General features: G+C 40.5%; 33 protein-coding genes across 59 annotated transcripts; 20 read left to right on the top strand and 13 right to left on the bottom strand.

The window, feature by feature from the left end:
- The first annotated feature begins 23334 nt into the window (after positions 1-23334).
- Positions 23335-28129, top strand: rnaset2l (ribonuclease T2, like). Its single transcript, XM_077541734.1, has 9 exons — positions 23335-23436; positions 23586-23783; positions 24534-24601; positions 24868-24925; positions 24997-25064; positions 25581-25694; positions 25779-25827; positions 26434-26508; positions 27804-28129. The coding sequence occupies exons 1-9, from the start codon at positions 23335-23337 to the stop codon at positions 27981-27983; spliced, it is 912 nt and encodes a 303-aa protein (XP_077397860.1). The 3' UTR covers positions 27984-28129.
- A 2-nt stretch (positions 28130-28131) lies between these two features.
- On the bottom strand, positions 28132-44119 carry supt5h (SPT5 homolog, DSIF elongation factor subunit). Its single transcript, XM_077540864.1, has 29 exons — positions 43379-44119; positions 42286-42439; positions 42124-42192; positions 41796-41807; positions 41651-41720; positions 41221-41289; positions 40924-40989; positions 40830-40860; positions 40701-40769; positions 40265-40516; positions 39024-39113; positions 38874-38944; positions 38689-38794; positions 38315-38405; positions 38095-38231; positions 37518-37673; positions 37284-37430; positions 35848-35994; positions 35656-35781; positions 35478-35562; positions 35303-35410; positions 34289-34391; positions 34060-34166; positions 32793-32898; positions 32455-32613; positions 31984-32152; positions 31265-31462; positions 29705-29800; positions 28132-28488 (listed from the first exon to the last, which is right to left on the bottom strand). The coding sequence occupies exons 1-29, from the start codon at positions 43463-43465 to the stop codon at positions 28348-28350; spliced, it is 3222 nt and encodes a 1073-aa protein (XP_077396990.1). The 5' UTR covers positions 43466-44119; the 3' UTR covers positions 28132-28347.
- triap1 (TP53 regulated inhibitor of apoptosis 1) lies at positions 43756-44536 on the top strand. The gene has a single exon (XM_077540868.1). The coding sequence runs from the start codon at positions 43837-43839 to the stop codon at positions 44149-44151; it is 315 nt and encodes a 104-aa protein (XP_077396994.1). The 5' UTR covers positions 43756-43836; the 3' UTR covers positions 44152-44536.
- A 93-nt stretch (positions 44537-44629) lies between these two features.
- On the bottom strand, positions 44630-49517 carry il15l (interleukin 15, like). 3 transcript variants are annotated; one of them, XM_077540865.1, is made up of 4 exons: positions 49082-49517; positions 48055-48102; positions 46661-46831; positions 44630-46415 (listed from the first exon to the last, which is right to left on the bottom strand). In XM_077540865.1, exons 1-4 carry the CDS (start codon positions 49211-49213, stop codon positions 46281-46283), a joined length of 486 nt encoding a protein of 161 aa, XP_077396991.1. In that variant the 5' UTR covers positions 49214-49517; the 3' UTR covers positions 44630-46280. The 3 variants fall into 3 exon arrangements, with proteins under 3 accessions (XP_077396991.1, XP_077396992.1, XP_077396993.1); XM_077540866.1 differs by having other exon boundaries at positions 48055-48099; XM_077540867.1 differs by lacking the exon at positions 48055-48102.
- A 2468-nt stretch (positions 49518-51985) lies between these two features.
- plekhg2 (pleckstrin homology domain containing, family G (with RhoGef domain) member 2) lies at positions 51986-92807 on the bottom strand. The gene is made up of 22 exons (XM_077541733.1): positions 92446-92807; positions 90073-90153; positions 86276-86754; positions 79346-79446; positions 70822-70888; positions 70527-70573; positions 67650-67800; positions 66080-66211; positions 65477-65659; positions 65316-65408; positions 64558-64644; positions 63360-63393; positions 62588-62686; positions 62388-62489; positions 60913-60954; positions 59137-59144; positions 58933-59055; positions 58739-58858; positions 56805-58674; positions 55650-55872; positions 54819-55562; positions 51986-54659 (listed from the first exon to the last, which is right to left on the bottom strand). The coding sequence occupies exons 2-22, from the start codon at positions 90119-90121 to the stop codon at positions 52214-52216; spliced, it is 7200 nt and encodes a 2399-aa protein (XP_077397859.1). The 5' UTR covers positions 90122-90153; positions 92446-92807; the 3' UTR covers positions 51986-52213.
- Positions 92808-99486: 6679 nt separating this feature from the next.
- LOC144033788 (P2Y purinoceptor 14-like) lies at positions 99487-108432 on the bottom strand. The gene is made up of 6 exons (XM_077542123.1): positions 108111-108432; positions 107938-108040; positions 105648-105802; positions 104337-104590; positions 103951-104164; positions 99487-102535 (listed from the first exon to the last, which is right to left on the bottom strand). Exons 2-6 carry the CDS (start codon positions 107957-107959, stop codon positions 102071-102073), a joined length of 1110 nt encoding a protein of 369 aa, XP_077398249.1. The 5' UTR covers positions 107960-108040; positions 108111-108432; the 3' UTR covers positions 99487-102070.
- Positions 108433-109456: 1024 nt separating this feature from the next.
- Positions 109457-118651, bottom strand: LOC144033787 (P2Y purinoceptor 14). Of its 4 annotated transcripts, XM_077542121.1 has the most exons (6): positions 118343-118651; positions 117758-117792; positions 117449-117529; positions 113860-114001; positions 112846-113010; positions 109457-110999 (listed from the first exon to the last, which is right to left on the bottom strand). In XM_077542121.1, exons 4-6 carry the CDS (start codon positions 113999-114001, stop codon positions 110005-110007), a joined length of 1302 nt encoding a protein of 433 aa, XP_077398247.1. In that variant the 5' UTR covers positions 117449-117529; positions 117758-117792; positions 118343-118651; the 3' UTR covers positions 109457-110004. The 4 variants fall into 4 exon arrangements, with proteins under 4 accessions (XP_077398247.1, XP_077398245.1, XP_077398246.1 ...); XM_077542120.1 differs by lacking the exon at positions 117449-117529 and having other exon boundaries at positions 109458-110999; positions 118343-118650; XM_077542119.1 differs by lacking the exons at positions 117449-117529; positions 117758-117792; positions 118343-118651 and adding an exon at positions 114074-115134.
- shkbp1 (SH3KBP1 binding protein 1) lies at positions 114576-126946 on the top strand. The gene is made up of 17 exons (XM_077542115.1): positions 114576-114760; positions 115159-115212; positions 115551-115596; positions 115668-115800; positions 116733-116813; positions 116933-117100; positions 117173-117263; positions 119811-119989; positions 120050-120165; positions 120433-120520; positions 121892-122008; positions 122648-122818; positions 122886-123041; positions 123115-123211; positions 124346-124530; positions 124613-124715; positions 125869-126946. The coding sequence occupies exons 1-17, from the start codon at positions 114687-114689 to the stop codon at positions 126533-126535; spliced, it is 2526 nt and encodes an 841-aa protein (XP_077398241.1). The 5' UTR covers positions 114576-114686; the 3' UTR covers positions 126536-126946.
- Positions 126947-127749: 803 nt separating this feature from the next.
- Positions 127750-188337, bottom strand: ltbp4 (latent transforming growth factor beta binding protein 4). Of its 2 annotated transcripts, XM_077542112.1 has the most exons (42): positions 187830-188337; positions 178263-178354; positions 167586-167719; positions 164577-164854; positions 159745-159901; positions 158086-158167; positions 157874-158025; positions 156265-156389; positions 156098-156178; positions 155697-156000; positions 154846-155012; positions 147581-147847; positions 147429-147508; positions 147161-147364; positions 144702-144804; positions 144327-144389; positions 143071-143193; positions 141856-142032; positions 141022-141708; positions 140828-140965; positions 140630-140761; positions 140423-140548; positions 139408-139527; positions 139212-139325; positions 139005-139124; positions 138795-138914; positions 138492-138617; positions 138033-138167; positions 137829-137951; positions 137603-137737; positions 137397-137522; positions 135951-136094; positions 134731-134982; positions 134581-134652; positions 134310-134438; positions 132721-132861; positions 131956-132108; positions 131625-131708; positions 131084-131192; positions 129439-129638; positions 128201-128353; positions 127750-128125 (listed from the first exon to the last, which is right to left on the bottom strand). In XM_077542112.1, exons 7-42 carry the CDS (start codon positions 157996-157998, stop codon positions 127983-127985), a joined length of 5601 nt encoding a protein of 1866 aa, XP_077398238.1. In that variant the 5' UTR covers positions 157999-158025; positions 158086-158167; positions 159745-159901; positions 164577-164854; positions 167586-167719; positions 178263-178354; positions 187830-188337; the 3' UTR covers positions 127750-127982. The 2 variants fall into 2 exon arrangements, with proteins under 2 accessions (XP_077398238.1, XP_077398239.1); XM_077542113.1 differs by lacking the exons at positions 154846-155012; positions 155697-156000; positions 156098-156178; ... (6 more) ...; positions 178263-178354; positions 187830-188337 and adding an exon at positions 149785-150842 and having other exon boundaries at positions 144327-144386.
- Positions 158546-169973, top strand: il1rap (interleukin 1 receptor accessory protein). 3 transcript variants are annotated; one of them, XM_077542118.1, is made up of 12 exons: positions 158546-158648; positions 159806-159918; positions 160019-160169; positions 160745-160834; positions 160910-161114; positions 162765-162933; positions 164604-164675; positions 164743-164869; positions 166227-166375; positions 167605-167748; positions 168616-168759; positions 169358-169973. In XM_077542118.1, the coding sequence occupies exons 2-12, from the start codon at positions 159843-159845 to the stop codon at positions 169738-169740; spliced, it is 1710 nt and encodes a 569-aa protein (XP_077398244.1). In that variant the 5' UTR covers positions 158546-158648; positions 159806-159842; the 3' UTR covers positions 169741-169973. The 3 variants fall into 3 exon arrangements, with proteins under 3 accessions (XP_077398244.1, XP_077398243.1, XP_077398242.1); XM_077542117.1 differs by having other exon boundaries at positions 158553-158796; positions 160745-160828; XM_077542116.1 differs by having other exon boundaries at positions 158553-158796.
- rrp8 (ribosomal RNA processing 8) lies at positions 171402-177417 on the top strand. 2 transcript variants are annotated; one of them, XM_077541178.1, is made up of 8 exons: positions 171402-171595; positions 171659-171777; positions 172125-172383; positions 172766-173474; positions 175262-175391; positions 175466-175572; positions 175646-175742; positions 176811-177417. In XM_077541178.1, the coding sequence occupies exons 2-8, from the start codon at positions 171682-171684 to the stop codon at positions 176922-176924; spliced, it is 1512 nt and encodes a 503-aa protein (XP_077397304.1). In that variant the 5' UTR covers positions 171402-171595; positions 171659-171681; the 3' UTR covers positions 176925-177417. The 2 variants fall into 2 exon arrangements, with proteins under 2 accessions (XP_077397304.1, XP_077397303.1); XM_077541177.1 differs by having other exon boundaries at positions 171402-171777.
- Positions 188338-194540: 6203 nt separating the features above from the next.
- On the bottom strand, positions 194541-230693 carry nectin3a (nectin cell adhesion molecule 3a). Of its 2 annotated transcripts, none has more exons than XM_077541992.1 (6): positions 230506-230693; positions 211394-211741; positions 206869-207168; positions 205301-205418; positions 204086-204237; positions 194541-200434 (listed from the first exon to the last, which is right to left on the bottom strand). In XM_077541992.1, the coding sequence occupies exons 1-6, from the start codon at positions 230558-230560 to the stop codon at positions 199827-199829; spliced, it is 1581 nt and encodes a 526-aa protein (XP_077398118.1). In that variant the 5' UTR covers positions 230561-230693; the 3' UTR covers positions 194541-199826. The 2 variants fall into 2 exon arrangements, with proteins under 2 accessions (XP_077398118.1, XP_077398119.1); XM_077541993.1 differs by lacking the exon at positions 230506-230693 and adding an exon at positions 216281-216406.
- Positions 230694-233164: 2471 nt separating this feature from the next.
- Positions 233165-237504, bottom strand: LOC144033470 (diablo IAP-binding mitochondrial protein-like). Its single transcript, XM_077541599.1, has 6 exons — positions 237352-237504; positions 236402-236525; positions 235962-236084; positions 235309-235419; positions 235138-235234; positions 233165-233613 (listed from the first exon to the last, which is right to left on the bottom strand). Exons 1-6 carry the CDS (start codon positions 237420-237422, stop codon positions 233411-233413), a joined length of 729 nt encoding a protein of 242 aa, XP_077397725.1. The 5' UTR covers positions 237423-237504; the 3' UTR covers positions 233165-233410.
- Positions 237505-238020: 516 nt separating this feature from the next.
- On the bottom strand, positions 238021-239620 carry LOC144033471 (uncharacterized). The gene is made up of 2 exons (XM_077541600.1): positions 239278-239620; positions 238021-239054 (listed from the first exon to the last, which is right to left on the bottom strand). Exons 1-2 carry the CDS (start codon positions 239468-239470, stop codon positions 238456-238458), a joined length of 792 nt encoding a protein of 263 aa, XP_077397726.1. The 5' UTR covers positions 239471-239620; the 3' UTR covers positions 238021-238455.
- Positions 239621-242333: 2713 nt separating this feature from the next.
- Positions 242334-249700, top strand: LOC144033416 (odorant receptor 131-2-like). Its single transcript, XM_077541488.1, has 2 exons — positions 242334-242500; positions 248830-249700. The coding sequence occupies exon 2, from the start codon at positions 248885-248887 to the stop codon at positions 249650-249652; it is 768 nt and encodes a 255-aa protein (XP_077397614.1). The 5' UTR covers positions 242334-242500; positions 248830-248884; the 3' UTR covers positions 249653-249700.
- On the top strand, positions 243811-244791 carry LOC144033548 (odorant receptor 131-2-like). The gene has a single exon (XM_077541731.1). It carries the CDS (start codon positions 243811-243813, stop codon positions 244789-244791), a length of 981 nt encoding a protein of 326 aa, XP_077397857.1.
- Positions 249701-251483: 1783 nt separating the features above from the next.
- On the bottom strand, positions 251484-256959 carry LOC144000428 (diablo IAP-binding mitochondrial protein-like). Its single transcript, XM_077494245.1, has 6 exons — positions 256661-256959; positions 255863-255992; positions 255264-255389; positions 254164-254274; positions 253810-253906; positions 251484-253059 (listed from the first exon to the last, which is right to left on the bottom strand). Exons 1-6 carry the CDS (start codon positions 256840-256842, stop codon positions 252854-252856), a joined length of 852 nt encoding a protein of 283 aa, XP_077350371.1. The 5' UTR covers positions 256843-256959; the 3' UTR covers positions 251484-252853.
- A 1155-nt stretch (positions 256960-258114) lies between these two features.
- Positions 258115-272456, top strand: p4ha3 (prolyl 4-hydroxylase, alpha polypeptide III). Of its 3 annotated transcripts, XM_077494236.1 has the most exons (14): positions 258117-258438; positions 259646-260015; positions 261641-261795; positions 261867-262090; positions 264074-264223; positions 264285-264336; positions 264660-264808; positions 266395-266571; positions 268327-268391; positions 268768-268927; positions 269168-269230; positions 270521-270589; positions 270663-270759; positions 271058-272456. In XM_077494236.1, exons 2-14 carry the CDS (start codon positions 259762-259764, stop codon positions 271126-271128), a joined length of 1686 nt encoding a protein of 561 aa, XP_077350362.1. In that variant the 5' UTR covers positions 258117-258438; positions 259646-259761; the 3' UTR covers positions 271129-272456. The 3 variants fall into 3 exon arrangements, 2 of the variants coding, with proteins under 2 accessions (XP_077350361.1, XP_077350362.1); XM_077494235.1 differs by lacking the exon at positions 271058-272456 and having other exon boundaries at positions 258115-258438; positions 270663-271006; XR_013278232.1 differs by having other exon boundaries at positions 258118-258438; positions 269126-269230; positions 270521-270759; positions 271058-271118.
- Positions 272457-273520: 1064 nt separating this feature from the next.
- On the top strand, positions 273521-294079 carry c2cd3 (C2 domain containing 3 centriole elongation regulator). Its single transcript, XM_077494233.1, is given in 34 exon segments — positions 273521-273770; positions 275251-275520; positions 275703-275860; positions 276634-276806; positions 276876-276997; positions 277722-277854; positions 278614-278751; positions 279171-279318; positions 279397-279506; positions 279596-279787; positions 279942-280057; positions 280147-280265; positions 280732-280857; positions 281736-282167; positions 282265-282416; positions 282703-282949; positions 284165-284339; positions 284540-284723; positions 284796-284968; positions 285150-285285; positions 285379-285647; positions 285943-286020; positions 286440-287045; positions 287945-287961; positions 287963-288227; positions 288866-289004; positions 289086-289347; positions 289465-289509; positions 290011-290141; positions 290869-291021; positions 291336-291499; positions 291673-292144; positions 292792-292888; positions 293799-294079. Coding segments are annotated over 34 exon segments (6198 nt in total). The 5' UTR covers positions 273521-273715; the 3' UTR covers positions 293940-294079.
- Positions 294080-294240: 161 nt separating this feature from the next.
- LOC144000427 (dicarboxylate carrier UCP2-like) lies at positions 294241-299539 on the top strand. Of its 2 annotated transcripts, XM_077494244.1 has the most exons (6): positions 294241-294526; positions 295526-295733; positions 296332-296535; positions 297171-297272; positions 297467-297647; positions 298111-299539. In XM_077494244.1, the coding sequence occupies exons 1-6, from the start codon at positions 294398-294400 to the stop codon at positions 298220-298222; spliced, it is 936 nt and encodes a 311-aa protein (XP_077350370.1). In that variant the 5' UTR covers positions 294241-294397; the 3' UTR covers positions 298223-299539. The 2 variants fall into 2 exon arrangements, with proteins under 2 accessions (XP_077350370.1, XP_077350369.1); XM_077494243.1 differs by having other exon boundaries at positions 297467-299539.
- Positions 299540-299669: 130 nt separating this feature from the next.
- Positions 299670-327418, top strand: camkk1b (calcium/calmodulin-dependent protein kinase kinase 1, alpha b). Of its 5 annotated transcripts, none has more exons than XM_077494240.1 (17): positions 299670-300543; positions 301218-301501; positions 302367-302414; positions 302607-302660; positions 302890-302941; positions 303489-303610; positions 303751-303787; positions 303894-303915; positions 304018-304106; positions 304446-304645; positions 304711-304764; positions 304845-304918; positions 307340-307427; positions 307518-307646; positions 307935-308038; positions 312998-313194; positions 327337-327418. In XM_077494240.1, the coding sequence occupies exons 2-17, from the start codon at positions 301283-301285 to the stop codon at positions 327405-327407; spliced, it is 1560 nt and encodes a 519-aa protein (XP_077350366.1). In that variant the 5' UTR covers positions 299670-300543; positions 301218-301282; the 3' UTR covers positions 327408-327418. The 5 variants fall into 5 exon arrangements, with proteins under 5 accessions (XP_077350366.1, XP_077350363.1, XP_077350367.1 ...); XM_077494237.1 differs by lacking the exon at positions 327337-327418 and having other exon boundaries at positions 299670-300329; positions 300433-300543; positions 312998-315300; XM_077494241.1 differs by lacking the exons at positions 312998-313194; positions 327337-327418 and adding exons at positions 308575-308625; positions 309225-309461.
- Positions 314624-321485, bottom strand: ywhag2 (3-monooxygenase/tryptophan 5-monooxygenase activation protein, gamma polypeptide 2). The gene is made up of 2 exons (XM_077494250.1): positions 321072-321485; positions 314624-318497 (listed from the first exon to the last, which is right to left on the bottom strand). The coding sequence occupies exons 1-2, from the start codon at positions 321156-321158 to the stop codon at positions 317841-317843; spliced, it is 744 nt and encodes a 247-aa protein (XP_077350376.1). The 5' UTR covers positions 321159-321485; the 3' UTR covers positions 314624-317840.
- Positions 322010-326087, top strand: LOC144000433 (RIMS-binding protein 2). The gene is made up of 5 exons (XM_077494251.1): positions 322010-323119; positions 324058-324214; positions 324723-324844; positions 325310-325381; positions 325444-326087. Exons 1-5 carry the CDS (start codon positions 322862-322864, stop codon positions 325507-325509), a joined length of 675 nt encoding a protein of 224 aa, XP_077350377.1. The 5' UTR covers positions 322010-322861; the 3' UTR covers positions 325510-326087.
- Positions 327397-337416, top strand: tlcd1 (TLC domain containing 1). Of its 2 annotated transcripts, none has more exons than XM_077494249.1 (4): positions 327397-327542; positions 332693-332775; positions 334949-335031; positions 335119-337416. In XM_077494249.1, the coding sequence occupies exons 1-4, from the start codon at positions 327397-327399 to the stop codon at positions 335521-335523; spliced, it is 717 nt and encodes a 238-aa protein (XP_077350375.1). In that variant the 3' UTR covers positions 335524-337416. The 2 variants fall into 2 exon arrangements, with proteins under 2 accessions (XP_077350375.1, XP_077350374.1); XM_077494248.1 differs by lacking the exon at positions 327397-327542 and adding an exon at positions 329348-329810.
- Positions 337417-337885: 469 nt separating this feature from the next.
- Positions 337886-343595, top strand: rab34a (RAB34, member RAS oncogene family a). 2 transcript variants are annotated; one of them, XM_077494246.1, is made up of 11 exons: positions 337886-338134; positions 339296-339375; positions 339581-339672; positions 339750-339815; positions 340126-340227; positions 340307-340371; positions 341649-341700; positions 341971-342052; positions 342157-342247; positions 342676-342783; positions 342867-343594. In XM_077494246.1, the coding sequence occupies exons 2-11, from the start codon at positions 339301-339303 to the stop codon at positions 342926-342928; spliced, it is 795 nt and encodes a 264-aa protein (XP_077350372.1). In that variant the 5' UTR covers positions 337886-338134; positions 339296-339300; the 3' UTR covers positions 342929-343594. The 2 variants fall into 2 exon arrangements, with proteins under 2 accessions (XP_077350372.1, XP_077350373.1); XM_077494247.1 differs by lacking the exon at positions 337886-338134 and adding an exon at positions 338178-338365 and having other exon boundaries at positions 342867-343595.
- On the bottom strand, positions 343426-351843 carry LOC144000434 (adenine phosphoribosyltransferase). Its single transcript, XM_077494252.1, has 6 exons — positions 351682-351843; positions 348631-348836; positions 348469-348562; positions 346209-346355; positions 346024-346119; positions 343426-344499 (listed from the first exon to the last, which is right to left on the bottom strand). The coding sequence occupies exons 2-6, from the start codon at positions 348754-348756 to the stop codon at positions 344357-344359; spliced, it is 606 nt and encodes a 201-aa protein (XP_077350378.1). The 5' UTR covers positions 348757-348836; positions 351682-351843; the 3' UTR covers positions 343426-344356.
- On the top strand, positions 351113-355488 carry proca1 (protein interacting with cyclin A1). The gene is made up of 4 exons (XM_077494234.1): positions 351113-351913; positions 352185-352317; positions 353585-353719; positions 353801-355488. Exons 1-4 carry the CDS (start codon positions 351649-351651, stop codon positions 355341-355343), a joined length of 2076 nt encoding a protein of 691 aa, XP_077350360.1. The 5' UTR covers positions 351113-351648; the 3' UTR covers positions 355344-355488.
- Positions 355489-358161: 2673 nt separating this feature from the next.
- On the top strand, positions 358162-371496 carry nek8 (NIMA-related kinase 8). Of its 7 annotated transcripts, none has more exons than XR_013287894.1 (16): positions 359380-359470; positions 360474-360679; positions 360954-361186; positions 362075-362206; positions 362291-362499; positions 362793-362872; positions 363097-363272; positions 363485-363632; positions 364010-364086; positions 364485-364602; positions 364686-364836; positions 365896-366059; positions 366303-366455; positions 367823-367981; positions 368989-369159; positions 371348-371496. XR_013287894.1 is itself a non-coding variant. In XM_077541030.1 (15 exons), exons 1-15 carry the CDS (start codon positions 358191-358193, stop codon positions 369015-369017), a joined length of 2055 nt encoding a protein of 684 aa, XP_077397156.1. In that variant the 5' UTR covers positions 358162-358190; the 3' UTR covers positions 369018-370931. The 7 variants fall into 7 exon arrangements, 5 of the variants coding, with proteins under 5 accessions (XP_077397156.1, XP_077397155.1, XP_077397157.1 ...); XR_013287893.1 differs by having other exon boundaries at positions 368989-370381; positions 371348-371485; XM_077541030.1 differs by lacking the exons at positions 359380-359470; positions 371348-371496 and adding an exon at positions 358162-358210 and having other exon boundaries at positions 368989-370931.
- traf4a (tnf receptor-associated factor 4a) lies at positions 371070-402857 on the top strand. Its single transcript, XM_077541033.1, has 7 exons — positions 371070-371647; positions 394045-394096; positions 395836-395940; positions 396505-396666; positions 397940-398101; positions 398679-398834; positions 400104-402857. Exons 1-7 carry the CDS (start codon positions 371505-371507, stop codon positions 400734-400736), a joined length of 1413 nt encoding a protein of 470 aa, XP_077397159.1. The 5' UTR covers positions 371070-371504; the 3' UTR covers positions 400737-402857.
- A 17823-nt stretch (positions 402858-420680) lies between these two features.
- Positions 420681-422666, bottom strand: LOC144033414 (odorant receptor 131-2-like). Its single transcript, XM_077541484.1, has 3 exons — positions 422556-422666; positions 421920-422028; positions 420681-421796 (listed from the first exon to the last, which is right to left on the bottom strand). Exon 3 carries the CDS (start codon positions 421784-421786, stop codon positions 420875-420877), a length of 912 nt encoding a protein of 303 aa, XP_077397610.1. The 5' UTR covers positions 421787-421796; positions 421920-422028; positions 422556-422666; the 3' UTR covers positions 420681-420874.
- A 3323-nt stretch (positions 422667-425989) lies between these two features.
- LOC144033445 (odorant receptor 131-2-like) lies at positions 425990-428003 on the top strand. 2 transcript variants are annotated; one of them, XM_077541548.1, is made up of 3 exons: positions 425990-426100; positions 426627-426735; positions 426859-428003. In XM_077541548.1, exon 3 carries the CDS (start codon positions 426869-426871, stop codon positions 427778-427780), a length of 912 nt encoding a protein of 303 aa, XP_077397674.1. In that variant the 5' UTR covers positions 425990-426100; positions 426627-426735; positions 426859-426868; the 3' UTR covers positions 427781-428003. The 2 variants fall into 2 exon arrangements, with proteins under 2 accessions (XP_077397674.1, XP_077397672.1); XM_077541546.1 differs by lacking the exon at positions 425990-426100 and having other exon boundaries at positions 426718-428003.
- Positions 428004-430974: 2971 nt separating this feature from the next.
- LOC144033413 (scaffold protein ILK) lies at positions 430975-445572 on the top strand. Its single transcript, XM_077541483.1, has 14 exons — positions 430975-430997; positions 431518-431655; positions 433212-433408; positions 438228-438393; positions 439095-439190; positions 439262-439358; positions 439436-439519; positions 439941-440026; positions 440531-440640; positions 441648-441775; positions 441851-441972; positions 443326-443425; positions 444177-444307; positions 444525-445572. The coding sequence occupies exons 3-14, from the start codon at positions 433320-433322 to the stop codon at positions 444672-444674; spliced, it is 1359 nt and encodes a 452-aa protein (XP_077397609.1). The 5' UTR covers positions 430975-430997; positions 431518-431655; positions 433212-433319; the 3' UTR covers positions 444675-445572.
- A 363-nt stretch (positions 445573-445935) lies between these two features.
- On the top strand, positions 445936-456709 carry apbb1 (amyloid beta (A4) precursor protein-binding, family B, member 1 (Fe65)). The gene is made up of 14 exons (XM_077541183.1): positions 445936-446112; positions 447430-447989; positions 449311-449516; positions 449596-449655; positions 449752-449831; positions 449924-449990; positions 451220-451366; positions 451613-451740; positions 452623-452737; positions 452807-452885; positions 452972-453052; positions 453132-453247; positions 453733-453909; positions 454692-456709. The coding sequence occupies exons 2-14, from the start codon at positions 447452-447454 to the stop codon at positions 454845-454847; spliced, it is 1950 nt and encodes a 649-aa protein (XP_077397309.1). The 5' UTR covers positions 445936-446112; positions 447430-447451; the 3' UTR covers positions 454848-456709.
- The last annotated feature ends 51577 nt before the right edge of the window (positions 456710-508286 follow it).

The following is a 508286-nucleotide window of genomic DNA, read 5'->3' as shown; positions in this document are numbered from 1 at the left end:
GCACACCTTACTATACATGGTCGTTTAAAAAAAAAAAAAAAAAACGCCTTACTATACATGGTCGTTTTTTAAAAAAAAGCACGCCTTACTATAAATGGTCTTTAAAAAAAAACAAAAAACGCCTTACTATACATGGTCGTTTTTAAAAAAAAGCACGCCTTACTATACATGGTCGTTTTTAAAAAAAGCACGCCATGGTCGTTAAAAAAAACAACAAACAAAAAAAAAAAAAAAACAAACAAAAAAAAAACAAAAAAAAAAAAAACGCCTTACTCTACATGATCGTTTAAAAAAAAAAAAAAAAAAATGCCTTACTATACATGGTCGTCTTTTTTTTTTTTTTTTTTTTTAAACGCCTTACTATACATGGTCGTTTTTTTTTTGTTTTTTTTTTTAAAGAACGCCTTACTATACATGGTCGTTAAAAAAAAAAAAAAAAAAAAATTAAAAAAAACACCTTACTATACATGGTCATTTTTTTTTTTTAAAAAAAAGCACGCCTTACTATGCATGGTCGTAAAAAAAAAAAAAAAAAAAACGAAAAACAAACAAAAAAAACTCCTTACTATACATGGTCATTTTTTAAAAAAACACGCCTTACTCTACATGGTCGTTTAAAAAAAAAAAAAAAAAAAATGCCTTACTATACATGGTCGTCTTTTTTTTTTCTTTTTTTTAAAAAACGCCTTACTATACATGGTCGTTTTTTTTTTTTTTTTTTTAAAAGAACACCTTACTATACATGGTCGTTAAAAAAACCAAAAAAAAACCCCAAAAAAACACCTTACTATACATGGTCGTTTTTTTTAAAAAAAAAAAGAACGCCTTACTATACATGGTCGTTAAAAAAAACAAAACAAAACAAAAAAAACCAAAAAACGTCTTACTATACATGGTCGTTTTAAAAAAAAAAGCACGCCTTACTATACATGGTCGTTAAAAAAAAAAAAAAAAAAAAATGCCTTACTATACATGGTCGTTTTTAAAAAAAACACCTTACTATACATGGTCGTTTAAAAAAAAAAAAAAAAAATGCCTTACTATACATGGTCGTCGTTTTTTCTTTTTTTTTTTTTTAAACGCCTTACTATACATGGTCGTTTTTTTTTTGTTTTTTTTAAAAGAACGCCTTACTATACATGGTCGTTAAAAAAAATAAAATAAAAAAAATAAAAAAAACACCTTACTATACATGGTCATTTTTTTTTTTTTTTAAAAAGCACGCCTTACTATGCATGGTCGTAAAAAAAAAAAAAAAAAAAACGAAAAACAAACAAAAAAAACTCCTTACTATACATGGTCATTTTTTAAAAAAACACGCCTTACTCTACATGGTCGTTTAAAAAAAAAAAAAAAAAAAAATGCCTTACTATACATGGTCGTCTTTTTTTTTTCTTTTTTTTAAAAAACGCCTTACTATACATGGTCGTTTTTTGTTTTTGTTTTTTTTAAAAGAACGCCTTACTATACATGGTCGTTAAAAAAACCAAAAAAAAACCCCAAAAAAACACCTTACTATACATGGTCGTTTTTTTTAAAAAAAAAAGAACGCCTTACTATACATGGTCGTTAAAAAAAACAAAACAAAACAAAAAAAACCAAAAAACGTCTTACTATACATGGTCGTTTTTAAAAAAAAGCACGCCTTACTATACATGGTCGTTAAAAAAAAAAAAAAAAAAAAATGCCTTACTATACATGGTCGTTTTTAAAAAAAACACACCTTACTATACATGGTCGTTTAAAAAAAAAAAAAAAAATGCCTTACTATACATGGTCGTCTTTTTTTCTTTTTTTTTTTTTAAACGCCTTACTATACATGGTCGTTTTTTTTTTTGTTTTTTTTAAAGAACGCCTTACTATACATGGTCGTTAAAAAAAATAAAATAAAAAAAATAAAAAAAAACACCTTACTATACATGGTCTTTTTTTTTTTTTTTTTTTAAAGCACGCCTTACTATACATGGTCGTAAAAAAAAAAAAAAAAAAAACGAAAAACAAACAAAAAAAACGCCTTACTATACATGGTCGTTTTTTTAAAAAAAAAAGCACGCCTTACTATACATGGTCGTTTTTTTTTTTTTTTTTTTTTTTAAAAGCACGCCTTACTATACATGGTCATTTTAAAAAAAAAATACGCCTTACTCTACATGGTCGTTTAAAAAAAAAAAAATAAAAAATGCCTGACTATACATGGTCGTCTTTTTTTTTCTTTTTTTTTAAAAACGCCTTACTATACATGGTCGTTTTTTTTTTTTTTTTAAAGAACGCCTTACTATACATGGTCGTTAAAAAAACAAAAAAAAACAAAAAAAAAAAACGCCTTACTATACATGGTCGTTTTTAAAAAAAAGCGCGACTTACTATACATGGTCGTTTAAAAAAAAAACAAAAAAACGCCTTACTATACATGGTCGTTTAAAAACAAAAACAAAAAAAACCCGCCATACTATACATGGTCGTTTTAAAAAAAACAAAAAAAAAACAAAAAAAAACGCCTTACTATACATGGTCATTTTTTTTTTTTTAAAAAGCACGCCTTACTATACATGGTCGTTTTTTGTTTTTTGTTTTTTTAAAAAAAGCACGCCTTATTATAGATGGTCATTTTTTTTAAAAACACGCCTTACTCTACATGGTCGTTTTTTTTTTTTTTTTTTTAAAAGAACGCCTTACTATACATGGTCGTTAAAAAAAATAAAATAATTTTTTTTTTAAAAAACACCTTACTATACATGGTCGTTTTTTTAAAAAAAAAAAAAGAACGCCTTACTATACATGGTCGTTAAAAAACCCAAAACAAAACAAAAAAAAACAAAAAACGTCTTACTATACATGGTCGTTTTTTAAAAAAAGCACGCCTTACTATACATGGTCGTTTTTGTTTTTTGTTTTTTTTTTAAAAGCACGCCTTACTATACATGGTCATTTTTTTAAAAAACACGCCTTACTCTACATGGTCGTTTAAAAAAAAAAAAAAAAAAATGCCTTACTATACATGGTCGTCTTTTTTTTTTCTTTTTTTTTAAAAACGCCTTACTATACATGGTCGTTTTTTGTTTTTTTTTTAAAAAGAACGCCTTACTATACATGGTCGTTAAAAAAAACAAAAAAAAACAAAAAAAAACACCTTACTATACATGGTCGTTTTTTTAAAAAAAAAAGAACGCCTTACTATACATGGTCGTTAAAAAAAACAAAACAAAACAAAAAAAACCAAAAAACGTCTTACTATACATGGTCGTTTTTAAAAAAAAGCACGCCTTACTATACATGGTCGTTAAAAAAAAAAAAAAAAAAAATGCCTTACTATACATGGTCGTTTTTAAAAAAAACACACCTTACTATACATGGTCGTTTAAAAAAAAAAAAAAAAAAATGCCTTACTATACATGGTCGTCTTTTTTTTTTTTTTTTTTTTAAACGCCTTACTATACATGGTCGTTTTTTTTTTTTTTTTTTTAAAAGAACGCCTTACTATACATGGTCGTTAAAAAAAATAAAATAAAAAAAAATAAAAAAAACACCTTACTATACATGGTCTTTTTTTTTTTTTTTTTTTTTTAAAGCACGCCTTACTATACATGGTCGTAAAAAAAAATAAAAAAAATACGAAAAACAAACAAAAAAAACGCCTTACTATACATGGTCGTTTTTTAAAAAAAAAAAGCACGCCTTACTATACATGGTCGTTTTTTTTTTTGTTTTGTTTTTTAAAAGCACGCCTTACTATACATGGTCATTTTAAAAAAAAAATACGCCTTACTCTACATGGTCGTTTAAAAAAAAAAAAAAAAAATGCCTGACTATACATGGTCGTCTTTTTTTTTCTTTTTTTTTAAAAGAACGCCTTACTATACATGGTCGTTTAAAAAACAAAAAAAAAACGCCTTACTATACATGGTCGTTTTTTGTTTTTTGTTTTTTTAAAAAAAGCACGCCTTATTATACATGGTCATTTTTTTTAAAAACACGCCTTACTCTACATGGTCGTTTTTTTTTTGTTTTTTTTTTAAAAAGAACGCCTTACTATACATGGTCGTTAAAAAAAATAAAATAATTTTTTTTTTAAAAAACACCTTACTATACATGGTCGTTTTTAAAAAAAAAAAAAGAACGCCTTACTATACATGGTCGTTAAAAAACCCAAAACAAAACAAAAAAAAACAAAAAACGTCTTACTATACATGGTCGTTTTTTTAAAAAAGCACGCCTTACTATACATGGTCGTTTTTAAAAAAAGCACGCCATGGTCGTTAAAAAAACAAAACAAAAAAACAAAAAAACGCCTTACTCTACATGGTCGTTTAAAAAAAAAAAATTGAAAAAAATGCCTTACTCTACATGGTCGTCTTTTTTTTTTTTTTTTTTTTAACGCCTTACTATATACATGGTCGTTTTTTTTTTTTTTTTTAAAAGAACGCCTTACTATACATGGTCGTTAAAAAAAAACAAAAAAACAAAAAACACCTTACTATACATGGTCGTTTTTTTTAAAAAAAAAGAACGCCTTACTATACATGGTCGTTAAAAAAACCAAAACAAAACAAAAAAAAACAAAAAACGTCTTACTATACATGGTCGTTTTTAAAAAAAAGCACGCCTTACTATACATGGTCGTTAAAAAAAACAAAAACAAAAAACGCCTTACTATACATGGTCGTTTTTTAAAAAAAAGCACGCCTTACTATACATGGTCTTTAAAAAAAAACAAAAAACGCCTTACTATACATGGTCGTTTTTAAAAAAAGCACGCCATGGTCGTTAAAAAAAAAAAAACAAAAACAAAAAACGCCTTACTATACATGGTCGTCTTTTTTTTTTCTTTTTTTTTAAAAACGCCTTACTATACATGGTCGTTTTTTTTTTTTTTTTTAAAAGAACGCCTTACTATACATGGTCGTTTTAAAAAAAATAAAAAAAAATAAATGCCTTACTATACATGGTCGTTTTTTAAAAAAAACACACCTTACTATACATGGTCGTTTAAAAAAAACAAAAAAAAACGCCTTACTATACATGGTCGTTTTTTAAAAAAAAGCACGCCTTACTATACATGGTCTTTAAAAAAAAACAAAAAACGCCTTACTATACATGGTCGTTTTTTAAAAAAAGCACGCCTTACTATACATGGTCGTTTTTAAAAAAAGCACGCCATGGTCGTTAAAAAAACAAAACAAAAAAACAAAAAAACGCCTTACTCTACATGGTCGTTTAAAAAAAAAAATAAAAAAAAATGCCTTACTCTACATGGTCGTCTTTTTTTTTTTTTTTTTTTAACGCCTTACTATACATGGTCGTTTTTTTTTTTTTTTTTAAAAGAACGCCTTACTATACATGGTCGTTAAAAAAAAACAAAAAAACAAAAAACACCTTACTATACATGGTCGTTTTTTTTAAAAAAAAAGAACGCCTTACTATACATGGTCGTTAAAAAAACCAAAACAAAAAAAAAAAAAAAAAAAAAACGTCTTACTATACATGGTCGTTTTTAAAAAAAAGCACGCCTTACTATACATGGTCGTTAAAAAAAACAAAAACAAAAAACGCCTTACTATACATGGTCGTTTTTTAAAAAAAAGCACGCCTTACTATACATGGTCTTTAAAAAAAAACAAAAAACGCCTTACTATACATGGTCGTTTTTAAAAAAAGCACGCCATGGTCGTTAAAAAAAAAAAAACAAAAACAAAAAACGCCTTACTATACATGGTCGTCTTTTTTTTTTCTTTTTTTTTAAAAACGCCTTACTATACATGGTCGTTTTTTTTTTTTTTTTTTAAAAGAACGCCTTACTATACATGGTCGTTTTAAAAAAAATAAAAAAAAATAAATGCCTTACTATACATGGTCGTTTTTAAAAAAAAACACACCTTACTATACATGGTCGTTAAAAAAAACAAAACAAAACAAAAAAAACCAAAAAACGTCTTACTATACATGGTCGTTTTTAAAAAAAAGCACGCCTTACTATACATGGTCGTTAAAAAAAAAAAAAAAAAAATGCCTTACTATACATGGTCGTTTTTAAAAAAAACACACCTTACTATACATGGTCGTTTAAAAAAAAAAAAAAAAAAATGCCTTACTATACATGGTCGTCTTTTTTTTTTTTTTTTTTTTAAACGCCTTACTATACATGGTCGTTTTTTTTTTTTTTTTTTTAAAAGAACGCCTTACTATACATGGTCGTTAAAAAAAATAAAATAAAAAAAAATAAAAAAAACACCTTACTATACATGGTCTTTTTTTTTTTTTTTTTTTTTAAAGCACGCCTTACTATACATGGTCGTAAAAAAAAATAAAAAAAATACGAAAAACAAACAAAAAAAACGCCTTACTATACATGGTCGTTTTTTTAAAAAAAAAAGCACGCCTTACTATACATGGTCGTTTTTTTTTTTTTTTTGTTTTTTAAAAGCACGCCTTACTATACATGGTCATTTTAAAAAAAAAATACGCCTTACTCTACATGGTCGTTTAAAAAAAAAAAAAAAAAATGCCTGACTATACATGGTCGTCTTTTTTTTTCTTTTTTTTTAAAAGAACGCCTTACTATACATGGTCGTTTAAAAAACAAAAAAAAAAACGCCTTACTATACATGGTCGTTTTTTGTTTTTTGTTTTTTTAAAAAAAGCACGCCTTATTATACATGGTCATTTTTTTTAAAAACACGCCTTACTCTACATGGTCGTTTTTTTTTGTTTTTTTTTTAAAAAGAACGCCTTACTATACATGGTCGTTAAAAAAAATAAAATAATTTTTTTTTTAAAAAACACCTTACTATACATGGTCGTTTTAAAAAAAAAAAAAAGAACGCCTTACTATACATGGTCGTTAAAAAACCCAAAACAAAACAAAAAAAAACAAAAAACGTCTTACTATACATGGTCGTTTTTTAAAAAAAGCACGCCTTACTATACATGGTCGTTTTTAAAAAAAGCACGCCATGGTCGTTAAAAAAACAAAACAAAAAAACAAAAAAACGCCTTACTCTACATGGTCGTTTAAAAAAAAAAAATTTAAAAAAATGCCTTACTCTACATGGTCGTCTTTTTTTTTTTTTTTTTTTTAACGCCTTACTATATACATGGTCGTTTTTTTTTTTTTTTTTAAAAGAACGCCTTACTATACATGGTCGTTAAAAAAAAACAAAAAAACAAAAAACACCTTACTATACATGGTCGTTTTTTTTAAAAAAAAAGAACGCCTTACTATACATGGTCGTTAAAAAAACCAAAACAAAACAAAAAAAAACAAAAAACGTCTTACTATACATGGTCGTTTTTAAAAAAAAGCACGCCTTACTATACATGGTCGTTAAAAAAAACAAAAACAAAAAACGCCTTACTATACATGGTCGTTTTTTAAAAAAAAGCACGCCTTACTATACATGGTCTTTAAAAAAAAACAAAAAACGCCTTACTATACATGGTCGTTTTTAAAAAAAGCACGCCATGGTCGTTAAAAAAAAAAAAACAAAAACAAAAAACGCCTTACTATACATGGTCGTCTTTTTTTTTTCTTTTTTTTTAAAAACGCCTTACTATACATGGTCGTTTTTTTTTTTTTTTTTAAAAGAACGCCTTACTATACATGGTCGTTTTAAAAAAAATAAAAAAAAATAAATGCCTTACTATACATGGTCGTTTTTAAAAAAAAAAAAAAAAACGCCTTACTATACATGGTCGTTTTTTAAAAAAAAGCACGCCTTACTATACATGGTCTTTAAAAAAAAACAAAAAACGCCTTACTATACATGGTCGTTTTTTAAAAAAAGCACGCCTTACTATACATGGTCGTTTTTAAAAAAAGCACGCCATGGTCGTTAAAAAAACAAAACAAAAAAACAAAAAAACGCCTTACTCTACATGGTCGTTTAAAAAAAAAAATAAAAAAAAATGCCTTACTCTACATGGTCGTCTTTTTTTTTTTTTTTTTTTTAACGCCTTACTATACATGGTCGTTTTTTTTTTTTTTTTTAAAAGAACGCCTTACTATACATGGTCGTTAAAAAAAAACAAAAAAACAAAAAACACCTTACTATACATGGTCGTTTTTTTTAAAAAAAAAGAACGCCTTACTATACATGGTCGTTAAAAAAACCAAAACAAAACAAAAAAAAACAAAAAACGTCTTACTATACATGGTCGTTTTTAAAAAAAAGCACGCCTTACTATACATGGTCGTTAAAAAAAACAAAAACAAAAAACGCCTTACTATACATGGTCGTCTTTTTTTTTTCTTTTTTTTTAAAAACGCCTTACTATACATGGTCGTTTTTTTTTTTTTTTTTAAAAGAACGCCTTACTATACATGGTCGTTTTAAAAAAAAAAAAAAATAATAAATGCCTTACTATACATGGTCGTTTAAAAAAAAAAAAAAAAAACGCCTTACTATACATGGTCGTTTTTTAAAAAAAAGCACGCCTTACTATACATGGTCTTTAAAAAAAAACAAAAAACGCCTTACTATACATGGTCGTTTTTTAAAAAAAGCACGCCTTACTATACATGGTCGTTTTTAAAAAAAGCACGCCATGGTCGTTAAAAAAACAAAACAAAAAAACAAAAAAACGCCTTACTCTACATGGTCGTTTAAAAAAAAAAATAAAAAAAAATGCCTTACTCTACATGGTCGTCTTTTTTTTTTTTTTTTTTTTAACGCCTTACTATACATGGTCGTTTTTTTTTTTTTTTTTAAAAGAACGCCTTACTATACATGGTCGTTAAAAAAAAACAAAAAAACAAAAAACACCTTACTATACATGGTCGTTTTTTTTAAAAAAAAAGAACGCCTTACTATACATGGTCGTTAAAAAAACCAAAACAAAACAAAAAAAAACAAAAAACGTCTTACTATACATGGTCGTTTTTAAAAAAAAGCACGCCTTACTATACATGGTCGTTAAAAAAAACAAAAACAAAAAACGCCTTACTATACATGGTCGTTTTTTAAAAAAAAGCACGCCTTACTATACATGGTCTTTAAAAAAAAACAAAAAACGCCTTACTATACATGGTCGTTTTTAAAAAAAGCACGCCATGGTCGTTAAAAAAAAAAAAAAAAAAAAAAAAAAACGCCTTACTATACATGGTCGTCTTTTTTTTTTCTTTTTTTTTAAAAACGCCTTACTATACATGGTCGTTTTTTTTTTTTTTTTTAAAAGAACGCCTTACTATACATGGTCGTTTTAAAAAAAATAAAAAAAAATAAATGCCTTACTATACATGGTCGTTTTTAAAAAAAAACACACCTTACTATACATGGTCGTTAAAAAAAACAAAACAAAACAAAAAAAACCAAAAAACGTCTTACTATACATGGTCGTTTTTAAAAAAAAGCACGCCTTACTATACATGGTCGTTAAAAAAAAAAAAAAAAAAAATGCCTTACTATACATGGTCGTTTTTAAAAAAAACACACCTTACTATACATGGTCGTTTAAAAAAAAAAAAAAAAAAATGCCTTACTATACATGGTCGTCTTTTTTTTTTTTTTTTTTTTAAACGCCTTACTATACATGGTCGTTTTTTTTTTTTTTTTTTTAAAAGAACGCCTTACTATACATGGTCGTTAAAAAAAATAAAATAAAAAAAAATAAAAAAAACACCTTACTATACATGGTCTTTTTTTTTTTTTTTTTTTTTAAAGCACGCCTTACTATACATGGTCGTAAAAAAAAATAAAAAAAATACGAAAAACAAACAAAAAAAAACGCCTTACTATACATGGTCGTTTTTTTAAAAAAAAAAGCACGCCTTACTATACATGGTCGTTTTTTTTTTTGTTTTGTTTTTTAAAAGCACGCCTTACTATACATGGTCATTTTAAAAAAAAAATACGCCTTACTCTACATGGTCGTTTAAAAAAAAAAAAAAAAAATGCCTGACTATACATGGTCGTCTTTTTTTTTCTTTTTTTTTAAAAGAACGCCTTACTATACATGGTCGTTTAAAAAACAAAAAAAAAAACGCCTTACTATACATGGTCGTTTTTTGTTTTTTGTTTTTTTAAAAAAAGCACGCCTTATTATACATGGTCATTTTTTTTAAAAACACGCCTTACTCTACATGGTCGTTTTTTTTTGTTTTTTTTTTAAAAAGAACGCCTTACTATACATGGTCGTTAAAAAAAATAAAATAATTTTTTTTTTAAAAAACACCTTACTATACATGGTCGTTTTTAAAAAAAAAAAAAGAACGCCTTACTATACATGGTCGTTAAAAAACCCAAAACAAAACAAAAAAAAACAAAAAACGTCTTACTATACATGGTCGTTTTTTAAAAAAAGCACGCCTTACTATACATGGTCGTTTTTAAAAAAAGCACGCCATGGTCGTTAAAAAAACAAAACAAAAAAACAAAAAAACGCCTTACTCTACATGGTCGTTTAAAAAAAAAAAATTTAAAAAAATGCCTTACTCTACATGGTCGTCTTTTTTTTTTTTTTTTTTTTAACGCCTTACTATATACATGGTCGTTTTTTTTTTTTTTTTTAAAAGAACGCCTTACTATACATGGTCGTTAAAAAAAAACAAAAAAACAAAAAACACCTTACTATACATGGTCGTTTTTTTTAAAAAAAAAGAACGCCTTACTATACATGGTCGTTAAAAAAACCAAAACAAAACAAAAAAAAACAAAAAACGTCTTACTATACATGGTCGTTTTTAAAAAAAAGCACGCCTTACTATACATGGTCGTTAAAAAAAACAAAAACAAAAAACGCCTTACTATACATGGTCGTTTTTTAAAAAAAAGCACGCCTTACTATACATGGTCTTTAAAAAAAAACAAAAAACGCCTTACTATACATGGTCGTTTTTAAAAAAAGCACGCCATGGTCGTTAAAAAAAAAAAAACAAAAACAAAAAACGCCTTACTATACATGGTCGTCTTTTTTTTTTCTTTTTTTTTAAAAACGCCTTACTATACATGGTCGTTTTTTTTTTTTTTTTTAAAAGAACGCCTTACTATACATGGTCGTTTTAAAAAAAATAAAAAAAAATAAATGCCTTACTATACATGGTCGTTTTTAAAAAAAAACACACCTTACTATACATGGTCGTTTAAAAAAAACAAAAAAAAACGCCTTACTATACATGGTCGTTTTTTAAAAAAAAGCACGCCTTACTATACATGGTCTTTAAAAAAAAACAAAAAACGCCTTACTATACATGGTCGTTTTTTAAAAAAAGCACGCCTTACTATACATGGTCGTTTTTAAAAAAAGCACGCCATGGTCGTTAAAAAAACAAAACAAAAAAACAAAAAAACGCCTTACTCTACATGGTCGTTTAAAAAAAAAAATAAAAAAAAATGCCTTACTCTACATGGTCGTCTTTTTTTTTTTTTTTTTTTTAACGCCTTACTATACATGGTCGTTTTTTTTTTTTTTTTTAAAAGAACGCCTTACTATACATGGTCGTTAAAAAAAAACAAAAAAACAAAAAACACCTTACTATACATGGTCGTTTTTTTTAAAAAAAAAGAACGCCTTACTATACATGGTCGTTAAAAAAACCAAAACAAAACAAAAAAAAACAAAAAACGTCTTACTATACATGGTCGTTTTTAAAAAAAAGCACGCCTTACTATACATGGTCGTTAAAAAAAACAAAAACAAAAAACGCCTTACTATACATGGTCGTTTTTTAAAAAAAAGCACGCCTTACTATACATGGTCTTTAAAAAAAAACAAAAAACGCCTTACTATACATGGTCGTTTTTAAAAAAAGCACGCCATGGTCGTTAAAAACAAAAAAAAAAAAACAAAAAACGCCTTACTATACATGGTCGTCTTTTTTTTTTCTTTTTTTTTAAAAACGCCTTACTATACATGGTCGTTTTTTTTTTTTTTTTTAAAGAACGCCTTACTATACATGGTCGTTTTAAAAAAAATAAAAAAAAATAAATGCCTTACTATACATGGTCGTTTTTAAAAAAAAACACACCTTACTATACATGGTCGTTTAAAAAAAACAAAAAAAAACGCCTTACTATACATGGTCGTTTTTTAAAAAAAAGCACGCCTTACTATACATGGTCTTTAAAAAAAAACAAAAAACGCCTTACTATACATGGTCGTTTTTTAAAAAAAGCACGCCTTACTATACATGGTCGTTTTTAAAAAAAGCACGCCATGGTCGTTAAAAAAACAAAACAAAAAAACAAAAAAACGCCTTACTCTACATGGTCGTTTAAAAAAAAAAATAAAAAAAAATGCCTTACTCTACATGGTCGTCTTTTTTTTTTTTTTTTTTTAACGCCTTACTATACATGGTCGTTTTTTTTTTTTTTTTTAAAAGAACGCCTTACTATACATGGTCGTTAAAAAAAAACAAAAAAACAAAAAACACCTTACTATACATGGTCGTTTTTTTTAAAAAAAAAGAACGCCTTACTATACATGGTCGTTAAAAAACCCAAAACAAAACAAAAAAAAACAAAAAACGTCTTACTATACATGGTCGTTTTTAAAAAAAAGCACGCCTTACTATACATGGTCGTTAAAATAAACAAAAACAAAAAACGCCTTACTATACATGGTCGTTTTTTAAAAAAAAAGCACGCCTTACTATACATGGTCTTTAAAAAAAAACAAAAAACGCCTTACTATACATGGTCGTTTTTAAAAAAAGCACGCCATGGTCGTTAAAAAAAAAAAAAAAAAAAAAAAAACGCCTTACTATACATGGTCGTCTTTTTTTTTTCTTTTTTTTAAAAAACGCCTTACTATACATGGTCGTTTTTTTTTTTTTTTTTTAAAAGAACGCCTTACTATACATGGTCGTTAAAAAAAAAAAAAAAAAAAAAAAAAAACACCTTACTATACATGGTCATTTTAAAAAAAAAAAAAAGAACGCCTTACTATACATGGTCATTAAAAAAACAAAAAAAACAAAAAACAAAAAAAAACAAAAAAAAAAACGTCTTACTATACATGGTCGTTTTAAAAAAATTTTTTAAAAAAATGCCTTACTATACATGGTAGTTTTAAAAAAAAACACACCTTACTATACATGGTCGTTTAAAAAAAAACAAAAAAACGCCTTACTATACATGGTCGTTTTTTAAAAAAAAGCACGCCTTACTATACATGGTCTTTAAAAAAAAACAAAAAACGCCTTACTATACATGGTCGTTTTTAAAAAAAAGCACGCCTTACTATACATGGTCGTTTTTAAAAAAAAAGCACGCCATGGTCGTTAAAAAAAAAAACAAAAAAAACAAAAAAAAAACGCCTTACTCTACATGGTCGTTTAAAAAAATAAATAAATAAATGCCTTACTATACATGGTCGTCTTTTTTTTTTCTTTTTTTTTTAACGCCTTACTATACATGGTCGTTTTTTTTTTTGTTTTTTTAAAAAGAACGCCTTACTATACATGGTCGTTAAAAAACCCAAAACAAAACAAAAAAAAACAAAAAACGTCTTACTATACATGGTCGTTTTTAAAAAAAAGCACGCCTTACTATACATGGTCGTTAAAAAAAAAAAAAAAAAAAAACGCCTTACTATACATGGTCGTTTTTTAAAAAAAAGCACGCCTTACTATACATGGTCTTTAAAAAAAAACAAAAAACGCCTTACTATACATGGTCGTTTTTAAAAAAAGCACGCCATGGTCGTTAAAAAAAAAAAAAAAAAAAAAAAAAACGCCTTACTATACATGGTCGTCTTTTTTTTTTCTTTTTTTTTAAAAACGCCTTACTATACATGGTCGTTTTTTTTTTGTTTTTTTTTTAAAGAACGCCTTACTATACATGGTCGTTAAAAAAAACAAAAAAAAACAAAAAAAAAACACCTTACTATACATGGTCGTTTTTTTTTTAAAAAAAAGAACGCCTTACTATACATGGTCTTTAAAAAAAAACAAAAAACGCCTTACTATACATGGTCGTTTTTAAAAAAAAGCACGCCTTACTATACATGGTCGTTTTTAAAAAAAAAGCACGCCATGGTCGTTAAAAAAAAAAACAAAAAAAACAAAAAAAAAACGCCTTACTCTACATGGTCGTTTAAAAAAATAAATAAATAAATGCCTTACTATACATGGTCGTCTTTTTTTTTTCTTTTTTTTTTAACGCCTTACTATACATGGTCGTTTTTTTTTTTGTTTTTTTAAAAAGAACGCCTTACTATACATGGTCGTTAAAAAAACCAAAACAAAACAAAAAAAAACAAAAAACGTCTTACTATACATGGTCGTTTTTAAAAAAAAGCACGCCTTACTATACATGGTCGTTAAAAAAAAAAAAAAAAAAAAACGCCTTACTATACATGGTCGTTTTTTAAAAAAAAGCACGCCTTACTATACATGGTCTTTAAAAAAAAACAAAAAACGCCTTACTATACATGGTCGTTTTTAAAAAAAGCACGCCATGGTCGTTAAAAAAAAAAAAAAAAAAAAAAAAAACGCCTTACTATACATGGTCGTCTTTTTTTTTTCTTTTTTTTTAAAAACGCCTTACTATACATGGTCGTTTTTTTTTTTTTTTTTTTTTAAAGAACGCCTTACTATACATGGTCGTTAAAAAAAACAAAAAAAAACAAAAAAAAAACACCTTACTATACATGGTCGTTTTTTTTTTAAAAAAAAGAACGCCTTACTATACATGGTCATTAAAAAAAAAAAAAAAAAAAAAAAAAAAAAAAAAAAAAAAAACGTCTTACTATACATGGTCGTTTAAAAAAAAAAAAAAAAAAAATGCCTTACTATACATGGTCGTTTTAAAAAAAAACACACCTTACTATACATGGTCGTTTAAAAAAAAAAAAAAAACGCCTTACTATACATGGTCGTTTTTTAAAAAAAAGCACGCCTTACTATACATGGTCTTTAAAAAAAAACAAAAAACGCCTTACTATACATGGTCGTTTTTTAAAAAAAGCACGCCTTACTATACATGGTCGTTTTTAAAAAAAAGCACGCCATGGTCGTTAAAAAAAAAAAACAAAAAAAAAAAAAAAAACGCCTTACTCTACATGGTCGTTTAAAAAAATAAATAAATAAATGCCTTACTATACATGGTCGTTTAAAAAAAAAAAAAATACGCCTTATACATGGTCGTTTTTTAAAAAAAAGCACGCCTTACTATACATGGTCTTTAAAAAAAAACAAAAAACGCCTTACTATACATGGTCGTTTTTTAAAAAAAGCACGCCTTACTATACATGGTCGTTTTTAAAAAAAAGCACGCCATGGTCGTTAAAAAAAAAAAACAAAAAAAAAAAAAAAAACGCCTTACTCTACATGGTCGTTTTTTAAAAAAAAGCACGCCTTACTATACATGGTCTTTAAAAAAAAACAAAAAACGCCTTACTATACATGGTCGTTTTTAAAAAAAAGCACGCCTTACTATACATGGTCGTTTTTAAAAAAAAAGCACGCCATGGTCGTTAAAAAAAAAAACAAAAAAAACAAAAAAAAAACGCCTTACTCTACATGGTCGTTTAAAAAAATAAATAAATAAATGCCTTACTATACATGGTCGTCTTTTTTTTTTTCTTTTTTTTTTAACGCCTTACTATACATGGTCGTTTTTTTTTTTGTTTTTTTAAAAAGAACGCCTTACTATACATGGTCGTTAAAAAACCCAAAACAAAACAAAAAAAAACAAAAAACGTCTTACTATACATGGTCGTTTTTAAAAAAAAGCACGCCTTACTATACATGGTCGTTAAAAAAAAAAAAAAAAAAAAACGCCTTACTATACATGGTCGTTTTTTAAAAAAAAGCACGCCTTACTATACATGGTCTTTAAAAAAAAACAAAAAACGCCTTACTATACATGGTCGTTTTTAAAAAAAGCACGCCATGGTCGTTAAAAAAAAAAAAAAAAAAAAAAAACGCCTTACTATACATGGTCGTCTTTTTTTTTTCTTTTTTTTTAAAAACGCCTTACTATACATGGTCGTTTTTTTTTTGTTTTTTTTTTAAAGAACGCCTTACTATACATGGTCGTTAAAAAAAACAAAAAAAAACAAAAAAAAAACACCTTACTATACATGGTCGTTTTTTTTTTAAAAAAAAGAACGCCTTACTATACATGGTCTTTAAAAAAAAACAAAAAACGCCTTACTATACATGGTCGTTTTTAAAAAAAAGCACGCCTTACTATACATGGTCGTTTTTAAAAAAAAAGCACGCCATGGTCGTTAAAAAAAAAAACAAAAAAAACAAAAAAAAAACGCCTTACTCTACATGGTCGTTTAAAAAAATAAATAAATAAATGCCTTACTATACATGGTCGTCTTTTTTTTTTCTTTTTTTTTTAACGCCTTACTATACATGGTCGTTTTTTTTTTTGTTTTTTTAAAAAGAACGCCTTACTATACATGGTCGTTAAAAAAACCAAAACAAAACAAAAAAAAACAAAAAACGTCTTACTATACATGGTCGTTAAAAAAAAAAAAAAAAAAAACGCCTTACTATACATGGTCGTTTTTTAAAAAAAAGCACGCCTTACTATACATGGTCTTTAAAAAAAAACAAAAAACGCCTTACTATACATGGTCGTTTTTAAAAAAAGCACGCCATGGTCGTTAAAAAAAAAAAAAAAAAAAAAAAAAACGCCTTACTATACATGGTCGTCTTTTTTTTTTCTTTTTTTTTAAAAACGCCTTACTATACATGGTCGTTTTTTTTTTTTTTTTTTTTTAAAGAACGCCTTACTATACATGGTCGTTAAAAAAAACAAAAAAAAACAAAAAAAAACACCTTACTATACATGGTCGTTTTTTTTTTAAAAAAAAGAACGCCTTACTATACATGGTCATTAAAAAAAAAAAAAAAAAAAAAAAAACGTCTTACTATACATGGTCGTTTAAAAAAAAAAAAAAAAAAAAATGCCTTACTATACATGGTCGTTTTAAAAAAAAACACACCTTACTATACATGGTCGTTTAAAAAAAAAAAAAAACGCCTTACTATACATGGTCGTTTTTTAAAAAAAAGCACGCCTTACTATACATGGTCTTTAAAAAAAAACAAAAAACGCCTTACTATACATGGTCGTTTTTTAAAAAAAGCACGCCTTACTATACATGGTCGTTTTTAAAAAAAAAGCACGCCATGGTCGTTAAAAAAAAAAAACAAAAACAAAAAAAAAAACGCCTTACTCTACATGGTCGTTTAAAAAAATAAATAAATAAATGCCTTACTATACATGGTCGTTTAAAAAAAAAAAAAAACGCCTTATACATGGTCGTTTTTTAAAAAAAAGCACGCCTTACTATACATGGTCTTTAAAAAAAAACAAAAAACGCCTTACTATACATGGTCGTTTTTTAAAAAAAGCACGCCTTACTATACATGGTCGTTTTTAAAAAAAAGCACGCCATGGTCGTTAAAAAAAAAAAACAAAAACAAAAAAAAAAACGCCTTACTCTACATGGTCGTTTAAAAAAATAAATAAATAAATGCCTTACTATACATGGTCGTCTTTTTTTTTTTTTTTTTTTTTTAACGCCTTACTATACATGGTCGTTTTTTTTGTTGTTTTTTTAAAAAGAACGCCTTACTATACATGGTCGTTAAAAAAAATAAAATAAAATAAATAAAAAAAAACACCTTACTATACATGGTCTTTTTTAAAAAAAAAAAAAAAAGCACGCCTTACTATACATGGTCGTAAAAAAAAATAAAAAAAAACGAAAAACAAACAAAAAAAACGCCTTACTATACATGGTCGTTTTTTTTTAAAAAAAAAAGCACGCCTTACTATACATGGTCGTTTTTGTTTTTTTGTTTTTTTAAAAAGCACGCCTTACTATACATGGTCATTTTTTTAAAAAACACGCCTTACTCTACATGGTCGTTAAAAAAAAAAAAAAAAAAAAAAATGCCTTACTATACATGGTCGTCTTTTTTTTTTTTTTTTTTTTAACGCCTTACTATACATGGTCGTTTTTTTTTTTTTTTTTTTTAAAGAACGCCTTACTATACATGGTCGTTAAAAAAAATAAAATAAAAAAAATAAAAAAAACCACCTTACTATACATGGTCGTTTTTTTTAAAAAAAAGAACGCCTTACTATACATGGTCGTTAAAAAACCCAAAACAAAACAAAAAAAAACAAAAAACGTCTTACTATACATGGTCGTTTTAAAAAAAAAGCACGCCTTACTATACATGGTCGTTAAAAAAAAAAAAAAAAAATGCCTTACTATACATGGTCGTTTTTAAAAAAAGCACACCTTACTATACATGGTCATTTAAAAAAAAACAAAAAAAACGCCTTACTATACATGGTCGTTTTTAAAAAAAAAAGCACGCCTTACTCTATACATGATCTTTAAAAAAAACAAAAAACGCCTTACTATACATGGTCGTTTTTAAAAAAAGCACGCCATGGTCGTTAAAAACAAAAAACAAACAAAAAAAAAAAACGCCTTACTATACATGGTCGTTTAAAAAAAAATTAAAAAAATGCCTTACTATACATGGTCGTTTTTTTAAAAAGCACGCCTTACTATACATGGTGTCAACTTCCGCTTACCCGCAGGACTTAAATCGGGAAATTATGTCCTAATCGACTCTCCAATCAAAGGGTTAGAAATTCCCCTTTACCCTCACCGGCTCTAAGGCGTCAGCGCGAGGGGACGGGAATTAGTTAAGCCGATATATCAAAGTGGATTCACCTAGGTTTGTTCACTGTCTTCTTATCATGAGGCCAATCCGTTTTCATCCACCTATCAATCCTGAGTGAATAACCACACAGAGCCCAGGAATGATAATCTGGACACCTCACTTAAATTGGCAGCTCCACTTTTCTGAGTTGTTTGCATTTGGTATTGACCTAGTCATTGAATAATCCTTGTGAGGATCATCCGGATTTGTTTCATATCAAGCTGGAGTATTTGACTTTATTAATACAAATGGAGACACTGTTTGATGTTATTCGAGTGCACTTACCTTTTTCTGGACGTTCGTTGCTGTTGTGTCCATCTCGAAGGAAAATAATACGGTCTTATAAAACGACCTTGGACTTATAAAATGTCCAAAAGAAATAAAATAAAAATAAAAATAAACAAATAAAATAATTAATTCAAAATTGGTCTTTCAATTATTTTATTTTCAATAATGAAATATATACAAAATTCAATTTTCAGTGCCTTTCATGATCGTTCACCGAACGCGAGGCGCAGATATAAATCGTGAAAATCACATATAAAAATAAAATGTAAAATCAATAAGGGATAAAATGAAATAGGAAACAGGAAATCAAAAATAATATTTGAACCTTTTATAAGAGCTTTCTAAGATTGATCATTTCTCAAAAGAGCTCAAGACCCGATTTAGAATAAGACGTTTTTGGCTAAAAATAATTTGAAGGTATGGGAGTGGTTAAATGGCTCTTACCCTACACGCGATTAATCTTTCATACCTTCCTCTTAACCGTCTTATTGATAAAAGTTTTGTACTTTACCCAATCTGTGAAGAATGATCCATTCACGGCCAAAAGTCAAAGACCCTTCGCGAAAAACCTAAGTCCCACGAAGCAGTGAAACCTTCGTTTTTTAAAAAAAGCACGCCTTACTATACATGGTCGTTAAAAAACTAAAAATAAAAAAAAATAAAAAAACGCCTTACTATATATACATGGTCGTTTTAAAAAAAACAACAACAAAAACTAAAAAAAAACGCCTTACTATACATGGTCATTTTTTTTTTAAAAAAAAAGCACGCCTTACTATACATGGTCGTAAAAAAAAAAAAAAAAATAGAAAAACAAAAAAAAAAAACGCCTTACTATATACATGGTCGTTTTTTAAGAAAAAGCACACCTTACTATACATGGTCGTAAAAAAACAACAACAACAAAAAAAAACGCCTTACTATACATGGTCGTTTTTTTTTGTTTTTTTTTTTTTTTAAAGCACGCCTTACTATACATGGTCGTTTAAAAAAAAAAAAAAAAAATGCCTTACTATACATGGTCGTTTTTTTTTTTTTTTTTTAAAAAGAACGCCTTACTATACATGGTCGTTAAAAAAAAAAAAAAAAAAAAACCCTTACTATACATGGTCGTTTTTTTTTTGTTTTTTTTAAAGAACGCGTTACTATACATTGTCGTTTTTAAAAAAAAAAGCACGCCTTACTATACATGGTCGTTAAAAAAAAAAAAAAAAAAATGCCTTACTATACATGGTCGTTTTGTTTTTTTTAAAAAAAGAACGCCTTACTATACATGGTCGTTAAAAAAACCCAAAAAAAAAACCCTTACTATACATGGTCATTAAAAAAAAACAAAACAAAAAAAAAAAAAACACCTTACTATACATGGTCGTTTTTAAAAAAAAAAGAAAAAAGAATGCCTTACTATAATGGTCGTTAAAAAAAACAAAACAAAACAAAAAAAAACAAAAAACGTCTTACTATACATGGTCGTTAAAAAAAAAAAAAAAAAAAGCCTTACTATACATGGTCGTTTTTTTTTTTTTTTTTTTTTTAAAGAACGCCTTACTATACATGGTCGTTAAAAAAAAAAACCCAAAAAAAACCCTTACTATACATGGTCGTTTTTTTTTGTTTTTTTTTAAAGAACGCGTTACTATACATTGTCGTTTTTAAAAAAAAAAGCACGCCTTACTATACATGGTCGTTTAAAAAAAAATAAAATAAATGCCTTACTATACATGGTCGTTTTTTTTTTTTTTAAAAAAGAACGCCTTACTATACATGGTCGTTAAAAAAAAACCCAAAAAAAACCCTTACTATACATGGTCGTTTTTCTTTTTTTTTTTTAAAAGAACGCGTTACTATACATTGTCGTTTTTTAAAAAAAAGCACGCCTTACTATACATGATCATTAAAAAAAAACAAAAAACGCCTTACTATACATGGTCGTTATTAAAAAAAGCACGCCTTACTATACATGGTCGTTTAAAAAAAACACAAAAAAAACGCCTAACTATACATGGTCGTTTTAAAAAAAAATAAAAAAAAATGCCTTACTATACATGGTCGTTTTTTTTTGTTTTTTTTTTAAAAGAACGCCTTACTATACATGGTCGTTAAAAAAAAAAAAAAAAAAAAAAACCCTTACTATACATGGTCATTTTTTGTTTTTTTTTTAAAAAGAACGCGTTACTATACATTGTCGTTTTTTAAAAAAAAAGCACGCCTTACTATACATGGTCGTTTAAAAAAAAAAAAAAAAATGCCTTACTATACATGGTCGTTTTGTTTTTTTTTTAAAAAGAACGCCTTACTATACATGGTCGTTAAAAAAACCAAAAAAAAAAACCCTTACTATACATGGTCGTTTTTCTTTTTTTTTTTTAAAAAGAACGCGTTACTATACATTGTCGTTTTTAAAAAAAAAGCACGCCTTACTATACATGATCATTAAAAAAAAAAAAAAAACGCCTTACTATACATGGTCGTTATTAAAAAAAGCACGCCTTACTATACATGGTCGTTTAAAAAAAACACAAAAAAAACGCCTAACTATACATGGTCGTTTAAAAAAAAAAAAAAAAAAAGCACGCCTTACTATACATGGTCGTTTAAATTATTTATTTTTTTTAAAACGCCTTACTATACATGGTCATCTTTTAAAAAAGCACGTCTTACTATACTGTACATGGTTGATTTTAAAAAACGCCTTACTATACATGGTTGTTTAAAAAAAATTTTTTTTTTTTAAAAACGCCTTACTATACATGGTCATTTTTAAAAAAGCACGCCTTACTATACATGGTCGTTTAAAAAAAAAAAATGCCTTACTATACATGGTCGATTTAAATTAAAAAAGCACGCCTTACTATACATGGTCGTTTAAAAAAAAACACACACAAAAAAAAAACGCCTTACTATACATGGTCATTTGGAAAAAAATGTTTTTTTAAAACGCCTAATTAAACATGGTCGTTTTTTTAAAAAAGCACGTCTTACTATACATGGTCGTTTAAATAAAAATAAAAAAAGCCTTACTATACATGGTCGTTAAAAAAAAAAAAAAAATACGGCTTACTATCCATGGTCGTTTTTTTTTAAAAAGAACGCCTTACTATACATGGTCGTTTAAAAAAAACACACACAAAAAAAACGCCTTACTATACATGGTTGTTTAAAAAAAAAAAAAAAAAAAAAAAAAAAGCACGCCTTACTATACATGGTCGTTTGGGAAAATTTTTTTTTTTAAACGCCTAATTAAACATGGTCGTTTTTTAAAAAAAGCACGTCTTACTATACTGTACATGGTTGTTTTTAAAAAACGCCTTACTATACATGGTCGTTTAAATAAAAATAAAAAAAGCCTTACTATACATGGTCGTTAAAAAAAAAAAAAAAACGGCTTACTATCCATGGTCGTTTTTTTTTAAAAAGAACGCCTTACTATATACATGGTCGTTTAAAAAAAACACACACAAAAAAAACGCCTTACTATACATGGTCGTTTTTAAAAAAAAAAGCACGCCTTACTATACATGGTCGTTTAAAAAATGTAAAAAAAAAAAAAACGCCTTACTATACATGGTCATTTTTAAAAAAGCACGCCTTACTATACATGGTCGTTTAAAAAAAAAAAAAAAAAATGCCTTACTATACATGGTCGATTTAAAAAAAAAAAAAAAGCACGCCTTACTATACATGGTCGTTTAAAAAAAAACACACACAAAAAAAAACGCCTTACTTTACATGGTCGTTTAAAAAAAAAAAAACAAAAAAAAAAAAACACATCTTTCTATATGAATTATTTGTGCAACTGGCCACTGCACCCACACTCTGAGTGGACCCTTGATTAATCCCCCACCCCCATTTAAAAAAAGAAAAGAATAATGATTATATATTTTCGGGGCAAATGTATATTTTTTTGAAGGATCCATGCAGCGTGTGGTCAGGCCAGTACAAGTACCGCCATTAATGTTAATTGAAGTCATATATATTTTTATTTTCTTTCCCCCAATGGGAAGCGCAACGTCTTGGGCCGCTCTGGTTTCATGAATGAGCTGGAAAAAAAATGGGGGAAAAAAAAAAAAAAACACCCACTAACTATGGCCAGCAGAGGGTAGCATTGTATCTCTTTTCAATGGGCTCCGTGGCTCTAACGACATGACAATATGGCGGATCTTTTCAAGGATGTGAATGATCAAAAAAACGTTTGTCACAAATCTAATTCACAGAGTGTCACTAAACAACGTTCAGTTGGGTTGTCACATAGTAGAAAAGGTTTAGAAATGATTCGTTTTGGTTTCCTTGTTTTATAACCCCCCCCCCCCCCCCCCCCCAAAAAAAGAAGCAAATTGAACAATTTTATTTTCATAATTATTGTCGAGGCAGACCGCAGAGGGCAGACTTAGAACAAGGAACAAGCTATGAAAGGTTTTCTTTTCACTGACAAAAGCTTCACTTCTCTTTTTCCTATCAAAGTCAGACAACGTGAAAGTTCAGCACGAGCGAGCGGTCGCACGTTTCTGGTAAGTGCAACGACAAAATGACTCCCATCTTCATCTTTCGGACGAGCGAGTAGAAGTATAGGCTTTTTCATAACTTTGCAAGTTGCCAAAAATGAACTGTCAGACGTCTGATGTTGTCTTGAACTGGCGTGCTGCACTCGTATCTCAAGGCGCCCGTCTGTGCCTTCTCCTACTTGTATGTGGAGTCGAAGGGAGTGAAAATGCTGCGCTGGCTGCTGGCCTGCGTGGCCGCTTCGGCTCTGCTGTGCGACGCCGCCAACACCGCGGACGGCCGCGACGCCGACGACACGTTTTGCACGTGGACGTGTGTCGTCTTCACGCTGCAGTGGCCCGCGGGCTTCTGCCAGGTGACCTTTATCAATCTATGTGCTACTTTCCTTGACCACATAGTTTGATGATTCTTCTTGTGTGACGGTATAGCGAAGGAGGGCAGACGTTGACATGTGCTGCCAAAAAAAAGAGGAAAAGAAGCAGGAAGTCATGACAGGGAGGTGCTGAAGGAAGGAAATGAAAGACAGGAAGCGAAGGAAGGAAGGCAAAAATAAAGCGAGTGACGATTGTGAGAAGGAGGGATGCTATTAACTCATTCACTCCCAACCATTTTCACTGAAGTGTTTTCCTGGATTTTGACTGATTTTGCAAGGCCCGCGAAATATTATGTTCTATTGCTATAAAAATATGGAACCTACCAAAAGAGAGATTAGAGTCTCTTCTTTTATCAGGAAAAAAAGTATATTCCTATCTGTTTCTGCTGTGCAGCAATTAGCAATAGAACATAGCTAAGTTTCATCATTATTCATAATTCTGCTTAGAACTGTGGGGAAATCAGCTTGTTTTAACATGGCCTGGTTGATCTCTTATACTCTGCTGCCACTCAACCATTTTCTGCAGTAGATAGACTGCATCGAAGCCTTCTCTATACTCTATAAAAAAAACAACAACAAAAACATATAAATACGTCTTTGGGACACTTAAAACATTTAAAATATGACGTATTTATACGTTTTTGGGAGCTAATGAGTTAACGAAGGAAGTTTTGCTTTTTTCCCCCCAACCTTCCATTCATGTTTATTTTCTTCCTTCTTGTCGTTGTTCAGTCTTTAGACAACGAGTCTCTCTGTATGATTCCCGAGCATGTCAACACGTGGATGATCCACGGTCTGTGGTAAGCGACAACAAGCTCACTCAATTCCAATCACAAGCAGAACCACACTAAATAACACCACATATTAACATCACGTCACTCATAACCTTTTTTTTTAATGCAAGATATTTTCCTGAAGATGCTAATTCTAATTCCATGTTTGGATGGACTCCATGAAAACTGTTTTTTTTTTTTTTTTTTTTACAAAATGTATCAAAACGGTGTTGTCGCAAAACACCAGAGAGTTCTGTTAGCGCGATGCTAACCATGCATAATTTGTGCTTCAGGCCAATGAAGGTGCAGGAATGCTGCAAGTGCTGGCCCATGTTTTTCTCCGACGTCCAGGTGAGTCGCAGGGCGAAATGTTTGAGGGCAAGACTGGAGATGATTGGCGCGTGATGTGCTGACTTCCTCAGGAGCTGCAGGACGCGCTGGAAGATTCGTGGCCGTCTTTGTTGAAAAGTCGATCCAGCTTCCATTTCTGGTGAGAGGCCGGCTGACTGACAACAGGAAGTAGTAACAAACATCACTTTTCTTGGAGGCATAGCCTACTGTAGCATCGGTTGAAATAATGAAAACTTTACTGGTGGCTTGAAGATTACTTTTATTTCCCTTTTTTTTTTTTTAAACAAACCTCTTAATAGCGTTACTAAATAAATCTCAAGGTGTTTTCAATACTTTAAAATGATTAACACATTCACAGGGCAGCCCAGCAAAAATGCAGCATTTTACATCTTTTCCCGTCAATGGCAGTGAATGAGTTAAAAGCTAGAAAATAAACAAACTTTGCTAGTCTGTCACTCATACATGTTCACTTTACCGCAACGTTGCTTTTCGACGTGTCTCGCATGCTGAAACAGCCAAGCTTCAAGTTCCCAAAGTTCTTATTGACATTTGCACACGGTTGTGGCATGTACGCTCAAATCACGAGCTGCACAACACCAAAGACAAACAGCTTCAGAAAAAACGTATTACGTGTGTGTGTGTGTGCGTGTGCCAGGAGAGACGAGTGGGAGAAACACGGCACATGCGCGGCCTGTGCCGAAGGCCTCAACTCCCCGCTCAGATATTTCCAGACGTGCCTCAAACTCAGACAACGCTTCGACCTGCACAAGTGAACTCACGCGCGCACACATGCGTCATGTGTGACAACAACATGTCTTACCAAACTTTGTGTGTGCGGGTGCGTGTGTCCCAGAGCCCTGGAGGACGCCGGGATCAGGCCATCCTGTGATCGACCTTACAAGGTAACAACTTGATGACGTCATTGTTAGAGCATCAGTTGTTGTCATGACTACAAATGTCACCTCAACTCGAGGCATTTATTTACACACTAAAGGCCGGACATGAAGTTCAAATCAAACATGATGAAACACATTAGAAACAGTGCAGTCTCAATCTGCTTGCAAAGTATTAAAAAAAAAAAAAAAAAAAGGTTGAAAATGAGCCACAAATGAGACATATGCCAAAGTGCAGGTTGGAAAACAACCTAAATAAAGTTGATGTCTGATTTTTTATTTCTCCCCCCAATCGCAAATGTATTTGCATTTTAATCCAACTGCAAACTGTGATGCAGTTTTTCACCTGTATCACAAAAAAAAAGTTGTTGCAGTCACTTCAGCTGGAAGAAATTGCTTCCTGTTGTTTTGTCAAACTTAGCACGTTAAAATGTGAAACATTTTTCTCCCACTGGTTTGGCAGCAATACATTTCCAGTTTCCATGGAATCGCAGTAAATTGCAAGCTTAAAAAAAAAAAGAACGATTTTCAGATGTTCAGGAATAAAAGCAAGTGAGGTGCGGCCAAGTGCCTTAAAAAAGGAAAAGACGCGCAAACCTGTGTGTGTGTGCGTAGCTGTCTGAGGTGCAGGATGTGCTGGTTCCTCTCGTTGGTGACAAGTGTGAGATTCAGTGCGTCAAAGACGACAAGGTCAGTTCCTCTTTTTTTTTTTCTCTCTCTTGTCATTCTGGTAACATTTTTTTTTTTTTTTTTTTTTACCAATTTCATACGACTTGTACACAGTTCACATGTGCACACTTTTTGAACTCCACAAAGGGCAGTGTCCTTGCCCTTTGCCCTTCCTTTATTTTGAAATGAATCCTTTATTTTGAAAGGAATCCACTGATAAATCGGGCATGGGAATTTTATTCGGAATCGGCCTGAAAAAAAAAAAAAGAACAAAAATCCACATTAGTCGGCCCAAACGTACAACTCTGCAGACTATTCGTTTCTGAGCATGTCACAATGTATCCATTTTTATGTATCAACACTATTCTGCTTCTAGTTTATCCTCAACTGTAGATGTATTTTTACAACGTAATTTTGTTGGTTATTCTTGCTGCAGTTCACATTCCAATCTGTATACATAACATACATACATACCAGACCAGTCCAAATTTTGTAAACACCCTCTAATTCAGTCTTTTTTTCATTATTTCAAAACTTCCTTAAGTCATTGAGATTATGAAGAAATATTAATAGTAAGAAAACAAACGTTTATCAAAGCAGAACGCATTTTAGATTGCACATTGCTATTTCTCAGTCAGCTTCCTGGCTTTCAGTTGACAGCTTTGCATGAGCAAAAGTTTATGACTTGAATTTCTTGATCATTAGAATTTCAATGTGCTTCCAAACTTTTCACTGGTACGGCATAGCTGCTACTTTTTCCCATGGCTTTGTAATAGTAACGATATTGTATATGATATACCTTTAAAAAAAAATATGTGAAAAAAGTTTTTTTTTTTTTGTCAGTTTCAGAAATTTTTACTTTTTTTTTTTTTTTTTTTTTTTTAAGATTTATTCTCACTCTTATTTCTTGTCATTTGGATGATTATTGCTTCCAGTTTTTAAGTCAAATATCAAGCTTGCGAAAAAGATGTGCCGCGATTATCCCTGATAACAGCCACGTGTTTTCCATCCACTCAATTTTCTGTCAATATGCTCGCAACAAACTTCTTTGGCTTTTTTTGTGGAGGTGGTGGTCAAGTCTTCCACACATGACCTGGACCCAGACACCATTTAAAAAGCATCAGGTTTTGAAAAATTGAGCAGTTTCACAATTTTTTTGAGAGCGGCTGAAATATTTAAATGTTCACTCATGTTGCAATGAATGATATTTTGAGAATGTTACTTTCTGAAAGAAGAACTTTTGGTCTCATTTCGGAAGATGTACCTCGACAGCAGTTTTTCTGTCAAAAATAGTGAAAAGTTGACCTATCTTTCAGGAGCGCGAGGTTTGGTTTCAGGTGAAGATCAGCCTGTCTCGTAACTTGACCGTCGGCTGCGATCGCCACGGCGACAACGTCTGGGTTCCGAGCACCTCCAAAGGTCACCCCTGCCCGGCCCAGGGGACCTTCTACTTCTTGCCCATCGACCACCGGCGCCCGCTGCAGCCCTGCGGGTGACGTCGTCGTCACTGAAACACGACCACAAGCTGCTAATTGAAAATTCAGACCTCCTAAATCTGCGTGATTCGCTTGGCCAGAAATAACCCTTCCCAATGCAAGCTTATTAAAACAAATAAACAACCAAAAAAAGGATTTGGAAACAATCTGATGTGGCCTGTTTCATACTTTATTGGCGTCATCTGTGTGTGGATGGGCACAAAGCAACTAAAATCTGAAAGTGCTGGTAAGAATTCAGCCAATCAACTAACAAAGGACAAAAAAAATGAGAAAACAAAAAACAAGCAATTGTAGTAAAAGTGTGATGTGACACCCCCAAACCCGAATTTGTGTGATTTTTTTTATTTCTGGGGTGGGTTGGCCTTCAGTGGCCCAGACACCCCAAGAACCTCAAGTTGAGGATCATCAGCTGGTTGTCGAGGACTTTGCGCACGATGCCGTCGTCCCCGTCGATGCTTAGCAGGGTGCCCGTGGCCTCGCGGTGCTCTCCCAGAATCACCTTCACCTGCAAGCCAAAGGCAGCAAAACAACTCACACGTGCTTCTCGGTCAAAGTACAAGTCGAAAGCAAGATTTCTTCTAAATTACAGTGAAACTTTGCGCCCCATCCATCCATGCATTCACTTGAATGAGAGCTGCAGTCGAGTCAGTCGACCTTCCGCGGTCACATGACCCAACCGCCACGGAGAGCAGCTAGTGCTAAGTGGAATTTTACTCTGGACTCTTTGACGTAAAACAGATAAACCAGATAAAGAAATTCACTGATAATTATCGGCAATTATGAACCAATTCGACATCATACAGATAAACCAGATAATAAAAACTCCCCTGATAATAATTGACATGCCACACTGGTCCATCTGTTGTTATTGTTGTGGCTCAAATTGTGTCCAACTCCTCAACCCCTCCCCTCTCCTATGGTACGGTCGCATATTTGTGACATCATAATGCATGCGACCTCTTGTTGACACAAGTTGCATCATGTCGCCAGTGTGGGCTTTCTTTACTTTGCAGTTCTTTTTTGTTTTTGTTTTTTTGCATTTTAAAAACATGATTGTTTTGTTTTAGCAAACTCAAAATGAGTAATTGGTTGTCTTTGAAGCGGAGATATCAATAAAATTCAGCTTCATGGTGCTTTTACACAAAAGTTTCAATGTATTTGTACACGTTAGGTTAGACTTATAATACGACTTAAAAGTATATTTGTATTTATGTTAATTTTGCAAAAACTTATCGGCATTTCTAAATTATTGGTTTATCAGTATCGGTTGAAAATAACATTATAGTACATCCTGAATATTAAATATCTATAAAATAGTAGTGTGGGTGACCAACTTGATATTAACTGACACGCATCAGCGCTTTTGAGATTGGAAGCGGGATTGAAACTGCAAATGACAGATTTAATGGCAGTTTGCCAAAAAAAAAAAAAAAAAAAAAAAAAAAAAAAAGTTATCGTTGTGGAAGAACAAGAAGGTTCCTAATTTGAATCTTGTCATTATGGATGTGCTTGGTGTCAAAAGTTTGAGAAGGACTGGTCTCGTACGTTTATGAACACATTGCTATGGCTGGAAACGTTTGCAAAGCATGCGTCAAGAGAAGTTGCTGGTGAAATTTAGGCCAATTGGACACGATGGAAGCAGACAAAGTAAGTATTTGTACTTGGTCACTTGCTGCTGTGGGATGGATGATGAGCCTTTGCTGCTTTTTGAGAGAACTTACCTTGTCGTTCTTGGTGGGCGTGACGGGCTCCAGGTGGTCGCCGCTGACACTCACAACCTTGTCCGACTCCTGCATGAACACGGAGCACATGCCGCCCTGCAAAAAAAAAAAAAAAAGCGCGCAGGGCGAGTCCGTCACAAGTCCCGATGGGGATGCCTTTCATCCGCCTTTTCTTTTGCACTGATAGCAATCTGGCATCTGCCAACTTTCCACAAGTTTCTCTCAAAAGAAACATGACGCTTTTCTTCAGGCCATTTGCTTGAGTCAATGTGCATGTCGCCAACGTTTTCAGCTGCTTCCAAAGATGCTGACAAGCAAAAATGCATCTTGAGGTTTGAGCACAGTCAAGCTTTGATTCTTCTTACAATGGTCAGTTAGAAGCGAAAAATACAATAATTCATTGTGAAATGTAGGGCTGGGCCATTTGGCAATAAATAAATAAATAAATAAATAAATAAATAAATAAAAAAAGAAAAAAGGATTTTTAATATTTTTTCCTCTTTTAATAGGGGAAAAAGAAATTATTTGAAATAAGTTGATGTATGCCTTGTGATTGGCTGGCGATCAGTTCAAGGGTGACCCGCCTACCGCCCATTGTCGGCTGGGAGAGGCTCCAACATGAGCAAAAAATGGATGGAAGTTTGTTTTTTCCCCTCTTCTATGATCTGTTTTAATAATTAAAAAAAAAAATAAAAATAAAAAAAAAATCACCAGTGGTCGTATAATCTTTTACAGTTATAAATGTTCCCTTTTCCCCTTCAAAAAATTGAAAACAAGTGCTACCTGTTGGGGGAAAAAAACATTGCTTTTGAAAATAAGCACAAACAAAAACATTTCGAAGAAGCAATAATATCAAGTACGTAATCAAATCAATTCAGTCTTTTCTCTAGCTTATAAATAACAGGGAATGAATTGTCAATTCTACAGTTTAGGGGCTGGACCATACTCTGTTATTCACTTTTTTTTTCTTTAGCTTAGGCCATGCTCAATATAAAAATAGGACTTTGGGGCCATCTGGTGGCAGCTTGATACCAAGCAATTACATTAAACCAAGGGCATGGTCTCCATTTAGTAGGGGTGTTAAAAAAAAAAATCGATTCGGTGATATATTGCGATATTGCAGTGTGCAATTCTATCGACTCAATATGCAGCCAAATTGATAGTTAGGATAAGCATGGAAAAATTTATTAATGGAACATTAAGCCTTATAGCTGGCTCACAGCTATAAGCCTCAATTTTCATACAATTCTTACCGCCTACATATACAAGTTTACTAATTAGTATTGTCTAAATTTGAGTAAAAAAAAAAAAAGAATCCCAATAATCGACTTATCGAGTCGTATTGGAATTAATCGATATCGAATCGTGATACGGATCAAATTGCCAGGTATTAGGCAATTCACACCCCTACCATTTAGTTAGGCCAAAACCTGGCCGAGCATGAAACAGTACTTGGCGGCCATCTTTTGGGTTTGTCATCAATTTGCAGCAGGGCAGAGCCTTCACTTTATTCGCATCGTCGTCACGGCAACTGACGGAAGAAGTGCCCGTTTTCCTCACCGTGACGCTGCGGATGACTCCCGTCTGTCCCATCAGGTCCATGAAGGAGTCCTTCACCCGCACCAGGATGTCGGTGGTCACCCAGTCGCTGCCGCCCTGCTCGATGTTGGAGCCCGGCGTGTGGGGGTTGTAGCCACCAGGAGAGGGTGCTCCGGGCGTCATGGGGCTGTAGCCCACCGGACTTGGACTCGGGCTGGCCTGCGGGGTCACACGCTCGCAACGTCACTTTGACGACGGTGTGAGAGAGAGTCACGCGTGCGCAAGTCGGTAGAAAGAAGTCGCTCAAGTCTTAACTCTTTGACTGCCAAAAACGTTTAATAACGATTAGTAAAATCATGATGTATGCTGCCATAAACGTGAAATTACGTCAACTACGTTTTTTGTTTTTTTTTGTCAATGGACGGAGCAACGTCTAAATGCAGCGCTGCCCGGTCAATGGGTTGTGGAATCAAAAACACCACCTAACTATGGCCAGCAGATGGCAGTGTTGTGTCTCTTTTCAATGGGCTGCTGGTGTATGGAATTACAATGAAATGTAATCAACAAAATGGCACTGTGCAGGGGTTTGGATTTTTTTTTTCCATTACGTGTGGCAGTAAAAGAGTTAACTGGGTGGGATTGTCCCCCCCCCCTCCCCAACATCATGCCGTGAGTCCTAAAATTGGCCACTTAAGTCTGAGCAAGTCATGTGACATGTTGATTCAGGGCAAAGAGGTTACCTGATAGGCCATGGGTGACGGGGTGGGGTGGTAGCTGGCTGGAGAGTGCGTGTTCTGGTAGCCTACAGGCGAGGGCGCCACCTGGTGGTAGCTCTGAGGACTAGGACTGGGCTGGTAGGAGCCTTGCGGCGAGGGGGCCGTGTAGGGAGAATACTGCTCAGTGTTGTACCTGCACGGATACAAGGTGGCATCCGGAATGCTTGACACCAGCAATAGACAAAAATGTAGACAAAAAAACAAAAACAAAACCATTTTCCTATTTAAGGATGCCTTAAAAAAAAAAAAAAAAAAAAACACCATCGCATGGTGATTTTCCAACAATTTGGTAGTGTACTAATGTGTATGTGTGTCCATGTGAGGATGGCACCTGGCACATGTTTCAAATTGAAAGACAAAAACAAAAAGTGATGACTATGATAGTGGTGATGACACCTAATTAGCGAGTGTCCAATCGTGCACGCAGATACTCACATAGCAGGCGTGCCCGGCGTCTGAGGGTTGTACTGATTGTTGACCTGCGGAGACGGGACTTCTGGGTAACCCGGCGTCTGGGGGTTGGGCGTACCCCCGTAGCCCTGAGGCGAGGGCGAGGGCTCGTCGTCAAAGCCGAAGTCGTACTCCTCCTCGTTCCTGGGGATCGCCATTCACGTACGTTCACATCAGCCTCGTGCATAGCAAAAGCGCTCAATTTGCACTGCTTGACATCTTGTCATGATGCGGCTTCACTTCAAACTCAAATGGATTAAATTTTTGGCCCTTGTGCTCATTCGGAAATTCAATCAAAGCAACATTGCGTGCGTGTACTTCACCTGGACGGCGTGTTGGGGTTGTTGGGGTCCCAGGCTCCGCTCTGTCCAGGCGTCCTGCTGCCATCGTGCAGTGGCGTCTGCGAGCCACTGTGAGGCGTGCGGCTTCCTGTTCCACAGGAAACACACAAACGACTGAATGAAGTCAACTTCATTTGTATAGCACTTTATCACACAGCATGTGCTTTCAGTTGAAAGGGGGAAAAAAAACAAAAAAAAACAAAGACAATTTTGCAATTTAAAAACAAAAACAAAGAAAATAACATGCAAAAAATTAACTGCTCAAGTAATATAGAGTATATTAAAGCCTTAAATAATACAGCATACCATAAATTTGTTAAATTTTAAATAATTATTGATCATAATTGTGCAAGGCCAGTGCTGGTTTTGACAGGGACACTACAATATGATGGTGATTAATTGTGAGTTGACACTGAAGTGAACAAGGTCAAAATATTAGAAGCTAAAATAAAGTTGCTACTTCACAGAAATAAAATACAATTTTATGAGATCCAACCTCTATATTCCAAAACGATAACGTTATGAATTTGTAGTCGATACCTGCTTTTGTTAATAAAAGCACAAGTGTCCTTCTCTTCTTTGCTTATACTTGTGCTTTGTTGTTTTATTTTGATGTTTGCGTATTGTGTTGTATGTTCCTGTTAGGGCTTCTTGTCCAGGTTAGGTTTGTAATTGAGAATTAGTTCTCAAACATTTTACCTGGTTAAATAAATAAAATAAATTACCCCAATGGGGAGGGAAAAAAGAACATTTTTTAAATAGTATTAGTAATATATAAATTTTCAATAAAAAAAATAAAAATACAATAATTACTCTGTAAAAATGCAAAGACTGTTTAAATAAAAAAATAACAATACAATAATTACTCTGTAAAAATACAAAGACTGTTTAAATAAAATAAAATAAAAAAACTGCCCTGAAATTTAAAAAAAAAAAAAAAAAAAAAAAAGATTAAAATTACAATCTCTTGTACAAATTAAAAATAAATGTACCAAAGTAAAAGTGTAAAATCATCTTGAACATTAAACGCAAACAAACTGAAAGCGCAACACTTCTTTTGAGCACCACTAGAGGGAGCCCACATATAACAGCTATTTCATTCAACCGCTAACGACGTAATTCCCTTTCGCCCAATGACTTCATGACATTTTCAACATTGGCATCAGCCCGTGGCAGCAGCATGTTGCAATAAATGTGGCTCCTGTTTATTAGCCTTTTGATCGGTTCAAATAATCAACGATGGCCTCACCGTCGTGCAGCGGCGTCTGCGAGCCGCACATGGGCGTCCGGGAGCCCGAGCCATACATGGGCGTGCGCCCGTGGGTGGAGGTCATGCCGCTGTGTTTCTGCGCACCCCTGGAGGAGAGAAGAGCAGCGTGCCCGTGTTAAGAAAGCTGTCCTGGCTCACAAACAAAGGAGAGTTTAAAAAACCAAAAAAAAACAAAAAAAACAAACAAACAAACAAGATGGCAACTTGCATGGTGGTCAAGCGTTGTCTGTCGACAGAGATGGTCTGACAGGTGGAGTGAAGCTCCACTCGGGCTGTGGACTCTGTGGCGTCCTTCACAACACCAATGTAACCTAGAGGGTGGAAACTGAATAGCTTGAAAGAGACTCACATGAAGCTTAAAAATGAAATTCAATGAGTGGAGAAGGTGCATTCTCGACCAGCTTTTGGATTGAGTTTTTCCCAATCAGATGCGTTTTAAATAAATAAATAAATAAATAAATAAAAAAAAAAAAAAAAAAAAAAAAAAGTCTGCTACAATGGACTTTGTTTAAATGAAAGCATACCGGTTCAAGGGATGAGCAACCGGGCAAAATTGTGGACCCAACTGTGGATACAAATGACTTGTAATAACACCATTCACCACTAGATGGCTTACACCAGGTCTTATACTAAACGAGTAGGCCCAATAAATTTTTTATAGTTTTGGAATATGTAGGACAAACATATTACCTCAATCATATTAAAATTTGGTGCGAGTTGATTTTTGTGACAAAATGCACAAATGTTGGTTTGCTGTTTAGCAGTTTAGTGCCACCCTTGAATACTCATTTTTATGCATGTTTTTTTTTCATCATAGTATAGCTCGTTAGCTAGTTGTTGCATTGAGAAATGCATTATGAAAAATGAAATATGTTAAGAGCATGTATTTTGCACATATGTACTTGGTCCTGCTTGCCCATCCCTGATATAGTTTGTTCGAAAATTTAAAAGTTTCAATAAACAATGTTTGATTCCTATTTGTTTCTTGTTTTTGTTTTTTTTCCTTTTTGTTTGATTTTGTTTTTCTACAGTAAACTTCAGTTGGGCGTAAGAAACAAGCTGCTTATTTGCACAACTGTGTGAAATGAAAACAAGCGTTACAGAATACCTGCCTACTACTTGTATACACAATTACTAAAACACTTGGGCTTTCTTTCAAAGTGTATTTGAATCAGGTTAATATCGCAAATCGTATGCTTGGTGAAAACTGACTATGAGTTACCTTTGTATGGACCCTGCGAGATGCGAACCGTCTGACCAATCAGCTCGTTGTCTCGTCGCCCTCTGCCCCTCCCCATGCCGCCTCCGCCGCCTCCTCGCTGCTGAGCACCTGCAGGCGACACTGGCATCAAACGAGGCAGCGGAGCGTTTGGCGAGGGGCGCAAGGTGCCACTTACCGCCGCCTCCGTGATGCATGGGGCTGCTGATGCGAGGGCTCATGGGAGCAAAGCCGCCCACCGTGAAGTTGGTCACGTCTCTGGGCTGAAACAACACAAATATCACAAAACAATTAAATGTCTTTCTTTTCACCCCTCAATCATTCTCAATCAAAGTAATATTTAAAGTGGACTTTACCTTGGATCCGCCAGCCAGCACCAGGTGTCGAGTCTTGCAGACAAACATTCCCCCGTTCTCCACCAGCTTCTTACAGTGCAGGAAGGCGAATCCTCGGAAAAGGTGGCGGATCTCGCCTTCGCGGCCCTGCGGCGGCGGGAACTTGAATATGGCAAGAAAGGAGCAAAGCGAGCGAGTCCCTCGCATCCTTACCGAGTGCGGCCCGTCGATGACCTTCACGATGTCTTTGACGTGGATGTTGTTCTGCTCCGAGTCCAAGGCCACAGCAAAGCGGTTGTCCTTTTTCCTGTTGACCGCCTGGTGGCGCACCGTCAGCACTTTGCCGTGCATGTTCAACACCTGTCAGAAGGAGGACCACAACCCAAGTCACCAGTGAGCTATGGGCGATTTGGAACATCTATGCTAACTTCTATGAGCTCATCTTAGACATTTGGAAAATGGAGTGCTTTTTATCGACACCATATGGTGCCCAAAGCGCTTTACAAAGTCTCGCATTCATCCATTCACACACTAGTGGTTGTCTGCTGCCATGCAAGATGCTGCCAGGTCCATTGGGAGCAAATCCGGGTTCAGTGTCTTGCTCAAGGACACTTGTGGTCACAAGGGCTGATGATAGAACCCGCAAGGACACGGTTGGGAGACGACCACTCTATCACTGAGCCTTGCCGCCCCACATGTCTGATTATATGCTAGCAAGAAGCGAATTATTTGATTAATTGACAATTCATTTACCATCGAATTAACCTCCATCTATTTCCATTCACCGTTCCACTTGTTTGTCCAAATCTGCTGAATTTCAGCCTCTCAAAAATAAATATTCTCACATTGCTGTTGTCTATGATAGCAGACTTATTTTCTGTGTTTTTCCAATATATGATTTTCCTTTGAAAAACAGTTATTACCATTGTTGATGATTTTCTGTTGGATGTTAAAGACCAAACCAGTCACTTAATCAGAATCAATTTGTGCAGTCAATTTGAAATAATGTCCTGCTGTTTTTTTGTTTTTTTTAATTCGTTAATTGAAAAAAATAATGCACAGATTTAACCATATATACAAAAAGAAAAAAAAACGTTTAGTTGCAGTGCAGCCTTAGTTCAACCATTTTGGTGTTGAATGATTTTGGTTTATGTTCACTTTGACATTAAACTGGGAGTGTGCAAGCGAGTCTTTTTTTTTTTTTTTTCCCTCCTCAAAGTGATTCTATATTTAAAGCCAAATAGAGAATAGACACTGAGGTATATTTCCAAAAAGTGTGTTTTAATAAGTTCAAGCGTGTTTTAAAGTGTAACACAATCAACATCACGTTGGTGGAATAAGAATTAAGGCAAAGGATTTCCCTCCACCAGAAGGGGGGTGACGGACATTTTATCCAGCACCTGAATTGGACATCAAAGCGCCCTCGGGAGCGCCGTCATGTGACGTCGCAATGCGAACCCGAGGCAACTTTGACATCAATTTCAGTGCTGGGGCTGTGCTGGATAAAATACTGAATTCATCTGCTTCATTTTTATTCCACCGGTGCAAAATTAACTGGAACGTGTTTAGACTAGTAGTGGCATCCAAAACATAGAACTGCAAAAATTTGAGAAGGATCTGGTGTAGTCCAATTGAGGAGGCGCAGTTACCTGGAAGGTTTCCCTCTCCAGCCGCACGATCACGCCCACCGTCTGCGGGTCCAGCTGGACTAGCTCCCCCCACTCGTGCTGCCCCCCCGCATCCACACCAGATGCCGTTTCTGAGCAGAGCTGCAGATCTCTGGGCAACACCTTCAGCTGCAGGATGAGGGGGGGAAAAAGAAGGGAGATGATCAACAAGCAGCTTGTCAAAAAATCCTGAGAGCGGTGATGGGACAAGCTTACCTCATGCATGGTGAGGTCTGAGAAGAGGATGACAAAGTTCTCCTCCACGCGTACGATGAGGCCCGTGTCACCTTCGTATCGACCGGCGATCACTTTCACGTGGTCGCCCATCCGGAAATATTTCTTTAACTCTTGAGCTGGGAATTCCAGGGGGTCCTACGCACAAGGATGACTCAATGGGTGGGGGGTTCTCGCATTTTTTAAGGAACCCTTACGGGGAAAAAAATTATCCAAGAACGCAAAATAAAGGTGGAATTAAAAAGCTGACTATTTTTGAGAAAAAAAAAAAAAAAAAGTCATGTTACAAAATTCATATTCTTCTGCAAAAAAAAAAAAAAGAGTTGAAACATTGAGTCATATTTTTTGTTAAAGAAAAAAAAATGTAATCCCTACAAAAACCAAAATTAGAGTTGTCTCAGTCCAAACAACAAACGCAGTATTTATTATTATTATTATTATTATTTTTTTTTTTTTTTTTTATGATATGGCACTGTAGCAAATAGTTGAGTGGAGCGACCCCGAAACTTTGGGCAGATGTTTGAGAAGCACCGCTCTTAAAAGAAACGTGTGTGAGTACCTTGAGGTCTTCATGTTTGGGCATGATGGTGATCTTGTTGCCGTCCACACTGAGGATTTTTCCTTGCAGGTTGATCAACTCCCCCTCACACACCTCCACGTTGTCACCCGCCTGCAGGTTGTGTTCACGCTCTTTGCCTGCACGCACACACCAACGCAGCCGCGTGTCGCCAAGTTGCACATTGCGCAGATCTTAGGGCACAAACAAGCCTGTCACAAACCTGACTCGGTGACCACCTCCATGTCGATTCCTTCCGGCTGGTCTTCAAACTTCTCCAGCTCGGACAGCGTGGGCTTCACGCCGTCTGTGATCTATCAGCGAGGACGCATATGAGCAGCAAATGGATCATTTCACATGATGCCGGATATAATACAACAGTGGTACAGAAATGACTGCCTTTAGGGCAGATCCATTTTGTCACAGATTTTTAATTGATCAGTTAGATAAAAATAATGTAAACAAAACGTGCCACCAATTCTCACAAGATGATGGTTTATCGCTTATCCTCATAAAATATGAGTTACTTGCAGCCTTGGAAGTTGGGTCAAATAAATCAATCAATCATTTAAATGGTGCGTAGGATTTCTTGCTCACCACAGCCGACATGGCGAAGCTCTTGAACAGGAATCCTTTGCGGCTGTAGCGATTGGCCTCGAAGATCATGAAGTCGCCATCATGACTGACCTCCCCTCCAAGCGACCTGTCAATCAAATGTGCACACGTCACTCGAACGTACTGGGATGGATGTGCCACTTGTTTGAGGTGCCCGCTGTGTGGACCTGATTTTTTCTGCATCAAAGAGCCTCTGAGCAGGCCTCTTGAACTTCTTCCTCTTGGCATACCAGTCTTTCTGTCGACACACAACAAAGCAGACGATACATTAAACGTGTGAGCGCTTGCGTGTGATTGCCTACGCGTGCGTGCCCTACCAAGCTCATCTTGGCTTTGATGCGGTCCAGTTCAATGCGAGGGATCATTTTGAGCGAGATGGTGTTCTGGCTGGGCTCGACGTAGTCCACCTGGAGAAGAAGCAAGACAACTTCAGTGGAACCCAAACTGCAAACAACTGGATGGGAAATTAAGTTGCTGTCATGCAACCTAAAATAAATAAATAAATAAATAAATAAATAAATAAATAAATAAATAAATAAATAAAAAAAATAAAAAAAAATAAATAAAAATAAAAAAATAAATAAATAAAAAGATGCATACAAGCGTAACGTGTGCAGTAGTGCACTAAAGCCGCGGCTGGAACAACCAACTATCATCTCCCACTTCCGCCAAGCACCAGCCAGCTAAGTTTGGATCAACTTTTCAAACCGTTTTCAGTGTTTTTAATAATAATATTGTACTGTACTGGGAATTTTTAGGCCATGAAGAAAAGAACAAACCAATTGCGTATTGTACTGGCTGATTTTAGACAACGGAAAATAGGCCACTATTGAAGACCGTGCGGTTCTAACGCACGAGCCCTCCCCCTAATTAGTCCCTTAAAAAGATGTTCCACTGTCAAATGTTTATTTTTAAACAAACGAGAAGAAGATTTCTAGTCACAATTGAGCTGTTTTCAAAACATGCAAGACTTAAAATGAAAAACAGCTATTTTAGCTGGAACCTTTTTGAAAAACTTGTGGATTTATGATCCTGATAAATCCTGCACAGCAGTATGAAGGATAGTGAGACGCTGATGCTATCTTATATTAATGGTGGCACAGGACAAAGTTGCATGCATCATACATCTGCGTTTTAATTTCTTTTACACAACTTTCACACTTAGTTAATATTTGTGTACTTGCTCTGGCATTGGTGGGGGAATCAATCAATCAATCAATCGCTCAATCAATCGCTCAATCAATCCGCAGTGTTCCCAGACGGCCATTTCGCCTGATGGAAAGAGTCGTAAGCGATCGACACCGCCACCAAGATCCATTCTCAAAAGTAAACATCGATACTTTTGATACTTTAGTCGTTTGACGTACTTGACTGTATTTGTGGTATCATACCAGAAAGGAAAGTGGTGGTATCAATAAGCAGGTGCGCATCACAAACAAATGTATATCGGTAGACACGTAGATGTGTCAAGATTCATTTACACCTAAAGGAAATGTAAATATTTTGCTTGATAGCGTGGATAATCATTTGACTTTACACGGCGTCAAAGCAACGTCACCTGTGCGATGTCGTCTTTGTACAGGCCTCGTTTGAGCCTGACCCAGGATTTGGGTTTCAGGTTGGTGACCTCTTTGACCACCTTGAGGACGTCCGTCATCTCCTTGATGGGAACCATCTGCTGGTTCCAAAAGCCGATACGAAGGTTTCCGATGCCCTCGATGGCGGCTTTCACGTGCGTCTGCTTGTAGGACTCCACATAGATGTAACCCTTCACGTGGTCCGGGGCCACCACAGACTTGATCTGGAGCGGCTACAGGGGGTCCACAATCAAGCGCAGCAGGTTAAAACTGGGTTTTGGTTTCATACAGTAAAATTCCAGTCGGGAATGAGAGCGAATGATTCCTGCGTTGGGAATTATTCAGCATTCCCAAATCCATTATGTGGATGGTGAGCCATTCCCAACCGAGCTATGGACTCTCAGACAAGCTTCTTACCGTGTCCGTGAACTGATAGGCGATGAACTTCCTCATCAGTGCGATGGCCGTTGACCTCTCCTCCCCAATCTGAGAAGACAGAACAGCATGAGCAATGCGCAAGTTTGCATGCGTGCCCGCATATCTCACCTTGCACTTGACGGTCCACAGATTAGGATCCCTGATATTGACAAACACAGTTAAAACAAATAAAAAGAGAGAGTCTGAGCGAGTGTTTACATACTTGACGCCAGGAAGCAGTTGCTGCTGGGTGATGTCATCTGACAGCTCCTCTGACCCTCCCGAGTAGCTGCACACCACAGAAAAATAAAATGCTGCAATATTGATTTTTGGAACAACTTTTGAAGGACACTTCATCTGAAGACAAGAAAGTAAATCCGACCACAAGGAGTCAGAGAACAAGATGGCCCTGGAACGGCCAAATTTTGTTTCCAATCATTTCTGAAGGAGCGCGGTCATGGAACACGTTCACTTCATAAGTAAAGCCCAATATGTCAAAAATGCACCACAAAATACTCACTGCTCCCCTCCGGAGGACTTGGCGTACTTCCTCATGTAGTATTCACCCAGCGCCTCCTCTCGAGAGTCTCTGCGCATGACAAACACGCACGCACACTTTATTTGACCATCAAAAGCTCTTTATCTGCTTTGTTTTGGTCATTTTATAGTTTGAGGTGTCACAAAAGCAAAGAAAAAAAAAAGTTAGCATGTTTCTTTTCACAAAAAGCTTTTCAGTCAGAAACTGGTGTGTTTGGTAACACCAACACATGTTCCAAAGGCTGACTACTAAAGCTAGAGGCTGACTTCACTTTTAAAGCGGCAAAACTATGAAGAGAAATAATAAAATTAATCCGAGTTGACTAGACCTTAGCAGTGGATGACGACGAAATCTGAAGCCATTGGAGCCCTATTGTAAACACAGACAAATATTGAAATGAACTTTGCCGCACCTCCAAAGGTTCTGCAGCCTCCTGGAACCCGAGTGGTCTTCATCCAGGACCACGTGGTCGATGTTAGACACTGAAAGCAGGCCGTTGTCATCAGACTGACGTCTACACAATAACATCAAAGTCTTACATGAGATCCGAGACTTACCTTCTGCCTCCTCTGTGCAGGACCACGGCGGCAGAGAAGGAGGAGGCAAGATGAAGTGTTACAAAAGTGCAACAAGGAGACAGGAGGCATAATGGAGGAATGAGGGAAATACCATAAAAATCAACACAATCGGGATTTTTACCCCAAATAATTTGAGTTGTCGTCAAAACGAGACTAAAAACAAACAAACAAAAAAAACATGACGATAATCAAGATTGGACGAAAAAACAAAAAACGATACTGATTATTCATTTTGCCACGTCGCCGAGCCTGAAGGTACCGATGTATTTTTAGAGCCGATTTGCATTCATGCGTACAACATCCTCACCTTTTTCAAGGATGCCCTCAGCTCCTTCCTCCCATTGGTCTTCTTCATCCTCGTACTCATCATCCACGTCTGCAAAAAGAAAGAAGAGTTGAAAGGTCACAGAAAGGAGACAATTAAAAGAGAAAAATTACAAAAATAAAAATCAAATGCGAGATTTCGTACCGGCTTCGTCCAGGATGAAGCCTCCGTGACGCGGCTTCTTCCGTGGACGGTCGTCATCGTCTTCCTCTTCCTCTTCTTCATCGTACTCGTCATCCAGATCCTCGCCCTCCTCCTCGGCCACCTTGTCGCTGCCTACGGGGCTTCCCGGCTCCTCCTGGATGCCAACACGCAATCTCGTATGACATGCTCGGCAAACTAGCCTTTAATTAGGGTCAGGGACTTTGAAAATGATCTAATTGTGAATCTTTTGTCCTCAAATGTTGCATTGAGATTTAATATGCAGTTATTTTTCAAGGTACTCGTCCCAATTATTTTTGAATAAACACAAGAAAAAAATTAATCTGTATTAGAGCTGAACAATTTTAGGAACAATTGAACTGCAATTTTTCAGACAAATATTGTGATTTCGATTTCATTAGCGATTTTCTTCAAAATTATTATGCCATTTTTTTAAATGTTACGCAATTTAATGGGATATATGCCACGGAAGAGGCAGGACGTGATTTTGCTCATCAGTTTATTTCCGGTCCAGGTTGCGAACGCGCAACCTAGGGGCACAAAGTCGGAAGCACAAGTATTTTTGACGCAGCCCACACGTCGCAAACCGAACCGGAAACAAACTGTTGTGCAAAAAACAGTCCCGCCTCTTCCGTGGCATATACCCCATAGATTCAATGTCTTAAGACCTTTTAAATTCAAAATTCCTTCACTGAATTGCTGAGAGCAAGGCAACATATTTGCGTTTTAGCGACTAGTAAAATTAAAATTAGTGGATAAATTAGATTTTTTGTGTGTGTGTGTGTGTGTGTTATTCATCTTTTTTTGTAGAACGATCATCCATTTTCATTTACTTGAAAAGTTTGTGGCACTGATAACTGTGACAGATGTGCTCACTTTAATTTTGAATAACAGCACATTAATAACTGCGCTTATCGTTTTTGCCAATGGCCATGATTGTGCAGCCTGATAAGTAAAATTTAAGCTCAAACGTGCATCGAAATGACAGCGAGTCTGGCGTGCAATAGTGTCTTCATCGTCGTTGTTGTTGTTTTTGTCAATATTAGCATTAGCATTAGCGTTAGCACGAGCTTACCTCGTTCTCCTCCGCCTCTTCGGCTTCTCCATCGCTGCTGCGCTCGCTCGGGTTGTCGGAGAAGTCGCTGTCGTCGCTGTCAGACATCTTTGACTGCAGAATCGCAAATGAAGACGAACCTCAGGACAACTTTGCTTCGTCGTTTAAATTAAGTGCAACCAGCTGTGCTAAAGCTAAGCTAACAGCCGCCAGGCGAGGCCGAGCAGCAGGTCCAAGATGTCTACTTTGACACCTACGAAGCCTTTCCGAGAGCTTCGAGACGGCGACGCGCTCTTGACCTCCACGAGTGGTACGGACCCTCTGCAGTCGATCGATTGGCGGTGAGAAAAAGCAGGCGAAAATGAAAATGTCGCCTTGTTTCGCAGTCCTTTCCCGCAGCCGCTGGGATCGATCGCGAGATTTCCGGTGATCTGGCCGATCTCGCGAGAGTTAGGGTGGCTGCGAACGCGGAAGGAAGGATGACGTCACTGCAGCGCAAAGTCTGGTTGAGTTCGCCGCTTGCTTGTTTTTTTGCGGGCAATTGTGGGGGTTTTGTCGTGGCGAGGGAGATGAACAGCGTGGGCGAGGCTTGTACGGAGCTCAAGCGGGAGTACGACCAATGTTTCAACCGGTGGTTTGCCGACAAGTTCCTGAAAGGAGAACGAGGCGCCGAGCCGTGCGCGGACAGCTTCCGGCTGTACCAGCGCTGTGTGCAGAAGGCCATCAAGGACAAGGACATCCCTGTGGACGGCCTGGACTTCATGGGCCCCAACAAAGACAAGCCCGACGGCTGACAAAGACGAGAAACAACCAGACGAGCGCCCCCCGTCCCATCGATAACGAGCGCAAACGTGCCAAACTGGCTGCTGCTTCTTCCGAGTCAGCATGCGCACTAAAGATCGCAGTCGACGGACTTGAACAGATGGCGCACTTGCGCTTGTTTTTCTGTCCGCGCAACTACAGGCGGGACAGAGAGAAAACCTCAATCCAGGACTAGGTGAACATTTGGGGTTTTTATGTTTTCACATGCAGATGCCCGGGGCCCCTCCAGCTCGTCACGTGCTTCGACTTTAAGTTTATTCATTTAATCTGCATCAATATTGCAAATTCTCTTCAGTGTTACAATAAGTTTTTGTCAGCAATTTATTTTTGAAGTAAATGGAACAATATTTGAACAAACTGTTTTCCTTGACTTGTGATTTAAAAACGTGAACGTGTGCTGGTCTGCAAGTTGTCTGAAGGATCAATAATGGAAGCAAAGCAAAGCCACGATAACCAGGGAATTTTTTTATTTTTATTTTTAATACTACTGTAGTAAAATAAAATGTAATTCGCATTCTCTTCTTCCTGGGTTGCTTGTCGTAACAAAAAATAAAATAAAATAAATAGAGGCGCACATTCTCATACAAACTGGATGCCTCCCAGAGAAGGCTTATTTGGAATATGATTTTACGAAATATCACATCTAGCTCGCACATGTGCCAAAACAAGCAAGCACTATCAAAATTGTCTTATCGCACTTCTGAGGCGTCACATTCCCACATCTCAGTCACTGGTGAAGAATGCGCTGCCGAGTTATATTGACAAGTTTTGCTTTTTTACGAGAAGGACAATTTGGGAAGAACTGTTGAAACTTGTCCACGAGAGTCTTATCGCACTTCTGAGGCGTCACATTCCCACAACTCAGTCACTGGTGAAGAATGCGCTGCCGAGTTATATTGACAAGAGAGTCGGCAGCGTTTCAACAAGAGATACTGAGTTGCTTTGAAAAACAAAAACAAAGAGGTGCGAGCGCTTCATCATTTTAGACGTGTCAATCAAATAATCAAGTGGTAGCCTACTTCAACTAATTTGACAGCAAGGAGCACCACAAAAGTGAAATACAGGCCTATGAGTGTTCATCCAAAATTAAGGCCCGAGCTTTTATTCTTTAAAGTATTTCATATTCTTGAAAGCCAGTGCATGTAACATTTGCTTAAATATAGCAAAATACTTTGTTACAATTAAACAGTATCAAAGTTAGATAAAAATTGTACCCAAACAAAAGTTAAAAATCCCCTAAAACATTTTGTATATTTTCCAAAAATCTAATTTTTAGGGCAAAGACATTTTTCAAGAAAAGAAAAAGAGTCTAAATTTGGGAAAAAGGTCTTTTACGCGATGGTTGTTTTTTTCCCCCTGAGGAAAATACCTTATAGGAAATTAGCCATATTTTTGTTTTTTTGTTTTCAAGAAAATTGCATAATCCTTAGGGGAAAAAGATCATTAGTTTACCTCAAGATTTTTTTTCATCACGAAAACATTCAAGAATAACTTCAATTAAAAAAAAAAAAAAAACTAGGTGCAACATTATAAAATAAATAAAATGCAAATTACTGTATTAGACAAAATTATATGTGAGAAAAAATGAAAAAGAAAAAGAAAAATAGTCATAGAGATGATCACTAATATAAAAACGTGATAGCCGATGTCAGTTAAAGGAGAGATTCTACAAGAGATGGTAAAAAAAAAAAAAAAAAAAAAGACATCATTGAAAAAAAAAAAAAATGGAGCTGATAAAAAAAGGATATGCTAACTGAGATGCTAAGAAGAGATGCTAACTGATAAAAGAGAATAGCTGCCAACAGAAGCTGTGAATTTATAAAAAAGCGATGTTTGCAGTTAAAAGGCATGCAGGTTAGCTGATAAAAACGAGATGATAGCTGCTAAAAAAAAAAAAAAGATGACAGATGGCTAAAAGAAGAGCTACTGCTGATGAAAAAAATGCCTACTGAATAATAAGATCTGCTAACAGCAAAAAAAAAAAAAAAAAAAAACAGATAAAAAGACTAAGAAAATATGAGCTGACAGAAAGAAGACACTTCCAGTTCCCAGGCAAAATCTTTCGCTTCTGAGATTTGTAGAAATAGCAGGTGTGGTTTAACTAACGGCCAGCAGGGGGCAAATTTCCGACACTACAAGCCGAGTTGAAGGCCTCCACAGTTTGAAGAAGTTTCTCCAGGAAGAGCTTGACCCCTTCTTCCGGGTGGAGTTCACACGGACCACACGCGGTCTCGCTCTATGGAAATCGGGAACAAACGGGGACTTGATAAGATTCAGGAAAGACGCCATATGCAATTGTACCGTCGCTCATTTCTCAACCGATTTTCACGGGGTCGACCTTTGTTGAATCACTTTGTTTTCACATGTCTGCATCATGATTTTACGTAATGTATGTCAAGATTGGTGAAAACCAATACAAAAACATTCATGCACAACATCAATTCCTGCACTTGGTTGTGACATCAATTCCTGCTTGCTCACTCGGTTGTGTGCCTCCGTTGTGACATCAATTCTGCTCAACTGGTTGTGCTGGTCCTTTAAGAACATGAGGCCCCGCTGCACATTCAAAATGTCCTCATCAGTTCTTTCCCACTCGATGAGGAGAACTTGGACTTCTGTGGAGAAGCAATTCAGTGTGTCCTTGGGACACGTCTGACAAAACAAGAAAAAAAGAAGAACAAGGTAAATTGAGTACACCAAGACGGACTGCATGACAGAAAGTGCACCTATAGGCAGAAATGACCAAAACACATTTGCGAGAGAAATATATTTAGGTTGCTAACAGTACCACATTTTTTTATTTGAATGCCATACTATCTGAAATGTTCCCTCTTTCTTTAAACCGTCTGTGCAGTTTTTACTAATACTATTATTTTTAGCCATATTTTCATCATTTTTTGGTATTTTTTTCAACACTACTGTATTTTTAATCTTTTACTACTTTGAAAAATAAATATTGGTAAGAAATACCAAACTAATTGTTAAAAAAAATGTTGGATAAAAACAAATAGGATAAACATTTAAATATCATTGTGAGAAGAAATGGCAACTAAATACACAAATTAGATACAAAATTTTAATTACAAAATATCTAAAAATAGAAATGATTAGATGATAGATTGATATCCAAAAAAATGATTTAAATAAAAACATTGAATCATCACATGAAAATCACACTAATATTGGAAAAGTATGAGCCAAAATTACACATTTATTGATCTTGTTGTTATTGTATTAAAGAAACAAATATATAGCCGAACAAATAACCCAGTTACAGTGGGACTTGGCTTCAGATGAAGTTTATGAACCACATGTAATTCATGAGCACCATTCGAAAATTGCACAGTTTAGCATCATTCATCTGATTCATATATTTTGGGTCTTTAAGGGCCTTTTTTTGTATCTAAGTACAGACCTTTCTACCAAACCTAGGTTGTTGTTAATGGCTTTTTGATACTTTTTATTTTTTATTTTTTTTAAAGTCAAAATCCGTGTTACTAAATCAAACCGTCTTCAAGAGTTGATTCCCCCACCCCCATCTATCTCTTAAAAATCAGCTTGGAAGCATCTGAGTCAACTGAAAATCAGACTTGACTCCAGGTTTTTTTTTCTTCTCCCTGGGTTTAAAAGGGGGATTGACTGGTGGTGTTTTCAGAATATCAAAATGCTGCAGGATCTTAAGTGGGGCTACACAGATTTTGACGGTGCTATACAGCACCCCCCACCCCAGCCCAGCTCCGGTGTAGCGCCATCCCGGGATTTGCTATCTTTTTCTTTTTTTTTTGTAGATCTTCTCGTGACTGCCATGTCTGTACCAAATTCGATGCCAAGGAGTTAAAAGGGAAGAAGAAAAAGAAAAGACAAGAGGGTCGTACCATGTAGTCGCTGATGCTGGGGGTGTACAACTTGCAATCTGCACACTGCTGAGGGAGACGGACAAAGACGCACAACACATTTGATAAACTGTCGGCTTGTTGTCACGTGATTGATTAGATTGATGATACACTGTGCACTTCGCGGCAGCTTGAGCTATCGCAAAGATAATAATGCTGACTTGATTGACCATTTCAAATAAATACCCTAGTCCATCTCACTGTTCCCAATATTTTGGTGACACTATTGAGCTCATAAGCAACGTAAACGTCTGTCGCTTTTTGAAGTTTGTTTTTTTCCTTTTAAGGCATATGTCTGCAATTGAAGTTATGACGTTGAACTGGAATGATTAAAAAAAACGTCTGTCGTTTTGTGGAAATTTATTACAAATAAAAGCTATAAGAAATAGCCTATTCTATCGGCTTTGCTCACTACTTTACCGATGCGTTTTCTTGAGCAGCCCCTGTGAGTTCTCCTATATGCATAGCCTATATATATATTTTTTTTTAACATTGAAAACATTTGGAAAAGTTTCTGTACCCCACCTCTCGGCCAAATCGACAGTTGGGAGATGCTCCAGCACACCCGCGACCCGAGTGAGGATGACCGGATGAATTGATGAATAAATGTTATCATTATGTTGGCACAAAAATGTTGAGTTAGAAATCCACTTTGGAGTAGGCTGTAACCTAACTCATATAGACGAAAAAGACGCTTCCAATTTAGCAACAATCTAAAATTTAAAACCGAACGACAAAATTTTGTCATTATTGCTGCACGTGTCCAATTTTATGGGGAAAAAAAATCAGCATTCCATTTTGGATTTCAAGATATAAAAATTTAAGGATTAACAAAGCAAAAAGAAGAAAATCGATTAAAGAAAAAGGCTTACAACACAGCTTACTTCCCCTTCCAAGGATAATGTAAACAAACAAACAAAAAACTGTAAAATAAAAACAAAGCGTGGAAGATGTGAAGCTCCGTGAATAGTTGGCAAGCGCACTACAACCAATCGATCAAGTGTCATACCGAAGCGGCGTCGTCCATGAGGCGCTTCACTCGCTTGAACAAGTCCCAGCTGCAATGGATGCGCGCCCCGTCCCCAAGCAGCACCCAAGCGAGGCACAAAACGGTGGCGAGCGCTGGCCTTCCTCTCAGCATGTCATACTCGTCTTTCCGCAGGCAGGCAGGCGGGCAACTACACCAAAGCCAACGTCAGACTTCCGATGGCTTCTCGAGACTTTTGGGGGGACTCTATTCATGTTAGACATGTCCACCAAACGTCATGTTACATGTCCAAATTTTGCAAACGAGCGATGGCTGGCTGCCGTGTGCTTGTGAGTGTAGTTGCGGTCTGGCCAAATGCTCTCCCGCCTGCAGCTTCACCACCCCCCGTCTGTCTCTCTTCCTCCCCTTCTGCTCTCGACGTCAACGCCTCATTTCGTCACTCAAATTGTCTTCTCCGCCTGGGAGACCACGTGTGGCTTACATGATGTAAGCGTGTGTGAGTGAGTGTTTAAAAAAGAAAAAAAAAAGAAAAAAATTTGCCTTGTTTCCCTCAAGTGAAGCAATCCATGGACCAGCACATCCTCATTGGTCGCCACCTGCACCAGCATGACGACAAAAAGATCCATTTGGCGTTTTAAGCAACCTTCAGTGAACTTCTTTATAATCATTTCATTCCAACAGAATGGTCACTGGCATCACAGGCCAAATTCCGAACACCTGCTGACCAATCAACAGGCGGCAGACCCAGCAGACTGGACGTCACTTGCAAGACACATCAAAACAAACATTGGATTGTTTGCCTGTCAATCTAAGACAAGAGCTACACAAACCACAGACTGGTCACCAGTCAAGTCCAGGACACATTTAGACAAATCTAAGTCGAGATCAGTGGTGTCAAGTTCAGGTCCAGAAAGTCAAAACCCGGCCACAGTTTGGCTTTAGCTGCAACAGATGCTTCGACTCAACCGGCAGCTAAACAAGCTCGCCCAGAGTTTGTTTTGATATGTCCTGCAAGTGACTGCCGACCAGTCTGCTAGCACCGTGCCCTGTGATTGGTCGGCAAGCCGTCCATAAATGAGCTTGTTTACCTGTAGTTTGAGTAAAAAGAACCTGTGTCTAAAGCCAAACTTTGCCCAGCTTTATCGACCTGGATGGATTTGACACCGCTGGTCAATATGGACTGGTCGCTGTGAATCACAGGGTACCAGACAGACAACAAACTGGTTGACAGTCAATCACAAGGTACATCTTGACAAACATTGGACTGGTCATCAGTGAATTGGAGGGTATCTATAGACAAACAACAGACAGATTGCCAAGAAACCTTAAGGAAGATCGAGAATCTAGATGGACCACACACTGGTCGCCAGTGGATCACAAGGTACCTACAGACAAACATTGGAGTGGTCACTGGTCAGTCACAATACACTTGATGGAAAACAGCGGACTGGTTGCTGGTCTATCACAGGGCACATACAGACAAACAATCAGAATCACAATTGATTTTATTGCCATTGGCAGTGAAAGGTACATTTACAACCAGGAACATGTAACATAAAGGCATTTGTTTCGGTTTCATGAGTCTGATAGTTGAGGGTGACAAACTGATCATGTGGCGGGAGAGGGTCCAACAGACTGCATCCAGGGTGACGGTGAGCGGGGTCAGTGATTATCCGACCCACATGGTCCGGGATAGATGGGAGTTTACAGCCAATCACCTCCTCAGGAAGTGCCTCGTTGGCAGTGGCACCAACGGCAACCAACACACGGTAACGGAGGAGGTGAGGATGGAGTCAGTGCTGGCCGTGAACTGCAGCAGCATCCTGATTAGTAGCTGGAGTTTGCTCAACAGCCGAATGTCAATCCATGTGAGCATGGACAAGTCTGATCTGCTCTGTGCATTGGAGGTTCTACATCAGTGGTGTCCAAAGTCGGTCCTCGAGGGCCGGAGTCCTGCGGGTTTTGGATATTTCCCTTCTCCAACACATCTGAAGCTCATCAGCAAGCTCCGCATAAGCCTGATAATGACCCTGTTCATTGGAATCAGATGCGTTGGAGCAGGAAAAAATCCAAACGCAGCAGGACTCCGGCCTTTCAGGACTGAGTTTGGACACCACTGTTGTACGTGCACATGCAACTAAGTAAAACCAGATTGAGCAGTTTTGTGTCCACCTGCCATGTGCGTAGGCGCATGAAACATCTTTCCACTCTGGAGCCCGATTCCAAAAGTGATCGGTTTCAAGCTCTGAAACCGAGACGTCGTGTGGACGAACTGCCGAAACGGTAAGAAACATGTGCGGATACATTGAAACTGGCTTTCATGTGGACGGGGCCTTAGTTTCTGGACCTGGATCCTCCAATTGAGTTACAAGCCCGGTCACAGAACAAACTAAACTGATAAGTCAAGGTACCATCGTACTTTATGGGTATTGCTTATTTTGCCAATGACAAGGTGAGAATGTCCGTTTGAGAGGAAACATCTTAGATTATTTCTGAATTATAACCTTATCCATTGTTACTCTTCGACTCTCTGAAGTCAAACTAATGCCACACAGGAATGGACTTGGCAATATTTCCAACTAAACAACAAATGTCCACAAATGTGACGTCCACAGATGTGTTCACAATTGCAGGCCGTCCCTTAGTTTCTTTTTTATAGTTTGTAAGTGTCAAGTTGACATTTAAATTGAGTTGGTCTGAATGTTCCAGACACGTCATCGCCAACACAAACACGCCAAAGAGCTGAGCACGCTGTGCAAATCATCTGCTGCTAAGTGCTAATGAGAATTCATAAATAAACAATTAAAATGACTACAAATGGTTATTATTTCATTACGAGTACAAATAATATTAGTATCGTGACTCATGATAGTACAGAACATAAATGTGATTGCTTACAGCATTTTTCAAACAGAGGCCTTTTTTTTTTTTTTTTTTTTTTTTTTTTACACAAAGATTTTTTTTTTTGTTTACACTTTGGGCAAATGAAGGTGTTGAGACTTCACATCTACTCCAAAAACATTCAGAGTTTCTCTACTCTCATTTTAGTCACATTTTGCACATGGTCAAGGCTCTTCAAAAGCCACAATGCACTCAAGTCATCCCATCTTCCTCCAAATAGGAACATAATCCAACATGGCTCTTGGAGAAAGATTACATTTCTTTATGATGGCTGGATGACGTTTCATATAGTTGGCCGTAGTTATGAGGAAGCACAGAAGAAACGTGTGATAGTCCATTCATGCTTACTCGTCTGGTGTTGTGGATTTCTCCGTTTGCAGCTCCATCGGCTGGTGTCTGGCTCACGCTCACATGGGCAGTGCTGAAAGAAGTTATTCGACCACTTCCGGCGATCTGCAAGTTGACGGTGGTGGCGTAGCTCGTCCTCTGATTGGACACTTTGCTCGGAGATGGACAGGCAAAGGTTGCCGGTGATGACACAGAAGCTCGAACATGGGTGGCCTGGGGAGGTGATTGCAACTGGGCCTGATAGATTTGGCGGTGGGCAGCTGGAGGCGAGGATCGGACCACGTAGGAGGAGGAGGCAAAGTCGGGCTCTGAAGGAGGTCTGCTTAAGTAGGCACAAATTAGCTGGCTGCGACAGCTCTCCTGCTCCAGCTGTGGATCTCCGTAATTTGCCGCCATCGGGGAGTGGAGGGATTGCGAGAGGGAGGTTAGTGGATAAGTCGAGGTGATACCGGTGGAGGTCCCGCTTGCATGGAAGCCATCACGTCCATGATAGTTGCTGCCAAGCAGCTGTCCATCCAGCGAAGGGTCGCTGCTCAAATGCTCTAGACCAGAGTCGCTCCTGCCAGGGGTAAACCTCCGAGGAGAGGCTGGTGACTGAAGTCCACCTCGAGGGCTGAGGCAAGATGATGAACCGCCAAAGGAGGACCATCTACTCGTTGGGCTGGCCAAACCAGACTCTCGCTGGTCAAAGGTATCAGTGAAGCCATGAGACCTCTCAGCCCAGGAGGAATGCGGTTCACAAGCTTCTCTCTGAACTGGACTTGTGGAGGTGTCTGACAGGTTAGAGAGCGACCTCTGTAGAATGAGAGGTTTATTTGGGTGTCCATGAGGGGATCCAGCTTCGGAACTGCGCAGTAAGACAGAAGTGGGAGTGGAAAAATTTGCATTCTGTAGACCGGAACAAGAAGAACATGAGCAAGGAGGGGAGATAAATTGAGGATTTCTGGGTTGGGGTGTTGTGACATTGCAAGTCCAAAGTGACACACCGATAGCCGGCGGTGAGAGGATTTGAGGGGCAGCAGGTCCAGTTGTGAGACTTGTTGAGGATGCGTCAGGAATCTTCAGAGTTAGACCTAAAGGATTATGGGAACTTGCCCCTCTGGTCCGAGAACATCTGGGGTGGGGAGGCTTGTTTACCATGGCAGAGACAGAATTATGCTGAGGGGGGGGAGAGCAGAGGCGCGTAAAGGAAGGGGGGCTCACGGCTGTAGACGGGGACTGGACTCTTGAGTTTGGCTCGGATGCAGAAAACGGCCGTGCTATGCGGTTGTGTGATCCAAAGGAGAGACGATCACCAGTTTGTTGCAGGGCAGTGATACTGCTGCTAACATTAGCTAATTTAACTTTCGGTGGACTGGGAGAGCAGATCTCGCTACTTAAACCACAATTGTAACTTGTAGGTAAGATAATGTTGGCATTCTGTGATAATTCCACGTTGTGGGTAAGAGACTGATGATAATGATGAGCAGACGTGCTGGACAGGGGCTGATGGTGAATGGCTCTTTTAAATGGATAAGAAGAAGAAGCATTTTGTGAATTAGAGTACAAAGTTGAGTGGGCAGAAGAAGGAGAAGGACAAGTGGACCTGAGAGGAGATGGTGGACATTGCAGATTCCGATCGATAGAATGGGAGGAGGTTAGTGCGGACGAAACCTCCTGGCTGTGAGAGAGCCTAGGTGATGGGGAACACCGTCGAAGATGAGAGGATGGCACAGACGAAGGACTTGGTGTGTGCGAACTTTGGACTTGATGCCTGGTGTTGTTCTTTTTGGCCAAAGTTTGACTGATGCAGGAGGCAGCTAGGGATCTTGTGAATGTGGAGGAAGACGCAACAGGAGAGGAACAAGGTGGAGAGCGGAGGGAAAGGGGCTGTATCGGGGAAGAAGGTCCTGCTCCTTTCGATGACGTGGGACTTAAAGCAGAGGAGTGTGTTGGAGAGGAGGCAGGAGGAGAACTCTTGGAGAAACTCCTGACAGATGATGGAGGAGCAGAGAAACTTGGGTGAGTCCTGGAGATGATGTCTGGAGAAACAAACCCTTCGTTTGCCAAGGGGGTGGGAGAAGATAGCGGAATGACCCTGAATGGTGAGGAACATCTCGATGGTGAGGAGCATGTGGGTGCTCTAGCAGAAACAGAGGATGGAGTGGGGTTCGGAGAAATAATGGAGGAAGGAGAGGTGTGCCGAAATGTTCCCAAATGTGTTTCCTTGTCACTTGTGACCATGAGAGGGCTTGATGGCTCTACCTGACAGAACACATCCAACACGGCTCGGGGAGGAGAGCGGCATCCTGAAGGGGGGCCTAAAATGGGCCGGTTAGTAGGCCGTCCTGGACCCTGCTGGTCTGGCTTCCTGGAGTAGACAAAGATCATTTGTAAACATTTCAGATTCTTCTAAAATACAAAGAGCTCCAAGGAAAAACAGACATTAAGGAAACATTCTTTAGTTTTTCATTGTGTTCAGTTTTAGTTATAGTTTGTAGTTTTTTGGTTGAATAAATGGCAGACTTACCTAAATTCGGATGAAGTGCTGAAATGGACTTTCCCGGTATTCGACATGGCCTGGAGGGCCAAAGGCTTCTGGCTGGTGAATTTTGTCAGACAGTCATGAGACTCCACCATTGGAGAGTAACTTTGATGGCCATTTGACTCCAGGACTTGCATGGACAACAATGGATTTGGTCCCTCTCGTGGTTGTCTCGGCAATGTTGGCCCGGGAACTTTCTTATCAGGAAAACATTTCCATGTTGGTTGTGAAAAACTATTTAATTCACACTTGCTCTTATTAATCGATGGCAGATCCTCGTTGCTTGAGCCTCTGGGGACACCCACGACAGGTTGTCTCCCACCCATTAGGCTTAAAGCATCTTTATGACACTCCTCCATGGGTTTTTGGACAAAGAAAGTCTGTTGTTGTGGGGCCGTCAGGTTGTTTACTGATGATAACATGATCATCTCTCCTGGGCTTGAATCTCCATGCCGGGGTCCAGTACACAGTAAGTATTCCGGCCCCGAGCAAACACTGTGCTGGTCCTTGCTTGGTTGACGTGTACTCTTGTGATACTTTGCAGGGATCTGGGATTGTGGATCATGTTTGTCTTGCACAGCTGGTAAATCCTGTTTATATTGGTCATGACCATTTTCCTCTTTGGAAACATTCCAATGTGGTATGTGAGAAGACAGACGAGAGTGTTCAACAATGCTGTTTACAGACGCTGTGTCTTCTGTGTAAACATGCTCTTCTCTCAGCTCTGACCTACAGACAGGCATGGAAAAGGTCTTTTGTCTTAGGACACAAGGCAGACTGGATCGATCAACTTTATGATGTACAAAGCGTACGAACCTTGAGGCGCTACTCTTATCTTGACTTGAACAAGTTGTTAGTGAAGCAACTAATCTTGCGTCTCGTGTGACGGATGACTCAAGTTTATCATCCAGTTTCCCAGAGTTGTGTTCTTTGTTCAGCGCTGTGATGAAGTCCCTGGGCCTGGAGAGGGTGAATCTGTGGGACTCAAGACGGCAGGGAGACTTCGGCTCGTCACTGGGTGCCGCCTTTTTCAGGACATCTACAAAAGAACATTAATGAGTGACAAACCTCACAGTAATGGATCATATGTGATTACTAAGAAACCTGGAACCATCTGTTTATCTAGTCACTCAGGCGCAGGTATCAAACTCAGGTCCTCAAGTTTTGTTTTTGTTTTAAATACAGTAGGAAATGGTCTTTCACTTGTATGGGACTTTCCCACCTATTAAGGCCCTCAGAGCGCTTTGGAGCTAATCTACAACCTCTAGGTTGGGAAATGACCACTCCAGGCCCTGCCAACACCCAAAATGTTTCCTTCCCAGTTGAAATGATCATGGTTGTTAACAGCCTCCTGTAGAGTTTGTTGATGAGCTGATCAATTGAATCATGTATGTTGGAGGAGGGGAACATCTAAAACACGTGTCAAGGTCCGGTCCTCGAGGGCCTGAGTTCTGCATGTTTTCGAGATATCTCTACTCCAACACACGTGATCATTATCAGGCTCCTGCAGAGTTTGCCGATGAGCTTAAATATGAATCAGCTGTGTTGAACGGGAGGAAACCTCAAAAACATGCAGGACTCAGGCCCTCGAGGACCAGACTTTGACACCACTGATCTAAAATATCCCTTGAGGAGTTTGACACCTGTGCTTGGTCTTAGAAAGTCTGAGGTCTTACAGGGCTTGCATTGGGCCGAAAGCTCGAATGTCCAAATTTGGTCAATTTGACATTTTTTCACAAATGGATACACTATTGGTCAGGTGGATGTTTTTTTTCTTAACCAATTATTTAACCAATCTAACTCCTTGTCAATGCAACGTTAATTGCTCCACAAATATGGTGATTTTTACGTTTCCTGAAACAAGATGGCTTTTGAACACAGCGCCAGTGATATGTGCAAGAAACTCAAAGTTAAATCTGTGTTTGCTGTTTGAACACCATGGAGCAAGTCTTTCTTTCATAACCCTCTCACCCAGGATCTTATTGTCCTCCTGGTTCATGGTGTGATTCTGGTTCTTGCCGTCGGTCTTGGTGTGGTTCTGGCGTTCACATGGCATCTGTGCATTAGCGGGGACATGCAATTTATTCTTGGCCTGAGTGATAGGATTGTTCTTGTCTTTGGTCTGAGAGAATCTTTGGGATTCGGTCTGTGCGTCACATTTAGATCTGGGCTTGGCATCAATGGGACTGTCACTTATTTTGGGAGGAGCATGACTTGAGATGTCCCATTTTGTCTGTTTTCTCACTTCCAGCTTACATTTAGTCTCCTGAGTCTGAGTCTGGCTTGAAACTGAAGACAGCCCAGTCAAAGCTGCATTTCTGTTGCGAACAAAAATGGCCCGTTTTTGATGCAAGGGCACCTTCATGGTGCCAGCCTTCGCACTGTACATACTGGCAAGAGTTTGAACTTTGCTGAGGATTCGCTCAGAGTTCTCCATCAGTGAAGGATCCGCCACAGGGCTGGCCTCAAATAAGCCGATTGCGGTGATGTCCGAGACCATGCCCTCAAACAAGGCCCGGTTAGTTGAGACAATCCTGGACTGTCGGCAACCTCGTCCAAGTTGAATTTGACTTGGAAGTTCTTCAAGGGTTCTACTGGTCTTGCTCACTTTATGTTTGCTTCTAGTCCAAGTTTTATGACTTTGTGGGGCATTTGATAGAGTTGTTGAGGATTCTTTGAGAATTCCCTTTTCTTCCTTAGATTCTTTTTGGTTCCATTCAGTCTCATTCGTCCTTGCCAATTGGAGAGGAAGACTTTTAATTGTGTCATTTCTCTCTCCTTCTTCTTGCCTTGGATTTTCATCTTGTTGACGGTTCTCTGCTCCTTCATTCAGTTCTTTATCGGATTGTTGGTTGCTGACACTTCCTTTTTCTCCCTCCATTTCCTTTTCAACTTCACTGGGCTGGACGCTGGTTGACGGCAGATCCACAAGAACCTCATTTGGATTTTCATGATCTTCCATCCGGGTGAAGTTTGGTGACTTATCTGGGAGATTTCGGTCTTTGGCTTCCAAATCCGCAAGGCTAATCAGTGTATCAACATGTCCTTCATGTTCATGAGAATCTTCTAAAAGTTCCGGGAAGTCTGGACCAGCTGGATAAGTGATCTCTATATGGTGGCCAGTCTCAGTTTCAACTGATTCATTCTTAGCCCCCTCTTGGTCATCACCTGTGATAAGTGACACAGAATCTTTCACTAGTCCCGAGGGGTTTTGTGAGAAAGTGTCTCTACTACATGTCTCATTTTCTTCTGGTTCGGCATCTTCTGCCTCCTGGTCCTCTTCCAGTTCAGCTGCTGCCTCATAATAACTTCTGATTTTTTCAATGATCCTTTTGTCATGTCGGGTCAGAGCAGAGGCTCTTTTTGGCTTGGCACTTGGGCTGCCTCCAAGACCGTCATCTGGATTTGTGGGGGAATCGGTAGCCTCCTCCTCAATTAAGTAACTACTCGCCTCGCCGTCCTCCATGACTGAGACGGAAGGAGGAATTTCTGTTGGGGGAGCGAGTGGGGTCAGTATGGTGAGAATGTTCTCGTGCTCGCCTTCTTCTGATGTTTTCCTAAGATCTATTTCTTCTTCTAACGCTTCCTCTTGTGCCTCCTCTTCTGCTTGCAATCCATTTTCGACTTTCACATGATGGACCACATTAGCACTTTCAAGTTCCTTTGGCCAGTCAGCGGTCTGCTCTTCAGCGGCTTGGTTCTGGCAAGTTTCCACTTCCTCCTGCAGGGGGTCCAGAGTGAGCATCTCCTCCGGGCTGGAAGCAACTGGTGGCAGCGGGCAGGTGAAGTTGCTTTCATAAGGTGAAGGCTGCGACTCAACGGGCTGATCCAGCACCTGCTCCTGAGAAGATCAGAAAGGGTGTTTAGTGCCATGCTGGACTCTTTCAAGCGTGAGGTTTGCTCACCATGGAAACCAGCGCCTCCCTGGCACGGCTCTGGTTGATGAACTCCAGGATCTCCTCTGTGATGGACAGAGTCGGGGGAGCACAGAGTGATGCTAAATCTTCTTCATCATCTTCCTCTTCCTAGAAAAGATTAAAACAAAAACATGTCAAGGATGAATTCATCTTCAGTGAGCGCATGTTTGAATGAAGCTCACCTGTTGTTCCTGCTTGTGGTTCTGCTCCGATTCCATCTGGATGACAGATGAGGCCAGCGTACTGCTGCTTCCTGCCGAGCTCAAACTGTCGGCCCGGTTCAGTTGGCCCTCGCTGTCGGCTTGCTGGCAAACATTTACAAGGCTGGTCACAACATCAGCTGGCGCTCACATGAAACAAAAGGCAGTATTGTGACATGCTCTAACCTTCAGGGCTGCAAGGAGACGTCAGATGAGGTTGAAGAAAGGAGAGAGGAGAAGAATGTTAGCAGAATGCAAACGGATTGTCTCTTGGAGCAAGAAGCGACTCAACTTTTTTTAAATGAACAAGAGCTCGCTGACGTCTTCGTTGTCTGTTTAGCACGTAGCTTGAATTTGACAAAACGTACTACTGGACTTGGTGTCGAACACTAACAAGCGCAACATCAAATATTTTGGTGAATTTGAGGTTTATTTTGTCTGTCCATCTCCCATTGTCTCAAATGTCGACCACCTTTACGTCCCCTCTTAAGTGTCTCTCAAGTGTCTTGAAGTCTACTCTTACCTCGGAGCTGGTCTCCAGATCTTAAAGTCGATTTTTATGTTGTCAAGTCTCTTTCAGTCGTGTATTTAATGTCTACTTTTATTCTCCAATCTTCTTTAATGTCTCCTCCACAGGTGTTGTTTTATCTGTTTGTCTTTGCGTCTTTTCGTCTGTTCATGTGTCTTTTTGTCTTGACATTTCCTGAAGTCTACTTTTATGTGTCCATGTGTCTGTCTGCAAGCACATCTTTTCATGTACTTTCCTGTCCCCAGATGTCTTTCATTTTACTCATGCGGCCTCCCACATATGGTGAATGTCTGCAAGTGTCTTTCAGTCCAGTTTTATCTCTCCATGTGCCTTTAAGCCTGGTACACATAAATCAAAAGATTTTTTTATCTTTGTCAGATGCCACACATAAAGATAAAAAATCGTGCATTTAACAGCTTTGGTCCTATTGTGTGTATGGTGCGCAGATAATCTCATTACAGCTCCCTCACAAACATAAAGATTATCATCTCAACACTGGTCAAGATTCCAGTCCTCCGTGAGAGACCTCTCGCGTGATTATACGTGATCTAATCAGAACCAGAAGGGGGAAACCAAACAAACAACTGAAACAACTTGGAAACGACGAGACACAACATGGAAGACAACAAACGCGACGAAGTGGAAGTAATGATGGTGGTTTGCGGACTACTTCTCCCATGATGGTCCTCCATGTTAGAGGTCCACCGGACTTTGTGCTTCTGGTCGGACATGCTTTCTGATATGCTTGTTGTTTTTGTATACACGCACTTCCGTCTTTTTTAGTTAAGGCGCCTCTTGATTGGCTACATTCCGTTTGACGTCACAGTTGCTAGCGCAGACGATTTTTGTCGTAAATATTGAACATGTTCATTATTTTAGATTGTCGGCCCTGACTGGTTTTGGACCCAATTATCGGGACAAATCCACTCTTAACACATCTCACATATAAAGATAATCTTATAAGATAATCTTATAAGACAAAAGATTGTCGGGCGTTTGACGTCCTGGGGTCGGGAAGGAGCAATATCGGGCCAAAAACAGCCCAATTCTCTTTATGTATGAACCAGGCTTAAGTCTATCCATACGTCTTCTGATGAACTCTTCTGTGATCCGCTATCTTTGCATCTACTCCACACAGCTACTATGGGTGTTGTCTTCAGAATACCATTGCTATTGGTCATCAAGCTTTCGATCAAAATATGGCTGAGTTAATGGTGGAAAGCATTTTTGTTGGCGTTGGTGTGCTCTTTGAGATGCTTATCTGCAGTACAAGTGGAGTTCCCCCTTGTGATGAATGACGATGACTCACACATTAAAAACTTTATTCATGTTTGCAGATGAAACACCCATCAAAGTTGCATCGGAATTTCCTTTCAACATTTTACCGGCCTTTTTTTTTTTTGATTGTTTGACTTGATTTGGAAATTACTCACCATGATGATGATGAAATGCTGCTTCGATGTCCTTTGCTGGAGCTGAAAGACAAACGTACGTTTTGTCAGTCTCCTGAAAGATCTGACATGGTCTTTAATGTCGGCTTTTATGCTTCCAATTGTCTCATTTTGGCTCCCTTCAATTCCTACTTTTATGGCCTCCAGGCTTCAATATGCACTTTTATTCTCTATGCATCTGAAAGTCTAATTTATGTTTTCACACATATTTAAGTTTTATTTGTGTCTCATTGTTGCTAAGGTCTACTTTTATGTCTCAATTGTATTTATGCCAACCAGGGTTATTAGTTTTGGAATTTCTCATTTTAGTTACGTTTTATTTTCCATCCATCCATTTTCTTAACCACTTATTCCTCACAAGGGTCGTGGGGGGTGCTGGAGCCTATCCCAGCTGGCTTCAGGCAGCAGGCGGGGTACGCCCTGAACTGGTTGCCAGCCAATCGCGGGGGCACACAGAGACGAACAATTAACCTGCCATGCATGTCTTTGGAATGTGGGAGGAGACAAACTCCAAAACTCCAAACAAACTCCAAACGCCCTTATTCTGGTTAATATAGGAATAATTTATTTCTATATTAACCGACGTAAGTATTTTTTAAGTATTTATTTGCAATAAATACTTACTTACAATACTTAAAATCACATTAAAAATTATCCCCAAAGGCTCATGCATTAAATTAATTACCAAAGACTAAAACTAAGGACATTTTTGCTCTAATTATAGTTAGTTTTAGTAGTTTTCGTTTTGTTTAAAAAAAAAAAAAAAGCATTATTGTTTTTATTTTGTTAATGAAAATGTTTTTTGAATTTAAGTTTTGCTTGTTTGTTTAGTTTTTGTTAACTAAAAAAATCTTGATGCCAACATTTAAACCTTCAATTGACTTTTATGCCTCCACGCATCTTTATTGTGTAGTTTTATGCCTCCTAGTGTCTTGATTTATTTAAAAAAAAGAAAAATAGATAGGAATGCCTCCTCTGCTTTTGTCTTCACTATTAACTCTTGATGTGCCTTTACTAGGGGTGCACCGATCACAATTTTCTGGCCGATCACCGAACTTCTAAAAAGTCTGACCTGCCGATCCCAATTTTTTTTTTTCCACATAACAAACAGATCTGTGAAGTAAAACAAACTATGTAGTTCTCTCACATAAAAATGAAAAGCTTATTAGTCATCTCAGCAGAAGAGGACACTGGCTGACTTTTTCAGATCTCTGAGGAGAGAGATGAGATCAGTGGAAAAGATCGGTTTATTTTTAAAGGGATTGGCCGATCACCAATCCCCCAAAAATTAAGGTAATCGGGGCAGATAAATTGGCCGGCCGATTGATCGGTGCACTCCTAGTCTTTACATCTTCTGTTATGTGTCCATGTGCCTTTAATTTCTACTTTCATGACGCCAATGTCCACTTTTAGTCAGATTGACTTCAAGTTGTTTGATCAGGTTTATTTTGGTGTACCTGACTGCCTCCTGGTGCGTCTGTAAGGAAGATTTCCCTCCAGTAGCAGCGGGAAACTCTTCCTGCTTTTTTCAGGCGTGTACGTTAGCAGCTCGGGTGGTTCTGTAAGGTCAAACAAAACATCCATTCTATTTTGCTCCACTTTTGGGATGCAATTAAGTTTTCTTCAATGTAAACACGAAAATGTTTTTTTTCCAGACCTGACTGACGTCGTCCTCGGTGATAAGCGTGAATGTTGTCCAGTCGCGGAGAAGCCGAAGAAAACTTTTTCAGGTGGTCCTGCTCAAACTGGGGGGCTGCTGGACAACAGGAAGTGGTTGTTAGCTTAGCTCACGCTAAAAGCACGTCTGACAGAATTGACACAAACGCAATATGGCAAGACATAAACTCATGTGAATGCATTTAGTGTCATTAGTGAATTTGCCATGTTATGAGATGTTATGTAGAGCATTTACTGAATTGCCCATACTCTACACTCTACAAAACTGCTGGGTCAAAAATGGACTGACCCACTACTTGGGGTTGTTTTGTACTAAAACCTTTGTTAAAAAAAATGAAGTTACTTTGTACAATAACCCAGAATGTCGGGTCATATTGACACAAGTATTAAAAAAGGTCAATTTTTGCCCCAAATGTCTTGAAATGATCTTTCTTTCGCAACTGCCTGACATTTCTGCGTACGTGCAGTCCGTCGGGCTGACGGTCTGCTCACTTCTACCTATCACACGTCACGTGTTTCCTACAATGTAAAAACAATACATAATGATATCACTACATAGGCTTAATTAATCTTGAATGCATTTCAGGGCCATTGCGCAAGTCTCTTCTAAATAAGTGGCTTCATCAACTTGGCAAGGTATGCAAAATATTTGGTGAGTGAGCGCGAATGTTTTTCTTTCCAGTGTCACAACAAGCTAGTTTCGACAGTTTGTGTGTGTGTGTGTGTGTGTGCGTGTGTGTGTGTTCACTCACACTGGCAGAAGTTGTCTCCGAGGACCTGTCTGGCCTGCAAACCACAACAATTGGAATGCGTCAATGACAAAATGTGGGCAACTACAAGAACGTCTTTTCGTGCAGTGGTGGAAAGAAATAAACAATTGCAAATATTTTAGCACTGTAGTCAAGCACATTTTCTCAGTATTTCTTCTTTACATAGATATTTTCTGGACACATTTTTACTTTGACTCCGCATATTCGAGACCTGATCTGTCCTTTTCTAATTCTTACTTTTCTCAACCTCTGCGGATGAAAATGCAAATGTAAAAAAAGATGGAAATAGTAGAGATGTCTAATTAATAGACAACTAATCGAGAAACGGATTAACTTCTTTTTGTTTTCAAACATCTGCTTTTACTTTGGAAAATGAAGACCAAACCAAAACTGAATTAGCTTCAAAAAGGTTGTAGTACAACATCAAGCATCTTGTATGGTAGTGCTTAATATTTGTTTTTAAATCACAAAAACAAAGAAACAAACAATTGGTTCATAAACAGGAATTGGGAAAGAACTTTTTTTTTTGTAATGTACACTTTTGTGCAAAATAAAATTGTGATTATTCAACTTGAATAATCAATTGTAAAACTATTGGACAGTGGCAACCTGTCGTAAATCGAGGGAAGGAATGTCAACCTCGCTTGAGATCCTGATTGATTATTAGTGGAAAAAAGTTTTTGTCATTCAAAGATTCTCTGTTTAACCTGAAAAACAAAACAGTTGTCATTGGCTTATGCTGCTTTTAAATTATATACATTTGACCAAAATTGAGCTGGCATTGGCAGTTTACATTCAGATTGTGTAATTTGTTACTTCTACTAAAGTGCACCAGTTGAATCCCTGCTTTGCCTTTTACAAGTTTTTTTTTTTTTTAACTCAATTATCTGTATGTCTATTTACTGTATGTACAGAGCAGAGTATGAGTACGTTTGCCACCTCAATGCTGAATTCCTAATAACATGTAATAATAATAATAATAATGATGATAATAATAATAATAATAATGATAATAATAACAATGATAATAATAATAATGATAATAATAATAATGACCAGCAGGGCGCACCAGAGGCCACCAGAAAACTATTCTTGTCTATGTTTTGAAACGCTCTCCTGACTTCACCACCATCATGACGACATATTATTTGTTTTTTTGAATGTATCATTTATTAGCCACCTTGTGTGGAAGAGAAGCCGGATGATTTTCCACGATGAGTTTCTTGAGGTAGTGAACCCACAGCCGCTTCTCCTCCATGTTCTTGGTCTGCATCCAACCAATCAAACGGTAAGAAAAAACACAAAGACGACAGTCAGGCAAGCAGACCACATGGATGTGTGTGTTTGTGTTTTCAACTGAAGCGGCTCAAAGGAAGTCAAACAATTTAGGATCTGCACAAACTCTTTTCAACATCCCTGCACCGCCGCATGTGCGCACCCAAAACCATTTATCCACAAGTGGTCATTTTGTTTTCATTAGCAGGGTCCAAGCATGGATGAATATTTACATTTGATGGTAGGTAGAAGGCTGAAAACGTTTTTGAAAAAATAATAAAGACAAAAAAATACATTCTTGGCTTCACTTTGTCCAATTCCAGGGGTGGTTGGAAGATGAACTTGTCTGAGAAATGTTGAGTCCGACTGCTTGTAAATTCGAAGCATTTGGACAAGTGTGACGAGTCGCCATGAAACAGATCAGTCTCACTCTGCTAATATGTTGCTCAGTGATGTCTTTCAAATAAAGTTGCCGCGGCTCAGTTCAAACAAATTGCCATGCGACTGTTGGTTTTGCATACAAATAGAGACCAAAATATCATTTTACAGCCAAATGTGTGCGCTGATGAATGATGACGCCAAATGCCACTTTTAATGGGACGAAGCCACTAGAGGGCGCTCAAGCAGCCAAGCACACGTTGGGAAGACTCTCCTACAAGTCACCTGGACGACGTGCTGCTGTTTGGGAATCATCTGGTCGGACACTCGGAAACACAGAGGGTCCTTCAGGGCGTCCACCAGCAGGAGGTTGCAGCACTACGCGACAAAAGAAAGTCACTCAGAAAGCTTCCCGAGCGCCGCGTCCGTCGTTTGCCGGCACTTACAAAGATGTGCGTGCTGTACACGAAGCTCTCCACGCGCTTCTTGGCGATCAGCAGCATCTTGTCGAACAGGAAGAAGGCGCGCTCCTTCTTCACCCTCTGCACCTTGAAGGAAGCTTCCAGAACCAGCTCGCCAAAGCCGCTCAGGTCGGGACCGCTCCAGTTCACCAGCAGCGACTCGATTTCCTGAGGAGATCCAAATCGTCACGCAAGTCTGACAGCCGATCCCATCCTCGCGTGCTCATCAGAAATCGAGCCAGTGTGGTGATGTTACTGAAATAATCATAAGTTGCAGCCCTAATATGTTCTTCAATCAGATGTTATATACCACCAATTAGTGCCTTCCACAAAAATGTGGATTGGTTCCCACCACCCAAATTCAAGGATTTTTGTAACCCTCAATATTCTGCAATAAGCATGGGCTATATCACAAATATGCGCAAATAAACAGGAGTGAGTTTTCAAAAAATAGAAATAAATTGAAAAGTCTACAAATAGATGAAAGACACCTTATCGGCCACATCTAAAAATATATATCAAGAAAATAAATGTCAGAAAAATCTGCAAATATGTGAATTTGCAGGAGCGTGGTGCCGTTTGGTGTACCTGCAATCGGACGGCGTGCTCCTGCTTCCTCTTCATGTCGTTGATGTACCAGGCCACCGCCGTCATGGTGATGATGGCGTCCTCCACCACCTCATAGCCCGGGTCGCTCTTGTCCAAATGCTTGGACAGTTCCTGGGATGACAAACAAACAAATGTTAGCCCACGTTCGCGGCTCTCCATACGCCAATCAACATTTTCACCATCACACCATTGTCACTGTGTGCTACGAGGCGCTCTAGTGCAGTGCTACCTCTGCAGAGAAGCTAAATCTCCTTGAAAATGAGAGCACCACCGCCACCTACTGTAGTGGATGTGCAATTACATTTTATTATAGTATGGCCAAAAAAAAAATCCCCGGGTTTGTGACCTGGGTAACATGCTTTTTTTTTTTTTTTTTTTTTTTTTTTGGCCATACAAGAATTAAGTGTAATTGCACATCCACTACAGTAGGTGGCGATAGTGCTCTCATTTGTTGTTGTTATTATTATTATTATTATTATTATTATTATTATTATTTTATTTTGGGAAAATATATACACTTCAAACTACACTTTTTGTGACAGACTAAAACATGTTAATAATAAAGTTACTCTTGTAAGTTTGTTTAAATTTGTCCCTTTTTTTGTTTTTTGAATTGTTAATAAGGCAGAGGTGTATTTACAATTTTATAGCCAAATGATCGTGTTTGTAGTCGTGGAGGAGATTTGGAGGGATGCAAAAAGAAAATTGAGAAGCAGTACATTTCTATTGGTGGGTTAAGTACCCTTCACTTGCATTTCCCTTTTTGTCAAACACATTTTCAGTTGTATTCGAAAAGTAGGAGAAGAATGCTGCATTTAAGGAAGGTGGGATGTCGGACATATCCCACTCAACTCGATCTCAGAGTGTCAAGGTCAGAAAATCCAACTTGCCACCTTCCTCAAATGCGGCTGAAGGACTACACATAAGGGGAGGATGTGGTCAGTGATGCCACCTGGAGGACAAGGTGGTTGTAAGAATAATTGCAAATATAAGTTATCATACATTTGCTGCAATGAAGAATTGCTTCTGCTTGCAATGAAGAATGCTTTTACTCTGCTCCACACTCACATTCACATAGCCTAACCATATGTTATCTGAACAGAAGATGACTCAAGAAGCACAAGAACCAGAATATCTAACTCAGCAGAATGGTTAGAGTCAGTCTGCTGAGGTTGCCTGTTGTCTGTTAAGAAATGATTGCAAACTTGACCACACGTGCTCAACAACCTTCCACTCACATGCACACACGCATAGACAAACAAGTACACTGTGTTCCAACTATGTTTTGCGTTTTCATTATTAGGGTTGGAACACCTATGTAACTAGGGGCATGGAAACCAAATAAAAAGAGAGGGTGAGGAGGGGATTTTTTCAAAGAGTGCAGTAGTGAATTGTATCAGTCAGTTATTCTCCACTCTCTTCACAAGCTTCGAACTGAGTGTCTTCTCTCCTTTTTGTTGCGTTTAATAAATGTCAAACAGGCAAACCTGACAGTGGTAGTAACCGGACCTGACCATATCTAACTAGCTTAGCGTCAAAAGGTTGTTACCTGTAGGAGGAGGTGATACTTGAGTATGCGCTGCACAGGTTTGAGGAGGTACGCCTCCAGAGGTAACGAGTGGTTGAGGGTGGTCTGCCTCTCGTGGAAGAAGCGGACCAGGCTCTGGTTCTTCATGCACTCCCTCAGAACCGACACCGAACTGCAAACGCACACACAGAAATCATCACACGTCATCAGAGGATCTTTGTGAACCTGTCGACACGGTACATACCACGATATAATTCGATACAATTCGACACGATGCAGTGATGCAAAAAATAAACCAGCATGAGCTGAATGCTCTTTAGTTGATGTTGAATTTGTTTATTTGTCAGTGTTTGCAGACTGCATTTGTTTTATCAAGTCGCTGATTTCCTTCTTTGGCTTTCCAAAATGTGTCCAAACATCCGCCGATGAGAGATGACAAAATTCCTTCTCACGTGAGCCGCTGGCGCCACTGCGCCCCCTAGCGTCACGGAGGAGTATCAGAACTAGAATATTGATACACTATTGTTCTTATTAATATCGGTATGTATTTAGGTAACAATATTTGGAGCACATCACTATCAGTGACAAAGAGAAGTTTTCTGGGACTTTGGAGAAGATCGCAAGTTTCTCCGCAAACTTTTGCCGTGGTGATCTCTTCATCTTGAAAACCTTTTCAAGATGTGACATCCGCGCAACTTTCATGTGTTCAAACTCAACCTCGAGGACAATAACCACACGCCTCCCCCGAAGTGAACACACCCGCCACCCCAACCGCCTCCTCACCCACATTTGACCGCTCCTGTCCTTGATGTGCTGTCAGAAATGATTTTCAGCCTTTTTCAAATTTGTCATTGCACACGTCAAGTTACGTCAAATTCTTGGCTCGTTGGCTTCTCCGTTCATTTTTCTCCTCGTGTGAGGGAAAACTAATACAAGTCTCCCCTCGCCGCTCCGGGGGGAAGGGGGAGACGGTGTGGGGGACTCTGCCGGAGCCCTCAAACTTCCTGTGGTCCGGAACGTTCCCTCCCAAGCGAGACCCTCCGTAGACTAAAGGAAAAAGAAATCAAACAAAGTGGAAGCAGCTTGCAAATGCTAAATTGTTGCAGGAAGGCCCAACAGGAGACAAATGACAGATGAAAATCCTTTCAAAAAGGTTATTCCATCATGTCAGATGGAAAATAATAGGAAGGGACATTTATTGAGGAGATAAACCAAAACAAGACAATCATTTCCACTTGACAATAATCCATCTCGTCTTCTATCTTCTTTAACATTATTGATCAAATGAGATGAAAATCTCCCATTTATGTCTGTCAGTATGTTTATCCGTCTGTCGCTAACGGTCAATAGCATCAGGACTAACCTCTTGGATTGTTTTTTGAGCGCAATAAAACCATCAGGCAGCTGTTACGTTCAAGTTGATCATCCCCATTTGTTGGAGAACACACAAGAAAGTGGCAAAAGCCCAAAATATTTGCTCCTATTTCACAAGAACAACAAGAAGAGTTGAACGTGGTTGTGATTTAGGACTTTTGTTTGTTATGGATGACGGACAAGAGTAGAAGCAAAAGACACGTGTTGACGCTCATGTTTGCATTTGTGACTTGCAAAGGGAAAAAAACAACAACAACAAAAGTCAGCATGAAAACATTTTCAGTTCTTCTCAGCTTCATTTGACCAGGACGTCAAGCAGCTCACAAAAGCTGCCCAGATATTTTTTTCTCCTTTGGTTTGGATCACTGAAAGCATTTGACCTACTTTCTGTTTTTTTTTTCCACTGAGGCGAAAAGCCGAGAATTGACCGAGGTGACGGCAATGACTGTGTGTGTGTCTTTTTGTGCGTGTGCGCACGCTTGTGTACGTGTTCATGTTTGTACTAGTATGGAAGTGTGTTTTTTCATATATTTCTGTTGTGTGAGTTTAGATTGCATTTGTGTAGCTGTTGTGTGAAAGTTTGTAAAGTACATGAAGAACATTTTTACTTGAAGGAGAATAAAGATGACGAAATTTTTTGGCGATGCGTTTACTGCCCTGGCGATTCCGTCAGACAAATTGACAGGAAACAGACGGAGGTGAGAGCCAAAGGCCCCCCCGCGGGGGCTGTGGGGAGGGACGGAGGAAGGAGTGTTGCTGCAGACTCATTTTATTGTCCCAAAAGTCAAAAGTGTCAACTGTAAATACTAGCAATTTTGCACACGTCTGAGTTATTTGTGTTCAGGTATCTGTGGAAATCGAGTTTCGATACCTCGACAATGAATTACGAAGAAAAAAAAAGCACATCCAAATTGCCTTCATTAGATTAATTAAAAACAAAACAAAACAAAACAATACTTGGAATTGGTTCTTGTCCATCCTGAATTATGTTGTTTCATCTCATTTTCAGTTTTATTATTAATATCATAATAATTTTATTTTGCCGGGTATTTCTGTTTCGTCTAGTCACTTTCTCAATCCTGACAAGTGGGATTTTGTATTTGTATTGAGAAAATGCTGCTGCAGTGCGATCACACTTGGTTAACACAATTTTAACACAGAGAAAGGGGAACGATGAGCAGCCAGCCGCGGATTGTCTTCGGGAGAAAAATTAAAAATGACATTTGGACACATTTTCCTTAGCTAGATACTGAGAAGAAAACTCAAAAACTAAACTAAACTAAATTAAAGATGGCCAAAAAAAATAAGAGGAAAAAAAAAACGCCACAAAGGTGAAACCATTCCATCATGAAATTGCACTCATGCTAATTGCGATTGCTAACCGTATAGCATATGCTAATTTTTTTGGCGTTTAATAATTCATTCATACAGACGATAATAAATGAATAGCTTTATCCATTAAATTCAACTCATGTTCAACCTTAATGACAATTGATGGAATAATCACTTGTGTGATGTACTCACTTGGGATAGTTCATGCAGTACAGCGTGTAGATGTCAAACGCTTCGCTCTGTTCGACACACAAACAAGCACAAATTCATTTTTCTTTCACAACGAAACTTGCCTAGCACTTGTTAGCCTGCTGGAGGACAATATTACGACTGTACACACGCACACACAATTTTCACAGGGTGTCGGTCTGATCCTCAGCAGCACAAGTTCAACAAACGTGAAGTGTGTGTGTGAGTCAATGACCTTCTGGTTGCGACCTGCTTCCTGTCATACAAACACACACACGGGCACTTTTAGGCCGCTCACCCTTTCCACAAAGCAGTCAGCAATGGCGGCGGCGTGCTGACTTCTTTCTAAATCTTCCAGCAGTTCACTGCAGAGAAATGGGGACAAGGTGAGAAGACATCTTGTGAACGAATGAATAAATTAACGAACAGGAAAAACATTTGGCAACACTTTGAGAGCATTCCTTCAAAAAAACAACAACAAAAAAAAACAATACAGAAGCAAAAGTGTTGGCGGTCTGCCAGATGGAGAATTTGAAAGGATGTATCCATGACTGACATTAGGGGGCGCCTATAAAACGCTTATGTTGCATACGACTTTTACGAGCATCTTTTAATGAGTGTTGAAACGTCGTCATGCTTCAAGCAAACACAACATTTGAAAGATTGAACATCCTCCACTAAACATGCTTTACATTTGGAGCAAAATCTCCAGGACAAGTTTATTGTTTCAAGTTTGATGCGTCAAACAGTAAAGAAGACATTGAGCTTCAAGAAACTTTTTGTGAGTTCTGCTAAATCCAATCCAAATCCAATGGAGAGGAACTGAGTCCATTGACCTTTAAAATGGCTGCTTGAAACCAAAGAATTAGACTTCTTGCGTATTTTACCGAATTTCACATTTGTACATCAAACAGACTTTAAGGGGACTAAATTTTTTCAAAACCTGATTGGAAGCAACTGAGCCAGTTGAGCCTAAAATGGCCGCTTCGAACCAACATGGCCTCTTGTCATGATCACCTCAAGTTTCATGTCAGCAAGTGAAAGTGGGCTGAATTTCCAAAACCTGAAGCATGCCGGCAAAACAAGTAAGTGACTTCCAGATGTTGTCATGGAAGCGTGTGAGGGGGCCCCTCCCACTCGCTATGACATCACTGATTGTGAGTGTCCGCAGAGCAACCAGCATGGATGTTTGGCTTGGATGTGGTCACACGCCGACAACAAGTTTCCTCACCGCAACTCTCACACTCTCCGTTGACAACACACAAAGACCGCAACACCACCCTCCCCCCCCCTTAACCCCCAACCCTCACTTCCTCCTTTTCCTCCTTTCGCCCCTCGCTCTCCCTCTTCTGGCGCCAGGCCTGGTTTGTGGCCAGAAGACGTTTGGGAGGGGCTTGCGGGGGGAAGACGGGGACGAGGAGAGAAACGTCAAACTGCCATAAGACACTTTAGGCCGTCTGACCCCCAGCTTCGTTTTCTTGGCGCAAAAGGACGCAAGCTAGCACATATGTGCACGTGTTTACGTAGCAGCCAAAGAGGAAGTTTGTTGGTTTTATTGACGCCGCACTGTGCATTGTTAAGTGCAGTGTGAAAGAGCTTAACATAACATGAAGATACTAGCAACATGCTAACATAAACTAACATAAGACAACACAAGATGAGGAAAAAAATGTATGAAGACAACAAAAAAACAACACAGCTCAAAATAAAACACATGATGAAACGCGAGAACAAAAACAACACAACATAGCACTCGACACAACACACAACTAATTCATGACAACGCACTACAAAATAATACAAACTAACTGACGACCTTTGCCAGCCTTCTGCTGACCTCCATTTGAACTCTGAGCAGACGGATAAAAAAATCCCAGTATGTAAACGCTCACGAAAGGAAACAGAAAAGTTGACTGCGTGTGTGTGTGTGTTCTTCTCCACGCCGAAAATTATGGGATGCAAGTTTATCATTTACGCGACTAAAATGGGACAAATTGCAACCTTGGAGAAATGTAAATGGCTGCCGTCACTTGCTTAAGTATACGGTGTGAGCGTGTTTATGCATGGGTGAGGTTTGCTGGACCTGCAGCAACACAAAACAAGATAAACCATCACAACGCACACAGGATGGCATCACAACGCAACCCAAGACAAAACAACACAACAAGGACAAAACAACAATATAACAACAGACAAAAGACAACACCAGACAGGGTGATCAGGAAGTTAAACAATAATAATAATAATAAAACGTAATGTATATAATGTATATCCGCGGGGTTCGCGGGGGGGTTGGCGGTCGTCGGGTGTGTGGGGGGGGGGGCTTGTTTTTTTTGGGGGGGGGGGGGGGGTAGTGGAGGTATTTGGGTGTTGGGGGTCGGGGTGTGTTCGGGGGTTTGGAGGCTGGGGGTGGCGGGGCCTGGGTCGTGGCGGGTGGCGGGTTTGGGTGGGGTGCGGGGGGGTCGTGGGGGGATGGGGGCTGGGGACCGGTGGGGCGCTGTGGGGGCCCGCCGTGCCTCGTTCTGCGGCCTTGGGCTCGGGGGTGTGGGCCGGGGCTGGGGCGGGGGTGTTCCGGGCGTCTGGGTCGGCTCGCCGACCGGTGTCCGCTCGGGTGGCTTGGGGGTGGCCTTGGTGCTGCCGCGGCTTGGGGATTCCGGGGGGGGGGGGGGTGCGTTGCTCGCTTTGCTGGACCGCGGTTGACGGCTTTCTTTCTTTGGTGGTGGTCCTTTTGCATGCCAGATCCGTCGCACCAGCATCTACTGAAACTCAACAGAAGTAGCCTCTCCCTCCCACAGCCCCTTGAATCAGTGGGTGCTGGTGTCTGTGGATCTCACTTTGCTTTATCTATCCTTCCCTCCTTCCTCTTTTTAGTTTTTCCTCTGGTCACTTGAGATCTCAATTTATTGGAAGTTTGAGGCTTCTTTGGTTGGCATAAGACTCTGGTTTTGTAACCACGCAGGAGGGGTTTGGTTGGTGCTGGATTTCACTTTGATGGATTGGATGTACTGGCTTCTATGGATCTCACTCTGCCTCATCGATCCTTCCCTCCTTCCTCTCTTTAGTTTTTCCTCTGGTCTCTTGAGATCTCGCTAATTTGCTGGAATTTAGAGGCTTCCGGGGTTGGCGTAAGACTTTGATTTTGTAACCATGGGGAAGGCAGGATGTGTTTGTTCGGTGCTGGATTTCACTTTGATTTATCTTTCTTTTCTCTTTATTTTTTCTGACCTTTTCTCTGGTCTCCTGACCATTTGAACCTCACGACTCTGGCAAGATTCTGAAGTACCTGGTTAAGGCGAAGGGTAATGGGATATTTATAAGGTTTTAGGTGAATTAATGAGTATAAATTTATACGTATTTGCACGCACACGCACGCACGCACGCAAACGCACACACGCAAACGCACGCACAAAAAAAAAACGTTGAATCGGTAAGACTACCGAATGAACAATTCTGAGCTCTTTAAAAAAAAAAAAAAAAAAACTGCCATGCAAGTCTTTGGAATGTGGGAGGAGACCGGAGTTCCCGGAGAAGACCCACGCAGGCACGGGGAGAACATGCAAACTCCACCCAGGAAGGCTGGAGCCTGGACTCGAACCAGAGTCCTCAGAACTGGGAGGCGGACATGCTAACCAGTTACCCACCGTGCCGCCATTTATATATTATCTATATTTATATATTACAGTATGTATTTATATTTATATATTATTTTTATTATATTATGAATTATTTATTATTAATTATTTATTAATAATAATAATAATAATAATAATAATTATTATTATTATTATTATATGATTAGTTTTATCGTAGATTATTGTGGATTTATTATCGTGTGCCTTGTATCGCCTACCGTATCGTATCGTATTGTATCATGAGGTACCCAAAGGTTCCCACCCCTACTAAATAATATATAATAGTAACAATAATTTAATAATAATTTGATTAATTTAATTAGATTTAAAAAAAAACAATAAATTAAAAAAATAAAATAAAAGTAAAAGTGAAGCATTACGTATTGGCTAACTTCTTTAGTCTTTAGTGCGAGTGTAGTGTTGTATGAAAAGTACGAGCACGGTGAGTACTGAAGAGTTGATTCCTTGTGTTGGTATCAGCGTGAAAAATAAGTCTTATGAAACATCCCTAATAATAACAATCGAAATGGAATCAAAAGGAAGTCAGTGCTCGCCACACGATGTGATGACTGAGCATGCTCAAAAGCGCCTGCATTCCTTCGCTTTAAATCACTTTTTATCCACACACGGCCACTATTGTTTTGTCTGTCCATCTGGCAGCGTGTGTGCGTGCGTGTTATGTCGAAGAAAAGCGAGAAATGAGGTCAAACTTTTTCTTATCCTCAGCAGGACGTCAACTTGAACTTTTTTGGGGGGAATTTCCACTTGAAGCTTGTTCGCTCGTCGCTCGCGCAGCCAACTCATTCATTCATCAACATCATTAACGTGAACTTCATTACACAGCTGCGTACGCGCTCACGCACGCGCACGCATTCTGGTTTGCTCGCTCATACAAAACTTCCCATGAGAACCCAGAGGCAGGAAGTCTGGAAGGAATGAAAACTTAGTGTGTGTGTGTTTGGGCTCACTCACACATTTGTGCTTTGTCTGTGTGTGATTTATGGGAGTGTTTAATAATGTGTGTGCGTGCGTTGGCACAAACACCTATAAAAGGAAGCATGAAAACAAAATTCTCAGCAGGATGGAGATATGTGTGTGTGCATATGTGTGTGTATGTGTAACTGAATGATCAACAATGGGTATTAAAATGACATTAATAATAAAATAAACTACTTTGCACATTTGAAATCTATTTATCAGGGATGTCCGATAGCACGTTTTTTTCAGAGTGATCGCAGTATAATAAGTACTCAACACTTGAGTAGCCATCGACACCAATACTAATTCCAGATACCACTCGTATTTTGCTACATTAAAATTACACACACAAAAAATACAGTGACAGATGATTTTAAAGAAATGCGTACTGTATATACTGTATTTCAATATAGCATTTTGCCTTCAAATGGCAATTTTCAATTCATATAATTTTGAGTTCCCGATCATGAAACAGCCACAAGTACCGGCAGCTGTCGCGAGCACATGCTATCGATACTTCCTCGCCCAACCCGAAATGTCTTTGCGACAAGTAAACACTGTCTGTGAACAAATCCTGATGAAAAGTTCGCTACATTCGAAAGCACTCACTGCTTAGTCAGATAGTAGCTTTATCGGCCTTCAGATTCGTACAAAGGCCCATGCCGATATTTGTCAAAATGCCAAATATCGGTACCGATAATCGGCCTGGCCGATAATTGGTCTATCCCTAGTAAAAAAAATTAATGAGAGCAGTGGTCTGTCTTAGTAACTGAGGGCCATGAAAGAATAATCGGTCAGGTGCAAACCTGCTGCGTGTTATGTTCTGAAGTTGGATCCCAAAAACGCAGACACAAATAATATTTTAACTCTTTATTCGCACAACATCGAGAGGCGTAAAACAAACTTGACTAGATGAGAAACAACGAGAATGTATCGAGAATCATGAGACGCTAAGCTAACTTGGGCTGTGGAACCACACAGAGGAACAGAGGTAATAATCCGACAAAAACATACACTTCTCAGACAGGCTTATATAGACAGCGAATCAATCTGATTGGTTGTGGCTAGACATGTGGGTAACAGGACTGACGTGGAATTATCTGCATGGCTGTTGACCAGAAAAAGAAATGAAAGATTCTTGACATCACATAGCTTCTGACATCACATCGGGTCTGACCAGTTGAAACTAGATGCTGGTTACATCAGTTCAAAACAGACACTTGACCTCACGGTCATCACCCAAACATAACCCTTGCTTGACCCTAGTCATGACACTGCGGTGTCCATGTGTGTTACCCATCATGCCGTGCGGCGCCACTCGTGCTACCATGACACACAAACGCCAGCGAGTCTTCCGCCTCCGCGATCCGAGCTACTCACACGAGCTCAATGGCTGACAAATCGACTCACTTTTTTTGTATGACGGCAACTTTTAAACTTTCAGCCCCGGCAGGAGCGGAACGCGAAGAAAAGCCGCCGCCGGCCTGGCCACATTCCCGCATTGCTGCGGCATTTCTCCTTTGTCCAATGTTTCCATCTTATCTTTTGTCAGAGCCAAAGTGTTGCCGCAAAATATTTTTTCCGCCATTTCATCCAACAGCAGAAGAAGAAGAAGAAAAAAAACCTCTGCATGACCTTCTTCTTCTTGTTTCAACACATTTTTGGACGAGAGAACATCTGCATGTCCGTTGATCCGTCATCGCTGAACGACGGCAGCTCAGACGGAACCGGCAAAATGTCAACTGGACCAGATTGGACTGACAAAACACGACAACACGCGCATGCACAATTTCCTCCAAGGTTCTCCTGTGCTCTTGTCAAACAAAATGGATACAGTCGACTTTTCAACACTTGCAGACATTCCAACAGCTTCTTCCAAATTGCCTTCAGCAGTTGACTTATGATTCCGCACAGTAAATTTTGTAGAGAACATTTTACTCTAAAAAGAGTCGATTTGGTGCCACTCTAAACAGGGTAAAATCTACAATTGGAAGAAAGCAAAAATATTCAGAGTAAATTTGACTCAAAGCATTTTGTGTACGAGAGAATGTTTTTGGTCTTCTTTTGGATAGTAGCAAACAGTGGGAGTGGCATAGCTCAGGTGATAGAGTGGCCGTCTCCAAAGCGGATGGTCATCAGTTTGTTCCTCAACTCTTGTGTAACATTTTTTTAAAATTATTAGTATTTTTTAATAAACTAATAAAATGTACTCACAAATTTCCTTCTAAAATTTAATTAGAATTTCCAAGCGGGAAAAAAAAATGTCATGGGAGAGGCCAATTCTCTCGTATACAGTAAAACTACTTTGAGTAAAATTTACTCTGAATATTTTACTCTCTTTCAAGTATAAATTTGACTCTGTTTAGTCGGACCAAACAGACTCTTTTTAGAGTAAAATGTACTCTACAAAATTTACTCTGAATGTTTGCCGATTTTGCACATCACTGTGTGACAGTTGATATTTTTTCACATTTTCTATTTTACCAGTTTGGAGATATTCATTTTGGGGTGCTGAGACTGTGAAGATGACATCATCCGTTTCTTTCAAATGTCTCTAATTTTGGAGCTCTTTTGGACAATTAATTCATTGATAAAATGGAAAAAAAAAATGCTCGCCATTTATGCTCTCGTGAAAGTGAAACCACATGAACAGACATTTGTAAACATCATCTCATTTTTTTATATTGTATTGTATTGTATTGTATTTATTTTGATATTATTTTATTATTATTTTTATGTTATTATTATGTTTATTTATTTAATTATGTGTATTTTATTATTACAATATATATTATTATTTATATATTTATATTTACATTTTTATTTATTTATATGTGATTGGGGGCGGCACGGTAGTCGAGTGGTTAGCACGTCTGCTTCCCAGTTCTGAGGTCTCCGGTTCGAGTCCAGGCTCGGACCTTCCTGGGTGGAGTTTGCATGTTCTCCCCGTGCCCGCGTGGGTCTTCTCCGGGTACTCCGGTCTCCTCCCACATTCCAAAGACATGCATGGCAGGTTAATTGGGCGCTCCGAATTGTCCCTAGGTGTGCGTGTGAGTGTGGATGGTTGTTCGTCTCTGTGTGCCCTGTGATTGGTTGGCAACCAGTCCAGGGTGTCCCCCGCCTACTGCCCAGAGCCAGCTGAGATAGGTGCCAGCAGCCCCCGCGACCCTTGTGAGGAATAAGCGGTCAAGAAAATGGATGGATGGATGGATATATGTGATTGATTAATGTGCTTTAATAATTCACAAATGAACTTTTTTTTTTCTTTTTCATTCTTCCAGAGCTCAGAATTGAACTTTTTCAAATTTTGCTTGCTTTTCAACTAAGAAATGATTTGCATAACAAAGACTCTCTGCAATAACGATTGCCGTCTTTCATGATATGGCATCAAAAATGAAGAAAAATAACATGCCAGACTGATCAACGTTGGCGCATAATGACAATAACAATGTCATAACTTGTGTATTATGAAGGGGAAGTCAAGACCAAAATTTTGCCTAAACGCGGCATTCTGAGAAATATTGCGTTTGAGGAATATGAATGAAGCTGCAAAATGCACCTGTTTTGATGCATCTAAGAGGGCGGCCATTTTGCCACTTCTGTCGACTGAAAATGAGATCACAGTTGCTCAGGTAAGGACCAATCATGGCTCAGCGCCACACTTGTGGGATCTCGGTGTTGTGGAGTGTCCCTTATGCAAATATCTTCAATATGCTAATCACGGAGTGGCATATGTATAGGGGTGTGAATTGCCTAGTACCTGACGATTCGATTCGTATCACGATTCACAGGTCACGATTCGATTCGATACCGATTAATCCCGATACGAATTTATAAGTCGATTGTTGCGATTTTTTTTCATTCAAATTTAGAAAATACTAATCAGTAAGCTTGTAGAGTGTAAGATTTATATGAAAATGTATTATTTATTTATCTGAAATTTCAGTCTTATAGAGGTTGTAATCTGTTTCATGTTTGAACAGCATTAAAATAAAATATTAAGGCTTAATGTTCCGTTCATATAACATTCTTCCATGCTCAAGGTGTGAATCCTAAAAAAAAAAAAAAAATCGCTTCTGCCGATTATTGAATCGATTCGAGAATCGCGCGATGTAGTATCGCGATATATCGCCGAATCGATTTTTTTTTTTACACCCCTAATACATATGCAAATGAGCTGAACATCAACACGCGCTTCATACGCTGAAGTACCTGTTGAACTCGTAGATGTCCTCGATGTTGCAGAAGAGAGTGCTGACCTGCTCCGGGTTCACGGGAAGCGCGTCGCAGTCGATGATGCAGCCCAGGTAGTCCTGCGCAAAACAAAATAAATTACAGCTGCTTTTGAAATAGTCCAAATATTTTACCGGACACTTTATTAGGTACACTTTTCAACTGCTAATGAAGGTAAATCGACTCGGTCAAACAAGATTAACCAACAGCGAATGACGGATTTTTGCTAGCGCTGCCTTTTCGCTTCTGTCATAGAAGACGGCGAGGATATGATGTAGTCAGATAGCCAAATATGGAGCTTTGTTTACATTTATTGAACCAATGATATACAAGATTTTTAACTGAAGCCACTCTTGGCCAATAACAGACCAATTGTGACAAAATGTGGTCACATAAACTCAACCACGACTCATTTTCTTTAAAAAGGAGGAAAAACCAGCGTCCTGCTTAAGGTTCGCAGAACATCACTGAAAATTGACTTAATAAGGGCACCTGGCCACCCACAAGAACTGTGTCTCCTGACTTGACTGCAGACCTAAAAATGCACAAAATCTGATCCAGCACCATCATCTTATTCATCGCTTCCACCATGGCAACGTGGATCTCAAACGCAAGACTTGAAACATTCAACAAGTTGACTCTCCTCACGGTCACAAAATCAAGTTGTAGCTAATGAAGTGTCACCTTGATGACCTTTACAAGGAAACAGGAAACACAGGAAGAGAAACAGAGCAGTCAGAAAAACAGAGGAGGAGAAGAGGAATGAGGAAGACGCACGACGACACAAACACATGAAAACAAATAAGTCGACGTACACAAACAGATTTTTTTTTAAACTTCCTTTTTCAACTGTGATTAAAAAAAATAAAAAAAAAGCCCATCCCTCCCCCTCGCCCAAATTCCAAGACTGGTCACATACGAAAAAAGTTTTCCCCTGGCAAGTAATCCCCCTGGGTTCTTTCAAAAACTCTTTCCCAGGCTTGCGTGCATGCCACACCTTCACTCACTCCCAAAGGATTTTTCCAGTATCTTCCGTCGTCAAGGCCATCGTGATGATGTCAATTTTTTGAAAACCTAAATGAGCCTCAATGCTCCAGGCTCTAACAAGGAAGGAAGTGTCGGATGCTCTGCCACAACTGTTGTACACTGAACCGAGCAAAAAGAATCTTTATGGATTCGCTGCTTCCAGGCTGCGGCCTTCCTGGGTGGAGTTTGCATGTTCTCCCCGTGCCTGCGTGGGTCTTCTGCGGGTACTCCGGTCTCCTCCCACATTCCAAATACATGCATGGCAGGTTGATTGGGTGCTCTGAATTGTCCCTAGGTGTGGATGGTTGTTCGTCTCTGTGTGCCCTGCGATTGGCTGGCAACCAGTCCAGGGTGTCCCCCGCCTACTGCCCAAAGCCAGATGAGATAGGCTCCAGCACCCCCCATGACCCTTGTGAGGAATAAGCGGTCAAGAAAATGGATGGATGGATGGATTTGCTGCTTGATCAACTGACAAAGAGGCAAGAACTCAACGAATGCCATCAGCACAACTTGGGATTTGGACTGTCTTGTTTTTTGTTTTTTGGCTGGACTCTTCCACTGACGGTGCCGCCTTTTGTTCTCCATGTTGAATTTGACTCATGATAAGTCTCATCTTAAGTTGTAGACTGCAAGTTGAAATTTATGACACCTGTCGTGAAACTTTTGGAACATTCCATCATGCAAGCAGGGATCTCCCATTCAAGTTTGGAGGGGTCCGTTTGCAATTGCTTTTTCGGGACAAAGGTCAGAACCTCAACCTGTTCTGATTTGTGTGGCACCTGTCAGACAAATTTGAAAAAGCACTCAGGATGTTTTGCTTTCTGTGACAAGACCTAATTTGTGTTTGTGCCACAAACGAAACGATTTTCATGCAACTACACGAAGACCAGTAAATCTCAGTTCGGGTTTTTCATGGGCGTCCAATGGAATGACTGGTTTATGGATCCATGTTTGGTTTGGCCGTCCCACTTGATGTGAAAGCCGGCCGGCGGACTCATAATACACGAGACTCTGCGTTTTTTCCAGAGGTATGAGAGAATCTTACTCCGTCGTTTCACGTTTTCAAAAATTCGTTTTCGGACTCAACAAGCATGTCATCAAGCCTTACAAATCTTTCTGCAAACAAACACTTTGATTGGCTCAATATGATCACAGATTTATGATCAATCCCAAACTTCATGTTGAAGTAACAGCAACTGATTGCGGACCTGGTCCAGACGTGAGTGGAAAGTGGACGACTTCGACTCTTGTTTGTTTCTCTCCCTCCTCCCGTTGGCCAAAAACTGCCTCCAATCCTCATGTTGATCTCCGCTGGCTTTCCCACAATCCTCCGGCTTTTGGCGCTCCACCTCCAAAATACTCTGGCGTGCCATCATCTTTCCCATCCCTCCCCCTCCTCCCCCCCACCACTTCTTTCCTTCCAGCTCGCTGTCCCACTTGGCCGCCGCTCAGCAAGCAGAACTCGTCTCGTGTTGCGTCCATTTCGTGTCCGCGCAAGACTCGGAAAATCCAATGATTTCTCATTCCACACATTTCCTTTAAAAGTGGAGGAACCATGCAGCAGTATCCACTTCACGACAATTTACACCATTATGTCCACTTTAAGTCTGACCAACACACACACAGACACGGGCTTATGAACGGCAGTTGGTTCAGATTCTCAGTGAACGTGACATCATGTAGCCTCAATCAAATCCAGATTTCCAGCAAACCACAAGTAGAGGGGGGGTGCGCACCCCCCCCCACACACACACACACAAAATCAGATCTTGAAGAATTTGTGCTGTCTTATCAGAGGACTTTTTATTAAAGCAGGTCACGCGTGCGTGCGTTGGAATGTACCAAAGTTTTAGTATTTATTTGATTTTGTTTTATGAGACGCTTCCTGTCTGCCTCCAGTTTGGTTGTCATGGCAACGCGCCCAAGTGATCAACATGACACCGATGGGTTTATTTTGGGACAAGCAAAAACTAAAAAGGAGAATTCAAGCATGAATTTGAATTTTACGAGCTGCTGCAGTTTCTGCCCACTCGCAAAATCAATACGATCGTGAACACACGTAATCAATCAGTCAACTATTTGGAATGTTCATGCCTGACATCAATATTACATCAAAATTAGGGGTGGGAAGCTCTGGGTACCTCAAGATACGATACGGTATGCAATACAAGGCTCACAATATGACGATACCGCAATCATCGACATATTGGTCAGGTAATAAATTCACGATAAAATTACTCAAGACAAACTGATGTTTTTTCAATGAGAAAATAGTTTCTTTTTGTACCATCACTGAAACACAATATTAAAATTAGTGTTTTCTTCACAGTTAGTAATTTAGTGCATTTTTCAAAAACAAAAACAAATGTCTTCTTAACAGAGTCCACTTTCTGTCAACAAATTTGTGTCTTTAATATTGTCATGCAACATGTCAGTCAGTCAAATAGTTTCATTTTATAAACTGTGACACCATTTTTTGTGTATCATTGCAAAAGTAAATGAATAAATAACATTACTTAAATATTAAATCCAATTAAATCAATATTAATATTCCTTAAAAATAATGTGCTTCAAAAAGTCAAAAAACAAAATATGTTTTAAAATGTGAAAATTGACGATACAATAAACATTTTTCATAGAAATGTATGCAAAATTGTCTTGCACAAGTAAAAGTAAGCTGATGAGTCTTCTTCACCTGAAGACTTCTGTACATTTCCCCGCGACTCATATGAGGAGCTCCCCCTAGCGGCCCACCAAGTAATTGCTCAATAAGTCATGAACAATGGAGCCGGTAGAGTGGCTGTATATTAACTACAAATATAGATACTTGGTGTAGGCGTATCGATAATCTGTCAGGAGACAAAGTATCACGATTTATCGAGATATCGATATAGTCAAATCTTAAAAAGTCATCATGATTGTTAAAATTTAGTGCAAGTCATTCAAGCAAGGTAAACAACTCCGAACCCATTTCTCTTGAAATGTTAAGTGCATTACAAACATAATTTATTAATATTAATACACCCGATCCCAAATTATCCCCGCCCCGAATTTCCAACTTTTTCTGGAATATTCTTTCTCTTCTGCGAAAACAAAATACAAACAAATTTCCAGAGAAGTTTGACTCATGCGGGAAGCCAAGAACACTTTGCTGAAGAATGCGGCAGGAACACGATGACGTCATGTGATCACTTTGAAAACAAGGAGGGCAAGATGAAGATTGTGTGTGTGCGTGATGGCAGAAGATGAAAGCGCGTTGGGCCGGCGGTGCGGCTTTGGCCACTTTTTTTTTGGGCCACCGGCGGCGAGGCGAGACGTCGGCGCACCTGACAAAACTCCGGCTTGGCAACGGAGACGCCAGCACGAGGACGTCAGCCAGCCGCTTTACCCACAATGCACCTTTCACCTCTCGCCAAGTGGACGCCGGCCGGTTCGAAAAACATGCCACGCGCCAATTGACGAGGACGGCGACGCAGACGTCACGCTGCTCTGGTTGAATGAAGCCTTTTGAAGTTTGAAAGTCTCAGAAATTGTTTCAGATAGGAAAAAAAAAAAAGTTTTTATGCTGCCGTCTTTTTTTTTTGTCTCTTGCTTGCTTTTATTAACATTCATGCTGGCTGATTTTTTTTCCCTGAGTGAATTTTAAGTACATTTTTTTTATGTCTAAACATACAGCAGGTAACTATGACTTATTATTAAAGGTTAAATGTTATTTTTGTTGTTTGTGGATTTTTATGCTATTTTTGATGACTAGACATTTTTTAATGTTTAGTAAAATCCAAAACTTCTCGTGCTGGCCATTAATGTTGTATTTTTCATTTTTTATTATAGATTTTTAAAATTGTATTATTATTACAGTCATTTCATTTTTTTAATGTTGCTGTTATCAATGAAGTGAGTGCATTTATGTACATTTGTGAAACTACGGTATGTGAATGTCAAGTGAATACGAATAATAATTGTCATTTAAGTACAAAAGGCAAAATGTCTCATATGTATGCACATGCAAGTGAGTGTGCGTGTAGACCAGCTGCAGGTAAACTCGCCTGTGGGCATCACACCTGCCCCATAAATCTGCACACACGTCATCATGTGATTGGTTGACAGTGTGTGATGATGTCATCTTTGTCTGATGATGTCATGCTTGGATGTGGAAGTATAGACTGATGAAGTCATGTTATAGAGTGATGATGTCATCATGTATCATGGACCTGTGCATTGAAATTATTGCAAATGACAATAACAAAAAAAAAAAAAAAAAAAAAAAAAAAAAAAAAAAAAAAAAATTCAGCACTTTCATTTTGTTGCGCTTTTGATCAAGTAAAATAGAATTGCATTACGCAAGCAGGGAGATGTCAATTTGGAGTAAACGTTTTTGACTGGCAAACTCTTTCAACCGTACTTGCAAACGTGCTCAAACATTTAAATAATATCATATATATGTTCATATCATCCTGACTACCAGGAAAAAAAATATTGTCCAATCATGTTTATTTTGATATTCCTCAATCTTTGTGAAGTAACTGGAATACTGCAAACAAATTTTTGAAAAACCAAAAAGTTTTGCTATGATGTGTCCACTCCAGAGGACATTTTTTAAAACTTAAATGCTAGGCTCAAATACAGTTAAAATAATTCAAACAATACTTTAATGTGTTCTTAAGAGTCTTATAGAAAACATGCTAACAACATTTAAAGCCTAAATTTGTTCAATAAAAAGTTACTTTTCCTCTTCAAGTGCTTGCACTAAGGGAAGCCATTTTCTTTTATGATGCAATCAAAGGTAGCAAAGCCCCCACCCCTACATATTTGGTTATCATTGGAGAGCTCTGAATGTCCTCTATAGAGCACAAAATTAGTTAATTCAATCGTATGCACTGGGTGGGAGATATTCAGGTTTAAAAAGGTCCACTACAGAGGACAAATCTGAATTGCTGGTAGTCAGGAGGATATAATAATATAATATATATATATGTTCACCTGCTTGCAAATATAAAGTGTACGTTTTGATGTATTTCAATATGTTCATGACGTTGGAATGTACGTGTAGGCTAAATGCTAAAAACATACCATTGTTTCCCATAATGCCATGGGGTTATAGCCCTAATCCTAATAAAGTATTTAATAAAAAAATTAAATTGCTAAAGAACAATGTTTACTTAATTTTCAAACATATTGGTATAAAGTAGGACAAATGCAGAAAAAGTGTTTTTTTGTTGTTGTTGTGCATGTGCAAGTCAATACCTCGTGCCATTTTAGCATTTTAGCATTTAGCCTATGAGTATATTCCAACGTATTACAAAGTATGTTCAAATGTGTATGTTTGAACATACTTGCAAATACATAATTGCGAGTATGTTTGAACAAGTTTGAGTGTCAAAAATGTTGACTCCACATTGGCTTGTACACAGCATTGTATCTCGTGCTGTCATTATTGAATATTTTTAGAATCGATTAATCTATTGATTAATCGGATTCATTTTAATCAGCATTTTTCCCCTGATTAAGGTTTATTAACCAGTGATTGCTATTTATTTTGTACTTTGTATTCATATAGTGATTAAAAAAATGGTGGATTGACGTTGTACTTTGTTATTGATTCGGTCATTGTTTTCCAAAGTAAGAACAGATGTTTGCAAATGTCTTATTTTGATTAAACACAGAAGATAATCAGTCTTACTACAGAATTCATTGAACAATTACTGTTGACAAGCTGAAATCAAAGGATTTGGACAATTTTAAATTAAAATATAGCTCCAAACCATTACTCGATTATTAAAATAATTGTCGATTAATCGATTACTTGTCGATTGATCGATGAATTTTGACAATTGTATCAAAACATAAAGAAACGAAAGTGGTTTTCTAAAGCTTTTGTCTCACCTCCACGATGCTCTTCAGGTCCCTGACGTAGGCTTGCTCCGTCTCCACGATCTCCATGACAACTCGCTCCAGCCGCGACAGCCGCCTGGGCGCGGGCGCGGCCGCCGGGTCGGCCGGGCGCGGCCCCGTCGCTGCGGCGACGCGGCCGCTCCCTCCCGTCACCAACGGGGTGAGGTCCAGGCTGATGTCGGAACCGTTCCCGTCGGCCCCGGCCGAGGAGGCGGCGGCGGCGTTGTAGGCGGGGACGGCGCCGTACGGGAGCGAGGAGGACGAGGAGGAGGACGAGGACGAGTGCGAGGCGTCCTGGAGGGACACGGACGAGGCGGACGAGGACAGCGATAGGGAGGCGGGCCGCTCGCAGTCGGAGCAGACCGTGTTGACCGACGTGCACGACGACGACGAGGCTCCTCGCTCGCCCGATGACATCATCCGACCCACGATCCCGCTCAGCGACGACACCGAGGATGGCCGCTTGGTACCTGACCAGCACACACATGAAGACGTTTGCAATCAATCAATAATAAATTTGATATTTCCATTATTTTTCATATAAAATTAGTACCTTTAAAAAGACATTTTGCAACTTGCTGTCGACTGAAAATGACATCACAAGGGCTCAGGTAACCCTGAGCACAGCTCAGCTTGTGAATGTCACATGACCAAACCTAGAAAACAGGTGAGCTGTGATTGGTTACCTGACCCCTTGTGATGTCATTTACAGTCGACCGCAAGTTGCAAAATGTCTTTTTAAAGGTACTAATTGTATGTGAAAAATAATGAAAGTATCAATTTAATTATAGACTAAATATTAACTTTTTATTGCTATAATGGGCTAAATAAGTGAAGTATCCCTTTGATGGAAAAAAATGACTGTAAATGAAAAAAACAAAAAACCAATGATGAATGAAAAAGCATTCATAATAAACTAATAATCATACCAAAACGAAAAAAACATATAATAAATGAAAGAAAATATATACTGCATGTGCTGTATTGTGTAATAAGTAAATAATAAAAAAAAGAAGACAAAACGTACTTTTAATGGAAAAAAATGAATATTAATGAAAAAAGAACATACAATGAATGAAAAAGCATTTAGAACATTTAAGTAAAAATCATACAAAAACAAAAAAATATATATAATTAACGAGATTTTTTTTTTTTTTTAATTTAACGCAGTTTTTGGAACGTAACACCCACGATAAACGAGGGAACACTTACTGAGAAAAAAGAAAACTTCCAGAAAGGAAGTCCACTATTGCAAGAATAAGGTTTTTAATGCGGGGAAAAAAACATTTAAAAAAGAACAAGGTCAACTTTGAACTCTTTATTCCCCCAGAAGTGGATTTTATCCTTTTCCTTTTGTGTGTGTGTGCCAATGTTAAGCGGATGGATGACGTCTTGTGTAAAGCTGCAATGCTGCTTTGACAGCGCATGTGCGTGCGTGCGTGCGTGCGTGCCTGTCAGCCCACTTAATGGCTGCTTGTGGCTTTGGGATCGCGATCGGATTCTTGCCACGCCGCCGCCAAAGCTCTTGATCCTCGTCAGCTGCTCGTTTGTGCAGCAGCGACCAGATCGACAAATCAAATCATAAAAATGTCGCGCATCGGGACCCCGAGGTCCGCGCGGCGCTTGAGGTTTCCGCCACAAATGAGTTGAAAACGTCTTTAAAATACTTAAAGGCCAAAAGTATCGGGACAGCATGCGACATTTATGACATCGTATTTCCGTGGTCAAATTTGACATTGGTGCGATTCAGCTTCTAACTTTTCAATGCAATTCCCCAGCTGAAGTTTACTGGAACACTAAATAAAAAAACAAACCAAATTTTACAAAGAATAAACAAACAACTTTCCCTTAAGAATGGCCATATGAGCCAAACGCTAGCATAAAATGGAAATGCTAACAGTTAGCAATGATAGTTGATAGTAGAAGCAAGTGATATTTGAGGACAAATGGATGGGTCACATGACCCTCACAGGCATGTATTCTTTATCCTCTATGAAGAACAACAGTGCAACCTCTGAACACGCACTTCCTAAGCAGATGTTTGACAAAAGGGATATTTGAAAGATGAAGCGAATACGTGCAAAATAATCATTTCATTATTCAAATAATCAACAACAAAGACTTTCAAGCAAACAACACAATAACCACAGAATGTCATGTCTTTTCAGTGCAACGGGCTCTTGTGCATAAAAATAAAAAAAATAAAAAAAATAAAAAAAAAGGACCATTCAAGGACAACACAAAACTGCAGAACAAGAAACCAACATTGCAGAATCATTTTGTACATTTTGTCACAAAAATCAACTCACTGAAATTGTAATTTTATTGAGGTTTGATGTTTGTCCTGAACTTCAATCCAAATTAGCACAAAAAAAAAAAAAAAAAAGTCCTTCCCACATTGTACTATTGGGCAATAGAAGACCCATCCGCCATCTAGTGGTGATTGGTAATATTACAACTGAAAACTCCAGTCCATCCCTGCAAAATGTCAATTCAGCATGCACAAATTTGCATATTGAAAAAACATGTTTTATTATTATTTACATATTGATTTTTTCTTGTTTTCCCCCCCCCAGAATTTTCTCTCACTTCTCGCCGTTTACCATGGAAAGAGTAATTAGATTTAATGTCTATCAATATTAAAAAAAATAAAATAAAATAAAATTGTTTTTTTAAAAACCTAAATTTCACTAGCCATTTATTGCTCTGATTGATTGATTGAAGTGTTGATTCGGGGTTGTGTCCACAGAGTAATCAAAATTTCTTTATCTTGATTGTTTTTTTTTCTTTTCATTTGAGCCATCGATGTGGCGTTTAAGGACTTTCCAGAAACTTGTGCAAACTTGCCTAGCGAGCGTCTGACAGCAATTGTCAGCGCCATGTCGCCTGGGAATTTCCCGCTAAGTACACGCTAGCGAGGGGCCTGGAATCCGGCGTGTGCGTGCGACTCGGCGCTAATGGCGCCTTTCATGCTCGTGTCACCTCCCAATCGGAGGGGGTAAAAAAAAAAAAGTGTCAGACTTTTTCATAAGGTTACCACTATAAACTGGTGTCTGTGCCTTCTCATTAGTGATGAGGTCATCACTAAGACAAAAGTATTGGGACAGAAAGTGACACGTGAACAGTCATCATCAAGGACTTCAGTATGGTTTCAAGTATCTATATTATTTATTTATTCATTTTATATGAGTATTTACTTGCTTTACTTTCTACTCTAGATATTTTTTTTTGTTACATTTAAATGAATTCTTCTACTTCAAGTGTAGTTTTTTTTTTTTTTTTTTGGTACTTAGAGAAATGACATTTCCTATTTGGAGGCAAAATCTGCCATTTTTAATGAAAAAAATGTGATTTTGTTGCACAAGTCAATTGTTTGTAATGGCACCATTACGCCAATAATGGCGCCTCTGACGGTTTTTGTGGCCTCTTCCTCTACACAATGTCTCTTGGGGCAAAATACAATTATTTGTGATCAACCACTGCGTTGTTGTCGTGCACAATTCTAAGTGGAAGCAAATGAAAGCAAAATGCCGTTTTGATGTCTTTTGTGAATTGTGACCTCAAGGAGTGTTCTGATGGCTAGGCGCCTTGTGAAGGAAGATGGCGCCGACTCGTCTCTCCAGTGTGAAGGCGGAGCTTAATTAAGCGAAGAATTTGAATTCATCTCCAGAGTTTCATGCTTTAATTTTCCTTCAGCTTCAACAAAACTTTGATCATACGTACAGTACGTGCATGAAAACTTCTAACTTGAGAAGACGAGAAGAGGTCAGAGGTCAAGAGGTTCTCACCTGCGTTGCTGGACGATCTAGAACTCCCGTGACGCGAACCCTCAGGCATGATTCGAAGATGTCACGGGAACAGGAAGTAACCTAAGCACAGAGAGCGAGGGGTTAGTTTGCCAAACACACACGCACACGCACACACAATGTGTGAATTATGTGCTGACCTCCTGCAAGGCCATTGATGCTGGCACAGGTTGACCCAATTTGCGCTTGTGGGATGTCTGCTCAGGCAACAATGGGGAACGGGCAAAACAAAGAAATGGAGGGGTTTACTGAATGCCAAACACGCCAGACGCAGCAACACCCTGACTTTGCTGCTCTCTGTGCAAAAGCTGACAAAATGCCAATTCTTCTGTTAGGGTGTCATGTGACAATTCTGTGCTAGACTAATCTGGTTGTCATCCCTCCTGAAATGATGCGCCCCCAACAAGGCAGATGAGGGAACTGCAGTACGATGCAAAAGTCCCTGAGTAATTGACGGCAGTTTGAAGTTAGGTTATACTGCCAATAAGTGTTTTCTACCCAAAAAAAACCAATGTGGTTAGCTCCTCTTATAAAATATAAAAATAAAAATTATCAATAAGTAGAGATCGACCCTCAATAAAATCGGGGTTGGCTACCAAGAAAAAAACAAATTAGAAATAAAATTTGAAATTTGAATCATGATTTGCATGCACTCACAGCAGACAATGTGGCACTCTAAAGCGACCAAACCAGGCTGAAGCCACAGTCCCCAAGTTTAAGGAAAAATACATTAACAAAAAAAAAAAAACAAGAAAAACTCACTCTTCCATTTTTCTCTCTGTCATGAGTGTGCACTCAGAGCAGACAACGAGGCACTCTAAAGCAGCCACACCAGCCCAATGGTGGTCTAAGGTGGTTTTGTAAACACAAAGCAAATCCAGATGGAACCCTCCAGACCTTTAACCAATCTTTATTTGGACGTGAAGTCCATGCAATGCTCGCAAGAACGAAACATTATAAACATCAAATGCCCACTTGCTTGGAAGACCACAACTTATGTGTGTGTGCGCGTGTGTGGTTGAAACCACGCGAGGGTCATCGTGTGCGATCGTGACCTCGCTACTGACGACCGCATAATAGCAGAGCAGCACTTCGCTATCGCCCGCTGCTTCCATTGTGCTCACAAGAACACAAATGCACACGCATGTGCACACACAGAAACACACACGCACACAAAAGTCACCAAAGAAAACAAGCATTGAGGTCCCACAATTTAAAATTTGGTTCTAAAATAAAATGGATGACTTTCTCTTCCATTTGGGCCTTATGAAGGACATGTCCATCCAATTCGGTGTTGATCGATGAAACTGGCGTCAGAGTCACATCAATTGCCACATTCAAGCAAGATAGCTGCTTCAAAAACAAGAAAAATCTAAAAAAAAAAAAAAAAGTTTTAAATTTTTACTTTTTTCCCCCAGGGTAAACTGTTGTAATTCTACAAGAATAAACTTGACATTTTTAAAGTCACATTGAAGACTCATATTTGACATACAATTTCCAACTGGCATCCTCATCAATATAATATGAACAAACACAAGAAGAAACTCGATTGGGCCACAGTGGTCTTAAATGCCATCAGCGTATCAATTGTTAGGAGATCTTAAAATGAGTTTTAACAGCTAAAAATTCTCTGAAAACATAACTATGGCATCAAACAGAGACTGCAGCATTTTAGCTTATTGTGCATAAAAATTAACTAAATTTAGGACTTTTTAAAGAGCTTTAATTAAGTTCTTTTTTGGTTTGTTTCCTTTTAATTATTTTTTTATTATTTTCATCTTTCTTATGCTAAATGTTTTAAAGTTTGTTGAATAATGTTTTAATATTGTTATTGTATGTTCTTTTTAGTAAATTTTGTAGCCTATTTTTATTTATTTTTCTCCCTCTGAATGTTAACTACTGTTTGTTGATGCTTATGTGTTGTCTTTCCTTGTGTAAAGCACATTGAGTTGCCTTATGTATGAAATGTGCTATACAAATAAACTTGCCTTGCCTTGACAAACTAAGTAAGAAATAAAAGACAAATAGTATTAAAACCATATTAATAATCTTAGACATTCTGCTCTTGCATCGTATATTATTCTCAAAACAAGATCAATAAGACTTGATGGCTTGACATAAGAGTTAAAGGTTAAATAGCTGATTTTTGCAGTGTAGAATCTTCGGTGCTGCCCCCCGCAGGCCATGAGGCTAACTGCAGCCGGACACTGCCATGTCTGGTTGCCAGCAAACGCCAAACAGACCCTCAAAGCACTTCACGCAACTTTGACAAACCAGCACACCTTCGCAAAACAACTTCAAAACACTTGTTTGTTGCATTTTGTTAGCGAAACTTGCGACAAGCGTGAGCCTTACCTGCCCTCCAGATGATCCTTCCTCGCCTCAGCAGCCTTCCCCACACTAGCGAATGCGCGATCCCTTCGCTTGCGCGCAACACCTCAAGACAAGACAACCAGAAGGCTCCATGGCGTGTGTGTCGTCATATCTGCGCAAGACACAGACGCCGTCCCGGTCCGACAAAGTCCCTGCGCGGCCGATCGGATACGGTCTGGCTGAGCGAGCCGGGAGGGAGGCAGGACGGATGGAGGGATGGAGGAGGAGGGCCGCAAAAGGGGAGATAGAGAGAGGAAGGCGGAGAGAGGGAGGGAGGAGAGCAAGGCAGAAAGAGAGACACACAGAGGGACGGGAGAGATAGAAAGGGGGAGAGAAAAAGAGCTAGAGTGAAAGTGAGAGAGGGAAGAGAGATAAAGACAGAAAAGGAATGAATGAGAGAGAGAGAGAGAGAGAGAGAGAGAGGAGGGGGAGAAGGGGAAGAGAGAGAAAGTGAGAAAGCTAGCAAAAGACAAATAAAACAATGAGAGCGAGAGACGAGGGGGGAGATAAAGACAAAGAGAAAACAAGAGTTAGTGAGAGAGCGCGCACAGGAGAGAGGAGAGGCGCCAGCTGTTCACAAGAGAAGTAAAAGTCGTGAGCAGCTCTAGGAAAAAAAAAAAAAGAAAAAAAAAAAGAGAAGCTGGAATGTTTCTCATCTTTGGAGATTTGCTGACATCTTCGCCGTAAATGGCGCCGTGATTCGCCTTTGAGCAGACTGGTGACACAATGCAGACACGCACACGGACGCACACATGCCTAACCTTGATCCAAAGTGTCTGTTGGACAAACATCTGTTGAAGAAAAGCACACCAACTTTAGGTATATGTATGTACATATCTCACATATTCTCACACACGCTGTGCGTGCACGTGTTGGAATGCATGTTACATGTTTCACTGACAAGACAGCAGAGAAACAGCACGTGCAGGTATTTTTGATGTCCCTTGTAAAGTATTTGTCAACGGATGAGGATTTCTACGGTTGTCATGGTAACAGCAAGCCAGCTCACCTCATGAGGTCGGAGTGTAGTCGTGACGACAGACAGCCATGACGTCATCGTCCTTCCAACTGAATCAGCACTTTTGAGTCATCCACTAAACACAAACAGATGGATGTTGAAACCATCTGGATGCATTCAGACCAGGTAGGTAACGTGAAATTGTTGGCCTTTTCAAAGGAAATGGCTGATTTCAATTTTACAACAGAAATGTTTACCCAATTTCCTGTCAATCAATGAAAAATTGTCAACAGGGCTCTTCTTTAATCCACAAGAATGACCTAAATGTCCCGCAATGAAGGATTTAAATCTAAATAGACAACTTCCTGTTCAATTTCAGCCATTGGTTCTTGAGACTTTTTGGTACATCCTGCCATGATAGACATGCACACCAAATTTGGTGTCCATACTAGTATCAGGGGCCAATTTTTGGAATTCACATGAATGGCCAAATTGGCCCTAGAACAGCTGCTTCAAACCAACATGGCTGACTTCCTGTTCATTTTTCAGCATAGGTTTTTTTTAGTAGTCACGTGTCGTGCACCAATGTTGATGTTGAGATGTCAAACGGGCATCAGGGGCTCATTTTTCAAATTGGCCCTAAAATGTCTGCTTCAACCCAAAATGGCTGACTTAATTTTTAAAGTAAGTCAAAAATAGTGCATGAAAATGTTCAAATTACATACAAGGTTTTATTCCTCTGTAAAAAGTCAATTATCTGATGAGAAATGAAAACTGAGAAATTTTATTCCATAATTATAATGTAATCATACAAGTATAATAATTTTTTTCAAAAGAAAAAAGTCTAATTAGAAGACAAAAAGTCTGATTTTTTTTCCCCAATGTTTGTTTTAAAAAGTCACCACGATGATGGTTTGATTAAATAAAAAATAAAATAAAATCATCACATAGCTTTTCCTTTTAAATAAAGGGTCTTATTTTGCTGAGAAATATATAACATTAAAATAATAAAGTTGATTTGTCAAAAAGGGTTGAATTTTTTTCAACAATCCAGGAAGCACCTACTGCGTTCGTTTTTGAGGAGTGGAGTTGCGAACCCTCAATTACATTCACGCAAATGCACAAGATACACAAAGGAAAGTACACAAACACCCAAAAAGGGAAAGAGAAGACATTCCTGTCCCTGTGTGTGTACATTTTTCCTCTTTCTTTCAATTCACAGTTTGAAAGTGGACAAACACACAAAGCAGACAAAAGTAGACAAACACATATGTGCACACAAAGGGAAGCTAGGCTAGGCTAAAGTGCTGAGCTGGCATCTTATGCGTGTTATTCCAAGTCGGCCAGCGGACATTCCTGCCGCCATTTCCCCGAACACAATCACCCTCCACCTCTTTGCAAAGGTCAAAGGTCAGGGACGAACAAAGGGACAACATAGCCACCAGAAACTCTCTGACAGCAGGGAGGTCAGGACTGGTTCGGACCGGGAAGGACGGATGATGTTGTTGGCGTTATCATCATCATCATGGTCATATTTGCCATGTGATGAAGGTTTGATCCCAAAGCGCAGACACAAATAAGATTTGAACTATTTATTCACATTGAGGGGCGTGGAACAAACCTGACTAGACGAGAAACAAAGAGTTGCACAGAGAGACAGTGGTAACAGAAGTAATAATCGGTCAAAGACACACACTTCTCAGGAGCCTTTTTAGACAAGGAATCCATCTGATTGGTTGTGGCTAGACATGTGGGTAACAGGACTGACATGGAATTATATTCCTGACATCACGTAGCCTAAAACCAGTTGAAACTAGATGCTAGTTACATCAGTACATAACAGACACTTGACCTCACGGCCATGAACCCAACTTAACAGGTCATGAACTCAAACTTAACCCTGGCGTGACCCCAGACATGACAATATTTCTACCAAAACTGTCAATGTCACCTGGCATCATCCTGTTAGCTTCTCATGCTATCGCTAATGTTGTTGTGCGCTACACTCGTTCAACTATGCATGAGTAAAACTCTTTGAATACATGTTCAACTTTACACTTGTAAAACTGATGTCCAACTTTGCATTCCCAGCATGAGATGATGTTCAACTTGTGCAATGTTACAACAAATAGAAAATGTAAGTTTATCTCCAATTTCATATTTGCAAAATGTCGAGTGTATGTACAGTACGTACTTCACAGAACATTTTAATCATAAAGAAACCTCTACAGTATATCCCAAATGCTCTCCCTCACTCCACAGTATTCTGAAACTGTCTCACACACATACAACAAAGGCCGGATATCAGACGGAGAAATCTCTCACGTGACTAAACACACATTTGTGAGAGCTTTTGAGGATCGCGTGAGAGGTAATACTGAAAAATAAGCGTCGCGTCAAGATACAAAGAAGACGAGGCGAAAGATGAAGGAGAAAAGACCAGCAGAGGAATGTGCGTCTCAGCACTTTTGTGGTTGTGGCAGCAGCCACGTGTGCGTGTGCGTGTTTGTGTGTGACTGACGGGCTAACTGGCTAGCTGATTCACTGACTGACTGACTGTTTGGTGAAGTGACAATGACTGACAAACTGACTCACTAACTGACAGACTGACTGATTGACTGATTAACAAATCAACTAACTGACAAGACTCGCCAACTAGCTGATCGGCTAGCTAACTAAATAATTGACCGTCTGAAATTTTGTGTAAGAGTTTACTTGTTTTTTGTTTTTTTTAATAAAAGAGCAACTCGTCATCATCACCTTGCAACTGAGTGAGGACAAGTTGTGCTTTTACACCGGCTGTGACTACGCCGTGATGAAGTTTCACACCTGCTACACCAAAAGTGCTTCGCAGGCGCACCGCACATCTGGATGTACACGCGAGCATACACACACACCCCCTATTCACACATACGAGAGAAAAACACACAGGCACACACACCCCACGACTCATAAAAGGTACACACACAGACATACACAAAATGGTTTCAGTCTCGACTGTAAATCAGTCCAGCATTCAAGATGAGCCTTCATCTGGTCACATGACTAATAGCTACGAGAGCCCACACTGATAAACCCGCTTTGTAATACACGTGTGTGCATGTGAGTGCTGACGTTCCTTCCAGACAAGTCAGCGCAACATCTGCATCCTGGCAGCGCTCTTATATAATTAGCATGCTAACTTCACTGCTACGTGTGTGTCCGTCTATACATTTGGTGGCGGTGTGCAAAAGTGCGAGGTGTCAGGTATCCCTCACATGGAAAAAGCGCTGACGTCAGATTCAAAGCGTCAATCCTGTTTTAATATTTTCATGTTTTGATGTGTTAAAGTTAATGCAAGGAATGCAAAGGGAACGTTAAAGCTGGTTGTGCCAAAACAATCACTCGAAGCTGTGTGTGGCACCATAATCATTTTTAAAGCTACTGCACGCGCCGCATAACAATCACACACTCATGTCATCAAACCAATCATTCTTATAAACCATGCATGGCATAACAATCACATGCTCACACCATCAAAACAATCACTTAAAGCTACATGTGTCATAATCTTGTGCTGGTCTCATAAGAAAAAAAATAAAATAAAAAATAATTTTTCAAAGCTACGTAAAGCATAGCAATCACTCACTCACCAAAACAATAATAATCTGCAGTAGCCTACATATGGCGTAATAATCACACGCTCATGTCATCAAAACAATAAATATAAGAAGATATATGTAGCATAACATGCTTGTGTTATCAATCACTCCAAACTATATGTGACATAACAATCACGAGCTTGCCGTCAAAACTATTGCGCAAAACTATATGTAGCATTATCACAATTAATCACACACTTGCGTTGTCATAACAATCACTCAAAACAATCATGTGCTTGTGTTGGTAAAAACAACCACTCAAAGGTACACGTGGCACAACAATCATACATTTAAGATGCCAGAGCAATCATTTTTAAAGCTACATTTTTTGCTTCTAAAAAAAAACAAAAAAAACAAAAAAAACAATAACTCAAATCTACATGCAAAACTGTGTGGCATAACAATCACATGCTTGTGTCGTCAAAGCAATTACAACTAAGTGGCACAACAGTCAGATGCTTATGGTCAAAACAATCATGCAAAACTACGCGTGGCAGTTTTAAAGCTTTGTGTGACAAAACAATCACGCACTTGTCATAAAAACTACGTGTGGGAAAACAATCCCGCACCTGTGTAGACCAAACAGATTGTGCCAATCAAATTCAAACATGGCCCTCCCGAGTTGCAGATTGTGATGACTAAAGCTTCATTTGTCTTCTTGTGGCTGAGTCAGACGGAGGAAGAGGTCACGACTGTCTGCTTGAGACGCAAACACGCATTCGTGCTCACATCCATACGCGCGCGCGCACACACACACACACACAAGTGGTGCTCTTTTTTTTTTTTGCCATGCGGCAAGTTGACTTTTTCTCAGACTATTTGAAGGCTTCAAACATCTGCCAAAGATATCGATGGGATGCAAAAGAAGCTTGCGGTCGCGCTGCTTTAAGGGTCCCATCAAGGGTCTTAAAACTTTGAGCCGCACACACGCGCTCCAAAGTGCAGTTCCGCAAATCATCATCCAACCCTACAATTCATTACATGACACAAAAATGACATTCAATGGATTTTAATCATTTATGGTGGACTTATATCTCTTTATATGTCAACTATTATTTTAATGATAAATCATGAACAATTGACAATACAATACAATAAAAACATTCGTAAAATTGTTTTGTTTATGGTTTATTTATACAATAAATGAACTAGCCGCATACTAAATGGGATATGAAAAGTATAATGACATATTTATTTATGATCATTTTATGATATAAAATGGATTTTATATCTGCAGCTAATTTTAAATTTTAATGTATATTTTTAAGAAATTATGTACAATATATATCAATTTTACAAGATATATTTAAATATATGAATACATGAAAAGTACATGTTAAATCTATATGTAAAAATATTTATTTTCAAATTTTATCCAGCCCTCCATTTTCTACCGGCTTTCCAGGGTCGCAGCAATTTCATTTACAATTAATCAATTAAACTAATTTTAAAAAATGTTATCCAAAGATCCCGATACGATATTATCACGATATGAAGCTCATGATACGATAATTATCACGATATTGTGGGGAAGTTGGCGATATAAAAAAAATAAAAAATAAGTGCCCATACAAAAAAAACGCACAATATTGTACTTTTGTACATAAAAGCAATGCATATAAACAATCTAAAATCTCTAATACTACTTAATAGAATTAATATTGAGGCGCTTACTTGCTAATGCACGCACACATTGAGTTCCTCCACATATTGACTCGCTTCACACGCATATTACGACAATTAGCATAGATTTTAAACATAGAAGGGCCAAAACATCCCTAATGAAAATTAAATTGCACTGAAAAGGTAGCCACCAGAGGGTGGTACAATTGCACAAATGGAAATCAATCTGACTTTTTTTTTTTTTTTTTTTTTAACAGCATTGTTGCTTTTAAATATCGTGGACATGACGACGACGATATTGTGGCAGTTTTAATATCACGATATTGTCCGTATCGTTACATCCCTAATAACATATATGTGGAATTACTCATTTTGCAAATATTTCTTTGTCATTAGTTCTAATTACTGCTGTCAAATGATGAAAATGTTTTAACGAATTAATCATACAATTTTCCCCAGTTAATGGTGATTAATAATTTTTCTACTTTTGCTCCTACTTTTTTCTTCAAAGCTTGTAACAGATAGATACTTGAGTAAATGGAATTAATGTAAAATACAAAACCATCAAAATGGAATCAAACAGAAAAATTCTTAGAACTTGTCGCTTCCAGGTTCTACTCATGAACACCACAAACCAGCGGCACTGTTTTGCTAGTAAAAGGTAACTTGAGCAGGGAATTTTGCTATGAGATGATACCCAAAGAATTTGCCTCTGCAAAGTGTCCAAATTACATAGAGTTCTTCAACAAGCAGAAAATAAAACTATAGTTGATTAAGAAATTGAGACAAATTTTTTTTTTAATGTATATGCTAAATGCATATGTCAAAAGTTTTGAAAATGGTATATTTACATTGACTCGATTAAAAATGATCTTGTGAGAAAAAGAAAAAAAAAAGGCAAAACTAAATGACGCTTGCTTGTTTACTCAGAATAAATTTGACATGGGAATGTTTTGAAATTCGCTCCCATGACGTCAACGTTTGTGACTCCACCGTGTCGGAATGAGGTCACGCCGCAGCGACAAGCAAGCCGGTCGGTCTAAAGTGAAAAGTGACGTCGGCTCAAATTGGAAGCACTTGTGTTTCTTTTACGTGCGTGCGCGCGCACGTGCGTGTTTTTTTTCCAGCCGTTCCCACGACACGAAATGACCCCGCCTTGGTTTCCTCTCTTTCTCTCGCTCCTCTTTTCGCTGGCCTAAAAAGGAGAAAAAGTCCTCAAACTGCCAGCGATCTGAGTTTGAATTTCTATTTTTATTATTTTTTTTGTGAATAAGGCTACATATGAAATGTATAACTCTGCAACCTTTGGCCAAAACCGTTCTTTAAGTCTCTGTAAAGTGAAAATAAAATGTGTGCCCCATAGAGTCGACTGCTATTAACAGACCTACCAAATTTGCTTGAAAACGGTGAAAAATGTCTCCACTTTGAATGCGCTGAAACCTGACAACTGGCAGTCAAATACTCGACTTCGACCTGCTATGAGGTGGCCACCTGAATTTCTCCATCTCTGCCTTCAATGACTTTGTGATCCTATTTTTGAAATACAGATTAAGTAAAGTGAGACATTTAGCACATAAAAAAACAAAACAAATCTGAACAATGTATATCTGCCACTCATAACCTCAAATTATTTTCTTGATGATATTGATTTTTCAAAGTGAAACATGCATGAAGAGTACACAAGTTAAAACCCAATGACGGTTAAACACAATCAAAAATAAAATCAAAAATAAATAAACGCAATAAAAAATCGTTGCCAGCAAGCTGGTTGGACACAAAACCAAAAGGAAGAATATGATTTAAACTAATTTTGAAATCTAAATTGTACAAAGTCCAAATCCTCAGATTTGCTGATATGTAAATACTTTTTTTCTTTCCTTTCATCCACCATAAATGTAGGGATCGGTGGGGCTAATTATCAACACCAATGTTTGACATTTTGATGCATATCAGCATCAGCTTAAAAAAAACAAAACAAAAACAAAAAACAAAAAAAAACACACACACAACAATAACGGATTCCTGCACTTGAAACATTAACATTTTAGAAATATTGACATTTTGTAAAACTTCATTAACTGTAAAGCAAAACTTTAAGGAGCTCTCTGCACTTTTTACTCTAATTATAAATGCTTCTTTTTAGATTCAAGTTTCACGTGTCTCCATGGTAAAATAAATGATGCTCTCCGCTCATTGAAAAGCACTGGACTTTAGATCATTGCAATTTGAATTGTGAGGATTACTTTGATTTCAAAATGTGATGAAATGTGTTTGACTACAAGAACAATCTGTCTGGTCAGCCCTGGTTTGTATGCTAGTCACAGGCAAAAACAATACAAATACTCGGTTTGTTTTCACCGTGTAGAGGAAGCATTTGCATTGCAATGCAGAACTATCACAAACTAGTCGGATGTTCGAATTCTCAATAGCAATTGTGTTTTTCAATGTTCATCAGTCACAGTAAAAAATAGAGTGTAAAAAAATAAAATAAAAATCAAAACACCTGCTCTCTCCCTATGCGTGAATGATGTGTTCAGGAAAACCTCAGAAATGCATGAACTCTTCTTCTGATGGAGTTTTATGGCGATTGGCCAGAAACGTTCAGTTTCAATTTCCCCTTTTTTCCAACAGATGTATCATTTGTCTTCTCTCTCTCATATTTTGTGCAATGTATAATGACATGTTCTATTGTCTCTTCTTCCCCACATTGACAGTTCTTGAAAAGAAGGCTAAGCGTGTACGTCCAAATTCAATTCTTGACGTTTCTATTTTTTGCATTCCATCTATCACTTCTTCCCAACACTCTTGATTCTTTAAAATTGTCATCTTCCCTTTCCCCATGGCTTTTGCCATCTACAACCATTTCTGTTTAGTGATGCCTTTCATTTCCATTTTATTTACACCAACACTAGAAATTAAAACGATGTTGCCTTCTTTGCTATTCTATGCAATGCAAAAGCCCAATATGTGAAGTTACATGTTAACAAGGAATTGTATTCGTTTTAGTGGCTGTAAAAAATTTTTGTGATTGTAGGTCAACTTAGTTTGCAACTGCCTGATTTGCGTGTCCTTTTATGGCGCTTCTTTGTATCTTTTGGTTGGAACCCTTATTTTTACTGCTTCAAATACACATTACAACATTATTTTCATTATATAAGAAGGCTGGAACGAATGCCTTTCCATTCATTTCAATGAGAAAAGGAGATTTGAGATCGTATTTTTTTTTAGTCCCGAGCATGCTCATGGAATGATTTCAACTTGTATCTCAAGGTACCATTATGCAGTGAATGGCCACACATATTTGCTGTTGGGCATTTGTGGATTCGCTGGAAAAACGTACAAGCTGTGGCCGTCGGAAGTCATCGTCAAAGAAACAAGGTGACAGTCAAGTCAAGTAACTACCGGACGGGCAATTGGACGTCTTCCTGAACGTTTGTCCGCCGCTCATCTGTTCGTCTTTGACGGCCAGCCTGCCGGACCCGAGGAAGCGTCTCCGGCTCAGCTGCTCCCGGAAAGCGTTGCAGAACAGGAAGTAGATGAGCGGGTCCAGGCAGATGTTGAAAACGGACACTGCGACGGTGGCTTCCTTCAGGTAGAAAAAAGCCACCCTGGCCGAACAGCCGGGCGGCTTGAGCACGGCGTACGGCAGGCGCACCAGGTGGTAGGGCACGAAACACACGCAGAAGACGCTCACCAGGACCAGGATGTTCCGCCGGGACTTGACCAGCTTGCTGGAGGACGCCGTACGCCGCCGCTGCGCCGCCGCCAGCCGGCGGGAGGTGCTGCCGTAGAAGAAGAGCAGCACCACCAGCACCAGCAAGAAGATGACGGCAGAGAAGGCGTGGACCACCTTGGAAGACAAATGACAGGGCAGGCAAATCATCATCATCATCATCATCATCTGCTCAAGTCCAATTTTGCCAATTGCACTCTCAGTGGTTGCTTGAAGCCGAAGGGATTTCTTCAGACATGAAGAGGGAAACTATGCCAACCAATCAACTGAAAAAAACATCCATCCTATCAACTGATCCACCAACCAAAGCACCTATCAATTTACCTAACTACCTACCGCCCACCCAACTAATCAATTGACTAATCAACTAAATCAATCGACTGACCAAGTTACCACCAACCAATCAACTGACTAATCAACTAACCAAACACATTAGCAAACCAACCAGCTAATTGTCTAATTAACCAATCAATTTACCAATTAACCCATTCACTGCCATTGATGTGTATATCCGTCAATGGCAGTGAATGAATTAAGTCAATTCCGTTCCCATTGACGTGTATATCCGTCAATGGCAGTGAATGAGTTAACCAATCCATCAAATGAACAACCAACCAACCACTTGATTAATCCACTGCCAACCAACTAATTCATCAACCAACCAACCAATAATCTACTAACAGCCAAGAAATTGATCAACAAACAAACTAATTGAGCAATCAACTATGCAACCACTCAGCTGACTAAATAACCAAATAATTAACTGAACCACCTACCAAACCAACCAACCAATTGACTGTTAACTGACAAACCAACTGATTATTGACCTAATGAAAGCCAACCAATCGCGTAATCAACTAACCAACCATTTAACTGACTAAATAATTCACCAATCAATGAATTCACCCAACGTCCAAACCAACTACCCAATTAACTAACTAACCAACTGATTAGTATGTGAAAGCCAACTAACTGTTTAATTTACTAACCAAGCACACAGTATAACTACTCAATCAATCAGTTGACCCACCTTGCTAACTAACCGACTAATGGACCAATTAATTAACAAACCAACTGATTAATTAACTAAATGAAAGCCAACCAATCAATCACGTGATAAACTAACCAACCACTTAAATAACTAATCAATCAATTAATCCACCTTCCAAACGAACCAATTCAATTGACCAATTAAACCAACTGATTAATTGACTAAATAACCAATTAATCGAGTAATCAATTAACCAACAATCATCAACTGACTAAATAGCTAATATTCAAATCAATAAATTGACTGACCGACTTACTAACCAAACAACTAATTTACCAAATAACCAATCAATTAATGGGACTGACTGACCCACCAACCAAATTACCAATTTATTAACGATTAATAGACAATAATTGACAAGCAAGCAACAAATCCATTGATGAAGCGGCAAGCCGTTTGCAAACGAGAGCTTGTCATGCAAAACGCTCGTTCAGATAGTCACGACAAACGTGAACATGAAAAGAAAAAAAAACGGGCCGACCTTGTAGAGGCGCTTGAGCTGTCCGCTTTGGAGGTCGTTGCAGCTCGCCATGCCGGCGGACAGCAGAGGCGGAGCCTCCTGAGTGACCAGCGACAGGATGACGTAAGCACCCGTCATGGCGAGCAGGACGAGCCACGTGACCGCCGAGATGACGTAAGCCGCCTTCACCGACTGCAGGAAGTGTGTTCCCAATGGATGGACGATTTTCATGTACCTGGTGGGAGGGGCTTGTTAGTGACAGCTTGAGACATGCTAACAGCTAGCATGTCTCCACGTCCAATTGTCTTTTCTTTTGGAAAGATTCACAACCTTTCACCCAAAAAGCCCAAAATGGCAAACTTTCCGTTGGTACTGTAATGTCGGCCAGCACTTGCAACGCCACGTACCTATTGGCGGCGATGTATCCCATGAACAGGATGCTGGCGTACATGTTGAGGTAGAAGGCGGGTGCCCCGAAGCTACAGTAGGTCCGAAGCAGCGGCTGAGAAGCGGCGGCGTGCTTGGCGATGCGGAAGGGAAGGCAAAGACTCAGCAAGAAGTCGGCGGCCGCCAGGTTCTTGAGGTAGACGGTGACGCAGCGCGACGAGCGAGCGCCGAGCAGGAACACCTTCAGCGTCAAACCGTTCAACAGCAGCCCCGTCTAAACGGGAATACAGAAAGATGCTTCCTTTCAACTTCAGCATTCTCAAATTCAATCTTTTTTTGCTTTGAGGCCACTTGTATTGTTTTATTTGTATTCACGTTACTTAGGCTAATAACTAGCTCAGTCTATTGATGATCCTTTGCGAGAGTGGTCTGTTAAGGGCCCGACCGATTAATCGGACGCCGCTTCAAACACACCGGCCAAAAGAATCGGACGCTTATTTTCCCCTTAAAAAGTTATCAACGAAGAAAACTGAAGTTTCCGACGCTGTGTAAGTACCCTGAATGCACCATTTAGCTTGCGTAGCATTAGCAACTAGCAAGTTTGTAGCATATGTTATTCTGTTGTCCCTAACCATCCTTTAAGCTGTTTAATGACACCCCAGTTGGCGTTAACTGTAAAACTAAACACGCAACGATAAGAATTGCATCCACTGTATATTTAGATACACAACATTTCGTTTTTTTTAAAACATTGCTAGCTTAGCGCAAATGCTAAAATCGAAGGGACGATACAATTGAAATTGAATAATATTTTATGCATTCAATATATATTTTTAAATTAAACAGATTATCTGTCTTTCTTTCTGACAAAAATAGGCATCGGCTTAAAAAAAATGCATATCGGTCGGGCCCTAGAACAGCTGTTTATGTAACATTGGTTCATGTTTGTGTACATGTTAAAGGAATGGTGTTGCTGTTTTTAAGTGCTTTGGGGGACGTCAACTGTCTGGACTTTTACTCTTGGGTTCGATCTCTATAACAAATAACTAAATGGTGTGTTGAGCGGTCGGTCCCGTGAGTTATTACAAACTTGCTTTAATACAATCAGTTGTCACCAAAACTGGTTCGGATCCATTTTTTCTTGCTAAACCCTGTATATTTTTCCTGCTGGCCACCACGGGTGCACTTTAAGAAGTCGGTTGAACAAACGCTTTTAGGGGTGTGGCGCCCATAATATGAATTGTGTTTTCATGTAGTTGTTCACAGTTGAGCATTTTGATGCTATTTTTTTTTTTAATATGATGTTTTGTGAGACCTTTGAAGAACCTCACCAGGAAGACCAGGCTGTAGACAACAGTGAAAATGTGGCGGGTCCAGGCGGCGGGGAAGTTACCGCACGACGGTAGCGGCGACGTGGACGAGGTCTGGTTGGAAGACTGGTTGAAGAATTTGGTCACTCCGACCGGGACGCTCATGATTGCGGATCCTCGAGAAAAGATGCAGAAACTTCAGTAACGTGAAGACTGATTGTGATTGAGTACAGGATGAGGGATGAAAGGAGGAATGGGAAGAGACAGACCGCACGGGATTGGATGGAATGGAGTGACTGGAATTGAAAAAAAAAATGTGACAAGTATTTTTGAGAAGATTTTCTGGTTGTGTCACACATTCTTACACTTGACATCATACTGAAATGTTCTACAGGTATTCTTTGTTAGCAAGTTTCACCTCTTTACAGTTCTGTAACTACCCAGAAAAATGGACCTCCTCGTAAGAGCTTTTTCGACCCAAGTGGAATGATCCGACACTCGGGCAGCATTGACAGTAAAAGCCCATTTCCTGGAAAAGGGTCCAACTTGGAAAGTGCCAAACGTGGGATTTCATTTTCCTAGCAGGCAGCATCTGGAAGAGCCTCGAAACAGCACAGCAGAAAAAAAAATCCAGCTGTACCCTTCGGAGACCGAGACGACATTTTTACAATGAAGTCTACGCCTTCTTGCGCAAGCAACGGGGGGGGGGGGGGGGGGGGGGGGGGGGTTCTCTCTAAGCTCAGGAAAATGGCATCAAATCCCCCTTGTGAGGAGCCCACAGTAGAAGTTGCGCCATTTTCCGGGTCCACGAGTGGCATTTGATGCAACTTTGCTGTTCCCAGCTGCAGATGTGGACGCTGGTTGGAATGCAGTCGGCTCTGATTCATGGCCTCCAGACGCAAACGCAATTACATGCAGGATGAAAATGGATCCCTCCAAAGTGGGGTTTCATTTTCCCGTGTATAGAAACAGGAAAAGGAGGCCATGCTTGAAGAAATCTCTTTGTAAGAAAACACAACTCAATCTGTGTCAAGTGAATTTGGTGAGATTACCGTGTGATTCAATTTGGTAGCTTTTTGTCATTGTTTACTCAGAATGGAACAACATGTAAAAGCTCTCCAAAGCCCAAACAATTCAAGTTAACTTGAATGAAAGAAACAAGTCATCTGCAATATCAAACCGATTTACACTGATTCATAGCTGGGGTGCATCGCTCCAAAAAGATGAATCGTTGATTGGTTCAAATTGGTTTTGATTACACCCCCAGTAAAAATATTATGAAATCGATCTAAAAATAGATCAATTTCAAAATACTAGCTCCCTATTGTTTATTATTATCATTAATTATTATTATTATTATTATTATTGTAAATTAACTAAATAGTTCAAATTGATCGGCCATCAGATTTTTAACTCATTCACTCACAGCTATTTTCACTGAAGCAAGCCCCTTCGCTCATGGCTGTTTTACTGGATTTTGACTGATTTTGAGCCACAGAATATTGTGTTTTATGGCTATAAAAACATGGAACCTACCAAAAGAAAGATTAGAGTCTCTTCTTTCATCAAGGAAAAAAAAAGTATATTTCTGTCCGTTTCTGTTTTGCAGCAATTGGCATTAGAACAGAGCTAGGTTTCATCATTATTCACCAATTTGTTTAAAACAGTGAGGAAAAGAGCTTTTTGCAACATGGCCCTGGTTGATGTCATACACTGCTGCCACCTGCTGGCCGTTTTTGTAATAACTACCATTGCTTCTAGTGTTCTCTTCAGTTCAGAGGCTGCATCAAAGCCTTCTGTATGCTCTAGCATTAAAAAACAAACAAACAAAAACAACGGTATAAATACGTTTTTAGGAGCATGCTAATTTTTAAAATAGAACGTATTAATACGTTTTTGGGAGCAAATTAGTTAAAAATGACAGATAGTGATGTTTGTCAAAATTATGAATATATAATCAGTCCGGCTATCTGCTTTGTATTTCATATTCGATGTAAAGTGTGTCCGAGGTGTGGATTTGAAGAGACCAAGTCCCAAACCACCACAGCAGTTAAGACCTCAAGCTGTGCCCAATCACTTGTCACTCTTGAACAGGTCAAACTTAGTTTGGCCTCATTCCACATTCGCAGCTGCTGGGGAAAAAAAAAAAATTCTGGCAGTCAAGCTTGTCAGGGATTTGAATGGATTCCACCATAAAAGACGCGAATGGATACACACAATTGAAGTAGGGTGGCCTTTCAACATGAGCGCATCCAAGCTCTCCTCACACAGACGACTTTCACAAAAACAACAATAACAACAAAAAACATACCTTCACAACACAACCGGGTCATCTGATGGATGCAAAGACGACTCCAAAACTGAATGTTGGCAGTGCTGGCACAGGCTCAGGCCTTTCCTGAACTTTTTTTCTTCTTTGTAAAAAGAGAAGATGACACGAGATGTTAAACACACATAACGCAGAAAAAAAGCTTTTCAACTTACCTCCAGTAACGTGCGCTCTACTGCTCTCCACTTCCTCCTCCGCCTGCACCAGTTCTGCTCGCACTTGTCATTTGCATGACAAACACAGGCAGCTTTCCCACAGTGACCCGCTAAATTCAGGTGTGATCTTGTATGTTTGTTTGATTCTCAAATTTACAGATGCTCCTGTGAGGAAGGCAACATCTGGCAGGGTGCAGATACCAACAAAAGCCAACCAGGACATTTAATAGACAACTATGGGACTGGTCGCTTCGATATGTAAAGACGGCGACCAGTCGGTTGCAGGTGAATGCGTGCGATTCTTGCAGTGCCTTTGGGCCACTTTTACATCCGTTTTTTTTTTGTTTTTTGTTTTTTTTTTAAATGTGGAAGTGGTATCGTTTTATCACCGTCGGCTGGACGGCAGGCTTTTTATTTCAGGTTGGTGACAGGAAGTGACGCGGTCTCGCTCCAAACCGCACTTTTGATGATTTGTATATCGCTCGCTCGACCAACTCGCGCTTCCTGACGAGAAAGGGCAACCTAAAGCAGGAAGTGGACAAGAAGAGAAGTTTCTCCTATGGGGGCGGGTATCACGGGGTGGGGGTTGTTATGACATTTAAAGTCAGCGGGCCCCAGGTAGGCCTATTCTAAAAATAGCTCACCACCATGAAACTATTGTGATTTCCCAGGAATGCTGAAGTCGTGATCATTTGAGAATATCAACACTGGAAGATAGAAATAAAATGTTATATATTTAATTGTATTACTATTTTCGGCGTGACCGGCCTTCCTTTAGTATTTGTTTAACTTTACAACAGAGAAAGCTGCAAATCTTGATCAATTTCACACCTTTTGGGTGTGGGGGCTAATCATAAATATATACAAACATAAATAACAATCAGTCGATTTTATTAAACCGATTTTTGACTACTGTATTTTAAAAAGCACCTAGTATCAGACCCGCATAAATAATACTGTCCTATGATTAAACGGTGATTTCTTATTTTTCCGAACTGTGTTTTCAAACTGGCAGCCCTTTCGCATTAATTAGTTCCCAAGAAGTGGTGCTGAACTTCAAAAAGGTTGCTGACCTTTGCCGTAAACATTTGATTTGAAACGGAAATCCCAATGTCATGTTTTTAGTGTCAAGAAAAAGGCGTGACTGCACTGCCCTCTTTTGGTTGTGCTACACAACTGCAGCCTCCAAGTCAGCGTTGCACCCAAAACGTCCATTAGCGGGCAGTAACATGCGCTAATTGGAAAAAAAGTACCGGTATTTGGACGCTGAATCGCTCCATCAGCCTTTAGTTGTGGATCTAAACGACGAGACCTGACGTATAATCGGCAAAATGGATGAACAACAAATCAGATGCCTTTTCTGTAATTACTTTAAAGTATAAAACGTTTTTTTATTTGTTCTTCCAAACACAAAAATGGCAGAGATGATGCAAAACCTCTCGTACCTGCCTGGTCTTTTTGCTTCTGCTCATCTCCTCATCTCTTCAGATCCTCTCCTAACTTCCTGCCCTTCTCCGCCCCATCATGACTCTTTTATTTTATTTTAATTTATTTATTTTAACTCTTGGGTCCTTCAGTTCAAACCCACAAATCTTTATCATCTCAGCAAATCTTTCCATGTTCTCTCATCTCCTTCATTTCCCCTCATATTCTCGTATCTTCTGACTTCCTCTAATGTCCCTTCATGTCCCCTCATCTCCTTGTATCCTCACTTTGACCCCATCTCCTCATTTCCTAACATGTTCCTCTTGTGTCTCGTCAGTCCTTCATTCCCATTGTGTCGCCGTAGTTCCTGCGAGGTTGTCGCATCTCTTTGCGTCTTCTCGTCTGCTCAGTTCATCTCTCACGTGATTGCTTCCCGAGTTCCTGAGATGTTCCCCGACCTACAGTGGTCCTAAATGTTGCTGAGACTGTGTGCGGTGGTGAGAGCGACGATCCTGTCCCCTCCTGTCAGCTTGGCGAGCAAAGACTCTCTGAACTTGTGGCACATGAGGAAGTAGATGAGGGGGTCCAGGCAGACGTTGACGGCGGATAGGAAGAGCGTGGCCTCCTTGGCCTGGAAGAGTAGGAATCGCGAGGGCCGGCCGAAAGCGGACGCCGGCATCTGGCTGAGCGTGTAGGGCACGCGGCAGACGTGGTAGGGCACGAAGCAGACGAAGAAGACGGCCAGGATGCAGAAGATGCTGCGGTTGGACTTGCGCCGGACGTGGCCGCTGTCGCGCTTGACGCGGCGGTACGAGCGATAGATGCGGCGGGTGATGGCGGCGTAACAGAAAGCCAGAACCAGCAGGGTGAGCCAGAAGAGGCCCACGCTGAAGAAGGTGGACACCCTGTGCCACTGGACCCCCAGCGGGCTCTTTAGCCTCATGCAGTGGCGGGACGTGACCTCGTCGGCTGGCCGGCTGGTCAGCACGGCGTTGGGCAGCACGCACAGGGCGAGGAGGCTCCAGGCGAGCAGAGCCAGGAGGCGGGCGGCGCCGACTCTCTGCAGGAAGTGGGCCGACGTCAGGCGCACGATCTTGACGTAGCGCTCCAGGCTGATGAGGCCCATGAAGAGGATGCCCACGTACATGGATGAGTAGAAGAGCACCGACGTGTAGCGGCACATGACCACGCGCAGGCGCCAGCCGCCCACGCCCAGTCGCAGCGCCGCCCGGAAGGGGAAGGTGGCCACCATCAGCAGGTCGGCCACCACCATGTTCTTCAGGTACACTACCAGCGCCGAGTCGCTGGGCACCCGGAAGAAGATCCAGGCCGCCGCGCCGTTGAGCGGCGCGCCTACCGTGCAGAGGAGCAAGTAGAGCCACGGCAGCACCTGATCCGTCAACGCGCCGCTCACGTCCGATTGGTTGACGGCGGGCAGGTGGCTGGAGTTCAGAGGATCCATCCCTGAAAAGACAACACACACGTCAAATCTAGGCAGATGCACGCAAAGGGAACATTTAGGGTTGTTTTTGATGGAAGTCCAAAACTGCCAAAATTAAAAATAAATGAATAAATAAATGAGTGAATGACATATATACAAAATTAAATCCCAAAAAATAAGAGTAAAAATAAAAACGGATATACAAAAATAAATAAAAAGAATAAAAAAAGGATATCCAAAATTAAATAAAAAAATAAAAATAAAAACAAAACTGGATATATAAAATTAAAAAAACTAATAATAAAAACAAAACCGGATATCCAAAATTAAATACAAAAAAAATAAGAGTGAAAATAAAAACGGATATACAAAAATAAATACAGAAATAATTAACAACATTCAAAAAATAAATATAAATGTGGAAATAAAAAAATAAATAAATAAAAAGTACAAAAATAAAAAATAAAAAGATGAATGTTTTGGAATGATGGAAAATGGTTTTGGGCTTGGTTTGTTTTGGGTCACCTACTTTTCTTTAAAGACCAAGCAAACCCGACCACGTCGTCAACTTCATATTACACAAACATGTCAAAACAAGAAAGCTGCAGAAGTTCAAGTATCTTGGGGTTCACGAGTGAGTGAAGAATGGATCGTGAGATCAAAAAGGACATGAGGGAGAGACGTCTCACTCTCTCTCAATCTCAATAGGAGTTGGATGAAGTGGTTGAGGAGAGAAAAATCTGGACTTCCCATCAGATCAGAGGATCTTGTTGTGAAGACCTTTGAGACTCTTTTGTGATTAAGGGCTATTTAAAAAAAAAAAAAAAAAAAAAAACTTGACCTAGGTATCAGCCTCAAGGATCCAAGAAAAGGTTCAAGATCAAAAGCATGAAAATGGCTGAAGTTGCTGATGTCAGTTCCATTCATTGCCAATGTGTTGATTGATCATCACATTTTTGGTGTTCTTCTACTCTCTTACTTGAATTTCTTTTTCACTCAATGCAGGATCATCTGATCTTATCTTCAATCAGGAAGTACAAACAATGTGTCCCATCATGTGTGCAAAACTTGACATTCCAAAGCAAGCAAACAAAAATTCCCTCATTTACCAAGCGGCCATTTGTGAAGTGTGATTGATGGCCGGCCAACACACATTTCCTTCTTCCGCTGACCACACAGGTGGACAAACACGACAAGCTGAGGATGGACCACAGCACGCCGACTTGGTCGGCCTCCTCGTCGTCCTCGTGCCAAGCCAACACTTGACGTGAACCAACACATGACGAATAGCGGCCATCATCAGATGTTATTTTGCTATTTTGGATTTGACGTGAAACAGCTGGACAACTTCCACTTGAAATAGTTTCACATCGCGACGGAGTTACAGAATTTCCCAGAAACATTTTTATCTTTCACTGAGTGCTTTTTTTTTTTTTAAATACACGGTGACCCCATAAGGACGTCGGTCAAGTACAACCAGACAACGGAAAAGGTTTGGAATGTTTGTAGCCGCAGAATTTAATTCCCTCCCACGGTATGAATAATCTAAAGTTTAAAGACTTTTTTTTTTCCCCCCCCCCCCAGTGTGAGGTACCACACAGCAGTGACTTTCACTTTTGGACTCCATCATCATCATTATCATCAATATCACTCAAAAAAAAAAAAAAATCAGTCCCTTCTTTGATAAATAAATGATATTTTTCTCTCACACTATTGTGTAAATAACCGAACTAGCCTGCACACTGTTAATGAGCTTGATCATAAATTGACATTTGTGAAAAATGTCAGTAGCTCTCCATCAACTTTTAGGGAGGTCAGATACATAAAATGTTCCTTTAAAGTTCTGCATGCAAGAAGAAGTCTACTCACCACACAAACATAAAGCAAGCAGCAGGCCTTGAGTCTTTTTATGGGTTGTCTCCTCACTTTGTGTCGTCGTCACGTTTGCGTTTGCTCTTTTTTTCTGCGGCGTCCGATGTCCCTCCCCCACGTGGTCTCTCGCTCTCTCTCTCTTTACTCCACCAAGCCAGCGAACTTGAAAAAAATTGAAATGTGTCACTGTCACAGCAAACCTTTCAGTGATGTCTAATTCATTCAGTGCAATCATGTAAGCTAGCGGTAATTTCTTAAATTGAAGCAAACCAATTATTTTGAGTGGTTGGTCAAATTAAAATGATTTGATTAATTAGGTACGGGTAATAATCGTCGTCAGTTTAACCTCTTGTGTATTTGAACCCACAACCTCTGAAATGTGTGGCAGACCAATAACCGTGCCTTCTGTTTTGTTTCGAAAGTTGAACAAAATAGCAACTAGTGCTTCTCAATTAGTTTTTACTCAATGCAGGAAATTGAATTTCAAATGGCTACTGACATGTGTGGCCGAACCTTCTTCACATACACGATTAATGTGCACACAACATCATATTCGCAGACAGAGGGCGGGAAATTGGAACCCGAATCCAGTATGAAAACTATTGGCCAGAGGCTTGCAGGAGTACTCGTTGCGAACAGCTAAAGTGTTCATCTGCTAATTACAAGATATTTGAGTCATAAATGGTCAAATAAAAAGACAATTGTAAAGATATTTTTGGGCACATTTTTACATGGAGCAGCTTTAAGCGATTGAATGTTGTGTGCGACTAATTTATGACTTCACATTTGGGTTGTAAAAAAAAAAAGTGAATCCAGTTTAAAATGATGGTTCCTATTCAAAATGGTAAAACTATTCTACAGGATGCAGTCTAGTTGTCTGTATTCAACTTTGACTGATTATCCTGACCCAGATGAGGAAGAATCATGGATACAGACTTGTAACTATGCAGGTAGAGTAGGTGTGAACTTTTAAACAATGCACTGGCCTGCTTTGAAGTCCTTTTACCCAACTGTGGAGGAGATAAGAGGAAGTGTTCCAGACTGCTCCGCTGTTGTCACTACCCACACTGCCTTGCTGCGCAGATGAATGGCAGGAAGAGGTGTGGAGCACTCGACGAGCGCAGGAAGTGGAGCATCTCTGCTGAAACAACATCTGCACACACGCATATAAGAATGGGACGAGTCAACCTTCCTAGCATGCAACCACAAATCTAAATATACATACCGTTCTGTTTGTTTGAATTTGATCTTGTACAAAGATGTTTGCTGATTCAATGCACGCTGTCCAAAGGAACAACATACACTGTGGAAGGAGTTTCTTCATGGCCTGTTTTGCTGCCATTTCCCAAAAATAAACAGTTGGAGTGGGGCGGGGTGAAATAATGCTCACAAATCAAAACTACAACAATCCAAAGCCCAATGCTTTTCCATGAGTGAGAGCTTCCTTTCACCGAGTAAGATCGCCATTTTGACGTGACGTTGGCTAGCTTGGAATTGTCACGGTGATAAAAAGTTTGACGTTGATGCCATTTGCTGACCTCAGCTCATTTTCTTCCAGCAATCAAATGTGCGTAAAAATTAAAATAAAAAAAAGAAAAGAAAGCCAAAACACACAGTATTCTATTAAAAAAGAAACGCGTAAATGCAAATATGCCGCTAAATAAATTTGAGCTGGGGGAAAAAAAATCCGAGTCCTGCTCAAGTCGAAACTCCATGTCGTGTTTTCTGTCACACAAATCCTCCATCGCAAGATAGTCCGGAAGTGGATTCAACATGAACGGAAACTGACTCCGTCTCAGAACATGGATCCAAAGTGTTGTTTTTTGTTTTAATTATCAATGGAAGGTGTCGGGTTGATGTCTAACACGGCGAGGAGTGGTGACCTGATCCACTTGAACGTGGGCGGAAAAAGGTGAGACGGAAATGTTTTGGGCCGAGTGTCGGCTAACCGTGGCTAGCATTTAGCATCAAGATGCGTCCCAGTCCCAAGCAGCGTCAAGAAACATTCCCGGTGTCCGACAATGGAACTCAGTCACAGATTGGAATGGTTACTGTGCACTTCAAATGCTCTCAATCAACTCGAACGAGCAAACGCCTATTCTACGACACGTTTTATAGTATTTTGAATCATGCTTCGTTTGAGTGAGTCTACTTTAGCCGAACAGTTGATTTATGTCCACTATTTAGTTTAAGCCATTTTAAGCATCCAATGTAGGTCGGCGAGTTGCTTCCGTGTAGGCTCTCAGGTTGATGACAGGCATGGTGCGTGCAAGTCAACGCAGCTTTCGTCACAAGGGTGTTTGTTTATAGGTTCAGCACCTCCCGACAGACTCTCACGTGGGTTCCGGACTCCTTTTTCTCCAGGTAGGCAAACAAAACAAACGCATGCCGCCCAGGTCACGTTATACTACAGTGTTAGTGTAAAACAAAATACAAAATGTTTAAAAATAAAACAAAAAATGCAGTATAAAACAGTGATGTAAAAAACTTGTATTCACGTTTGATAAAAAAAAAAAAAAGTTGGGTGCGTAAAAATAATTAACATTTTCATATCTAGTTTTAATTAAACAATTTACCAATTGATTTAGAACTGGTAAATGTATTTGTAAAGTTGAGACTACTGGATTGACATGATCATACCAATTTTAACAGTTAATGTTTGATTCTTATAATAAACGTTACTGTTGCAACTCTGTTTACAGTCTTTTGAGCGGGCGCATCTCCACGTTGAAGGATGAAACTGGAGCTGTAAGTCAATTGGCATCAGCCGGTTCCGTTAGCATTTGTGCTGCACATTAACACCTCTTGATGGGCCGTAGATCTTCATCGACAGAGATCCTTCCCTGTTTGCACCCATCCTCAACTTCCTGCGCACCAAAGAGCTGCACCCGCGTTCCATCAGCGTGCACATGCTCATGCACGAGGCCGAGTTCTATGGCATCACACCTCTCGGTGAGCTCCTTGACCGATCCAAGTCAAGCTTTAGACAAATGGTTCACTTAAAGAACATTTTAAAAGTAACACAAGTCAGAACTAGAGGTCATCATTTAACACCCCCCCCCTGTTTAGAGTACAGTGAATATGCTAGATCCACCTGTAAAAGGTGAAAACCATCACATAGAAAGACCACGTCAATATATATTTAAAAAAAAAAACGTTTGACTTCTCTTACACGCTTTAAACACAAATGTACAACACACTACAGCTCCAACAATTGTTAAATCGACCAATGATCAATATAAAACTTGATAAGTGATTAATCATTGAGACCTGGTTTAACTTAAAATCATCAAAATCCTCATTTCAGCATCTCAACAATAAAATGTCAGATTTCTGTAGTCCTCCATAAAAGCAGACAGATTCTCTTTTTAGTTCAGCAAAATACTGCTTTTACTTAGGGGAAAAAAAAAAGTCCCTTTTCTTTAAATTAGAATTTGCATCCGCTGACCTTACATCCCTGTTTCTATGCTTTAAAATCCCTTAAATCCCATTAATTCAAAACATAATTGCAGGGTTAACACCATTAAGAACTGGGATTCAAAAAAAATAAATCTGAAAAGTGCACTAGAAAACGGGTTTACTTCTTACAGGTGCAGTGATTCGACAGATCAATTTAATAGATTTTTGATTTGTTTAGAGACCTAAAATTGTCCACTCAATTTTTGCCCCTTGACAGTAAATAGTCAAATTTGACTCCTCAATGAAAGTAGACTCATTATCAGTGTTGAATCCAACATCCTTTACATTGGAAAACAGTGATCAACACTTTTTCCTAATTTTCCGACATGTTATGGACCAAATCAGGAACAGAATTGTAAACAACTTTAAATTACGTGAGACGTGTTGCTTCCCTGCTCCAATGACATGATTGTCATTGTGTTCAGTGCGCAAGCTGCAGCTGTGTGATGAGCTGGACCGCTCCTCCTGCGGAAACGTCCTTTTCAACGGCTACCTGCCTCCGCCAGGTAATCTGAAAACACTCAGCTGACCCCTGCTGCCAAGTCATTTTGCAGTGATCAAGCGGGTCAATTTGTTGCAAAAAATACAAAAACCTAAGGGCTGCATGTCAACGTTTGTGTTGCAGCGCACCCAGCCAAGCGCCGCAACCGTCACAGCGTTGCCGGGTCCCAGTTCATGGCGGGTCGGGCAGCGCCCGGCGAGAGAGCGCCAGTGAGGCGTAGCAACACCATGCCGCCTAACCTGGGGAACTCAGGCATGCTAACCAGGGTGGAGGAGAAGGGGTCTGCTGGAGGTGGGGGAAGCGCCACAGTTTATTAAAAAAAATAAATACAAATTGTTACTTGATAGTACTTTGCTTGTGTAGGTCCATCATCAGATCCCGGCTTGGTTCGGATCATCTGCGGACATCACAACTGGATCGCGGTGGCCTACTCTCAGTTTGTGGCTTGTTACAGGTGCACAGAAACTTTATTTATACATTGATGACCAGCAATTTTCAGTGTGGTCAGTCTCATATTGACAGCCCTATTGGAGCTTTTTTTTTTTTTTACCCTTTTTGCAAGACTCACAATATTGTGTATGATTATACACAGACTTGGCAAATGCAAAACTGACCAGGAAAAAGGACGTTTGATGCTACCTTTTTCTGCTGTTTATGGAAGACTAGTGCTGATAGAGGTTTGTAAGGCACATGGAATAAGGCCAGCTATGGAGCCCCATGCTGTGAATAATTGCACAGACAAGAACAGTTTAATATTGAGAATATTTTCAAATTACGTCACATAAGCACAAACACTTATGAAATTTGCTATAAATAATTAGATATAAAGATAAACGGCAACAGTAATGTAGCGCCAACTATTGCTTTTCAAGGTTTTTGAAAGTCACGTTCAATGTTCTATTGAAAGTTTTGCAAACCAGTTCAAGATTCGGTCATTGGGAAACTTGCCATCAAGTGGTTGAGAAATCCAAAAGGTGGGTGACCTAAAAACAAGGGCAAAATGATGCAATTAGTATATAAACCAAACATTCAATAAATAAATGTTAACCAATATACAGTAAACAGGTTTACTTGTGAAATTTCATTTGAATTTACAAGAGTAAAAATTGGAGTTCAGTTTCCATAATCCACATATGAAAAGCTCAAGTTTTAAGATGCTTAGTTTCCAGAAATAAAACAATCTACATATAAAACTTGAGTTTCAAGTTGAATTTACAGAAGTGCACTTAAAAGTAGTTAACTCAAAAGATACAGTTGTGCAACAAGCTTTGAAATCAAACTTCAGAACAAATCACAGGTCCGTTAAAAATGCTGTAAATTTCTCAATTACATTTATGCAATGTTAGAGCATTCATCTTTGCCATCAAGTCTGAACAAGACATGCCATATATAAATAGACTTTACTTCCATGCTGGCCATGGTTTGAAAGGCTAAAGCTAACTTAAGGTTAGCTTCTTTTCTGCAGCTGCATGGATGATGCAAAACCGGCTTAGCCTGCAAGACAGACGAGTGACAAAAATAGAATAGACTCACCGATGAACTGAGCAACATCAAGGGGCAAAGCCAGAGTCGAGTGGGGTTACCGAGAGCTAATGTGCCACCATAGCACAAGACAAACAACACTAATCAGTGAACCAACGAGGTTTGAGCAACTCAGCCATGATTAGAGTCAACATCGAGTGGCCTTAATCCAAAACTTCCCCATCGGGAAGTTTGAATCAAGCACCAAGTAAGCTGAACCACACCGAGGACCAGCCGCAGTAGAAAACAAGCAAGCGGGCCATTAAAGAGATATGCCCGCGCAATCAAGAATACCACAGCTGGCTCTGGTTTTCACTGATTATTCTGTGGCAGAGCAGCAGGTGAGACCCAGCGGCTCTTAAAGGGACAAGCCCACGGAAAGACAAGCACAATAGTAGGCTCCAAGTTACACTGCTTTGTCCCCACCGCCAAAAAAAAAAAAAGAGAAAATTTGCTTTGCATTAAAAAAAAAAAAATCCATCAGAACATCAACTTTGATGCTAATATATTATGCTTTTATCACTCAATAACGTGAACAGTGATTTCAGCATCCAAAACAACATTGAGGATCGGCCTTTGATAGCCAAATAATCACGATTGTGCCAACAGACGAGCATCATGCAAATCCTACTCTGCTGTGGTACTTGAAGAAGACGGTGATATGCCAGCACACACTGTAGCAACCCGGCTAACCAATGTGCCAATGTGGCGGCCATGTTGCTAAGGGCAACTCTGAAAATCAGTCGTAACTAATTTGAAATTCAACTGACTTTCATGAGGGTGATCCCCCCCCCCCACTTCACTTTCCAGGGTTATATTTTATTTACTTTTTATTTTGTTTTGACATTTTTTGTATTGAGTTAGTTTGAATTCAGTTTTAAAGCAAGTTTATTAGTTTTGTTGTATCAAAAATGCTTCATTTGAGTTGATTGGTTTTAGGATTAATTTTTTATTTTTATTTTTTTAGTGCAAGATTAAAAGAAAGAGGCTCACTAGGTAGAGTGCAATAAATTAATCTACAATTCTCAGACTGCTTGACCTAGCTTCTTCTGTCCAAATGTACAGCAATCACAGACTTAACAATGCCGCAGCGAGAAGTGACGCCACTGGAGGCCATCTTACGTTGCCACTGGCTAAGCTCACCTAACTTGAATGCATCCATCCAACCATTTTCTTGACCGCTTATTCCTCACAAGGGTCGCGGGGGGTGCTGGAGCCTATCTCAGCTGGCTTTGGGCAGTAGGCGGGGTACACCCTGAACTGGTTGCCAGCCAATCGCAGGGCTAACTTGAATGTATTGACGCGTTATTTTCTGTCTCTCTGGAAAAATGGGAGCTCACTGACGGACCGACGATGCCCACGTGGAATGCACTGACACCGTTGCCCCTACTAGCTTAGCATTGCCGTAGCCCTGCGTCTATGCTTGGCGCACTTGAGGTGGCACTCGGTGTCTCAAAGCTTCGATGTGTGTTGACGTCAGGGTGAAGGAGTCCACCGGGTGGCAGCAGGTCTTCACCTCTCCTCGCCTGGACTGGCTGATCGACCGGGTGGCGCTCAACGCCAAGGTGATGGGGGTCAACAACAAGATGGTGGCCGTGGCCTCGGGAGCCGAGATCATCCTGTGGTGCATCTGCCCGGACGGCAACGGGAACGAGATCGGTGAGGACAACCTGCCCCCGGGTCCAAGACTGTCTGCTGACGTCACGTTGTGTTTTGCAGGCGTCTTCAGCCTCAACGTGCCGGTGGAGGCTCTCTTCTTCGTTGGTAACCAGCTGATCGCCACCAGCCACACCGGGAAGGTCGGCGTGTGGAATGCCGTCACCAAGCACTGGCAGGTGCTGACTCACACCATTAAAAACTCATCGACTGGCAGCCGTTTCCCAGATTGCCGTCCAGCATTTTGACTGATTGTTTCGCGTCTTTTCATGCCACACAAAATTCTCTTCTGTCACAATACGAGCCAATCAAAAGAAAGAGTCGACTGCGTACTCTTCTTTAGTAATCAGCTGTAGAACATGAGTTGCTGAAACAAAAGTTTGTGAGTGACCCAAAGTCTCAAAATGCTTCTTTTTTTTTAAATTTTTCTTGTGTCGCTTTATCAGAACCAGGATGTTGTTCCCATCAGCAGCTACGAGACGGCCGGATCGTTCCTCATCCTGGGATGCAACAACGGATCCATCTGCTACATCGGTATACAAGCCAATGAGCATTCTGTCGCTTATTATCAACACTTTTCAATGCACATATGTCAAAATGAAACATTTATCGTCTGGTGTTGGCTGTGTTTGACCCATGATACGCTCAATGTTACAAAAGCATCCAGAGAATATTTGTTATAGCCCCTTAGTAAGTGTTTTCATTGCAAATATGTGGAAATTTTGATAGCGAAAAGCTAATATTTGACTGGCAACGTTAACTGGTGGGTAGTGTTAGTTTTGTCACCAAAAACTAAACAAAAATATTTTGTTTACAGACATTTTTCACCGGACTAAAATTAGACTAGACTGGACTAGACTAAAACACTCATTAATAAACAAGAACTGGGATTAAATCAGTATGCATTTTTGTCGACTAATGAAGATGAGACGAAAATGTGCTTCACTTAATAAAATGGGCTAAAATCTATGGACATTTTAGTTCATGAACTAGAAAAAATGTTATGATTTTGTAAAACCTTGTCTCTGCTAATCTGTCACTGCGACACTGTCATGTGACACAGTGACACACCCCCTTTCAAATCTGCAACTAGCGAATGCAACATGCACAAACACATGGTACAGACAGGAGGTGAATTCACCGTGAAAGGTTTAAAAAAAAAAAAAAAGTAAATTATAACGTAACATTAATCCAACGGCTATAACATCCCAACAATAACGTTAATCTGAACGCTAACTAATTGCGGCTAATTTACTAGCTCATAGCATGGAGTCACAGTAGCCACTTGTTTATATGCTGCAATAGTGTGTGAAGTTATTTTTCATCAAAATGATGAAAGAAAATTTTTATGTGAAATAGTTTTAGATCCGAAATGTTCTACATTATCTACTGACAAAAAAAAAATGTACAGGTGTAAAATAATTGTCCTGACTAAAATGTTGACAGTTTTTGTTGACTAAAACTAGATGAATAAAATTGTTTTTTTGGATGAAAATAAGGCAAAAATTCTAGATTTATAGTTGACAAAAAAAAAACTGGATGAGGTTGTGTGTTTGTAACTTGACTAAAACTGAGACTAAATTTAAAAATGGTGGCTAAAAGTAACATGACAGGCGGGTTAAAATGGGTCTCATGTCATGTTGGAACAGCAGAGCGAGGGTCAACCTTATAAACAAATGTCTCTGTTTTACAAAAAAAAAGAAAGAAAAATCCTTTCTGCTACACATCCCAAAATGAAGCAGGAAAAAGCTGACTGTGATTGGCTGTAGTCACGCACATTTCCGCCATGTTTGATGCAGTAAAAACACTCACGAGTGATGGACCTGAAATGTTGCCGCTAATCACAGATCACCTCGTATGAAACGTGCACGAGTGTGACGCAAACAATTGTCGCCGATGTTTCAGACGTTCAGAAGTTTCCTCTGAGGATGAAGGACAACGACCTGCTGGTGACGGAACTTTATCGAGACCCCACCGAGGACGCCATCACCGCACTCAGCGTTTACCTCACACCCAAAACCAGTATGGCCGCTCACAACAACTTGTATGGATGGAAAGCATTTTTTTTTCCATATCCTGGTTCAGGTCCATTATATTCGTATGCTCTTTGCCCTCAGCAGTACTGATTACTAGTATTGTACAACCACTTCACTTTACTCGTGACACTTTCGGCCCACGCATGAATTATATATTAATTAATATAAAGTTATTTTCAGGAGTTACAACTGCTATACTATCAAAAAATACTACTCTGAAGTATAAAATCACACATAAACAAAACACAGGCAGTGAATAATGTTGCGGCGCCGATGAACTTTGCACATTTGTACACAAGTCGGCCCTTAGAACTGCACAAAGATGTGTACACGTAGTGACATCCATAAATATTACAAACTTTGCAAACTTATTTTCACCTGCTTTAGGAGCGTATTCGTCATCACTGTCCACAGGAGTAGTTCCGAGATGGATGCTGCGTTCATTTTTAGTTCTACAGAAAAAATAATGAACAGAAACCAGATGTTAACCACAGCGGCAGATTCTAAATAAAATACGTGTAAATGTTGACCTGAAAGTGAGTTTTGCTGGATGTGGATGGTAAAAATGTTCAAACGTCCGCCACTGAACGTGAATAAGCGCTCGACGTTTTGTTGCGCTCGCCAGGCGACAGCGGCAACTGGATCGAGATCGCGTACGGGACCAGCTCGGGAGCGGTGCGCGTCATCGTGCAGCACCCGGAGACGGTGGGCTCGGGCCCGCAACTCTTCCAGACCTTCTCGGTCCACCGCAGCCCCGTCACCAAGATCATGCTGTCCGAGAAGCACCTCATCTCAGGTAAGGCCGCCCGGGAAAAACGCGCGCCGTCCTCCTAACCGCCGCCGCCGTCCCGCCCGCCCTCCAGTTTGCGCCGACAACAACCACGTGCGCACCTGGACCGTCACCCGCTTCCGGGGGATGATCTCCACCCAGCCGGGATCCACGCCGCTCACCTCCTTCAAGATCCTCAGCCTGGAGGAAGGCGACGGGCAGGGGGGCTGCAGCGCCGGCACGGAGATAGGTTAGCGTAGCGTCGGGAAAGATTTGAGTCGAGCCGCCGCCGGTTCTGAAACGCAACATCGTGACTGACGCAGGACCGTACGGCGAGAGAGACGACCAGCAGGTCTTCATCCAGCGAGTGGTCCCGGATACCGACAAACTCTACGTCAGGCTGTCGTCCAATGGGAAGAGGTATCTGTCTGTCTGTCTGTCTGTCTGTCTCTGCTTTCCACATGAAAATATTTCCAAACTGCAGACATGATCATCGCTACATGACGCTAGCTAGCTTCACGTTAGCTTCCCGTGACAACTACTACAACATTCCGCCACTAGCTGTGTGTACTTTCGCCGGTTCCGTAGTAGGGCTGGCTTTAAAAAAAAACAAAAACATAGAAATTTAAAATAATCAATAGTGAATAGATTTTGCCTCTAAAACCATGAATTGATTATTTTAATACCTCTTTTTCCCATAAATTAACAACAAAATAGAATTTTAAAGGCCAAATTTTGTTGTATCTTACTGTTTTCTATAAATGTATTATTTATGTGAATTTAAATGTATTTTCTTACAATTAAGAAAACATTTTCATCTCATCCTTGCTGATGTCAAAGTTTGTATAACATTATAATGTATGTTATTTTCATTAATAAAGAAATCATTTAATCAGTTACTGCCTCTGCAAAATTACATTTGGAATTTAATGTTTGTGGGGGTTTTTTTTTATCACGTCTTTGTTATTTAAGAAAGATTGATGTGCCATAATTCACCAATATTGGATTGACCTAAGTCAATCAATCAAGCAAGCAATCAATCAAATCAAATCAGAAAAAAAAATGATTGAATCAAACTGAACTCTTATTAATCAAAATTGAATCAATTGAGGACGTTTTAATCAATACCCAGCCTCTAGTATAAAACATATCAATGTATTTTTTTTCTTTTGCCAATATCTGTAGCCTTTAAAAAATAAATAAGTAAATAAAAAATAAATAAATACTAAAGCCGATGTATTCTCCCAATTCTAAACAGCTGAAAATGATGTGATTGTATCCATTGAGGACGACAGAAATCTGAGAATATTGTTATAATAATGTTGAGGCTGACTTTCCAAATATTTGGATGGGTTTAAGTATTGTAATCGAGTAATAGTTTGGAGCCATTTTTTATTTAAAATTGTCCAAATCTTCTGATTTCAGCATATCAACAGTAATTGTTGACTGATTTCTGTAGTAGTGAAGACCGATTATATTCCGTGTTTAATCAAAATAAGACATTTGCAAACTTTGGAAAACAGTGACCGTCTTGTGTGTGCGCGTGTGCGCCAGAGTGTGCGAGGTGCGCTCGGTGGACGGCACGTCCATCACGGCGTTCGTGGTGCACGAGTGCGAGGGCTCGAGTCGCATCGGCTCGCGGCCGCGCCGTTACCTGTTCAGCGGCCACGCCAACGGGAGCATCCAGATGTGGGACCTCACCACCGCCATGGAGATCGCCGGCAAGGTGGACATCCGAGGTGAGCGGGGGGGAGGGAGGCACGCGTCCGCCGGCCGTCGCCTCCTTGCCGGCGGGCTGACCTCCGATTGGTTGTCTTGTAGCGCTGGGCGGGCCCACGGAGGAGGAGCTGCTGGAGCTCTTGGACCAGTGTGACCTTGCTCTCACCAGAACTCCTGACAGCACACCCAGAACCTCCACATGCAGGTACACACGCACACGTTAATATGTCATCATATCAAAACAATGACCGAGAGCCGTGCAATTCATCAAAATTCAATTACATTTACAATTATTACACTCCACAGTTACAAAATTATATTCGTAAAAATATTTTAATACTAATTTTGAGTCGTTTACATTTATATATTTGTACCTTTTTAAAATGTTAAAATAACTCTATTTATTTATTTTATTTTATTTATTAAATTTAGCTTCATCCAAAAGGAACTTTTATAATTATAGTGTTTCAAAGAATTCTGTCTGAATAATTTTAGTGTTCCCTCATTTATCGTGGGTGTTACGTTACAAAAACTACCCGCAATAATGAAAATCTGCGTTGTTTTGTTTTTAAATTCCCGTTAATTATATATATTTTTTCATTTTGGTATGCTTTTTCATTCATCATACATGTTCTTTTTTACATTCATTTTTTTCCATTAAAAGTATGTTTGTTTGTTTTTTTAAATGTACTTTTATAGTATACAGTACAGCACAGTATATATTTTTTCCCATTTATTATATATGTTTTTTCGTTTTGGTATGATTTTTATTTTATTTTTTTATGAATGTGTTTTCATTCATCATTTTTTTTTCCATTTACAGTCATTTTTTCCATTAAAAGTATGTTTTTACAAATTTACTTATTACATTATATAGTGCAGCACAGTATATATATATTTCTTCATTTATGATATATGTTTTTTGGTTCCGGGCAAACACACACACACACACAAAAAAACCAAAACAAACAAAAAAGCACGTTGTAAAAAATTCTGCGAAACACCGAGCCCGCAAAAGTTGAACCCGCGATAAATGAGGGAACACGGTATATTTATGTTCAAACATTTTCTTTTTTTGTACCAAAAAATACATGATCGTCATAATCGTGATTTCACTTATTTCCAAAATAATCGGGATTAATATTTTCTTCATAATTATAATATATTTTTGACATAAGTGTTGTCCTCATTAAGCACCATTAAACTGGAGTGAGTGCCTAAATCAAGGGAGACGATGTAATTCATTTAATGTCCATAAAATACAAGATATTTGTGCGATTAAATTTTAAATGTCGTTTCATGCGCATGCGCACGTCGATGACGATGTCATTCACGTGATTTCCTGTGTGCGCTTTCAGCCTTTCTTCAGGTTTGTGCGACGGCCCTCGAGCGGATCGAACATACTCCGCCGCAGAAGCAAGAGGCGGCGCTTCACCCTGCGGCAGCCTTCCTCGCCAAGCTCCGCACCCAACCCCCCTCGCCAAGTCGGCGGTCCCGCCAGCCTCTCTCGCCTTCGCCGCCTACGGACCCCAGCACCTCCCCGGCTCCAGCCCGCGCCCCCGCCGGCAGTCGGAGCGAGGCCGGGCCCGCGGGGGCGAGCGTGACTGCGGGTGGGCCCGCAGGGGCAGTTTTGTGGAGCGCTGCCAGGAGCTGGCCAAAGGTTCCGAGGCGGCCGACGGCGCCCGGCGGAGTCTGGCTGTCTGCGGCGAGCTGGAGGCGCGCTTTGGCCTGAGGTCGCCCGCCACCTTTCCTGCGACGCCCGCCCCTCGCCACTCGCCTTCATCCCTGACGCCGTCGCCCACGTCGCCATCGCAACGCACGACCGCCGCGCCCTCGTCCCCCACCGGCCCGCCCTCCGCCTCTACCAGCCCCACGCGCTCGCAGACGCCGGCCCCGGCGCGTCGCAACGCCGCCTCCCCTTCGGCGGATGTCGCCTCTGCAAGCGAAAGTTCGCCCGGCACGGACAGCCCCGCCGCCGTACCGACGAGCAGCCCCAAAGCGCACATGAACGAGACCAGCTTCTGACAGACGCTGTGACATCAACGTGCACGGAACTGCCTGTGGCTACTTCCTGTTAGCTTGCAACGGTTACCACATCAGCAACAAAGCCAGCAGAAAACAAAAAAAAAAAAACATGACGTTGCAAGTGCTGCCTGTCAATCAAAACAATTTCCTCGAATGGCCCCTCCGCTCGTGAATATAAACTGCTAGCATCGCTAACCGTTAAAGGTAGCAATAAAGGTGTTTATCGGTGCAAGTGTTTGCACGTGGGAATCAATGTTTTGTTTTGTTGCCTCCAAGTGCCCAAAATAACACTAAAGTCTGTTTTGTTTTTTTTGTCACGTTTATCATTGATATTTTGTAAATGAAAAAGACTTTCTCCTTCTGTTCTTTATAAAAATAAAAATAAATAAATAAAGGGATTTCTGGAACCAAGTGCAAGCACCTTTTATTATTATTATTATTATTATTATTTAAAAGAAGTTAAATTTGGTCAAATAGAATTTGTGTGTGCATGGGGGTGGTTGTTTCAACATTGATCTATATGATACGACTGGATAGCCGATAGGCCAAGACTTTTGAGGTCACGTGGCTGCCATATTGCTCCTCCCAAGAATCATTTCTCGGCATACGATCCTATACATTTACAGTATCGAAATTGGAGAACATTTGAGACAGTACTTAGTAGAAACAGCATGATTTACGGTGTTTTAAACTTATTAAACATAAACAAGAAGACTTAAGACATTTTACAACTTGCCTTAAATACATGTATAAATTACTAATGATGTTTAGTATAGGAGGAAACGTGTATATTTATTTAAATTCAAGAATTATAACTAATTAACAAAAAAAAGCCTCTGCCGAATCTAATATTGGAGTCTAAAGAAGTGAGCCATAAATGAAAAAGGTGGTCTTCAAAACTTTTTTTTTTTTTTTTTTTTTTTTTTAATTGTTAAAAAAATAAATAAATAGTGGCCAACACAGCACAAACCCCCCCACCCCGCCTCCGGCCTTATACTAACTGCCTACGAGCTGTATATATCTCATCTGTCCATAAGTGTGCTCGCGAGGTGGGAGTAACAAGATGGCCGCCCTGTGACTTCAACAGCTTGCACTGGCGCTTATGGGCTGTCAGCTAGCCAGTCGTTTCGCCATTGGCAGCTCGCCATTACTGCTAAATTGACGTGGCTTCTTGACTGCATTACAAAATCTAAAAGAGTGAAGGAAATCATTCATTTGGAGTGAAAACAGTTTTACTTTCAGTGTCACTGTTGAAAAACAAAAACTGTTAACAATACTAATTAAGCAAATTCTATTAGCGTCTTAACTGGGCTAACAGAAATGCTAACGCTAAACTCTGCTTCCACCTCCGCTCGGACTTCCTGAAGGTCGTTCGAGTCCAGCTCATATGCTGCAGTGTTAGCGTGTCCACACCGCTTTGGACCGGCTCCATCCGGTCCAGTCTAGTCTAGGCGGGCACGCAGTGGTTGAGCCTGCGCGACATGACGTAGCCGCGCTGACACACGCATCGGAAGGAACCGTCCGTGTTGACGCAGCGCGAGTTGACGCAGGGGAAGTCCACGTCCGCGCCGCCCTCGCACTCGTTGACGTCTGCCAACAAAAGGCAACAACTGTCTGTTAACGAGGCGGGCCGACAACCATCTTTGAAACAGGCACGAGCCTCACCGATGCACGTCATGGTGGTGGCGTCCAGCCGGTAACCGTGGTAACAGTCGCAGGTGTAGCCCTCATCCAGGCGGATGCACGTGCCGTTGTCGCAGCCGTCAAGAATCCCGCAATCGTCCGCCGCGCTCAGGCCGGCGAACGCGTCGTAGCGCCCTGAAAAGCGCACGTACGGGATGATGTCATAACCGTTGCACTCTATTTGGAGGCCCAAATGTTTTTTTTCCCAATTGAATAATAAATCAAAATGGTGTCAAAAGGAAGCGGGGGATTGACTTTCCCTTTAATGAAATGCCAAAATATTGGGGGGAGGGGGTGAGGAAAAATCTGGGAACCCCGCTAAAAAGGTTCCCACATTTAAAATGGTAGAAAATAATTTTTTAATACTGGATGATATTACACACAAATATTGGAAATAGGAGTGTGATGATATACCGATATCAGGATAAATCGTGATAATTTGTCTCACGATAGATTATTGATATGCCTACGTAATTATCGCGATATTTGTAGTTAATATTCAGCCACTATAATGGCTCCATTGTTCATTACTTATTGAGCAATTACTTGGCGGGCCACTTGCCTCATAACAGTGGTGGGGAAATGGACGGAAGTTTTCAGGTGAAAAAGACTCATGAGCTTGGTTTTATATTTATATATTTTTTTATTATTATTATTATATTATGATTTTTTTTATATTATTATTATTATTATTATTATTATTATTATTATTATATTGTAGATTATCGTGGATTTATGACCTGACCAATATATCGATGATCGCGGTATCGTCATATCGTGAGATAATCGTTATTGTGAGCCTTGTATCGCGCATCGTATTGTATCATGAGGTACCCAGAGGTTCCCACCCCTAATTGGAAAAATGGTGAATAGAAATGCCAGAAAAAAATGAACAATATTCGACCAAAAATTTATTATTATCAGGGAAAATTGAAGGAGTGGGGGGATGTCAGAATTGAACCCTCCTGTTATGTTGCAGTGCAGGTCAAATTAATTCACCAGGTTGGAAAATCTGCTATTGTTTTCCATTTTCATTTTATTTTTTATTTTTTAATATTAAAAACATTGCATTGCGTTATATGATATATATATTTTTTACCATTAATCATTAGAATGGGTCACATTGACCCATCATATTTGTGAAGAAACAAACATGGGTAGTAAGACTTAAAGAAAACAAATGAAACAAAAAAAATCTCTTTGCAATGTTGTGCACTCACGCTCATACAGCCTCCTGGGGGAGGCGGGAGGGGGGAACGGCGGTCCGCGCCCCCAAGATTCGCCCTCCTCCTCGTCCTCGTCCTCGTCGAAAGGTAGCGGAGCCAAGCGGAGAGGAGGCGCGCCCGGCGGCGGCGGTCCGGCTCCGAACGGACGGCGCAAGGGCGAGCCGTCGTAGTCTCTACCCGGGTAATAGCCCACGCTGTGTGCAACACAACACGCAATCATTTGGGAAACTACAGGCACTTGTGTACTTGAAAATAAACAATTACTCAAAAAAAAATATACAAAAACAGAAACAAAACATTAGATGAGAAATACAAAAATATGAGAAAAAATATGACTTTAAATATATAATAAATATGTACCGTAATAAATAGTACTTCAAAGAGATACTTGACTCATTCAGATATTTTCAGCAAGAAGTTCATCTTGTATATTTGAAAATTTGATTTTTTTTATGTACAACTAATACTTTTTGCCACTTTTTGTCGACTGAAAATGACATCATCATGGCTCTGTTTGCAAACGTCACATGACCAAAGCCAGAAAACAGGTGAGCTGTGATTGGTCGTTACCTGTTACCCGAGCACCTGTGATGTTATTTTCAGTCGACAGCAAGTGGCAAAATGTGTTTTTTAAGCTATTAATTGTACATGAAAAAATAATAAATTGGTCGAATTAATTCTAGCTAAAATATGAACTTTTTCTTGTTGAAATGGATAAGTGTGTTAAGTATCCCTTTAAAATTGTATTTAAAAAAATGGAAACATATGAACTGGAAAATACATAAATATTCAGAGTAAAAGAGTAAAGAAAAAAATGGGTCAGTTGAAAAAAAGTTACTCATTAAAAATGCACAAGTCTTATATGAAAAATGGAATACACAAATGTTACAAAATAATATATATATATATAATATAAATATAAATACAAATATGAGGACAAAATGAAAATATTACAGAATAATATGTAGTGAAAAAAATGTGTGATATTAAATTCAATAACTACTAAAATATTAGATTAGATTAGATTAGATAGATAAAACCCTAAGTGTTAAAATAACCATATTTTTCATGTTTTAAGAATTGTATAATGGGCAGGACCCTTGTGAGGATTAAGCGGTCAAGAAAATGGATGGATGGATAATGGACAGGAAGCACTACTGTGGCACAATGACTGTTGCCCCTATTTTCCTGTAAAGTGAAATAATGTTGGCGCGGTCGGGCGGGAAACTAACTTTTGCTCTGAGCATGACATCATGCTCATGATCCTGGCCGTGCGCGTCGCTGGCGTCCATTCCGAGTTTCGCCAGAGGGGTCACAAATGTGCAAAAACGCTGAATCCTGCGTCATGGGCCTTTAAAACCAATTTTCCCGATTTCACGAAAAAAAAAGAAAAAAACTCTCCCCTTTTAAAAATACTAATTAAAAAATAAAACTTTACTTAAATAATGATTTAATTAAACCGTATGACATAAAAGTTCGATAAAAATGTTCCCCAGTAAAAGTTTTAAAAAGACAATTTAAATGCAAATATATTGAAGTGAAAAGTGAGCTGAGGCAGAAATTCTTTGGCCAACCACAAGCGTAGCAATCTTTGACAATCAGTGTTTTGTTTTGTTTGTGTGCGTGTCTTTGTTCCTACTCAAAGCGTGGGGGGCCAGGGTAGGTGTCATCGTCACTGCCGCCCCCTACTGGAGAGTAGTCGTCGTAGTCGGTGGCGGGAAGGACATCCGGGGGGAAAAATGGGGGACCTTGGGGGGTAGACATAAATCATAAATAACCTCAGTGAGCCACTAGCTGCTTCAACAAGTTGAAGAACTAAGTTATGATTACAGTGAACATCTCCAAAATGAGGTCATGTGTGCGCCGGATGGACAATGACAAAAAAAAAACTGTGTATGATTGGCATGTTTTTGTATATGAAATTAATATTTTAATAAATAACAATTGTCAATTTTTATTTTGTAGTTTATAATTAATCGAATGAGAAGCTCAATCATTGAAATCAAATATGAGAGTCAAAACGTCAGAACATGCAACCACCATCCTCATCAGTAGGTGGCAGTAAGGAGCCATTAAGCTGCTTTGCCAACCGTCAATGGAACAACAGGGAAGGAGAATACATTAGGTACACCAGTGTGAGTGGGAAAAAAAATAAAAAAATAAAATAAATCAGTTTGTACCTCTTCCTGGTCCGAGCGCTTCCGGTCCAGGCGGGTCAGGGAAGACAGCAGGAGGGAAAGAACTGCACAGGCTGCCAAAGTCATCTGTGGAAACAACAGACATCATCATCATCATAACTTGAATCAAACAGCACTTTTTATGTTTAGTGCCATCTAGTGGTGAAATATATAATATATAACTACAGCATTTGGCACGCTAAGGAAACCCATGTTATGTTTGAATAAATAAATGACTGTAAGCAGCCGATCATTTCGCGCACTGTTTTGAAGTCCCTCGCAAAAACAAAACAAAAAAAAGGACAAAAAAAAAAGGAAAAGCGGAGCTCGCTACCAGAATCGGTTTGCGGGCACAGCGCGCACTCCATGCCCCAGCCCTGGCCGTAGAGACAGCAGCAGTCGCTGAAGGTGACTTGCGCCCCCAGCAGGGGGCTCTGGCACATCAGATCGGCACTCACCGTCTGCCAGCACACCGACAAGTTCTCATCTGCACACACACATATACATATACATATATATATAGTCAACATCAATTGTTAAACATATTGATATCGCTCTGTCATACTACTTGGACAAAAAAAAATAAAAATAAAAAAAGCAATTGCGTTTACATTAGCTTCAGAATTGCACAAGATGCAAATTGTGCAAAAGTAACACTTTCATAAGGTCATGTCCTCCATTTTTTTTAAAGACACGGATCTAACTGAAACTGCATTTTACATTTACAAAATTAACTAAAACTAGCTATAATTATGGCGAAAATATCCTCCATTTTAGTCTTTGGTAATTACTATAATTTTACTCAGCCAAAATGCAGCGCAAGGTAATAAATGCGTTACTTTTTTCCATGTTACCATGGTGTTTATTAAATATTGCACACAAATATACACTTTTTAAATAACAAAAACTATTACTAAAACTAACTAAAACAAAACAAGCATTTTTTTTTAAATAACTAAAGCTAATAAAAACTAACAGAGCCGCCCTGAAAACAAATTAAAACTAACTAAATAAAAAAATAATAAGAATAAAAAAAACCTCAAAATGAAATAAAAACGAACTAAAATAAAAATTCACAAACTCGAATAACGTGACGTACCGAGGGTGAGGTGAGAGGCGTTGACGCACTTTCGTTGCGTGTTGTCCAGCACGAGAGGCGGCGGGCAGCTGCAATAATATGAACCCAACGTGTTGACGCACGAGCCTCCCTCGCAGCTCTCCTGCTCGCACTCGTCCAGATCTGAATGCAAACACAAAAAAAGCTGAAACTGTGGCTGAATGGAAGGAAAATACAACAATTAAAAAAAAATCCGTCAAAGAATAAAAAAACTGTCAAGTTAGGAACGGTTCAATGTAAAACAAAACTTTGCCTGTTGTCTGACAGATTTCTGTTGCTGTTTGGAATCACAACATTCAAAACTGACGCTTGAGGAAGCGGAGGAAAGCAGCCAACCACAAACAAGCAAGAAAGCAACCCACCAATCAGGAGCAGATGTTCGGACAACTGAATTTGCATGTATTGAATATTGAATATATATTGTAGTTTGCCCCCACAGGCAGCTTGGATAGAAGGAAAAGGTTGTTGAGTCTCCGCCCAGAAATGTCCCGGTAAAGCCAAAACAAATCCTTCCGACTACACCTTGAAAGGCTTGAACCTGGTTGGCTGCTGTCCTCGGCTTCCTCGAGTGTCAGTTTTGAACGTTGCGTTTACAAACAGCAACGGAAAACCGTCAGACGGTACCTTTAAAAAAATAACACATTACAAGCATTTGTTTGTTTTTAACTCGAGCCAAAATGGCCGCCTCACCTCACACAATGCAGCACAGCTTTTGTGTTGCATCGCAGGATGTGGCGGACATTTTTTTTTTTTGGGGGGGATACCCAAAGCACGACCAATGGATATTTATGTGCCATCATACCAACAAACCCCAAATAGTCGATAACCCGAGGTCACTTTTCTTTTCTATTGTCCAGAAACCAAAGTGATTGTGATCCCGGTTCCCGGTTATGTTTGTGCATGTTGCTACATTTAATTTGTTACTCTAATTTGAGACTAGTTGATGTTAGCTTGTCTACTGTGTTTATGTTCATCAAGCTAGCTGACTTTTGGTTTGACAAAAAGGTATGCTTTAGTAGTCGTCAGCTGACATCATTACTTAAAAAAATAAAAAAATAATAAAAAAAAAACGCACCAGTCAACCCAAAAGCCTAAGTACTTTTAAGTACTTTTTTTTCCTTTACACCACAGTCCAACCTTTATACTCGGTGATGCTATTTAAATCAAATGAATTTAATTTCCCCGTTAGCGTCACTCGTGACCGAATGTTTTCTTGATGACGCGTAGAGCGGCTGTTGAAATGGAGGGTGAGGCGAGGCGCGTGAAAGACTTGATGATGTCACCGTGGAAATCACGCACGCACGCCGCCAGGTGGACAATGACAACATGTGTGAGGGACTTTAACAACTTTCCTCATGTGACTTTTTATGTCTTTCCACAACACGCACACACCCTGTTAAACAGAAATGCCGTTTATCCTCCAAAAAGCCAACAAAAAAGCTTTACATTGGACTTTTTTCTTAGTGAGGAAATCACTCTATAATATTCTGCACCTTATAAACGTCGCAGCTTATCAGTAGAGCACAAATATTGCAAAAGTTTGAAGGGAAAAGAAGTGCTTGCATGCGTACCGACACACTCGAGTAGCGCCACGTTGTAAACAAATCCGCTGGAGCAGTAGCAGTTGTAACCTGGAATGTTGTTGACACAAACGCCGTTCTTGCACACCTCCGGATGGAAGCGCTTGCACTCGTCCACATCTGACGCACAAACAAAAACAATGAAAAACATTAGGACACAACACTTCATTTAAATGGTGTTGAAATTGAACAAAGTTGCTCAATTGCCTGGAGACCAATCCGTCTGTTGTCGTAGCTAATAGCCAAGTATAAATGTGGTCACCTGTGTAGCTGAAGTCGGCCTCCCCGCCGGTCACGTATCCTCGCCCACTGGGACACAGCGACAGGAAGTCAGCTGCACACACAAGCACAAACTCACACATCACGCGTGACGTCACGGCCTCCGACGCGACGCCGACGGGCGGGCTCTCACCCGAGTGGTCGGGGGGGCAGGCCTGATACAGGCAGCCCAGGCCCCAACCCTCCCCCAGGGTGCAGCAGCACTCCTGCCGGCTGATGTTGGCGGCCAGCAGGCTGCACGACGACGAGCCCACCTGGAAGTAGCACTCGTGCAGCTCGTCGGGACGGGGCGCCGGCACCTCAAAGGCGCCCGCGTGGATGGATGATGATGATAATGATAATGATGATGATGATGATGATGAGGAAGGCTGGATGGGGAAAGCCGCTGCGGTGGAACAAGAAAGTAGACTGTCACGTGATAGGGTCGTTAGATAGTCAACACAATACATTTGCAAACATAGCACTGTATTGCTAATTGGCGCCATCTGGTGGCAACTTGGTGCCAAATAAACTGTGACGTCAGCCGAGGTCCATTTAGGGGGGGGGAGTCATCCTTTGCCACCATCTTGTGGGGGGGGGAGTCATCCTTTACCACCATCTTGTGGCATCTGTCAGGAATTACAATCTGATTTTGAAATGTACTGAATTGCCACCGACACTATTTTTTGCTACATAGTAGAAAACCAACATCGTTTGCACTCCTTATAAATGATGTATGAAAAATAAATCAATAAATAAAAAAAATATATATACAGGTATATATATATATATATATATATATATATATATATATATATATATATATATATATATATATATATATATATATATATATATATATATATATATATATATATATATATATGAAGAAAAATCAACACGCATACATACATACATACATACTACATGTATGTATGTATGCGTGTCGATTTGTACTGTGTATATTTTGTGTGTATGAAAGTATCATTGCATGAGGTAGATTGCTATGCATAAAAACAAGTCAATGTAAACAACTCAATTTGTTTGAAGAGATTTCTTTAGTAAACAACCCAATTTGGGTCAAAAATTGGACCTATTAACAATTTCCTGAGTTGTTATGCACACAACAACCCGTTTTTTTTTGTACGAAATAACCCAAAGTTGGTTAAAATTGACCCAAGTTACTGTTTCGACCCAGCGGTTTTAAGGGTGTATTGTCGTATTCACCTACACGTGTTGGCTGTGTCTTTAAACGGGCGTGGACAATCAAGTGAAATTCAGGTTAGCCGGCGACAGTTCACGCCTTGCCCACGGGCCAGGGCATTGCGCGCAAACGTGTGAGTGGAGTTAAGTGGAATGAGCGTGCGCGGATACCTGGCGGCAGCGCGCTCACGCATCGTCGAGCGTCCGAGTCAAAGTCTTCCCCAGGCGCGTCGCACTCGCACGTGAACGAGCCCTCCAGGTTGGCACAGCGAGCCCGACCGCACACGCCCGGCATGGACGCGCACTCGTCCTCATCTGGAACACGCACGCATAAATAGAAGATTGTAAAAATGGGCGTGTTTGAATCTCCTTTTCCCATTGGAAGGCTTCCTTTTTTTTTTTTTTTTTCTGCTCAGCTTTCATGAGCCGCGTGTTTTGCCATGCGGGTCTTCCCACAGCCATGCTTATTATAGTAGAATTATTGAAAGTCTTTGGGAGTGTAAAAGGATGTTTTGGACTTGATTCAAATTTGAATTTTTGGTTGAGGTTATTTTTTGTCATGTTGAAAATTACATTTTTTGAAAAAATATGGTCCTAGGAATAAGCTGATAGAGGAAAAAAAATTATTTCTTGCTTGCATTTTGATTATTATTATTATTATTATTATTTACAATTTGGTAGTATACAATATAGAATAAACTGATAGTGAGGAACAACAAAATCTTATTTTTTTTGCTTTATTGTGATTCTTCTTCTTATTATTATTATTCACAATTTGGTAGTAGGAATAAACTGATGGTGAGAAAAAACAAAAAAATCTTAATTAAAAAAAAATCTTAATAATCTTTTATTTTGAAAAAGCTTTGGTAGTAGGAAAAAGCTGATAGTGGAGAAAAAAATCTTAATTTTTGGCTTTTATTTTTATTTTGACTATTATTATTATTATTTGTATTATTATTATTATTGTTAACAATTTGGTAGTAGGAATAAACTGATAGTGAGGAAAAACAAAATCTTAATTTTTGGCTTTTATTTTGAAAAAAAACAACTTGGTAGTATGAATAAGCTGATAGTGGAGAAATCAGTCTTAATTTTTGGCTTTTATTCTGATTATTATTATTCATTTATTTTACAATTTGGTAGTAGGAATAAGTTGATAGAGGAGAAAAGTTTTAAAATCTTAATATTTGCCTCTTATTTTGAAATATTGGAAAAAAAAATGGAACTAGGAATAAGCTGTGAGATGGAAAAAAACAAAATCTTAATTTTGGTTTTTATTTTGATTTTTTTTTTTTTTTATAATTTTTTTAATACGAATAAGCTGATAGAGAGAAATAATGTTAATTCTAGGGCTTCTATTTTGAAACTTTGAAATCACAATTGGTAGTAGGAATAAGATGAACAGTTTAAAAGTTGCAACAGTTTGGATCAGACAAAAAAGGTAGAACTTAGTAGAGGAAAAACAACAAAAACAACAAAAATCTTAATTTGGGGCTTCTATTTTTGAAATTTTGAAAGCACAATTGTTAGTAGGAATAACCTGAACAGTTTAAAAGTTGCAACAGTTTGTTTCAGACAAAAAAAAAAAAAAAAAAAGGATCCATGCAGTCCACGTACCCACACAGGAGTTCCCGTCGGGCGCGGATGTGAAGCCCGGGTCGCACAAGCACTCGTACGTCCCCGCCACGTTCCGACAGACGGCGTGCCGTCCGCAGGCCGACCCATCGGCGCACTCGTCCACGTCTGGCATAGGAGGAGACACGTACGTTCGTTTGGTACTTGCCGGTCGGTCAAGGTTGGAGGCGACGGATGGTCAAACTGACCGTGACAGCGTCCGTCGGCCGAGGCCTGGAAGCCCGGCTGGCAGGAAGTCAGGCAGCGGTACGAGCCGATGGTGTTCTGGCAGCGCTGATTTCCTCCGCAAACCGAAGCGCCGGACGACGAGCACTCGTCCACATCTGGGAATACAAACACGCACATTTCGATCCAGACTAGGTCTGCCACTATCAGCTCATGTTTGTGTATTTTTATGTCAAGGTTTGTGTGTACCAAGGCAGGCGTTATTTTCCGGGTTGCTGGCGAATCCCTGCCGGCATCGGCACGTGAAGGACCCTTCGGTGTTGACGCACTCGCCGTCGACGCACACGTTGGACCTCGCGCACTCGTTCACGTCTGCGGCAGACAGCCGACGCGTCTTACAAATTGCCCGTACAGCGTCGCCGCGGCAACCGCCGGAGAAGAAGTCGTACCTACCGATGCACGTTTTGTTGTTGCCGTCGCCCTCGCTGAGTGCGTACCCTTGAGGACACACGCACTTGAACGAGCCTGGCGTGTTGACACACTCTCCCGTGGGGGGGCACCAGTTCTCCTCCACGCACTCGTCAATGTCTACACACGCACACGCATACACACTCATGCTTTTCTTTGTATCATCGTGGGGACTTCTCATTGACATAATTGCCTTTCCACAACCTCAACCATTAAAACATGATTGCCGACCCCCATTCCTTACCCTAAACTCAAACATAACCCAATTCAAACTAATCTAAAAGCAAGTCTTTACCCTCAAAAAGAGGTCTGAACTTGTGGGGACCCCCAAAATGTCCCCACAATTTCAACTCGGTCCCCACAATGGTAGTTAAACCTGGAAAAACAAGCCTGAATGGGGCCCCACAATGTAGCATAGACAAAGGCCGAGTCAAGCGGACTCACCTCTGCACGGTCGGCCCCGGCCGAAGGTCCGATAGCCCGGTTGACAGTCGCAGCGGTACGAGCCGACCGTGTTGACGCACACGCGCTCCGCCGGGCACGTGGACGCGCTCGCGCACTCGTCCACGTCTGTGCGACAAAATGAGGGCCGACGTGTGAATGAAAATTGAAAACAAGTAAATAGCACCCGACAGTAAATGTTCAATTTTCACTTCTCTTGGTTTGAATTTCAAAGACAAAGAGATCAAATGTGAAAATGTCAATCAATAGTTTGTACTGCCTGTGTGTGTGCATGTTTGTGAGTACCTTCACACACGCCATTGGTAGCCCGGTAACCTTGGCGACAGTCCACACACTTGTAGGACCCCTTTGTGTTGACGCACTGGCCGCCTGGACACATCGCTCCGTCCTCACACTCGTTCACATCTGTTCAAGACAGCAGATACATACGTATGCATATTTCTGTGTTTATGTGTGTGTAGACTGTGCACGCATATCTGTGTGCACGTGTGTTACCTGTGCACTGTTTGTTGGTCAGTTTGTATCCCGGGCGACAGGAAACACAACGATACGAGCCCACAGAATTGACACACATCTGACCTGGACACTGAGACGGATCCGCACATTCGTCCACATCTGTACAAAACATATGCGCACACATGCAGGTCGCCATGATGACCTCATTGACTGTGTTTCATGTTGTGTAACATGTGATGTTGTCACCTGCACAGGTGTTGTTGGTGAGCTGGTAACCGTGGCGACAGAGGCATCGGAAGCTTCCGGGGGAGTTTTCGCAGCGTCCGTTGGCGCATGGAGCTTGAACACATTCGTCAATGTCTGGGGGGGACGGATTTACATACCGATAAAGATTAAAAAAAAAGAAATCGTATGTTGCCATGACAATTGTGATTGGTGTTACCTGTGCACAATCCGTTGAGAAGTCCGAATCCTGGTTGACAGGAGACGCAGCGGTACGAGCCAGGATTGTTGACGCATTCCTGGCCAGGACACAGCAGGGGGTCCTCACATTCATTTACGTCTAAGGGGGGGACAGTGGGGAAGGGGGCGGGGCCATAAACCACTTACATGAAGTTATCCACATTAGCCATGTTAGCTACAAAAGGCACGTTAGTCAAGTTACACGTTTGCCACATTAGCATTATTAGTCGCATTCATCACAGCTTTGACATTAGCTTCATTTGCCTTGTTAGCTACATTAGCAATGTTAGATAGTAATTAATTAGAATAAGGCATCCACAAAAATAGCTATTTTAGCAGTATAGGATATGACAGTGGCCACATTTGTCACACTGAAACATGGATTTACATATGAATGGACTAAAAATGATGTTGGGGGAAACGAAGCCACTGGTGGCCATTTTACATTGCCACTTGCTAATCCCACCTTTTTTCCATGCTATTTTCTGACTCTATGGCAAGAATTGCAACACGCATGACATACGGTTGGACCAAAAAGTCTGGGAGAAGTGCTGTTGTCACTAACAGTGGCAACACAAGATGGCTTCCCTCTGGCTTCAGCCACAAGTGGCCTATTGTGTGTCCATTCCGTGTGTTAATCACACTCACCATATTAGCAATGTTAGCCTCTTTCGCCATTGCTGTGACATTAGCTACAATTGCCTTGTTAGCCACATGAACAACATGAGCAATATCAGCCATTTTAGCTCACTTAGCCACATTAATGACTTTGGCTATGTTGGCAACATTAGCTACGCTGGCAACATTAGTGACATTAGCCACGTTGGTCATATTAGCCACATTAGCTATGTTAGAAGCTAAACAATATTACTAATATTAGCCATGCTAACCACATTAGCAACATTAGCAATGTAAGCAACAACAATCACATTAACCATGTTTGTGATGCTAGGCCTCATTAGTCACATACAAATAAAACGTGGACAGAATGTCACCTTGACAGCGAGTCTTCCGAGCGTCTGTCTTGAATCCGGACGGACAAACACATCGGTAGCTGCCTGCACTGTTGACGCATTCCCCTGGAGCACACACACCTCCAGACGCAAAACACTCATTCACATCTACACACACAGCGAGTGTATTATTACATTGCAATGTTTTTCATGGAGCCAAAAGAACTCTGCTTGCGTGTGTTTGCTCACCCTGGCAATGCGTGCGCTGCCTGTTGGCTTGGTAGCCTTGATGGCACACGCACGTATGTTTGCCACCCGGCTGATCCACACAGCGACCGCCACCACACACGTCGGGCTTGGTCTCACACACGCCCGGCATCCCTGCGCACACAAATGTACCGATGAGCCAGTCTTAAAAATGTTTCAGATGCCGTTTGGAGGACTTACGCTGGACTTGTGGCGGCCGCGTGGTTGTCTGTGGCTTCTTTGGAGGCAAGAGGTCTTGCTCGGGGATCCGTGGAGCCGGTTCAGGGAGGGAGTCTCCTCTTCCTGGCAGAAGACCTTCCGCAAACACAGACAAGGAGTCTGGCGTTTATTGTGAAAAAAAAAGTTCCTGTTCCTGCCTGCTCTCAATCAGGTACCTTGACTCCCACTTGTGCCTTGGTTCAGATTGGTGATTTGGTTTCTGATACTTCCTTGGTTCTGATTGGTGTCCTGACTTCCACTCGAGCTTTGGCTGATCCTGGTCCCGTGACCCACTCTCACGTCTTGGCTCCCACTGGGAATTTGGCTTCTGCCCGTTGCTGGGTTCCTGGTGTTATCTTGACTGCCACCAATGCTTTGCTCCCAGCTAGTGCTTTGGTTCTGACTCAGGCCCTGATTCCTTGTGATTCCTTGGTTCCTGTTCGAGACTTGGTTGTGACTTGCGCCCCGACTGCCGACGGTTCCCTGGTTGCGGGCTGTACCTCGACTCTCGTCGGCTCGTGGTGGAGATCTTACAGAAGACGTGGTTGGTTTTGGGCGGTCGGGCTGGACTGCGGCCCTGTCTGGACTCTGAGGTCTGTGCCGGGGGGTGCTCCCAGGGTTCACAGGTCTCGACGGAGGCGGGCTGACGGCCAGGCGTGGTGGGGGCGGACTGGGGCGGCTGGTTCGGCTGGGGCAGGGTTTCTGTTGAGATGCGGAGCTCGTACCGTGGTGAGGCTGCTGGTCGTCGGTTAGCAGCTGAGCTCCTCGGGTGCCCAGTTGATCTGCAGCTCTCTGGCTGAACTGCAGGACGGAGGCGGAGTAGTGGTAGCCTGGACCGGCAGGACAGATCTCCTTGAAAGCCGCTGGAAAAGCAAAAATCATCAACTCATACGCAGGCTTTTGCTACAGACAATTTCGAAGTTGTGCAACTTGTTTTATCTTCATGAAAAATAATATCCCTGCCTCCACTTGAAGCCTCTCCCGCACTCCCGACGGGAGCGCCGACTCACCCGAGCCGAAGTAGGGGCAGCGCTGGCATTGGGGCCCCCAGGCCTTGCCGACTCGGCTGCAGCAGCAGATCTGCTTGGTGATGTTCCTGAGGATGGGCAGGGAGCAGGAGGACGGGCCCAGACCTGAACCCAGGACCCGGTAGCACTGACCCTTCTCCTCGGATATCACACTCTGGGCTGCACAGAACGCAAGAGAGGACATTTCAAGCAGGGCTGTCAAACTTGACTCATTTTAATTCACTTTTACCCTAATTGGATCTCAAGTGGGCCAAGCCAGTATGTCTGTGGCCTAATAAGCAATAAATAACCAGCCTGCAAACCAGACGAGTGAGTCTGGACACAGTCACCACTAGGGATGTAACGACAAGGGCATTATCGTGATATAGTGATATATAAATATAAAACTGCCACAATATCATGTTCACAATAGTTAAAAGGAATACATTGTTAAAAAAAGTCAGGTTGATTTCCATTTGTGCAGTTCTAGCACCCTCTAGTGGCTAGTTAATTAGTGCAATTTAATTTTCATTCGGAATGTTTTGGCCTTTTATGTTTAAAATCTATGCTAATTGTCAGATGAAGGGGAACGTAATATGCTTGTGAAGCGATCAATGTGTGCTTGCCAAGTAAGTTTACCAAGTAAGTGCCTCAATGTTGTTATTAGAGATTGTAGGTGGATTATATGCATTGCTGTTATTTTTAAAAAGCACCATATTGTGCTTTTTTTTTTTTAGTATGAGTTTCCATCAAATCCTGAGTAACAGCCAGATTTCAAAATGTCATTGAAGTGGTTTTCAGTGCGCCACTAGTGGACAAAATGGGTAACAACAGTTCAAAGTCGTGAAAAAGTGCAGTTTATGCCAACCATTTTAAAGCATTTTGACTCTTTTGCCACAATATAAGCATCAAAACCACCAATAGAAAGAGTACACTCTTTTTTTTTTCTTTTTTTTTTTTTTCATAAAAGTAGAATGTGTTGATTTTACCAAAAATGTCTGTTTCATGGTTGGAAGTACCAGTACTAAATTATAGGCAATTATAAATGTTATGGTGAGGTTTAACTTAAACAGTTGTTCACTAAGCTTCTTGTGCTTCTACATTTGTGTGTAAACAGAACCGATGTGGCGAACATACACATTTGTAGCAGGGGAACGGCCGGGTTTTATTTGGCTTGAGACAAGTGAGCCCCGTGAAGGCCACTGTTGGTTTACTTACAGATGCAGAGTCCATGCGAGGCATCCAAGATGAAGCCCGTCTTGCAAACGCAACTGTAACTCCCCGCCGTGTTGACACACAGGCCGTTCTCACAAAGGCCAGGCCGCAGGCACTCGTTCACATCTATACACAAATGCAGCTGCAATGTTTACTCGCTCGTTTGCCGAGTTCAATCAACAGGATAGAAGACGTCATCAATGTTCACTGTGGTGCCGAGATATGAGCGACTCCACTTGTGATTTTTATGCTCTGACTTAAAAGCGCAAATGTGACATAACAGTACTTCAACTCAAGTTTGGCAAATAGTCAACAAAAAAGGGCTTCAAGTTATTTATTGTTGCCAGCTTCATGCTAACATAAAAGGAAAATGCTAGTGACACGCTAACAATTGATAATTGGTGTTTTACAACAAATTAAGAAACTATTTGAACACAAATGGCGGAATAACTGAGTACTGAGTACTGTACAAGAAAAAGTATGTTCTTCTTCATTTGTGTTTACATAACAGTATAGTCTCATACTGCCTCCTGGTGGCCAAGTTGGGTACACCAGGAGAAGCAGCACACAATAAAAGGGACTGTGACATTAAATTAATGTGCACACACTGTTGAATGCTTCATATTCTATTTTACAGTATTATTAACTCTATTTTTTTAATCAAATATAATACTATAGAGTGCTATTATTGTTAAAAAACAAACAAAAAAAAACGTGTACGTGTGGTACTGCCAAGTGAGTACCTTTGTATTTTTAACACAATTGAACGTACTCGCAAATACGTTCAAACATACACGCGATAACATTTGAACATGCTTGTAGCCTAAATGCTTAGCTTAGCATATTTTCCCACAATGCAACAGGGTAGTGACTTGCAGCCAAACCTAAATAATACACTGCAGACAATAATAATAAATCATAGATTTCAAGTGCATGAACAATGTTTTCCCACTCACAAATGTAAAGTAACACAGTGTGGCGTTATGGGAAAATATATTTGTGGTATTTAGCCTACAAGTATGTATTAGCGAGTACGTGGAACGTAAATTCAAAAGTACTTGCCAATCAAAAATTGGTAGTTCCACACTTTGGTAGTGGACAGATGAAAGCATTTTCATGATGTAACCTTTTAAAATGGTCTTAAACTCTGATTTTCTGGTGGCACTGGTTACTATTAATAACCAAACCTGATAATCATAACAGTGATATTAATAATGATCATAATAATAATACTAATAATAATAATAATAAAAGCTCACCAACACATTTGGTTCCATTGTTTGGTTGGAAGCCAACAGGACAGCTGCTGTTATTTGGACCTGCTGAGTCACAAATTCATGACGGATGATTGTGCAACAAGCTCGTGAAGACACACACGAGGAAAGCAAACGCATCAAATCAACTTTTATTATATTTATTGAATGGCAGTGGGGGGTGTGATGTTGTCGGTTCCGCGGCTCTGCTACCATTCAAGTCATGTCCTCAAGAAGAAGATACAGTCTGTGTGTGCGTGCATGAGTGAGCTGTTATGTAAGCCCGTCCCGGTGGGATCTTTGCAAATATTTGAGTGATCCGGGATCACGGCGTGCGTGTTTGCGTTTGCTTGCGAGCGGAGGTGAAGTTAGCGTGCTGACCTGCGTGTGGGGGGCAGAGGGCGCAGTCGGTGGAGCCCCAGGCCTTTCCCAGACCCCGGCAGCACATCTCTTTGCTCCGTAGGCCCGGCAGAGGAGAACTGCACTGTACGGACACGCAAGCATCGACAACATGGAATCAATTTTCATCTGCTGGTCTTGTTGCAGTTTACATAAGATTTCAGCTTGTTTGGAGACATTTCTGGACACACACACAGACTGGAAATGTTTGGAAAGTCATTCATATAAAACAACCATTAATTCTATTCAAATTCCAGCTTGTTTGCACAATACACAAGTTGGTAAGAACCTCATAAGGCATTTTAACGAGTTTTTCCTTATACAGTAAAATCTTAATAATTAATTCGTTCCCAAAAGTCGAACTCAGACCAATTGTAGAAAACAGCTACTGTGGTAAAAATGCAAATCCGATGCATCCATTCCTGACACCCACAAATATTCATAGGAAAATTGATTTTAGAATTTGATGTAATTTTCGGGTGACAGCAAGTGGCAAAATGGCTGCCCCGAGATGGCTCAAAATGGCTGCATTTTGACGCTTAACCAAAATTCCATAAACACTATTAAGCACAATGCCGTGTTGTACAGAAGCGTAGAGCTGCCAATGTGCCAAACATTTTTGGCTGGCAAGTATGTTCGAACATACTCGTAAATACGTTCGAACATACTTGCAAATATATTTGAACATACTCGATTGCTGTGGTACTCAAGTGCACAAGTGTAATATACCCCATTGCATTATGGGGCGAAAAATGACGAACCTAAATCATGCACGGCAGGCATAATAAATCGTAAAAGTTACGAATGAACACTGTTTTTTTTCTACTTAATTTTCTAATGAATCAGTAATGTGGCCCAAATGCTGAAAAAATTGGGTTTTGTTTTGACTCACGCATGCACAAATAATACCTCGTGGCATTATGGGAAGGTATGCTAACTTTGTAGCATGTAGCCTACAAGTATGTTTGAACATATTTGCGAGTAGGTTCAAACATATTTGCGAGTATGTTCAAACATACCCGCCAGCCAATTTTTTTTTTACTCCGCATTGGCAGCTCGGCGCTTCCGTAGTGTTGACACTTGTGTGGCTTCATCAAACATATTGCTAAGAAGATTTTTGGGGTTGACTTCACCTTTAAGTATTTAGTTGTTCTAATATTTATTGGTCCAAAAAAATACGTCCTTGGTGGAGGTCATAAATTGTTACCGGGACCAATGTTGGTGGACGGCTCAAAAGCGTGTTCTTCATTTTGGCAGACAGCGACGCGCGCGTGTGTAAGGAAGTGTTTCCAGTTTAGGACACGAGTCCTTCTGGTTCCCATTAAGGTCCGATCCTCGGAGGTGCGCAGCAGCACACGTGTTTCCAGACAAAAACAGGCAAATAGTGAACATTTCCTTCAAAAAGGGGCTTCAAGTTGTTTATTGCCGCCACCAACTGAAGTCAGCTTGAAAACTAAACGAAGAAAGTGGCGTGTTGTCTCTTGTAGACAAGTGAGCTACGTTGCCTTAAGAACATCTCTGGCAAGCTTCAGACTAACATAAATGGAAAATACACTTTGTTTTTTTAACAAGTGGATGGTATGTGCTGCTTTGAAGAACCTCTTTTTATTTTATTGTTCAGTTCCTTAGACCTCAATATTAGATTTGGCAGAGGCATCTTTTGTTGAATTACACGTATATACAAGTTTCCTCCTGCAAACATCACTCAGCATAAATTTTTTTACATGTATTTAAGGCAAGTTGTAAAATATCTCAAGTCCTCTTGTTATGTTTAACACATTTAAAACATCATAAATCATGCTGTTTCTACTAAGTACCGTCTCAAATGTTCTCCAATTTGGATCGTATGCTGAGAAACATTTTTTGGGAGGACCAATATGGCGGCCTCGGGGCTGGAGTAGAAGAAAAAGTCTGTTCTTCTTCATTTGTACATACGAAACTGTTTAGTATTATACTGCCTCCTGGTGCGCAAGTTGGGAACAACGGGTGTAGTCTTTTTTGTTAGTTTTTTTTCTTTTAAATCAAAAACAATACTGTGGAGGACAATTATTCCTTGTTTAAAAAAAATAAAAAATCAATTTTGCTGTGTAAGTGCGGAACTGCCAACTTGGAGTAACAATTTTAGACGACCATTGTATTTAAATACGATCAAACGTACTCCCAAATGTGTTCAAACAGACATGCAAGGACAATTGAACATATTTAAAGGCTAAATGCTATAAACATTACATATTTAATGCAACAGGGTATTGACTTGAACATGCGCAAGTCAATACGGGATATGGGAAAAAAGGCTGAACCTAAATAATGCACTTCAGACATAATAATAAATCATAAAAGTTAAGCGAATAAACAATGTTTTTGCCTTCAATTTCAAACATATTGGTTTAAATGTTCCAAAAAAATAGTGTTTAGTATTTTGAGTGCTCACCATCACTCACCTGTCCGTCTTTGACCTCCCTGAAGCAGTACTTGAAGCCGGCGTGTTGGGCGTAGACGCCATCTCTCCTGAGCGTCTGGGCCCGGACGCCGCCATCCACCGGCGTCCGGGCCTGTACGTCATCCCGCGTCGGCGCCGGAGCTCCCGCGGACCCGGACAGCGCGCCGGACGAGAACGATGGCGGCGCCGGCATGAATCCTGACACCTGAAGGCACAAACGGTGAGCGACATCAAACGGGTCGTCCAAACGTGGAAATCGGAGCTCGGACCTTCATCACCTGATGGACCTTCACGCTGGCTTCAGGCGGGTGCTGCACCCTCACCTTCACAAGGGATGCTCCGGGTGCACCTGGGAACAAGAGTTAGGGCTTCAAAGTAGGGTTTCAAACTGTTTTTGAACTTCAAAGGACGGACTCAGCACCTGCTAAGTCATGGTTGTGACTCCCCAATGGCAGAAGAAACTCAGACCGGGTCAGATCCGTATCGGGAGCCATGACGGCTAAACGGGGGGGCTTGACGATCTCATTGGGCGAGGAGGAGGAGGAGGAGGAGGAGGAGGGCGTGGCTTGCGAGGAGGCCTGGGAGGTGACGGGAATCTGGCAGAACTTTCCGGTAAAGTTTGAGGGGCAGAGGCATCGATCCTTCAGCAGACACACACCTCCGTTCTTACACAGCAGACGACACACAACTACACAAACACACGTTTGCATCGTCAGCACTCGCTGTCAAGTCTGTAAACTGGCTTGAAACCCTACTTTCAAAGCACAACATGTTTGGAACCCTAAGCCAGGCTTGAACCCTTGAGCCATGTTTGAAACCCTAATCAAAAGTTGCAATCCACCGGATTTGTGTTTCAAAGTAGGGTTTCAAGCCAGTCTTCAAATTAGGGTTGCAAGTAGTTTGAAATTTAGCTAATCAGGGTTTTAAACAAGGCATGGGACTTCAAAGTAGGGTTTCAAGTAAGGGTTATGATTTCAAACTAGTATTTCAAGCCAGGTTTAGGGTTTAAAACAAGGTCTCAAATCAGAGTTTGGATTTAAAAGTCAGGTTTCAAGTCCCATGTTGTCAGTGAAAGTTTTGCACTTGAATGTGTTTCCTCTCACACGGCTGTCACACAGCAATGCATTGTGGGAGGTGTCGGCCCCGTTGTTAGGATACCGGGCCGGTCAGGTTACGTGGTGTTGATTGAAAGCAGCCCCGCATGCACACAAACATTTCCCACTTCCTGGCCAGACAGGAAGTGCTGTTAACGAGCAGATAACGCTGCACTAGGGAAAGCCGCTTGAGCGTTTATTGCATCTCAACTTCTCGTCTATGTACTAGTATAATCTATGGCCTCACTACTAAGACAAGACAGAGCACTAGTATTACGAAAAGGTCTTACAGGTAAACTTTTTTTGTTACTAGTAGCATGCAATTGTCAACTAGTGCACATTTTTCTTCACTAATAACGTATAGTTGTTCTATTAGTACGCTCTTTGTCCTCATTAGTGAGATCGTAGTAAAACAAATAGGGTGCACTCAGGTAATATGACCGTGTTACTAGTCCAATAGTAGAACAACTACTAGTTCCAGTGGGGAAAATGCATGCATTTGTTGACACCTGTCACAGCGTTCTACTTTTACTACTAAAGTATTAGTGAAGTGCAAGGTGCTAATAAGTAGGATTATATATTGGCACTAGTTGGAGCTCAGTTGTTAACTAGTGCTGTATATTATTAGTTTCTTCTCACTAGTAATATGCAGTTCTACTAGTGCGTTCGTTTGTCCTCACTACTAAGTTAATCTAGTGCACTTTTAGAACTACTATTATTTTAGTATGATTTACTAGTGTATTTTTTCACTACTTCCGTCACTGCTGTGTGACATGTCTGTACACTAGTCGAATGACGACATGTTTCCAAATTTCCAATGGGGCAATCGTGCACTAGTTGACATCTGTTACTACTTGCTCTCACTAATAATACTCAGCACACACGTAGAACCAGTGGGTGGGCTAGGAAAACAACTAGGTGCACTAGTAGAAGGAGCAAGTCTTACTAGTAACATTTTCCAATGGGATTACTGTGCATTTGGAGAACCGTAGTTAAACTAGCTTGCAAGTAGAACTGAAAATTATTACTGCAGACAGACTGTGCACTAGCTGCTGCGGCCATTGCCATGACAAAAACAAAAAGGTAAGCAAAGCTGCACTGAGTTTTGTTGCATGCAGATTAGCATTAGCTAGCAATGCGAGCTACTGGTAAGCTGTTGTAGAGTGTATGAAGTGCTTCCTCCAACAGGGAAAATCAAATCCATGCCATGTTTTATGTGTAGTGTTTATGTGTTTACTGTGTTCCAGCACCCTCTGGTGGACAGTTTAGGAGTGCAGTTTAATTTGAATTAGGCATGTTTTTGGCCAGCTACGTTTAAGACCCACGTTAATGGCCGGATGACGTTTGAGTTCCTCTACAAATTGAATGGAGTCAAATGTGTGCGTGCATATTCAGTGATTGTAGTTTGTTTATGCATGTTTACTGACCTAGTTCAACGATGTATATTTAGGACCTCAGATAATTAGCATTGCATAGACAAGACATTCACAATAAAATGACTTCTTGTCAATCAGCTGACAAAGCGACTCACAGACTCTGAAGCCGTCTCCGATTGGCCGTCCAGCCGCCGGGCCACTGAACAGGGTCGTCACGTTGCCGCGCTCGCAGTGATTGACGCAACGCTGCTGGCTGCAGCGCACCTTGCAGATGGTGGGCGTGAACATCACCTGCACCCTGTCCGCCCCGGCGGGGGCCGCGCCCGGGGCGCCGACCGACTGGCCGTCGGCCGCCAGGGAGAAGGAGACGACCAGGGATGACAGGACGTAGAGCAGCCTCACGCGCAGCATGACCACTTTCGGGACTCCTCAGAACGACAAGATTGGCAACATCCGAACGAGAAGCGGGATGAGGGCCAGAACGGGGTCTGGTTCCCAAGCAGCACCAGAAGAAGGAACAAGCAGAAGGAGAAGGAAGAAGGTCTGCTACCGAAAGGGTTCGCTTCTTCAGCGGCGTGGCGTCTCTGCCGCTCTCAAGCGAGTCTTTGAGAGTTGTAGAGGAATTTAATTGAAAGCAGTGAGCTGCTTGGGCTCAGGTCCAACATAAACGCGCCGTCAGAAAACGCCCACTCCTGCCACCGCCGCCCTCCTTTTGTGGCGTTCCCCAGCCGTCCTGGTGCAGCTCGCGAGTGGCCGTAAAAAAAAAACGAGTCAACACGGCCAGCGTCTCCCCGCGTGTCTCAGCGATGATGCAAGGAAGAAAGGAAGACTGGAGTTAAAAAAAAAAAAAAAAACTGAAGGAAACTCCGAAGCCTCATAAGTCTTTTTGTGTGTACACACACACAGTTTTTGTGTTACTAGCTTGTGTGCGTGTTGCACACACTTGTGGAATAAACACACTATCATGTGGAAGCACACTAAGACAGTCACAAGGCACATCCCAGCCACAGATGTTTATGGCGCTTACTCACCATCACAGAAAGCGAAGCCACCGGCGGCCATCTTACGCTGCTGCTCACCTAACGGAGATTTGATCTGCGGCGCTTACACGTTATTTATTGTTTCGAAGGAGAACATGCCAGACTATGTGGCGTATGCTTGGACCAAGAAGTCCGGGAGAAGGACCACATGCACATTTCATGGCTAAGAAAAGGATTTATTTAGTATTATTTTTTGAGGATGTTCTCTTTTAGCGTAAGCTAGTGTTTGTGAGGGTAGCAAATTTTAGTAATTGTTCGTTCAAGGTCCCAAATGTTTGCAAAGACGTTTGCCAACAGGTTTAATGGTCTCAAACAAACTTTTCTGGTCGCAAGGAAGTTTTGAACATTTCTTTTGACAGCAGGTTTTCAACTAGATTGCCCATTCAAACCAAGTTGATATTATTAGCCGTTAGCGTTAGCATTAGCCCAATTTATATGGAGACTTTTTTTTCGTCATTCTGATGCCGAATTTTGTGTTTGAACTAGTGGGGAACACATATTGTAAAGAAAATCATAAGTCATTACTGAGATGCTCCTAAAAACCTCCCTATATTCCCTAAAACTTAGAAGTTGTAACAATTTTCATTTCATGTGCGTGCGCACTGTGCACAAATAACAATGAGAGTGACTGACAGGTGGCAAGCATGGTCGCAGGGTCAGAGTGGCCTCAAAAAGGCTGATTGAGGGAATTGGAAAGTTTGTGAGCCGATTTGAAGGATTTGAAAGTTTGTGAGCCGATTTGAAAAAACAATTGTCTCGGCTCTGCATTAATTATAAAAACACCCACTCCCACACATGCTGAGGCTGCCGGGGTTACGGGGTCATTTGTCTTCGGTTGCCAGGACCACATAAAGGCAGCGAGGTCAAGAAAGTTATGCCGTGTTAATCTTATTTTCTTCTCTGTTTAGGGTAAAAGCAAACAACAAGTTCACTACAAGTTCTGCTTGTTTTTTCTACTTTTTCATTTGTAGGTGATTCAGTTTGGATTTTTATTTAAAAAAAAATATTGCTAGATATGTGAAATTGCTTCTTTATGGATACAAAGCCTTTCTGTCAAATTCATACATTTCAATAAACATGATTTTTCCTTAATAAATCAACATTTGAAATGCTGAAAATGTCCAAACAAGCTGCCAAAGCTCAGCTGGTCCATACAAAACATTCCACTTCCTGTTTGCCATCAAAACAAAGTCGCCCACTTCCTGTACGATGGCCGAGAACAACATGGCCGCCGCAGACTGATGTTTGTGTTCGAACTTTTTTCCCACCCTGTGAAGTCTTGTGGGACTCCCATAAGAAAAAGTAAAAAAAAAGCCCGTTAACAAACTTTTTAAGTGTTTCTAGGCGGGGCAGGTGTGGATAAACAAAGAAGTCTTGTTCTTGTTTCTGTTTGGCTATGAGCTCACATCCCGCCGCACGTCACCTGACACGCGCACTTACTCAAACCTTCCATCAAAGCACAACATGACGGCAACAACGCAACAAGTGAAGCCGAGCGCAAAAACGAGGCCCGCGGCGGCCAACGCGCCTGAAGACGGACGTCAACAAACGTCATCCACCTTGGTGAACAACGTCCTCGCAACGTTTATTATTTACAGACCAGATTTAAGAGATGCTGCTGACCCTGGAAAACTCTCAACTTACTTTCTGTTTTTTAACATTTCATGTATTTTGAAATTTGGGAAAAATGTATTTACTGTAGAAAATAATAGGAAGCTATTTACTTGTTAAGTTTTTATTTAACTTTTGAAAACATGCTTATGAGCCTGGGAGCTCCCTGAGCTTTTCGTTTTTAAAAAAAAACAAAGATGTTATTTTGACTAAGAATAAAAATAAAAACTCTGAAAGGTTGTTGACTAAACAAATGCTTATAAAATGTCAACAAAGATTTGTAGTTTGCATTTATTTGATTAATTATTTTGATGCCAATATTTTCCCTTATAGTGAAAATTAATATCAGCATCAAATATCGTTGGCCTTCTCGACTACGAATAATCGGCATTGGCCTGAAAAAAACACATTGGTCTCTCTCTTATACTTGAAACTTAAAAAAAAATCTAATTAAAGATAAAATACAACTGAAATGTTCTTAAAAAGCAATGTATGAACTTCATTCTAATGTTTGATTGTATTTCATGTTTTAAATGGCTAATACGTTTTTATTTATATCAGTTCTTTTCCACACCACAAGTGGGAGCCTGCGTAATAAATTGAAATGTGTTTAAAGCCTGTGGGAGGGGCTAAATTACACACCTTATCTATGCTTTGAGATACGGGTGCTTAGACTTATGAGTTTGTTGAGATATGAGCTTTTCCTTTGTCTTGAGATGCAAGCAAAATTTGAGATACAAGTGCCCACCATCCATTCACATTGGTTTCCTTACAGTGCATAGACAATAGCACTAATGCACCACTTTGCTGCACCAGAAGACACCACAGAGGAAGAGCAAAGAAGGACAATACATTAAGCACAGCCGTGGTTTGGCATTTTTTTGACATGTTTGCTGCTTATGTGGGGAGGACATCTCATTACTGTGTGTTTTTATATGAGTGCAAAATTTCTCATAAAATTACATGAAAAAACAAATTTAGGGTGTGTTTTTTGGATCAATTGGACCAATTATTGGCATTGCCATTCATTTCAATGAGGAAAGACGTGTTGAGATCAAATGGTGGTCACCGAGCAATTTAAATCATATCTCATGGCACCACTGTACAGTTTTCTAATATATTTCATATAATCCCCCACCACCAGCGGGGGTTGACACAAGTGGATGTGGCCACGGTGGGGCACAAAAACAGGAAGTGGTGCTTGTAGGAAGGAATCAGCCAGCGCGTTTACGTTCCTTATCTGAAGCTCACAAAGCCCCCAAAGCACCATTCCTCAACAGTGACATCACCACCAGCTTGTTTTTACTCCCTATGTGTGCTCGCGTGTGCGCGTGTGCGCGTATGCGCGTGCGTGTGTGTGTGTTTGCAATGTGTCAATCAGCAGCAGCATATCTGCACATTCCCGATTTGAGAAAACAACGAATAGGAGGTGCAAGACAATAAATGTATGTTGTGTGGATGTTAGCGTGATTAGCTTAGCGGCATTCTTACAAGATAAACATACATTAGTACGCACGTACACACACTGCATTAGGTCACTGGAAATTGCTCCAAATAACATCATGGCAATGAATACACATGGAAAATTGATGTACAGTATAATCACCCTGCCATGTATGGTACTAAAACAAAAACTTCTTTTATATGTGTATTTTCATAAAAACTGCATAATGTATACATCCACTATGCAGGGGTCATCACCGCGGAGCAGCACGCGGAGCAGCCCCAAGGACCACATGAGTAGGTCATAGGTCTATTCCAAAAATAGCGCATCAGTGATGGGACATTGTGATTTCCTAGGAATGTTGAGGAAGTGATCATTTGATTTACAGAAATAAAGTGTTGTATATTGGTATTTGTTTCCTAATGTTTGTGCTAAATCATTACAACATGAGCAATATCTTGTCAAATTTAATATTGTCAATTATAGTAACATATAACAACATGATTACCAGTAATATTGTTTGTTCAGAGGTGCGTATCAAACTGTAAATGCTAATCAGTAACCAAATAGCTCTCAGTTTCAAAAAGCTTGGTAACCCCTGCTGTCGACACACACGTAATATTATACCGTATTCATTTACAGTATACAGTATATATACCGTACATATATTTAATGATGATAGCATTAAGTGATAAAGTTAGCATAGAAAAATTTGATAACGTTAGCATTAACTGAGGTTAGCATCATTTAATAAAGTTAGCACTATGAGCTAATATTTGTTCTATTTTCAAGAGTTCAAATTATATGATAGCATTATTTGATTTTTTGATTACGTTATAAGTGACAGTTAGCGTCATTTGATAGAGTTAGCATTGGGTGCTAATGTTAGCGTTACAGTATTGCTAGCTTGATGTGATAAAGTTTGAGGTATTTCAGATAGCATAATGTGTTATAGCTAGCATTATTTAAAGTTAGCATTACGTGCTAAAGTGCCCATTATTTGATAGTATTTTTTATAGTTAGCATTAATTGATGAAGTTAACATTATGTGATGAGGTTAGCATTATGCTGTCAAGTTAGCATCAGCTGATAGTTATTCAATCAAGTTCGCATGACGTTACCTGCGGGTGCGTCGGTGCGCACGGTGACGTTGCCTTGGTGGGAAAACGATGTTCCAACATTGAGTCTCTTCTTCTCCTTCTCGATATGCTTCATTAGGACGGCAGCCATCTTGTCTCTTTTACCTGCCGCCATCTTCTTCATCAGGACGGCCTGAGCCTCACGTAGACTGTCAAGTTTTCACAATCAATTAAAAAAAAACCCACACACTCACATCAAAGGGCAAATCTAGCAATAAAATATTTTTACAGACTCGGCCCTAGTCGTTCTGACTGGCTACATTTGGTATTTGGCAATTTTTTTTTATGTAAAAAACAGCAATTTCGGTTGAATTATCTTTTTTTGTTTGTTTGTTTTAAATAAACTACCGGTAACTTTTGGGAATTTTACTAAATTTACATTAAATTAGTCCGCAAAAAGTTATTCTTCTGTGAGAAAAAAAATTTAATACAAATGAAGCTGTAAATTAATACTTTTACAAGGAAAAGAGAATCGAATTTTATTTTTTACGAAAATAAAATTGAGTTGAATTTTACAAAATACAAAAAAAAAAAAAGTGAAAGTTGTAATTAATTTCGCAAAAGATGCAATAATAATGCCAAAAAAATATTTGCAATCTCACACAAAGAGTCTTTTTTGGAATTTAGGAATATTGGGGGCAAATACATTTATAGTAGTGCTTTGGCATTATTTTGGTGCAAAACAAGTACAATGAAGTTTATTGAGGAGTTGCATTTTGACAAAAGTCGTGCTTTGGTGTACTTTCATTTAGCAGCCATTAAAGTGTTGTGGGGAAACTCCACCCCTGCCAGGATATGCTGAACTTGACCCAGGACCAAGTTTGGATCCTCACCTGAGAAAAGTCTTCTTTGCTGCTCCCGCCTTCAGCTTCGATCTGGCTGACAACTTTAAGGACATCCGCCGGGCTTCTCGAGAACTCCAAGACACGCTTGTGTTTCCTTGCAGGAGGTCCTCGGTGGGAGGCCGTCTTGTGGATTCTGGCGGATCCTCACGAGCACGTCCCGATTCGGGACTCGGATTTGGATTGAGAAATGCGGGTGGGGCAAGATGACCTCCAGTTGATGACGTTGCCTTGGAAACCGTACAGATGCCTTTTGGACACCAGGAGGAGCCACGGCAATGAGGAGGACAACGCTCTGCAGGAGGGCACAAGGGGAGGAGATGAAGAAAGGAGACAAGAGAGGGAGGACGTGATGAAAGATGCAGGTAGGGCGTTGACTCCCGCCACTCAACTCAACTCAACTCGATATTTATTGAGCACTTGAAAACAAGGATGGAACTCAGTGGAAATAGCAGAGGCCGCAGAATTGAAACCTGTGGAACACCATGCATTCCGTTATATGTATACATGTCAACTCATGTTGCACATATTCATCACACAAACATTCACAGACACACACACGGCAACTTTTGTGGGGAGAGAAATGATGAAAGCAGGCGGGGAAGCCATCTTGGAAGTCTGTCCTCACGTTTGATACACGTGCCGGTCCTCATCCTCGCTACCGGATCTGCACACGCGCCCCATCTGCACACATACATACACGTCTACAATATGACTTTTCTTCTGACGAAATATGCTGACTTAAAAGTATTGCAGCAGTTGAGCGCTTTTGCGAACGGCTGCCAACACACACCTAAAAGCACACACAAGATTTATCAAAACAAAAGTGCAAGAAAGCAAAGTGATAACGCATAATGTCGCTCTGTTTTTTGCCGATGCTTGTGATCTGCTGCCAATCTTGCGTTTGTTTAAGTACAATTTGTTTGTAGCGTTGTTCTTGGAACAATGTTTGCAAAAAAAACCTGAATGACTTTGAAGTGTTTCTCAGCGGTGAGCCGCGACGACTTCAACTTTAGCACGTCAACACTAAAGGCCCAAAAGCGGCGAGCTGGCGCGAGCTCACGCCGCCGCGCCACAGGAAGCGTTTGCTTTGTCCCGTTTTGTTGCTTTGCGCGCGCTGTTGACGTTGGCTTGCGACGCGTGGACGCCGCCGACCAGGAAGTGCCACAAAGCGCGTCAGCAGGAGAGAGGATGCCACCTCTCGCCGAGGATTTCGACATTACTCACAGCTTGCTGCTCCTATTGTGCACGCACACGCAACGAGGACGTGTGAGATACACGATGGAAACACGACCTACAATAATATCAGGATATCGGACCAACAAACCAAAAGAAATACACATTGCGTTTAAAATATCATTTGCCTGAAGCTCTAGCTTAATGCTAAAAACAAAGCAAAACGCCACTGACATGCTCACAGTTAGCATGATAATCGAAGAAGTCTATTCTTCTGTTTGTTTCTGTATTGTATGACAGTACATAGCTCAAAAATTCTCCAACAAATGCTGATAATTCATTCATTCATTCACAATGTGTTTAAAAAAAATGGGATGGGTGGTGGGTGATCCCTGAGAAGAAACAAAAAACCCCACAAATGTAAAAATATTGGGAAAACATTCCAGATGTGAATATGCAAGTGGTAATATCACCATTCATCAGTAGATGGCAGACTTAGCTGTGCTTACACTGTTTCTTTTTTACTACAATATGAGTAGGCTAAATAATTTTTGGTGCAACGATATGCAGGACAAACATAAAATCTGAATAATGTTAAAACTTTGAGTGTGTTGATGTTTGTGAAAAAATGTGCAAACTTCTTGCACTCAATTTTGGTTGGCTGTTAGTTTTGTGCCGTCCTTGAATGAGAAATGTCTCACTGAAAAATAAAATATATAACACGTATTTTGTCCATATCCAGTACATATTTGTCACACAATTAAGTGCGCGGTACAATGTGGCCACCCAAGTAGCAATGATTAAAACGGCCCCCTACAGTTGCTCATCCCTGACCTGAACAGCATGAGAACGTTGAGGAAAAAGAGCAGGTGAACAGCCGGATGTCATGCATCGAAAACATTTCGCCCTTTGCCAATGGCGTCGAAAAGAGCTGCAGCATCAACACGCAAACATCGCTCAAATGAACTTGTTGCGACAGCGGCGGCACTGACCTCCCCTTCCTCTCCTCCCCCGGCCTCCGCGCCTCCAAGGATCGGTGCCGGTTCCGGTGCCCGTCGTTGGCGTGCGCGCAGAACATCCACGCGGTCGCGCACACACAGAGCAGGAACACGCGCATAGCGGGGGGAAAAGACGAAGAGTCCGGCTGTGAAGTAGGAGATTTAATTTCAAACTCATTTCGTTCGGCTGTGAAAGTGCAACTTACCCCAAGTGGCTGGGCCAATAGGAAGCCAACAACAGGCTCGCTGGTGGTCACGTGAGATTGTTGGGTCACGTGAGAGGGTACACTATACAGATGGAGAAGAAAATGGGCACTAATGCTAATTATTGTTTAAAAAAAAAAAAAAAAAAAAGCAACGAATGAAATAATTGTTGAATGTATATGTAAACATTCTTTTCATAATCATTTTTATTGCATTATTTAAAATAAACAAGTTATCCAAATGAGACAAATTTTCAGACAACTGAAAATAAAGTTTTTAGGCAGGTAACCGGATATTGGAGAAGAGAAAATGCAACAAATCATGCAGGACTCCTCACCGCCACTAGAGGGAGGTGCTGCACTTGTAATGTGACGTCAGTGGGAAATCCCACGGTTCAATGGATGTCGCAATATTAAAAAACAAAAAACAAAAAACTCGCAACCACACAGGAACTGACGCCACTTCCTAGATACATACATTTCCTACACACACACTTGATTGCTCTGTTGATCGAGTTTGAACGCCGTTCGTGCATTATTTTTTTTAACGTCCAACAGCTTTTGGGGTGAGTAAGCGCCTGAGTGCGCATGCGTGCGTAATGTTCTCAAGTTTCGGACGACTGTTGTCAAGCGGTCACTTTTCATCACGCCGAAGTCTTGGTCCCGTCTGGACTGTGACGTACTAGCAGACACATGCTACCAATTCGTGCTCATGTGAGTCAATGATTTGCTTTTGTCTTATTTTTTACTTTTTCTCGATGGCCTCTGGCAGCGCCTCACTCACATTCTCGCGCTATTCTCCTTTGTATGATCATCTTGACTTGATTATTACTATTACATTTAGCGTTGACCAATTTTCACATATCTGACTGACTGTATGGAAAATTGAACTTTAACGTGCCTTAATGTAATATAAGACAATCATATTACACTTAACACTGATTGAGCTGCGAATAAATTTAGGGTGGATGTTTATCTTCAAAAGTCCCAAAAAAAACCTCTTCCTCATCTTCATTGTCCACTACATTTTATATAAGTTTATCGGACTGGTTTGACCTGCTGATGTATTGGTACTATTGTGGCTATTTTTGATTAGGAACTAGAAATTAGATAATTGCCATTGATGTCATGTATGTTATTTTATTTATTTATGTTTTAAATGTATCAAAGGTACTAGTAGTATCAGTACTTGTGATCAGTACGCTGACACTAATTTCCTGACTCGATTCGATTTTGTATTTCTTGTCAATTTGATTTAATTCAATCCAATATCGATTAATAACAATACAATGCATATTAATTCGTCTGAAAGGGACAATGTGTAGAAATGTTTTATTTTTCGATGTTCATTTTAAAAACACCCTTAATTTCAATACTATGCAAAAAAATATGTTCTCTCACATCAATAAAAACATTTTTGATATAATTGTACATCTACGAATTATGGATCGCGCCTCATTTTACAAGAGGCTGACATGTTTGGCCGCCATCTTTCTGCTACGGTTACCCGACAGAGACAAACTTCACATCAAGGTGGTGTTCTTGCAAATTGTGCTCTCTCTGAGGCAGCGTTGTACGCGTCCTTCCAACCGTAACGTTTCCATTCCAGTCACGAGGAGACTCCGCAAATTCACATACTTGTCAACGTGCTTTCCAACTCACTTGTGAACACCCACGTTTGTGCTGGTGAGAGAAAGTGATGTCGTGCCATGTCTGTGTGCAGGACATCGGTCATCTTCTTCGTGCCTTTACTGGTTGCCATGGTGACGGCAGAACTCCACGCACCTGACCCGCCATATGATTGCCCACTCTGCTTCAACTGGATACAAAAACAAAGCAAGCCTGCCTTAAATTTATTCGGCCTTTACGCGCAATTTCTGCAGAAAGTATCAATGTGTAGTTTCTAATGTGATTTTGTGTGTGCGTGTGTGGTTAGAGTCAAGGTGCAACTGGGTCAAGTCGCCATCTGGGGTTGTGCATGTCCTGGAGGGTGAAGCGACGTGGGTGCGATGTCCCCTCTTCCACCACAACGACTCGTCACGAAACCTGACGTGGTACCGAGGACTTGAGCAGCCAATCGCGGACAAGTAAATGAAAAGCGACATCATCATCAATACGGCCATCTCGTGCCAAATCGAAACGAATAGTCGACTTTACTCGTCAGCGAATATCTCGTGAAGAGATGACGAAGAAAAAAAAAAAGATAGCCAATTAGCCATGCTAAGCTAACATAGCGACATAGTGAGCGCGTTTAACCTTGGAATGAATTGCTCATGTGATTGAATAGACTTCACAAACGTCTGGCTGGAACCGCGTTTAACTAACTTTACACAGCAAAATAGCAGACAAAGGAATCTGGAATCTGGGGAAGAAACTGCAAAGATTTTGCTAAATTTAACTGGAAACCAAAAATCACAAATGACTGTAGGGTTTGCTACGGTTTATGTCAGCCAGGAGGTGTGGCCTATAAGGATAAAAGTAAGAGTATCAAGTCTTTGTAATATCAGTAATGTTATTTGTTTGTTTTTTAATGACATTTAATTGTTGTGCTGGTGTGCTTGCGATTGAGTGTTTGTGTTGTGCACATTTTGTGATGTGATTCCATAGTAACATGATTGCGTTGTACTGAACGTGGTTGTGTTGTTGTGTTGTTGTGTCGCAGTGCGCGTCTCAGCAAAGAGCGTGACAAGTTGTACTTTCAGCCGGCAGTGGCTAAGGACGCGGGTTGCTACACCTGCATGCTACGGTCAGAGTACGTGACAAACACACATACACAAATATCCTTCTACAGTGCTTTGCTGTGACGGCCATCTTGCGCCTCCCGCAGACAGCAGTGGGCATGCGCGGTGATGTGCGTGATCGTCGTCCCTCGGCCACAGGTGGCGCCGGAGGGTAGGAAATGCAACTGGCCGCTCGCTACCGCGCTCCTTCAGGTCGTCGCTCCTTTGCAGTGCGACACGACTCTGGACTGCCCCGACTGGCAAGAGGCCGTCGACATGGCCGACAGTGCGCCTAATGTCACCTGGTACCATGTGAGAAAACTAATAAAGTAACCAGAACTATATTTGAAAAAAACATTTTCATTAGCGAAAAAAAATAAATCAAAAGGAAAATGCTACATTTTAGGTTTACAAAACTAAAACTAGCTCTAATATTAGTGACTTTGCCAATTAATTAAAATATATCTATTTTGCTCTTGCAGTGCAGCCGTTAGCTGGAAGATGAGAGGTCAAACTATTATCTGGGACTTGTAGTCCTTTGATTGTGTGCCGCCTACAAGCGACGCCATCTAGTGGCAGCCAAAAAAAAAAAAAAAGAAGAGAAAATCACCACCAGCTGACACTGGTCACTCACAACAGTTCTGCTTGCAGCTGAATGGTTTCCTACTCTGTCTGAAATGTGACGCTAGCTAACAACTCTCCTTTTTGGGTCACATATTGAAAAATATATATATAAATGTACAACCAGGTTTAAAGGTGAAGCCAACCCCAACATTTTCTTTACAATGTATTCTCGGCAGCCGAGCTAGTGCAAACATGGTACAATTGCTTTTGTGGAATATGAGTGAAGCAGCAAAATGCAGCCATTTTGATCCATCCATCTCAGAGGGCAGGCAGCCATTTTATCACTTGTGTCAACTGATAATGACATCACAGTTGCTCAGGATTCAGGTAATGACCACTCACGGCCGCACACTTGTATATGACAGGACCGTTAGCTTACTTGCCATTGGGAGAAGTGAAGCCACCGGCGGCCATCTTACGTTGCCACTCACTCAGCTCGCCTAACTTGTAATACGTTGATTTCTCAGCGTCATTTTCACATGATTTTCTGCTTCTATGGCAAAGATACCACCGTGTATGACATGCAGTTGTTCCAATAAGTCTGGGAGAAGCGCTACACGTAGACATTTATTGATAAGAAAAAGACTTTTAATCTTTTCTTATAAGGAATGTCACTCAAAGATTCGTCTGCATCATGTTGTCAGAAGTTGGAGACATCAACAATCAAGTGAAAGTAAAGACCATCAGGATATGGAGAAAATATAATCTGTATGGTGGATTCAAACAGTCAAGTTCGTTCTTTGCAAGGAGCTCATGGCTCCATACGGGGATCCGAGTGTAAAACATGCCCTGGTAAAACCGTACTTTCCGCCCAAAAACGTAACGTGTTCAGTAAAAGCGGCAACGTAAGATGGCTGCCCGGTGCCGTCTAGCTTCAGCCGAGAGGAGCCGATTGACAGTCCAGCCGTTTTAAACCCGTGATCACGGCTCAGCTTGACAATGTCACGTGACCAAAATCGGAAAAAAGGTGAGCAGTGATTGGTCGTTAGCTGAGCAGCTGTGATGTCATTTCGAGTCCACAGCAAGTGACAAAATGGCTGCCCTGAGATGGATCAAAATGGTAGATTTTGATGCTTCATGCCAACACGGCTTAATGTGATAGTTTTTTTTTAAGTTGGCACACAAGAAAAACACCAAAAAATTAAAAGGAATTAAAACTTAATAGGAAGGAACTTGAACAAACCCACTCTGTGAACTACTTACTAATGAGGAATCTTTCTAATCTATTGTAACCCTGGCGAGGACCAATCGCTTCGCTTCAGCCGACAGTCTCGTGAAAACGACGCCAGGACAAACATCTCTCTTTCTGCGTGTGCATTTTGTGTGGGTGCGTGTCAGGAGTGCGTGCCGGCCGGCAAATGGACGAGCAACCGCGAGCAGGACGGCGCCCGCGTTGTGATTCACTACATGGTGGACCACTACCAAGGTGTTTACGTGTGCCAGGTGCACTACCAGAGGGCCGGCAGAGCGCTTCACTTCACGCGCAGACTCAGCGTCACCGCCGTCAGTGAGGATGCCGCACACACCCCCCCACACGCCACACGTCACACATGCTAAGCATGGGCCGATATCAGATGCAGATGCTATGATATCCGTGGCCAAAGATATCGCCGTATCACAATTACAGCTCGGCATATTTTTTTATTTTGTTGTTGTTGATATTTTTCAATAAACATCGAATCCAGTCAATTTTAGCTTGCAATCAAGTAGAGAATATTTGGTACATTAAAGGGATACTTCACTTATATAGCCAATTATAGCAATAAAAAGTTAATATTTTGTCTATAATTAATTTGATACTTTCATTATTTTTCACGTCCAATTAGTACCTTTACTGCGATTGGCTGGCGACCAGTCCAGGGTGTACCCCGCCTACTGCCCAAAGCCAGCTGAGATAGGCTCCAGCATCCCCCCACGACCCCTGTGAGGAATAAGCGGTCAAGAAAATGAATGGATGGATTAGTACCTTTAAAAACACATTTTGCAACTTGCTGTCGACTGAAAATGACATCACAAGGGTTCAAGTAACCAATCACAGCTCACCTGTTTTCTAGGTTTGGTCATGTGACATTCACCAGCTGAGGTTACCTGAGCCCTTGTGATTTCATTTTCAGTCGAGAGCAAGTTGCAAAATGTGTTTTTAAAGGTACTAATTGTACATGAAAAATAATGAAAATATCAAATTTATTATAGGCAAAATATTAACGTTTGAATGCCAAAAATGGCTAAATAAGTCAAGTATCCCTTTAAAGGGATACTTGACTTCATTGAACAATTTTCAGCAGTGAAAAGTTAATATTTTGTCTATAATTAATGTGGTAACTTCTTTATTTTTCATGTACATTTAGTACCTTTAAAAAGTAATTTTTCTACTTTGTGTCTGTCGACTGATGATGACATCACCTGTGCTGCTGAAGAGGGTAACGACCAATCATGGCTCACCTCTTTCCTGGGTTTGGTCAGTGAATTGAGCCATGATTGGTCGTTACTTACTTCCTCAGCACAGGTGATGTCATCATCAGTCGACAGACACAAAATAGAAAGATTACGTTTTAAAGCTACTAATTATACATGGAAAATAATGAAGTTACCACATTAATTATAGACAAAATATTAACTTTTTACTGCTGAAAATGGCTCATTGAGTCAAATATCCCTTTAAGAAATGTGTACCATGTTAAGTTGAAATAAATAAATAATTTTCTGTTTGAATCCTTCTTAGTAAGTCACAGTGTCCCAGCACGAGTGAGCTGTTTTTAGAACAGACCTGTGGCCTGATCAAGTTGCCCTTGGGTCTAACTAGGACCTACTGGCTCCATTTTTTCTTCTTCTCTTTATTTTTAGGACAATGCACAGTAATCAACAGAGCATCCGTTTGACAGATTTAAAACCTTTTCAAACCACGAAAACCATCAAACTGGTAATCAGCCCATGGTTAGCTTGGTGCGTGCACACGCACACACAAGGAGAAAGACAAACACACACACATAGAATTGCCCAAAAAATAACACGTCAAGCAGAGACAGAAAAGGCACACACACCCACAAAAAACGTATACAGCAGCCAAACAATAGAAATACAGGATAAAGACGAAAAGCTCAACACTAGCGACACATGCACAGAAGCACCTCCCTCCCCCGTCTCCCCTACCTGAGCCGTTGTTTTTGTGTTTTCCAGTGCCGACTTTCCTGCCCAAAGAGCCGAGCGTGCTCCATCCGACGGCCGAGCACGTCTTTCGCGTCACGCCAGGTGAGCGTTGACCCTCCCGCCTCCGCCAAGCGCCGCCTTTCACCTTTTGCCTCGCGCTTCCCGTCAGGCTCGGACGCGCGTTTGGAGTGCCGGGGACACTTTCCATACTTGGACTCGGACCGGGACATCTGGTGGAGCGTGGACGGGAAGAAGCTGGACCAGCTGGCGGAGCCCAGATTCTCCGAAAGCAATAAGTAACACAGTTCGTCATACGTCCACAAGGCTCCAAATATTTGTTTTCTTATTATTATTTACGCAGCAGTTTTTCAAACCAGTGACTTCATTTGAAGATCAACTGATCAATTCTTCGGAGTTGTTTTTTTGCAGGTGACCTGAACGCGAGGCTTGTACTCAACAATAGCAATACGTTCATGTAAATAATCAACAATTGCTTTACTTTTTATATCATCAAAAATGTTTTGATTTCTTAAATTCACATTGTGGATAACAGCATACTGCATTTTCTTGTCTTCAAATGAGGGATAGCGCCGATATTGGGCATTTTAACAAATATCGGTATCCTTCTTTTTTCAAAGATAAAACCATTTTCATCTCAGGGAACTATTTCTATAAATTTTCAGTTAACTTTATAAGAGATGACCCTGGGAACTTTTTGAACTTTTGTTTTTGTTTGACATTAAAACAAAGAAATGTTTAAGAGTTCTGTTTTTTTTGTTTTTTTCTAAATTTTGGAAAAAAACAGAGCAATGGTATTCTTTAACTTTCTATGTGACTTTTTATGACGTACTACTGATATCATTTTTTTTTGAATGAAGTATATTGTCTAAGATTTAAAAAAAAAAAAAAAATCCTACATTTTGAAAGGTTGGCATTTATATTTTAATTTTTTTTTTACACCCCTCCCCCATTTTTTACTGAAAATGAATATTGGCTACAAATACAGGTCACTGGCCTCCTTGACTATTTAAAGGGATACTTTACTTATTTAGCCATTTTTGGCAGTCAAACATTAATATTTTGCCGATAATAAATTTTATATTTTCATTATTTTTCATGTACAATTAGTACCTTTTAAAAACACATTTTACAACTTGCTGTCGACTGAAAATGACATCACAAAGGCTCAGGCAACCAATCACAGCTCAGCTTGTGAATGTCACATGACCAAACCTAGAAAACAGGTGAACTGAGACAAAATATTAACTTATTATTGCTATAATGGGCTAAATAAGTGAAGTATCCATTTAATAATCTGCATCGGTATCAGCCCTGGAAAAAAAACACATCGGTCTCTCTCTACTTCAAAGCTTTTCAGTAGTGCAATTTCCACTGAAATAATGTCTGAATAGGTTGGCAAAAACAAATTATTAAAAAAATAAAATAAAATAAAAAAGCTCTATTGTAGTGTAATTTTAACATTGTGTGATCTATGTAGATCTCAAGAGTCAAAATTATTTATTGTGAAAACAAATCACATAATTCAATATACAGTATAGTGATGAGTGAGTGGCACCATCGCAACACCCCCACATAAATATGCAAATGAGGATGCGTTGCCTGAGCTTAGCATCGGCGTTTGTTTGCGTTCAGGTCGGTGATCTCCAAACACGGAGACGACATCGTGACGAGAGTCCTGCTCATCCGAAATTTTGGCTACGAGGACCTCGGCAAGTCGTACAACTGCTCCGTCAGGAACCGGCGAGGATTCCACACGAGGAGAGCGCAGCTGGAGGTGGAAGGTCAGAGCAAATGTGCCAAAAAGCGTAAAAAAAAAATTAAAAAAAAAGTTCTACTTGTTTCATTGGTGACTCTTGTCTCGATAATCTCGTCATCTGATCATGAGGGATTATTCCCACTGCCACGCCCTGTTGATACTCATTTGCATATTTAAATGTGGGCGTGGTGAGGGACTCAGAAACGAACTTGTCGTTCATGAGGTCCCGGCAGGTCACTGGAAGTTTTTCCGGTTGACAAGCTCCCACTTTTGCGTGTTTTGACTGACCGTAGACAATGTTTGTCCTCTGTGACGATGTAATCACCGAACCGACCAAAAGAAAGACTTGTCTATCTCCTTTCACATCCAACAAAAAGCTTGTTTCTAGCGTTCTTTTAGCAAGCAACCATCAAACAAAGGCTGCTTCACACACACACACACACAAAAAACCTCTCCTTGAGTGTGTTTTCATTTGGGCTGGTTATTGTCGACACTAATTTCCTGAATTGATTCGGTTTTGATTCAAGGAGTTCAATGTGATTTTTTCTCTCTTAAATATTAAATAATATACATACATTCATAGACCATCAAGTCTTGTTAAATATCAACGGCATAATTAGAAACGATGCTCAAATTATTTGGTTTCTTTGTGTCCATGCAAGTATCATCAATTAAGTTTGACAACAAACATTGACATTGGCGAGGTTATGAAAATACTAGTTTCATAATTGTCATTCAGTAATTGTAAATATTGTAAATTGTCCTAAAGTACAATAAGCTTTTATAAAGGTAAGAAATTACTTTTACATTTCTGTGAACGGTACATTTCAGGAAAATAGCAAGATACTAAAAAAAAAAAAAAAAAAAAAAAAAAAAAAAAAAATACACATTCATACAAAAAACATTTAGGCTATCAAAACGATATTTTCTCACGAAATTATTGGGAAAAATTGATTTATGGTTTTACAAATCGATATCTGGCTTTGAAAAGGAAAATCAATTCAACAATGATTAAGCTTTTTTTTTATTTTTATTATTATTATTATTATTATTATTATTTTTAACTTGTCATTTTTATTTTGTGCATTGGACTCTTTGTCCCAGTCAATAAACGGCGAAAAATGTGACTGTGACGACTTTTTGTTGTTGTTAACTTCTCTCTACCGGTGCCGACTCAACTGGATGAGTAAAACGAAAAGCAAGAAGTGAGTTCCAACCAATCTGTTTGTTCTCACCGCTTGTTTGTTGCTTCAGCCTCAGTGCCGTCGTTGGAGCTGGCTTGCGGTCTGTCGGTGATGCTGGTGACATCGATGCTCCTCCTGGCGTTCTACCACGTCTTCCGGCTGGAACTGCTGCTGCTCTACCGGTCCTGGTTCGGAACAGACGAGCGGCACACCGGTGAGGGACGCCTCCTCTCGTTAGCCTGTCGGCACGTAAAAGGAGCTCAAAAGTATTGGGATGCAACCACAGCTTGGCCATCCATCCATTTTCTTGACCGCTTAGTCCTCACAAGGGTCCTGGGGGGTGATGGCGCCTATCTCAGCTGGCTCTGGGAAGTAGGCGGGGGGCACCCTGGACTGGTTGCCAGCCAATCGCAACTATGTGATTCCAAGAATCTTTCATCTCTTTACTGGGTCAACAACCAACCAGATGATTCCATGTCAGTACCCACACACTTCTCAGTTTGGCTTAGATAGACAGGGAATCGATCTCATTGGTTGTGGCTAGACATGAGTACTAGTACTGACATGGAATTGTCTGATTGGCTGTTGACTCCGTAATTACAGAGTCAGAGTTCCTGACATCAACAAACATCATATAACATAAAAGATCATTGACATCATATAGTCCAGACATCACATAGCCTAAAACTAGTTGAAACTGGATGCTGTTACATCAATACCAAAACAGACACGTAATGGGTTGTGAACTCTACTCAAACTTAACACAGGCGTGACCCCAGACATGAGACAAGACCCAAACATTACTCCTGCTTGACTCGAATCATGACACAATCTTTAACAGGTCGGAGTCCCATCTGACGAATCGTAAATTTGTTGTTTAAAATGAAATGGAAAACAGCAAAGGATTCATTCTAGCATCTTGTACAAGAGGGGAAAACGTCAACTCCACTTTTCTTCCCCTTGCTGTAGCTTTGTCCCATGACTTGTAATAATAATTACACTTCTCACGTCACTGTTTTGATATTTGTTCTTGATACGTCAAGTGATTTCCTGTCGATAACGTGTGTGCGTTTGCGCGCAGACGATAAGGAGTTCGACGTGTACATCTCGTACGCCAGAAACAGCGACGAGGAGAAGTTTGTCCTGAGGACGCTCCGCAGAGTGCTGGAGAACGATCTGGGATACACGGTGTGCATCTTCGACCGAGACAGCCTGCCAGGCGGGAGTGAGTTTACGCTTGAACACACACACACACCCCTGTCTACGGAGGATCAATAATGCCCAAATAAAAAACTAATAAATAAAAGTGGAAAATAACAACGGATATTACAAAAATATTTAAAATTATATGGAAAAAAATTCTATAAATGAAATAAAATCTACTAGATATATATACATGCACACAAATAAATGTAAACATAAATTAAAAAAAACAAAATTCAAAAAATAAATGTGGAGATAAATACAAATATATATGTAAATAGAATTAAATGTCAATCAATAAACACTGTCAGCATGAAATGCATCATGAAATGTTATTCAAATGAGGGGGGCGGTCCTAAGCGTGTCTTGGGTTGAACTATTCACCCACTGGTTGATTGACATGTCTGTAATTTTATGTCAAACTCTACCCCAGTTCAAGGGGGCGTTCCCGTACACACTTCCTGGTTTGAACTCGGAAAAGTCTGACTTCCGACCAATCTCAAATGCAGCATGAGACTTGCTCACATGCGACTAAACCTGATCCCGCCTCGTCTCCGGCGAATACGGCGTCGACGTGGCTCATTTGGATCCATTTTTGTTGTCCCCCTTTTCCCCATCAGCCATCACCGACGAGACGCTCAGCTTCGTGGCTCGCAGTCGCCGCCTGGTGGTGGTGCTGGGCCCCGGCTACGCTCGCCAGGGCTCCCAGGCCCTGCTGGAGCTCAAGGCGGGCGTGGACGGCCTGGCGGGCGGCCACCTGCGGCTCATCCTGGTCCAGTACAAGCGCGTGCGGCGGCAGGAGTGGGTGCGCGAGCTGAGGCGGGCGCGCATGGCGCTGGCCGTGGTGCGCTGGCAGGGCGAGCCGTCGCGGGAGATGACGTCGCGCTTCTGGAAGAAGCTGAGGCTGGAGCTGCCCGTCAGGAGGATGCCCGGCACCCGTGGGGACGAGGAGAGCGGCAAGGAGGCGGGGCTAATGACCACGGCCGGTCTCCTCTCAACCTGAAAGGCTCCTGAGCGCTCGAGTTCACCAAAAAAAAAAAAAAAAAGTCCATCCGTTGCTTTTCCAAAGGGCTTCTGCACTTTAGGAGAGACAGGAGCAGGTTGCACCCTGGACTGGTCACCCAGATTGGAAAACTAAACCTCAGAGGTGTGAGGCAGATGTTCGAACCATATTGCAAAAACAGCCGAGATGACTTTTGAATATTGCAAATTTTTTATATTGTTGTGATTGTTAATATGCACCTAAATAAATGATTTTTTTAAATTTTTTATTGTGCACATGCTTTTTTTTATTATTATTATTTAATGCTCCTAGTGTTCTCCTATTGGATGGAGATATGCATTGTTTAGTTAGTTTAGTTTAGTTTATTCATTTTTTTCCTTTCGGACACATTGCATCTTACATCGATCACATCATTTGCAACATTGACATCCGAAAGAAGGGCTGACGGGTAGAAGCCGATGGCTTATTCGAGACTCGTCCCCAATTAGGGTTAGGGTTTTAAACTAGGGTCTCAAATTAGTGTCATAGGTTTAAAGTAGGGTTTTAAACTCTGGGTAAGCTTTCACACTAGGGTTCTTGCAGCATTGCTGAGCAGAAAAGGTCGTATTGAGAGGAGTTAATTATATGTGAATATTTCCAAAACAAATTGTGAAAACTGAAACTGAAGCTCATATCAAATTCCTAAAAAAAAAAAGAAGAAGAAGAAAAAACAGGCGGCCCTTGAAATATGTAGTCTACAAACATGTACCAATATATATTTTTAGTTTTAGTTTGCTTGTTTTTTTCCCTAAAAAACCCCCAAAAACAAACAAAAATTTTAGTTTGTTACAACTGTAACATGACGATCGAACGCTTACAATTCCAATTTATTTACCATTTTTACCACAACAATGCAACATTTTCTGTATACAAATTCAAGTCTAATTCGTTTTTATTTTAGTTGATGTTTTTCTGGACACTTTGCAATTACTTCACAAGAAAGGTTCAGCTCATGACTCGCGAGGCCTCATGTAGGCTCTTGAACCTCCCACGACCCCTGGTGGACAAAGTCTTGATTGTGTTAATTCATACATTTGGGGAGTGATTGCTTATTTGCAGTTTTGCAACAGTAAAACAACTGGACTGGAATGGATTGAAATAATTTTTGACTCATGATTCCAAAAACAATTGGAGGTCAACAGAAACCTCTGAGACTAGTTTACGAAACATGTTAGAGTTGACGTAGTTTGTAACCTATTTGACACATACATTATGTTGCGGATGTTATTTATACAGTACCGATGACACCATTAACAGGATGTGACTGCAGGTGGAGGAGTTCAACAGGCGAGGGCGCTAGGCACAAGCAAATGTATTGGTTGGAAGGCGGAAAACAAGTGTTCAGTTATTATTTGATGAGTAAAAATGCAACAGTGGTATCTTGATGAGATTTACTTGCGTTGTCATATATGGGATCGCCCTTTTCTATCTTTCTCTTTCGTTTTTCACTTAATGACTAACTCCATGAACGAATGTATTTGTCAGGGGAAATTGGCCCGTATCGAACAAGTTCTAACTACTGTACAATACACAGTAGTTTTTTCCCGTTAAAATGTAACAAATGCAAATAAATTACAAAAACAGTGTCAACTGTCCTGTCATTACGTCATCAACGTGCGCCGCTCTGTTTTGCTCCATTCCATCCATGTGCGCATGCATGTAAGCTGAGTGACGAACGTGGTCCAAAAGGTGCCCAAAATCAGGCTGTGATTCATTTATTCGTAGCTCCGCAACATAATTTACTCAACTACATTTGGTGATAAACTTTCCGCTTGCATTCACCATCGATTCACTCGTTTAGACACGCCGTAGGCTGGTGAGTGAAATTAGAGATGATTTTGGGTGTCGCAGTAAGTCTTATTTTATAATGTATGCTTAGGCAATATACAGTTTGCGGGGAACATGTTTAATGAAGACGAAGACTGGAATGACGCCGCCGATTTGCTCAGAAAAAGTGTTGTGGAAAAGAAGCCAAACAGCAGCAGCTCCGATGTAAAGGTAAGTCGTATGTATCATGTATGTATGTATGTATGTATGTGTGCATGTCTGCACAACTATCACAAGTGTTGGAGATTTGCGTACCCAAAACATTTTCAGCATCACACATACAAAACTATACATATTTCTAAGAAAAGTAGAGCCAAGCCATTTATTTACTGAAATACAGAACGTATCAGGCATTTCTTAAGACCTGTGTTACTTTGTGGTTGTCATATCACTTGCTAATAACAGTCCTAGTAATATGTAATCTAAGCGCCACCAATTATTGTTTACCTGAGAGGGGAAGGTGGGTATCGATTTGGGGTTACAGTTGCCACATTTACAGACTTATCTATTCTGTTTAGTTGAAAAGCGTGGGAAAGAAGAGTCTCCTGCGGACGCTGCAGACATTGGGATCGATACCAGACTGGAAGGACGACGGCCAGCGTCAGCCGAACAGCGACAGCGACACCGAAGGCGCCGAGCCGCACATCAAAAAGAAGAAGAAAAGGAGAAAGCGGCCAAAACAAGCCAGCGTGACAACAGGAGAGCAGGAGAACAGCGTTGATGACGTCAAGGAAAAGAATATTATAACCAAGAAGAAGAAAGTGGAAAAGAAAATTAGTGAGTGTTGGAATTTCGTGATTAGAAATTAAATATTCCCGTTAGAATTATTGGAACAGTGAAAACCTCAATTGAGGCTGTAGACTGAAAAGTATTTGAGCTTTCACAGTACATCTCCAGATGAACATAAGGCGAATGGCCAATAGCATTATTTGTAACAAAATGCTACATTTCAAGTGAGCAAAAAATATTAGTAGAGGACAGGTATAATTATTATTATTTATTTATTTATTTATTTTTTATGTATTTGGGGAACTCTTTGTCCCAACTGTACTGGGCTTATTTTCTTTAGTCTTTTATTTGGACGTCATGCTATCATGACACAACCTCTAAAATGTGGACAGGAAGTTGCCTCATTCAGATCAGATGTGTCTTTTCAAAGGTGTGGAGAGGAGGAAAAAGGCTTACGAGGGTGAGACGGAGGTCAAAGAAACCCCGCAGACGCCGGCTGGCGACGCCCCGAAATTGAGCAGGCAGAAGTGGAAAAACAAAATGAAGAACAAGAGGAAATGCAAAAATAAATACGGGCCAACGAAACCTGAAGCGCAAGTCGAGAAGGACGATCAACCGTCGACACGTTTACACATCAGCGGCGGCAAACAAGATAAGGAAAAGACGCCGCAGAAAAGGAAAAGGAGTGAAGACCTCCACAAAGCCGACGCGTCGTCAATTCAGAGAGCCAAGAGGGAAAAAAGAGTTAACGGCTCAAAGCGAGAAGCGGCCGATTGGCAGACGCGCGATCACAAAGCGGAGATGCTGAAACGCGAGCGCCTCCGCAAGCTTCTGCGGCCGGCCAGTCCCAGGGAGGAGGCGGAGCCCGTTTGCGAGGAGGCGGAGCCCGTTTGCGTGGAGGGCAAGGAAACGAAAGAGGAGCGCTCGGCTTCGTTGCGCGCGCGCATGGAGCGGCGGCTGGAAGCGGCCCGCTTCCGCTACATCAACCAGTTCCTGTACAGCAGCAGCAGCGGCGAGGCCAAGCGCATGTTCCAGCAGGACCCGCAGGCCTTCGCCATCTACCACAGGGGCTTCACCGCGCAGGTGCGCCACTGGCCCAACAACCCTATCGATGCCATCGTCGACTACATTCGAAACAAGTAAGACCATTAGAAATTGTTTATTTGCATTGGCTCAATTTGTTTTTTTTTGTTTTTTTTTTGAGAATTCAAACTCATTCAATGCAAAAGATTTATTTACACTATATTGTTTCAACTCATTTGAATATTAACTCATTCCAACCCAAAATCGTGTAAATACGTTTTTAATACTTTCTCCTTAAATCCCAAAAACGTATTTACACGTTTTTGGGTTTGAATGAGTTAAAAAAAATTCCGTGTTGGGGTAAAGGAGGCTCTGAAAATGGCTGCCGTTGAACGACTTGATGTATTGATAACATTCATTCGGCGAAATCAAAAACGCTCATCATTTATTGTTAATTAAAAGCCAAACGAGAACGACAAATCGTCCGCATGCTCACACATGAACCACGGAAGAAATTTTTAAACAACTTTTTATTATTATTATTAATATACGGGGTCTAAATCAATTACCGGTAATTGTCCTGCAGTTTATATTTGCCAACTATTTTTACCTTTCATTTATGTACTCTATTTCCAGCAGTTTCCAGCAGACACTGGTCTCTTAATATCACATAAATCTTGGATCCCTAAATACTCCATTTGGATATTTTTGAGGTCATTTAAACAAAGCAAATCCCAATTTTTAGCTTAACGATGCAAATTGTGCAAGGACTTGACCCACCATTTGACATAACACAAAATCACTATATATTAGGGGTGTGAATTGCCTAGTACCTGACGATTCGATTCGTATCACGATTCACAGGTCACGATTCGATTCGATACCGATTAATCCCGATACGAATTTATAAGTCGATTGTTGCGATTTTTTTTCATTCAAATTTAGAAAATACTAATCAGTAAGCTTGTAGAGTGTAAGATTTATATGAAAATGTATTATTTATTTATCTGAAATTTCAGTCTTATAGAGGTTGTAATCTGTTTCATGTTTGAACAGCATTAAAATAAAATATTAAGGCTTAATGTTCCGTTAATATAACATTCTTCCATGCTCACGGTGTGAATCCTAACCCGAAGTCAGACGTTTTGTTGAATATTTTTCCATTAAAAATGGAAGTTTAAAAATTGATTCACACACACACACACAAAAAAAAAAAGGCAATGATGATAAGACGTTGAATCGGTAAGACTACCGAATGAACAATTCTGAGCTCTTAAAAAAAAAAAAAAAAAAAAAAAAAAAAATCGATTTTTTTTTAATTGAATCGATTCGAGAATCGCGCGATGTAGTATCGCGATATATCGCCGAATCGATTTTTTTTAAACACCCCTGCTATATATATATATATATATTTTTAAATATGGTAATAATAGTAATAAAATAATAAAGACATCGTTTTAAATCAAATAATGCCGTGCAACAAATGTTAATATGACGCACATTCAGCTACTGGTAACAAATGCACATTAGAAGGATTAATGCCCTTATAACTTCACAATTAAATTCTGGAATCGAAACAGAATTATTTTTTTTTCCTCAATATATTTACAGTTCACAACGACCCCCCGCGCCCCGCTATTGAAGCGTGACCACAATTAGTGATCTGTGCATAATTGATGTACATTGAAATGAATTGATGTTTTGTATTAATCAGCACCAGCCTCCAAAATTCCATATCGGTCAGGCCCTAATTGTATGATTGATTAATGTGCTGAGACTTCACAAAATGTACTTCGATCATTACTTAAAGGTTGTTTTTGATGTCGCCTGTTTTTAACCGATGTTGGCCGCTCATCAATTCCCTGCGTTTGTCTGCGTCCGCATCATCCTGACGTGGTTTCAGACCGCCCTCACTGGTGGTGGCCGACTTCGGCTGCGGCGACTGCAAGATCGCGCTCAGCGTCAAGAACAAAGTGCACAGCTTCGACTTGGTGGCGACGTGCGACCTGGTGACGGTCTGCGACATGGCCCACGTGAGTGCGTGCGCGCTTTGCGTGCGTCAACACAAAGCCCGCTCACGCCGACGACGTCTCCGTCCTCCCCGCAGGTCCCGCTGCAGGACAGCTCGGTGGACATTGCCGTCTTCTGCCTGTCGCTGATGGGAACCAACCTGGCGGCTTTCCTAGCCGAGGCTAACCGGGTCTTAAAAAGAGGGTAAATGGCGTTGTGCGAGTTGAAATAAAAAAAATAAAAAATGAAGGTCACTCGTATCTATTCTTTTTTTTAGGGGCGTGCTGAAAATCGCCGAGGTGGCGAGCCGCTTCGGCAACGTGAGGAATTTCATCACGGCGCTGGCCAGGCTAGGATTCAAGATGGAGTCCAAGGTGAGAGGTTGACATGCACAGGCCACTTGATTAGGTACACTGGGGGCTTGCCAACTGGAGCTCAGAAGTCACGTGCGGGTGTGAAAACAGACAGATGGGCCTCAAACTAGGTTTTGTTTTATTGATAAAATATTTATATATATATATTTTTTTTTCCTTTAATTCTAAATCATTTTTAAAATATTTTTCCAATTAGTTTTAAATAGTTGAATTAAAGATTTTTTTTTTTTTAAAGTATGTCAGTTCATTTTACTATTCTTTAATTTACGATTTCAATCAAAAAAAAAAAAGATTATAACGTCATTAAAAAACATTTTCATCTTCATTTTAGTAGAATAAGTCAGGGTTAGCAACCTTTTTTTTTTTCAATCTGAGAGCTCCTAATTGCAGAATGATTAATTTGAAGGCCCAGTTTCATACATACTTCTGAAATAACAAATTTGCTCAAATTACCGTTGTATATTATTTCATGACATGCATTTATGTGAAGACACTCATGTTATGGATTTCTCTCGATAATTTGGAACGTGTTTACACTTAGAAAAGATCACTGCTTTTATACAGTATTCCTAGAAAATCACAATGTCACATCACTGGTGAATGATCTATTTTATTTTTGGAAGAGGGCAGTGGGCTACTCGTGTAGGCCTTGGGGGCAACATGGTGACACCTGCACTCAATGATCAAATTATATACTCACATTTAATGAATTGCAAGTTTTTTACTTTACTAATATTTTGATGTTTTTTGCAATAAATACATGGTCCAATTATTTAAATAAGTTTTCCGTTTACATTATCATTTTACTTGAATATTTTTTTTTACTGTCAAATTAATCATTAACAATGGTTAAATTATGCAAAAATGTTTCCCATATTTTCAATAACTAAATATAGCAATAATTTCACGACTGTAGATACAAAATTAATTCTACAAATTTTAAATAATTTACAAAAAAAAACATTTTAATTATTTCATGAGATAACCGACTAAGATAAGGTTGCCAATGTAATGTTGTCCTATTGAGCCACAGTTAGTAATATTCTGTTTGTGTTTTTTTTTTTTAAGGACACGGACAACACTCATTTCTACTCGTTCCACTTCACCAAGACGGGCAACGCGCCGGAAAACGTGAAGAATTTTGGCTTGCAGCTAAAGGCGTGCCTGTATAAGAAGCGATGATTTACTTTTTCAACAAAGTGACATTTATGTACATGCCTGTTGTCTTTGTCAGTGTTTTACATTTGTTCAAAATGAGAATTTTTGTGAGTGTGTACAATTGTTGAAATACTCATTTATGAACCCAAGTCGTGTGATTTCTTGTATCGTTTTTTTTTTTTTTTTTTTTACATGTATTACTTTTAACTTTACAAAAATGAATAAAATGAAAACTACTAATTGCAATGCTTTGAAATATTATAGAAACCTGTAATATTGTTAATACGTAGGCCTAAAGGCTGAAGGGGAAAAAGACGAAATTCAAGTCCTCGAGACTGCTTTATTTATTTTTTTATTGCTGCACTTGTCAACATTTGCCTCAAGGGGGCGAAGTAACACCGGTTGAAGAAGAGCCTTAAGATGGGCTTTGATTAACGTTGTTTTATTTTTACGAAAAATACTACTATGATCATAAAATAGAATGTAAATAAACATTTTCCTTGAATTTTCTATTTAATATTTTCGCTATAGCTACTCAATATTTTCATGGCCTGAGGTCTGCATTAGAAATTATTTTCATGACCCTTCCAGTGTGATGTCACGTTGATGTTTTGTCACCCTACTACAATTCTTGATCATTTTGCTTGGCCCATATCTGTCTAGCATAGCCCACTTTTGTAAAAATGGTTAGCAACCCTACAAGTGTGACTGTTTCTTTGGCGGACTGGAACTGAGCAATTTGACCCCAAAACGAAACGTCCGCTTCAAACCAACATGGCTGACTTCCTTGCCCTTTTGGGGTTTATAGCTGCTTGAGACTCTTGTAGGTCAACTCGTAAAATTTCACATTACTAAGTGAAAGAGGCTTGAAGGGCAGAAATGTGAATTTTTTTCAAAAGTCTCCAGTCCCCATCCACACCGCGGAGCGATGTGGCGTTGCCGTGTGGAAAGTTGTGCTTGGTGCAAACCGTAAAGCGGCTCGCGCGCGTCCCACATCAAATGACTCACTGGTTTGGTTTCCAACAGGAAAATGAACAAAAGATGGACTTCTTTATATTCCTGGGCCAGATGCAGATTGAGTTTCTGCACAGGAATGACATCCAAATAAGTCATCTTTTTTTTTAACCAAGCTAACTCTGGCTGAACTGAATCCTACCCCGAACAGAAACGCTAACCCTTAACACACAAACCTATTTTTAACCCCTGACCCCGACTCCTAACCCCTAGCATGAGAACTAAAGAGCAGCTAAAAATTGTCCCCACGTAAGAGTGCTGTTTCGAACAAGGTTGCCCAAATTGTGACGCAAATAAAATCTAAAAAAATGAGATTCAAACTCATACAAACACTGAAAAGAAACTCACCATAACAGGAACACTTGATTGATGACAAGGCCCACCTGGATGGCAGACGATTGGCTGGATGAAGTTGATTGGTGGACACAAGGAACGTACGACTGACGAGCACAAGTGGAAATGAAAACACAACGAGTAGGCACGACATGAGAAAAGTGAAAACAAAATATAATCAAAACTGATAGAGCCACCTTACATTTTTGTTGTTGTGGTTGTTTTATGTTTGCATGCGATGCATTGGTTCGGCCGCGTGGTGGCGCGTGTGCCCCCAGGAAATAACTTGAAGCTCATGGTAATGAGTCTCAGGTGTGTGTGAAGCGGAGGAACTTTTAACTTTCGACATTAATTGATCGGTTTTGATTGGAATGTTGCTGGAAAATAAACTGTTTTTGTTTTTTAATTTAATCACACAATCAGACATTTTTGTGTTTTGTTTGTGATGCAGCGCCCGAAGAGTTCTGGCTCATTTGCCCGTCAAGCAAGTGTGGTGTCATATTGGAAAGATAACAACACAAATCAAGAATATCTATCTATGCACCAAACTGGGTTTACAAACGGTGCAATCATACATTTTTTAATAGCAAATAGTGACGTGAGTCACGTGACACTGCAGTGAAAAGGTCAATTGGGCCTGGTGACATCACGTTGCGTTCGCTAAACATGGCCGTCGACCTCCGTCAGCATACAAAGCCAAAGAAATGTCAGAGACCACCCTGCACCGTTTTCCTGCTCGCTACGCATCTCTGCTTTAACACTTTGTTAATTTCTCACCACTTAATGTCTTTTCCAGCAAATGAAGCAAGCGCAGGCGCAAACACAGTCGGCCCGGCTTATAGGGCCTTGCTTAGAACATGCACAACATTCATGGGCAATAAAGTAGCCCGCCAGACAATTCCGAGGTTTAAAGCTTTCTTCCCCATCTACGGCTCTAAAAGTCTTGACCTGTCCAAACTTAGTGTCAATCGCAGAGGTTACAAACGTGGTGGCCGAAGTTAGCTCCACCCCACACGAGGTCAAATTGAATTTGAATGACAGAAAGTGGAATTGAATTCAATGCAATACAAAGAAATTTATCACGTCAGTGAGAATGACACAGCGCATTTCACTTGTGTGCTAAAAAAAAAAAACAAGGAAAAAAACCCCGAATAGGCCTATCATCAATATTGCGTAACATTAAAAAGAATTTGAGCAAGTGACACATTAGGCAAGAAGAGTTCATTGTTCAAAGATGTCCAAGAAAGATGTCAAAAGTCTCATTTCAGACCAAGCTTAAAGTCGCGCTTGAAACACTCATGACTCATGGAGAAAATGTTTTGTTTTTGCTTTTTGTTTAGCGCCGCCATGACGACACAAATAACGACAAGACCTTCTTGTTCCGCGCGCGACACGTCTCCGCGCTCATGGAACGTCATCAAACGAAACCCCCAAAATCTTTGGCGCAGCGAGACGTGTTCTCCATCATTGACTGGCAGCCGTTCGTTCCAAAGTGCTGGCTGCTCGGCAGGCAGTGCTCCCATGATGCCTTGCAGGAGGCATCCGAGCGCGCGTCCACAAGATGACTCAGACTGCAGACGAATGGAAGTTTAGTCATTTATCAACGGCGGATGGGATCCGAGCCCTGCTGTGAATAACAAAAACAGAAATTGCAATGTGGTCTTCGAGTCGTTTCGCTAAACATGGCGGCTAGCCTGCTTGCTAACGGCAACGCTACAGCGTCCAAAGACGCCTGTGCCATTAAGCCGAGCAAGAGAAAAGTCAGTTCCTAATTAGCCAGTCCCTCAATATTATCAGTTCATATCCATTTTTTAGATTTATTTTCCATGAATGTGAATTTCACTGGTGCCATCTAGTGGTGAGGTGGCTGAAGCTGATGCTCACGTCGTCCACTTTGTTCTCACTAGTGACGACAGGCTTTAATGCGTTACTCAAGAATGGCCGCCATTTTGAGTAACTGGTAATTGAACATATTGCTGGAACATGTACATGAAACAAAACTAATAGTGAACACATTGAAAAAAATAATTTTTTTTTACAAAACAACAGGCACAAAACAAACAACCTTATTGTCTGGAACATCTTCAACCATAACTATATGGGATGAGGTAATTTTATATGTTGACTTTGTGACAACTAAAGATGAAAATATTAGGGTTGTTTGGTTGTATTCTTCCTACTGTAGGCAAAGTTTTGCCTATCTTAAAAAGAACAACAACAAAAAAGAAATTTGAATAAACAAGTCATGCCGGTGAGTGTCAACATGTCAAAGTGGAAAACTGACAAAGAAAGCAGCCCCTTTAGCACGCGTCCAACAGGTCCGGAGAAGTCTTTAAGGACCCGTAAAACAAGAGCGCAAAGACGAGGCCCAGTTTTTTTTTCTTTTTTTTTTTTCTTTTTTTTTTTTCCTTTCCAAGCGTGAAGACGTCCAAAGTCAATATGTCGTCCGGTGAAATACAGCGCGCCTTCACACACTGGATAGAAGGAAATAAATGCATTTCAAGAGTGTTTTATTGATACAGGTGCACACTCCTTTAGCAGACGTGGATGCCATTTTGCTGCCTTTTACACAAAAACACATTTCTGGATATTGTAATAAAAAGGTTGCTGATGGAGGGATGAAGTCATGCACTGCCAAAATTAATCTCACAGCATTTTGCCTTTTGTGATCAGCTCTTCTATGTGACAAGGAAAAGTGTTAACGATTACAGTGGTTTACAAACCTGAATTTCACAAACTGGACACGCCCCTCGTCCAGCTGGTTAAAAATTAGTTGGCGAGCAATTTGAATTTGGAGTTTTTTCTGTAACGGCAAAAAAAGTTTCACAAAGTTTGTTGCCATTTTTAACTGCCGGATGGCGTGAGGCCAAGTCGAGCTCTGGTGAAGACCGCGGCAGGATAACAGCGGATGGGGAAAAAAAAAAAAAAGGCCACTCATTTGTTTGTGGTTAGTAGAAGCTTTTGAAAAAGGTGGGCCAAGATTGTCCACAGATCAATGCGGAAACTGAGAAAGCAGGATTCTGGAGTCGGCGCAAAGTCGTCAAAGTCCTGCTGCACAAACGTCAGCTTTACAGATGCAAGCACAAATATCTAGCCTGTTAGCATGTTAGCATTTGAGTTCATTAGGGACTTTGAGGACTACAATGAATGGGATCGTAACCGCTAAAAAAATGTCACACCCAACTTTCCTGTCATTAAACATGATTTCAACAAACCACAAGTGAAAGCTGTGCTATAGCAGCAATAGGTAAGCTGTGACGTGATATAGTGGGGGATTACTGTCATCATTTATTGTAAATTATTTATTACAGCAGGCTTTCCTCCAGTCTTGCTGGGTGATGACATTTTTCCGGAAGGTCAAAGACAGTTCAGGAATGACATGGAGCATTCCATTTTTTCGGACACACACACAAAAGCACACATTCTTGCCGCGACTTCTTCCAGCCAACGGCAGAAATGAAGGTGATGCTGGAACGTCACGCTAATTAAAGCAGCCCAAGCGCTTCCTCGCCGAATGCTCTGCGAGCTTGGACGAAGAGTCCGGAAAACGTCAAAAGCGCTCCGCTGCTCTCGGCCGGAATGTTTTTCCCAGACGAGGAGCCACGCACGAACCCTACGCGGAGTTTACGCACTTCGTACAGATGTGCATCCTGGCAGGTACAGTAACAAGTATGGCCCTTATATATAAAAAAAAAATATGTACATAGACTGTACAAGCAGATTGAATATTTCTCCACAAGAATTGAAGCCACAAATCCATATTAGAAGTTGGCAACTTGGCAAAGCAGGCATCCAAGCTTCATTTCTTCATTTCGTTCGGGTTGTGATGTGAAGCATCCATCTATCTGTTATGCACTCCACTGTTATTGTAATTCTAAGTACCGGAATTATTCTACCGTACCAATATTTGATTTGTGGATGGATGTTTGCTTAAAAAAATAAATTAATAATAATAAATATATATATATATATATATATATATATATATATATATATATATATGTATTATTTGGGTTGGGTTTTTACTTCATGATACTTTCACAATGGTGCTTTTTTTTTTTCTTTTTTTTTTTTAAATCTAGATCTAAATTGTAAACACCAATTAACTCTTTGACTGCCAAACGTTATCCAAAAAACCCCAACGGTGCCAGCCGATTCGGAGCATTTTCACTCATCTTTCAAAGCAAACAGAATATTACGCGGTATGACGACATAAATATGATGGCTACCATATGAAAAAAAAAACATTCTATCATGAGGAAAAACAAGTATGTTTCTACCTTATTCCGTTCTTTAGTAAACACCATTTGAAATTAGGTCATTTGAGTGACATAAGAGAAAAACGTGCTTTTCGCGAAAAGATACTTTTTTTTTTGCACACCAGTGACTTTGACACTAATATTTTTTGTTTAGTGACAAGGTAGTGCTGCACAAGACGCTGCCCTGGCCATTCAGAGGGGAAAAAAAAAATGTAGTAAACGTAAATTAACGTTTTTTTTCATTAGGATTTTAGAATACGTTATTAAACGTTTTTGGTGGTCAAAGAGTTAACATTGGAACAACGTACCGAAAAAGAAAAATATATTTTTCCCGGCCGTCACACTGCTACAATGATTTACTGTTGACAGTCTTCCATGGCAAATTTCTCGGAACGGGATCCGTTCTTGAGAAACCACGCAGCGGAAGAAGACCTGCTACTACCGCCCCTGCCGAAAACAACAAACTCCTAGAGTAGGCGGTTGCGCAAAGTCTTACCCAGAGGGTTGCAATGGAAGTCACCATCTACAAAAACTCCATTCAGCAGAAGTATTAGAAAGTTAAAAAAAAAAGCAACAACAGAAAAAACTTTAAGTGTATTGGAATTTAATTGGAAAAAATAAATACATCAGTAGAATATTTTTGAAAACCCAAGCTGAAAATCCAGCAAGGTCTGCAGGTTAACAGACGGATTTGCATTGTGTTTGTTTGGCAATGACAATCCACGTCACGATCGCCGAGTCCAACATGTCATTGTCAGCACGTTTAGTTGCGCGAAAGCCATCAAACACGCCATTTGGTCTGGCCGGAATGCTTTTAAAGAGTCAAACGTATTGAGTGACACGTCCGCGTGACTTCCCGTTGATGTTGCGGTGCACTCGCCAGCGCCTTAATGACTCTTTAGTGGACTTCGAATGACTCGCACGTGATGTTTGCGCCGGGCCATCAAGCAGCATTTATTTGAAAGTACTTCTCATCACGCAGCTGAGTGCTTTGTGTGTTTCATGCAACCGAGAAGCAGGCGGCGAAGGAAAGTTGCTTCATTTCATCCATTACGATAAGCGCACTCGCTGGAAACGGCAGCGGATGAGTCGATTCTAGGGCTGGGCATCGATTCTTATTTCCTAATTTCAAGAGTTCAGTTCGATTTGATTTTTCTAGATTCGATTCTCTTCAGTTCAATCCGATATTGATTGATTATGAAACATAAATTCTTCTTAAATCTCATGGTAAAAACGCCACAAATGTTAAGTTCCAAAGTAAATTTTGCGGAGGCAGTAACTGGTCATATGATTTAGTTTATTAACTCATTCACTGCCATTGACGGAAAAAGACGTCAAATGATGCATTTTTTTTTTTCTGGTCTGGCAATGAATGTGTTAATAAATAACTAAAAAAAATAATATCAAAGTGGCCCTTGCAGCTTTCTATTTTTCTGTATGTGGCCCTCAGAGGAAAAAGTTTGGACACCCCTGCTGTACAATATATCAACAATTTATAATTGCTTCATTGATTTTTACCATGTTTAACTCATTCAGTGCCATTGACGGAAAAAGACGTCAAATGATGCATTTTTTTTTCTGGTCTGGCAATGAATGTGTTAATGAAAGTAACATGTTATAATCACAATCATTGGCATCAGCAAGGATGAGATGGAAATATTTTCCGAATTCTAATATTAATAATTGTAAATATAAACTTAAAGGGATACTTGACTTTTTAAGACATTTTCAGCAGTAAAGTTAATATTTTGTCTAGAATGAATTTGATTGCTTCATTATTTTTCATGTACACTTAATACCTTTAAAAAACAATTTTTACACTTGCTGTCGATTGATATCACCTGTGTTAAGGAAGTAGGTAACGACCAATTATGTCTCACCTGTAGTCAGGGTTAGCAGCAAACTGAGCGATGATTGGTCGTTACCTACTTCCTCATCATGCGTGATGTCATCTTCAGTCGACAACAAGTGGAAAAATATGTTTTTAAAAGGTATTGGTATTGAAAAATAATGACGTTATCAAATTCATTCTGGACAAATTAACTTTTGACTGCTGAAAATGGCTGAATGAGTCAAGTATCCCTTTAAGGTATTCTGAATTGTCTTAAAGCGCAACAAGTAATGTATTTCATAAATTTAAGAAAATAATTTTAAATTCATGTAAACAGTAAATTTCAAGAAAACAGTAAGATAAAACAAAAAATTGGTCTTTAAAAGTCTATTTTTCTATTATGAGATATTTAAATAATTTATGGTCTTATGATTTGGCTCGAAAAGGAAAATCGATTCAATATCTATTTGATTTTTTTAAACCCAGCCCTAGTCGATTCCATTTTATCGGTCTACTAACTTGGGATCACTGACTTACTGGAAACATCGACGATTTTGGACTCAGCAGAAATACCGCAGACTTTAGAAGAGTCAATTTTACCGGCTCACTGATTTCAGTTAGCACCGGAAACACCGCAGAATCACTCGATTTGTTTCAGTCAGGTCACTGACTCGATTAAGCGGATTCACAGCGAATGCCGCAGATTCCGCCGCACGCGTTGACTAACTCGATTTAGCGGGCTCACCCAAAAACCACTTTGCATTGACTCGTTATTATTGTTCGTGGACTGAGTTGATCAATTGCATTCGATGACCACCTCCAGTTAGTAGATTTGGCCGCAGACTCAAGTGAATAGATTCAATCGGTTTACTGGCTCAAGTTGGCCCACTCGCTCATATCGGTTCACTGACTCAAGACAGCTCGCAAAACGCTGACTCAAATGAAATTAGTCACTTTAGTCAACAGTCCATAAAATGAAATGTAAATTATTAGGCAAATTAAAAATTGAAATGATACTATAGTAGGATATCAACTAAATAGACGCAGTTAAAAAAAAAATGCATTGAAGAGCCTGCAGACATTTCAGAGGTGTTGTTGGTCAGACTTCCTTGCAGCGAGCTCTTAATTCAGGCAGCTGGGCGATAATGAGTGCACGCGTGTGCGTGCGTGCGTGCAGCTGACGCGACACAAAATGGCCACGCAAAGCTCCAAAGCGGCGGGACAAATGACTCCGAGGCAAGCAGCAAATCGATGCAGGTTTATGGACGTGGTCACGTCTCTTTTAAAGACAAGAGCAGACGGGGGCGGAGGGAGGGGCCCGCAATCCAACGCATCACCGCTGCGGCGTCAGGCTCAGTTAAGCATCAAACAGCACACGTTGCACTGCCGATGCGAGCAAACTTCAATCGGGGCCAGGAGACGAAAAGTCGATCGACTCAAATCAAGTTTTCAACTGTTGCCGTCCACTTGGAATGCTAAAGTCAAGACTTGAAACCAACTCTGATTCAAAATCAGGTTTAGCAAATCGTGGATTGCAATTTTTCACGAACGGCTGCTTTTAGACTCCGAATGCTAATGCTAAAAACAAAGCTACTAGAAATGACTGAGAACTGAAATCGATCCACAAGTTGTCCTTTCTTCCATTTCAAGCTTAAAACAGTCTGAGCTGACATAATCACAAAGCTAAGCTACCAACAAACTGATCAGATATTAAATCCTGAGCCTGAAAATTGGTTGACTCTAAATAGCATTTAGCCTGACCAATATGATAAGTTCCTTTGTTGTTGTTTTTTTGGGGCATGGCAACTTGAGACTTTTGCACAAGTTCACGCATGATAGACATGGCTTCCAAATTTCACATTCGCCATTCAATCAGCGCTAGGAGCAGAATTTGAAAATTATTTTGGAAATAGAGACTTTTTTTGTGGGTATAGTCAAGGTAGACATGTCTACCAAATTTCATCTTGGTATGTTAAACTGGCCTTGGTCGCTGGATTTTCAAATACTTCCTGAGGAGCTACCAGATGAGTTCCACTTTCAAAATGGCCGCGTCAAACCAAAATGGCAGACTTGCTGTGTCTTTACGGGCATGGTTTCTTGGTGCTGTATGTCCAACCACCTTCGGGGATGAACTACAAACTAAATCATCAATAAGTGCTTGGATACTAATAATTTTTTTTTATCCATTACCAGTCAAAGCATTGGAGACATTATCTCATGCTATCGAATGAGGACGGGTCACTAAACTGAAATATGAACAAGTTCTTCGGGGAGCTTCTAGCTGGAGCAAGTATGGCTGCTCATCTATTACACACACAACAAACACTTTGAAAATCCCTGTGGCGCCTCTTATGTACACTATGATCACTCGACCGTTGCATTCCAGTCACACGCACGCACACACTCACGATGTTCAGCCATCACAATGACAATAACACAATCTAACACGGGGACATTCCCACTGTAGCAGCCCATCTTGCAGGTGTTCTGCCAACGTGCGCGCGCACACACACACACCTCCTTGATTTCCTGCCAATAGCACACGACGACGTGACCTTTGCGTTAGTTACGCTGACTCGGCATTTCGCTGCGTTGCGCTAAGTGATTGCGCGGCTACTGGTGTGTGTCTGAGAGATAGAGAAAGATGTTTATTCATGGATGACTCCAACAACAATAACAACAACAACTACTACTACTACTATACAAGCAATTTAAGAGGCGACGGTGCTAAATCTTGTCTCATGGGGCTAATTGGTTGCACTACTGGGAGAATGCTAACGATGCAGGTGCTAACTGAATTGATTTTAGCATATATGTCATTCCCAGCTTGTGGCTACATGAGGAAAGTGTAGGACGGCCTCAGCATTGGAAACAGTTACAGGACACGATACAAGATTCCATGAACTGAAAAGTATCAATCAAGAACAAGCACAGAAAAGAAACAGGAAGTCCAGTTATTTTGGAGTTATGCTACACTTGCTAATCTGTAGCGTTAGCTTCAGCGAATAAATCCGTCTCCTTGGGCTCGAGACTTCAGGCTCAAAAACGTCAGTCAATGTTTGGAAACGTCAGTTTTCCAGATGCAGGCGGACAAAAGAAGAAAGGAATCCGACCAAGTAAATCGTTACACGGTCAGGCAGTCTCAAAATTGGATACTAAAAAAGCCCGAACAACAAGCTGCAACTCCCGGACACAAGAACCAACAATGATTTTAACTTTCTTTTCTTGAGACAATTGTTTTTTTTCCAGTAAAGAGAAAAATCTTTGCTGACAGTTTCGACTGTCACTTCAGCCTTCGTCACAGCTGTCCGACAAACAGAACTGAAAGTGAAATAAAGCCCATCTAAAAAGGAAGACAAGATGATGCTACAGTGGCAAGAGCCCCCGAGATTCCGGTTCAAATCTCTTGTGAGCAGACCGTGTGAAACTTAGGAATCATCAAAGACGATATGCGAAAGAGTTCTACAACAAACGTCTGGTGGTCATTCTTACCTGCAAATGCTTTTGGACTACTCAGACAGGAACCCATCGACGAACAACAAGGACATCCAGCTAGTCGACACTGAATCCAGAAGAGTCAGTTGAGTCAAATAGTCACAATCGCGACTTGTGTGAGTCCAATCAGCCATCTATGGTCCTGTAACTACCACATCAATTCTGAAACTTCAATCCAGGGCTTTGTCCTTTGGGTCACTTAAGTTGTTAACCACATGACTCAATGTTTCTCATCCCCAGTCCTCGAGTATCCCTATTCAGCCTGTTTTCCACGTCTCTCTCTCAGCCAACACACCTGAGGATCGTTATCATGCAAGCTTGCTGATTAGCTAATTGTTTGAAACACCTGTGTTGCTGTGGGAGACATGTACAAGTAAAACAGTCTGGATAGGGGTACTTGAGGACCGTGAATCATAGTGGACCGTGAAATCTAGTTCACCAAGATCCAAACATTTATCACTTTCCTACACCACAGAACCTGTTCAAGGTGATAAGGAGATTGATCCTGGTGAACTTAGGGGTACAAAGACTGAACACCGAGAAACACTTGCATTCACTTTGACGGAGACTTTATAAAGCAGGGCTCATCAATCCTGGTCCTCGAGTTTCACCAGTTCCGGTCCTCGATATCTGGAGTCCTGCAGGTTTCAGATTTTCCTGCTCAGCAAGCCTAATAACAATCCTGCGGTTTAGTATCAGGCGTGTTGGTTGGTGGAAACATCTAAAACCTGCAGGACTCTAGACCTCGAGGACCGGAATTTGTGAACCCTGTCATAGTCTTCTGTCAAGCTAAGACACTGTGGATGGTTTTGGACTACCAAGACATGGCGGTTTGTGGCCCTCGAGGACCAGATCTTGACACCCGTGGCCTAGAGAGAACCCACGAAAGACTCGAGAAGGACATCCACTGAAATCTGTCACCATTTGAGGCACGTTGCTCAAGATCCTGACTTGCATGGACGCCGCCACGCCAGCTGTGCTTCTGCCGGACCCCTCGGCCGTCCCCTTGTGGATCCGTTGGCATGTGATTGGCCAGCAGGGGGGTGCACTGCGCGATCATTACCGCCGATCAACCCGAGTGTGCGTGAAAGTGGAAGCCGACAGGAGGGGTAAAGGTTGGACAAAAAGGTGCGATTTGGTGGTCCGGATGGCGAGCGGAGAACAGGATGAGGTCTTTTATCTGACAGTCGGGGAAAAGCAGTTAATCAAGCGTCGACCTCCCCCCGTCCCCCCTTACCGGCGCTTTGTTTTGTCTTCAGCTCGCCGTCCTTCTCTTCCTCGTCCAACTCCTGACCGTCGCAGCGTGACGTCAGCGTTAAGTCTCACTAATTGAGACTTCACGCTGCTCGACTTTAAACGGGCCCGCCCGCCGCGCGCTGACCCGCTCCTTGATTCGATTTGACGCCGGGCCGCGCTTCACCTCACCCTCGCCTCGGCCCGCCGGGACAATAACCGCTCCTCTCCTCCTTCTTTTGTCTGTCTTGCGGCCGTCGCGTATGCAATGGCGGTTGCGTTTAACGAAGTCAAAAGCGTCTTTGTGTTTCAAGACGGAGCGAACGCCCACCCGACCGTCATCAGGAAGTGATTGTGTCAACGATGAAGAGAAGGAAAGTAGCTGATGGGATCTAATATGCACTCGGAGACAAGTTGAGTTGCAGACCAAAACCTTTTGTATGGTTTGTTGATGTTGGATTGGAAACACCCCAAAGTAACGCAAGTTAGGCTTTTTGCATCGTTATGACCTTTGCACTCAACAAAGCAGCCCACCAACTCGACCATCTGATAGGCCAGCAAACTAATTAACCGAGTGACCGACCGCCAATTAAAATATGACTGAGGACTAACCAAAATAATTTTATAATAAAATGTTGTCATATGCAATTCAATTCTAAATGCATGCACATGCGTAGAAAATTTAGCTGTCAAACGATTCAGTTTTTAATCAGGTTAATCTTAGAATTTTGGCTAATCAGTTAATTACTTGTATAATTTAAAATGGAAAAATAAATGACCCCGATAGTTTGACATGAACAAATATTTTGAATGTCATACGCAAACATTTTTAAATGCTTTACTTTCATGCATGTAGTTATGTTTATTGCTCAAACATCCTGTGCTACCATCCACTGTCAAGCTTAAGGATCATTTGTGGTCATAATTAATAGTGTGATTAACCTGCGTTAATACATAATTTTTGTGATAATTTTGTGTGAGTTAACGCTTGAACTGACAGCACTATGATACAAATATGAAACAATTATAATTTAAAATACTGTACATGTAATGTTATTTTTATTGTTATCAATTCAATTTGTGTGAATTGAGCTTCCATATCGATGACTTCTTTATTTCTATGTATTAAATGATTCAGTTATTTATTTATTTTTTTAAATATAGGATTTGCACAGCTGAGCGACATTTCAAGTTTGAAGGTTTAGGAAATCTCGCCATTTATTTCTCTCCTTAAAACTGATACAAATCCAAAATAAAAAATGTATTTCTTCTTTCTTTCTGTGCGTTTTTGATCTTGTGTGAGGGTCTGGCAAGTTGCAGGCTCCCTTGGTGGTCCGCACGCAGTCACATGACGGAAGGGGTCACGCGGCCCAAGGGTCGCAGCTGCCGGATGGCGGCGCCGGCCCGGCCTGGTGGACGGACGCGAGCAGGTGACATCGCGACTTTTAGGATGAAAAATAAACAGGGGCCGCAAGTTTTATTTTCTCTCCTACAACATTTGCATTGCTGAGGGCAAAACCAAATCAACCAACCAACCAACCAACCAACCGGGTAACAATATAACTGACCATCCAACTAAGTCAAGAACCAACACACCAAACCTCCAACCAGCTAAGTTACAAAGTAACTAACAAACTAACCAGCAAAACTTTTTTTAACCAAGCAACCAACCAAGCAACCAACCAAGTAGCCTACTATCTAACTAAGCAAGCAAGATCGCATTCTTTTGTGTTAGCTGTTGTGTGTTGCTGCCATTTTTGCTTTTCCAGCGCGCAGCCATTTGCCAGTTTGTCAGATTTACACGTGAGCGCAGATTTCGTGATGCATTCCGGCGCGGTGGAATAATTCCCACGCATCCATCCCAGCCCACCCATTCCGATGGCAGAGGCGGGTGGGCCGCGACCGCCAATTAGCCCAGAAAAAACGACAAGTGCCGAGCGTCACGTGTTGGAAAAAGGTCACGGGATTGTGCCTTGGTAGTTCTGCCTGGCGACAAAACCGTGCGGGCAGCCCAGAGGTAATTGACTGATACACGTTGGTAAGGCTTAAACATTTGTAAAGGCTACAATAAAACTAGAATCTTTTTAGAGTAAAAGTTGTATTTGTCCAAAAATAAACATTGTTGGTCGGATTAGAAGGTTGGACTAGTTTATAATGGACTCTCTCCCCCCGTGCATTTCTTTGTGAGAAAAACATTTTCCCTCAAAATTAAAAACAAAATTAAACTCATTTACTCCCAATAACGTATAAATAAGTTTTTTTTTAATGTTCTAAGTGTCCCAAAGACGTATTTATAAGTTGTTTTTTTTATGCTAGAGCATACAGAAGGCTTTGATGCAGCCTCTGAACTGCAAAGAACGGTTGCAGAAATGGTAGTTATTAGAAAAACGGCCAGCAGGTGGCAGCAGAGCAAAGGAGATCAACCAGGGCCATGTTGGGGAAAAAAGCTCAATTACTTACAATTTTAAATAGATTTGTGAAAACTGATGAAACTTAGCTCTCTTCTAATGCTAATTGCTGCAAAACGGAAACAGATAGAAACATACTTTTTTTCCTGATGATAGAAGAGACTTTAATTTTTCTTTTGGTAGGTTCCATGCTTTTATAGCAATTGAACACAATATTCTGTGGGCCTTGCAAAATCAGTCAAAATCCAGTAAAACAGCTGGGAGCCAACGGGACTGCTTCTGTGAAAATGGCTGGGAGTGAATGAGTTAAAAATAGGTTTGACTTTTTTTTTAAAATAAGTTTATTAAAAAAAATAATCTTGGAAAATGCAACTTCCTTCAAAACCTAATTCTTAAATTTTTTTTTAATCTGACTTGATTGTGGTGCAATTGGAATTTGAGTTGCCGCAGCTCAGCAATACAACACAAAACGTGTTTTTGGAGCACCAGCTCCGAATAAAAGCCAGCTCCATTGATCAGATTGTGTGGAACAACATCAGAGCAGCTTTAGAAAAAAAGACAATTCTCCACTTTGGGGGAAAAAAAAATAAATAAATTGCGATGTCAGGAAACTGTTGAAGGTTGAAAATTGTGCGCTGCCGTGACAAAAACTCGACACTTTTGCTGATGGATTCATGAGCCAGAACGATGAGCCTGCACCAACACGCAAAGCGTTAGCGCTGATAGATTAGCCGTAGGTTACCAAATGACATCCCAGAAGGGCGTTATCGGACCCGCATGCCACTGAGGATTAAGTATCCGCTTTCTCCTTCTAATCTGAGATATGTGTGTGTTGGGGGTACAGAGTTGTCACTTAGCTAAACAACACATATTGGTATGATAGCGGGGCTGACAGGTTAGCGTCGGCCGGGAAGGGGCGGGGGTGTAGGATTAAAGGCGGCCACTTAGGGCAGGAGGGCCCAGATTAGGGACGCCACTGTAGTGATGCGTCCTTTCTTTCAACAAACAGCTCGCTGTGTTTGCGGACCAAGGGGGCCCAGGTGTGGGATCAGCAATTGTAGCGCTGGGTGGTCAGGTGGCATCCAGGTGGACCAAGTCAAAATGTGGTTGTTTTTTTTTTTTTTTTTTTAATTTAAGAGGAAAAAAACAACAACACACTTTTGGGGGCTGTTATTTGTCTAGAATTTTCTTCTTTATAGTTTTTACTCATATTTCTCATGTTTTTAATTCTTTTTTTTTTTTTTTTTTTTTTTACAAAGATTTCTTTTTATTTTATAGGTTTTTTCTTTTGAAATATCCCACAAATTCACAATAAGGTTTATATTTTTTCAAGAAATTTTGCAAATATAAAGAAAAGCCCCATATTTTTTCTAGAAAAAGGTTTGATAAATACAGTATATATATATATATATTTTTTTAAATAAAATTCATAAAAAGATAATTAACTTTTTAAATAAAAAAAAAAGCCCCAAATTATATATTTTTTTAAAATTTTCTAGACAATTCATAATAGACGTATTTTCAAGAAAAACTACAAAGACTAAGTCCCATATTTGTCTAGGTAAAAAATGTTTTCATGAATCAATTTTTCTGCGATTGGCTGGCAACCAGTCCAGGGTGTCCCCCGCCTATTGCCCAGAGCCAGCTGAGATAGGCGCCAGCACCCCCCGCGACCCTTGTGAGGAATAAGCGGTCAAGAAAATGGATGGATGGATGAATCAATTTTTTATAGAAAAAATGACCAGATTTAGTGATATTTTTCAATAAAATCCCATGAGACGAGTACATATGACACAAAGTAATATTTTTCAAGAATGTCATTTTCAACAAAACATTTTTTTGAAAGAAAAACAAACAAAAAAATATATATAAAAAATATATTTTCTTGACTAGTCAAGGAAAGACTGAAGTCTTTTTTTTTTATTTTTAGAAAAAAAAAAAGTTTAGATATTTATTAATTGGTCACATCACTGAATAATAATAAAAGCTGAGGTAGGACTGTGGGCCGGTTTTGGGGCGCCGAGGAGGAAGGTGGTTGCGTGTGGTCAGTCGTGATGATGATGAAGAGGCTGCCCGGCCGGGGTCGGCCGTCAAACGCTTCATTTAGCCTGCATCACAGCTGATGACAGTGACGACGCAAGACAAATGACCACAAGATGTAAAAAGGGGTCACCTTGAGAAAGAGGTTGCCCTGATGATCGCCCTTCAAGTGCAACAAAAAAACAAAACAAAAAAAAACAGCCAATCTGACCAGGTTAAAGATTCATTCTTAAGGGAAAAAAAAAAAAAAATCGTTTTTTTTTTTTTTTTTTTTTTTTTATAAAGTTATAGTTTTTCAATTCATTTTCTATTAGGTGTCCACCACCCCCCACTTCAAGCACACCTGTAAAGTTAGGATAGTGTTCTTTTTTGACATTTTTATATCAGACACTTCTGAAATAACCAATTGACTCAATTTACCTTTAATAATGTCCTTATTAATGCAATTAATAATATTCACTTATGTGATAACACTAATCATTTTAATGATTACTCACATTAATTAGGAACCAAATCGGTATCATATACAAACACTTCTATAAATCTGTCTGTCGTCACCTTTTCAAATCAATATTCCTCGGAAGTGACAATGCACCGTCACTAAGCTATTTTTTAGAGAAGACCCAACAAGGTGCCACCTTAGAATGTTTCAATGTATTTTTATTTTTTACCCGTATTTCTTCAAGGTAAAAAGTTGTTTCTATTTACATTGACGTTTTGTGCCCCAAAACCTTTTTTTTTTTGGGGGGGGGCGCTCAACTTTTCCCCCAAAAGTAATCCACGTGGCCTAAACCACCAATTTGTGACCGAGTGGACTGCTAATGGTGGCAAATCCTGTTAAATCCCGCTGAAGAGCGCCTCAATGGACGCAGCAAGAAAATGAGTGACGAGTGGTCACCAAAGTCAACATTGTGGGTGAATGGTGACTCAAGAAGACAAAAAGGAGACTTCATTCTCTTAAGTCGCAGTTCTTAAAACACTAGTGAGCGACGGCAAAGGTGACGAGAGGACACGCACCAACGTGTGGTAAGGTCAAAAACTTTTATTGCAAACAAATGGAACAAAAAGACAAACAACAAAACCAAAAACCTTGCCACACATTCTTTCATCTCCGCTTCCCGGGAGAGCGCAAACATTCTGTACAAAAGGATTGGTCGACAACAAATGATCCACTCTTCAATATTACACATACAATAAAAAAAAAAAGCCAGCTTATATACAAGATAATATTTCCCAAGAATGTGGCTGGCTGGCTCGCTCGGTAACAAAATTAGTTACACGCGTCCGATTAGAAAATGCGCAAGGCAAACAAGCTTTTGTCCCGTTGGCTAACTTAAAATCTCATGGATGTAATAAGGCACCCGCCATTCAGCCACAATTGCTGATGCTAAGCTAACATCTTTGCGTTAGCGTTCAGTCGCAACAGCTGATGCAAAGCTAACATCTTAGTGCTAGCAGTCGGCCGCAACGGCTGATGCTAACTCACATTTTAGTGTTAGCTACACAAAATGGCGGCAGCGAGAAGTAAAAGGTTGATGGAGGTGAGCAACAGGCGCTTGCAAATGTCGCACATTCCCTCACGCAATATGCTCGTCACATACGAAATCCCCCAAAAGTTTTGCATTCGTCATGAGGAAGGACACAATGACCACCACATTCCAACTACACAACAAGAACAAGTCTATTTTGAGAATATGTACTTCTCTCAGGCGAAATACGCAAATATTACGAAAACCTGTATTAAAAAGTCCTTTTTTTTAACATAAAATGAGAACCGTAATTTCCGGACTATAAGCCGCGACTTTTGTCACACGGTTTCAACCTTGCGGCTTATACAGTGATGCGACTAATTTATGCATTTTCTCTAATGGCCGCCAGGGGCGCTCGAGCAGAAAAGGTGAGAGTGAGACAGGTGGAATATATGTGTCGAGGAAGACGCAAGTTTAATGTAACTTTACGCTTTGTGCATGAATAAAATTAGCATGAACAGACCCTCATCATGGCAAATACAAGAAGTCTCAGTGACTTTTACCCGTATGCTATTTTTAACCAGCCCTGTTAATGCTGTGTTACGACCGTATTGCTGCTGTGTTACTGCCACGTCACAGGCACTGTTTGGAAAGAAAAGCTAAAGTATATTATTAAATCTTTGAAAACTCTTTCTGTGTACCGTCTTTCTTTGTAAATATCTCATGTTTCAATGTGGGCACATGCGGCTTATAGTCAGGTGCGGCTTATGTATGTACAAAATGCTTTTTCCTTTAGAAATGTACTGGGTGCATCTTATAATCAGGTGCGGCTTATAGTCTGGAAATTAACGAAATTCTTTTACAATTTTTTTTTTTCAATTACGTGTCATTTTCCCACAATTCAAGTTGAATTTATAAAATTTGTTTTTGAAGTGAAATTTTGTTTGAAAATATACAAACAAAGAAAATCCAGACTGTCACAAGATTTCTACTTTGTTTCTGAAATAAAAGCAGCCAATTGTTTTCTTGAAAAACATGAATTGCAAAAATATAACTATTTAATGTTGATAAAATACGATCAAAATCATTTATTAGTACCTCTTAGAAAAAAAAAAAACTTTTTATTTTAATAAGACCTGACAACAGCTTGAAAAAAAAACTTTTTCTTGAAATTGTCAAAATAAATCTTTTTCAAAAGCTTTTTTTCTGTGCCAAATCCAACATTTGTCTCAAAGTCCAATTTTCTTTGCAGTGTGTCCTTCATCCTTCCGAAACACATCAAAGTTGTTTCCGCCTGCCCGACTGAAACATCCGACGAGGTAACGACGATTCAAGAGCGCAGATGTGCCGAGGAGCCATTTTGGAAGCTGGAGATTTGAGGTGAGGGCCGCTCCCCCCTTTGCGGGCGTGTGAGACATTAAAGCGGTTTATTCTCAGCGAGGGCGGGGCCGGGACGCGCCCACAAGCGGCAACACAAAACCCCAAAGAGGTGGAGATGCAACACATGGTCCATGTGTTTCAATGCCTCCCGCCCAAGCGACTAAACTCTTACACGCTTCATTTTGCCCGACTCAAAATTGTCAAGATTCATTTGAAAACTTTTCATAACGGAAAAAGGACGTGATGTCATTTTCAATGGACAGCAAGTGGCAAAATGGCCACCTCGATTCAGCACATAAATTGTGGCATCAAATCCTTAAAGGTACACGATGCAAGACTCAAATTTGAGTGTTAAAATAACCATATTTTTCACCTGCACATGTTTTCAGAATTGTATAATGGACAGGAGGCACGACTGTGGCACAATGACTGTTGCCCCTATTTTTCTGTAAAAGGAAAAAATGTTGGAGCGTTCGGGCCGGTAACTTTAGCTTTTGCTCTGAGCATTACGTCATGTGCGTACACGCTATTGTCCCTGTTAGCTTTCGCGATTGTTCACGCAACTTCACGGACAGGGCAGCTTATTCAAGATGGACTTGAAGAGACCTGCACCCGATACGTCTCAATCCCTTGTGGAGACTCCACAGAAGACAAAGAGAAGTAAAAAACTTTCAGACCAGCGTCAAGGGAGGACGCGGATAAATATAGGAGCAGCGTTTGTCAGGTGGAGAGAGAGCTAAGAGCTATCCTGGGGATGAAACGGGACCCACAGCTTGCTGACTTTTTGCTAAAAAAGTAAGGCGTCGTAACGAAAATACGATAGGGTCTATTTATGATTAGCAGTGCAGAATAAAACTACCACACGGTCGCTAACTAATGTCTCCGCACTTGGACATATTAGCAACGCACTACTATCCTCAATGTCATCGGATTCACAGGATGCACTATTTACGTTTGGAAGGTTGTAACTACGTAAACTTTTGTCACTCAAAGTGACTTTCACATACAAAGTAACTTGAAGATTAATATCTTTCTTACCTCTGTAGACATTATTAAGCCTATGAAAAAGGCGTTGTGCTCCGTGTTTACGTTTGTTCGATTAACTTTGAGTTTTGCTCTTGCCCAAAAAGTCGCGCATGCTCCTGGCCGTGTGCACGTCGCTGGGGTCCATTCCACGTTTCGCCAGAGGGGTCGCAAATGTGCAAAAACTCTGAATTCTGCTTCATGCCCTTTAAACTCGGCTTCATTTTAGTCATGGTCCAAATATCTATCCATTTGAGGTGGTTTGATTTCAGCAACACGTTCATCTTGTTACAATCTCAGGTGAGCATGTCAAATGCTGCTCAGCGTGGTCCAAGGAATGCTCACGGACTTTGCATGATTGCTCACTCAGACGTGTGGAAAGTTTGAAGGATTGTGGCTCCTTCTGTTACGGAGGATAAAGAAATTGAATTTGCCTTTGTGTGTTGCTTGCTGCCACATGATGCTACTTGTTAGCCTGTCTATGGCATTTTGTATTATGTGTTAGCATTAAGCTAGCAGACGGAGAAATTGTGTAGTTTGTTTGTGTTTTGTTCCAATTTGACATCAACGGTGTTGCAAGGGTTAAACAAGTCACGTTGGATGGCAAGGAAAAAAAAAAAAAGTGAAAGTTGGTGTGAGCTCACAAGTGATGATGTCAGTGCTTTGCTGAGGACTTGATGAGCGTGCGCGTTTGTGAGAGAGAGCGAGGGAGTCTCCTCCTCTTTTGGGGAACTTTTCCACACGTCTTCCCCTCTCCAATTTCGTGCACTTTTTCCGTGATGAGCGGGAGCGGCTGTGAGCGCTGATGTCAGTGGCTAACAATGTTTCCGCTAAGACATCTTCGTCCTACTCCTCTAGGCAAATGTGTCCTTTTTTTTTTTTTTTCCCCGGATTTCTTTTTTTAAAAGTTTTTTTTGGGGCGATGTTGGAGGCTAATGGGAGCACAAAATGGCAACGGCCGCAAAAACCACAAATCATCTGCAACTTTGATCACTTTCCATCAAACATCAAAAACGGCCTTCTAATTTCATGCATGCTCATCGTCATGAGGCTGACGAGAGCAAGCTAGACCCTGGGACTGGTTGCTAGCCAATCAGAGCGCACATTTAGACAAACAAGCATTCACAACACCGGACAATTTAGAGTCTTCAATGAGTCGAAGAGCTTGAATTAAGCAAACTGACTTTTGTTGAGAGGTGTGGGACACCTTGGATTGGTCTCCTGCCAATCAGGGCACATATAGTACATGATGGACTGGTCGCCATCCAAAACAGCACATATCTACAAATAGACATTTGCATTCACACATAGAGACATATGAGAGGTCTTCAACTTACCAAAGATGACTTGATAGGAGATGTGGGGGGCACCAGGGATTGGTCGCCAAAGCAATGTCATGGAACATATATAATCAAGTAATGGACTGGTCGCACGTAGACAACCTTGCATCATTCACACTTAGGAGTAATTTGGGTCTTCACTTTAGCTTGGATGACTTTGGGAGAGAAGTGCACCCTGGATTGGTCGCCACATATAAACAACTTGGAGTCTGCAATCAATTTGCTGGAGGAAAAAAAAGCAGATTGGTTGCTAACCAACGGCAGGGCACAGACAAACAAGCATTCAGACTTCCATTCACAACGACGGACACTTTCGAGTTGAGCGGAATTTTGGTGCACCCCGGAATGGTCGCTGGCCAATCGCAGGGTACATACGACAAACAATGGACCGGTCGCCAAATGTCATCAGGTCACGGAGCAAGCAGCAACCACATTCGCACCTGCCGACACTTCTGTGTCTTCAAGCGAGCAAATTTGGAATGTGGCTCACGCAAACGCCACGCAGAAAGGCCAGAGCACAGATTCAAACACAGAACCTCAAAACTGTCAGCCAATGTGCTGCCATAAAAAAATTAAAATAATAATAATAATAATAATAATAATAATAATTGGCAAATGAAATGGGGAAGGCGTAGTAGGTCAGGTGTCAAACTTGTTTCATGATACCTGTACTGGCAAGTAACAAAGTACAAATAAGTCGATTTGTCCGATTTTTTTTCTGCACTCTGTTTGTTACTCAGTGGAGATGCTCAACATCCTTCCTGGTCTTCGGTGAGGTGAGTGTGGGACAATATTTCATTGCATTTTTAGGAGGTTTGGAACAGAACAGTTCCTGTGGCAAGCCGGGTCACAGAAAATGGAGGGGAGCGTGCGAGGTGTCATTTTATGTTTGGTCACCAGAGTGTCGCTCCGGCTTTGACGTTTGTGCGACTGTTGGCACATCTCAGTAGTGTGTAGGAAACTCTCGTCCTCCTTTTCGTTCCCTTTCAGAGCGCATCTCATCGCCGACAGCGTTGAGGAGGCCGAGCGTCGGCCAATCGCATCTCGGCGGAGGCGTCCCGGCCCTGTGCATGTAAAGCGGCCTCCCGCGCGCGCTTGTGCTCAAACGTACCACTCCCGGCGCGAGATGACCGATCCGTCCACGTGCGCCACGTAGTCGCCGTCGGCGCAGTTGTTGCAGCGGTCGTCCGGGAGGTACGGCGAGCCGTTGCCGAGCACGGGCGGCCCGCACGGGTGCTGCGTCATTGGGCCGCCGTAGCGCTCCACGTAGTAGTCGCCCTCCCGCTCGCCCCAGTCGTCGCCGGTCCGCTCCTTGTAGTCGGGGTAGATGACGTCCCCGGAGAGTTTGGCCTTGAGCTCCTGGCTGCCTTTGTTGCTTTTGTCTCCGTAAACCTCCTGGAGCTCGTGCGGCTGCAGGACATCCATCTGCGTCTCCTTCTGCATGTCCGACGGGCCAAGGTACTGCTTGGTATAGTAGTCGCCACGGAAGGTACGGCGCTTGCGCATCAAACACGCGCAGGCGGCCAGCAACACCAGGACCAGGATGAGCGCGCCGCCCACTGCGCCGCCCACCACCGCGCCCAGCGTGCCGTCCTGCACGGGGGCCAGTGTGGGCGAGGTCAACGGGGAGCGCGCCGTGCCGGCGGCGGGGACGCGGGGACGCCGGGCGGCGGTGGTGGGCACAGGGGCCGCCGTGGTCGACGGGGGTTCTGCGGACGGTACGAGTACAGATGAAAAAATTAAACTTTTGTGTTTATGTCACAAGCGACAAGCCAACAGTCACATGAGCAATTTCAAACTGTGTCTCTCCGGTTCCACCACACTCATGTGGCAACCTTCTTAATTCTTTTCTTTTTTTTTTTTTTTTAATAAATAAAATGCATCACTGTAACTGTCATGACTTTGTGGATTATTTCTAGTACTGAGCACCGTGACTTTTAAAAATGTCAACTTTTTTTTCTTGCCAATTGGGTTTTTGAGATATTTTCACGTTTTATTTTTAAGTTTAACCTAGAAAAGTTTGCGTGATACAAATTTCATCGTGGGTCGTAATTAATAGCTTTGAAATTTCAGAAAAAAAAAAGTCACCTGTTGCTGAACCTACCCTTCATAATTCATTAATTTTACAAAAAAATATATTACAATATTACATAGCCTTATCATTGTTATTACTATCATTATCATTATGAAAACCTGATGTGTTAGAGCAAAAACGAGGGCAGATTCAGAATCAGGGCAAAAAAATAAATACATCATTGTGAAAAGTTTAGTAATGCACCCGTGTGACCTTACAGAACAAAAAACAGCGCATTTGGCATCCTTTGGTCAGGAAGCGGCAAAATCGGGACAAAAATAGCCTGACTGTCTTCATGCGTGTCATGCAGACGTACGCGTGTCCCGTGGGCAAACGTTCACTTGAATGCTGCACTGCAAGAAAAGCCGAGACACTGAACGGACGTCTTTGTGTTTTGCGCACAGCATAGCTAAAAATTGGACAAAGAGGTTATGAAAGGACATGGCCGCCACCCACCCGCGTCTTCCTAACCCTGCTGCGGGGTCGTCACGGGAGAAGGAGCAGCCATCCATCATTTGTCCTCTGGAGGTGGGAGAGGTGGCTTACTCGCTGATAGCAGTTGGACAAAACGGCAGCTGACGCTAAGGGTGTGAGCGTCTCCCATTTTGACCACAAGCACCCCCCAGGCCAACGAGCAGCCCGATACGGCTTCATACGTCAATGTCACGCACCTTCTACGCTTTAGTTGATATCTTTTGTTTTCATCATTATGTCGTTTCTTTCACTTGTCGGGTGTCTCGAAAGACAAACACACAGCGATAATTGGGATGATTTAGAAAAGTTGTTGCCCCATCTGATCAAACTGACTAATTGTCCTGGACACAAATAACGAGATGATTTTGATCATCTGTCACCCATTTTAGATCAATTTCAGAAAAGGTCACTGTCCAATGTCTCCGACTGCTACATGTCTAAAATTCTTTCCTGAATGATTATCCTGTAGTTTGGAGGGCACATGCAGATATAATCGGGATGCTTTTTGATCATTTGTCCCTCCTTCCGTTCAAACGCCCGCTGACTGCTTAACGTCTACAACAGATTCTCGAGGAACTACCCTATGATGTGGAGTCCCGATAATCTGACCGATTTAAGAAATTATCTCTTCCAATCACAGTCAGCAGAGGGCCAATTCTTGGAAATCTCAAAGATTATCCTGAGTGGTGACTGACAAATGTGACATACCCATATACAGAGCGTGAGCATCAATCTAATTTCAAGGTACCATCATTCGCATTGTCCTTGATTTAACAAATGGTGCTAATTTGAAAATGTTTTTATCTTTATTTTAGGAAATCAAATGTCAATGTGAAAGAATAATTTATTGCTGTCAAACGTCAAAAGGTCTCAAATTTGACCCGAGCGGTATGCAAGGATGACGAACATCTGCTAGCGCGTAGCTGATCATCTGACGCCAGCAAGACTTTAGAACAGCGACAGCAAGCGGGGGAGGGGAGGATCACCAGCACGGGGGGAGGAAGAGAGGCCGCATGCCCCAAGTCTTAATATTTGAAGATAATTGGCCTGCAGAGTCTTTCCTGGACGGGATGTCCGTCAGCTGTGCTTTCGCTCGGAGGACGACGACTGGCTCGGGCCTGTAAACAAATGAAGCGTGACAGCTTTTTTGGGGCGCGTCCAGAGCTTTCCACAGCCGAGCGGTCGGTGGGGAGTTCGGGGGGGGGGAGGGCTGGGCGGGGGGAACCAAAAGGCAGCGGTTGCTTTGTTTGGAGAGGGATTACAAAGGAGCGATGCAGGAATGAAAACAAAAAGGAGAGTTCTCAGGCTCCACACCCTGGCCCTGACTTCGCAATAATGAACCGGCCCGAGTGGCCACGCGGGGCCCCGGTGCAGGAAGCGCACATGTGGATGCAGGTTCAGGATTTATCTCCGCCATTTATACAAGCTCAATCAGGAAAAACCATTTGGATGGTCCAGGAACGGTCCAGTCTGCGGCCTTCGTTGACATTTACACACGACACGCGGCACTCAACGGCTCCGCAGTGTTACACTGGAACATTTCACGGCTTATAGACTGCACAGGAGTCTACCACAAATCTGCAAATCTGTCAACGTAATTCATTACATCTCCAACAAAGTTGAGCGGGAACTTAAGTGCGTCACTGAGAGAATAAAGTCAAGTTTTTTTTCCTGAACCACAACACTTGAAAATTTTGCGACGCATAAAATCCTTTTGGACCGGCTTTCATAAAGACCTCTGTATGCAAACTTGCTTGCTTCTGCAAACAGATGTAGAAGCCGATCTGCTAGCTGGCACGTTCAGAATTGCAAATGAAAAAAACGGGCAAAATTGCCACACTATTCATTTTGCGCAATCCGGGGGGCAACAGATTCATTTAGCACATGCAATGTAGATTGTCAAAGCCAAGATGAACTGCGGATGAGTCTTGAAAGAGTTGCATGTAAAAGGCAGTAAAATCATGACTCCAAGTTATTTGGCCAAGGAGGATTGCAAAGGCAAAATGAGAACTGTTCATTTCCACTTGTGTAAACATTTGTTAAATACCAGAAACAAAATTTACTGCAATATATCGTTTATCCACTGAAAGGTCTAAATCTGGCACTCACAAGAAGGAGTCATGCCATATTCCACATGACAAAACTCATTGCATCTGGGTAATTTCATTGCACTTTCACAATTGGTGCCAACGTCACCCAGAGCACTTTCTGGGGTTTGCTGTCCCAACTATGTTGCGCAGGATGGGACGTCAAATCCCACACACTCGAGATGTGCTAAGTCAAATAAAAAAATTAGCTTTTTTGCATTTGTTGACTACCCCATAATTAATGGAGAGATTTGTCAGTAACACAGTTTTGTTTGTCTCTTCTACTAACACTTCCAATTCCATCACTTCAAACTATTTTATGCTTGCAGTGCTGCGCCAAATTTTCCACCATGAAAACCAGCAGTGTAAAAGCCACTTTTACACCTGTTGCCAACAGCACGCACGATCACGATCGGGATCTTAGTAATCAGGATGATCTGCACTGCACAATGGAGAGTCCACTTGTCACCTACTGTAAAGTCCAATACATTTGGCCAACGTGAGTGCGCGAGTTCTGTACATTTCCCTTCTGAAATACTGAGAAGAGGTGGGCCAGGAACCCGCGAGCTTCAACATGATTATTCGTCGACAGTTGTTTGTGATCAGCACCAATGTGCACAAAAGGAATAATGAGGATGACTAGAAATAATCCACAGAGTCATGAAAATCCTTAAAGTGTATCTCGGATGGGGCGTTTTGCAGTTCAGAAGCAGGACATTTATTACCTTGGACCCAGAGGGACAAGTCCTGGCTGCGGACGCCGATATCATTGGTGGCTTCGCAACGGTACACGCCTGAGTCGTTGAGCTCCAGGGGACGCGTGAATGCAAACCTGTTGGTTACGATTTCGAGACCGTCTGGCATTGGGCCGTCCAACCTGGGGACAAAATCAAAGAAAAAAAGAAAGAAAGAAATCAAAGACATGGACATTTTTAGAATGTGTACCAACACAAGAGTGAGCAAGATTCTTCCGGGTGGCATAAAGTGATTGAATAATCTGACATATTTACATACAAATGTTCAATATTATACAATGTCCCTTTTTATAGTCTTGATCAAATGACATGGAATAGTTTGTTTATAAGCCGTTGAAGCAACTGCCACTGGCAAGAACGTGTGACGTCATTGAAAGAAGATCAGGAAACACTTTATTTGGACTAATGCGATGATATACAGACGTTTCCATAAAAAAAAAAGAAAGAAAAACAAGTCTGGAAAAACACTCAGAAGACGAGAGCTTTTGTCTGTCCTGTCGAGTCTTGGGGGTTGTTTGGGCATAAGGTTTCACCAGGCGAGACTTTGCCGCTGCTGTCAGGTCGCCATGAGCCTCGTTTTCACATCAGAGGACAACAGAGTGCCACAAGGTCTGACTCCCTCGCATGCAAGAGACATATGGACGCTTTATTTAAAGCACAGCCTACAGCTGGTGGATCTTGTGTCAAAGACAAATAACTCAGTAACTACAGTAAAAGCGCGTATATTCAGGGTTGGCTATTCAGATTGACCTATTGAATGTTTTTTTTTTTTTCCTGAGGAGCCGATCAGCAGAAACACTCAATTATTAGCACTTCCTGCTCTTTCCAAAATGTAGTCAGATGCCGCCAAAGTCCTGTCTAAAGAGGAAGGTTGCCCGCAAATTTGTGTCAAGGGAATATGCTGAAATGATGATACATCGTAACCGAAGAGACAAGCGTTGTATGGCGGGAGGACTAAAGTTTAGCCCAGGTTGTCAGTGGAAGTTAGGTTGCATGTACGCACTTCTGGTGCTTTTAAAATTTTTTTTTTTGCTCTAATCAAATCATCAGTATGGTACGAATATTTAGGGTAATGTAAAAGTTTGAAATGTTATCAAGTGTCTTGAGATCATAGTTCGACGTAGTAATTTGGCAATTCTTGTCCATTAGTAGTGTTTCTTGTTCCATTATGTATCGCACACCCACCTGGCCCATGTGTACTCTCGGACGGGGGGGTTGGCCTGGGCATTACAGATCAACGTCACCTCGGCTTGTCCGGCATACCAGTTTTTCTCCTCCCCTTTTATGAGGACAATCGGTGCAACTGTGGAAAAACAAAGCAGAACAAAAGTTGGCTTCAACAAAAGCACGCTTATATGCTGACCAAAGCACATTTGAGACTATGCATACGCTCAACAAGCGTTTCGAGAAGGGAAAAAGACAATGTGCATTATGTTATATTACAAGAAGCACATGGGCCGAAAACAAAAGAGGAGCTCAAGACATACAACTAATAAATTCCTCAAAACCAAAAAGCAAACGGAGGTACACGTCCTGGTTGAAGCCCACATATACAGCTGTAATAAAATACAGCAAACAGACTCGGAGATCCAATTTTGCCCATTTTGATTTCTCCGGAGAACAAATGAGCGAGTCATCATTGAAGAAAAGAAAGAGGACATCTCGGCCTGTCTCGCCCACTGACCCGTCATGCGCCTCGCCGTGGAAATTGTGCTTCTTTTGCACTTAAAAGAAACCCTCGCTTGTGCCTCGGATATGATTTATTGGGCCACAAAGCCTCCTTGTGACTGTATTAACCTTACTTTCCCCCACTTCTAGGCTCACCGCCTTCCTCAGCCTATCTTTAACCACACTCCTGCTATTATACTTGCACCAACGCAGGAGCAATTTGAACACTAGCATTCATTTGCTAATTCATTACCTGTTATGATAATGGAATGATACTAAAATAAAATACTCTTGAGTTTAGGGTTGTGCAATTTAGCAAAATTCAATTACAATTTCAATTATTACATTCCACAATAACAAAATCAGCATAATCGTTTTAAAAAAAATAATACTAATTTGAGTATTTTAAATTTGTACATTTGCACCTTTTTTAAATTTAAAAATAACTAATACATTTTGATTCATTCAAAAGGAACTATTATAGTGTTTCAAATAATTTTATTTGTATTAATTTTATCAAAATATTTGTTTTTTACATTTATAAATTTTCTTGTATTGTACCAAAAAATGTCCTACTGCACAGTGCACATGCTGCACTCCAGCCAACTTAAATAAATAAACAAACAAAAACGTATATAATTAGTGTTTCTTTTTTTTAATTGGTCTTAATATTTTTAAATGCTTAAACATTTTCTTCTTTTGTACCAAAAAAATCATTTAAATAATCGTGATTTCAATTATTGCCAAAATAATTTGATTATTATTTTTTTCCATAATCGACCAGCCCTGATTGAAATAAAAGGATTTATTTAGCAATATTTTTGAAACATGTTTTGAAGGTGCTTAAATACATGTAATAGAGTTGCAGCAAAAATTGCACTTGACATAAAAATGTCTTATAAAAACTTGAGGTGGACAAATCTGTCCAATTTTGGAATGAAATGATCAGTTCATTTTTTTGTTCTTGAAAAGGATGGTCAACGCCTTTGCTCTCATTTAATGTCGACATGTTTACAGACACCAGTGCTAACGTTAGCAGCGACCAAGCTATGCTAGTGTTAAAAGAGACGTGAAATGTGACTCACAGTGAATATTGAGCTTGTAAGGGATGCGGAAGTCGCTCTCCAGTGTGGGGTGGCGCACCACGCAGGTGAGCGTCTCGCCCTGGGAGGCGCTCTGAGGCTTCCACATGTAGCGCACATGCACGCTGGCCGTGCCGTCGGCCTCGTTGCGCCTCTGCGTCTCGGCGCGGCCGCTCAGGTCCGTCTCCCACGACACTTCGGCGGCGGGGAGGCCGCGCTCGGCGATGCAGGTGGCCACCAGAGACTCGCCTTCGCCTTCCAGCAGGGCGGCGGGCCCGGCCGACACGTACACCTTGGGCTCCACTGGATCAACCGGACGACAGCACAATTAATTAGCATCACAAGATGAGATGAAGCATAGTCATGTTTCCTTCAATTTACATATTGAGAATTAGGCTTGCAAAGGGGTGGAACATTTTCAGTATTTTTAGGGGAATTTTGGTCAAAATACCAAAAAAGAAATTTATGGAGAGAATTTAAGATCCCCATTAAGAGCCAATCTGCAATTTTTGTAATTATGCCCCTGGAAAGTTCTAAATGTTCTACCATGCTGCACAAACATTCAAAATGGATGCTAGTCAATCAGAAAACAGATTTCAATTCCTGTTGTTAGTATCTTGCAAAGCCTAATGGCTTTTAAAGTATACACTGATATATTTAAAGCAATGCACTTAGTGAGCTTTAGATACACAAGGCAGTACGAGTGTATCTGCTTCAAGATATTGAAACATGAAATTAGACGGACATACAAAAGTCTTTAAAAGCAGCATCGAGTGAGAGTATGTGACATACAAGCTTGAAACAGAAGCACACAACCTAAACTACCACCTTGAGATACGAGTTTCATTTATTCTATGACCACGCGTGGAACTCCTACCAAGTGCCCAAACAATTAATTGGCCAGCCAATTTAATCATTAGATATCCTTTTAATTAAAATCAGCAAGGTCTTCTCCTCCCACATTCCAAAGACATGCATGGCAGGTTAATTGCGTGCTCCGGATTGTCCCTAGGTGTGCTTGTGAGTGTGGATGGTTGTTCGTCTCTGTGTGCCCTGTGATTGGCTGCCAACCAGTTCAGGGTGTACCCCGCCTACTGCTCGAAGCCATCTGGAATAGGCTCCAGCACCTCCACGACCCTTGTGAGGAGCAAGCGGTTAAGAAAATGGATGGATGGATGGATGGATGGATAAAATCAGCAACAAATCTGCCAAATTTTGGGGTTGATTTTTGCGAGTGGTTTTGTTTTGCTTTTGTGTTTGTGTTTTTAACGCATTAACACATTTCAACATAATGACATTTAAGGAAAGTATTGTAAAACAGTCAAACACTCTGCTTGTAATTCATATCTTTATTATTGTATGCATTAAGTGACACAAAAAAATTAACAAGCCCCCTGGTTAAGAATTTTTCTTTGGCTTGGCTGATTAATCATTACAAAACAAATAAATAATAGGTAAACAGCAATAAGAAAAACAATGATTTTTTTTAATCATTCATCAAGAGAATATATTATTAAAATATTTGATACAGTGACAGTCCTATTGATAACACACTTCAGTCAGAAGGATTATCTTCAAGTCATAAGATAGTCGTGCGTTTGATGTCCTGGGTAAGGAAGGGGCAACATCAGGACACAAACAGCCGGATTGTCTTCATGCGTGGACGCGGCCATTTTCTTGTGCGTCGCTTAAAGAGCACAAGCAGCTGCACCACTAACTTGATAGTTTGGAAGGCCAAAAAAAGTTGTGGGGGTTTAACCACCTTATCCCAGAGAAAAGGCCGGCACCTCTCAGACATCTGCTCCCCTCGTCCCTAGTTGAGCGGGAGCTGCCGCTACAAATTCCAAAAATAACTCCCGGCACCCCGTTCCCTAAAAATAGCCGTCCGTGTCCTGCGCAGGAGGAAGGGGAGGCCACGCTCGTGCTGCAGTCATCAGGCTGTCTCTGCCCCTCCCCTCCTCGCTAGCGGGCTCAAGCTAAAAACAGGAGCTACTCTATGTTGGTGACTCTATGAGACTGACATGTTCATCTGGACCAAGGTCAGGAAGGGAGGCCAACGCCAGACCAGTGCAAAGGCGAACCCAAACATTACAAGCTGTCGTCTCACACAGGGCATGCCCATTTTCGTCAGTAGTGGCAAGTAACCAAGTACAGTTATTCTACTTGAATAGGGTTGCAACTTAAAATTATTTAAATAAACAATTCAATAGATGAACCCATCACTCCATTCATAAATAGGACATTATTCAAAATGGACAGTGAAGTATACACTCAAACATTAGTTATGATTCAGTTATTGGATTTGATCCGTATGATGTCGGAAAATAGACAAAAACGTTGATCATTATGTTCCAAAGTGAAAGCAAATATTTTGATTCAACTCAAAGATAGTCTGTTTTCATGAAGGACCACCAAAATTGGACAGTATCTACAGTTCAGAAGCTGAAATTCTGAGGATTTTGACAATTTTAAATTAAAAAAGGAATATCATTATCAACTGTGAATTGATTATATCAAATAAATTAATCATTACACCTGTAGAATTTTCAGGTATCTATACTTGACTGAGAATATTTAATTTGCTCAGGACTTCCTATTTTGACTCCATACATATGAAAACAGATCTGTGCTTCTATGTTACTACGGCCAAAACAACAAAAACAAAAAAACAAAAACAAAAAGCATTAATAATAATAATAATAATAAAAAACTCCCAGGGGTTACATGCAGCTCTAATACACCCCCGCCCACCCCCACCCCGCACACAGTCAAAAGTACACAGAAACAAAACAGTTTTTTGGAGGTTCTCGGACAACCAGACTTGGTAATTATGAATTATTGATCTTGTGCTAAGAATTGATTTTGCAGGATGATTTGTGTGAAAGAGGTACACGTCACATGACTTCCTTTTCATAAAACCCGGTGTGCGGTTGAGCAGCCACTGCATGAGCTTGGGCTTTTCCATGAGTCAGCAAATCTCTATTGCACAGCTGAATTCTCAGTTTTCTGACGAGGCAAAAAAAAAAAAAAAAAAAAAGCTGCATTGTTGGCCACACGAGTGAGCAGACAAATTTAAAAGGGAGGAGGCGAGAGAGGGGGGCTCCGCATCTCATCGCGGGACAATAAATTCTTGTAGTTGCTTCACTTGTCACATTGGTGAAATGTCCATTTTACACAGCCGGCCTTCGATTAACATGTCAACATGCTTCATTCTCATCTTTTGGCATCAGATTTCTCATCTTGATGAGGTTTTTAGCTATGACTCATGTCGTCGTCGTCGTGATGGTGTGTTACAAAGCTGTGTAATACGTCTGATTAAAGCCATGTGTTGAACAGTCCGTGTCATTGTCTGGGTGCTTTCAACGGTCGATCTGTGATAGATGCTCAGTTCCTGTGCCAATTGGAGCATCAGAGTCAGCCAGAGGATTCAGTGCTTGAGGTTTGTTTGTACACAACCAAAGCCAGTGCAGCACTTCTGACACACTTTGAAATCCGATACGCTATTAGTAAATTGTTTGTTAATAATTCAAAATGTTGAGGTTTTCCTGCCAAGGCCAAAGAAGACAAAAAAAAAAAAGCGAGGGAACAAAAGCCAAGAAGCGGCGACTTCTTGTAATGCAATTGAGCAATTAGCTGCCTCCGAGACAACAGTCAACTTTTGTGTTCGCCATTCCTCAATTAGTCATAATAACCAGGAAATCCACAGGGTGACATTGTGTTAAAGTGGTAGAGTGTGTCAAAATCATATTGCCCCAAATTGTTCATGACATCAATTAGGGCAGTGAAAAAAAACAAGACAATACTGGACCTTTTTTGGTATTTTGACTAGGTTTCATTTTCGGCAAATAAATGTTGTAAAGCAATGCTGTCACTAGTTTACAGAACAATAAGCCTCTTTTTTCCACTCAAACATGTACACTGAAGTCTGGATTTAAGTTTTTCCAGACACGCAATGTTGCTAAGCCAAATTGTTTGCATTAACTTGCAAGAGAAAAATAAATAAATAAAAAAAAAATTAAAAAAGTCATGAAACGGGCGCTTAATCATAAGAGCAACGTAAACTTAGCTTATTTCATGACAAGGAGCAATACCCCACATAGAAGTGATTCTTACCAAAAGAAAACCTAAATACAACACCAACTGGATTTCATGAGGTCTCTTTGCTTTGATATGGTCCACACAATCAAAGGAGCACAGTAATCTCATTTAACCAGGTTGGTCCCATTGAGATTATAAACGTCTTTTTCAGGAGACCTGATATGGGTCTGAGATGACATTTCAATTCATTTCAAATGGGAATTGAGTCAGGAGTCAGAAGTGTTTTGCATTACATGAGTGGTCACAGACGAAATTAAACTTGTAAAAACAGTAAAATCAGAGGGTATGACTTGGTGTCCTAAACCCTACTCAAAGTTACATCCAAATGTAGAAAGGAAAAGCGGTTTGGAACTTTGGAGGTCTGAGGGCGACCAAACTGGGCACTACGCACTCACTGCTAATGCATGCACAAAGAAATCATCCCACTTACCTAAAACATTGACGTTGACGGACGCCTGACCATTTCCCAGGGGGAAAGTAGACACCCTGCAGGTGTATGAGCCCATATCTGCAAGCTCCACGCCCTCCAAGGAGATGCTGAAATCTTGGTTTGTGGTGGAAATGAAGGAGACGCGATCAGCCAACTCCGGAGGGATGGATGTCCCGTGGTCCACGTGGTACACGGCCAGGATCTCCTTGCCTGAAGGGAGTTGGCGCTCCCAGGAGCTCTGGATGAGGTTGAGGTTGGGCACCATCTTGATGCGGCAGCTCAGCGTGACCTTCTTGCCCAGCACTGCGTCCACTTTCTCGGGGACCAACACCAGGTTGCTGCTTACCCCTGGATGAAGAATTAAACCCTCAATCTTGGGACAATATTTTCTATATTGCTGTTCTAAAAAACTTGGAGACATCAAGAGTTGCCTTTCTGGCTTCTTTTGTCAAACAGAGAGGATGCCCAGCATATATAAGCCCTACCCCAAAATGGAGTTGTCTTCAATCCTTCCTTGCCCAAACATCACAGACAGACATTCAAATGCAAATCAACAGTGACCAAAAAAGGGCAAAATCAAACTGAAGTTGGTAGAAGGATATGTAAAATAAAAGGTGACCTAGCACTTAACAAAACCAGAACACATACGGCTAACCTTCTAGCTAGCAGCTAGCATGAGAATCTAACATAGCAGCCCGCATCATTCACCTGTCTCATGTCACCAACAGGCCAAGCGAAAAAAAAAAAATGCACAGGAACATTAAACAGGTCAATTTAGTAATATGTCTAGGAAAAGTTGGTCGGCAGTCAAAACCCAGCCAAATAAAATAATATGAATGTACACCAGCTGGGTCTTGCTTACACTTTTTTTTTTTTTTTGAAAGATCACATGTAGGTTTGACACCTGCGATGCAAATTTTTGCAGTAAAATTCAGCCAACTCTGACCACAACAACCACAAAACCCTAAACCTAACTCTTTGTACTCATAGCGTTTATTCAGTGTCAACAAATGAAAATACCCCCTTATATCCATACCCCTATAGCAATGAGTTCACCTTGTAGTTCTCAAAAAGTGACAAATAAATTGATTTAAACTGACTCAAACACTACAAACAGAATAAATTATACTCTCGAGCTTTTCAGGCTTGTAAAGTCAAACATTTAACAGCACTAGTTTTTCTAGCTCCATTTTAGTTCTTGTTGACATGTTTACAACGCAGAATTTGTTATATTTGGGAACCATCAATCTGCTGTGTGTGCCTCTCGGATGTGTGCACTGAGCGAAACATATAAAAGTGGCCCACTGGCTGGTATTTTCAGTCCTTGGCACTGACGCGAGCGGTTAGCCGCAGCAATGCTATCAAGCGAGGATGAGGCTACCCTGGTGCTCCGTTGCGTCCTCTGTAATTTCCCAGATTATGCGCTCACACACATGCATGCATGCTCACAATACACAAGCCTTCGCTCTACCAAAATAAGGTCCAAGTGTGTGAGAATCTGACATTTTTGTTTTGTTTGACTCGGTGTATGTTGAATTGCGTTGTAAACTTGCCAACTGTGCTATAATACTCGGGCTTTCCTGATTTTTCCCCCCCGCCCCTGTAACTCACCCAGCGTTGTCAAAACATTTTATGTGATTCTGGCACCCACCTACGTGCAAGTGGGGGATTTTTTTTTTTTTTTTTTTTTTTTTTTACCTAATAACCCCCATTTTTAAAACAGCCCAAGGCAACCTATTTGAAAGAGGTAATTCCTGAGAAGTTTGCTTTTGCTATTTTTAGACCCAGTCTGGCTAGTGCCATAAGCTAACGTAGTAGTCTACATCATCACACCTCTCAAACGTCACATATACTGTACTGTAGATGAACTCAAATGCGGCCAACTCTTAGCCAAGTTCTTGCCATAAAAAAGTTGGTCAATGATACAGTAGAACAACCTCACCAAAATACTACTCTGAACATAGAAAAAAAGCAGTAGCAGTGAAAACATTCTTCAACAGGGCCGTAGAACTCATACACTTTTATTCACAAGCTACAAGCACAGCACAACGTTAGCCATGATAGCATAATTATGCTAACAAATTGACTAACTTACCAGCGTTAAGGGCAATAATCTACATTTTCGCTTGTTAATGTCATGAATGAGGTCGAATACTTGATACCCATCACAAAAGAAATAAATCAAGTGTTTCATCGGCAAAAAGTTGGTCGATCGCAGAGGAAATCCGAAAATGCACTAATCGCTAGTTGTGTAACAGAGCCAAAACATGCATGTAGAGCTCTTATTTTTCATACAAATGCATATGGCAACTTGCTAGTGACTACTCTTGAAGTGCTAACAGAGGTCTGGCTCAAAAGCAAGTTTTCTTTGTCTAAATTTATTTTCAGTTATGCTTGCTAAAAATATACATTTTCAAAGAATGCTGATGTGATTTTTTTTTATGTCTATAAGAATAACCGTAAAACCACGTTTTTTTTCTCAGACAATAATCGTACACCAAAATCTGAAACCGTTGCACCTCACAGAAGGTCAGAATCTTACTCATTTGTTCACAAAAAGTCTGTCTGCGCTTCCATTTTGCTGTAAAACAAAACAGCAAAATGGAACTAAAAAAAAAGTAACAATTTTACATTACTGTTGACAAATGGCAGGCATGACGCTGAGCCACTTCTGTTTGCCATTTCATTACAAATTCACAAAAAGCCATTATGCTGCTCTATTCAATGCGTTTTGACTGAATGTACGCATTTGACTGTTACAAGAGATGACACGGTAAAGTAACAACGCTGATAGATGTCCACACACGCGTGTTGGACTTCTAACCCGACTGCTTCTGTACCACTTGGCGTGGGTGTCGGCTTTCCGACACCGGGAAACGAGAGCCGGCGTGCGCGCCATGTGCTGTTTGCTTTAGCGTGAGCGTCAGGGAGCATGTACATAAACACAGGGCGGGGGTGCACAGTCGACTCCACCCTGACCATTCGGGGGGAGGAGAGACAGATGGCCTCAACGTGGGATACCGACAGCCAGGAAATGTGATTGTGGGGGAAAGTTGGCATGACGGGTACTAAGGAGCAACGTAAAATGTTTGCCAAAATACAGCTTGAGAAATCTCATGTACGCAATGTGTCATGCTTTTACGAGGCAGCTCACTATTAAGTATGTAACTGTTAAGTAATAATTTTTAAGAGCCATTTGGTGTACGTACATGTAAGTCACCAACTTCACACACCTATGTAAGTACAACGCACTCGTCAGATTGCAAATATAGAACACATTTTGGAGCATGTTATTACACTTTAGGGAAAACAGTAACGTTTGTGAATGCAATACATAAATGCAACGATGAAGATATCGTTTATTTAACAACCGTTTCGAACAATCTGTATGTCAATAGTCTGGTTTCTATCCAAATGTTTCGAAATTTTTAAGCAAATTTTACGGAACCCCCCCCCCCACAAAACGGACATGCGACTTGTGCCCGTTTCCATGTGTTCTTTTCTCGAATATTGAGAGGGGATTCCGCCGCTGTAGGTGGCGGTAGACACCATAGAGATGTGATCCACCAGTAATTTAGAAAAAAAAGAAGAAGAAGAAGAAGAAGAAGGAGAAGAAGAACGAGAAGAAAGAGAAGAAGAAGAAGGAGGAGAAGGAGACTGCGCCGTGCAATGACATCGTATAAGTTTGCTTTTGTAATTCTTCATAAACCGTTGCGTTTCTTTGCTGTTTTCCATCTCAAACTGCATTAATATTCGCTACTTTAATTAATTCAAAAAATATTTCTGGTTCTTCGTCCCCCAAAACATGCCTCACTTTATCGTCCGCCATTGCTTTGTGACTACAAATGTACATGCGACGTCTTGTCAGCGTTTCTTCGCAAAACTGGTTTCCATAGCCAAAATGCGCATTTTCTTTTTTTCGAAACACTTCAAAATCCACCCCCTCCAAGTGGAAATACTTTTTAGAATTTTGGGCCCTTTTTCGAATTTCTACCCTTTCCATTCAACTCAATTTCACATTTCTTGAAAATTTGAATACAAATGGGTGGATGGAGCCAAAGTAGTGGGTTGAATTTGAACTCAGCCACTGCACAACTGTATGATTGTGATCACAAAGTGGCTTACGTGGGACAGCAGCTACCTGGTTTATCACATGACCCTGCATATGTCATTCTGTTACTCGAAGTAACCTCTCTCCTCTTGTCTACAAACACCAGCCAAAAGAGGAAGGGGCTGCACTTTTGCCCTTCATTCACGTTCCGTGAGCGGTCCAGGAAAACGATGAACTCATGGGAAGGCTCCGCTTGCTTTGAAGAAACGCTTCAATATTTGTTTCTTTCCCTCATGACATCACTAATTGTGACAAGCTGCTGCGAAGGGTAAATCAAAACCTTCCTCCTGGCGGCCTGGAAAAGCGGCTCAAACATTCCGTGTCCGCCGCCGCTCCACGAGCCAAATTCAACGCCCACCCGAGGCCGGCGCGCACCTCCCCGGAGGAGCGTTGTCATCTGGACGGAGAGCCGCGCCGTTAGGTCGGCCAGTGTGCGTAGGACGAAAGACAGCGCTGTCCCTGTAGCTGTAATCAAATATCGCGTATAGACGGTCATGAGGGATTGATTTAAAAACCTCACCGATCAAGAATGTAGGATTTGCGCAGGAGGAAAAGTCGTTTCAGGACTAGCAGAAACATGAACACGACCTATCATGTAGAACTGGGCTATTTCCATCTGGTCCATTACTACCACTAATGAGGATGATGTTGTCATTTGACAATCAAATCAAATCTTATTTGTGAAAACCCATTTTAAGGGCAGCCGCATTATCAAGCCTTCACAAATGTCACGCTAGGCTGGTAAACAAGCAAAAGAGTGCAAATGCTCGGCTTACTTTCAGAGCAGCATATAACAGTAGCTTGTGTCCAAAGTCATCAGCAGTCCTCCAGGGAGGTTTGCTGCTGTTGCTGCTAACCACGCTAGCCCATGAGAGCCCAACTCAACCCAGCCCAGCCCAACCCAAACCAAACCTCGCCACAGCCTGCCTCTCTTTTCCTGCCTCCTCTCATTTTCAAGGGGCGTCACCGCGAGGCAGAATGAGACTCAGTGTTACTGTTGAAGGGGAGTGCACGCAGACTAATAATGAAAGGGCACTATTAAAGCTCCATTACGCTCCATTAAAATGATTCTGTGATTGTGATCAAGGACACACACACACATAGGGGGAAAAAAAAAAAAACAAGTGTTAAAATGCTTCTAAATGAGGTGCACTCACACACAGGACATTTCAACCATGTGGGCGGGCGTAAGTGAGGTTTCAGCTCTCTCGACCAGCACTCTTAACACACGTTTGACTGGATTATTTCCAGTCATTTTGTTTGGCTTTGGAACGAGAGGCGCGGTAGACCCCGCACTGGTCGCCGGTCACTCACAGGGCAAATATAGACATAAGCATTCTCACATTCCTGTCAATATCTCCAATAAGGTGCCTCTAAACCATTTCGCCCCACAAAAAGATATATTCCATCATTAAGTAAAGGTTATGCTGTTAGTTTGAAAGTGTAGAACTGTTCGCATTTTATGAGCACATGGTGGTCCATCACTTGGCAGCATAATTCAGTTTGCAAAATATATATTTACGACCAAAATTCTTTCCCAATTTTTGAGGGTTAACGCCAATTTTGTTTTGACGACTATACAAAGAATGCTTGACATCATCCTACGACAAACATAGATACACAAGTGTATCTATAATCTGATTTAAATGGTACTAGTTTTACATACTGTGCAGATTTTTATTTGTCCACTTGGGTTCACCCTTTTCACTTTCTACTTGACTATCTGCAGCTTTGAATGTGTATGGTTTTAAAGGAAAAAAATCATTGAGTGTCAACCTGTGTTATTAATTGATGTTTGTTTTTGTTTTTAAACAATTGAACGTTCCTATTTATTTGATAATTTGAATAACCATTGCAGAGCTAGTCCAAACCAGGTTGGAATAGCCTTGGATTTTACATGACAGTTATTTCGGTTTGTCTTTTGGTTTTCAATTTCAGTTAGTTTTAATTACTTTTTAGAGCAGGTTAAATGTTTTGCTTTAGTTAAATTTAGAGTTTTATTAAAAGTATGGATTATTTGTAGAGTGAAAAATACCTTTAGAATTGTGTAATGACAAACTACAATTCCCAAACACCTGCTCGACCTTCCTTCTTCCGTACAACACCAAAATGAATACATTTGAAATCAAGCTTGAAAGCTCATGTATGAAATTGACAAGAGGAAAACAAAGGGCATTTTCACTGTAGTCAGTTTTTTCTCATCTTAAAAATCTTTTATTTTGCTTTACAAAACTATTTTTTCCATTTTAGTTTTATTTTGTTTTTTCCAAAGCATCACCTTGATGCAAAACGTTAACGTTGTATCAACCAGGCTCAGAAACTGAAAGCGCAGGAAATACATTCTTGCGTCAAACTTACGGAATTGGCGCACGGTATTGGCATCCGTGCAAAAAGATGACTAAATGTCTCATTCTCTGATATCTTTCTGTAAAGAGATTTTTTTTTCTCCCCTCCCTCTTGCACGTTGAAAACTTCAAATCCTCCCAACCTCTGTGCGACGCATTGTACCGTATTGTGTTTTTGAGTCCGTCCTAAAAATACCACAAACCCCCACAACAAACAATAAGGCGGGACATGAGGAATGTTTGTGTTTTCACAGCACACACTACTTTTGCGCCGGAGAAGTTGACTTGCAGCTACCGCTTGGACAATATCCATGTGGTCCTGTTAAGTGGACATCTTTAATCAGTGGCGTGGAAGGCCGCCGGGGGTCCACTTTGTAAAGAGAACGGGGCCATTTGAAAAGGACGGCGGCATGTGAAAGAGGCCCGCCTGCCTCGCTTTTTTCAAGGCCTGTCACCCTCTATTTGTTCGCCCTCGCCAGGGCACAATGCGAGGAAGGAAGGGGGTAGATTACACTCATGTTCGTGTCACCCTGCACAAATATTCTTTATGATAAAGACACGCTGGACAGGAGGCAATTTGCCACTCGCTCTTTTCCCAACGGTGTGGCAAAGCAGGTCTGCCAATAGGCATTGTGTGTTTGTGGTTTCCACTTCTTTACACAATGACAATCGACACACAAAGGGATCCATGTGGCCTATTGACCGCACTTTGCCAAGCCAGAGGAATTTGAAGCTCCCTTGGGGGGATTCGCTCTTTGAGTTTGCCTCTTCTCGATCCCTGTTTAACAACTTGGACACTGTTCTTGTGGGGCCGTTGACTCTCAAACAGCGTCCTCAAACATGGCCAAGTCTGCTATGTTTGGCTAAAGCGAGTGTTCTGACACATACAATTACTGTCACGGGATCATTCTTCGCAGGTCTTCAAGATAAAGAGCACCTTGCACAATCGAAAAGCAATGACAAGTACCGTTGTCATCCAGACAAGTCTACGGCCCATTCGGACTCGGGCAAAGTCGACGTGTAAAACCATCACAGCAATGTGATTGTTCAATGCCAGTTATGAATGTTAACTGCCACCTTTAAAAATAGAAATAAAGAGAATGACTACAAATATTCCACAGTGTCCAAAAAGCCTATTGCACGCAAGGGCAATGGAGATGTGTCAAACAATTAAATTACCGTACATCTATAACGGCTCCTCGATTATGAAGAAAATATTAAACATGATTATTGAAATCACGATAAGGACGATCATTTATTTTTAGTAGAAAACTAGAAAATGGTTAAACGTAAACATTGTGAAGACAAATAAAATTCTTTGAAACACTAATTATGCAAGTTCCTTTTGGATGAAACAAAATGTATTAAATTAGTTATATTAACATTAAAAAAGTTGCAAATGTAGAAATTTAAACATTTCAAAGCACTCAAAATTAGTATTAATAATGTTTTTTTTATTTTACAATTATGCTGATTTTGTAATTGTGGATTATAATAATTTAAATTGTAATTGAATTTCGATTAATTGCACAGACCTATATGATCATCCCAGTTAAAAAGATGATAAGGATGGCAGCAATCTGGAAAAGTCTGCTTTAAAAACGGGTTTAAAAGTTTACTTTTAATACTGATGGAGTCTAGGCAATTAGACTTCATTTGTAAAACAAATGTTGCTCACATACAGACAACACAAGACAAACAGCATGCAATTAATGTTTTCGTTTCAAATCCTTCCCACGTTTGTCCTATTTTAGACATGCCCACCAAAAAGATGTACTTTTATTAATAGTGACAACCCCATAGACGTCATATTCTATTTGTTCTGGAGAGCGTGGGCAGTACAGTAATAAGCAGTTTTGTTTTTTTGACAACATGCTGCATTACTCTCACTTTGAATGTTGATAAGGTTGCTGGTTTCGTTATGGTTAATACAGCATTTCCCCTGCTCTTGTTTCCCCCGAAAAATATATTTCAGGCCACGTGAAATGCGGAAACGAGCAATCAATGTCTCACGGGGAGGAAGCGAAGCCGCCCAGCGAAAACTGTACATTGGTCGGTGGTTCAATGTGGCACAGGACCAGCATTATCCCGCATGGTCAGAGGGAGTTCACTTGTTTTGTTTTTGTCAGCGCTCTACTGTCACCCTGTTAGACAAAAGATGAAGGACACTCACAATTTACACTCGCAAACCCAAGCAATATGCGCTGGAAAGAAATGTCTCAGTTAACTGGAATACTTTTTCTGGCTATGTGTGTCAAATGTTAAAAATACACACAGTGCACAGCATAGAAAAACAAATCCACTTGGAAATAATGGAAAAAGGGCAACTAACTGTACAGGAGTCTTCCCAAGCGCGCGCACACAGCCTGATTTAACACAATCCCAAAGAGGAGCCACTAAATTGTGTGTCCGCTAAAAGAGTGTGTATGTTGTTGGCAATGGAGGAAAAACTGGTGGACACTAAGAGCGCCATATTTACAAACTTGAACTTCAGGTAGTGCTGATGGTTTTCCACCATGACAAATTTTGGAACGCAAAATCCCGTTTGAAGTGATGGAATTGGAAGTGTTAGTGGAAGAGGCAAACAAGCATTTTACTTTAGAAGCCGGGAATTTCTTTCCTATGTGTCGCCCGAAATGTGTAGCAAATGGATGCATGCCCATCCCGCGTAACATTGCTTTTAAAAATTTAGGACAGAAAAAACAAAATTCTGTTCTGGGAGAGGCTCACACCGACTGTCACAATGCGCTGAAATGACACAGATGTATGCAAAGATAGCTTCGTAGGGATGGGCGAGTGCCAATACCAGGTATTGGTGCCAAATCACCGGTACTAAACTTATTTTAAGGTATCGGTACTTGTAACAACAGTGGCCGATAGTAGTACTGACTGCCCTCTTGTAACCGTTTTACAATCAGGAGCTAGAAATTATTAGAACAGAAAATTTGCATTAATTTCTTACATTGTTAAGTAAAAATGCTATATTGGGATATATAGCATAAATGTTATGTTTTAAAAGTACTAGTATCGGTGACTAAAGAGTTGAGTACTTGTCAGCCTGAAAAAAAAAAAAAAAAGTAATATAGAAACATCCCCTATTTAAATATCATATGTAACAAACATATGTCACAAAAAGCCAATTAATTTGAGTGGTTTGGCAATTTAGTGTAGATTTTTCCAGAAAACTTTCCACTCTCATGTGTATCCAATTGTAGTCCGATGTAATGGCCGATGTCAACAGTTTGAATTGTGACAAACCCTTACAAAATTAGTGTGATTGATTGTTCTACTTTCTGTATAAGCTTCTATTAGCTTTTCAGCTAACGTATTATTTTTTCGGTGGAGACTGGGGTCACGTGTGCTTGGAAATAGCGATCCTATATATGCAGAATACAAACATTTTGAGTACAAGGAAGGCAGAAGCTGCCCATCTATAAATACATGGTCTCACATTTTCCACTGCATGTCTTCCCTTTGACCACAAGTCAATGAAAACGTAAAAGCGCTCCGCTTCATTTTGATTTCGGGAACTGCACCCAGGAAATTAGGAACTTTTGGAGGACTGCTACATCGTTGGACTTTAGGCAGATCAGGGAATAGTTGGAACAATTTAGTTGCAGGTTAATACAAGTTATGTAAAATGAATTTCAAGATCCTGGAAGTTTACAACTTTTGGATAATCATGGTGTTTTTGCATCACAGCAATTACTTTTTATATTTAGTGCTTGGATAATTTATCGAGCCAAACTAAGGTGTAGGACGTTCAAGAGGTCCTGGACTTTTGGGATGGGCTCTTAACAGTTTACTTTTTAAGTTTCTGTAAGTATCAGTACAGAGACGTGTAGTTCTGCAACCTTAGAACTAGGAACATTTAGAGGACTATTTTGTGTTAGGCTTACAGATACTAATGCCGACATTTCCTTTAAATCCTAACTACAAGGATACACCGCCTGGGGGTCATACTTTCAAAGGTCCATGTGCCTTTGTGCTCTGCATCACTGAACACATCAGACTGGAACATTTAAGTTTCAGGAACTACCAGCACAAAGAATTTAAATTTGAATGGAAAGCCATTCTTCCCTGTTTTCTCAATCACTTGCCTTGGTCAAAGGACATAAAATCGAAGGATTTGTTTACTTCTGGTCCAGTCGGAGGTCACGGTGAAAATGGCCGCAGAAAATATTTTATTCACCATCCCAGATGTGTTCTTATTGTGGAATCACTGCATGAACGTACATTTGCTGTGTTATGTAGAAAAGTTGGCATTTTTGCGGGATGTCATGTAAAAGTACAAATGGCTGCCAGGTACTTCCTCAGTTAACTCCCTACAGCGAATGAGCCTTTTTTGCCTGCTGAGACGAGCTTATTCCCCCCCCCTAAAAGCGACGCCCCGGTGCTCAGATCGCTGTGGTGTTGTCGTTTATATTAGAGAGCGGCGTGTAGACAAGACGCGAGGATTTGCCGAGTCAGCAGGGAGAGGCGCAAAGGGGGGTTATGGGAAACAGGTGTGGCCGCCATTCAGGCCTATTTGGCCCCGTCGTTCAGCTGTCAGGTGGTTGCGCCGTTTGGCTCTAACAGGACCCCCGCCCCACCCACCACCCAAGTGGGATAACCAACAGCAATCACTCAATACTGACAAATGCAGACTGCCTGACATGAGCTTGTATGTAGCGTTGTCTCTCATTTCGATTGCATGCTTGCCTCTCCCAAGCAATACAACCACTCGGTGGATGCTTTTTTCAAACGGAAAAAAACATAAACACGGAAACGGCCATGCACTCTCCAGGAATGACAGCTTCCAAAACCATAAGAAGCAGGAAACATTCGCTAGCGTACATTATTTACGACATGGCCAATGCACTTCCGACCATTCTGTCAGGAAAGCCCGACAAATAAACTTCTTCCTGTGAAATAAAAACTACAATGCAGTCAGATTAGTCATGAAGGACACTTCTTTTTGCAGCAGCCACCTTATGGCTGGGAATGCCAAAGCAGGGGGAAAATTATAGTCCCCCTAGCTTGGATTTCTTTAGTTGTGTTTGTCCAGCAGCCTCGCTCCTTCAGACAGATGTATTGTGGTAATGGCCTGAAGAAGAATGTGCTCAAATAGAATCACACAGCTCTTTGGATAGTCCACTAATTCCCCCTGTGCCACTTGACTCATGGTGCACTCATGACCTACCATACTCCATTTTCCGTTGCCCATTTCATACAGAAAATCTGCATAATATCGGTGTCCTAGCCAGGAACCGGCATTCAGCTCAACTTGCAGGGTCAATTACAAGTCAAAACTTCATTCATCAGGCTTGGGCCGGTATCCGATTCTGTTGGCATGAGATACTGGAGCAAAAATATCACGGTTTCACGGTACTGCGATTACAGCCTTGAAATGTTTTGGGTTAAATATCTTCCCATTTAAATTAAATCTGTTTTATTTTTACACATATTGCATGACTACTAAACATAAAAAGTACCGGTACTTATTTCTCAGAAAATCTGCTCTTTTTCATATTGTGACATAACGAGCTAACTTTAGCCATTCCATTTTCTTTCTGTGGCAAGTCAATCATATTCATTTCTCCAATTGTAGACGCGCCAACTCTCGTAGCAGGTTGCAAATGTTCATTTTAATACAGCATTATTCATTCCAAGACGGTGTTAGATTTGACAAGTAATGTGTGGTACTCTCATAAATGTCGTAGCACCTTCCAAAGAGCAGCCACCCTTTGTAAGCATGATTTGCATTTCCAACCTCAACAAAGCCACGCTCCTGGAAAAATTCAAAAAAAGACGACTGACTAAAAAAGTAAACAGAGAAAAAATAAACTTATAATGCTGATGGGAAATTTTAACTATTTTGAAGCTGTAACACTATAAAACCGCTATACTTGTGTACCTTGAAGATGGCAATCAGCCCATGCCTAATTCAAGGTCGTGCAAAATGGCTAACACAGAATCCATCCAGGCAGGAGACTGTCATCAACCCGCAATTTGATAATGTTAGCATTTGGTTTGACATATAAAACAGTTACCTTTTAAGAAAACAGGTTGAAGAGCTTAGTTTTTAAGGTTGTACTTAACACTCCTGGAATTGTCTTACACATCTCCTGGAATCGGACACCACATCCAAAGACTGAAATTACAGGGTCATTAGCAAGCCAAACTTTTCAGTTCCTTCACACACAGACCCCAAAAATTAGCCAATGGCTGCATTCGCAGATCTGGTGTTCGACTTTTACAGGAAAGCAAGCGAAACAGAATATCGTCACATTCTCGCAATCGAATATTTGCATGGGTGATGTTATTGAATGTTTGTTTAAAAGAATAAATAAATAATACTTTGTCCGGCTGCCATCGTTGCAACTTCAACTGATGGTGGACTTCGCCCAATCATTCGTTCATGTCATTTAAGCGCACAAATCCATTTGTGTGGCAGGAAGACTTGAGTGGGTGATGTAAAATTTCACACCTCTGTCCTGGTATTGCGGAATTCCCTTACACATGGGCGTCATCCAGCCTCTATTTAAGACCCTCAAATGTTGGAATTTGTATGCTTGACTTCATCCCGGAAATTTAGTTCATACAAAAAAAAAAAAAAGAACGGCTGAATGTTGACTTTTAGAGACATTGTAAATTGTAAAAAGGCTTACTTTAAAATTTTGGGGCATCCCATTAGGCATCATTCGACTTTGTCCTCCCGTTCCTATTTTACAAAACAGCCAAACAGAAAAGCAGCAGGGAGTAGCGTTTTTTTTTTACGCTTATTCCCTTTTCTTTTTGTCTAAGCCCATTGGGCAGCAGTTGCCTTTGTTGACAATTGTTGACATTCGATTTGTAGAGTAAAGTAAAACGGAAAAATTGCAACTTTTACAGGCAATGTACAAAAAGGGGACCAGTGTTGACTTTGTTCTGGGTTTTTGGTGGCAACCCATTTAGGCAGCAGTCATCTTCAACCACCCGTTCCGCTATTCCGTTTATATAGATGCGGGACAACAAATCATGGATTTTACAGGCTGATTAAAAAGGGACTACCGTTTACTTTGTTTCCAATTTTGTGGAAGCCCATCTAGGCAGTCTGACAACTTTGTCCCCCCTCAACTCCATTTACATATATTACAGTGAGGCAGGAAAATGGTGGCTTTTACAGGGAGCGGAACAAGGTCATAGGTTTTTTCATTTTCTAATTTTGTTAGCGCCTTTAGGCACTAGTCAGTCAACTTCGCCCCCCACAAAAAAATTGCAATGTGCAAATGCCTCCTTTCCATGTAAAAAATGAGCAGCTACCACTGACTTTTTGCTTTTTGTGGCATTCCATTCAGGCCGCAGCTGATGTTTAAACAGAACAGCAACTTGAACAAAAGCTGTCTTTTGTGAACCATTTCAAAACAGATCACCAAATCAATTTTCTCAGCTGCCCGTTTAGTTAAAAAGTGTGACATTTAATTTCTTTTTCAATTTGTGTGGCAGCCCCTTCAGTTAGCTTTGTACAACTTTGTTTGTGGTCCATCCAATCCAGTAAGATGAAGAACTTGCTAACCAGTCATACATACACAGATTAAAAAAAATGTCGCTTTGGCTGCCCGTTTAGTCACCAACAACGTTTTTGAGATGGAAAATAGACGTCTAAGTCTTGAAAAACGCTGGCTGAGGTTAGATGAGGTGAGCTTGCGAGTTCACAGTCCGAACACGCTTGAACCGTATGGCCGTGTGTGTGTCTGGACAGCCATGTGCGTTCCAGAATACACACACGTTATTTCATGACAGGAGGGCCAATGAGAGCTGTGACATCATCTATCATTAGCCTCCTTCACGTAAGGAACGAATTTGACCTGTCGAGTCAGGACCTCTGCTTAGCCTCTGTGAAGTACTTTTCTTTTCTACAAGCAGAGTGACTTGTAAATCACGGGCGTTATTGTGCGTCTTTATTTATTGCCGCCACGTTCAGACGAAGATAAGCTCAACAAGTTGCAATTCTGAGTTCCCCGAAGAGACCACCGGGGAGCAGTTTTCCTTGAGGAGCCTCAACGGTCGCATCTGTCAGGCAAAAGGGGGGCGGGGGAAGCGACGGGTGGAGTCGACAGAAGGCGACGGCCGACCGCAGGCCGCTAGCGAGCGTGCGGCGTTAGCAGCTCCCACAATAAAGCGCAATGCTCATCTGCTGATGGCTTGTCTTGTCCAAAGAAAACAGCGCGCGCGTTGCAACGGTGACGAGCGCTTTCCAGTCATCACAGCTGAAGGTCAGCGGCGGGCGCGCCACATGCAACAGCTGAGGCCCACATGTCAAATCTCAACACAATTAGCGCCGCCGCGTGTCCTGCTGACGTCACGTTACAGCAGCAACTCTCACCACAAGTTCATCAGCTAGTTTGCTGCCTAGATGGGCTGCCATAGAAACTCAGAGCACAGTCCTGACTCCTGCTTTGACGTACGATTTTCAATCCTTCTGTGATCATGTTGTAGCTCAAAACACTCAAATCGTCTTTCCCCATTGAAATGAATGTTAATGCCATTAATCCGTTCCAGCCATCCCCCAACCCCAATATTTTTCGTTTAACATATAAATGTCCAATATTTCTGTATTTTCCATCTAATATTTCTTGTTTTGTCATCTAATGTGCATTTTTCTAATATTTTTGCATTTTTTTGCCTAATATTTTCTATTTTTAACGGGAAAACTTGGGTTAATTTTTTTTGTTCGATATTCATGTGACGCATTTCTGTACGTTTAACTTTGGCATTTATTTTTTAACAGTATTTTTGTATTTCTCACCAACTATTTTTGCACACCTATTTGTGTGCAACTGTGCAATATTTCAGTGACATATTTCTTGCATTTTGAATCTATGTTGTGTATCTGTGTTCGCGTGCGTATTACTACTTTAGTACTACTCTACTTTTTTGTCACCCTAATATTTTTCAGCAAAATGTTTAGGACTAATATGTTTGTGTCCCATGTTTCTCTATTTTTCACCTCATGCATGCATTTCCTTCTGAGTATTTGTTTTACCTAATATTTTTGGAGCAGTGTCCAAAATTCCCGTATTTTACGTTTAATATTTATTATTGATTCCTTACAGGCATTTTTTTATCTATTTTTTACTTACCGTATATGGACATATTTAATTTTCCATATTTCTGTATTTTTCAACTTGAATGTATTTTTTGGCTTATATTTTTTCACCTCAAATTTGTGCCCAAATTTGTATTTTTCAACTGTGTGTAATATTTCTCATCTAATATTTTTTTTCTAATGCTTGTAATTTTTCAGTTATTTCAAAACTTTTCAGCCAATGCATTTGTATTTCCCCTAACATTTACATATATTTGTCAAGGATTTGGGCATTTAGAAGTATTGTTGGTACTTGGTAGTATTTGGAACATTATTATGTTTGCTGGCGTGAGACTGAGCACATGCATCAAATGTAAATCTATATCAATAACTGTTTTTACTCAAATGGCCGTAGCGTTTGTTCTGTGATTCTTTCCTGAAATGACTCAACCGTTTTGTCGTCTGACACATATTTGGGGCTGCAGTTTGACATCAAAAGTGCACATCTTATTTATTCTTAGAGAAGCAAATTCTTTGGAATGGGAATGGTTTTATAGTGCTGCTGTGACCGACACGCTGTATGTCAAGCATGTTTACTGTCACGCTGCAATTGAGCATTCCCAGCAGCATAAAGTGTGTGGAATGTCCTGATTACATGTGTTTTTTTTCCCGGCGATCTTTTAATAATGCGCCTTTCACGCTGATTCAACACATTTCTACAATCGGGCTGATTGATAGCTTTGGCTTTTGTCTGCATTGTCTCGACTCTTGCCACAAATGTCATTGCGCTCTTTCCCCCCCCCTCTGCCTGTAATCATAAAAAGCTGCTTCATAAATTAACACAAATAGTCACTAGTAACTTTGCTGACTAGCTTCCAAGTTACTGCTGTCGTTTTCAAGATGGGTGGATCGATTGGAGCGAGGCGGAGCTAAAAGCTGCGAGGTCTCTTTAATTGAAGACCTCACTTTGGTGGTTTTGGTCTCCCCCTCTGGGCGGCGTGATTCGCATGGAAATAAATAAAATGTGGCAGTAATGGAGGCGCCCAAATTACAGGCTCAAGACAGAAATAGATTTTACAAAAAGAGGCAAGCACAGCAACACAGCTAATTGATTCAAATGTAACGCGCTTCCATGCAAGTTGTGAATGAGAAATAGGACCTGCTAGACGTAGTCAAGACTTTGAGATAAACCGGTTCAAAAATATTGGGAAACAATATTCAAATATCAGGGGAAAATGATTTGAAAAATAAAAAACTATTGGAAAAATACAAAAACATTGGATGGAATTTTTTTGTAAAGATATGAAAAAAATGGGAATCAACACCTCTGGTACCGCTGTACATTATTGGCAATTATAGATGACTTTTTTGACACAATTAAGTGAAATTGGATCGTTTCCCGTGGCAGTGGTTGGAAATCATTGCATTACAGGTTCAATGTTAAAACTACCTCATCCAACTTCATGTGTTTGCTTTGCTTTGCTTTCACTGCTCACCAATTCACGACATCGTCTCGTTTAGTTGTGTGTCGAGGATGCATGTACAAAAAATAAATAAATAAATAAATAAAAAGACCCCAGACTGCTGTACTCTGGTCTGAAGAGGACAGGGAATGCTTAGGGGGGGCTCAATGGTACTCCAGCTGGAATTCCGCCCAACTTGCAGGTTAATCCTCCCTGAGCCGCCGCAGTGCCTCCCCTGGAGTGAACCCCAACAACATTGTCTGAACCGCCTCCCTCTCCAACTACACACGGCCCTCATTTTTGCTGCATCAGCACCAATCAAAGCTCTCCGTTTTATTTTTTCACAGCACTTTGTTACATTTGTGGTTGAGTTGGTTGTTTTTGTGGTCTATAAACAAATTAAGTTGAGCATCTGAAAGATGGAGCCATGCAACTTAAATGGACCTGCATGAACTTTGAAACTGCCAATAGCTCAGTAAATCAGATATAGATGATTTTGTTGTTTGGCTGATAAATGGACCAATTCAAAACTATGTCATTTACGGTAACTTGCCTTCATTCCAGTTACTTTGCTGCATTTTGAAGTATTTGATCTGTAGCGACTGGAATATACCGCACTGCCTCACCAAAAGAGGGAACTGTTGAGCCTAGGTCATTTTTGATTCACTGGCCCAGATCACTAAAAGATACCAAAATTATTGTAAAAAAATAATGGATCTTTTTTCTTTTTTTTTCCTCCATATGTTTGTCTCTGTAGACTAGCCCAAGACGTGCAGGTCATGGTAATCCACAAATGACGACTCGAGGCAAGAAGACTTGTTTTGCCTGTTGAATTAGTTTTCTAGGTTTTCCTGAAAAACTTTCAAAATTATGACTTGGGCAACTATGCTATTGACAATTCCGAAATGACGTCAGAAGTCAAGATGGCAGTATTATGCTGCGTTTGAAATCGGATTTATCCCACTCAGAGTGTCCCAGTTCCGCCCTCAAAACCTTTGAGGCAAATGTAAACAAAGAAAGATGGCTGATTTCAATAAATGGTTTGTTGTTCTGATTAACACAGTCATTCCAAATCATGTTGTGTCACGTGAACATATGTCTTGTATTTTACATATGCCTCGAACGCCCGAGGGCAGAACTGAAAAAATCTGAATCGGATAAAACTTTCCTCGAATGCAGCATTTTTCCTCGTTGAAGTGATGATCTCCACTCACCGAAAAGCTTTGGACTTTGGATCATTGCAATTTGATTTGTGATGATTATTTTGATTGGAAAATGTGATGAAATGTTGTTTGACTACTATAACAACATGTCTGGTTTGTATGATAGTCAAGACAATCCGTGGAAATGAAGTGTTGCATTGTGGAAATAGCAGAAATGCCAGGATGTTCGGAATTGTCAATTAGGCTAACGATATGTACAATGACAAAATGGTGAAAGACCGGTTGGGGGACTGGTTGCATGACTTTTAGGTCATTTTGAGTTTTGTTTTGCTTTTAAACCAAAGAAAATTAAAACAAACAATGTGTGATAAATGCAACAATATTTGAATAATATATAGTAGCACACCCCCCAAAACCTGAGGGAAAACTAAATACAAGACGAAAAATAGGTGAAAAAGCAAATGTGTATTAGATAAGAAATACAACAACATTTGATACATACAAATATAAATTAATTGTATGTTGGGTGGAGAGATTTGGGTCCTCCAGCTGTCTCTGAGCCCAACTTGCGGGTCAGGCCCCCCTTCAAGTCCGCAGTCTGCCTCCCCTGGACCGGCCCTTCTTCCCCCCCCTTTCGCTCTCTGCCAGACTTCAGAGTCCGCAGCGGGGCAAACTGCGCTGCCTCCCCCTTCTCACGAACACACACAACCCCAGTGCGACCTTCTCTAAATCAAACTCAACACTCCCATAGCCCTCATCCATCGGCTTGTCATTTATCGCCATTTGACGTCGTTTCAATAACTTTTGGGGCCGGTTTTGAGTGAGGATGCAAAGCAGCCCATCAAGCTAGCAGCAAAAGCAAAGCAATGGGCAGGCACGACTCGCCGGCCACTGACTCACAGATGTGGAAAGGAGAGCAAGAAAACAGACGAAACGGCACACAAACTTCGCACAAGTGACCAAAGAGACTAAGCGACTCACCGGAGAATCCGTAAACGACGAGGAGTGTCGTTAAAAGTCCGCAGAACGGCTCCATGGCTCAGTTGACGGGACTGGACCGGAGCGTGTTGCCCTCGCGCGTCCCAACTGTGGATGAAAGTCAGCAAGCCAGTCGCCAGCCAGCCAGCTTGCTTGCTTGCATCCACGGAAGAAGTGGGCTGTACCACTAAGAACTATGACGGGGCACCGCTTCTGCTGGGAACCAAGTGGGATGTACCACGAGAAGTACTTAGCTTACTTGCACTTCCACTTCAAAAATGTCAAAGCACATTAGCGTCTAAACAAATGCGACACTTTCATTAAATAAATAAATGAATGAATTTTAAAACGTTGAAAATAATACCAAATACTAGACATAAACAAAAATATTAGAATTAAAATACACAATTATTGTCTTACATTCTCAGGCAATTTTATTTATAGAGCAGTTCAAAAAAACAGATTTAATACAGCGTTGTACATAAGAAAGATCGAGAATATTCAATAATAAATACACAAATATAAGACATTTTAATTTTTTATTTATTTTTTTTTTCCAGTGGGCAATTTGTACAAGTCCTTTGGGTGTTGTCAAGGAACATTAAGAAGAGAAAAAAAGTGTTGCAAAACAAGGAAGCTAAAGTTAATATAAACCCCAGGGAGATTGCTTCCTTAAGGACAAAGTATGATCATTCACTTTGGCACAGGCTGACGATATGCACCGTCAGCAATTTGGAGGTGGCATCCTATTTATTCACTTAAGATAAACAAAAGTGCTTCTGCCGTCGAAGCTCCAAAGTTAACTTCTAAGTTGTTATCGTTAAAAACAAAAAAAAACACACACAAAAAAAACACACATTTTCCCATGTCGAGACTCATAAAAGTGATTACGGTAATTCCATCATCCCCATCCGTGTGGCTGCTTGAGGTCAAGATAACAGATAAGATATTGCTGTGCTTTTTCGGCAAGGGTTTCTTGAAACTTTTTTTTTGTGGCTCTACTCATTATAGACATACATACCCAAATTTCATGTTGCAAACTAGTGAAATAGACTTCAGGGACTCTGAACGCAAGGTTTTTTTTTGTTTGTTTTTTCTATGAAGGAGCATGGCTCCAACCCAAATTAGCATGCTTTCTATTTGTTTTTGAGCATGGCTTCTTGAGACCTTTTAGTGGCTCTACTCATGATAGGCAGGTCTACCAAATTTCATGTTGCAAAGTGAAACAGGCTTGGGGGGCCTGTTCAAGAGAACCTTTGCAGCGCATGCAGTCATTGTGAATAAAGCATGAGCCTTGATTGTATTTGCTGGCTATACCTCCTGCCTTTAAACATCCTCTGGTGGCTTATTCCAATCCAGAGAGAGCATAAATCGCCGGGTGGCCAACGGTACCCTTTTCTACAATCAATGCAACCTCTTCCAGGGCCAGTTTGCACATAATTAATCAATTCCTTATGTGTCCTCATAACACGACCCTAGATTTTTCAAAGTAACAGCAGCATTCTCATTGTCAGAGAGTGTGCAAGGAGGATTAGCTTTTCTGCAGAGGTGTACAACACCAATGTTATAACTTATACTATTTATAGTCTGGTCAGATAGTGGGAGAGGTTTGGTGGTGATATATAAATAATTGTGAAACACTTGAAAGCTACACTCCTTACAACGGATGGATAAACCAGTCAGTGTTGAGACTATTTAAAAAAAAACAAACAAAAAAAACAGTTTAATGAATGACATGAGCTTCAGTTGAAGGCAATCGTGGAAAATAACCTGTTGAAATTTTTGAAACAGCATATTATGCTATTGAATGGGGGAAGTGTCTCCAAACATTTGACAAGTAGTGCAGATTTTGACAACGGGGACATTTTTCTTGAGGAAGCACTCATCTGCAAGTGGGTGGGGGGGGATCTGTAATTTCTGTGGAAGTTAATTCTGGGAGAAAAATTTGTTTCAAAGAATGTTTGCTATCTGGAGAAATCCCAGAGGTGAAAAAGACAAATGTCTTTTTGTTCGTCATGTGCTTTTCCTACTGGTCAAGGGGAAACGTTTGATTAAAATCAGGGTTTGGGGGCGTGGGGGTTGAATCTGAATTTTTATTTGAATGCCATATCACCCAGCCCCATGAACAACCATCGGATTGGCTCCTGGCCCTTGGCCTCAGTTTAAAAGAACTCCGGCACTGAATGACGTGACGACAGCTGAAATGAGCGACACCACGGCTAATTTACTGCGACAAACGTTGCTGAGTGACTTTTGAAAACACAAGAAAGATGAAACTGTAAGCAGCATTCAAACAACGAAGCGCTCGCATTGATGGCTGAGAGTTTTAGGAAGCAGTTTTAAGGAAAACAGAGCTTGCTGTGACCTGGGGTGACATTTTGCTCCTAAGCTTATGTATTATAGTCTGACATGACAAATGTGCTTTTCACACTTCCTCTGGCAATCCCAAGAAGCAGTTTTGAATCTTTAGTACTGAAACAACAGCAAAATCTGGACAACAGAACACATTTCTTGCTTTTATGAAAATGACACAAAAATCTCAACAAATTATCGATACGATAAGAAGGTTGTCTTTCCTCCATTTTGTTTTTTAACATACTCCCTTTCTTCAATTTGCTCATGGTCATTCTCGAGGTTTTGACAGTCAGTCAACTCCACATGGTCAGATTTCATTATGCATTTATTAAATGTTGGCAAAAAAAAAAAAAAAACATAAATCACAGCAAAGTCGACATAAACTCGACAACAGTGCAGAGACCTCCCCCAAGGTCATACCAGAAAGACATTGCCCAATTTCCCTCACATCCAAAGACCTCCACCACCAAGGCAATCCAGATTTGCAGCGACATGTACTGGTTTCCGCTTTGGGCCAGTCAACTCACGTGGTTGTCGTCTGCTCTCATCTTCCTCAGTCCTCTCGCAGGTAAGCTTCGGGCACGTCGTCCTCGCTCTTCTCCAGAGCGGCGGCACGCTGAGCGCTCGCCTGGATCTCCAAGGCTTTGGCCTCGGCCAGCTTCTTGTCGGCGTCCCGGGAGGATTTGCGCGCCTCCTCCACCTGGGAGCGGGCCACCTCAATGTTGCTCTGCATGGTGATGGACGCGTGCTCCGCCCCTGCAAACGCTCAATGTGACAAAGTGCATCTGGAAAGGCGTCCAAGCGGCCCAGGGTCCGACATGAACAATGGCGCAATACGTGTCGAAGCTCACTGACACTTGCCCAACTTCAAATAAATACGTTGAAAAGGAGTCAATATTTGAAGTTTTCGCCACTGAAATTGATCTATCATCAATGATCTTATTACTGTGTTGCAATTTTTTTTTTCGGTGTCAGGGCCTTCTATAAAAAATGGCTTGAACAAGATATGAAGTCCAAACACTGACAAATGTTAAATATTGAATTAGATTTTATACTACTAAATAAATAAATAAATAAATATCATGCAAAAAAAAGTAATTACAAAGAAGTAATATTTTCTAAAATGCTTAAATTATAGAGTAAGGTATGCTGAATATAAAATCATTGAATGCATACTTTTTCCTTTAGTATTTAAAAACAGAAAAATAAGCACAAATTAGATTTTTGTCATTAAAAAAAAGTTTGTTTTTATGTTGTAATGTGTTAATTTGTATTTTTTTTAATGTAATTTTTCTGTGGATTTGAAAAATCGGCCAATTGACTGGCCAATTAATTGTCAAAACACATCAGTCTACTTTCATGTAGGACTACACAAATCAGGCAATATTTAAATTAAGAGAATGTTAAAGGGTTACTTATTTAGCCATTTTTGGAAGTCAAACATTAATATTTTGCCTATAATAAATTTGATATTTTCATTATTTTTCATGTACAATTAAAACCTTTAAAAACACATTTTGCAACTTGCTGTCGACTGAAAATGACATCACAAGGGCTCACCTAACCAATCACAGCTCACCTGTTTTCTAGGTTTGGTCATGTGACATTCACACATGTTTTCTAGGTTTGGTCATGTGACATTCACAAGCTGAGCTGTGATTGGTTAGGTGAGCCCTTGTGATGTCATTTTCAGTCGGCAGCAAGTTGCAAAATGTGTTTTTAAAGGTACTAATTGTACATGAAAAATAATGAAAATATCAAATTTATTATAGGCAAAATATTAATGATTGACCGCCAAAAATGGCTAAATAAGTAAAGTATCTCTTTAAGAGACTGAAACTGACACTGATTTGGACAATTTTAAGCTCACCAACAACCATAAACAATTTAATGATTATCAAAACTGTCACTGAAATTCTTATTTTTTTAATTGGTCTTTGTTACCGTCTTTTAATTGTGTGTGTGGTTTCTCCAAGCTGAACTATTTGACATACAATTTAATTGAGAGTTTGAGCTGAGGTCAAAGCATCAGGAGTACTGCTTTGGCGCCATCTGGTGGTATATTGGTTCCAGGCACTACAAAGAAGTTGCATTTCATTGTGACGTACATAAAAATGGTGTTTTGACACCATGGTGTGGCGTCAATGAGCAATTCCAAAAACTTCTTCTGTCAGTTTTGTGGCAGAGCTCACTGTAACCAGACTTCAGCAAGACCGCTGTGTCTGCTTTCAACTTTGAGGTTGGACCCGGAAAGTTACACGGGGTACATTTTCTGCCCACCTGAAGTATACGCCGCCTCCGCTGCCGTTGAACACAAGTGAAGGGCGCTGGTCCACACTGCTTCAAAACGCTTGCATTCCTCTTGCCTGTCGCTGACCTATCACACACCGCACCATGTGACGTCACTCCGCCACGGCTGGCTGTCGCCTCGTACCGATGGCAGTGACTCACCTCCGCTCGCTGGCCAATCATCACCTGCCAGATGGATTCCTCCTCCGTTTGGCTCAGATTTCCCAGCGAGGCCAGGTAGCGTTTTTGGAGCGCTATCAGCGTGTGCACAGCCTGGCCCAAAAAAAAAAAAAAAAAGACAAACAAGCTCAACGTTTTATGTCTGTAATGTCCTCCGTTTTAGTCCATCTTTCCTTTTTGCACCCCACATGCACAGCAAGTAATTGACATACTCCCAAAAAGTTTGCAATTTCCTGTTGATGCCACAAGATGGCGGCAAAGCATTTCTAATTGACAGGCTAGCGTGAATGAATGAAGCACCTTCTCCTCACTTTAACAGTTCTTTGGTACCAGAATGCCACCAATGCAATATTGTTGACATGACTTTCGTCTCACTCTCAACACAAACAGTGGATAGATGAGTTTTTCAGCAAATAATGAAGGATCTGGAGGCTAGATGTTTAAAAATTTGGCCCAAGTAACCATGCTTATAATTCATGCTAGCCAAAATTGAAAATAATATTTTATTTTTGAAATAGAAGGCACAATATTGTGCTTTTATTTCCCCATATGAGCTTTTTTTTTTTCTACCCACATTTAGCGTGGACGAGCCTGGCGACAAAGTGTGATGGTTTTGCAGGTCAGTTCAAACTCACCTTTGAATATTCAGTGATGGCATCTAAGAGGGCCAAAGTGGTCTGCGAGAGGAACGTGTTGGAACTGTCCGTCACCAGCGAGGCCGCTCGTCTGATCAGAGACTCGTGAGTGAGGCTCGGAACCTGCGACAACACACACACACACACACACACACACACACACACAGACACACACACACACACACACACACACACACACACACAAAACGAAACTAATGGCATACTTTTGGATCTTGTTATTTTGCTTGGCCATTTTTTTTAATGATAAAACAAAAGCTTGAATGATAGAGTTCCAAAATTTACCAGTTAGACCCATAGAAATTTACTGGAAACAAAATTTTCCACACCAGTGCAACCGATACATAACCAACATTCCGGCCCATGAATGAAACGGGAAAAACTCCACGCTGACGTGGTTAAAGCGCAGCAGTCAGTCTTACTTGCGTGAAGGGAACGGCGCACAGCCCGCCGGTCACTGCCGCCACAGACGTCACCACGCTCCTCCATCTTGCCAAGGCACGTCCGGCAGGTTTGCTGCGCCTGCACAGCACCTGAGCATTGCTCCTGCAAGCCGTCACAATACAGTTGTAATAAGATGCAGTAGTGTTAGTCGTTTTTCACAGAGGATAAAAATATATGCCAGTGAGCTTTGTTTGTTATATTGTCTCTTCTCTGTTTACATATGTTGCTGTAAAATGTGTGTTGTAATAACTGTTACAACTACATCGATGTTACTTCTGTTAGCCTATTAAGGATGTTTTGAATGGTGGGTTGGCATTAAGGTAACAGACTTATCTTTTTTTTTCTTTTATGCGTAAACTTGACTGGGACTGGCAACAAATAACTTGAAGCAATCACTCGGGTCTCTAAAAATACATTCTAGAGAAATTACGTTTCATTGGCTTACTAACAGTCCAGTATGAAGCCACGGCTACTTCGCAGCAAACAAGTATTATTTCAGGCGCATGTATACGTTTTTTAAGTCACAAATTAATATTGTGTGAGCACGTTACATTTTTTAGTACTGTGACCGCCCCACCCCAAGCCAAGCCATATCCATGATGATGTCCTTTAGCTAGCGCAGGTGTGAGGCTGTGGCTGTCGGGTACACGTCATAACGAGACCAACTTTTCTCAATTTCAGCTACACGGTAAACATCAATGTTTGTTCTAAACGTCTCACTGACAGCTTTAATATCGATGTTTAATTAAGTTTATGTTTGAATTGTGCACCCATTGCGTCATTGTCGCTACGTTCCAGTGTCTTCCGGTTTCCTTTCCGGTCGAACGATTCAGCCACTCTTCTTTGTCAATATATTTCGTTATATTGACAATTAATATCCTTATTCAGGCGAAATATTAACTTTAAATTCATTTAAAATCGGACCTACCGGAGCAAACGGAGGAAGGTTGCTCCCCGTCCGAGCGCGGCCATGTTGGTCCGCCACAGTAAACATTGCATCCGCCCTTTCCGGCGTGGCACATTAACGCTTCCGGTTTTTCGGCACGTACTACTGCTGCTGCTGTCTGGTGGCCAAAAAATAAATAAAAAAAACTCCAAGCTTTCACATTCTCGTTCGTTTTGGAAAGGAAATGTAAATGAAAAGTGAAAATATGACATTTGTTGATCTGGCCAAGTCGAACTATATTGCTTGACACTATGCCCCATCAGTTTATGAAGCGCTTTGGTGTCCGGGGGGCTGAAATGCTGGACTGTCATGCAATTTCCATTGAGATACCGTCCACTTTTAAATCTCAAGCTCATTCAGATTCCCACTACGTACACAACCCAACAGTCAAGTACCTTACTGGCGTTATACCACTCGGCTGCTTTTCGTTTCTGTCCAATGGATTAGACGGCTGTGTCAGTGACAAGCACCTAACTGAAAATAGTGGGATTTTAGACAAATTGCTACCAGGTGATATGGTGGCTTTGACTTGGGGGAATGTGTGACGAAATAAAGCACCCTTCATCCACAACAGGATGCTGCCAGTTGGATATAAGAGATGATCTTGAACATGACCAGCTCATCAAAGTAATCATGAAATGCACCACAACCAACAAGCATGTTCTTTAATGTTTAATACATGCAAAAGTCACATTTTACAAAGTATTTAGAGTTCTGCAGCTTCATTTACTGCAACACATTTGTGTCTTAATACTTGTGGGAGAATGTGCTATTGCACACACTTCAACTCAACACTTTATAATAATGCATCAGATTTCTATAGCGCTTTTCTAGACACTCAAAGATGCTTTATAATGGATACATTATTCATTCACTCACACATTCACACTCTGGTGGCAGTAAGCTACATAAGTAGCCACAGCTGCCCTGGGGCAGATCGACGGAAGCGCGGCTGCCAGTGTGTGCCTGCGGCCCCTCCAACCACCACCAAACATTTGCACCGCAATGTGTGTGAAGTGTCTTGTCCAAGGACACGACGACACATGACTTTTGGAGAGAGCTGGGATAGAACAGCCAACCTGCTGGTTACTGGACGACCGTCTCTACACCCTGAGCCACGACCACCACTTCCTCTAATGTGTGTTTTTTTCTGTGTCGAGCACATGCTGAATGCGACCTAAAGCTTTTATTACAGACTAAGCAAGAATAAGGTATTTCGCCAGTGTGTGTTCTTGTGTGCGCCGTCAAATTTCCCTTGTGAGCAAATCTTCTGCCACAAACTGAACACATGAACGGTTGCTCTCCTGTGTGAATTCTCATGTGTTTCATCAGACCGCTGCTATAGGTAAATGTTTTCCCACAATATGAACATTTCCAGCTTTTCTTGCCGGTGTGACCTGTCACATCACTCTTAGAGTTTTCATCATCAGTGTCAGGAGAGTGTGACGTTATGTCGTCACAATCTGATAGCGGAGCTAAGAGACTGTCAACTTGTAATTGCACATAGTGGTCTCCAGCTCCTTCTTCTTTGTCTTCGTCATCAACCTTCAAAGGAATACCAGTCAATGGTAACTTGAAATCAGCCTCCTCTTTTTCTTCTTTAATGCGGGGAGGCTCGGGCTCATTTTCCACCTTGGAGATCCACTCCTGCTGGTCAGGGGTAAGATATTCTTTACTGGAACTTTCTGCAGGACACAAGACATACATGATTAGGAACCTTGGCTTCAATATACAACAGTAATGACTATGAGAATAAGTGAAAATGTCTAAACTTTATTCATACAGAAGAGCATTCGAAGTGCGCTTTAACACTATGCTGTCAGATGTTGAACGCGTCTTAAAAAATAAATCAAAGAAAATCCGTTCGTCCTCATGATATAAAGACTCGATCGGATAATATGCACAAACCTTCTTTGTGTAACACAACTGGCGGCTTGAAAACAGCGGCCAGTAGCCGACGCTGACGTTCGTTCTCCTCTTTTGTCCGAGAAAGTTCCTCCTCGTACTCTGCTATCGTTCTTGCAAAAACTCCAATAACCTCTTCAACGGCCGAACTTAGTCGCTGATTCAGCAACGATCTGAGCATTTCGACTTTACACATTTTCACACTAGAGCTCTGTGCTTAGCGGCGTCTATGATGGCAGACAGCAAGCTAAACTAGCTCGAGAAGCTCTCAAAAAGGATACGAAAGCTAATGAAAACACGTTTGGTTTAGCTCTTCTTCTTCTCGTCGATTATATATGGAGGTTGGCTAACCAACTTTTGGGCTATTACCGCCACCTACTGGACTGGCATGCGGAACAGTCGATAGGCGGCAAATACATTCAAGTCAGACAAAACCTACTCAACTCAATATGTCTTCTTGCGGCGCGTTTGCAGCTTTCGATTCCACAACAAATTACACCTGTACACTCAATGTTTTCCTTTTCATTTCACTCGAGCTTGCAAGCTATCTGTCAAGATATGTTATGCCATAGTAGTTAAGTTAAACTATGTTGGTCCGCCACCGTAAACATTGCACCCGTCCGTCCGCCGTGGCACATTAACACTTCCGGTTTCACGGCACGTACTGCTGCTGCTATCTGGTGGCCAAAAAACTCAAAGCGTTCACATTCTCGTTTGGTTTGGAAATGGAAATGTGAAAGAAAAGTGAAAACGTGACAAAAACATGTTTTTGCTGTTATGCTGCCAGGTATTCCAAAGGGACTAACGCCCATCATCGGGTTCGTGGAAGGAGTTTTCTCACAAGTGTGTTTTATATTTGACTGGCTATTGTTATTCTGCTCTAGTCTATGTACAATTCCGAACATCCGTGCATTACTGCAGTGAATTGTCATAGTAGTCAAGTAACATGTCATCACAGTTTGAAATAAAAAAATAAAAATAATCAAAAATCAAATTCCAACGATCCAAAGCACAATACTTTTCAATGAGTGGATAGCTTCTACTAAACTTGCTGTCCAGTTCAGCGTTAGAGCAACGTTTATTTTTGAACCAACGTTGAAATGTAAATTATGACTTGTATAATCTGCATTTATTCTGCCTTCCAAGCAGTTGACGTCATGGAACATCTTCCTTTCGACTTCGACTTTTCGACACTAAAATTTAAAATGGCGGTAGGGAAGAAATTACGCACACTGATCAACACAAGAGTTTGGTGCCAAGAAAGTTTCAATGATTTTGATGTCTCTGAAGCAAAAAATGACACGTTTTTTTTTTTTTTTTAAGAACATGTTTATTTTATTTTAAATAAATATAATATTGCAAGGAGCAAGTCTTGCATTATTATTAGTAGTAGTAGGAGTAGTAGTAGTAGTCGTAGTAGTATTTGTATTATTATTACTAATACTAACATTAGTGATATTGTTATTTTTGGAAACTCAAACTATTTGATATAGGTTGTGCAGGTGCAAGTTGTCGCTAATTGTATGGTTGTTGAGTGTATTTTAGTTTTAAAAGAGCAATAGTAATCAAGTATTGCATTATCATTGTCGTCTGATGAAATCCAAGAGCGTGTCGTAGGTGAACAACAACTTGTGAATAATTAATGATGTTGGTAATGAGTTTCACAAGACTTTATTATCAATACTCAGGACAGGGCAGAGTGTCTCAGGATGACATGTTTGTATACAAAAACACATGACGACACATTAGGAAAAAATTTTTTATTGTGTATTTGTGTAACTAATGACATCCCATGATGTCCAACGTTTTGCACTAAAATGTTTTTCCCAAACACTTTGAATAATTAATGACCACTTTTAGCCTCTAATTAGTTTCACAGGGATTGTTTTGTCTTGTGATATTGGTGACATTATCTGACTTGAGAGGCATCATCGGTGGAAATGACAACACCCCCTGAGGCCCTCCTAACGACTCTACAGAACCAAACTTTTCATGTCTAACCAACAAACAGATGTACCTAATTACGTGGCCGGTGACTGTTTGGTGGTCTCTTTGTTAACAAAAATGATATCTGTGTAGCCCGACATTGTTGACCAGTTTTGCCCCAAAGTGAAAAGGAAACCATAAAAGTCAAATAACTTGAAATTCAAATAATAATAATAATAATAATAATAATAATAATAATAATAATTATTATTATTATTATTATGATTGTTTCTGCTTTATTTTTATACTTTGGAATATGGCTATACAATTGTTGCTTCAATCCATAATGGCAGAATGTCTTCTGAGTACTGTATTTATTCTTTTTTTTTTTTGTGGTGGGTCTGGTAGTTATGATTTGGTATGTCTACATCTACATGCATGCATGTTGTTCAATGAAACTGGCTTTCGGGGCTGAATTTTCAACAACAAAATCTGGACTGACGTTGTAGAAATTAGAGATGACTTGTTAAAACTTTTGTTTCTTCCCCACAACCTGTTGTCCAATTTAGCTGCCATGCCTCGCTCACTCACATCGATGAAAACTCAAATATTCGAGCTTATTTATTTATTTATTTATTTATGCATGCATGCATGCATGCATGCATCAAAGGGGTTCAGTATACGTGGTTACAAATTTGGTGGCAATCGAACAAAATTTCTTGGTAAAGTCATTTGAAGTATGCTTGGAAATGGACAAAATAAAAAAATGGCTACTTCAAAATTTTATTACAGTATTTATGGGAGCATGACCCTACTTGCTATAACTGCATCAAGCCTGCCACCCATTGACTTCACCATACCGTTAGATTCTTCATTTGAAATGCTTTTCCTGGCCTTTACTGTAGCCTCTTTTAGTTCTTGTTTGTTTCTGTGGGGCGGTTTCTCCCTTCAGATTAGGTCAAAAGCAGGCTCTTATACCAGGGGTTTCCAAGTTCAGTCCTCGAGAGCCCCTATCCAGCCTGTTTTCCATGTTTCTCTCCACTAAAACACCTGATTCATGATCGGGATCGTTATCAGGCATCTGCAAAGCTAGCTGATTAGCTGATCATTAGATTCAGCTGTGCTGAAGGACGGATACATGGAAAACAGGCTGCATAGGGGCTCTCGAGAACCGAACTTGGAGACCCCTGCTCTATAAGGTTAAGGTCTGGTGAATTCAGAGGTTGGTAATCCAGGTCCAGAAAGTAAAAACCCTGCCACAGTTTGGCTTTTGTCACAGGAGGTTCTACTTGACCGATTGGTAAGTCACTTGTTTACCTGCTGGTTGATTAGATGCACCTGTGGCTGAGTCCTGAGTTTGATCAAACCGGGTGGATTTTGCTGCTTACCGGTATCATATTCCAGCAATGCAATATGAATCGGAATGTTTAGACTTGAGGGGCTTGATAGAACATATTATTGTCAAGAAAATGTTTGGGTTGACTTCCCCTTTAACACGTCTAGATGTAAATACGTACTACCATGAAATGAGAGCTGCAACTCCGAGCGTTTCTCTCATAGTCATCTTTTGATCTGAAACCCAAATGTCTTCAGTATACAACACAAAACATTTGAAATTCCAATACTTTTGGAGGAGACTGTACACTTTACTGTCATTGTGTTTTTTCCCCTCAACTAAAAATTGGTTATTTAGTTTGTTTGTCACTGAGTAGAGCGGTCAAAATTAATCAATTATTTGAAAAGATTATCAAATTAATTGACAACTATTTTAATAATTGAGTAATCGTTTGGAGCCGTTATTTATTTATTTATTTAACATTGTCTAAATGCTCTGAGGCGGCACGGTGGATGACTGGTTAGCACGTCGCCTCCCAGTTCTGAGGACTCCGGTTCGAGTCCAGGCTCCGGCCTTCCTGGGTGGAGTTTGCATGTTCTCCCCGTGCCTGCGTGGGTCTTCTCCGGGTACTCCGGTCTCCTCCCACATTCCAAAGACATGCATGGCAGGTTAATTGGGCGCTCCAAATTGTCTCTAGGTGTGCTTGTGAGTGTGGATGGTTGTCCGTCTCTGTGTGCCCTGCGATTGGCTGGCAACCAGTCCAGGGTGTCCCCCGCCTACTGCCCAGAGCCAGCTGAGATAGGCGCCAGCACCCCCCGCGACCTTTGTGAGGAATAAGCGGTCAAGAAAATGGATGGATGGATGGATGGATAAATGCTCTGATTTCAGCATATCAACATTAATTGTTCACTGGTTTCTGTAGTCCTTCTTAAAAGAAGACTGATTATCTTCTGGGTTTAATCAAAATGTAAATGAAAATGAATCTGATTAGTCAAATAATCGATATATTAATCAATTGTAAAAATATTTGATAGTGACAGCACTACTATGGAGAGGAGCAGTTAAATGTGAGAGGGCCATCATTTGGACATAAGTTGGCTTACTCCAAAACATCCCCCCCTCCCCACCCATGGGTGACCATGGTTGCTGTGAGGCACATTCATTGGTGATGACGAATCAGAAGGTGTTCTACAAATTTGGTTACCCTCCCTGTGAAGTGCGGGACTGAGCGCAGACTTGGCTCATCCATTCTCAAACAGTTTTTGCTTTGACGAATGTCGGGCAATAACTCGCTGCCGGCGGGCGGTGAGGATCGATTGAACTTCCCCAGCTTCGCTATGCTGATCCAAGTTCTGATCACCGTCTTCCTGGGCATCAACTTCTTCCTGCTGGCCACTTTCTTCACCAAGGACCAGTTCCTGTTGTCCATGCGCTACATCCTGTTCGCCAACATGCTGCTCAACGACTGCTGCTTCCTGGTCATGAGCGACGTGCTAATCCTCCTGCACGGCTTTGCCGTCTCCACGCAGCTGTGGCTCTGCATGCTCTTCTACTTCGTCCTGGCCATCTCCAACCTAGCCACGGCGTGCACGTTGGCCGCAATGACTCTGGAGCGCTACGTGGCCGTTTGCATGCCCCTCCGGCACGGCGAGCTGTGCTCCAGCCAGCGAGCGCTGGGCGGCGTGGCGCTCATCGGCGGCTTGAGCTGCATCCCCTTCGTGGTCTTCTTCTTGGCCATCTTTGCCTCGGTGGCCGGAGACCACTACGTGCAGGAGCGGATGTGCTCGGTGATCCACCTGGAGGTGTACCCGTGGCACAGCTACCTGAGGTCGGCGATGTTCCTCGTCTATTTCCTGGCCATGGGCGGCGTCATCGTCTTCTGCTACGTACGCATCATGAGGGTGGCCAACGCGGTGTCGGTGAGGGACCGGGAGGCATCCAGGAAAGGTCTGAGCACGGTGACCCTTCACGGCTTCCAGCTGGTCCTCTGCCTCGTGTACCTGTTGATCCCCCTGGTGGAGAAGGCCCTGGCGCAGGTGGATTTTGCCTTGTTTGAAAAAGTGCGCTTCTTTAACTACATCGCCTTGGTCCTAACCCCTCGCTGCCTGAGCCCTCTGGTGTACGGCCTCAGGGATGAGATGTTCTTCAAGGCGCTCAAGTTGTACGCACAGTGCCGTTTGTCCAGGAAGATCGGGAACGTGGGAAAAAGGCAAAATGGACATTCACGTGGTCATGCTAAAAGGGTCAATCCATAGCATGTTTTTTTTTTTCTTCTTTAATGCAACCAAAAACTGATCATCATGCAAAGTGAGATATGTGGATATACTTGTAATCAACATATTTGTCTTTGTCATTGTGTTTCTTTTCTATACCCTTCTTGAATGTCAACATCAAATGGGGAAATACATACAAAACCAACACACAATCTGTCTTTAGATTGCAAAAAAAAAGAGCCATACGAATAATTAATCCCTCTCATTATATAGAACCAACGAATCTGTTATTCAATTAAATACTCTCAAATGACCTTGTCTAATTTAAAACCGCTCAAATAATGTACAAGGTATACAATAACCAACTTTGCCACAGTATTCAGAAGTTATTCGAAATCAAAGTGGGCTGTTGCTCTAGGTTAAGGGGTATAAGTGACTTTAAAACAAAAAGTAATGTTCAGAACAAACAAAGCAAATGTGTTTTTCTGTTAAAGGGGTTCACTTGTGGAATAGTTATGAAAATTAAATGAAAAAATGTGAATCAATTACTGTATTTCAAAAGATTATATGTAATACAGGTATAAATGTAAATAAATTAGCGTGTGCATATATGTGTGTATGTACTCGTGCGTGTATGGGCACATGCATGTGTGCCCACATATGTAATACTTAATGTTTGGGAATTTATTGTATTTGTAGGTCTTTACTTTTGCTCTCTCTTCTTTGCGTATTTGTAATGGATAAGGACTTACAACTCATGCCAATATATCTGTGCACTTAAGATAAACAGGTTTTATTTTCTATTGTGTAATTTTTATGTTAGTAAGAACAACTTATGATAGAAGTATGCAGGAGTAGGACTAGATAAGTTGTTGTACTTCTTCCTACTACTTTTGAGCATGTAAATTATGATTACTATTGATTTTTTTCTTTTCTTTTTCTTCTTTTTGAACGTATTTTATACTTGTTATGTGTTTATGTTTGTATGTTCAATAACCTCAATCAAATAGGAAAAGAGTTTATTGAAATTCTAAGTGCAATCAAAGCTGCTTTATCTATGTAATATTTTGAATTTGTATCTTTATTATCAATGTCGGCTCATGCGTTGTATGCAATTACAAAAATAAAAAGTTGAAAATAGTTCATTTGTCTTTTTTGCCTGATGAATTTTGACAACATGATGCAATTGAACAAATGCTAATCAAAATTGTGGAGACGACACACTTCCAGACATGTTAATAAAAGAACATTTTGTCTTTGCCATGTGAGTAACGCAGTTTTTATAAGAAGCTATGTGAAACATATTTTCAGCATGTTGGAGTGGTGGTAACACTTCTCACTCACAGTTCAGCGGTTGGAGGCTGCGATCTGGGCTGATGTTCATGGACGTGTGTGCAGTCAGCACATCCTCCCCGAGCTTGTTCGGATTTTCTCCGGGTAATTTGGCATCCCGGCACGTGCAGAAGCATTATACAACGTTACGTTGACCACTAATTAGTGGTTTATGTACATGTTAGTTTATGTAGAACAAGAACGTCTTGGCCAAGTTTGTTTTGTTTGTTAAACACAAGTAATAAAAAATATTATTTTATTAGAAGTAAAAGAAAAAAGAAGAGATAACAAATGGTAATTGTTATACACAGTTTACACGTTTAAAAGAGTAGAAAGAAGTTCAAAACTTGTAGTTGTATACCGCTTGTTTTTTGTATATTTTGACTTGTTTGATATGAATACAGAATAGACAAAACAACAAAAGACAACATTTACATTAAACATATATACAACAACTGCAATTACACGTACATACATAACATATGCCTACAGCATATTATGTACATGCAGTACATAAGCAGCATATTTATAATGTATTTTATTATACCTTCATAGTCACACATGCAATTTGCATTACACTCCAGATAATACGTCCCAAAGGCTACAGCATTTATACAATTATATTCATTTCTTTAAAAATTTTTTGCATTTTGCTTACATGAAGCTGTATTTGAACGTAAAAAGTGATTCCCACATTTTCAGGTCAGTTTGTTCCAAAACTGTTCCACAAATTAACACCTCTTGCACATCCACCTGTGCTTAACATATCTTCTTGTTTTGATTTTTTTTTTTGTTGGAGACATTTGTAGTATCCCCAAATCATATCAACTCTCTCTAATTTCGAGCAGCTTTGATTATCATGGCAGAGTAGGTTATTAATGTGTACTTTGTACATTTGTACTATTTTAAACTCTACTATAGGTCATAAAATATCAGTGTTTAATTTGAGAGTGGATTTGTTGCTTCTGTGTACTTTGATCTATTAATTATTTTTATTGCTCTTTTTTTGTACACTCTAAAAATAACCAACATATGTAATTGCTTCATTTGGTAACACACGGCTGAATTAAGTTACTCCAAAGTGAATACTGTATTTAAGTTCATTTTTTGTCTTTTCACTTTTTTTTTCCATTCCAACTGTCCGTCACCTATTTATTTACATGTGATACGATACGATTCATTCCGATCTGCCATTGATCACGTGATTTATTGAGATGAGTTTGTTCGTCATTTAGTACAATAGTTGAGATAGTTTGAACACTTTTATTGAAGCAAGACCCTTGTGAGGATAAGCGGTTCAGAAAATGGATGGATGGAAAATATTGATAAAAACAAGTTCCAAGTACATGGAAACAAGTTTTAATGGGCGGAAACGATGGCGTCACGAGGCATTTATGACAAGACAGCGCATGCACATACTGGACGACGGATGCAGGCGCACCTTTCAAATTAAAACATTTTCATGCGCGTTGATTGGATTGTCAATCGACATAAACCGCCCCCCGTTCAGAATTAAAATCTTGATCGGGATAGGCAAATCAAGTTTATTTGTATCGCACATTTCATACACAAGGTAACTCGATGTGCCTTACACAAGGAAAGTAGCGTCAACAAACAGTAAACAACCTTCAAAGAAGAGAAAACAAAAGGTGACAAAATTTATTAATGAACATACATTGATGATGTTAAAACATACAATAAACTTTAAGAACATTTCATGTAGGGAATTATTTTTTAATAATAAGAATTAAAAGGGGGAAAATGGGATTTAAAGTTGTTTAACTCATTCACTGCCAGTCATTATAGAAAATTTTTACATTTCCAATACTCACGTGATATTACATTCAATAATTATATATAAACCGAATCTACCAAATAACAGAATAGACTCCCTACTTTTTGTCCCGTCCCGTTCTTTTATAATTGACAGCAGAAAAATGTAGGTTTGCCAAAATACAGCCATTTCTCCCATGGACTCTGAAACTGTGTTTATTTCCTATAAAATGGGGCAATGATGTCATCTACCGGTGGTTGGGCATCAGTAAAGTTGTTTCCAAGTTTGATATTTACAGTGGAGCATGCTCAGATTCGCCCCCATTTAGCACCGCTCTAAAAAATACAATTGACAAGTATACTTGTCAAAGGCAGTGAATGAGTTTTAAAAAACCTAAATCAACCTGGATTTAAAAGCATTTACACTTATTGGGGCTAACTTCACTTCTGTTGGCAGCTTATTACGTTTGCGCGCAGCATAACCGCTAAATGCAGCATCACCATGTTTACCTCAAACTCCGTGTTCCACTAGTTGGCCCAAGTCTGTATATCTCAGAGCTCTGCTGGGTTTTTATTTATCAGCATTTCTTGACTATATTTAGGACCCAAAACATTCAGGGATTTCTAGACCATTAGCAGAATTTAAAAATCAATTCTACAAGTTCCAGCAAGAAGTTGTATAGCCACTTTCACCCCTGGTGTTGACTCACTGAGATGTTTGTCGGGGAGATGCTCTGAGTAAACAGCAGGCGTCACGTAACCACGGTCACTATGCTGTGCGTTCATTGGTGATGACGAATCAGAAGGTGTGCTACAAATTAGGTTGCGCTGGGCGTGAAGCAGGTTACAGAACGCAGGCCAGTAACAGCTTGACCGAATGGCTGTCAATAGCAACTCGTCGCTGGAGGGTGGCGAGGTTCAAAGGAACTTGATATCTACCACTCTCATCCAAGTTTTCATCGCCTGCTTCCTCAGCATCAACTTATTCCAGCTGGGCACTTTCTTGGCCAAAGACCACTTCCTGTCGTCCATGCGCTACATCCTGTTCGCCAACATGCTGCTCAACGACTGCTGCTTCCTGGTCGTAAGCGACGTGCTGCTCCTCTTGTACCAGTTTGACGTTTCCATGCATCTTGGGCTATGCATGCTGGCCTTCTTCGTCATGGTCATCTCCTTACTGGTCACGGCGTGCACTTTGACCGCCATGACTTTGGAGCGCTACGTGGCCGTGTGCATGCCCCTGCGGCACGCCGAACTGTGTTCCAGCCAGCGAGCCCTGAGAAGCGTGGTGGTCATCGGAGGTCTGAGCAGCATACCCTGCGTGGTCTTCTACTTCACCATCTTCCCGGCGGTGGCCGACGGCCACTACCCGCTGGAAGTCAAGTGCTCGGCAGCCAACCTGGAGGCACACCTGTGGCAGAACTTCCTGAGGTCGGCCGTGTACCTGGCGTACTTCCTGGCCATGGGCGGCATCATCATCTTCTGCTACGTGAGAATCATGAGGGTGGCGAAGGCGGCGTCGGCGAGGGACCGGGAGGCATCCAGGAAAGGTCTCCGCACGGTGACCCTTCACGGCTTCCAGCTGGTCCTCTGCCTCATGCACCTGCTTCTCCCGCCGATCGAAAAGGCCTTGGCACAGGTGGATTATTCCCTCTTTAGAAATGTACGCCTTTTCAACTTCATCACCTTCATCCTGGCCCCACGCTGCCTGAGTCCTCTGGTCTACGGTCTCAGGGATGAGATGTTCTTCACGGCGCTCAAGTACTACATCCTCTGCGGCTTGTCTCAGAAACCTTAAAACTGATCGTTTGACGTTTACACAGTCCTACTCATATGTAAGTTTGTACTGAAAATGCGACGAGTGCATTTTATATTAGTTGAATTGTAAATTGTGGTTTCCACTTTCTGATCAGTTCGACTGACAGAAAACTTAACTGGCCTGAAACCAAATCAAAAGCAGTAATTTGACTTAAATGGCGTTCTGACTTCAAAACAAATGCTTTCGGGGTGCGATGTCACACTAGCGGAATCGTGGATCTCTTTTGGCCAAATGTTTTTAAGGGGTTAAATGTCTTTATTGTGCTTGTTTATTGTACTGCTTTTGTGTTTTCGAAGGGAACAATAGCGAAAGAAAGCAAAAATGAAGCAAGGAAGGAAAAAGCTGGGTCAGAAGGGAAGAAAAGAATTCAGACCTTTATTCTGTATATATTTTATCTTCAGTGTATAATGTCATATCTCGTTTTGTTGTCCCAACAGGTGTACCCTGGCAAACAATCCAATTTCGCTTAATCTGTCTGAAAGTTATTATTTAAAATTCTAAAGTGCGTCTTTACGAATTTGTAACGTTAGATCAGCTTTGTGTGCCACTACAGAGGCTCAGATGTCACACCAAGTTTGCATTTGTGAGTAAATCATTGTTATTTCAGGATGGTTTTTCGGATGTTATTGTTGCTGAGAGATTTCAGTTCAAGATTGTTAGTTTACTCTTTTGGGGTTTTTTCCATGTTAGAATTAGCTGGAACAAAAAGAGTATTCAGTTTTTTGTTTAGTATTTAGCTGCTCAGATCTTCAGTTTGTTTGTAACACGCTGGATTTAATATCTCTCTTACATGCGTGCTTGATGTCAGGACCTTTTTTTTTTTTTTTTTTTCCCCCCCCCTTCTCACAGCTCATATTTTCTTGTATAATTGCTTTTGCGGTGCTCGTCACACTGCGGTCCGGCGAAATGGTGAAACTATTCCTACAAATTGTCAATTTCCCTGTCAAATTTGAATTGGTGGACATTTGTTTGATTGTTTGTACCTTCTTTCATCTTCAAATATATAGTGATGTGTATTCATATGTACTTTTGTATATTCAAAGCAAAGCTGCAAGCATAAATAAAATCATCTTATGCATATGTTGTGAATTTGTATCTCTTTGTGCTGCTTTGATTGCAATTTACAAAATAAAGACCCATTGTGAAGTTGAAACCTCACAAAGACAATTGTGTTTCTTATTCACAAAAGAATATTGAGAGCAGTGCACTAAAAATCAGATAGATAGATAGATATAAAGAAATGTTGTGCTGCAACATAATTTATAGTAGGTGCCATTGAGATGCTTCTAACCCGTTGTTTATGAAATATAATAGGTACTGAAATTCCATGATTTAATAGATTTCAAATGATTACAATGTACAAGGCTAAGAAAAACATTGAACCTAAAAATATTCAATATTGAAAAACAATCAACTACAATCTGTCAGCATTTCAAATGTCAAGATTTCGAAGCAACGCGATGGAAAGGACTATAGCTAAATGTGTAAAGTTGGAAAACAACCTCAACAGACACAAGAGTCAAACTCAATCCATGTATTTAAAACGTGTATTAAATCTGAGATATTAAATAATTATGACATTATTATTTGGACTCAACCCAAACCTTTTTGATAAATGTCAAGAAATGAACATATTTGTTTCTGAGCATCTTCTGATCATCAAATTCAAAGTGACACTTAAAGTACTTGTATCTGCTTTTTAACCCTTCAAATCTCCCAAGCTGAATGAAATGCGACTTTTATTCTGAATTTGTTGCTCTATATGCCATGTGTGCAATTACAAAAAAATGAAAGACTGTTTGTGAGCATCTCAAGTTGAAAACATTTTTATTTCTCGTTTCCTGATGAGTGCTGATGGCGTGATGCAATCGATGAAATAAAAATACTTGTGATAGGACAGCTTCTGCTCCAACTAACTCAAAAATGTTGACATTGTGTGTCACTTTTTTTTGTCCATCATTTGACAGGAAATTAAAAATAAGACTGCATGTATTATAAATGATCGGCACAATGGACGAGTGGTGAGCTCGCCTGCTTCACAGTTTTGAGGTTCAGAGCTGGAAATTGGACTCTGGTCTTCCCACAATCCGAATACAAATAAAATAAATATTGACTTCATTGAAGACTCTAAATTGTCCATAGAGAATGTACGCATAGTTTGTGTATGTGCCCTGCGACTGGCAGGCGACCAGTCTCTTGCTCAAACTCGCATTTACATAACATTCCTCACAAGGTTTTGTCTAAAAAAACGAGTAGGATGTGTTCTTCTAACTGGACTGTCAAAGCATCAGTCGATCAAATAAATAAGCCTTAAATAACGGAGAAGTGAATTATACATTTAAACACCCCCCAAACAAAAAATCGTGAGCAATTGACCACCCCCCAAAAGGTGTAGAATTGCCTATAAATATGAAAGCGAAGTGCCTTAACTGAGATTCTTGACACCAAAGCAAAGCACTGCTTTTGTCTAAATGAGACAATTATTCAACTCAGTTCGACATTGAGCCCAAGATGTCACCAAATGGTGGCAAAGCGCATGCTTTTGTCCATGAAGCGAAACTCCTCAACTCACTTCAACATGTTTCCTTGATGCCACAAGTTGGTGGCAAAGCACTACTTTTGTCAAAATGAAAATCCTCACTTTCCTTGACACCAATCGCCACAAGATGCACTGCACTGAAAAAAATGCTGTGTTGAATTGACTCCATTTCATTTAATCAAGGGCACAAAAAGAGAATTGTTGAACCAATTTAAGTTTAGAAAGAGAATTGTTGACCAACTTTTAAAAACAATCGCTTCATGTCGTAATACAGAATTGAATTAAGTTAATCCAAAGTGAATACATTAAGTTTAATGAACATTAAGCTCAATTTATACACTTTAACTTATCATTAAATGTAATATATTCACTTTGGATAAACTTTAATCGTGTGTGTTAACACTTGACTTGAAGCAATTTCTTTTAAGTTGATTCAGCAATTCACTTTTTAGAGTTTGGATTTTTTTTTTTCTCCCCAGTGTACCTTATCACCAAATTGCCACCAAATGGTGGCAAAGCAAAAATGACTAATAATAATAATGTGTAACAAAGTGAATTAGTGAATGCTGCTGTTGACTGTCGCTTTTTGTGTTTGCAGCTCTTTTAATGTTGCAGCTAGGTAGCTAACGCGCGCGTCCTCTTCAGTCTTCTCTCAGGTAAGCCTCGTGAATCTCCAGCTCGTCGGCGTCCTCCAGCGAGGCGGCGTACTCGGCCATCCTTTGGATCTCGTCCACTTTGGTCTCGGCCAGCTTCTTGTCCGCCGCCGCCGCCTCGTCCCGGGCCCGTTGGGCGTGCGAGTGCGCCAGCTGCATGTTGGCCGTCAACGTGACGGACGCCTGCTCCGACCCTGAGGACCGCAGGTGGGAAACTCGACTCAGACACAAGTGCAGACCGCGGTAGCCTGCTGTTCTTTCAACTTGCACATACGTGAGTAATGGCGTGACACCGCGTGGCTTAAGGCAGAGGGCAGCCATTTTACGTTGCCGCTGTTACTGACAATTTCTGTTGTGTTTTCACTTAAATACTGTTGTCAGTGCTTGTTTTATGCCAGGACCTCTGAATGGAATCATGAGAGCCTTTCAAAGAGCAAACTTTAATGTTTGCATCGACCATTTAGACTATATTATCTCAATGTGGTGAATCGTGACTTACAGATTATTAGCATACATTTTAGCAGTGATTTTTTTTTTTTTTCTGAACTTTGCTTTATTTTGATTGCTAATTAGGGCCCCATATATTTCCCCCCTCAGAGGTGGGGTAATATTGCGAGAAAAAAACCCAACCTATAAAGTGGTACATTTGCGAGTTCATAAAGTGGCAAATTTGCGAGTGAAAAAACTCAGAAACTTAAGAGACAATGTTTATAAAACGAAAAGGCAGGATGGAGACGGATTGCGTTTTAATTGAAACTATACTCGTCATAGCCTACACGGCAACTTGAGTGACAACACTTCCTGATCCACTATCAGCTGATTAACACTAACCAATCAGAAGCTAGTATACTTTAGTTAAATGCAAGTGAATGATGCAGACCAGCAGATTGATACTTGTACAAAAAAAACACATTACTGACACATTTGTGTCCTACTTCACTCACCGGACGCGTACGCCGCATCCGCCGCCATTTGGCACAAGTCGACGGCCTTGATCCAGGTGTTGTCGAAGCGTTTGCATTGGTCCAGATGATCGCTGACCTGTAAGAGGCCATTTGAATGTCAGACAGCTGGACAGCGTTCCCACGCACAAGCACACATGTCTGTCACCTCTCTAGGCTCCGCCTCTTAAAGGCTCATGTATTACATGTAAAGTATTAATCTGGAAAGCAGATGTGCTAATCACTAACCCACTGTGCTGCCCCTGACTTTAAATTGTGATGAATCCGATTGTATTCAGTGAGAACCTGTAAAATCCTCACTTTAAATGTTCTGAGTTGATCAAGAGTTCAAGTGACCTGCGCCTTCTGTTCGAAGATGGCCCGCTGGAGCGAGTCCTCCTCGGCCGGGCTCAGTTTTCCCAACGAGATCAGGAAACGTCTCTGCAGGGCGATGCGTGTGTGCACGGCCTATCAAACAAAACAAAACACAATTAATGAAAGTTGACATCAGAAAGTTTGAACTGCATTTGCTCCACCACGTACAACTCACATAAAAAACATCACAGATACTAAAGATGGTGCCGTCTCGAAATCTGCACCACCCAGCATCTATGTATTTATTGCATTCAATTATTCATTTTTCCTCTCAAATTGGTTTTCATTCATTTTCTATTCATTGTTTAAATGTTAATTGTCTAATTGATGTATTGTTAATGACTTACAATAGATATTAGTCCAAATTTTAAGATTTGCTTATACATTTAATAACGTTTATGTAATTATGCCAGTAATTTTATACTTATTTAAGTAATTTATTCTGATACAACTGTTAATGTTGTAAGATTGAGTTTAAATACTATACAACTTTATTTTCATAATAGGGTATTGACTGTTTTAAAAATATACAACACTGAATTAACGTTTCTAAGAAAAAACAAATCTGATTCTACTCTTATGAAATGATGCTTTGTTTTTTTTCTCGTAAGATTGTGATTTTTGTTCTCATAAAAATTTACAACTTCAAAAAAGTAGAACTACTCCAGTAACTTAAAATAAAAACGATTTTCATGAAGTCATGACTTTTTTTTTTTTTTTTTTTTTTTTACACAAAAAAAAGCATTTTATTCTCTTAAAAATTGTGACTTGAAAAAAATGAGTGCTTCAACTATGACTTAAAAAAAAGAACTGATCTATTGTCATAAAATTCCGGTATAACTTATTTGGAAAATATACAAAGGCATTTTTGTACAATTCTAACTTTTTGTCTGACTTGATTCTTTCCCTCCGCTTTGGGTTGTGTGACTGCGGCGGCCATTTTGCCCTGGGATGTCCCTTTTTTTTTTTATTTTTTTTTTTTTTTTTTTTTTTTTTTTTTTTTTTTTATCTATCTATGCTGCCAGTGGGCTCGCGCCCTGGGATGTCCCTAATGTCATGGCAAATAAAGGGGGCGTGGTCACCTTTGCATATCCGTGAAGGGCGTCTATCAGTGCGAAGGTGCTCTGCGACAGGAGTGTGCTGGTCCCATCGGTGACCAGCGATGTCGCCCTTGCAATCAAGGCGTCGTGAGTCAGCTGCTCAGCTTGCTAGCGGGCAAACACAACCCATTATTAGTCCATTAATCTATAAATACTTTTCTTTTCATGCCTTTATTTAAAAGCAGGACATGATTTCAGATTGACAGTGTGGAAAATGCACAAACAGACATTGATTATGATGCAGTTACTGTTTTGGTCTGTAACATCCTTCTGAAAATCAGCAAAAATGTTGATCGTGTTTTTCCAAAGCAAAAGCAGATGTTTGCAAATGTCTTATTTGGATTCAACAGAAAGATAGTCAGTCTGCTTCTATGGAGGATTACAGAAATCTGTTTCTTGGACACTTTTAAGTTGTCTCTAAACGAATTGATTGTTTTGCTGATTATAACAGGTGTAACAGCACGTCGGTTTTTAGTTCTGTGCTCCCTTTTCCAAGTTGCACAATTGGACTGTATATGTTCTGTCAGCATTTGCTTGTTTTGACTGCAGTGCCAAAGGGCCAATAATGTGGCAAGACGCACCTGCAAAGATGAGGCCGAGCCAAGGTGGCTCAAGCGTAAAGGTGTCGTGCTTGTGTTTGCACAATCTTGCTGGTGTATCGACTTCCGGCTTGCTGTTTCTCTGGGGCTGAAGAGAACTTCTGGGGCACTGCTGCTCAGAGGGGGGAAAAACAAAACAAAAATACAACACAAAATGAGTCCGAATTTTTTTTGTAAGAATTTTTTTTTTTTTGTTTAACCATATTTGTCCTATGAGAATTTTTTTTTTTTCAAAAAACAAAAGTGCTGGTTACAAAAAAATCTTTTAGATAAGTTTTTTTTTTTTTTTTTTTTTTTTTTAACCAGCAATATAACAAGAATAAGGTTGGATTTCTTTTAGTAAAATAAAAGGCATTTGTCAAACAAAAGTTAACTAGTAAAGATATGTTACTTCATATTTTTCACGAATAATATTCCTATTTCAAAAGTAGGAGTTTTTAAGCAAAGTAGGATTCTTAAATGGAAAAAAGTCATGTGACATTAAATATATATACATATATATATAAAAAACATTTTTTTTTTAAGTACAATTTATTTACTATGGAAAATTGATTATTTTTTTTTTTTTTATAAATCAGTATCAGAAATCAGAAATACCTTTTAAAAAATGTATAAATAGTAAGGGGAAAAAAGGACATAACATGTTTAAAAAAAAAAAAAAAAAAAAAAAGTCGATGTCCCCAGAATTGATCAGAAAAACATTAAAATATTTTTAAAGAAACAAAATATTTTTTTACTTTATGTATGTATTTATTTATTTTGATATAAAACAGGAAGTACCTGAGCAGTCGTGCGCTCTCGGCTTCTCTCCTGCTGGGAAGGTCTCGTGGCCAGCCCAAAAGTCGCCTGCTGGCCCGGACGGCACACGTTGAACACAGACGCATGGCTTGCATTTTTCTTTCCTTTCTGTTTCTCGTTGCTTTGGGGCTTCCAGTTAGCTGCTGCAGCTCTCCCGCTGGCATTTAAGCGGTCGCGGGGTGCGTCATGTTGCGTAAAAGTCATCGATCTGTTGACTCTGCCTGCTGATACGCTCGTTTTGCCTTATCTCACAAAATAGGGCCACCGAGGCTACGTACGTGCATCTTGCAGAGTCTGATGTCCGAGACTAGCTCAGCGCACGCTACGTGCCATCACATAATCGTCTAGTTGATCTTTGGACGGGGGTGAAGCAGCATGTGGTTCATTAGCACACTGTGTTCTAACAATGCCATGTCATTCTCATGAGGTGGCTCTTGTTTTGCAGATGTGCGTGTTGGTCAGAAGACCAGGAAAACAGCACGGTGATGCTAACACACTTGGTGTCAGAAGCGGGATCCAAAGATGGTGTCAGAAGCGGGATCCAAAGATTGAGCGGACAACTCTTGGTGTTTCCTAGTCTTTATTAAAAAAAAAATGTGGAAAGCATTGATGTCATAATTGCTGTCTGAAGTGGGATCCAAGGCTCGCCCAGCCCCACAAAAATTCCCCCAAAACAGCTCTTGGTGATTATTCAAGTAGTGCAGAAAGCATAGCCATCATAATTGGTATCAGAAGTGGGATCCGAGGATTGAGCAGCCCAACAAAAACTCTGCTGGGTAATGAAGTTGAAGTAATGTAGAACATTTTTTTGTAACAGCTGGTGTCAGAAGTGGGATCAATGACCAAATAACAAGATAAGTCTGCGTTTTCAGTGTTTTATTCTGTGATATCAAACACCCTTCTGCAACAATTGGAGTCAGAAGTGGGCTCAAAAATAGCACAGAACTCACAAAAACACAACACTTGGTGTTTTTCATTGTTTATTGAAGTCATGTAGAACATATCGCTACCAAATGGATGTCAGAAGTGGCATCATCACCTTTGCCAAGCCCACATGAAGTCAATTTCTGTTGATTCCCACGTGCAGGATTGTTAAAATGTGTGTTTGGTTGAGCACTAATTGGAATGCCAGATGACAAGTTGGATGACAAGAAACGGTTCGCTAGACCTCATTTTGTCCTCCGGCCCCCAATGAAATTTCTCAGCCGATTGGTAAAGACTGCACCATCCGCCGTGTGTTTGACCTACCAGTTTGTTTTGGATGTGGCGGCTGGCCGTGACGCAGGACTTGCGTAAATAAAAGAGGCCAGTGACGCCCCCCAATCAAGGGTGACACCCTCCCCTCCCCACCCCACCCCCCACCACAGTCGGCAAACAATCAGGTTACTCAACGACGTTAATGATCAGCTGATTGAAAACGAACATCATCAGGACACCTTGGAAAGCAAACAACAAAAATACGTAAAATGCTCATCGCCACCATCAAGTCAAAGCAAAAAAAATGTTGGATTGGTGTACCAAGTTCATCTTTACAAGTGCCACAAAAAAACAAAAACAGACAACTGCCAGGAGGATCCCCAATTGACAAATAGCCAATTTTCAGCCAAATTATCAGCTAGATTTACGCTGGGCGGGCCCAAGGTCGGCCGAGGTCTGAAAGTGGTCAAAGCGGTTGGAACTGCTTTGTCGGCGGTTTTCATGGCAACGTCTCTGTTAACCATCAACCTGATTCGCGTGCAGGCGCGCAGAGGTGATGAAAGGTTAGTGCAAATGACAACAGGACAATTGGACGATTCAAATAGGATGGTTGCGGAGATGGCAGCGTAGCAGCTGGGTGGCTCTTAGCATGTTAGCTTGTTAGCACTTTCTTCTCACCACAAGCATTTTGGGGGAAGAGAATTTTTATTTACACCAGTATCTGTACTGTTGGCTTTTACTACTACTAGTACTACTACCAATACCACTTTTACTAATACTACAATAATACTATTAATACTAATACTGCTACTATAATGGTACTTCTACTCCAAGTACCACTACCTATTACTATTCCTATTGGTCCACCTCCACTACTAATACTGCTGCTAACCCTTTTACTAATACTATTACTACTGCTACTATTCCTGTATACTACTACTGTCATGTGCTGAAGGGTTGGATCCCAAAGCGCAGACACAAATAAGGTTTTAACTATTTATTCACATAACTTGACTAAACTAAAAACAACAAGAATGCATCGAGAATCACGATACGCCAAGCCCCCTTTGGGCTGCGGAGATGCACAGAGAACAGTGGGTAATAATCCGGCGACCACACACATTTCTCAGACCTTTATATAGACAGTCAATCAATCTCATTGGTTGTGGCTAGACATGTGAGTACCAGTACTGACATGGAATTCTCTGATTGGCTCTTTGGCCCAGCAATTACAGATAGTTCCTGACATCAACAAACATCATATAGCATAAAAGATTCTTCAGTAATGCGATCACAGATTCCTGACATAACATTCTTCTTACAGAGAGTTCCAAACATCATATAATATCACACAGCCTAAAACTAGACCAGAGATACAGGGGAATGCAATCTCAGGCAGCCTGTTTTTTTTTTCTTCAGCCATATATTAATTGTTCATTTTGATCCCAATCAAAATAATCGTGATTAGTATTTTTCCCAGAATCTGAATATGTGCAGTATATAAATGTATGGTGTTCCACAGGGTTAAATTCAGCTGTTTTTATTTCATCTGCTATTAATTATATAACAGTATGACTGAGGATATCATGTGGCATTGTTTTATTAGGCTGCAGTGCCTCAAATGGCCAGAAGGTGTCAGTAAAGTTCTGGACATAACTGACTGCATTTTGCCACCTCAAAATTTCGTGTATAAATCAAACGTTGTAATTGTTTGTATTTGATGGAGAAACTCAATATCTTTAATAGCTGCTTTTGTTGTTGTGCCTGCAGCATGGTGAGGATTTGAGGTCTCACTCATCATGTACAAGTTGCAAGTGGACAATGATGACTGGGAGATAAAAAAAAAGATCCCACCCGAGGAGGTGTGAAAGGGGTGCGACTCACGCATGAGGAGCTCAGCCCCCGAAGAAGAGCTTCGACAACTGGGCTGCGGCGCGGACACGCGCGCCAATCTGCTGGAGATGAAACTGACGCTGTGCGTGGTGCTGGCGTGCGTGTGCGCGCTGGTGCCGGCGTGCGCGGCTGAAATGTTCACGTCGCTGCTGGACGTCCGGCAGGCCATCAGCGTGGAGAGGAAGCTCATCGGATACTTGAGGACGTACATCCACAAGGAGTGGGACAGGCTGCAAGACATCCGGCGGTGAGGACCACAACATGACGCTCACTCGCCTTCATAATGCATGCAGTGCACAAAATTAAATCAAATGTGTTCGTGATACAGTGGAGAGTGAAAGCTTCATGGGAAATGTAGTTTCACCTTGCAGGGTATACAGTAATATTCCAAGAAAATATGAGTTAAGACTGTCCTCGGCCTCCACGCAATAAAACTTGACAAACCACACACTTCTAAACCAGATATGTGACAAGGATGACATTTAAAATATGTATAAAATGTGCACTCCTACTTATACCTTTTCTTTATGTATATGACTCCACATTCATGCTGCCTTCAATGAGAATCTACAATGTAAATAGTAGGGATGGCCGAATACCGATACCAGTTATCGGTATCGGGCCGATACCAGCCTTTTTTCAAGTACTCGAGTACTCGTGACTCAGACGAGCACAAGCGACCGATGGCAGAGGGGGAAGACGTTAAGTGAGTCCTCCTTGCCTGTAAGTGGCGCTAGCTTGCAGCAGTTTTTCACCAAAACTTCGCCGGTTTGTAAATACTTCAAAATTGTGAATCTTAAACTAAAAGAGCATTTTTGTGTTTTATTTTGAGTGTTAAGACTATTGAAGAGTGACTGTGCTGTTTTTTTTTGTCAAAATTAAAGGAAATATATTTGTTTAAAAATATCTTTTAGTGATTTTTTTTTATTTGTCAAAATGTACTACTGGTATCGGCAGTTGGTATCGGTATCGATGAGTACTGAGGGTCTGAGTATCGGTATCGGTCTGGAAAAAACGTGGTATCGAACATCCCTAGTAAATAGTCATGAAATGAAAGAAAATGCACTGCATGAGACGATGTGGCCAAACTTTTGACCTGTACTGTATTTCCATACATCCTTTATCTGAAGCACATATCCTCACAAGTTTGGTTTTTCTAGTGCAAAAGGCTCTCTTGCTGAACAGCAAACCAACATTCAATGCAAGAACTCCTTTGTGCATTTTTTTTCACAACAATCAACTAACTCCAGCTTTTAGTCTCATTGATTTGCTATATTTGTCCTGCATATCATTTCAAATTTGCCCAAAATGTTTTGCCCTGCTCACATTGCAGAATAGGGCAGCAGAAGAACCAAGTGCAACTAAGACATTTCTGCCATCAACAAAATTGCAGTTGATGCATAATCACATTTAGGCTGCCATTAATTTGCATATTTGAGTTTTTTTCTTTTCAATTATTTTATTTTTTATTTTTTTTAAGCCAGTAGCACAACTAAGACAAGACAGGCAGGAAAACCCCAACATATTCTCAATTCGGCATCCAACAATTTACATATATTGACAGATTTTTTTCCCCCTGTATTTTTTTATAGTTTGGATTTTTCCCAGTTACCTCACCATTCAATGTTCAGCAACATTTTTCAAAGATTTTGTTTGTTTAAAAAAAAAAAAAAACTTGTTTAAACAATGCATATATGTATTATCTAATAAAATAAAACATTGATAATATATATTGATAATATATATTATATAAATAAAACTATAAATATTTTGTATATATTATTAAATTTAGCATATTAAACATTGTGAACTGGTTTTCCAAAACTTTGTATAATGCTGCAAATGATGATGATGATGATGACCCCCATGCAGGTTTTACGGCAAAGTGTGGAGCCTTCACAACGAGCTGTACGGGGGCCCGTCGGACGGCATGGCCAACCCGCTACTGGCCTTCACCCTCATCAAGCGGCTGCACACCGACTGGCTCAACGTCGTCTACAGCGAGCGAGCCCAAGACAACGCGCAAGGTCGGTACTTGGCAAGCACACACCTGCGGCGCGGATGCGTGAGTCAACCTTCCTCTGAGCGTGGTCTTCAGCCCTCAGGTGGAGTTTGGAGCAGGAAGAGGACAAGCTGCCCAACATGGAGGACGTGCATGGGGCGGCCCGGGGCCTGATGCGACTGCAGGACGTGTACGCGCTGCACGTGTCAAGCCTGGCCGCCGGACGCTTCCGCAGGGCCAGTGGTGACCGGCTGGTGGACGTCTACACGCCGGCCGTGGCCACGCCGCTATCTGGAGATGACTGCTTCCTGGTGGGCAAGGTACGCCAGCCTGCTGCCGTCGGAACGGCCTGGCCTCGCTTGCCTCTCGAACTGAACTTCACGCTCGCAGTGTGCGGTGTTCTGCCATTAGATTTCACAAGTAGGCAGTCTGGCCCCTGGTTTTGCAGTGATTCAAAATATGAATGGTGGTTGCATTATGTGGCAACATTGCAATTTACAGACCATTAACTCATTCACTCCCAGACGTTTTCACAGAAGCAGTCCCGTTCGCTCCCGACTGTTTTACTGGATTTTGACTGATTTTGCAAGGCCCACAGAATATTATGTTCTATTGCTATAAAAGCATGGACTGTCAAAAGAAAGATTAAAGTCTCTTCTTTCATCAGGAAAAAAAAAGTATGTTTCTATCTGTTTCCGTTTTGCAGCAATTAGCATTAGAAGAGAGCTAGGTTTCATCAGTTTTCACAAATCAATTTAAAATTGTAAGTAATTTAGCTTTTTTTCTACATGGCCCTGGTTGATCTCCTTTGCTCTGCTGCCACCTGCTGGCCGTTTGTGTAATAACTACCACTTCTGCAACCATTCTTTGCAGTTGAGAGGCTGCATCAAAGCCTTCTGTATTCTCTAGCATTAAAAAACAAAAAACAAAAAAACCCGTATAAATACGTCTTTGGGACACTTAGAACATAAGAAAAACCATATTTATACGTTATTGGGAGCAAATGAGTTAAGATTAAGCCAAGCAAGGCAAGCGCTTCAAGCATTGTAAGAAATTCATGCGTGAGCCAAGTCATCCATCCATCCATCCATTTTCTTGACCGCTTATTCCTCACAAGGGTCGCGGGAGGTGCTGGAGCCTATCTCAGCTGGCTCTGGGCAGTAGGCGGGGAATACCCTTTACTGGTGGCCAGCCAATCGCAGGAGCCAAGTCATAACGGGATGAAAACATTGAAAGCACGCTCACATCCGTCAGCTGGATTCCAAACTAAACGGAAGAAGAAGAAGAGAAGTTCTCCTCTCAGGGAATGCATTCCGACGCCAACGTGTGCTCATCATGTGTCTGGCACACGGCTGCAAAAGACATTAGCTGCACTCTTTGGTGGAGAAGACCTTAGCGTCTTCTTCCTCTCCTCTGAGGCCACATGTGCACGATGACACACATGCACACGTACACACAAGGGTGTTGTCAGGCAAACAGCTGCCTGCCACGTCTTTGCGACAAAATCAAGAGTTGTCTTTCTTATTTTACTCATTTACTGGCAACCATTTTCACTGAAGCAACCCCCTTCGCTCTGAATTTTGCAAGGCACACAGAATATTTCATTCTATTACTAAAAAGACATGGAAGCTACCAAAAGAGAGATTAAAGTCGCTTCTTTCATCAGGAAAAAAGTATATTTGTACCCGTTTCCGTTTTGCAGCAATTAGTATTTAGAATACAGTTTCATCAATATTCACAAACCTGTTGAAAACAGTGGGGAAAAGAGCTTGTTGCAACATGGTCCTGACTGATGATCTCTTATACTCTGCTGCCACCTGATGGCTGTTTTTCATAATAACTGCCGTTGCTTTTAAGCCACCTCTTGATGTCAGAATCTACATCAAAGCCTTCTGTATGCTCCCGCATAAGGAAATATATATAAAAAAAAACAACATATTAGTATGTTTTTGGGAGTGAATGACAAAAGTATTGAAAAACGTATTTACATGTTTTTGGGTTTGAATGACTTAATCATGGCCAGAAAGAGGAGAAACGTCATGGACTGAATGCAGTAGAAAAGGCTATACTGACCAACACAGTAGCTGCACTTACAGTTATACCAAATACTGAACATTCCCCTCATTATAAACATACAATTGTTTACTGGGAAAGTCCACTAATTGAATGTAATTGTCAGAAAGAGGAGACATTTCATAGACTGAATGCAGTATACGGTCCTCTGACTAGCACGACAGCCGTTTGCTAACAAAGAAGCAATGGTTTATGCATAAATGAGCCCATGTGTGTATGTGTGGACACAGGTGGCCTACGATCAGGAGGACTACTACCACTCAGTCGCCTGGCTGCAGGAGTCGGTGGAGCTCTTCAGGAGTTCGGGAGGTCGCCAGAGTGCCGAGAGCGAAGGCACGCTGGAGGACGCGCTGGACCACCTGGCCTTCTCTCACTTTAAAGTAAAACAAGCACACACGATGATGTGAGGTTGCCATCACTCAGTGAGTTTTGTGCTTTCAGACTGGAAACATCTCGCACGCTCTCAGCCTGTCTCAGGAGCTGCTGCATCATGGTAACATGTCCAAACATGCTCACAAACATCAGTCAGATACAGTGTGGGCAGTATACGTACATATGTACATATATTGTGTGTATCCTTGTTGCATACATACAAAAAGTTGAGGATATTGGGCTTGGACAACTTTTAGCTACTTGCGCAAAAAGTACTAAAGAATTCAAGAGTTTACCCAAGGTCAAATGAAGTTCCCCTGCCAAGGCTTAACGTGCATTTTAGCTTCATCCGGAAATTTCTCCCAAAGCCCAATCACCAACTTTTTTTTTCAGAGTTGTGCGTGTTTACACATACGTCATCGTGGTGTGCCGTCCATCTTTCAGATCCGCTGAACGGAAGAGTTTTGCGGAACGTGGAGAAATACGAGAAGCTGCTGGTGACCAGGCCGTCCGTGTCGCTGGTCAGACCCGCCAGCAAATATGTCAAGACCAGGGACGCCTACGAGGGGCTGTGCCGGGCAACAGGTCCTCAGGTCTGTACGTGGTTCACCTTTGACCCACAAAAATCATACTTGAGTCCTTTTTGTCTACACACCCCAAGAAAAACTAATTTTGAAATTTGTCCAGTTGATTTGATACAAAATACAGGACTGTCTCAGAATATTAGAATATTGTGATAAAGTTCTTTATTTTCTGTAATGCAATTAAAAAAACAAAAATGTCAGACATTCTCGATTCATTACAAATTAACTGAAATATTGCAAGCCTCTTATTATTTTAATATTGCTGATTATGGCTTACAGCTTAAACAAAACTCAAATATCCTATCTCAAAATATTAGAATATCATGAAAAAGTATACTAGTAGACTATTCAACTAATCGTCTGTTTAACTCAAAACACTCAAGGGTTTCCAAGTGAATCCATGACATTTTTGTTTTTTTAATTGCATTATAGAAAATAAAACACTTTATCACAATATTCAAATTTTCTGATACCTGTATGCACATTTTTCAAACAAAGCAAAAAAAAAAAATTGAGACTTTATTCTTTTAAGTTACTAATTTCTATCCAAAAAATAACAAGAGTAAAAACATCAGACTTTTGATTTTGAAAAATACAACTTCATTATGATAAAATTTGTAATATTTTCAGCGCCTTTTTTGGGTTGAAAAAATGACTACTTTTGTTTTTGTTTTTTTTCCTTCCAAAAATAAGCATTTTTTTCCCCCTAATAAAATTTCGGGTTCTCAGAAATTATGAAAAGTTTATCAAGAAAATCCAGCCCTTTTTTTTAGATTTTGTTCTTTCTAATTGCCTTTTTCATTTTTTTTCTAGAATATACAAAAAGTAAATGTATTTATTTTTAATAGAAATGTTGAACTTATTTTTTCTGGAAAAAAATAAATAAATAATAAAAATGCGACTTCAGACTATTTTTGCAAATGACTAATGTCTACTAAAGAAATACTGAAATTCTAATACTGTACTAAAGAATACATAACAAAATAAAAAGTTATGGTTCGATAAATAATTAATACAAAAATCTAAAAACAATAGAATGTTATTGTTGAAAAACAACTTCTTAATCTCTAAACAGTTCTTTATTTTCATATCGATTAAATAAACGTATTTTCGTATTACAACTTTTTATACTACTTATAAATATGACTTCATTCCTGTAATATGGCTATTTTATATTTTGTGGTCTTGTAAGATTACAACTTATTTCTCAAAAAAATAAAACAAATTATATTGCCAATTTTCTTAAGTTGGAAAAAAAAACTTTTTTTTTTTTTTTTTTTTTTTTTTTTTTTTAAATACCGCTACCGGGTGGTTTTAACCCCCCCCAAAGCCCATGTTTTTTTTTGTTTTTTTTGAAGTTCTTTTGTCAAAAATATACTTTTTTCTTAAAACCTTAAAAACAAAACATGATCTTATTTTCATATGTATTTCAAATTTCAGATTAAAAAAATAAGCCTTTATTTGAGACTACATAAATCCTTACTTCCAAAATAGCCTCGTTAAGGGGACCTTCTATTTAATACTGCATTCCCGCATCTGCCCTATGCAAGTGCTCCCCTCAGGGACTGACAATTGTCTGGCGTTTGTCCAAACAGCCGCCGCAGGTGAAAAGCGACCGCATGTTCTGCGACTATTTCACCAATGGGAACCCGGCGCTGATGCTGCTGCCCGCCAAACGGGAAGTGCTGAGTCTGCGTCCTTTGGTGGTTCTCTTCCACCACTTTGTCACCGACCGTGAGGCTCAACACATCAAGGACCTCGCACAGACCCGAGTAAGCGGTGTACTCGCGACGCTTCTTTTGGTCTGAACTGTCGGAGGACGTCTCCTCATACGTCATATGCGAATAGTTCAAGACGCACTGAGGACCGCCCCCTCATTTGAATAACATTTCATGCTGAGTGTCCAATCTTTTTCATTTGAGGGCCACATACAGAAAATCACAAGGACGCAAGGGCCACCTAATGTTATGAAGAGAAATTGTGTTTAGTCCTAAAAATTGGACAATTAATTTATTTGTGTTTTTGCATATTTAGAAAAATGCTACAGTATATAAACCAATTTATTTGTAATATGTCAGTAGGGTTATTATTGTTTTTGAATTTTTCATTTTAGTTCGTTTTTATTCGTTTTCAGGGTGGTTCTGTTAGTTTTTATTAGTTTAGTTCTTTAAAAAATGCTTAGTTTAGTTTGTTAGTTTCAGTATTAGTATTAGTTTTTTTGTTGTTTTTTTTTTAAAATGTTTTTTAATGTTTATTACTTGCACGCAATATTTAAAAAAAAAAAAACACCATGGGAGCAACCTCATCTGAAGGTGTTTTTCTATTGGCTGCTGTGAGATGACATCACTTCTGTGTGACATGCTTTCAAACGTCATTATTCTGATTTATATCAAAATAAATCTATTAAAAATCACATTTAAAATCATCCCCAAAGGCTCATGCATTAAATTAATTACCAATGACTAAAACGATGGACATGTTTGATATAATTATAGTTAGTTTTAATTAGTTTTGTAAACACAAAATGTAGTTTCAGTTAGTTTTCACTTTTAAAAAGCATTTTCGTTTTTATTTTATTTCGGTAACAATATTGTTTTTTTAATTTTAGTTGTAGCTTTTTTTATTAGTTTTAGTTAACTAAAAAAAACTTTAATGGCACCTGTTTTTCAATACCCTCCCTTCATACTTTGATCATCTCCAAACATTTTTGTTTTATTTATTTTATTTAAACTGAGTCAAATGCCATTTTTTAGCATATGTCGCGGGCCACTGAAAAATGGACGGCGGGCCACAAATGGCCCCCGGGCCGTCGTTTGGACACCACTGGTCTACAGCATGAAATAAATATGAGAGCAGAACGTTTGTATTTATTGATTGATATTTAATTTTTTTTTTAATAGAAATTGAAAAAAAAAAAACATACTGTAATGCTTTGTAGGCAATCCAAAACCAACAGGACATTGACCTAGTTAGTAGATTCCACCCTTTTGCTCAATAATATTTCAGTTTGCCGTGCATTTCTTCCGGGTGCATGTTGATTATTTGTTTAAACGTAAGATGAATTGGCCTGTGGGGAAGTTGCTGGTGGGCTACCACAGTGACGTTTGTATAAGTACTGCAGGTTTTGGCCCATCTCACTGAGAGTTTCCATCCTTTGAGGTGGTTATTGAAACACACGTCCAGCTAATACGTTGCCATATAAGCTCTCACGTTGCGTCTCTTGTTTTTATTGTGTGACAAATTGCCCCCTTGATAGAACGTGACACCACTTTCCACTTTTTAAATGTTAAAGTTGAGTAGATCACAAAGCGTGTGCGGGACATCTGGTGCTTGCTGGCTGGCATCCACGCTTGCGGCTAAATTCTCAGGCATTAATTATCATAAATTGACTCGTAGGAGATGTGGCAGCTTTGGGGAGAAAATATTTGATTTTTTTGTTATTTTCCTGACGCCACGAGGAATTTGCTGTCTGTTTGCCAACTTTACCAGATGTCGTTATTATGCTTATGTTTGTCTTTGCACTCAAGTTGAGAAGATCGGTGGTGGCAGCTGGAGTGAAACAGGCGACGGCAGATTATCGCATCAGCAAGAGGTAATGCTTCAACAGGAAATGTGCTAATTCTTTTTCATTGATTAGGTATTTATAAAAAAATCAGAATTAGGAATGACATTTCATGAATGTCCATTTGACTTGATAATGAGGGAAGGTAACGATTATGTATTGGAATAGTTGTCATTTTTCTGCGCTTCTGGTGCTTGCTGCAAAGGACAAAAACTGCAAACTCCTCCTTTTTCTGAAGAGTGACAATCCTGTCAACACATGGCGACACAATGCTGGAAAGCTTATCATTTGCACAAAAATGTAAAAAAAAAAAAAAAAAAATCAATTGAAGCAAAAAAACACAGCAGGGAAATTCTTTGAGTGTCGACTGCAAACAAGTTGAAGCTAATCTTGGCGATCATTTCAGCGCGTGGCTGAAGGACTCGGCGCACTCCGTGGTCGGCAAGCTGGACCGGAGGATCGCCATGGTTACGGGTCTCAACGTGACACACCCCTTTGGCGAGTACCTCCAAGTGGTCAATTACGGCATCGGAGGTCATTACGAACCCCACTTTGATCACGCCACCGTAAGTCTCGCTTTCTCAAACAAGGTTTACATGTACAAACTTTGAAGTCAAATTGAAATCAGTATTATTTAAATTTCACACCACTTGAAATAATTGGTTTGCATCACCTTAAGAATTATTTGAAGTCGTTCAAAATTTCAGGTTGCACTAAATGAATCAATATTAGGTGTGAAGGATGACTTTCATTTTTTTTTTCAGTGTCGATATTCATGAGCTGACTGTTTGTTTTCATGCCACCAGTCGCCATCCAGTCCCGTGTTTAGGCTGAACACGGGCAATCGACTGGCCACCTTCATGATATATGTGAGTATTTGGACAGAATGTTTACAAACCAGCCATAAGAACGAATCGGACTTTACAGGAAGGAATAAACGGAAATAAGCAGGATTTTGCAAAAGGGAAGGCTGAAACTTAATTTAGAGAACTTGAATATTATACGGCAGTTGTGGAAAATCTATTGTAGCATAATCCTAACTAAAAAAAATAGTACATGCCTGCATGACAGCACTGCAACTGTCTGCATTCATTTAATTCTTGGGGATGTGTGCAAAATGGGAAGAGATTTTTGAGTGTAGTTTGTTCTTAAAAAACTGAGCCTTTACAAACCTAACCACCATGTTTTACACTAACCTTGTGTGCCATAATAACGTCCTGCTTACCTTAACGACATGCTGCTTCACCTAGACATCACGGTCTTCTCACCAGCTGCTTAATTCCGCTTGACGCAGTGTGGAACATATTTCTCTTAGCGTGTGTGTGGACGTGTGGAAACTCAAGACGTGGAAGTTTGGCATGGTGATCAGCCAATGAGCTCATCCTTAACAACACAGACACGCTCGGAGATTTATTTTGTCTTTTACTCGGCCTATTGTCGACTCCAATTTCCAATCGTCTAATTGGCTAATTGCGTTGTAAAACTTTTTCAAAATAAAATCACAATTCAATATCATCTGTAGTTGTTAGCTCAGTAAACAGGCGAAACGTTTTCAGACAGATGTTTCAATTTATGTGCAGTCATCTAAAAGTGGAAAATAAGTACAAATGAAAACAACCTCAGTTCCAAGATTGGGACGATATTTACGGTCAAGCATGCGAGATTCAAGTCTTCTGCTTCGTTTCTTCTTTCTTTCTTCTTTGTGTCTGTTGTGCAAATGTTGGCCGATCTTCTTTCCAAATTCTCAGAACGAAGGATCGCTCAGCACAATTTAAGTAACATCGCCTTGAAAGGCTTTACTTTGAAAGCTGTGTGAAGTGTAGCACATCATTTATGCAATTCATCAAAAAAAAAAAAAGTGGCTTCAAGCTATTTCAACTGTCAAGCTAAAAATAAAAGATAATTCGACGTGTATTTAAAAAACAACAACTGTGAGCTTAATGCTAACATATAATGGAAAACACCATTGACATGCTAATTATTAGCATCATTAGTTGTTGTTTTAGAACTCTTTAAGCCAACAGAAGGCTGGAAATGATGAATGGTGAAAAGCAATGCATTAAGCTCGTATCTCAAGGCACCCCTGTACAGTATGTTGTTGACATGATGAATCTTCAAGAGGCAAAAAAAAAAACAAGTCTTGTGTTTGTATCGCACAGCTCAGTTCTGTGGAGGCGGGCGGCTCAACAGCGTTCATTTACGCCAACTTCAGCGTTCCTGTCGTGAAGGTAAAAGTCCTCATTTGTAACAACGTTGACCTCCGCCAAGGCCGGATGATTCTTATTTGTGTTTGAGCTGCAGAACTCTGCCATCTTCTGGTGGAATCTGCATAGAAACGGCAGCGGCGATGTTGACACGCTGCATGCTGGCTGTCCTGTTCTCATCGGAGACAAATGGGGTAACCGCAACACTGCACAATTAGCCACACTACTTGTTTTTTATTGTGATAAAAATGCTTATGATTCGGGCTATTAGATATCACTTTTCAGACTGATACCAGTACTAGTAGGCTACTCAACTTTGAGTATAGTCACCAATTCCAGAACCAATACTACTAGTAATTTTGAGACATAAATCCCTCCCACCCCCCAAAAAAATGTTTGTTTGTTTTTTTTAATTAACTATCTATCCCAATGTAACATTTTCCTTAAGATTGCATGAAATTATTGGCAACTTTCTGTTTTTCTTTGTTAAAGTGGCCAACAAATGGATCCACGAGTTCGGCCAAGAGTTCCGACACGGCTGCAGCCTGTCTCGTGAGGAGTGAGGCAGCGTACGGACGTGTTTACTCTTCGCCAATCAATCGAGCAGCCGCAATTGCGATTATGAGAGCGATTGCGGGGGACGGGTCTGGGCCAGACTGACAAGTGAGTACACAGCCGAGAGAGAACCGAGTTGATCTACTGACCACTTTGCGCAGTTGGACAACGCTGCTGGTTTCACTTAATCGTGCACAAGATGCTTTGCCTGCAGCAAAATGACATTCGATATGATTTCGACGGTGTCTCTTAATTGGCAACAAGCCACGCCAGAGTTTGATGTTGGGTAAATATGTAAAGGTTTTGTGCCTAAATTCCATAATAATAGTTGCCATAATAAACACTGGAAAAACACCAAATGTTATATTTTTATTCTGTCGAGCTGATAGATGTTGGATCCCACTTCAAACAGCAATTATTTTAGCAAAGTTTTTTTTTTCTTTCTGTACCATACTAAACAATGGAAAACATATAGGGCACATACTCATTTTCATACGGGGGCAAGTCTAGTTTAGTGTGTTTGGGATCGCATTGCGCCTCTCTGGATATTCCGGCGGAAACAGAAAGTAGACAGTACTCCGCGTAGAAACGGCGCATATACATTTTTTTTGTGCCAGTGCAAGTCTAGTTCAATGTGGTTGGGAATTAGGTAGATGCTTAGACGAGCTTTTCATATTCGTTTGGTTTTGTAGTCTCAGGAAATGCACCATCGAACGATGCCTTTTCGGCAGTCTACCTGTAGACCTGCATTTGAACTCTTCCATTGTTGTGGCAATACTCACTCTATTACCAGAATAAACACAATTTTGTAGGGCTGACTCATCTTTGGTTGCCACTTTTGACATGAGTTGTTTTTTTTGTGATGCTGCATGCATGGCGATTATAAATAAAAATGGAAATATAACATTACCGGACAAAATTTGAGAATGATCACCTCAGGTTATAATTTTGTACTCATTGTCCTATTGAGCTCCTATTTGGGGATGGATCTGCTTGGTAAAGTCAGTGCTGTGAATAGAAGCTAAAAACTATGATTTAAAGGAACAAATTGCCGGTTGTTTATTTTAAGCCAACGTGAGACGGTGACAGCGCGTCTTCTTTTATTGATGAAACCACACGTGACGCCCCCACAATGTTTTAATGACTGTCCCCTTCTTTTTACACTTCAAGTTTCTTTCTTTGACCAAATGGCTACTAACTTTTAGTATTTCCTCCAAAGTCGGTACGGCCTCCACGGCCCCTGAAGGGCCCCTGAGCACACAGAGCACATGTGCGTTTCTGTGATGCTTGAGTGACAGGACTGGAAGGGTGAAAAATGAAGAGAGGGAGGCAAAGGGGGGGGGGGGGGGGGGGGGCGAAAGGAATAGGAACCTCATCGGGTTTCATCCTTCAGTGTCTGGACTTCAAATCTCTACAAAGGCCTCGTTGCCAAGGCAACCAAACAAACACCACCACATGGGGATTTGTTGCCAAGCAAGAGAGACATTTCGCCGAGCTCTGCCTTAAACACATGACACTGACCTTAAAGAGCAAACACTCCTTCCTATATGAGCAAAGGCTGTTTTAATGACATTGATGACTTATCTACGTTGGTTTCACATACATATCCAAAAAGTAACTATGTACTAAATGTCAATGTGTAGCAAATTTAATTGCTGATGTTGTTGGCTAAAGAATGCTGTATTTAAGAAAAAAACAAACAAACAAAACATCAGTTCGGACATGAAACAATGGATTGGATTGACGTTTTTTTTTTTGTTTGTTTGTTTGTTTGTTTGTTTTTTTGGTGTAAGGTGTTGTATCCTGTACCCTGGATTTTTTTGTTGTTGTTGTTTGTTTTGAATTTGCATTTTTTACGTGACTACTGTGGTATTTATTGGTGAATGTGCAATTTGTTCAATAAAGCGCACACAAAAAAATTGTTGGCACAAAATGGCTGTGTGTGGACTGCATTTCCCATCATGCCAGAAGGTTCACAGTAGGTTAATTGTTGGAGGTGACAGGTAAGGAAAAGACATCTGCTGCCATCTACCGGTGGTGGCACAAAATGGCCTCCTGTCGCTGTCACGTGAACTCTTTCCATCCTGTCATACCTCTGTGGTTGAAAACTTTATGCATTACATTATTACAGTATAGCAAATGACAAGTTAAGTGTCGCCATCTGCTGGTGTTGGCAAAAAAAGGCTGCTTGTCACTTCTGAACTTCTTTTCCCATTATGCTTTAGTGCATGTTAGCGGAAGTGAAGCAACTGTTATGTGTACTGAGAGGAGTGTATATTATTAAATTGTATTGTCTGAAATGTAATTGAATCTCGTCGAATAGCAAACCGCAATATGAAAGTGACGCTAAAGGTGGCGGCATAAAATGTTTACGGATCACTGCCAGTTGTGAACTACATTTCCCGTCATGCATCCGTGAGCGGCAGCGGAGGCGGGACTGCGGTTGAACTCAACAGTTGAGCGCGGGATGGCTTGTTTGTCATCTTGACTTGAAAGAGTTTTTCCACTGAAATGGCTTAATAACTAAAACATGCTTACGGACGCCAGTGTCGCCTCGTCGTCCCCTTTCGCTCGTTATATTCCCCGAGTGGGGTCATGAAGAGCCGTAGACAGGCCTCGGTCAAAGCCGCCGGGGGCACGAAGCAGAAAGGTGAAGTGTTGCTAGCTGGTTAGCTTCCTAGATTGGCAAGTTGTTGTCAGCTGTGTGTTGTCACCTATTTAGTATTGTTGTAAATAATGTAATATGGTTTCGCGTTGCGCTTTCGTTGTCAGAACGATACTGCAAAGGCAGCAGTGAGTTTAGGGTTCATAATCGTCTTATGTCCTGCTTTGTAAAGCCACTCTTTGATTCACGTATTCAACCACTGGTGCGTTTATTGCCGTTTGTATTACATCATGACACCTTTGAGATGTCAACAAACGAAGGCCTTTATGAAATGAATATGACATCTTCACAAATGACTATTCACACAAAAGTTTTCAACAACAACCACAAGTGCTTCCAAACCATTGGAAGATGAAAGAATAAATCATTTGCTTTATTTTCAGGGATCAGGTATCGACCAATCATGGCTCACCTTGAGTTTGGTCATATGACATTTACCTGTCATTTTCAGTTGACAGCAATATGGTCGCCCGCTGACATGTCTATAACGGGTGGCTTTTCTAAATCGGGTAGGGAACCCTGGTTCCCGAGAGCCACTGTCCTTCCTGCCTTCCATGCTTCCCTCCACCAATACAGCTGATTTGATTAACTGGATCGTTATCAAGCTTCTACAGAGCTTGATGATGATGATAATGATGATGATGATGATAACGAGTCAGCTGTGTTGGAGGGAGACATGGAAAACAGGCGGGACAGCGGCTCTCGAAGACCAGGGTTCGCTACCCCTGTTCTAAATTCCTAATTAATATTGCACAAACGCAATGTTCATCAATACTATGTTTAGACTAGTGAGGCTACATAGAACATAATGAACATTTCTGGGTTGACTTTCTCTTTAAAAAATTAGTCAACTTAGTCTGCAGGCCTCTATTTTCCACTTATGTTTTATTAATTGCATTACATTACGTACTATGTGGTATTTTTTGGGTCACCTTGACCCATGAACGCAGCATGACTGGTAATACTGTATTGCTTTTCATATAAGCCATGGTCTTGTCTCTTGTGTCAGTCACACACACGCACACGTGTGCCTCTCGCGATTGATTATTATTTCATCGATTACTTAAGTAATCGCCCCAACCTCCTACATTTTTTGCAAACGTTTACATTTGGGAGTATATCTGAGCTCTTGGAGCCAAACTACAACCACATGAAAGAGGTAGCTCACAATTTTTAGGCACTAATTAATTAATTTAATTAATTCAATTTATTGACCAGCCTGAACAGAACCTAAGAACAACTGCTTTTAATAATCCAGAAGAAGAGTGTATTTATTTACACACAGTTCGATTTCACGATTTAGCTCATTTTCAAATTGACGATTTTGAAAATGCCTAATTAATTTGATTTATTCGCCAGCACTAGTATGCGGTTGAAAGCGGAGAAAGTTTGGACATCCGTGATCTGGTTGTATGTGACCGTAGCGAGTGTGTGCTGATAGTTGCCATGGGGACTCTTTTTGCAGCCCTGTGCGAGGTGGCGGCCTCCACAAGCCTGCCCCCCCTAGTGGAAGGAGAGCTGCGCTGCTTCCTACGTGTGACCGTGAGCCGTCTGCGCTGGATCGTGGCCAGGCCTCCGCCGGCAACGAGGGTGCGTCTGCGTTGGTGGGGGGAGTCATCGGACGGCACGCACTTCAACCCTCGGGATGACGCTCAGTCCTTGCACAGGAATATCAAAACTACGGCGCGTTTCCCCGTACGCTGTGGCCCCAAGCAGCTCACCTCTTACCTGGCAGGTAAACTGCAGCTGGCCTTATGTTTGGGTTGCAAAGGTGTAGAAAATTCAGGGTACAGTTTGGGAAATGGGGAATACAGTGGAACCACCACTATTCATGCTGAAGGTATCAATATCAGGGGAATCGGAGATTTTATGTTAAGACCACGTTGAAAGTTTACCCGCCTGGCGGCTTTTCAACAGATATGGGAAATTTGGTGCTGGAGGTTTTGAGCAAGCAAGATCACCTTCCCGTCGCGCGAGCTCAGGTGAGAGAGATCTCCCGCCTGTCCCACTCGCAGCCCATCACTGGATTTCACACCCTGGTGTCACCCACCTCCAAGAAGCTTGGCGAGTTAGAGGTGAGCTAATGACCGTTTGTTTGCTACGTAAAGAAACAACAAAGACTTTGTAATGTCACAGTGTGGGAGGCATGTACCTTCGCCGAGGCTTTAGCATCGGTCGTCAGGCAAAATGAATCGAAGGGTCCAAAGGAACCTATGAGGTTGGACGGGTCTCTCTTCCGCTTTCTGATGTGTTAATTGTGATGTTAGGAAATAATAGAACTAAAGCAGAACTGCTTTTAAGCTTTTACCATTGCAAAACTTTCACAAACTGTACAGGCAATCTTAAAAAAAACAAAAAAAAACAAAAACAATATTTTTATTTAATTATTTATATTGCGGGGGGTTGTCTTATTTTTTTGACGGATGTTTTATGTCATTTGCATTTATTTATTTATTTATTCAAGACTAAATTATATTTTTTTACAAGCATTTTGGTTTATTTTTTTAGAAAAACAATTTGTCAGAATAAAGTTTTATATATATATATATATATATATATATATAAACAGTACTGTAAATAACATTGGAATCTTTTGAAGATTTTTTGTATGAGAATAAAATGAAAAATATTTGAAAATAAAGTAGTTTTAAGTCAGTTTTTTTTTCAAGGAGTCTTTTCAACGATAGTTCTTTTTCTTTTAGAGAAATTGTGAAAAGGAGTTTTTTTTTTTTTTTTTTAAAGAAGTACTTGTGAAAAGTTCTAAATTTGGAAAAATAAAATGAAATTGCAAGAATTGTTTTGTTTTTCATTGGGGGAAGGCAAACCTCAATGACGCCATTGCTTGCAGGTTTCGCTCCATTTGGAGCCTCTGGCCGCAGCATGCGACAACCGCAGCTCCTCGGTTCCTGCCACCGACTTCAGCAGCAACGTTCCTCAGGTCGCCTCGCTGGCCACGTTTGACGATCCCCCGCCCACCAACAGCAACAAATCATACGAGGGCAGCGATGGAAACGCGCCAAGGTTTGTCAAGATCATTTTTCACGTCTGCACCAGGGAAAAAAATTATGCTGATGCAATTTCTGGTTTCAGAGGGAAAGACCACTCATATTCTCAAACCACGCAGACAGACAAGGATCAGTCAGTGGAGAAATTGAAGTTGCGAGCAACCTCTCAAATAGCTGTGGATCAGCCGAGAGATGACATCCTGTCAGGTGCGTCACAAAAAGAAAGACTGGATGAGATTTAGAAGTTACACTAAATACATCTGATGACATCAAATCTGAGGTCAACTTTTTTTTTTTTTTTTTTTTCTACCAAGAACATTCAGGCGTACTTGAAGAATATATATATATATATATATATATATATATATATATATATATATATATTTTTTTTTTTTTTGTTTTTTTTTGTTTTTTTTTTTTGTTTTTTGTTTTGTTCCAGAAATTAAGTAATTTTTTCTGTGGAAAATAGTTGCATACTAATATGACTTACCCTTCCTAAATTAAAAAAAAAAAATCAATTGGGTTAAAAATTCCTTTTTAAAGAGTGAAAAAAGGTGGGCTTTTTTAAGGGGAAAACATATATTGTATATTATTTTTAAAAAGTGATAAAATTGCAGTTTTCCAAAAATATTTTTGGGGTGTGAAAATCATTTAATCATGAAAAAATGTGTTCAACTATCTCATTAGAATTCAACTTTATTTCAGTGACGTTTTGACTTGTTCTTCACACCGCCACCACAATTTTTCTCTGAACTAATGCAACTCTATTCTTGAAAGATTACAACTTTTCTGGGAAAACACAGCATTTGAACCTACATAAAAAAAAGTATGCTCCTGGTACAATTCATCATTTGGGTTTCAGTGTTGCTGGTAGTGATCCAGCTGATGTCGCCCATTCTCACTTTTTTTTTGTTTGTTTTTTTGGTCTCAGTCATTTTGGAGCGTGGCAACAAACTTCGGGACGCCATGGTTGTATCAGCGTTGAAAAGCGACATAGATTCTTCCCCGGTTCTCAAAGACCTCCAACTCCCTCTCCAGAGGTACAAGTCCAGACTGCCCTCCATGTGAGTGACCCTACAAAGTGTTTAAAGGGTTTACTTGCACTAAGATGGTTGTGGATTAGCTTATTGATTAGTTATAGTTGATTTATTGTTTGCCTGTATAATATAGGGATGTGTATCTCGTGCACCTAGGTAGATAAAAGGTCCACTAAAAATCACTTGTGCACATCCATGTTGTGATATTGGTTCACACGTTAAAGATATTTTGGTATTTTGATTTGTGCTTACTTCGAATATCATTGCAAAGCATTATGAGATATGCATGGGTTAGGGACTGAGCCTGACAGACAGTGAAGAGTGAAAATCTCCAAATGATCAATGCTCCTCATAATTGCTATGGGGCATATTATCTGGGGAATGGGATGAATAAAAACAAATGAATACGTGTGAGGCCTGGGTTTCTGGAGGTGGTCCACTAGGACCTCTGATGACACTGTCCCAGGTCATCCACGGGTCCACAAGTGACTTTTTTTTTTGGTGCACGTACTCGAATTGCACATGTGCAAAGCGAACATTGAACAGATTCACTAAAGGTTTACGTAGCGTTTGCGTGGCGCTAACCAGTAAAAATGGAGCAATCCGGGAGCGTCTAATCCACTAAACATGCACAGGCGCCGGGCAGGGAAATTCATCACCTGCGCTGCCAACCAGAATGCGCCCAGTTGCGCCAGTGTTTTTTGCGCGTAGTCTTGAACACATTTGGAATGGGCTGCTGTGCGTGCACCGTTAATGGCTCTTCTTTCTTCTCCTTCTGATGTCCAGGCCCCCTGAAATGTTACTTGAAAACGTCCCGCACGCTGATTCAGTTGTCAAGCATACGGGCAGCGACGCGGTTGTAGACTGCGGCCTCGGTTATTCTCCTGACATGGACCACAGAGCTGTCAATCTCCTCCTTGGCAGGTACCAACACTTAATTGCGTGAGTGCTTTAATTAATTGAGATCAGGTGTTTATTTGTGGCTGGAGTTGCAAAATGAATGGGATTTGCTGGGAATAAAGCAGGAAGCAATAAACTTGGACGGGCTGAAATTGTCGATGCGTCAAAATAACTGTGTCTTTTCAAATTGTGTCACTTGCCCTAAAAACTCAATTTCAGTAGCGCAAATGGAACATTATTGGTGAGAAGAGCAGCAGAATAGGTCATGTACTTTAGTAATCAAATGTTTTTTTCTAAATATTTGTCATGGAGGATTTGAGAGGGTTCTGAAGTGCTCAGGCCATTATTTTTTTTAAATTTCCATGATGATGGCAACCACTTGTCACATTTCTATTTGCAGAGATATTTGTGGCACCAAGTGATGCTCTATGCCTTCCCTTCAGGTTGAAGACATCTCCCCCGCCTCTGTGGGAGGGCCAAAGCTCCTTCCCCGAGTCTCTGTCCAGTCACAGCAGCGCGAGTGGAGACAGTGAACTTGGCGACCCGCTGTATGATCACAGCTTGCTGGAAAATCTATTCTACAAAACCCCCGTTAGTAGCTCATATGTGGAAAAAGAATGGCAGAGTTACCAATTCAGTCTTTTGTTGGAACACATTTTTGTGTTTCAGACGTCAGAGTTAAGACCAGATGAGACCACAGGTGACAGTATAGTGCAGAAGAAGACTTCATCCGGGTCCGAGAAACAGTTAAGAGAGCCCGCGTCCAGGTCGTGCGACGAGTAAGGCGCCCAAAGATGAGTTGTTTCTAAGAAAAACTTTTTTTTTATGAATACTTTTCCACGTCCACATTGTTGGAACTTTTATTTAGTCCTGTTTCAGAGCTTCACGGTGCTCTGACGGATGTCGGCCGTCCTCTGAGTCAGGAGCAGCTGACGTTTCTGAGTTTCATGCGATCAGCCAAAGTGACCATCGAGTCCATGAGTGTGCCCGCAGGGTGCGCGAGCCCCCCACCTAGGAAGAACTCAAGCAAATCTCCTTCACTGTTATGCAGAAAAAAGTGGTAGGAGATGCTTTTCAAATGCTGTACGGTAATCGGAAATACGTGGCACCTTGGCATCCACGTTTAACTTGTTGCATGACCCAGCTTGTAACTCCGTTTCTTTGTATGTATCAAATTAAAGCGTGTCAGTCAAGAATGATATCTCTTTTTGCAGCACGTATTTTGTCGAGTATACCTTCCCCAAGCCTTCCTCCTCCAGTCGACCTGGACGAAGTGTGATGCCAGGCGTGGAGGTGACCAGAGCTGCTTCCAGTAATGTCACAGGAGGAGGTACAACATTCTGGCAGGTGCTTGTTTGTGATGTTTTTGTTTTTCCAGTGGTGAACGTCTGACATGCTTCTGTTTGTGCATTTTTGAAGAGGTGAGCTTCCATCAGCTCTCTGTGTTTCCCGTCCGCTTCGGCAAAACCACACTGGAACTCTGGTGGGCAACCGATCTCCTTTTTCGAATTTACGTCAGAAAAAATGACCAAAAGAAAGTGAGTGTGTGACAACAGAATGATGAGAATATTTCTAATTCTAATTTCTTGTCCCTGCTTGTAAAACAGCCGCAAGAGCGCCAATACCAATACCTTGAAATAAGGCCTGATATCGGCCTTATAATGATACCTGGTACCAGTACGGGCTTATTCCTAATAAGTAAATGAAAATACACTTAAAAAAATATACAACTCTGGAAAAAAAATGGAGATCTGGAGAAGACAAAAAAACATGGACATTTTTGGGTGTTTTGAGAATTTTGTCTTGCAACTAAAATACTCTAAATTGCAATACTTGGATTCACTTTGGGGCTTATGATGTCAGTAACTTATTGAATAAAAGAAAAGTGTTTATTACTCAAACACAGTAAAATGGTAAAGTCAGAGAAGCTAATCATTTTGCCTTTGACAGACATATAGTGGAGAAAGAAAAGTACAATACTGACCTGAACTGTTGTCGCTGCAGGCTGTCGTCATCGGAGAAGCCGCTCATCCACTGCGATGTCTGCTGCAGAGTCAGCAGCTCTGCCAGTCGCTCACTCTGCCGGTGCACGCCGTCGAGGGCGCTATGCGCGAACTCTGTCTTCTCAGGGTAACATGCTACATAGATTATGGAAATTTCACTGTGTGTGTGTATAGTTTGTCATGATTCTTGAGCGGGAAAAGATATAATCTTAACAATATTAAGTTGTTTTGCTTAAAGAATGAAGTATGCTTTTTCAAGAGCATTGTATTGTTCTACAACAAAAATTTGATGAAAGTGGTACTTTTGCAATTTGTAATCTTGGAAAAAAAAAAGTCTTACCAGAATAAAGTGATATTTGTGTGAGGAAATTATCTCAACTTACAAGAATTAGGTTGTATTCAAGTATTTCTTCCCCCCCAAGAACAGTCGTGTTTTTCCCCAAATAGTCATTTTTCGTGGAAAAAAAAAAAGTTTATTCTTGTTGGAGAAAGGTCGTAATATTACGATGATGTTAAAGTACCTTTTTTTGTTTTTGTTTATTCTTTAAGAAAAAGGCACTCGTTATTCAAGAATAAAGTTGTTGTTTTTTTCTTTCGTGCATAATCAAGAACAAAAGTTGGATTTTTTTCTAAGGATAGTTGGAATCCAACTACAGTAGTCTTTTTGAAATTATTCAAAAATAAAAATACTTTTTTGAGAAACAAACCTCAAAATCCTATGAGTGAATAGTCTTATTTTTCCAGAAAAATTTTAATTTTACAGGAATGAAAAAGTCAATCTATCAAGAATGAAATCAAAAGATGTCTTTGAAGAAAAAAACAAAAAACAAGAATAGAATTAGAATAGTTTTTCAAGCAACTAAGAGTTGAACAATAAGAATTTTTGTGTATTTTTTTCCAAGAAAAGTAAGTCTTTTTTTTTTAAATCTTTTTTTTTTCTTTTTTTTAAATAACGTTTTTGTGAAGGGAAAAAAATGCTTCAGCGGTAATGGTTCTTTTTCCTAGGTCCTGCTTGAACTTTCTACTAACAGGGGCTCTGAAATCTCAGAAAAAAGAGACGCCTCATCGTCACGATCCACGCGCACTCCTCCGAGAGAGTCCGACACGACGTCGCGATGTGTCAACTTATGCTCGGAGGACCCAGCCGCTCGCTTGTCAGAAGACTACGCGCTGAGGGTTCCCGTTCAGCACTCCGTAGTAGCCCCTCCTCCAACACATCACACAACACCGGCGGCGTACACGTCGCGGCGTCCGGCGGCGGATGACCCTGAGATCCTTTTGCACACATTGCTGATGGTCCCGGATGGCAAGAACTTCACCAGTGGGCCGGCACAGGCCGTCAACGTGTACTTGAACTGTAAGCTCTTCTGGTGTGACGAGGTGGCGAGGTCTGTGGTCAGCTGGGGACGCGCCAACCCTTCTTTTAATTTTGTCCAGGTAGGGTGGGACTATAGCACATACAAATAAGCAGCCGTCACATGTACGATCGCGCTTTTGGTTAATGTAACTAATATTTGTACTTTGCTGCATATAGGTAACTCCCGTGCCTTTGACTGCACACATACTGGAGCGTATGAGGAACAACATGATGGTGATCGAAGTTTGGCAGAAGACGGGCGGATCCAGCCACGAGAAACTCCTCGGTCTCGTTAAGCTGCCTCTACACCAGTTCTACATGTCCTTCAGGCAAGTTTGGAACTTGTTTTAGATATGAACACTTCTGTAGTCTTTCTGCCGTGACCAATACCGCATATCTGTGCCTGAACTTTACCTCCTTCACTTGTTTGCTCTGCACAATCACTATTAAAAAGCTTAAGCTAACAGTTGAAATGTGATGTGTGAACGATAGTTTCTTTGAACCGAGATATCTGCAGTCATTTTTTGTTCCCCACTTGAGTTAAGCAAAGGAGACATGTATTTGGGCGCTTGGCTTTTTTCAAGTGTGATTGACTCCTCAGCCTTTTTCTCACAGGGATCCAAAGATCACCCACCTCCTTCTGCAGGCACAGTACCCCGTTTTAGGGGTGGACTGCTACATGCCAGTGGTGGACGTATTCTCGGGCGGCTGCCGAGGAAGCCTCCGTGTCACGCTGGCCATGGGCCTCTGCGAGCAGGTGCTCGCCCTGCAGCGCGCCAGAGACGAGGAGTGCGATTCGATGGGCAGCCCGCCCGTTAGACCTCTTCACTTGCTTGACCACCAGCCCAGTGCGCCCACCAAGGTTTCTCCTGCCTTCATGCATGTGTAGAGTCTGTGTATTAATGTTTGTATGCAATAGGCGCCAGGGTACTTCCGGGTGGCAGAACGTGACTGCTGCTGACCTGAACTGACTTGATGACAAAAACTTGTGTTTGGGGTTTGGCTGCCTGGTACACAGTCCTGGGGAAATTATGTTATTCAATTTCTTATTCATTTGAATACCCGGTACTAGTAAAGGTGGATGACATGTAAGAAAGAAAACATGGAATGTCTAAAAGTGCTGTTTTTGGCAGTCCAATGTCAAAGCTGTTGAGGTAAGAACTTACCAAGTGATTTTGGTTATTATCAAGAAAACCACAGAAAATAACTACATATCAGTTCTTAAATTTAACTCCTATGAGCTGACTCAATCTTTATATTTGTCCAAACATTTGAAATGAATAAGAAATTGGAGAAAACGGGGGTGGTCAATACATTTTTTCTATGACAGTGCAATGAATGGAGAAACGGGGCCAAACCACAACTAATTGTGTACAGATTGCCACACAATGGCGGTGAATTAATGCTGCTGCTGCTAATAATGTGTAAATGAATGTGTCCATGTCTCAATTCACGTCAATGTCAATACTTCCTTGACATCAAGATGCTTTGCGATAGCTGCAAAGCAATACCGTTAGTTTGAGCACAAAAACAACAACTTGGCAAATTTCTCAGCAGATAATGCAGGACAGGATCCTAAAAAAAAATGTGCAAATTTAAAATTTACCCCAATAGGTTTACATTTTTTCTGAAGCAGTTTACCTCACCTAACATCTTTAGTAGTCACCAATGTAGATACCAAGTACCAATGCCACTAATACTTTTGATGCATAAAATTTCCCCCCCAAAACGGACTATTTTTCAGAAAGACTTATACATCCCAATATAGTATTTTTCCTTGAATTTGCATAAAATGAATGGGTATTTTCTAATGATGTAATGTCTAATTCCTGATTGTAATGGCAGATACAGTACTGGTATCGGCTATGTCGCAAGTATGGATATCTTGAAATAAGACAATACTATCCCTAATTTAAGCCAATTACTCTTGTTTTCTCAATGGCTCAACCTTGGTCAAAAGACTTTTGTCCTTGTGCTATCATAGATTACTTACTCTCTTCCCTCGATTATGTGTGACTTTATGGCGAACAGATGAATTTCCAATCTCTGTCTGAAGCGCTTCCTCTTTCCCCTTCAGATAATCACATCTCAGGCACGAGCGACGACCGAGCACGTGTTCATGATCAGGGTGGAAAAGGTGATGGGCCTGACACCTCTGCAGTCTACAGTGTGGGGGGAGGCCGACTGCTACATACAGTACGCTTTCCCTTGCCAAGAAGGCGCTGATGTGGATGCCACCCTCGACGAATATAGTGAGCAGTTTCACGACGTACAATTTTTTTTTTTATTGTGTTTTGAGGGGGGATTGATGTTCCTTGATTTTTTAATTTTTTTTGGTTCCTCCATTTCAACAGTGTTCAATGTTCAAAGCTGTTAGGACCGTTTGTTTCCCCTCCTTTCTACTTATCTTTATCAATGTTAAGTTTACGTTGCATTTCTCATCTCTTAACAGACACCAACCTGAAGACTTTTCGTACCACCACCACTCTGTGTGCGCCCGACCCGGTGTTTGGCCACACGGAGACGCACGCCCTCTTTGCTCCTGAAGGTGTTCCCGTTCAGAAGCTACTTCTCAGCTCTCTTTCCAGCCAAGGGCTCAGTGGCGGCGGGGGTGTCCATTTTGAAGTGTGGTGCAGGTTTGTAGCGGTTAGTCGGTCCATAACCAGGTTAGAGGGAAACATGACACGTTTTTGCATGCGTTGCTGCAGATATTATTATCCCAATGTGCGAGACCAGCTGGTGGCCAAAGGAATTCTCCCCTTGTCCAAGTTGTGCGCCATGGTCACTATGCAGGGACGGCATCCCGATGAGGCCCAGATGTTCTCGCTACCTCTGCTCCCCAAAGTAGATGGCCTACCGACACATCAGCCTCGGCCCTCTGGTCTGCACTCTCAACTCACTCTCTTTTAATTATGCCACATCATTATTTCCAATACATCCGTCACTGTGACTCATTTTGCTATTTCCTGCTCACAATTACGTTTTTTTTGCTGTCCCAATCTGAGATTGAAATGTGACGTGTGTGTGCGTGTGTGTGCGTGTGTGTGTGTGTGTTTGGTCAGGCCTCCTGGATGTGTGCGTGCGCTACAAGCACCGACCAGTGAGAGCAGACGTGCCCACTGGCAGAGGAGCCGCCTCTTGCCTTGTGACCCTTGTGCTTCAAGTCCACAGAGGGTGTGGTTTGCAGGCAGCAGCCAGGTATGAAGACACCACATCATCCCACAACTCCATTCACTGGCTGCTAACACATCCCCCCCAATCGTATTTGGCTGTGTTTCTTCATCGTCGCAGGGTCATAGCCCGACAAGACGAAAGGTTCGACTACTTTGCCAAGGTGGGCGTCAACTCCTACGTGAGCGTCCATTTGTCCTTCTTGCCCGACGACGAGCCGACGTGCACCCGCGTGGCCGCCAGGACCTTCTGCCCTGAGTTTGACCACCACGCCGATGTGCGCTGCGACACGCTCGTCCACAAGAGCGGCGGGGAAACCTGCAGTCTGGCAGAGCAGCTGGCGGACGCTTTGGCCGTCTTCACCGTCTGGAATAAAGACAGTCGCAAAGGTCTAGTGACACTTCTTCAAATAATTATCAGTGTTTCCCAATATTTTTTGAGCCAAGACACATATTTGACATCTGAAAAATCTCGTGGCACACCACCAAACAAAAATGTCACAAAAAGTATGTTCAGTGGTACCTTGACTTTCAAGTTGTAATCTGCTTTTATAGCATTAAAAACCTTCCCTGTGATAAAATGCATCCTGGAAAAGTTTTAACCTTAGTCCTGCTTTGAATGAATGAACACGGTTTCTCATACTGATCCATTAGATATGGACTGATATTGTGTCTTTCTGTGCAGGTTTTACTTCCAAGCCCCCAGATGTGATGTTGGGCACTGTGAAAATCCCATTGGTAGATCTCCTCCGGAAAACAACAGGTGTACTTCTCTCTCTGTGACCATGGTCATTTTTTTTTTTTTTTTTTTTACCCCCACAAATACTCCACAATTTTTGGTTGGTTGATTGATTGATTGAATGAATGATTGAACAATCATTCATTTAATCGTTTAATTTAATAGAGCTGTTTTAAGCAAAAATGCAATACAACTCTTATCCCATACCAAAACAATGGTTTTATATGTATTTCTAGCTGTTGTCTGTGACTGTGACCCACCCAAAAAGGGTCTGCTACCCACTTTTGGGGCTCGACCCACCAATTGAGAATCAATTCTTCACAGGAATAAACAAATTTGCTCATTTTAGGCACACTGATCATTTTACAGTGGTTTTGTCATCTTTATTGCAGAGCTGTACATATAGCTACAATCTCAGGGTCCCTTCCCTTCTATATGTTAAGGTATTTCCGGCTGGTTCGGGATCTATGCATCCCGGGAATCTCCTTCAAGTCAGCACATGTTGGTTGGAGGTCTGGAAATCTCCGTCGGCTTTGCCCACCACTCGGAGCGGGAGCGGGTCATTCAGGCCGCTCGGGATTTGGGCTGGGATCCGACCCAGGCTCAGGTGGACTGTGACGACCTGGGCGCCTGGGAGCAGAGCACCGGGAAGTTATCTCTGACCTTCTCCATTCCCAGAGCCTGGTTACCGCTCCACTGCTTGCTCCTGCCGGGGCACGACACCCTGCAGCGCTCCACATACTGTTACCTCTGTTACAAGTTCTATGAGCTTGAGGCCTTCTGCTCGCACATGAAGCACCCGTGCGCCGGCGAGGCGACCGAGGGCGGCCAGACCACCGTGACATTCCAGGGGAGTCGCACCGTGGAGCTGGTGAGCTCCCAGCCGCTCATGTGGTACCTTCGAGAAGAGAGGCTGGAAGTGCAGGTGTGGGTGGCTTTCCAGAAGGACAAAAGCCAGAGGCCCCGGGACACGGACCGCCTGCTGGGGTCCGCCTTCATCGATTTGTCCTCACTTGTGAAGGCTCACAAGCAGAAGTCGACACTCAGCGGTAAGAAATAATCAGCAAGCAAATTGTTCAAATTATTAAGAGCGCCTTATGAACTGCTTTTTTTCACTTTCAAAACAGTCCATCTTTTAAATAACAGTAAAATATAGTGATTGTGTTTTTTAGGTTTGTAGCCATTTGAAGGCCAGTATGTTTATTATGTAACTTAACAAAAAAAAAAAAAAGGTCTTTAAAATACATTTTCTGTGATTGGGTAACTAACGAGTAGGGCAAAGTCCGCTCGGATCAGGTCCAGCTCACCTAAGTGGTAGAAAAAAATGGATGAATGTAAAATAAATTTCAAGTATTTGATCTTTATTCATGTTAGGCTGTGAACAAAAAAAAAAAATTAACTCAAGGTCCTAACGGAAAAATGTCCTTTTGAAAACCTTTGAACGTGGCACCTTTGGACAGACGAGTCATTTCAGTAGAAAGGCACCCATGCAGAAAACAATTGACCTCTGATGAAGGGACTGAGTCGCGACACGTCGACAATAAATTGCTCTGTAATAATTCAGTGCCTCAGCTTCTCTCTGCTTTTCTTTCAACATTTTTGTCCACCATGCTTGAAGTGGTGTGGAAACGTCAATGTTTTTGATCCACAGCGGCACTCTAATCCCCCCCCTACTTTTTTCTAGTAAATTAATATTTTGGATTATATTCACTTAAATTGTTCATCGACTTTTTTACTTTGTTAAGCACATGTATTTATTTATTTGCACACCAGTTAAATCATTTTATAAGCAATGGCTTGAATAAGATATAAAGCCCAAAAATGTCAGAATAGTTTGGAAATGAAAACTGATGTAAAACGTCCTCAGCCCTGAGGGTTCATAATTGTTCTTTTTGCACAGATGTGTTTACTGAATATTCATTGCTCTTTCTTCGGTCATGTGTGTTAGGAGTGTATCCGCTGTTCGGAGCGCACGGCGGCAGACCTGCAGGGCGCCGCTCTCCGTGTGCACATCAGCCTGACCGCCGGTTGCAGTCCAACTGTGGAAGACGACTCAGTGGAGTCCGACAGCCAGGAAGAAGCCTTAGTAGAGGAGCAGGCGCCGCCTCAGACTACGGAAAGCCAAACCACTCAAGATGTCGCATTGTCGCAGCCGAACGAAATAATCAGTGACGACGAGTCCTTTCCGGTCACGCTTGCCGTGCACAGTGCCAAAAACCTCAGTCTGAATGGTGAGCATGTGAAACAGTTATTACCTCTGCCAAGGAGGCGTTGTCCACAGTTTGGGTTTTAAACACTTAACCTGACCTCTATTTGAATTCAGAAGTTTTAAATGTTTTGTTTTGTTTTTAATGGATACTGCTGTATTTTGTTTTCATCTGATTTAGCTATTTTAGTGAAATTAAAACAACTTTAATCTATAAACTACTGACATCAGATGTAACTCCTAATACAGAAATTGGTAATGAAAATGTTGATTTTCAAGAAATGGAAAATGTTATTTAATGATTAATAGTAAGGGTACTTTTATTTTTAAAAATGTGTGAATGTATTAGTTGCTCTAAATGTTGCACTTTTTTATGCTCAATCAGTACAGTAAGCCAATACTCAGTCCAGAGGCTCGCGGAGACCGATCCTGCACTCAATAGGCCACACCCCTTTTAAAGGCACACAGTACTAGCGTACACAAAGTTGTATAAAAAAAAAGTCTGAACAGTAACTTGACACGGCCCACCATATTGTCACTCAGCTTGACATAACGTCACCATTCAATGCAATGTACTGTTTACAAAATTGACAGTTTTAACACTATATTTTCAGTGAATAATGCATGAATGTTGATGATTTGCACTCCCTGCCTTTGTGGCAGGCTGCCCACCATCTGCCAGTGGCGAAGGGGCGCTGTGCTGCTACGTCTCGTACGTCACCGCTGACTCTGCGGAACCCGTATCTACGGCGGTGGTGGCCGACACAAACTGCCCCGTGTGGGACCACCAGCGCGACTGCAGGCGGGTGCCACTTCCCCAAAAATTATCCCGGAAATCTCCACACTTGGCTGCTTAACAATGCTTTTGGATTGTATTCATCAGGCTTTCTAAGCAGCTCCTACTTGACCCACAACAGAGCTTGATGTTCAAAATCTGGCACAAAGGCGCCTCCGAAGCGGAGCAGGGGATCGGTTTCGCCTCTGTCGACCTCACCCCGTTGCTGTGTGGCCTGCAGTCGCTGTGCGGCTGGTACAACGTGACCGACTTAAGCGGCCATTGCCACGGTCAGCTCAAAGTGACCGTCAAGCCGCTGAAATGGTTACAAGACCTCCGCTGGCAAAAGAAATCCGCTGTGGATGCGGCGGTAAGACCAAAAGGCATTGCTCAGCTGTAGAAATAAGTCATTCACTGCTTTTGTCACCTGGAATCTGATTGCTTACTGCAACCGACGAAAATATTTGTCAAGTCCGTATTTCAACAGGTAGGCATGGAGGAAGGTCGCGCCCAGCTTGTCTGTGAAATTCAGGTTTGTAAACACCTGAAATGACTAACAGATAGATCCCTGTGGCGTCAATCAAATCATTTTGGATTTAAGTTCAGCGCAGTTTTTAAGGGAGAGGATCAAAATTTAGGGGGTGAATCTTGGCTTGCCATGTCAATTATGAGAGAGAGAGAAATACCAACATGTTGGACATCTGACGACTTTCGGGACAAAGCCTTTTCTCAGTTTAGTTTTTTTTTTTTTTTTTAAATAGTTTGCGATGCCACCAAAAAAGTATTAGTCAAAGTCATGACATGTTTAATTTCACAAAAGTTTTTCCTCATTATTTGGTAGGAAGCCAGCGTTTAAGGTTACGCCAAATTATGTTTAACTGCTGCTTACTAAACAGCAGAAAAAGCTGGAGCAGTTTGAATTTCTTTCCATTCAGTTCTTTGGGAAACAATGCTTCAATTCAGCATCTCAGAACAATTATATGTTTATGAACCAAAGGTTCCGCTGTTTTAAAACCGTGTGTTTTCTTTACAGCCTTCATCCCAGGTTGCGCCTCGCAGCTACCAGACCACAGCCACGTACAGCAGCTTCCCCTCTCACATCAGTCGATACCCTGAGCAGCACATCTCGTCCCCCAACCGCATGGATGACCTCTTTCCCAAAATGTGTGTACTTTTTATTATTTACATCATGTGTACATCATCCTGGCACTTAAGATCGCAGACCCATCTGGTGTATTGCACCGAGTGACAAAGAAGGACCACTAGTGAAAGAAGTAAAAAATAAAACAAAAAATAAATAAATAAATAAAAGGATTCTTTTTGAAATGCAATTCAAGGGGGGTATGTCGTGACCATTAATGATCAAATTACGGTAAATGAAAATGACCTATGTACAAATAATACTGAATTTTGAAAATGCATTGGAGGTTGGGCAGCAAACAATGATGTGCAGTAGGGCTGGGAATCTTTGACTGTCTCACGATTCGATTAGATTCAGAATCGATTTTCGATTCTCGATTCAAACGATTTTCGATTCCAAATTTTTTCATTGATAAATGATTTCTGCTTCAATTTACACATATGCACAACATTGTCATGATCTACTCCAGTCTGATTTGCAAGACAAAATGACAAATAGAGACATTAAAGTGTCTTTTTTTTTTTTTTTTTTTTTTGAAACATTTATTAATTTTGTATTGTAAGTGCGTTTTTCCCCAAAAACAGCATGTGGGCTACAAGTGCCTTTTCCCCTTCTTCTTCATTTCTAATTTAAATAAAATCGATTTTTGGGTATTAATATCGATTCGATTCGATTCATAAATGAGAATCTCGATTCTTTTATGAATCGATTTTTTGGCACACCCCTAATGTGCAGTGTTTCCTTGACTAGCTCTGTGCCCAGTGAGAGAGAGCGCCACCATGAGCACATGCAAAAGGTGCGTCTTCATCATCAGAGCCTTCAGGAGCAAGCTGGCCTGCACTCGGTCTGCAATGGCAGCGGCGACAACAACCCCTCCAGCTCTCTGCTCTTCTCCACGATCAGGTAGCCTTAGCAGTTTTTACTTCTAACTAGGGCTGTACTGTACATTTTATTTTCAACCCTGCAACCCTCTTCTCTAATCTTCACGTTTAGTACCCTCTTCTACTCTCATCGATAACTAGATCCAGCTGCTGTTCACTTATCTATTGCAATTATTTCACTACATATCAATACACTTAACGTACATCGCAGGATCTGCGACGTAACTATTGCGCATAACGTACACAAACTTAACAATGCACGATATGATCGTGCAGCACTACTACCACTTTTTCCCCGCCAAGAGGTGACGGTAAATTGATTGTGTCAACACGCAGAAAGATTATGAGTGAGCAGGACAACATCCAGAGATACTTCAGCAGCAAGATTGCGTCGCCTGCCTTCCTGCCTGCCGCCGAACAAGACGAGCAGAAGCGGGTTGAGAGTGACACGCGGCAACTTCTTGTCACGTCCCAAGCGTTACCTGACGATGTCCACAATGGTGAGCTTCTATCTTAGGCTGTGCTAGCTCACTGTCAGCAGATCTTTAAAGTGGACAGATTAATTAATTTGAGTATGCTGTTAACTCACATGTGTTCCAAATGAACTTTCCTCATAATGAATGAAAATGCAATTTGTTGTGAATGTAATCTGTTCTTTTTTTTTAAATTGAAGGTCGCCGCCTAGAAGCCATTTCCTCCATCCTCCATGATAGATCAGCCAAAGAAAACCACTCTGACATGATCTCCAGCCCACACGTCGCTTCTTGCCCCCGGTCGCCATTTCCAACATCTCAGCCTGAGGAAGAAGAGGCCTGCGGCCACGACGAGGAAGCAGGAGTCACTGATGACGATGAAGAACGTAAATCACAGTGCAGCGAGGAGGAGGAGGAGGATTACGAGGAAGTGGTGGTGGAGCCGAGACATTTGAATGAGGTGACGATTTCCACGGATAAGACCGATTTGTGGAATAGCATCCTATCGGACCGGGACAACCCGGAAGCTCAGGAGGAGAGTCGGACAAAATCCAGCAGGAAACAGGAAGTTGACAAGTCATCACAAGAAGAATCTTCAATCTCTCAGAGCGACGACGATGATGACACGACGACAGCAGCCGGTGCTGCAGGGCCCACGCCGGAGAAACAAGTGTATCCTTCATTGTGAGTTCTGACATTTGTACCAAAGTACACGACCCACCTTGAGCCTCACTTTGGATTATTTGTTCTGTTTACTACAGAGGTGTCTAAACGTTTTTCCTATACGCACCACATACTGTACCTGTATAGAAAATGGAAGGATGCAAGGGCCTTCTTTGACCTTTACTCACATTTACAATCAATCCATCAGTTTAAGTTAAGATAAACACATTCAATTTTGCAGGACACAGGCAGAATCTTTGCAGCTTCCAAACCATCACTTTTACAGGAAACCAAAAAAATCGATGACTGCTGGTTAACAATTTCTGTGATTGTTCTATCTATAGGTATATATTGGAAGAAATGTGGTTTTGCTGAAAACTTAAAAATTCCCAAAACAAATGTCATATGAAGCATTTATTTGCCGAAAATGGAGGAGTAAAAAAAAAAAAAAAGTGAATATTTGGAAAACTGACTCAAAAGATTTGGACAAAATTCGTCGTGAGCAGTGGCCCTGAGTCCCACCACAATAGATCTTCTGCTTACTTCTCCACATTCTGAACAATACAACAACAAATCTAGACTAAACGCTGACTTTTTCCATCCACAAACCAGATTAGATCAGGTGTTTTTTTTTGTTTAACTTCTGGCACCAAAAGCTCCCTTCCCAACTTTTTCCTGCCATCCCACCAACTGGAGGCCTCACTGAGAGTGGTACGCTTGGCGCCCTCATTCTCCAATTCATCCAGCGATGCAGTGAGTACTGATTAATTGTTGGGAAATGCTTTAATTGTCACTAGGGGGCCGCACGTTTTACTGAAGTTTTGTGCCTCCAGAACATGGGTGCAAGCTTGATTGCTCACAGAAATGTTGTGACTGGGCACTCTCAGGATTACCCCAAAATTAACACAGAGCAATAATTTCTTTTCTGTAACTCAATACAGTGAATCCCCTCTATTTGTAGAGCAGTAGGAGTAGGACCAACCACTGCCACTAGTAGTGAAAATCCACAAAAAATAGCACGTTTGTTTATTGTGTACAAGTACTGTTTTAATTTTTGTTTTTTTATTTGGTTATTCCCCCAATTGTTAGAGTATTCATTTTATTTTTAATTTAATTTTACACTTAAATCTGTTTTTCAAATGTTAATCACAGAAGGGAAAGTGTTTATTTTCATAGATAAATATAAGGGATTTATGTCATGAATCTATATTACAGATACTTTCATTTTAATTCCATTTGTATATTTTTTTTTTTTTAAACTTCATGTAATTAAAATAAACTATTACAGTATAATTTTAATTTCAGCAGGGAATTTAGTGTGGCTTTTTCTTTTTTTTTTTTTTGGTGTAATATACAATATATTATTTTCCAAATTAAATTTAATTTTAAATCTCATACCGTTTTAATGTACAAGCACACACTTCGCAGAAAGTAATTTATATTTTTTTGTTCAATTTGTATTTGTTATGCATTTTATACCTGAAGGGGAATTACATATTTGTTTTTATATAACTGAACTCATGTAACCCTATTTAATTTTTCATATGTCAATAATCTTCTATGTACATTTTAATCCCGGGAAGCAAATCGGCACGTGTTTGTCCATATTGTTTCAACAATATTTCTTACACTTTGTGCTTGAATAACTTTTGCTTGTTGACAGGAGCGTGGCCTGACTCCGCCTCACATTCCTCGCAGGGGTCCTCGACGCTGTCCCGACATGTCGCCCACTTCCAGGAAGAGACAGACGCAAAGATTTGCCAGAATCTGCGCCACTCGCTTTGACGACGATGACGACGATTAGCACGTGGTGCCAGATAGTGTGTGTTTTGAGGGATAGAATTTGGGGTGGGGGGTGCGGTTGGCCGCTTGGGGAGTGCCGCTATAATGTAAGTGTCATATTTTGTATTTTTCTAAATAAATATTTGCCATCCATTCAGTATACTCACTAGACTAGGACTCGTCGTTCCACAAGGTTGAATGAAGTCAAATAGTTGCACAGGTGACGTGGCTCATTTGCATCGGGCGTGTTTACGTGCCTGCCTCAAGCGCACACGACTGAGTGACGGCTCACCTCCGCCGGTCTTGTTGTTTGACACCGGCATGTCGCGTTGCAGCTTGTACAGAGCTGACGGCGCGAGACCTGTACCCGTGTCTTCCTCTAAGACACGTGAAGTTGTTTTGATGTGGCTACTGGAGGCGGCGAGTTGTCTTTGTGCTTAAGGTCCGGTTGGTCCTCAGCCAGACGCTTTTTTTCTGACCATGGTCGGCAGGGGAGATTCTGCCGACTTGAACCCGTCGGTGCCCATCAAGCTCTTCTCGGCCGGGACGGCCGGCTGCGTGGCGGACCTGGTCACCTTCCCATTGGACACGGCCAAAGTCAGACTGCAGGTGAGCAGCAGACCTTAAACACTTTTTTTTTTTTGTGTGTATTTACTTCAACGATTATCACGTTAACTTTTTCCAAGAATTGGTTTGGTAGAGAAGGCAATGGCTTTCCGAAAGACCATAGTCCGCATTTAGCAGATTACAGAATGTGATTTACAAATGTATCAAAGAGAAACTGCAAAGTGCAAAGTATTTTTTAAAAACCCACCAAGGCAAACGACTCCTGTAAATTTAGTCTGGTTTGCTACCAAATTTGAACCACCTGGACCAGACAGATGGGTTATGCAAAATTGCAGAAGGTTTTCATCATTGTGTGTGGGTGGAAGCATGGCAGTCTGCTAACTCAGTTTGCTGACTCATCATAAAACATGAAACTGTAATAACCCAAAATTTGTAAACGTTTTGAAAATATGGCCCCAAAGACAATTAATTCCACTTGACAGACATGTTGAATGACATTTCACCTGTTATCCAAAAAGGTGTCTTGCACATTTTTAAGTGGAGAGTCCCCCTATTTATGCCTCTGGAAGGGGTGTGTCCCCTGTAGTGGTCACAATGAATATATTATTCACCAGGTGTGGCTGGTGAAAAACTGTCTTGAATCCCATTCATTATTTTCTACCCTGAAATTGTCACCAATCAGCCACAGGCCACATATGGAGATAGTCAACCATTCACACTCACATTCCCACGGTCACCGAGTGAGAACTGAAGCTGCGCTGCATGCAGCAAAGTCAGGCGAATGTATCACGACTACACCAACTTTGCAACTAAATGCCAATCACGTGCTTGACAGGTAGATGATGCTACATTGCGAGGCATCGTCAATGCATGTGGGCGGAGACTAGTGGCTATATTTGACAATTCCACCTAAATTTCACTGCAGTAACTCCACTCCCAATGCATCAATTTACTTGTGCACACAGTTCGACTTAATATGTGGCTGAGCTAATTTGGAGCATGTCATTTTTCTTATTTGCTATGCTTTCTTCCTCTTTTTAGATTCAAGGTGAATCGAAGCCCTTAGTAAAAGGCCAGAGGGCCACGTACCGAGGTGTGTTTGGCACCATCTTGACCATCATAAGGGTCGAGGGTCCCAGGGGCCTCTACAATGGACTGGTGGCCGGCCTGCACAGACAGATGAGCTTCGCCTCGGTGCGAGTGGGCCTGTATGACACCATGAAGCAGTTGTACAGCAGGGGCTCAGAGAGTAAGCGTGCCTGTTGGAGGCATTTTTATTGTTTTACGCCTGACAAATATTCCTCACTTGTGTTCACTCAAACTGCGCATTCCACCGTACGTTCCTCCCTGCAGGCCTTCTTCACTGTGACACTAGAAATTGTGACAGTTAATGAGAGTCAAGTTATGTAAACCTCTCGAAATGTCAGCAGCCTTTGCCAGTCAGACCAGGTTGACAGCTCTCATTGTAGATAATTGCTCTTTCGCACACTCCTAAATTTATGTTGGTAATTTCCATATCATTTAATCAATAATGGTAAAGACATACCCCACTGTCTTTGAGTGTAAAAGTCAGTCACGTTTATTGATGTATTTGAATTATTGGTAGTTGCTATCATTCAAACGGAAATAGTTTCTAAGGAGAATAAAATATCTTTGACCATATGTGTACCCCGCCGGTTAGGTTCCAGCTCACCCATGACCCGAATGAGGACAAGCACAGAGAACAGTATACTGTTGTCCAAAGTACATTATAGAGGATGGGTGTACAATGACATCATCATCAACACCAATGCTGGCAATTCAAGCCCAATGTTTGCATTTCATTGTTAGAATTGCTCCTTTGGCAGATGCTGGCATCGCCTCGCGGTTGCTGGCAGGCTGCACCACGGGGGCCATGGCGGTGGCGGCGGCCCAGCCCACCGACGTGGTGAAAGTCCGGTTCCAGGCGCAGGTCCGTCTGCCCCAGGATGGCTCGGCGACCAGATACAGCAGCACCCTGGACGCCTATAGGACCATAGCCAGGGATGAGGGGGTCCGAGGCCTGTGGAAAGGTAAAGGTCACCCCATGCATTGTCCTGAAATATGACTATATGAATTGAACACTGGACAAAGGTCTTGAGACGTAAATGTTGTTGAATAAATCCTGTCCTATTAAATAAAGAAACTTACATTTTATTTGAAGACTGATTTAATTTTAGTATTACACTAAATACATTAACAGAATTACAGGCTTTCATGTAACAGGATTGCAGATCAATGTTAACGTTAAGCATTTTTGCTCAAGAGTACATGCTAGCTTTTTTAGCAGCTTTAAGTGATCGACAAGAACACATTTGACTGCATGATTCGAGCTTAAATACTTTCATATTTTTTTTTGTCTTTTTCTGAAAATACGAGTAACAGCAGCATTGGTTTGATAAACAAAAATCTGACCAACAGAAGACGTCTCGTGGTCAACAATTTAGCTTCATGTCATTTCTGCTGACTTGAGTCATGCAGCTCCCCCCCCCCCCCCCCCCCCCTTCCTCTAGATCAAGAATAATAATAAGAATATCTTTTTTTTTTTTTTTTTTTTTTTAAAGCAAATTACAGCACGTCAACAAAGAATTATACTCCTGATTAAGAACTTACTGTATGAATGATTGTTGGTTTGGACTTGACCTGGAACACGACTCTGCCTGCACAGGTTGTCTGCCAAACATCGCTCGCAACGCCATTGTGAATTGCTCCGAGATGGTCACCTATGACATCATCAAGGAGCGTATCCTGCAGTACAAGTTGATGACGGGCAAGTCCACACTTGCGCTAATGAATGTCTTTGGACTTGGTGTATGTATGCTGTGGTAATTGTATGTTTGGGGGTGACAAGACGGTCAGCTGTTTAGTCTTCAATGTGACGGGAGCCGCCGCGTCAGTCAGAAGCCCTCGTGTACTGCATCTGCTGTATACAATTTCTCTTGATTATTTTTTTTCTTTTCCCAGATAACATGCCGTGCCACTTCACAGCCGCCTTCGCCGCCGGATTTTGTACCACGGTGGTGGCCTCTCCGGTGGACGTGATCAAAACGCGCTACATGAACTCGGTGCCGGGCCAGTATAGCGGCGCCATCAACTGCGCATTCACCATGCTGCTCAAAGAGGGGGCCACCGCCTTCTACAAGGGGTACGTGTTAGAACAACTCTTTCATCGCCGCGGACGTTTATATTCGTCAACCGGAATCTCGCCATTTACCGCCACTGAATATATTCGCCAAGTGTATTTGTCAACAGGAAAAGCTTGCCTGTGAATTCAACACCTTTGCATTGCTTTGGATTTGAGGTCAGCACAGACTTGGAGTAGAAGATAAACAATATCGTCAGAAAATGTAGTCTGATCTTTATCTCAATCACAAGAATAAACAAAAAGTGTTTGAGACTAATACCACACAAGCAGATGGAAGGAGTTCTGATAAAAGAAGCGAGTCGACCCTTTCTTTTGCTAGGTTTGCCGCTTATATTGTCGCAGAACACAAAGCTCCGGCTAGAAATGAGGGCATGCCTCCTGAAACGGCCGCACAACAATAAATCAGGTACAAATGGAAAACCAAAAAGTGAAAAAGCTTTGTTTGTATTTTCGTCTATTTTAGATTCATGGCCTCCTTCCTGCGCTTGGGCTCATGGAACATCGTTATGTTCATGAGCTACGAGCAAATTAAAAGAGGTGCTGCAAGATTGCAGCAATCCATGGAGTCTTCCTGATAACCCGTCTGGCAGGTTGTGGCCTGGCATCGTAAAACTTCTTAAGGAGAACGCGGCTCAAAAGTTGAAGGGCACAGAATGGTGTGTGTCTGTCTCTGACCCTGACCCTGACCTTGACCTCTCCTGGAGGAATTTGATGACACTCTTTCATTCCCTACGTGCTCTTACATTCTTGAGTGCGGCCACCGAAACCAACCGTGTGCTCATATTTGGGGCAATAATTGGGGCTGATTTTCTCCTGAAATTGGGTAGGTGCAATGTGTTTCTGCAAGTTTGTATTTATTAATGTCATGAAAAGAAGAATAGTAATATATGCAACAAAAACATATATAATTGTAGTTATGTAGTGTAATTGTAAATAGCACAATTAAAACATGAGAATGAATGATCTAAATTTTACATGTTAACTTTTTTTGTTCCTCTAACAAAAATGTTTGCCCCTCCCACTGCTTTACAATCTGCCTTTCTTTCAATCTTTGTTTTCTTCCCTTTTACTCTTTATTTTTATTTTTTCCTTTCTCGTTCTTATCTTTTATGTACTCCACGCAAAAGCATGTGCGCCACCTCCACATAATGTGCTGTCTTGTTTTTGGACACATTTTGAAAATGACGATTACATTCTTTTTATTTTGCCATACAACTGTAATATAGCTTTTAATTCATTCAATTGTTATAACTTATACTGGATCCCTGGATATGAAATAATTTCCGTTGTGGATAAAATAATTTAAAACATACGAAAAGTTTTTTTGTTTGTGAAAACAATTGCGATGCAACATCCCTAAAAAAAAAAAAAAAAAAAAAAAAAAAAAAGCCAAAGAAACACAAAAGGTACATGAGTTGATCAGTGTAGCTCGTCAGTGAGATGAAGTTTTGTTGTCTGGGAAAGTTCCACTATTTGAAAAGCACACCTCGGACACAAATGACATGATTGGTTGTGTTTTGTTTGATTGTTATTTTTGACGGTGATGGACATTTACCATTTCTATTATGTGGAACTGGTAGAGGATGAGAATGTAGGAGAGTATAGTGATTCTGTCCATGATTGTATAGTGTTTTAGAAAGTGGAAATGTTATGATTTTCCTTATTTGCCTTATTTGTCATTTGTCAATGATCTCACTCCTAGCTGAGTGCACAGAAATGGGGCTAAACTTAAGTATGGATCAACATGGATCCATGTTGTTTTTGTTTTGTGGTCGTGCTCGTGTGGAGGGCTGAGCTCAAATGTACTTTGTGTTTAAATGTGTCTCGTTTGTTTGCTTTTTTTGTGGCACAAATAAACTTCGCTTGTCCGTTCTGGCGTGCAAAAAGTGAAACATTGAACAGTTTGATACTTTTTTTTTTTTTTTTTTTACATGAGAACATTGAGATAAGTCAAAATAAATTAACCTGCATTTTAAGGCTCATTGACATTTCCCTCGAAAGCTGAGTAGATCTCGATCGCGTGACATCATACCGACTTCCGGGAGGCAAACGCTCCCATCGGTTGATCAATGAGGTGCGGAGGCACGAGTCTTGAGGCCAAGACAAGATCAAAATCTTCTTTGTTCTCGCTTGAGTTTAAGCTTATCTTCATGTCTTCCCTTAGTCACGTAAGAGAGTTTTGCAATACGAAAGTTAAGCATGTTAAGCTTCAGGTTGGCTGCCTGTTCAAGTTTTTCAGGAAGGTTCTCTTTTGCACACAATGGCGCAAGGCCGCAATGTTTTTTTCTACAGTACATTAATGGGGGAACTTACCGGTACTACATTTTTGATCAAGTTAAGTGCAAATTGTATTACATTTTCAGGAACATTTATACCTTACACTATATAGGGTTACTCCGGTCTCCTCCCACATTCCAAAGACATGCATGGCAGGTTAATTGGGCGCTCTGAATTGTCCATAGGTGTGTTTGTGAGTGTGGAGGCGTGTTCGTCCCTGTGTGCTCTGCAATTGGCTGGCAACCAGCTCAGGGTGTACCCTGCCTGCTGCCCATAGCCAGCTGAGATAGGCTCCAGCACTCCCCGCACTCTTGTGAGGAGCAAGCGGTTCAAAAAATGGATGGATGGATGGACTATATGGGGTACTACAGTCCCACGTGTTCTGCATTGAGGCGTCCCGTCCTGGTGGGTCATGTTGTGGCATTCGGAAGCGCTCAGCTGCGCTAAATGCAGCCAGGGCTAATCCCGTAAGTAAGACGAGCGTTGACCGCGTCCTCTTCCTGATTAGCGCCAAAGTCCGTCCCGCAGACACACAAGGTGCACCGACACCTCGTCCGCGTTGTCAAGCCCATGAAGGACCCCGACGCGGGACACACGGTGCCCACCCTCGCCTTCCTTGGTGAGTTCACTCCTGCTTTTTGTTTACAAATGCCACGTGGACGGACGTGTTTGTTTTTAGGCGTGTACATATGTTTGTGCGCACGCCGTGCAAAGCCTATTCATTTTTATAGCATCGTTTTAATAAGCATGTTTTATTTTTTTTAGCTGAGTTTTTCACCCACCCACTTGCACAAACTAGTCTTTGCTAGGAAGTGTTTTCCTCCTTGTTGCATAAGAAGATTTGCGGGTAAGCAGTAGCAACCTGCACTGGACACTGTACCAGATAAACACAAAATTGAGTTTCCATTACAATTTCAGAGAAGGGAAAAGAAATTAAAATTTGAAATTTTAGGACAAGTGTAGCTTCAGCGACTTATTTAAAGTCTTTCCAAAGTTTTGACCCTCCCAGTGCAATGTTGAACTGATGGGAAAATTTATTGTTTTAATGAGACAAATTTAATGTGGTAAATGTTACTTCTATGGAAGCATGTTGCATTCACTTGGGGAGAAAAGAACTTACGTTTTTGACTAATTTTGTGTGTTGGGGGGGGGTGGGTGGCGGGGGGGTTAAATAATTTTCTGTTTTATGGATTAACCCCCCCCAAATAAAGAGGTTTCACGATAGGGATTTCAGCCTTCCGCGTATTGTTTGCTTCCGATTTTGAAGCCAATGAAAAGTCTTGTTCCTGTCAGTCAGCCGAGTAGCGATGCGACCCACGTGAGTTCCAGCGCCCCCCCCCCCCCCACCCGAGGCCGTCATGAGTGTGACGAGCGACGACCCCGATGCCGAGCACCACGGCGAGCTGGCCGACATGCTGGCGGCCATGAGCGTCAACGTGGCGTCCGACACCTATCGGCCGGCCGCCACCCGCCGGGCCCGCCTCTCCGACAGGAAGTTGTCTCTGCAGGAGCGCGGCGGACGCTTGGTCAGGCAGCCGACCATCGAGACCAAGAGGGTGTCCATCACTGACACGCAGGTAGGGCGGCGCCAAAACTTCAGCCATGATTTATTTAACCTGATCGTCGACCAGAATTTTCCTTTGTAATGCACTTTCATATTTCCAAGTGTGTTCGAATGTATTTGGAGGCTATATGCTAAAAACTTTTTTTTTTTCCCCCTTTAATGCCACTGGTTATTGACTTGTGCATGCACATATCCAGTGGCATTATGGGAAAAATGCTGAATGGAAATCATGCACTGCAACATAAAAAAATAAAATAAAAGTTATGAATAAACAATGTTTAATTTATGAAATTATTAGTTTAATGGAGGCCAAATGCTAAAAAATAATAATACATTTGTGCATCCGCAAGCATTATGGGGTAAGTTTTTAGCGTTTAGCATCAAGTATGTTCAGGCATGTTTACAAATACATTTAAAAGTATTTGCAAATACATTTGAACATATTTCCAAGTATGTTCAAATGTACGTGTAAGCTAAATGCTAAAAAATGTTTTGTTTTTGTTTTTTTAAATACAAATAAACAATGTTCACTTCATTTTTTTAATGTATTGGTATAAGGTAGGCCAAATGCTACAAAAAAAGCTTATATTTTCATTATGGAAACATTTTTTAGCATTTATCCTACAACGTTATTTGCAACGTGTGTATTACATTCGACCATACGAGCAAAGTTTTCCAACGTAAAAGCAGATGTTTGCAAATGTCAGTCTGCTGTCATGGAGGCTCGTCAGCAATCTGAGAATACTTCCTATTGTGACTTTGACATCTGACAATTTGAAGTTCAGCAAAATTATTGATTAATTGACATGGGCATCGTTTCAAAAGCTGAATGAGTGAAACGACACTTGAAGTCTAGAGTTGTTGCTTTTTGCTTGCAGGACTTTGTGCAGCTCAACCAGTACAAGCTGAAGAAAGAGATTGGAAAGGTACGGAGAAGGACTTTGCCTTTCTTTGTTTGTTGCTGTGCTGAGTGAGCAGGACGGCTTGATGCTTGAAGCACATAAGCCATCAAGCAATCCAAATTCATCCATTTTCCGAACCGTTTAATTTGTGTGCAAATCCAAATGGATTGTAAATATTGCCTGATTATATAATCATCTGCTTTTTACACATTGTAGGGTTCTTACGGTGTGGTCAAACTGGCTTATAATGAAGACTCTGAGCAGTATTATGTAAGTGGATGCTTGTCTACACTTGACTTTTTTTCTTTTGTCTTGACCTATTTTTTATTTTATTTTATTTTTTTTTTTACATGTACTTACGTAGATATTCCATTGTACTTGTATAATGACAATAAAGGCTAATCTAATCAAATCTAATATACAGTACTTGATTATCTATTTTTCTTTTGCATTGTTCTTGTTTGATTTATGTATTTATTTTTTACTACCTTCCATACAGGCCATGAAGGTTGTTTCAAAGAAGAAGCTCATGAAGCAGTTTGGTTTTCTGCGTGAGTCATAAATGTCAAATAAATTATAGATCTGTTGTTTTGTAATCTTGCAAGAATAGTGCCATTTTTCTGCAACAGACCAATTTGAATAGTTGAATTTTTTTTATTAAAAATATTTTGTAAAAATGTAAAAAACTAATAGATTTCTAAAATATTTCAAGTAGTAATATTTTTGCACTCCTGCTGAAAATTGTCACAAAAAATTACGGGTTTTTTTTAAAGAAAATTTTTTACCGGAAAAAATAATAGTTTTATTTACGAATAATTGCATTTTGTTTGCATTTTGATTTTATTTATTTATTTTTTTAGTTTTTGTTTTCTGACAAAAAAGGTTGGATTTTTTTTCAATAGTTGCACATTTTAAACATTAAAATATATTTAAAAAATTAAAAAGGAAAATTTAAAATACTGTATAAGAAAAATACAAATTCAAATAAATTTTTGCTCTTGTAAAAGTTGTTATTGAAAGGTTGTAATTGAAAACAAAATATATATATATATATATATATATATATTCTAAATTTGGCATGTGTTGGGGTCACTTCAGGTCGCGCAACGCCCAGCCAGCACGAGGCCTTCCCCAAATCCTCACTGGCGCTGGAGAAGATCTACCGGGAGATCGCCATCCTCAAGAAGCTGGACCACCCCAACGTGGTCAAGCTGGTGGAGGTGAGTCCCGTCTCATTCCATCCACGCCACGCCACTTGTGACATGCACTGCTGTGTGAGGTTGCTGCATGCTTGTGCGTGTGCACACGTCCAATTTCTCCTGTGTCTTGCAAAACGACTGCTAGGCTACTCTCGTTGCAGGTGCTGGATGATCCCGATGAAGATGGTCTTCACATGGGTACTCACCCACCTTTTCCACTTTCTTTTTTTTTTTTTTTTTTTTTTTTTTTAAAAGCACTGTTTCAACGAGTCATTGTCGTTTATTCTGTTTTTATCCTCCATAGCGTTCGAGCTTATGACCAAAGGGTACGTTTGGCTACTTTTTGACACCCTCGCATAATGTGGCGGTGGCAAGATTGTGAAGTGCTTGATTTTTTTTATTGATTTTTTTTTTTTTTTTTTTTCCAGTCCAGTGATGGAGGTGCCGACGGACGAGCCGCTGATGGAGGAACAAGCTCGCTTTTACTTTCGAGACCTCGTGCTGGGCATGGAGTATCGTATGTTTGTTCACAATCTCATCAATCACACCTCCAATCAATATTTCAGTTCGCATTTGTTTTATTTAACATTTTTTATATTATTATTTTATTTTTATTTATTTTTTTATTTTGAGCTTTTGCTTTTATTAAAATCAGATTTGATTTTGATGAAATGTTTGGTTCTGTTATCCCCATAAAAATATCAATTTCAATAGTCAAATACTAAGAAAGTTACACCATGGGATTTAATTAATTTAATTAGAATTTTGATTGCAACTTTACGATGAGGGTGTATTGAAAGGCGCCGCCATTTGTAAGATTGCGCTTGTGTGCGCGTTTGCATGCGTTGGCCACTAGTGCACTACCACAAAATCATCCACCGGGACATCAAGCCGTCCAACCTGCTGCTGGCCGACGACGGCCACCTCAAGATCGCCGACTTCGGCGTCAGCAACCAGTTCGAGGGGGCCGACGCGCTGCTGTCCGGCACGGCCGGCACGCCGGCCTTCATGGCACCCGAGACCATGGAGGATCACCGGCCGGAATTTAGCGGAAAGGTGACACACCGACAACACCCCTGCCGCTCTCACAAGCCACCGTTCATCGTGTTTGTTGCTTGCAGGCGCTGGACGTATGGGCCATGGGCGTGACGCTCTACTGCTTTGTCTATGGCAAGGTACACGTGATATGTGATGTGAGCGAACGTGCGTTCCTTTCTATATTTGTGTGCATCACCGTGACCGTGTCGTCCGACAGTGTCCTTTCTATGACGACTACGTGGTGTCGCTGTACAACAAGATCAAGAACAAAGCGGTGGAATTTCCACAGACGTAAGTTCCACGCCACTAGATTAAATCAGTACATACCTCAAGATCTTTTCATTTTTTTCTTTGCCAGTTTTGTGAATCGATGGCTTCATTTGAGTAGTAACTTTTTAATTTTGTGGAGGATTTTTTTTTCCAGGTTAATTTGTGCTAGTGTTAATTTTATTTGTTATTTTTAAATTTAGTCTCAGCTTTAGCCCAGTTTCAATCCCGCTTCTTAGTTTTTATCATAGTCAACGTCATCCCGTTTTTATTTAGTCCATTTTTAGTCGACAATAAATCGAGCATTTTAGTCTTTATTTTAGTCCAAGAAACATAATTTTATTCGTCTAGTTTTAGTCAACAAAAATTTATGTTTTAGTCAAGTCTAGCTTTAGTCAGAACAGTCATTTTATCCCGTTTTTTTTGTTTTGTTTTGTTGCTTTTTTGTCAGCAGGTAATGTTGAACATTTCAGTTCTAAAATATTTCACACACGATTTTCTCTCATCTTTTTGATGAAAAACAACTTGACACACAATTACAGTGGCTACTATGACTCCATGCTATGAGCTAGTAAGTTAGTCAGCATTAGTTCGCGGTCACATTAACATTATTGTTGGAACTCTATAGCAGTTGGATTATTGTTACGTTATAACTATAATTTTATTTTTTTAGCCTTTCACCGTGAATCCACCTCCTGTCTGTCCCATGTGTTTGTACATGTTGCACTCGCTAGCTTTAAATTTTAAATGGGTTGCGTCATTGTGTGTCTCATGACAGTGTCACAGTGACAGATTAGTCAAGATTGTACAAAAATCACATCATTTTCGTCTCGTTTTTGTTCATGAACTAAAATGTCCATAGATTTTAGTCCAATTTTTATTAACTGAAGTACATTTTAGTCTTGTCTTCATTAGTCGACGAAAAAGCAGACTCATTTAGTCCCAGTTATTGTTTATTAATAAGGGTTCTAGTCCGGTGAAAAATGTGTGTTGACGAAATTATTTAGTACAGGTCAAGGTTATCATTTTGGAATTCTCATTTTAATTTTTTTTTATTGTGTTTTATGCTTTGTTTTTTAAATCTTGTTTGGATTTTTTATTAGTTTTCATGATGAGTCTGTTAGCTTTTAATTAGTGTTAGTTATTTTTTTTTAAAACAAAAATGCTTAGTTTTAGTGTATTACTTGTGCGGAATATATAATAAACACCATGGTAAAATGAAAAAAAAAAAAGTAACACATTTCTTACCTAGTGCTGCATTTCGGTTGAGTTAAATGAAAAAGCAGGCAAGACGAGCTATTGAAGCTAAAAGTCAAGCATACAAAGAGGAGCGATGTTATTTGAAGGCACTTTTCTATTGGCTGCTGCTAGATGTCCGTCCTAATTCTGTTAATATCAAAATAAATACACTTAAAATCACATTTAAAATTAACCCCAAAGAGTCATGTATAAATTAATTACCGAAGAATAAAACAAAAGACATTTTTGCTATAATTCCAGTTAGTTGGATAAATGTGAGATAAGGTTTCAGTTAGTTTTTTTGAAAAGCATTTTCGTCCATCCATCCATCCATTTTCTTGACCGCTTATTCCTCACAAGGGTCGCGGGGGCTGCTGGCGCCTATCTCAGCTGGCTCTGGGCAGTAGGCGGGGGACACCCTGGACTGGTTGCCAACCAATCGCAGGGCACACGGAGACGAACAACCATCCACACTCACACGCACACCTGGGGACAATTCGGAGCGCCCAATTAACCTGCCATGCATGTCTTTGGAATGTGGGAGGAGACCGGAGTACCCGGAGAAGACCCACGCGGGCACGGGGAGAACATGCAAACTCCACCCAGGAAGGTCCGAGCCTGGACTCGAACCGGAGACCTCAGAACTGGGAAGCGGACGTGCTAACCACTCGACTACCGTGCCGCCAAAGCATTTTCGGTTTTAGTTTATTATTTAGTTAATGAAAATGTTTTTTTGAATTTTAGTTTTCGTTAACTAAAATAATCTTGTTGAAGATAAATAAAAATACACAGTGGATTTGCATTTGTTGCGGCAGCATTTTATTAAACAGCCAACACCCATCCCGCTCACGCGGTTGCCAGTCCGCAGAAGTTATGTACTTGTATGAACTGGTCCGTGGGGGAAAAAAAGGTTCGGCAAAACTGGTTTCGCCGACGCAGTTGCTGGTTTGCTCGCTAGACGCTGCAGCATAACAAGCTTTTTGGCAGGTCAATCAAAATGATAATTTTGCCTCATTAACTGGCATGCCAAACCGGTTATTTCCTGCCTTGTCTTAACATAATATGATGATGATGATGATGATGATGATGATATGATTAGTACAGTAAATGGCGTGCATGTGTTATGCTTGAAAAGTCTGTTAGTGTCACGACTCACAAGTGTCCATCCATGATGCGCTTTGACTTTACGCTTGTCACTTCGCGCAGGCCTGGCACGAGCGAGCAGCTCCAACATCTGATCGGCAGCATGTTGGACAAAAACCCACAAAGCAGAATCACACTCGCAAACATCAAAGTGAGTCGCACGCGCACACTCCACGCCCGCCGCAACACCAGACGCTACTCGCAGGTGTGTGAGGGTTTCTACCGCTGTGTGTGTTCCCAGCTGCACCCGTGGGTGACGGAGTGCGACGCCAACCCGCTCCCCCTGGAGGAGGATCACTGCACGGCGGTGGAGGTGACGGACGAGGAGGTGGAGAAGAGCGTCACGCTGGTCTCCAGCCTCTCGGCCGTGGTGAGTCCGCCATGACAACGCACTTCCTGGTTCAAGAAAGTTCAGATGACAGCGTGTTCTCATCAGTCTGCACTTTTAGTTTAAAGATATTTTTTAATGTCAAAGAACCAAATTGATTTTGAGGATGTCTGGTTCAAGATAAGAAAATTCAAATGACCACGTGTTCTCATCGTATACCTCTGACTTTGAGTATCAGGATAATTGTTTTATATCCAAACAAGAACCTTTCATATTTGAAGGCCGACTGCTTTTTCGGCACTCTGATCCCCGACTCACTCTGACCCTCAGATCCTGGTGAAGTCCATGCTACGGAAGCGCTCGTTCAGCAACCCCTTCGAGTGTCAGGCCAGACGGGCAGAGAGGTCCATGTCTGCCCCCGGTGGGCTTCTCCTGTAAGTGCAATCTGGCAACTCCAAAACGATTGAAGTTTGGAGACAAATTAATGTAAGTGGTCTGTTCTCTTCTGCGCTCGAGCAGCCACAGTTTTCCTCAAAGTTTTATTCAAGAAATAATCACTTTGAATTGTCTGTCTTACTGAATTACTGTCTTTGAAGATATCTCATTCAAGAATTTTGAAGAAAATTATTGTGAAAAGTGTGAGGAGAACAGGTTCTCGAGCAGTCCCATTTTGTCAAAGGCTCTTTTGTCAGCCTTTTGGGGATAATGAATTGTTCGATTAAAAAAATCAACCGGGCTGATTTTCAGGATTTCTGATTGAAGATGTTTGCGATAACTGGCATTTTCTAGTCGCCACTCGAGCAGTTCATCTCTGATTTGTAGTTGCAAAAATTATTCCCTGTTATGGAAATGAATGCAATGGAATGTTTTTCAAGCATCAAATGAAGTAGATGATTTAAAAAACAATTTTTTGGAAGAATAGTCAAACTCGGCCTGGAAGTGAAGACAGTGACAGGTGTGTTTCTTGCAGTGGTTCTTGGGGTCTTTTGGGGTCTTCGGTTCAGCTGCATCCGTCTTTGAGGTAATCATTTTAACCCTGACCTGTCCCCATTTTGTCTTTAGCTGAAACTTTTCTTGTCCCCAAATTTCCTTTTCCTCACCATCCTCAGCTTCCCCAAATTCTCATCCACAATTTCTCATCCTCCTTCCTTGCTTTTTCATCACCAAATCCAATGCCAAAATTTCAACCTCATCCCAAGTTTCTCATTTTTGGGAGTCATGTCTTTTGGTCGTCACCAGCTTTGTAGCGTTCTGCCTAATATTTCCTCATTCCTGTTTTTTTTTTTTTTCATCCCCAAATTGTCCTCCCCATTCATAACTTTCTCTCACCATCTCCAAGAACTACTTGGAGGGTTTTCCCCGTCCCCTCAGCCCCACCGGCCCCCATGCACATCACTATTCTCATCCCGAACTTCTCATCTTTTGCCCCGAAGTCCGCCTCCCGCTCATTGAAAAATTTTCCAGCGTTTTGTCTCATCATCCCCAACTTCATAATTTTCATTCCAAACTTTTTGTCATCATCCCCAGTTTTTCACGTTGTCTCATTGTCATCATCAAATTCTTCTTCTCCCCCCTTCACCTTCTTGTCATCTTTTGTGACCAAATCTGAAATCCCGTCAGGAAGACTAGCGGCGAAGGCAGCCGCGAGGGCGAGCTGGAGGACTTGTACGAAGACGAGGCGTTCACTGAGTGCACGGACACTGGCCAGACCTGAGGCCGCTCTTGTTTTTTGTGGTGTTGCCATGGTTACGTATGTAGCGCAGAAGATTAGCCCCGCGGGACACACGCTAACGTTAGATTGTACTGCATTGTTGTTCACTTGAGGTTACAAAAAAAAAAAAAAAAAAAAAAAAAAAAAAAAAGCTCTGTAAAGAGTGATTGTTTACATTTTTCAATGAGAATAAAAAAATGTCAGACAGGTGGTGCTGTTTTGTGTCTAGTCTTGATCACTAGATGGCGCTGTGGCCCCTCCACAGCAAATCATTTGTACCCAAAGAGCAAGTGCTAGTGAAGACAATTCATGTGTACTAATAGACAAATAAAACAGATGATGGTTGTAATAAAGAGTTTGAAAACAAAATCAATAATATAATAGTATGATCAACTTTGTCAATTTAAATTTGCAGTTTCAATGAGAAATACCAGAGTGCTTGCTCAAAAAAAAAAAAAAAATTCTCTGTAGTTAAATTGAGTCAATTGGATACCTCTTTTATTTCTTGACTTTGTTTTGTTTCCTCAAAATGTTGAACAGCAGCATATTTTGGAGTCTCACGCTCTATTGGAAGGCATATGAGATTTACTTATTAGGCATTTTATTTTAGAAGAGAGGAAAGGAATTGGAAGTTGTTACACTTTTTTTTATTTGTAAAAAATAAATAAATAAAATAAAATAAAAAAGTAGGCCGGTAAATAAAAAGTGAGAGACACGTGAATTACTTTCCTTGTGCCCATTATGCATTTGGTAATGATCTAAGAAGCTATTGCTTGCGTATTGCTTGCATTCGAGCAAAAAAAAACAAAAAAAAAAACATTTCAAGTTCTAATCAAGGTTGAGTTAACGAAAACTGAATTTGGAAAAAACAAATTCTATTACTATTACTGTGCATCCATACAGAAGAAAATAATTTTAAAAAATTCAAGTTCACCTTACTTTATTACACAATGCTTAGTGACTTATTTTGCACTTGAAAAAATACATATATTAAAAAAAAAAGTACAACTGATACTAAAACCAAAAAAACTTAACTAAAACAAACCACTTTTTGAAAAATAAACATAATCCAAACTAACCAACTGAATTTAAACACCAACAGTCAAAATGAAATAATAAAAAAATAATAGTAATAATAATGATGAAAAATGCCAAACTATTATGAGCGTGTTTCTAATGTGAAAAATTTCACTTAAGTCGCACTAAATTGTTGACAACCAATGGAAGTAAATCCTTCCGGTTCTGGTACCTGGCGGAGCCCAATGTGGTCATGTGTATCTTCTTTTTCCAACCCTAAAAAAACACTTGCTCTTTATTCCAATTAAAGGAATTTAATGAATATTTCTACATTTTTAACACAAGTACAGTATAGATAAATTTGCTCAAGTTCTGAGTAGGAGTGCTTGTGTGCGTGAGCGTGTGTATATACAACTCTTTTCTCTGTCAAAACCACACTTGTGCGTTCTAAAGGCATTCGGTGATAAATTGTTACAATCGCCCCAAATATAATAATTGATTGCTATGTACTGCATTTATGCTTAATGAGCTGCTCAGGTTGACTACGTGGATGATTGTGTTGTCTGTACTCTTCATACAAGTACTCGACTGTCTTTGTTGTATACTGTCCATGATGCTCTGGTGTCTTTATTGTGTTCGGATGCTGCACTTGTGTGTGGAGCCGAGAGGGAACCTTTCTGTGGAAACAGTTGCCATGCAACAGCACACACACACACAAAAAAAGAAATACCTCGCCGGTAGTACGTGCTGGCAATTTTGCTGTGCAGCTCCTCTTTTTTTTTTTTTTTTTAATTTATTTATTTTATTTATTTATTTATTTACTTTAGTGGTTGGGGAGGGGAGGGTCATTTCCCCACGAGCACACACACTCACAAACAGCTCACTCGCTTTTCCATATACTGTACTGTATTTTTCATAAATACACCCACCCACATTGGCCCTCTTCTGCTTTCATTGAGTTTGGACTGACACACGCTCCAACATTGGTTTTGTTTGGCATCTACACGTTTTGCAACTGTGGGGAATCCGCCCTTGCGGCCACTTGCAAAACATACCAGTCACTAGTAATAACAGCAGGCAACTATTCAAAAGATGGTTACTTGGATATGCAGTCTTGAGGCGTGTCGAGGTTGCGCATCAGCTACGACAGTCAACGTCCATTTAAAAGCTGCCTTTAGTGTGCGCCAATCTGGATGGCAACCTTGTGCATCAGTCACTCCGGTAGGCAGCGATTCAAAACAAAGAAAACAGCATTGGAGTTGTTGTCATTGAAGTGGCTGATGTTCACATTTGCAGCTTTTGTCGTCAAGAAGGTTGGCAAAACCCTCAAAAGTCTCCAAAATCTCCAGCATTTGCCGATTTGACCGTTTTCATTTGGCACGACGACAAGCAAATGAAGCGTCGCTGTCACGTCTGCCCAGTAGCAGCTTGCACTCGACCAAACTCACAAAATTCAAGTTTCATACTTTGACAAATAATGTTAAGACTACAATTTAAATGCTGTCTTCTAATGAATTGATTTGACATCACCATAAAACGGATTTTTTTTCCTCATCAGCTGCAGGAGTTGTCCCCTGTTTCATCCTGATTTTTTAATTCAATTATGACTATAATATAGTGACTTCAAAAATGAATGGAAAATAGTTTTGCTCAAGGGCCACTCAAGCATGAGAAACCTTTGAGGGAATCCAACCTGCAGCCCAGCAGGCCCGCTACGTCTCCCCCAAACGCGGCGCCACCCAGTGAGAACACTTTGCTCTCTTGTGCCGCTGCCACCACTGCTTTGTATAAATAATACAGAGCATAAAAAGGGAGTGTGAATAATTGATGCGGCCGAGGTCTTTGTGCCGTTCGCGTCACGCTGCCGCATTGACGCCATAAAAACCAAAGACGACCAAGAAAAAAAAAACATTTAGCTGTCAGAAGGATGACTGGTTTACTTCCTGTATGGGCATGTTATTTATAGACATTAGACAAGTCATCCTTTTTATTTTCTTTTTTACTCCTTTCCCACCATCCCTCTGATTTCCCACAGATATTTTTGGAGTTTTTCTTCTCTGATTTCCTTTCAAGTGTGCAGAAAGTCTTTATCTTGTCTTCTTTCTGCCTCAAGCTAGCTAGCCTTCGCACATACTAGAACAGTCGATGGTAACGTTAGCACTTGGGTAGCACTGTTTGTACGACAGTTATGTGCAAGAGTTCAGTCGTACAACAGTTACCCACAATTCCACATTCAATTTGGAAGCCATCTGCCTTGGCTCTAAGATGGCTAATTAGTGACGATAGCTAGCATCCATCTATATTGATAGCTAGCTAGCATCTGTAGCTGTCTGTCTGTGCCCCTTTCCTAGGACACTAATCTGATTCTATGCGACATGTAGAGGATCTGATTTTTTTTTTTTTTTTTTTAACTCATGTGAACAGTTGATTCAGATTTTTTGTCAAATCCAACCCAGGCCTCTTTCATATGTGGCAATAAGTCGAAGATTCTCTCAAAAACAATTTCCTACAGATTTTGTGCTGTAAGCTTCCAAATTGGCAAATGGAACGTGGAGATCTTCCTTCACGTGCTCCCAAAGGATGTCACCCAAATGGCGTACTCGAGTGTGAAAAACGCAGCCTGGTGCTGAAGCCTGAACCATTTTTTTCCCTCCGTTCCTTACAGGATGCAAAAGGTGTCAGCTCAGTGCAGCAGCAGGAGCAGTGAGGGTCCTTTTTATAGCCCTAGCAACAGCCAGCTGATTGGCCCCCGCGCCTGCCAAGCCTCTCGGCTATTGGCTGATGAGACGGAGCGCTCCAAGTGCAGAATTTCATCTGGTGAGAATGTTCGGTGCTGCAAGAGAGGCTGCAGTGAAACAGAAGGTAAGAAGAGAGCGAGAGGGAGGAGGAGGGGAGCTATCAGTGTGAAGCTACAAAAAACACGTCTCCCACAAACACACCATTTGCTTGCAAAATCGATCTCATTCTATACTTCTAGATACTATATACAATATTGTGACTTTTTTATTTATTTTTTTATTTTTTAAGGTTGATTTTAGAAGCTTCAGTACTTCGGAACAAATTAATGGCAACCAAAACTTAATGAGCTGAGTAATATTTCTAAATATTTTCGGTGGGAGAACAAATATGAGCTTCAAAAACAGTTGTTGCTGTTGTACCTAAGTCTGGTAGATGTTTTCAAACTATTAAAACAAATTGTGAAAAAAGAAGGCATTTTCTCGCTAACGCTAATATTAAAAACAAGGCTAACAAAAACGCACTGTGCACCAATGGCAAGCTTTCAAAATGTCAAAACAAATCAATCAAGAAGGTGAAGTGAATTTCTCGCTAACGCGTAAAACAATGGTAACAAGTATTGTTGTCGATCGGGAATTTTCAGACCGTAAAAACAAATCGAGAACGCATTTTGTCAAACAATAGTGCCGTTGTTTCAAATTCTGTAGCATCCTTTCAAACGGTCAAACAAATCAAGAAGTGTAAGGCATTTTCTTATTCCTGCTGATGCTCACACGCAAAAAAAAAAGTACTGTTGGTGCCAAAAGCGAGTTTTCAATTTGTCAAAACCAATCAGGAAGGAATTTTCAAGTAGTCGACGTTAGCTCAGGTGTTGTTGCTCACTGCAACATGTTTACATTAAGGCGACAGCATTGGCGTCCAAGTGCCAAACGTCCATTAGTGAATTCCTTTGCGTTGTTGAAGCCGATCGGAAGAATGTTCCCAAATTTAAACAAAGCCCAAATGCAATCATGGCAAAAAAAAAAAAAAACACAACGAAAACATACACTGAAAGAAGTGGGCGGGACTCGAGGAGGAAAGACGTCGTGCTGTCAGGTTCTGCAACGTCATGCAATGTAGCATAACGTCGTTGAAAGTGATTTTGAGCGAAATGAAGCCAGTGGAGGTTATTTGTGGTGCGATGAAACGTCTCGTGTGGCAGCCTGGGGGGGGACGGCAACTTTCTCCACTAAAAATAAACGCGGGCAGCTGTGGAATAATGTGGAGTCACAGCGGTGACATCATTTAAGCATTTTAAAGGCATTGTTGTTGAGGTAATTTACACATTTTTAAAATTAGTGTTTTTCATTGTTTTGTTTTTTTTAAAGTTTGTCAAATTGTAAAATAACTATTGAGAAGATACTTAAATTTCAATAATGATCATAATTATGAATTATTACTTAATTAAAATGACATTTCAGTGACAGGGTAGTGTGTATTTAAAAAAAAAAAAAAAAAAATCTTGGCCATATGCAAATGAGGCTATAAATACAAATGTACAACCACACAATGAAAATGGTGCTTTGATCATTCAGTCATCTTTTTTTATTCTTCTTTAGATCATCAGAGCTAATATTTTTGTTTCTTGTGCAACTGCTACATCATGACTCACATTCAAGATGTTTTGTTGTCGTTGTTGTTGTTACTCGGAAAAACAGCGAAAGAAAGAAAGAAGGTAGAAAAACAAATCAATCCAATGTGGTCCAAACACGTTCGTCAAGGCGCAGAAATAATCCATAAATAATAAAGGTAGTTCAATACCGCCGTGTCATTTTTTTTTTTTTGGCGACATTTATTGTGAGCACTGGTGAGGTTCTAGCATCCTTTTTTTTTTTTTTTTTTTTTTTTTTTAATACAAATTAAATACACATATTGCATGTCACTAAAGCAACGCCCAGTACAACTTTTTTTTTCACCCCATGTTCACCAGTTGGAAAAAAAAAATTAAAATAATAATAAATTAGACAGAAGGCTGCATTTTTTTTTTCTCAGTCATATGAATACTTAACATCCACAGTATACAGTAAGTGAATCAAGTCAAGCTACTGTATAGAAATACATCAACAGCATGCACAATATTGAATGTTATCATTATTATTATGCTTTTTCATCATCATCGTACACTGAACAGTATAGTAGTAGTAGGCAAGTGCATTTCATGAAATAAATCACAAAGCTGCTTCATTGTAACAATTTTTTTTTTTTTTTTTTTTTTTTTTTTTTTTATCACTTGTGCAAAAAGAATTACTGACTGGCGTGTGATATTTTATTTTTTCGTTGAGTAAAAGAACGAGGTTTGGCGCGATTCCTGGGTTCAGACTACTTCCTGAAATTGGCCGTATCCGAGCACGAATGAAAGAGGTTTCTCTCTACTTTTATATTAGTAAATGAATGAATGACATTTGTGAATTCTCCTACATTTGGACGACTTTGTGGAAGGCACCACCAGTCTTTTGATGCAAAATAATTTGATGTTTTTCCACACATTTGGATTGTGACTAGTTCCTAGAACTGACCATTGAAGAAAAATGAATCAGGTTTGTCATCCTTCCAGGTTGGGACTACTTCCTTGAGCTTACCAGTGTGTGTTTTATTTATGTATTTATTTTAAAACAAGACTGGAATTGACTAATAAGGACAGCTTTCCTAGGTTAGGACTACTTTCTGAAACTCACTAATGTTGTGACAATAATACTTTTTTTTTTTCTAAATATGGTATACTCATTTTAATCCCTTAAGTAGACATTCAACATTGGGTTTGTCACAATTTCTTGGTGAGTACTACTACCTGGAACAAGGACTTAAAAAAATGTCTATTTTGGTGCAATTCAGAACACGTAATATGGCCCATTACTTGTCTTTGGGCAACGACTACTTCCTGTCTCCAAGCAGTGCAAAGTGAGGTTGAGTGCCACTTGGGGGTTGCAACTATTTCCTGGAACCGAGCAGTGTCGAGACGCACAAACAACTCATAGGATTGAAAGAAAACACATCAAATGTGAGCAGCATGCCTGGACGGTCCAGTTCTGAGTGTGGCATCGCCGTTTCCGCCCGACGACGCGATCTGATTGGCTGACAAGTATCGTGAATTGGCGTAAAGGAAATCAACAAGATAGAGGCCCGTTCGACCGCATATATAATTCTCTCTCTTGCTATATATTTATACTTGTATATTTCTATATCGGCCTTTTCATAATGTTTGTAAACAATAGGTGCCAAGTTACTTCCAGGTGGCAGAAGGCGAGTGCCTTTGGAAGCCATTTTGTCACAAGTGCAGAATGTATTTGTTCGTTTGGTTGGGTTGTCCGTGAGAGACCGAAGCAATCTGCGTCAAAAAAGCAAGTCGTTCGCTGCCGTTCGTCTGAAAAGTCCCCGCGATCATCACGTGAACTAGCTGACGTTTCACCACCCCGTCGGCCATTTGGCCGCTTTTTCTTTTTTGGCTCGACTTGCGGAGGCTTTGTTTACTATACAAGGATGTTTGAGCTTTTGCCACCCGGAAGTTGGTCATGCTGACAAGGTCTTTTCTTTTATATATATATATATGCTGCATTCGAGGATGGTTGGAAGTCGGTTTTATCCGAGTTGGTTTTTCCCAGTTCTGACCTGAAAACGTTCGTGAAAGTAAACAACCAAAATGGCGGTTAGTGATAAATTATTATTTTTTTTAAACAAATTTTAACCTCCTGCAAACTTGCCTTCTTGCAATTTTGCTTCATTTATTGTTTTTATCTTATTTCATAAGCATTTCATACAGTTCAGTAGTTCACGATATAATTTCATGCAGGGAGATGGCAACATACTGTCACCCTCGTGTTACTTGAAGTTATGTCGAACATTTATGAATGAAGAAAGCTATCTAGTTTTATACTCGAGTAAATTGTGTTTTTCAAAGGGGTTGACATTGTAGAGTAACGTCACATTGTAATCCGTCTGAATGCTGCATTCAAGGATGGTCGGAAGTCGGATATATCCGAGATGGTTGTTCCTAGTTCCGACCTGAAAACGTTTGAGGTGAAAGTAAACAACCAAAATGGCGGATCGTGGTAAATTGTTGTTTTATTTTAGTTCTCAAAACTCATTTTGACCGACAGCAAACTTACCTGCTTGGAATTTTGCTTCATTTATTGTTATTAACTTGTGTCATAACCATTCCATACAGTTCAGTAGTTGACCATATAATTTCATGCAGGGAGATAGCGGCAATACTGTCACGTAAGTTGCGTTACGTGGAGTTATGTCGAATATTTATGAATGAAGAAAGCTATCTAGTTTTATACTCGATTAAATTGTGTTTTAGCATTCTGTGTTTCCGAAGGGGTCGCCATTGTAGAGTGACGTCATTTGTAGTCAGTCCTTTTTTTTCGACTTCGCAAGTGGAATTTCTGAGTTCCCGTACACTTCCTGGTTTGAACTCGGAAAAGTCTGACTTTCGACCATCCTCGAATGCAGCAGAAGTCGGGGTACTTTTTTTTTTTTTTTCTTCCAACTTCGCAAGTAGGATTTCCGAGTTCAAGGGGGGCGTTCTCGTACACACTTCCTGGTTTGAAGTCGGAAAAGTCCGACATCCTCGAATGCAGCGTAACGCTCACCTCTGCTCTTTTCCGGAAACACGTGGAAAAATAAACAAGGGCTGCTTGCGGCGAGCGGGGGGGTCGTCAAAAAAGCGGCTGCCAAAGTCCACCGGCCTTTTTGATCTCCTTTTTTGGTGGTCTTGGCCTTCTTTGCGGCGTTCAGTTGTTACCCTCCCCGCCCTCGTCGTCCTGCTGGTCGCTGGTCCACAGAGTCAAGTTGTCGCGCAGCAGCTGCATGATGAGCGTGGAGTCTTTGTACGAGTCCTCGTTGAGGGTGTCCAGCTCGGCGATGGCGTCGTCGAAGGCCGTCTTGGCCAGATGGCAGGCCTGCTCGGGCGCGTTCTGGATCTCGTAGTAGAAGACGGAGTAGTTGAGGGCCAGGCCCAGCCGGATGGGGTGTGTGGGCTGCATGTGCTCCTTGCTGATCTCGTGCGCCTCGTTGTACGCCTTCTCCGACGACTCCACCACGGCGGCGCGCTTCTCGCCCGTGGCCACCTCGGCCAGGTAGCGGTAGTAGTCGCCTTTCATCTTCAGGTAGAAGACTTTGCTCTCGTGCTGCGTCTCGCCGCAGTTCTTGATCAGGAAGTTGTCCAGCAGGTTGAGCACGTCCTGGCACACGGCCTCCAGCTCCTTCTCGATCTTCTCGCGGTAGGCGCGCACCATCTCGATCTTCTTCTCGTTGCCGTCGGCCGACGTCTTCTGCTCGATGCTGGAGATGACGCGCCACGACGAGCGCCGGGCGCCCACCACGTTCTTGTAGGCCACCGACAGCAGGTTGCGCTCTTCGTTGGACAGAGCCTCGTTCAGCTCCGTCACCTGAGGCGGACATATCATCGGCATTTACGGCGTTAGCGGGGGGAGGACATCGCCGAGGTCGCGTCACGGCAACTCAGTCTCGCTAAAGACTTTATTTTGTGATTCTTCTGGTTGTCTCCAAAGACCTTCCGCCTCTCATCTGAGCAAGCTTCGCGTCTTTTGCATCCCAGATTCTTAGTTTTAGTTAGTTTCAGCATTGGTTTTATTTTTAGATTAAAAAAAAATGTGTATTACTTGTGCGCAATATTCAAAAAACACCATTGGCTGCTTCGAGATGATGTCACTTCTGTGTGACATATTTTCAATCGTCCTTATTCCGGTTAATATCAAAATAAATCTACTTAAAATCACATTTAAAATAATCTGCAAAGGCTCATGCATTAAATTACCAAAGACAAAAATGAAGGACATTTTTGCTATAATTATTATAGTTAGTTTTAGTTTTGTAAACACAAAATGTAGTTTTAGTTACGTTTTCGTTTTTTAAAAGGCATTTTCGTTTTTATTTTATTTCATTAACAAAATTGTTTTTTTTTTTTTTTTTAGTTTTAGTTTTTTCTTTAGTTTTAGTTAACTAAAATAACCTTGGCCATCACCAGTCTTGAAGCCAAGTTCTCCAGCAGAGAAACCTCCCGTGATCACGTGATCTCGCAAAAACAGTCGCTTCCGTAGGGCTGCTCGGTTATAGAAAAAAAAAAATAATCACAATTATTTTGGCAATAATCACGATTATTCAAAAGATTTTTTTTTGGTTCATAACAAAAAAAATGTTTAAGGATTTAAAAATATTAAGACCATTTTTTTTTTTTTTTTTTTATGAAACACTAATGTAAGTTCCTTTTGAACCAAACAGAATTTCTAATAGGTGGATTGGCTGGCAACCAGTTCAGGGTGTACCCCGCCTACTGCCCATAGCCAGCTGGGATAGGCTCCAGCACCCCCCCTTGTGTGGAGCAAGCGTTTCAGAAAATGGATGGATGGACAGAATTTATAATAAATGTATTTATTTATTTATGTTGGCAAAAACTTGACGTTTTTGTTGAAGAGTGCAGCATGTGCACTGTGCAGTAGAATGATTTGTTGGTACAAAACAAGAAAAATGTTTAAACATAAAAAGACAAATTAAAAAATATTAAGACATAAAAAAAAAATTGAAACACTGTAATTATGCAAGTTCCTTTTGGACCAAACAAGATGTGTTAAATGAGTCCATTTAAAATAGAAAATATGCAAATATATCAATTTAAACAACTCAAAATTAGTATTAATAATCTTCTATTTCTTCTTCTATGTCGAGAATGTCTTGATTGGTTGTTAGGGTGGGTGGGAGGGGCCGTCTGCAAATGACTGAAAAGTTGCCATGAGCACTGCGGGCAGCTGCACTGTAAGCGAGAACCCTCCGTGCACGCTCCCTGACCTTACACAACTTCTCAACTGTGCAATGACATCATTTGTTAACCCTTTAGATAGCCAGCCACACTGACTCCAAATTGGTCGCCTTTTCAAAACACTGCTGGAAAATATTTCTTCCATTTTAAATGAGACATTTTTGAGGGGTTTAGCATGAAGGCCCCTGCGTATTTTAACATCAATATATCAATTTCTTTATGTTATTACTCAAAAAGTCACATTTTATGACTTGCCTTATTTGATATCAATAAATGTTCAACTTTGGCATTATTTCATGACTTCAAATGGCTGAAATGTGAGGGTGTCCGGCGGCACCGCTGGCGAGGGATTCCCTTCGATTAGGGAGTTTGACAGCACACGCAACCACACAACTTGTAGTTAGGTATTATTGCACATTTTCAACACCCTTATTTCATTTTCTTGATCATTCAATCAAATCCTGCGCCTGTAATCCGTTTTCACTGTTGCTAACATGACACAGCAGTTTTTACTGTACACACCGGAAGCTAATGTGATCATATCATATTGGCTACACTGCAATATGACAAAAGAATATTCCAGAAGGCTTCTTCTTCTACTACTACTGCCTCCTACGTCTGCGTGGAGCCAAAGAGCGCACACACACACCCTCTCCCTCCAATGTCACTAATTTGCATAAGAGCCATTATCTAAAACAGTGTTGGAATATCATTTATATTATCATTATTCTAAGACAAAATGAGAGGGAATGGTGAGGAGAGAGAGGGAGTGTAGCAGGAGCAACCTCACATGCCCCCAGTGAGTCGTCACTTTTTGGGGGGTGGAACCCCATTATAGGAACGAAATTATTATTATTATTATTATTATTATTATTTTATTTTTATTTTTTATTTTTTTTTTATTTTTTTTTTTTAAGGTAAGAATAAGAAAAGGAAAGCCAGCGTGACGCAGGCCTGCTTGTGGTCGAAAGGCACCGCCCAAAAGGAGCCGGCGCATCACAAGAAGCCACAAAATTCTGATCATAACGCAAAAATCGCACAAGATGACCACACAAAGGGAGCGGCTTTTACGTCATGTCAGCTTGTTAAAACAAAAAATCTATTTCCAAATCAAATATTTGACGGCCTGCGCGCATCGTCAGCGACTGTTGGGATGATGACATAATAATGAATGAAAGGCACTCACCGATTTCATGGCGGCCGCCATGTCGTCATACCTCTCAGCCTGCTCGGCCAGCCTGGCTTTCTGCACCAGCTGCTCGCGGTCGACCATCTTTGGACAAATGCGCAGACTTTAGTGATGACGGTATTTTATTTATTTTTATTTTTTTTGCCTTAATTCGGATTTTTGGAGGTGCTGCTCTTTTTTTGGGGGGGAGGGGAGGAGAGGGTTGTTAAGGCACGGCGCCGCTCGCCTGAAGATTGTTGGGCGTTGTTTTCAAGATTTTGTTGTCTGCTAGTTTATTTGTTTTTCCTTCTAAGTTAAATTCGCAATGCGGTGAAAATCCGACGGCAAGTGAATGCTGCAGCTGCTGTCTGCTCGTCTCTCCCCTCTCTCTCTCTCCCTCTCTCTCGCTCACCCTCGCTTGCGTCATCCCCCAGCACCAAAGTGGTTGTCCGTGCCAATGATGTAATAGTAGTGGCAGCCCGGGCGCAAGGCTTTGTGGGTAATGTGGTTCAAACGTTCAACTTATTAGGTAGGCGCAGTGGGTAGGCGCTTGCGGAAGCGTGGTATTGTGGGTAATGAAGTTTAGGTAGATAGATAGATAGATAGATAGATAGATAGATAGATAGTAAATGCAGTGTGGCATCAGTTTGACCCACATACAAGATCGACATTGCCATCGTGTGGCCCACTTGAGAAATGCACATAGGTTTGAAAATATGCTACACAATGATCATAACTATTTTGCTATCTTTTGCATATTAAGTCAAGGTTTACATGAAAATGAAAAAAAAAAAAAAACACATGTAAACTGTGTACAGTTGTAACTTTGCACGCATGTCCTTTATGTAAGCGATCAACAAGTATAAAAGGTATTTTTAATAAAATTGTAATTAACTCATTCACTGCCAGTCATTATAGAAATTTTTTACATTTCCAATACTCACGTGATATTCCATTCAATAATTATATATAAACCGAATCTACCAAATAACAGAATAGACTCCCTACTTTTTGTCCCGTCCCGTTCTTTTATAATTGACAGCAGAAAAATGTAGGTTTGCCAAAATACAGCCATTTCTCCCATGGACTCTGAAACTGTGTTTATTTCCTATAAAATGGGGCAATGATGTCATCTACCGGTGGTTGGGCATCAGTAAAGTTGTTTCCAAGTTTGATATTTACAGTGGAGCATGCTCAGATTCGCCCCCATTTAGCACCGCTCTAAAAAATACAATTGACAAGTATACTTGTCAAAGGCAGTGAATGAGTTAAAATATAACTTTATTCAAAAACCAAACGACAAGCGCCGACAGTCTCACACATACACATGGAGGCTGATTAGCCATTAAGCTTAGCTTGTTAAGGGTCAAAAGAGGAAGTGATGTCTTTACTCGAAGTGGGTCAAGTCTGGCCAAGAGCAGACATCATGGATGATTGTATGAAGCAGCATGTGGCTCATCACACAGTTACACTCGTAAACACTCGTTTCCAAGCGAACAATTGTATGTTCTTGATCATCGAGTTTTAAGCACAACAGTTGTGGTGTTATAGAAGACCTATACTGCCATCTTTGCATTTACTGAATGCATTTTTTTATATATGCATTTTGTATACTGCATTCCATGCATCTGCTGGTGCAATTTCTCGCCTTAAAAAAAAAGACAACTCTTGCCGCGTTTTTTCCCAATGACGAAGATAGCAGTGTTGTTGAATGCGCACTTTGTTGAGGTTAGGGTGGAGGTAATGCAAAGAGGATTAGCCTACCTCCTGCTTATACCTGAAATGAGGATGAGGGTGAAGGCGAGCGCATGCAGGCGGACCATCTGGAGTCCAGATTGGGCGCGGTGAGCATGGAGCTGGACGTGCTGATCTACCCCGACGAGGTGCGAGTGGCCACCCCCGAGGACCTCCGCCAGTGGGAGCTGGAGACGGCCAGCCAGAGGTCGGCTCCGCCCGCCGAACCCAGACTCTTCGTGGCGCTCTACCCGTACAACCCGGCCGCCATGTCGCCCAACCCGGACACGGCGGCCGAGGAGCTGCCCTTCGTGCCCGGACAGATCATCAAGGTGAGACAAAAGCGCTACCTTGACTTGCAAACTCAAGGTGGAACTCGAAAATCCACTTTCCTGATTGAAAGATCTAGAAATGCCATTCATAAAACGTGGGGGAAATGTATTTGAAAGGCAACATACCACACCTATTTTTTTTTTCCCCTTGAATGTCCTTTTATTAGGTCTGCAAGACCATTTGAGTTAGAGCTGCCTGCCTGCCATGCCATTTTTCAAGATATTTTTGTTGGACTTTCATTTGGAAGACTGCATTTTCTCATTAATATGCAATATGTAAATAAGCTGCGCTCCGATTGGGTCACTTGCTGTTGGGAGAAGCGACGACACTGGCGGCCATCTTATGTTGCCGCTCACTAAGTTCTCAGTGGGATTTCCACATGATTTGCTGCCTCTACAGCCACAATTCCACATCCATATGTATTCCATACAGTTGTACCAAGAAGTGTTGGACAAGCGCTACATGTACATTTCATTGCTAAGAAAAACGCTTTTAATTTTATCTTGTAAGGCAGGGGTCTCGGGAGCCCCTATCCAATCTGTTTTCCATATCTCCGTCCTTCAGCACAGCTGAATCTAATGATCAGCTAATCAGCAAGCTTTGCAGAAGCCTGATAATGATCCCGATCATGAATCAGGTGTGTTAGTGGAGAGAAACATGGAAAACAGGCTGGATAGGGCCTCTTGAGGACCAATCTTGGAGACCCCTGTTGTAAGGTATCTCTCCGGGAGTTATTCAAAGATTTCTCTGCGATCAACAATCAAGTAAAAGTAAAGCCCATCAATAAAAAAAATTAGTTCCAAAATGTAAACGTAACCTCTATTAGTCACAATTCACAATATGTAGAATAATATACTGTGAATGGTCAACATAAACAGTCAAGCTCTTGTGACTCCATAGACACATTTTCCAATTTGTTATGTGTGCAACCTGCCAGGTGTTTGGAGACAAGGACTCTGACGGCTTCTATCACGGCGAATCGGGCGGCCTATCGGGTTACGTAGCCAGTAACCTGGTGGCCGAAGTCCCCGTGGACGACTACGACCTCAAACATCTGCTCATGCAGCAGGGGTTCATCCCCGTAGACCAAACAGGTATCACTTCGTCTCTTTTTGTCATTTGTGGTGACTGTTGGCCCCTTCACGTGTTCGACATCTTCGTTGTTTGTTTGTTTGTTAGCCAGTTAGCTCGTTATTTAGCAGCTGTAGTCAGTCCATTTGTGTGCTGGTTATTTTAATTAGTTTGTTCGTGTCATTTTGCTTATCCGTTGTTTGTTAGGTCATTTTGTAGCCAGAGGGAAGCCATCTTGCGTTGCTACTTTTAAAGACCACTTCTTTTAGTGAAAACACTTACCAGTTTGTGATTTATACCAGTACAGAAGCTAGCTTAACATGTTAGTAGTGAACCCCGCCCCCCCCCCCCCCCCGACAGGTTTTGCTTTCATTTTATTCTTGATGGTATTTTAACATCATGCAGACAATATTTGGGTAGCATTTGGAGATAGATACTTTTAGAAGTGAAAATGTATAATCAATTTTTTTGATAGTGCCACCTAGAGGACTGGAGTGTAACCGTCCGTTGTCAATCAAACGCTTTACACAGGAATATCTTTGAGTCCCGATGTGAGCGACGCGTCCAGCATTCCCGAAGACGGCGTCGTACGTCGCATGGTGGCCTTGTTCGACTACGACCCATGGGAAAGTTCGCCCAACGCCGACAGCGAGGTAGGAAACGACACGCGACACCGGCAACATGAAGCAACGCACCGTGACGTCGCACACATTTCTGGAGACGAGAGATCGGGGTCATTGAGGGCCTTTTTCTGATTAATGACACACACAGATGTGTTCTTTTAGCACCAAAATTGACATTAGCTAGCAGGCTAGCCATCATCTTCTGCTAAATTATTCAAAGACAACTTAACTCATTTGCTCCCAAAAACATATAAATACGTTCTATTTTAAATATATTAAGTGTCCCAAAGATGTAATGCTTTTAGTTTTGTTTTTTTAATGCTAGAGTCTCTCAACTGCAGAGAACACAATATTCTGTAGATCTTGCAAAATCAGTCATAATCCAGTAAAACTAAATGAGTTTCTTATTGAAAGTAGACAATGGTTTTAATAGTCATTGCGTCGTCCTGGCGATGATGAGGTCCAATCCCTTCTCATGTGTCGTCTTTACCGCAGTCCGAACTGGGCTTTCATTCCGGTGACATCATCTACGTGCTCGGCGATATGGATCCCGACGGCTTCTACTACGTAAGTCCCAGTCATTTACGATGGATGGACTTTTCTTTTTGGCTCACAAACTTTCTTTTCAGGGCGATCTGCAAGGACGGCGAGGTTTGGTGCCGTCCAACTTTCTGCAGCTGCTACCGTGGGATTAGAATCTGAATTGTCGTCATTTGGTTTGTACTCATCAATACAATTATCATGTACGGCTCTGGGAAAAATCAAGAGATCGCTGCAAATTGCAACACAATCCCTTATCTCCGATTTTGATATTTATGTTGGCGTGACATGACAAAACATGTCCATTTTGTTTTAAAGTCTCTTGTTTTCCTTTGCAAACAAAAAACAAAATACTTGATTGCAAATATGATGTTAGCCTTAAGGATTGTTTAAAAATTGTGTGTTGGAATTTTTACATTTTATATTATGACTTCTTTTTATACTAATCAAAGTTTTTCCTAAATTACATCTGAACTTTAATCTTTAATATCTTTTTTTCAATACTTACTGTACATTTTATATGGTACACATGTATAGAATTGCTGTTTGTTATAATCAGGATTATTGGCAGTCAATATTCCTAAAAATCCACCAAACACATAAATGAAAACTGATATAAAACAATATGTGAATAAGCTTGGCTCCATATTCCTGTATTTTAATCTTTTTCATTGGTTTCAACAGAATGCTTTTGCTCTGCTTTTGTAAATAAAGACCAAACTATATAAATGCATTATGTGCACATTTTATTTTTGCTGAAAAAATGCATGTGCTTTATTTTTATGTATGTTAAAAAAATAGCCATCACAATGATAGAATTGTAAAATAGTAACACTAATAACTAATATAACTAATACTGGTGCCTTCCAAGGGTCCCAAGGACACGCTACCTTAAAAAAAAAACATTTTCAAATATCAGAAATTTACTTTTTAAAATTACTGTCAGATTATCAATGCTATCCTATTTACCAATGTGTTTAACAAATAGCACATATACATTATTTTTAACAAGAGTGGCACACCGTACATAGGGTGCGCCAACACTTTTTTTTTTTATTTTTTTTTTTTTTCTCTCTCTTAACACGTATGTCCTGGTTGTTGTTTTTTTTGTTTTTTGTTTGCAATTTCAGCATTTTAAATGTAGCGGATTATTAACTCCATACAGTCATGTAATATGCTCCTTTTTTTTTTTTTTAATAGAAAGTCAAAATTTTGTTTTATTAATCTGGAGTTGACATTTTTCTGTTTTTCAAACAGACAAAAAAAAAGAAGCAAATTTAAGTAGCGTGTGGCTGTAAAAGTCGCAGTTTGGCTTCATTTCCGTTCAACTCATGAGTCCAGGCTGCACTCCAACGTGTGAGGAAGGGACGGGTGTGCATGACATTGCAGATTAGCTCAGCACTGCGCTTGCATCATCGCCCGTCTATTCTTGCACAATTGGATTATATCCAAAGCGGTCCTGTTCTTGTTCCTGTGTATATACTGGACACGTGGACATAGTCGACACAACGGCTCAATCACATGACAATATATTGTAAATCATGAAAATAAATCATTCCGATAGGCCAAGTAAAAATAAACAACTTTATTTATTTATGTATTTTGGGGTTTAGATGTTTAACATTTATAGTAGTAGGCTACAGGCTGACATTCGTTTTAATATGAACAAACGTAGTTGCAAAACCGCAAATAAATGTGAAAAGCCCTGAGAATTGTTTTTGCAACGACAAAGGAAAAAAAAGAAAGACTTCCAACCACTTATTTTGCAACACTGATCATGTTAAACGCTGTCATGCTCCTGTTAGGGCTTACAGTATGTACAAGGTTAGCTTTAGCAAGCTCACTGCAAAGTGCAACCAACCAACTTCAACATTCGTTCACTGTTGAATGCTGCCACCCAGTGGACATAATTGTAACTGCAACTTTACCATCACGTTAGCAATATCGTTAGTTATTTTCTTGGATGTTAATTCGGACGACAGTTTGTGTCTCTGCTAGTCAGTCAAGTCAGCAGCAGCAAAAGCAGTGTCGACGTGAGGATCATGAGAGTTGAGCTGAGCGAAGGGGAGCCGGAGCGAGACACTCGCCTGCCGTTCAGGGGCTGCCCGGCTCGGAACGTGTTCACCATCGGCCTCCCGCTGGAGAAGACAAGCTGCGAGAAGGCGGCCAGCTGCACACGGAAAAAAAGGTCAGTGACGTCACACACACGTACTTCCAGGAGGCAAAAGCGCTTCATAAACAGTTATATGATTTTTCTAATATTGTAAATGTTACTTTGAACTGATGTTTGATGTCCTAATGCTGTGAATGTTAAAAGCAAGGTTTCCAAAAAAAATAAAAAAAATCTCCGTCATTTGAGGCACAGTCATTGGGAAATTAACGGCCGAATGATGATTTTTAAGCCTATACTGCGTCCAAAGTTTTACTTTTCAGAACAGTAAAACCTAACTATTAAATAAATATTTACTAAATTTAAGCAAATCTAACTATTAAATAAATATTTACTAAATTTAAGCAAATCGAAAGCGATGAAAGGAAAACGCAAAGCACGTAGAAGTAGCTGGGAAAATTGCTCAATCCAAGTGTTCCTGAACGCGCCATACTGACGTCCAAGAAAATAGGCGTGGCAAAATTTGACAATGTTTTTATGTAAACATTAAGAAAGGAATAAAACACACTGTGTAGTGAGTTGAAAACTATTGATTGTGTTATTTCAACTAACGATTTAAACGTGTTCACAAAACAAATAAAAGCGACGAGTCTCTCAAATGGTTGGTGTCTGCGCAGTTGCACTGTTGCAGGCTGCAGCGCCCTCTTCTGGTTACTTTATTCATGCGTCCTTTTAATCTGAGGCCTCTGGAGATAACATGTAGGCTCGAATGTTTTTAAGACACTACATTTCTGTTGGCTATTTTTCTTAAACATACAACCTTTATTTAATCAAATAAAAAGCTATTGAGATCAATAATCTGTTTTTGCAAGACCAGGACGACCTGGTCAAGAGTTCAGCACACAAAACTGAGAATATATAAAAAGTTTGAGCACCATTTTTGTTAAGTGCACGTGTCAAACACAGACACTTTTCCGGTTCCCTCGCCGTTTATCAATCAGCATGAATCGGATGGCTCCAAGTGTATACTCGGAGATTTCTGTTGTGTCTGCAAAGAATTCCAGGACGTGGAGGCAGTAAAACTGAATGAACGAACGCTTGCTTCCCCTGCAGTTCACTTCTGACGCGAGGAACAAAAAGATGGAGAACGTCAAGCAACGGCTTGTAGTTCTCTATTAATAAAGAAACGCGCCGAACCCTGCATGCCAAATATTCTTCTAAATCAGCACTACAACAAGAATTTCTTTGACTGGGCGTGGTTATTGAAGTAGCCTAGTCTTAAATCACAACAAGTAAAAGTATACTTCTCCTTCAAAGTGCACTCGCATACATGCATTTCTCATCCACTTTCAAATCTTGTGCGCATTTGAACTAGGGGTGTGCTCAAAATATCGATACGGCAATATATCGTTGCAGGCCTCATTACAATACACGTATCGATACGCAGGCGTCAGAATCGATATTGCTTGTTAACTTTAAATAGGCAGTTAACGTTTGCCTTTGCAGCTTGAATTGCCTAAAAAATAGAAACCAGCAGCGTCTTTGAAGTTAATTGCCTTCAATTAATGCAAAAATAGCTCACCAGTGATTGGACACTGTGTCTTGCTAAGAAAAATTAAAGCAGAGGAATAATATCAACATTTATTTACTAATAAACTTAACATGGCACGTGTCTCAATCTTCCTATAGTTTGTTTTTAAAAAAAAACTAAATAAAATGTGTCTTATGTGGGATACATATGTATCGCAATACGTATCGTATCGTGAGCCCCCTGTATCGTGATACGTATCGTATCGTGAGGTTGGCGCCAATACCCAGCCCTAGTTCGAACGTCGTCTGCTTTGCCACGCCCTCGTTCGTGTCAGCATGGGTGCAGACGAGCAAGGAGCGACAACGCGGGACGCAACAGGCGAGTGCCCCCCCCCTCCCCTCCCTCTACCACGCCCAATCCTCCAGAACTTGTTTCTTATTTGACTTGGCGTGGAAACATCACCATCCAAAGTGTGCGACACGGCGGCGCACGCCACGAGGAGCTTCCGACCAGGCTCCAATCCACTCCCACTGGATAGCACGCGTATCCGGAACCATCCAGCCTTCCAGTCCGAGGAGGGACCGCGAGGCACGGCGGCGGTGAGCCAGGATGGAGGCCCTGGAAGCGGTGCTCAAGAGACACACGGGACCGTCGGTGGTGCTCTTCTCCGTCCTCTTCAGGGTGGTCTACGGGCTTCTGCGGAAGATGCCCGCGCCCAAGAACGTGGTCCTGGACGAGTTCCAAACGTGGAAGTGGAGGAACCTCTCCTTGTCCATGGTGCACTCCATACTCACCGGGACGTGGGCTGTCTCGAGGTAGGACGACTTTTGCGTGTTGGATAGGCTGGGGCAGCGTCAATAAGCACTACAACATACTTTACTAAACAGATACCGATTCAGTACAAAACCTTTGTCAAAAGAGTAGAAAAAAGACTGACGAGTAGGTTACTTTTTTCAGGTGTTTGTTGTTTATTTCCTACATTTTGCCTCTGGTTGAAAACAGATGCTGTCAGTACTTGCTACCTCTTACTTTGTGAAAATAGCAGAAGTGGCAAATAACTCAAAGCAGAGGTCTCAAACTCGCCGCCCGGGGACCATTTGCGGCCCACAGGATGATGTTTTGCAGCTTCCTACTTGACATTAAAGTTTAATGTTACTGCAGCTAACACGTTTTTTGTTGTTGTTTGTCTTTTTTTTTTGTATTTTGCCATGTCACATTTCTACAGTGTTCCCTCGTTTTCCGCTGGGGTTAGGTTCCAAAAAATACCCGCAATAAATGAAATCCGCGAAGTAGTTAGCTTTATGTTTTACAACTCTTATAAACGTTTTAAGGCTCTAAAATCCCCGCCCGCACAATTTATACACTTTTCTCATTGAGGCATTTACATGTTCTCACATTTCTCTCTTGTTCAAACATTGACAATGTTCAAACCTTCATAAATTTTATAAAATGGGCATATTACTGTAAAAAAAATATGCAAAATTGCATTTAAAAAAAAAATCCGCGATACAGCGAGACCGCGAAAAGTGAACCGCGTTATAGCGAGGGAAGACTGCATTTTGAAATTTTCCCCACTTATGGGCTAACATAGCTTCAAGCTCATTAGCGCTTTCAGTGAAACATAATTTTGAAGTGGCGCCAAGAGGAAGGAAAAAAGATATCCTGTCACCCAATCCCAAGTCTTGTTTCAAAACGTGCCGTGAAATGAAAGGGTGGCGCTGAAACAAAACAGGCGATCGAATGTTTGTTTGTTTGTTTGTTTGTTTGTTTGTGTACAGGGGTACCTCAGCATGTCTTGAATGCATAAAGAAAGTTTTCTCATGAAAATATATGAAATATCTGCAGAAATGTGAGTATACTCACGTTTTTTTATCAATTTATTTATTTTTACTACTTTCTACCTTTTAATTATTTGAAAACATGTTACTTTCTAGTCTACTTTGGCAAAATTACTGCAGTAGTAACTTTTTGAAGTATCTGTTGATATTCAAAAAATATAGTAAATACTTATATTTCTGACAACTTTTTACTTTTATTCCCTACATTTGAAAACAGACATGTCATTTTTGGAGTCAGACACTGTACCCATTCTTCAGGTATCTGATCTGACCTATTTTTGTTTTGACTGGTTACATTTGAAAACAGACCGTCTGCATTTTCCTCTTCACCTTGTCAACATAGAGGTGTGAAAAAGTACTCACCCCTTGTACAAATTTGTCAGGTTTTGTTAGAGTATTTATTTTTGAGCCGCGCTTCCATTTCACCTTCTACATTTGATAACAGTTAACAGTTAGCTGCTGTCACATGGGGTTTTGCTTATGTTTTCAATTGACTAACAAAAAATGCTAAATTAGCGGATGCTAAAACCTGAAAAAAAACAAAAACAAAACAAAAAACACCCGGTTTGTATGTGGTTTTTGGAGTGGATGACAAACGATGGTGTGTTGCCTCACATTAGTTTCAGAACTGATAACATCAGTCTGGAATAAGGCCATGGTTGGTTTGACAAAGTGGAGGGTATAAAGTACAGATTTTGTAGCGAACCAAAGTAAATGTGGTCAGAAAGCAAAATATTCAAGTATACATAAATACATCGATTTAAGCACAGGAACGAAATATTTCTGCTTCATTATTGTGTGTGTGTCGCGGGGGGGGGGGGGGGATGTAGCCTGGGACACTGCGACACCATTGTCTTCATTTTCTAGTCACAGTCACATGATGTGTGGAGCAAGTTTGGATGAGTGTGCAAGCCACAAAAACAAGTTTGTTGCATGTTTGCAAGCAGTCGAGGTACAAGTCCAACTTGTATTGGTTGGACGTCAACCGGAAAAACCTGCTGCTGCTGCTAAGACAAACTTTGATGACTCATTAAAGTTCACCACTGAAGAAAGTGGTGACTTTTTCCTTGTGAAAGGGTGATTGACTGAGCAATCCTCTTTTTTTTTTTTTCTTTTTTTTTTTTCTCCAACATTTCTACAGATTACGAATTCCCCCCCCCCAAAAAAAACCAAACAAACAGGTGACTTAAAAAAAAAAAAAAAAAAAAAAGGCTTTTCTTCATAATGAAATATTTCTTGAGTACCGGTAAATGTATCCACCTCCGCGGTTGTGATAATTAAATGTATCCACCTCCGCGGTTGTGATAATTTTACTCGCCTTTGCTTTATGTCGCCTACATGAAACATTTCAGAGTTTTACGTCACAAGTCAAAATAACTGTCTTACTGGGTGAAAGGAAGCTCATTGAAAAACATTGGACTTTGGACCGTTGCAATTTGATTTGTGAGGATGATTTCAAAATGTGATGAAATGTCATTTGACTAACAATCTGTCTGCAAATGGTACTTAGAGTTTTTACACCTTAACCTAGGACTTTACATTCGACTTCTCATACTGACAACGCAGCATCAGGAGCAACTGGGGGTTCAGTATCTTGCTCAAGGATACTTTGACATGATCATGATGGCATGGGATCGAACCCACAACCACTGGTTTCCAAGATAATGACTCTACCACTGAGCTACATGGCAGCAGTGCCATATCACAGACTTATTTTGACCTATGGTGACAAAAGCAGGACAAAAATGGATTTTGAAAGCATAGGGCAGTTAATCATAAGCAGCTTCAAATGTTTCTATAAACTTTTCTGTTAAAATGGCTTCTCACCATAAGTTGTGTATGTATTCCCCTGGTCACAGTGTGCTGGTTTGGCCTGAGACGTTGCGTGACCTTCACTATTACCACACGCCACTCTCCTACCTGCTCGTGTGCATTTCAACAGGTCAGTGAACTCATCGTCATACACACATATCACTCAATTTTTGGGCGTGGCTATAAAGGTGATGGTGAAAAATATGAAAACACGCATGTATGTCATAAATGTTTTCATTGTACATTGTTTGCCATAGAAGTCATATTATTGTTTTTTTTAACATCTGTGTTTTTTTCTTTTTCTTGTGTGGGGGGATTCTTATTGGCAATTTATCAACATATTTTAAAGACTTTTTGGGGTTGAATTTATTATTATTATTATTATTATTATTATTATTATTATTTTATGCGTTTATAATGGATTTCTATTATAAACAGATTTTGGCTATTTGTGACCCAGTCTCCATCACACACAAATGGCAGAGATCCACTGTATCTTTTATTAATATTTTTATAATTGATTCATCAATTGATTAGTTAATCGACTAATTGGATTAATTTTAATTTTGCATTTTGCAAGTTTGTTACAAAAGCATTTTCCCCCTGATTACTATTTATTAATCAGTAGTTGGTGGTTATTTCTGACTTCGTATTACTGTATAGCGATTAAAAAAAAAAAGGGGGGGGGGGGATTTATGTTATATTATGGTACCGGTTCGGTCATTGTTTGCAAATGTCTTATTTTGATAAAACACAGAAGATAAACAGTCTTCGCTCATGAAGGACTACAGAAATCAATCAACAATTACTGTTGATATGCTAAAATCAGAACATTTTGACAATTTTAAATAAAAATAAATTTAAAAAAAAGGCTCCAAACTATTACCGGTACTTGATGATTAAAATAGTAGTCGATTAATCTGGTCATCAATTAATCGTTGAATTTTGACAGCTCTAAACTATTTGGTGAAGATGCACACGGAAGTTGTCGGTGGCGTGCTGCGCTGGCGCTGGTTTTGCTGGGGCGTGTATCCTGTACTTTCTCATGTGCCGCCAAACAAAAAGCCAAGGTCCCGCCCCCTCACCTGATTCTCAAAAACCAGTCAACTGGCAGCCACTCAAACCACTGCAGCGACCAATCAACTGATCATTGTGACTCTGTTTTGTCGTCTCTGCGTTTCATGTGTCACCACTGAGTCACAAATCTCTGGTGGTTTTGGCCCCTGACAACACTTTGCTTTTGTTGTTTTAACACACGCGCACGCACCCCCACACAATGTGTTCGCCACAGCGTGCCAGTCATTCCCAGGCACAAAAGGACTCTCAGTGAGTGGAATTGCTGCAGGACAACAAGCGCTTAGATACGCAGATGTGCAAAAATAAAAGGACACTATTAGCCCTATTAGTGTTAGCTCGAGAAGGAAATCTGATTTGTCATTCATTCAAAAGTATAATACATATCAAGCACATGTTATAACTCCCAGTCAGTATTGCCTGTAAGAGTACAGGGTCACCAAACCTTTGGAAACTGAGAGCTACTACTTCCTGGGTACTGATTAATGTCAAGGGCTACCAGTTTAATAAACAATTCTTAAGTAATTAATTTAAATGAAATTGATGGAAAATAATTTCTTTGTTTCTGTTTCGTCTGCCAGCTTTCCTCCACTCATGCTAATTTGCTACCTTGACTAGACTTTATGCCGATGTGATCGGCTACCGAACTAGAATATTCCATTTCAAATCGCTACTGCCACCTATTGACGAAAAATGAAACGCGCATATGACGTCACAAATTCGAACCCGAATCCAGTCTGAAAACTATTGGCCAGATGCTTGTAGGAGTGCCCATTGTGAACAGCTAAGGTGTTAATCTAATAATTAGAACACGTTTCAGTCATAAATGGTCAAATAAAAAGGCTATTTTGGGGGGAAAAGTTCAATTTTGAATGTTTATTTTATTATTATTATTTTTTAAATGCATTTCAATTGGGTCAGTTATATGCGGGTTTTTACTATTCAGGGGCCATTTAATTCTGTACAGTGGAAAAAAATAAAATAAATTCAAATGAATCAGAATAAGAATGAATAAAATACTGTATTCGAAAATGCAGTAAATACAATCTAATAAATTAAATTTCATTTCAAATGTCTGTTGATGTTGATGATTTAAAAAAAAAAAAAAAAAATGGTTCCAGGACCAAAATCGAACTAGTTACTACCTATCTACTAAAACAGAAACTAAATTAAAAGATATAAAATCCATGTCTTGTGGCTAACTATTTTTCAATGTTGTTCCTTCTCAGGATACTTTGTGCAGGATACGGCCGAAATCATCCTGATGGGACACGCAAGAGCAGCTTGGGAATTCCTCATCCACCATGCACTTGTACGAAAACGCAATCATCCATCCATCCAATCTAAATCTACATCGCGGATGTATAATAATTTTGAGACATCTCCCAATATCTGTCAGGTGATCTGTTGCTTCCTGTACACGCTCTACACGCACCTGTACGTGGCCGGCGCGGTGGTGACGCTCTTCGTGGAGTTGAACAGCGTGACGCTCCACCTGCGCCTGCTGCTCAAGCTGGCGGGGGCCACCTCGTCGACCGCCTACCGCGTCAACAAGATGCTCAACATATGGACCTTCGTGGCCATCCGCCTGGCCGCGCAGTTCTACCTCACCTGGTACGTCATCAAAAACTATTCCGAGCTGCACAACGCCGCCTTCTTCATGTGTGCCCTGATGACGACCAACATCATGATGCTGATGTACCTCTGCCGCCTCATTCGCTCCGACTTCCTCCGGCACGTCGGCGGCAAGGAGTACGCGGTCCGCAATGGCACGCACAACTCCAAGAAGTTTCTCAGCGATTGATTGTAGCAACTTTTTGCTTCCGCAAGGAAGAAAAGGACGAAGCAGGTTAGCGAACGACGAGTGGTGGAAAGTTCGGATTCGCTGGTTCATGTTTTCTCCTGCTCACCATGTTTGGTTTAAGAAGTACTTTGGGTCCTTTGGTTTGACATTTTGGGCAACACTTGAAGCCTCAAAGATGACATATGCTTTTTTTTTTTCATGATTTAAAACCATGGCAGCAGAGTGACGAAAGGGTTAACACGTCTGCCACGCAGTCAAGAGGTTCTGGGTTTGAATCTGCTGAGTTGTCCGTCTTCCCACCCCCAAAACATAATTAGCAAAAAAGCATACTTGGCTAAGGTGTATTTGAACACTTTTTGAGAAAACAAGCAAAATTCTTGCCTCCCATCACCATTTGTAGATTACCATGACACGGATGGCGATGCATTTTTATTATTTTATTTTTATTTTTGCAAACACTTTGATATATTTTTTTAATTGATATTGTGATGGTAAGTTAAAAACGGCTTAAGCCACGAGCCGCATTTGACGCCACTAACTCGATCAATTATGCTAGTCGGCTAACTTCATGCTAGCTTCATTGGAGACGCTAACTTATCTGTATGTACGTGTGAATACTTGTGTATGTATATGTGCCATAACATTCATTGGTGACCCGTCCGTTGTTTGTCTGTGACCTGTGATTGGCTGGCGACCAGTCCAGGTTGTATCCCGCCTCATGCCCCAAAGCCAGCTGGGATAGGCTCCACATGGGTATGCAAACTGACACCATTTCCTCCTAGCCAAGCATTAAAACAGGCCCTTGGCAGAACACTGGTTGTTAACTGGTCTGACACACAGTCAAGAGGTTCTGGGTTTGAATCCGCTGGACACTCGGGCTTCTTCCCCCAAAACATCCTCAGCAAAATAGCACACTTGCATTTTTTATTTTTTATTTATTTTTTGGTAAACAAGGAAAAAACAAAACTTCTCCTTCTCTAGTGGTTGACTGGTATGCCACACAGTCAAAATGTTCTGGGTTTGAATCCTTGTTGAACCTATAAAGTGCGAACTACGAGGCGCACGTAAGGACCCATAACATGAGTAAAAGCACTTGAGTGTTTTTTTTTTTCTTATGAAGGCATCACTTCAACACTAAGCTGCCACAAGTCCACTTGTCAATTTCGTGTACCAAATCAGTGAATGTGGGACATTGAACGTGACCCTTTTCCAAAGTCAAACACTCACCTGGTCTCCCTTTACCTTGTTGACCACTTTGCCGAATATTCAAGTACGTGTCGGTTTTCAGAAGCTTTTCCATGCTATACAGTAGTTCCCTTTCAGTGTTCTTTCGTAGGTAGTAGCTTAGCATACAGACAGGAAATAGAATTTCAACATGGAAAAGGCTGCACCTTTTTCTTTTGGGTCAATTTCAGGTTACTTGCAGGTTTTAAAGACTGGAATGTCTGCAATATATTTTTCAATGTTTACCTTAGATGTCTTTCTAATGATGGAGTAAACATCTAGTGCACATTCAAGCTAAAATGCATTTTATACATCCAAATTGTGCCATAAAATCAATCAGCATCCAAATATTAAATGATGTATCATTTTATATCATTTCAGGCAAGATAACAATTACAAAGCGCATGGACAGAAATGAGGATGGAACAATATCTGACCTGTTCCGCAGTGCCTTGACCACAGTGCCTTTTTAAAACAATTATGAATGTTGCATTGTTTTTTTGTGAAACCAAAAAAAAACCTCAGACATTTTATTCTTTAATCATCAAACATTTGACTGTGACAATAATGTGTGTTCTTATGAAGTAACAAGTGTGTTTTTTTTTGTTTTTTTTTGTTTTTTTTATTCTGATGAGTGAAATTGCAAATTAAACGTCTGTAAAGTTTGAATATGTTACTTTCATTTAATGGTCATCGTTTGACCCATTTTAGGCTCCAAAGTGCAAGTAACAAGTGATGCCGTTATGGTTGTATAGTATTTGCATAGAGCACATTGAAAAGAAAGAATGTTTCATTAATAAGAGATTTGACTTTTCAATGGTATTGTTGTGTGATCGGAGCTCAAACGTCTCAAGGCGTTAATCAAACACCTAATTTTCTTATATTTAAAAATGAAGTCAAACTAATATGGACACTCAAGAGGAAAGCATAGGGCATTACATTTGTGTACCCTTTGTTTTTGTAGTACAATGTTTCTTTTCCTTTTTGTTTGTTTGTCTCCCCTCTTGTATATTGCTCTGTGTTCCTACTCTAAATATACAGTACTGTATGTTTAAATCAACCGCCAACTGTTCCCGTATACATCACGTCCGGTTGTACTTCCTCATTCCTCATCAGATCCGGTGGTTTGTTCTTTCGTCCAGCAGGGGTCGCGGTGTACTGAGGAGAAATGCTATCATCTGGGCTCTGCGGTTTAAGTTTTGCTGCTGCTTCTCCCGTTTTCGTCTTTTCTTTACGAATATTTCTTCGCCACCATTACGCACAAAAAGACACAATTTGTCACTCCTGCCATGAACATGACCGCGTTGGCCTCACATTGAATGACAATTGGAGCTGAAAGGGAGGAAAAAGACAAAAAGAAGAGCGACCACCACCTCGTCTTGCTAAGGTAAGGTCTTTTTTTTTTTTTTTTTCCTTTTTTCTTTTTTGCCAGTTTTACCGTTAACGTCAATTCACGTACTTTTCTTTTATATAAGTGTGCTTTTACGTTATATTGTGTGCTAAAGGTTATTTTAAAAGGACACATTTGGAGTGATGTTGCCTTGAGAAGTCTAGTTGGAACCGAGCAACTCTGTAAATTCGTCTTCTTTTCCACGTTTTACGAACAATGGGATTAGAAGTAAGATGATAAACCGATTAAAGTTGTCTGTTCCTTTTCCCCCTGTCATTAATACAAAATCACCGTGCTTTTTCCTGTATTTCTCTTTCAAGTCGACTTTGTGAGTCAGTCTTTCCCACAGCATTCTTTCAAACAAGCCCTCGCGGAGGACCACACACCGTCGCAGATTTTTGTAAAAACACGTTCGCACAATTAATGCAACACCATCCGGACTAAAGTGTGATTAAAGTCGTGTACTGTGCTAATAAATGCCGGAGACTTTTAGGAGGCTAGCAAAATTAAGAGGAGATGGACGCGTTGCTGGTCTGTTAGCGTCACCATGGCAACAGACTCAACGCCACTCGATGCCTTGATTGTGAATTAAAAAATAAACAAAAAACAATTCCATTTTCATTTTGCCTGTTTGAAAGAACCACAAACACAACTGTGCCTTAAAGTACGTCTCACTTAATGCTAAAACAACCTCACAAATACATACATTATACATCACATGAATCACAGTGTATTCTTTACCATCTGCAAAAAAACAAAAAAAAAAACACTTTTTTTTTTTTTTCACCGTGTAAAGGAAGCATTTGCATTGTTTGGAAATGACAATAGGTAGTGAAACACTTTGTCCAAGGTGTGCAAACCAGTAGAAGCAGCTCAATATCGTGCTCAATGCTTCGCACCCTGTCTCTAAGGGAGAGGAGTGGATAGAACATTTGTTTGTTTGTTTGTTTGTTTGTTTGTTTTAGAACAAAAATCTCGGCGTCCTTTTTTGGTGAACAACAAGAGCTACTATGCAGAGCCCCTGCAGATTAATATTGGTCGTGGTAATTCTGCATGGAGTGCTGGCTATTTTATTGTTACTTGACGGGGGGAAAATGAATCATCCAGCATTTAAGCACCTCTCTCTAATAAATATATTACTGTTACTCCAACCAACAGGGCTGATGTCGAGGCGAGGTCCAATCATGAGCGTCTTACCGCCAGTCCGCAAGGATCGCATCATCCCACGGCTCCCTCACGTAAAAACATTCCTTTCATGTCATCCACACCACTCTACATCCTGTTACAAAAATGTCAACAAATTTCAGTGTAAAAGAATGACATTTAGGATATTTCTATTGCTGTCAAAGTGGCTCAGATTTGACCGGAACAGTATGTAAGGGTTTGAAGAGAAAAAACAAAACAAAACAAAAACGCTGACCTAATACGTGCATCCATCCATAGTGTTTCTGCGAAGAAGCTGCACTCCACGTCGAGTGCGATTTCAACCCCAAAGTGAAGGCGGCATGCCAGGAGCAGCGCACCGGCACAGTCGGGTGCGTTTGAGGGCAAAAAAGAAGAAGTGATGATGAGGCGTTCACAGCTTGATGCCTCTTGTCTTCGTTTTCTGCAGGTTTAAAATTGCCAAGGTCATTGTAGTGGGCGACTTGGCCGTGGGCAAAACCTGTCTGATTAACAGGTAACGTTACAACATTCAAAAGGTTTATTTGTGGTAGCATTGAGCAATGACATTCTTACTTTGCAAGTCTCCTTTTGCCAACAATATATCAAGAATAGAGGAAAAAAGGTGCAATTTGAAAAAAATGAACTCAACTTTATTTATAAAGAACTTGAAAACAACCATCGCATTACCTTGCTTCTGATTTTCTTGTGCTTCTTGACTTGCTCATGTGTAAATTTTTTTAGATCAAATGACTTGACTTCAAGTGTTGCTCATGGGCCTATTCTAAAAATAGCTTAACGCTTATGCGACATTATGATCTCTTTAGGTTTTGCAAGGACGCTTTTGACAAGAACTACAAGGCCACCATCGGTGTGGACTTTGAGATGGAGCGCTTCGAGGTGCTCGGCGTTCCTTTTAGCCTGCAGCTGTAAGTCCGAGGCATTAAAATATATTGCCGCTGCACGTGGACCTTCTGTGACTCTGCACTTTTCGTCTGGACATTTAAGGTGGGATACGGCGGGTCAGGAGAGGTTCAAGTGTATCGCTTCCACGTACTACAGGGCAGCACAGGGTGAGTGACCCAACGGCTACGTTCATCCGTCCACGTATTCACCACAATGTCACATGTACTTCCAGGTGGCACCACTAGTAGACCCTGGCATATTATGACCAAGGCAGAGCCATCAAGAAAATGGGGGATTTGGTTCCAAGTCGTCTTTTTATAAGTGGCTAATTAGATTCCTTTAAAGTACGTGGAAAATAATTTCACCTTTTGGGGCAAACCTAGCTGCCAACCACCGTGAACCAACTCTTCCAATTACTTGATTTAAAGTTCAAGTTAAAGGGGAAATTAAAAAAAAAAAAAATGACCATAATATTCTATGTGACCTCACTAGTCTAAACATGACATTCTGATTAATATTACATTTGTGGAATTATAAGTTAAGCAGCAAAATCCAGTGATTAGCCATTTCAGGGGGCGGCCATTTTGTCACTTGCTGTCGACGTCAATGTTGCTCAGGTCTCAGGTAACAACCAATCACAGCTCAGCTTGCTCTGCCTGAGCAACTGTGATGTCATCGTCAGTTGACAGCAAGTGGCAAAATGGCCGCCTTCTGAGATGGACAAAATCGGTTGGATTTTGCTTCATAGCTCATATTTCCGCAAATGTAATATTAATCAGAATATTATGTTTAGACTAGTGAGGTCACATATATTATTGTCAAGTAATGTTTAAGGCTGACTTCCACTTTAAAATCACGACAATTTGAAAACGCCAGCACTCGTCAAAAGATCGGTAAAGTCACTCTAGTTAATATACTAGCATGGTATGTATTAGCGCCAGGTAAGCGTGTCTTTTGAAATCGAAATTACATCAATCAACCAACGTTGTTCCTTTTTTAATTTAAATCATATACTGTGCCATATTGTACTTTTGTATTAAATTAGTGTTGGGTACATGTGGGTCTCATGCATCTAAGTCTGTTTTTCAACTTTCTATTTTGTGAGAAATATTTTTTTTTTTTGTATGTCAGCCGCATGTCTGACATTTTCCACAAAGCAAACCGCATGACAATTGTTAAAAAATGTAGTGTGTTGTGATTATTTGAAGTGTGCTCTTGTCCAAAGTCTCAATAGAAACAAATGAAGTTGAGAGGTGGGACCGTTCTCACTCTCGTGTTACCTAAGATGTATATCTGATGGCACAACCTCCAACACAAGTTTTGATTTCAGGTCAACGGTCGTCACTTACATTCTGTCACCTGGAAGTACGCCCATATTGTTTACAAACATGAGGAAAAAGTGACTCAAACTATCTTCTGGATGTCACATTGCTTTTTCTTGCAGTGGTGATTATCGTGTTTGATGTTACCGACGTGGCGTCTTTGGAACACAGCAGGTAAACTAGCATCCATCGCCTCTTTTTTTTCATTTCAGTGGAATCACTTCGGCTTGGTTGAGTGCCAGAGTTCAGGTTGGGTTAGGATTGGTTATAATTTATTTAGTTTTAGTTGGGTAATGCTTGTTAGGTTAGATGAATGGTCGTTTGGGATTGGTTCTAGTTAGTTTCAAACTAAAGATTGATTTATGGTTAGGAATAGAATTTGGTTTAGTTAGTATTAGTTAGGACAAGGATTGGTTGGGGTTATCATGTGCCGTTTCGTTTCAGGCAATGGCTTGAAGACGCCCTGAGAGAAAACGACCCCACGGCAGTTCAACTCTTTCTGGTTGGCACCAAGAAAGACCTGAGCGTCAGTCTGACATTCTTTCATGGCTGCGTCCTTGACTGGATGCAACGATCATTTTTATTTCTAACAGGTCACAGCATATGATTGTCATGTTGTTTGTCTGGCAGTCTCCTGCTCAGTACGCTCAGATTGAACGAGACGCCCTCGAGGTGGCGCAGGAGATGCGAGCCGAGTATTGGGCGCTGTCGTCGCTCACAGGTGATGTGAATGCTGCTGACAACATGAGAACAATTACGACTGAATTAAAGTTGTAATCGAATGAGAATAAAGTGGTATTTTTCAGTTGGGGAAAAAAAGTAGTATGAGATGCAGGACCTGCCATATTGTTTTAAAAATGTAAGATTATTGCTTTCTAGGAACATAACCTTTTCATCTGACAAAAGACGCAGTATTTTTTAATTAAAAACATTATTGTGAGATCACTAATTTTCTCTAAGGAAAAAAAAAAACATCCTAGAAAATGAATATTTTTCTTTGAAATGCCTTTTTACTTCTGTTTCCTCATTTAAAAAAATAATCTTGTAAGATGGCCATTTCTCGGGGAAAGCGTAAAATAAATGTAAAATATCCTTTAAAAAATGGTTTCAAGGATTTCAATATCTGTCTATCCGTGGCCTCTCCAAAAGGAGAGAACGTGAAGAAATTCTTCTTTCGGGTGGCGTCGCTGGCGTTCGAGACCAACGTCCTCGCCGAGCTGGAGAGGAGCGGAACCAGGCAAATAGGCACCATCGTCAGTGAGTATCCAAAGAACAAAATCGAACCAAGTCAAAATGCTACAACATCATCCAAACGTTTGACAACTGTGTGGTCCTTATAGAAATCCAGAGCACCGGCAGCAATGCGTCCAAGAAGAAGAAGCATCTGGCCTGCTGTCAGTGACGCTGCCTTTAAAGGCAGAAGAAGGTACGCAAGGGGAAAAAAAAGGACGCCACCGTACTGTGGTGGACGCACACGGGAGAGGGAAGGTGTCAAATTTTCCTGGCCCGGTGACCACTTTTCCTCATGTACTGCTAACGTGTGAGTCCTAATGTACATTGGGAGTTTGAATACAACACGATCGCCTTTCAACAAAAGATGTCCGCACTCAAACTTATTTTCAGGCTGTTATTTTAGCCAATCAGAAGCCTGAAAAAGCAACAGGAACTACTTTTACCTAATATACCCTCTATATACATCTTGAGTTTGCTTTATGACGCTGACAATTCCAAGCATACCTGAATGCAACAACAAATCAAGTGACAGATTTTTTTTTTTTTCTTCTTGACAAAAAGGGACGAAAGCTTTGAAAAATACAAAAAGTACGTCGAGTCTTGGGCGAAAAATGACTGATTGCAAGACATTTTGTGGAGAAAAAAAAATTCTAGTATTTCTCTAAAAAAAAAAAAAATGACTGTAAGACTGTTACTATTTTTCCTGTGACATATAACAATGTTAAAAAAAAAATCCCTCCATCCATTTTCCAAACAGCTTATTCCTGCCAAGAAAAAAAAATCAGATTTTATTCTTGAAAATACTTTTTTCTTTTCTTTTTTTTTTGGGGGGGGGGGGGGGGGGTCAGTATTATTTTGTGTACAATTTTTTCAAATATTCAGTAAAAATGTGTATCTCTTTCCAGTTTATGTTCATCCTGAGCAATAAAAGAACCACAAGGTTTGTTTTGATGCATTCAAGTATACTTAGAATGAAGTTTTACCACTAACCAAACCCAGACGAACATTAACATGTGTTAAAAATATAAAAGTATCAAATATTAACAGTGGCTCATGTATGGAGACAATAGTAGCAGACATATTCTGCTGTTAAATCAAGTATTTCAGCAACAATGACCACCCGAAATGTCATCTGTAGCGTAAATCACAATTTCTGTGTAAGCAAAAAGGGTGAAATGCATTCCAAAAAAATGTACATTTTCTGCCTTACGTGAGACTCACACTGCCGCCTCTATGCCAAAGAAATTTACACATCGTTAACACAATCGGTGCGGGACTCGCTCTTCCAAACTCAAAATAACAAATGAGGTACGTTAAAGGTAAAACGGCACGTGCAGGCACTTACCTGCCTTTTTTTTTGTTCTTTTTAAAAAATTTCTGTCAATTAAATAACGAAAGCAATCCTTGCAAACAACACTAACAGTAAAAGGATGCAAGCCTGATTAGTTACGTGAACTTGCTCTTGTTGCCATTAAGTGTTAAAAAGGGAACATTTTTCAAACGTTGCGTCATGTTCCTGCAACTACTATGATGTTTCGAAAGTTCACAATAAAATTCTTTCAAAGGAATGTTTGGAACATGTCGTCAAGTCCTCTTTTCATTTCGGGAAGCTTTTGAAGGTGTCTAAATGTTTGCCATCAATTTGACTCTGGAGCTCCTCAGGGATGCAGTGCGAGCATTTGTAATTGTCTTGAATCCACTTGCCTCCTTCCGTGTTCTCCATGGCCACTGCGGCCACACCTGCGCAACACACGTCCCAAGTTATCACTCTCACAAAATTGTCACATATAAAATCAAGTCAATAAATAGAAAGGGGGGAAATTTGTTTTTGAGAAGGGCGGAGGAGTCTTCGTTTATGACAAGAAGAAAAATGTAAATACCGTAAGTGTCACATAATAAAATTAAGAAGGGGGAACAATTTTGGGGTGGAGGTAGGTTAACTCATTCACTGCCAGTCATTATAGAAAATTTTTACATTTCCAATACTCACGTGATATTACATTCAATAATTATATATAAACCGAATCTACCAAATAACAGAATAGACTCCCTACTTTTTGTCCCGTCCCGTTCTTTTATAATTGACAGCAGAAAAATGTAGGTTTGCCAAAATACAGCCATTTCTCCCATGGACTCTGAAACTGTGTTTATTTCCTATAAAATGGGGCAATGATGTCATCTACCGGTGGTTGGGCATCAGTAAAGTTGTTTCCAAGTTTGATATTTACAGTGGAGCATGCTCAGATTCGCCCCCATTTAGCACCGCTCTAAAAAATACAATTGACAAGTATACTTGTCAAAGGCAGTGAATTTAAAAGTCATAATTATATAAAAATACAATACTATGAGAAAAAGGGATTTTTTTTTTTTATGTAATGTTTGCACAATAAAGTTGCAATATGAAAAAAACATTTACAAAAGAGCTACTAAATTACAGGATTTTATTTATTTATTTTTTTGCTCAGAGTTTAACAAAACTTTATAATAAATGAAGTTCTATTATAACAAAAAAAAAAGCTGTAAAGTTGGCATATTAGCCATAAAATTAGGAGAATTTTCATTTCAAAATAATGTTAGAAACATTTTACAATATTACCATGATACTTGAAATGGTTTTTTTTGTTTTTGTTTTTGTTTTTTGGCAAAAAGTCACCATGCTAGGATAGTGGTTATAAAATTACAAACATTGTTTCTTTAAAGTAATGATTGTTGCAAATTTTGGAGTCAGAGAAGTTAGAAAGTTAAGATAGTTAGAAAATTTTAAGATTTTTTTTTTTTTTTGAGAGAAAACTAATCAGTTAAGAGACTTTAAAAAATAATGTCAGCAAATTATGTATTACCACAAAAAAAAACGTTATTACGGGGCAGAATAAAAGTTGCCAAGTTAAGCAAATAAACAACAATTACAAGCAAAAAAAAAATGCATTATTCGAGAAAAAAAAAAAGTCAAATAGTTCCAAAGTTAGTTGACAAACTGAAGAAAAAAACAGGAAAAAGTTACAATGTCAAATTCTGAGAATCTTCTTTTCAAAGTATTGTTAGGGGGGGGGGAAAGCTGCAATATTACAAACATAAAGTTTTGGATTTCTTTTCCACTTAGAATTACAGTCAGAATGTGACAAGGGAAAAAATTGATTACTTGAAATAAACGTATTATTGAGCTATTATTATCCATAAAATTTGGAGAAATTGTTGAAAGTAATGTTAGGAAGTAATCTGTAGTGTATTGCAAGTGAAAAGGTGGCGTGCAAATGAAAGTCTTACCCACTATGGTGGCGCCCATCTTCTCCAGCAGCTGGATGGCGGCCTTCATGGTTCCTCCGGTCTCGATCCACTGGTCCACTAACAGCACCCGCACACCTTCAAGACACATTCAACAAGTTGCACGAAAAGATTCTGGCCAATAAAATTGCTCGTTTGCCGTTGTGTTAATCTGGCTAGCAGCTCACCCGGTTTGATCACATCGTCTCGTACCTCCATCATCTTCTCCCTGCCCGTGTAGTCGCTGTACGTCTGCCGTTGGCTGCTCACGCAAAGATGTCCCGCTTTGCGCACGGCCAGGAAGCCTTTGCCCAACGTGCTGGCGATAGCCGCCCCTGCCGAAAAAGTTCAAAGTTCACGGCGTCACAATTTGAAAGCGTTTTAGCTGTGCTGAGGGAATTTTGCCAGAGGACGTTCAACAAACAACAATCAAATTACATTTTTTATCTGCCATTTCATGGAAACTAATGCAATACTTTATCAGTGATTATCAAACCACGTCAAATTTCCATAACATTTTGCACCCACAGTAATTTCAGCTAAAAACAAACAGTTCTCAAAGATTAAAACTACGTGTTTACGCATACAAATCAGTGGACGCCTTTGCCGATTTATGTCACACATTTGTGACTTTAGTTACACATTTGTGGATTCTCGTTACACATTTGTGACTTTGGTTACGGATGCAAATTCGTTTTACATATTTGTGGATCAAAATAGGCATTTGTAGATAGTTTTGGCACAATAATGGCCCCATACAAAACTTGATGCAACACAATCCTAATGAGAATTCTGTATTTGTACACAGGGGCCCACAAGATCATTTCCCGTTGAACAAATGTCGAGTCGTGCTTAAGCTGATGTGCTGCCTGACATTCTTGCACAACTAATTTTAGTCACTCTGGCAACCGGCGGCTTGGCTTGACTGACACCCGAGAAGGCCAGTGCCTCCCCGCCCCTTGCAAAAGTATTGGAACACCTGAGGCCTGTTCCTTTTTTGTTACCCGAGACTGAAAACTTTGATTTGAAATTATTTGGAAGCAAGCGCCACATTTTTAGGTGAGCTCAACTTTTCTTTTGAGGCCATTTGGGGCGATCAATGGAAGGTTTCGTTCTGGAGATTAAAAACTCTGATTGCATTTCTATAGTCTCATTAAATAGGTCATTTTCCCCGGGTTGTAACTGTAGAAGAAACTTTGATATTGCGTTTCAATTACTGTATTTGAAAAGTGACTGGTAAATGTTGAACTCCTGACCCTTGCATGTTTCCTACTTGTTGGTTATTACATCCCGTTTAAATCTTTCGCCATAGAAATTACACTTCACTCTTGCAGGATTGCAACTTAACTAGAAAATAAGTTAACTATTCTCCAGTCTTTTTTTTCCATAAATTCATTCATTCATTTATTTGTTCATTTATTTCAGGCAGTAGTCAACGTCAACAATATATCAATTTTACTAGACAAATTTTTCAAAACCTAGCCTGAAAAGGAGTTGGAGGAAGAAAAACTTAATTTCATTTAGAAAAAAATACTTTCTAAAAATGAAATCAATTTTTAAAAAAATCTCTGTTCTCGTAAAAAGAGGATTTATTTTCAAAAATATGAATGAAAGTTTAACAAAAAAATCTTTCCTTTGGTTTATTTTGCAAAAATAGGATGTTTTTTCTCCATTTAAAAAAAAAAACATGATTACTTTTATTAATAGAACATTGTTTTCATATTTTTATTTTAACTCCTGATGTTTTTATGGTAATGTTTTAACATTATTCTTCAGAGATTACAACTTTAGAAAAACATGTTTAAAAAATATTCTCATAAAATTACATTTTTTTTTCTTTCTGTAAAATTACAAAAACAACTTTATTCTCATAAATTACTATAGTTTTTTATAGGGAATAAATGCCTGACTGTTTTGACTGGTTTTCCACTTTAGTACTAAGATACAACTTTTGCAAAATGTGATTTTATTCTTAGAAAATGACAAAAATAACTTTATTCTCATAAATTACTATAGTTTTTTATAGGGAATAAATGCCTGACTGTTTTGACTGGTTTTCCACATTAGTACTAAGATTACAACTTTTGCAAAATTTTATTCTTAGAAAATGACACATTTTCTTTTCATTTACCCAATTAAAAGAAACTGACATTTTCTTAAAGTGAACTTTATTCTGCCAATTTTTTGTTCTTAAAAAAATTCTTCCAATTTTTTAAGGGGTTGACGGCTAGAAGAAGTGTCTGTTTTTCACATCTAACGAGTAGAAATTACGTAAGTGAGTATTGTCATTTAGCAGTCAACAAATCACAAAACCACACAAACAATTATGCATGTTTCTGAGGGGACCTGTTAAAATGTGGTGGACACACAGACAGATCTCGCCCCTTTTTGGGGCTGTTACTTGCCACTCCCCCATAAAAAAAATACATAAATAAAATGAGTTTGCACCTAGAATGAATCCCATGGCGTCGATGCCGGCCACCAAGTCGACGGTGTCGTGGCGGAAAGGGCCAAGCAGGTCGTTGACACAGTCCGCCAGGGCCTGGGGGGTCAAAGGGCGGCTGGTGGGACGGCCGTAGCGTTTCAAGATAAGCAAATTGAAGCAAATACCTGTGAGTTGCAGTAGAGTCTGGACGGGTCCAGCCAGGCGAATTCCGGCCCTTTGGTGTTGGGCGCCATCAGCGCCAGATACCAGGCCCGAGCACCGTCTGCCGGAGCTCGTTCCCACACGTCCATGCCGCTCCGCTCAAGGAGGTGCACTCAACTGGTAGCCCCCACAAAAGGGGTAGGTCGGGTGGGAGGGGCCGCTTGCCACACTTGTGTCACAAGAAAGAGGAAGAGCAGAATTTACATGAGGCCTACCGGCACGTGCTGCTCATCCATCAGTACAAAAAATATAAAATGCACATGCATTATGGCTCACTAGGTTAAATTGAGTGTCCCTTGCCCGAGATTACAGAATTATTTGTCAAATAGCCATCAATCAATGATTGGGGGGGCGGTGATTCATTGTATCAAACTGTAAAAACAAATACTCTAAAATAAAATGTAAAAAAAAAAAAAAAAAAAAATGCAACTTTACTCCCAAACTCTGTTTTCTAAATCATAAAAATATCCCCAAAACATTTTGATGCAAATCTACTTTTGTCTTGCAAAAATGTGCTTCTCAACAAAAATGATATAATTCTCATAAAATAAAAAAAAAATAATAATAATTTGGAAACAATTTCTCTGAAAATAATTTTCTAACAAAATCTGACCTTTTTTTTATTGTAAAATAACTCTCCAATAAAATGTGACTTTTCATTGGAAAATAATTATTAGCTAAAAAAAAAAAGCTACTTTATATCTCATAAATTAAAATGTATACATAAGCATTATGCAAGTCCCACACATGCAGTGCCTTCCCTTGTCCTCCAGAGGGCGATACACAGCAGCTTCTAAAAACCCCCCAACAAAAACTAAGCCTGACTTGCTCAAGTTCTTTTCCCCCAAAGTGCTGTTGAAACTTTGATATAAACATAAGTATAACTTTATAAGGAATTAAAAGAAATATACAACTCAAAAACCAACAAAACAAATTATTTAGAATAAGGTGGAATAAACTTTTACTCAATGCATATTGGTGACAACTCACCAAGTTAATGCAGCAAACAAGTACTTATTTGTTACTTTCAAAGTATTTGTGTGCAGATTGAATTGTACAAGAAATATTTGGAAGGCATAAGGACATTTTCATTTTATGTAAGTAAAATTTGCCAGTTAGTATAACAAAAGATCGTATCAAAATGTAATCCGTCAAAATCCCTCCAAAATGCTGACACAGGGCAAATAACTCGCACAGAAGGCGCCTTTATCAAGCGTGGAAATTGAATTGTTGCCAGGATTTGCCTACGTTGCCTCTGCTGATGTGACGTCAGTCCGTCACTCCCATTCCTGTGTCTGGCGAGGAGAGGCGGAGGCCTGCCCTGCGCCCGTACCCGCTTGTGATCCTGTGCCCGCTTTGTGACTCTCAGCGAGTCCGATGCCGGTTGCCAAATGCATGCGAAGCCGTAGCTAGTTTGTCAAACATTTCGGCAGCTTGAAGGTGAACAGAACACCGATCGATTGTGGTGCGTGCGTGTTGCTCCACGTCAGGGACGGTGCTATACTGGGATGGGAGAGGGCTGTAGCCCCATCAGAAATCTGTGTTCCACCAGTTATTTATTTATTTATTTATTTTGATAATGTAAAATAGATTCATAAATGATTCTCTCATTCCCACCATGTTGGTCAAGCCCCCGGGAGAGAAAAAGAAAACCTGGAGCCGTGCCTGCTAAACATTCCACACAAGAAAGACTTGTTGTCACCAGTGCATTGTGATGGCGCTCACAGGCCGCACGTGCTTGTTTCCATGGCGAAGTGGGATCCTCCGTGCGTGTTCCCAAAGTAAATCTCACCATGGAGGGAGACAGAAGTGAATTTGCATTGAAAAACAACAAAGAAATAGACACTACGCACATCCTCATCGTAGGAGAATGAAATAGATCATTTTGCAAAACTGCAAATTGGAGAAAATGACTTTTTTATCTTTAAAAAAATATTGGAAAAATAACTATTGACAAAGACTTAAATATTTATTTCCTTAAAGAAATATTTTTTTTATTTATATTTTTTTTTTACCTGGGACAAAAGTACAACTTTTTCTTGGGGGGGGGGGGGACCTTTCACCCCCATAAGATTACCATCCACCCTACAGGATTTTCTATAATAATATAGGTTTATTTTTTTTTAACAAAAAAAAAAAAAATCCATGATATTACAGCTTTTTATTAAAAAAAAAAAAAAATTATCGTAAAAGAATTAAAAAATAAATAAATTACTTTTTCTTAAAAAAAATCTGTGCTTGCAGCTTTTTTTCCCCCCTCAAAAAAACAAAGTTTCTTAAAAAAAAAAAAAAAAAAAAAAAAACTATTTCTGTCAGATTACATTTTTTTTTATTCTATTACAGCTTAAAAAAAACAAAAAACTCTAGCCCAACTCTCTCTTGGGAAAATATTATTCTTCACAAAAAAGCAACTTCTTCTTTGAAAAAGGAAATATTTTCCATACATTTTGGGAACGGTTTCCATTCGTCCAAGTGTTCCCCTCATTCAGAACAACAGCAACTCTTCACATTTCTCAGATGTCCTCATTTTCATAAGCACAATTTCAAAAAATTTTGATTTCCCTCCTTCCACCTTTTTTGGCCCATTTAAAGCTTTCGCAATCTCCCAGTCTACATTTTAACAATTGAATTCATTGCACAGGATTTCAAATTTCACCTCAAATCTCCTCCAGATTTTTGTCTTTTCAGCGTGTCCCTCATACTTGTTAGCGGGTGTGCAAAGGGAGGAAGGGGTTGCTAGGTTACTGGCGGTCAACTGTCATTGCATTGAGAGGTTCCCTCCCCCACAAGCCCCCCCGCACCCATGTTTACATCCAAACCCACATTGAATCAAGTCGATTAGCGGCTAACTCCTCCTAGTGTAGTCGAGGTATTAATCATCACACCACCCAAGTGGGAGGGCATCCAGACAGGCTAAAAGGCCCCCGGGGGAGCTGAGGGGTGAACCCCACCCCGGCGCTTACTTCTGTCTGCCCTCGGCCATGTGGTGGGTCGCCCTGGTGGTTCTGTCTTACCTGGACAGAGAGCTGGCGGTGGGCACCGCGGTCGGCCCGTCCCGAGGGAGGCTGCCCGAGGAGTGCGGCGGCCCGCGTGGCTCCCAGCCTTTTACGCGCATGGACCAGGCCAAGAGGAGGGGGCCCGGGGGCCCCTCGGAGGTGCTGACCAGGAGATCCAAACGAGGTTTCACGTATCCCGGAACGCTGTGGTGCGGAGCCGGAAACATGGCAGACCATTACGACCAACTAGGTAATCCTTCATGTGCATTCATATGCCTCATTTCCATGCACACATAAGTACACATGTAGCTTGTGGTCCATCCCAAATTATGTACAGCATGAAAAAGTTGACTGTTGCAAAAAACATACTCTACAAATAGTTTTGGACCTGCCTGATTGTGTTCCTCAGTTTTAATGATGCTATTTGCACTTGAAACAGACCTCTGAGGCGATCAGTCACAAATCATCAGGGAACTTCTCCATTCAGTTGACAGTAAAGTTTTTTGTTTGTTTGTTTTTAGGAGAATTTAAGGAGACGGACAGCTGCTGCCGCACACATGACCACTGCCCCCACGTCATCCACGCTTTCTCCTCCAAATACGGATTCACGAATTTCAAGTGGCACTCCATCTGTCACTGTGACTGTGACGAGGCGTAAGTAGCAAATTTTCAGCACTGAAAAACGTCAAGTCGTACTGTAAGAGTGATAAATTATAAATCAATTAAATGCTGTTTTTTGTTTTTCGTGAGATTCAGACTTTTTTCTGTATTCTCATAAGATAACAGATTTTTTTTCTTCTTTTTTGGGGGTGGGGGATGGGGGATCTCGTATGTATACATTTGATTTTTGGAAAAAGTCTGACTACCAGGATTATTATAGTTTTGGAATTGTCATTTTAATTAGTTTTTTTTTTTTTTTTATTGAGTTTTAATTAATTTTCAGGGGGTTCTGTTAGTTTTTTATTAGTTTTAGTCATTTCAAAAATTGCAAAGTTTTAGTTTCAGTATTAGTTGTTTTTTTTTTAATGTGTATTGCTTGTGTGCATTATTTAATAAACACTATGATAAAATGGAAAAAAAACCAAACACATTTCTTACCTAGCCTTGCATTTCGGCTCACTTAAATGAAAAAGCAGGCGAGCTGAGCCCATTGGAGCCAAAAGTCAAGCATGAAAAATTGTCAGGTGCGATGTCATTTGATTTGAAGGTGCTTTTCTATTGGCTGTTGCTAGACGGCGTTCACATATGTTTGACACACTTTCAAATGTCCTTGTTCTGATTAAATAAATATACTTAAAAAGAAATTTAAATACAACCCCAAAAGCTCATGCATTTAATTAATGACCAAACACTAAAACGAAGGACATTTTTCACTATAATTATATTTAAAACTACAATTTTCTTGTTTTAAAATAAGATTTCTCTCTCTCTCTCTCTCTCTCTCTCTCTCTCTCTCTCTCTCTCTCTCTCTCTCTCTCTCTCTCTCTCTCGCGCTCGCTCTCTCTCAAAAAGATGCAACTTTGTTGTCGAAAAAAACACACCTCTTCTCAGAGGATGACCTATTTTTTTTCTTAAAAAATACAACTATTTTGTAACGCGGAAAGTGTAATTTCTGGAGAAATTGCGTGGGAATGCTGAAAGCTGAATGCTAATGCATGAATGCTAAGCTGAATTCTTATGAAGAAAATTGAAGGATAAATTGTGAAAATTACAAAGATGGCAAAAAAGTGAGAACAATAAAATGCTATAATAATAATAATAATAATAATAATAATAATAATAATAAAGGTTAGAAACAACATAATCCCACAATAATTTTCTTCCTACTTGTATGATCCCGACTTTTCTGGATAGACTGAGTGGTGACCAATCCAGGGTGTAGTCCACCTTTGACCCCAAGTTTGCGTGTCCTGCTCCACAGGTTGAAAGCTTGCCTGCGCAAAGTCAACGACACGTCGTCCCGGGTGATGGGCCAGGCCTTCTTCAACGTGATCGGAGTGCCATGCTTTGAGCTGGTCTACGAGGAGCAGTGTGTTGAGCGCCAGTGGTATGGACTGTAAGTATCTTTACTCCGATCAGGCGCTCACGTCCATGCTTCCCCTCCCTTCCACTCTTTGTTTGCTTCCAATGAGCTCAGGTGCAAACGATACGAGAAGCTGCCCGTCGCCGTGCTGAAGGAGGCTGTCCCGTACGACTACGGCGGCATCGACGTCATCGACGTGCTGACCAGGGCTCCTCCCAAGAGGACCGACCACGATAAGCGGGAGAGCACGACGCGGGGCCCCGAGGAACCCTCACTCGGAAACGCGGTCAATGCTGCAGAGGACTTTATCAAGGTGCTCGCCACCGTCTCCTCCACATCCTCCGCTGACAAAGAGTCGCAAAGATCAGACAAGAAGACAACCAAAGACAAAGTGAAGAGGAAGAAGAAGAAGAAGAAGGGGAAAGGGGAGAAGAGGAAGCACAAAGTTCAAGTTGAAGGAGTGACAATTTCAGGTGGCGAAAAAGTCAAAGATGTTCCTTTGAGGAACGCCATCATCCACCCGACGGACACACAAAAACTGATTGATGGTCGGTCCGAGTCTTCCAGTGATGTCATGAAGGACCAACCACTGATGGAGACAGTTGAGTTGCGTCCAACAGTAGGACGAAGCAGTCCTCATGGAGCAAAATACGGGCGACCAAGCACGGAGAAAGTACCTCCGACTTCCCTTGAGGAGTTTCCTCAACTTGCTGATGATTCCACTAGCAACATTACTGCCATCCTCACGTTGCAAACTGAACAACGCCCTGGTGGTGAGAAGATCCTGCAATCTTGGGACAACATCTCAAGTGTCAAGTCTGCTTGGACAGCAGAAGAAAACAGACCTCCTGCTTGGTCTCCGTCACAAACCAAGCAACAGAGGAAGGGCAGGAAAAAGAAGAAGCTACGTACGACTTCCCCTGAGAAGATCCCACAGCCTGCGGATGCTCCCGTCCCCGCGATCCTGACATCACAACAACACCCCAACAAACGCATCCCTCAACCTGCAGTAAATTTCACCAACAACTTGAGCGTCACATCTCCAACAACAGAAGAAACCAATCCTCCTGCTCGCTTCTTGTCAAAAAAGGGCCGACCAAGCAAGGGTAGGAAAAAGGAGAAAGTACTCGCTACTTCCCAGATGGAGGTCGTTCAACCAGAACGTCAACACCCTGGTGAGAAGATCCCTCAACCTGAAGTCGAAAGTGTCCTTTCAATCCCTGTCATGCCGACGTCACAAGAAATCTTTCAATCTGTGCTCGATCCCTCCCCCAACCCGAGTGCCACTTCCATCCCAACGTCACAACCGGAACAACTCCCTGGCGAGAAGATCCCTCAACTTGCATCTTCGAGTACCACAAACCTCGAGTCACAACCTGAGCAACAAAGCCCAGGTGCGAGGCGACCAGCCGACGCCCAAAGAAGGCCCACGAAGCTTGGGAAGAAAGCGACGTCCGCTCACGTCCACCGTGGATTTCCCATCCCACAATTCCCCGGTTTGACATCGGCACCCGTGCCCGCCATGGAGAGAGTGGAAAAGTGGAGCACCGGGGTGAACGCCACCCGTCACACGAGCGCCATGCAGCGCTCCATCGAGAGAGCCAGAGAGCAGTTTGCATGGAAGAGGAGAAGAAAAGCGGCTCTGAGCGCCAGTTGACTTTTGCGGATGATGGATGAGGTTCAATCGGACACAATCATCTTCTGAAATTCGACATCTCAAGGAGAACAAATCACATTTGATTGTAGTGGAGGATCGTTTGTCGTATTGAGCATATCGTCAATAAAACTGACAAATAAGTGCAGCTGGTGTTTTGAGTTTTGGGTGGAATTTTGGTACAACTTTATTTAACTCTTTGACCGCCAAAAACATTTAATAACGATTAGTAAAATCACAATGTACACTATATGCTGCCATAAATATTAAATTACGTCAACTACATTTTTTTTTTTTTTTTATCAATGGGCAGTGCAACGTCTAAGTGCAGCGTGTCTGGTCAATGGGTTGTGGAATCAAAAACACTCGCTCACTTTGGCCAGAAGATGGCTGTTTACAAATAAAAAGCTCCAAAGCTCATTTGGCGAGGAATTTGTTGAATCACAGCATGCAAACTGAGACTGGGGCACGACACAGGAGACCCGAGCCAGGCAACCTTGGCCTCAAAGGCGCATTATACTCTTGCCTCTAACTTCATTTTTTCCAAGTAAATGCACACACAGAGCAGGCGAGACAAGTTGAATGAACTGGGCTCTTTTGTTCCAGCTCGCAAACCCTCAGTGTGATTTGGAGGCGAGGTCACATTAATTCTCCTAACAGACTTAGCGTATTACTTTCTCCTCCTAACATCCCGCCAAAGACGTCCAAATCCTGCTGATCAGCTGACTCTCACATGCTTGCCTAAGACTTGAAGCGTCTGTCTTTCTGTGACCATGCAAGAAGCAAGGAAGAGGGAGATCGGCAAACACACAATGACAGTAGTAAACAAAAAATTAAGTCTTTCATAATTAACTTTTTTTTTCTTTTTTTTTTGGAAGTCACCCAAGCACTCAAGGCTGCTTTCACAGCCAACAGAGGAATTTGTTTTTTTGTTTTTGTTTTTTTTTAATCTGCCAAGCTCACCTCATTATGCCGCATTTTGGCATTTGACTATTTGGCAATTTCAGCAGCAGAGTGCCTCAACTCTTCCAATTTTTACATTTAATCACATTTTGAAATCAAAATAATCCTCACAAACCAAATTAGTAAGTCCAATGCTTTGCAATGAGCGCTAAGCTTCTTTTCACTAACGCCGCCATTTTGACTTGTGACCTAAGTTCGGAATTGTCTGTTTATATAACTGTATTGCAATTTACATAACATGACAACAGTAAAGTTTTTCTTTGCATGTATATCAAAACAACATAGGGAGGTTGCCAAAAGCAACATTATGTATGAATCCATCAATACAAATATGATTTAACATCTCAATAATAAAGAATTACAAATTACAAAAATCTGAAAAAAAAATAGACAAGGGAGAAAAAACAATTTGATCTTACACATTATACAATGCAGTATGGAATTCTTTTAAATACTCATATGTTTTGTGCCTTGGTATCTTTTTACTAATTTCAGAGATTTCAAATATGAACTGAATTAGCTTAAAAAGAAAACAAATTTGGGAGATAATTTCAAGATCCTATTCCTATGAAAAAAGGATAAACAGATAATTAGAAGATTTTGTCATCTTTGTTTCCTATAGTACCATGTCGAATGTTATGTCATTCAGAGAAATACAGTCTGAAAAAAGTGGCTTTTTTATTTTTATTTTTTTATCAATTTATGGACACCATCCCAAACGAGCCGGCATGAGGAAAAAACAAAACAAAAAAACATGGTCAGTAGTTTCAAGTTTGGCACGCTTTGGCAACGCAAGATGGCCGGCTTCTCGAGTCAGGCGAGTAAGCAACATCCGGGCCTCCGGCAGCAAAACAACAACAACAACAACAAAAAAGGGTATCCGGCCGCTCTGGCAAGTGAAACGCTGCCATTGAATGCTGCCCTCTGCTGTCAATTTTGTGAAAGTGATTCAAAGAGCTTTTTTCCCCTTTATCTTTTAGGGATAAATGGAAAGATCATCTAGATGGCAGCAAAAGCACACGTTGAGATTTATGTGCAGTGCAGTTCCTCATTAAACCGCTGGGTGGCACATGGAAAGTACGATAATGCCTTTTTTGCAGTGGCCTCTCACCCACGGAAGAATTATTTGGGCCAATGGGCCATCTTAGTTGAATTGGATTGAAAATAGCCTGGGTAATTATGGATTCGTTTTTGGTGTGAAATCCCATTTTAGGGTTTGAGTAAAATGAGGGTTTCAAGTCTGCTTTAGGGTAGAGTTTCAAGTCTGGGTTATGATTCCAGTCAAGGTTAAGGTCTCACCAGGATTAGGGTGTACTTCAACGTACACTTTAGGGTAAGAGTTAGGGGTGGGTTTAAGGTTTCAAACAGTTTTAAACCTAACAGAAGGCTTACAAGGGTTTCAAGGCACTTTCAAGCTATGGTTTCAAGCCAATTTTGTTGTTCCAAAGAAAGGTTTAGGGTTGGGATTTCAAATATGGGTTTCAAGACAGTTCACATTTTCAGGTTAGGGTTTCAAATTTGGGCCTGAATTCTTGGGTAGGGGTTACAAAGTAGGATTTGAACTAAGACTGGGTTGGGATTCCAAATGTAAATTCACCCATTGACCACTTAATTAGGTACACTTGCACAACCACAATAGCAAATAAAAATGGTGATATGAACCTCACTTATGCACTATTATATGAGATGTCATGTAGACAGCACCGCCAGGTGTATCGAGCAACCTGTCCCGTGGGAGAGTGCGTTGCTTCATGCGAGAGGTGAAGAGTTGAGTGTTTGTTTTGATGGTAACAACACAAGCGGCCTTTAAGTCCTCTCCAAACATCCTGTGTGAGTTTCAGTGCGCCGTCTCACGCACTCGAATATGTCGTCAAGCAGGTCGGAGGCATGTCGCAAACTTCCTCAAGGTGCTTTTTTTTTTTTTTTTTCAGATATCATATTCGTGAGAAAGACACCGGCCGGATTTCTCAAGCCGCCCCCACTCGGCTATCTTCATTCCTCCTGCAGCTACGACGGAAGCAACTAAGCAACAATATACGGGTGCCATTACGTACTCAGATGGATGATAATAGTCATGTTGCTGCACAGGTCCTTCTTTGTCACAGCACAAAGCGTTTATTATCCTGCACGCTGTCTCCATTTCACATCACTTTGCTCCAGACGGACCCAAGTCGGTGTCAGCCATTTTGGGCTGTATCCACCACTGGAATCCAAGAATACGCCCAGAAAAAAATTCTGGGTTGTTTGTTTTCTAACACAGTTGGTGGGTAGCTGATCTCGAGCAGATTGGGTTATTTTATTTTTAACCCAAGGTTGGGTTAATTATTTTGACCCAACAAATTGGGTTTGGTTTGGGCAGGCTGAAGAGCTGTATAGCTGCAGTCGCCAGTTTGTACCGACAAGTGATGTTGGCATAAATTTAATGCAACATTCTTACACGCTGTTACTGGTGGCTCATTAGATTAGTGAATATTGAGTAATACCGCTGACTATGTGGTCATGGGGTTTGGGGTTCAAAACCCAGTTAGGTCCCTAGTTCAGACAGCCGTAGTGGCACTTCGTAAAAAAAAAAAAAAAAAAAAAAAAAAAAAAAAGTAATTAATTAAACCAAAGATACACTGTTAAAACCCGCGAACCCCTTTATAGGTAGCTTTAAGTCATCATTGCGAGTGTTGTGAGTGGTTTTTACCACCCTTGTTGGATCAAAAATTTGACCTCCACACTTTGGGTTACAAGAGCAATCGAGGGGCAGAGATGTGTTTCATAATTTATTGTATAATTATTATTAGTTTTTTATATATATATATATATATATATATATATATATATATATATAATATATAATATATATATATATATATATATATATATATATATATATATATATATATATATATATATATATATATATATATATATATATATATATATATATATACACAGCTGTCCGCAGTTAAATGTCTAAATGGGTCGAACTTGACTTGTATATACTTATTTAACAAGATGGAAGTGAAACTTCATCATAGCGCGTCGCCTTTTATTTTGTCCCATGGCACTTCCCATAGCCAAGGCTCGGGTTGCCAGGGGAGACGGCGGAAGTGTCTGTTCTCTGCCGACGTGATGGAGAAATACGAGAAAATCAAAGTTGTCGGGAGAGGAGCATTCGGGTAAAGCAAGCTGCGTGCAACTCATCTATTCAACCCCTTTCGTACCGTCACACATTTTTTATTTATTGCAGTTCGCAGGAAACGATTGGAGGCTCACGTTATATGTGTAAAAAGTGACGAAGTGAGCCCAAAACGCTCGGCTAATAACTAGCTTGTTTTGTGGACAACACACACACGACCATTAAACATATGGGTAACTCGGTTTTTATTTATACGCCTTGTAACTTTGTTTCAAAGGACCCAGAAATATATACTTTTAAAATTTTTCACTCAGTAATGATAACAGCGAGTAGCCTACAAGTTTGGGAAAGTCCAGCCACAAAATGAAAATCGAAATTTTCTAACACACGTTGATCTATCGCACGTGTTATTGACACTTACTTTCTTGCACCTTATTGAATGTCTTACACGAGGGTGACCCAGGGTACGGAAAAATAACACTAGGGAAATATTTGGCACGTTTAATGTATGACATGTTAAGTTTGTGATAAATTTAACCTGCATTCCTTAGAAGTTGTGATTGGCTGGCGACCAGTTCAGGGTGTACCCCGCCTACTGCTCGAAACCAGCTGGGATAGGCTCCAGCACCTCCCACGACCCTTGTGAGGAATGAGCGGTTAAGAAAATGGATAGATGGGTTCCTTAGAAGTCATTCATTCTTCTTGATAAATTTTCAACATGTTAAAAACATGGGCGATTGACAATTCCGAGTTACCTCACAAGTCGATGTGGCGGTTAACTCGGTGAAAGGAAGCTCTCCACTCAAGACTTTGGACTTTGGATCGCTGTAATGTGATTTGTGAGGATTATTTTGATATCTAAATGTGATGTTTGACCACGACAACAATCTGCCTGTTTGTATGCTAGTCACAGGCAAAAGCAATTCCATATACAACAACATGTACAAGGAAGAATTTGCATTGCGAAAATATCAGAAATGGCTAGATGTTCAGAATTGTCAATACGCTCCAGATGCTTAACCGACACCCAAACTGTCCGTCAGGATCGTCCATCTATGTCGGCGGCGCAGCGATGGCGGTTTGGTCATCCTGAAGGAGATCCCCGTGGAGCAGATGTCCCGCGACGAGCGCCTGGCGGCTCAGAACGAGTGTCAGGTGTTGAAGCTGCTCAACCACCCCAACATCATCGAGTACTACGAGAACTTCCTGGAGGACAAGGCGCTCATGATTGCCATGGAGTATGCGCCGGGTAAGCCAAGTCGAGTCAGAATGACATTTTGCAGACATGCTTGTCATGCGTAGACCCACAGAAAAGTCACATGAAGGTATGCTTGAAAAGACACAGGAAGCTGCCATTTTGGGGGTTGATGACATCCGTAACTGCCTTCTGTTTAGCTTAGGCACAACATTTGTTAAGCATGTCCGTCATAAGTAGACCTACAAAGAATTCTCAAGAAGACATGCCTGAGGTCAGTTTAGGTTGTTGGCCATGTAAAACACAAAGCTTTTATACTGACATGTAGGTGGCACCCTGGCTGACTACATCCAGAAGCGCTGCAACTCCCTGCTGGATGAGGACACCATCCTTCACTTCTTTGTGCAGATCCTGCTGGCCCTCTACCACGTCCACAACAAGCTCATCCTGCACAGGGACCTCAAGACACAGAATATTCTGCTGGACAAGCACCAGATGATCGTCAAGATCGGCGATTTTGGCATCTCCAAAATCCTTGTCAGCAAAAGCAAAGCGTACACCGTGAGTTCCATTTCACTTCAACAGCATGCGTGGATGTCGCCATTTCACTAATGAGTATGAGGGCCACACAGAAAAGGAAAAAAGTACCAGATAAATGAAGTTACGAGAATGAGTTGTAGTTAAAAAAAAAAAAAAAAAGTAATCTAATAAGAACAAAGTTGGATTTTTTTTTCGATGTAGCAACATGACAAAGAGAAACAGTCATATTTTTTTCAAGAAAAAATTTGTGTATTATTTTTCCACAAAAGAATTGCTTTTTCGAGAAAAAAAATTAATTGTGTATTATTGACGAAAAGGTCACTTTTGTGCCAGTGCCAATGAAGTTGGATATTTTCAGGAAAAAAGTTGGTAAAAGAATTATTTTCTTCCAAGAAAAAATGTGATCATATTATAGGATTAATCTTGTTTTTCCTTCATGAGAGGTAGTTCTTTTTTTTTTTTAAATAAGAATAAATGTTTGTTTTAAATGCAACTACATCTCACGCCATGTTTTTTTTAATTATTATTATTATTATTGTTATTATTATTTTATAAATATATATGCAGGTATATTCCTGCTCCAAACAAAAATCCTGACTTGATTCTGGACAAAGTATTTTTATATTTATATTTTCCTCGGAAAAAAAGTTGTTTAATTTATTTCTTTTATAATACTCGAGCTTTTTTAAAAATAAATAAATAAATAAAATAAAAGCATTTAATTTGTACCATCCAAAAATAAGAAAAACAATTATTAAAAATAAAATACAGCTTTTGTAATGTCATAAAAACCTTTTTGTTTAAAAATACAACTGTACTTTTGGAAGTTAGTGTGGCCTCAATACGCCTCCATACAATTGCATTACAATATCTTTTATAATGCTGCAACAAGTGTATTTGCCAGTGCAGGTGGTTGGGACGCCGTGTTACATCTCTCCAGAGCTGTGCGAGGGAAAGCCGTACAACCAGAAGAGTGACATCTGGGCCCTAGGCTGCGTCCTCTACGAGCTGGCGAGCCTCAAGAGAGCCTTTGAGGCCGCAGTAAGAACGCATTCCCTAATTTGAAAAGTACTCACTTGAAGATCTCCCCCAAAAATATAGATTTTTCTTTTGCTGTTTTTTCAGAACCTGCCTGCCCTGGTGCTGAAGATCATGAGCGGCACTTTCGCGCCCATCTCAGATCGCTACAGCCCAGAACTGCGTCAGCTCATCCTCAACATGCTCAACCTGGATCCATCCAAGCGGCCTCAACTCAACGAAATTATGGCACTCCCCATCTGCATTCGCCCGCTGCTCAACCTTTGCACGGACATCGGCAACGTCAAGATGCGCAGGTGACCAACCTTTTTGGAAAATTCAGCCCCCAAAACCAGTTTTATATCGATCAAAAAAGTCCAATGCGGCCATACCTGAAAAAGACATAGGAAGTGTCTGTCAGTTTGATTCAGAGTGGCCATTCTGGTGGGTTTTCCATTTCCAGGGGCCCTTTTATAAAGAATGAAACTCTGAAGCCAGTTGGTTGTTGTTGGTTGAGATGCCCGTCATGGGTAGACTCACAAAAAATACCCACAATGAATTTGAAAACGGACAACCAGTCACACTATTAGTTGAAATGTCTTGTTTCCAGGATTGAGAAACCACTTTCCACTGTGCAAACGGGGCCACAAGGCAGAAGTGGAGGCAGAGTGCCGACCGGCAGGTCCAGAGGTAGCAAAAGATCTCGTACCGTGGCAGCATTTGAAAAACAACAAAACTCTTCTGTTTGCACTTTTGAGCTACATCTGTCATTTTCTTGCAGTCTGCTCAGTAAAAAGAAAACCATTTGAAACTGCAACATTTATATTTGGAATCATTTTGCAAAGGTCACTAATCCCTCCCGTCCCCTAGTGGGCACAAGATGAAAGTGTGCGGCTCTTTGTTGATTTGTGCAGACGGCTCAGGCGCGGGCAAGCTGCATCCCCTCCCGCTATCGTCGGTGTACACGTGGGGCAGCGGCATCTCGGCCCCGCTGCGTCTGCCCATGCTCAACACCGAGGTGCTGCAGGTGTCTCTGGGACGCACTCAGAAGATGGGCGTCACCAAGTCGGGCCGCCTCATCACTTGGGAGGTGCGTGAGGACAAAATCACGGCTTCATCACGCAAGCAAATTACATTTGTGTACTCCCCCTCGTACACCTGGCGACTGACCAATGCACACTGACCGATTCTCACTGCAACTAACTACGTGTTCGTATTGGGGAAACAACGTTTTGAGGCACCACACGTCTAATTTGTTTAAAGCACAATGGCCGACGGTTTTGTTTACGATCATGTTGACAGGCACCATCAGTGGGTTCTGCCGAGGTGAGTCTGCCCGGATTGGTGGAGCAGATGCAGCCGCAGTTCATCTCACGCTTCCTGGAAGGTCAGTCCGGGGTCACCATCAAGTCGGTTTCCTGTGGAGATCTCTTCACCACCTGCATGACAGGTGAGAGACCCCAGCCCGAGCCAAGAAGTGTTTGGACGTTGTGGTGGGACCGTTTGACTTATGAATCGGTGCTGGTGCCTGTACCAGCTGACTTGGGGCAAACGGCGAACTAAACCCTGGCAACTCCAACAAAACGACCAAATTACGTTCATCTAACAAGTGCATGTTTCTGAAAGTTGTAAAATGAAATGTGCACTTCCTACGCTATTTGTACTTATTGAAGGTGAATTTTCCGACATTTGGGATCATTTATTCATGCACTTTGCAACGCTTTCCAGTTTACGAGCCGATTATTCTCCATAGTCACTACCTTTCAAGAATAACCCATAAAGTCAAACAAGTGTCAGTACAGTGTTGTGTAATGAAGTCATTTGCAGACAGAGGCATCATCATGACCTTTGGAAGCGGGAGCAACGGCTGCTTGGGCCACGGGAACTTCAACGACGTCACACAGGTACGCGACATCCACACGGAGAATATTTTTAATGTTATTTAGGTTCTTGTCTGCGGATGTTTATGTAAACTTCCTGTTTACTTTGTTGAAAAACAATATGTAGCCATGCCATACATATACCCATATGTATCCAGTATGAGAGTGAGTACTTTTACTTTTACTAAAGTTGTCTTTTACACAAGTAACTGTACTTTTAATCAAGTAGAGAATGTCAGTACTTTTCCCATCTCTGCCCATCGGAAATGTCTCTGGGGGACATTCAGCTACTGCATGATGATTGAATGACCTGTCTGAAGCATAAAAAAATGAGCTTCCCCTCATTTGAATGGCCGCCACGAATGCACGTGTGTTTCAACTTCCGCGGTACTGACAAAATCAAATTCCTCTGCTCCATTCAGCCCAAAATCGTGGAAGCATTGCTCGGCTACGAGCTGGTGCAGGTGTCATGCGGCGCCTCCCACGTTCTCGCCATGACCAACGAACGAGAAGTATTCACCTGGGGGAGAGGAGACAACGGTAATCACATGAGACGTGATACGTAAGAATTCTTCACGTATTGATGGCGTCATCTTTTTTTTTTTTTTTTTCCTGTCCGCCAGGTCGACTTGGTCTTGGGACTCAGGACACTCACAACTGTCCACAGCAGGTGTGTTTGCCTGCCCAGTTTGAGGCCCAGAAGGTCATGTGCGGCGTGGACTGCTCCATGATTATCAGCTCTGGCAACAGCATCCTGGCATGTGGGAGCAACAGGTCATTACTTGCAGTGGTGGGAAGTAACCGGGTACTCATATTTTATGATTAGACAGGAGAGTAAGGGGTGTTTTTCACTTGGTAGCTATGTCGGTAAAGCTGAGTGATCACGTTGTTTTTTTGATTGCATACAATGGCAAAATCTAACAAGTTTAGTTTCTTATCATTAGGAGCACACATGTAACTCAAGTTGAACTTCTTCCTATCATTTCTCAGCCTAGGAGTACATAATGTTTCAATTTGGGATATTATATAGGAGAATTTCATTTTTTTTCTCCTCAGTTTTTGTTTTTTACATGTTCAAAATGAACTTCAGATATGTAGCTGACAGTAATAAATTATTTTTACTTTAAAGTACATTTCATAATCATGCATTAGAGATGATTAATTGATTACCGGTAATCTGTCAATTATTGTTTCAGTTCACTGGTGAATCAGATTTTTCACTCATTCAAACCCCAAAACGTATAAATACGTTTTTAATAATTTGTCCTTCACTCCCAAAAATGTTGTTGTTGTTTTTTTTTTTAAAATGCAAGTGCATACAGAAGCTTTTGATGCAGTTTCTGACATGAATCGGTAGCTTAAAGCAATGGTAATTACAGTATTACAAAAAATGGCCAGCAAGTGGCAGCAGAGTATAAGAGATCAGCCAGGGCCATGTTGCAACGAGCTCTTTTTGTTAGTGTTTTCAATGTCGGTGTTTAGCTATATTCTCATGCTAATTGCTGCAAAACGGAAACATACAAATATACTTTATTTTCCTATGAAAGAAGAGACTAATCTTTCTTTGGTCCATGTTTTATAGCAATAGAACACAATATTCTGTGGGCCTTGGAAATCAGTCAAAATCTAGTAAAACAGTTGGCAGCGAGGGGGGGTTGCTTCTGTGAAAATGGCTGGGAGTTTTAATGAGTTCAATTTCCCCTCCTTGAAATGATCTTTTATCTGTACTTGTACTTAATTTCATAGTGTGAGTACTTTAGCCCACCTTTGATGAATTTTCACAACAAACATGGCCATCATCAGTCACCTGAGGAAACATTTTGTTGTTGTTAGGTTCAACAAGTTGGGTCTGGACAAGATCACATCCGGCGAGGAGCCGAGTCCCTCCAGCCAGGTGGAGGAGGTGCACTCGTTCGCGCCCGTCCGGTCGGCGCCGCTCAACAAGGAGAAGATTGTCTGCATTGACATCGGCACTGCCCACTCTGTCGCTGTGACAGGTCCAATCAAATCAACCTGCCTCTTGCACCACTCAAAACACAAAATCAAATTCACCTGGTTTAAGTTTAAAACGCCAGTGAAAATGTGTTTATATGTTGTTGTTTTTTTTTTTTTAAATAAATGTATTACCAGTTTGAGAAGATGCTACTAAAGAAACAAACATAACAGGAGCATAAAAGTACTTTGTGGCCCTGAAAGCGTCGTGGACGGTCGCTCACCCTTGCTTGGTTGCCCCCCTTCAGAGAGCGGCCAGTGTATCACCTTTGGCAGCAACCAGCACGGGCAGATTGGCTGCAGTTCACGACGGGGCAGCCGTACTCCTTACCCGGTGCCCGGTCTGCAGGGCATCACCATGGCGGCCTGCGGAGACGCGTTCACGCTGGCCATCAGGTCTGGTGAGTACACGCTAACGAGAAATTCCTCACTGAAGAGCAGACCCTGTGACATTTTTTGGTGGGCTTACGTTTCATTTTTGCAGCACTGAAATACTGCAATGTTCTACAATTTGTTAATCGTTTGTAGTAGTTGTGTTTTTTTTTCTGTTGTGCTAGGTGGTGGTAATCATGTCTGTCAATAAATGTGGACTTTAAATTCTCGGGCCATAGCTTTTTTTCAGTGTAGGACTGCAAGTAACGGTTATTTAAATAATCAATTAATCTGTCAATTGTTTTATTGAGAGAGAGAGAGAGAGAGAGAGAGAGAGAGAGAGAGAGAGAGAGAGAGAGAGAGAGAGAGAAAATAGTACCGTAATGTATGATGTAGTGCGCATTTAAAAATATCAACTTGTGAGCGCAAAACAGTATTTTATGACATTTATTTTTGTAAGTCAAATGGTCGTAACTCGAGAGGTCTACCTGCGCTGATAGGGAAAAGATGACCGGACTTACTGCATTGATTAACTGCAGTATCGACTTTTAACCAATAGAGGGTACTAATGGTTTGAACCGGTCATGTGGACACTTTGGCTACACTGGAAAATGGAAACGTTACGCACATGGTGCCGACGAAGCTTCCAAGAAAAAAAATAGTGTTCATCTCTTTTTGTGGTAAACTTTAGTCGAATTTTGCTCAGCATTACGTGTCACACATTCAAACGATGGTGCTCAAGGAGGCTGTGGTCACAGATGAGATTCTCAACCACCTCAGAGTGAAAAGATCTGTACTCATTGTTTTAGGCATAGGATAATCAAAGGTTTGACATTTTTCATGGAGCAAGTAGTGTTCACTTGGCTCAAAATGGATTGGCAATAATGTAAACTAGACAGTTTTTTGGGGGGCTGAAAGTGATTTGTCACAGATGCGCGCGTGTGTGTGCGTGCGTGCGTCACGCTGGAGGGTACAAATGGTGAAATGTCACATTGTGCCAATGATTGGGCCCCCTGGTGTGAAAGTCAGCAGCGGCCGACCTGGCTGCCTGCAGCTTCTGCCCATCAAGGGACGTCTTTGTTGGCAGATGGAGCCATTGTGTCGCCCCTGCAGGAGATACCCAGCGACATCTGTGTGTGTGCATAAGTTTGTGTGTACACGTTTTTACTGTACATGAAATAAATCACACACACACACAATGTGGGAATTAAATTTTTTTTTTCTGAGAACCAAAAAAGGAGTCCCCACAAAACTGAGCAACTACTTTCTGGGTACTTGAAAAGCACGCACATTACTGGAACCAATTTTGAAATTGAATCCTGTTTTTTTATGTTTAACTAAAAGCTGGTGAAAAGCAAGTGATCAAGTTTTGTGCTCTCATCTTGCATGTGGGCAGATGGCGAGGTGTACACGTGGGGAAAAGGCGCCCGCGGACGCCTGGGGAGGAAAGAGGAGGACTCGGGCATACCGAAGGCGCTGCAGCTGGACGAGAGCCACCCGTTCACCGTCACCTCGGTGGCTTGTTGTCATGGCAACAGCCTGCTGGCGATCAAACGTAATATTTCGCCCATTGGTCTTCTTCTTTTTTTTTTTTTTCTTTAAATTTACTAATCCTGTTCTAATCCCTCTGTGAAGGCAGTTCATCGACTCATTTATAACTTTAAACAGTGCTCCAGGATTCAGTGGCCTTTTTGTGATTGTTGCGGCCTAAAATGCCTGATTTGGTGGCAGTATTTTGCCTGATGAGTGATGACATCTCCCTCTCTCCCCAAATTCTTTATTTGAAAATTCACCCAGCAAATCTGGTGTTGTCACCTGACACACTTTAGTACGCATTTTGATCATGAGTAGACCACAGAAAAGTTTCAAGTAGCCATAGCCAAAGAGACACAGGAAGTCGGCCATTTTAGTTTGAAGCTGCCATTTTACCGTCGGGCGATAACTCGACAGTTTGTCGAACTGCAACCTTAGTTTTTGTCACGTGTGGACACAGCTTGGTTATGAACTTTAATGACTGCATGGTTATAAAACACCAAACTACTCATGAATTTTTGTATAATTTAATTATTATAATTTAATATATCCCCCAAAGCGTGGTAAAAAAAATTCTCATGAAGCCATAGCCGAGCAGACGCCAGTGGTGATTTGAGTTTCATGTTGAACATTTTTAAGGGTCCGATTGCAGCCAAAACAGAACCATTTTGTACTCCTCGAGACGGACGACAACGCTGAATTTTTTTTAATAACCCCACAAATCCATTCCAGGCACAAACTGAAAAGCAGCAAAGGTGGGATTAAATTCTCCTCCTAGAGTCCGCGTTAAAAATAGATGCGGATTTAAAGAAGATTACCGCGCATACAATTTAATAAGTAATCGAGATGTTGTTGCTGATCCTTGCTGCTGCTGTTTGAAAACGCAACTGACCTGAAGAGAACACAATGGTCACTACTGACAATAATTCTTGTACAAACTATGAATATTTTATTACGATCATTATTGGCATGTTGATTGATCATTTATTTCTCATGTCTCGTTTCTTTTCTCTTGTCTTTTTGTTTCAGCTTTACTCGATGAAACTGCACCGAGATGACGTGAACACTCAGAACATTCCTTCCAAACTGTCACTTGTGCGTCCTCTCAGTTTACACCAACAACAACAAAAAAACGCTTCTTATGAAAATGAGAGTGGAAGAACAGCGTCCGCTCTTCGAGGAAGACTTTGGACAAGTTATGTGAGTGTGTAGGGATTTTGGTTTTGTGGCACTGGAAACAGAAAAGGGAAATTCACCAAAGTGTTACCACAAAGCTTACAATTGTACAAAACGTTGCAACAATGGGGTACAGCAAAGAGGTCTCATACCGGGGGCTTTATAGAAGTCAAAACAAGCAACAAGAAAAAAGCCTTGAAAACATACACATATGTCATCTTTTTAAACAAAGCTACACATAATTACATGTGAGATGTTCTTTTAGAACACATTATTATAGAGGATGAACAAGATCATATCGTGCATAAGAATCAGGAAGTAAAACGTATATCAACTAAAATGCCATTTCAGTTCTTCAAAATAAGACCACAAAATGTGCTGCCTGTGAAAATAATTTTCTAAAGTAAAAATCTAAAGTTATATTTATTGTCAGATTAAAAACAAAAGCGTGAAAAGGTTTTAAAGTAATGAAAAATAAATAATACACGGTCCAAAAAGTCCATGGCATGTAATCAGAAGGCTGGAACGGATCAACGAAGTTTCCATTCACTTCATTCATTGCGTAAAAATAACTTGAGATCATATCACAAAGCGCCACTGTTTCGCGTAAGCCTCTACAAAATGGAGGGTGAGCCGCAGTTGGCCCCCGTCGGTAGTTTGGACACCCCCAGGCCGAGCATGAGTGCCTGTGAGTGGAAGCCATCAAGCCGCCGTCCCGCGGTGACGCCGTTATCCCGCCATTGTCCCGCGTCACGTGCGTGACGAGCCAGCAAAAGGCCCGTACGAGTGTAAACCGGTTCCAGGCCCGCCTCCGACCCCCCCACTTAAGCTTTGCCATGAATGAAGATGTTTACAATGCACAGCAGAAAGAACAGTGGAGTGTTTAAGTGAGTCGTCAGTCAAATGAGGCATACTGATCCCCGGACACACTGACTGCTCACATTGTACTTTATTGGATTAGGCAGTCTCAGACAGCCACTCGTGGAAGTACTCGCACTCTCTACTTGGGTCGAAGCACAGATAACAGTAGTTACAATACTGTCAATGATGTACTGTAAACCTTATCACCATGATGTCACGCGTGCTTCCGGGTGGCAAAAAGTCAAGCGTTGTCATAAGTAGAGAAGCATGCTGATTGGTTGAATCAACGAACTGGGCTGATGAGAACAGCAGGAGACCAAAACCAACAGTCTGACAAGGAAGTTGACGACAAATGGATGTAAAGGGAATAATATCAAAACAACATGTAAGTCCACAGACGCTAAACATGAAGATGTTCTGTGAGCTAATGTGTGTGGATGGGAGACCCAACACCAGCCGTAATTTGCATTCGAACAGGTTAATTGACTGAAAAACAGGCATGGTGGAAAGTCAGACATAATGGAACTAATTGACTTTCCTGTTGCTCGCCTATACGGCACACAGGTGCCATATCCTATAGTATCTATCTATCTAATCTATCTATCCTTTTATTTGAGTACATTTAATAACTGGACATTATTTGATGCTGTTTACTCCCTGTGCCTTTTGTATTTTAACGCATCATTGTTATTTTTTTTAAAAATAGCTTATTGTGCATGTTTCTCAATTGCCATTGTTTCTCCGGTGATGATGTAATGATGATGTAATGCTTTAGCAGTCCAGAAGGTGATAAGTGTTCTCCGTGTCTGCGCGTGTATGTGTGTCCCACTGTCATGTAAAATTGTTGTGTAAAATACTCGATCTTCGAAAGCACGTGTCAAATGAGTATTTTTACCTTTTAATGTGCAAAACAAAATACATTGTACCATCATTTGTCTCCTTTGTTTTCTATTTCAACCTCTAGATGGCACTAAAGCTTCCGTTTGAGGATGTGTGAGTCTAATTGTTTTTTTAAATGTCCTAATTAGCAGTAAATCGGGATCGCACCTGCACCTAATTGGCTGGTGAATATTGGAGCAATATGGAAAACATTGCACGCGCTTACGTGGATAAAAGCTCAATTAAAGAGGAGAGTCGATGGATAAAATGGTGTGAACGGCTCCTTGACTCCTCCTGCTTGGAGAAGGAGAAGGAGGAGGCGGAGGCGGGCCTCGGTGCACCTAAACAGTCGGAGGGCTTGCGTACTGGCTTCAGTCTATCAGCAGCAACGACAACCTTCACCCCCACCGAAGTCCGCTCGTTTTCCCGCACGTTTAACCTCGGCGTTTGTTTTTGTTTTTGTATGCCGAAGGGGCGAGGCGACCACCCGGGAGAGCGACCTCGGATCCCTCGTTCGGACGTGATATGAGCCCTTCGTCGGCGTGAAGCGCAAGAAAGGAGCCGCAAGGACAGGGACGCGCGCCAGGCCGAGAGAACGCCCGAGCAGAGCCGTCGCAGAAGGAGCCACCATGCCCGGCTTCGACTACAAGTTCCTGGAGAAGCCCAAGAGACGCTTCCAGTGTCCGCTGTGCAGCAAGGCCATGCGGGAGCCCGTCCAAGTGTCGACCTGCGGCCACCGCTTCTGTGACACCTGCCTGCAAGAATTCCTAAGGTACACCTTCCGTTTATTGAGCGGTCGCTTTGTGTGTGTCCGCGCAATGATACTGTGCAGTTTCGGTTGAGCTTGGGTAAATAAAGGGACGCGTAGGCGTGTCCTGCTCACCTTTCCACTGTGTTGTGTTGACAATGACACCAGTGCCAAGAGACCATCGAGATTCAACGGGGTCCTATAGGGCCCTAGCTGTCCCTTTTAGATCACTATGCACACAAAAATGTGCATGACATGGTGTCCAATGTCTTGTAATTGTGGTGTCTTTTTTTTTTTTTTTTCCTTTTTGCTTTATCTCCACAACAGCTTGGACCACAAGATGGAAGAAATGACAGGGTTGTGTCTTTAGGTGTGCTGTCAGGTCAAAGGTTGTCTTGACACTTGACTGGTACAGTGCTTGCATGTTTTGGGAGACTGTGGATTCGGTTAAAGTTTCAGATCATTTAAAACAAAATGGAGTAGCCTACACTTTAGTATAGTAATATTCAAAGTAGGACTGAGTAATACAGCAATTTAATATGAATACACCATTTTAAAAATCTACGATTTGCTAAATGGTGAAATTGAGGTGCGTGCATAAATAAATACGCTCTTATTCTGGATGATTAAAAGCTGTTGTTGGTAAAGTCTGTTCAGATATCTTCAAATGTTCTGAGTTGTAATTTTGCAGTGTCAGAATGTTGGACGGGTGCTTTACATTATAAGATGTGTTACAATAGTTATCGTATATAATCGTTATGACATTTCAGCATAAGCTATGAATGTTAAATTTATGTTCAAACTGATTTAAATCAGTATACATTACCTTTGTCTGAACATTTCGCACATGACTTATTAAGAAATTGTTGGGTTTGTTACTTCAATTCAAAGAGATCGTAATCGTCCAGATTGACTGGAAAAAAAATTCTTTTTTTCACCGGAACAGCCCTAACCCCAAACATTGACATGGCTTGTCATTGTGAAGGCAGTCAGAAAGTATCTTTTGAGTAAAATGCTGAACCCCCATTTGCTCCTGATGCTACATCATCATCAGCAGGTGAATGAGTCGTCAAAATCGAAAGCGCTTTGAGGTCCTTGTAGGTAGAAAAGCGCTATATACAAACAAAGGATTTTGTGGACCTTTACGTGACTGTTGCACATGCCTGTTCCTTGGAATCCATAAGAGACTTGGACCACTCTATATTATAAGAAAAACAAAACAAGGCCTGAAGGGTGCGTTGTCATGTCTTGCCTTTTAGGTGTACAATCAAGTCGACTCGACAGACTTTTTGGTTTGAACACAGTACTAACTTACATGTTGAATATTTAAAACAACCACAAAGCTTTGCCTGAGAAATCTCTGCTTAGCATGCTAACAAATAGCATCTATGTAGCATAGTAGGTAACATTTCTTTGTTTAACACTTAAGAAGCTTTTGAGCGGGCAACTTGTGTTTTTTTTTGCTCAGTCGATGTGTCCTCTTTGGCCAGTCTTGCATCGATTGTCTTGTCTGCGATTTTGCCCCGAGGTGGCATGCATGTTAAGAGAGGAGGCCCGAGAGTGTACTGTACCAGGATAGGGGGTCAGACTGGGTCAGTTCAAGGAGTAAGGGGGGTGGTAGTGGGGGGGTGGGGGTGCCAATCTTGCCTCCGGTCAAGGATTAGATGCAGAGACTCCTACCGTGGGGAGCACTGAGACATCTTTCACTCGAGGGTCAGACAAGCCATCGCTAGGCTTCACCTTCTTATCTGCTGCTCAACCTGGAGGAAGAAAAGACGACTTTGTTCATATTTGAGCACATGATACTGTACCAAGTACACACACACACACAAAAAAAAATGTCTGTCAACCTAACCATGGACACTGATCATGTTATAATGACAGATGAACACCACTATGCAACACTTTGTTTCTATAAATCTCTGCCAGTGTTCATATTTTCAAATGATCGCTTCTACAAAATTCCTAGGAAATCACCATGTCCCATCACTTTGTTCACCATTTTTAGAGCAGGCCCATGGGCTACTCATGTGCTCATAGTGAACTAGCTGGTGCCATTTCGGTGACTCCTATACTAGGCTAATGATATGTTTGGGATTATTTTTTGTTATTGTCATTTGCATAAATATTGTTCTATTTTTAGTATAACTCGTATTACATTACAGTTTAGATGTGGGTGGCAGCTTGATTCCGTTCTTGTAAGTCAGGGTTAGGATGGAAAATATGAAATGTTGTTCTTCACTTGACGTGAATGTGATCGTGTCCATTCTAATACGTTTGCTGACGTGAGAATTGGCTTGCTTCAAACAAAAGACGCTTGTTTCGAGATGAAAACACCAGGAAATCAGAGTTTGAATTCTCAACTGAAAGCCAAATGTCGTCAGTATACAACAGAAACAAAGGAATTGCCGTCCCAATACTTTTGACGGGGACCGTATCTGGATGTAAACTCGGTTGTTTTTCTTGGCCGTGCCACAACTGTCTTACATTTTCTCATCTTCTCGTCCTCTCGTCAACCCTCTCATCAACCGACCACACGCTTCTTGTTTTTAGCTCACCACAATTTTTTTTTCCCTAAAAATACCCGCCCAAAATCTTCAAAACTCATCACAGGCAGTTTTTATAGGTCGTAAGAATGTTGCGGTTTTTGTTTGCCTTTACTGAGGGGCCGAGTGAGTTCAGCCAAACTGGTTTGCTGTTGTTTTCATCACCATTAAAAAAAAGAAAAAAAAAAAAAAAGAAGAAGTGCTCTCACATTGCCTGTAACTCTAAGCAGGCCTTGAAGCTGAAACCTCGCCTGGGAAAGAGGAACACGGCCGCCGATTACGCCGCTGGAGCGTTGCGGGCGGGTCAGATAAGCGAGAATCCAATGACGACTTTGTGATGAGCTGTCAGGAAGCGCGACTCACGCCAAGCTTGTGGAAAAGCAGAACTGGGAGTTGAGCCGGGACGCCGACTTCTCCGGCCAAAGTTAGCGTGCGCGCTTGTTACTGGGTCAAGGGGTCGGCGAAGGTGTCGACGGGATTTAGCGCCGCTCGTGTCTGGACGTCCCAGCGTGACGTGTGAATTGAGGGAAGTAGGCTGGCGAGCAGGTGACGCGTCTCTTGGGCCATTCACACTTTGGACTTTTAGTTTGACGCAGTCCTTCACATTACAAAACAAAAGCGGCTTGAACGGACGATTGTATCCGTGAAGTCACACACGTTCATGTGCACAAAACACGTCATGTGGCGCAGTTTGTTTAACGGAAGTAAATATGGCCCCGCTTGTCAGTCGCAGTCCTTACACATTTGTGGCAATTTGAAGAATTTTGTATTTGAACTGATTGGTCCCTCATTTTGGTGCAACTTTTGTAAAAAAATAAAAAAAAAATAAAAAATGAAGTCAAATTGCGATTTCTCTCCCAAATTATCGGCCAAAATGAAAAGAAGGGAAATGGACACTTGATTTGCGCGAGTGGGGCATAAACAAGAAATGTTTTGGCAGGTTAGACCCGGGTCCGCTTGGCCTCAAGTTTGACTTGTGCTTGTCACTATCCAGTATTTTTAAAATCAAATTATTCAATCAACTGATTGGACTCATTTGAATTTTGTATGAAAGTGAATAACAAAAACATTTCCCCCCCTGATTACTGTTTATGAACCAGTGATTGCTGTTTATTTCGTACTTTTCCTTTGTATAGTGATAAAAAAAAAATAGAAAGGGGGGGTGGATTGATGTTGATATACTATGTTATTTGTTTGGTTGTTGTTTTCCAAAGTAAAAACGGATGTGTGCAAATGTCTTATTTTGATTAAACACAGAAGATAATCAGTCTTCTTTCATGAAGGACTACAGAAATCAGTGAACAATTACTGTGGATATGAAGAAATCTGAAGATTTGTACCATTTTAAATTAAAAAAAAATGGCTCCAAACAATTACTGGATTATTCAGATAGTTGTCGATTAATCTGGTAATAGATTACTTTCACTTAATTTTGACAGCTCTACTTGTGTTCTGCATCCTTCAACGAATGTTAATGACAACTTTAGTTGATTAATCAATTGAATAATCGATAGATGAATCGATTCTACAAATACCCGACTAGCCAACTTCACCAAAGTTGAAAGAAAATGTGATCCAAAGGTCGAGCACGCTGCAGAAGCAAACAGAAGCCGCGCCGATTGTCACCGATTTGAATTAGCGGCGTGTGCCAGGCAAGGAGGAATCCCAGCCAAGTTGGCTGGCGCTCGCGTTCAAACGTCTCCGTCCTTTCCCCGCTTGCGCCACATCCAGGCCGGTTTAGTCAAAGCCAAGAATGCTGCCGTACGGCATGACTGCAACATGAATCATCCTTCCGCCGTCGCTCAATCGTTCACCCTCGCTGACTCATGAAGCCTGGAATGCTAGCATTAGCTTAGCGGTGCCAAAGTTCTTAGATTAGGTTCGGAATTGGAATTTCTCCAGAAGCTGTCATCTGATTTTATTCAACATTTTGACAGACTTTAAATTTAATAATGCATATATTTGTGGAGATTGGGGTCAAGTTGTATTTTATAATTTTAAAAATGTGCAGAATTTCACAAGTCACTTCATGTTAAAGATGAGAGAGCTCTTAATATGAAAAGAAAAATACATTGAGCTGGCTGTCACCAATGTCTAACAAATGCAATTATGCCATCTAGTGGCAGAAAAACGTCCAACACAAATCAATGTCACTTTTTTTTTTTCAGAGTACATCTTTTTATTTTTAACTCAATTTTATCAATTATTATCAAAGTACCGTATCAATGACTATAAATGATATTCCTATTAGTTTAAAAAAATGCACTTGTGTTAACGGGTGTATGAAGACTGAGAAAAAATATTTTATTGTACATTTAGAACAGATATAATTTTGCAATTAATTGTGAGTTTACTGTTGAATTTGTGATTAATTGTGGGAATACTGAAGCATTCCCACGTTAATGTGATTTCTATTCTCCACACTTTTTTTGCCGCATAAAAACTCCCACATAATACTTCCAATTTACATTATTCAAATTTCAACTAGCTTCAAATATTCAAGCCTCCTGGGGTTTATATCGTCTGATTCCATATCACTTACAGTATTTGCACAATGTAACATTTCATATCAACTTTTCCCCATTCATTTTCAATGGGACAGACATTGAACTTTTTCTAAGTATCACTTTCCACGCCCACTTCCATACGTATAACTTATCATCATTATCAGGTGTCTGATACTGCTCGGTGGCATAGTTGGTAAAGCGCATTGTCCAGTAACCAGGAGGTTATCATTTCATAATTTATCTCTCAATGTGCTTTCAGCATTCCCACGCACTTAGTCTAGTTACGATTAAAAATTGTGTGAAACTCCTAGTTTGAATTTTGCTTTCAAATGTGGTTGAGTGGTTGTGATGGCGTTAGGCCACCCCAGCCAAACTGTCACATCGCCAAAGTGGGCGGAGTTTTCACTCTCACCGGCCAATCGGCCGCTTTGTTGTGATTACGTAGCCACAGTTTAGCGTTACTACCTCTGTTATGAGTCCCTAAGGCGCCCAAATGGCTTCATTAAGGTTTAGAAGTGACTTGTTTATGCCTTATGAATGAGTTATGGAAAGAAGAAAATCGTTTTTTATTGCCAGGCTGTAGACAATCCCAGAGGTTGTTGTTGATCTTCTCTCCTTGCTAATGATGCCTGTGAAGTTAATAACTCTAATGGTTGTGTTTATGTCATGCGCGTTGCGTCGGGTGTTTGTGTGTTCAGGATTCATGGCGCCATACAATGCGCACTACAAGTCAATTGCTCGTTATTTGGCAGAAGCTGAGACATTAGCGCCGACGTAAATGTAACTAACCTAACCCTAACCACCCAAACTTGATACGAGGAAAAAATGTGCGATGTTATATTGGGGCGCTTTTCCTTTTGCTGATGCCGAAGAGTCGTCACGTCAAAGAACGTTCAGTGTTGTCGCGGCAGCTGTGGCCTTTTGCAGCCTGACTGGCTCCCTGTGCGCGAACGCCACCGAAAAAACGGACGGATGGACATTGAGAGACATTCACAAGCGCCCCCCCTGCAGGTGTCCCAGCAGGATTGGACTCCGGAGGGGTGGAGGCGGCCCTCACGTCGGCGAAGACGAGCACAGAGACGCGCTTGTTTGGTTTGAGCTCGGTTGCTCTTTATTCGGCAACACACTTTCTTTACTTTTCACTTCAAACCCCAACCATGAATTGAAATACTACTTTGAAAACTTAACCTTGACTTGAAGCCCTAATTTTAAACTGTAGTTTGAAAGCCTCAGCATTGTTTGAAAGAGTAAGCCTGGCTTGAAATCCTCATTTTGAACGCTTATTTGAAACTGTACTTTTTAAACTATCTTGTTCACCTTCTTTGAACATTAAACCTCGGTTAAAAAAAATACTTTAACCCTTGTCTAAAAACTCTCATTTGAAATAGTAACCTCAGCTTGAAACCTCACTTTTAAACCGTAAACCTGGTTTGAAACTCGACACTTTTTTTTTTTTTTTTTTTTTAAACCCTTCTTTTGCAAGCCTAACCCAAAAAGTACTCGCATGTGTTTCATATGATGCAAAAGCAGCGAATGCGAGCACATTCCTGAGCAAGAAGCAATGGTTGAGGGGGAAAAATAAAAGAAAAAAAAATAGAAGAAAAAGTAAGTGGATCAAGCTGTGAGCTCACGTTTGTGAACGTAATCCAAGCCAGGCCAGGAAATGGCCCAAATCTCTCAGTTTCAACAGTAAGGAGGAAATGGACATTGACACCCGATAGGCGCACATTTGTCGTGTTTGGAAATGGCTGAGGAGGTTTGGGGGGGGGGGGGAAGGTTTATAAGCATAATACTTTCAAATGCCAACAAGTGGCGTACATGTTTGTCCCGGCCTAAAATGAAAGCTCATTGTTGTTCGTTAAACTTTTGACTAATTGTGGGGGGAGGGTGCAGAAGAGAACAAATTGTCCCTGTGCCCACTTTCAATCAAATTACAACACCTGTTTGAAATACAAAAACGATCCATAAAATATATATTATAAAATAATGCAAAAAAAAAAAAAATCTTAGAAAATCCAAACAAATGTTTGACAACAAAAGCAAAAATTTTGGACCAAAATAAAAATATTACAGGAAATAATTGAACAATAACAAAGGTCACAATATTGTAAAAAAAAAAAAAAAAAAAAAAAAAAAGAGCTCAAACTAAAAAAATAAGCACAATATTGTGCGTTTGTACATAACAGCAATGCATATAGACAAACCACATGCAATCTCTAATAACAATACTGAGGCACTTACTTGCTAATGCAAGCACACATTGATCGCTTCACAAGCGAATTATGTTCCCCTTCATCTGACAATTTGCGTAGATTTTAAACATAGAAGGCCAAAACATCCCTAATGAAGATTAAATTGCACTAATAAACTAGCCACTAGAGGGTGCTGCACAAATGGAAATCAACCTGACTTTATTAACTAATGTGTTCCTTTTAAATAGTGTGAACATGACGACGACGATATTGTGGCAATTTTAATATCAGGATATTGCCCTTATCGTTCCATCCCTAATAGTGACAGCACTAGTAGACATCATTGATTATCCTATCGATTATTAATAAATACTTGTAATCATTTGACATTAAGTATGAACCTTGCGACTTTGAAATGTGATTTGACCACGTTACGTGTGTCTGTGCTGACAGTGTATTTCCAAGAGTCATTGTCATCATGTTTTGCGTTCCAAAAGCGTGTTGTGAGGAGAAGCGAGCCGGCCGAGGTCCGTTCGGGTGCGGTGGGAGCAAGTTGAGCAGCTGTGCTGATGACATCGCCGTGTGAAAGTCTTCACACAGCTGCACACGACTTTACCGTTCACTCTGAAAAATGTTTCTTTCGGCTGAAAATGACCTCAAATGCACAGCTGAACTTCATTTGACCTTCGATAAACTGTTCATGTTTTGGTAATTCCATGAGTCGACCTCAAATTTCCTGGTTGAATTAAGAATTGGTAGATTGTTGACATTTTGACAACATGAGATCGAGACGACGCCTCACGATTGGTCAAGCGGCCGAGGCTTCAAACAGGAAATGGTTACATTAGTAGCCGCTACGGGTCCAAGCTGGTTTTTGGGCCACGGTTTACTACATGTTTTTTTTTTTTTTATCCGTAAAGGGAGAAACTTTTTTTTTTTTTTTCCCCTGCATCTTGCCTTTAACTTCCAAGCCTGACAGCCGCGCGCCATGACTTTTTGATGGAGAGGCGGCACAGAGTTGTGACTCACCCGAGAAAGCAAATGGCTGTGATTGTTTGGGACTGCACCGCACCGCCCTTGTGTTACATAATCCAAATGCAGACATACACACCCAAAAATCTGAAGGATAGTTTTTTTTTTTAAGTTAAAAAAAAAAATCGACGTGCAAAGTGATAGGCGATGAAGGGAGTTATTAAATTAATTAAAAAAAAATCTGACTGTTGGGTATATGACATTTACTTTAAATTTAAATAAAATACACTATTAAATAAGAATGCTTGAGTGATAGGTTATAACATTTAAAATGTCATATTTTTTTTTAATTAATTTTTGAAAAAAATCTGAAGATATTTTCTACAATAATCATATTAATTATAGAATTTTTCAGCACATTTTTACAAATCTAGGTTGCTGAAGATAAGGCTTTAAACAATTTTAATTGTTGTATGCAATATACCTTATTCATTTATAAAAAATCTGACCGTAGATTGGACATTTCTGTTCATTTAAATTGAAATAAAAAAAATCAATTATGTGAATGCTTGGACATAATGTGACTCGGTGGCTGTTGCACCGCGAATATGAAATTAGCATCATCACAAATATGTTGCAACTTAATGCTGAAGACCCTTTGACATCGAAACTATGACATATATTACTTTCGATTTTTTTTTTTCCCCTCCTCAAATGTTAATGTTTGAAATTTTGAATGCTTATACATTTTGAGTTACGTGTTCGCGTTCCAGCTATTTGGCAGATTTTCTTCTTCTTCTTTTTTTTTTTTTTTTTTTTTTTTTTTTTTTTTAAATAAAATTAACTCAATTTTTGGCAAACTCTTGTTTACATTTGGCGTAATTCCACTGTTAACCACTAGATAGTGACACACTTATTTAGCTTGTCAATTTGAAAGAAGATAGCCACAAGTACTGTATTTCAGTACAGTTGAAGATTGCTTCTCAAATTCCTTTCGAATCCTGCTTTTTACACCTACAGAAGTCGACGGCTATTGGTTGATATTCTCATGCACAGTTTACAACAAAATATTACTAAATTTATTTAAAAGAAAAATTAAAAGAACACACGCAAGTCAACTGTTTATCATTAATACTTTTTTTGCAATAATATACAATATTTTCTTCACTGTTGCTTTTGTTCGCTGTTAATTTATGCGTGTATTTGTTTGACTGTAAAAAATATTGAAGTGCCGTAAATGCTATACAAACATGCCCAGGTGTTGAAATCGGGTATTTCTATGTGGTAGATTTCACTTGCTGTAGGGGTACTCTGGAATGTGATGGAGGCGGGACTACCGTCATTCAAATATTGTCATGTAATTGATTTTCAAAAGGCAAATGGATGGCTGGGGTTATTGATCAAATGCTATGAAAAATGGTCCATATCCAGTCAAAAAGAAAGTGACAAGGCGAGCGTGTGGATGGACATGCCTCAACTTGTCCTCGTCTATCAGCAGCCCTTGAAGGGAGCTGTGGAAAACATTCCAGCAATGCACTGGAGCGCCTTGGCCCCGCCTCCACGCCCGCACGCGTCCAAGTGGCCAGTCGGTGCAGGTGATCGAGGTGCCCATCGCCAAATTTGCAGCGTAGCTTGCGTGCCGCTAATGGACGTCATGTCTTGTATGTGTTCATCTTGCGCACGGGTCATTGATCACGCTCAGGCACGCAGACGTGCTCGCGGCGGCGCGCACGTGCTTGAACTCCCACAGAAATGAGACGGCGAGGGTGCACTTGATTTCTTCACTTTGTGTGCCTGCTTCAAAACGCAGATGCAAATAGATGCAGATTTTTTCTTCTTCTTTAAATCGCAAATCGTTTCTTCCAAAACCAAAACTTTTTTTTCCAACAATTTAACACATGCATCAACACTAACATCCTCATTAGGGTTTATATAATCAATTAATTGAGTTTTGGGGTAAAAAAAAAAAAATACAAAAATTGAAACTCATTCACTGCTATTGACAGCTATAGACGTCAAAGATCCATGTTGTGCCCTTCAAAGATTACATGAGTAGCCTGCGGGCTTGTTCCAAAAATAGCTAACCAGTACATTGTAATTTTCTAGAAATGGTGGACAAGTACAGAAGTGGAATGCAGTCACTTAAAAATTTTTTTTTTAAAAAAGGTCCTGTTTTTTTCTGTATTTTTTTTTGGTGAGGGGGGGGGATTTTTTTTCCTCAATCTTTTTTTCCTGATTTTCAGAATTATTTTTTTCTGTTATTTACTATTATTATTATTATTATTATTATTATTATTATTATTATTATTATTATTATTTGCCCCAGAGTTTTTTTCCACTAATTTTCTTTTCTGTCACAAAAAAAAAGTTGCCAAAATGAGTGAAAAAATATTGTGAAAATAAAAAGAAAATGGGGGTTGAATGAGGAACAAGAAAAAAAAAATTACAAGGAAAAAAAAAAACAGAAAAAAGTTATTTAATAAAAAAAAAAAAAAAAAAACTGAAAAATTGGAGACTTTTTTTTTTTTAAATAAATGCAATGCACTTCCATGTATAAGTGATAATTTCAAAATGATTTTTTTTATAGAAATAGTGTTGCATATTGCAGTTTGTTTCCTAAATCAAATCGTTAACATTGGTCAGTGTCTCCATAAAAAATGACTTTCATTAATTTTAATAACTAACAACTAATTAATTATCATTAATTTCTTAATAATAACTAGGGCTGTCAGGAATAAATCATTTCCCCAGCCTTTGCGTGAATGAGCACTTCCGGGGTGTCCTTTTGTGGCGCCAGTAACTAAAGTTTTCCTGGCCCATTGAGCTGCTGTACTTGTGTACATGAAAGTGAATCTTGATCTGGGAGCCAGGCAGAAAGCACCGGAAGCTGAAGGGTGTCCGGGGGGTGGGGGGGTCTGGCTGGCACCTGTCCCTCAGTGAAAGGTTCCTCTGTGGGCCGACAGGTGCGGTCGGAGCAGTTAAGCCCCTCAGCTGATGAATGCTGACTATGCCGGCTTCCTTTTTGTCTTGTTTGCCTTCCTGCCAACGACGTCCGGCTCCGTCTTGTTGCATTTGGGGTTTTTGGGGGCTTCTTTGTGTCCCCGGAGGCGGCCGCTCAATGGCTCCTTTACGGTACCGGCGAGTCGCCTTTCCGGAAGGTTATTGATGCGGTCACGGGAAGGACGGGCAGGTGTGCGGCCGCCCGGGCTGGGATGAAGGAGCGCTTGTTTTATGGACTCTTTGATAGCTTGGCACTTGGAAGCAGCACAAATCAGCTCGCTTTCTTGTCTTATAAAAGTCCAAAATCTCAAACCTTTCCCACTCAGGGCCACCGAAAGAAAAATAGAAGGAAAGCAGCAAGGGCACTTTTATTTGTGTGCATCAAACATGCTAAGACTAGTTCAATATTTATGATTGACAGGTAAAAAAAAAAAAAAAATTATGTCTTGCAGCATTCATCTGAAAACAAGTTTTAAAAAAATAGACTGGTATGTTGTAACATTGAATTTTATGATAATTTTAAATTATAAATGAGACATTTATTTTTAAATGTGTTCTAAAAAAGTAACACATTTTCATTTAACTCGAAACAAAAATGTAAAACTGTTCACAAATTTCAAATAAAATTATAATGTGAAATTTTCATAAACCTTTTCACAAATATTTTTGAACTAAAAAGTGTGATGCAACATTGATGTTTTTTTTTGACAATTTTCCTTTAAAAAAAAGAAGAAGAAAAAAACGATTTTAGAAACAAAGTGCAATATAGAAATATATTTCCATTTTAAATGAAAAAAAATGTCAAATTTCATAAACCCTTTTACAAAATAATTTTCAAGTCTTATGTAACATTGACACTTGATTATTTTAGATTAAATAATAAATGTGACAATTTTTGCCTCAATTAAAAAAGTTTTGTACAAAGTCCATCCATCCATCCATCCATCTTCTTCCGCTTATCCGGGGTCGGGTCGCGGGGGCAGCAGCTTCAGGAGGGAAACCCAGACTTCCCTCTCCCCAGCCACTTCAACCAGCTCCTCCGGCGGGATCCCGAGGCGTTCCCAGGCCAGCCGAGAGACATAGTCTCTCCAGCGTGTCCTGGGTCGTCCCCGGGGCCTCCCGCCAGTGGGACATGCCCGGAACACCTCCCCAGGGAGGCGTCCAGGAGGCATCCGAACCAGATGCCCGAGCCACCTCAGCTGGCTCCTCTCAACGCGGAGGAGCAGCGGCTCGACTCTGAGTCCCTCCCGGATGACCGAGCTTCTCACCCTATCTCTAAGGGAGAGCCCGGACACCCTGCGGAGGAAGCTCATTTCGGCCGCTTGTATCCGGGATCTCGTTCTTTCGGTCACGACCCACAGCTCGTGACCATAGGTGAGGGTTGGAACGTAGATCGACCGGTAAATCGAGAGCTTTGCCTTTTGGCTCAGCTCTTTCTTCACCACGACGGACCGATACAGAGTCCGCATCACTGCAGACGCTGCACCGATCCGCCTGTCGATCTCCCGCTCCATCCCACCCTCACTCGTGAACAAGACCCCAAGATACTTGAACTCCTCCACTTGGGGCAGGATCTCATCCCCGACCTGAAGACGACACTCCACCCTTTTCCGACTGAGGACCATGGTCTCGGATTTTGTACAAAGTACACCATTAAAATTTATTTCTAATTAAAAAGTAATGCCACATTTTCATTTGGAATTTTTAATTTGAAGAGTCACGTTTAACACATTTTCATTTTTTATTTTTAAAATGAAAATTGTGATGTCACATTAAACTTTTCTTCCATTTTAATTTTTAAATGTAAGAAAATAGTGTGCTATCTTGAAACAGTTTGACCTCTATTCTTCTTACCTCATGATGTGGGCTGGTTTTATTTTTATTTAAAAAAAAAATTGTGGCACACCATCAATTCTTTATTTTTTTTTTCCAGGATTCTTCTGTGGTTTATCATCATCTGAATTTCTGCATGAATTTCCCTAAATGACCAATGCTAGCGTATTCCGGTGACATTTCATCCTCAACAGCACTCGTCCTCATCGGTTTTGTTGTCACGGGAAAAAAATAAAGGCCAAATCACGACACGGATCTGCCGGTTCCTCCCGGCAACGCGGACATTTTGAGGAATTCACGCCGGAGTAAAACAATGCAGCCGAGGCGCTTGGAGACAAAGGAAGGCCAATCGGACGTCAGCGCCTCGGCAGACAAAGAAATTGCATCCGCTAGCCAGTCGGACGAGTGAACGCGTGTGGGGGTGGGGGGGCGAGGTGCTGTTGATGGATTTGGACTTCAATCCCACTGATAAGACTCTGAAGACTAACGTACATGTGCGCCGGTCGGCGTGTTTTGTTGCACACGTGCAATTGTGTGTTTGCGTACTGCCTGCCAGCTGCTCCCGAAAAAGATCCTCTCTCCTCCCGTCCCGGTTGCCATGGAGACCATTGCACTGGACCCCCAAGTTGCCTGTGACGTGCGTGCAGACCTCACATACCAGCGTGCATTGATCATCAGTTTGTATTTATATATGCACCGTCACAGCTCCCAACGTAGCAAAACGCGATGTGGCACTGCAAGTTCATTTTGCGTCCAGTGTCAATTCAGCACAAAATGAGGATTGGGACAGACGGAGCAGTCATGCTAATTGCTAAGCTATCATGATGGATCATATGTCGACGTGGGTGATACTGTACGTTTGCCTATTAGCATAATTGCTGAACTCCTTTTAAACTTAATGTCACATTATTAATAGCCTTCAAATAGTCTATTTCACAATTGAGTTTTCACTGTTTGCCCGGAACTCCTCATGACATGAACATGGAGAAGTGCTTCGCCGTCTCAGGTTGCACAATTTCCCCACTGACAATTATGCTCTCTATTTGAAGGCCAGCTAATTAATTGAATCCTCTGATTCAACTTAAGGCCAAAGGAGGTCAAAGTGCAACATTTTCCTCCTCCCTGTCCGTCCGTCCGTCCACGCTGGCAGACGCATCTCTTAATAGGCCAGGCCATGGCTTTGGCACCCGGATGGCAGCATTCCGCCGGATTAGCATGGCAGCGCCGCCGCAGCACACACATGATATCACGACCTCCCACCCCCCACCAATCCCTCCAATCTGCCCTGTGGGGCCCCGGCTAAAATTAGACGCGCCATCTGTGATGAAACAGCCAAATTTCACACGTGCCAAGCTCTTCTTTGCAAACGCACTTTCTGTTGTTGTGGCGAGCAGCCATTGAGGCCGATGACTCTTCCCCTCGTTTCTTTTTTGGAATTTTGCATTTGGCAAAAGTTCCAATAGGAAATTCCATTAACCAGACTGCCGCTCATCACTCTTGGACAAATTATAGGTTAACGTTTATATACAAGAGGTGGGCGTCATCAATTGTCAACAGTCGGGCCACACTTTCGTCATCGTTCGTCCATCAATATTTCAAGCCGAATCGCATTTGTAATCATCAATCCGCCATTTTGTCATTTGTCATTCCTTGGCCGTCAGTCAACGATTTCGTCATTTGTCATCAAAATCCGTCAATCCATTGACTATTACATTGACAGACGAAAACTCACTCGTGGCAGTCCTTAGTCTGTCAATTTTTCGAAGTTTACAGTCAATCGTCAAAAAAACGGGTGTCCGTCATTGACGGACCTTCCGTCAATATTGATGGAATGCCCACTTCTGTTAAATACACAACATTTCGAATGTGCATGCTGACTCTTGCGAGTACTAAAGCCGCATTTGGGAAATTATTGTGAAAATTATTGTGAAATTGAAGAAATTGTTTTATCTCGGATGCTAACATGCTAACAGAGCAGGATAGCACTTTGAGTCGAGAACGCGCAAAGGCAGACTGATAAGGATTTTAAATTGTGTCCTGTGGGAAGGAATCATTTGAAATTAGCTTAGCTGTGTAGGAAATAAATGTTAACAGGCACCTACGAGAGTTAGCACCTCCGCACTAGGCAAAATAAATATTGTAGACTTGACTAGCTAGTTAGCATGGCTAACATCAGCTCATTTCCATTCTGACGTTATTTCACAAAGGGGGAAAAACAACACAAAACAAAGAAACTGCTGTTTGTTTGTTTTTTTATAGCAAAAACTGTTCTACTACATTTGGATTTTATTAAGAAATAATCAATGTTCTTTTTATGTTTACTAATATTCTCTGCCTTGTTTAGAAAGAAAAAACAATAGATCATGTTCAGTGAATAATTGTGTGAAATTGTCATCTCAAAGGAATCAGACCATCAGACTCTGTTAGTGGCCCAACTTGTACTCAAAGCAATCGTTTTTTCTCAATGAATCAGTCTCAGCTGCCGTACGCAGCATTGATTGACACAATGAGACAAACACTACGAGTCTCCCTGCCTGAACAGCATTAGTTAATGAAAGCAGATTGATTATTTTTTTTTTTTTTGCCTGTTGAAGTGAAATCGACCGACTGCAAACAAACACCGAGCGTTCTGTTACACTTCGGTCACACGCACGATTGCGACCTCTCTACAACATATCAACTTTTCTTTCGGCATCGTCGAGTTGAAGTTTGAAGTTTATTGAATATGTAAACATAACATATAAACATAAACAAATAGCTGCCAGCAAATAGCTGTGAAGGGAGCTATGGTGAATTTTGATTTGATTTTGTCTCGTTATTTATGATTGTATTCTTTTTGTTTATTTCTAATAAAAAAACAAATCAAATGAAGAGTTCACTGTGACACATGTCACATGTACGTGTGTCCCGGTAGAAAAAGAAGAAAAAGCAAACCTTTGGCTGTCATCGAGCGCTGAGCTGACGCCATTTTAAATCTTGTTTCACGGACCGCAAAGCCAAAATGGTCGAGTGGGAAATGATCTACTATCAAATGTCTACTGTCAAGTTTTTTCCTCATGCAATCATACATTGTTATTTCATTATTGTTATTTTTTGTTTACCAAAAAAAAGTGTAAAGTGGTTCATTTGTACTATTCTTTATCGAATCGAGTTTGCTTAGGTTTGATTTCCTTTTGGAAGTGCAGATCATTTCTTTCATGCTTTGCACAGCTCGTAGTAATACGCTTTTTTCTTTTTTTCTTTCTTTTTTGGAAGCATAGCTATATTGGTCCGCATTGGCTCCCTGGTGGAGTTTGAAGCCAGGGAAACCGGCCAGACATCACATACGCGGACGCACACGCATGCATGCACACAATCGTAGTAATGCTTTTTTCCATTTCTTCCACTGACATCGTTATTTTTTTTTTTTCTTCTGCTGGCAAAGTAACAAAATGGAAGTCAACTACAAAAGCTGAAAACCCAGATTTATCTACAACTGTCACAAAAAAAGGTACACGAGTAGGCAGGCACATGGTTAAAAAAAAAAAAAAGGTACAGTTTGCAACTTTTTTTTGTTGTTGTTGTTGTTCATATATTGTCCCACAAAACAATTGTATGTTTGTGATGATGAGGTGACTGGTGACTTGGTCAGTACAATTGAGACGCTGCTGCCATGCTAATTAGAGAACCCTGTGCATCTGCTTGCTCCAATTTTTCCTGTTTATTGCACAGAATCAACGACAGACAGCCTTACGATTTTCCTCGTAAACATTTGTACGTGTAATCTTGGTGTATAACTCGACGTTTAGTGTGCGTAGATCGTGCGTGCTGCATTCCGTGCTTCTCCTCAGTACAATTGCTCCATTTTTGGGGCAAGGAATTAATTTGAAAGGTAACTCTTTTCTTCCCGGCAAAATAGCTAATGTGACTTATCATAATGTTACCCCCCTTCCACTTACACACGCAGCTGTCCACCTGTACGCTGATTGAAGCAAACAAGAGGACAAAAAGCAGCCGCGGGTGAGGGAAGCGTATCAGGTTACGCGGGTGAAAATGCCACCTGATCCGTTTTGGTGGCGCAGGATTGACACACTTCACTTTGCCACATTTTGTTATGTCTTTTTCATTCATTCATTCATTCTGGTTTTTCTAATTGATTGCTGATTTATGAATAATTGAGAAAAACTTGTGGGTAAAAAAAAAAAAAAAAAGGTGAAACACTGCGATTACACAGTAGTGCACAGATTGTTTAGGCCGCTACTCCAGCCCGACCAGTAGTTCCTCCATTTTGAAATCAGTAAATATAGCACGGCCATGACACTTGCATCCGACTATCTCATTGTTGTACAAATGCCAATTATCAATGTGACAGGCAGGCTTTTATATTACTGACTGCCTAACATTGTTACTGAGGGTGTCACCAGGTCACAATATTTCATAAAAAGCAGCACAAACATGACTAGAAACAATCATAATATATTACACCCTGTGTGTACACAAATGACGCATTCAAGTGGCATGAGACGAGTGCTACTTGAAATTGCAACAAAGCAGGATGAGAAAGCCGCCAAGCGGTTTGGAAAATGGATGGCTGGATAACTCTTCTGGTCTTAAAGTTAGCATCAGTCGGCTAAGTCGTGCACCAGAAGTAGTTTCAAAATAAGAGCACTAACAGGAAGTGCGGCATTGGCTTGCTAGCTTAATCGTTATTGCTAAATGTGCCTTTGATAATAGAATCACATGAATATAGACATGCAGCAAAACCTGATCTATTTTTTTTCTTCTTCTTTACAGTGTCATAAGCTTGCACACCTCTCCAGTCAGTTTTGTTTTAATTCTCAGCAGCACCTTGTAAATTCCATCAGTTGTTGTTACAGCCGTTGTCCCAAAATAATTCAATTCATTTTTCTTCACAAAACACCCCATAATGACAGGGTCATGCATTTCAGAGATTTTTGCCAATTCTTTCAAAATCTCACGCTAAGAAATAGCAGCAGAAATGTGATTTCATGCTCACATTGTCACCGTTTTCAACCTTTCCAACGTGATTCATCTGGAGAAGCAGCTCAACAACTGTCAGTGGAAACGAGAGCTCAATTTTCAAATAAAATTAAATATATATGTAAATATTTGTCATTGGATTATGCGCAGTTGTGGAATTCTGTGGCGAAAACAGGAAGCCGCCACAAAATTGCGAAAGCAACTGGATTGGCTGAGGGTGGATTTACAGCAACTTAAACGCAGCTAAAAGCTAATTTCTCTGCATTTGTGGCTGTGTGGAATTCTGGGTTTGATTTTTTTTTTTGGGGGGGGGTGGTTAATTGGGATAGTAACTGGAGGCAGGTTTGAAATGTAAATCGTGAGGGTGTAGAAATTGTTAATGAGTTTACTTTGTGTTTGTCAGCATTTCATTTTCCATTGCCTGAATTTGAAATGGAAGCCACCTGTTGGAATGGTATGAGAATGAGCAGACATGTATTTTACATCATGTATTTAAGTGGATCCATAACTATTTCTGTCAAGTGGTTACGTTGTGTGTGTGTGTGCGTATATTTGTCCTAGGGCCTGACCAATTTACAGTAACCCCCCCACCAAGAAATATGCATCTTCATCTGATTTTTATTGTTTTTTTCCTCTTTTGTAAAGTTAAACAAGTACTAAAGGACATTGCATTGTGAAACAGTGAAATGTCTGTAATTCACATCTTTATTCTTAGAAGCATTAGGGACCAAATAAGTTATTGATTGTATTGCTTTTTGAAATTGATCGGCTGATAAAACGTTTATTGGAATTTTGTTCTGGCAAATCATCAGATTGTGCCTCGGCCTGAAAAAATCCACATGGTGTGTACTTGCTGTGTGTGAATGGAAAGCCAGATGTTGACGTTGTGGTGTTTGATCTGAATGGATGCACAGCTGCTATGAATGCAAAGACAGATGCTTTCATCGTTTGTGTCCGTCAATGGCTGACATGTTTGAATGGGCGTGTTTGCGTTGCTTGCACGTGAATAGACAAACTGATGTTGACTTTGGTTTGCTATTAATGGACATAGAGACGGAACCTTTTGGATCAATTTTAAATGTTACTTCCCGCTCGAGAGAGCAGATTTAATTCTACAGTTTAGCACATTACAGACACAAGCTACGCGTCATATCATGAAAAGCCCAACATTGAAAAGCTTTTGATTTCAAAATGTTTCAAAAGACCTGAACCAAAAATGACCCACTTTCAAGTTAAAGAACAAATGTTAGCTTTGCGCTATTCAAATTTGGCACCAACAGACAATAAATGTTTTGAAGTATTTGTGAAGGAGCATTGAGCATAGAGCGGGTCAAACTGACCCAAATTTCACATCAACAGACGATAAGAAATGGTTCGTTTTGACAATATGTACAATAAAAACAGTCAATTAAAAGCTATAACCATGTTTAGTGTGTTGGTGTTGCGATGTTAAACATTCCGGGTCAAATTGACCCAGAGTCACTCTCGGCTGACTTAACTTCTGCTGGCAGCTTATTCCACTTGTATGCAGCATAACAGCTAAATGCCGCGTCACCATGCTTGCTTTTGTAGGTCATACAATTGTTGCGATCATTGATTTACTGTCAAAAGCGCTCATTAAAAGGCCTGGTCTGTCCTTTCACGTTATCTTTTGCCGTCTATTCCCTTCCGATGTCCACATGACCACGTGAGGAATAAGTTGCGTGCACTCGCATGCCCCTCACTTGCACCTTCCACCCCGAATGCGCTGTCACAAAGAGACGAGCAGCGCCACGATGGGCCTTCCAGCGCGCGTTGGCGGCGCAGCAATCGCGCTGACAGCCCGTGACGAGGCTCTTTTCGCCTGTCTGCCTTTCTGCGCGTCGCGCGCGCACACACGCGCACACGCGGGGGGGGTCCGAGCACCTCCGGCACTGTCCTGCCTGCGCTTACATCACGACTGTGTCCAGAGCGCAGGACCTGTCGCTTCACATCTCTTCTTTGCGCGGGCGGCGCTTGTGGGACAGTCGGGACAGCTAATCCGTGCAAACTCTTCTTTTTGTCCCTCTGACACCATCACCGTTCATTTGACTTCATTAGGACACAGCAAGTCAACCATTTTGGTTTGAAGAAACCATTTCAGGTCCTTTTGGCAAGTTTCAGGGGCTCTGGAAGACCAACTTGTCCTCATCTCATTTTTTTTTCCTCTAAAATTCAGCCCCTGAAGCAAGTTTCAACATAAAATTCGGTAGGCATGCTGAAATCAAATTGGTCTTTAAAGGACCTGTGAAAATGACTAAAATGAATGACCAAGAAAGTCTACAATGATTAGATGTACAAAAAGTACTGGGAAATAAGCCATTTTTGTTTTGAAGCATCCATTTCGCTCAATTCAGTGTGGAACTTGTCTTCAGCTGGTAAAGCCAGTGTTACTTATAAATCTGAAGTTTGGTGGACATGAGTAGAGCTACGAAAAAAAAAATAAAAAAAAAATGAAACCATGCCTGAAAAATAAAATACAGAGGTAGTTCGCCATTTTGCTTTGAGGCGTCCATTTTACAATCATTCTTGCCGGGGTCTTGTCCTCACCTCTTAAATCTTTTTGAAAATCCAGCCCCCAAAGCCAGTTCCAATTATCAGCATGAAATGTGGGAGACTTGTCTATTGCGAGCAGACCAACAAAACAGTCTGAAGAAGCCATGCCTGAAAAGACACAGGAAGTCGGCCATTTTGCTTTAAAGTGTCCGTTTTCGGCTCATTTTGGACTTGGTTTGAAAGATGGCTTTAACCATGAAAGTCTAACAATATTTTTCCAGAATGTAGCACTACCCCATCTGTGTACTTTACATAGCCTACCGTAAATTGGTCAAAGAAATTATTGTCTTGGAAAGAGGCGAAATGTGTCTAAGATGGAGTCTTCATAGCAAAGTGGCAGATTTCCTGCTGTGTCTTTCCAGGCATGACTTCTTGATTCTCACCAGCCTTTTTGAAAGTGACAACTGCTTTATGCGGACACACCAGACACACTTCTAGAATAACACATTTGCTGAAATGACCTTGAATTATATGATAATAATTCCAGGAATCACATAAAAGTGAAATGGTAGTTAATTGTTTGATTGACGGTAATGTGCTAAGACGACGCTCCCTCTGGAAGCGAATGCTCGGTGCACTATAATAGGAAAGGGGTGGCGGGGGGCGGGTTGTCGTTGTAGTTGAACGTGTCAATAAAGACTCGGTTCCCATCGTTCACATTAAAGAGCCATTCAAATGACTTGATTCGTTCATCATTAATCAACTCAACGCGGATGAAAAGGCGAGCAAACTAGCGTCCGGTTTAAGGTTACACATGACGGCTAACACTACGGTTAGCTCACTGTAAGCCCCGTTGAGATGCTTCCGGTAACAATTTCAAAATAAAAGTGCTTCAATGCATTGATCTACATATACTACTTGGTCAATGAAGTTTTATTTTGAAATTTGGTTTCTCACAGCCCCGTGTACTGTCATGCATACTGCCGTTATCTTGATTACGACTATCTCAGCGGCTATCCGAGGCAGAAATGTCGTTTCAGCTCTACTATTATTAATCGTTTTTGTACGATTATGCCTATTTTGTAATCGTAGAGGGTAATAATCGAAATCGTAATTGAATTTCGATTAATTGCACAGCCCTAAATGATTCTTTCACTATTTGGCCTGCGCGCTATTCCTGTGGTCCTTGGTGGCCCCTGCCCCTTCTTCACATGCCGACCACATTTCATGCCGTCAAGTCAAACGGACTTTTCCCAAAATAATTCCGATCAGCACAATCACCAGCCGCCACTCACTACAGGCTTCATATTCAGTCAGCTCTTAAAGATGCAGTCGCGCAACCGTGACTGAGTGTAAACTTCTCAGTGCTGAGTGGACTTTCAAATCCTTTCTAATCGATTGACCCTGTTGTACAATCCTTGGTGGCTTGTTAATTGGTCGCCGGGCTCCCTGCTGACACAGTGACCCTAATGGAGGACATTTACAGCTGTCTCGTCATGTGTTAACACCCGCTTCCCCCTCCCTTTCTCTCGGTCTCACATGCACACACACGGTGGTTTCGCAGCAGCTGGGTTGAAAGTACACACGGTCATGTGCCTCAGGTGACGTCGCAGCCAGCTACATCATAAGAGGCAAACACCAACTGCTTCATTAGCTCCCACATCATTAGCCACACACATGCACACGTGCGCTCGGCTCAAAGTTGACATTTGATTGGACGCAGCGTTTGCACGTGCTTGACTTCCTTGAGATGACGTTCAAGTACAAAGCACAAACAAAAGTCTTGCACGTTGATTCCAGTTGCTCAAAGTGTTGATTGATGTGATCCAACTTTATTATTATTTGAACAACCTTTTGTTTGTTTCTTGTTGTTGCAGTGAGGGAGTCTTCAAGTGTCCAGAAGACCAGCTACCTTTGGACTATGCCAAGGTAGGACAAGCTTCTCTGGACCCGGTTTGGGCAATATGGCCCACTTCCATCTTTAATTGTATTACCAACAGTTCTTTAATGTTTGCTGCGTTCATTTAGCATTATTTCCCCTAAAATTGGTTCATATTGTAGTGTTTTGTTTTTATGAACTTATCTCGTGGCGTAATTTGTTAGTTGATTACATTGAGCTGTACACACATTACTAGAGCTTGGACTCACCTAAAAAATTAGCCACTGAATGACCAAATCAGCTCAAACAGGTTACTTGATGTACTTTTACCAGAAAATGCGTCCAATTAAAAATTCAGTTTGATGTTCAGTGTTTCAAAAATTATTACAAAGCCAAATTCACTTATCTGCTTCCAACGTATCGGAGTGTAGCCAACAAGGGCACGTTGACGCAGAATATCAACAAAATGTGAACATATTTAATTGAAAATAATTTTTAATAATTTTTTTTCTCTTTTTTTTTTTTTTTTTTTTTTTTTTTCTCTTTGGTCCCATATTAAATCCATCTACTGAGCTGCTAGCTTCATCCTAGCTAATGCTAAGCTAGTTCATCTATCAGGTCTGGGATTCAAGTTTGAAAAATGTTTTTCGTTTGTTGCTAGCACGTCCAACAGCGATGAGTTAACAGGCCCAATATTCCCATAACGACTTCTGGGCAGCCGCTCGAATGTAGCGCATATTTTTTCTTTCTTTTTTTTCCCGTTTTGGACCTGGATTATTTGACGCCTCTGATTTCTAATATCAGATGTAGCCTTTGAGCACAAAAGTCTTCACCCTTCTGTTGTACGGTGGCACCTTGCCAATTTAATGAGTTCTATGAATCACTTTTGCCCGTTGAAATAAAGTCAAGCTGCAGTTGGCTATTTAGCGCACGCGTACGTCTGCTGCAATCTCCTTGTGAGTGTTTCCATGTTGCATTTATGTGTGTGGCAGCTTGTCCCATTCAAATCAACGGATGAGAGTGCATTGCCGACTGTCGGTAACTCAAAAAACTAAATTAGGCCCCTCGTATAACAGAGATACTTGACTGGTAGTGTTGGCGTGTACAGCTAACCGCATTTTCCGCTATTGCACACAAAAAGACAAGAAAGGCACAACAACCACTTGAGTCAGCTTGCGCCTTGGGGGAGGCAAATGTCGTTACTTGCAGTCAGCGTCTTTCCCTCTTGACACCGGTGTGCAAATAAGGGCCCATTGTGCATCAACTGCGCCTGCGAGACTTTTGCCGAGTCGCCAAATATGACACCCAGGCGCCCGGCCGCTTTATTAGGGACCCTCCTTGCACGCTGTTTCCTGCTTGTCAGTCGCCTGCAAACGAGCCTGGCGCTCTACTTTTAGGCTGAGTGCAAAAGGGGCAGTCAAGCGTTAATGCCGCAATGAAAGAAAGTGATGAGGACGGCGAAATGTTACTCGAGACTGCTGCACTTTGTTCCCTTTACAATAACTTAGGTTATACATTATTTCTTGCCATTTTTTCACACCTCCTGCAGGATTTATTTTATCACGGTATTTTCTTATATTTAGGTTTGATTTGCTTTTATTGTTTGTTTGTTTGTTTTTTTTATCTTCATTTTCATTTCTACACAACAAAAGATTTTAGCCATGTTCTTATGTATGAATTTGACATACTTCCAACTTTTATTTAATAATGTTTTGGATTTTATTTTTTTATTTTATTTGAAATTGAAGTAGGCTGAAAAGCATGCTTTTATTTTATTTTATTTTTTCAGATCTACCCGGACCCGGAGCTGGAGCAGCAGATTTTGGCGCTGCCCATCCGCTGCATCCACAGCGAGGAGGGTTGCCGCTGGACCGGCCAGATGAAGCAGCTGCAGGTGACATTTTCACCCTCTGCATTATGTCCGGGCCTCCTCTGGATTTCTCTTGCGCATGGTGGCAGTTGATCTCAAAGAACTGGGCTGCAAAATCTGGGGAATTTTTGCACTTGCACACTTTCCATGGCAATTAACAAGAGTTTATGGGAGTATGAATAAGGCAGGAATTTACAAAATTGAATTCAGTGTTCAATTTATTGAAGTTTAGACAATCTCAGAAGTTTTTGGGTGGACGGCGTTTCACAGTGCAGATGAGCAACGACTCCAAACGTATTGCAAAAACAACCAGACAGAGAAGTGGAATGTTTATGCTTGCAAATGGCAACAACAAGCAGGAAGTGATGACAATTGCAGTCCCGAGGGACGAAATCAAGCCAAGTATTCAAAAGCCAAAGTTGGATTTCTGGCTCCTCAGTTGTCCCATTACTTTTGGTCACGTCAGAAGTGGGAGACGCATAAGCAAAACCGCGCCGCGCTTCGTTTCTACCGCGCTCAGTTACGGCGACTAACTGGCGAGCAAGTGACACGCTCTTTTTCTCCGTCTGTGTCCGTGACCTCCCCCAGGGCCACTTTTCCACCTGCGCCTTCAACGTGATCCCCTGCCCAAACCGCTGCTCGGTCAAGCTGACTCGCCGCGACCTCCCCGACCACCTGCAACACGACTGCCCCAAGCGCAAAGTCAAGTGCGAGTTCTGCGGCAGCGAGTTCACCGGCGAGGCCTATGAGGTAAAAAAAAAAAAAAAAAAAAAAGTGTGGTGTTGGGGGGTCGGTCCTGGCTGTTTGTCTTTCCTCCTCCGGGGTGTCATTAGTACACCATGGTATGAAACGTGCTCTTTGTTTTAGTGCGCCGGGTGACCGATGTGTTTTGAAATAACCTGACTCAAGTCTTTCACTGTTTACTCTCCGAGTCACATGACTGCTGCTAATACGGTCAAAACCTTCACGAAGCGTCCAGATACTCTTTTTTTATTATTATTACTATTATTATTAATATTATCATTATTTTATTTTATTTATTTATTTATTTTTAACAACTACAATAATCTGATTTTCAACAAGGTCGTCCATGCTTAAAAATTGAAGTATTATCCATATAGCCATTTGATAGATTGGGATTTTTTTTATTTTTATTTTTTATTTTTTTAAACAAAACAGTTTGGGGCTGTCGACACTCGAGCCTTTATGGGAGCTGTCGCCGCTTCCCGGTGTGACCTGGCATGAATTGGCTCATTACTCAGCTCTTATATGTGAGCATAAACAACAGGTATAAAAATATAAAATAGTCACCACCATAAAAACTAATCACCTGTCATGGATAAAATGTGAGGGGATGGTTGACCAATCAGAAGGAAGCAAGTTACAGGCCACATTATTTGGTTCACAGTGTAGACAATGGTTGGCAACTTTAGCCCCAAAATTCTTTTCAGCATCAAAATCATCTAAATTAAAGATACCACTGCATGTTTAGTTTTTTTTTCTCATGGAATCAATTAAGTGCTCCAGAACAGTACAAAATCTTATTTCTGCATGTTACAAAATTTTGAACTTTGGAAAAAAAACAATTGGTTGAAGCTTATGTTCAAATAAAATGTATTTTAATAATTTCTCGGAAGCACGTAACATTCTACGTCCTTACTTGGCTTCACCTTTCTTTGATTTTCCCACGGCTTCCCTAGGTCAAATCACATAGCTCAATAAATGTTGCCTGCACCTGGTGACGACGGCAGTTGTATCGCATGTTTTGAGCAAAAAAATAAATAAAAATGATTTATGTGAATGTTACAGGATTGTCATAATCTTCACATTTCCAGTCAGATTTGAAAAAGGTGCAATCTAAAATAAAAACAAATGTTTATTGCGGAATCATTTGTTTTCCAAAGACACAGCGAGCCACCAGTTGATGACTCCTGCTAAAGTCAGAACATTTCTTATGTGTCGTTTTCATCTTTGATTTTGTAGCTCATGCTGTGTGTGTGTTGTTTTTTTTTTTTTTTCCCAGAACCACCAGGGCGTGTGTCCCCAGGAGAGCGTCTACTGCGAGAACAAATGCGGGGCTCGGATGATGCGTCGGCTGCTGTCACAACACGGCATGGCCGAGTGTCCCAAACGCACGCAGCCGTGCAAGTACTGCGGCAAGGAGTTTGTCTTCGACACCATACAAGTGAGTTTGCTCAAAACATGCCCTAATTCTTAGTGCTTTTCCTTCTGATGTGCCCGCCTTGGCCACTGGGGGGCAGTGTAATTCTCTGCAGTCATGCAGATACAAACAAATAAGAATAGTACTGCTTCTTCTTCTACTACCTTAAGCGACTTATTTAGATGTTGGTAGTTGGTGACATTTTTAAGATTTCACTTTTAATCTCGTTGAACTCCTGCGCAACCACAAATAAATTTGATCTTAACGTTATGAACGGGAATTTCTTTGTATTTCCCCGGCCAGCACAAATGCAAAGTCTCCTGCATTTGTTGTTTAGGCCATCGTCATCCATCTTTGATGGCAGGTTGTGGCAGCTGTTGTTTGGATGGCTGTCCGAGTGTCTTGTGTACACATCTGGGCCGACGCGAGAGAGTAAACATCTCGTCCCCCCCACTCACATACTAGTCGTCACATTCCGCTTTGGTCACTTACAGGTGTGCGAGCCAATAATTAGTTTGGATTGGGATTCAGATATGTCACCAATTTAGCGGCACTCGATTGTGTGTTTTTAAAATGGACCCCGCTGGCTCGTTTTCCACAGAACCACCAGTACCACTGCCCCCGCTTTCCCGTCCAGTGTCCGAACCAGTGCGGCACGCCCAACATCGCCCGCGAGGACCTGGCCAACCACGTGAAAGACAACTGTGGCAGCGCCCTGGTTCTCTGCCCCTTCAAAGACGCCGGCTGTAAACACAGAGTAAGTCCAACCACTTCTCTCTATTCTTCTTCTTCTACTTCTACTACGATTCATTACAATTTTGTAAATCTAAAAAGGCTGTATGGCTTTATAATGACATGATGACCTTTTCCTTTGACCCCATTGTTCTATGATGTGTTTATGTTGTCGTTTTTCACTTTCCTGTTTTTGGTATCGCTCAGCTGTATATTTCAATGTTCCTGTAAGCCTGTATTATTTTTTGTTTGTTTATTATTATTATTATTATTATTATTATTATTATTATTATTATTATTATTATTATTATTATTAGGGCTGGGTATTGATTAAAATTTCCTGATTAGATTTTGATTCACAAGAGTTCAGTTCAATTCAATTTCGATTTTTTTTTTCCCCAATTCAATTTGATTTACTTCAGTTCGGTCTGATATTAATTAATTATGGAGTATCAATTCTTCTTAAATATCAAGACATGATAAAAAAAAAAAAAGCCACAAACATTACATTCCAAATTGAATTTTGCAGAGGCAGTAGCTGGTTAAATGGTTGATTTATTAATGAAAGTAACACACAAACATTGACATCGGCATGGATGAGATGAAAATCAGTAATTGTAAATATAAATTAAAGAATTGTCATGAAGTGCAATAAATCAGGTCTTTCATAAATATAAAATAAAACATTTCATGTGAATAGTAAATCACAAGAAAACATTAAGATACAAAAAAAATCCGGCCTTTAAAATTCTATTTTCTATTAAAATAATTGGTTCATTGATGTTGTCAATATTTATCAACTCTTTAAGACTCTTTTGTGATTCGGGTCTATAGAAATAAACTTGACTTACTTTTCAAAAGCAGCATGAATTACTTTTAATTTAAATTCTAGTTCCTGCCATTTGAATTTGAATTGCAATTTGTGCTTCCACAGCTTAATTCCAATTGAAATTCAAATTCAAGAAAGAAATTGGAATTTAGGGTTCAATTCAGTGTTTACTTTGTGTTTGCTTCACAAAGGGTTCTAAAACTGATACGATCAATGCTAACGCGTGTTAGCGTTACGCTAGTGGGACATTCATCGAGCAGTTAGTTTGGAATAAGAGTAAACTTGTGCTGGGAGTGGCAGCAAACAGCTGGAAAATGTACTTTTCCTTTTCTCCGAAACAATTTAGGGTTCACCCTCCATTCGGTTTGCGTCAGAAATGCTATGAATACATTTTGAGAAGCTCTGTAAGATTTGATGACGGCAAAATAAGCCGAGTGTTTAACACAGGCGGGTCTTGTTCCGCAGTGCCCCAAGCTGGCCATCGGCCGGCACCTGGAGGACAGCACCAAGTCGCACCTGACCATGATGTGCAACCTGGTGGGCCGCCAGCGGCAGGAGATCCTGGAGCTGCGGCGGGAGATGGAGGAGCTGTCGGTGAGCCACGACGGCGTCCTCATCTGGAAGCTGAGCGACTACTCGCGCAAGCTGCAGGAGGCCAAGCTGCGCAGCAACCACGAGTTCTTCAGCCCGCCCTTCTACACGCACCGCTACGGCTACAAGCTGCAGGTGTCGGCCTTCCTCAACGGCAACGGCAGCGGCGAGGGCTCGCACCTGTCGGTCTACATCCGCGTGCTGCCCGGCGAGTACGACAACCTCCTGGAGTGGCCCTTCGCCTACAAGGTCACCTTCTCCATCCTGGACCAGAGCGACCCGTCGCTGTCCAAGCCGCAGCACATCACCGAGACCTTCAACCCGGACCCCAACTGGAAGAACTTCCAGAAGCCGTGCAGCGCCCGCAACTCGCTGGACGAGAGCACCCTGGGCTTCGGCTACCCCAAGTTCATCTCGCACGAGGAGATCAAGAAGAGGAACTACGTCCGCGACAACTGCGTCTTCGTCAAGGCTTCCATCGAGATCCCGCAGAAGATCATGGCTTGAGCAGAAGCTGCGAAAACCTGGACAACCCTTTACATACTTCCTACCTGACTGACTCTGAAGACAGAACCCACAAGAAAATCGCCTTGGAAATCAAACAGTGCCTAGAAGTTGATCGTTTTCTTTGTAATCTCCGCTGACAGATCATGGACATGATAATAAAGGGAGGTGGGTGGGGGTGAAGGACTCCACTCTGCATTTAAGAGATTCAACCTTGGATGGGTGGAAGCAAAAGTAGAGAAGGTCGAATCCCGCCTGCCTCGTGTTTACATGCTCTTGTAGCCCACCAGTGGACTGGTGCGAAAGTGCAGCTCCGTCATTCACCCTCTATGCAAACTTCAGACAAACCTCTCCGGACGTGACTGCTCCCTTCCGAGGGACCTCGAGTTTCCACCGTCGGACCACGCCTCGCATCCTACCTTGTCGTGTCCCCGCCCACGTGAGGTTTCTCGCAGAAAAGGGAGGAGCAAGAAGCGCCTTGTGTCGACCTTGGTCCGTTTTTCATCCGGTTAATTTTGCCCCCTTAGTTCTCTTAACACATAATTCACCAGGCTACCGCTCCGAAAAAGAATCCGTTGCAATTGGTTGTGATCGGAAAAGGATCCCATCCAATCAGGTTTGTCCGTTACCTGTATAATGTTGACCATTAGCATCGTCTTAAATAATCCAGTATTTGAACAATTCTCAACACAAGTTGATGAATCTTGAATATTCTTCACCCAAAGCTCATTTTACTTGGCAAAGTGTAGTTTGGACCCACAAAAACAAGGCTCAAGAAGCCGTTCGAAAACACACCAAAAGACTGCAATTTTGATTTGAATCAAAAACGTTTTCATTTTGCCAGGTTTCAAGGGTCCTTCCAAGGTGGATTTGTGCTGGAGATTTACAGGGCAGGTGATGCTAAATTGTGACGATTTTGAGTTTTCCTTACTTTATGTGGCTTTATCCTGGCAGACGACTCATCATAAAACACAAAAGTAGTCAAACTACTTCTGGCAAATTTTCAGGAAAATTTAAATTGTGTACACTAGTTGGACGAGTGACATGAAAACGTATTGAAGAATTAGAATTTTTGTCATTGCATGTCGGCAGAGCTCGGCGACGAAATTTGATGACTCAACATAAAACCTTCCTGTTTGCGTTCTTGTGACCAAGAGGAGAAAGGAGCAATGTCATGTGACTTGTTTTGTTTTGTGAAACGAAAGCTTAGCGGGTGGTGGCGGGGGGAGACGGACCATAGAAAAATGTACTTCTGCATCCTTAATAAAGGCCAGTCGGACCAGTTAGTGTGATTCAAACATGCATTTAAAAGTGAAGGAAAGCCATGTGGCCTTTTTATACAGTATGAGCTTGCATGAGAGGGCAAACGTAACACACGTGCATGCTACATGTGCTAACACCTGGACCACATTTTGTACTGTAACCTGTTTTCTTGAAAAGTTCCATAACTATTTTGCCCCACCCTTATTTTGGAAGCGTTTTAAGAATAGTTTTTATTAACATTCTTTCTTTTTCTTTTTTTTTTTTAACGGAAAATGTGAACATTGCGTGTGGCCACGTTAACCTGTTCAACGAGACGACGTGTTGATATTTGACTGTGTATTGTTTTACATACATCGCGTCTCCATCACAGCGCCACTACGGAGGACTGTAAAATGTACATTACACCTACAACAATGGAACATGTAAATGTGAATATGTCATGTACAATACAGAAGCACATTCTGTCCTTTGTCTTACTACACACACACACACACACACACACTGATTTCCTCTCATAATGCCAGCTGATATTTTACAGTGATTGCAAAGAAGTTTTTGTACGATTCTGTATTTTTAAGGTCGGGGGGGGGGGGATCCTTTCTTGCTGTTTTATACTTTTTCGGTTTAAGAGTCAGGGTCGACTTGGAGAGTCTGTCTGTGCGTCTCACGTGTTTGAGCCTCACGTGTTCTGTCTATATTATTTCCCCCCATTCTGAAAACAGAAAACATAAGTATTTATTTTTCAAGCGCTGCCACAGCCAGTCGATGCAGATGGCGCAGAAAAAGTTTTTACGTGTTGTCTGATGAGTGCTTGTCAATTTCCTAATTGAAATAAAAATACCATATACTGTGTTTTAAAAATGGCGTTCACTTGCTTTTGTATGAGTGTGTGTGTGGTGGGGCGCGGGGTGGGGGGTGTAATATGCGTACAATATAGGGACAAAAGCACTCTGGATAAATAAATTTTTAACGTGTCAATTTGGGGCAGACTGCAATATAAAAAAAAAAAGATTTATACACACACATATATATATTAAAGATTGTATTTGTCAAGTTTTTACAACCAGTACAATAATTACCTCATGACAGTATATTGTGTAATGTTTATAGTAAATTTCTCTAAGTTTAACACTAACGCTCTGCATCGTTAGCGTTTTAATCACCATCCCCAATGACCAAAATTCTGTCAAATGACGGCCCTAATCGGATCACGGCACGGTGGAGTCGTATGCTTCCTCACCTGGGAGACCACGTTTGTTTGTGTGAGTGAAAAAATACAACAAACAAACCACCACAGCCTTCCCACGGAGCTCACACTCACAGGTGTGCTGTACAACTTGTGCGTGCTTGCCTCGTGATGACGTCATAGGTGTTTGCGGAAGTGACCATTTTGCCGCCTTTACAAGAAACTAGCTTCAAATACGGCTTGGGTGACGTACTTTTTCCCCCCTCCAACGAATAAAAAAAAGATGTGTCGAAATTTCTAAAAGGCAGTGATGAGAAGAAAGGGACAATGAGATAGAAAGACAGGGCGGTGATAGATGCACAACAACAGCAATTTGAGGTAAGTTGTGTTTCGTTTCTCATTTAGTCTGTCTGAGTATCTATCTATCTATCTATCTATCTATCTATCTCATGGAATCATGGATGGATAGATAGACTGACCGACAGACAGAATCTATCTGTGATTAATGTAGCCTTGTGTGTGACCTCCTTCAAAATGCTCTCGTAGGATTATCAAAAAGTAATCCCATTACTCAGACAAGCTGTTACACACACACGCGCACCCCCGCGCACACACGAAAGTGTGTGAACATTTCTTCATGACGTATGGCTGATTTATGTAGACAAAAAAAAAATGGTGTCGACTGTCGACAAAAACTATGGAAACAAGCAGCTGTAAAATATGAAATGCAAATATGTTGCTGAAAAAAAAAATGAGGTAAGCTACCGTAACATTATGCACAGTGTGAACATTTGCATGAGGGATTTCTTTCCCTTGCCCACTTTGAGAATGTGGTCAGGGCAAGATATAACACTTGTGCTTTTCTTCCCACACGGTTTTGTTTTCTTGTGTTTTTGCGTTAGGCTGACATTGTGAGGACCAACGTAAACCCCCATGCCAGAGATGGCCACCCATCTTTAATAAGGCCTTTCTGTGGGCACCCACTGTGAAACCCATAATCTGCTCTATGCAGTACTTAAAAAAGGACCACGTGGAGCACAGAGTGTGGGCCAAAATTGAAATATACTGTGCATGTCTTTGATGCGATTTTGATTGCAGCTTTTGTTGTCATATGTATGCAATTTAAAACACCAATATCGCGTTTCTGGCAAGGCCCAGAGTCCATTTTGAGTCAATTGACAATATCATGAATATAACATAAGCTATATGTTGGCGACAATGATGGTCCAAAAATGCAACAAATAGCAACAAATGGTTCACGATTTAGTCAAGACAGCCATTATGCAGCTTGTCCCACTTCAAATGATCTGTCATTGTAATCATATTCAACCATGAGAGACAAAATGTGGGGGAAAAAAAGCTTACTGCACTTGAAAATGTATGGATAGATGAGTGGATTGAATGCCATTTTTCTCAGGCAATCCTATTGATGGCAAAATCGGGTTTTGTTGATGCAATGCCATCCTGTTGTGACTTTAATCCTATTCTGACCACTTTCAATGTCATTGTCATCGTCAGCATCTTTTTTTTTTTTTTTTTTTTTGCCTGAAACTCTTAAATGCTGTTTGTCACAAATTTGCATCAAACCCCATCTGATCCAAATACAGCCAAAAATAGCATCTGTATTCCGCCGCTGCCGGTTGATACTTTACCAACACAGAGTTCAGAACCTTTTGCAAGCATTAGTTTGTCTGCTTTCTGGTTGGAGGAGACACTACATTCTTTTTTTGGACTGCTAAGATCGACTCGTGCTACGCAGCCATTTTTCGACTGCAAACTTTGGTAATCTGTCCGATTTGAGGTAAGTTGTGATAAAACGTCCCATCTTAATGTGGACTTGTATCGTTGTCATGTTTAGATATTTTACAAATTAATTTTGTTGCTAATTAGCTACATTAGGCCACAATGGCTTTTCTCTGGCTGCGAATACGCTGCTGTATATCGACAACTTTAAACATGCACGCACATTTTATTTACAAACTGACACTGTAGTTACTATCCGGAACCATTGAAAACATGACGTTTAGATATAAATGCCATTTCTGTTCATTATTTTTCTGTAGAACTAGAAATGAACACAATGATCTTCTATTCAAAGTGAGCACTTGTGTAAACTGCCACTCTATAGTTAGTATCTGGAGGTATTACAGAAATGCTGATTAATTTCTGTTCATTATTTTTCTGTTGAAGTAAAAAATAACGCACGCAAAGGACCTCGGCTCAAACCAAGGCTCCTACTGTACAGTGATAGTGGGGACACTGATGAAGAATATACAAACGTAAGTTTGTAAAGCCAGGAGTAAAGGTAGGTTTTTGGCTTTAATCATTGCTTGTGTTTTGTCAAAGGTATGCTTGTTGTTGCTAATTTGCATCATGCCTAAATAAATTCATATCTATTTTATGTGCTTACTCAAACTGGCGTTTTGCAAGTAAGATATTTTTATGCTTTGTATGTATTTGGGATTCCTGACTAGGAACAGCTAATATAAGTTGGCAGGCAGTTGGTGCACAGTTGCACACAATTGATATTATTTTTATTAAAGTGAAATTTGCAATTTTAAAGACTGTTTTGTTTTCCAAATTATGTCAATACATGCATGGAGCAATTTATTAAAACGACAATCGGCTTTTTCTAAATACATAAAAAAATAATAATATAGACAATATTATTTTGTCAGTTAGTATTATGTAATTTTAAGGACAAATAAATATCAGAGTACATATTAATGGACATAAAATGCCTTATAATGAGATATAAAGCATTTTCCATCTGCCACAGCTCTAGAAACAATGTCTGTAAATCACCAGTTTTCCATTCACACGTGACACGTAGGAGTCTTGTGAAGAAGAGGAAATCGCCAAATCTTCAACAGATGGTCAGATTATCCCTAGTGCTTAATGCCAACACTGACTTTTTGAAGGTAAAAGGGGCACTCTGAGCCCAAGCTTTACCTTCAGGTACGGTTTGTGTCACTATACATTGGTGTATATTTTACACAGTACTGTCTGACTTTGGATTTACACTTACGTGAAACTCACATTACGTTAAACGCCTTTGAACTATTGATGGTGTAGCACTTCACATCGCTAGCAAATTGAGTAATTGTCAAAAATAATTTCTGATGTTAATTTTGTGCTTTATTTGTAGCCATTAATTTTCGTACTCTTCATTGCAATAAAACTGTGTCGGTCCTGTGAACTACACAACATTGGAGTGCTTGGTGGAAACGTGGCTTGTTGTGGGGGTGGTGTGTAGTGAAACACGCAGCGCAACCTTCTCCTCCTCTTCCTCTTCTCTTGATGTGCACTCCCACATCTGTGCCGGCTCAAATATCAGCGCTGCTTCCCTCCGCGAGCATCTGCTGCAGGCCGAGGACACGCTGCCCCATTAAAAAAAAACAAAAAAAAAACATTGTTTTCATATCGTTTGTCATTGCTTCGCTTTGCCTTGTTGTTTGGTGTGATTTTCCTCTGTGGATGAATTAAGTATGTATACATGAGCCTCCATCTATCAGCCAGCGTAGCAGTCGGTTGACGAGGTGAACGAGGCTCCCTTCAGCCAAACTCTCCCGTGATTGGTCCAGGGGCAGAACATTCTGCCAATGGGATACTATCCGTGTGTCATCGTTGTCGGGCGGAGCCACCCTGACACCCAGGCTGTCGGTTATTGCCCTTATTTATGGTGTCCTCCTCGGCTTTAAGAAGGTGAAGTGACGCCTAAGTGCAAGTGAAATGTGCAAAATGGGTCTTAAGCCGTTTAAAAAATTTACTGAAAAAAAGTCCCGAGTAAATAATCTTAAAAGAATCAATAAAACTGATTGCTCGCCCAGCTCAGTGAGTGGTAGAATGTCCGCCTGCCAAGAGACTGGGAGGTCGTGGGTTCAGTCCCTAGCCGGGTCATACCAAAGACGATAGAAATGGGACCCATTTGCCTCCCTGCTTGACACTCAGCATTTAAGGGCTGGAATTGGGGGGTTAGATTGCCAAATGATTTCCGAGCGCAACTCCTGCTGCTGCTCACCACTCCCTCAGGGGATGGGTCAAATGCTACATTCATTATTGGAGTTTATTTAGTTAGTGGGACAACGCACACGCACACACGTTTGTCTTTGTATCATCGTGGGGACTTCTCATTGACATAATGCCTTTCCCTCACCCTTTCCCTAACCTCAACCATCAAAAATGATTGCCTACCCACATCCCTTACCCTAACTTCAACCATAACCCAATTCAAACCTAAACTCTAAAACCAAGTCTTGACCCTCAAAAAGAGGTCTGAGCTTGTGGGGACCACCAAAATGTCCCCACAATTTCAAGCCAGCCCCTACAATGGTAGTTAAACCTGGAAAAACACGCATGTATGGGCCCCACAATGTAATGTAGCAAAGACAAAGGCACAGTCACACACACACGTCAAGATAGAAGCGATTCAATTTCCCAGTAGAGGATAAATCGATGCATGTCGTAAATATTACATAGTTAAAGAGAGAAGATCAGGAGGCATTTAACTAAGATGTATTCGATGTAAAAGTTCATGAAAAATGGTACTCTAACAAATGTTTCAAAATTGACTTTTCAGAACAACTATGTGAAAATGTTAGAACATCTCACGCACCACGAGAGCCCACGCACCACAAGTGGTGCCACATTTGAAGAATTCCTGCTTTAGTGTATCGCGTGTGCGTGTGTTTTCGCTGTTGCACTAGGTGCCAGCTTGTGGATGAATTGAATTGAGCGGGCGTGCTTCAACAATGGACTGTAATTGCATTACCCTCATTAAGCGGGGACGCTATTGTCAGCCTGAGCTCTGCTAATTACGCGTGGAAAGTAGCAATTTGTGGCGACCGGATGGCGTACGGAAATCCAAGCCTTGACACACGTCAGGCATCCGGACAGGCAGATTTTCATTCAGGCTTTTCTCGTGGACAGCTCGTCTTTTTTTCAACTTATCGGTACATACATCTGGGCAACCGTTTTACGATCAGGAACTAGAAATAAGAACTTAGAAGAATAGGAAATTGCCTCTTTTTTTTTTTTTTTTTTTGTTGCAATTTGAAAGAAAAATGCCTTTTGGAATTTTGCGGGAAGATTTTACATACAAATTTACATTTTCATATCAAAAGTACGATTGGTATCAGTAATTACTCAAAAGTTGAGCACTCATACTGTATTAATCTGAAAAAAAAAGTGGTATTGAACATTCGTACTTATCACATTAAAATGAGAAACATAAATCACATTAAAACATGAAATTTAACGTTAAAATGAAATTAAAAATTTAAGTTAAAATTTATCACGTACTAATCTAATGTGATCCTGATGCTTTTTCTTTGGTGGTGTGGCAGCAATTCACTTGTGTGTATAAAATAACTTGTTTGGTTTCAGGATAAATCAAGCAAATTCCAGATCGGGGTAAAATCTAAACAGAAAAGTTTTGAATAATGTCACTGTCATTTGCTCCTTCTTTTTTATTTAAGAGGGGGAATTCAAATGTGTGTTTTTGTGAAAACAATCGTGAGATTCAGCCCTATTTAACCCACCAAAAAAAATCTGCAAAAGGAAAGAAATCCTCTCCACTCAAAGTGCTTCGAAAAGCTTCTTGAATTAATCCAAAGAAATGAACAGACACCAGCTTCTTTCTCGCCGACCTTGTGCATCTTAATTGTTGGCAGTTTTTATAATCCTGATGAAGGGATCTGCTCCAGCCTGCCTGCTTCTGATTAGCACTCCGCCATGTGGGCTGCAGTGAGGGGATGCCGAGGTGGGGATCCTGTGGTGGAGTTCACGAGGCTTTTTTGCGGATTGTCCCGGCTTTCCGGCGCGCACCGACTTGTGATTAGTGTTCTTTTTTTGTGATAATGACAGAGCTGAGTGATGGCAATTGGAAGAAATGTGGTACAGCGAGACGCAGCATTGATGGAGAAACCTTAAAACTGTAGAGAATCATTACGGTTTTTCTTGGCCCAAATTGAGGAGTAGTACCGTTCATTTCATGCCACATCTCCCACTGGCTCAAACAACCACTGTTTTATTAAGAGCATGGGTCGTTTTCATATCTTTTGATCAATAACAGTAAGGACAATTAAAAAAAAATCAATGGAGCCTTTTTCTTTTAATGCCTCACACATGACACAAAAGATTTTAAAGGGAAAGAGATGTGCCGCTTTGATTAGTGCTGAAAGTTGGTGGCTCTGTTCACATCCATCCACATTGGCCCAGTTGCACATGTCTTCCAAACTACCGATAGTGAGTCGCCTCTGCTCAGATTTAGACTGAGCCTGCCGCGAGACTTGCGCCTCACACAAAAATAGTGCCCCTAGTTTCAGAATGTTATTAAATGACATTTTCGTTAAGACAATCCTAAGATCTATATCATGGTGGTGGCCCACTGAAATACATTTTCTTATGGTCTCTCATTGTTTTGGCTGCAGGTCTTTTGGGCCACTGTGATTTAGGACCGCTCGTTCTCGGTGCCTTTGATTATTAGAGCCTCTGGTTCTTAAAGCCTGTGGATTCAGTGTCTTAATAGTCATGACTCTAAGAAGGAAAGGCTTCAAGGACCAGATAACTTAATGGTTCCTTTATGAAAGTTTTGAGGCCTGTTAGAGCAATTCGATCCTCTGTTGACTAGGTAGGGGCAGTGAGTCTCAAGGCCACGAGTTGTAGTGCTCAGCCAAGAGGTGGGAGTAAGTCAGATATGTCCAAGTTATCAGTGAGCTGGGTTTAGACCGTCGTGAGACAGGTTAGTTTTACTCAGATATATGTCCAAGTTATCAGTAATTCTCAAGTTTTGACTGTCATGTTTGAAGCTAGTCCCAAGATACTTTGGCAAAAACCATATTAAATCGCTACTAAATTTCAAGCAAGTCAAGTCATTACCTGGGTTCCTATCAGTCAAGCAATCTCTTTCAAATGACACTAGCTATGTGACTTGGGTCCCTCAGCTCTGCTTGATGTCATTCTTCAACCAAACAAGGCGCAGGTCTTGAAGGGTGAGGTGACAAAAGACAAAGTTCATCAGGCAGCATTGATGGCTCACCAGGGAGCCTTCCATCACTGACAAGGTCTGGCCCGGTGTAACTCCACTGCTGGTCTCGGGTTTCAGGCACATGGAGCACATGAGCCGCTAGTGGTGCTCTCGCGGGGAGTTGCAGCAGTCACCCAGTGTGTCGGCTTTGTTTTCTCTCCAAACACAATATACATTTAAGACTTGTTTTTGCAGGACGCTGCCCACTGCTTGCCGTCGAGACTTGGCTTGTAAAGCTGTCCGAGGAATGTCGCTGGAATTTCGCACCCATTGTAGCAAAGTCGGGGTCAACATGGAGGAAACTGCGGTGGCATTTTTACCGAATAGAAAATGATGGGGGCAGTGGTGGGAAGTAAGAGTATGATGGGTAGGGGGCAGTGGTGGGAAGTAAGAGTACACATACTTGTGACTGTTCTAAAATAATATATGCAGGTATCTGTTCTTTACTTGAGTAATTGCTTTTTTGGCCAACTTTTTACTTACTATTTGTTCTCGGGACCTCACAGTTGTCAAATCTAAGGCTTGGGGTCCGGAGCCAAACCACCACATTATTTTATGAAGTCACGTGTGTCTATTTCCTTTTTCTTTTGAAAAAGGAATTAGCTTGAGTACTATGATCCTATAGTTGGGATTCGTGCTTATTCTTGATTTTTAAACATTTTTAATGCCCTCTTGTGACTTCAGCGTCAAAGCCATTCAAGTTTGATGATTCACAGATTCGCTGGGACGGAGGCAAAACATTTACAAACATTCGAGCGGTGAAACATTAAACTCAACGCGGATAGTGATATGCTTACGGCTGACAAAAGAATGGTCGCGCAGCGGACGTTGAAACTGTTGGGAGCTTTCCCACACTTTTACACAATGTCAAATGCATTTATAAGGTGTGCTTGCGTGTCCAGAAAGTGTAATTGAGTTGTATTTCATGCTGTGCGCATGCTGTAGTAATGTGAATTAATCAGAGGCGGTAAAAGTATTCACACTTTGTAGTTAAGTTGAAGTACAGATGCTTTGAGGAAAAAAGGTAAAAGAAGTACTACTTTAACTCCTTTGCTTATCTAAAAGTAAAAGCTCAGAAATGTATTTACTCAAAGAATAAAAGTGATTCAAATTTGAATAACATCTTGGGATATTTTTGTAGGGCGGCACGGTGTTGACTGGTTAGCACATCGGCCTCCCAGTTCTGAGAACTCTGGTTCGAGTCCAGGCTCCGGCCTTCCTGGGTGGAGTTTGCATGTTCTCCCCATGCCTGCGTGGGTCTTCTCCGGGTACTCCGGTCTCCTCCCACATTCCAAAGACATGCACGGCAGGTTAATTGGGCGCTCCGAATGGTCCCTAGGTGTGCTTGTGAGTGTGGATGGTTGTTCGTCTCTGTGTGCCCTGCGATTGCCTGGCAACCAGTCCGGGTATACCCCGCCTACTGCCCAAAGCCAGCTGAGATAGGCTCCAGCACCCCCGCGACCCTTGTGAGGAATAAGCGGTCAAGAAAATGGATGGATGGATATTTTTGTAGCTGAGTATCCAACCGATCCTTGGTTTATGCTAGCAGATGAGAACAACATCCGGGTATTTTGTAGAGGTAGGCATTCCTTCAATATTGACGGAAGGTCCGTCAATCCGTCAATGATGGACGTCCCATATTGGTGACGATTGACAGGAAACTTGGAAAAATTTACGAACTTCTTCCGTCAATCAGCCAATAATTTAAGACAATCTGTCAATGACGTACGTCCCATGTTGGTGACTGATTGACGGAACACTGACAAATGCCCACTTCGAATGACGGTGACATTGGCATCATTTTGCCGAGCAATCGCCGAATGACGGGTTGACGGTTCGGCTTGAAATATTGACGGATTGACGATCGATGGGTGTCCTGACTGTTGACGATTGCCGAATGACGGAGGCTCAAAATTTATTGACACGCCCACCTCTGCTATTCCGTGCGTTCTTGCTTTCCACGTACTTTCAACTGGAGCAGTACTTGTGCCACGAGTGATAAAGTTTCACAAGATCCCAAGGACGTAAGAACGGGCAAGAATGCATATTGAGGAACGGCTACTGAAAGTCACCCATTTTGGTCTGAAGTGGACATTTATTTTAGGTAAGTGTCTTTTAAGTCCTTTGAGAGATAATAATAATGTGTTATCTCCGCCACTGAGGCCTTTAAAGTTTGTGGCCTGAAGAGAACGTCAAAGGGGGTGTCACACTCCTCCGTCATGTTGCTTTCATTTCAGCCGCGGCGGGGTAATATTAGCCGCTTCCTGTCAAGTTGGTTGTCACAGGCACATGGCGTGCTTGTGAGCGAGGGATGAGCATGAAGAAAAGAGGGCTAATTCGGGTCTTTGACGCCGACTCTTTGGGACACGCGTGAGTGACTCACACATTTTATATTAAATGCAGAAAGTCTGCAATATAATCTAGACCTCAGTGTTAAAACTGTAGGGGCCTGACTCATTCTGTGACTGTACATACATATATGTAGTTTATAGTCAGACATGTCGTCAATATACAGGGTTGTTTTTTATATTTAACATAGGCCACTCATTGGAACTTGGAAAACGTCAACACGGGCGTCCGTGCTTGACCCGCAGAGACGCAAGAGGCGGGAAGTTGCGACTTCTTCTGACTCCATCTGACAGATGGATGGAAGGGTCTCACCTTTGAACTCTATTCTGTAAAGATGGGAGCCATATGTTGTGTCCCTCGACTGCCACCCACCACTAGTAGGAAGCCCACCTCAGTGGATCCTGACCACAGATGTGATTTACGTAACGTCGGGTGTCCAACCTGTTCTGTTGGAGTCCTGTCATGCCGTTGGTGTGCTTGTAACAGTCAATAACACAGTTTGATGGATAACGTCGTCACTTCTAATCCTCACCTGCTGGACCCACAGGATTGATGTAATCCCTAAAAGAAAATTACATAACTTGGTCAATCTGATTACTCCAAATAAATGCAGGTGCCACCTGCATTTCAATTTGTATCAGTCATCACCCGGTCGGACTTTTGCTTTAACATGCACATCAAACCACAGTGGGGGACCACCATAAACATTTTGTTGTTTTATCTCTGGCACAAAAGTGAAGTTGAAGAATAGCAGATTAGTGTTGGTCTTGACCATTCTCCACGGAAAATCCAGAGTCTGTCCAGTCCAAGAACAAGACACAAGCTTCAAAATGTGGTCTCTACACCGATCTTGACTGTTATAATGATAATGATGTTGATGATGATGGAACAGGAAGAGGCAGCGTCCTGTCTGAGGTGAAAGAGCGACCTGGAGCATATCATTAACAACAATTCACCTCCTGACTCTTATCTGCTGGCCTCAGGTTTCACGCTTGTTTCTCTTTGTGCGAGTGCATGAGTGGTCGGACCGTTTTTGTCTGACGTGCTGAGAAAATCAACACAGGAAGTCCACAGGAAGTCCCTCGGCTCATACAGGAAGCAAAGACACGTGCCGTGTTGGAAGATAGAGGGAGTGGGAAAATAGCGGGCGATATTATCACCGATGCACTTTTCCACCGTTTCTTGAAAGGGATAGTAATACAAAATAAAAGTACTTGCAAGTAATATGTTTTACTATTCCGTGCAATTTTTATTTGTTAAAAACATGGTGGTGCTTTAGGGGTTACTGGGATGGATTGATGGCATTTCAATTTATATCGATGGGCGAAAAATAAATGAAGGTATGGATTCACTAGTGGCTTGCAATGTAGCTAAATAAATCCTTTACTGTGAATACGTTTGAAGGTCATGAGTAGCTTGGAAACGAATAATTGGACAATCCAGAAACCTTTTCCAGATCAGGTTGATTTTAATTAGGTCAGGGCTGTGTGATAAAATGTGAATACGTGAATGTAACGTATAGACTATAGACTGACACCTGTTTGTGCATGTGCGTGCATGCGTGCGTGTCAGCTTTTGCTTCCGGAAAGCCAAGTGTCATGGTTCAAAAGCCACGTCCATTCCTCTTTTTGCTCGGCGGTGTCACATTCAGACTGAAATCAAGACAACTTTCTTCTTGTCAAAGCTGCGCCGGCGTTTCAAAACAGTGGAACACACACTTGTATCACAAATGACACGGCACAAAGGCGAAAATCGATGATTGGCCAGACTGCCTCTCGACTTTGCCACACTAACCAACAGGTGACAAAGATATCCTCTGTTCATTTTCAACTGGAAAGCAAATGTCAAAAAGGAATAATGAGTATTTACGCCTCACTAACAAGAAAATAATAGTACGATGAAAATCAAGTTTTTCAATCAAAATAACCCCCCCTCCTCCAAAAAAAAAAAAGAACGTCACAATCTTGTTGTATTTCCAATAAAATGATCATCACATTTTTCAAGAATTAAGGTAAAATTTGACAAGAAAAAAAGAGGAATTGATTATAAACAAAGTTATAGGACCTTGTTTTCATAGATGCTTCTGCACCTGCTATGATTGGAGTTGCTTGAGACCACTCATACAGCAGCGTACATCGCCCTACCACAGATCCGCAAGCCAGCTTTGTAATATTACTGATATTTTGTCCAACCCAACTTGGCACAGTTGCAACATGCAGCGCCACACAGGATTTACCACAGCCAAAAAATAAATAGATTTTTACAGTCAGTCAAGTTGTTTTTAAACAATACGACTTTTTCTGTTACGTTGAAATTTAATTTTGTCCTGCTTTTTTCTTGAAAAAGATAAGACTTCATATTTGTAACATTACCTCTAGTGGTTGTCAAAAATATTTCCTGGGGGAAAAGAAGAGTAAGTTTGTAATATTATGAGTTTTTATTTAAAAAAAAGAAAAAAAAAAAAGAAAAAAAAAGTGATTTATTGTGTGAATGTAAATGTGTGGGAAAAAAAAAGCATAATATTGGGACTTTGCCACCAAACTAAGTATAAACATTTTTGTCCAAAATATTTTCTTGTAAGATTGACTGAAAGTGGCTAAGTGTAATTTTGTCAGATGCTTTATTTCTCATTTGATCGTCGCTAGCTGCAAATATTTTGCCTTTTGAACTTTGTTTGCTTTGAATACATCTTTGTTCAAAGCTGTCTCTTTTGTGTCTTTGCATTCGTTTTCTTTCACACTGTGCAACTCCCTTTCATCCTTGAAGATGCAACGCATTTCGCCAAGATAATCATCCACACACTAAGATAATCGATCATCGAGCATTACGATGCGCTCAATTTGAGCTTATGCCGCGTCTTATTTACGATGGCTGCCGTCGTGTGTTTACATCATGTAGCCTGAGCTTCCTGTCAATCAAGAAGCGTCCGCTGTGCTCGAGAAAATACAACTAGGCGAGAAAATAATCCGTGGAGGACACATGAAACATTTGTAGCGCATTGCTTGACGTGCCGCGTTGGCGTACAATAAAAGAAACAAAACACTCCCACAATAAAACAACAAAAAGAATATAAAGCAGATGCAGCCACATGAAAAAAGAAATCACAATAAAACAAGAAGAGCAGATAACGGTGTACCGTATTTTCTCAAGTATAATATGCAATTGGGTATTATATGCACCCACCAAAATCACTCTTCAAAAGTTGGTATTATGCTCTCCCAATTTGTATGTATATTGTATCGAGTATATTCATATTATCCATCCATTTTCTTAAACCGCTTATTCCTCACAAGGGTCACGGAGTATATTTATATAGCTATCTTTAATCTTTTTAAATTACTTTTTACTTGCTAATTTTAAACTACAGTATATTTTTATGTTAAATTGATCACATTACATAAAAGAAAAAACAGAAAATTCTAAATTTGAATAAAAGAAGCGACAAGATGTTGGTCTATTTTTATAGAAGCATTTTAAAAACCTTGAAAAAAATCTGCCTCGGTCACACAATCTCTCTAGTGTCTTTTGCACTGTTCGAGTAATTAATTTTCATGGTATGATGTCATTTTGTCATGTTTGGAAAGTGAATGTTGAGGCACTGAGGTTAGAATCCTCAGAATCGCAATATCTGCCAGAAAATTTCTTGAAGTTGTTCAGCCCTATTTCCTGAGCCTTTTTCTATCCATGCTGGACATGGCTACTACATTTCATGTCACCAAGTGACACATGCGTCATGAGCTCAAATACAAAAAGGAAGAAAATTCACGCTATCAAGGCATCATTTTTGGGGTACCGTTGAAAAATAATAGGAGTACAGTGAAGTTATATAAAAAGTCAATTTACTTCCTCTCACTCTTCCTGCGGCCTCACAAGCAAACAAAACAGTGAGATTGTGTCAGTGACTGAAGCTGCCTCTTAAATCAACCACAACCCCCGAGTTAGGGAAAATGTCCTGCCTGCATGCAATATGGCGGCCAGCAGAATGGAAAATGTCTTGAAACGTGCACAGTGGTGGAGTTGATGAGTGCGACTGGAGCATGTGGTTGTGATGGACTCACGTGCGCGATGCCGGGCCAGTTAAAGGGACACGACATCGTCATCTTGTTGGGCGGCAATGAGAAACACATGCTGCGCTTTGTCACTCGCGCCCTGTGGCTTCGCAAACACAAAGTACTCAGTTATTAACAAGTTTAAATGGCGTAAAAAAGAAACAAAAAAAAAGCTGGTCTTTGAAGAACCCCTAGAAATCGTCTTTTGCTTCTTAAAGGTTGCACATCATCCATATTTTTTCATTTTTTTCACAATTTTGTGCACAACACAGGTCAGGCGATTAAAAAAAAAAAAAAAAAAAACATACAAGGTGAAAGGTTAGCAAAATGAGTGGACCAAAGAGTTGTGCTGCACATTCAAACGTCATTACTCAAGTACTTGTCCACTTCCTGCTTGATTGATGCCCTTGCAACTCAGGAAAAAGGATTTTTGGAACCAGAATTGGTTACATTTTGTGGAGAATGGCTTCATCAATGGCCACTTTCACACAATGTGAATTCAAAATAACTATTTCACATAACTATAAAACCAGCATAATCTTGAGATTTTTAGTCACAGTTCCAAAACATGCTTTAGTACTTAACACATTCACTGCCAGCCCAGCAAAAATGCATTGCATCATTTGACGTCTTTTTCCGTCAAAGGCAGTGAATGAGTTAAGTACTTCATTACTTGAGTACTCATTCCGGCTCCAGTGACATGACTTGATCCCGTGTACAAAATTGTTCAACACCGCCACCTCGAAAGCCGGATAAGCCACTTTTTGTTATTCCTCTCCATTCTTGAACCCATAACTTCAGCATTGTTCTCGCCGATCCGAGTTGGATTTGCGGTTTGGGCCGAATGTGCCACTAAAGCAAGCAAAGGTCCGTTGAGTTCCACTGGCTGATATGTTGTGACGTTGTTGTGCTAGATGCATTCTGCTGGAAGGAATTGTCTAGTGGTTCACACGGCCTCACTGTGTCTGCCCGTGTCTGTGTGTGCGTGTTTTGCGTTGATGTCATTAATCCATTGCAGCCCCCCTAAAACCAGTGGTGGGCACTTACACCGTGTCACCACCAGTCCGTGACGGACTCATGTTTGGCTGGCGGACTAACGAGTGACGGTAAACTTTGACACACTGACCAAGTAAGCCCCGATGGAAGCGACTTTTGGCTCTGAGCCGTCTCTGTGTGTGCGTGCGTAAAGTGGTCTAAACTCTTTCTAAATGAATGAGTGTGTGCTGTTACCCTTTCAAACAGTTTTTTTTTTATTACGGACAGTCCTAAAGTATCTGTGACGACTTCAGATTCCGCCGCTGTTGAATGATGCAAGTTCACTGAGGTGTCCACCACTGGCCAAAACCCAGCATTTTGTTGTTACTTTTTTTTTTTTATGAATAAATTTAGCACTGTGTTGTAAAATTTATTAAGCAGAAGCAGTTTCTGGGGAAATTGTTTGTGAATGCTGAAATGCTGAATGAAAAACTAGAAATGTGAAATCATATTGAATGTGGTGGAATGTTGTTGAAAGATTAAGATTAATTAGTTGAAGTCAAATGGCAATGAATTATTTATTATTAAAGAATGAATGAACTTGAATGGTCGTGGTTAAACTGCATGGATTGAATGATGCAGAATTATATTTAATTATATGGAACTAGGTGAGATGATATTGGTGAAAATGTGCAATAAATGAGTGAAAAATGTGGAATTTTTGGTTTGTGAGAATGTTGGAAATAATTCCCCAGGTGAACTGAATAATCTGAACATTTTGAATGTAGAATGATAACAAATTGTTGAATGTCTCATTGGAAATGAATGGGGATTTAGGGAGTGAAAAATGTTGAATTGTGGGAAAATGGTAAATGTTTGGAATAAGAAAAATTATAGCTCACGAAGTGTGAATTCTTGGAACATGTTGAAATTGAAATGGTTTTGTTTCACTTGGGAAATGTAGAATTAGTTGAATGTCAAAAATGACGAAATAAGATGCATTCACACAACTAAGAATATCAAAACATAAGAGATTGTAAAGAAATAGGCTGTTTTTGGTGGTGGCACCGAATTTTTAAATATTTAATAGTTATGGCCTGGCAAGATGAAGTTCCTCATCTCAGTTCAACATAATTACATCTGCTCCATGCTCCTTGCGAGTGTTTTCATTTTGGATTTGTGCATTTGTCTGCTTTGTCCCATTCAAGCAATAGAAAAAGTGTCACCACTGTACCATGGTGATTCTGTCGCACTATGGCTGAAAGTCAAGTGAGGTCACAAATAGTTTGGCATGAACGGTTCCCCAAGATTGATGCTGCCGCCACTTGGGGAGCCTGCGGCGAGCTAATAAAACACAACTTAACACTATGATCATTATGTGGTTTGCTTTCATACGGGGTGGGGGCATGCTGAATGTTGCTGGTGGGATGTCATTTTTCCAGATAGTATCAAATTCACTTGGAAATTGTTGAGCGATGAAGTCATTCATCTGAAAACACAAACAATGAGGATCATAATGCCAGGAGTAAGGTTTCAAGACTTGGTTCATGGTTTACACTAGAGTTTCAAGAACCAGGGTTTGGGTTTCAAACAAGGGTCCCGGTTTCAAGCAGTGGCAGCTGGTCCATAGTATCACAAGTTCATTCTTCGCTAAGGCGACTGCGTCACCTTGACGAAGACAAAAATAAAATCTACTTTTTTTTTTTTAACTCTATAAATTGTATCAGATGACGAGACAAATTGTTTAGTTTATTTCGTCTCATTTTATGACACAACTAGGGTGGACGCTGCAAGCTGTATGCTGGAATTGCTTTGTGTATCGTTCTGAACATCTGCTCGAAACATCTTGATTAGAAACCGTATTTGGTTTCCTCATTGTTTCAGTAACATTTCCATCACTTTGCTAATTGTTACTTTTTTTGCTTTGTTCTATTTCGGTTTGTGACATTTCCCACACCCTTTAAAACTCATTTGAGTTCTCTTGGCTGTGTGACTGTTTAGTGTGAAACTGATACTATAAGAAATACCAACAAATATTTTTTTTATTGTAGGACTTTCTTTTTGAAAATGCTAAATTAAATAATCAGTTACATTAGAAAGTAAATAGTCTTGCAAATATCAATTTAAAAATATTATATATTAGTATAATACAATTATATAATTTGCAGCAAAGTAGTCTTATATCCTATCGTTTTTTTTTAGCAGCAGCATGAGCAGATATTTTTGGAACTGTTTTTTTTCTCCTAACAAATGTTTTGTGATAATCAAGTAGTAGAATAAGTTTTATTTCTCAATTTTATTTTTCAATATTGTAAGAAACTAATCAAATAAGGCAACACAGGTAACAAAAATGTAGTATGCCAATAAAGTGATAAATGTTACGAGAATACAAGTCTATCTATGAAAAAGTTGTCAGGGGTGGTCAGTGTCTCATCTCTCAATGAACTATGCTGCCCCCTGTTGGCGTGGCAGGTGAAGTAAAATCAGCAGGAACTAGAATCAATAACACAGGTGAGATTCTTCAACAATGCTGTTTACTGCGATCTTATTGATTTTTGTATTTTATTTTTTTCAGCATTCTAAATTCTTCCGAATTGATTATCTTTTTATTGTCCATTGAGCGAGTACTGTATACTTCAGAATACATTCAGGGCCGCAACTACAGCAGGCACATAGTCAATATATGTAAAATAGATGTATGATTATTTATTATTATTATTATTATTATTATTATTATTATGAGTAGTAGTAGTGGTGGTGGTAGTGGTAGTAGTATTTGTATTGGTAAAGGAATATTTTGGTTGCCAACTAAAACATTCAGCATTTCAGGCGGAAGTGGCAAAAAAATTATAATCATATTATATACTCGTATGTATTTACAATTTTCTTCATTCCACTTTTAATAGCCTTTTGTAGTATCACAAGTTCATTCTTCACAAAATGCATTCACATACAATTTCAAGAATGAGTACAAAATAATCACTTTCAAAACGTGCCATTTTATTATGCAATAGTCAGATCACACACGTAAAATATGACAGCCTAAAACATTTCCCACCGGCATCCAAAGAATTTTGCTCCGCTCAAAGTCTTTGTTACACAAAATTCTGAAGCTTTCTGCTGCACAGGTTACAACAGACTACAAGCACATTGTTACGATGCACACTAATGACAAATACATGCAGAGTTAAAAGTGACATCATGCACATAGTGAGCTTTACCCCCTGTAGAAAGCGGAGCATGCAAAGTTTGAAAGTGTCCCTGGTGTCGGCAGGAAGAACGACAAATGCTCTTAAGACACAGCAGCAGCTTTAACAGGACCGACAGACACTTTGTGGTGACAGCAGAGGAAATACACGAGCACAACTCTGAGGCTCCGATCTCTCAACCCGTAGATGACAGAACTCAGACATCGGGGCAGGAGGAAAAAGCACACAAACAGAACAGTCTGGACCCGTATGAAAACCAAGCGGCTCAATAAAAGTGCAAAAGGTGCCACTATGATGGTGTAGAGCACCGCCATGAGGCTTAGGCAGAGCTGCGCCATGTGCAGCAGTAGCGTGTTCCGAGCTTTATGGGCAGAGTCTTTGTCTGTGGCTGCCGATCTGGCTGACAAGACGACACCCACATAGCTGAAAAGAATACTCAAGCTTGCCAAGATGAACACCAAACATGCAGAAATGTTGTTGTACAGTTCAGAAACGGGCAAGACGAAAATGGCAAGTGTGTTACACAGCTGTGTCATTTGTAGACTCTTCAGCTGGTCAAACGGAAACATCATCAATAAAAGCCCCTGAATGAGAGCATTTAAAAAACAAAAGCTCCACACGGCAAGCATGGCCCACGCCGTATTCCTGATGGTGATGATGGAGGAGTGTCTGAGTGGATGGCACACAGCCACATATCTCTCCAGCGACATTACCGCCAGCACCAGAGGAGATATCCTGCTAAGGAGAATGGCCAGCACGGTGAGCACGCCACACGCAGGATACGTGAGGGTCATGCGACCGATGGTCAGCAAATACATCAGTTGGCTGGTGGTCAGGTGCAGCGTGTCTGCAAGCAGCAGGTTGTACAGCAGGATGTAGCGCGACGTCTCCCGGAAGGCACGTTTACTTCTCAAGGTGAACAGCATCACCCCGTTGACGCAGAGGAACGTCAAGCAGCAGGAGACGGTGAAGGTGGCGCCCGCCACTCGCTCCATCAGGCTCAGTCTGGCGGTCACGTTGGACGGCGACAACGCTTGCATCAGTGTGGAAAACACAGCATCAAAAATAAATAAATAAAATAAAATACAAATAAAAAAGCACAGTTGTAAATGTTGAGTCACAACGTACCAACTGCGCGCCGGCCGGTCGGACCTCCGCGCTTTATATGCTTGTAAGATCCATGTTGATGCATCTGGTAACCATGCAACACCGCCCCCAGCAAGCCAAGCCCCCATCCCTCGACAGCACAACACGGAGCACGGAAAGTCAACAGAGAGGCATCATGGGGACAAATACCAGATTAACATTTGATTGACATGGGGGGAAAAAAAATCCAAAACACTTCACTTGTAGGTGAGTTGGCCAGACTGGCAGACTACTGTTGTTATGCTCACTTTCCAAAACTTGCCCAAAACTATGAATTCACCGACACAAAGACAAGACCAAGACTTCTGGAAGTCGAGAGTTATAGACCGTGACAAGACCAAGATCAAGACAGGCTGAGGCCAGGAGAACACCAAGACTGAGACAAGCTTAGACCAGGACAAGAACAAAGGTGTCGGTCATTACGCGGTTAGTTACACATGACATAAAGGTATTTGTTGTTTTAGTAAGTGTGTGTTTCTTAGTATCACAGTCATGAACAGGATCCGACATTTGGGTAGAGGCCCTGTCGAGCCAATACGAAGCAAGTTGTGGTGACCCCTCCACAATTGATTTCAAACAACACTTAACGAAATTAGCAATTAGAACATGTCAGCCCACCAGTGGATGAAGTAGAGAAGCTTGTCGTCATCTTAGTGGCTAAAATGATCGCCAGTAGGCGAGTAAGGCAACCGCATTTTGTCGAAGTGGACAAAACTATGACTGTAACAGTGATTCTCAACCACGGTCCTCGAGTACCACGATCCAGCCTGTTTTCCATGCATTTCTCCTACAGCCAACACAGGTGTTTCAAATGATCAGTTTATCAGCAAGCTCTGCGTGAAGCCTGACAACAATCCTCAGCTGTGCTGGTTGAGGGAGCCATGGAAAACAGGCGGGATAGGGGTAGAGAACCAGTGCCTTAACAACACTACAGTATACAGTATGTACCATTTCTAGCCATTGCATGTCATCGTTCACTAGCAAAACTCTATGCTGAATGGTTTACGTTATATTACATGTGCTTTTGATGGAAAAGTCAACTTTGGACTGAACTTTGTGTCGATTACATCAGCGGTTGTTGTTGTTGTTGTTGTTGTTGTTGTTGTTTGGACTTTTCTTAATTAAGTGCTTGGCTTCATTTGTCTTCGTCTGGTGTGCGTGTGACCACACACCTTGTTTTCAACACCCCTGGCCGAGTCCCCAAAAGGCTCATTTAGGCGTATTAATAATTCATAATATTTTCAAAAAATGTTGATATGTTTAATGAGTCCTGTGGGTGTTGTTTTGCGTGTGTTTGTCTGTGGGGACACAAGTTGAAAAGACAGAAAACTTTGTCAGACACAATGACGTTATGACTAACTTTTCATACTTCAGTTCCTGTCTTTTTGTGCACCTGTCAGTTGCTAGCAATCAAATCGATTTAAGCTTTCCTTCCAATTCCCCCCACAGCTTGGTTGCTAAAGAAAACAATAATTAAAAGTAACAAAAAGGTAATGATAAATGGGCTGCATTTTATTCAGCGCTTTATCTCCACCATATGATGTCCAAAGTGCTTTACAAACCCTCACATTCATGCATTCACACAAACATTCATACACAAGAAGTACCAGTTAACATAAGTAACCGTATTTCCCTCTTGCAATATAACATCTGTCACAAATCAAATACTGCTGGATACAAATATATGCATTGATTAAGTGCAAAATTAAAAATTTGGTTTCTTTTTTCTAACTTTGTTTAAAAAAAGAAAAGAAAAAAAGACTGTACTTATATTCCTCAATGTATGACCAAAACAAACGTCCAACAAACTCTGCTGATTTTCTCACAGGATACTGTTATACAAATGGCAGTGGCTATTTTGCAGTGTCCGGCAACTTTCCTGCTCGCGTTATTTTGCCATGAACAGCTCTGATTGGACAATTCCCGGAGTGAGAACCTTTTGGCCTGCCATGAATGGTCTATTTTATCGTGATGAATCGGCTTCACTTCACCCCCTTCTGTCTCTTTTCAATTTGTTCTGTAACTGAAAATCGCCTGATCATACGTCGTTTTATTTACTGAGGAAATTGATTGATGAAATTAAGATCAATCTTATGGTTTGAGGAATTTCTTAATATACAGGTGTCATATTTAACTCAAATGTGTTTGATTTATTGATTTTCAAATGAGGCTTAAGGATTGCCGCTGACATCTAGTGGTGTGTAGCACGCACTACATTCTTCAACAACACTACATTCATACATTTGGTCTTTGATGATTAAAGCAAGAGCGTTGTTGGCCAAGATATAGATTTGGAGCTCTTTATTTCCACACTCTATTGTAAACATTCCACTTCCTTAGTTAAGATCTTTGTGCAATTTATGAAGAGCGCAGTCATTACATATATATTAGGGCTGTCAAAGTTAAAGCGTTAATAGATAAATTAATCACAGAAAAATGTCGCATTAATCACGTATTAACGCATATTAATCGCACATTTTTTTCAATCGCACTTGAGCCTTGAACGTAACCGCGGATGGTTACATTGAAGGCTGCGCAGGTCAGTGATGAGGTCAACACGCGGCATATCCTACGCCTGTTGTGCCAAAATGAGCGGGGTGACTCCAGTTGGTGTGTTCGGTGGTAAATTTCGCTTAAAAAAAAAAAGACACCCCGACGGGACTTTAGATAAAACAAAAGTAATTTGCGTTTAATTAATTAATTAATAATTGCTGAATTGCACCCAATTGATGCTGTTACGTTTTGAGCAATACACGCATGCATGCAAAATTTCTCACTCCGGGAATTGTCCAATCAGAGCTGTTCATGGCAAAATAACGCGAGCAGGAAAGTTGCCGGACACTGCAAAATAGCCACTGCCATTTGTTTCACAGTACTTGTGAGAAAATCAGCAGAGAGTTGGAGGGGATGACAAGCACACATCTCACTTCCTACACCAAAACCAAAATGTGAGGGGACGTTTGTTTTGGTCATACGTTGAGGAATACAAGTAAATTTTTTATTATTTTTTTTTTGTTAAAACAAAGTTAGAAAAAAGAAACCAAAGTTTTAATTTTGCACTTTGTCAATGCATATATTTGTGTCCAGCAGTATTTGATTTCAATTTGTGGCAGAAGTTAAATTGCAAGAGGGAAATACGGTAACATATGTTAACTGGTACTTCTGGTGTATGAATGTTAGTGTGAATGCATGAATGTGAGGGTTTGTAAAGCACTTTGGGCATCATATGGTGGAGATAAAGCGCTCAATAAAATGCAGCCCATTTTCAATTTATCAAGATAAAGCGTTGAATAAAATCCAGCCCATTTACCATTACCTTTTTGTTACTTTTAATTATTGTTTTTTCAGCAACCAAGCTGTAGGGGGAATTGGAAAGAAAGCATAAATCGATTTGATTGCTAGCAACCGACAGGTGCCCAAAAAGACAGGAACTGAAGTATGAAAAGTTAGCCATAAGGCAATTTTATCTGACAAAGTTTTCTGTCTTTTCAACTTATGTCCCCACAGACAAACACACGCAAAACAACACCCACAGGACTCATTAAACATATCAACATTTTTTGAAAACATTATGAATTATTAATACGCCTAAATGAGCCTTTTGGGGACTTGGGCAGGGGTGTTGAAAACAAGGTGGTTGGTTACGCGCACACCAGATTAAAACAAATGAAGCCAAGCACTTAATTAAGAAAAGTCCAAACAACAACAACAACAACCGCTGATGTAATCGACACAAAGTTCAGTCCAAAGTTGACCTTTCCGTCAAAAGCACATGTAATATAACGTACATCACTCAGCATAGAGTTTTGCTAATGAACGATGACATGAAATGGTACATACTGTACACTGCACTGCTTCTCTATCACGGTCCTCGAGTACCCCTATCCAGCCTGTTTTCCATGTCTCCCTCAGCCAGCACAGCTGAGGATCGTTATCAGGCTTCACGCAGAGCTTGCTGATTAGCTGATCATTTGAACACCTGTGTTGGCTGTAGGAGAAATGCATGGAAAACAGGCTGGATCGTGGTACTCGAGGACCGTGGATGAGAATCACTGTTACAGTCATAGTTTTGTCCACTTCGACAAAATGCGGTTGCCTTACTCGCCTACTGGCGATCATTTTAGCCACTAAGATGACGACACGCTTCTGTACTTCATCCACTGGTGGGCTGACATGTTCTAATTGCTAATTTCGTTAAGTGTTGTTTGAAATCAATTGTGGAGGGGTCACCACAACTTGCTTCGTATTGGCTCGACAGGGCCTCTACCCAAATGTCGGATCCTGTTCATGACTGTGATACTATGAAACACACACTTACTAAAACAACAAATACCTTTATGTCATGTGTAACTAACCACGTAATGACCGACACCTTTGTTCTTGTCCTGGTCTAAGCTTGTCTCAGTCTTGGTGTTCTCCTGGCCTCAGCCTGTCTTGATCTTGGTCTTGTCACGGTCTATAACTCTCGACTTCCAGAAGTCTTGGTCTTGTCTTTGTGTCGGTGAATTCATAGTTTTGGGCAAGTTTTGGAAAGTGAGCATAACAACAGTAGTCTGCCAGTCTGGCCAACTCACCTACAAGTGAAGTGTTTTGGATTTTTTCCCCCCCATGTCAATCAAATGTTAATCTGGTATTTGTCCCCATGATGCCTCTCTGTTGACTTTCCGTGCTCCGTGTTGTGCTGTCGAGGGATGGGGGCTTGGCTTGCTGGGGGCGGTGTTGCATGGTTACCAGATGCATCAACATGGATCTTACAAGCATATAAAGCGCGGAGGTCCGACCGGCCGGCGCGCAGTTGGTACGTTGTGACTCAACATTTACAACTGTGCTTTTTTATTTGTATTTTATTTTATTTATTTATTTTTGATGCTGTGTTTTCCACACTGATGCAAGTGTTGTCGCTGTCCAACGTGACCGCCAGACTGAGCCTGATGGAGCGAGTGGCGGGCGCCACCTTCACCGTCTCCTGCTGCTTGACGTTCCTCTGCGTCAACGGGGTGATGCTGTTCACCTTGAGAAGTAAACGTGCCTTCCGGGAGACGTCGCGCTACATCCTGCTGTACAACCTGCTGCTTGCAGACACGCTGCACCTGACCACCAGCCAACTGATGTATTTGCTGACCCTCGGTCGCATGACCCTCACGTATCCCGCGTGCGGCGTGCTCACCGTGCTGGGCATTCTCCTCAGCAGAATATCTCCTCTGGTGCTGGTGGTAATGTCGCTGGAGAGATATGTGGCTGTGTGCCACCCTCTCAGACACGCCTCCGTCGTCACCATCAGGAATACGGCGTGGGCCGTGCTTACCGTGTGGAGCTTTTGTTTTTTAAATGCTCTCATTCAGGGGCTTTTATTGATGATGTTTCCGTTTGACCAGCTGGAGAGTCTACAAATGACACAGCTGTGTAACACATTTACCATTTTCGTCTTACCCATTTTTGAACTGTACAACAACATTTATGCATGTTTGGTGTTCATCTTGGCAAGCTTGAGTATTCTTTTCAGCTATGTGGGTGTCGTCTTGTCAGCCAGATCGGCAGCCACAGACAAAGACTCTGCCCGTAAAGCTCGGAACACGCTACTGCTGCACATGGCGCAGCTCAGCCTCAGCCTCATGGCGGTGCTCTACACCATCATAGTGGCACCTTTAGCACTTTTGTTGAGCCGGGTGGTTTTCATACGGGTCCAGACTGTTCTGTTTGTGTGCTTTTTCCTCCTGCCCCGATGTCTGAGTTCTGTCATCTACGGGTTGAGAGATCGGAGCCTCAGAGTTGTGCTCGTGTATTTCCTCTGCTGTCACCACAAAGTGTCTGTCGGTCCTGTTAAAGCTGCTGCTGTGTCTTAAGAGCATTTGTCGTTCTTCCTGCCGACACCAGGGACACTTTCAAACTTTGCATGCTCCGCTTTCTACAGGGGGTAAAGCTCACTATGTGCATGATGTCACTTTTAACTCTGCATGTATTTGTCATTAGTGTGCATCGTAACAATGTGCTTGTAGTCTGTTGTAACCTGTGCAGCAGAATTTTGTGTCACAAAGACTTTGGGCGGAGCAAAAATCTTTGGATGCCGGTGGGAAATGTTTTAGGCTGTCATATTTTACGTGTGTGATTTGACTTTATTGCATAATAAAATGGCACGTTTTGAAAGTGATGACTTTGTACTCATTCTTGAAATTGTATGTGAATGCATTTGTGATACTGTCAAAGGCTATTAAAAGCATATTGAAGAAAATTGTACATTAGTATCATCAACCTGACATCAAGCGGATTTCCTATCAGTGAATTGCTCTAGGAGCAACAGAAGTACTCACACAAAAATCATTTTTATCACGAATCACACAATTCATTTTTATGAATCAAAAGACATACAAAACAGTGAAGCACAATTTTAACGTAGTAGTGTTTGCTGACCATCAACAGAGGGCAGCAAACATGTCCAATTGACTCCTGAGATGCTGCACACTTGCTGGATAGTAATTGTTTCGGCACTAACATCCACTATTTTGGTTCCAAGCTGCAGTGTGCTGGATGTAAATCAACATTTAAACATTTCACACACGTTTTAATTCCTTATTATTTTCATATGCTCAAAAAGCAAAGTTCTATTGATGTAGAACTAATCAGCAGATGTATCCATTACTGTTTAGCAAGATGGCAAAAACAGCTAATTACGCAAGCGTATTGCTGCCACACCAGAGAAAGAACGTTATGAATGTCGTCATAAATTTTTAAATGTTTTATATTCACTTTAAAACTTGACGAGTTTGACTTTAGCTCTCTCAGCAAAATCAAAGACATTTCTTCTGGTTCAGATGACAGGCAGGTAACCTATGTGAGATTATTAATTGACTTATTTTTGTACAGTATTGTAGTGGTGAAGCTAGTAAACATTTATACATACAAAGAAGACCCACAAACGACGCGCAGGCCTCCGCCACTGACCAGAACTGAAAGGAATTGTTTTACCGAATGTGTAACTGAACATTTTCACCTTACTTGGAAATTGATCCCGTTAAAACATGAAAGTGAAACTTTTTTCACGTTATACGGTGAAACTTAGCATATTGAAAAATGAAATAAATCACATTATGACAGAACACTGAACAGTTTTCATTTTCTGCTGTGGCAGCAATACACTTACATACCTCAGAAATAAAATCCTCAAAAGATGTCAATTCAGACTTGGACAATTTATGAGAAACAAATTTAAGGGACCATTTGAGAATTAATACACTGTATAAGTGCGTTAAATACATTTTTTTTTAACATGTAATTTCGGTGAGAGTGATTTTGAGAAGCCAACAAACGCAAAAGTGTGGGATGGTTTCTTCTGTGTTTGACGAAGATTTTTCATGCACGCCACCACGCTCAGTGCTAAAACAGAAAATAAAAACATCACCGGGTACTTGCGGACAGAACAAAATTTCAAGTCTCAAAGGTGAGGTGATCTGTCTTATTTATTTATTTATTTATTTTTTTAATCCCTACCCTTCTGAGCACGGAGCCATGACGCGGCCTTCATGACCAGAAGCTGCCATTCGCCTTAAGCGATTTTGCAGAGTTCTGTCACATACATTGCCTCTAGCTTCCTCCCATTTCTTCTTCATTTGTCTAGTTGTGTATTTTCTGTTTTCGAGACATATGGCCTTTAGTTGTTTGTCTTGACGCTTAGATGTCTTCCTCGGTCTACCAGTGCGCTTGACTTGACCAACCTTTCCATGCTGTTTGTACTTGGTCCAGATCTTCGATACAGCTGACTGTGAACAGCCCACATCTTTGGCAACCATCCGTGTAGTTACCTTCTTCAAGAAGTTTGATGATCCTGTCTTTGGTCTCAAGCGACATCTCCCTTGTTGGAGCCATGATTTTTGTCAATTCATTTGGTCCAGTAGCCCTCCAAGGTATGATAACTGCTCTGTTTAACTGCTGACTAACGAGCATATGTAATTTGAGGCAGGTGCCCAATTAAGGAAAGGAAATTGACTCGGTGTGTCCTTATTTTCTGCTCTAAATGGAGTGATTCCATATATTTTTTTTCCTCAGAATGGAGTGATTCCATATTTATTTCCCTGCTCTTGCTCTATAAAAATAACATTTACTGACCAGCACAATGTTTTTTCTTCATTTCTTTTAGTGTTTCTGAAAGCCAAGATGTTGCACTTTGGAATGACCTTACGGCTGTTTCATGCTTTTTATCTGAGTTTGATCTACAGAACAAAAGGTCTGAGTGAGTGCTCGTCCAAGACTGGTGATTCCATACTTTTTGCTAGGGGTAATATGTATTTTTTCTTTTTAGTTTAAAACGTTCAACTAATGTAAACGTGTTTGATCAAAAATAAAAAGCGTTGAGCTTCAAATGGTTCGTGTTTGTGCTGTTGCGGCGCACTCTTGTGGCTCCTTTATTCTTGCAACGTTACAGGCATATTTTCACTCGCTAGCCTCATAATGAAGATTTGGTGATTGTAGAATTTTGTGTACGAACGCAATGCAAGATCTGTACTATTATGAACTTTTTGCATAAAAAGCTAATATGGTAAATAAGTTGCATCCTCCAAAGCCTGCGGAAAGGGCAAGCCTTTAAAAACGGGCACGGCCAAATGCGCCGAACTCAAAATGCTTTTTCAAATTATGGAGCCCAAGTGTGTGCACCTGTTGAAGATGACACAGGTAAGCTAGTGCAATGTCACACAAGTACAACAATACAATATAATGGGAAAACCGTGACAATAGTTATATTGAGACATACAAAATGAATACCTTTAGAAATGTGTTTTTAAATGTATTAACATAAAAAATAAGTTACCAATGTTTACTTCTGAAAATCCTAAATGACTCAAATATCCCCGGGTGCGCACCAACTGATTCACTAACACAAAGTTGACAGCAGAGGGCACTGTTGCATTTATCACCGCGGGTCCACGGGCTTTTATTTGAATGGTCGATCAGCTTTGTGCAGCCATCCGCTTTCAACCTGACCTTCGATGGCGTCCTATCAAGTTCTCAACCTACGAAGTGTCAAGCGGCTGGAGGTGTGGCGCACGCGGCTGACCAGCGTCCGTCCAGGTGATCCGACGTCATCGCCGTCCGTCCGCCGCTTTGTCATGCCAACAGCAACCATTGTTTCTATTTGCTACATTATTATTATTATTATTATTATTATTATTATGAACTCATCAAATTTAAATAGCGCTTATTTGGACACGCTAAGACGCTTTACATAGGAGAGAATGTAAAAGACAACAAAAATAGTCATAATAAAAAAAACAAAAGATTAAGGAAAGCCCAGTTTGAACAGGTACGTTTTGAGAAGGGTTTTGAAGTTTTCCAGTGAGTCTGTGTTCCTAATAGATTGTTGTAGTGCATTCCAGATGGTGTGAACAGCAGCAGCGAATTATTGTTATTACAGTATCATTATTAAAAGTATATGTAACTCGGATGTAAAAACTTTAATTTCCAAGTCACTTTCTAGTTATTAAATGATTTATTTTAAGAACATACAGTACATGCAGACGTACATAAAAAATCCATCCCCTGAAGGGATATTATTTGATGCAGTGCTCAATATGTTCTGTGGGGGGCGTAGTGACTCCTCCGGCTGCCTTTACGTGAGGGTGTGGACGTCGGCAGTCGGCACCGTTCAGGCTCTCCGACGGAGACGCAAAGGAACACCGCTATAAACTTCTCCTGAGTCTCGAGGCCTCTTTTCACTACTTTACATTTGGTAAGTATTCGCCTCTGTTTGTTTGAATGACATCAAGTCGCCCGTCGTGTTTGTTTAAGGGAGAACCGACGCCGATTTTAGTCGCTCACATGAATGCACCGTCCACCGTCCAGAATGGAGGTTAGCTAAACTTGCTAGGCTACAGCTGCCAAAATGTCCTTTCCATTGCTTCCTCTTTTCTCGAGTGTGACGTTGTTGACTGCTTTCTTTTTTAGGGTAAGTGGTCAACGTGATGTCTGTATCGAGTGGGAATCAACAAGTTAGCTCCCTCGTATCGTGTTAAAGCACGAAAGTTCGATAGCAGGCGCGTTGCTAGCCAAGCAAAATTGTCATTAAACTTCACCTTCATATAAAAAATACTTGACCATTTGGATGATCGCATATAGACTTTTTTTTTTTTTTTTTTTTTTTTTTTTTTTTATCTTCTTAGTTTTCTTGAAATGATTCCCAATTGTCAAGCTGAGCATATTAAGCTACTGTTACAGACAAACAACAATCCCCCCTTTTAAGGAAGCAACAACGTGCAAATATTTGAATTTACAAATGGCCCTAAATGCCCAACAATAACATTTTAAAATGCTTACAGGTGTTTATTGAAGTGAATGAAAATGCCAAGTTGCTTAAAGATGTGCACGAAGAGCCTCACGTTGATCTGTGTTTTGCTCTTGAGTACTGATAGTTAATCACGCAAACGAAAATTAATAAATAATCTCAAATAATTTTAATTGTATGCACACGTTCCTGTTTAGCAATATGATTGACCAGTAGGAAAAAAAAAACTTAATTGCCGGACTAAAGTTTGTGAAAGTACTTAAAATTTAATGTAAGTATTAGTAAAATTAATGAAGAATCTTTCCTTATGCTCTTTGGTTCAATGCTATTTAATTTGGAATGTTAATGTTTTAAAGTAATAAATTATTTATACAAAATATGTATAATTGTGAGACAGCACAGTGTCTGAGTGGTTAGCACGTGGATGGTTGTTCGTCTCTGTGTGCCTACAATTGGCTGGCAACCAGTTCAGGGTGTACCCTGACTACTGCAACGAAGCCAACTGGAATAGGCTCCAGCACCCCCGCGACCCTTGTGAGGTGCAAGCGGTTAAGAAAATGGATGGATGGATGTATAATAGTGCTTGGGATTTCATAATTTAATTTTAACTTATTAACTGAGTAATTTTAAGATGCCACACATGTATGAAACATTTTTTTCCATTCAGTTATTAAATCAAAATGTTTCAAATGCGTATTTAAGTTTGGTAGATATTTTAATTTGGTTGTCAGTGAAGTCATATGTACCAGATATATTGTTGCTTACCACACAGGCCATTTAAACCAGGCCAGGTCAACGTTGGTTGTGTGTCTCAATAACTTGCACTGTCATCCTCATCATCAATCAATTTGGGATAAGAAACCTACAACACCAGCGATGTCACATGAAAAGTGCCATTTGCCTAGAGAAGGGGGAATTTGGATATCACAACTTTATTTGAAGGCCATATGGCTCATCCCGACTACCTTTGTCTGACTCATTTCTTTCAAAATTGTCCATTTCAGGCCAGTGCGAGTGCCCACCCGAGGCTCAGCGATCGTGACGGATGAAACCGCCGTCTTTGTGCGTCAGCTCCGCGTTGTGTCGCTCGGGTTAACGTCGGACGGCTCAAAATGGACGACATCTTCACTCAGTGTCGAGAAGGCAACGCAGTGGCCGTGCGCCTCTGGCTGGACAACACGGAAAATGACCTCAACCAAGGGTGAGATGCCGTCTGGTGTAGGTGCTTTCAAAAGGAACTATTTCCACCATAGGTGGTAAAATGACGGTTCAATGTTGTTTACATGAAATTGAATTGATTGTTGTGGAATGTGGAAAACAGGAAGGGAAAGGCCAGATTTTATTTGCAGCGTTTAAAATGGGCTTCTAAATCTTAATGGTGATTGCTGAGTCGTCATTGTCTCCCAGTTTCATATGGATGTTCAGAGTTCTGATATATCCTTAAAAAGGGTTAAGTCATTAAACCCATGAATCTTAAAATAATCCGCCTTACCGTAATTGACATTAAAACTTATCTTTAAAAAGTCTTCAGAAATATTAACACACAAAAGTGGGATTTAAGTTTGTAAATAGTCTAGAGGTGCAACGATTAATTGACAAATAATTGATTATCACATGAATACATATTTTGGTATTTGTTTAATCATTTACAGATCTTGTTGAAATTGTTGTTGACATTGTCCATTTGGCATTTATCTTGTAAAATTAGCACATAAGCAGTAAATATTCTCAGATTTTTGCAGACCTCCTTTAACACACATTGATTATCTTTTAAAAACAAGACTCACGTCTTTTTCTACTTTGGAAAATAATGAACATTTTTTACCCTTTTATTTGTAGCATGTAACACTCAACCAGTAACTAGATCAGAATTAATGTATGCATTTTTTACACTGTTGTTTTCAAATAATCTGTTTTTAAATAAGGGGATGATGGAGATTAAAATGTTTTTTTTTGTTTGTTTTTTATCTGATTCATTGATGAATTGACATTAATTGAATAAAATCTCTAGTTGCAGCCCTAAAATAGTTTCAAATCTCGAATACATTAACATAAAAAAAAAAAAGAAAGTTGTAGGTATCTTGATGTCTGTTTTTTACAGGCAGTGTAAAAGGGAGGCTCGAAAATAGCTTGGTTGAATCGCCACTTTTTTTTTTTTTATTATTTTTTTTAAGTCAATATGTTTAAAAAATTCTCAGTCCCAGCACTGAGCAGCGACTTTTAGTTTGTCCCCTGAGTGACGCCGGCCCGGGTTTGAACCCACTTCCTCGGAAGCTCGTGTTTATCGGTTGGGAATTCCCTTCCACAAAGCGTGACGCCAGCACAGCAAGCTCGCCGTGATGGTGGAGGAGATCACGGAGAGCGATGCAGGACTGGCATGCCGGTGAAAAAGATGGCGTCCGCAGCAATCGATGGTATACGCGCTCATCCTGAGCCGACAGGGATTTCCCATTAGCTGATTAGCGTGTCAAGCTGCTGATTTATCGCCTCGAGTGGGAAGAGAAACACACGTCGTCACTTTTCCGTCTTCATCGCAGTGCAGTCGGTGTAACCTTACGATGCAGCCGCTGCCTCCTGAGCTTCTGCAATTTATTTCCTTGGGAAAAATAAACTTCTCGAGTTACAAAAACATCCACTTTTTTTAATCATGTCTGTCGTGTGTAGTATTGTCAACTTGCTGTCTTGTTCACTTTTGTGCTGAAAGAAATTGCCTTGCATCTTATTAAATGAGGCTACGACCTTTGAAGTTGAAAAATTGCCTGGTCCAGTTTAGGAGTGGGAACATCTGGTTACTACACCATACGATACGATATGCGATACAAGGCTCACAATAACGATTCTCTCACGATATGACGATACCGCGATTATCGATATATTGGTCAGTAAAGTAAGTCCATGATAATCTATAGTTTTTTTTTTTTTTTTTTTTTGTACCATCACTGAAACACAATATTAAAACTAGGGTCTTCTTAAGTGAGTAATTTAGTGCATTAAAAAAATACAAATTTCTTAACAGAGACAACTTTCTGTGAACAAATTTGTCTTTCTTAAACACTATTGTCATGCCACATAGTCAATTGTTTCATTTTATAAACGTTGACAATTTTTTTGTATAACATTGCAAAAGTAAATATTTAAATAATATTAAATCAATATTAATATCCCTCTGAAATTTTGTGCTTCAAAAAGTCGAAACATAAAATATGTTTTAAAAGTTTAACATTGAAGATATAATACACATTTTTCATAAAAAGGTATGCAAAACTAAGTTGCTGGACAGATAAATGTCTTGCACAAGTAAAAGTAAGCTAATGAGTCTTCTTCGCCTGAAGACTTCCGTACATTTCCCCGCCACTTTTATGAGGTGCTCCCCCTAGCGGCCCGCCAAGTAATTGCTCAATAGGTAATGAACAAAGGAGCCATTAGAGTGCCTGTATATTAACTACAAATATTGATACTTGGCGTAGATGTATCGATAATCTAGCGAAAGTATTGCGATTTATGGTGATATTGATATATCGTCAAACTCCTAGTCCAGTTCGGATTGTGTGTGTCCTTCCACAGAACCTCAAATCTCAGAGTGAAATACGTTGCGCCTTCCCGGGTTGTTTACGCCGGTTGCCGCCACCACAACGCTCTGGGGAAAGTGTGGTCGCTGAATGCTGAATCTCCTTACAAGGAATAACACGCAGGCGGCCCCACTCGTGCTCCCACCCAGCAAGACGACTGTAGCACTGTCCAAGTCATGTTTGGCCAGACAGACAAGCGTGCGTGGAATGCACATAACCCCCCGTTCCTCCGATGATTCCTTTTCCGACATTCCTCTTTATTCCAGCGCTGGGAAGACTGATGCTCCCTTTCACTTGGCACTCAAAACATCCAGCTGCTGCCCTTCTCTTCACTCATTTTGGAGGTGTTTCTCCTCAAACAGAAGCCCTCTGCTTCATTGTTTTCTTTGGGTTTAGTGCTTCAATTGCAGCCTTGGCGCTTGTCTTTATTTAGCTGGAAAGCTAGCACCGGGAGCCGCACAGGCCGAGCTATGCGGAGGGAAAGCTCCTTGTTTGGGAAGGTGGGAGCTTTACAAGGTGATTGCTGATTTTATATAGAACTCCCTTTGTCAGTGCGGCGGGAAGTGGACATTTAGTGGTTGATGACACTTTTTATGAGTGAATGTCAGTAGAAATTGGTGCATCGGGGTTTACTTGCTTAGTCATTAGTTTATCTTATCTTAAAACTGAATGAATCCTCCTTTATCGTCAAATGCCTCTCATTTCCTCGGCTTTAACCGGCCCGTTTGAAGAGCTGGCGGCGACGCTTTCTGGCTGTTAAATTGCCAGACTGAAGCCCGTTGGCAGGTGGAAGTGCTGGAAATAAATTACTGCAGCCGGCCAGGAGTGGAGGCTTAGAACGGGAGGGGCGGGGGCTATGTGTGGACTTGCTATTCAGTACATTAGAAACCGAAGAGCTTGAACGTGTCATGGTGCTAATTGGAGAAGAAAAACATTTAGATTTATTTTTCTTCATCCATTAGCAAGTTTTAGCAGAAAAAACAACAGATTTCCAATAAAACTTTATTTAAAAAAAAAAACAAACAAACAGCGTGACATATGAGCAGACTTGATGCATGTGCTAACTTGACATCATGTGGTCCAAATTGACACACGGGCTACATTGACATATGGTCACAAAAGCTGATGCGAATTGACACGCAGCTCAATTGAAAGACAGCGGGCCGGACTCGACACACAGACAAAAACAGCTTGACACGTGGACTAAACAACTTGACACATGGGCTAGCTTCATGCTTGCGCTGTCTTCACGTATACGCTGACTTGAGTCACTTGACATTCGAGCATAGACTCAGACTACAAATCTTCACTTGCCATTTGCGTTACCTTGACAGTGTCGTTCACATCCATTCGAATCTCACGCCTTTCCTGGGAAATAAAAAACAGATCATAATCCAATTAGATGAAACATCCAATTAGATAAAAATGTTAATGGACTTGTCCACAAGGTCCAGCTGTGTTCAGCACGTTGGTGGCTGCTTGCTGCTACTTTAAGTCCTAAAATGCTAAAAAGTTTCATTTCTTATTTGAATGGTCTTATTTGAACCATGATCCCACTCCCAAGTCAGTTATTGCACCTGTTGGTGTTGTACAAAATAAAATTGTCCTCACCGACACACATCAAAAGCCAATGACTTTAGGCGATGTTGTCTCTGGGGATGTTTTTTTTTTGCTACGCAAGGCCATTCAAGAGACAGGACACAAAATAGTATACAAAATTGATTTTGTTAGTAGTCAGACTCAAAGATCTTTCTTACAGAAGCATTTGGCTTCCTTCCGGGGGACTTGTGCCCTCATAAAGTTGAGCTCATTAGTTTTTAGGCTTTAGCCTTTTGGTCAGGCAGGAAATGACCGCCTCCCGCCCGATGCACAGATAAACTTGTGTCGTGGGACTGAGAGGGTCTGTGCGGGACCTCCACACAACCATGCAGGACGTGTTACCACAAGCTAGCAAAGAGGCGGCGGGGGCGGAAGGTTGAAATTCCTTCATAATGCGCCTTCAGTTCTCTCTGGACTTATTGTGCTCCATGTTGACTGGAAGCAAAAAAAATAATGTGTGACATGAATTTGAGGCTTTACTTGAGAGGACGACGCAGGAGGCGAGCATAGCCTCCAGAGGAATGAAAAAATATCACACGTGTGGACTGCTTTGACACATTGACCGAATTGACATTCGGGACAGGCCCAATTGGCCAAGTTGAAGCAAGGGCCAACTAACTAATGGGAGATTTTTATGTATGGGCCGACTTGATGAGTTGAGCATGGGCATAACTTGCCCAATATTGACACATGGGTCAACTTGACACATGGACCAAGTTGAAATACGGACTCTCAGTGACACTTTACAGACAGTGGTAGTGGTAATGAAAATTCCAAAAAGATGTGTCCAGTTAGCCACCAAAGTGCAGCAAATCTTCCACGTTTAAAACATCCATTCTGACGTGGTTGCAGGGACGACCACGGCTTCAGCCCTCTGCACTGGGCGTGTCGGGAGGGCCGCTCCAGCGTGGTGGACATGCTCATCATGCGAGGCGCCCGCATCAACGTCATGAACCGCGGGGACGACACGCCCCTGCACCTGGCCGCCAGCCACGGACATCGCGACATTGTGGGCAAGGTACTACTGGAAAAACTGGGTCACGCATGCACGCGCCGAGTCTTGTTCTTTTAACGTTGCATCATCAAATCACAGCTAAAAATGGCTAAAAATAGTCTGTAGTATTTACATGAGAACTCGTGTCATCCAGTGAACGAACTAAACCATACTTTACTGTAGCTTTGATTTGTATTTCATCAGGCTGGAAGTGACAAGCAGATTAGGTGGAGGTGGCTGCCTCTGAATTTTGTACACAGGAAAAACCCTGCTTAAGCATGTGGATAATTGTTGTCAAAGCACAACTTGTAACTGCTAATAATGTCCCAGAGCAAGACAAATCCAACAGCAGTGTTCCTCTGTGTTTATTTTTTTGTTGTTGTTACATGTTCAGTATCAGGTTTTTTTTTCTTTTTAGATGGGATGCACAGAGATTTATTGCAGAGCGCCGCAGACTCGGCCATTGCAACACACCGCGTAAACCTGTCATAATCTGTCAGGTGGCGGTATTGTTGGCAGGACTTGTTAGTCTCCGATGTGTGTGATGGTATGCGCCGTGCGTCAGAATTAGAAACGCTGCCAGGCATTCAGATATGCGATTTAATATTAGTCACAGCGAGCTGCCACCTTCAGAATACTTTCTGCATGTGCTGTATGCAGCCCAAACAGAATACATGGTACCGGCCGGCCATCTTTAATGTGTCATCTTTTGTTTGCGTTTGTAGCTGATTCAGTGCAAAGCGGACACCAATGCAGCTAACGAACACGGGAACACGCCACTGCATTACGCCTGCTTCTGGGGACAAGACTTGGTGGCAGAGGTTAGTTCGTCCCCCCGGTGGACTCAAAGTGCAATTTCCCACAAGGATTTGCTTTTTTGTCGACCTCACAGGACCTTGTGAACAATGGCGCTCAGGTGAGCATCTGTAACAAATATGGGGAAACTCCCCTCGACAAAGCCAAACCTCACCTGCGAGAACTCCTCAGAGGTATCCCGTCAGCCACCGTTGCTCACTCAGGACTCTATCCCGTCCAGTCTGTGTTCATTTTGTCTTTTGTTGTCTAGAAAAAGCTGAGAAAATGGGGCAGAACTTAACCAAAATTCCCTTTAAGGACACCTTTTGGAAAGGCACCACGAGGACACGACCCCGTGAGTACAGAAAATGGCGCGAGAGCAATTTGGTCTTTTAAAGCTACCTTTTTTTTAATTTTTTTTTAATTGCTTTGCATTGTGAGCCCAAATTTCAGTTAGAAGTGTGCTTCAGATACTAAACCACTTGAGTGAAATGCAAAGCAGAGAATTGAAATGCCACTGCATTTGGGCAAGGAGAGCCGCAGTCACCGATGCACTTTCAGATGATTATTGGACAGGCATACAAATAAAGGCACGCATTTGACACAGAAATACTACGGCAGGTACTGTAATTACACATTAGAAACCAGCTGTTTCTTGTCTTTCGCTTTTAGCATGTTTTTTTTTTTTTTTTTTTAATACAATACTAGAGGTACATGAAAAAACGAATTGCCACGTGACTCTCTGTTAAAAATGTTTCAATTTCTTCCATTTCTAGGCAACGGTACTTTGAACAAACACGCAGGCATCGACTATAAGCAGCTCTCCCTCCTGGCTCGAATAAACGAGAACCAGTCTGGAGAGGTACGTTAATTGATAACCATTGTCGATTGATGCCATGTCCACTGTTGTACAGTGAACCCTCGCTATTTGCAAGGTTTTGGGACCAGGCCCAATATTATTTAAATTCATAGTTTATACACAACAGTAGAATCCCAAATCATTTGAATATCTTTTAAAAGTTCTCTAAATAAGTTAAAATCACACAACTGCAGTACTGCCTCTGTTGAAATGACGTATTTTTGACAGAAAAAAAAGAAGTCTAGATAAATCATTTAAAAACTTCTCCCACCATTAACGTGTACAACTCAATTGTGTGCACACCCTCCTAACTGGAAGAGGCTTTGTTCACAATTAAGAGTGCAGCATTTTTGATGCCATCTTGGGCTGGTAGAGAAAGAGTACAAAAATGCACAACAAGGTCCCTTTGTCAGCAAATACGTTTAAGGGCAAATCTTGAATTAGCAAAGGTTCACTATACCTGCAATATGTCTGTAGCTTGTGTAACATATTACTGTTGATGTGCAGCTGTGGCAAGGCCGCTGGCAAGGCAACGAGATTGTGGTCAAAGTGCTGAAGGTCCGCGACTGGACCACGAGGAAAAGCAGGGACTTCAATGAGGAGTATCCCAAACTCAGGTGCCCATCTGACCCATCTTTTCTCTACTCTTGTGATCATGATCATCACTTGTGCTGTTTGTTGTCAGCGTCAAAAGAACATCTCTATGCCATTTATCAGAGTACCTCGATGATTCATGTTAACAAAGTCTGAATTTCTACCGCCTTAATGATTGAATCAACTTAAGTTTGGAATATGAACTGCTGCCAGTGTTTCATCTCCCTTTCAGCAATTTACTGCATCTTTTTGACCGACACTGGCATAGAACACGTTGTTTAAAGGGATACTTGACTCATTTTAGCAATTTTCAGCATTAAGAAGTTGATCTTTAGAATTAATTGGATAACTTTTTGTTCATGCACAATTTAGACCCTTAAAAACACATTATGCCGGTTTCTGTCGACTGAAAATGACATCACAGGTGCTCGGGAGACGGGTAACAGCCAATCATGGCTCACCTGTTATCTGTGTTTGGTCATGTAACAAACTGAGCCACGATTGGTCGTGACTCCTAATCGGTTTCATGTGCCCGTGTGATGTCATCTTCAGTTGACAAAGTGGCAAAATGTGTTTTTAAAAGTATCACTTGCTTATGTACGGAAGAGGATTAGGGCCAGTGGAGTGGGGGAAAAAGGGTTTACAGGATTCTGACTTCATTCCCACAATTCTGACTTTAATCTCAGAATTCTGACTTTGTGATGTAGACCTATGAATTGCGGGAGAAAGTCAGAATTCATTCAGAATCCTGCCAACCTTTTTTTTTTTTTTCTCCCCCCCCTCTTCACTGGCCCCAATCCTCGATTGTAGTCATGAAAAAAAAAGTTATAAAATTAATTATAGGCAAAATATCTTTTCACTGCTGAAAATGGCTCATGAGTCAAGTATCCCGTTGAAAGCGATGTCATTAGAGCAGGTGCCACCCAGAAGTACATGTTGTGGAAAACTATTGTTTGTATGTGTCTCACGCTTCCGGTTGTCAGCTGTCTATTGTTGTTTTTTTTTGTTGTCGTCCTCGTCACCATCCCAGGATCTTTTCCCACCCAAATGTCCTCCCCATGTTGGGGGCATGTCAGTCTCCACCTGCCCCTCACCCCATCATCATCACACACTGGATGCCTTACGGCTCCCTCTACAACGTGCTGCACGAGGGCACCAGTGAGTACTGTATTCTAACGGCCGACATGACCTGAATGACCTTCACCTGACGTTTGTGTGTCGTCCCGCCGTCAGACTTTGTGGTGGACCAGACGCAAGCGGTGAAGTTTGCTCTGGACATAGCCTGTGGGATGGCCTTTTTGCACACGCTGGAGCCCATGATCCCACGACACTATCTCAACAGCAAGAGCATCATGGTGAGAAGACGTTGTTCTAGGTGTTTACAGGCGAAGCTTGAGAAATGCACCTACACAGTTCCATCTGTTTCTACAGTTTACTTACTGATGGTAATGCCCTTGCATGTGGGAAAGGAGAGCCATAGTCACCAATGTGTTGTTCCAGCTCTTTATTGAAAGCTGGGAGAGCAGTAAATCAGTTGCCGCACACGAGCTCTTGGCTATAACTTTCATGATATCACGCCTTCCCTCCAGGCCCCGCCTCTTAAAGGCATGCACATACACAGAGACTGCAATATGAATAGTATTTCCTATGCATTTTGTGATTGCAATCTTTTTTGTGTGTAAATATATTTACAATCTGTTTAAAAATGTTTTTATAAGGATAAATACTAAAACATTTTCTTGGTATGGTATCGCTATATTGCAGGTTTTCACCTATTTCGGGTCCGGGTCTGGAACATATCCACAATAAACGGGGTTTGGGCGGTTTACTGTATTGTAGAAAAGTTCATTTATTTCAGTTATTAAAACCGTGAAACTTTTATGTCATCGTAGCTTCATTAATTAAACACAAGGAAAAATGTCTCGCAGATGGCCAATTCTTACTTCATTTGTCTACAAAGTCACTATGTAATGTCACGTCACCCCCACTCACTCTCCACTAGTATCATTTGCCAATACAAATTGTCTGTGAGCCACTGCCACCTACTGTAGTGGATGTCAAATTACATGTTATTCTTGTATGTAAAGAAACAAAAAACCTGGGGGCCTGCCACCCTACTTAAGGAGGACTGCTCTAATATGCAGGCATTTTTGACTAGCTTTTCTTAGCATGCAAAAATGTTCCCCAAAATGTTTGGCACAAGCAAGTCCATTTCTCCAGAAGCCAAAATCTGGTTTTCAGAATTGCTGGTGTGTTGTACTACTTGGGTTGTAGTGGTCATTATCCTAACAGAGTCTTTTTCATAACTTCATTATCTTTCATGTACAATTAATACCATTTTGAAAACACATTTTCCACTTGTTGTTGATTGAAGATGACGTCACCAACATTAAAAACCTTCTCAGTCTACACACAAACATAAAATTTAAGGAATAAATAACTAACAAAGGTACCCATTTCCGTATCTACTTGGTCAGCAAATTGAGCCATGATTGGTCGTTACCTGCTTCCTCAGCACAAGTGATGTCATCTTCAGTCTACAGCAAGTGCAAAAATGAGTTTTTAAAAGTATTAATTGTTCATGGGAAAAAAAAAAAAAAAAAAAAAGTGTGTCCCAAAACCTTTGGCCACATGCTGTCCATAAAAAAAAATCCCTGCCACGTCTCTTTTCACTCAGGAGTGACATCTCACTCCTGTTTCATCCACAGATCGATGAAGACATGACAGCCCGGATCAGCATGGCGGACGTCAAGTTCTCCTTTCAGTGTCCTGGCAGGATGTACTCGCCCGCTTGGGTCGCTCCCGAGGGTGCGTGATGCAGCACACACCCATCCAAAGTGACAGCTTGAGCATGAATGATCACTTTTACGAGGACAAGCAAAATGCCATCTCTGTAACGATGTCCTCCAGCGATGTCTTGTCTGAAGTGATTAGGAAGAAAATGGAATTGGTGTACAGTACGCCTCTTCATAAAGAGCTTCCAGACCAGCGCGGCGCCGCATTTGTCAACCGTGGGAGTAAAATTGCAACATTTGAAAGCTTTTTCCTGACTCAAATTGAGGAAAAGTTGGTGCTACGTCTCCCAATGCCTCAAACATGTTTTCTGTCAACTATAGTTCTTTCACGGTTTCCTTAGATCAGATATTAGTTCAGTGGTTCTTAACCTTGTTGGAGGTACTGAACCCCACCAGTTTCAGTCATGGAACCCTTTTTCATTCAAAAATAAAATGTGGGAGGATTTTGTTTATTAAGAGAGTGGGCAGCTAAAATTTTGTGGCAGGACTGTTTTCCACTTTGTGCATTCAACAAATAGATTTTTGGATTTTGTTTTGTAGTAACAAACTCTGTTACAAGAAATGTATGAGTCAAAGCACACATTTCACTTGTGAAGCGTAAAACTGAAAGTTGCCAGAAATGCAAAATGCGTGAAATGTCTGCTCAGATTCAAAGTATTTGTACTCGTACATTACAAGACAGCTAATGAGTTGTAACATTAGGTACACTTGCACACTAGCTCTGATTTTTTTTTTTTTTTTTTGGCCTGCTTAATTCTTGACAGCCCTGCAGAAGAAGCCAGAGGAGATCAACCGGCGGTCGGCGGACATGTGGAGCTTCGCCGTGCTGCTGTGGGAGCTGGTGACCAGGGAGGTGCCCTTTGCCGACCTCTCCAACATGGAAATTGGCATGAAGGTCAACAAAGATCATGAAAAGTATCAATGTCAAATGTATCCCTATTGCGTACATGTAGCCTTTTCCACCTTAATGCACATTCACTTAGTTTTTTACTCCTTCCTGTCAATGTTTACACGTTTGTCACGGTCTAAACATCACTGTGAAGTAGTAAAGTTGATTTTGTTGACAACCCCACTAAAACTGTTTGTAATTGTCGTTTCCTCTTCCCCCTCAGGTTGCTTTGGAGGGTTTGAGACCCACCATTCCTCCCGGCATCTCGCCACACATCTGCAAGCTGATGAAGATCTGCATGAACGAGGACCCGGCCAAGAGGCCCAAGTTTGACATGATTGTGCCTATTCTGGAGAAAATGCAGGACAAGTAGAAAGAAAAAGAAGAAAAAAAAGCGGACCTTTTACCCCCATGATGTTGCCTTAAACTATTTTTCTTACTGCAGCATTGAGCACCGTCACCACTACAATACAACAGCATCGTTCATTTTTATTCTTCCACTGTTTGTGTGTGCGTTTTTTTTCTTTTTTTTAATTTATTTTTTTTACATGCTGACTGTAATCATAAGGACTGAATACACATGGCTGAATAACCTGTGGAGGGCATCGACAGGTTTTATTTGGGTCTGAAGGTGTTTGTATATCACTGGCATCGGGCGGAATCCTTGCACCTGTAAAATCATCACTTTTCAGGAGATTCCAAAAACAGCAGTTTGTTCAACCGAAAGGTGAAATAAACTAGCACCCACTTGTGTAGACTGCCCAATAGTATGGATTTATGAAAAAGGTTTTGCAAATTGTGACAGGATATTTCGTCATAACGCAAGCGATGTGCTAAAGCCAGATATATTATCCCAGCATGAGTTGCCGCGTTAGCGGTTTGCAAAGCATGACAAAGCGTTTCTCAATGAGTATAGCTATTTTTTTTTACTTTCCCATACAACTGAAATAGTGTATGGCCTATCACAGATTGTGTTTATTTTTTTTTTGTTTCACTGAAAATCTAGCCCAAATATGCTTTTATATTTGTATTTTTAAATGTCAAAGTGCCTCAGAGGAAACGAGCGCAATTGCTGAATTGTGGCCATCAAATTTAATGTAAATCACCTTGGCCGCATCTTGTTTTTCCATTACACCCAGCATGCCATTTTATTTTCTCTTTGCATTTCTGTGCCTAAAACAGCTTGCTTACTTTGCGTCCAAGCCAAAATCAAAAGCAACCTATACAAATGTATTTATATAAAAATATTAAATTGAAAATCATGATGAGAATTTGTGTGTTCATTTTGTGTGTTGCAAAAAAGCTTGTGGGACCTACAGTTGGCAGTATAGTTACTGTACAGTGTATTAAAGGAATGATTCATAGCACTTCAGTTATTCTACCTTATGTAATTACCATGTACCATATTCCAAAATTGAAATGACTAATTTTCCCCATGAAATTTCCACAGTTTTTTTTTTTTTGTACATGAAATTAATATATGCAGCAATAAATCAAAGCTTAGAATTGACAGGCTGGGAACACCTCAATTAGACGTGAATTAAAAGACATTTTTGGTGTGTTTTAAATACAGTTTTGTTGTAAAAGCAATCAGCATCCAAGCTCGGCCGTGACGTGAGAGTGACGCAGACGCAGGCTTGTCATCAGCCGAGCCTGGCTGATGCTAACACGACCCCCCACCGTACTCCACCCCCGCCCCTCTCGGAGCCTGACAGTATCCGTGGGCACCGTATCCACCACGGTAACATGGAACCATGTAGCTCCTAGCTCGCTCAATTGGACATCTTTCGAAGCCAAGGAGGGTTCCGCCGGTAAGTGCGAACGCTTCCATCCGAGTGGGTTGCTCTTCAGCTCGACGTCTCAGAGCTCGAGTGAGGAGCTAACGTTAGCTTAGCCAAGATGACGGCGGTGATGGCGGACGGACGGTGCCCCCGCTGCCCGTTTTCATCCGGCGGCGGGTCGAGGCATCTGAAAAATGCGGAGGGCTTTCATAAACCCTATTTTATTTCATTTTGATTTGGTTAACAAAGAGAAATAAATGTTACCACGATGATATGTTCATATTTCTGGAGACGTAACGTTATTAGAGATTAACTATACGTGTATGTGGCCATAGTACGTTTCGCATTCGAAGGATTAGAACGTAAAAGCGAAATGTCAGGCTTCGATGGGCGGTTTAAACAATAAATGGTGTGTTTATGTGTATATTTAGTGGCGCTTTCACAGTAAGTTCGACTAGGTTAGCGATCAAAACCCCTTGGATGGAGCGAGCCAGCCTCGCTAGCTTTGCGAGCTAACATGCTAACAACATACAAGGGTTTTTTCCTCCTCAAGATTGTGGGTTATATAACGCCCAATAAACACTGCGTTGTAGTCGTGACAGTCTAAACGTTATGTTATTTTTGCGAGATAGTATGCGAACAACATCTAATCTCATTACAGCACGAACTTGCATTAATTTTTTATATTCATATTGTAAATCCGTGCATTACTGTCAATCCTCGGATATGCGTTTAGGCTAATCTCAAAACGCGAATAGAACCCCGAAAAAAATAGTTTTAAACCACTCGACTTCAACCTTTTTTTTTTTACACTACAATGAAACTTAAATGGAAAAAAAAAATAGCTTTCTAATTTATTTTTTTCCACAGTGAATTATGGTGTCCAAAATTCTAGTACAACTCAAATGTTAACGTTTGATTTTGTTTTAAATTTCCAGGCGCAGTAGCATCTCTTACACAGAGAATTAAAAAAATAAATACATAATTAAATACCTGATGTTTACCAAATTTTTAAGATTATCTGTTATTGGCTGGCAGAAGTTTTAAAACAAGCTGATATCATATTTGTCAAAAATGCCAAATATCAGCCCCAATGATTGGTCTATCCCTGAAATATATACTTAAAGCTTCTCACGAAAGCCCGCTAACTTAATGCTAGCACACAGTGCAAAAGGCCCGAGACTGACAGGCTAGTGTAAATTAAAATATGTATAAAAATATATATATTAAATATAATATATAGATATAATAATTAGAAACTTTCAAACATAAATGCACACAGTGCAGCAACACATGCAAACAGCATTCAGCAACATTCATAGGCGTATAAATTGTCTCGACTCCCAGCTACGTGGAACGTGAAGCAGCCATGGGCGGCCACGATGACGAGGACGTCAGGCCGTACGTGGCCAACAAGCAGCGCGATGAGGAGCTGAAGAAAAACAAGCTAAACGACTGGTGTGAGCACGAATCGACGGGTAACAACGCCAAGTGGCACAAAGAGGGCCAGAACCAGCTGCGCAAGGTGAGCGAGCACCAGCAGGAGCAGGACCACAACTGCAACATCAGCCACAATGGCAACCCGGACGGGGGACGGGAGGAGTCCCCCAAAGCGGCCACCCGGGAAGAGGCCAACAATATCCTCAATGAGCCGCTCCTCATCCATGCCATGGACGAGGACGAGGAGAAGGAGAGGGAAGAGGAGGACAAGGGGGAGAAGTCGGAGGAAGCGCCTCCGGATGGAGAGGAAGCCCCGAGAGGAGGAGGAAGAGAGGGAGGCATCCCCGGCAGGAACGCGTGCCTCCTGTTTGCTAACGTCAACGGGACGCCGAGTGACGACGAGGCCAACTGGCCCGCCGTCACTCAGGACAACGCCGCCGATGCTTCTTCTCCAAACGGCGACAGAGGTAAGCGGTGGGAGAACTTGAGTGGGCCAACTCTCTTTTTGTCATCTTGCAGGAGAGTGACTGCAAATTTTAGGGCTACAATCAAATCTGGCGGATTAACAGTATATTTTGGTGCTGATACTCAGTATTGGTAATATTATTTTGGAAATTGTAATTAGAAGTTACACTGTTCAAAATGTAATAGTTGTGTAACTATTTCAATTATTTTCTCAGAGTAATATAATCTAATCCATTTGATTACTTTTCTCAATTTTAAATCAATGCTCTCAATTGTTACCCATTATTTTGACATTTTTAGACCAGATAGTTTGCAAAGTGACAAAAATTAAAAACAAAAAACAAAAAAGACATGATGAGCACTTGAAGCGGCTCGTAAGTCCTCCCTAGCAAAGGAATTCTTCTCACTTATACTCATTTTGTGCTATTTAAGTGGAGATTTTTGGACAAGTGACACAGTTTGAAGCACCAACAATAATTTGGATGCGTCAACCTTGAGAACTTAGCAGAATTTTGGGCTGTACAAGCTTATTGCTGGACATTTTTAACTAGGCCCACTATAACAAATTTCTGTGGGCGATATATTTTCCCAGAAACTATCATGATAAATGGTAGTTTTTTTTTGTTTTTTTTGGTGCAACTGGTATAGTGAAAGATTTAGAGCAAAAATCAAAATAACTAGAATACATCCTTTAAGGGCGGCACGGTGTCTGAGTGGTTAAGCAGGTTAATTGGGCGCTCAGAATTGTTCGTCTCTGTGTGCCCTGTGATTGGCTGGCAACCAGTCCAGGGTGTCCCCCGCCTACTGCCCATATCCAGCTGAGATAGGCGCCAGTACCCCCCGTGACCCTTGTGAGGAATAAGCGGTCAAGAAAATGGATGGATAGATGGATGGATGGATGGATGGACGGACATCCTTTTTAAGTGCAGTTATATTTTGTGAATGATGTTGAACATTTGCATTGAAATTGTAGAACAATAAAGATACATATAAGTTACAAAATATAAAGAAAAATCAATCTTGGTCTCTGTTCTAAAGAAATCCACTTTTTTTTTGTTAGAAAATGTGTACTGCATATGTAGTCTGAAGTTAGGTTAAATGTGAAAGTATAATCACAGGAAGTATTTTCACAGCATGATCATTATTATTATTGTTGAATGTGTATCAAATGTTTTTGCATTGGATGGCAAAATCATCTGCCTGGGCAGGCACGGGAATGCACATGGTCAGATAACGGCAAAACCGCATTGTTCCGTGCAGCTGAACAGTACTCGGTTGTCACCAATCCATTCCTCAACTTCTCCTCATTTGTCCCTCTCGAAGAGTCCTTCTGGGACTCGAGCGCCTTTGAGACGGACACGGACCTGCCCGCCGGCTGGATGAGGGTGCGCGATACGTCGGGCACCTACTACTGGCACATCCCCACCGGCACCACCCAGTGGGAGCCCCCCTCCTCTCTGGGGAAGGTCGGCGACTCGATGCTGTCCTCCACCATGTCCCTGGAGACCACGCCGTGCGAGGAGTCCGAGGTGACATGCCTTATAAAATATATTTTTTTATGGGGTTCAAAATGAGATTTGAATGGCAAATATTAATGTATTTTTCCAGGAATCCTGGGCTCAGTTTTCCAGCACAGACGAAGGCGGCGCTGACGGAGAGCTGTGGAAGGTAACTAACCCAAATGACGCTTTGTAAACGGAGGCCACAGAATGGAGGATTTTGTTTTCCCTCATGTCAACACATCGTGTCCCCGTCCGTCCTCAGGAGGAAGGAGAGGCTGCGTCTGATCAAAGCCTGCGAGAGTTTGAGGGCGCAACTCTACGCTACGCTTCCATCAACCTCAAGTATTTACCCTCACTGTCATCTCAACAGATTTTTTAAGTGATCTATTATTTTGGGAATCAACATTCTCTTGCACTTGTTCGTCACTTTGCAGTTACAACTGCTCTCAATCTGAGGATGAAGAGAAGCTGGTTCCACTCTGCACTGATATTGAGAGCAAGGTAACCAAGTTAGAACAAAACACATTGCTCCGAAAAGTAGGTCATCTTGGGCTTTCGAGTGAAATTGCAGAATGAGCCAAGGAGCTTTCAGTTTTGGTTGATTATGGAGGCACCATATGGAAAAAAAGTGGGAGGGTTTTGCCTGTGGAAGACCACATTTCCCAGGAGGACCAGCGTATCCGGGTAACCCCCGGGTTGGAGCTTCTGCCACCCATGACAACTGCAATTGTACGTAAACGTCCTTTGTAATGAAAGGGGGAAGTGACGTTTGCTGTAAAGTCGTCAGCATTTTAGTAGTTTTTTGTGTGGCACCCTCCTCACAGTTTTAGTGCCAGTAAAAGCGATTCAGGCCATGACAAAGGCAACATGCAACTAGATGTAAGGCCATCTTTCATCATATGCATTCTGAAAATATTTTTGGAAGGTTGAAAAGTTCCTTATAATTGCTTTAAAATGCGCCATAACCTTCACAGGTGAATTAATACTGCATTCGAAGAAAGTGGGACGTCGGCTATATCCCACTTGAAATCTCCCACTGCCGTCCTCAAAAGCGTTTGAGGTGAATGTAAACAACAAAGATGGCTGATTCCAATAAATTGTTTGTTGTTCTGGTTAACACAGTCATTCCAAATTATGTTGTGTTATGAAAACCTTTTTTAAATAACAAAATTAAAGTCATATGTTTAAAATCTTGTAAATTCTGTTTTGCCATTCACGGTCCATGTCTCTTCGGGGGTCGCCATTGTCGAGTGACGTTATTATAATGATTTAAAAAAAAAAAAAACTTTGCCACTCGGATTTATGAGTTCAAAAGGGGCCTTTCCTGTGCAGACCTGATCTGAAGTTGCAAAAGTCTGACTACCCACCTTGCTCGAATGCGGCCTCATTAATTTGACCCTCTCTAAACTCTTGAATACACATTTGCAACTGTGGCAAACAGCTAAAGGAGCAAAATTCTCAACTGGTGGTAGATCTGTGAATTGACCAGTACCATGAAATTCAAGTGTTCTCACCGGTTGTGCGAGAGACTGAAAGAGTCACTGAAAGAGCTTTGAAATTAACATTGATCAAGAATTACTGAAACCTTTTACTTTTGGACATCACAAGGTGGAGTGAAAGTTTAGTGCCATCATATTTCACTCGACAGCCCAATATCCCTCAATTTTGTGAGTAGCGTATGAAGAGAAAAGGATGGCAATGGTTGACCTTGTGTTGTCGCCGCGTGGCAGTGCTTCGCAGTGCGTTCGTTGGGCTGGGTGGAGATGTCGGAGGAAGATATGGCGCCAGGCAAAAGCAGCGTGGCGGTCAACAACTGCATCCGCCAGCTGTCCTACCACAAGCACAACCTGCACGACACCGCCGGCATCTGGGGAGAGGTGAGCTTTGAAAAGTATTTTCATGAAAATATTATTTGATATTGCCCAGCACTATTAATACACAAGTACAACACATGTTGTGAAGTTTGAACGCGACATTGTCAAAACTTGCTTGCTTTCAGGATAAATTAATGCACATCTCACAAGGTGTAAAAACACAAATGTTTGTTTCCCCTGCTTTTTCTTTTAGGACTGTCATTTTTGTGAAAATGTTTTTTTTTTAATGTTTTGTGTGTGTTGACGCAGGGTAAGGACATGCTGATGGTGCTGGAGAACGACACCATGAACCTGATAGATCCGTTGGGACAGACGCTGCTTCACGCGCAGCCCATCGGCAGCATCCGCGTGTGGGGTGTCGGCAGAGACAACGGCAGGTCAGTTTTCAGACAAAGGCACGAATGATACCATTTTTGTTGAGTTCGGTCCGATTGCACTCCTTTTTGTGTGCGCAATTTTCATGGGGTTTGTAGAGTTTTTTTCCTTGACCCTCCTGTTGGGGGGGATGCTGTTCATATTTGTCAACTGTGGGTGCGTGCAGCCCTTTGAGACTCTTGTGATTACGGGCTATTTAAACAATCTTGACTTGACTTACAACTCATCTCAGGTTTTAGTTATCACGCCAAGTTTGGAAATGGTAGTTGATGCTAATCAGCAGATTTTGTTTATCTAGAAGGTAAGCTTTGAAAAAAAAAAAAAAAACTTGACGTACTATAACAAAAGTGACTGCAGTTTCTGAATCAGCATGTCAATTTTAGTTTTATTAATCAGCATAAAAATCTTAATAGAATGTTTGTTTTTCTTCAATTTTATCAGCACATACAGTTAACATATGAGTGCCCCCATGTAAAAGTTTTCCCAGTAGTAGAGGGAGGTAGCCCCACCCCCTGAAAGAATCACTACCTATAAGCACAATTCAATTGTGTTGAGCTTTTATAGTTAATATATTTGCATAGAATCTTGAAGACTTGTTTGCTTTGAATCTAATGTTGAGTCAGTCAGTTTGTTTGACCTGATATGAGGACCTCTGCTGGACATTTTTTGCCATTACAGGTGCATGTTCAACTACTAGCCATGGTTGCTTTATGTTGTTCTAATGCTTGTGTTTTTCTTCCATGCTCCTTTTTCCACATGCAAACAGGGAAAGGTATACTTGAGGCATTTTTTGTACTCTCTGTTGTGTGTCTTGTTACATTTGTATACACATTTCTGACTAGTGATAGTATGGCAGGTTAATATTCCTGTGCTTTGTCCCACAGGGATTTTGCCTACGTGGCCCGAGACAACCTGACGCAGGTCCTCAAGTGTCACGTGTTTCGCTGCGACTCGCCCGCCAAGAACATCGCCACCACTTTGCACGAGATGTGCTCCAAGGTCTTGATGCTTAAATGTCTTGTATGTTGACATTTTTTAAAATTGTATTTACTTTTTTTGTTTAAATAGATAATGATGGAAAGAAAAGCATCCAAGCCAGGCGTGAGTCGTCTCAGCTCGGACTCAGGAAAACCCTTGTCTGTTGAGGGTAAGCAATAATTGAAAATGTTAGCCTGTTTATTGTTCACGCGATCAATCATGATGATCACCTGAGTCCTTCTTATTGTTCACCAGAGTTTCCAGCTCCCAAGAACGAACTTTTCCAGCGTTTTCAAGTGTATTACCTCGGCAGCGAGCCTGTGCTCAAGCCCGTGGGTAAGAAAACATTCACTCCTTTTCATTCCGTCCCCTCCCACTCACACGTGCATGACAACGATGATGAAATGTTTTTCAGGTATGGACGTGATCAATGACGCTCTGGAGGCGGCCGTGGAGGGCAAAGACAAAAACGAGTGGACGCCGGTGTCTGTCAACGTGGCGCCCGCAACACTCACCATACTCGCAAAACAGGTTAAAAAAAATCACAAGGGCTGGCCAATAGTCGCCTACAAGTAAAATGTCAGATTTATATTTTCCAAAATCCAATTTCCAATTATCATCTATGCTTTCCCTAAGCATAAAAAGAAAAGGAATATCACATTATTCAAAATTAGTTTTGCTTTTCGACTGTTTTTCCCAAGAACCAAATACACCTTTCTTTTTTTTTCTTTTTCTTTTTTTTTCTTTTTTTTTTAACGTATTCTCGATATTCAGTTTTTAATGGCATCGGACTGTTGTTTCCTCATCATCTGACACTGTAAAGATGAAACAATTCCGAATTCTTGACTGTCACTCAACTGTGCATCTTTTGTAAGTTAGCGCCCAAATCAGTTTTTTGAGGGTGAAAAATGGGCCCGACCCCAAAACTTAAATTTAGTGAATGCTTTTTGTTTAATGGCTGATGTGCAAATTTCTTGAATAATCCCCAATTGATATCATACGATTGCTGATTTCAGACGGAAGAGGTTCTGTCGGAGTGCCGCGTGCGCTTCCTGTCTTTCATGGGCGTGGGCAAGGACGTGCGCACCTTCGCCTTCATCATGGCCGACGGTCCGCGAGACTTCACCTGCCACAAGTTCTGGTGCGAGCCAAATGCCGCAAGCCTCAGCGAGGCCGTCCAGGCCGCCTGCATGGTCAGTCCGCAACTATTTGTTTGTGTGCATGTATTTGGGGGGGGGGACTACATTCAAATGATGCTTCAATACCTGAGCGCACGTGAAAAAATGTTCTATATTTCTTTTTATTTTAAACAAACCATTTTTTTTTAATTGTCAGGTTTAAATATTTATGTCACATGTGCGTTTGGGCATTTCAAGTTTTGTTTCCGTTGTCAAATTATAGTGAAATTGACTTGACATCTTAGCAATCAGAAACTCCCATAGAAAACCACTGAAACTGCCATCACAGAAAAAAACAACACCTAAACTGAAAATATTTTTGTTGTGCAATTTTTTTTTACTATCATTACACATTTAATTTTTTATTTTGCGCTTAGTGACCTGAAAATATCTCATGGAAAACCAGTGAAAATGCCATCATAAAAAATATTTTAAAGTATATGTTTATTCTTTTTTTAATTGTTTAAAAATAAAATACAATTAAATACATAAATAAATAAATTAATTAATTAATAAAACTAGCACTTCTGGTCCTAGAGACCAGAAACCATTCCACAGAAAACGTGATTATAGAAACAAATAAAATGAATTAAAGTTAAATAAAGAATATTTTATTTTTTTGCGCTCTGAATTAAAGTTTAACTCCCAATTGATGACGTTCTTTCAATAGGCCCTTTTTTCTTTTTTATCCCAAAGAATATGTGTCTATGTTTTTGTTGCTATACTACCAAGGTCTAAATCATAAAATGTATTTCAATGTGTGGTGTTTGTTTGTTTGTTTGTTTGTTTGTTTGAAGCTGCGCTACCAGAAATGTCTGGACGCACGTCCGCCCAGCCTGGCGTCGTGCTTGCCCACCCCGCCGGCCGACTCTGTGGCCCGTCGCGTCAAGAAGGGCGTGCAGAGCCTGCTGGGCAGTTTGAAGAATTACAGGTCCGGCTCCCAGTCGCCTTGACGGGCCGCAACACCAGCAAGGTCCACGTCCTCGCCCTCACACTTCCGTCACGCACACGTGACACCTTATACACTCGTCCTTTTTGTGTTGTGGAGTAGCTTGCGGGGAAAAGACATCATCACCTCCATTTTTTTTTTTTTTTTTTTAACTCGAGTCCCCTAATAGATGGAATTCCAGCCTTGCTTGGATTCTTTTATGTGATTTTAACTATTTTTGTGTTTTAACAGAAACAATTCTTGGAATGTTGGGACGTGATGCACGTCACACGCTAAAAGATGCTTGATTGAGCGCGATAGATTGTCTCACACCCACGCACTCAAACGTTGTTCCCTATAACGCCTCTGTGCAATTTTAGTGGCCACGGAATGCACGGTTCACTTACAACGCGCATTAGGCCGTCATTTTGTCACGTTTTGAGAACCGCTACCGTGCACAGTAGAAATAAGCAAGATGACTTGAAGTAATCGGCAAAGATAAAAAAAAAAAAAAAAAGGAAATACATTAGTGGCACGCTTGGTCACATAGCTGGCACATGAACATGTGTGGTGTCTTGCCAGTAATCCACAATAGCCACATCCTTGCACGGTTGAAATAAACTAAAATGACTAAAATAATCCATGGCTATCAGAGAAAATGAAAAAAAATGTCTTATTGTTAGCATAATTAGCATTTCACTCTCAGACTAAAAAGGCTGAAAATGCTCATGGCCACCATCTTCAGGGACTTGAATAGAACAGCAAGGGCCAGCACGTATGGAGATTCGTTGAATCCCCTGCCAACTGTGAAAAATGCCTACAGATGCCACAAGATGGCAGCAAATCAATCAGGGCTGTCAGACTCATTTACAGCTAAAGCTGCAATATTGTGAAGGATTCTCTCTATCATAAATGTATAATCACCTCTGAATGATTACATCTACAAAGTAGTTTTAAGAATGGGGGGGGGGGGGGGGGGGTATCAAAATTGTATCAAGTATCAAGAAACATGAAGTAGACACAATTGCTTCTATTTAGTGGGCCACTCGAAAAGGATGTGACGGGAAGCTTCTCAACTTCCTGGACACCAAACTGCCACCAGATGGTGCCAAAGAATGATTAATTGTGGATTTTGTTGTGGTCTGGGCACCTAAATGGCCCATCAGATGGTGACCTGCCAATGTGTGGGGTTTCACTCCACATGGTTTTCGATAGAATCATCAGAAGTGTACGTCCATGTTTAGGCTAAGTGTGCCACGTAACTACACACGCAAACACACACACTCACATCAGTCTTCCAAAGACATCACCGAATGGCGGATTTGCATGCAAGTTGAGTGGCTCGTGTGCAATCGGTCAAATCTCAAGGAGAGAGCGCGAGCGAATGTGCCCAGAACCGCGCGCGCACACAGACCTGCTCAGTAGTACTCTAGGATGCATGTTTCAGTGTGGGAAGTGTATCCCGTGCATTCGTCATTCTCGTCGGCGTGCGCGTGTGTAATCATTAACTAGTCGTAAAAAGCCACCACAGAGCAGGTTTGTTTGTATGTAAGACAATTGCCATCAGCTCCGCACACGGAAATGTAACTTTTGTTTTTTTTATATATAAGGAAAAGTGAATGATCTCATCGTCGATGTGTATGTAGCAACCTAGTAATAGTCAAGAAAAAAAAAAAGTATGTATGCTGTATATATTTCTACATTAGCAACACTAACCCACCCACTTAACCAACCACACTCCTCGTCACGTTTGTGCACACCAACATCCGTCTAGCGGGATTAATTTATTTCTGCTCATGTACATTTTAGGTGTTAAAAAATGGATGTGTGTATATATATAAATATATAAAATTAAGAAGTCATCTCACAATAAATGTCAACATATCATTGCTGTCTTCTGTTTTTTTGGTGGTGATTATTAGTTGCAGTGCAGTGCACATTGGAGACACAGGGTGGAGCTCTACTCTTTGTTGTGACTCAAGTCATGACAAGTAGAACGACAATTACTTTTTTTCGCCTGGGTTAAGCTTTCAAATTAGAATTTCAAGTTATCGTCAATGAAGCCAGATTTTGGGTTTCAAAGGAGGGATTCGATTCTGGTTTTGTTTTTCAAACAATTAGTTTAGGGTTGCAAACAAAACTTTTAAACGAGATTTAGGATGTCAAAGCCTGGCTCAAACTTTCAAAGTAAGGTTTTAAATTAGGGTTCCAAAAGAACTGGCTTTCCTTTGGATTTCCATGACAAGTGAGCGCCTCTCCCCAGTGAAGAGCCGTCCTTTTGTTTCCCCTGCAAAAGATTTGGAGATGAAAGCTAGCGGGAAGCAAATAGCGTAGCTTCTCGCGCGGAATTAGCCAACGTTTGAAGTGTTCCGATCCACTCGGGGCCAAACCTGATCGGTATTCTGAATAGGCGCCGCTGGCGTCTGCTCAAGTGCAACCGCAGCTGAAGCAGCATGTGGCTCATTGGCCGATTTACCCACACGTTCCCAAAACATGCGCGTGAGGTTGATTGAAGATTCTAAATTGTCATTTTAGTGTGAATGGTCGTCTGTCCCTCTTTGTGCCCTGCGATTGGTTGGCGACCAGTCCAGTGTGTACCCCGCCTCTCGTTGAATTTATTTTTCTATATTGACTTTTTTTCTTTCTTTTTTTTAATTTCCTGGTTGCTGCAGTCTTCAGTTAATTAGAATTTTTAATGACATTATTGTAGAGTCATGTTATGATTAATTTTCATGAATGGTTTATGAACTATGAACAGTATTCATCTTATTTTTTTTAATTACTTTTTAAGTTATGTGAAATTAACTTAATTTTATTTGATTGATTGGGAAAAAAACATTTAATGAACATTTATTTCACGGCCTCTGCATCTGCACGATAATGTTACAGATTTTCCATAAATGTAATATAATGTCTTTAAATGAAGTTATTATTTATGATCAAATTACTCTTTTGATTAATTTGACTCATTTCGATGCCATGACAATCATATTCACCTTTTTATGATTGAGTTAGTCAAAAAATAATAATGTTACAGTAATTCAAGCAAAAATATTAGCTAGTAGACTTCTCTTTTTTTTGTGTGCCCCTATTGTTGGACTCTTGATTTTGCGCACGTCACTCACAATTTTGTGGGGGAGAACCGAATCGCAAGTGTATAATTGTTCCCCTCGCTTGATTATGCGGGTGGCGTTTGTCTTAATGGAGATTTATTTGCGCTAATGCATGTGTAGTCTTGTGGAACATTGCTTTTCCTCCCAGCTCCCGCTTCCTCCTCCATCTCATCAGCCAATCGCGGATCACATGAAAGAGGCACGTCCTCTTCTCGCATATACGCTCACATTGCAACAGTCCACTTTAAAAAGTACAAGAAAAGATGGAATTTATGGGCAAATGTTTGTGTGGTCACTTTTCGGGTCCACTCTACCAGTGAGCCACAACAATGGCGCTTAACATGAAAAGAAAAATGCACCGAGCTGTCTTACAAATGCACTTATGCTATCTAGTGGCAGAAAAAATACTTCAACACAAAATAATTTTTTAAAGTACATTACATCTTTTTAATTTTAATCACTTTTTCTGAATTATTATGAAATTACTTATCAATGACTACAAGATGTAGCCATATTTCTATTAAACATTTTTCCCACTTTTGTGTTAAGAGTATGAAAAGTTATTTTTATTGTGCATTTAGAACAGATAAAATTTGTGATTAATCGTGAGTTAACTATTGAAGTCTTACCATTAATTACGATTAAAAAAATTTTAATCACCTATAAAAAAAAAGTATATATATATATATATATATATATATATATATATATATATATATATATATATATATATATATATATATATTGGTTTATTAAAGTATTAGTTTTGTTGCCACATGATTGACCACAAATTGCCATAAAGAAAGAGTCTCTGCAAACTAAAAACTAAAAAGACCATAAAAGTAAAACGGTTAGAATGAGCATGCTAGGCCCCGCCCCCTCCCTTTTTAAAGAACAATACCCGCCCCCTCTTCAAAGCAATATCCATCCATTTGTTCTGCAGCTTTTTGCAGGACGCTTGACAGAATAGCAGCAGGCAGGCTCTCCATCATAACGCCAATCAAACGTGGACCATCTGATCCGCGTTTTTACAATTTATTTATTTTTTCTTGTCAGCCGAGCGAGCCCCTCCTCCATCAAATGTTCGCGGCCGTGTTCCATGTTACGATTGTTCCGTGTTTGCGAGTGACGGTGGGTCATGATGAGAAAATGGAGGTCAGGTGACAAGCAAACACGTGTTATTGCAACACGCTCAAAGCCCACCGGGATCGTTTCTCACCCGTGTCGTTTTTTTTTTAGGATGCAGTTCTAAAAAATGTTCAACATCATCGCAATTGAATCATGTCAACAATCTTTGCAAAATCAACAATCTGGGTTTGTTCGGCCTTGGCGGAGGTCAGCGTTCCACTGAGAGCAGTTGTAAGTTGAGAGCATGATGAGCATCCGGTGAAGTCGGATGGCGAGGGCGGATCACGCTGGATGATTATTCTCTCTCTTCTCTGCCATCACAGGGAACTCATTCATATTTATAGGGAGAGCACTTTGTTTTAGCGACCTGTGTGAAGATCTGAGCACACAATAGAAAGCGCCGGACATGTTTTTTTTGTTTTTGTTCTTTGTTTTTGTTTTTTTGAAGCGGGGATGGCAACCTGCAGAGTGTCCTTGTGGGAGGTAATGCGGAAGAGATCCCAAAACGGGGCTCAAGGTCGAAAGCATGCGCACACATTTTTTTTTTTTTTTTCCAATGAGGTTTTTGTTGTTTTACGCCAACATAAAGTCTATAATTGACAAAATGACATATCTGTAAACTACTCTTCAAGTGCGAAAATATGAAATATAAGTTGACGTGCTTTGACACTTTTTTTTTTTTTTTTTTTTAACCCGGCACAAACAAACACCTTCAAAAAGTACATTTATTTGTGTTTATTTTCCATTCAAATGGAAGGATGTAACGATATCCAAACGTCACGATACAATATCACGATATGAAGCTCACGATACGATAATTATCACGATATTGTGGGGAGGTTGGCTTTATTTAAAAAAGGTCACAACATTGTAAAAAAAAAAAGAGCTCATACTAAAACAAAGGCACAATATTGTGCTTTTGTACATAACGTCAATGTTATGTTGTTATTATTGTTATTATTATTATGTTATGTTATGTTGTTAATGCACGCACACATTGAGTTCCTCCACATGTCGACTCGGTTCACAGGCATATTACGTTCCCCTTCATCTGACAATTAGTGTAGATTTTAAACATAGAAGGGCCAAAACATCCCTAATGAAAATTAAATTGCACTAAAAAAGTAGCCACCAGAGGGTGGCACAACTGCACAAATGAAAATCAACCCGACTTTTTAATATATTTTTTTTAACATATGTGTTGCATTTAAATATCGTAACCATGACGACGCCGATATTGTGGCAGTTTTAATATCACAATATTGCGCTTATCGTTACATCCCTAATCAAATGCTCATGTAAGAGAAAATTGAAAACAAAAAAAATTTACAGATCAGATTTACAGAAAGTACTAGTCAAGAGCTTTGTAGATGCGGTTTAATGCATTTAAAAAAAATTTTTTAATATAAGGTCAGGTGCAACACCTGAAAACCAGTTTTGTGTTATTCAATTATCTCATTATGACAACATAGATAGACAACTGGAAAGTCAGCTAGGATAGGCTCCAGCACCCCCCGCGACCCTTGTGAGGAAAAGCGGTGCAGAAAATGGATGGATGGATAATGAATGTCTAGATCTGCGTTGGGGAAAGAAAGCACACAGAAATCACTGATTATTATTTCATACGTTATATTTTTATTATCAAGCTTATCACAGGCTGACGCATCAGATGCAGAAGCAACATCCTTCATTAAAGAATCGCCCTCTCCCGTCGCCTCCACCGATTCCCCTCACCCAAACCATCTTGGCATGAAAGGTCACATGAACAAGACAATGTCACTTATTCCCCCCCTTCCCCTTCATATTAATGAGCAGCGCCCTGATGAATAATTTCAACAGGAAATGAGCACGATGGGTCCCGCGGGATTTGTCTTTTCTCTCACCTTATGTGCTAAACGTTTACTTTGACCATGACGCTCAACAATTGTACAATATGATGGTTCACAGTCGGAGGGAAAATATTGCCACGATTGGTGGCAGAAGCGTATGGAGGACCAAAACTGCCAAAATACAAAATAAATAAACAACTAAATAAATAAATGACTAAAAGTGAAAATAAAAACGGATATAAAAAAATATATATAATTTGAAAATTATATCCCAAAAAATAATTAGAAATAAAAAGAACAAAAAATATATATACATAAATACATTTGTTTCATTTTTTAATTCTATTTTTTTAATATCAGTTTTTATTTTTTACTTTTAGTCGTATGTTTATTTATTTATTTATTTATTTATCTATTTAGTAATTTATTTATCTATTTAGTCATTTATGTTTAATTTTGGCCGTTTTGGTCCAAGTAGAAAGAAATGTTATTCAAATTTTTTTTCTTTTTATTTCCATTTATATATATTTTTTTAAATATAACTTTCAAATTAGATTTTTTTTTTTAATATTCATTTCTATTTTCACTTTTATTTATTTATTTATTTATTTATTTATTTAACCATTTATTTATTTTGAATTTTGGCAGTTTTGGTCCTCCATAGAAGCGGGATCCGATGATTGACCAGCGCGCAAAATGACCCCCCAACAACACCCCAAAAAAAAAAAAAAAAAATCAAGTTATACACAATATTGACACACCACATGCTGTAAGAAGTGGGATCCAAGCAGGGTCGGCCCTAAGTGATTTGGTGCCCTAAGCAAAGGTGCAGGTTGCCCCCCCCCCCCCCCCCCCCCCCCGCGGCAATAAATAAATAAATAAAATATAGATAATATTTAATATCTATAAATACCAAATTTCACAGAAAACTACAAAAAAAATACTTGTATACTCACTTAAAATGTTTGCTTTTGTTCTTGTTTTTCTGATCTTATTCTTTACTGCATGACCGATTTCTGTTTCATGTACAGCACTTTGTATATAGCAATGCTTGTTTTTTAGTGCTTTATAAATTAAGTTGAGTAAATGTTTTTTTTTGGGGGGGGGGGGGGGGGGGGGAAATCTATATATTTTTTTCCCCTGCAATTTTGCCCCCCCTCCACTAGATGGCGCCCTACGCGACCACCGAGTTCGCCTATGCCCAGGGCGGGCCTGGATCCAAGAATTGATCAGCCCTGCAAAACAACAATGCAACTCGCACAATTTTAATACATTTTAAATGCAGTTTTACATGCATAGCTAGCTATGTATATAGTGCATCGTGTCTAGCGTGTGCATAATGCAGTCGAGCAGCACGGAGGCTTTTAGTACGCGGTCGATGTTAAGTGGAGGCTCAGTGACAGCTGTTTCCCATGACTACGACAAAAAAAAAAAAGCAACGCATTGACTTCCTTGGCGCGCGCTCGTCGGCCTCATTTGCCGCGAGATGGAGTGTGTCCACTTCATGGTCTGCGCCGACAGCAGGAAAAGGTCGGCGTGTGCAGACGAGGCCTTTTTCATCCAGAAATGGAATCTCGGACGCTCAACTCATTTTTTGCTTCTTTTGGACGACTTTTGGAAATAGTGGCAAAAAAATCGCACTTTTACACTTCTTGTAGTTCACTGGTTCTCAAACTTTAAAAAGTGAAATACAAATGTATATAAATAAACATTTAAGTTGGGTTAAGGGTAATATTATGCCAATGTATTCAACGTAAAAGAAAAAAAAACTAGCTTATTTTTTTAAGTTAATGGACTAAATGTTTTTTAATGAAATAATTTGTATCTAATTTTTAAAAACATCTATTTAAAAAAAAAAAAAGCCAAAAATAACACTGTGGAAAAAGTTAGCATCATCTGTAGTGTTTGAAGTAGCATTTGAGCTAGCGTCGATCGAGTGTCAACATTTTATCATGCATTTGAAGTACCGTTTAAAATAGCATTTTGTCTTGTGTTTGTATATCTAGCATCTAATTTAGCTTTTATCTAGCGTTTTATTTACCATTTCATCTGTTATTTAAATTAGTTTTATATCGTCTTCTATCGAGTATTTGAACTAGGATTTCTAGCATTGACTGTAGCACCTTTAGCCGTTTAGCTTGCCTGCTATCTTAGCTGAAGGCATCTAGCACTTGAACCAGCATAGTTTGAAGTAGTCTTTTGTCTTGTATTTGTATGTCTGGCGTCTAATTTAGCTTTTATCTAGCGTTTTAGTTACCACTTTATCTATTATTTAAATTAGTTTTATAGTCTTCTATCGAGTATTTGAACTAGGATTTCTAGCATTGACTGTAGCACCTTTAGCCGTTTAGCTTGCCTGCTATCTTAGCTGAAGGCATCTAGCACTTGAACCAGCATAGTTTGAAGTAGTCTTTTGTCTTGTATTTGTATGTCTAGCGTCTAATTTAGCTTTTATCTAGCGTTTTAGTTACCACTTTATCTATTATTTAAATTAGTTTTATAGTCTTCTATCGAGTATTTGAACTAGGATTTCTAGCATTGACTGTAGCACCTTTAGCTGTTTAGCTTGCCTGCTATCTTAACTGAAGGCATCTAGCACTTGAACAAGCCTAGTTTGAAGTAGTCTTTTGGCTCGCGTTTTATCAAGAGGTTTCCTTTTACTGTGTGAGTGATAGCAAATGGTTGCTTCTTTTGTTTACACACACACGCACACATATTGATTGATGAATTAGCGCCGTAGCGGCGGCTATCGAGTGGCGTGATCCATAAACACAGATCAATTATCATAGTAGTAATTTTCCATTGATCATCTTGAGTCGTTTGTCCAATTACATTCGTTCTTACAAGTAGAAGTATCTTCTAGTAGTGCTATATGTCGGTCTGTCCATCCGTCCCTCCTGCTGTACTCTCTAAAGCCAGCGCTCCAGCAAATGTCATGCAAATGTATGAGTTTAATTACAAGAATGCTGCTTTTAGCGCTGTAGCCTCCTGCAGCGCTAATGAAATGGCACGCATGAGTAAACAAAAGGCGAAGAGAAAGGAAGCCCAGCAAATGCAGGTGATCGGGAGCAACAGAATGCACACAAACCTGCAGGAGATAAAAGTTGCGGCGAGCCATCATTATCTGCTGGCTGCTCACATTTGCATACGTGCTGCACCTTGAAATCAATGTGTCTCAAATCACTTTACAATTGAACACCACGTAGGCGCTACATTTCAATATATATCCTTCATTCATCATTCACCCATAAATGTGCTTCAAAATGTATAGTTCTTTTCTTATACCTACTCTGCTCTTCTATAATACTGTATTGAAAGAAAAGAAATAAGGCCAAGTCTTTAAAAATATTTCAAATGTAATCTGGTGTATTAACATTAGGGCTGCACAGTAATCACATTTGAATCATGATCAGGATTTTGGCAGCCATGATGACATTTGTTAAACATTATTGTACTTGTAGTTGGTCAGCCACTAGGGGGCGACGCATGGTCTGGCGTGGAAGCAGTACTCTTTGTATGACTTCCGTTTTTCTGGTCATGTTGGTTTAGTATACCCCCCAGTGGCCAGGTATGGATACTGCATTTTCAAAGGTCAAGGGTTAAAAACAAGATGGCTTCTTGAAGTTTTTTGTGTGTGTATGTGTTTTTTTTTTTTTAAACTTTATTTCAATTTACAAAACAAACATGGCAACAGTAAAGTTATTCTTTGGCTTCCTCAAGTCAGGTGTTTGTGAAGAGAACATGGAAGCAGGCCTCTTTGGCTCGATGAGGGTTTTTCAGAGCATTCTTTAGACATTTTGTGTTATTTTCAAGCTGGAAAGATCAGCATGGAATTTTGGAAATAACCCAAACAATTCTCAAGGTTGAACAAGAAAGATGGAAGCTCAAAGAAGAAAAGGAGGACTCCAGGAAGAGATTTTTGCTCAGTGGGAGCGGTCTTGGTCAAGTGAACAAAAGGTAAGCAAATAAAATGTTTGGAATTGGACCTAAAATGTTTCAAAACTCCATTCAAATTGTATGTGATTGGCATCTGAATAACTATTTTAGCACTTTATAATTTTGGTGGAGCAGCCAGGGCTCATCTTGTGTTGTGTTTGGTTGACTGGTGAAGCTACTTTGTTGCGACAATGTGTAACAATTTGACCCCAAAATCATAACTGGCGATGATGAAATACTAACATAAACATAATAATTGTAGCCATTGCAGTCTATAATGTTAGTGGGCCAGGCAGGACAAATTTGTTTGTGTGAGCAACCTCTTGATTTGTTGTTTGTTTGTTTCTCCAGGGCAAATTATTCTATTTTTTTTTTTTTAATTAATCTTCAAACTGCGCCAAATATTACCGTGGCTTTTGAACAAGCCCAAACTGTCATAAAATCCAAGAAGGCCAAAAGGTTAAAAGTACAAGTTTGTGTTGTATGACTTTGGATGAATTGGAGGCTTACATTTCCAGTAACATGTGTTTGTTCTTGGCTGGAGTCAATAAACATTCCTAAAGGGATGTGATATTTATGAATCCACTTTATTCAACACGCCTCAACGCATGTGACCTTTTCCGCAGTCTTGTACACAAATGCCCCGGCGGCCTCTCATGGTGTGTGAAAGGTTAACTGGGACGCGTGTGTAAAACAAGACGCTTATTCCAAATTGCTAATAACACAGCTAGCTCGGCACATTTTTTTTGGGGGGGGGAATTCAGACCCTGAAGCCACTTTGACTTTGTAACGTCAAATATGTCTAGCATGAGTAGACTCACAAAAAAAGACTTGGCTGAAAATACACCAAGTCGGCTATTTTAGTTGCCTTTAATGCGGTCGTTTTATTGTGATTTTAGCAAACTTGTCCTAAAAAATTCCATAGGTCCTTCAAAGTTAAATTCCTCCAAGAGATTTTGTACACACATATAAAAAACAGAACTTTTTATTTTTCAAAGTGGCATCAGAATTGGATGACCTTGTTAAGAAGCACCGAGTTAGTAATCATTGGTGGCCATTTTGGGTTTGAATCCACCATTTTAGGGTCATATTGGTTATTTCTTGTGGTCCTTTGAGGGAGGAACTTTCCCCAGCTGTTAAACTTTGTAGAAATTCAGCCCCTGAAGACAGTTTAACTAATTTGGTGGGAGGAGTAGACGCCCAAAAAAAGTCGAAGTCGTGCCTCGACATTCCTCCATTTGTATTTGGTGCAACCATTTTATGATCATTTTGCCAAATTTTGTCCTCGAGAGTTTGTCTGATTCCTGCTTCATTTGAACCTTGTTTACTAGACAGATGGGTGAGGAGGCAAAGTAGACGTAATGTTGACTTTTGTTGTCATTATCGCAACAATCGCGCTGCTAATTTGCTGCTTGCAAGCACTCATTCAAAAACAAGCTCTGGGCCGGGAATCCAATTTGAATTCCTCGACTTTCTGCCAAATGTGTTGATGAAATATTCAGCGGAGGCGATGCACATCTGTTTAGGACCGCCCCCTCCACTTTACCTGCTCTAATTGTGCAATTTCCCTCCACTCACTTTGTCATCTGCGTGCAATAGCGAGTCAAAGCAACGGGTGAAAGTCGGTGGAAACAGCCCAGCCTGTTAATTTTGTCACTGGCTCTCTTAATTGTCTGCTTGAAACGTAACGTGGAATCAGTGGAAGGGGGAGTCATCAGGGAGGCAGCTGCGCATTACATGCGCATGCACTAATGTTTATACTAATCTTCCGACTTTGTTCAATTTTGCTACATTGAGGAGACTTTATTTGCAGAGGTGGACCTTCCTTCAATACTGACGCCGATTGATAGGAAACTTTGAAAAATTGAGAAACTAAGCCGTGACTTGTCCGTCCATTTAATCGTCAATAAATTCGTCAAGCCGTCAACGCTCATTGTGGCAATCGACGATTGACAGATTGATGTTTACAATGCGGTTTGTCTTGAAATAGTGATTACATTTGTTTAAATTTATTGTGTATTTAACAGTCGCAGTTTTTAATATTGAAAATCTGGTCACCCGATACGAGCTAGCTACTTACCTAATAAGCTACGCACCTATCTAGTAACTTGCTAGCTAGCTATCTGCTTACTACCAACCGAATACTTAGCTTGTACTTACCTCGCCAGCTTTGTACCTATATAATGCTTACCTAGCTAGCTAGCTAGCTAGCTAGCTACTTACGGTACTGTACTCACACACCTGCCTACATGCATACGAATGAACGTGAACGGTGTACTTCCAAATCTAGCTAGTTAGCTAGCTATCTAGCTAGCAACAACCTCCTGTGATGTGACTCTTTTGAGTTGATACCTCATCTCAAACTAGCTCATTTCCTTGTCTGTTCCACTTTTATTGAGATTTCTTCCACGTGCTGCGGCCATCAGTCAGCGTCAAATCCCGCGCTCGCTGCGAGACACGCAAGCCAGGGATGATTTGTTGACGCTGTCCCTCATGGGAAACATGATAGACTCGCTCTGTCACTCAGTTGCTTGCTTAAAGCAAGGGTGTTTGTTTATTTATGTATTTATTTATTTATTTGTAATTTATTTGGCACAGATGCCCAGCACGTACAGCAAAGAATTTGCTTCATCGTTAAATGACTACGACAATAAAGTTGTATTTTTGCAAGAGAAATGTTGTATACTTCGAGACAAAAGTCTCAGTATTGTGAAGAGTAAATTAGTGGTGGTGTTTGGTCTCGGAGGGGGCGCGTGGGCCACGGCACACGAGGAGACGTCTCAGCTAGTGCCGTGCCAGCTGCAGAACTCTCCTTAAATCGCAAAGTAAACACCAACGTCAGGCGGCAGCTGGCAACGGGAAAAACAAACGGACAAGGCGTGATTGTGAATCCCATTGCGGGATCGGGATTGGCGTACGTGTGCCGCAGTGGATTATAACGTGACCCGTCATCTAGTGCACAGTATGCTGGTTGTAGCTACCTCAACTTGAGTCAGTCCATTTAGGAGTATATCAAGATAGATTTCATCGGATTTCTGAGTGCTATGTGGTGATATTAGATTAAAAAAAAAAAAAACAAGCAAAAAAAAAAACACATACAAATCTATTCTCCTTAATTGATGGTTTTCTCTTCAAACGTTACTCTTGTGATAAGATTTTTTTTAAATTATATTCTTACCCCCTGAAACAAACATTTACCCACCAACAATACATTCTCCTTATTCTGCAGTGACTTTTTTTTTTTTTTCTTGTTAATCTTCTGCATTGGCCAGGTAATAGCAGCAATCCTGTCCTGTTGTGAGCATCGTAATAAATAATGCGCATACATTTTTGTTAAACTGCTTGTTTACACACTCTTTTTACGGGGCGCGTATCTGGTTTATTTGTGAATCATTTTCAACATCACGAAAGTGTGCGTGTAAACACGGCCCATTGCTCACCTTTTTATGATTATTTACTTTTTGAAGTACGGTATTTTTGCCTCAACTTTGCTTATAATGGCTGTTGTAAAAAATCAAGTGATCTCCACTCTGGTGGCAGACTTCATGACTATGGTGATTAAAAACAAACAAAATGAAAAGTGATTCTCTGTTGGCTTATTTGTCTACTTTTGAGGCGTCCATCGACAGCACTCATATGAATCTGCTTATCCCTTGTGAATTTGCAAATGAGAATAAACCAATGTGCAGTATATTTTGGAAGGAAATAGTTGTAAGATTCGGGGGGAAAAAAAAGTCCGAAAACTTTATTTGTATAGCGCTTTTCACAGACACAAAGTCACAAAGGGCTTTACTGACTGTTTCTCTGAACTTAAAGATGGGCTCTCATCCAACTTCCCACAAATCAGTCAACACTGATAAAATCAAAATCTGACTGATAGGTGCTCAGTCTACTCAAGTCAAATTGGCAGTTTTTCCATGACACTATTTTTTGCAGTGACCTTGAGTGCCCCAAAAGGAACTCATAAATAAAATGAACTATGAAAAAAAAAGTGTATTTTATGACAAGTCATAATTGTTACACATTAAAAAAAACAAAAAAAACAAAACTTGAAATATATCCTACCATCCATTTTCTTGACTGGTTGCCACCCAATCGCAGCTTGAAATATATATATTATTATTATAGTTTCACAAGAATAAAGTTGAATGTGACTAGTTTTTAGAATAAATGTTTTTATTGCAACATTAATAATGTATATTTTGAGATTTTCTAGATGAAAGGGAGACTTTTACATGAATGAAGTCAAGTAATATGAAGATAAAGTCACATTTTTGAGGGAAAAAAAAGTTGATTATTCCAACAATAAAGCTTTATTTTTCAGAAACCTGAAAAAACGTCAAATTAAATTCAAATACCCTATGATGTGTCCTGGTATTTTTTCAAGATGATGATTTTTTTATTCCCCCCCCCCCCCCACGATGTCATAATATTACGAACAAGTTTTATAGTACTGTATTTTCTAAATGAAATTCAAGATTTTATGAGAATAAAGTCATACGCTTACAAAAGAAGTGAGAAAAACTATATTTTCACAATTGTCATATGGTACGTAAGCATGGCAGTGATTAACTGCACTGACTCAGATTTGCTATTGCCCATTAGCTGTGCCTTATTTTTGCTAATTTATTCACCAAATAATTGAAATGAGTGTGCGTGTTGCTATTTGATTCAAGCACTACTGCGCGTCCTTGGGCGCTGTCCAAGGCACGCGCATGCGCGCGTACGTGGCGGGGCGGGCGAGAGAGATAACCGCTGGATGCAGGTGTGACGAGCCACTGGTGAACTGATTAGTCCTAATGAACAGGCGGCTATTGTTTCAAGGTCCCGTGGACCAAATGAAGGGAGGCGGCTCTCATTACACACCGAGCAGACTTCTTTGGGGGCCGGCCGGCGCTCAGCGGAGGAACCCAAGCGCATGCGTATGAATATGTACGCAGGTTAACTCAAGTGCGACTCTGTAATTGCGATGGGACGCAAAGACGCCTCCAGTGCTTTGTCTTTGAATATTAATCCACCGAGCTGAAGATCTCCAGCCCCCAAACCCACAGTTTCCCTTCGCTTGAATTGAATTATTCAGCAAACAATGAATTTACGACGGAAATCCGAGTCTTTTGTTTGGATTCCAAAATCATTTTTATTGCTGCGTTATAGAGGAAGGTCGGAAGTCGAATTTTATCCGAGTTGGTTTTGCCCATTAACGACCTGAAAGCGTTTGAGGCGAAAGTAAACAACCAAAATGGCGGGTATTGATAATTTTTTTGTTTTGTTTTTTGTTTTGGTACTACGGAAGCTTAGAGCTGCCAAACATTTTTGGCTGGCGAGTATGCTTGAACATACTTGCAAATATGTTCGAACATACTCCCAAATATGTTCAAATATACTCGCAAATATGTTCAAACATACTCGCAAATATGTTCGAACATCTTCGCAAATATGTTTAGACAGCGTCGCAAATACGTTCGGATATACTTGCAAATATGTTCAAACGTACATGTAGGCTACATGCTACAAAGTTAGCATACCTTCCCATAATGCCACGGGGTATTATTTCCACATGCGTGAGTGAAAACAAAACCCAATTTTTTTTTTAGGCATTTGGGCCACATTACCAATTAGAAAATTAAGTAGACAAAAAACAGTGTTTATTTGTAACTTTTACGCTTTATTATGTCTAAACATGCTGGTTTAATGAAAAACAGCCGTGTCTGACCAATAAGCAACAAAATTAGATTTTGTGAGCAGAAGCATGTTGACAAAATTGTGATTTTTGACACATCAGCTGGAATTGAAATTATTGTTCTTCCGCTGAAGATGGCGGTAGCGTCTGTTTTCCACCTCTGCATCATCATCATCATCATCATCATTTATTTGCTCGGACAGCCGTGGTGCGTGAGAGGTAAAATCTATGTTAACATCCGTCCACGGATCACATATTGATTTGACATCACGCTTTGTCCACCCTTCCCGCCCGCCTCCGCCGCTTTAGCCGTCATTAGCTGGCCTTTCTTGCCCATTCGACACGTACGTGACAGATCGCGGGTTGACTCTTGCGATCGTGAGGAAGGAGGGCAGCGCTGGCGTTTTTATTCCCGTAATCTTCACTTCAAAAGCCTGCAGTGGAGTGGTATTATTTGGTACTGTAAATGACATACAGTTAAACCCATCGTGGGTTCCTGCTTCTGTTTATTTTGGGTGTAATTCCACGTTGGACCAGTAGATGGCGACACACTTAAGTTGACAATGTAAGTTTGACTAAAGAAGACAATTGAAAGTAGGAGAGGACCATATTAGGCTCAGACTAGTTTTTGCTGATATTCTGGAATGTCGATCCTCTTCAATCCTGCTTGTTATGCCTACAGAAATCAATGACTGACGTGTATTGTAAGATATGTTTGTTATTTTGGTTACTGGGAACACACTATGCTATTCGTACAATGTTTTAGTCTTATCCAGTTCTCTTGATCAACTGAAGTGAATTCAACTCAAAATAGTGACTATTAAAAAATAAATAAATAAGCCCGCATTGATTTCCTTGATCGAAATTTGAAGTGGTGGCCAGCATCACTGAACTTCGGGTGGCCTAGTGACGTGGCGTCTCTGGGAATAAGAGAAACAATACGTCTAAAGGCGTCCATTTTCTATGTGCTCCATGTGTTTGTTTTTTTAGTGCACTTGGACTGAAGTCACGTTCACACACTTTTATTGAGCTAATTGATATGAATTGCAGCTCACCTTCCCGGCCTCGGCGTCCTCCACACATGACGGGCTCCGTGTCGTGCGAGCTGACCTGCAAACTTCATTAGTGAGCAAACGAGCGAGCAAGCGAGAGGCACAGCAAACGTAGCTCACGTGACGACGGGTCGCTGAACACGACGTGATAAAGAAACGGCGTTTGTGGTTTGCTCTCCCGGAGGCAAAAAGAAACAGGAAGCAGGTTGAAGTTTTGCCACATGTGAGGAACGCGGGTTCCGTCACTCCAGTTAGACTTAAATCCTCAATTTGAAGACCCCATTTTCTCAATTGCTCTGCCTTGGTCAAATGACATGGAAGGCTTTGTTTACTTGTGGTGTCACGAGATTTCGGGTTCGATGTAATTGTATATTAAATTACTGTAATGTGATGTAATTGTCTAATTACCCTCACGGAATGATTAAAGTCTCTATCCTGTAGCTAGTTATGACGTTCTTCTTCATGTTTTAGCATGAAATCTAAATGTTATATGCATGTATGTTTACTGCCCCCTGGTGGCCAAGACACACAACAGAATCGTTAAAGCCTTTTAGTCACACTTGTTTTAGTCTATTTGTATTTTTTAAATTTATGTTGCTACGATATGTTTGTATACAGTGCAATAAAGGGTTGCGAGTGTTTCGAATTACCCAGAATGCATTGCTTGGGGCCATGTTGGTAGGGAACCCCCGCGTCAAACGAAAGGGCTTTTTTTTCGACTCCCGACTTACAAAACAGGAATTCGAAGCACAAAAGAAAAGCCCTCGATCGTGATCACGCCACCTTCTGCTCACCTGTCGCTGCCCGAGTGAAAAAAAGTTATTTTTCTTTTGAAGCTCAAAGCTCTGCTGCCAATTAAGACCTTCCATATCCAAAAGAGGAATCAGGCAAAAAAAAAAGTGCAGTCCTCCCCAAAGGCCACTAAAACGTTGACTGCTCCTTTTCGAAGGACGAGCTCTTCTTTGGAAGGTTGACGGCTGCAGATGGCGCGAGCCAAAAGAGGCCGAGAGGAGCCGCAAGGCCGGACGAGCCCCTGTAGGAGCACGCAATGACGTCATCGAATTGCAACCAGTGATTCTTTTTTTACGGTGCAGCTGCAGCTGCACCAAGGTGCTCGCTGATTTACTTTTTAATGTCCCCCAAAATGTTGCGCACAGTCAAGTTTCGCGCGTCACTTGAGTTCTGGTCTGATTGATGACTGATCCTTCTCCACCGAGGTTCTAAATGTGTGAGGGATGCTTCAATATCTGACGCAGTCTCCAGGGGGCGCTCTAATGTGCTCATGATCTCAGAGACGCGTCGCCCAGTGCGCTCGTTAATAAATGGCACTGAGACAATAGATCAGAACTAATTGGATGTGGAAGGCGAGCGCGGAAAATATCCTGTGATTGATGAGTGGATTATCTACATGGGATTATGCTAATCCAAGCTAATATACATACCTTGAAGCTTCATATGTGTCTTTATTATTATTGGACCAATGTTATGTACAATGGGTTTTTTTTCCTTGGAATTTTTACTTGATGTTATATTATATTAGGCTGCGTTCCCATTAGCTGTTAAATCACGTTATAAAATATGTAAATGTTTCAAACATTCTATTTTATTTATATATTTTTATGATTAATTAATTATTAGTGAGTCTAATTTTTTTCTCTCGGTCAAAGGTCATTTAAGTTAATAAAATTCCAACTTTATTCTCATAATATTGCAACTTTTTTCCAAGAAAAACATTTTGACGCTATCCCTGGAACGTGGTGACTTTTTCTCTCATAACGTTTGTTCTTTTTTTGTGTATTTGTTTGTTTCAATAAATTCTGAATATTTTTATTTATTTATTTTTATTTTCATACTATTATATAAATTTAGTTAATAATTTGACTGTCACTATTTTCTAAAAAAAAAAAAAAAAAAAATTGTTTCCCCCCACATTATGATGCATATTAAAGGGATACTTGATTCATTGAGCCCTTTTCAGCAGTAAAAAGTTAATATTTTGTCCAGAATGAATGTGATAACTTCATTATTTTTCATGAACAATTTATACCTTTTAAAAACAATTTTTTTCACTTGCTGTTGCGTTGACTGACGATGACATCAGCTGTGCTGAAGAAGGAACGACCTACCATGGCTCAGTTTGCTGACCAAACCCAGAAAACAGGTGAGCCGGTGATTGGTCGCTTAATTAGCACAAGTGGAAAAATTTGAAATTTTAAAGGTATTAATTGTACAAGAAAATTAATGAAGTTGTCGAATTCATTCTAGAAAAAAAAAACGTTGTATTTTTCCCCTATTGACTCTATTGAATATTTGGAACTATTTTTACCTTCATTGAAATGTTTAGTGTGAGATACATTTTTATAAATGTGCCAATCAAGTCCACCGATGTGCAAAGATTAGCCTGGCTGGTGTTCTGGTCATGGTGACGGACACGGCGATGGCGGATTTGGGGGCGGTGCTGTTGTGCGCTCTTGAGATTTAGTTTGCGCCACCAATGGCCTCTTGCTCGGGCATTTGAGAAAGAAAGAGGCGGACAGGCGGAATGAGACGTCTGCACATGAAAGGCCGAGCGAGCGAGCGGTGGCAGGGGTGGTGACAGATGAATCCACATGTGGAACAAAGGCTGTTTGAACTGATGGATGGAGAGATGAATGCACCGCTCGCTGCCACTGAGACGGGAATGATAAATGGGCAGCAGCCGCAGGCACTCGCTACACAAAGAACACCTGAACGATGCACCTTTTCAAAGAACAGACGCTCATTTTTATTCACAACGCACCATTCCAGTCAAGTTTTTCTACAAGGGGCAAAAAATTGATATGCCTTTCTCTTTGAAGTGATTCAAGGATTTTTTTTTAAGTGTGATTTGCAAAGAAATCCTGGTTGATTGTAAGAGTTAGTGGAGTCAGATTGATTTTAATTGGTCAAGTTTGACTTGTTACTAGGCAGAGTTTGTAAGGCTCAGATGTTACTAGCTCTTTAGACTAATGAGGGGAAAATATGTCAGATGTTTAAATGCTAGGATGATAACACACAATTTTTAAATAAAATGTTAATTTTTCAATTAAAACAGAAGTCGGTTAAGGAAGAAATCCATCTTGACATTCTGTCAAGTTTTGGGGGCAACAAAACCATCCATCCATCCAATACGGTTAAAAAAAAAAAAAAAAAAAAAAAAAACTCTGACAATTTAAATTGTTTATACAGGAGGGGCCACAAACCTTTTGGAAATGGAAATTTGACATCAAAGTTCCCTCAGGCTCGCATTGTGAACATCACGAGACCAAACGCTGAAAACATAAACACAATCTTGGCAAAGTGAGCACTTGGACATCATTTTATGTTGACAGCAGAGGGCAGTATAGACCAAAATGGCAGCGTCCTGAAGAAAACACAAATACATCATTGCAAAGAAAAATTTGGTCTTGAAGTTCAGTTCGAACAGGTAAAAGAGCATTTTTATATGCCCTCACCATTCTAATGAATAATATTGCTTTTGCGGAATCTGAATTCACCAGACAAATCCAGCTGTTTTGAACCATCTCAGGTGGCAGCCATTTTGCCCTGTTGACTGAAAATGACATCACAGTTGCTCCGGTAATGACCAGTCATTTACTCACCTATTTTTTGGGTTGGTCATATGACATTGGCTAGCTGGGCAGTAATTGGTTTCTACCTGAACCCTCAGCAACATTGACATCATTTTCAGTCCACAGCAAGTGACAAAATGGTTTTTATTTTTAATTTTCTCTAATAGAGCATAAAGAAGTCTTTGATACTGCTTCTGACATGAAGAAGTCGCTTCAAGCAATGGTAGTTATTACAAGAACGGTCAGCAGGTGGCAGCAGAGTAAAAGAGATTAGCCAGGGCCATGTTGCAACAAGCTCTTTTTGCCAGTGTTTTCAACAGTTTTGTGAATAATGATAAAACTTAGATATTCTAATGCTAATTTCTGCAAAATGGAAACATATAGAAATATCTTTTCTTTTACTGATGTAAGAAGAGACTCTACTCTTCCTTATGGTATGGTAAGTATTTGTACTTTATTACTTTCCACAATGGGACGGGGCTTTCTTACCAATGCGGCACCTATAAGCATATTTTTTTTTGCAAATACGTGGCTATATTCCCGCACACTAACCTGATTTTGTGCTAATATGTGTGTTCAGGGGAGGCCGCGTGTCACTGACTACAATATTAGCATAAGAAGCGCGGGGGTCATTCTATTGCATATTCCTTAGCTGAGTATTAATAATAAAACAAGACAATAAGGAGGCTGCTCAGTGCACATCCTCAGTGGGCTCTCGCTCGCTCGCTCGCTCGTTGGCGCTCTGGTTGTCTTTTGGCGTACGCCAGCGGAATATTTATAGCGTTGACTCGCTGCGCTTCAATTAAAGGATGGTCTCCGTGCTCGGCTGGATGTCTCCCTCGCTGGCGGATGCCCTCACGGCCACGCCGAGACTATTCCCAATGTGATCTCTGTTCCTTCTCACCTTATTCCGCCTCGCCCTTTACCCCCCCAACCCCCACCCCAACCACCCCCAGCCACACTGCAGTGTTGTCGCAGTGAGGCTGTGCAAAGGAGAGGCATGCGTGTGCATACTAACGCCGCTTGAGCGGATTTTTTTTTTCTCCTTCTTTATTTTTTTTTTCCCCAGTTAACAGTGAGAGCTTGCTGCCTGGCGCTCAGGAGTCTTATGAATAAGGGAATAAGTGTTGAGCTGTTATTAAAGTAGATGGAGACAGATGGCTGCCGCTGTTTACACGTTGAAGTGAATCAGGAGAAATAAAGTGGAAAGTACGTACGATATTTGCAGCAAAATGATTCATGCAACCCCGCAATCAAAGCTACCAAACAATTTTTGTTGACATTAGAGAATATTACAATGCCGCTTCTGTCAAAATTGATTGATGACGTCACGTCCGGCCCCGCCCTTCACTTCCAATCTAAGTCCCGCCCCCTCCTTCCTCTTTTGGTATCTTGCCAAAGGATGCCGTCACTTCCGGGTTGCCCCTTTGACCATAACATGGGCACGTTTCTTCTTTCTTCTGGCCCCGCCCCTATGCTAAATATGGACTTCCTATGAGAAACACTTCGGTTGATCCAGAACAAGTCGGTACATGTCCTAGCGTAAATGATGTCATTGTGACCACACCCCTATGTCCAATTATGGGCATGTTTCCGGTACCGCCAAATTTTGAGACCACTGTGCGAGAGGGACCATAAAGGTCCAATTCTCCAAACAAAAGCCAGGACAGTGGATGACCAAGAGATTTTTTTTCTTAAAAAATAATTGACAGAAAATCGTAAAATGTTACTGTGTCGCATTAGTTACTTTGTCCCTTATTTGCAAGATTCTGGAATCCTGATCTGTCATTGCCATGTCTCCAGGGCTTTCCAGTCGTATTGTTGATTCGTGACATTATTTTACAACAGAATAGCTGCGACCAATCACTGATGATACACACACCCGTGTATTTATATCTTCAGATACGAGAGATCTGAATTAGAATTTTTCGATATACGAACAGACATTCGACCGATATTTCGCTTTGACTTGAGTCTCCCGCTACAAAAAGTCCGTCACTCTGTTATGGGCTCAATGTATTACTTTTCTTTTTAGAAAAGGCTTTGGGGCCCCCTTGTGGCATCTTAGAGGGATTCAGTGACGTGAACTTCTTTGAGGTGGACTCATTCTGACAATCCAAGATGGAGAATAGTGAAGAAACGTCAGTGATTCGCTTTTATTTTGACAAGCTTGTGTCAGAGGAATCCAAGATGACACCTTTTTTCCCAAAAAATAAAACATCTGCCTTAGTTTGGATGAAGCTACAATGCTACGGAACTCTGCCGTTGGTCATGATGGTGGTAATTGAAGAGACGAGTATTTTTTATTTATTTATTTTAGTTGGTACAATGTGTAAAAAGTTTGACAAGCACCTGATTCTATCAAGTGCAATCCAGGCCTTCCTGAAAAATGCACTGCGCTGTGCCATCATGCATGAGAAGCCAGCAATTGCCATATGAATTTTTCACACAAGGTTCCCCCCCCAAAAAGGGGGGATTGCGGGGGCCGGTTTGTTCCAATCCACAACTCATCATGAATTTCTATTTGCCGTCGGACGCTGTCTAGAGGGTTGGGGGGTGCCATTTATATTCATACGTCGCAGCGTGGGCCGCGGGTCCGTTCCACAAGTCTTATTCAAATGTGTTTGTGAGTGCGGCAAAAACCTCTCGGCAGCGCTCGCTGTGAAGAAGATGGCCCGCCGCGCTGGAGGGGAAAATTACTCATGGGGGGAAGCCGACGCTACCGGCGAGAGAATTTGCTTTGGGGACAAAAGTAGTTTTCCCTCATACAGGGGAACCTCCGAATGTGATTTTTTTTTTTTTTTGGACTAAATTCTATGGCAAAACACTTTCTTGCTGCTTATTTTCCATGCACAAGCGAGGATGTTCCAAGCCAAGGATGTCTACATCAAATTCTGAACATCAATGAATCTCAGGGTAACTGGTGGGCCGAGGGTGTCAAACGGGGCATAGATGTGGTGTGGGACAAAATATTAATCGTGACAATGAAACTCTAGAATGGATTATTTGGATTTGAATTGATTGATTGCTTATGGTCGCTCATCTTTTGCACGAGGACTGGCCCGGTAAGCTTGCTCACAGATGTTGCACTTGTGATGCACATTTGGAGGAGATCCCATTACTACGTTTGACCCCAGCCCACCTTTCCACCTTCACCCTTGACGCCAAGGCTCAACTTAACCTTTAACCTTTATAGCCTTTCTCTTCAACCCCTCCATCTACAAAAATCCCTTTTGTTCTTGTAGTAATGCAGCTGTCGGCCCCCCCAAAAAAATCTGAAAATGAAACAAATAGTCGAGCTTTGACATAAGCGGCTAGTAAATGATGTTTGAGTCTGGTTTCTTCCTTGTCACCCATCGTAGAAACGCCTTAAATGTTTTAACACCCTAAAATAACACCAAGGTTTGGTTAATATGCGTAAGTGCTTTGACTGCATCCATCAGCCCTCGGACCCCGACGACTCCCTTCTCGCTGACCTTCTTTCTTTCCTAGCGAGATGTTTTGTATGCCCCCCCCCCTCCCCTTCCCCAGGTCGATTGATTAAAGACGCATTAATCACGCTGAGGGATTATCCCGTGCCTGCAAAACGGCTTCTTTCTCTAGTAAACCAATTATACTTTTTATGGGATGAGGAGGTTAAATGGCCGTCCGGGCAATTCATTCCAGACGCTGACACTTTAGGTCTGGAGAGGAAGAGGAGGATGGATGGATGGAGGTGGATGAATGGAGGAGACGCGAGAGACGGCAGGCGGAGGTCATGATACGCTTTCAAGAGGGAGTTTGAATAGAGAAAACAGAGCCAAAAAGCATAAAAAGATATGATTGGACATTAAAGTTAATTGGGGGTGTGAAAGGTAAGCTTGCATGATGCTGCCACACTTTCTCCTTCGATGGTGAGCCGAAGTAAAAGAAAAAGGACGAGATGGCGCGCCTTAATGAGGCGCCGTGACTTTAAGATGTCACGATTGACGAGTGTTTTACTTTTCAGGGTGAGGAGCCATACAAACTCATTTGCAGCTGAGACCACATAAGTAGCTATCACACCAATTAGCGCCCAAAATGAAAGTGACACTTAAACATCATTAGCTCAGGAGCTTCTAGCACGTGGCGGCGAGTGTGAAAAGCTAGCTTAGCAGTGTGTGCTTCATTTATCAGCGCAGAGCTTAATTAGAATGTAATTCTGACCAGAGACATGTCCAGCAAAGTTGCCTTTAGCATATGCCAGCTAGCAAAATAAGTAGCAATCTTCATCTTCATTCATGAGGTTAGATCAATTAGCATGTGATTCTGACCAGAGACATGTCTAGCAAAGTTGTTTTTATTGTATATCGGCTAGCGTGAGACGCTAATGTAAGCTAACGTAGAAGCTAACGTAGCATCTTCACACATGAACTGAAAGATTTATGAGAATATCATTCCGACCGCAAACATGCTTAGCAAAGTTGCTTTTAACGTATATCGGCTAGCGTGAGACGCTAATGTAGCAGTCTACATGTTCACACCTCATCTCAAAGCTTAATTAGCATGCGATTCTGACCAGAATACATGTCTACCAAAGGTGCTTTTAACGTATGCCGACTAGCGTGAGAGGCTAACCTAGCTATAGCTTTACTCGCTACTCCGTTATTGGAGAACAGATGGCCTCAAATGCGCGCCCCTGAGAGGATCCAAATCAAAGCGTTATTCAGCGAGCACAAGTTTCTTCTGGGCCGCTTTGGCAAACAGTCGGCTGCTATTCATTCTCGACAGCTGTTTCTCACGTCGTGAAATATGCACCGCGCTAGAAGGCCGCCATTTATTTTATATGCACTTTTATCCTGCCTTTCGTCTCCCATTTGCCGTCTGCGTGTCGAGATGATTTTGAGGAAGACAAAGAAAGTTTCATCTTTTGTGTCTGTCGTTCTACATGCATTTATTCAGTGTCGCTTCGAGGAGAAACGAGGACGAGCGTGAGGACGTGATTAGCTGCTCCTGAACAGAAAGATAATGCTAAATGCTAAATGGGTTTTTGCTTGTATAGTGTGTTTACTTTCAACCTTCAAGGTACTCAAAGTGTTCTAACATTGGCAATTACAATTAAGGCACCTGCTTTGGTTTTGTGTCTACAAACAATTTGAAGAGGATAGACATCTCATATCCCACAAATGTAGCATTAATCAGAATGTCATGTTTAGGCGAGTGAGGTCACATATGACATATTATTGTCATAAATGTTTCAGGTTGATTTCCCCTTTAATCCAAAACACTATTCCAGTACAAATCTAAGTCCTGGATCCCTTGACCCTGAGCTCCAAACCCTATAACCATACAATAATGCAAAACCCGAATGCTTAAAATGGTGAAAATGGCCGTCACAAACCTGCAACAGCTCCAGTTGGTTTGTTCATGGAGCAAATTCAATGTTGTCACAAACAGCAAAGTTTTGATCAGGGGGCTCCTGAGGAAGGTGTGCGAGCGTGCGTGCGTGATCAGTACAACACGAGAACATTTGTATCCATCACACATTTTCCATTTGAGTGTGCGCGTTGTTTCAACACCTGCACTTGTGTTCTTGTTTTCACCCACGCACTGGAGCTGAATCTAGGCTGAATCTGGGGTAGGGTTTTAAATGAGGTACTACATGAAAGAGTTAGGGTTTCAAATTGGGGTTTCAAGCAAGGGTTAGAAATTTCACACTGGGGTTCAAAGTTTCAAAATAAAGTGTAAAATAAAAATAAGAATAATAAATACAAAATCAAAAGTCTGTTGGCAGATTTGGTTGTACAAGAACGTTTCCTCTTCGCTCCAAATGTGTGCTGCTGTGCCTCTGAAAGTCGCCATGTTTGTTGATAAACACGATGTGGCATTTTTGCTGCAGAGACATAAAACAATGTGAAAAGGCAGCGGCAAAATCATTCATGTATTCAAGTTAGGCTCACTTAGCGAGTGGCAACGTAAGATGGCTGCCTGTGCGTGAGTATTTCCTGTATTGCAGACCACTGTAACTTGCCAATGCAGCATACGCAGAACATAACATGTTCTGCTCAATGGATCGAGGTATACCCAACTTATAACCAATTGCGTTCTTTGTGTGTATGTATGTTTACATGACCTTTCAAAACCCGCGACTGTTTTTTGTTTTTGAATGTTTTTTTGACTGCATATAAAAGTCGTGAAAAACAGGATGAAAACAACAGAATTGTCATTTTTCCAATAATTTGAGAAAAAGAAGATGCAGGTAACATTTGCGCCTGTTTGTGAGCTGACGCGTTCGCAACAAGTGCCCCTAATCAGGCGAGTCAAACACTTTGAATATTGTGACTATTGACCAACTCGGCGATGCTGATGAAGACTTCTGCCATCTGTTTGCCGTCTCATTTTTCTTCACTCTTCATCAGCGCTGCAAAATGAGCAATGCAACCGCCCACCACCAGCCCCCACGCTTCATTTCAATCGGCCGGTGACAGTGACGAGGCCGAGCCTGCGCCCGCCCCCGTCGCCACCTCGCCACACGCAAGGGCGGGAATAAACGAGGCATTTGTCCGGCAGATGGCTGACAAGCCGGCCGCCGACTTAATGTGCTGTTTAGTTTTCATTCCGCGAGGGGAGACAAAGCGTGGAATGGGCAATTTTTGGCCTGCTAAAAAGTCCATTTGTTTTCACGCTCGGCGTCTTTATGACTGAACGTGCCCTCGGGCTGGGGGTGCCTGCTTGTAAACATGCCTGTTTGGAATGCGTGTGCTAAGGTAAACAAGTCAAATGACGATCGAGTCTTGGGAAGAAAAACAAACAAACAAACAAATCATCAATTTGTGGATGTGAGAAGTGCACAAAGTGTCATTTCAGCACAGTCCATTCCAAGAGGCTTGTTAACCTTTGATGGATGCAGATTTTATTTGAATTGTCAAGAGGAAATAGTGAATGTTGCTTATTAAGTACCTTTTATGCTCAGAAATGATGTCAAATGTACAAACATTCTCTCTCTATCTCTCTCTCTTATATAAAAAAAATGACGGAAGCGTAAAACTACCAATGTGGAGTAAATATTTTTGACTGATGAGTATGTTCGAATGTATTTAAGTATTTTCAAAAGTACTTCAAAAGTACTTACAGGCTAAATACATTTATTTTTTCAACGTTTTGTTTGGGAACAAGACAACACTAGCGCTACACTGCAGGAATACACCTAAAAAAGACAACTCGTGTTTGCTTTTTCTCCACAGTGTTTAAGTAGTACAGGAAATATGACCACAATTGGTGACAGAAGTGGGGATCCAGGGAAAAAGCATGCAATATCTTGACTTCCTGTCTTGCGGGGCTTTTATCAACAGAAAGAATATTAATGTCACGTCTTATGACAGGTAATTTGATGTAATCCCGAGCAGGAGCTGTGAGGATTTGCATTTTAATTTCCCCCACTTCGCTTCACCGGGGGGCTTGATCACGCTCAGTCTGTGACTGAGCCGACTCGCGTGTCATTACGCTCGCGTGAGTGGTAACAAAATGAGCTTTCATCAGCTTCCGACTGTTACATTGTAATTCGTAGCATGATGTTAGCATCTTGATTAACAAGCTAACAAAAGCTTAAACCAAATTGGTACTTTTTTTTGTGCTTTGTTGCTTTGCCTTACAAGAGTGTTGCTGAATGACCAATAACCTTTACCAAAAAGTTAAGCAATAGTTGCATAGTATTTATTTTGGGATTTTGGAAGCTGTTTAGCTCTAGGTTGAAAAAAAAATGCTAAAGCTATGCTAACATAGCTGAGGCATTCGATTCACTGCGTGGATGGCCGCGACCGCGTATGTTGAGCCTGTCCTGTGCTGCTCTGTGATTGGCCAGTCTGGCTTTGGGGGTGTGGCTTAGTTTATGGTATTTGGCATTTGTTCCATTAGCATTCCGATTATGATGAAGTCCTTGGGGGGGAAAAAAAAATCTCCTTAAGACCCGAAATGTTTAAGAAGCATTGCTACAAATTTGTTTGGAATACATTACACATTTTGGGTGTAGTTTCATTGTTAACCACTAGAGGGTGGCACATTATTTTGTTTGACACTGTATGTTTGAAAGAAGAGTTTCGCTCATACAGAAAATATTTATGCTCAACCAAGTTTTTGCTGAATATTGAATGCGAAATTCTCTTTGATTCTGCTTTTGATGCCTCCAGAAAGTGATGGCAGTAGGTTAATTTTATGATGATATCAGTGATGGGCAACTTAAATGATGGATGGGGCCACAATTTTTCTAACAGCACTATTTATGGTGGTTAGGGTGGTCAGGTCCATGCTGGACCATGAATTTCAGATGGATGACAAAAAAAAACGGCATTTTTAATACTGACAAAATATGTGCCGGCCTGTGAATATTGAGAATTCACTTAAAATTGAAATACTCTACAAAAAAAAAAAACCAAATTGTCGAACCAAACAAATGTTCAAAAAGTGCTGATACTGTAAATCTTGCCCTGTCATATTGTTTAAATGTGGTTATAATATTTGAAAAATGTGGTTAAAGACCGTAAACGTATTTAAATTTATCATGAATTCCATCTATTGCGATGGGGTGATGAGGATCCTCAGTATCGAAAAGAGAAGGACGGATGAAATTGCAACCGATTTGTGTGCTCTTTCCTCAATGATGAGCGTGTATTGCCTCCCATGAGCCAGCACAGATGTAACCCCGGAATTAGGCAGCCACGGCGGAGGCTGTTTTGCATTGGAAATCATTGCCGCTGGGAGGGTCCCTGGAGACCAGCGCGCCGCTGATTGCTCGCCACACTTTGGTGGGTTTTAATCCCGCTGTCGGTTTTGCATTTCTGTGTTGTCGGCGTGATGCGCTCACTGAGGACGTTTGGCAGTTGTACTGGGAAGTAACCAAGTGTAAATGCTTCATCACTCTGCTTAAGTACATTTCGACTATTAATTTATCTGGCAATGTTTTTCTTTCACTCCAAATAATTTCAAAATAGATATCTCTACTTTTCTACTCTACACTTTGTCAAAATAGGCTTGCTACTTTTTTCAACCTCAAGTTGAAAATCAAGTTCAATCGCTAATTTATCCCCTTGCTCCCGTTTTACTGGATTTTGACTAATTTCGCAAGGCCCACAAAATATTGTGTTCTATTGTTATAGAACCTACCAAAAGAAAGATTAGAGTCTCTTCTTTCATCAGGAAAAAAAAAAAGTATATTTCTATGATAGAAATATACTTTTTAGAAATTCTATCTGTTTCCATTTTGCAGCAATTAGCATTAGAATATAGCTAAGTTTAATCATTATTCACAAATCTGCTTAGAATTGTAAGCTTGTTTTCGTCATGAGCCTGGTTGATGACTTATAATCTGCTGCCACCTGATGGCTGTTAATTACTACCATTTTTTTTACCCGTTCACTACAATTGAGAGGCTGCATCAAAGCTTCTGTATGCTCTAGCATAAAAAAATATATATAAATAAGTCTTTGGGACACCTTAATACATTTAAAATAGAACGCATTTATACGTTTTTGGGAGTGGATGCTAAAAATTATGCTGACATTGTGTTATTGAGCACCATCTCCAACCCCGGCTTGTCGCTAGCTAGCCGTTAACAAGACGGCGAGAGTCATCAGATGACTTTTCAAAGGCAGTTTAATAAACAAAAAGCCCTGAATTACTCAAATCACTAAAATGTCATTTGCACTCAAAAACAAGTGGGTACTGAGGGGGGGGAAACACTTTTAAGGGGGATTTCTCGAGGTTCGTATTATACACAGGATTTTATGGTGTTTGTTTATAAAGCATAACATGTAGAGTGCTATTTTCCTGACTAATAAAACAAAACAACATCCATTCATTTGGACTTAAGAAACGCACTTGTATGTATTTGTAGTGCCTGTTGAAATGTAGCCATCTTGTGGTGCTTGTGTTGTTGTTGGTGGCATGTGGACGTCGCCGGCACTTAAGCATGAGGGTTGTTGATGCCGGCCGGCCGGGTTGCTCCATCTGGCGTGTTTGTGTCTAAATGATGCAAAAGAAACAGCGGCGGGGGGCTCAATTACTGCCACCGGTCGTCTTATCAATAATTGCTTCTTTTTTTTTTTTTTTTTCCCCGTTCCAAGTCCAGCAATTGAATCTGAAATGATAGCATGCCCACGGGCTCGCTCGCTTTCTGTCCTTCATTGTCAAGGAATGGAACTCAATTTGATAAACAGCAGTGCCTATTGTGCGCTGATGTTATCATGCGGCAAAATAAAATATAAGACCACTTGGCAGAAAGATGTACAAATTAGTTTTCTTTCTTTCACCACCACCATTGCCATTTATTATTCCAGTAGAAAATGAGGGAATTGCCTTGCTGCTGGCTGATAGTTTTTACAATTTCGACCACTTTTTTTTTTTTTCTCCTCACCCCGACGTGTTAAGCTCAGCCTTCAGTGTGGGGATTTATCCGCAGCGCGGATAAGGAAGCGGACATAATTAGTTCACTGGAGGGAAAGGAAATATTCCATTAGCATCTCACTTTTGCCAATCCGACATCACTTTTCTGTTTGATTGTCTGCTGCCGTTTTGAGGCTTTTCATGCAAAGCTCCTCAATGTTCTTCCATGTCAAAGTTGCACATCAGTCACGACAGTAGAAAATGATTCCAAAGCTGCTTTCTTTTCCTCTGAGCGTGAAGTCAGTTGGCCATCAGGCTACTGGGCAAAAGTTGTTCAAAAAAAAATAAATAATAATCTGGTATTTAAGTCATTGTGTGTTGGTCACTAGAGTAGAAAGCTCCTCAAAAGATGGATGAGTCAAAGTAGCACATCAGTCACTACAATAGAAAGTGACTCAAAAGCGGTTAAAAATGAAAAAAGAAAAAAAAAACTAATTTTACTTAATAATGATAAAAATTTCCAAATAAAAGAGGTTTGAATGAAATCATGTGAATAAGGTTAACTCCTCGTCATTTTATGTTTTAGAAAATCATTTAAAAAATGTGTGATTTTTAAAATCATTTTTAAAAAGTAATTTTAGATTTTTCTAAAAATAATTTACCTAAATTGGTATTTTTGTACAACAAAAATGCATGAATTATTTTTATTTATTTATTCTGTTTCAATAAAAAATGACTTTTTTAGCAAACGGATATATTTGTCAAATTTTTGTTTCAAAAATCATTTCATTATATTTTTTTATACTGTATTTTATTTCTAACTTATTTCAATGTAATGTTATAAAAATCATGAAAACGCTGATTTAATATTATTTCTAATTTAAAATATTTAAATAAAAAGAGAATAAAATAAAGGGTCAAATATATCTTAAGTCATGTTTTAATGAAATGAAGAGAGGATGAATTTATTGGCCTCCAACCAGTGCTGTGCAGTTGATGTCATCTAGCAGGTTCCATGTGTAACCTTTCCATCTGACCATCAGAGCAGCTTGAAATGTCAACGCTGAATCCGTCTGCCAATATTGGGGGCCACTTTTGATGTCATTCCGGCTGGGATTTGGGACCCAAAGTCTCGCTGGTGCATCCTGCTGTGGGGAAGGGGAATATCTTTTTTTTTTTTTTTTTTTTTTTAAATAAAAGAGTGGACGGGGTGGCAACCAGATGAGACCCCATCTGGACAGAGAGACGCTTCCTGCCAACTCTCGACCCCCCTGGCGATTTAAAAGTGTGTGGAGGGGGGGCACTCCCCTCTCATCAGCAGCCGTCAAAGGGTACCCGTGAATAAAACCCACCAACCCCCTCCGCTGGTGGCCCCTCACCTCATTATTGACCAAAAGAGGCCAAGTGGGGAGCCCCTCTTATGGCGAGCGTGCGCACTGCCGCTTTAAATTCTGTCTGCAAGCTTGAGGATCTTTTTGCACATATTAACCTTGCATACTCTTAATTTTGCATGCACACATCTTCTGGGCCAAGAATATCATCTAAATAGCTTCATATGCTGTCGATTATGAACTACCGTTCTTTTCAAAATGTCTGACATAATAACTGGATAATTAATCCTTTGTACATGTTTGAGAGAAAAGGAAAGTGCTTGATTTTGTGTTTTTGCACCTCCAAATTTGGCTAAATTTGTGCTTGTGCCGGCCACTTCCGCATTTTCGGCAAGTACGAACCTTCATAAAAATACACGGACTGAGAAGGACCATCTGTCCTGACCCGAATGGACGGGCATCAACCTGCTCCAGTCACTGCTCAGTCTGTGTATTTTTTTTCATGACTTACTGTTGTTGTGTATTTGCTGAAAATGCGAACGCATTCGCCGAAAAGTGGACATCCGTTAATGACGGGTCGACGTAACGATGGTTTTGCCAACTCTGCAAACTTACAACAGTTGTCAGATTTTTTTCTTTTCTTTTTTTCTTTTTTAATTTGGTCCCATTCTTTTGACATGTATCTCCTGCCACAAAATTCATCAAATTCACATCATTCCAATTTCAACGTACTTCAAAAATTCGCACCATGGGGGTATTTACTTTTCTGATTCCAAATAGTCCGTTTTCTCAAAATTCAACATTTTTCAACCAAATATTTTCCCACTCATTCCGAATGAGGCGAGTTTCCTCCAAAAGTTGCTCACCATTCATTTCCAATGGCTCAGTCAACATAACAGATTCATATCGTTCCCACTGGAAATTTTAATCATTAAGCTCATTCAATTCACCTTTGGGATGATTTTCAACTTGTCAAAAATTCCCACTGACCAAAAAATGCAACATTTTCCAACAAAAATTCCCTCTTCATTTCCAATGACACTTTGAACAAAATCGATTTACGTTGTTCCCATTCCAAAGTCGAGGGCTTCCATTAAGATGGCAGAAGGTCCAATTGTGTATCCATATTCATACAAAAGAAGTTGAAATAGTAGGATTAGCCTTTAGTCCGCTAGCTTAATGCTAATGCTAACACTTAACGGTAAATGCAAATCTTTCAACTTGATAATGGCGGGTCTATTTGTTGAATCCTGCTTCCTGTGTACAATTTGAACACGAGTGTCGCACTCACTCACTGAAGAGGGTGAGAGGCTGTGCTAGTGAATGATTGTTCAAAAACATTTGCTTTGTCTACCGTGTGGTCATGGAGGCTAATTAGCTCACTTGAAAGCATGTTTATCAAGGCAGACAGGTGTCTCCGCCCCCCAACCACCCCCCCCCCCTTTTTTTTGTATTTAAATAAAACATAACTGGAGTGCTGAGGTGGCATTTATTGAGGCCTGCCATTTAAACTGCAGCGTGTCGTCGCTAATGGTTGTGGAGAGGCCACTTTACACTCATATGTGGGCGTGCGCAATATGCACACAATCGCTGTCCATTGTCGTGACCGATGGCACAAAGATGCTAGTAACTAGAAGAAACAACCCTGACGCCATACATGCACAAGAAAACTGTCGCAAACAGCCAAACTCCTCCTTATCCAAAGTTCGAAGCAACTAGGGGGCAGCTGAGAGGTCTCGTCAGACTGCCGTGATTGATTCTATCATTGATTAAGAGATGTGTGTCCCCAAAACTGTTGTCCATCTAACAGTATTGTTTGATGGTGCTTTTTTGGGAGGGTCATTACTCATGCCAAGATAGAAATCAATGTGATGGAGAGAGACTGAGACAGAGGGAGGGATAAAAAAGAAAGGTAGAATCAATAGAGGAGAGAGAGGAGCGAGAGATAAAGTCAGCTTGTTACAGAAGAAGATACACGCTAATCCCCCATCGCCTTTTGTTTGAGCCGTGATGAGCTAATTGGAAATGCTGAAATAGCACCGAGGCGGCCAGCAAGGCCGCCCGGGAGCATTAGAACACCTCACGATGTTTACACACGCACACACATTCTCAGGTAAAGCAGCAGACGTCTGCAGCACTGCGGGCAAAATATTCACGATGGCGAAAGACCTTTTGATTAAAGGGATACTTTACTTATTTAGCCATTTTTGGCAGTCAAACATTAATATTTTGCCTATAATAAATTTGATATTTTCATTATTTTTCACGTACAAATAGTACCTTTAAAACAACTTCTGCAACTTGCTGTCGACTGAAAATGACATCACAAGAGCTCAGGAAACCAATCACAGCTCAGCTTGTGAATGTCACATGACCAAACCTAGAAAACAGGTGAGCTGTGATTGGTTATCTGAGCCCTTGTGATGTCATTTTCAGTCGACAGCAACTTGCAAAATGTGTTTTTAAAGGTACTAATTGTATGTGAAAAATAATAAAAATATCAAATTAATTATAGACAAACTATTAACTTTTTATTGCTATAATGGGCTAAATAACTGAAGTGTCCCTTTAAGTTTGTTAGCAATAAGCGACGGCATCCTGGTAGGCACCCTAAAAAAAGTGATCGACAAAATGAATGAATTTGATTTCACCTGCAGCAGCGCCACCGAGGCTTTTGTGAGCAGATAACATCTTCAGTTCTTAGCATGTACTGTCCGGGCAGTGTGAAATTTCTATTGATTCCTCAAGGGGTGGGCTGGGGGATAGTTGGCCCGCTTACGCTGACGATCAATCCCGATTTCAAACCCTCCGCGAGGAAATGAGCATCAATTACCTGCGACCGCAGCGGTTAATTACACGGGAACAACAACATATCAGCAAGCCCACTCGACGGCGTCACAACGAGGCGCTCGCTCGCATCCCCGTCCATCTGCAGCACACCGACGCCATCCTCGTATCAACACCTGGGTTAGGGCTCTCAAATGAGGGACCACAAAACGAATTTTAAATGGCAGTTTCAAGATGAGGTCAAGGTTTCAAATTAGGAAGAATTTGAAGTCCTGGTTAGACTGTGTAGGAATAAATGTAAATAATAAGTGATCATACATTTGCTGCAATGAAGGACTGCTTCTGCTTGCAATGAAGAATTCACATTCACAAAGCCTGGCTATTTTGAAGATGACTCAAAAAACTGAAGAACCACAACATCTAACGCAGCAGAATGGTTAGAGCCAGTCTGCTGAAGTCGCCTGTTTTCTGTTAAGAAATGATTGCAAACTTGACCACACACGTACTCAGCAATCTTCCACTCACATGACAGCACATAGACAAACATGTACACTGTGTTCCAATTATGCCTTGCATTTGCATTTTTAGGGTTGGAACACCCCTGTAACTTGGGGCGTGGAAAACCAAATAGAGAGGGTGAGGAGAGGAATCTTCAGAGAGTGCAGGAGTGAATTGTATCAGTCAGTTCCTCTCTCTCTCCTCGCGAGCCCTGAACTGGGTGTCTTCCCTCCTTTTTGCGTCGTGTTTAATAGATGTCAAACAGGCAACCCTGACAGACTGTCAAGTATGGTTGCATGCCTGTGTTAGTGTTTGACGTATAAGTCTTCAAATTAGGGATTCAAGCCTGAGTTAGGGTTTCCAAACAAGGGTTTGCATTTCTTATGATGGTTTCAAGACAATATTTGGTGTAGTGCTTTGACACATAACTCATGCTTAATTTTCTACTTCCAGTTCCAAATACTAAATGATGGACGTACACGATTGTATGTTTGTGGTGGGAAGGCGTCAAACGAGTTTATGCACGACCAATCTCCTCAATCCAACAACTCTTCAACAAACATGCACCTCATTTTCACACTGTTGTTATTGTTTTTTTTCTTTTCTTACTTCGATATAAAAAAATTTTAAATATTAGTTTGTTTTTCTCTGGAAAAAGTCAACTCTGTGTTTATTGCATAAAACATTTATTCAGTATGCCGTCTGTGGTGTGCAGGGTGACGAGGGCAGTGAAGTATTTTGCGGTTGACGCGACGGGCATGAGTGGCATCCGCCCGCATCGTGCCGACGCGTCGGCAAATGACGCCATGAATAATGAAAAGCTCGCCATCGCCGCTGCAGGTTTTCACAGCATATTTACATTTATTGACAGCGGCTTGCTGCTCGGCTATTCAGTGCTTGCGTTTGCAGTACATCCTGTCGTGGTGAGTCCAGTACTGGGAACTCGTCTTTAGTTTGCAATAAACAAAAATGGCAGGAGTTGCTTCTTTTCTCCCAACTTTTAATTTGCCAATTATAATTGCGGAAGTGCGTTACAAACGTCCAACATAAAACATTAATGCCACCTAGTGGCTGAAAATTGTACTCACTTTTACCTCAAAACCATCCATCCATCCATCCATCCATCACATTTCATCTATACATAGCACTTTACACACATTAAAAATGCAACAACGTGCTTTACAGAAATAAAACCAGTCAATGGGGAAAAGCATTAAATCAAATATACGTTGTTTTTGTTATACACAATTTAAATGTGTACTAATACAGACTGTCTCTAATGTAAAAAATAGCTATGAATAAGTGTAAAATGACTGTATCAATAAACTGTGACCCGCTATCCCATGGCCCAGTACTGTTTTTTTTTTTTTTTTTTTTTTTTTTAATTTATTAATTTTTTTAAACAAAACAAAACCCAGTGGCACTTCTCTTATCACACACCAACACCGCATGCAGCGTCTTTACCCGCTGGCCTCAGACTCCCTCCCCCCAGGTAGCCAACCCCCCCCGCCCCTTCCTCATCCCTCCAGACAATTGCGGCAGCCCCCTTTCGCCTCGTCTTTATTTGGCTCTGCTTGTTTAGAAATAAATCACATTCATACAACACCTGAGCTGGCGACAGCCGATGAAGGGGGGTGGGGGTGGGGGGTCTCCCAGGTGGGACCTGATTCAAATCAGCTCTTGCAGAGAGAACGCACGCACACGCACACGCATACACGGCAAAGGTTAAAGTCAATCAAAGGCGACTCATACGTGTGTCACATCGGCGGCTGTACACGCGAGCGTGTTGGTCTCATGTAGCGGTCCCTCAGCTTCATGAGCAGAAGAGACGCTTGAGATTTTTTTTCTTTTTTTTCTTTCTTTTTTTAAAATTTATTTATTTATTTTTATATATATTTTATTTATTTATTTTTATTTTTATTTTTTTAAGAAAGAGATATTCGCTTGAGATTGAGAATTGTTGTTTCCTTCTACTTACCAAAGGTTTCTAAAGCCTGCTGCTCACTGCGGGACAAAAAGTCATTTCCGTTTACTCAGCAGATAACTCGCTGCCGAAGGCAGAATTTGTGGTGGCCATTTCTGCAATTATTACGAAGATTTATATAATATACTAACTTTGACCTTTTCACCTATACTTGAACTTGAAATTAACCTTGTGGATCATGTGACCTTGAAATGAAATGTAATCTATCGCATGTTCAGGGCAGGACTCTCCACATCCTGGTCACCACCTCTTCCGGATTCCAGTAGCTTCTCCTCTCTTGCTATTAATTTCTGAAACATTTGACTCCAACTTCCATAGTGGCATTTAGCTTAGCTTTAGCTTAGATTTAGCTTGATGGCTTTCGGAATCATTTACACAGCTGCCATTGTTTGCTACTACAGCATTAACAGTACCCTTACATGACATAAAAAAACTCTGTCATGATATTACCTCCAAAAAATATTTCAAAGCTCAACCAAAGCATTTGTTTGACAATGTTTGTCGTAGTTTCATAGTGTGGACATCCATGTTGCCTTGTGCAATCAAATGTTTGGAGATGTTTGCTAGGGATAGACCGATTATCGGCCGGGCTCGTTAGTGGTGCTGATACTTTTGCAAAATGGCAAATATTGGCCTGGGCCTTTTTACAGATTTGCAGGTATCACACTGAGCGATGAATGCTTGTGAACGTAGCAAATTTAGGGTTTTCATCAGGATTTGTAAGATTTTCACTTTGTTCACAGACAGTTTTTACTTGTCGCGAAGACATTTTGAACACATTCAGACAATTTTTCACTCTCTGTGAAGATCTTTTGAAACCTTTTACAAACCATGACGAAGACCCCATCTTGTGTGCATTTGTCGCTCAGTGAGATACAGGGAACTTTTCATTTATGGATTTACTTAAATTTCCACTTAAAAAATGATGCTGACACTGGGAAGTCCCTACACTTTTTATTTTTAAAAATAATAAAAATGGAAAAAAGAGAGAAATTAATTTGAAATTTTGGAAAACTTTCTTTTTTTTTTGCAGTAGAAAACTTTAGGGAAGTATCTACTTGCTTAGTTTATAATTTATCTAACACATGCTGATGCCCATGGAAGCTCCTTGCAAATTTTGTTACAATTTTTAAACAAACCTGTCAATTCTTGATATGTTTCAAATTAAAATAAAAAGTAGGGGTGTTAAAAAAAAATAGATTCGGCAATATATCGCGATATTACATGGCGCAATTCTCGAATCGATTCAATAGGCGGGCGAATCGATTTTTAAACATCCATTTTTGATGGAAAAATATTCACCAAAACGTCTTAGGGTTCACACCTTAAGCATAAAAGAATGTTATATTAATGGAACATTAAGCCTTAATATTTTATTTCAATGCTTCAAATATGAAACAGATTACAACCTGCATAAGACTGAAGTTTCAGATAAATAAATAATACATTTTCATACAAATCTTACACTGTACAAGTTTACTGATTAGTATTTTCTAAATTTGAATTAAAAAAAAATCGCAACAATTTACTTGTAAATTTGTATCGGGATTAATCGGTATCGAATCGAATCGTGACCTATGAATCGTGACATGAATCGAATCGTCAGGTACTAGGCAATTGACACCCCTTATAAAAAGTTTTTTTTTTTTTATTCTGATGCTTATATTTTGTCTTCTGCAACTGATTATTGGCTCGAAATATTGGTTATCGGTCTACTTGACAACTAATAATTGGTGTCAGCCTTAAAAAAAAAAAAAAAAAAAAAAACGGCCTGTTACTAATGTTTGCTAACCCGAATATTGCATGCGTGTTGTTTTTGTTTCCCACTCACAACTGGTGGCTTTGCCGTTGCCATTCATTAACTGACAGCGCCGACATCTCCCCGGCGGAATCGGGAGGCGAATGATTTGCATTTGGATTTCTCCCGGTATCTCGTTGGGCAGGCGGGAAGGAAGCGGGATCGTCACAAGTGTCGAGTGACATTTGTCGACGACGCTCAGCCGCTCTTATCTGCCAGACGGCGCGTCTTCTACCTGTCGGCGCTGGCACTGCATTGTCGTCCTCGAGTGGGAACGCTGATTATATTTGCTGGCAAACAGACCGAGGACAAACATGCGTGTGTAGAACCACCAGGTCACACACATACAAATGTGAACAAACGTGTCCGTGTAGACCGGATATTGTTTGCGGCTGTGATTTAACGTGTGGATGCTGGAGCCGGCTGACTTCTTCTTAATGCAGTTGAAAAGATGTTCTGATTAAAATGACAGCCGCTGTCACACATTGAGCCATCTCGCCACTGCAAACGTAAACACAAACATACAATTGTTTCCTGTTACTTGCGACAAGCTTCAGCTTCAACCTGTGGGGGGGAAATAAGGGAGAAAAGTGCGTGTGCGCGCATCGGAAGCGGAGTCTGGCCCGGCATGAGAATGAGCCTGCCGGGGAAAATGAAGGATGAGGATGTTTCACACAATGACTACAAATGCGCAGTCATTCATTATTGTTCCGCCTCCGCCATGTGCTCGCCCAATAACGTCGTTTGGACGAGGCCTCCCTCACCTGTCAGACACGACGCGCTCACGGCTCACCTGATATTGTAACCTTGCCAGCAAGCTGAATTCTCGCGGTATTTGTTCACGAATACAACGAGAATCCATCTTGTACCGCTCCCGCTGAAATGTTCGCAACCGACCTTTTTTTAGGTCGCACCAATCAGTCGTTGTTTAGGGCGGGACATGCAGCTGTGATGAAATCAGGAAGCGCCAACTCTGGGGGAAATTAACAAACCTAACATGGACGAATGGTCGCTCCAATTAATTCTGTTCTGGCAGAATTACTCAGCGTTTCCTTGTTGAATGTTGAGCAGCGAGAGGCGCTTCATGAATTCTTATCTGGTAAAGATGTCTGTGCTTTTTTTTTTTTTTTTTTTTCTCCATAAGACGAGACTGGAGACGACATTTTCAGCCGTTGCCGTTTTTGGTGAAAACAAATGTGCACAAGATGTTGCATCGTCCAATCAGCTGGAAGTATTTTTCGAGCAAATCAAAGTGGAGCAGTCCCAGATTGATCATGTGAAGAATCACAATTATTGCCAGTTTACTGATATTGTTCACACATGGTCGATTTTGAATTAGGCCAAGACTATCCTCATAACGGCTCCAATACAACTGTTCACTCAGTCTCACTTTCACATGGGAACAAGAATTTTTGGTCGGCATGTCAATCATGAGACATCTGAAGAACCCAAACCCAAAAACACAAAACATTTCAATTGCTATGTGGTCTGACTTTGAGAATATTATTGTTATCAAATTTACAAGCCTAATGGGATCCTTCTTGAATAATTGAAGTGATTTACTAAGTAAGGTGTGTAATAAAAGCAGGCCCTCGTATTTCATCAGCTCCATTCAAGAGTCACATTTGGTTCCTTCCAAGTCGAACACACGCTTTTGTGGTTTTTGCGCTGGCGGGCTAAAAGTCTGTTTAATGTCTGCCGGGATTGATTGTGAGCTTTGTATACTCGCAAACGTCTCCTCTGGGTCGCTCCTTGATTAAATACTTTTGCCGAGGCCGTGTGAAAGAGAGGCTTTCGGAGTCAACGCGTGCAGGAGGCCATCAATAAAGCGCCGAGCTATTTTAGACCCGCCAATGATTCATGGCCGGCCGCTCGGTCGGTCCGCCTGCTGAGATAAAAACGAACCGCCAGCAAACTCGGATGCGTTAAGATGGGGGATGTTGGCGGGTGAGAACGTTTGATCTGGCGAGACAATCAATTTCTCAAGTAGAAATGGAAAACTATTGATAGTAATGACTTAACACTGACAACTATGCAAGGCCATGTCAGTTACACACAGCTCCCTGAAAGCCTGAAAAAGGAGCACTAAGTCACAGTGTGACAAAGCCTGACTAAATGTCTAACATCAAGCACAGAGGTCAACAACTTTGTGCAACACGGAAGTCTTAAAAAGAAGAAGAGAGTTTACAACAGTTATACAAAAGCCTGAAAATGAAGCACGCAGTACGACAGTGATGTCTTATAGAAATGCCTTAAAGAATTCCCAGCAATGCAATCCACAAATTCCCAAGAACGAAGCATAATCACGGTGTGACAAACTACGACAGCTGCACACAATGCGAAATCCTGAAAAAGAGGCGTGGAAGAGTTGTGCTACATAAAAGACAGGAAATGAAGCACAGTGTGAGAGTGGGCTACACAAAAGGTTGAAAAGGAGATAAGAGTGAGAGAGAGGAAACGTTGTTTGCTAAACAAGCCTGAAAAAGTATCACAGAGTAAGGGAAGTGATCGTGTGACGGCAGCATGTTACAGAAAATTCTGAAAAAGGTGCACAGGAGACAAAAAAAAAATTGAGTCTGGAAAAAAAACAGTAAGAGTAAAAAAAAAAAGGACAAGTGAGCTCTCCAAAAGCCTGAAAATGCTGCACAGTCAGCATGACACTGGTGTTGAAACCCTGAAAAGGAGGCACGTTATGAGTTTGCTACACAAAAACCTGATAAAGGGCTCAGACTAAAAGTGCGCGAGCAGAATAGACTTCTGCTAAACACACTTGAAAAAGGACCTGTAAAGAAAGTTAAAGTGCAACAATGTTGCACAAAATTCTGAAAAAGAGGCACAGTGTGATACAGTGATTAAGCATGCAAGTGATGATCGACACAGAAGCTTGGAAATGAAGCGAAATGCGAGAATGTGTCAAAATGAGTGTGTTACACAAACCTGAAAAAGGGGCACAGAGTGTGAATGCGACTTCATTTTGCCTTACAAAGCCTGAAAAAATAATGAATGAGATGTGATGAGACAAAAGTGGTGAGCTATACAAGCCTGAAAAAGGGCCATTGAGAGAAGATGAGACAATTGAGAGCAGTTTACCGCACAAAAGCCTGAAAATGAAACACAGAGTGAGAGTATGCTAAACAAATGCTTGGAAAAGAGGCACAGCGTAAGGAAGGTGACAGTCTGCAAAACTCTGAAAAATGACGCCACCTGAAGGTAGCAAACAATGACTGGAAGGTTCCCAGCAGCAGACTGGGGCATCTGTTGTGCTGGCGTCGCACGCCGCCAAACTCCTCCTCATCAATGGCCGCCACCGCCGCTGCGCCAAATTCAAATTGGCCCGGATTTTTCTTCCCTTCCAACTGATCGCCGCTGACATTTTCACTTGTACGACACTTCCCGGACGTCCATTTAACGCCTCCGTCGGCAAATAAATGATCTTTCTCCGGCCGCGCTATGCTAATTATGGGGCCGAGACCGAAGATTATCGGCCGGCCAAGATGATGAATGGCTCGGAGTCGGAGCAGGTGGGCTTGCTCTTTTCCAGATAAACACCTTCCCCTTTTTATTTATTTATTTATTTATTTTTTGGTTGGCGTGCGGAAAGAAAAGGAGAACGCCTCCTCCATCCTAATGGTCTTATCTAGATACGCAGGAGGTGTTTGCCCGGCTGCGAGCTCTTGTAATGAGCAGACGGTGAAAGATGAAATAGTCAAATGAGACACGCGGCCCGACCGCATTAGCATATAGATAAGCAACGTCGTCGATACGATACGCGGTGAAGAAATGCGGAAAGAGCTGTTTGGGACTTTTGTGGGTTGGGGGGGAGGAGCATTTTTAAGTTTGCTTTTGACATCCGCCGCATCAAAGTGAAACAAGGAATGCTAATGCTAAAACTCTGGCAATGTGTCTTCTTCTTTACGTCGGTACACGGTGCTCAATTCTTTCAGCGGCGTCTTTTTTTTTTTTTTTTTATATATATACAGAAGACTGTAGAAATATACTTGCAAATGTAAACTACAAATATGGTTGATGCTGTTAAATTGTTTGTTGTAGTCATTCCAAATCACATTGTGTTATGTGAACCTATGCCAAAGAATTAAATTAAAGTAAGAAATCGCCATCTGTTTCAAATCTTGTAAATAATGTTTTGTCATTCCCGGTTTGTGTCTATACGGTCGCTGAAGTCGGAGGCCTTTTTTTCACCCCGATTTTGTAGCTCGGATCTGCGAGTTCTAAGGTGCCTTCCTGTGCACACGTTCCTAGTATGAAGTCCGCCATTCCACGTTCCTCGAATGCGGCATAAGAAATGATGTATGTGCAACTAAGACGTGCTTGACATCTAGTGGTGAATGGTGGTATTACAACTTAAAACTACAGTGACCTCCTGCATATTCGCACGCTTCTCAGAAAGGCTTATATAAACAGTAAAGCGATCTGAATGGTTGTGGCTAGACATGTGGGTAACAGGACTGACATGGAATTATCTGATTGGCTGTTGACCAGATAAAGAGATGAAAGATTCCTGACATCACATAACTGCTGACATCACATAGCATCTTACCAGTTGAAACCAGATGATGGTTACATCAGTTCAAAACAGACACTTGACCGTACGGTCATGACCCGAACATAACCCTGGCTCCAAATAACACACAGGGAAAACATGGTCATGACATCTGCGAATTGAGGTGGGGGACTGAATTTGGTCAGGGGCATGACAAATTCTGTTAATTTTTTTGGGGAAAAAAGTAGAGCTATACCGATACTGATTACAAATAGTCAAGGATGCCGATAACCAATATTTGGAGCCGATATTCATTTTCTAAAAGGGAAAATATTGGCATCAAAATAAAAAAAAATACAAACTCCAGCTCTTATTTTTATTTTAAAAAATTTTTTGGATTATGTTTATTCAGCAAATAATATTGGAATTTAAAAAGTAATCAATAGACATCTTTGTTTTAAAAATCAAAGAAAAAGTTCAGGGATCTCGCAGGGGCAGTAGCATGTCTTCAATAGTTAAATAAAAACTGAAGTCAATAGCTCCCTATTGTTTTCTGCAGTAAAGTTTTCCAAAATTTCAAAATATCTGAAGTACTGTATAAAAATTTGACTTATCTTAGTTTTAATTTCAAACAAAAACAGAAGGTGCAGGGCCAGCAGCATCTCTGAAAATTTAAATAATTAGTGCCCTGAAGTTATCACTTTTTCAAATTGATCTACTATTGGGTGAATGATTCTTCTGATATTCGTCAAAAAGCTGAATATCGGCGCCGATAATCGGCCCAGACGATAATCGGTCTTACCCCTAGAAAAAAGTGCCAAAAACCTCTTTTAAAAAGTGTTTTCCTGAAACAAGCCCTTTTTGAATTCAATATTTTCTGCTCATCCATCCCGCTTTCCGTGTTGATGCACGGATGGCGGCATGCAGCTCAATTGACGTCTAATTAGGCGTCTGATGCGTGCTATTAAATACATCGGCGTGTCCCAATTAGGGAGGCGGGGTGGCGCCATGCATCATGCATCATTTTAATGGATCTGCTCCTCCAGACACGAGGCCTCACCCTCTTCCATCCCCACCTTACCAAACCCATCCTTTTTATTGGGGCGCACACACTGACTTGTTTATACCTGTGTGCGTGTGTGCGTGTGTGCGTGCTCACATGCGCATGTGTGTGATCGTCTGGGGACACGTGAGAACAGCAATGCGGAGCCTCATTATAAAACCAGCACACAGACACATACGTCTCCCATGGTGCCCGTTTATTTAGTTTATTGAATGATCATAAAATGTGATGTTATGATGCAAGCGTGATCTGTGCAAATGTGATTAATTAGCCTTACATAGAAAGAGAAAAAAAAATAACGGCAACAAAATAAATTTACAAGGCAATAAGAGTTGCATTCATTAAGTATGAAGACCAATATTTCCTTTTGTTTTGCTCGGTTGCCTTGTTAGCAAGTCGGATGTTGTTAAGAGGAGGTAAATGGTGCTTGCTGCAGAGTTTGCAGCTTGATTGGATTTTTATAATTGGATTTACTGACAGTCTGTGTTATTATTTTTCTTACACATAATTAACATCAATATCTGAACGTCACTTTCTGGAATGTTCGCTATTCATCTTTCGCTTTTCATTTCTGTATTTAAACATCACAAAATGGAGTTGCCGCACGCTAATCATGACATCATTCGTTTTGGCCTTTCAGACATCTTTGATTTGATGACAGCCCCACAACAAAAAAGTGGAGAACCAAATCCTGTTTGCGACTGGCCTCCAATCAGGCGGCTTTCGGCACCAAGCGGTCAGACGACGTGGCGCGCTCGTCGGCGCTTGAACCGATAAGGCTGACGCCGATCAATAACCATTTCTTATCCTCGCCCTTCATCTTCACTCCATCAAAGGTGCGGCAGTTTCTTTCACAAGTGATTGTGGCGCAGATAAGCCACCCGCCGGCCGCCACTTCAATCTTCTTCCTCGCCTGCCCCGCGTTTAAGCCGCGCTCGCCTCCATCAAGAAACGTTGATTACGCCGGACATCTCGGTGGAATCCGTGCAGAGATGCCGTTCGCTGACCCTGTTTGTCGTCTGCACGCTGTCAGTTTGCTTTAAAGGGATACTTGACTCACTGAGCCATTTTCAGCAATTAACTCTTTGACTGCCAAAAACGTTTAATAACGATTCTTAAAATCACGACGTATGCCACCATAAACGTTAAGTAACGTCAACTGTTTTTTTTTTTGTTTTTTTTAAATCATTGGACAGTGCAACATCTAAATGCAGCACTGCCTGGCCAATAGGTTGTGGAATCAAAAGCACTAACTATAGCCAGTAGATGGCAGCATTTCATCTCTTTACAATGGGGATGCCGGCGTATGAAATTACAATGAAACATGACTTTTTCAAGGATGATGTGAATGATCAAAATGCCTTTGTCATATTAATTATTATTTTTTTTGATAACGTATGGCAGTAAAAGAGTTAAACGATATTTTGTCAAATGAATTTGATAACTTTCTCATGTACAATTAACAGCGTTAAAAACACATTTTGCCACTTGCTGTCGACTGAAAATGACATCACGTGCGCTCAGGGCTCAACCAACCATGACTCGGTTTGCTAATGTCACATGACCAAACCCAGAAAACAGGTGAGCCATGATTGGTTGTTACCGTTTTTTTCAGCACAGGTGACAGCAAGTGGAAAAGTGTGTTTTGGTATTAATTAATGGTAAAGGTATTAATTGTACAGGAAAAAATTAACAAATTAATTCAAGACAAAATATTACGTTTTTATTGCTGAAAATTTGTCAAATAGAGAAGAAAACATGTTTTATAATATATTGTACATACATTAATCCAAACATAATTAAATAGAATGTAAAAAATAAAATAAAAAAAATCAACAGATATCATGATTTCATGCTTCGATGGAGTAAACAGTCAGCTGCTCCATCTGTTGTGCCCACTAGGGGGCAGCATTATATATGCATACATTTGACAGTGAAACATGAAGAAGACTTTTGCAACTTGTTCTGCATTCGAGGATGGTCGGAAGTCGGATATATCCGAGTTGGTTTTTCCCAGTTCCGACCTGAAAGCGTTCGAGGCGAACGTAAACAACCAAAATGGCGGATAGTGATAATTTTTTTTTTTTTTTTTGACCTCTAGAAAACGTACCTTTTTTCAGGTTCAGGACTTCAGGTCCTATGTAGGGACGTGTGTCATCATTTTAAATCCTGAATCTTCTTAAATGCTTTTTCTTATTTATTTGTTATTGACAGTGGTAGAAGAGCGAAGGTACTTACATAACCTTGCGAGTTAGTTTGACTTGTAAGACACAAAAAGGGACTTTGCCAATGACCTGAAGGAATACTTTAATCATGTTAAGATGAAATTAATCACATTAGGACGTGATATTGATTTTTGTTCGTTTGCTTTTTTTCTGGTAGTTTCCATAAGGTTCCGCTGCAAATATTCCCTACCAGGTCAAAATTACACCGAAACTTTGCGAGATGAGATGATCTTCATGAGAAGTTTTGTTTCGTCCAATTAACAGTCGCACCAGCGATTGTTGATTGACACGCAGACCTTACAGCGATTGAACGAAGGAAATGTCAGCAAATGGGCAAATTCAGGCCGTCGGTTAAGTGGACGTTTGATCTTTTCATATTTTCCAACCAATTTGGTTTATTGATCTCCACCCGATGGATGTTTTATGAACGTACAAACGAGTCCCCCGACTAGTAGTTTGACAACTGATTGGAACCTGCTGGATCAATATCAGGCTGTTTCTGGAGAGTTGTTGGAAGAGACGCGCATATTGAGGACTTGTCCTTTGAGATGGGGTGAAATTGATACGTTTTTTTTTTTTTTAATTGGTATTTAATTTTTTCTCAGAAATTAAAGATATGGGTTATAATTTACATTGAATTCTATTTTTCTGGTCACATAAAATTACAAATAAGGTTATTTAAGTATTTCTTTGGTAAATTAAAATTGTTGTGTTCCGAGGTTGGATCCCAAAAGCGTAGACACAAATAAGATTTTAACTCTCGAAATTAACATCGAAAGGCGTAGAACAAACTTGCCTAGACGAGAAACAATGAGAACGCATCGAGACTCACGAGACGACAAGCCCCCTTGGGCTGGGGAGATGCACAGAGGAACAGAGTTAATAATACGACAAACACACACACTTCTCAAACAGCTACTACAGCCAGTGAATCGATCTGATTGGTTGTGACTAAGTAAAGGATTAAAGATTGACATTACAAAGCTCCTGATATCACATAGCTGTCACATAACTTAAATCTAGTTGAAACTAGATGCTGTTACATCAATTCCAAACAGACACTTGACCTGACGGTCATGAATCCAAACTTAACAGGTCATGAACACAAACTTAACCCTGGCGTGACCCAGACATGACAAAAATAAAGATAGCTGCTTCATAAACTTCAATCCAATACATTTTTAAAAATGAAACAGACATGTTATTCAAAATTTGTTTAATAATAATTTTTCTGCTAACTAAGAAATACATTTTTATTCATTTCCAGGAAAAATAATGAAGCGATTTTATTCATAAAAATATCGATTTAATGTGATTCTTTTTTAAAGGTAAAATAATAACAATATTTAATTGATAAAAATCTAATTTGAAGTTTTTCTGTCCAAATGAAGTGCAAAATTTTCCGCAGTCATCTTTCTTCATTCCAGTGATACTTTCAGGACGACGCTCGCTTCCTTTACACGCTCGTTTCGCTCAAATCGCTCTCCCTCTGCGGCGTGGAGCCGATTGCTCTCTTCTTGGCTACAGAAATGGGAATGGGGGGTGGGCGGCAGTATTACCTGGTTGGGGGGCGCAGAATGGTAGTCCCTCAGCTCAGATGAGAGCGAGAGGAGTTCATGCGTTAGATTACAAATGCCCTCAGTCCCTGTCAAAAAAGGAACACATTCATAAAAAAGTAGCTACTTGCAGCTTGATGCTAATTTGTTTGGACAAGCTTTGGAATTTCACCGGGGAATTAATTCCAACACAAGAAGCTATTAGCTGTGTGCGGTTGGTGGGTAACGCTCCAATCTTTTTGCCGTATACCTGACCATCTGATGATTCAATTGGACCATATTAGCTATGTTACAATTGGATAAGATCGACCCATTCTTTTTTGGCTAATTTTGGCACTTTTCTTTAAACACATTATAACATAAGACAAAAAAAAAACAGACACATTTTGACACAAAAATCAGCCCATTTTTGCAATTTTTTCTTTGCTATAAAGTAAAACAAATGCTAAAGACAACACAAAAGTTCCGCTTAAAATTTGTATCTTTGTTGTAAGTGTTAAGAGACCATAGAAGAACTTCATTAATTGGTTATTGGGATGTTTAGTTGTCAGTTGAAGTCAGCGGTAGCCCGTCACGTTTTTCCACTATAATGTTCATAAAAACCTCCTGTTGTTACCTCCTGCAGGGAGGAAGTTATGGTGAGACGTGACTATTTCTAACCAATCGGCCTCGTTTCCCGCTCGACTTTTCTGTTCTCAACACGATGTCTCGCTTGTGTGACTTGACGGCGCTGAAATAATAATTGAGCGTGTGCTAACTGGGCTGTTTGCACGTTAAGCGGAAATACGGCCATTAGGAAGAGTCGCTGTTGCCGGCGTGATGGACGTTATCCAGGCTAATTGATGCTTGTCTTCTATCAACACGCGCTTTTGTTTGATTTCATTTAAAGTTCAGCTTTCTTGACGTTTGCAAACTTTCAATGAGAGCAAATTGCATAAAGTTCCAACAGCGCGGAATGGCAGCGAGAAACACGACAAGTATTCTTTTTCTCATTTTGTGGCATTGTTGATCGTTGGATCCTGCTTCTGACACCAGTTGGTATATTTTATATATTACTGTGACACCCAATGTGAAACGCCAAAAGTTTTCTTTTGGCTGTTTTATGGGTATAGACAACTTGGGTCCCACATCTGTCGCCGACTACTGTGGCAATATATTTTAATATATTTGTACAATAAAATCTAGGAAACACAGAAAGTGGTCTTTTTTGTAGTTTTGCACTGGCGGGTCCATCTTTAGATCCCACTTCTGACTTCAAGTGCTGTGAAAGTATTTTAGCTATGATTTTTGATACACATTTGGCAACACTAAAAGTTGTCTTTTTTTTGTCATGTTGTAGGGATGGACAATCCTTGGATCCCATTTCTCACACACTCACATATACTTTTATATTACTCTGATAGACAATAGTTGTCTTTTTGTTTTGTTTTTTTGTGAATCTGGTCAATCCTTGGATCCCACTTCTGGCACTAACTGGTGTAGCAATATGTCGTGTCTAAATTCAATCACGACAAGTTTTCTTTTTCTCATTTTGTGGCATTGTTGATCTTTGGATCCTACTTCTCACACCAGTTGGTATATTTTCACAGTGTCACAGTAATATTACTGTGACACCCAATGTGAAACGCCAAAAGTTGTCTTTTGGTTGTTTGATGGGTATAGACAACTTGGGTCCCACTTCTGACGCCGACTACTGTGGCAATATATTTGAATATATTTGTGTAATAAAATCTAGGAAACACCGAAAGTGGTCTTTTTTTTGTAGTTTTGCTCTGGCGGGTCCATCTTTAGATCCCACTTCTGACTTCAAGTGCTGTGAAAGTATTTTAGCTGTGATTTTGGTACACATTTGGCAACACTAAAAGTTGTCTTTTTTTTGTCATGTTGTAGGGATGGACAATCCTTGGATCCCACTTCTCACACACACACTCACACATAACTTCTATATTACTCTGATAGACAATAGTTGTCTTTTTGTTTTGTTTTTTTGTGAATCTGGTCAATCCTTGGATCCCACTTCTGGCACTAACTGGTGTAGCAATATGTCGTGTCTAAATTCAATCACTAAATTCAATCACGACAAGTTTTCTTTTTCTCATTTTGTGGCATTGTTGATCTTTGGATCCTACTTCTCACACCAGTTGGTATATTTTCACAGTGTCACAGTAATATTACTGTGACATCCAATGTGAAACGCCAAAAGTTGTCTTTTGGTTGTTTGATGGGTATAGACAACTTGGGTCCCACTTCTGACGCCGACTACTGTGGCAATATATTTGAATATATTTGTGCAATAAAATCTAGGAAACACCGAAAGTGGTCTTTTTTGTAGTTTTGCTCTGGCGGGTCCATCTTTAGATCCCACTTCTGACTTCAAGTGCTGTGAAAGTATTTTAGCTGTGATTTTGGTACACATTTGGCAACACTAAAAGTTGTCTTTTTTTTGTCATGTTGTAGGGATGGACAATCCTTGGATCCCACTTCTGACACTAACCATTGTTGCAATATGTCGTGTCTAAATTCAATCACTGTTTTTCTTTTTCAATGAGAAATACTAAAAGTTGTTTTTGTGGGGCTGGTCAAACTTTAGATTCCACTTCTGGTATCATTTGTTGCAGCAATATTTTCTATTTCTCTGCAATTAACACTCAGAAAGACCCAATGTAGTTTTTTTGGTTAATTTGTGTGGCCGATGCATGCGTGGATCCCACTTCTGATGCCAATTCTCTGTAAACCTGTCTAACTACCTTTATTTTGTGACTCCTCCCCCCACCCGACTCTTCAGTCCCCGCTTAACGAGAAGAGACCACCTTTGATTGCAAGTCAGTGAACAAAAGTGAGTCGGAGTTAATTTCATTGGAACTTTATCAGCCGAGGCCAGCGGCACCGGCCGCTTATTTCTCACACAGATTACATTTGACATATTTGGAGTCTGCTTGGGAGCTCACAGGAGCGACTTTTCTATACTCGCTGTGACGGGCCAGTCACAATATTTTGCCTCAAACGAGTGTCTTGAAGCTTGTCCTTATTTATGGTGCAAGCAAGGCGACCATGATGGACATCTGCTTTTGTTTCGTGACCAACTGTTGTTGATCAACTCCTCCCAAGTGTTCCTGCAAGGTATCGTAAGAAAAAACAACAAAAAACTTGTTTTTAGCAGGCGTGTGTGAAGCGTATGTCGCAGTGCAGACAACAGCTTGTGAAGGGAACGGAAACAAATAAAATCAAAGCTGCGGGCGGCGATTAATGGACCCGAGCACCTCCATGCTCGTCGGGGACGCGCCAAATCCGAAGTGCCGGGAGAGGAGGACTTGCCTCTATACACTTCTGACAGCAGGGGGCGCCTAAAATGTCTTCATGGTCAATGCTTTATCAACAAAAATTTGGTCAAGCTTTTGAGGAAGCGATTTTTTTGGGGGGGCAACACGGTCCACCTATACACAATGATGAAAATTTGAATTCTTCACGATTTAACATCGTCTCTCCATCTTGTATGCAGTCTTCAAAGTAGTTTGGAATCAGATAAAATCTCGAGGACATGTTTTTCTTTGAAAGAAAGTGACCCTAAAATGATTGGTTCGAACCATAATGGCAGGTGGTCTGTGTTTTTAGGGGCATGTTTTTTTAACTTAAGATTCAGATCAGATTCAGATTCGGTTTATTGTCATTACGACAAGTGCAACGAAACAGTATAGTGCAATCCCATTCAGTGCAAAGACAAAAATACAAGAATTTCATAGCTATAATAAAAAAGAAAATAAATAATATAAATAGATAAAAGGAGCAGCGAAACAGCATTAAAATTGGAATAAAAAAGAGGGCACATCATAAAACATAAAACACAACACAACTGAAACTTTTTTTTTTGTAGGCTTTCTCATCATAAACAAGCTAAGCTAATTTTGCTAAGTGGAATTGTTTTTAAGAAATTGTTCCATCCACCCACAAAAAAAAGAAGCCATGTTCTAAAGGACACAGATGAGCCACTTTGGTTTGAAGTTTCGGTCTTTGAAAACAATCAATTCAATATTGATTATTAGATTTAAAAAAACATAAAAAACAACCATACTATTTATATGTGTTGATAAATCGCTTTAGCACACCCTGCAGAAGAGGGGGCGTGGTGAGCAGTGGCTAAGCTTCACCCACGAACAGCAGGTGAAAACTGCTGCTGTCGTCCCGTTTGAATTGGCAGAAAAATGACTTTAGGTGTCGACCCATTAAAGAATCATTTGAATTTCCATACGCGTCAATTGATGTATTCCGTCACGCACGTGAATCAATCCAAGTACTTCCATTCTGAAGCCAGCCTTTCTGCACTGTGCTGGGATTTCTCATCTACTTCCATGAGGACTAGTGAATTCTGCTTGTAAGACGCCCCCCCCCCCCAATCACTGCAGAGGCAGAAGCATTTTCAAATAGATGGAGCAGGTTCTCCTTCTTTTCCATCTTGCTTTCTCCTCGTCCGTCCCCGGGTGCATTTAACAGGCTTGTGTGCAGTGGCCACGGGGGGGATTGCGGGGTCACGTCTGCGGGGAACCCCAATCTGTCCTTCGTTCCCGCCTCAAACTCATCATTGGCAACACACGACCTTTCACGACCGCAGCGACCGGGAAGCACATCCAATAATATTTGCAGTTAAATGACATCACGCTTGCCGTTTTGTTTCTATTGTGCATGGTGGCGATTGTGATTGATGACATAGCGGTGAGCGGAGTCATCACATTAATGATATGATAATGAATTGCGCACCACATTTGCATATTCCCTTCAACTTTTATGGACACAGCAGTTAATTTCTTTTAACTCTTGAATGGCAGTTAAGCAACAGTGTGCTTAAGAAAGTGACGGGATGAATGTCCACTAAAAAAAAAAAAAAAAATTGAAACAAAGCAGCATGTGCTATACTACTACTGCTACTTCCTGTATTATTATTATTGTTGTTGCTATAATAATTCATGTTATTGTTGCATTAGTTGTTAATTGTAATGCAAAATCTGACATCAAGTCCTCCTTGGCAGTAGTTGGCGCTCTACTGCGGCAGTTTCGACTCATCAG

Source organism: Festucalex cinctus, chromosome 13 (assembly GCF_051991245.1).
Source record: "Festucalex cinctus isolate MCC-2025b chromosome 13, RoL_Fcin_1.0, whole genome shotgun sequence".
Classification (NCBI taxonomy): Eukaryota; Metazoa; Chordata; class Actinopteri; order Syngnathiformes; family Syngnathidae; genus Festucalex; species Festucalex cinctus.
The sequence above is the reverse complement of the archived record's forward strand: the minus strand, read 5'-3'. Positions and strand labels throughout refer to the sequence as shown.

Excerpts from the sequence above, each read along its gene's own strand:
- rnaset2l (XM_077541734.1), top strand. The coding sequence starts at position 23,335 with ATGAAAGGTTTTCTTTTCACTGACAAAAGCTTCACTTCTCTTTTTCCT. Across the intron at positions 24,926-24,996 it reads TGTTTTTCTCCGACGTCCAG|GAGCTGCAGGACGCGCTGGA; the intron begins GTGAGTCGCAGG and ends TGACTTCCTCAG. Across the intron at positions 25,828-26,433 it reads CCTGTGATCGACCTTACAAG|CTGTCTGAGGTGCAGGATGT; the intron begins GTAACAACTTGA and ends GTGTGTGCGTAG.
- supt5h (XM_077540864.1), bottom strand. The coding sequence starts at position 43,465 with ATGTCTGACAGCGACGACAGCGACTTCTCCGACAACCCGAGCGAGCGC. Across the intron at positions 42,193-42,285 it reads CTTCATCCTGGACGAAGCCG|ACGTGGATGATGAGTACGAG; the intron begins GTACGAAATCTC and ends TTCTTTTTGCAG. Across the intron at positions 32,614-32,792 it reads AACCCCAACACGCCGTCCAG|GAACGAGGAGGAGTACGACT; the intron begins GTGAAGTACACG and ends GGCGATCCCCAG.
- triap1 (XM_077540868.1), top strand. The coding sequence starts at position 43,837 with ATGACGTCACTGCAGCGCAAAGTCTGGTTGAGTTCGCCGCTTGCTTGT.
- il15l (XM_077540865.1), bottom strand. The coding sequence starts at position 49,213 with ATGCTGAGAGGAAGGCCAGCGCTCGCCACCGTTTTGTGCCTCGCTTGG. Across the intron at positions 48,103-49,081 it reads TCATGGACGACGCCGCTTCG|CAGTGTGCAGATTGCAAGTT; the intron begins GTATGACACTTG and ends CGTCTCCCTCAG. Across the intron at positions 46,832-48,054 it reads CCAGCATCAGCGACTACATG|ACGTGTCCCAAGGACACACT; the intron begins GTACGACCCTCT and ends TTGTTTTGTCAG.
- plekhg2 (XM_077541733.1), bottom strand. The coding sequence starts at position 90,121 with ATGCCTGAGGGTTCGCGTCACGGGAGTTCTAGATCGTCCAGCAACGCA. Across the intron at positions 70,574-70,821 it reads CTGACTGCTTTGTGGAAAGG|AGCGAAGCGTTTGACATCTA; the intron begins GTGAGCGGCCTA and ends TGTGTCGAACAG. Across the intron at positions 66,212-67,649 it reads AGTATCACCTCCTCCTACAG|GAACTGTCCAAGCATTTGGA; the intron begins GTAACAACCTTT and ends TTGTCATCCCAG.
- LOC144033788 (XM_077542123.1), bottom strand. The coding sequence starts at position 107,959 with ATGACCCGGTTGTGTTGTGAAG. Across the intron at positions 104,165-104,336 it reads GGATACATCGCCGCCAATAG|GTACATGAAAATCGTCCATC; the intron begins GTACGTGGCGTT and ends CCCTCCCACCAG. Across the intron at positions 102,536-103,950 it reads AGCTCAAGCGCCTCTACAAG|GTGGTCCACGCCTTCTCTGC; the intron begins GTCGGCCCGTTT and ends TTGTCTTCCAAG.
- LOC144033787 (XM_077542119.1), bottom strand. The coding sequence starts at position 114,190 with ATGGCAGCAAAACAGGCCATGAAGAAACTCCTTCCACAGTGTATGTTG. Across the intron at positions 114,002-114,073 it reads AAATTCAAACAAACAGAACG|ATGTTGTTTCAGCAGAGATG; the intron begins GTATGTATATTT and ends GCGTGTGTGCAG. Across the intron at positions 113,011-113,859 it reads TTCCTCTTATCTCCTCCACA|TTCGCTGGCTTGGTGGAGTA; the intron begins GTTGGGTAAAAG and ends ATTTTTTTCAAG.
- shkbp1 (XM_077542115.1), top strand. The coding sequence starts at position 114,687 with ATGGAAGGTGTCGGGTTGATGTCTAACACGGCGAGGAGTGGTGACCTG. Across the intron at positions 114,761-115,158 it reads TTGAACGTGGGCGGAAAAAG|GTTCAGCACCTCCCGACAGA; the intron begins GTGAGACGGAAA and ends GTTTGTTTATAG. Across the intron at positions 117,264-119,810 it reads CAGTTTGTGGCTTGTTACAG|GGTGAAGGAGTCCACCGGGT; the intron begins GTGCACAGAAAC and ends TGTTGACGTCAG.
- ltbp4 (XM_077542112.1), bottom strand. The coding sequence starts at position 157,998 with ATGCGCGTGTTCCTGCTCTGTGTGTGCGCGACCGCGTGGATGTTCTGC. Across the intron at positions 134,983-135,950 it reads CGTGAGCGCGCTGCCGCCAG|CGGCTTTCCCCATCCAGCCT; the intron begins GTATCCGCGCAC and ends GTTCCACCGCAG. Across the intron at positions 134,439-134,580 it reads GGCCGACTTCAGCTACACAG|ATGTGGACGAGTGCAAGCGC; the intron begins GTGACCACATTT and ends TTTGTGCGTCAG.
- il1rap (XM_077542116.1), top strand. Across the intron at positions 160,170-160,744 it reads GAGCAGCCAATCGCGGACAA|TGCGCGTCTCAGCAAAGAGC; the intron begins GTAAATGAAAAG and ends GTTGTGTCGCAG. Across the intron at positions 167,749-168,615 it reads AACAGACGAGCGGCACACCG|ACGATAAGGAGTTCGACGTG; the intron begins GTGAGGGACGCC and ends GTTTGCGCGCAG.
- rrp8 (XM_077541178.1), top strand. The coding sequence starts at position 171,682 with ATGTTTAATGAAGACGAAGACTGGAATGACGCCGCCGATTTGCTCAGA. Across the intron at positions 172,384-172,765 it reads GAAAGTGGAAAAGAAAATTA|GTGTGGAGAGGAGGAAAAAG; the intron begins GTGAGTGTTGGA and ends GTCTTTTCAAAG. Across the intron at positions 175,573-175,645 it reads AACCGGGTCTTAAAAAGAGG|GGGCGTGCTGAAAATCGCCG; the intron begins GTAAATGGCGTT and ends TCTTTTTTTTAG.
- nectin3a (XM_077541992.1), bottom strand. The coding sequence starts at position 230,560 with ATGGAGCCGTTCTGCGGACTTTTAACGACACTCCTCGTCGTTTACGGA. Across the intron at positions 205,419-206,868 it reads TTACAAGCTCAATATTCACT|TTGCACCGATTGTCCTCATA; the intron begins GTGAGTCACATT and ends GTTTTTCCACAG. Across the intron at positions 204,238-205,300 it reads CGAGAGTACACATGGGCCAG|GTTGGACGGCCCAATGCCAG; the intron begins GTGGGTGTGCGA and ends TTTTGTCCCCAG.
- LOC144033470 (XM_077541599.1), bottom strand. The coding sequence starts at position 237,422 with ATGCAATGTTTACTGTGGCGGACCAACATGGCCGCGCTCGGACGGGGA. Across the intron at positions 236,526-237,351 it reads ACCTTCCTCCGTTTGCTCCG|GAGCAATGCTCAGGTGCTGT; the intron begins GTAGGTCCGATT and ends GACGGCTTGCAG. Across the intron at positions 233,614-235,137 it reads GGAGGCGGCGTATACTTCAG|GGGCGGAGCACGCGTCCATC; the intron begins GTGGGCAGAAAA and ends GAGCGTTTGCAG.
- LOC144033471 (XM_077541600.1), bottom strand. The coding sequence starts at position 239,470 with ATGTGTAAAGTCGAAATGCTCAGATCGTTGCTGAATCAGCGACTAAGT. Across the intron at positions 239,055-239,277 it reads AGTTGTGTTACACAAAGAAG|AAAGTTCCAGTAAAGAATAT; the intron begins GTTTGTGCATAT and ends TGTGTCCTGCAG.
- LOC144033548 (XM_077541731.1), top strand. The coding sequence starts at position 243,811 with ATGTCGGGCAATAACTCGCTGCCGGCGGGCGGTGAGGATCGATTGAAC.
- LOC144033416 (XM_077541488.1), top strand. The coding sequence starts at position 248,885 with ATGCGCTACATCCTGTTCGCCAACATGCTGCTCAACGACTGCTGCTTC.
- LOC144000428 (XM_077494245.1), bottom strand. The coding sequence starts at position 256,842 with ATGCCAGCGGGAGAGCTGCAGCAGCTAACTGGAAGCCCCAAAGCAACG. Across the intron at positions 254,275-255,263 it reads CCCTTCACGGATATGCAAAG|GCCGTGCACACACGCATCGC; the intron begins GTGACCACGCCC and ends TTTGTTTGATAG. Across the intron at positions 253,060-253,809 it reads GGATGCGGCGTACGCGTCCG|GGTCGGAGCAGGCGTCCGTC; the intron begins GTGAGTGAAGTA and ends TGCGGTCCTCAG.
- p4ha3 (XM_077494235.1), top strand. The coding sequence starts at position 259,762 with ATGAGGAGCTCAGCCCCCGAAGAAGAGCTTCGACAACTGGGCTGCGGC. Across the intron at positions 264,809-266,394 it reads GCCGGGCAACAGGTCCTCAG|CCGCCGCAGGTGAAAAGCGA; the intron begins GTCTGTACGTGG and ends TTGTCCAAACAG. Across the intron at positions 268,928-269,167 it reads CCCACTTTGATCACGCCACC|TCGCCATCCAGTCCCGTGTT; the intron begins GTAAGTCTCGCT and ends TCATGCCACCAG.
- LOC144000427 (XM_077494243.1), top strand. The coding sequence starts at position 294,398 with ATGGTCGGCAGGGGAGATTCTGCCGACTTGAACCCGTCGGTGCCCATC. Across the intron at positions 295,734-296,331 it reads GTACAGCAGGGGCTCAGAGA|ATGCTGGCATCGCCTCGCGG; the intron begins GTAAGCGTGCCT and ends CTCCTTTGGCAG. Across the intron at positions 297,273-297,466 it reads GCAGTACAAGTTGATGACGG|ATAACATGCCGTGCCACTTC; the intron begins GCAAGTCCACAC and ends TTCTTTTCCCAG.
- camkk1b (XM_077494237.1), top strand. The coding sequence starts at position 301,283 with ATGAGTGTGACGAGCGACGACCCCGATGCCGAGCACCACGGCGAGCTG. Across the intron at positions 301,502-302,366 it reads TGTCCATCACTGACACGCAG|GACTTTGTGCAGCTCAACCA; the intron begins GTAGGGCGGCGC and ends TTTTGCTTGCAG. Across the intron at positions 304,765-304,844 it reads ACTGCTTTGTCTATGGCAAG|TGTCCTTTCTATGACGACTA; the intron begins GTACACGTGATA and ends GTCGTCCGACAG.
- ywhag2 (XM_077494250.1), bottom strand. The coding sequence starts at position 321,158 with ATGGTCGACCGCGAGCAGCTGGTGCAGAAAGCCAGGCTGGCCGAGCAG. Across the intron at positions 318,498-321,071 it reads TGGCGGCCGCCATGAAATCG|GTGACGGAGCTGAACGAGGC; the intron begins GTGAGTGCCTTT and ends TGTCCGCCTCAG.
- LOC144000433 (XM_077494251.1), top strand. The coding sequence starts at position 322,862 with ATGCAGGCGGACCATCTGGAGTCCAGATTGGGCGCGGTGAGCATGGAG. Across the intron at positions 323,120-324,057 it reads TGCCCGGACAGATCATCAAG|GTGTTTGGAGACAAGGACTC; the intron begins GTGAGACAAAAG and ends GCAACCTGCCAG. Across the intron at positions 324,845-325,309 it reads CGCCCAACGCCGACAGCGAG|TCCGAACTGGGCTTTCATTC; the intron begins GTAGGAAACGAC and ends TCTTTACCGCAG.
- tlcd1 (XM_077494248.1), top strand. The coding sequence starts at position 329,605 with ATGGAGGCCCTGGAAGCGGTGCTCAAGAGACACACGGGACCGTCGGTG. Across the intron at positions 329,811-332,692 it reads GGGACGTGGGCTGTCTCGAG|TGTGCTGGTTTGGCCTGAGA; the intron begins GTAGGACGACTT and ends CCCTGGTCACAG. Across the intron at positions 332,776-334,948 it reads GCTCGTGTGCATTTCAACAG|GATACTTTGTGCAGGATACG; the intron begins GTCAGTGAACTC and ends GTTCCTTCTCAG.
- rab34a (XM_077494247.1), top strand. The coding sequence starts at position 339,301 with ATGTCGAGGCGAGGTCCAATCATGAGCGTCTTACCGCCAGTCCGCAAG. Across the intron at positions 340,228-340,306 it reads GTTCCTTTTAGCCTGCAGCT|GTGGGATACGGCGGGTCAGG; the intron begins GTAAGTCCGAGG and ends TGGACATTTAAG. Across the intron at positions 342,784-342,866 it reads GCAAATAGGCACCATCGTCA|AAATCCAGAGCACCGGCAGC; the intron begins GTGAGTATCCAA and ends TGGTCCTTATAG.
- LOC144000434 (XM_077494252.1), bottom strand. The coding sequence starts at position 348,756 with ATGGACGTGTGGGAACGAGCTCCGGCAGACGGTGCTCGGGCCTGGTAT. Across the intron at positions 346,356-348,468 it reads CGCCATGGGATTCATTCTAG|GGGCGGCTATCGCCAGCACG; the intron begins GTGCAAACTCAT and ends CTTTTTCGGCAG. Across the intron at positions 344,500-346,023 it reads GATGGGCGCCACCATAGTGG|GTGTGGCCGCAGTGGCCATG; the intron begins GTAAGACTTTCA and ends TGTGTTGCGCAG.
- proca1 (XM_077494234.1), top strand. The coding sequence starts at position 351,649 with ATGTGGTGGGTCGCCCTGGTGGTTCTGTCTTACCTGGACAGAGAGCTG. Across the intron at positions 351,914-352,184 it reads AGACCATTACGACCAACTAG|GAGAATTTAAGGAGACGGAC; the intron begins GTAATCCTTCAT and ends GTTTGTTTTTAG. Across the intron at positions 352,318-353,584 it reads CACTGTGACTGTGACGAGGC|GTTGAAAGCTTGCCTGCGCA; the intron begins GTAAGTAGCAAA and ends CCTGCTCCACAG.
- nek8 (XM_077541028.1), top strand. The coding sequence starts at position 359,424 with ATGGAGAAATACGAGAAAATCAAAGTTGTCGGGAGAGGAGCATTCGG. Across the intron at positions 362,500-362,792 it reads GGCAACGTCAAGATGCGCAG|GATTGAGAAACCACTTTCCA; the intron begins GTGACCAACCTT and ends TCTTGTTTCCAG. Across the intron at positions 364,087-364,484 it reads ACTTCAACGACGTCACACAG|CCCAAAATCGTGGAAGCATT; the intron begins GTACGCGACATC and ends TGCTCCATTCAG.
- traf4a (XM_077541033.1), top strand. The coding sequence starts at position 371,505 with ATGCCCGGCTTCGACTACAAGTTCCTGGAGAAGCCCAAGAGACGCTTC. Across the intron at positions 371,648-394,044 it reads TGCCTGCAAGAATTCCTAAG|TGAGGGAGTCTTCAAGTGTC; the intron begins GTACACCTTCCG and ends TTGTTGTTGCAG. Across the intron at positions 394,097-395,835 it reads TACCTTTGGACTATGCCAAG|ATCTACCCGGACCCGGAGCT; the intron begins GTAGGACAAGCT and ends TTATTTTTTCAG.
- LOC144033414 (XM_077541484.1), bottom strand. The coding sequence starts at position 421,786 with ATGGAGCGAGTGGCGGGCGCCACCTTCACCGTCTCCTGCTGCTTGACG.
- LOC144033445 (XM_077541546.1), top strand. The coding sequence starts at position 426,824 with ATGCAAGTGTTGTCGCTGTCCAACGTGACCGCCAGACTGAGCCTGATG.
- LOC144033413 (XM_077541483.1), top strand. The coding sequence starts at position 433,320 with ATGGACGACATCTTCACTCAGTGTCGAGAAGGCAACGCAGTGGCCGTG. Across the intron at positions 443,426-444,176 it reads CGCTTGGGTCGCTCCCGAGG|CCCTGCAGAAGAAGCCAGAG; the intron begins GTGCGTGATGCA and ends AATTCTTGACAG. Across the intron at positions 444,308-444,524 it reads ACATGGAAATTGGCATGAAG|GTTGCTTTGGAGGGTTTGAG; the intron begins GTCAACAAAGAT and ends CTTCCCCCTCAG.
- apbb1 (XM_077541183.1), top strand. The coding sequence starts at position 447,452 with ATGGGCGGCCACGATGACGAGGACGTCAGGCCGTACGTGGCCAACAAG. Across the intron at positions 449,991-451,219 it reads GCACTGATATTGAGAGCAAG|TGCTTCGCAGTGCGTTCGTT; the intron begins GTAACCAAGTTA and ends GCCGCGTGGCAG. Across the intron at positions 452,886-452,971 it reads AAAACCCTTGTCTGTTGAGG|AGTTTCCAGCTCCCAAGAAC; the intron begins GTAAGCAATAAT and ends ATTGTTCACCAG.